At 44.6% G+C, this 576,716-nt stretch overlaps 4 protein-coding genes across 7 annotated transcripts; 2 read left to right on the forward strand and 2 right to left on the reverse strand.

The window, feature by feature from the left end:
* Positions 1 to 129,460: 129,460 nt before the first annotated feature.
* Positions 129,461 to 141,961, forward strand: LOC138670842 (zinc finger E-box-binding homeobox 2-like). The gene is made up of 3 exons (XM_069758555.1): positions 129,461 to 130,605; positions 133,751 to 133,895; positions 139,442 to 141,961. Exons 1-3 carry the CDS (start codon positions 129,547 to 129,549, stop codon positions 139,738 to 139,740), a joined length of 1,503 nt encoding a protein of 500 aa, XP_069614656.1. The 5' UTR covers positions 129,461 to 129,546; the 3' UTR covers positions 139,741 to 141,961.
* A 6,787-nt stretch (positions 141,962 to 148,748) lies between these two features.
* On the reverse strand, positions 148,749 to 357,290 carry ARHGAP9 (Rho GTPase activating protein 9). 3 transcript variants are annotated; one of them, XM_069758558.1, is made up of 19 exons: positions 357,159 to 357,290; positions 331,644 to 331,951; positions 326,143 to 326,399; positions 290,272 to 290,496; positions 287,862 to 287,933; positions 244,917 to 245,054; positions 243,135 to 243,245; positions 232,699 to 232,760; positions 228,467 to 228,554; positions 226,873 to 226,968; positions 221,528 to 221,626; positions 220,040 to 220,160; positions 218,691 to 218,810; positions 207,507 to 207,605; positions 207,336 to 207,413; positions 206,668 to 206,721; positions 196,369 to 196,503; positions 191,237 to 191,342; positions 148,749 to 152,097 (listed from the first exon to the last, which is right to left on the reverse strand). In XM_069758558.1, the coding sequence occupies exons 2-19, from the start codon at positions 331,939 to 331,941 to the stop codon at positions 151,839 to 151,841; spliced, it is 2,418 nt and encodes an 805-aa protein (XP_069614659.1). In that variant the 5' UTR covers positions 331,942 to 331,951; positions 357,159 to 357,290; the 3' UTR covers positions 148,749 to 151,838. The 3 variants fall into 3 exon arrangements, with proteins under 3 accessions (XP_069614659.1, XP_069614657.1, XP_069614658.1); XM_069758556.1 differs by lacking the exon at positions 357,159 to 357,290 and having other exon boundaries at positions 331,644 to 332,123; XM_069758557.1 differs by lacking the exons at positions 206,668 to 206,721; positions 357,159 to 357,290 and having other exon boundaries at positions 331,644 to 332,119.
* Positions 357,291 to 368,621: 11,331 nt separating this feature from the next.
* Positions 368,622 to 441,407, forward strand: MARS1 (methionyl-tRNA synthetase 1). Of its 2 annotated transcripts, XM_069758559.1 has the most exons (22): positions 368,622 to 368,812; positions 374,954 to 375,044; positions 411,583 to 411,661; positions 411,760 to 411,888; positions 412,402 to 412,477; positions 416,096 to 416,268; positions 416,926 to 417,038; positions 417,677 to 417,793; positions 420,231 to 420,434; positions 422,214 to 422,415; positions 422,793 to 422,867; positions 424,021 to 424,191; positions 424,279 to 424,374; positions 424,677 to 424,794; positions 431,033 to 431,246; positions 432,772 to 432,903; positions 433,026 to 433,130; positions 435,076 to 435,259; positions 436,499 to 436,570; positions 439,336 to 439,362; positions 440,509 to 440,619; positions 441,148 to 441,407. In XM_069758559.1, the coding sequence occupies exons 1-22, from the start codon at positions 368,710 to 368,712 to the stop codon at positions 441,295 to 441,297; spliced, it is 2,742 nt and encodes a 913-aa protein (XP_069614660.1). In that variant the 5' UTR covers positions 368,622 to 368,709; the 3' UTR covers positions 441,298 to 441,407. The 2 variants fall into 2 exon arrangements, with proteins under 2 accessions (XP_069614660.1, XP_069614661.1); XM_069758560.1 differs by lacking the exon at positions 439,336 to 439,362 and having other exon boundaries at positions 368,623 to 368,812.
* A 4,045-nt stretch (positions 441,408 to 445,452) lies between these two features.
* On the reverse strand, positions 445,453 to 456,511 carry DDIT3 (DNA damage inducible transcript 3). The gene is made up of 4 exons (XM_069758561.1): positions 456,379 to 456,511; positions 451,774 to 451,816; positions 451,105 to 451,274; positions 445,453 to 447,069 (listed from the first exon to the last, which is right to left on the reverse strand). Exons 3-4 carry the CDS (start codon positions 451,240 to 451,242, stop codon positions 446,569 to 446,571), a joined length of 639 nt encoding a protein of 212 aa, XP_069614662.1. The 5' UTR covers positions 451,243 to 451,274; positions 451,774 to 451,816; positions 456,379 to 456,511; the 3' UTR covers positions 445,453 to 446,568.
* Positions 456,512 to 576,716: the final 120,205 nt, after the last annotated feature.

Here is a 576,716-nt window from a genome sequence, read left to right on the forward strand (position 1 = left end):
TTATCAGATCTGCCTAGAGGTCTCCGCTCACCTTTTCCCTAGTGTCTGAGCTTCCTTCCTCTCATTCTGTCGTGTCGCACTTAGTCTTACCACACTTTGTGTGACATTTACTCTCCGCAAGGAGAAACTTTACCCCTTGGATCCCAGAAAAAAAAATATATATATTTTTTTAATTGCTTATTGTTCTTAATACTTTTATAGGAACAAAAAAATATTTTTCTTCTCCTCAGTATACAGGCAACATAAAAATACATTGTTATACACAATGTACCTCTATGGACATGTATAACCTGATTCTGGGTTAATTGCCTGCAATAGAGATCAAGATTACTAAAATCTCCTATCTAGATCATTGTTGGCTGTGGATCATTGGTAGAGCAGCAGCCTGTAAAGATCGACATGTGGGTTTGAGTCCTGGGTAGAGCAGATCACAGCAGGGAGCAGAAGTGAATAATACAATTTAATTTATGCGCTAGGCAGTCACACCCCCTGAGAAGGAGGAGCTACAGAGTGATGAAGATGTCAGAGAGGTGAGCATAGAAGAGGGATAAAAGCTGTGGTGGGACAGATGGGAGCTATGCTCACAGAGAGGACACATACAAGCCACTTGAAAGTGATGGTGGCTCTCTTTCCCCTCATATATTCACACTTGTGTTTTATATGTTCACACCTGTGCTTTAATGTTCTGAAAGAATGCTTCTATTTGAGGGTTAGGTGCTTTTCAAGAATTTCAGCAAAAGAGCATTTGTTACAGAAGTTGCTGAATCATTCAAGACTAGTTCGTACTCAATCTGGCTTTGGTATGGAAATAATAAGGAATGTGCATATGTTAAATTTTTGATGACAACATTTCTGCACTATAAAGTTTCCCTTGGCAGGAAACACAACGCATAAAATATGTGCGTTTTTTCCCTCCCTGTTCATAACTCTGCATTGACTTTGAAGTTAAGAGTCGCCACTAGTCTCCTTATCTATGAATCTGAGGCTGCAATAGTTTTCGAAAGGATATTTGCTTCTTGACATATTGATGCCTCAAGTACAACATTCATTAGCTGTTGGCTGAAGGCATGCATTATGCTCTGCTGACAAATGGTATTCTTATCGCAGGAGAATATTCTCAACTATTTTAGAAATCACCTGAGTTCAAACATTTGACACAGAAACCACAGTGATCTTGTGTCAGCAGGAAACAATTTATAGTCAGCATGCTCAGTGTACTAGATTTTACAGGATTAGTTATGGTGGTGGAGCTAACTTGGATGTAGTGTGGTAGTTATCTACTCTTCACCATTCTATCATGCTGCTACTACAAATTTCTCTGAAAACACTGAGCATCAGAAGCATTGGTTCCAAACAGTTCAGGTGTTTGCACTTCACTTTGAAGATGCTCTGAATGATAGAGGACCTGTGCTTTATCTTATTTCCTGCATTACGCTGACACCTTGGTTTATAAGATCTGGGCTTTTACTCTGAAATGCAAACCCTCTAGTAAAGTTGCCAAACCACAAGTCACTGGCAGATATGCCAGCGAATGCTAAAATTGCTGCAGCTCTAAAAATCCCATAGGGATATTAATGATATAACACAGAAAAGTTCACACTTTACAGCATGTGTCATTTTTTTCAGACTAAAAAAAAATAGCGGGTAATTTCCATTTTAGACATGATCACTTATCTACATGATAAATGATTAACTTGTTAATCCATGGAACCACAGAAACCCCTAAAGATGCCAACAATGGCCTCTGAAGAGCTCCATGTAAGGCCAGTCTCACACATCCAGATAATTCCGGTACCGGAAAAATCGGTACCGGAATTATCCGTGTCTGTGTGCTCACGTGGCACATCAGTGTGGCACATGTGCGGCATCCGTGTGCGCCTGTGTGCCGACTGGGTACCACACGCACTGTGCAGGAGACAGCGCTACAGTTAAGCGCTGTCCCCTGCATCTGGTGCTGAAGCCGCCATTCATTTCTTCTCTCCAGCAGCTTTCGCTGGAGAGAAGATCTGAAAAATCTTTTTTTTTTGGTGTTTAAAAAAAAGATCCCTGTCCGCAACCCCCTCCCACCCCCTGTGCGCCCCCCTCCCCCCCCCCCCGCTGTTAGTACAATACTTACCTGGCTTCCTCGCATCTTCTTCTCCTCGCCACAGCTTCTCCTGTATGAGCGGTCACGTGGTGCCTCCCATTACAGTGATGAATATGCGGCTCCACCTCCCATAGGGGTGGAGCCGCATATTCATCACTGTAATGGGCGGCACCACGTGACTGCTCATACAGGAGAAGCTGCGGCGAGGAGAAGAAGCAGCGAGGGAGCAGGGTAAGTATTTTATATACAGCGGGGGGGCGCACAGGGGGTGGGAGGGGGTTGGGGACAGGGATCTCTTTTTAAACACAAAAAAAAAAGATTTTTCAGATCTTCTCTCCAGTGAGCGCTGCTGGAGAGAAGAAATGAATGGCGGCTTCAGCACCACGCTGGGGGGACAGCGCTTACTGTAGCGCTGTCTCCTGCACGGCACACGGACTGCACACGGACAACATCCGTGTGCGGTATGTGTTTTACACGGACCCATTGACTTTAATGGGTCCGTGTAATACGTGCACTCCCACGAACACTGACATGTCTCCGTGTTTTTCAAACAGACACACGGTCCGTGAAAACACGCTGACATGTGCAGAGACACATTGATTGTAATGTGTCTACGTGAGTCAGTGTCTCCGGTACGTGAGGAAACTGTCACCTCACGTACCAGAGCCACAGACGTGTGAAACCGGCCTAATGGAGAAGTGGCCAAACATGGACACCAACTCTCCATTTAAACACTGTGGGACTTCCGGACATTACTTCTAGAGACCACCAGAGCACTAAACAGAGGAGGACATGACTTTGGGAGGGGTGAACCTTTAACTCCTGCAGCTTTGTTTGTATAGTGGTGTAGATTTTAACCCCTTCATGACCGGAGGTATTTTCGTTTTGTTTTGTTTTTTGCTCCCCTTCTTCCCAAAGCCATAACTTTATTTTTCTGTCAATATGGCCATGTGGGGGCTTGTTTTTTGCTGGATGAGTTGTACTTTTGAAGGACACCATTGGATTTAACATATCATGTACTGAAAAACGGGAAAAAAATTCCAAGTGCAGTGAAATTGCAAAAAAAGTGCAATTCCACAATGTTTTTTTTGGTTTGCTTTTTTACTATGTCCACTAAAGGCTAAAACTGACCTGTAATTCTCCAGGTCATTACGAGTTCAGAGACACCAAACATGTCTAAATTCTTTTTAAAGTAAGTGATGAAAAGAAATTCTAAAGTTTGTTAAAAAAGAAAAAAAATTGTGACATTTTCCGATACCTGTAACTTCTCCATTTTTCGTGATGTTGGGTTCAGTGAAGGCTGTTGTTTTTAAAGATGCTATTTTGGTGCTGATATAATCTTTTGATCACCCATTATTGCATTTTAATGCAATGTTGTGGCAACCAAAAAAAGTAATTCTGGTATTTTCACTTTTTTCTCTTTATGCTATTTAACAATCGGGTTAATTTTTTTATATTGATAGATCGCGCGATTCTTAACGCGGTAATACAAAATATGTGTATGTTTGTTTTTTTTATTGTTTTATTTTGAATGGGGCAAAAGGGGATGATTTCAATAGTGTCCATGGGATACTAAAAGTTGCAATAACCCGATCATCTCTGCTACATACAAGTGATTAACCGAAAAAGAGAAGGGCTCAAATCATAAGCTCATCCACAAGTACATGAATATATCCCAAAACAGAAAAATGGATACCAGAGCAATTAAAATATTGAATTTTATTGATGATTATTATTGAAAAGAAAATTCCATCATCATTTAGATAAATAAATATAAAAAGGCATGAAAAAAAAAGACAGGGTTACAGTGACACCAAGTGACACGTCCAATAGGTGGTCAAAATGATCTAAAGGGCATATTACAAATTAATAAACAACTAGGTCAATAATAATAATGTCAATATGTAACAGGCCATGAGCTATCCAATACAAAATGTGTGCAAAAAAAGGCAATAATAAATATAATTATAAAATAGCCTGCAAACACTACAAGGAATACCAAAAGGGTGCCTCCTATATGGTTAGAAAATATAAGACCCGCATTTGCAGAGTATATAAAGCACCCAATGTATATACTGTATATCATGCCATGGCCCAATAGAGACCCTGAGAAGCACTCTAAAATTTTAGCAGTCAGTAAGAAGTGCCCATATTAGACCAACCTTAGCAGGAGGACGTGGAGAACAACTCCAACGCACGTTTCACTGTAATGCTTCCTCGGGGGGGGGGGGGGGGTATGACGCTAAATGGCTAATGGCTAAAAGTGTCAAATGTGACTTGGAATTTATAACTCCTCACAGCTTTGTGGTTTAGGAGTCAGATGGAAGTTGCAGACAAGTTAAGGTGGAGTCATTTTAACTAATACAGTAGAGGATGTAAAACCTCATGGTGTTAAACAGGCTCAGCTTGGTGGCCAGCCTCTAGGACATCGTAATACCCAATCGGGGCGGGCACAGTGGTTAAGCACAGGAGTCAGGATAATAGGGTCATTGGTGCCCTGAAAGTTTACCGGCTCGCTTGAATGACAAGTCAGTGTGTGCCTACCTTTATGGCTGTCTGTCATGGTGCTGTATGTCAGACAGCTGGGTATATCACAGTACTTGTGAATCCCAAAGACTAGCACTTCACCTGACTCCTACTGTGATTGTTTTAATCCTGTGATTTAAATAAAGCTGTGGCCATTTTGACAACCAAAATATTGTGTTTTGTGTATTTATTCCAGTGTCTATACTTACTCTAGTTATGGGTGTTTTAAAATGGAGTGGGGGTCCGTCCCATAGCCAAAAGTCATAGAGTACAAATCGAGCCTTGGTGCACATGCTCAGCCACCACTCCACTCAAGACAAGGCCCAGAAGAACACTATTGCCACTGAGGATCACTGAGGGCTAGCTGCTGGGATAGGTGATAAATAACATCTAAAGATGGGCATAACCCTTTAAATCAGACTCAAAGTACTACAGGACACAACATTGTACATTATCTCTACAAATAAAGATAACATAAAATCTATAAATAATCAAAAATGTATCCTACTGCGATCCTTGATTTATAGACTGTATTATAGTCAAGAGCTGTATTCACAATTGTACTGGCTTCTGAGCTGAAATCTCATGAAATTCCCTATTGACATAGAGTCTGCCATATTTGTTCTGGTGATTTACCGTACATTTGGGGAAATATAGGGAAAATGTACAGTAATTCCAACTGTTAGAATATGTGCACACGACACCTTTTCCAAACTGATTCCACTTGTAATTCACCTGAAGAAGAGCCTCAAAAGCGCCCTATAAAATAAGCATAGTGCACAGCGATATCAAAACAAAATATGAAAGGGGTTGTCCAGGTCAATGTAAATAAGGTTTATGGTAACCAGCCCCTGAGGAACATAGCTGTAAGTCCAGTGTCATGTGTCAAGTTCCCGCCTCTGCACAGGGGGAATCTCAAACCATCTCCACTGCGGCCTTCTTCTCCAGCCACAGTGGAGTCTGCTCAGCGGAGACGTCGGTCCCAGCGGCTAGCTCAGATTGATACTGGACGATTGGTTACTGCTGCCCTTCCAGGCTTTGTCCTTGTAGCCAGCAATGTTCAGCAGCGAGCAGGTCTTTCTGGAACTAAGTCCTGCTTTTCCCATACTGAGCATGCCCACGGGACGACCTCCCATTGGAGGTCGGGGGTCACATGCTCAGGTCCTGTTGCGGCTCCTATTGGTCCATCTGGTAGGTCTTGTAGCACTGCCGCTATAAAAGGTTTGCATGGCCGCTCGGCCATGCGCTAGTGTACATTTGAAAACGTGTGTGTGTTGATGAGTGCAAGTCATTCTTTAATCATCCCCTCTCTTGTGTATGACTGCTCGCGCAAGGTGGATGTCTGCTATCTAGCGTCCAGCTGAGCTATCAGCACAAAAACACACGAAACAGCATCTAATTGCTGTGACCGCCAGTGTGGTGCCATGCGCTATTAGAGCACTTTCCTGACCCAAGTCTGGGTGTTTAGTGGCGTCCGCCAGTGGGGCACAGCATGCACTCTTGTGCATAGAAGTTACTTTTTCAGTTACTACCCCAATTGTGGTGTCAAGAGGTCTACACGAACTCTAACCCTGTGTCCTGGTATAGAGTTCTGTGATTCCTTGCTCACGCTCTTTTTGCGGTACTGCGGACCTGTGACGCAACAGGGTTCGCTTCCTTCATACAGGGTGAAGTTAACCCATGTGTGTATCCACATTGTACCACCATATAGTCCGTCATTACTCAGCAGCAGGTTCCATCACTGCACGGTGGACCCCGGGCTGCAAACGCACCTCATACCTTCTCTCTAATTATTTGGTGCGTTCCGCTAGCCCTAACAATATGTTTATATGCAGTGGGCCTCATTTATCAAACCTGTCAAGAGTGAAACTAACCTTGTTGTCAATAGCGACCAATCACTGAACAGCTTTTTCCAGAACAGTTTATGAAATAAAAGCTAAGCTCTGACTGCTATGAAGGCTATCCAGAAAGTATGTTTCATGTATCTGCAATATCTGAAGGAGAGCTGTCATCATGGGGAGAGAAGCCGGTACTGCTACTGCATTCACACATCTGTGTGTCGTGGTGACGGTATGGATGGTGATGCCAGACGGTCCTGGGGTCTTCTAACCCAAAATTGACAGTCTCATAATAAATAATAAAATATATGAGGCTGTTAAGTTTGGGTCAGGAGTAGTGTTGAGCGATACCGTCCGATACTTGAAAGTATCGGTATCGGATAGTATCGGCCGATACCCGAAAAATATCGGATATCACCGATACCGATATCCGATACCAATACAAGTCAATGGGACATCAAGTATCGGAATGTATCCTGATGGTTCCCAGGGTCTGAAGGAGAGGAAACTCTCCTTCAGGCCCTGGGATCCATAGTGAGGTGTAAAATAAAGAATTAAAATAAAAAATATTGATATGCTCACCTCTCCGGCGGCCCCTGTACATCACGCTGGTAACCGGCCGGCTTCTTTGTTTAAAATGAGCGCCTTTAGGACCTGCGAATGACGTCGCGGCTTCTGATTGGTCGCGTGCCGCCCATGTGACCGCCACGCGACCAATCAGAAGCCGCGACGTCATTCGCAGGTCCTCAATTCCTAGAATTAGGAATTTAGTGAATGAGAATGACGTCGCGGCTTCTGATTGGTCGCGTGGCGGTCACATGGGCTGCACGCGACCAATCAGAAGCCGCGACGTCATTCTCAGGTCCTAAAGGCGCTCATTTTAAACAAAGAAGCCGGCCGGTTACCAGCGTGATGTCCAGGGGCCGCCGGAGAGGTGAGCATATCAATATTTTTTATTTTAATTCTTTATTTTACACCTCACTATGGATCGCAGGGCCTGAAGGAGAGTTTCCTCTCCTTCAGACCCTGGGAACCATCAGGATACATTCCGATACTTGATGTCCCATTGACTTGTATTGGTATCGGATATCGGATTACCAGCGTGATGTCCAGGGGCCGCCGGAGAGGTGAATATATCGATATTTTTTATTTTAATTCTTTATTTTACACATCCCTATGGATCCGATACCACAAAAGTATCGGATCTCGGTATCGGAATTCCGATACCGCAAGTATCGGCCGATACCCGATACTTGCGGTATCGGAATGCTCAACACTAGTCAGGAGACATGCAGACTAAAGCATGATCCATGCCTCGACTGAGACACTTGGGTGTGTGCATGCTGCAATAGTGGTTTTCCTACTCTGTTTGCCCTCTCTACTCTCTGTCTGGAGACTGTTGTGTGGGATGGCACCATCGAGCACAGGCTGTGCGCAGGGTTGGCAGGCTAATCTGCTTTGTGGCTCCTAGCTGGAAGAAGGAGGTGCCCGATAACAACAGAAGCCCATGTAGAGCTCAATATTCACATCAGAGCAAGAATTGAAGCACTGTGCAAAGTGATATGATGATGTAAGGCTAGTTTCACACATCAGTTTTTTCTATGCATGCCGGTTTCTGCATCGTGCCGCAGCACCGGATCTGGTGTAATTTGTGAAAAGCGGATGGGACGGATCTGGATTTCAGCCGGATCCAATGTCCGTCCCATCCGGTTGGCATCTGTTTAGTCCGGTTTTCCATCCGGTTTTTGACGGATCCGGTTTTTAAGAACGCCCCTGGGAGGCTCCAAAATGTGATTGGCCCCCTCAAAACTACATATACAGTCTTCCTACAGCCCATCAGTCACAGTTGGAGAGGAGCAAGTGTTTGGAGAGAAAACGGATGTCGATATTGTGAAGATTCTGCAGAACAACGTGGATTTCATTGTGGAGGTGAATCGCTTGAAAGCAAGTGTTCTGGAGAAGGAGCGAGAGAGACAACACATCATGTGCCTGCGCCGACGCCGTTTGTGGATCCACCCCATCACCGCACAGAGAATGACATGTGGGGTGTTTTCTACACTGCACATGGAGCTACGAGGAAACCCAGAGAAATTTTTCTCATATGTGCGGATGAAAGCGGAGAACTTTGATCTATTGGCAGACCGAATTGAACATCTTATCCGAAGGAGTGATATGTATTGCCGATTCTCTATTTCACCGGCCGAGCGTCTGATGGTCACACTTCGGTAAGCCATTTTTATTGTATTTACTCGTGTAGTACACTTTAATTGATTGTAATTTGATTTTGTAGTAATTTCAGCCTTGATTTTGTTCACAGATTCCTTGCTACTGGAGAATCCCTTTCATCACTACATTTCCAGTTCAGACTGGGAATTTCCACCATCTCCAGAATTGTAAAGCACACTTGCCGTGCACTGTGGGACTCTTTGCACGATGAATTTATACCACATCCCACAATGGAGATTTGGTTGGAAGTAACTACCGCCTCACATGTGCACGGAGATTGGTGGAGTGCGCTTTTGGGATTTTGACCGCTAAATGGAGAGTTGTACTGACATCTATAAACTTGAATACAGACACTGTTGACGAGGTTGTAAAAGCTTGTGTTGTCCTGCACAATTATGTGATATCCAAGGAACAGATTTCCATTAAGGACCACTCTGAAGAAACCACTGTTATAGACCTGGTGGTTAAGAGCACCCGAAATGACCTGATAGTTAAACCGATACAGGACAAGCTCTGATCCTATCACACACACTAGAAATAGCCGTGGAGCGTACCTAACATGGCCTAGACGCCTCGACACAGCCTAAGAACTAGCTAGCCCTAGAGATAGAAAATAAAGCCTACCTTGCCTCAGAGAAATTTCCCCAAAGGAAAAGGCAGCCCCCCACAAATATTAACTGTGAGTTAAGATGAAAGTCACAAACACAGAAATGAAACAGGTTTTAGCAAAGGGAGGCCAGACTAACTAAACAGACAGAGGATAGGAAAGGTATCTGTGCGGTCAGCCTAAAAAACTACAAAAGACCACGCAGAGTGTGCAAAAAGACCCCCGCACCGACTCACGGTGCGGAGGTGCCACTCTGCATCCCAGAGCTTCCAGCTAGCAAAGCAAAATCATGAAAGCAAGCTGGACAAGAAAACTATGAACAGAAAATAACAATCGGGGACTTAGCTTCTTGCAGGAAGAGACAGGTCACCAGAAAAATCCAAGAGCGAACTGAACCAGTACAGGAACATTGACAGCTGGCATGGAATAACGATCTGAGTTGAGTTAAATAGAGAAGCCAGCCTAAGAATAACCTAGGTCACCTGTGGAAGGAACCTCAGAACCAGCAACTCCACTCACAGCCACCAGAGGGAGTCCATGGACAGAACTCGCCGAAGTACCATTCATGACCACAGGAGGGAGTTCAATAACAGAATTCACAACAGTATCCCCCCCCCTTGAGGAGGGGTCACCGAACCCTCACCAGAACCCCCAGGCCGATCAGGACGAGCCAAATGAAAGGCACAAACCAGATCGGCAGCATGAACATCAGAGGCAACAACCCAGGAATTATCTTCCTGACCATAACCCTTCCACTTGACCAGGTACTGGAGTTTCCGTCTCGAAATATGAGAATCCAAAATCTTCTCCACCACGTACTCCAACTCCCCCTCGACCAACGCCGGGGCAGGGGGGTCGACGGAGGGAACCATAGGCACCACATATCTCCGCAACAACGACCTATGGAACACATTATGGATGGCAAAAGAAGCTGGAAGGGCCAAACGAAATGACACAGGATTGAGAACCTCAGAAATCTTATAAGGGCCAATGAAACGAGGCTTAAATTTAGGAGAGGAAACCTTCATAGGAACATAAAGAGACGACAACCAAACCAAATCCCCAACACGAAGTCGGGGACCAACACAGCGATGGCGGTTAGCGAAACGTTGAGCCTTCTCCTGGGACAATGTCAAATTGTCCACTACGTGAGTCCAAATTTGCTGCAACCTGTCCACCACAGAATCCACACCAGGACAGTCCGAAGGCTCAACCTGCCCTGAAGAAAAATGAGGATGGAAACCAGAATTACAGAAAAAAGGCGAAACCAAAGTAGCCGAGCTGGCCCGATTATTAAGAGCGAACTCAGCCAAAGGTAAGAAGGACACCCAATCATCCTGATCAGCAGAAACAAAACATCTCAGATATGTTTCCAAAGTCTGATTGGTTCGTTCGGTTTGGCCATTTGTCTGAGGATGGAAAGCCGAAGAAAAAGACAAATCAATGCCCATCTTAGCACAAAAGGACCGCCAAAACCTTGAAACAAACTGGGAACCTCTGTCCGAGACGATGTTCTCCGGAATGCCATGCAAATGAACCACATGCTGGAAAAACAATGGCACCAAATCGGAGGAGGAAGGCAATTTAGACAAGGGCACCAAATGGACCATCTTAGAGAAGCGATCACAAACCACCCAGATGACCGACATCCTTTGAGAGACAGGGAGATCTGAAATAAAATCCATGGAAATATACGTCCAGGGCCTCTTTGGGACCGGCAAGGGCAAAAGCAACCCACTGGCACGAGAACAGCAGGGCTTAGCCCGAGCACAAATCCCACAGGACTGCACAAAAGAACACACATCCCGTGACAAGGAAGGCCACCAAAAGGATCTAGCCACCAAATCTCTGGTACCAAAGATTCCAGGATGACCAGCTAACACCGAACAATGAACCTCAGGGATAACTCTACTAGTCCATCTATCAGGGACAAACAGTTTCTCAGCTGGACAACGGTCAGGTCTATCAGCCTGAAACTTCTGCAGCACCCGCCGCAAATCAGGGGAGATGGCAGACAAAATTACCCCCTCTTTGAGATTACCAGCCAGCTCAGGAACATCCGGAGAGTCAGGCACGAAGCTCCTTGAAAGGGCATCAGCCTTCACATTCTTAGAGCCCGGAAGGTATGAAACCACAAAATTGAAACGGGAGAAAAAGAGCGACCATCGAGCCTGTCTAGGATTCAACCGTTTGGCAGACTCGAGATAAGTCAAATTCTTGTGATCCGTCAAGACCACCACGCGATGCTTGGCTCCTTCAAGCCAATGTCGCCACTCCTCGAATGCCCACTACATAGCCAACAACTCTCGATTGCCAACATCATAATTGCGCTCAGCAGGCGAGAACTTTCTAGAAAAGAAAGCACATGGTTTCATCACCTAGTCATCCAAACTTCTTTGAGACAAAACAGCCCCTGCTCCAATCTCAGAAGCATCAACCTCGACCTGAAACGGGAGCAAAACATCTGGCTGACACAACACAGGGGCAGTAGAAAAACGACGCTTCAACTCCTGAAAAGCCCCAACGGCCGCAGAGGACCAATTGACCACATCAGCACCTTTCTTGGTCAAATCAGTCAACGGTTTAACAACACTAGAAAAATTAGCTATGAAGCGATGGTAAAAATTAGCAAAGCCCAGGAACTTCTGCAGGCTCTTCACAGATGTAGGCTGAGTCCAATCATAAATGGCCTGAACTTTAACAGGGTCCATCTCGATAGTAGAAGGGGAAAAAATGAAACCCAAAAATGAAACCTTCTGAACCCCAAAGAGACATTTAGACCCCTTCACAAACAAGGAATTCGCACGAAGGACCTGGAACACCATTCTGATCTGCTTCACATGAGACTCCCAATCATCCAAAAAGACCAAAATATCATCCAAATATACAATCATGAATCTATCCAGGTACTTTCGGAAGATGTCATGCATAAAGGACTGAAACACAGATGGAGCATTAGAAAGCCCGAATGGCATCACCAGGTACTCAAAATGGCCCTCGGGCGTATTAAATGCTGTTTTCCATTCATCGCCCTGTTTAATACGCACAAGATTATACGCCCCTCGGAGATCTATCTTGGTGAACCAACTAGCCCCGTTAATCTGAGCAAACAAATCAGACAGTAATGGCAAAGGGTACTGAAATTTGACCGTGATCTTATTAAGAAGGCGGTAATCAATACAAGGTCTCAAAGAACCATCCTTCTTGGCCACAAAAAAGAACCCTGCTCCCAACGGTGATGATGACGGGCGAATATGCCCTTTCTCCAAGGACTCCTTTATATAACTCCGCATAGCGGCGTGTTCTGGCACAGATAAATTGAACAGTCGACCCTTAGGAAACTTACTACCAGGAATCAAATTAATAGCACAATCACAATCCCTATGAGGAGGTAGGGCACCGGATTTGGGCTCATCAAATACATCCTGGTAATCCGACAAAAACTCAGGGACTTCAGAATGAGTGGAAGACGAAATTGACAGCAATGGAACATCACCATGTACCCCTTGACAACCCCAGCTGGACACAGACATAGATTTCCAATCCAATACTGGATTATGGACCTGTAGCCATGGCAACCCCAAAACGACCACATCATGCAGATTATGCAACACCAAAAAGCGAATATCCTCCTGATGTGCAGGAGCCATGCACATGGTCAAATGAGTCCAGTACTGAGGCTTATTCTTGGCCAAAGGCGTAGCATCAATTCCTCTCAATGGAATAGGATACTGCAAGGGCTCCAAGAAAAAACCACAGCGCCTGGCAAACTCTAAGTCCATCAAATTCAGGGCAGCGCCTGAATCCACAAATGCCATAACAGAATAGGACGACAAAGAGCAAATCAGAGTAACGGACAAAAGAAATTTAGATTGTACAGTACCAATGGTGGCAGACCTAGCGAACCGCTTAGTGCACTTAGGACAATTGGAAATAGCATGAGTGGAGTCACCACAATAAAAACACAGCCCATTCTGACGTCTGTGTTCCTGCCGTTCAGCTCTGGTCAAAGTCCTATCGCATTGCATGGGCTCAGGCCTATGCTCAGAGAGTACCGCCATATGGTGCACAGCTTTGCGCTCACGCAAACGCCGATCGATCTGAATGGCCAAGGACATAGACTCATTCAGACCAGCAGGCGTGGGAAATCCCACCATAATATCCTTAAGGGTTTCCGAAAGACCCTTTCTGAAAGTTGCCACCAGGGCACACTCATTCCACTGAGTAAGCACAGACCACTTTCTAAATTTCTGACAATATACCTGCGCTTCATCCTGACCCTGACACAAAGCCAGCAAGATTTTCTCTGCCTGATCCACTGAATTTGGTTCATCATAAAGCAATCCAAGCACCAGAAAAAACGCATCAACATCACGCAATGCAGGATCTCCTGGCGCAAGGGAAAATACCCAGCCTTGAGGGTCACCACACAACAAAGAAATAATGATTTTTACTTGTTGAACGGGGTCACCAGAGGAGCGGGGTTTCAAAGCTAGAAACAGTTTACAATTGTTTTTGAAATTCAAAAATTTAGATCTATCCCCAGAAAACAAATCAGGAATTGGAATTCTAGGTTCTAACATCGGATTCTGAACTACAAAATCTTGAATGCTTTGTACCCTTGCAGTGAGATGATCCACACAAGAGGACAGACCTTGAATGTCCATATCTACACCTGTGCCCTGAACCACCCAGAGATCAAGGGGAAAAGAAAGACAAAACACACTGCAAAGAAAAAAAATGGTCTCAGAACTTCTCTTATCCCTCTATTGAGATGCATTAACACTTTCGGGCCAGCTGTACTGTTATGGACCTGGTGGTTAAGAGCACCCGAAATGACCTGATAGTTAAACCGAGACAGGACAAGCTCTGGGAAGTGGAAACTCTGCTGACCGCAATCCCTAATCCTATCACACACACTAGAAATAGCCGTGGAGCGTACCTAACATGGCCTAGACGCCTCGACACAGCCTAAGAACTAGCTAGCCCTAGAGATAGAAAATAAAGCCTACCTTGCCTCAGAGAAATTTCCCCAAAGGAAAAGGCAGCCCCCCATAAATATTAACTGTGAGTTAAGATGAAAGTCACAAACACAGAAATGAAACAGGTTTTATCAAAGGGAGGCCAGACTAACTAAACAGACAGAGGATAGGAAAGGTATCTGTGCTGTCAGCACAAAAAACTACAAAAGACCACGCAGAGTGTGCAAAAAGACCCCCGCACCGACTCACGGTGCGGAGGTGCCACTCTGCATCCCAGAGCTTCCAGCTAGCAAAGCAAAATCATGAAAACAAGCTGGACAAGAAAACTATGAACAGAAAATAACAATCGGGGACTTAGCTTCTTGCAGGAAGAGACAGGTCACCAGAAAGATCCAAGAGCGAACTGAACCAGTACAGGAACATTGACAGCTGGCATGGAGTAACGATCTGAGTGGAGTTAAATAGAGAAGCCAGCCTAAGAATAACCTAGGTCACCTGTGGAAGGAACCTCAGAACCAGCAACTCCACTCGCAGCCACCAGAGGGAGTCCATGGACAGAACTCGCCGAAGTACCATTCATGACCACAGGAGGGAGTTCAATAACAGAATTCACAACAAACCACCTTGGCTGATTATAACAACATTACGTATAGAAGTTCTGTGACCAATTCGCAGAATACTTTATGTCACCGGAAGGAAGAATAGACTGGCAGGATGAGAGAGTTTGAACAATTTGTCTTTGACCTTGTAACCGTATTTTACCTTCTTTTACCCAAGTTGTTGTAGTTGTGTACCTGTTTGTGTTCTACCCAAAATATCTTACCTTCTTTTACCCAAGTTGTGTACCTGCTTGGGTTCTACCCAAAGTATTTTACCTTCTTTAACCCAAGTAGTGTACCTGTTTGTGTTCTACCCAAAGTATTTTACCTTCTTTTACCCAAGTTGTGTACCTCTTTGGGTTCTAACCAAAGTAGTTTACCTTCTTTTACCCAAGTTGTGTACCTGTATGGGTTCTACTCAAAGTATTTTACCTCTAACAATAAACCATCTTTAACCCAAGTGTAAACTATACCTTATAGATAAAATACAAATTTGCTTTAAAAACACAGTTTTATTACAACTTTTTTGAACAAAACAATAATAAAATTCTGTTTGGCAACACAAAAATAAACTTTATTTGGCTGCGCCAAAACTTAGAGGTTTGAATACGTCGGGGTGGAGATAGTGCTGGAATGGCTGTCAGATAGGGACACTTCGACAGTGGGAGTGTGGAGAGAGGAATGTGGTGGTGGTGGTGGTGGGGAAGGATCAATTGGTAGTGGTGAAGGGGTGGAGAAAGCAAGTGAACGGGTGGACAGGAAGCTGGGAGTTGGGTTAGGAATTTGGTATGATGGAGGGGTGTAGCTGATGGTTTGGGAGGATTGGGAGGGTGAAGCGTTGATGGGCTGAGAAGGGGGTTGTGACATGACGGGTGAAGGAGGCTGGTGATAGTGGGCAGGGAGAGGAGGCGCAGAAGATGTTGTTGGAAACTGGCATGGGGAGGGATGTTCATACTGGTCTGGATGGTGGGAAGGGGCACGGGCGGGACGCTGGTAGTGCTCTAGATGGTGTGACGAGGCACGGTCAAGATGTGGGTAATGGTGAGGTTGGTGGGACGGGGCTTGGGCACATTGCTGGTACGGGTCAGGAGGATGGTAGTGGCTGTAGTGAGGGACAGTGGCTGAAGGGAAGGCAGGTGCAGGAGGGGTGGCAAGTGCGGTGGCTTTGGAGGCAATGAGCGCTAGAGTAGACTGGCAGGCTTCCATTACTTGCATCTGCTTATCAGTAGATAGCTTCTCCATTTGCTCGAGTACCGACCGGAAAAAAAGTGTGGTTCGGTGACTGACCTGACTGATGCATCGTTAGCAGAAGTGTATGCAACTCGAGTATGCTTTTATTTATTAAATTGAAACCTGCAGCCATTTGCTCGGACAAAACTTTTAGACAGTTCTGGAAGGATGCGTTCAGGTGCAAGAACTCGGGCGCATAGCTCTGTACCTGACCCCAAAGCCACAGGTGTACTAGAGGTGGCAGCAGCAGAGGGGTGGGGTACTGGAAAAGCTATATCCTCACCAGCAGATCCATGCAATGGAACCGGCCAGGATGCTCCAGTGCTGGTGGATGGGACCAAGGGATCAGATGGGTTGGAAGGCTGGGAAGGTGCAGAGTGGGAAGGTGCAGAGGGGCCGGGACTGTCGAAGTGTCCCTCAGTGGCGGTCTCCTGAGGGATCGCCCCAGAAGGGTTCAACGCAGCTGCAGGCTCCCGAGTGCTCCCGACAGTGCTGTGGAACAAAGAAAAAAAGTAATTAATATACTGACATTGCATGGCCCTTGCTGAAACAACAAAAGAGAGTTAGACATGTAAAACATTGCTTATTACATGTGGTGGGTAATATTTACCTTTGGGTCACCATCGTTGACCTGAGGAACGACAGGGCTTGGGCATATTTGTATCTGCTCCTGCGTCCTCCAGAACCACTCAGGGCCCGCATCTCTTTGTTGAACTCCTTCTTAAAGCGATCCTTGATAGACTGCCACCGCTTCACAATCCTCTCACCTGTAGAAAAGGAGAAACACAAATTGGTTAAGATACAATACTTAGAATGCATCAACATAACTGAACTGTGTATACTTACGTTCTTGATTCTGGGCCCAAACATCGAGGTCCTCCCAGTTCTCAACGAGCTGTTGGCATACTTGTTCCCAGAGTCGACGGGTCACTCTGACATCAGCATGGCGGTGGTCACCCATGTTCAATAGCGGCTCCCTGTCTCGGATCAGATCGATGAGAAGGTTAATATTGAGGCCAACCTCCTCACTGTCCGAATCAGGAGCATGCTGTGAAGAATGTTATAAAAAAGGGCAAAAAAATAAAATTAGATTCAAAACAAAGAAAATACCAAGAAAAAAAAAAGCTGCTTACACGATGACGGCCGCCACGACTCTCACGCCGACGACCCTGGGAGCCACTTGGAGGACCTCTTGATGGAGCACCAAAATCCTAACTCTAAAAAGGAAAAACAAAAATTATGTGCTTGTAGTCAGCCTTTTTATGTGTTGTGTACATTTTGATATCTATAATGATCATTCTGTTCATGTTGTGCGATGTGTCCAATGATCTGTTTCTATGTGTTGTGTGCATTGTTCTTTCTGTAATCTTTTGCTTTTATGTGTTGGGTGTAGTGTGTAGTTTGTGGTTCCGCAATGCATAAAAGAAACATACCAATTGTGATCCGGCTCCAGATCTTTCTCCTTCGGTCTTCTTCCGGAAGCACCTCTTCTGCTGCAGCAGCAGCTTCCTTGAAAAATGAAAGATGGTGAAATACATTAATATATACATATATATATAGACAGAGAGAGAGCTAGACAGAGAGAGAGCGCCCTAGACAGAGAGAGAGAGCGCTAGACAGAGAGCTAGACAGAGAGAGCTAGACAGAGAGAGCTAGACAGAGAGTGAGAGAGCTAGAGAGAGAACTAGACAGAGAGAGAGCTAGACAGAGAGCGCGCTAGACAGAGAGAGAGCAAGACTGAGAGAGAGCGCGAGAGAGCTTGAGTGAGAAATTATATTAAAAAGATATATTCACCTCAGTGCGCTGCCGACTAGAGGGAGGGCTCCCAGAAGAAGACATGGCTGATGGCAGGTAGGCTAGGCTCTTGCTGGAAGGCAGGCAGGCTAGGCTCTTGCTGGAAGGCAGGCTAGGCTCTTGCTGGAAGGTAGGTAGGCTAGGCTCTTGCTGGAAGGCAGGCTAGGCTCTTGCTGCAAGGCAGGCAGGCTAGGCTCTTGCTGGAATGCAGGCAGGCTAGGCTCTTGCTGGAAGGCAGGCAGGCTAGGCTCTTGCTGGAAGGCAGGTAGGCTAGGCTCTTTCTGGAAGGCAGGCAGGCTAGGCTCTTGCTGGAAGGCAGGCAGGCTGGGCTCTTGCTGGAAGACAGGCAGGCTAGGCTCTTGCTGGAAAGGCAGGCAGGCTAGGCTCTTGCTGGAAGGCAGGCAGGCTAGGCTCTTGCTGGAAGGCAGGCTTGGCTCTTGCTGGAAGGCAGGCAGGCTAGGCTCTTGCTGGAAGGCAGGGTGTGGCAGGGTGTCGGCTCTCTAGCAGTATGGTTGGAAATGAGTGAGGGCCTCAATGGCATTGTTTTATATATGAGTCCTGGGGGCAGCCCTATAGGTTCTGAGCATGATCAGATTAAAAAACTGGATCAGGCCGCCGGATCTGCCTTTTTCCGGATCCGGCGCATTCCGGCGTCCATAGACATGCATTGTAGCTGAAAAGCCGGAAGAGCCGGATCCGGCCATTCCGGCTTTTTCACCGCAGAAAAAAATGTTACAGTAGACGTTTTTTGCAGACGGCGGAATCGAACTTTTCGCCGGATCCGGAAAAAAACGTAAGGAACGCTGGGCCATCCGGCGCAATCCGGCGCTAATACAAGTCAATGGGAAAAAAACGGTTCCGATTTTTATTTTTGCCGGTTCCGGTTTTTCACAAAAGAGCTGTAATCAGCCGGAATGAAAAAACCCGATGTGTGAAAGTAGCCTCAGGGGGAGATTTACTGGGGAGAAAGCAAGAAATAAGGGAGAGTGTACATGCACCAGTGGCTGTTTAATAGTGTAGCGAGGCCTACTGCAAGCAAGTAGAGGACAGCAGTAGATGTCTGTCGTCGATCATGCAGCGAAAACATTGCTGTTGCGACTTGCAACTACAAGGAACAGCAGTGGAGTGGGGTTACTAGAGTAGGGCAGGGTGAGTATTACTATTCATGTTTCCTTTAAAGATCCACAAGCCTATAAGCTGAATAAAGTTGAAACCTGAAAACCTCATTCAGTTTTCTGAAACAACATTACACATGTTTATTGGAGATGCTTAAAGGAAACATGTCATCAGGTTTTTATGCCCCTAACTAATGCCATCTTTGTAAAGGCACTGTAATGCCAATTACATCCATACTTTTACATTTTAGAGACATATACTGTTGCAAGTGCAGTGGGTCAGCATTGCACTTAAAGCTGTGCTACTTCTTTTCTCTATTCACATGCTGCCGCCTATTAGTGATTGACAGGTCACTCTTCTTTCTGTGAGTAAGGGTTTAGGAATTACAGCTCTTTGATAAGTAGCTGTCTCTCTTTAAAGGAACCAATAGTAATTGGACAATTATTTCAAAAGCTGTTTTTTCCCTCATTAATCCATCATCAATTAAGCAATGTCTGGACCTGATTCTAGGTGTGGCATTTACATTTGGAAGCTGTTGCTGTGAATTCACATCATGTGGTCAAAAGAGCTCTCAATGGAAGAGAAAGAGACCATCATTAGGCTGAAAAAAAGAAGAAATCCATCAAAGAAATAGTAGAAATGTTTGGAGTGGCCAAATCAACAGTTTTTTACATTCCGCAAAAAAAAGAGCTCACCGATGAGCTTGAGAATTCAAAAAGGTCTTTACATCCACAGAAGGCAACAGTGGTAGATAGCAAAATGCCTTTTCATGGTGAAAACTCCCTTCACAACATCCACCCAAGTGAAGAACACAAAAAAAAGAAACATACTGCCAAAGCAGCCCAGGAATTTTTTAACCCCTTCCCGACCTTTGACGCCACGTAGGCGTCATGAAAGCCTATGTGGCGTCATGGAGGGATCATGTCCCTGCAGATCGGGTGAAAGGGTTAACTCCAATTTCACCCAATGTGCAGGGACAGGGGGAGTTGTACTTCAGCCCAGGGGTGGCTACGATCGCTCTGATTGGCTGTTGAAAGTGAAACAGCCAATCTGAGCGATTTGTAATATTTCACATATGAAAACTGTGAAATATTACAATCCAGCCATGGCCGATGCTACAATATCATCGGCCATGGCTGGAGACCCTGATCTGCCCCCCCCCCACCACCACCACCGATCTCCTCCCCAGCCCTCCGATCTGTGGTCCGCTCCCCTCCATCCTCCTGTCCGCTCCCCCGTCCTCCTGTCCGCTCCCCCCGTGCTCCAATCCACACCCCCCTATGCTCCCATCCCCCCCTCATACTTACCGAGCCTCCCGGTGTCTGTCCGTCTTCTCCATGGGCGCCGTCATCTTCCAAAATGGCGGGCGCATGCGCAGTGCGCCCGCCGAATCTGCCGGCCGGCAGATTCGTTCCATGTACATTTTGATCACTGTGATAAAACCTATCACAGTGATCAAAATAAAAAAATAGTAAATGAACCCCCCCTTTATCACCCCCATAGGTAGGGACAATAATAAAATTAAGAAAAAAATTTTTTTCCACTAGTGTTAGAACTAGGGTTAGGGTTAGGTATGTGCACACGTATTCTGCTCCTCTGCGGATTGTTCCACAGCGGATTTGATAAATCCGCAGTGCAAAACCGCTGAGGATTTATCACAGATTTACCGTGGTTTTTCTGCGGATTTAACTGCGGTTTTTTCCGCAGCATGTGCACAGCGTTTTTTGTTTCCCATAGCCCATAGGTTTACATTGAACTGTAACCTCATGGGAAACTGCTGCGGACCCGCAGCGGCGGAAACGCTGCGGATCTGCAGCGTTTTCCGCAGCGTGTGCACATACCAATAGAATTAGGCTATGTGCACATGGTGCGGATTTGGCTGCGGATCCGCAGTGGATTGGCCGCTGCGGATCCGCAGCGGATTGGCCGCTGCAGATTCGTAGCAGTTTTCCATCAGGTTTACAGTACCATGTAAACATATGGAAAACCAAATCCACTGTGCCCATGGTGCGGAAAATACCGCGCGGAAACGCTGCGTTGTATTTTCCGCAGCATGTCAATTCTTTGTACGGATTCCGCAGTATTTTACACCTGTTCCTCAATAGGAATCCGCAGGTGAAATCCGAGCAAAAAACACTGGAAATCCGCTGTAAATCCACAGGTAAAAGGCAGTGCCTTTTACCTGCGGATTTTTCAAAAAAGGTGCGGAAAACTCTCACACGAATCCGCAACGTGGGCACATAGCCTTAGGGTTAGGGTTGGAATTAGAGTTAGGGTTGGAAATAGGGTTAAGATTAGGCTTGTGGTTAGGGTTATGGTTAGGAGTGTGTTGGGGTTATGGTTGTGGTTAGGGTTGGCATTAGGGTTAGGGTTGGGATTAGGGTTGGGATTAGGGTTAGGGTTGGGATTAGGGTTAGGGATGTGTTAGGGTTAGGGTTGTGGTTAGGGTTATGGCTACAGTTGGGATTAGGGTTAGGGGTGTGTTGTGGTTAGTGTTGGAGCTAGAATTGAGGGGTTTCCATTGTTTAGGCACTTCAGGGGTCTCCAAACGCAACATGGTGCCACCATTGATTCCAGCCAATCTTGCGTTCAAAAAGTCAAATGGTGCTCCCTCCCTTCCGAGCTCTGCAAATGCAATGTGACGACCGCAGACCATTCCATCAAAGTCTGCATTTCAAAACGTCACTACTTCCCTTCCGAACCCCGACGTGTGCCCAAACAGAGGTTTACCCCCACATATCGGGTACCAGCATACTCGGGACAAACTGGGCAACAACTATTGGGGTCCAATTTCTCCTGTTACTCTTGTGAAAATAAAAAATTGCTTGCTAAAAATCATTTTTGAGGAAAGAAAAATGATTTTTTATTTTAACGGCTCTGCGTTGTAAACTTCTGTGAAGCACTTGGGGGTTCAAAGTGCTCACCACATATCTAGATAAGGTCCTTGGGGGCTCTAGTTTCCAAAACGGGGTAACTTGTTGGGGGTTTCTACTGTTCAGGCACATCAGGGGCTCTGCAAACGTAACATGATGCCCGCAGACCATTCCATCAAAGTCTGCATTCCAAAACATCACTACTTCCCTTCCGAGCCCCGACGTGTGCCCAAACAGTAGTTCCCCCCACATATGGGGTATCAACGTACTGAGGACAAATTGGACAACACCTTTTGGGGTCCAATTTCTCCTGTTACTCTTGTGAAAATAAAAAATTGCGGGATAAAAAATAATTTTTGAGGAAAGAAAAATTATTTTTTATTTTCACGGCTCTGCGTTATAAACTTCTGTGAAGCCCTTGAGGGTTTAAAGTGGTCAACACACATCTAGATTAGTTCCTTGGGAGGTCTAGTTTCCAAAATGGGGTCACATGTGGGGGGTTTAGGCACACAGGGGCTCTCCAAACATGACATGGTGTCTGCTAACGATTAGAGCTAATTTTTCATTCAAAAAGTCAAATGGCGCTCCTTCCCTTCCAAGCCCTGCGGTGTGCCCAAACAGTGGTTTACCCCCACATGTGAGGTATCACTGTACTCAGGAAAAATTGCTCAATACATTTTAGGATCCATTTTATCCTGTTACCCTTGTGGAAATGAATAAATTGAGGCTAAAATTATTTTTTTGTGAAAAAAAAGTACTTTTTCATTTTTACGGATCAATTTGTGAAGCACCTGGGGGTTCAAAGTGCTCACTATGCATCTAGATAAGTTCCTAGGGGGGTCTAGTTTCCAAAATGGGGTCACTTGTGTGGGAGCTCCAATGTTTAGGCACACAGGGGCTCTCCAAACGCGACATGATGTACGCTAACGATTGGAGCTAATTTTTCATTCAAAAAGTCAAACGGCGCTCCTTCCCTTCCAAGCCCTGCTATGTGCTCAAATAGTGGTTTACCCCCACATGTGAGGTATCAGTGTACTCAGGATAAATTGCCCAATAAATTTTAGCAACCATTTTATCGTGTTGCCCATGTGGAAATGACCAAATTGAGGCTAAAAGAATTTTTTTGTGAAAAAAAAGTACTTTTTCATATTTACGGATCAATTTGTGAAGCACCTGGGGGTTCAAAGTGCTCACTATGCATCTAGATGTGTTCCTTGGGGGGGTCTAGTTTCCAAAATGGGGTCACTTGTGGGGGAGCTCAAATGTTTAGGCACACAGGGGCTCTCCAAAGATTGGAGCCAATTTTTCATTGAAAAAGTCAAATGGCGCTCCTTTCCTTCCAAACCCTGTCGTGCACCCAAACAGTGGTTCCCCCCACATGTGGGGTATCGGCGTACTCAGGACAAATTGTACAATAACTTTTGGGGTCCAGTTTCTCTTTTTACCCATGGGAAAATAAAAAAAATTGTTGCTAAAAGATCATTTTTGTGACTAAAAAGTTAAATGTTCATTTTTTCCTTCCATGTTGCTTCTGCTGCTGTGAAGCACCTGAAGGGTTAATAAACTTCTTGAATGTGGTTTTGAGTACCTTGAGAGGTGCAGCTTTTAGAATGGTGTCACTTTTGGGTATTTTCAGCCACATAGACCCCTCAAACTGACTTCAAATGTGAGGTGGTCCCTAAAAAAAATGGTTTTGTAAATTTTGCTGTAAAAATGAGAAATCGCTGGTCAAATTTTAATCCTTATAACTTCCTAGCAAAAAAATTTTGTTTCCAAAATTGTGCTGATGTAAAGTAGACATGTGGGTAATGTTATTTATTAACTATTTTGTGTCACATAACTCTCTTGTTTAACAGAATAAAAATTCAAAATTTTAAAATTGCGACATTTTCAAAAATTTAGTTAAATTTCCATTTTTTTCACAAATAAAAGCAAAAATTATCGACCTAAATTTACTACTAACGTGAAGCCCAATATGTCACAAAAAAACAATCTCAGAATCGCTAGGATCCGTTGAAGCGTTCCTGAGTTATTACCTCATAAAGGGACACTGGTCAGAATTGCAAAAAACGGCCAGGTCATTAAGGTCAAAATAGGCTGCGTCATGAAGGGGTTAAGGAAAAGAAGTGGAATATTATGCAATGGCCAATTCAATCACCAGATCTCAACCCTATTGAGCATGCAAGAATTGCGATGGCTTCCAGACTTCAGTCAGTCACTGCTTGCAAAGGATTCTCTACAAAGTATTAAAAATAAACATATTTATGGTAAAAGGTAATTTGTCCAATTACTTTTGAGCCCCTGAAATAAGGAGGATTTGTCGAAAAAATTGTTGCATTTCCTAAATGTTGAGCAATATATTTTTGTTCAACCTCTTTAATTCAACCTGACAGTCTACACTTCAATTGCATCTCAGTTGTTTCACTTTAAATAAAAAAATAATGGCATGCAGAGCCCAAATCACGAAGATAACTGTCCAAATATTTCTGGACCTAACTGTATGTTTGTAATTCAACATGGGAGAGTCAGCTCATCATTTATGCTGTGAAGATATTCACAGTGTAGACATCACACGGAGCCGCCCAGGTCCAGATGCAGAGAAATGCAACAAAAGGAAATCCTCCAGCGATGAGCAGATAAGTAGAGGTAAAACTTCACATTTATTTAATATGTTAAAACATATGGCGGTTATTCCATACATATATATAAAATATGTGTTTCAGCTATAGAGCATAAGGGTCAACTAAGGCATCAACTAATGTGAGTAATTCTGAAGATTTTGTAAGGAAGTTACTTTATTAACCTTACTTTCATTTTATGGGTTTAAAAAACATTTCTATGAAACTTAGTCTTGTCAAAATTTTGGAAATTGTCCTTGAGGAATGTGAGATATTAATTAAAATCTTACTTTTTAAAAGGGGTATACTCATTCATGCTGAGAACTGTAGATGACTAAAGAGGAGCGAACTTATTTGGAAAACATTCACCAATCTCAAATTCGGCATGAACGTAGCACATTCGGATTCTTGTTTGGTTTCACAAGCATTTTTGCTTAAAGTCGACAAAATTCGATCACAGTTCGGTAAATCATCGCATTTCCATTAATGCTTTTATTATTAATTTGGCTAGGATAGTGATGCTGTATGCTGAGCAGGGGGGCATGGGGACATGTTTGATGAGGGGGTGTTGTTCAGGCACACTAAGAAGCTAAATACACAGCCCCCCGAGGAAGCCCACCACGCGAAACGCGCATCGGGGCTACAACAGGTAGACACTGAGACCCCTACATGGGTAAGCCATCTGTTGGTAGCACTATTTGCAACACTTTGTCTTTGGATGATATCTTTGGATGTTGTTTGTGGGCCTGCCCTCTTTCCCAGTTATATGAGCCCCTGAGATTACTTTATGCATTAATATTTATCAAGGGAAGATTTATGGATCCACCACCACCTTATTACAATGAGTTGATATACTTTTAATGGTCACCTCTGAGATTTGCCACAATTATCCTGCACTACTTTCCATGTGTGCATGCCACTGGTATGCGCAGTTAGAGCTGCCCGTCTTCTGACATCATTTGATGTCAGGCTGACTGCGCCTGTGCAGCCGCGCTGCCCGTGATCCCGCCCCGCAGTGTCTTCTAATTTATTCACACTGCGGGGCTGGGATTCATGGGCATGCACAGTGCATATCTTCGACTCTCACTCATCTCCCTCTGCCTTCTTTAGACTGTGCGGCGTCAGCTGATCCCTAATCGCCATGGCATGCGATTAGGGATCAGCTAACATGACTGCTGTTTTTGTGTTACCAACACATCTTTCTCAATACACTATAACATCTCTGCCTGCCCCTCTCTCAGCACAGCAGCTAGCCCTTGGTCCTGCAGTTGTGGTCACATAAAAGAATGTTTTCTCCTACACATGCCAAAGCTAAGAGCATGAACTCCAACAACTCCAATCTGTTGGCCACGGAAGTGCTGCCTTTCAGCCTGGGGGACACAGACGGTTTCAGAAAGTTGATGGCTGTCACAGTCCCCCAGTACTAGTTGCAATTACTTCTCTAAGAAAGCTTTGTCTACACTACACCAGCATGTCAAAGACATTACCCAATCTCTGAAAAAATCTATGTCTGCCAGGGTGCATTTCATCACGTACTTACGGATGAGCAAATATAGGCAGTGGCGTTACATCTCGCTGACTGGGCACTGGATGACTCTGATGGCTGTGGGGGCAGGTGATCAAAGGGCTGCTCCACGAGTTTTTGAATCCCCAAGGAAGGCAGGAAAAACCTCTGTTTCTAACACTTCCTCCACTACTTCTGGATCTTCCACCTCCTCTAGGGCCTCCACCTGTGCCATCAACCTCTCTCTTAATCAGACATGCATTCCAACAGTGCAGATAGAATCTCCCCCACCTCTGTACTGCGCAGTCATGGCTCACCGCAATAAGACAGTGTTCAAATTAATATGACTTGAAGATCACAGTCACACAGCTCAAGAGTTGTGGACAACAATCCAGGCCGAATTAGAGCAATGGCTTTTTCCACTAAACCAGGAGCCAGGGGAGCCATGTGCAATAACGATGTAAACCTGGTGGTGGCCGTACGCCTGGGTAATCTCACACATGTATCTTGTATAGCTCACATGCTCAACCTGGTGGTACAGCAATTTCTCTGCCACTATCCTTGCCTGGATGCACTTCTGCAGAAAGCACAGTCATTTTCAATAATCAAACTCTGTAGGTAATCCATTTGCATCATTATAGAGGTCTTTTGGCCTACCGATTAGCTGTTTGATTTGCAATGTTCCGACATGGTGGAATTCCACTCTGCACATGTTGCAGTGACTGTGGCAGCAGTGACGAGACCTGATGCACTATGTCAGTTTGCATAGCCTGGGCCAACACAGTATGAACGTGGTGCAAATCACACTTGCGGAGTGGGTACAGATGAAGGACGCCAGCACCCTTCTGCACAGTTTTGAAATGGCTGTAAAGATGGTTAGCACTGATGATGCGGTCATCAGCATCCCTATTCCGTCATCTACATACTGGAGAACACTTTGAATAGTTTGCGTGAGGAGGTGGTGGTCCCAGAGGAATAGGTGGAAGCAGAGGAAGATGCAGAAAAGATAACAATATCTCAAATTTCTGGACTGTCATCTTACAGGCGGGTGTCATGGGAGGGTTGATTAATGTGATCGAGGTGGCTCATGGTAACAGGCAAACTGTTAAGGTACCGTCACACTAAGCGACGCTGCAGCAATACCGACAATGATGTCGATCGCTGCAGCGTCGCTGTTTGGTCGCTGGAGAGCTGTCACACAGACCGCTCTCCAGCGACCAACGATCCTGAAGTCCCCGGGAAACCAGGGTAAACATTGGGTTACTAAGCGCAGGGCTGCGCTTAGTAACCCAATGTTTACCCTGGTTACCATTGTAAATGTAAAAAAACAAACACTACATACTTACATTCCCGGTGTCTGGTCATGTCCCTCGCCTTCAGCTTCCCGCACTGACTGAGTCACCAGTCAGTGCGGGAAGCTGAAGGCGAGGGACATGTATGTAGTGTTTGTTTTTTTACATTTACAACGGTAACCAGGGTAAACATCGGGTTAATAAGCGTAGCCCTGCGCTTAGTAACCCGATGTTTACCCTGGTTACCAGTAACGATATCGCTGAATCGGCGTCACACACGCCGATTCAGCGATGTCAGTGGGAGATCCAGCGACGAAATAAAGTTCTGGACTTTCCCCAGCGACCAACGATCTCCCAGCAGGGGCCTGATCGTTGGTCGCTGTCACACATAACGATTTAGTTAACGGTATCGTTGCTACGTCACAAAAAGCAACGATATCGTTAACGATATCGTTATGTGTGACAGTACCCCAACTGAAGGTGCAGCTGAAGAGCAAATGGAGGAGGATGGGGAGGAAGAGGTGATGGACACGCAACAGTCAAGAAATGAAGAAGATAATTATCCCCTCTCTGTTGTTCGTGGTTGGTGGGATGGAGGAAGCAACCTCATGGAGGTGCCCGACACATGAGCGCCTTCTTGCTGCACCAGCTGCAACATGATGCCCATTGTCTTAGGGTTAGAAATTGTGCTGGCTACCGAGTTGCCACTCTGTTAGATCCATGTTACAAGAGTGACACTTTCCTTACATTTTTCTACCAAAAGTATTTTATGAAACTGATGTTTGTGCCATCTGAGTGTGGCTGGAAAAAATAATTTGGAGGTGCTGCATGAGGCATCAGGGCATCAGGGCTCCCGAGCTAAGAAGGCATACACTGCTCCCTTAACCACCAGGTCCTCATTGAAACTTCAATTCAAAGCTGTAAATGCTGGCCCAGACCCTGATACCTCATGCATGGCTGACTGCTGCTGTGCCATTTGCAAAATTCTACTGTGGGTTAATTGATGCCACTTTTCATGGTGTCTGCCCTGAATTTTAGCTGTCTGGGAAGCTTTTTGTCAGTCTTTAAGGTGTTGTGTATACGTTTGGTTTGGACTCTCATTAAATTTAATGACATTTGGGAACATGTCTAAACGTTCGGCGAATCGAACTGAACCGAACCTTGAATCTCTATAGATGACATTCGTTTGGGAATATAAAGATTTCAGATTTTTACCTGTACGATCATGACAGGGCTTTTATGTATATAGAGGGCTAGTTACACAATCTTGCTCCATAAATAAAAATGACAAGCAAATTTTGAAACTTGCTGTAATATTCTGATTTGTATTTTAATTTATCTTTTTAAAGCCATTGCAAATAGTCACAATACTGATAATTTCACATGAAACCTTCCTTAGTAAAATGTAAAATTCCTTCTTTTCATATAAAGCATATTAAAACTTTTTTTATAGTATTTTGAATATTTATTGTACAGTGAAATATTGAGAAGTGACTAACCGAAATTTAGCAAAAATATATTCATGCACAAAGAGGTGTTTAATGTTTTAGAGAAGATATGGTATATCTTTATATTAGATTACTGCTAATTACTGAAGCTTTAATCAATGCAGGAAAGATGGTGTCAGCAGAAAGCTGAGACTCTAATTTTGCACCATCTTGGGTATTTTGCTGGGGCTGTTCTGCAGTGGGTACGGGAAGCATTCAGTCCCCTTTAAATTTTTCACTCTTTGTTTCATTGCAGCCATTTGGTAAATTCAAAAAAGTTCATTTTTTTCTCATTAATGTACACTCTGCACCCCATCTTGACTGGAAAAGAAACAGAAATGTAGTAATTTTTGCAAATGTATTAAAAAAAGAAAAACATGGTCATAAGTATTCAAACCCTTTGCTCAGTATTGAGTAAAAGCATCCTTTTGAGCTAGTATATCCATGAGTCTCTTTGAGAATGATGCAACAAGTTTTTCACACCTGGATTTGGGGATCCTCTGCCATTTTTCTTTACAGATCCTCTCCAGTTCCGTCAGGTTGGATGGTGAATGTTGGTGGACAGCCATTTTCAGGTCTCTCCAGAGATGCTCAGTTTGGTTTAGGTCAGGGATCTGGTTGGACCAGTCAAGAGTGGTCACAGAGTTGTTCTAAAGCCACTCCTTTGTTATTTTAGCTGTATGCTTAGGGTCAATGTCTTGATGGAAGGTGAACCTTCGGCCAAGTCTGAGGTCCAGAGCACTCTGGAAGAGGTTTTCATCCAGGATATCTCTGTACTTGGCCTCATTCATGTTTCCTTCAATGACAACCAGTCGTCCTGTCCCTGCAGCTGAAAAACACCCCCATAGCATGATACTGCCACCACCATGTTTCACTGTTAGGATTGTATTGGGCAGGTGATGAGCAGTGCCTGGTTTTCTCCACACAGCACTTAGGATTTTTACCAAAAAGGTCTAGCTTTGTTTCATCAGACCAGAGAATCTTATTTCTCAGCCTGGGAGTCCATCATGTGTTTTTTAGCAAACTCTATGCGGGCTTTCATATGTCTTGCACTGAGGAGAGACTTCTGTCGGGCCACTCTGCCATAAAGGCCCGACTGGTGGAGGGCTGCAGTGATAGTTGACTTGTGGAACTTTCTCCCATCTCCCTACTGCATCTCTAGAGCTCAGCCGCAGTGATCTTGCGGTTCTTCTTTACCTCTCTCACCAAGGCTCTTCTCCCACAATTGCTCAGTTTGGCTGGACAGCCAGGTCTAGGAAGACTTCTGGTGGTCCCACACATCTTCCATTTAAGGATTATGGAGGCCACTGTGCTCTTAGGAACCTTGAGTACTGCAGAAATTCTTTTGTAACCTTGCCAGATCTGTGCCTTGCCACAATTCTGTCTCTGAGCTCCTTGGCCAGTTCCTTTGACCTTATGATTCTCATTTGGTTTGACATGCACTGTCAAATCAAGTCCTTTAAGTTTAATTAAACACAGCTGGACTCCAATGAAGGAGTATAACCATCTCAAGGAGGATCACAAGGAAATGGACAGCATGTGACTTCAATATGAGTGTCTGAGTGAAGGGTCTGAATACTTATGACCATGTGATATTTCAGTTTTTCTTTTTCATTAAATTTTCAAAAAATTCTACATTTCTATTTTTTTCAGTCAAGATGGGGCGCAGAGTGTACATTAATGAAAAAAAAGAACTTTTTTTAATTTACCAAATGGCTGCAATGAAACAAAGAAGGAAATATGTAAATGGGTCTGAATACTTTCCGTACCCACTGTATATATATTTACAAGTTTCCAAATTGTTTTTCACCACTAAAATTAAAATATAAAAACAATTATACAGATTTTGTATAGCACTAATTGTACTGACCTTGGTAGTCAAATTGGCAGGCAATTTTTACAACAAAATGAATGCCATAAAAATAAAACCAGAAAAAAAAATTGTGGAATTGTAGGGGTGTAATTTCACCACACTTGGAATTTGTTTTCTGCCTTCCAGAACATCAAATGGTAAAATTAATAGAACTACAACTTGTCCCAAAAAAATCTTATAAGGCCATGTCGATGAAAAGTGCTAGTATATGGGAATACTTAGCAGAAAAACATGAGTGCTTTAAGCCTTGTATATTGTGGGTTAATGAGGGTGAGTTTGACTCATTTCTGTTTCAACGCATGGGCTGAAATCCATTAAATAAAACCACATGTGTTGCATTGTATTCATGGTGCGAATTTGAACATACTTGTAAAATATGACTTATTTTATTCAATATTGAAATATATTTTGGGTTGTACTCATCAAGATATTTGATTCCTACATATGAGAGCTTTATTTTTCATTCAAATATTTGTCGTTCTCTCAATTTTCCCGTCTAATCATATCTCATGTGTGGTGGTATTTTGCAGAAACCTCAAATGATGAGATCTATAGCCTATGTTTGTTATGTTTTTATCAATTTTAGGCTGTTACGAAGCCGAAAAAATGAAGAGCTGATTAAATGCCTGTACAGTATATGAGTCAGACATTAATCACAAAATCGTAAGAAAATTGTCAGGAATTTACTAATTTCAAAACATTTGAGGAAATTAAAAAATACTTTCGGGCAGTCTCTTCATTTGCGTTTCTTTAAGTCCCTTTTTTTTGCCTTGTGATATTGACGGTTTTTGCTATTGATGAATCAGTCAAAAACATTTTGAAACACCAAACCCTGCCCACAGTTTAATATGTAACTTTATATATCTAATGATAATGGAGTGAATATGTAAATTTCCGTATTGTAGATTGCATTTAGAAAAATCATTTTGTCAGGACTCAGGAGTATGCATCAATGTTCCTGGGATCTAGAAATGAAAAGCAGAAATGAAATGGAAGCAGTGGAGCCATTTTGCTGCTTCAAATGGTAAGTCCACACAAGCGTATTTTAGGTCCGATTGCTGTCTGTAAAGAATGGACAGCGCTGGGAGCAATTACAGATACTCCAAAAATCCAAGGCACCGGGTATCTTCCTTTCACAAAATAGTAACGTTTTGGCCATGTAGGACCTTTGTCTATGATGAAAATAAAGGCTCTGCCTGGCCGAAATGTTGCTATTTTTCTTGTGTGTACACTGATGTCAGTAAAAATAATTTTTGTGGAAGGAAGATACCCAGTGCCTTGGATTTTTGGAGTCAACCTAGTGGAGGGGCTGTACAAAGTCTGCATGGGACCTAGAGTGGTGCATTGGATGCGCCTTGTATCAACAGCACCAATGTTATTCAATTGGTCAGTTCAAATGAGCGTTTTTTTCCACTGACCAAATCACCACATGAAAATAATCACAGTATGAACTAGTCTCTTCTGTATGTCGGGTCAGACTTACCCATTCAATTTTTGAGTGCGCATGAAAAAAATGGAGCCCATATAAAACATCTATATAAACATCTGATCTTTACAGATACATTGCAATTTTTTAATATAAGAAACTGTAGATGGTTTTGTAAATTATTTAAAAAATTGCTATAAAAAAAGTCTTGCATACAGATGACAAGTGAGAAAAAAAATCATCTGACTTTTCTGGATGAAGCTGACAATTTTTTACACGCTCATGTGGATCTGGCCTTATGGCATGTCCCATTTGGATTTTTCATAAACCTAAAATTATTCCATTGTTAAATATTAGAACATATGATTTTCCATTGTGATGAGTGGGGGTCCAACCTCTGATTCCTTATCTCAGGACTTATATCAGGACTAACGTTATTCAGATGGCCAATGTTATGACCTGGTGGTTAGGACAATAATGGACCAGGTGGTAAAGAGCACACGGAAAGACCTGATTGTTAATAATAATACAGGACGAGCTCTGGGACGTGGGAACTCTGCTGACCGCAACCCCTAATCCTATCACACACACTAGAAATAGCCGTGGATTGCTCCTAACGCTCCCTATGCAACTCGTCACAGCCTAAGGAACTAGCTAGCCCTAAAGATAGAAAAACAAAGCCTACCTTGCCTCAGAGAAATTCCCCAAAGGAAAAGGCAGCCCCCCACATATAATGACTGTGAGTTAAGATGAAAATCACAAACACAGAGATGAAATAGATTTAGCAAAGAGAGGCCCGACTTACTGAACAGACAGAGGATAGGAAAGGTGACTTTGCGGTCAGCACAAAAACTACAAAAAAAACCACACATAGGGCGCAAAAGACCCTCCGCACCGACTCACGGTGCGGAGGCGCTCCCTCTGCGTCCCAGAGCTTCCAGCAAGCAAGACAAAAATCAAAATAGCAAGCTGGACAGAAAAATAGCAAACAAGAGAAAAACAAGCAGGAACTTAGCTTCTGCTGGAGAAGACAGGTCACAAGAACGATCCAGGAGCGAACAGACCAATACTGGAACATTGACAGGTGGCATGGAGCAATGATCTAAGTGGAGTTAAATAGAGCAGCCAGCTAACGAATTAACCTCGTCACCTGTGGAAGGAAACTCAGAAGCCGCAGCCCCACTCACAACCACCAGAGGAAGCCGATGGACAGAACCAGCCGAAGTACCATTCATGACCACAGGAGGGAGCTTGACAACAGAATTCACAACAGGCCAATCCAAATAAAAAATCATATCCCATATGGATCATTTGTATTGCTTCCAATTTTACAGACACATTGCCATTATTAACACAGGAAACTGTATTTGATCATCTACATTTTACACTTTTGATGCATAAATTTGGATGTCATCATATAATTTTTCATATGCCCATCTGAATTTGGCCTTAGTGACAGTTTCCCTTAGTCTCTTCCTAATTTTCCTACAACCTATCGGGTCTATATAATGTGAAATGTATTTCTGGAGACAAAAAGAGGGCTGTATAGCAGTTTAAAAACTACTGGGAATTTCCAGATAAGAGAAGATACTTGTTTGTACATATGGTGCTTTGTATATAGACGATGCATCAGCTGTGACCACAGCCGAAATGTGAAATGTTATGATCTGAACATGAGTAGAGTTGAGACTGCTGGACATACCTTATCTAAAAAATAATGGTTACCACAATAAGGGCATTTTGCAAAGTGCTTCATTTTCACACTCACTGCATAATGCTAACTTTACAAATTGTGGTTGAATATTGGGCACTCCACCCCTATGACAACTTTGCGCATCACCCGTTGAGTACCACCTTTCCCGGATTCTTCACCGTGTAATTTCAGCAGAGACCACATAATGAATGTAGTGACAAAATTTAATTACACCACGCTTTTTTTGTTACCGGCACTGAGCTAGCCCTCTACACAACATCATCCTTTTATATCACAGCGATAGTGTAATTTAGACTAAATTCTCTAAGGTCGTAACGTAGAGGAAAATACATTGTGCAAGTGAAATAATACATAACTAATTACATTTTGTAGGAAAGTAAATCTCATGTGTATCGGACTTTTCTGGATGCAGTAAGTTCTCTAGTAATGTACCAGTGGGGCGCCGAAATTTTAAGAGTCACGTTGAAGTGAATACAGATCCGTGTCCATATAGAGGAATGTAGTCTAAGAAAATTATGACGTTAAGGCTACGTTCCCATGATGAGTTTTTGCTGCGATTTTGATATTTTATACGTATCTATACATCATAGGTCGTATAGGGGTTAAGGAAGACATCCGGCTGAAGTGGTTTTGCATGGGAAAACTCACCTGCTGCATCATTATGTGCTCATCGCCTTGGAGAGTTTCTGCTCAGTTTTCACTCAGTGGCTATGTGAACAGAGTTTTTTGAGAAGTTTATAGAAACCCATTAAGGGACCATTATTATCTTTGTGCCTTTTCTTTTTAGACCAAATTTCCACAATACAAAAATGTCTTACTTCATTCAGTTATGCAGATGAAAGTTGACCATTTAAGTGAATGGATCCATGAAAAATGGAGAGCACTTGAATGCCATATGTGTCTCCTCCTAGTGTGGAAATGTTCCACTTTTTAGTAGATAGAAGCTCTTAATTTTTTTTCATTCGAGAAGAGCTAATTACATACAAGTTGTAAAAACTGACACATGGTCCAAAAATAGATCCAACAGATTGAAAAAAAGGTAAATTTTTCGCGTACAAGATATAAAACTGAAGTGCTAAACAGCCCTAATGGTAATGTACACACAAGTTTGAAAATCTGCACCAAAAATGCACCAAAATCCACGTCTTTCACGAGGATTTTGGCTTCGTTTTGCCTTGGAATTCAGCCTATTCAATCAAAATCTGCATCGCAGGTCATTTTTTGCTCAGAAAATTTCCACAATGTGTAGATGAGATTTTTTAAATAACCAGGCAGCAAATTCTTGGTAAATATGCATCGTGTGCATTCACCCTAAATTTTTTGTGTCTGATTTTCAGTATCATAATTCTCTGAGCAACAGAAAGGAATATACGCTCTGGAGAACAGTAAAAATAATAAGATGAACTGTTCGGTAACATCATACACCTAGCTAATTATACCAATTCATTGAAACAGTTAAAGAGATCATCCAGTATGAGTAATCTTCTATTTGAGTCTTTACACTGAGAACCTGCCACAGATGAGTTAAGGGGGCTACCGCATTTTTAAACATGTGATGTGTCAGATGTGATAATGATCAAAAGGCCTCATAGGACCCTCATTTAGTGGTCCTGTCCGCAGTCTACAAGTGAAGAGAGGCCACCGGGGATTTCGGAAGGTAGAAGACAGCTCGCTGTGTTCTGGTCTGGTGGCCGATGTGACCACTGGATCAGCATCTTATAGATGTTATCTGTAAATACTGAACTAACAGTACACATTAGAGAGATATTTCTAGTATGTTCCATTAATATGTTAAACGGTTAACTCAGAAAGATTGTATCAGGCAGTGGGGAAGTTCCTTGAGGTTGAAGCGTAAATGCACTTTACACAGCATTGTCAGCCCATTTGCCGCAGCGTCCCAGGAGATTTTGATAAGTTTGAGAAACATTAGATTCTCACAGTAATTTGTGATTGAAAGAATAACGCAAACCATAACTGATAGAAAGCCTCGGTCAGTTTCCTCACTCGGTGATGTGGTGAAGTTTGCAAATATTTACTTTAAAATACCAATAAAATTAAAAGTTCTTTTATACAGTGATATACACAGTACATGCAATGCTAAGTACTCTAATAAAGTGGTACTTAAAGGGGCTGTCCTGACAAAATCAACAAGTCTACAGTCTCACTCACTGTGCTGCGGGGATTCATCGGTTTCAGACTCGGGAACAGAGGGTATGTATGAATTATACATACTCCCATATATATATACAGTACAGACCAAAAGTTTGGACACACCTTCTCATTTAAAGATTTTTCTGTATTTTCATGACTATGAAAATTGTACATTCACACTGAAGGCATCAAAACTATGAATTAACACATGTGGAATTATATACTTAACAAAAAAGTGTGAAACAACTGAAATTATGTCTTATATTCTAGGTTCTTTAAAGTAGCCACCTTTTGCTTTGATGACTGCTTTGCACACTCTTGGCATTCTCTTGATGAGCTTCAAGAGGTTGTCACCGGGAATGGTCTTCCAACAATCTTGAATAAGTTCCCAAAGATGCTTAGCACTTGTTGGCCCTTTTGCCTTCACTCTGCGGTCCAGCTCACCCCAAACCATCTCGATTGGGTTCAGGTCTGGTGAATGTGGAGGCCAGGTCATCTGGCGTAGCACCCCATCTCTCTCCTTCTTGGTCAAATAGCCCTTACACAGCCTGGAGGTGTGTTTGGGGTCATTGTCCTGTTGAAAAATAAATGATGGTCCAAATAAACGCAAACCCGGATGGAATAGCATGCCGCTGCAATATGCTGTGGTAGCCATGCTGGTTCAGTATGCTTTCAATTTTGATTAAACCCCTTTCAGTGTCACCAGCAAAGCACCCCCACACCATCACACCTCCTCCTCCATGCTTCACGGTGGGAAGCAGGCTTTTAGAGTCCATCAGTTCACCTTTTCTGCGTCACACAAAGACAGTGGCTGGAACCAAGGATCTCAAATTTGGAATGATCAGACCAAAACACAGATTTCCCCTGGTCTAATATCCATTCCTTGTGTTTTTTAGCCCAAACAAGTCTCTTCTGTTTGTTACCTGTCCTTAGCAGTAGTTTCCTAGCAGCTATTTTACCATGAAGGCCTGCTGCCCAAAGTCTCCTCTTAACAGTTGTTGTAGAGATGTTTCTGCTGCTAAAACTCTGTGTGGCATTGACCTGGTCTCTAATCTGAACTGCTGTTAACCTGCAATTTCTGAGGCTGGTGACTCAGATAAACTTATCCTAAGAAGCAGAGGTGACTCTTGGTCTTCCTTTCCTGGGGTGGTTATACACACGACCTCTGTATATAGTATACAGTGTATATTGACAGTGTATAGGTAACACACTGACTCACCAGTGACATCTCTAGGTGAAGTCCTTCATCTTCACCTTTCATCTTTCATCCAGCACAGACCGCGATCACTTCTTCCAGCCAGGACTCGTCTCTGCAGGAAATAACACAGTTATCTCGAGCTCCGCTTGCAGAACACATTACTTAATTTTTCCCAACTTCTACATTACACCACATGAAGAAAAAAAGGCGACATAGGATCACTCTACACAGTAACAGGACCACCCCCCATTTAAAACAGTATACTCGAAAACTAAAGTAAATACATCACTGCAGTAATAATATCCCTTAATTAGATCCCTTAATTAGCCCCATACGGTAATAATATTCCCCATCCTAGACCCCGTGTGTCTCATTCCTAGCTTCCGCCATATGTTCTCCCATCCTGCCCTCATGAGTATCCATTCTGCCCCATATGATCTCCCCATCCTGCCCCATCCTGCCCCATCTGTCTCCATCGTACCCATCCTGCCCCATGATCCTGCACGATCTGTCTCCAACCCTGCCCCATCTGTCTCCAATCCTGCCCCAGTGTCTCCAATCATACCCCCATGTCTTTCATCCTGCACCATGTCTCCAATCATGCCCGTATCTCCATTCTGCCTCCTATGTCTCCAATTATGCCCCCATGTCTGCAATTCTGCCCTGTGTCTCCATTCTGCCTCATCTGTCTCCAATCCTGCCCCATCTGCCTCCAATCCTGCCCCCAGTGTCTCCAGTCATGCCCCCATGTCTCCAATCATGCCCCGTATCTCCATTTTGCCCTCTGTGCCTCACATTCTGCCCCCCGTGTCCAGCATTCTGCCCCCCGTGTCCAGCATTCTGCCCCCCGTGTCCAGCATTCTGCCCCCCGTGTCCAGCATTCTGCCCCCCGTGTCCAGCATTCTGTCCCCCGTGTCCAGCATTCTGTCCCCCGTGTCCAGCATTCTGTCTCCCTTGTCCAGCATTCTGTCCCCCGTGTCCAGCATTCTGTCCCCCGTGTCCAGCATTCTGTCCCCCGTGTCCAGCATTCTGCCCCCCGTGTCCAGCATTCTGCCCCCCGTGTCAAGCATTCTGCCCCCCGTGTCAAGCATTCTGTCCCCTGTGTCCAGCATTCTGGCCCTGTGTCTAGCATTCTGTCCCCCGTGTCCAACATTCTGTCCCCCGTGTCCAGCATTCTGTCCCCGTGTCCAGCATTCTGTCCCCCTTGTCCAGCATTCTGTTCCCACTTGTCCAGCATTCTGTCCCCCTTGTCCAGCATTCTGTCCCCCGTGTCCAGCATTCTGTCCCCCGTGTCCAGCATTCTGTCCCTGTGTCCAGCATTCTGTCCCTGTGTCCAGCATTCTGTCCCCCGTGTCCAACATTCTGTCCCCCGTGTCCAACATTCTGTCCCCCGTGTCCAACATTCTGTCGCAGTGTCCAGCATTCTGTCCCCCGTGTCCAGCATTCTGTCTCCATGTCCAGCATTCTGCCCCCATGTCTCACAATTTGCCCCCTGTGTCCAGCATTCTGCCCCCATGTCCAGCATTCTGTCCCCGTGTTCTTACCTGGCCGCGCTCCTGCGGCGAAGCTCCCTCCACGCAGCTGAAGCGCGCACTCGCCAATGACTGACAATGACGTCAGATGCTGGCGACCTGTGCGCTGCGGCTGACATCAGCTGCCAGCCTCCGATTGGCTGGCAGCTGTTAACTATTGACGTGCGGGCGCTTCAATAGCGTTAAACTGCTGCAGCGCACTGGTTTAGCCTGCTGGTAGGAGCCCAGTGAGCAGATGAGATGGGGCCCGATGAGGGTCCCCTCTGCCCATCGGGCCCCATACGCCAGTCAGAGCAGTAAAGCCCTGATGGCGACTCTGAAGTCAATCTGGGTGGTAGCCCAGGGCCCCCCTCACCACTGTGCCCTGGGCTACCGCCCAGATTGACCTCATTATAATCCGCCACTGCTTATACCCCCTTTTGAAAGTATCACAGCTAGTAAATGCTTTTTGTAGCCAGACAACAGTCTTTCAATTCTTGTTTGAGTATTTTCATCCATTCTTCCTTGCAAAATTCTTCCAGTTATGTGAAATTCCTGAGTCTTCTTGCATTCACTGATATTTTGAGATCTAGCCACAGATTTTCAATGTTGGTCAGATCAGGGGACTGTGAGGACCATTGTAAAACATTCAGCTTGCGTCTTTTGAGGTAGTCTATTGTGGATTTTGACATATGTTTAAAATTGTAGAAGCCATTCTCTTTTCAACTTCAGCTTTTTAGCAGATGGTGTTAAGATTTGCATCAAGAATTGGTTGAAATTTCATTGAATCTATTCTTCCCTCTACCCGGGAAATGTTCCCTGTGCCATTGGTTGCATCACAACGGCAAAGCATGATTGATCCACCATCATGCTTCATGGTTAACCGAGATGTTATTTTCCTGAAATTCTATGCCCTTTTTTTCTCCACACATACCTTTGATCATTGTGGCCAAAGAGTTCTATTTTAACCTCATCAGTCCACAGTACTTGTTTCCAAAATGCATCAGGTTTGTTTAGATGTTCTTTTGCATACTTTAGACACTAAATTTTATGGTGAAAACGCAGGAGAGGTTTTCTTCTGATGAATCTTCCATGAAGGCAATATTTTTGCAGGTGTCTCTGAACAGTAGAACAATGTACCACAACTCCAGAGTCTGCTAAATCTTTCTGAAGGTCTTTTGCAGTCAAGCGGGCATTCTGATTTGCCTCTCTAGCAATTCTATGAGCAGCGCTCACTGAAATTTTGCTTGGTCTTCCAGATCTTATCTTGACCTCCATTGTTCCTGTTTACTGCCATTTCTTAATTACATTTCAAACTGAGGAAAGGGCAACTTGAAAACACTTTACTATCTTCTTACAGCCTTCTCCTGCTTTGTGGGCCTCTGCCATTTTCATTTTCTGAGTGCTAGGCAGCTGCTTAGAAGAACCCATGGCTGCTGGTTTTGAGGAGGCTGAGATTTTATAAAGCTGGGAAATTTGCATCACCTGACCTTTCCTAACGATGATAGTGAACAATCCATAACCATAACAGGCTAAATAAGGTCTGAAACCTTGGTCAAATTTATCTAAGCACACAGATCTCCAAGATTGGCCAAACTTTTGCATCAACCCATTTTCCTTTTTCGTTTTAATTTTTAAAATTTAAAAGATGAGTATATATATATATATATATATACAGTGAGGAAAAATAAGAGTTTAGTCACCCACCAATTGTGCAAGTTCTTCCACTTAAAGGGAGGGTGCCGTGATTTTAGTTTTTGTATTAATAATTATTGATTATATAATCAATTATTTTTAATACAAAAGTAAATGTACTACTTTCATACTTTTTTATTTATTCATTTTTACTTTTACCACTGGAGGCCGCCATTTTCATTAGTGTGGGTGTAAGTGTCTGGGCACGACACTTGCACACCTCACTTACGGCAGCCATGGGCATAGGAGCCAACGGTCGGACTCCGACCGCATCTTTCATTGAGGCCGCTCCTCCTGCCTCTCAGCTGTGACTTGGGCACGCCCACTGGGCTGCTACGTCACAGCTGTGAGAGGAGATCGCGGCCATTTTGTTGTTTATTTTCCTCTGTCATCGCACACACAGCTCAGTGTGTGCGATCATAGCAGGAGCTGCCAGGGAGAAGCTGCTGCTGGGAAGCGAGGGTCTGAGGTAAGTATCTGCAGCGAGGAGCTGTGATTGCAGCCTGTACTTAGTATTACAGTACACGCTGCAATCACTGCTCACTGCCGACCTGTTCAGAGCACAGCAGGGAGATCGTCACACTGCTCTGCCCTGAACATGATTCAGCACTTCCTGGGAGAGGACTGAAGGTAAGTACAGAGTTTTTATTTTCTTATGCATCTATCACTGCTACCAGCCCCTATATACCACCTACCACTGCTACCAGCCCCTATATACCACTGCTACCTGCCCCTATATACCATCTACCACTGCTACCAGCCCCTATATACCACTGCTACCTGCCTCTATATACCACCTACCATTGCTACCAGCCCCTATATACCACCTACCACTGCTACCAGCCCCTATATACCACCTACCACTGCTACCAGCCCCTATATACCATTGCTACTTGCCTCTATATACCACCTACCATTGCTACCAGCCCCTATATACCACCTACCACTGCTACCAGCCCCTATATACCACCTACCACTGCTACCAGCCCCTATATACCACCTACTACTGCTACCAGCCCCTATATACCACTGCTACCTGCCCCTATATACCATCTACCACTGCTACTAGCCCCTATATACCACTGCTACCTGCCTCTATATACCACCTACCATTGCTACCAGCCTCTATATACCACTGCTACCTGCCCCTATATACCATCTACCACTGCCTCTATATACCACCTACCACTGCTACCAGCCCCTATATACACCACCTATCACTGCTACCTGCCTCTATATACCACCTACCACTGCTACCTGCCTCTATATACCACCTCCCACTGCTACCAGCCCCTATATACCACCTACCACTGCTACCAGCCCCTAAATACCACCTACCACTGCTACCTGCCCCTATATACCACTGCTGCCAGCCCCTATATACCACCTACCACTGCTACCAGCCCCTATATACCACCTACCACTGCTACCAGCCCCTATATACCACCTACCACTGCTACCAGCCTCTATATACCACCTACCACCGCTACCTGCCTCTGTATACCACCGCTACCTGCCTCTGTATACCACCGCTACCTGCCTCTGTATACCACCGCTACCTGCCTCTGTATACCACCGCTACCTGCCTCTGTATACCACCGCTACCTGCCTCTGTATACCACCTACCACTGCTGCCTGCCTCTATATACCATCTACCACTGCTGCCTGCCTCTATATACCATCTACCACTGCTGCCTGCCTCTATATACCATCTACCACTGCTACCTCTGTCCTGTGTAGCTAATCTAGTCCTGTGTAGCTAATCCTGTCCTGTGTACAGTATCACACAAGATAGGATTAGATACACGACTCAGCACAGTATCACACAGGACAGGATTAGATACATGGCTCAGCAGTCAGTATCTAATCCTCTCCTATGCACTTCTCTCCCCCCTGCGTGTCTTTCCCCATTGTAGTTTATTATTTTTGTTGTGGGAGATGAAGGAGTCAAGGATTATGCGTTCGGTATGGTTTAAAAAAGATTAATAAAGGACTTTATTCTGGCCGAGTCTTTATTTACAATACATGAGAGATCTATGTGGCGGCATTATGGGTGATCTATATGGCGGTATTATGTGAGAAGCATATGGTGGTATTTGAGAACACTGGCGGCATTATGTGTGATCTATGTGGTGGTATGTGTGATCTATATGGAGGTATTATGTGAGAACTATATAACAGTATTATGTGTGATCTATATGGAGGTATTATCTTCAGAAAGGGGACCCATTCTATGGTGGTTCTGGCTGATCACCTGCACACGGGTCTGGGGTCATAGAGGGGGCAGCAGGACCTACGTTAGGTGCAGTCAGGGGAGGGCTGGTGAGGCAGCTGAAGATAGGGATCTCATTTTTATCGTTACTATATGGCTAAATTTCCTGTTGTGAATTCTGTGGCTGAGTTCACTTCTGTGGTCACAAGTGGTATTGCAGTCTCTGGGCTTCCTCCCTCAGGTGTTTTGGTGAGCTCGTTGGCTGCCTTCCTATTTAGCTCCACCTGAGTCTGTCTTCCTTGCTCCTTGTCAATGTTCCAGTGTTGGATCTGAGCTACTGCATCTTTCCTTGGGCCTGCTGCTCTGCTAGATAAGTGCTTCTAGTTTGTTTTCTGTTTTCTCTGTCCAGCTTGCTATTAACTTTTGCTGGAAGCTCTGAGAAGCAAAGGGGTGCACCGCCGTGCTGTTAGTTCGGCACGGTGGGTCTTTTTGCCCCTTTGCGTGGTTTTCGTTTTAGGGTTTTTTGTAGACTGCATAGTTCTCTTTGCTATCCTCGCTCTGTCTAGAATATCGGGCCTCACTTTGCTGAATCTATTTCATTCCTACGTTTGTCTTTTCATCTTGCTAACAGTCATTATATGTGGGGGGCTGCCTATTCCTTTGGGGTATTTCTCTGAGGTAAGTCAGGCTTGTATTTCTATCTTCAGGCTAGTCAGCTCCTCAGGCAGTGCCGAGTTGCATAGGTAGTGATAGGCGCAATCCACTGCTGCTTATAGTTGTGTGAGGATAGATCAGGTACTGCAGTCTACAGAGATTCCACGTCTCAGAGCTCGTCCTATTGTTTTTTGTTATTGCCAGATCTCTGTATGTGAGCTGATTACTGCACGCTGTGTTGCCTGATTGCCAGCCATAACAGTACAAGGAGCCACACCAATGATTCCCAATAGAGGGAAAAAAGAAATCCTGACATCATTTTTTTTTCTTAGCTCTGTCTTCAGTCTTTTTTTTCCCCTAGACATTAGAGTGCTTCAGGACACAGCTGTGGACATGGATATTCAGGCTCTGTGCTCCTCAATGGATAATCTCGTTGTAAATGTACAAAAGATTCAAGATACTATTGATCAGAAATCGATGCTAGAACCAAGAATTCCGATTCCTGATTTGTTTTTTGGTGACAGAACTAAGTTCCTGAGCTTCAGAAATAATTGTAAGCTATTTTTGGCCTTGAAACCTCATTCTTCTGGTAATCCTATTCAACAGGTTTTGATTATTATTTCTTTTTTGCGCGGCGACCCACAGGACTGGGCGTTTTCTCTTGCACCATGAGATTCTGCATTGAGTAATGTTGATGCATTTTTCCAGGCGCTGGGATTGCTTTACGATGAGCCTAATTCAGTGGATCAGGCTGAGAAAAATCTGCTGGCTTTATGCCAGGGTCAGGATGATGTAGAAGTATATTGTCAGAAATTTAGGAAGTGGTCAGTACTCACTCTGTGGAATGAATCTGCACTAGCGGCTTTGTTCAGAAAGGGTCTCTCTGAAGCTCTTAAGGATGTAATGGTGGGATTTCCTATGCCTGCTGGTTTGAATGAGTCTATGTCCTTGGCCATTCAGATCGGTCGTCGCTTGCGCGAGCGTAAATCTGTGCACCATCTGGCGGTATTGTCTGAGAGTAAACCTGAGCCTATGCAGTGCGACAGGACTATGACTAAAGTAGAACGGCAAGAACACAGACGTCTGAACAGACTGTGTTTCTATTGTGGTGATTCTACTCATGCTATTTCTAATTGTCCTAAACGCACTAGGCGGTTCGATAGCTCTGCCGTTATTGGTACTGTACAGTCCAAATTCCTTTTGTCCATTACCTTAATGTGCTCTTTGTCATCGTATTCTGTCATGGCGTTTGTGGATTCAGGCGCTGCCCTGAATCTGATGGATTTGGATTATGCTAAACGCTGTGGATTTTTCTTGGAGCCTTTGCGGTGTCCTATTCCGTTGAGAGGAATTGATGCTACACCTTTGGCCAAGAATAAGCCTCAGTACTGGGCCCAGCTGACCATGTGCATGGCTCCTGCACATCAGGAAGTTATTCGCTTTCTGGTACTGCATAATTTGCATGATGTGGTCGTGTTGGGGTTGCCATGGCTACAAACCCATAATCCAGTATTGGATTGGAACTCTATGTCGGTAACCAGCTGGGGTTGTCAGGGAGTACATGGTGATGTTCCATTTTTGTCTATTTCGTCATCCATTCCTTCTGACATCCCAGAGTTCTTGTCTGACTTTCAGGATGTATTTGAAGAGTCCAAGTCTGATGCCCTACCTCCGCATAGGAATTGTGATTGTGCTATCGATTTGATTCCTGGTAGTAAATTCCCTAAGGGTCGTTTATTTAATTTGTCCGTACCTGAACACACCGCTATGCGCAGTTATGTGAAGGAGTCCCTGGAGAAGGGACATATTCACCCATCGTCGTCACCATTGGGAGCAGGGTTCTTTTTTGTAGCCAAGAAGGATGGTTCGCTAAGACCGTGTATTGATTACCGCCTTCTTAATAAGATCACTGTTAAGTTTCAGTATCCCTTGCCATTGATTTCTGACTTGTTTGCTCGGATTAAGGGGGCTAGTTGGTTTACTAAGATTGATCTTCGTGGTGCGTATAATCTGGTGAGAATCAGGCAGGGAGATGAATGGAAAACGGCATTTAATACGCCCGAGGGTCATTTTGAGTATCTGGTGATGCCGTTCGGACTTGCCAATGCTCCATCTGTTTTTCAGTCTTTTATGCATGACATTTTCCGTGAGTATCTGGATAAATTCTTGATTGTTTACTTGGATGACATTTTGATCTTCTCAGATGATTGGGAGTCTCATGTGAAGCAAGTCAGAATGGTGTTCCAGGTACTGCGTGCTAATTCCTTGTTCGTGAAGGGATCAAAGTGTCTCTTCGGTGTGCAGAAAGTTTCATTTTTGGGCTTCATCTTTTCCCCTTCTACTATCGAGATGGATCCGGTTAAGGTTCAGGCCATCCAGGATTGGACTCAGCCGACATCTCTAAAAAGTCTGCAGAAATTCCTGGGCTTTGCTAATTTTTATCGTCGCTTCATCTGTAATTTTTCTAGCATTGCCAGACCGTTGACCGATTTGACCAAGAAGGGTGCTGATTTGATTAATTGGTCTTCTGCTGCCGTGGAAGCTTTTCAGGAGTTGAAGCGTCGTTTTTGCTGTGCCCCTGTGTTGTGTCAACCTGATGTTTCTCTTCCGTTCCAGGTCGAGGTTGATGCTTCTGAGATTGGTGCAGGGGCGGTTTTGTCACAGAGAGGTTCTGGTTGCTCAGTGTTCAAACCATGTGCTTTCTTTTCCAGGAAATTTTCTGCTGCTGAGCGTAATTATGATGTGGGCAACCGAGAGTTGCTGGCCATGAAGTGGGCATTCGAGGAGTGGCGTCATTGGCTTGAGGGTGCTAAGCATCGCGTGGTGGTATTGACTGATCATAAGAACCTTACTTATCTTGAGTCTGCCAAGCGCTTGAATCCTAGACAGGCCCGTTGGTCGTTATTTTTTGCTCGTTTTGATTTTGTGATTTCATACCTTCCGGGCTCTAAAAATGTGAAGGCGGATGCTCTGTCTAGGAGTTTTGTGCCCGACTCTCCGGGGTTATCTGAGCCGGCGAGTATCCTCAAGGAAGGAGTCATTGTGTCTGCCATCTCCCCTGATTTGCGGAGAGTGTTGCAGAAATTTCAGGCTAATAAACCTGATCGTTGTCCGGCCGAGAAACTGTTCGTCCCTGATAGGTGGACTAGTAAAGTTATCTCTGAACTTCATTGTTCGGTGCTGGCCGGTCATCCAGGAATCTTTGGTACCAGGGAGTTGGTTGCTAGATCCTTCTGGTGGCCATCTCTGTCACGGGATGTGCGTGCTTTTGTGCAGTCCTGTGGAATTTGTGCTAGGGCTAAGCCCTGCTGTTCACGTGCCAGTGGGTTGCTTTTGCCCTTGCCGGTCCCGAAGAGGCCTTGGACACATATTTCGATGGATTTCATTTCTGACCTTCCCGTTTCTCAAAAAATGTCGGTCATTTGGGTGGTCTGTGATCGCTTTTCTAAAATGGTCCATCTGGTGCCCTTGGTTAAATTGCCTTCCTCCTCTGATTTGGTGCCTTTGTTCTTCCAGCATGTGGTTCGTTTACATGGCATTCCTGAGAATATTGTTTCTGACAGAGGTTCCCAGTTTGTCTCGAGGTTCTGGCGAGCCTTTTGTGGTAGGATGGGCATTGACCTATCTTTCTCCTCGGCCTTCCGTCCTCAGACTAATGGCCAGACCGAACGAACCAATCAGACCTTGGAAACATATCTGAGATGTTTTGTTTCCGCTGACCAGGATGATTGGGTGTCATTTTTGCCGTTGGCTGAGTTCGCCCTTAATAATCGGGCCAGCTCGGCTACCTTGGTCTCTCCATTTTTCTGCAATTCTGGGTTCCATCCTCGTTTCTCTTCAGGACAGGTTGAGTCTTCGGACTGTCCTGGTGTGGATTCTGTGGTGGACAGGTTGCAGCAGATCTGGACTCAGGTAGTGGACAATTTGACCTTGTCCCAGGAGAAGGCTCAGCTTTTCGCTAATCGCAGACGCCGTGTGGGACCCCGACTTCGTGTTGGGGATCTGGTTTGGTTATCTTCTCGTCATATTCCTATGAAGGTTTCCTCTCCTAAATTTAAACCTCGTTTTATTGGTCCGTATAGGATTTCTGAGATTCTCAATCCGGTGTCTTTTCGTCTGACCCTCCCAGACTCCTTTTCCATACATAATGTATTCCATAGGTCGTTGTTGAGGAGATACGTGGCACCTATGGTTCCATCTGTGGAGCCTCCTGCCCCTGTTTTGGTGGAGGGGGAATTGGAGTATATTGTGGAGAAGATTTTGGATTCTCGTGTCTCTAGACGGAAACTCCAGTATCTGGTCAAATGGAAGGGTTATGCTCAGGAAGATAATTCCTGGGTTTTTGCCTCTGATGTCCATGCCCCAGATCTTGTTCGTGCCTTTCATGTGGCTCATCCTGGTCGGCCTGGGGGTTCTGGTGAGGGTTCGGTGACCCCTCCTCAAGGGGGGGTACTGTTGTGAATTCTGTGGCTGAGTTCACTTCTGTGGTCACAAGTGGTATTGCAGTCTCTGGGCTTCCTCCCTCAGGTGTTTTGGTGAGCTCGTTGGCTGCCTTGCTATTTAGCTCCACCTGAGTCTGTCTTCTTTGCTCCTTGTCAATGTTCCAGTGTTGGATCTGAGCTACTGCATCTTTCCTTGGGCCTGCTGCTCTGCTAGATAAGTGCTTCTAGTTTGTTTTCTGTTTTTTCTGTCCAGCTTGCTATTAACTTTTGCTGGAAGCTCTGAGAAGCAAAGGGGTGCACCGCCGTGCTGTTAGTTCGGCACGGTGGGTCTTTTTGCCCCTTTGCGTGGTTTTCGTTTTAGGGTTTTTTGTAGACTGCATAGTTCTCTTTGCTATCCTCGCTCTGTCTAGAATATCGGGCCTCACTTTGCTGAATCTATTTCATTCCTACGTTTGTCTTTTCATCTTGCTAACAGTCATTATATGTGGGGGGCTGCCTATTCCTTTGGGGTATTTCTCTGAGGTAAGTCAGGCTTGTATTTCTATCTTCAGGCTAGTCAGCTCCTCAGGCAGTGCCGAGTTGCATAAGTAGTGATAGGCGCAATCCACTGCTGCTTATAGTTGTGTGAGGATAGATCAGGTACTGCAGTCTACAGAGATTCCACGTCTCAGAGCTCGTCCTATTGTTTTTGGTTATTGCCAGATCTCTGTATGTGAGCTGATTACTGCACGCTGTGTTGCCTGATTGCCAGCCATAACAATTTCCCCCCTGCTTCCCAGTGTAACCCTGTACTGCGCGTGTCGCCTCGCTTTCACACATCGCCAGGACAGGATCTGAGGAGGGGAATGGGGTCTTTGCATGCAATGTCTGGATCAGAACAGGGCATCAATCAGCAGAAATGTTTCCTGGATTTTTGTGGAGCAGACGGTCCATCCATGTGTATAAAAGACAGCGCTCTATGTACAATCCCTGGCTGCTCCGCGCACCGAACAGGAGGCCCCTATAGACCAGCACACTGCTCTCCTGAAATACTCTGTGCTGCTGTCACCCTGCTCCCTCCACCACATATCTCCCAGAAACCTTGCTGCCTGCCATCCTCGGTAACTGTCTACTTGTCAGTATAAGGCTGCTTTCACACTAGCGTCGGTACGGGCCTGTCGCAGTGCGTCGGGCTGACGTACCGACGCATGCTGTGAAAGAAATGTCCGACGTGGGCAGTGGAAGCAGTCTTACGACGCTTCCGCTGCCCCATTGTAAGGTCTGGGGAGGATGGGGCGGAGTTTCAGCCGTGCATGCGTGGTCGAAAATGGCGGACTCGACGCACAAACAAACGTTACATGTAACTTTTGTGGCGGCGGTCCACCAAAACATGACGCAACCGACAGTTGCGACGTGTGGCAATACGTCGCAATTCGCCGGTAATGTTAGTCTATGGGGAAAAAACGCATCTTGCAGACAACTTTGCAGAATGTGTTTTTTCTCCTGAACGACGCATTGCAACGTACAGCCAACAACGCTAGTGTGAAAGTAGCCTAAGGCTGCCGTCCACTATCAGTATTTGGTCAGTATTTTACCTCAGTATTTGTAAGCCAAAACCAGGAGTGGGTGATAAATACAGAAGTTGTGCACACAGGGTCGGACTGGCCCACCGGAGAACCGGAGGATTCTCCGGTGGGCACAGGCCCTGACACCTGCTGGCATACAGTGCCAGCAGTGCCTAGGGCCCCCGCTGCTCCAGGGGCCCCCAGCAAGTGGGGTGTCGCTAATAGCGGCACCCCATGCAGCTGCTATGGGGCCCCCAGTACCAGCGGAGAAGCAGCGGGTGACAGGAAGCCTAAGCCTGTCCCCGCTGCTAAAGTGAAATGAATATTCACGCTTCCCCACGCCCCCATGGGCGTGGAGAGGAGTGAATTCATTTCAGTATAATAGCGGGCAGCGTTTGCCGCAAATTGCAACTAAACACTGCCCGCTATTAGTGCCCGCAGACAAAGGCCCCCCCGCTGCTCCCTCAGGGGCCCCCAGCTCACACGGCCGCTATGGGGCCGTAAGCCAGGGGTCCCGGTGCCAACGCCGCCCCCCAGCGCTCATTAATGGGGAGAGAGCGTCAGATGACGCTCCCTCTCCCGTGATTCCCCTTGCCGCTGACACACAGCAGGTGCGCAATGACGTCACTTCATCGCGCACCTGCTGTGTGTGAGGCCGTAGCTCCTGACATCGGAGCAGAGCCGCTGCTGGAGTCAGCATGGGAGCGAGCAGGAGAGGTGAGTATCGTGCTTTTTTTTGTGTTTTCTTTATTATTGACCAGTCCTGGCTGGTTGTATGTGTGACGTGTCTGGGGTGGTGGACTCTCAGCAGCGGACAAATATACAACACTAAGGTGTACATATAGGCCCTGGTCTACGAAAACAACTGCAGGCAGTAATTTGGGTAGTTTCATGTAGCAACCAATCAGATTGCTTCTATCATTTTCAAATATACTATGAAAAAATGTAAGCTAGAGTCTGATTGGTTGCTATGGTTGATTGCTTCATGCTCTATTTGCAGTGGAGAAATGGAATATAATATTTTTTATAATATTTTATAGCGCACAGAACGTTCTGTGGGACAACCCTTGCATAAAAAAACTGAGAGGAGACATCAATTTTTTTTTCTTTTATTTATGTCATTCTCCTCTTCTCACAGTTTGTTTTCGTCCCTCTCATGTGGCTCGTCCTGTGTTATTCCCTCAGACATCCATGTTCTCGTTTCTTTTTCCCCCCTAGCGACTCTACTGTCTGTGAGACCCCACCAGAGTGCCCTGTCCCTGCATCCCCTCTGGACTCGCTGACCTCACTTCATGGCGGATTCCCACTAAAACTGGGGCTTTTACACTCTGTGATATGACCTAAAACTGCACTCCTCACCCCTAGCATGGCCCAATAGGTGAAAACAAAATAGGTGGAATCTGTAAAATTCCATTTAGAGTCTTTCTCTGGGATATTTTGGCTTTATTTTTTTGTAGGGACGCTCCTTTTAATGCATTATTCTTGTGTCGTAACGTAACGGATGCATCAATTTCCATTTTATGTAATAAAACTTTTTTAACTTTTTTTTTTTTCTCATCATTTTGATCTCTTCTCTAAAACTCCATTACTTCTGTGTGCCCAGATTCCGGCAATGCCTAGTAGGAATATATAGATGGCAGAGCAGAGAACCTTTATAAGGCCCCCAAGTGCCACATCGGCACCCCGCTTCAGGGGGGCAATCATTGGGGTGCTCCTTCCCAGTGGGCAAGGAGGGGGGTGAGCTGCATGATGCCCTATGGGGCAAGGAGGGGGTGTGAGCTGCATGATGCCCTATGGGGCAAGGAGGGGGGTGAGCTGCATGATGCCCTATGGGGCAAGGAGGGGATGTGAGCTGCATGATGCCCTATGGGGCAAGGAGGGGGTGTGAGCTGCATGATGCCCTATGGGGCAAGGAGGGGGGTGAGCTGCATGATGCCCTATGGTGCAAGGAGGGGATGTGAGCTGTATGATGCCCTATGGGGCAAGGAGGGGGTGTGAGCTGCATGATGCCCTATGGGGCAAGGGGGTGTGTGAGCTGCATGATGCCTTATGGGGGGACTGAGCTGCATGATGCCCTATGCGGAGGGTGAGTGGCATGATGCCCTATGGGGGGAGTGAGCTGCATGATGCCCTATGGGGGAATGAACTGAATGATGCCTTATGGGGGGAGTGAGCTGCATAATGCCCTATGGGGGGAGTGAGCTGCATGATGCCCTATGGGGAGGGTGAGCTGCCTGATACCCTATGGGGAGGGTGAGCTGCATGATGCCCTATGGGGGGAGTGAGCTGCATGATGCCCTATGGGGGAAGCTGCATGATACCCTATGAGGGGGCTACATTATATTCCATGAAGGGGCTGCATTATACCTTATGAGGGGGGTTGCACTATACTCTAAGGGGGCTACATTATACCCTATGGGGGCTGCATTATACTCTGAGGCTGGTTGCATTATATTCTATGGGGGGGGCTACATTATATTCTATTCTTTGTTTGAGGGGGCTACCCAATCCCCTGCTACATAATTAAGATGTGTACTACCTTATATTATACCCTGATATTGGCGTGTTTTATCGCACAATTGGTGGTCTTGTATTTATTTCTATGTAGCTACATAGTGGGCCCCAAGAATGATTTTCTCTGGTGGGCCCAAGGTGCTCCAGTCCGACGCTGTGTGCACATGTTTCTATTATACATTTCCTCTATTTGTCCCACTGCTGGTTTTGGCTTACAAATACTGAGGTAAAATACTGACCAAATACTGCTAGTGTGACGGCAGCCATACTCTGCAGTCACCAACAAAATGGCTGCTCACTGGGTTCCTGAATATCATCCTCTCTAATCCCTTAGGCTAGGGTCACATTGCATTAGTGCAATCCGTTTAGCGCTAGCGCTAGCGGATTGCGCTAACGCAATGTTTTCTATGGGGCTGCGGTCGGGGTCGCGGTAACGTCCCCGCTCTCGCAGATCCCCGATCTGCGAGAGCGGGGAACGGACCGCGGGCGCACCTCGGACGCTGCAAGCAGCTTCCGCGGCGCGCCAGGAATCACCAGCGCGTCGCTAGCGCGTGCCGAACATGGCACGCGCTAGTGAAGCGCGTTCCCATTAGCGTGAATGGGCGCGTTAACGGCCGCGTTGCACGGCGTTAATTTCGCCGTGCAACGCTGTCCGTTTAACGCGGTCCCATAACGCAATGGGAACCCAGCCTTAGCAAACACCCAGGAGGGGAGGAGAGGAGACATCACACACCTCAGCAGACTCCGCCCATAATTACTGCAGTGCAGTAATGTGAGCTATTTGTACACTAGGTTTTTCTGAAATTTCAGCAGCTGCTCCCCCTAGTGTTTAAAAGTGGAAATTCCAAAACTTTTCAAATTATTTTTCATATTTTACTAAATTATAAACAAATGATAATATTTTTTAAGAAAATGTAATCATTAATTCTTTACATTTTTACAATTTCTGGAAAAAAAATTTTTTTTTATGGCACCTTCCCTTTAAAAAGATGAGAAAGGCCTGTAATTGACATCATAGGTAGACCACAACTATGAGAGTCAAAATGCGAAAACAAATCCAGAAAATCACCTTGTCTGATTTGGCAAGATTTATTTTACAAATTATGGTAAAAAATAAGTGTTTGGTCATTAACAAAAATTCATCTCAATATTTTGTTATATATCCTTTGTTGGCAATGACAGAGGTCAAACGTTTTCTGTAAGTCTTCACAAAGTTGGCACACACTGTTGGTGGTATGTTGGCCCATTCCTCCATGCAGATCTCCTCTAGAACTGTGATGTTTTGGGCCTGTTGCTGGGCAACACAGACTTTCAACTCCCTCCAAAGGTAAGCCACTCCAGTACCTTCATATGCTTCTTATGAAGCCACTCCTTCATTGCCCTGGCAGTGTGCTTTGGATCATTATCATGCTGAAAGACCCATCCACATTTCATCTTCAATGCCCTTGCTGATGGAAGGAGGTTTGCTCTCAAAATCTCACGATACATGGCTCCATTCATTCTTTCATGTACATGGATCAGTTGTCCTGTTCCCTTTGCAGAGAAACAGCCCCAAAGCATGTTGTTGCCACCCCCATGCTTCACAGTAGGTATGATGTTCTTTGGATGCAACTGGGCATTATGTCTCCTCCAAACATGACAAGTTGTTTCTACCAAACAGTTCTACTTTGGTTTCATCAGGCCATATGACATTCCCACAATACTCTTCTGTATAACCCAAATGCTCTCTAGCAAACTTCAGATGGGCCCAGACATGTAGTGGCTTAAGCAAGGGGACACATCTGGCACTTCAGGATCTGAGTCCCTGGCGGCGCAGTGTGTTACTGATGGTAGCCTTTGTTACGGTGGTCCCAGCTCTATGCAGGTCATTCAATAGGTCCTCCTGTGTGGTTCTAGGATTTTTGCTCATTGTTCTTGTGATCATTTTGACCCCACGGGGTGAGATCTTGCATGGAACCCCAGATCGAGGGAGTTTTTCAGTGGTTTTGTATGTCTTCCATTTTCTTATTATTGCTCCCACAGTTGATTTTATCACACCAAGCTGCTTGCCTATTGCAGATTCAGTCTTCCCAGCCTGGTGCAGGGCTACAATTTTGTTTCTGGTGTCCTTCGACAGCTCTTTGATCTTCACCATAGTAGAGTTTGGAGTGTAACTGTTTGAGGCTATGGACAGGTGTCTTTTATACTGATAACAAGTTTAAACAGGTGCCATTACTACAGGTAATGAGTGGAGGACAGAGGAGCCTCTTAAAGAAGTTACAGGTCTGTGAGAGCAGAAATCTTGCACCACAATTTACAAAATAAATCTTGCCAAATCAGACAAGGTGATTTTCAGGATTTGTTTTCTCCTTTTGACTCTCATAGTTGTGGTCTACCTATGATGTCAATTACAGGCCTCTCTCATTTTTTTAAGTGGGAGAACTTGCACAATTGGTGGCTGACTAAATACCGTATTTTCTGGCGTATAAGATGACCTTTTAACCCCTGAAAATATTCTTAAAAGTCGGGGGTCGTCTTATAAGGCAGGTGCGGACCAATGTGCATATGGTGGGTGGGGGGGGAGTCGTCCCGATGACGAAGAGAAGGGGCGTCTCACAGGGAAGGAGTAAGTGGAGTATCCCCCTGTTACCTCATTGTGGCAGTGATGCTCTCTGTGCTGGTGCGATGGCTCCTCTTTGTGCAGCGTGGGGGCTCTGTGCTGGGGGGACGGCAGTGGCGTATCTTTGTGCAGCGTCGGGGCTCCGCCGGCATTTCCGCTATGGGCGGCGCATGTGGAGCGCCCCCAGATGCAGGGCCGCGGATTACTCGGTACCGGTCCTCTCAGTCTCTGGGCTGGGGTCGTCGCGGTGGCTGGACCCGGTCCGTGACCCTGCTAAGGGGCGTCCAGTGAAAGGGGTGATGAAAGTTTGTCAAGGGTTCATGACGCCACCTGTGGTATCCGGTCAGAGTGACTGACACTGCTTAGGGGTCCGCTGGGGTGATGGAATGGCAGCTAGATGGTATACCTTCCCACAGGTGAAGTATGTCCCCAGGGCTTCCCAGTAGTGTAGGTGGCGATGATGTGAGGCGCAGGTAATAACGAGGACACAGGGTTGCAGTCTCTTTACCTCTTTACTGAAGACTTCGGGATCCGCAATCCAGAGCACTGCTAACAGGGCTGGCGGAGTCCGGCCGGTCCGAAGGCACATCCAGAGTTCCCTTTGCAGGTGGAAATCAGTGCCTACCAACTAGCGCCTGTGTGTTGTAGTCCTTCCCTGCTGAGCATTCGGGATAGTCCTCACAACTTTCGTGTTCGTTCTTTCTCTTCTTCGTCCCCCAAGTTTATCTGGCTAGGACGCACCCGTATGATGGGTAGGCTCAAAGCTATTCTGGGACCCTAGAGACGCTCCTCTCCACGTTTGCCCCTATGTCTGCTTAGGTGATGTAAGGTAGACATCCAACCTATAATCAACTGTCCTGCCGCTGTTTGAAGTAATGCTTGGAGTCTGTTACTTCCTCGGCGTTCCGGCCACCGGCTACGCGCCTCAGAAGGATGTTGCCGATCTCGGGGCAGGAATCCTACTGGTTTATCTCCTTGTGCTGCGATTTCGTTTCTCACTTCTCCACAATATCCTTTGCTTCGTGTCCTTCCTTAGGATGCCGCCGCAAGGTAGTGCAGGCGCGGCTCCGTAACTGTCTGTCCTTTCTGCTAGGTACCTGCCAGGAACCCACCCCTGACAGGTCCTCCCTGGAGCTCTCCCAGGCTGCGTTCTGTCCAACTTCCTATCCAACCCCCAGTTTTACCAAAGTGTGAGGAGTGGCCTAATACATAGTGCCTTTTGCTCTACCTGGTGGCCGGAGTGTGAAGTGTAATGTGTGACTGTGATACCTGGTCAGGTGAACTCCTTTAGTGCAATCAGACATAACATCACTCCCCTTAGTGGCAGAGCGACATTACTGCAACGACCAGGACTCTGGGGCGCTGCAGATGCTCAGATTCAGATCTCGTCCCGAGATTATATATATATATATATATATATATATATATATATATATATATATATATATATAGGAAATGTGATGATTTCATCTTCAACTGGCTTGACGGTTCACAATAACAATCATTTTGACACTGTATATCTTGGTGTGACTCTGGCTTTAACTCTTCATTATTTAGACAGTCTAGCGTCAATTTCCGGTTGCATATGCCAACATGAAAGGATGTATGTGCTGAAGCTCAAACACACATTTGCACAATACATGTTGCTCTGACAAGTGGTATAGTTTATATAGCATGGTGAAATGCATGGAACTCACTGGTAGTCATCACAATTCATAGAAGGGTATTAAAGATGTTAAGAACCACATTCCATTGCCTGCAATAAGTACAATAAGTATTGACAGGTCTTTTTTTCCATTTTGCAAAAACAATTATCCCCGATTATGTCTACAGACATACTAACCTCATGACTTTGAGGTTAACACTCGTAGGTAGGTCCATCTTAGATCTTTAAACAAATTCACTTGACTTAACGTTGTGGGATGATTTGTGGTTTTCCTTTTTTGTCTGGATATATGTTTAATAATATTAAAGTTTTGAGCTCTATGAAACGTTCTTTCAGGTCTGTGTACATTAACACCTCTATCCTCTATGAACAGATGACAGATTTAAATGGGTTTTTCCAGGATTTTTATATTTGCCCAAAAGTAAGGAATGGTGTAAAATAAAGAAATAAACCTTCATTACTTATTGAATCCATCATGATCACACCCTTATACTAGTTAACATGCTATTGCACACACTTACTGTGTATTAAAGTTGAGGGTCCCACAGCCATCCTCCTTAGATTAAAGAACATGCTAGCACACAATTAGTAAGTGCACTATCATGTTATCTGATAAAAGGAGAAAGGAAATTCAACTATAATTCATGTTTTTTTTTCTTTATTCCTTTTTCTTGGGCAAATGTAATCCTGAAAACTCCCATTTGACTGTGTTACCCGAGTTAAAGTAACATTTCCTAGATCTGTATTTCAGTTTTCGCTGATATGATGTGAGCAAAAATGCTATGTAAAGAGTCCGGACATGTTTGTGGCTGAAATAAGGACAATTTTACACAATACTGGGTAAAAAAAAAAGAAAAAAAAGAAACAATGTCGTTACACTGTTCACCTAATGCATATGTACTACCTCAATGAAAAACCTTTATGGATGCCTTCTTACATTGAAGTGAAGATGGTTTGCACGCTGACTGTACTGATAAGGAGGGGGAGGTAAATACCTACTTGCCCCCTTGCCAGCCCTCTACAAGTGTTTCAAACTTTTTTTAAATTAGAAACATAGTTGATGGGTGTTACTGTACTTCAATAAACAAGACGTGAAACAGGACAGCGATAAATGGCTGAGATCTACAAAATTGTCTAGACTGATCCCACCTACACAATAGGTACGAAAAATTACATCTGATGGCTAAAACATTTGTAATTGGATCCAATTTTAGGGATAAGGTTCTTGATTTTTACAGGCATTATGGCCATAGATGCTAAGGGTAAGAGGTACCCCTGGTGCAAGAACAACAAACCAAGGTATAGTCTAAAGTTAGCAAATATTTTATAACCCACAACAGTTCATCTTTTGCCGATGCAGTGTCTTAGGGACTGAGCTGCCACAATACATTGGCTACAACTTCTGGGGCATCATAGCATACACATTGGGACTTCTATAGGTTCTATCAATTCTTACAACCAATAACATCATAAAGACGAAACATTAGGAGGGTGGAGAGTTACTACCCAGAAACGAATCTGTCTTAGGCTACTTTCACACTAGCGTTAACTGCAATCCGTCACAATGCGTCGTTTTGCAGAAAAAACGCATCCTGCAAAAGTGCTTGCAGGATGCGTTTTTTCCCCATAGACTTGTATTGACGACGCATTGCGACGGATTGCCACACGTCGCATCCGTCGTGCAATTGGATGCGTCGTGCTTTGGCGGACCGTCGGGAGCAAAAAACGCTACATGTAACGCTTTTTGCTCCTGATGGACCGCTTTTTCCGACCGCGCATGCGCGGCCGGAACTCTGCCCCCACCTCCCCGCACCTCACAATGGGGTAGCGGATGCGCCGGAGAAATGCATCCGCTGCCTCTGTTGTGCAGTGCGTTAAACGCTAGCGTCGGAATCTCTGCCCGACGCATTGCGACGGGGAGATTCCGACGCTAGTGTGAAAGTAGTCTTAGGTGTAGAGAGCACACATTTAGTTTCACTACTAAAGTTGTCTTCTCCCTCTCCCCTTCACCAAGACACAAGTATGTGCAGTAATTCAGGTGAGTATGAGATATCAAATTCCTTGTCTATATAGTTAAATGAAGTATTAAAAGTCTAATGACTGTGCAGTCTTTATCAAGGGAATTAATAGAAAGTTGTAGTATAGTTTTTAATATCAGGGAATAACTTTTTGAGTCAACGGAATTCTTTTTTATTATAAAATGAAGGTTTTAAAAAGTGCAGTTAACATATGAAGTAAGGTGATTTTCAGGACCACTGAGCTGATAAGCTGTAGTATGGCTGGATACCATCGTAAGTATATAGAATGTGAGTAGTGACAACATAAAAGGACTAAAGAAAAAATTGGTAATGTAACTTATGTTATGCTTGTCAAATTTTATTTTTTTTAGTGTTTACTTTTTATGCATTTTCTACCAATGGCTATGTACCATAAATTCCTTTAATTCTAAAGTGTGCACTTTTTTATATTTGTAATTTGGCTACCACTATCAATTCTCAGACATTTGGGCACAATTCATTTACCGTAATTTTGAATTTTTGCTTTCAGCTGGACTTTTTTCCCTGCTTATGTAACCATGCAATAATATTTTACATTACCAATCAGTATTTTATTTATTTTATAACACAGGGTGGTAATTGACAGAGACGTCTGTGCTTGAGAGAGGCTTATTGGAATCTAGAACTTGATACAATACAGCCAAACGGCATGAACCTTAAACATGATTAATTATTCATTTAATAACGTGTGTGAACATTAACATGTAACAGCCTCCACTTGGAGTCCATTATGTGCCCAATTTTCATTGGTTCCCAGTTCTTTTAAAAAGAGTGTCTGTGTATCTTACATTAGACTAGGACTAAGGGCAATACAGTCTCTGGAAATGCTTCAGTCTATTTAACTATGTAAATCCATCTGTATTCACAAATATTTTGGATTTGTACCAATAAAGAGGAATATATACATTTTTACTTCTTTTGGAAGTGCCATTTTAACATTTTCATATGAACAATTAGGAGCATGATTACTTCCATCATCAATGAATGACTGTGATTACTGCTGTAGGACTGCAGTCTGTTTAGCTTTAAGATTGCTGAGACTAGTTGTCACTCTCCTGTCCACCTGTGTTTTTCTGCAGTGAGCTGGTAATTAGCTCTGCTGGGACCCAAGGGCAGCCTTTCTATATAAACCCCAGCAGACAGTCTCAGGCTGCCAGCTATATAGCTCAAATAAACCTGTTCATGGCTCTTATCCATTGCTCCTGTTATGTTACTTTGTTAATCATTTTTTCTGTCCTAAAATTGTATTTTGACCACTCCTTGCTTTCCAATTTTGCAGCTTGACATATTGGTACCAAAATCGTTTGCTGACCCTGTTGCTGCCAGATTGCTTCATGGGCCAGCAGCTTACTGTTAGGGCTAGCGGAACGCACCGAGTAAATAGAGATGTTTATTGATATTGGTGCATTCGCAGCCCGGGGTCCACCGTGCAGGAGTACCTGCTGCTAGCAAACGGCGGAGCTATATGGCGGTATAGACTAACTCAGTTAATTCACTGAGTAGCCGTGAAAGGAAAGCACTGTGCCCTGTTAGACTCCACAGAGGCACAGGCTAACTGCCCAAACAGAGAGCAGTCAGTGGTCACACAAACACACAAAACTCCTCGCCGGAGGAGCCAGCATTTTAGAGGCTTATTTCAGCCGGGTCCCTGAACACACATACATGTGACCACAATGGCGCAAAGCACATAACATAAGACAATACTAGTGCATGGCCGTGCGGTCATGCGCAGTTTATATAGTTGCAGCACAGGAAGCTGCTACTGAAGTTTTTGCCCTTTCAGGACCTTCCAGAAGGACCAATGGAAAGTGCTGCAGTACCTGAGCATGTTTTGCCCTTTCAGGACCTTCCAGAAGGACCAATGGAATGTACTGCAGCACCTGAGCATGTGACCGAACATGTGGCCCTCGACCTCCAATGGGAGACCCTGCCCTGGGCATGCTCAGTGTGAGTAAACAAGGACTTAGTCCCAGAGAGGCTCGCTCGCCGCAGATCAGTGCAGGGTACCATAGGAAAGCCAGAAAAGGCAGTAGTGACCCTATGCACCGAATCAGCCCCAGCAAGACGCTGGGAGCGACGTCTCCGCTGAGCAGAGCCCACTGTGGCCGATACCGAATGGGAGACCTCAGCAGACACGGATCGAGATTCCCCCTGTGCAGCAGAGGAAACTCGACTCCTAACATTACACCCCCTCCTAGGGCCCCCCCCTCTTTGAGCCTCACTACGCTCAAAAGCTGCGATAAGCAGCGGAGCCCGAATGTGCTCCACAGGCTCCCAGGTTCTATCCTCTGGGCCGTGACCCTTCCAGTCCACCAGATAAAATTTCTTGCCACGTACCACCTTGCACCCCACAATAGCATTCACCTCAAACTCATCCGTGGATGAACCCGATGTCCCAGCAGATGACTCGGAAAACCGGGACAAATGAACGGGCTTTAAGAGGGAAACGTGGAAAGTATCGGTGATACCAAGGCGTGGAGGAATAGCCAAACGGTAGACCACAGGGTTGACCTGTTCCAGAACCTTAAACGGGCCAATGTAGTGAGGAGCAAACTTAGTGGACTCAACTCGCAGCCTGATGTTACGGGCGGAGAGCCACACTAAGTCGCCAGGAGCAAAGACCGGAGCGGGGCGTCGGTGTGTATCAGCCGAAACCCTCATTCTCTCCTTGGAGGCCCGGATGGCATCCTGTGTGCGGTCCCAGATGTCACGTGCCTCCACCGCCCAGTCTGCCACCCTAGAATCGGTGGATGACATGGGCATGGGCACAGGGACACGCGGATGCTGGCCATAATTAAGGAGAAAAGGAGTTTGACCAGTGGAATCGGCTACGGCGTTGTTCAGGGCAAATTCCGCCCAAGGTAGCAAAGATGCCCAGTCATCCTGCCTAGCAGAGACGAAATGTCGCAAATATGTCACCAGAGTCTGGTTGGTTCTCTCCACCAACCCATTCGTCTCGGGATGGTATGCAGAGGAGAGGTTTAACTCTATGCTGAGTAAACGGCAGAGCTCTCTCCAAAACCGAGATGCGAACTGGGGACCCCGATCGCTGACAATCTTATCAGGCATACCATGCAATCGGAAAACGTGTTTAATGAACAACACTGCCAAGGCTGAGGGTAACCGAGGAAGCGGCACCAAATGCACCATCTTGGAGAAATGGTCGGTGACAACCCAAATAATGGAGCAGCCACCCGACTTGGGTAGACCCACCACAAAGTCCATCCCGACCATCTCCCAGGGCCTGTCTGCCACCGGTAGAGGGTAAAGCAACCCAGCAGGCCGTTGCTGCGGAAACTGATTCTGGGCGCAAGAAACGCACGCCTGAATATAGTCCTTGACATCTCGGGCCATATGCGGCCACCAGTATGTTCTCGCCAGAAGCTCAGATGTCCTCTTGGTCCCAAAATGCCCACCCACTCTGGAGGAGTGAGCCCAAGAGAGAACCTCCGGTCGCAAGTTAGCTGGTACGAAAGTCTTGCCCGGGGGCACAGACTCTAGCGAAACCGGAGCTACAGTTCTTAGGCTCTCAGAAGGGACAATAAGCCGAGGCTCCTCCTCCGACGACGACGATGACACCACGGAGCGGGAGAGAGCGTCAGCACGAACGTTCTTCTACCCGGAGAGGAAATGGAGAGTAAAATGGAACCGGGAGAAGAACAGGGACCATCTAGCCTGGCGAGAATTCAGCCGCTGGGCCGTTTGCAGATACACCAAGTTCTTGTGGTCAGTGAAGACTTGGAAGGGAAAGTGAGTTCCCTCCAAGAGATGTCTCCACTCCGAAAAAGCCAACTTCATGGCCAGCAACTCCCTGTCCCCGATGGAATAATTCCTCTCCGCTGGTGTGAAGGTCTTGGAGAAGAAGAAGCAAGGATGCTTCCGACCTTGAGCATCCTTTTGGAAAAGGACTGCTCCAGCACCAACGGAAGAGGCATCCACCTCCAAGATAAATGGCTTATCAACATCGGGGCGATGTAGGATGGGAGCGCTAGCAAAGTGTGACTTGATCGAGAGAAAGGCTTTGGAGACCTCCTCTGACCACAACTTGGGATTTGCTCCCTTCTTGGTGAGGGCAACCAAGGGAGCTACCAAAGTTGAGAAGTGTGGAATGAACTGGCGATAGTAATTAATGAACCCCATAAAGCGCTGCACCGCTTTAAGAGAATGGGGTTCCTGCCAGTCCATTACAGCCTGTAGTTTGGCAGGATCCATAGCCAAACCCTGGGCAGAGATGATATAACCAAGGAAAGGCAAGGACTCCTGCTCAAACACACACTTCTCCAACTTGGCGTAGAGGGAGTTTGCCCGTAAGAGGTCGAAGACTTTGCAAACATCTCTCCGATGGGAGTCAATATCTGGAGAGAAGATGAGAATATCATCCAGATAGACTACGACCGAGGAGGTGAGCATATCCCGGAAGATGTCGTTCACAAAGTCTTGGAAAACGGCTGGGGCATTACAGAGCCCGAAGGGCATCACAAGATATTCATAGTGCCCATCCCTGGTGTTAAAAGCCGTCTTCCATTCATCCCCCTCACGGATGCGAATCAGGTTGTAAGCTCCCCGCAGATCTAACTTTGTAAATACCCTCGCTCCCCGTAGCCTATCAAACAGCTCAGATATCAGGGGTAGTGGGTACTTGTTGTTAACGGTGATGGCGTTAAGACCCCTGTAGTCTATGCATGGATGTAAGTCTCCAGTCTTCTGTACGAAGAAGAACCCTGCCCCTGCCGGTGACACTGACTTCCTAATGAATCCTCTTGCCAGATTCTCCTGGATGTACTGGGACATTGCCTCCGTCTCCGGGAGAGATAACGGATAGACTCGACCCCAGGGAGGCTCAGCACCAGGCAAGAGGTCAATAGGACAGTCATAGGGGCAGTGAGGCGGAAGGGTCTCCGCAGCTCTTTTGGAGAACACGTCTGCATAGGGCCAATAGTGCTTGGGGAGAGAGGAAAGATCTGCGGGTACCTGTGTAGTAGCAACCTGAACGCACTCCCTCAGACATCTACCCTCGCAAGATTTACTCCATCCCAAAATTCTCCCAGAGGACCACTCAATATGAGGAGAATGGTAGCGAAGCCATAGTATCCCCAACAGGACCTCATCAATTCCCTCAGGAATGACTAATAGGGAGATTATCTCCTGATGTGATGGAGACACAGATAGCGTGAAAGGAATGGTTTGGTGGGTAATCTGTGAAGGTAGTGTTGACCCATTTACCACTCGAACGGTTACCGGCTTGGCGAGCATCACCAAGGGTATTGCGTGACGCTGGGCAAAAGCGGAAGACATAAAGTTACCCTCTGCCCCAGAATCCACGCATAGCTCGACCATAAGAGTGGATGGGCCTATGGTAATTGTCCCCTTGAAGGACAACTTTGAGGCAAACGTCGCCGTGTCTAGTGTACCTCCTCCAACTGCCACTAGATGCTGACGTTTCCCCGACCGCTGAGGACCCTTGGAGGCAAGGTGTCCTGACTGCTGGCAAACATGACGGACCTTATGTGCACGGGCAGACTGAGACTTGGATCCCGCTCGTGTCACCTCTAAGGCCTCATGTGACTCGGATGCCTGGACTGGAGATTCCAAAGGTTTGGCGAAGGTGGGAGCCAGCCGAAACATCTGCCTACACTGGGCTCGCTCCAACCTCCGCTCGTTAAAACGGAGGTCAATACGAGTAGAGACAGTTATTAACTCCTCCAGTGTGGCAGGAATCTCCCTAGTGGCCAGAGCGTCCTTAATGTGGTCAGCCAGGCCCCTCCAAAATATGGGGATAAGGGCTTAATCCGACCACTCCAGCTCGGAAGCTAAAGTACGGAAGCGGACGGAAAAATGGCTGACCAAGGACTCACCCTGAGTTAATGCCAGTAGTTGGAGCGCTGTGTCATGGGTGACTTGAGGTCCTAAAAAGACCTTTTTCAGAGTGCTCAGGAACAACGGAGCACTCTGCACCACATGATCACCACGCTCCCACAGCGGCGTAGCCCACTCCAACGCCCTGTCCGACAAAAGAGACACAATAAATCCCACCTTAGCCCGCTCTGTAGGAAAACATGCAGCCAGGAGCTTGAGGTGAATAGAGCACTGACTCACGAATCCCCTACAAGTTTTGCTATTTCCAGAAAATTTTTCTGGCAGCGGGAGGCGAGATAACGTCGGAACAGGGGTGGCAGTGGACAAGGTTGCTGCAGCCACGCTAGCAGCCTGTACAGCAACTGCGGTAACATCCACAGCTGAGGTTGAGCTCTCGAGAGCCGCCAACCTACCCTCCAGCTGCTGGATATACCGCAAAGATTGCTGAATGTCCGCCATTTACTAGCCAGACCCTGGCGCTAGTATTCTGTTAGGGCTAGCGGAACGCACCGAGTAAATAGAGATGTTTATTGATATTGGTGCGTTCGCAGCCCGGGGTCCACCGTGCAGGAGTACCTGCTGCTAGCAAACGGCGGAGCTATATGGCGGTATAGACTAACTCAGTTAATTCACTGAGTAGCCGTGAAAGGAAAGCACTGTGCCCTGTTAGACTCCACAGAGGCACAGGCTAACTGCCCAAACAGAGAGCAGTCAGTGGTCACACAAACACACAAAACTCCTCGCCGGAGGAGCCAGCATTCTAGGGGCTTATTTCAGCCGGGTCCCTGAATACACTCAGACTCAATCTCCTCGCCGGAGGAGCCAGCATTCTAGGGGCTTATTTCAGCCGGGTCCCTGAACACACATACATGTGACCACACTGGCGCAAAGCACATAACATAAGACAATACTAGCGCATGGCCGTGCGGTCATGCGCAGTTTATATAGTTGCAGCACAGGAAGCTGCTACTGAAGTTTTTGCCCTTTCAGGACCTTCCAGAAGGACCAATGGAAAGTGCTGCAGTACCTGAGCATCTTTTGCCCTTTCAGGACCTTCCAGAAGGACCAATGGAATGTACTGCAGCACCTGAGCATGTGACCGAACATGTGGCCCTCGACCTCCAATGGGAGACCCTGCCCTGGGCATGCTCAGTGTGAGTAAACAAGGACTTAGTCCCAGAGAGGCTCGCTCGCCGCAGATCAGTGCAGGGTACCATAGGAAAGCCAGAAAAGGCAGTAGTGACCCTATGCACCGAATCAGCCCCAGCGAGACGCTGGGAGCGATGTCTCCGCTGAGCAGAGCCCACTGCGGCCGATACCGCATGGGAGACCGCAGCAGACACGGATCGAGATTCCCCCTGTGCAGCAGAGGAAACTCGACTCCTAACACACATTTTGAAAAAAAAAAAAAAAAAACAATCAAATCAAACATTTTGTGATAAAAAATTAAAGATAATAAACATTACAATGTGAATATATTTACATGATCATATAAATTTACGGATTCTTGCATGAAAAACAATACACATGATTTTTGCATAGAAATGTTTTACAGCCAGAACATGTTATACTCGTCTTGTTGTCACAAGTAGAAGGGCAATAGCTGCATCTTTGTCTTTTGATGCCGGAAGAGGCCATGGGGGGTAGAAGCACACAGCTGCTCTCCAAAGAAACTGAAAGGTAACATGTCTGGGCTAGCATATGTGTACTGATAAGAGCAGAGAAGATAAGAACCCTTCTGAAAACAAGCAGATAAGCCAGGAAGACAGACTTACTTAGCAAAAAAAATTATTTGCAAGACTTTACAGCTCAGCTTTACAAAAAAAAACGTCTTAGACAGCGCGTTCTGAGCAGTCCGTTCTGCGCATAATATACACGTGTAGTGCACACCTAGTGATCTCTCCGGATGCACTCTACATTTAGAATAGACTGCGCACCAAAAATAATCAATATAAAGCCATTTTTATGGTGCGCAGATCTCAATGCATACCCCCGGTAGAGCGCGTGTACGACCCCATTGAAATAATTTAGGAAATAAATCAATTGATATACAATAGTAGATGCAATAAATAGACCCAACTGAGGTTATAACTCCTTTATTTCACTGAAAATATGACCTCACAGCTGTAAAAAACGATGTCGGGTCACTATGACCCGAACACAACAAGTGTAACTTTTTGCGTGTAGCAAAAAGTAAAGAAAAAAAAAAAATACTCATAGGTAGGTCCCCCCAAATGAGGAAAAGTCAAGGAGTCTCAAGTTTTATAGACTTACAGAAAAAAATCTACAGGGCCGCAAAAAGTCTGTTCGGGTCACTATGACCCGAACAGAACAGCAGGGTTAACAAGTTGAACCTTGTATGTTCCAAAGAATCCATAGCTTTAAAGTGTTTGATCCTTATGATTGACAGACAGTAGTAGTAAATATTTCCAGGACTCATCGCCCGTGTGTACGTTGAGTGGTGGCAGCATGTATGAGCAGGTGTGTGGCCTGGGTCGGTGTGTGATTTATGCTCCCATTACAGCATAGGACAGAGCTTGAATGCTGGACTGAGAGAGGGGAGATAGATTAACCCCTGCAGGCACAACCCCAAGTCCCATGCTGAGAGTGGGTACGTGACAAATTGATGGCAGCACGGTGGGATCCATGACACAAGGTATTTTATGTATTTCCCTGGCCAGTGGAAGGGGAATTGAGATGTGACGTTGTTTAAGGTGCTAGGAGGTATGTTTAGTCCTAGGGCTTCAAACTTGGATAAGTTTATCTTGAAATTGGAAAGAGAATCATATTTCTCCACCATTTGCATGAGGGCTGGTATACCTCTATGAGGACATGTCATAGTAACTAGTAAATCATCAGCGAAGGCCATAGTTTTATCGGATATACCTTATATATCCACACCCATTATGTTTTTACACATGTTGATAGACTTGATCAAGGGTTCCATCACCATTATGAATAACTGAGGCAAAAGGGGACAGCCCTGCCTTGTCCCCTTGCGAATAGCAAATGACTCAATGAGGGAATTATTAAGTTTGATTTTAGCCGATGGACAGGAATACATCTGAAGTATGGCCGCTGTTATTAAAGGAGGAAAATCAAAGTAGTTAAGGGTTTCTTGTTGAAAAATCCAATCCACTCTGTCAAATGCTTTCTCCGCGTCAGTACCCAGGAGCACTAATGGGAGTTTGTGAAGGTTAGAGTATTGTATTAAGTGAAGGACTCACCAGGCGTTTTCCTTACCCTCTCTGCCCCTAATGAAACCCGTCTGATCCGCTGAGATCAGGCTTGGCAAACATTCCGCTATGCTTTTAGCAAGTATGCTAGCATAAGTTTTGAGATCCACATTTAGAAGGGAAATCGGTCTGTAATTGCTGCAGAGTTCTGGATCGTTGTCTTCCTTGTGTATAAGAGAAATGTGAGCTTCCAAAGTTTGAGAGGTGAAGGAATTGCCCTGGAGTATTTCATTCCACAATTTGAGGAAATGGGGTTCAAGGGTCGCGGAGAAAGTCTTTTAGTATAAAATGGGGAGCCCGTCAGGGCCGGGTGCTTTCCCGGTAGGACTGTTTGCCAGAGTGGATCGGACCTCAATCAAGGTAAAGGGTTTAGAGAGGGTCCTTTGTTGATCCGATGAAAGCTTAGGTAGTTTGAGGTTAGATAAAAAGGACTGGGTTTCTACCCATTTTCTTTCCTTATCTAGATCGGATTCGTCTGGGTGAAGGTTATAAAGGCTTGAGTAGAACTTTAAAAACTCAGATGATATTAGGTTGAGATTTGATGTGCTTTGCCACTGGTGGTTTTCAAAGAGTGAATGTAAGATTTTGCTTGTCTTCTTTTAAGGCCTAGAGGCCTTATCACCATATACAAACATGCGATTCTTCCAACTGAGGTACTGTTTCGCAAACTGCTTGTTAAGCATGTCTTTTAATTGCAAGCGTTTGGCAGGCAAGGCCTCCAAGTTTTGACGCAGCAAAGTTCTTTTTTGTTGTGTTTCTAAATTGGCTATTTCTTCGTAAAGGTCATTTGTTATCTTTTTGCGCTGTTTGTTGAGATGAGAAGCTATGGAAATCATGAACTCTAACTACCGCTTTGTGAGCCTCCCACATAAATGGGTAACTCACATCTGGTGTGTCATTATTCTTGAAGAAATCAATAAGGGTATTACGGATTCGTTGTTTGTTAGAGTCTGAAGGTAGAATTGAGTCACTCAGAATCCATGTATGGTATATGGAGTGGAGTTTTGAGATTGAGAAGCTAACTGAGACTATTGAGTGGTCAGAATGAATCGAGGGGAGTATCTTGGCTTTTGAAGTCAATTTCTCTTGTGGAGATGCAAGAAATTACATCAGTCAAATGTATTAAATGCGATAAATCCGCATGGTTCAGTGCGGATTTACCTTAGTTCAATAGAAGGCAGAGCTTTGGACGCAACAAACATAAGCTGCGTCCAAAGCGCTGGTAGTTTCAGATCGTGGGCATCTGGCCTTATGTCTGATGGAGCGGACAGAGGAGTTGTGCCCATGCCAGACACAGCATGAACAGACTGTTATACACAGCTGAGCTCCTACTGCATTTTTTATCAATACAATCAAATGGCCACATAATAAAATCCCCTTGTAGGACTAGTAAGCATTGTAAATGGAAAAAAAAGTGTTTTAAACTAAAAAAAATAGTTTTAAGGCCTTCACCCTTTAGGCATTTTTTCATTTTTCTGACCAGGCCATTTTTTCAATTCTGACCAGTGTCACTTTATGTGGTAATAACTATGGAACACTTAAACATATCCCAGTGATTCTGAGATGAAAATTCCCATAAGCCGGCGCCTGCTCTCACTGTTATCAGCGACAGCAGGCGTAGGCTGATGGGAGTAGTACTTCCATCAGCCTGACGCCTGTGACCGGAGGTAAACCTTTTACCTCCGGTTATAGCTGCTGGCTCACCCTGTCATGTAACAGCGTCAGAACCACAGATCTATGAACGGTGATAACTATCTTGCCGCCAATAGGAGGCAGTGTCTGCCACGCTGTCATGCAGATGACAGCATGGCAAACAATGGATGCTCGGGCCCCCCATTCATCTGAATGGGGTCCTGGTTCGGGTACTGTTTTGATACCCGAACCAAAGTTTTTTTTTAACTGATCGGCTGAACCCCGACCTGAACATTTTCTCCTGGTCCCCACGACCCTATATGGCTACCTTTTCAGGGAATATGTGTGGATTTGGCTGTGGCACATACAGATGCCACAGCCTCCGGTTTGCTAGCTGAGACTTGCAGTTCCTCCACTAGTCTGGGGCACCACACTTTTATTGGGAACATTTTACATAACATTTTGGATCACATTTATCCTGCGCTCTACGCTGAGCACTAATATTTGAATTTTTATCTAAATCTCTGAATTACTTACTGATTCAGATGAAACCCTCAGAGGCATACATTCGCTATGAGGCAGTAGAGTTACTCTGGACTCTGTCTGGCCTCTGTTCAGTAGTGTCCTTCTTTCCAGAGGTGCACAAAACTGGCTGATTGCACTTTTATGCACACCTAAAAAGATGGACACCCCTGTATCATAGACCAGATAGCATCCACATTGTCTCCATCTGCCTCATTATAGGTAATATTCCATCAGGGGTTCTGCTAGAATCACATATTTCAGAGATTTACAGAGAAACCCCAGTGGAAGCGTTCAGCACAGAGCGCAGGATAAATGTGAGCTGAGCCTTAGGCCACGTTCACACATTCAGTATTTGATGAGGGTTTTTACCACAGTATTTGTAAGGTTACTTTCACACTGGCGTTTTTTTGAATACGTCGCAATGCATCAATTAGGGGAAAAAATGCATCCTGCAAAGTTGTTTGCAGGATGCGTTTTTGCCCCATAGAGTAACATTACCGACGCATTGCGACGTATTGACACACGTAGCAACCGTCGTGCGACGGTTGCGCCATGTTGTGGCGGACCGCTGGGAGCAAAAAACCTTTAATTTTAAGTTTTTTGCTGCCGACGGACCGCTTTTTCCGACCGCGCATGCACGGCCGGACTCCGCCCCTACCTCCCCGCACCTCACAATGGGGCAGCGGATGCGCCGGAGAAATGCATCCGCTGCACCCGTTGTGCGGCGCATCAAACATTAGCGTTGGAATCTCAGCCCGACGCACTGCGACGGGCCGAATCCGATGCTAGTATGAAAGTAGCCTTAGCCAAAATCAGGAATGGAACAGTCAAAGGAAAAGTATAATAGAAACAAGTGCAGCACTTCAGTATTTTTTACCCACTCTTAGTTTTCGCTTACAAATACTGAGGTAAAAAACTCATCAAATACTGAACCTGTGAACATGGCCTTACTGCAATGTTTGGGAGGCAGAATGAACAAAACAACAGCAGGTCAAGACTTTGTTGTATTTATTTTTTTACACCATTTCTCGTGCAATGTAAGTGATTAGACAACTTTATTCTTTGGGTCAGTGCAATTACAGCGATACCAGATTTATATAGTTTTTTTATGTTTGGTTGCTATCACAAGGTTCTGCATAGCCATATTTTGAGGGCTATAATTGTTCTATATTTCTATCAACAAAATCATGCTAGATCTTGCTTTGTGTGGGACAAGTTGAAGTTTTAAATGGTACTATTTTTGAGCATATAACATTTTTAGATTGCTTTCTTTTCTGATTTTTGGAAGACAGAATGAACAAAAAACAGCAATTGAGGTACTGTTTTTGTTTATTTTTTTATGCCATTCACCATATGGTAAAAGTAAAAGGCAGCTTTATTCTCCGTGTCAGTACAATTACTGTTGTGAATTCTGTTGTCGGGCTCCCTCCTGTGGTCATGAATGGTACTTCGGCTGGTTCTGTCCATGGACTTCCTCTGGTGGGTGTTTCTGAGTTTCCTTCCACAGGTGACGAGATTAATTCGTTAGCTGCTGCTCTATTTAACTCCACTTAGATCTTTGCTCCATGCCACCTGTCAATGTTCCAGTATTGGTTTAGTTCACTCCTGGATCGTTCTTGTGACCTGTCTTCCCAGCAGAAGCTAAGTTCCAGCTTGTATTTCTTTGGTTTGCTATTTTTCTGTCCAGCTTGCTATTTTTATTGTTGTCTTGCTTGCTGGAAGCTCTGGGACACAGAGGGAGCGCCTCCGCACCGTGAGTCAGTGCGGAGGGTCTTTTTGCGCCCTCTGCGTGGTCTTTTTGTAGGTTTTTGTGCTGATCGCAAAGTAACCTTTCCTATCCTCGGTCTGTTCAGTAAGTCGGGCCTCACTTTGCTAAATCTATTTTATCTCTGTGTTTGTATTTTCATCTTACTCACAGTCATTATATGTGGGGGGTTGCCTTTTCCTTTGGGGAATTTCTCTGAGGCAAGGTAGGCTTTGTTTTTCTATCTTCAGGGCTAGCTAGTTTCTTAGGCTGTGCCGAGTTGCATAGGGAGTGTTGGGCGCAATCCACGGCTATTTCTAGTGTGTTTGATGGGATTAGGGATTGCGGTCAGCAGAGTTCCCACGTCCCAGAGCTCGTCCTTTATTATCAGTATCTATCAGGTCATTACGTGTGATCTTAACCACCAGGTCCATTATTGTCCTGACCACCTGGTCATAACAGTACAGGTGGCCCAAAGTACTAATGCATCTCAATAGAGGGATAAGAGAAGTTCTGAGACCATTTTTTTTTCTTTGCAGTGTGTTTTGTCTCTTTTTTCCCCTTTACCTCTGGGTGGTTCAGGACACTGGTGTAAACATGGACATTCAAGGTCTGTCCTCTTGGATGGATAATCTCACTACAAGGGTACAAAACATTCAAGATTTTGTGGTTCAGAATCCGATGTCTGAGCCTAGGATTCCAATTCCTGATTTGTTTTTTGGTGATAGATCTAAGTTCTTGAATTTCAAAAATAATTGTAAATTATTTCTTGCCTTGAAACCTCGCTCCTCAGGTGACCCTGTTCAACAAGTAAAGATCATTATTTCTTTGTTACGTGGTGACCCTCAAGACTGGGCATTTTCCCTTGCGCCAGGAGATCCGGCATTGCGTGATGTTGATGCGTTTTTCCTGGTGCTTGGATTGCTTTATGATGAACCTAATTCAGTGGATCAGGCAGAGAAAATCTTGCTGGCTCTGTGTCAGGGTCAGGATGAAGCGGAGTTATATTGTCAGAAGTTTAGAAAGTGGTCTGTGGAATGAATGTGCCCTGGCAGCAATCTTCAGAAAGGGTCTCTCTGAAGCCCTTAAGGATGTCATGGTGGGGTTTCCCATGCCTGCTGGTCTGAATGAGTCTATGTCCTTGGCCATTCAGATCGATCGACGCTTGCGTGAGCGTAAAGCTGTGCACCATTTGGCGGTACTATCTGAGCATGGGCCTGAGCCTATGCAATGTGATAGGACTTTGACCAGAGCTGAACGGCAAGAACACAGACGTCGGAATGGGCTATGTTTTTACTGTGGTGATTCCACTCATGCTATCTCCGTTTGTCCTAAGCGCACTAAGCGGTTCGCTAGGTCTGCCACCATTGGTACTGTACAGTCTAAATTTCTATTGTCTGTTACTCTGATTTGCTCTTTGTCATCCAATTCTGTTATGGCATTTGTAGATTCAGGCGCTGTCCTGAATTTGATGGACTTGGAGTATGCTAGGCGCTGTGGTTTTTTCTTGGAGCCCTTGCAGTATCCTATTCCATTGAGAGGAATTGATGCTATGCCTTTGGCCAAGAATAAGCCTCAGTACTGGACTCAATTGACCATGTGCATGGCTCCTGCACATCAGGAGGATATCCGCTTTCTGGTGTTGCATAATCTGCATGATGTGGTCGTTTTGGGGTTGCCATGGCTACAGGTTCATAATCCAGTATTGGGGTTGCCAGGGGGTACATGGTGATGTTCCATTTTTGTCTATTTCGTCATCCACCCCTTCTGAAGTTCCAGAGTTTTTGTCGGATTATCGGGATGTATTTGATGAGCCCAAAGCCAGTGCCCTACCTCCTCATAGGGATTGCGATTGTGCAATTAATTTGATTCCTGGTAGTAAGTTTCCTAAGGGCCGATTTTTCAATTTATCTGTGCCAGAACACGCCGCTATGCGGAGTTATATAAAGGAATCCTTGGGGAAAGGCCATATTCGCCCGTCGTCATCACCGTTAGGAGCAGGGTTCTTTTTTGTGGCCAAGAAGGATGGTTCTTTGAGAACTTGTATTGATTACCGCCTTCTTAATAAAATTACAGTCAAATTTCAGTATCCTTTGCCGTTGCTATCTGATTTGTTTGCTCGTATTAAAGGGGCTAGTTGGTTCACCAAGATAGATCTTCGAGGGGCGTATAATCTTGTGCGTATTAAACAAGGCGATGAATGGAAAACAGCATTTAATACGCCCGAGGGCCATTTTGAGAACCTGGTTATGCCATTCAGGCTTTCCAATGCTCCATCAGTATTTCAGTCCTTTATGCATGACATCTTCCGAGAGTACCTGGATAAATTCCTGATTGTGTATTTGGATGATATTTTGGTCTTTTCGGATGATTGGGAGTCTCATGTGAAGCAGGTCAGAATGGTGTTCCAGGTCCTTCATGCTAATTCCTTGTTTGTGAAGGGGTCAAAGTGTCTCTTTGGAGTTCAGAAGGTTTCATTTTTGGGGTTCATTTTTTCCCCTTCTACTATCGAGATGGACCCTGTTAAAGTCTAGGCCATTTACGATTGGACTCAGCCGACATCTGTGAAGAGCCTGCAGAAGTTCCTGGGCTTTGCTAATTTTTATCGGCGCTTCATCGCTAATTTTTCTACTGTTGCTAAACCGTTGACTGATTTGACCAAGAAGGGTGCTGATGTGGTCAATTGGTCTTCTGCAGCTGTAGAGGCTTTTCAGGAATTGAAGCGTCGTTTTTCTTCTGCCCCTGTGTTGTGCCAGCCAGATGTTTCGCTCCCGTTTCAGGTTGAGGTTGATGCTTCTGAGATTGGAGCAGGGGCTGTTTTGTCGCAAAGAAGTTCTGATGGCTCGGTGATAAAGCCATGTGCTTTCTTTTCTAGAAAGTTTTCGCCTGCTGAGCGTAACTATGATGTTAGTAATCGTGAGTTGTTGGCCATGAAGTGGGCATTCGAGGAGTGGCGTCATTGGCTGGAAGGAGCCAAGCATCATGTGGTGGTCTTGACAGATCACAAGAATTTGACTTATCTTGAGTCTGCCAAACGGTTGAATCCGAGACTTACTACAAAAAGCTTACTTTGTGGCTCTAGTCCAGGGGCCACTGTGTAAATTCAGATCCCTGTAGATGGATTAAAGAATGAAGGCTAGGGTAAGCTCTGGGATCTGGTAAATGAAGTGGCTAGTGTGGAAATCCTACTGACAGCTGTCAGGCTTTCACAAACAGTGCAAACATGACACAAATGCTTCTCACATCATATTCCTAATTGAACTATGGAATTTTACCAACATTTATGCATGTCAATTATGTTTTCATTTTTAGCAAATAATTTATTATGAATATCCAATTAAACCATAAACATATAATTTACATATGAACAAATTAAAAATAATCTGTCATTATGTATTTGCTACCCCATGTGAGAGCAAGATGATCTAAGAGCTGAGAACCAGTGGTGTCTCACTTAAGGTACCTTCACACATAACGATTTCATTAACGATATCGTTGCAACGTGACGCTTTTTGTGACGTAGCAACGATCCCGCTAACGATCTCGTTATGTGTGACAGCGACCAACGATCAGGCCCCTGCTGGGAGATCGTTGGTCATTGGGGAATGATCAGGACCTTTTTTTGGTCGCTGATCACCCGCTGTCATCGCTGGATCGGCGTGTGTGACGCCGATCCAGCGATGTGTTCACTTGTAACCAGGGTAAATATTGGGTTACTAAGCGCAGGGCCACGCTTAGGGTGGTTTCACACTTGCGTTTTTGTCTGCAGCGTTTTTTGCACAAAAAACGCATGCTTTTTTTCCCTATATTTAACATTGAAAACGCATGCGTTTTTTGTTGTATGCGTTTGGTCGCGTTTTGAAACACATGCGTTTTTTTGCTGTATGCGTTCTTTTTCAGAAATGCAACTTGTAGTATTTTTGAGAGGCGTTTTTTTGACACATAAAAACGCATGCGTTTTCATGCGTTTTTTTGTGTCAAAAAATACATTGGAATCAATGGAAATGCATGCGTTTTTAAGCACATGCGTTTGCTTTAAAAACGCATGCGTTTTTATAAAAAAAAACAGAAAACACACTGATATGCCACCCCCCACCATAAAGGTGATAAAGGGATCCTAACCCTAACCCTAAAAGGATCCTAACCCTAACCCTAACCCTAAAGGGATCCTAACCCCAACCCTAACCCTAAAGGGATCCTAACCCTATCCCTAACCCTACCCCTAACCCTAAGCCTAACCCTACCCCTAACCCTAAAGGGATCCTAACCCTAACCCTAACCCTACCCCTAACCCTAACCCTAAAGGGATCCTAACCCTAACCCTACCCCTAACCCTACCCCTAACCCTAACCCTAAAGGGATACTAACCCTAACCCTACCCCTAACCCTAACCCTAATCCCTTTAGGGTTAGGGCTAGGGTTAGGATCCCTTTAGGCTAAGGGTTAGGGGTAGGGTTAGGGTTAGGATCCCTTTAGGGTTAGAGTTAGGGTTATGATCCCTACCCCTAATCCTACCCCTAACCCTAACCCTAACTATTTCTGTTTATAGTGGGTTTTTTACTTTGTTTTGATGATTGGCAGCTGTCACACATTTCTCAGCATGCATTTAAAAAACGCAAATGCATGAAAAAACGCATGTAAACGCGTGAAAACGCTGCGTTTTTTTCACCACATGCAAAAACGCATGCGTCAAAAAAACGCAGCGTTTGCACGCGTTACATGCGTTTTTTCACCATGCGTTTTTTTTTTAAACTAACCCGATATTTACCCTGGTTACCATTGTAAATGTAAAAAAGAACAAACAGTACATACTCACATTCTGATGTCTGTCACGTCCCCCGCCGTCAGCTTCCCTGCATGCCACAAAATGGTGCTAGATTTTGTAAAAAGACTATAATAACTGTTTCATTATTTGTTTAGATGTACTGTAGCTCTAAAAAAAAAATTTGTTGCGTAAGCGTACCTATCCTTCAATATAGCATTTTACAATAATGATTAATATTATGTGGATTTTTTTCAGATTTTTTTTCCCATTTTTGTTTTAACAGGAGACAGTCATGAGCAACCTCACACAGAGATGGAAATTTCCTCCCAAATAGAAGGAAATGAAGAAGAAAGAAAATCAATGATTCCTCCTGCCTTAACCTTACCAACAACACTGAAAATTGAAACCAATGGATGTATAGCATCTGCAGAGAGTAAGCTACTGCTTATGTATCATCTTAGTCCAGGGGTGCACATTTTTTGGTACTTACATGAATACATCACCAGAATCACCATCACTACATTAATACATCACCAGAAACAAGTCTTGAGTATTTGAGGAGAATTTGGAGAGGTTATGCTCCAAAACAAACACTCTAAACTGAGATTTGGGAACAGAAACTCATCAAATCTTCCTCATCATCTCAAATCTCTAAGTTTTGACAATTAAGTTTTAACCTAGCCATGTAGCACGTTATGGATTGCTACAGGTATATAAAATTAGAACCACTGTTAACATATAAGTCTGGCACCAAAACCACAATTAGAACATGAATCCAGCTCCAGAACCACTATCAGTAAATGAATGCAGCTTCATAAACTACCATCAATATATGAATGTATGAATGTAGTGTCAGAACCACCATCAGTACATGAATTCAGTGCCAAAATCACCATCACTGCATGTACAACTCTGGCACAAATTCAGAGACCACCACACCAAAACCCTGTCATGGGCAGCCTGTTGTGAATTCTGTGGCAGAGCTCCCTCCTGTGGTCACAAGTGGTACTTCGGCTGATTCTCTCTGTGAGCTTCCGTTGGTATTGTTATGATAAGGTAATTCAGTACCACAATGGACATAGAGGTCAGAGCACATACAGTGACCTGACAATAACCCAAAAACATAGAACGAGCTCTGAGACGTGGGAGCTCTGCTGACCGCAATCCCTAATCCTCTCCAACCACACTAGAGGCAGCCGTGGATTGCGCCTAACGCTCCCTATGCAACTCAGCACAGCCTGAGAAACTAGCTAGCCTGAAGATAGAAAATAAGCCTACCTTGCCTCAGAGAAATACCCCAAAGGAAAAGGCAGCCCCCACATGTAATGACTGTGAGTTAAGATGAAAAGACAAACGTAGAGATGAAATACAGTTAGGTCCATATATATTTGGACAGAGACAACATTTTTCTCATTTTGGTTATAGACATTACCACAATGAATTTTAAACAAAACAATTCAGATGCAGTTGAAGTTCAGACTTTCAGCTTTCATTTGAGGGTATCCACATTAAAATTGGATGAAGGGTTTAGGAGTTTCAGCTCCTTAACATATGCCACCCTGTATTTAAAGGGACCAAAAGTATTTGGACAGATTCAATAATTGTAAATAAAATGTTCATTTTTAGTACTTGGTTGAAAACCCTTTGTTGGCAATGACTGCCTGAAGTCTTGAACTCATGGACATCAGACGCTGTGTTTCCTCCTTTTTGATACTCTGCCAGGTCTTCACTGCGGTGGTTTTCAGTTGCTGTTTGTTTGTGGGCCTTTCTGTCTGAAGTTTAGTCTTTAACAAGTGAAATGCATGCTCAATTGAGTTGAGATCAGGTGACTGACTTGGCCATTCAAGAATATTCCACTTCTTTGCTTTAATAAACTCCTGGGTTGCTTTGGCTTTATGTTTTGGGTCATTGTCCATCTGTAGTATGAAACGACGACCAATCATTTTTCCTGCATTTGGCTGGATCTGAGCACACAGTATGGCTCTGAATACCTCAGAATTCATTCGGCTGCTTCTGTCCTGTGTCACATCATCAATAAACACTAGTGACCCAGTGCCACTGGCAGCCATGCATGCCCAAGCCATCCCACTGCCTCCGCCGTGTTTTACAGATGATGTGGTATGCTTTGGATCATGAGCTGTACCACGCCTTCGCCATACTTTTCTCTTTCCATCATTCTGGTAGAGGCTGATCTTGGTTTCATCTGTCCAAAGAATGTTCTTCCAGAACTGTGCTGGCTTTTTCAGATGTTTTTTAGCAAAGTCCAGTCTAGCCTTTTTAGTCTTGATGCTTATGAGTGGCTTGCACCATGCAGTGAACCCTCTGTATTTACTTTCATGCAGTCTTCTCTTTATGATAGATTTGGATTTTGATACGAATACCTCCTGGAGAGTGTTGCTCATTTGGATGGCTGTTGTGAAGGGGTTTCTCTTCACCATGAAGATTATTCTGCAATCATCCACCACTGTTGTCTTCCGTGAGCGCCCAGGTCTTTTTGCATTGATGAGTTCACCAGTGCTTTCTTTCTTTCTCAGGATGTACCAAACTGTAGATTTTGCCACTCCCAATATTGTAGCAATTCCTAGGATGGTTTTTTTTCTGCTTTCGCAGCTTAAGGATGGCTTGTTTCACCTGCATGGAGAGCTCCTTTGACCACATGTTTACATCACAGCAAAACCTTCCAAATGCAAGCACTACACCTCAAATCAACTCCAGGCCTTTTATTTGCTTAATTGAGAATGACATAACGAAGGGATTGCCCACACCTGTCCATGAAATAGCCTTGGAATCAATTGTCCAAATACTTTTGGTCTCTTTAAAAACAGGGTGGCACATGTTAAGGAGCTGAAACTCCTAAACCCCTCAACCAATTTTAATGTGGATACCCTCAAATGAAAGCTAAAAGTCTGAACTTCAACTGCATCTGAATAGTTTTGCTTAAAATTCATTGTGGAAATGTCTATAACCAAAATTAGAAAAATGTTGTCTCTGTCCAAATATATATGGACCTAACTGTAGATTTAGCAAAGTGAGGCCCGACTTTCTGAACAGAGCGAGGATAGGAAAGGTAACTTTGCGGTCAACACAAAACCCTACAAAAACCACGCAAAGGGGGCAAAAAGACCCTCCGTACTGAACTAATGGTACGGAGGTACACCCTCTGCGTCCCAGAGCTTCCAACAAGCAAGAAAAAACAAAATGGACAAGCTGGACAGAAAAAACAGCAAACAAAATAGCAAAGCGGAACTTAGCTATGCAGAGCAGCAGGCCACAGGAACGATCCAGGAGGAAACAGGTCCAATACTAGAACATTGACTGGAGGCCAGGATCAAAGCACTAGGTGGAGTTAAATAGAGCAGCACCTAACGACTTCACCACATCACCTGAGGAAGGAAACTCAGAAGCCGCAGTACCACAGAATTCACAACAGCAGCCTAATCTCCAGACCTGAACTCCATTGATAACCTCTGAAATGTAATCAAGAGGATGATGGATAGTCACGAGCCATCAAACAAAGAAGAACTGCTTAATTTTTTGCACCAGAATCAGTGTGCAAAAATGGTGGCAAGCATGCCAATACGCATGAAAGCTGTGATTAAAAATCATGGTTATTCCACAAAATATTGATTTCTGAACACTTCCTGAAATAAAACATTAGTATTGTTGTTTCTAAATGATTATGAACTTGTTTTCTTTGCATTATTTGAGGTCTGAAAGCATTGTTTTTTTTTTATTTTGACCATTTTTCTTTGTTAGAAAAAAAAATATAAAATATATTGCTTGGAAATTCAGAGACATGTTGTCAAAAGTTTATAGACTAAAAGAACAATTTACATTTTACTTAAAAATATACCTATAAAGAGAAAAATCAGATAAACTGAAAATTTTGCAGTTGCCTCTTAATTTTTGCCAGAGCTGTATATAGCACAAAGCTTAGTACAGTGATCAATTGCAATGTCAGGCCAGCCTCACATACAATTGTATCGCATGAAGGGGTGTCCTTAACAAAAGTAAGGAGATGTTGTGAGTAGTTATTATCAGTCATAATCAGACTGCGGACCCTACAGGAACCACAGTACGGCCATGTTCACACAGTGCGTTTTTTTCTGCGGAACCGCAGCGTTTTTGCCGCTGCGGTTCCGCAGCTGTTTTCCATGCAGGGTACAGTACAATGTACCCTATCGAAAACAGGAACCACTGTGCACATGATGCGGGAATCGGGAAAAAAAGCCGCGCTGAATAGCCGCGGTAAGAAAGAAGTACCATGTCACTTCTTTTTTCGGAGCCGCAGCGGTTCTGCACCCATAGACCTCCATTGTGAGGTCAAACCCGCAGTAAAACCCGCAGATCAATAATATATCTGCGGGTTTTATTGCGGTTTGTGGTGCCGAACCGCTGCAGCAGGAAGTGCGGGGAAGCGGGCGGAAGTGCATGGGCGGAGTGTGGCTGCCCCGATCCCACCCCCCCATGCTCCGATGCCCCCTCGTGCTCCGATGCCCCCCCCGTGCCCAAATCTCCCCCCCTTATACTTACCCGGCCTCCCGGTGTCCGTCCGGCCGTCTTCTCCCTGGGCGCCGCCATCTTGCAAAATGGCGGCCGGCAGATTCGTTCCAAAGTGCATTTTGATCACTGAGATATAACCTATCTCAGTGATCAAAATAAAAAAAATAGTAAATGACACCCCCCCCCCTTTGTCACCCCCATAGGTAGGGACAATAAAAAAATTAAGAATTTTTTTTTTTTCCACTAAGGTTAGAATAGGGTTAGGGTTAGGGGTAGGGTTAGGGGTACGGTTAGGGTTAGGGGTAGGGTTAGGGGTAGGGGTAGGGTTAGAGTATTTTCAGCCATTTTAACCCTAAAAAACTTCCTAGAAAACACACAGACTCTGCATAGAAAACTGCATAAAAAACGCATCAAAAAACGCATCAAAAAACGCACCAAAAAAGCACCAAAAAAGCACCAAAAAAAGGACCTGCGTTTTCTGCAAAGAGCTGCGGTTTCAGTCCTGAAAAAAAAGGATGGAAATCAGGAACGTGTGAACATACCCTACTAATGAGATAGTCAATATCACAAATAAACATTTACATCCAGGTACCTTATAGGTGAATGGAGTCTTCTCTGAATGGAGTCATTTTTCTTTTGTTCTCCATTTTGTCCAGACGAAACTATGACATTTCACGCCCAAAGCTGCAGATTTCCCTTTTCTCTGTCTTCAGCATCACATCCCAACAAGATGCCCTTAAAAATAAAATTAGCATTATACTGCTTCATCAATTAAAACATCTCCCATACTATGTGTTAGGGTTGTTGGATTGCACTAAATAAAAATAAATAATAAATAAGGTGCAATCGCATCCCGGGGTCCACCGTGCAGTATACTGCAGCTAGTGTGAAATAATGACGGATAAAAAACTAGCGAACTTTCCTCCTTAAACACACTGAGTTTAACTCCACACAGTGTGAATGGAACGAAGAAAACCAAACCCAGATACTACTCAGAGATGCACAGGGAGAGGATTAAAAATTCAGCTAACCACCGAGAGGTACAGGAACAGTAAGTACCAGCTCAGCTAACCACCGAGGGGTACAGGGAAGGTTAGTACCAGCTCAGCTAACCACCGAGGGGTACAGGGACAATAGGAAGTGTGCAATACCCCATTAGAACCAATGTGAAAGAACATGTGGGTTGACCTTGCTCTGTGGTGCAATACGCTGTTAACCCCACAGGGAAATATAGCATACACACGGGACGGAAACAGATAGCAAAAACTCACAGTCAGCGAGAACACTCAGCAAACCTCCTCTCCGGAGGAGCCAGAATTCTAATGGCTTGATGCCAGTCCTGGTCTCACACAGAGAATCACCTCTCCGGAGGTGCCAAAATTCTAATGGCACAGGGCCAACCCTGAACACATGCTGACACAGATCACTGACGTCCCACTGGTAGCTGATACAGTGCTAAAGACACAAAACGCACAGACCGAGCTGTAGCGTATCCACCCACACATACACCAAACACAAGTGACACTAGCATGCCCGTCTGTTTCACTGAAAGCCCTTTATGTCCAGGCTCCTCCCCAAACAATCACGCCCATTCGGACAGGGCGTCGCCCGTGGGCCAATCCGGAGCTACTACATCACAGACATGCTCAGTAAGGTGATTTCTGGATTTAGACTCCAGAGAGCTGGGCTGCCTCTGTATACCACTGGTTACCATAGACTTTAGCTGGACAGCCAGCAGTAACCGCATGTATAACAGGAGCCTGAGCAAGATGCTGGGCCCATATCTGCGCTAAGCAGCAGACCTAGCGACTGGGCCTGAATGGGAGACCAGAGCACCAAACAGTGCCTGCAATATATCCCACACGGCAGGCAAGTCCCAGCCTCTAACATTATGCCCATTATTAATAAATGATTGCCTCTTACTGTGCTTCCTGCACAAAATATCCCCCCACAGTGCCCCCTCCATAAAATCCCCCCATACACTGCTCCTCTTCATAATATCACCAAAATTGCTACTTTCCATATCTTTCCCACAATGCCTCTCTGCATAATATCCTCAATGCCCCTCTCTATACTCTGTCCCCTTTCACAGTCCTTCAATTGCCCTATAATGTTGTCCATTGCCCCATAATGTACCCTCTTACTTTCTCCCTCCCGGAACCATCATCTAAAATGAAAGCATATTTCATCTTTAGCTCCTCCAAGGAGCACTTACCAGTGCCCACTGCATCCTCATCAGTTCTGCGGTCCTGGTGCCGGCAGCAGTGTGATGAGGTCAGTAGCATACTGACGTCATCACGTCACTGCTTGCCAGATCTGACAGGTACTCTGCTCTGCCCCAGTTCCAGCACAACGCAGTGTTTGAAAGTATTTGTGTCTTTTAGAACAAGGGAAAGGAGTTTTCCGGACAGCTCCGTGGGCCACATGTTGTGCAGGCCTATCTCAGGCTAACATAGTGGATAACTTACTTTAACCAGCACTATTTTCTACTCAAAAGTCCTTTAAAATATGAAAAATAAATAAAAACACATATTTCACTGACAAAATATCTAGAACAGATTTTTTTTAAAATACATGTCTGTTTTAGTAAATACTCGCAATCTTCATGAATTAAAAATTCTTGAGCATTGTGCAGTTTCTCCAGAAAATTATAAAATAAAATGACAACTCTATGTTGCTATTCCCCTTTCTCAATAGAGTGTGTCATTATGTAGGGAGATAGACTGGACCTCAGGTTCCCGGGGGACAGCTTTGAGGAGGCGGACCATCCCCTGCAGCCTGAGGGAAGCCTGAGTGGGAGGAACCTTCCTGCAGACCCAGAGAGGCAGGGAGAGCCAGAAAACGGCACGCAGCTAGTGAAGGGGAAGGAGAGTTGCAGGCCTGAGCGGAGCAGCGTGCAGAGCAATGAGTGGCATGCTCGGACTCCCTTGCCCTCAGAGAATACTGGCGCCATAGCAGGCCACATAGAGAGCACCCCATCGCCTGCAGAGCCGAGTGTGCCCAGCAGCACTCCGGAGCGAGGGACCACTGCAAAGCCGTGCAGAGCGGAGGAACACTGTGTGGGACAGAGGTGTGCAGAGCCGTGCACACAGAGCAGGATGTCGCAGCAGACATAGAGAGGAGTGCACCGGTCTGGAGCATCAGCGCCACAAACACCAGCGTCGCCTGCTGCCAACAGCAGGGACCAGGGAGAGTGGGACATGCTATGTGTGCCTAATCATAGCCAGAGAGTACCAGGTGCTGGACTGAACACGTGCTACCCCCAAGAGAGATCACACATGGGACTGAGACTTGCACCCTGACATGGGGAGAGAATAGTTATCCTGACCGTCTGTTACCTGACCACCCCCCATTTGAGTTAATGAGCCACATTGGGCTCGCACCAGACTGTGGCCCGTGCCTTTAATAGCCACATTAGTATATGGACTAGGCCCAGTTTAAGGTACCGGAAACCGACCACTGCCGCCAGAAGACGGAACCTGTGACTACTGTACCCTCCAGGAGGAGGCGCTGCGCCTGCCATTGCCGGTGCTATTTTGTGCGCAGCAGGAGCTGCAGTGTGAGAACTTCCATATACTCTTGCTTCCTAATTGTTGTGTTTGAACTGTTGCATTTTACCATGCCTTTAATACCGTTAACTCTTTACCTCCCTGCGTGGAGTATCTCTCCTGTAAATAAACCTGTTAATCCTTGTTCTGCCTCCCGTCCGTCATTGCATCCCGCGTTCCTGATTGATATCTTACAATTACACAATTCAAGGGGTAAAGTATATCCTTGTGGACAGGGAGACTTGCAAACCGTGAGATATTTCCATGGCAATTTAAATATGCAAATATCCTCGTCATAGAGGAAGATAACGGGAACTCTAGTGCCACTTACTGGATGCACATATCATAAATGTCAGTATGAACTTGTTAACAAGCTTTGCCACATGACATAGGATACAAACCCAAACCAGACATTTCATTTACCAACACGTGTTCAGTGTCTTTGCTCTTCATCAGTCCAAAGCAGGAGAATGGATTTAACTGGGCGAGAGGCCTCTGACAGTGGGACTAGTAAAGGTCTTCCATGGAGAATGTCATATCATTGCAGGGAGACTTATAAGCCATTCAATGCTCCCTGAGATTTAAAATATGCAAATAGCATCTTCAGAAAGGAAGAGGACAGATACTTTAGGCCCACCCATTTTAAATGAGGAATGGTGACACTTTAGTGTTAATTTATTTGTCCATTTTCTTTAGGAATAACAGAGGAGTGATACAGCGTAGGTTTCTAAGATAAGAAGTTCCATCACAATTTATTGAGAAATTAAGTATGGATTAAACCATACGGATATGCCAGGAGATCCACTGTGCTGCAACTACCAGTATTTCAACATAAATCAAATGTAAAATGTATATGTACAAATTTTTCAGTTGTACTGATGCTAATTAGGAAAAGCCCATATCTGTGCTTGTTGTTGATCCATGTGTCTGTCATTGGACCATCAGATGCCAACTCTGAAACTACCTAAAACAAATAAAAGTAAATCCCTTCTCAACACCTTCCATACAAATGCATCATATTTTGCAGGTCGTGTGAACTAAAAAAAACAACTTTTTGGCATCACAATGTCCACAAAAGGTTGATTTATCAAAATGTAACATCCCCTTGATGACCTAAGTTAGGGGCTGATTGTGGCATGTGCAAGGGCTGCTAGAATTTTATGAGATCCCCAGTTTACAGGATATCTTTGTCCTTGGAGGTCCCAGGTGGTAGATATTGTCATCACGTGTCTTATCGTGATTTTACATTTATATAGAGATCAAATATGACATGTATAGCATCTCATTCATTGGCATGTTATTAAGTTGGAGGAGTTAGAATGGCCTTACTGTGAAGTGAGTGAATGCATTCTATTTGTCACTTCGCTATAACACTGAAAATATATCCCTATAATGATCGGATCAACGCAAACTCCAATATTCATCGCTGGACACCAGAGAGAGTGTCTTCAAAACATGCTGTGATGAGAGGAAGCTTACAGTGGGTCTTGCCCATGTTGTAGCGGTTATAGTCTCACTGATTAATTGAGTCTGTGGACAGGAGTCTATTATAAAGACAGCTGTCTTTAATGCAGGTAACGAGTTGATTAGGAGCATCTAACTGGTTTGTAGGAGCCAGAACTCTTAAAGGGACTCTGTCACCTGAATTTGGCGGGACTGGTTTTGGGTCATATGGGCGGAGTTTTCGGGTGTTTGATTCACCCTTTCCTTACCCGCTGGCTGCATGCTGGCTGCAATATTGGATTGAAGTTCATTCTCTGTCCTCCATAGTACATGCCTGCGCAAAGCAATCTTGCCTTGTGCAGGCGTGTACTATGGAGGACAGAGAATGAACTTCAATCCAATATTGCAGCCAGCATGCAGCCAGCGGGTAAGGAAAGGGTGAATCAAACACCCGAAAACTCCGCCCATATGACCCAAAACCAGTCCCGCCAAATTCAGGTGACAGGTTCCCTTTAATCCTTTTACCCTACCCTGAGGGTGGTTTGCACGTTAATGACAGGGCCAATTTTTACAATTCTGACCACTGTCCATTTATGAGGTTATAACTCTGGAACGTTTCAACGGATCCTGGTGATTCTGACATTGTTTTCTCGTGACATATTGTACTTTATGACAGTGGTAAAATTTCTTTGATATGGCTTGCATTTATTTGTGAAAAAAATGGAAATATATAAGTAACATTTCCCACATGTCTACTTTACATCAGCCTAATTCTGGAACCAAATGTTTTTTTTGTTAGGGAGTTATAAGGGTTAAAAGTTGACCAGCGATTTCTCATTTTTTGCAACACCATTTTCAATATGATAGAAAATACCCAAAAGTGACACCATTCTGAAAACTGCACCCCTCAAGGTGTTCAAAACCACATTCAAGAAGTCTATTAACCCTTCAGCTGCTTCACAGGAATTTTTGGAATGTTTAAAAAAAAAAGAACATTCAACTTTTTTTCACAAAAAATTTACTTCAGATCCAATGTATTTTATTTTACCAAGGGTAACAGGAGAAATTGAACCCCAAAGTTGTTGTACAATTTGTCCTGAGTACGCCGATAACCAATATGTGGGGGTAAACTACTGCTTGGGCACATTGGCAGAGCTTGGAAGGGAAGGAGCGTCGTTTGACGTTTTAGTGCAAAATTGGCCGGAATTGAGATTGGACGCCATGTCGCGTTTGGAGAGCCCCTGATGTGCCTAAACAGTGGAAACCCCTCACAAGTGACACAATTTTGGAATGTAGATCCCCTAAGGAACTTATATAAATGTGTGGTGAGCATTTTGATCCCCCAAGTGCTTCACAGAAGTTTATAATGTAGAGCCGTAAAAATAAAAAATCATATTTTTTTCACAAAAATGATCTTTTCGCCCTCAATTTTTTTATTTTTCCAAGGGTAACAGGAGAAATTGGACCCCGAAAGTTGTTGTGCAATTTGTCCTGGGTACGCTGATACCCCATATGTGGGGGTAAACCACTGTTTGGGCGCATGGCAGAGCTCGGAAGAGAAGGAGTGCCGTTTGACTTTTCAATGCAAAATTGGCTGGAATTGAGATCGGACACCATGTCATATTTGGAGAGCCCCTGATGTGTCTAAATAGTGGACACCCCCGACAAGTGACACCATTTTGGAAACTAGACCACCTAAGGAACTTATCTAGATGTGTGGTGAGCAATTTGAACCCCCAAGTGCTTCACAGAAGTTAATAATGTAGAGCCGTAAAGATAAAAAATCATATTTTTTTAACAAAAATGATCTTTTCGCCCCGATTTTTTTATTTTCCCAAGGATAACAGGAAAAATTGGACCCCAAAAGTTGTTATGCAATTTGTCCTGAGTACGCTGATACCCATATGTTGGGGGATCCACCATTTGGGCGCATGGCAGAGCTCAGAAGGAGTGCCGTTTTGGAATGCAGACTTTCATGGAATGGTCTGCGGGCATCACGTTGTGTTTGCAGAGCCCCTGATGTGCTTAAACAGTGGAAACCCCCCACAGGTTACCCCATATTGGAAACTAGACCCCCCAAGGAACTTACCTAGTTGTGTTGTGAGAACTTTGAACCCCCAAGTGTTTCACTAAAGTTTATAACGCAGAGCCGTGAAAATAAAAAAATAATTTTTCCACAAAAATTATTTCTTAGCCACAATTTTGTATTTTCACAAGGGTAACAGAAGAAATTGGACCGCAAAGTTGTTGTCCAATTTGTCCCAAGTACGCTGATACCCCATATGTGTTGGTAAATCACTGTTTGGGCACACAGCAGAGCTTAGAAGGGAAGGAACACCGTTTTACTTTTTCAATGCAGAATTGTCTGGAATTGAAATCGGACACCATGTCATGTTTGGAGAGCCCCTAATGTGCCTAAACAGTGGAAACCCCCCAATTTTAACTCCAACCCTAACCCTAACACACCCCTAACCCTAATCTCAACCCTAACCATAACCACACCCCTAACCTGAACACAGCTCTAACCCTAATCCCAACCATAGCCACAACCCTAACCCCAACACACCTCTAACCCTAATCCCAGCCCTAACCACACCCATTACCCCAACACACCCCTATCCCCAACAAATCCCTAACCCCAACACACCCCTAACCCTAATCCCTTCCGTAACCCTAACCACACCCCTAACCCTGACACACCCCTAACCCTAATCACAACCCTAATCCCAGCCATAAACATAATCCAAACCCTAACCCCAACCTTAACTTTAGCCCCAACCCTAACCCTAAATTTAGCCCTAACCCTAACTTTAGCCCCAACCCTAACCCTAACCATAATGGGAAAATGGAAATAAATATTTTTTTATTATGTTTCCCTAGCTAAGGGGGTGCTAAAGGGGGGTTTGATTTACTATTTATAGCGGGTTTTTATAGCAAGTTTTTATGTTTGGCAGCTGTCACATGCTAAAAGACACTTTTTATGGCAAAAAATAGTTTTTGCATCACCACATTTTGAGAGCTATAATTTTTCCATATTTTGGCCCACAGAGTCATGTGAGGTCTTGTTTTTGCATGATGAGTTGACATTTTTATTGGTACCATTTTCGGGCACATGACATTTTTTGATCGCTTTTTGTTTCCATTTTTGTGAGGCAGAATGAATAAAAACCAGCAATTCATGAATTTTGTTTTGGGTGGGGCGTTTATTCCGTTCCACGTGTGGTAAAATTGATAAGGCAGTTGTATTCCTTGTGTCAGTACGATTACAGCGATACCTCATTTATATCTTTTTTTTTATATTTTGGCGCTTTTATACAAGAAAAACTATTTTATATAAAAAATAATTGTTTTTTGCATCGCTTTATTCAGGGAGCTATAACTTTTTAATTTTTTTGTTGATGATGCTGTATGGTGGCTCGTTTTTTGCAGGACAAGATGATGTTTTCAGCGGTACCATGTTTATTTATATCTGTCTTTTTGATTGCGTGTAATTCCACTTTTTGTTCGGCAGTATGATCATAAAGCGTTGTTTTTTGCTTCGTTTTTTATTTATTTTTTTACGGTGTTCACTGAAGGGGTTAACTAGTGGGATGGTTTTATAGGTTGGGTCGTTACGGTCGTGGGGATACCAAATATGTGTACTTTTATTGTTTTTTTTATTTACATAAAGAAATTTATTTATTGAAACAATTTTTTTTTCTTTAATTATGAATTTTGAAAAAAATATTTTTACACATGTTAATTTATTTTTTTTACTTTTTACATTGTCCCAGAGTGGGATATCACTATATACAGGGGCGGACACAGACTGCAGAGGGCCCATGTGCAAGAAATCTTCCCGGGCCCCCCCTCCATAGCGCAACAAAGTTATGTAAGCATATAGGTAGGGGTGGGATTCAAATTTTTAACAACAGGTTCTGTGTTTGTGTAGGAAAACCACAGCCATTTTTAAGCCACACCCATTTACACACACCTTTTCCTCAAACATATACAAGTAGGGGCGCAGTTAAACCATACCTCCCAACTTTTGAAGAGGGGAAAGAGCGATAAAGTTTGCAGCATGCGCAGCGGACCACGGCAAATTTTAAGCCATGCCTCTGAGCACACCCATTTCACAACTAGTCACACCCATATCCACTTCCCAACCACAGCCATTTACCATTGCTGATCGCACTGTTTCATAAACAATAATTATAAACAAAAAATATGGCCACACAGTGCTCCATATTGTATAATGGCCACACATGATGCCCCATACTGTATAATGGCCACACACTGCTCCATACTGTATAATAGCCACACATGATGCTCCATACTGTATAATGGCCACACATGATGCTCCATACTGTATAATGGCCCTACATGATGCTCCATACTGTATAATGGCCACACATGATGCTCCATACTGTATAAAGGCCACACATGATGCTCCATACTGTATAATGGCCCTACATGATGCTCCATACTGTATAATGGCCACACATGATGCTCCATCACGGCTCCGTTCTGAACACCTCATACACACACACGGCTCTGCTCCGTACACCTCGTACACACACACACGGCTCTGCTACATCCACACTATAAACAACTCCGACCCCACACATAACCTTACCATCTAGCACCATGACAGAACAGCAGAGTCCTGCAATACACGGAGGCCCCTGATCATGTGACTCCTGACTCCTCCCCTCCTGTGACCTCATCACAGGTCCTGAGCAAGCTTCAGTGACTCACTGTGACTGAGAGGCCCTCCCCCTCCGTCCTCCCTTCCTGGTCGAGCGTCTGCCACCCGTGACAGCCGGCTGGACAGCAGCATAATATATGCTAGCAGGTGAGGAGGGGGGCCCGTTTAACTGTCATATCACATGCGTGCAGCAGATCGGGCCCCCCTGCTTCTCCTGTTAGCAGTAATACTGCTGCCGGCTGTCATTCACCTCATTGCTTTGTATGCCCGTTGGGGGCCCCCTCCCGCTCTGGGCCCCTGTGTGGTTGCACAGGTTGAACAGGCGGTATGTCTGCCCATGACTATATAGTGTCAGATAGCTGATATCACACTTTGCAGAGCACTGTGTCAGATCAGCGATCTGACAGGCAGTGAAGGAGGCTTGCTGGCACCTTCTCTCAGCAGGCACTGACAAGCCACCTCCTGCAGGGAGGAGACAGGAGGAGATTCTCGGGAGCAACGCAATCACATTGCATTGTTCTGAGGGTCTCAGGGAAGCACACAGGGAGCCCCCTCCCTGCGCGATGCTTCGATATGCCACCAGAACGCTGCGATCTTGTTTGGTCGCAGTGCTCCAGGAGTTAAAGCAAAGTGTAAATTTATACAATGTGATTTTCTGGATTTTATTTTTGATATTCTATCAATGTTAAACTTAACCTGCCCATAAAATTATAGACTGTTAATGTCTTTGTCAGTGGGCAAACTTACAATATTAGCAAGGGATCAAATTCTTATTTCCCCCACTGTTTGTCTGGGAAGGCAGTTCTTCTAGTCTGTTTAAATGAATCAAAGACTGGTTGTCTCTCCCCAGCAAATCTTCTTGCTGTAATTACCTGTCCACTGCAGGGGTATGCTACTTCAATTGGGATGGATATGATAACTCTATTTCCCTCTTCCTTTGTTACAATTAGTTTTTCTAACTTCCCAATATGTTCAATGTGAGGGTGATGTGTTCCCTTTCCTGGAGAAGTCTGTATTGAGTCCAGCTCTATAGATTTGACTGACTTATATATGATCCTAGCTTGAAAACTAAGTAACATTTACCTAATCTTGAGTCTTATGTCAACTGCCAGAGAAATCGTTAAGATCCAAATGCCAAGTTTGGTGTTACAAGAGTATCTGAAGCCATAAACAGATAGGATTTATATGTGAGGCTGGAGTTCCTGTGTGGTCTGGTTTAGAAATATTGTATTTTATTTTAGAATTAAAGCTCTAGAATATTGACACTAACACATTTTTACTGTAAAGTATATAAGACATTATTTTGATGCCCACATGGTATTTCCAGAACCCACACACTTTTAGCAGTGGCCTTTAACAGTATATAGAACAGTAGACTGAATCACACAACAGCAGCACTTAGATTGGAATGAGTTGCACCAATGATATGTACGCTCCTGATTGTATGTTCACATTTAATAAGTATTTAAACACCACTTTACAATGTATACTGATTATAGATAGAATTTACTTACCAGGTTGTATAACTTTGAAAATTCAATATATTACTTTTCTAGCACTGGCACTGAGTTTCTTTTATTTCTTTTATGGTCTACAATACTGCAGGTTGTCATTGAAAATGCAAAATAAACCTCAATAAATTTTAGGGTTTTCCAATTCAGCAAATAAATGGAATTTATTATACAAATACAATATTACAATATACTTCATCCATCAAATCACAAGTTTTCCATCCAGATCTCTGAATGCTGTCATTTAATAGAAGCATTACTCAATGTTCATCAACAGATGTATCAGTCAATGTTATTTGCGCTATTGTGAGCAGCCGCTGTGGCCTAAACATGCTACTATGGTCAGCAGGGTCTCCGGACTTTTCTCCCGTCTGTTGGCTATTGTCAAGGGAGCTGACGGCAGCGGATCTTGATGATTAGTGTACCCGATTGCATTCGGCATGGCAGGACATTCTTCATTAAGAGGGGTTGTCCACTACTTAGTCAACACTTTACATTTGCTTTTTTTTCCCCTGTGTAAAATAAAACCAAGCAATACTCACCTCCATTGCTGGCGCCGTTCCAGTACCATTGATGCCGATGCCCATATGACGTTGTTGTGTCTCGTGAGCCAATCAGCGGTCACTAATGGTCTGATTCACTTTACTTCATTTGGATGAAACGGACATCTGGAAGAAGTGGGATCTTCTGCTGCTCTCTGACTTCCCCCAACTGTCAGTTACATCCGAAGGAAGTGAGACTGAAGAGGCAGCTAATTAGCTGCAGGACTCACAAGGCATAACGATGTCACACGAGCCCCGACTGTAGTGGTACCAGAATGGAGTACAGGCTGCCTTTATTTTACCTGGAGGAATATAGCAATCTAGGAATGTAAGTGTGTGTATTTCTGTGCATAGCACTCATACTCAACATTGAATATATCAAAATATTTAGAACATTTTGTTTCATTTTTTGCATTTCATTAACATAATTCCATGACTTTTCTTTCTTAATGATGCAGTTTCACCGTTGAGGAGTGTATTTATCAAGTTCTCATTATTTTACATAGATTAATTCTATACTTAGTCTATAAAATTAACTTAAAGGGGTTGTCAAGCCTTAGGCTACAAGTCTGCAGTCAACTCTATGAATTGAAAAGGTCTAAAAACATGGCATTATTCATGTTGTTCGTCTGACAATCTTTAGTAAGTATTGATTACTGCTATTTTCTTTAAGGGCCAGAAGAGAAATCTTGTGGTCATTGTGGAAAGGATTATGGATTAATGGAGAATGGCTCACAGACTGACTCTACTCGAAATGCTTGTCATTGTTATGACTCTACCCAGCAGGACTTGCAGGTATGCAATAATCGCTATAACTGGAATATTTGAGTATTGTCTTACTTTTAGTTCATTTGCAAAGATTTTATGATTTAAGGAGTTAGCCATTTAGTTTTTATTATAAAACAAATGGTGGTACACAAGATATTGTGGCAGTTACAAATATATTTTACAGTCTCTGCAATCTGCTTGCTAGTACAGCTTCAATTTCAATAGTATTTGCATCCACAAATCACAATTCTAGAGAAGGGACCCTTAGGCTTTCTTCCACCATTTTGCCTGGGCATCTGGGTTTCAATGCAGCAGGCACGATGACCTCATGAGGTTAGTACACAGGCCAGATGATCAGGCGAACGCAGTTAGTTGAGTATCTTTATTTTTAAATTGTTTGTCACAACTTGATGGAAATTGTGGAATCTATCATACTGTGAGGAAGCTATGGGGTTCATCGTAGTATGTCGGGGAGCTGTGAAGTCCATCATACTATGTAGAGAGCTGTGGAGTCCGTCATACTATATGGAAAGCTGTGGGGGCCATTATACAGCATATGGAGAGCAGTTGGTTCCATCATCCTGTCTGGGAGAGCTTATACAAGGAGTACGTAGCTGCAGGGACCATTATACAGTGTGTGGGGATAGACTATGGAGGGCCTTCATGTTGTGTGTATGAGCTGTCGGGTTTCTCATACAGTGTATACATCATACTGTGTGTAGTGGAGCAGTACACTGTATATGGAGAGCTGTGGGTCCATCATACAGTGTGGGAGGAGCTGTTACAATCATCATACTGTAGCATGTGAGGGAGGAGCTGTGGAGTCCATCATACTGTGTAGGGTAGCTGTGAGAGCTGCGTGTGTGGGGGAGCTGTGAGGGCCTTCATACTGTGTGGGAGGAGCTGCTACAATCATCATACTGTAGAGTGTGAGGGAGGAGCTATGGAGTCCATCATACTCTGTGGGGGAGCTGTGGAGTCCATCATACTGTGTAGGGTAGCTGTGAGAGCTGCGTGTGTGGGGGAGCTGTGAGGGCCTTCATACTGTGTGGGAGGAGCTGCTGCAATCATCATACTGTAGAGTGTGAGGGAGGAGCTATGGAGTCCATCATACTCTGTGGGGGAGCTATGGAGTCCATCATACTGTGTAGGGTAGCTGTGAGATCTGCGTGTGTGGAGGAGCTGTGAGGGCCTTCATACTGTGGCAACCATCATACTGTGTGGGAGGAGCTATGCAGATTATCATAATATATGTTGGGTCAGTGGGACATCAAGATGTGTGAGGGGAGCTGTGGGTGTCATCATCCTATGTGTAGGGGACTGTGGGAAAGCTGTGGAACCATCATACTGTGTGTCGGAGGCTGTGAGAGCATTATAATGTGAGGTTCTCATACTGTGTTGGGGACTGAGGGATTATCAAAATGTGTGGAGGTTTCTGTGAGCATAATACTGCGTAGGGGAAGCTGTTGATCAAGGTACATCTATAAGTATTATGTATACTTAAGCCTGAATAATAGGAGCATTATGATTTATAAACTTTATAAAAAGAAGTAAATTATATACTTTTGTTTATTTGCTACTGATAAGAATACATGTTACAATAAACCCTACCACAACACGCAGTAGCAGCTAGTCAACACACTTCATTCTGCTCAATCTTAAATTATAAACATTTTTATAAAACTAGTTGGCCCGTGCGAAATTTTTGCACATGGGTTGGCAGGGGCGCAGGCAATTTCAGGAAAATCAAGCTGGCCAAATGTTAATGTTTTTAATGAGATGATAAACACAGAGAGGTATTTATATTTATAGATTGGTAATACAATAAATTGGTTTGATAAGTAGAGGCTAAAAAAAAATGTCTTGAGGTTGTGGTGCCACCTGCAGATTATTGGGTTTTTTTCTGCAGGTTTCTGAAAATGAATGTTTAAACTGTATTTATTGATCAAATCGTGAATGTGTGGTTTGTTTGTGTCTTTTCTTGCTGAAGGGGGCAAGTTTACCTTTCAAATGGTGTGTTATTTGTGTGTGAATGAACAGAATTAAGTTATTAGAGATTCCTTGAATTATTTGTTTTAATTAACAATCAAGAAGTACAGTTCTTCATTAGTGATTTGGTCTGAAATATTCATTTTTATTTCCTGCTTAAATTTTCTCAGCACCTTGTGGGGTGCATATCACAGATCCTGGAAGCCCCACTTCAAGGACTTTTACTTATAAAAAATAGTCTAGCATCTTTAACCTTCGTCCGGCTGAGTAGGTACAATTGTAACTATTCCGTTTTAAAATTGCAATAACTTTTTTTTTCAAAAAGCCGTAGAGGGCTGAAATTTCGTGACATCTCTGCAGTTTTGGTCCAGAATATATTGGCCAAATTTCAATAAAATATATATGAAGGTACAATTGTACCTCTGCAGCCTGTTAACGTTGTAAAATTATGCAGCCTGACGAAGGTTAAAACAAAATGATCCCTGATATTACAAAGTGAATGACTCTGCAACTTTACAGAGTTTACTGCTAAAAATAATGCATAATCTAATGTGACATGCAGATGAGACAACAGCGGAAGGAAGACAAAGCCTAATAAAATTATTGTATTTCACATGCAGGGAGATAGTATCTACAAGCATACTGTCTTGAGCGACTGGTTATATTCTCTTGATATGTTCTCTTGTCTTTCTTGTCTTTCTGGCATTTGGCACATTTAATCTACAGCAATGGAAAAGTTAATACAGCAAGTGATTGGAGTCGTGAGTTTTCCATATATGTGCAAAGTCCATAATAAAATGGGTAATTGGCTCCAAAAGTTGAGCAAAAGATTTGTAGGCTGCCCACTGCTGTGACAATCAGACCAAGGATAAGCATGCAAGTATGAGGATAAGCATGCAAACCAACTCCAAGCAGAAATCTTCATGTCACATAGTGAATAGGGACGGTGGGCACCTACCTGATCCCTCGAACTAGGGAGCACCCTAGTCTATCCCTGTTCCCCGGATTACCATGGAAGGTGGAGACGCCGGGGTCACATACCTTACTATGCTCCTATCTTAAACCTTATCTTTTCCCTTCCCCAGCCAGGGAGGTGTGAGACTGAAGTGTATAGAATTGTTCTAACCAGACAGACAAGGGTAGACAGAGAGTGAAGAAATAAAACTATAATTACACAAATATACTCACAAAAACACAGAGTGCAAGGTAGTGGAGGGATATGTAGGAGAAACCAAATAGGAGAGGATGAGGAAAAGCATGCAAACCAACTCCAAGCAGAAATCTCCTGAAAAACTCTACAAATGTCTACTTCAAACACTGAATGTCTCCTCCAACACCTAACCAGGAAGTAGAACTTTCATTTGGTAATTCCCAAGTGCCTGTGGTGAGGATATACAGCTCTGGCAAAAATTAAGAGAACACTGCCAAATTTTCACTTTATCTGCTTTTTATCTTTATAGGTATGTTTCCGAGTAAAATGTATATTGTTCTTTTATTCTATAAACTACTGCCAACATGTCTCCGAAGTTCCAAGCCATATATTTTGTATTTATTTTCTGAAAATGAGAAATGGTAAAAAAAAAATGCATTGCTTGCAGACCTCAAATAATGCAAAAAAAATAAAAACACAAGTTCATAATGATTTAGAAACATCAATTCTAATGTTTTAACTCAGGAAGAGTTCAGAAATCAATATTTTGTGGAACACCCATGATTTTTAATCACAGCTTTCATGCGTCTTGGCATGCTTTCCGCCAGTCTTTTCACAATGCTTTTGGGTGACCTTATGCCACTCCTGGAACAAAAATTTAAGCAGTTCTTTGTTTCATGGCTTGTGACTATCCATCTTCATCTTGATTACATTCCAGAGGTTTTCAATGGGGTTCAGGTCTGGAGATTGGGCTGGCCATGACAGGGATTTGATGTGGTGGTCCTTCATCCACACCTTGATTGACCAAGCTATGTGGCATGGCACATTGTCCTGCTGGAAAATCCAGTCCTCCGAGTTGGGGAACCTTGCCTGAGTAGAAGGAATCAACTGTTTTTCCAGGACAACTTTGTATGCGGCTTGATTCATACATTCTTCGCAAAGATTAACCTGCCCAATTCCAGCCTTGCTGAAGCATCTGCAGATCATCACCAATCCTCCACCAAATTTCACAGTGGGTGCAAGAGACTGTGGCTTATACGCCTCTCCAGGTCTCCGTCTAACCATTAGACGACCAGGTGTTGGGCAAAGATTACCTTACTCCAGTCCTCTATGGTCCAATCCTTATGGTCTTTGGCAAACTTCAGCCTGGCTCTCCTTTGCTTCTTATTGATGAAAGGCTTTTTTCCAGCTTTACATGACTTGAGTCCTGCCTTTAGGAGCCTGTTGCGAACTGTTCTTGCCGTGCACTTCACCCCAGCTGCCATTTACCATTCCTTTTGTAGGTCACTTGATGTCATCCTGCGGTTGCTGAGTGACATGCAAATAAGATGACAGTCATTCCGGTCAGTGGAGAGCCGTTTTCGCCCTCTGCCGGTCTGTAGCTTTATTGTCCCCAATGTCTGCTGCTTGATCTTGTTGTAATGGATTGCCATCTTCTAAATTTTAACGATGGAGGCAACATAATGTTCACTGTGTCCCTCTGCTAGTAAAGCCAGAATTTAGCCCTTCTTTTCCTCACTCAAGACTTTTCTTTTCAACTCCTTTGGCATGGTTAAAAGTTATTTTTTCATTCCTATTACTTTTGGGATATTACTAGCACTTGTTTTGCCATCCAGCTTGTCCTACTGCAAGAGGATTGTGAACACCGCAGCAGTGTTTTTTATACTTTCCTTCGTTAAATAAAATTTGGTTCAGGTGATCACCTAATCAGAAGCACCTTAAGTAGAAAGAGGTGTACTCTGGTTGGAATTCAGCTGACACTGGAATGGAATGGCTGTCAGACATGTAGAGAAGCTGATTTTTGTAAAACTGTGCAGTGGTCTCTTAATTTTTGCCAGGGCTGTATACCAGAGGGGAGTGACCAACACAGAACAGCTGAGACAATCCAGGATGAAGAGCTCCAGGAGATTAACTGAAATGATTAACCCTTGCAATGACAGAGCAAGGAATAAACCTGCACTGTTTAATAGGATAGTGAAGCAGTTCTAATCAGTGCAGGATTTCATGTGACCAGATGCTGCAATCCTCTGGCCCTCGATGTTGCAGTATCTCTGTGAGACTTCACTTCTGCAGCGGACATTCTCATCTCCACACACTGGGCACCTCTAGTGTTACTAAGTCCTACAACACTGGCCAAACCAGGGCAACACATATATTTTGTTCAATTCTATTGAAATTTGTCTAAGTCTGTGGGTGTTTGAAATAAAAAAAAGTAGTGAGTGAGCCCATTGGCAACACGTATCAGTGTGAGTAATTACAATCTCAGCACAGTGCTGAAGTATAGCAAGGCCTATGTGACCAACCAGAAATAAATAAAATTGATGTAATTGAACAAAAATACTATTACAAATTGAAGTTGCAATCACTTATTACAGCAAAAATTCAAAGGATTTATGTGGAAATAAGTTTTTTAGCTGTGGGAAGTCTGCTGCATTCACATATTGCTTTAAACCCCCACATACAGTACTATATAAGATTTACTTCCAGGCTTTAACTTGACCTTTCAATAAACCTCCATTTTTCTGTAGCCAGTCCATTATATGTTTACTGGTATGTTTAATGTATTTTTCCAATGTCATTTTTCAAGAGTAATTTTTGACTGAGCGAGCATCAATCTTCTGATATATAATTTCACATGTACTATATATCTACAAGCACTCTGCACTAGAAATTACAGCTGCCCAAAGTTTGAATGTCAAATCACCCCCAAACTATAACCTTTCCAGCACCAAATTCTTTTATTGAAATATTTTCTTTAGTTTTCACCAAACAAGTCTTCTGATACTAAGGCTTCAAAAACTATGAGTCCTGTTGTGAATTCCGCTCTTGGGCTCCCTCCGGTGGTTGTAAGTGGCACTTTTGTGAGTTCTGCTCTTGGGCTCCCTCTTGTGGTTTCTAGTGGTATGGCTGCTCCTTGGAGTTAGCTGTCATCAGCTGCCTCCACTTATCGTCTCTTCTGCTCCGCTATTTAAGTCTGGCTCTTTCTTCAGCCTGTGCCACTTGTCAATGTTTCCTGGCTGGATTCACATCTCTGCTTGGATTCTCCTGGTTTCCTGACCAGTTCTGCAAAGATAAGTTCTGGCTTTGCTCATTTCAGTCCACATGTTGTGGACTTATTGTTCTGTGCATTCTATATTTGTCCAGCTTGTCAGTATGGATTATTTCTGTTAGCTGGAAGCTCTGGGAAGCAGATTTACCCTCCACACCTTTAGTCAGGTGTGGAGATTTTGTAAACTCTGTGTGGATTGTTTTGTAGTTTTTATACTGACCGCACAGTATCCTTTCCTGTCCTATCTATCAAGCTAGACTGGCCTCCTATTCTAAAATCTGATTTCATTTCTGCGTATGTTATTTTCCCCTCCTCTCACCGTCAATATTTGTGGGGGGCTATCTTTCCTTTGGGGATTTTCTCTGAGGCAAGATAGGTTTCCTGTTTCCATCTTTAGGGGAAGTTAGATCTTAGGCTGTGCCGAGGGGTCTAGGGAGCGTCAGGTACCCCCCACGGCTATTTCTAGTTGCGCTGCTAGGTTCAGGGTTTGCGGTCAGTACAGATACCACCTCCTTCAGAGCTTGTCTCATGTTGTTCCTAAACCACCAGATCATAACAGTACAAGTGGCCAAAAATGAATTAAATGTATCTCAAAAAAAGGAAAAGAAAGTTCTGAACCATTTTTTTTTCTGTGCTTTGGTTTGTCTTTTTTTTTTCCTCTTGATATCTGGGTGGTTCAGGATATATGTTTTGGTATGGATGTTCAGGGTTTGTTTTCTCGTGTGGATCAACTTGCTGCAAGAGTACAGAGTATCCAGGACTATGTTGTCCAGACTCCGGCTTTAGAGCCCAGAATTCCTACTCCTGATTTGTTTTTTGGGGACAGATCCAAGTTTTTGAACTTTAAAAATAACTGCAAATTGTTTTTTGCTTTGAAACCCCGTTCTTCTGGTGATCCCATTCAGCAGGTGAAAATCATCATATCCTTGCTGCGTGGTGACCCTCAAGACTGGGCTTTTTCTCTTGAAACAGGGGATCCGGCATTATTGAATGTAGATGCATTTTTTCAAGCGCTCGGATTATTGTATGACGAACCTAATTCTGTGGATCATGCAGAAAAAACCGTGTTGGCCTTGTGTCAAGGTCAGGAAGCGGCGGAGTTATACTGCCAGAAATTTAGAAAATAGTCTGTGCTCACTAAATGGAATGAAGAGGCTCTGGCTGCTATTTTCAGAAAAGGTCTTTCTGAAACCCTTAAAGATGTTATGGTGGGCTTTCCTACGCCTGCAGGTTTGAGGGAATCTATGTCTCTAGCCATTCAGATTGATCGACGTCTGCGCGAGCGCAAAGCTGTGCACCACATGGCAGTATCCTCTGAGCATAGTCCTGAACCTATGCAATGTGATAGTATTTTGACTAGAATAGAACGGCAGGAATTCAGACGTCAGAATAGGCTGTGTTTTTACTGTGGTGATTCGGCTCATGTTATCTCTGATTGCCCTAAGCGTACTAGGAGAGTCGCTAGGTCTGTTACCATTAGTACTATACAGCCTAAATTTCTCTTATCTGTGACCCTGATTTGCTCATTGTCATCCTTTACTGTCATGGCATTTGTGGATTCAGGCACTGCCCTGAACTTAATGGACTTAGAATTCGCCAGGCGCTGTGGTTTTTCCTTGCAGCCTTTGCAGAGCCCTATTCCTTTGAGGGGCATTGATGCTACACCCTTGGCCAAGGATAAACCTCAGTACTGGACACAGATGACTATGTACATGGCTCCTGCACATCACGAAGATTGCCGTTTTCTGGTGTTGCATAACCTGCATGATGTTTTTGTACTGGGATTTCCATGGTTACAGGAACATAATCCAGTGCTGGATTGGAAAACTATGTCGGTGACTAGTTGGGGTTGTCGAGGAGTACATAGTGACGTTCCTTTTATGTCAATTTCCTCTTCCCCCTCTTCTGAGGTCCCTGAGTTTTTGTCGGATTTCCAGGATGTATTTGATGAGCCCAAATCCAGTTCCCTTCCTCCACATAGGGACTGTGATTGCGCTATTAACTTAATTCCTGGTTGTAAGTTCCCTAAGGGCCGACTTTTCAATCTGTCTGTGCCAGAGCATGCCGCCATGCGGAGCTATGTTAAGGAATCTTTGGAGAAAGGGCATATTCGGCCCTCTTCGTCACCATTGGCAGCGGGTTTCTTTTTTGTTGCTAAGAAGGATGGCTCCTTGAGACCCTGTATTGATTATAGTCTTCTTAATAAGATCACGGTCAAATTCCAATACCCCCTGCCTTTCCTTACTGATTTGTTTGCTCAGATTAAGGGGGCTAGTTGGTTTACTAAGATTGACCTCCGAGGGGCATATAATCTTGTTCGTATTAAACAGGGTGACGAATGGTAAACTGCATTTAAAGGCCCGAAGGCCATTTTGAATACCTTGTGATGCCATTTGGGCTCTCTAATGCTCCATCTGTGTTCCAGTCTTTCATGCATGATATTTTCCGCAATTATCTTGATAAATTCATGGTCATATATTTGGATGATATTTTGATTTTTTCTAATGATTGGGAGTCTCATGTGAAGCAGGTCAGGATGGTGTTCCACATCCTTCGTGATAATGCTTTATTTGTGAAGGGGTCTAAGTGCCTATTCGGAGTTCAGAAGGTCTCTTTTTGGGGTTTTATTTTTTCTCCCTCGTCGATAGAAATGGATCCTGTTAAGGTCCTAGCTATTCATGACTGGATCCAACCCACATCTGTGAAGGGTCTTCAAAAATTTTTGGGCTTTGCTAATTTCTATCACCGTTTCATTGCCAACTTTTCCAGTGTGGTTAAGCCCCTTACTGATTTGACGAAGAAAGGCGCTGATGTGACGAATTGGTCCTCTGAGGCTGTTGAGGCCTTTCAGGAGCTTAAACGCCGATTTACTTCTGCCCCTGTGTTGCGTCAACCGGATGTTTCTCTTCCTTTTCAGGTTGAGGTCGACGCTTCTGATATTGGGGCAGGTGCCGTTTTGTCTCAGAGGGAGTCTGATGGTTCTTTGATGAAACCGTGTGCTTTTTTTTCCAGAAAGTTTTCGCCTGCGGAACACAATTATGATGTCGGCAATCCGGAGTTGTTGGCTATGAAGTGGGCGTTTGAGGAGTGGCGACATTGGCTTGAGGGAGCTAAACACCGTGTTGTGGTCCTGACCGATCATAAGAATCTGATTTACCTCGAGTCGGCCAAGCGGCTGAATCCTAGACAGGCTTGATGGTCCTTGTTTTTCTCCCGTTTTGATTTTGTGGTCTCGTATCTTCCGGGATCTAAGAATGTTAAGGCTGATGCCCTCTCTAGGAGTTTTTCGCCTGATTCTCCTGGAGTCCTGGAGCCGGTTGGCATTCTTAAGGAGGGGGCGATTCTTTCTGCTATCTCCCCTGATTTGCGGTGGGTGCTTCAGGAATTTCAGGCTGATAGGCCTGACCGCTGTCCAGTGGGGAAGCTGTTTGTTCCTGATAGATGGACAAGTAAGGTAATTTCTGAGGTTCATTGTTCAGTGTTGGCTGGTCATCCTGGGATTTTTGGTACCAGAGATTTGGTTGCTAGGTCCTTTTGGTGGCCTTCCTTGTCTCGCGATGTGCGTGCTTTTGTGCAGTCCTGTGGGACTTGCGCCCGGGCCAAGCCTTGCTGTTCCCGCGCTAGTGGGTTGCTTTTGCCTTTGCCGTTTCCTGAGAGGCCCTGGACGCATATTTCCATGGATTTTATTTCGGATCTTCCTGTTTCCCAGAAGATGTCTGTTATCTGGGTTGTTTGTGACCGGTTCTCTAAAATGGTCCATCTGGTACCTTTGCCTAAGTTGCCTTCCTCCTCAGATCTGGTTCCATTGTTTTTTCAGCATGTGGTTCGTTTGCATGGCATTCCGGAGAATATTGTGTCTGACAGAGGTTCTCAGTTTGTCTCTAGATTTTGGCGGGCCTTTTGTGCTAGGATGGGCATTGATTTATCTTTTTCTTTGGCGTTTCATCCTCAGACTAATGGCCAAACTGAGCGAACTAATCAGACCTTGGAGACCTATTTGAGATGCTTTGTGTCTGCTGATCAGGATAATTGGGTGTCTTTCTTGCCGTTGACCGAGTTTGGTTTCACCTTTCTTTTGTAATTTTGGTTTTCATCCTCGTTTTTCTTCTGGGCAGGTTGAGCCTTCTGATTGTCCTGGTGTTAATTCTGTGGTGGACAGGCTGCAGCAGATTTGGACTCATGTGGTGGACAATTTGATGTTGTCTCAGGAAAGGGCTCAATGTTTTGCTAACCGCCGTCGGCGTGTTGGTCCCCGGCTTCGTGTGCGGGATTTGGTTTGGTTGTCTTCTCGTCATGTTCCTATGAAGGTTTCTTCTCCTAAGTTTAAGGCTCGGTTTATTGGTCCTTATAAAATTTCTGAAATTATTAATCCGGTGTCTTTTCGTTTGACTCTTCCTGCCTCTTTTGCCATTCATAGATCTTTGTTGCGGAGATATGTGGTGCCAGTTGTTCCCTCGGTTGACCCTCCTGCCCCGGTGTTGGTTGAGGGAGAGTTGGAATATGAGGTTGAGAAGATTTTGGATTCTCGTTTTTCGAGGCGGAGGCTTCAGTATCTTGTCAAGTGGAAGGGTTATGGCCAGGAGGATAATTCTTGGGTTGTTGCCTCCGATGTCCATGCTACCGATTTGGTTCGTGCTTTTCACTTGGCTCGTCCTGATTGGTCTGGGGGCTCTGGTGAGGGTTCAGTGACCCCTCCTCAAGGGGGGTACTGTTGTGAATTCCTCTCTTGGGCTCCCTCCGGTGGTTGTAAGTGGCACTTTTGTGAGTTCTGCTCTTGGGCTCCCTCTTGGGGTTTCTAGTGGTATGGCTGCTCCTTGGAGTTAGCTGTCATCAGCTGCCTCCACTTATTGTCTCTTCTGCTCCGCTATTTAAGTCTGGCTCTTTCTTCAGCCTGTGCCACTTGTCAATGTTTCCTGGCTGGATTCACATCTCTGCTTGGATTCTCCTGGTTTCCTGACCAGTTCTGCAAAGATAAGTTCTGGCTTTGCTCATTTCAGTCCACATGTTGTGGACTTATTGTTCTGTGCATTCTATATTTGTCCAGCTTGTCAGTATGGATTATTTCTGTTAGCTGGAAGCTCTGGGAAGCAGATTTACCCTCCACACCTTTAGTCAGGTGTGGAGATTTTGTAAACTCTGTGTGGATTGTTTTGTAGTTTTTATACTGACCGCACAGTATCCTTTCCTGTCCTATCTATCAAGCTAGACTGGCCTCCTATTCTAAAATCTGATTTCATTTCTGCGTATGTTATTTTCCCCTCCTCTCACCGTCAATATTTGTGGGGGGCTATCTGTCCTTTGGGGATTTTCTCTGAGGCAAGATAGGTTTCCTGTTTCCATCTTTAGGGGAAGTTAGATCTTAGGCTGTGCCGAGGGGTCTAGGGAGCGTCAGGTACCCCCCACGGCTATTTCTAGTTGCGCTGCTAGGTTCAGGGTTTGCGGTCAGTACAGATACCACCTCCTTCAGAGCTTGTCTCATGTTGTTCCTAAACCACCAGATCATAACAGAGTCCATGCACAAAGAATAAATAAGACAGCTTCCTCCAAGATCATTCACATGACAATTTTCTACATTCCTCCTTTTATGGCCTTTGATCTTCTGACCTAAACTAACAGCCTCATGTATCAGTCCAATAATATTTGGCTGATAGTTCAGGAAACCCAAAGTTGACCATGGAATTGCTGCCTGAACACAGACTATAAAATATGGGTGTGTGATTGCACCCTTACTATGTTATTTCTAGTTTTAGGTCTTTAAACAGAGTGTGATATAAAGTGGGGAAAATAAGTATGTGATACACTGCTGATTTTGCAAGTTTTCCCACCTATAAAGAATGGAAAGGTTATCGTAGGTACACTTCCACTGCGAGAGACTGAATCAAAAAATAAAACAGAAAATCACATTGTTTGATTTTTACATGATTAAGCTGCATTTTATTGCATGAAATAAGTAATTGATCACCTACCAACCAGTTAAAATTCTGGCTTTCACAGACCTGTTAGTTTTTCTTTAAGAAGCCCTCCTATTCTGCACTCATTACCTGTATTAATTGCACCTGTTTGAGCTCATTACCTGTATAAAAGACACCTGTCCACACACTCAATCAATTACACTCCAACCTCTCCAACATGGCCAAGACCAAAGAGCTGTCTAAGGACATCAGGGACAAAATTGTAGACCTGAACAAGGCTGGGATGGGCTACAGGAAAATAGGCAAGTAGCTTGGTGAAAAGGCAACAGCTGTTCCATTATTAGAAAATGGAAGAAACACAAGATGACTGTCACTCTTCTTCGGTCTGCCGCACCATGCAAGATCTCGCATGTGGGGTAAAGATGATTCTGAAAAAGGTCAGAACTACATGTGAGGACCTGTTCAATGTTTGAAGTTTGCCAATGACCATCTGAATGATCCATAAGGGGTATGGGAGAGGGTCATGTGCTCAGATGATACCAAGTAGAACTTTTGGCATCAACTCCACTCGTCGTGTTTGGAGGAAGAAGGATGCGTACAAGAACACCGTCCCAACCGTGAAGCATGGTGAGGGAAACTTCATACTTTGGGGATGCTTTTCTGCAAGGGGGACAAGACGACTGCACCGTATTGAAGGGAGGATGAATGGGGTCATGTATCACAAGGTTTTGGACAACAATCTCCTTCCCTCAGTAAGAGCATTGAAGATGGGTCGTGCCTGGGTCTTCAAGCATGACAATGACTCAAAACATACAGCCAGAGCAACTAAGGAGCATTTCAAGATCCTGGAGTGGCCTAGCCAGTCTCCAGACCTGAACCCAATAGAAAATCTTTGAAGGGAGCTGAAGCTCAATGTTGCCCAGGGACAGCCCCTAAACCTGAAATCTCTGGAGAAAATCTGTATTGAGCAGTAGGCCAATATCCCTGCTGCAATGTGTGCAAACTTGGTCAAGAACTATAGGAAATGTCTGACCTCTGTAATTGCAAACAAAGGTTTCTGTACCAAGTATTAAGTTCTGTTTTTCTATTGTATCAAATACTTATTTCATGCAATAAAAGGGAATTTAATTATCTAAAAATCATACAATGTGATTTTATGGATTTTATTTTTAGATTCTGTCTCTCACAGTTGAAGTGCACTTACGATAAAAATTACAGACCTCTCCATTCTTTGTAGGTGGGAAAACTTGCAAAATTGGCAGTGTATCAAAAATTTTCCCCACGGTGTCAGCATTTTTGCTTTAAGAAAGGATTGCAAAATCTATGAGTATTTTTGTCTTATATCAATGTGTCCCACCTTTTTAAGACTAAAAAATATTTTACATGGGGTGTCTTAACATTTTCACATGACTGCACAATGAGAGAGAATGAGAAAAAGAGAAGTTACTTCTAACATATGATTCATTTGGAAAGTGCACTATCACTATAAGCACTGGAGATGAAGTAATAACACATCTATAAGAAAATGTGTTTTTTTGTCAAAATGAAACTTTTGTGGTAGTAGAAATATAACCTGCACATGATCCTAATTTTTAATCTGTATAAAATAAATTGTCATACAATATTTCTTGTACATTTTATTATTATTATTATTATTATTATTATTATTAATAATAATAATAATAATAATAATAATAATAATAAGTCTGTATATGAATATTGTATACCATATGTAATGCAACTGCAAGGCAGTAGCACGCAACCTCCACCAGGGGTCGCAGGTTAAGGGAAAAAGGTAGCACTCACCATGTAGCACCACAGTGCAAAGCGAGGAGCGCCACTAGGAGGCGGCAGCATTGTCAGACGGGCCGGTCAGCAACAAACAGGAAGACGAAGTACCAGAAGTCACAGCAAAGCACGTGGTCAGAGACAAGCCAGAGATCGGAACCAGATGTGAGCGCAGGATCCAAAATGTGAGATAGAAGACGGGGTACGAGCCAAAGTGTCAAAGCCAGATGGGAAACGTAGTAGCAGAGACGGAAAGCCAAGTCATATACTGTAGGAAACCACCAAACACACACTAAGTCAGGGATAGGGAACGGTCGGGCAGAAATACGGGTAATCAGAGGCAGAGGGATCACTAGGTTATACAGGTCAGCTGCTCAAGCCAGGGACTGGAACTATCACTGACACATGCTACCAGGAGTGGCACCAATAAATAGCCGCCCACGAACCAAAGAGAGGCAGGAAAGGTTAACCCCACCATAACCAAGGCGGGGAAAGAAAAGCAAGAAGCAAACCCCGACCTGGATCATGACACCATATACAGTGGGGCAAAAAAGTATTTAGTCAGTCAGCAATAGTGCAAGTTCCACCACTTAAAAAGATGAGAGGCGTCTGTAATTTACATCATAGGTAGACCTCAACTATGGGAGACAAACTGAGAAAAAAAAATCCAGAAAATCACATTGTCTGTTTTTTTATCATTTTTTTTGCATATTATGGTGGAAAATAAGTATTTGGTCAGAAACAAACAATCAAGATTTCTGGCTCTCACAGACCTGTAACTTCTTCTTTAAGAGTCTCCTCTTTCCTCCACTCATTACCTGTAGTAATGGCACCTGTTTAAACTTGTTATCAGTATAAAAAGACACCTGTGCACACCCTCAAACAGTCTGACTCCAAACTCCACTATGGTGAAGACCAAAGAGCTGTCAAAGGACACCAGAAACAAAATTGTAGCCCTGCACCCGGCTGGGAAGACTGAATCTGCAATAGCCAACCAGCTTGGAGTGAAGAAATCAACAGTGGGAGTAATAATTAGAAAATGGAAGACATACAAGACCACTGATAATCTCCCTCGATCTGGGGCTCACCGCAAAATCCCACCCCGTGGGGTCAGAATGATCACAAGAACGGTGAGCAAAAATCCCAGAACCACGCGGGGGGACCTAGTGAATGAACTGCAGAGAGCTGGGACCAATGTAACAAGGCCTACCATAAGTAACACACTACGCCACCATGGACTCAGATCCTGCAGTGCCAGACGTGTCCCACTGCTTAAGCCAGTACATGTCCGGGCCCGTCTGAAGTTTGCTAGAGAGCATTTGGATGATCCAGAGGAGATTTGGGAGAATGTCCTATGGTCTGATGAAACCAAACTGGAACTGTTTGGTAGAAACACAACTTGTCGTGTTTGGAGGAAAAAGAATACTGAGTTGCATCCATCAAACACCATACATACTGTAAAGCATGGTGGTGGAAACATCATGCTTTGGGGCTGTTTCTCTGCAAAGGGGCCAGGACGACTGATCCGGGTACATGAAAGAATGAATGGGGCCATGTATCGTGAGATTTTGAGTGCAAACCTCCTTCCATCAGCAAGGGCATTGAAGATGAAACGTGGCTGGGTCTTTCAACATGACAATGATCCAAAGCACACTGCCAGGGCAACGAAGGAGTGGCTTCGTAAGAAGCATTTCAAGGTCCTGGAGTGGCCTAGCCAGTCTCCAGATCTCAACCCTATAGAAAACCTTTGGAGGGAGTTGAAAGTCCGTGTTGCCAAGCGAAAAGCCAAAAACATCACTGCTCTAGAGGAGATCTGAATGGAGGAATGGGCCAACATACCAACAACAGTGTGTGGCAACCTTTTGAAGACTTACAGAAAACGTTTGACCTCTGTCATTGCCAACAAAGGATATATTACAAAGTATTGAGATGAAATTTTGTTTCTGACCAAATGCTTATTTTCCACCATAATATGCAAATAAAATGTTAAAAAAACAGACAATGTGATTTTCTGGATTTTTTTTTCTCAGTTTGTCTCCCATAGTTGAGGTCTACCTATGATGTAAATTACAGACGCCTCTCATCTTTTTAAGTGGTGGAACTTGCACTATTGCTGACTGACTAAATACTTTTTTGCCCCACTGTATATGAATATAATATATATGAAACAGAGGAAAATACCACATATCTATTGAAATTCATGTCATGATATTGTTAGGAATCATAGATATGTATATAGGAGGACAAATGGCAAGAGCCAGACCAGCCAGGAGAAACAGGAAAGAGAAAAACGGACCAAGAAGTCCCAACCAAGATAAAACCAAAATGCACATTGGGGTGTACGCCACTCTCCAAGGTAGCCTTCGTCAGGCTCGGACTGGCCCATCGGGTAACAGGGAAATCCCCCAGTGGGCCCCTGTGCAGATCTGGGGACCCAACACTACTTATGGGCAGTATGTGAAATAATTCACTTGATTCACTCTGTACAGAGAAAAGTAGCATCTCATCATTCACTAATCAAACTACCCAGTTTATTATTAAATAGATATATAGGTAAATTTGTGAATGAGGGTAATGTAATATTTGTATGCAGGTGTAAAGTGGGCCCCCGCAAAGTCAATGTTACTGGTGGGCCCTTGGCACCCCAGTCCGACACTGGCCTCCGCACAATAAGTTTATGTATCCTACGGCCTTATAACTTTATGCCTCTAATACTCTATATTTATTTGATATGGTTAGGAGGGCGCAGCCTCATTGGGATCATGGTATCCATACTTAATCATCATTTAGGTTTTCCTCTCACTCCTTGGAAGTGTGTATTTATAATTGTGTGTATTACATATTTGTACTTCTTTTATACCCTTGCAGGAATTCTACCATTTTTGCTCCCTTGATTGGTTACTCTCAATTTGGTATTACCTTAACACTGTGGGTGTGTCATTGTTCCCTTGGCACAAACCTCCTTTTGCCATTGTTCTTGATCCTTAATAAAGTACATTGTTTTTTACATGTATTATGGACTCCTTGGTTGGTATGTATGGCCAGCGCTGTAGCCTTGCAGCGCTAAGGTCCCAGGTTCAAATATCACCAAGAACAACATTTGCAAGGAGTTTGTATATTCTCTCTGTATTTGAATGGGTTTCCTCCAGTTTTGTCCCATACATCAAAGACATACTGATAGGAAGTTTAGATTGTGAACTCCAGTGGGGACAGTGATGATGATGTATGTAAAGTGCTGTGGAATTAATAGCGTTATGTAGGAGAGGAAAAAAAATCTAATATATAAAGCTGAATGTGTGTGTGTGTGTGTGTGTGTGTGTGTGTATGTATGTGTGTACGTATGTGTGTATGTCCGGGATTGGCATCTGCACCGTCGCAGCTACAGCCACAAAATTTTGCACAGTCACATGTCTGGGCCCCGAGAGTGTCATAGGCTATGTCGTGAGGTGAAATTTTAACCCCGCGCGTTCCAATTCACCAATTTGGCCCCTATCTACATAATGGGGAAAAAGTGAAAGGAAAAGTGTTGTAGGCAAATTGACAGCTGCCAGATATGAACAAGGGGGACTTAAAGAATGAGAGCGATGGCGCCAAAGAGTATATACCGTATAGTTGCTAAGGTGGGGCCCTGACATGGGATACTCACCACACACAGGGATATGAACACACACAAAATGCGCCACACACTACCACGTGCTTGAACACATATTACCCTCAGCTCACATACACCAACTTCGCCACATAAAAGTCAAAACACAAAAGTCGCCACTCAAAACTCGCCACGCGCAAAATTCGCCACATGCAAAACTCGCCACATGCAAAACTAGGCTCACGCAAAACTCGCCACACGTGCAAAACTCACCTCATGGAAAACTCGCCACATGCAAAACTTGCACACGCGGAAAAATTGCCACTTGCACAAAAGTTGCAACACATGCAAAAGTTGCCTCACACAAAACTTGCACATACTCAAAACCCACCACACACAAAACTTGCCACGTGCAAAACTCGCCATGCGCAAAACTTGCTGCGCTCAACTTGCTACACTAACCTGTCAGATGCAACTTGACACACAAAAAGTCGCTACATGCATGTCGCCACACAAAACTCATCTCACAAAAGTCGCTACATCCATGTCGCAACAAGCAAATCTGTTGTGAATTCCGTTCTTGGTTGTAAGTAGTATTTTTGTGAGTTCTGCTCTTGGGCTCCTCCTGTGGTCTGTAGTGGTATTGCTGCTTCTTGGATTTAGCTTCTCAGCTGTTTCCTTTGATTGTCTTTTGGGCTCGGCTATATTAGTCTGGCCTTAGCCCTCAATCAATGCCAGTTGTCAATTGTCTCTGCCTGGAGTCATTGCTCTTTGGATTGTCCTGACTCTCTGACCAAGTTCTGCAAAGCTAAGTCCTTCTATGTCCTTTGCGGTTCACTTATTGTGGACTTGTTGTTTTGTACTGTCTTGTTTTTTGCTCATTTGTCCAGTTTATCAGTATGGATCTATTTAGCTAAACTGGCAGCTCTGGGCAGCAGAGTTTGCCCTCCACACCTTTAGTTAGGTGTGGAGATTTTTGCATTTCTCTGCGGTGGACTTTTTCTAGTTTTTTCTACTGACCGCACAGAGCTCTTTTCTGTACTTTCCTTTTTAGCTAGAAGTGGCCTCCTGTGCTCAATCTTGTTTCATACTACGTATGTCATTTCATTCTCCTCTCACAGTCATTATATGTGGGGGGCTGTCTTTCCTTTGGGGATTTTCTCTGAGGCAAGATAGAAGCAGGAAAACTATCTTTAGGGGAAGTTAGCGCTTAGGCTGTGACGAGTTGCCTAGGGAGCGTTAGGAGCAATCCACGGCTGCTTCTAGTTGTGTGTTGAGCTTAGGGTCTGCGGTCAGTACAGATACCACCTGCTCAGAGCTAGTCTCATGTCGCTCCATAATCACCAGACCATAACAGTACAACTGGCCAAAATTGAACTGAATGCCTCTCAAAAGACGGAAAAGAAAAGGAGTTTTGAGTCATTTTTTTTTCTTGGGTTTGTTTTGTCCTTTTTTTTTTCCTCTTGATTTCTGGGTGATTCTGGATTTGGATGCAGGCATGGATATTCAAGGGTTATTTTCTCGTGTGGATCAGCTTGCTGCAAGAGTACAGAATATCCAAGATTTTGTTGTTCAGATTCCGGCCTTAGAGCCTAGAATTCCTACTCCGGATTTGTTTTACGGGGATAGATCTAAGTTTCTGAACTTTAAAAATAATTACAAATTGTTTTTTGCTCTGAAACCCGTTCCTCTGGTGATCCCATTCAGCAAGTAAAGATTGTTATTTCTCTGCTACGTGGCGATCCTCAGGACAGGGCATTCTCTCTTGAGTCAGGGAATCCGGCATTGCTTAATGTAGATGCATTTTTTCAATCGCTCGGATTATTGTATGACGAACCTAAGTCTGTAGAGCATGCTGAGAAAACACTGTTGGCCCTGTGTCAGGGTCAGGAAGCAGCAGAGTTATACTGCCAGAAATTTAGAAAATGGTCTGTGCTCACTGGATGGAATGAGGACGCTCTGGCAGCCATTTTCAGGAAGGGTCTTTCTGAAGCCCTTAAAGATGTTATGGTGGGGTTTCCCACGCCTATTGGTTTGATCGAATCTATGTCTCTAGCCATTCAGTTTGATCGTCGCCTGCGTGAACGCAGGGTGGTGCACCATATGGCAGTGTCCTCTGAGCAGAGTCCTGAGTCCATGCAATGTGATAGGATTTTGACTAGAGCGGAACAGAGGGGATACAGACGTCAGAATGGGTTGTGTTTTTACTGTGGTGATTCTGCTTATGCTATTTCTGATTGCCCTAAGCGTATTAAGAAGGTCGCCAGATCTGTTACCATTAGTGCTGTGCACCCTAAATTTCTCCTGTCTGTAACCCTGATTTGCTCATTGTCATCTTTTTCTGTCATGGCATTTGTGGATTCAGGCGCTGCTCTGAACTTAATGGACTTAGAATTCGCTAGGCGCTGTGGTTTTTCTGTGCAGCCTTTGCAGAGTCCCATACCCTTGAGGGGTATTGATGCTACACCATTGGCCAAGAATAAACCTCAGTATTGAACTCAGCTGACTATGTGCATGACTCCTGCACATCAGGAAGATTGCCATTTTCTGGTGTTGCATAATTTACATGATGATGTTATACTGGGTTTTCCATGGTTACAAGTACACAATGCAGTGCTGGATTGGAAATCAATGTCTGTGACTAGTTGGGGTTGTCAAGGGGTACATAGTGACGTTCCTCTGATGTCTATTTCCTCTTCCCCCTCTTCTGATGTTCCTGAATTTTTGTCGGATTTCCAGGATGTATTCGATGAGCCCAAGTCCAGTTCCCTTCCTCCACACAGGGACTGTGATTGTGCTATTGACTTAATTCCTGGTTGTAAATTCCCTAAGGGCCGACTTTTCAATCTGTCTGTACCTGAGCATGCCGCCATGCGGAGCTATGTTAAGGAGTCTTTAGAGAAGGGGCATATTCGGCCGTCTTCGTTACCATTGGGAGCGGGATTCTTTTTTGTTGCCAAGAAGGATGGCTCCTTAAGACCCTGTATTTATTATCGACTTCTTAATAAGATCACGGTCAAATTCCAATATCCTTTACCTTTGCTCTCTGATTTATTTGCTAGGATTAAGGGGGCTAGTTGGTTTACCAAGATTGACCTTCGAGGGGCATATAATCTTGTTCGTATTAGAAAGGGTGACGAATGGAAAACTGCATTCAATACGCCCGAAGGCCATTTTGAATACCTGGTGATGCCTTTCTGGCTTTCTAATGCTCCTTCTGTATTTCAGTCCTTTATGCATGATATTTTCCGCAATTATCTTGACCAATTCTTGATTGTGTATTTGGATGATATTTTGACTTTTTCTAATGATTGGGAGTCTCATGTGAAGCAGGTCAGGATGGTGTTCCAGATCCTTCGTGATAATGCTCTATTTGTGAAGGGGTCTAAGTGCCTATTTGAAGTTCAGAAGGTTTCTTTTTTGGGGTTTATTTTTTCCCCTTCGTCTATAGAAATGGATCCTGTTAAGGGCCAAGCCATTCATGACTGGATTCAAGCCACATCTGTGAAGAGCCTTCAGAAATTTTTGGGCTTTGCTAATTTTTATCGTCGTTTCATTGCTAACTTCTCTAGTGTGGTTAAACCCCTGACCGATTTGACTAAGAAAGGCGCTGATGTGACTAACTGGTCCTCTGAGGCTGTCGAGGCTTTTCAGGAACTTAAACGCCGATTTACTTCTGCCCCTGTCTTGCGTCAGCCGGATGTTTCTCTTCCTTTTCAGGTTGAGGTTGACGCTTCCAAGATTGGGGCAGGGGCCGTTTTGTCACAGAGGAATTCTGATGGTTCCTTGATGAAGCCATGTGCCTTCTTTTCTCGGAAGTTTTCACCTGCGGAACGCAATTATGATGTCGGCAATCGGGAGTTGTTGGCTATGAAATGGGCATTTGAGGAGTGGCGTCATTGGCTTGAGGGAGCCAAGCACCGCATTGTGGTCTTGACCGATCATAAGAATCTGATTTACCTTGAGTCGGCCAAGCGGCTGAACCCTAGACAGGCTCGGTGGTCCCTGTTTTTCTCCCATTTTGATTTTGTGGTCTCGTAACTTCCGGGATCTAAGAATGTTAAGGCGGATGCCCTCTCTAGGAGTTTTTTGCCTGATTCCCCTGGAGTCCTTGAGCTGGTTGGCATTCTTAGGGAAGGGGTGATTTTATCTGCCATCTCCCCTGATTTACGGCGGGCGCTTCAGGAGTTTCAGGCTGATAAGCCTGACCGCTGTCCTGTGGGGAAGCTGTTTGTCCCTGATAGATGGACAAGTAAGGTAATTTCTGAGGTCCATTGTTCTGTGTTGGCCGGTCATCCTGGAATTTTTGGTACCAGAGATTTGGCTGCTAGGTCCTTTTGGTGGTCTTCCTTGTCGCGGGATGTGCGTGCTTTTGTGCAGTCCTGTGGGACCTGTGCCCGGGCTAAGCCTTGCTGTTCCCGTGCTAGTGGGTTGCTTACACCTTTGCCCATTCCGGAGAGGCCTTGGACGCATATTTCCATGGATTTTATTTCAGATCTTCCTGTGTCCCAGAGGATGTCTGTTATCTGGGTGGTTTTGTGACCGGTTCTCTAAAATGGTCCATTTGGTACCTTTGCCTAAATTGCCTTTCTCCTCTGATTTGGTTCCATTGTTTTTTCAACATGTGGTTCGTTTGCATGGCATTCCGGAGAATATTGTGTCTGATAGAGGTTCCCAGTTTGTTTCCAGGTTTTGGCGGGCCTTTTGTGTTAGGATGGCTATTGATTTGTCTTTTTCTTCAGCGTTCCATCCTCAGACAAATGGCCAAACTGAGCGAACTAATCAAACCTTGGAAACCTATTTGAGATGCTTTGTGTCTGCTGATCAGGATGATTGGGTGACTTTTTTGCCGTTGGCCGAGTTTGCCCTTAATAATCGGGCCAGTTTGGCTACTTTGGTTTCGCCTTTCTTTTGTAATTTTGGTTTCCATCCTCGTTTTTCTTCAGGGCAGGTTGAGTCTTCTGATTGTCCTGGTGTGGATTCTGTGGTGGACAGGTTGCAGCGGATTTGGGCTCATGTGGTGGACAATTTGACGTTGTCCCAGGAAAGGGCTCAGCGTTTTGCTAACTGCCGTCGGTGTGTTGGTCCTCGGCTTCGTGTGGGGGATTTGGTCTGGTTATCCTCTCGTCATGTCCCTATGAAGGTTTCTTCCCCTAAGTTCAAGCCTCGGTTTATTGGTCCTTATAAGATTTCTGAGATTATCAATCCTGTGTCTTTTCGTTTGGCCCTTCCAGCTTCTTTTTCCATCCACAATGTTTTCCATAGATCTTTGTTGCGGAGATATGTGAAGCCCGTTGTTCTATCTGTTGATCCTCCTGCCCCGGTGTTGGTTGAGGGGGAGTTGGAATATGTGGTTGAGAAAATTTTGGATTCTCGTTTTTCAAGGCGGAAGCTTCAGTATCTTGTCAAGTGGAAGGGTTATGGCCAGGAAGATAATTCTTGGGTTGTTGCCTCCGATGTTCATGCTGCCGAGTTGGTTCGTGCTTTTCATTTGGCTTGTCCTGATAGGCCTGGGGGCTCTGGTGAGGGTTCGGTGACCCCTCCTCAAGGGGAAGGGGGTACTGTTGTGAATTCCGTTCTTGGTTGTAAGTAGTATTTTTGTGAGTTCTGCTCTTGGGCTCCTCCTGTGGTCTTTAGTGGTATTGCTGCTTCTTGGATTTAGCTTCTCAGCTGTTTCCTTTGATTGTATTTTGGGCTCGGCTATATTAGTCTGGCCTTAGCCCTCAATCAATGCCAGTTGTCAATTGTCTCTGCCTGGAGTCATTGCTCTTTGGATTGTCCTGACTCTCTGACCAAGTTCTGCAAAGCTAAGTCCTCAGAAATAAGAATACAGATAATAAATGGGAAATGTTTAAGAACATCCTAAATAGGCAGTGTAAGCGGTTTATACCTTGTGGGAATAAAAGGACTAGAAATAGGAAAAACCCAATGTGGCTAAACAAAGAAGTAAGACAGGCAATTAACAGTAAAAAGAAAGCATTTGCACTACTAAAGCAGGATGGCACCATTGAAGCTCTAAAAAACTATAGGGAGAAAAATACTTTATCTAAAAAGCTAATTAAAGCTGCCAAAAAGGAAACAGAGAAGCACATTGCTAAGGAGAGTAAAACTAATCCCAAACTGTTCTTCAACTATATCAATAGTAAAAGAATAAAAACTGAAAATGTAGGCCCCTTAAAAAATAGTGAGGAAAGAATGGTTGTAGATGACGAGGAAAAAGCTAACATATTAAACACCTTCTTCTCCACGGTATTCACGGTGGAAAATGAAATGCTAGGTGAAATCCCAAGAAACAATGAAAACCCTATATTAAGTGTCACCAATCTAACCCAAGAAGAGGTGCGAAATCGGCTAAATAAGATTAAAATAGATAAATCTCCGGGTCCGGATGGCATACACCCACGAGTACTAAGGGAACTAAGTAATGTAATAGATAAACCATTATTTCTTATTTTTAGGGACTCTATAGCGACAGGATCTGTTCCGCAGGACTGGCGCATAGCAAATGTGGTGCCAATATTCAAAAAGGGCTCTAAAAGTGAACCTGGAAATTATAGGCCAGTAAGTCTAACCTCTATTGTTGGTAAAATATTTGAAGGGTTTCTGAGGGATGCTATTCTGGATTATCTCAATGAGAATAACTGTTTAACTCCATATCAGCATGGGTTTATGAGAAATCGCTCCTGTCAAACCAATCTAATCAGTTTTTATGAAGAGGTAAGCTATAGGCTGGACCACGGTGAGTCATTGGACGTGGTATATCTCGATTTTTCCAAAGCGTTTGATACCGTGCCGCACAAGAGGTTGGTACACAAAATGAGAATGCTTGGTCTGGGGGAAATTGTGTGTAAATGGGTTAGTAACTGGCTTAGTGATAGAAAGCAGAGGGTGGTTATAAGTGGTATAGTCTCTAACTGGGTCGCTGTGACCAGTGGGGTACCGCAGGGGTCGGTATTGGGACCTGTTCTCTTCAACATATTCATTAATGATCTGGTAGAAGGTTTACACAGTAAAATATCGATATTTGCAGATGATACAAAACTATGTAAAGCAGTTAATACAAGAGAAGATAGTATTCTGCTACAGATGGATCTGGATAAGTTGGAAACTTGGGCTGAAAGGTGGCAGATGAGGTTTAACAATGATAAATGTAAGGTTATACACATGGGAAGAAGGAATCAATGTCACCATTACACACTGAATGGGAAACCACTGGGTAAATCTGACAGGGAGAAGGACTTGGGGATCCTAGTTAATCATAAACTTACCTGGAGCAGCCAGTGCCAGGCAGCAGCTGCCAAGGCAAACAGGATCATGGGGTGCATTAAAAGAGGTCTGGATACACATGATGAGAGCATTATACTGCCTCTGTACAAATCCCTAGTTAGACCGCACATGGAGTACTGTGTCCAGTTTTGGGCACCGGTGCTCATGAAGGATATAATGGAACTAGAGAGAGTACAAAGGAGGGCAACAAAATTAATAAAGGGGATGGGAGAACTACAATACCCAGATAGATTAGCGAAATTAGGATTATTTAGTCTAGAAAAAAGACGACTGAGGGGCGATCTAATAACCATGTATAAGTATATAAGGGGACAATACAAATATCTCGCTGAGGATCTGTTTATACCAAGGAAGGTGACGGGCACAAGGGGGCATTCTTTGCGTCTGGAGGAGAGAAGGTTTTTCCACCAACATAGAAGAGGATTCTTTACTGTTAGGGCAGTGAGAATCTGGAATTGCTTGCCTGAGGAGGTGGTGATGGCGAACTCAGTCGAGGGGTTCAAGAGAGGCCTGGATGTCTTCCTGGAGCAGAACAATATTGTATCATGCAATTATTAGGTTCTGTAGAAGGACGTAGATCTGGGTATTTATTATGATGGAATATAGGCTGAACTGGATGGACAAATGTCTTTTTTCGGCCTTACTAACTATGTTACTATGTTACTATGTTCTATGTCCTTTGCGGTTCACTTATTGTGGACTTGTTGTTTTGTACTGTCTTGTTTTTTGCTCATTTGTCCAGTTTATCAGTATGGATCTATTTAGCTAAACTGGAAGCTCTGGGCAGCAGAGTTTGCCCTCCACACCTTTAGTTAAGTGTGGAGATTTTTGCATTTCTCTGCGGTGGACTTTTTCTAGTTTTTTCTACTGACCGCACAGAGCTCTTTTCTGTACTTTCCTTTTTAGCTAGAAGTGGCCTCCTGTGCTCAATCTTGTTTCATACTACGTATGTCATTTCATTCTCCTCTCACAGTCATTATATGTGGGGGGCTGTCTTTCCTTTGGGGATTTTCTCTGAGGCAAGATAGTTTTCCTGCTTCTATCTTTAGGGGAAGTTAGCGCTTAGGCTGTGACGAGTTGCCTAGGGAGCGTTAGGAGCAATCCACGGCTGCTTCTAGTTGTGTGTTGAGCTTAGGGTCTGCGGTCAGTATAGATACCACCTGATCAGAGCTAGTCTCATGTCGCTCCATAATCACCAGACCATAACACAAATCAACACACACAACTTGACACATGAAACACGCCCTAAAACACACACAAGTCTGGTATTATCCTTCAAAAAAAAAATCTGATTAATAAGCAGACAAACTACAAGAGCAACAAATGTACCATATAGGAAATACGGCAGCTGTCAATCACATGACCTGTCTATTATGTGTATGTGTGAGCTAATATATACTGCCAGGGGGGAGGGCTTCCTGTTGGCTGGGGATTTATCAGGCTGCCAATTTAGCTTTCAAATACTGAGGTGAAAATACTGACCAAATAACATATGAACGAGGTCTAATACAGGAGCAGATGACACACAGATATATACTATATACAGGAGGAGATGACATACAGGTATATACTATATACAGGAGAAGATGACACACAGGTATATACTATATACAGGAGCAGATGACACACAGGTATCTACTATATACAGGAGGAGATAACTTACAGGTATCTACTATATACAGGAGGAGATAACTTACAGGTATATAGTATATATAGGAGGAGATGACATACAGGTATATACTATAAACAGGAGGAGATGACACACGTATATACTATATACAGCAAGAGATGACATGCAGGTATATACTATATAAAAGAGGAGATGACACATAGGTATATAGAGGAGAAGATGACATACAGGTATATACTATATACAGGAGAAGATGACACACAGGTATATACTATATACAGGAGCAGATGACACACAGGTATCTACTATATACAGGAGGAGATAACTTACAGGTATCTACTATATACAGGAGGAGATAACTTACAGGTATATAGTATATATAGGAGGAGATGACATACAGGTATATACTATAAACAGGAGGAGATGACACACGTATATACTATATACAGCAAGAGATGACATGCAGGTATATACTATATAAAAGAGGAGATGACACATAGGTATATAGAGGAGAAGATGACATACAGGTATATACTATATACAGGGCAGATGACATACAGGTATATACAATATACAGGAGGAGATGACATACAACAGATATATACTATTTAAAGGGGAGATGACTGTTATGAACAGGTAATTCAGAACCACAATGGACATTGAAGTTCAGAGCACACAAAGTGACCTGACAATTACCAAAAACATAGGACGAGCTCTGAGACGTGGGAACTCTGCTGACCGCAATCCCTAATCCTATCCAACCACACTAGAGGTAGCCGTGGAGCGCTCCTGACCAGACCTATGCGCCTCGAGCACAGCCTGAGAAACTAGCTAGCCCTGAAGATAGAAAAATAAGCCTATCTTGCCTCAGAGAGATACCCCAAAGGAAAAGGCAGCCTCCCACATATAATGACTGTGAGTTGAGATGAAAATACAAACGCAGAGATGAAATAGATTTAGCAAAGTGAGGCCCGACTTACTGAACAGACCGAGGATAGGAAAGATTGCTTTGCGGTCAACACAAAACCCTACAAACAACCACGCAGAGGGGGCAAAAAGACCCTCCGCACCGACTAACGGTACGGAGGTGCTCCCTCTGCGTCCCAGAGCTTCCAGCAAGCAAGAAAAACCAATAATGCAAGCTGGACAGAAAAAATAGCAAACAAAAATAACACAAGCAAAACTTAGCTTATGCAGAGCAGACAGGCCACAGGAACGATCCAGGAGGAAGCAAGACCAATACTAGAACATTGACTGGAGGCCAGGAGCAAAGCACTAGGTGGAGTTAAATAGAGCAGCACCTAACGACTTCACCACATCACCTGAGGAAGGAAACTCAGAAGCCGCAGTACCACTCACATCCACCAACGGAAACTCATAGACAGAATCAGCCGAAGTACCACTTGTGACCACAGGAGGGAGCTCTGCCACAGAATTCACAACAGATGACATACAGGTATATACACACTATATACAGGAGATGACATACAGGTATATACTATATATAGGAGGAGATGACATACAGGTATATACTATATACAGAAGAGATGACATACAGGTATATACTATATACAGCAGGAGATGACACATAGGTATATGCAATATACAGGAGGAGATGACATACAACAGGAATATACTATTTACAGGGGAGATGATATACTGGTATATACTATATACAGGGGAGATGACATACAGGTATATACTATATATAGGAGATGACATACAGGTATATACTATATATAGGAGGAGATGACATACAGGTATATACTATATACAGAAGAGATGACATACAGGTATATACTATATACAGGAGGAGATGACATACAACAGGTATATACTATATACAGGAGGAGATGACACATAGGTATATACAATATACAGGAGGAGATGACATACAACAGGTATATACTATTTACAGGGGAGATGACATACAGGTATATACTATATACAGGAGATGACATACAGGTGTATACTATATATAAGGGAGATGACAAACATGTATATACTGAGGTGAAAATAAGAGGTGTGAGGTGAAAATAGTGGACTGATCGGAAAATGACAGATGTGAGGTCGAAATGACAAGTGTTAGGGGGGAATGAGAGTGAGGGGGAATGAGAGAAGTGCGGGGGAAAATAAGAGGAGTGAGGGGGAAAATGAAAGGTGTGAGGGAGAAAATGCCAGATGTTAGGGGGAAAATTAAAGATGTGAGGGGGAAAATGAGAGGCATGATGGGAAAATAAGAGAAGTGAGGTGCTATAACTAACCACAGATATTCACTATGCCCAGGCAACGCTGGGCTCTTCAGCTAGTATATTTAATTATTTATATACTAGATGGCAGCCCGATTCTAAAGAATCGGGAGTCTAGAATCCATATATACTTGAAATTCGGCAGGAGCTTGAAGAGCAACGTCACTGGGCCCGCCTCCACGCAGTAGAAACTTGCTGTGAGGTAAAAATTCAAAAATCATACCAAAATGGCGGGCGGAGTGTGTCACAGTACGGCACGTTTCTGATTGGTCGCTCGCAGCAGGCGGCAACCAATCAGACACTGGACACTGTTGACGTCACTTATCTCCGGACATTAGCTCCGGACATTAGCTCCGGACATTAGCTCCGGACATTAGCTCCGGACATTAGCTCCGGACAAAGCCACGGAAGTTGGCACAAATTGCAGAAAGTAGTATTCTAGGCAATTATATATTAGATACTGTATTTTCTGGCGTATAAGACTACTTTTTAACCCTTGAAAATCTTCTCAAAAGTCAGGTATCTTCTTATATGCCAGGTGTCGTCTTATAGGGCAGGTGCGGAGTAATCTGCGGTCGCCGCATATTGTGGGGGGAGCGACCCCAATGACAAGGAGAGGGGGCACCTCACCGGGAAAGTGTAAGTGAAGCAGAGGCAGAGAAGGAGATAATAGGATACAAGGGTGAGCCAGATTAGTGAAAAAGGAGTGTTTTTCTAGGCACAGCACCGCTCTCTCTCTTATTTGCATAACCCTGGCATCCCAGACGCTGACAGTTTGCTTCACTTACACCTTCCTGGTGAGGCGCTCCCTCACCTCGTCATCGGGACCACTCCCCCCCACTATATACTTCGACCGCAGATTGCTCCACACCCACCCTATAAGACGACACTCGACATATAAGACAACCCCCGACTTTTGAGAAGATTTTATATTTTAACTGGAAAAGTTGGGGGTCGTCTTATACGCCCAGTCGTCTTATACGCCGGAAAATACGGTACTTTATATATTGTAAGAATATCACTGGTAAAATACTGGAGTGGAGATATGTGTTACTGAGGATGTTAGCCTTAGTGATTTGAACCCATAAGTATGCTCCAGCATGTTGTGTGCTAAGAGGGATTAATCGGCCATAATAGGACTGAGTGTTGGTGAACATCTGAAGAGTGGGTGGGAAGATGTTCACCACATCTCCACCTGAGGTTGCAGTCCAGATGGTAAATATGATGCCTTTGGACTCATTCAGTGTTCGGTGTGTCTGTAAATGAGATCTCCAGAGCTGTGCTTGTGTTAAAGAGAGCTGAAACATGTTTTTTTTTCCCTGAGGGGGCAAAATCTGCAGCCACACACAGACTATACTGTATGCTATTTTTTTGTTTTTCCCATTATGCCAGAAGGGCCGTGTATGTTTACCAATTTTTGGACTGGTTTATGCAGTAAGTTTTTAATAAACCAGTTGAAAACTTAAATGGAAAGTATTCCTATGACTACGTATTTGAGCAGCCGAGTGAGTCAATCTACCACAAGATATATATGTATATATATATATTATATATATATATATATATATATATATATATATATATATATATATATTACCCTTTCAAATAAAACTACACGTCTGCCAAAATCATATGGTCAAGAACTGTGATATTTCCATATTTCTGCATTTAGAGTAGTTCTGTTCAGGTTCGTAGTACCAAAATAATGCTGGTTTATTAATTTATATTTTCCTTATTTTTGCATAAATTTGACTTAAAACTTAATTAGATTTTCACACCACTTCTAAAAGTAAAGAGAACCAAATCAAACAAATGAGTCAAAAATATTAGACTTTGCTTTTTTTTTGTAGTCAAAAATGATCCAGTATCGCATGTTTGCGAGTAGGAAATATATATTTAGGATTAGCAGAAATTTGAAGGTAAAACTAGTGTCTGGTATTTTAAATCAATGCGATGACAATGAAGTGTGAGTGGGTGACCTGTTTTATTTGAAAAAACAGGGTTGTATTAAAGTCTGGTCATAATAACACATGTTTGGGAAAGTGTATAATGGCAAAAATGAAGGAGATTTCATGCAATATTTGATAATTTTCCTCATTAAAAAAAAATGACAGTCTAATATTTTGACTAATTTGTTAGATTTAGTTCTCCTTACCTACATTTAGGATTTGTGTGAGAATCGAATATAGTTTTAGGATAACTTTATACAGAAATATGGGAAATCCTGAAGAGTTCACAAATTTTCAAGCATAAATGTGATGGAATCATTCATACCGTGTCATGTTTTTGTGCAATTAGCCAAACATATATACAGGAAAGAGCTCCCTGAGTATACTATAAGGAGCACACCAGTGATTTTTTAGCTTTTCCATCTATCAGCAAGTGGTAATGTGAATGCAGAGAGTGTATTGCAATACTCACTGGTCACCATCTTCAGCAGTTTCCAGCACCGCTCCAACGTCATCTGACCACATCTGTAACCTGACGAATCACCCAGGTTCTGCTGTGTGGATCAGAGGTCACTATCAAAATTGTCTCAATGCTAGTCTATGACTCTCAGAACAAGGTTCTCTAGCCTCGTTCCTAGTCTCATAGACTTACATTGAGAAAGTGACCTCCACTCCCAAAACATATGCTGTTATTCAGCAAGTCAAAAATGCAGTCATGTGATGGAAACGGCCAAAGAGTGTAACAAGTAAGTATTGCAATACACTCTCTGCATTCACATTACTATTTGCTAATAGATGGAAAAAATTACTATTTCAAAATAATAGCATGTGAAAGGTCTCCAAGGAAAGTTCACTTTTAGCAGATTTGTTGTAGACTGTCCCATTCATCTGAATAGAACGTGCATAAATCCGTGATGCAGAAAAAAATCCTATTCAGATGCATTGTATATTTCTTGATGTTATTTTCTTGTCTTTTCTAGAGCACAGTAAAAAATACAACAGAAAATAGGAAATTTAAGTGTGTGGAATGTGGAAAAGCTTTTAAGTTCAAACATCATTTGAAAGAACACTTTCGTATACACAGTGGTAAGTGCCTGGAGTTGCACATTTTCATGCATTCATTGCCCTAAAGTGAATCTCTCGGTAAGAATAATCCACCCCACCCTGCCAAACTGCATACATGGGCATGCAGGTCACTGAAATATAAATCCAGTGATACCATTATATATTCTTATCTGTTGATGCATTTGTAGGATGCTAGCAGGTGCGTAGGATGCGTGACAGACAGGAGTCAGAACAAGGGTTAACAGGTTCTTTATGTATAGGAACAGTAATGGTACTAGAAGGGGGGTAAAGGATATGATAGGAGGATGGGGGGAAAGTCAAATGCACAAGAATATAACAGGTTAACTTATCAGTCTCTGTGCGCTGGAGGAAGGTGGCTGGAAGATCTCTCGGCGGCGCCTCAGACGGCACGAGATGTCTCCAATCCGGTCTAGCAGATGAGCAATGCACTTTCTCCTTGTGACGACGAATCTTTCGGGTTCTTCTGCACGCGATCTCCTGATCCGTTTGCACGGTGAGGCAGGGGTGATGGTAGGCGGCACAGAAGAAGAAACAGAAAGTTCAGTGAGCAAGGACAAAGTGGGAGCACACAGTCTAGCAGACACAGCCACGGGCATGGGCCGGTCCTCAGCAGGCACCGAACCGAAAGAATGGGACTAAGCGGTGCCTCTGCGGTGGTGAGCAGAACAAAGGTCCGTACTCTATCCTGGTCACTACCTGGTGAGGAAGTCTCTCTGGGATGAGGGTAGGGTGCATCGGCAGTCTGGCTAGCTGGGGGTATAGGCACAGCTAGCGGGCGTGGGTCCGTGTAGAGGGAGTTAACATCTTACTACTCACAAGATCGGTCTTCCCGCTTAAACTGCTATTTATGTCAGAGCCGCCCCCTTCAGTCTGGTGCCCTGAACTACTCCGGTCCACAATGTCTTCTCCCTGAAACACTGGTGACAGCCCCGATGGTTCCAGCCCAGATGCGCAGGAGAGACCATTAGCTTGGCTCTCCACCCTACACATTCATCAGTAATTAGCATTTTAATTCATATCTAAATGAGGTTTTAGTGCTCTGGGCATGACTGTCAGGAGGGTATCACATCCCCATGGAAAACCTGAAGTTAGACAGTCATGTCGAGTAATGAATCGTGGGATTAACAACCCTTTCTATGCTGGTCAGCTCTATTTCAGCTGCTTCTTATCTGGTCATTACCTCTTCCTATATATCTGGTCAGACATTGTTGTCCCTGCCAGTGAAAGATTCATCTTCCTGTGCTGTGTCCTATAGCTAAGTGACTGGAATAGAGTTGCTGTAGAGGTGTTCCGTTGCTTGCTGTAGTGCTTGTGTGTTTATCTCCTGGTCCCCATTCCAATTTACTATATTCCTCCTAGTCCCTATTCTCCTACCTATTGTTGGTTAGTGCTTTTGTATGATAGAGGTTTTCTGTTACAACTGGTTTTGTCTTTGTGTCTGGTTTACATTACAATTCTGTCCCATGCCTCATGGAGTTGGGGAGGGGACAGATCACAGTTTAACAGCAGCATAGTAAGGTCGGAGACTCAGGTCTCTCTACCTTCAAGAGTATCCCCGGATCAGGGATAGTTAGGGTCATAGTTCCATGGACAAGTTTGAGGCCCCCTTCCTTACAGAAAGTGATCCCATCATGACAATGACACAGCACTTCCTGAGCCTCTGCCTCCCAAGGTTGTTTTCCCACCCAGCACCAGTCTATTTAGCTTGATTATTATTATTAAGTTATATAGCACCATTAATTCATTAGTGCTGTACATGAGAAAGGGTTACATACAAAGTTATAGATATCATTTACAGTACACAAATTTATGATGACAGACTGGTACAGAGGGGAGAGGACCCTGTCCTTGCGGACTGACATTCTACGGGATACTGGGGAAGAGACAGAATGTCGGGGATGTGGCAGCTCTGGTGGTGGTGAGGCGGCAGCTCGGGTGGTTGGTGAGGCGGCAGCTTGGGCGATTGATGAGGCGGCAGCTCGGGTGGTTGGCGAGGCGGCAGCTCGGGCGGTTGGTGAGGCAGTACAATGGATATTGCAGGCTGTAGGTTTTCCTGAAGAGATGGGTTTTCAGGTTCTGTCTGAAGGATCCGAGGGTGGTGGATAATCGGATGTGTTGAGGTGTGGAATTCCAGAGGATGGGGGACATTCGGGAGAAATCTTGGAGGTGGTTGTGTGAGGAGTGAATAAGTGCGGAGGAGAGTAGGAGGTCTTGGGAGGATCAAAGATTGCGTGAGGGAAGATAGTGGGAGCTTAGTTCAGAGATATAGAGAGGGGACAGGCTGTGGATGGCTTTGTAGATCAGTGTTAGTAGTTTGAACTGGATTTGTTGGGGAATTGGGAGCCAGTGGAGGGATTTGCAGAGGGGAGAAGCAGGGGAGTAGTGAGGAGAGAGGTGGATTAGCCAGGCAGCAGAGTTGAGGACTGGAGTGGTGCAAGGGATTTAGCGGAGAGGCCACAGAGGAGGGTGTTGCAGTAATTGAGGCAGGAGATGATGAGGGCATGCACAAGAGTTTTAGTAGATTGTGGGGTGAGGAAGGGACTGATTCTGGCAATATTTTTGAGTCCGAGGTGACAGAAGGTGGCAAGAGTTTGGACGTGTGGTTTGTAGGACATGGCAGAGTCGAGAGTTACCCCGAGGCAGCGGATTTCAGGTGCGGGAGAGAGCATAATGCCATTTACCATAATAGATAGATCAGGTAGGGGGATACGCGAGATGGGGGAAAGACGATGAGTTCAGTTTTCTCTACATTGAGTTTTAGGAAGCGAGAGTTGAAGAAGGCGGATATGGCTGATAGACACTCCGGGATTCTGGACAGCAGAGAGGTGACATCTGGGCGAGAGAGGTAGATCTGAGTGTCGTCCACATACAGGTGGTACTGGAAGCCATGGGACTTTATGAGTTGTCCTAGGCCAAAGGTATAAATGGAAAAAAGTAGGAGCCCTAGGACAGTGCCTTGAGGGACTCCAACGGAGAGAGGGAGGGATGAGGAGGTACTGTGAGAGTGGGAAACGCTAAATGTGCGGTCGGAAAGATATGAGGCGATCCAGGACAGGGCAAGGTCTTTGATGCCAAGGGAAGAAAGAATCTGTAGCAGTAGGCAGTGGTCGACTGTGTCTTAAGCTGAGAACAAGTCGAGAAGGAGGAGGATGGAAAACTGTCTGTTAGCTTTGGCTGTGAGTAAGTCATTAGTAATTTTGGTCAGAGCAGATTTGGTGGAGTGGTAGGGGCGGAAGCCAGATTGGAGGCTGTCAAGGAGACAGTTAGATGAGAGGTGGGAGGAAAGTTGAGCATGGACATGCTGCTCAAGGAGTTTGGAAGCAAACGGGAGCAGTGATATGGGGCGATAGCTGGGCATAGCAGTTGGGTCAAGGTTAGCTTTTTTGAGGATGGGTGTGATGGTGGCATGAGGGGAAGGTACCAGAAGATAACGATAGGTTGAAGAGATGGGTTAGGGCTGGAATGAGCATGTTAGTGAGGTTGACAAGCAGGTGGGAAGGGATAGGGTCAAGTGCACAGGGGGTGAGGTGTGATTGGGAACGGAGGTAAGTTCTCCTTCAGTGATGTTGGAGAGGGAAGTTATTAGGGAAGGGCAGAGGTCTGGTATATGGGGCGGTTGGGGTGGTGGAACAGTAAAGGTTTGCCTTGTTTGGTCGATCTTGTTTTTGAAGTAGGTGGCAAAAGTCCTCAGAAGAGATGAGGGGAGTTGGAGGTGGCAGTGGTGGGCGGAGGAGAGAGTTAAATGTGCCGAAAAGTTCTTTAATAGCTTGGTTAATAGTTCACTGCCTGATTTCCTTGTCTCCCTCCTGATGAAATACAGACAGTGATCTAAACAGGTTGGTGCTTGTTGGGGAAACAAGTTTGGTAGGTAGAGGCTCAAGAAGATCTCTGTCACACCCAGAGCACTTAACGCCTCATTTGCATATGAATAATAATTCTACATAGTCTAGAATGCAGAAAAAGATAGAAGATATAAATTTGCCAATATATTTATATTTCAAAGACCTGTATATCCCTATATTGGTTTGTTAGGGAGGCGGTTCATCTTACACCGATTCCTAATATAGTAAGTTAGTTGATCTGTAATAATTTATAATTAAATGTAGCAATGATCGCTTGTGTGATTGTATGCCCCACCCCATAGAGTTCAGCACTTCCATTGTCAGCAAACAATGATTTTTATCATCATAAAAAAATGGGGGGAAAATGACAAATGAGCAAACTATTGTTCATTGTTGGAACACTTGCCCTGTTTTGTGGAACAGATATCTGTACAGACAATTGTTCAATCGATTATTGGCCATTATAAAGGGCCTTTTGTAAATTGCTCTCATAATGTAGGCCATGTTCACACTTCTGATTTACTCACAGGTGCTTTATCCATGTTTCTTTTATGGATAGAACCCATACCCATTATAGTTTATGCGGCTGTACACTGTCCTTTTTTTTGCAGGGACATATCTGTTTATGATCCTGGTGACTGATAAAATTCCCAAATGCATGTGTATAAGTTATTAAAAAACTTGTAAAAACATTTATGACATCCTAATTACGTTCTAGTGCTGATCTTTTTTCATTGACTCTTTGCTAGGAGAATCCACCAAAACCTCTAAAACTTTTTGTTTGTTTTTTCAAATGAGAAAAACTGATGAAACTCTGATGGTAAAAATGAGACACTGATGAAAATCTGATCCAAAACTCTAATAAAAATTGGTCCATTTTTTACCAAGGAAAGAAACTAAAGAGTCACCAATTCTTCAAGCAGGAAATTACCACGTAACTTCTTGTCTGTGCCAATCTGAACAGACATGGGAAGTTACATGTAAGAAATCTTGAGACTTTGGGAAGACATAAGATTAATACTATGTATTTGCAGTATGTTAAATACATTATTATAATTTTTTCTTACATTAACAGAGTTAAAATAATTTGTCTTGAACAATTTGATTTATCTGTTTCTGTAGGTGAAAAACCATATGAATGTTCCAAGTGCAAGCGAAGATTTTCACATTCAGGATCCTACAGTTCTCACTTAAACAACCGGAAATGCTTTCCCTCTAATAACAGTAATTCGATGGTGCCCCCATTAATACATCCATGTTCTCTCCCTGGAGACCTTGCTTTTGGTCAAAAATATAGCGATCAATTAACACTGCAAAATTTCCATAGTAAAAACTGGCTAACATACCATCCAGTTGCTGAACCTTTACCCGCCCCACATGTCCAGTGGTGTAGCCATGATTTTAATGTAACCCCTAGATCACCTGAGAACATTTCTTTGGAGGCAGCTTTAAGTTCACATTTGAAAAAGGCTCAAGATTTTTGGCATTTTGGTAATAATTGCTGGAGAAATGTGCAACAAATTAGATTCAATGGATGGCGAGAAGATGATCTTGGACAATGGGACTCTTTAAGGAAACAAGAAATGGACCACCAGAGTGCCAGTGTCCATCAGTGCGGAAAGTACCAACCAGAAACAATCTTTAGTAGCCAGCACTATGAAACCGATCAAAATGCAATGTCTTTATCCCAGTATTCCCAAGACCTGCAAACTAAAACTGTAGAAAAGAATTCAGTGATGTATAAAAATACTCCACAAAGAAATCCCAGTAATGAGAAGATAGAAACTGGAAAAGAAGAGGAGGCTACAAAAACTAGTGAATGTGACTGGTTATCTCCTATATACAAACTGAAAACTTTACATCCCTGCCATTCAAGTCAATATTGTAGCTCAGAACACAAGACGTCAATTTCCATTAGAACTGTTCATCAACCACCCAACATTGCTCCAAAAGACCCCCAAAGTGAGCCATTGGACTTATCTGTTCCAAAAATTCGCTCCATTCCAGAAGTGAAGTCACATTTAAGTGAGGAACCATTGAAACTTGCAAATTATACATTTAGAAGCACAAGTTCCAGATCAGATTTATTCTCACTTGATACTGAGTCACATCAGGGGTCCCACAATTTGCCATGCCTGTTGCCAGATGTATTGCACAACTTCATTCAGAGTCGCTACCCATTTCTACATATCAACCACAGTTTCAGTGGACTCTCATTCTGCCCTTTCATAAACTGCTTTTACGGAAACCAGCCAAATACCTTAACAAGATGTGAAGACTCCACACCAATGGTGAGTCAACTACAGGTTCTCTATAAGGGATTCTAGATGCATGTATCTTGAAGCTCATATGCATGGGTATGCTGCGTGTACAGTTGTGCACAGAGGCTTTATGGGTTCTTAGTAAAGAGTGTGCCCTGCCGTAAAGGCTGTATCTGACACCATCTGTACGGAGGTACTTTCGCCTTAAAGAACTGTTTACAAGAGTGAATACTTCCAGGGAGTCAATGGAGCATGTCATACTGTATTTGCAGGAGTACGAAATTAACCGCACACTCATTTTCCAGATTTGAAGGGTTTTATTTCAAGTGATGACGGGAGGTGAGCGACATAGACTTTTGACATTTCGATCCTTCTCGGGTCTTTGTCGCAATTGTCGCTAGAGAGGGGAAAAATCATAACACGAGAGTCCAGTAATATGAAAATAATGCACAGAAAACTCCAAATAGACAGTATGAATAATATATACAATATACGGTATATAATATGTACGCGTCCCTGGATAGGAAAAGATATATTTTAAAGAGACATAGCATATCACATGTGCCAACCTTGTATAGGACCGTGCCAGCCTATACAGAGGCAGTGATCTGTGTAATTACATTGGTTGTGTTGGATGCTAGTAGAAAGGAACCAAAAATTACTCCCACATTGGGGCAGCGTTGGCGGATAGTATAAGGGTATGTGCACACGTTGCGGATTTTGCTGCGGATTCACAGCAGTTTTCCATGCGTTGTACAGTACCACGTAAACCTATGGAAAACAAAATCCGCAGTGCACATGCTACGGAAAAAAACATGCAGAAACGCTGCGTTGTTTTTTCAGCAGCATGTCAATTCTTTGTGCGGATTCCGCAGCGGTTTACACCTGCTCCATAATAGGAATCCGCAGGTGTAAAACCGCAGGTGAAATCCGCACAAAATCCACAAAAAAATCACGGTAAATCCGCAGTAATTCTGCAGGAAATCCGCAGTGCGGTTTACCAAAATCAGTGCGGAATAATCCGCACAACTTTCCGCAACGTGTGCACGTGGCCTTAGTGTAGTTCAGGAAGTTTGGGTGTAATAGACCCTGGAAATCGCGAGAAAGTGTGGAGAGGGGAGAGTAGTGGGTAAGTGGGTAATGAAATAAAAAGCACCCGCGTTTCTACTAACAATTGAAATACTGGATATGGGTCCATGCTCTCGTAGGTGGCAGTAAGAGCGCATCTGCTCACTCGGAATATTATCAAGAGTAGAAACGTTTCCACTGACTCCATGCGTGCCCCGTGCACTGCACAATGTCAGGTAATCCTCCACACTATATTACTGTTCCCGTGATGTCCCAAGAAATCATAAATGGGTACAAGCTAATAGTGCTCTGGGATATCCTGCTAGACTGACCTGTACACCTGCACATGGTCCATAAGAGAGAGTGTGATTGTTCCATCAGTAGTGGTAGAGAGCGGACGTGTCGTCAAACACCGTGATGAGATCCAGCACTGAAAGCGACCTGACCGGAGCCGTGTCTCAAAGACAAATGTTTGTGCTGTACTGAAAACTATGGCGTTTAGGAGAGACCAAAAATGTCCTAGATGTTTCGGAAAGAAGCGCTGTCCTTCATCAGGTTTCCAGCGTGTCTCCTTTCATAGTATACGAGTTATCAGATTCCAATTGTGATTTCCTGATACATAGTGTGGGCACAGGGCACAAACTGAGTCAGTGTAAAATAGTAGTTACATTTTACCATGAAAGCCACCTACAACTTTGTTCAAAATCTGATCATGTGACAGAAAGTTGTTTTTTTTCTTTATTTTGTCTAAGGCTAAGTTTACTTTGAAAACTGTAGGAGAGATCAGCACAAAATAGGGTCTTATCCGAGAGATGTAATGTGCTTTACGCTGAGATTAAACTAACCTGTTTAATCCATAAAAACAGCATATAGTGCAGCATCAGCTGCAGCAGATCCACGGGTCAGCTAGTGACCATCAAACATCAATAGGTCAGAACTTAGCAGTATGTGGATAGTCTCCACGCTGCCAACAGGATTTAAGACATATATTCCAGTGTAGTAAAATGATGCTTTATTTCGTCGCGTTTCGAAGTACAAAGTTACTTCAACCACATATGTCAGATACATGTGGTTTTCCTGAAGAAGAAGTAACTTTGTACTTCGAAACACATCAAATAAACCATCATTTTACTACACTGGGATATCTGCCTTAAATCCTGTCGGTAGCGCGGTGACTATCCAACAATTCCTTCTGACCTATTTAAGTTTACTTTCAAACATTTCACTAATTGGCACCCAGTTGTACGGATCTGACAGTAACTGAAATATATGATATAATTTTTTTCATGCACTTGTGGTCAAGAATGGTTTTCAGTACAGCTGGGGAAACGGTATCTTGCCATGTACCTGACAAATATGACATAGAAATGTGTAATACACAGTTTGGCACCTTCACAAAGAATGGATTAAAAGATAATTACTATGTATATCACAACTTATACATACATAAGTTCACTTTAACAAAGCATTAAAGTGAATCTGCTAGCAGGCTTTTGTTATGTAATCTGAGGATAGCATGAAGTTGGAGTCAAGATGCAGATTTCAGGGATGTGACACTTATTAGGCAGTGTGCTATAGTTTCCATACAATTAATGTTTTATCACCAGGATATAATCACTGCCCAGACTGATTCTCAAGTGAGCCTTGGTCCAACCACACCCCCTCCTCTGATGAGCAGCTCAACGTCAATAGACAATGTACACAGAAAGCTGTGGTATGGGCGTTGAGCTCGGCTGTATTCTACATCTAAAAACTCTGATTATGTCACAACTGCTGTACCCAGTAAACTAAGTGACAGTGCTATAATCAGGGTCTCTTTTTCTATATTATGATGCTCTCAGATGAGGTAGCAAACACCTGGTGATCGATTCCCTTTAAACGTACAGTTACTTTGTTGTTATAGTATGCTATACTGCTCTATTAGTACTGTGGTTACACCGTGGGGCTGTGCCCATGTATGCCCACACCTACCAGGGAGGGATACAGGTTGTGCATAGAGTTCAGTTGGGTTTAGGGTGATGAAGTAGAAGCAGGTCATACTGTAGACTCACACAGTACGTTACAAATGTGTTTCCTAATTATTGTCTTCAATGTTTGATTCTTCAAGAATGTCTCAGAGGAAGAGAAAAAAGTTGCCTGTGTATCACGTAAGAAGACCACGAAAGCTGAGAATGGCCTATACGCCTGTGATCAGTGTAATAAGAGTTTCCAGAAAAGCAGCTCTCTTCTACGCCACAAATATGAACATACAGGTAAGATCACACACAACTTATATTTTCTGTACATATACTCCTGTTAAGTCTATTTAAAAAAAAACAATGGTCTACAAATAAATGTCTCATAAAATTCTGGCAAATTTACACAAAAAAAAATCTGCAAACAAACCTTTTATAAACTGGTGTGTGTGGAGGGAGAGCTGAACTGTCTACAATATGTAACCACGTGATGTATGTTCAGCTTATGAAAATATAGTGTGTCCGTAAAGTCATGGTGCACTTTTGACCAGTCAATGGAAAGCAACAAAAGACGATAGAAATGTGAAATCTGCTCCAAATAAAAGAAAAACTCTCCCAGTTTTAAACCTATTCAGTGCAGTTCGATGTGAGCTCCATTTGTTGCCCTACACACATCCAAACAATAGTGAAGTTCTTAGCACACACGGGTAAGGACGTCTGGTGTAACAGAGTGAATAACGTCGTCTGTGATTCTCTGCTTTAAGTTATTAATGTCATTGATACGTTCAATGTACACATGTTGCTTCACATAACTCCAAAAGTAAAAGTCTAAGGTTATCAGATCCAGAGATCGTAACATAGTAACATAGTAACATAGTTAGTAAGGCCGAAAAAAGACATTTGTCCATCCAGTTCAGCCTATATTCCATCATAATAAATACCCAGATCTACGTCCTTCTACAGAACCTAATAATTGTATGATACAATATTGTTCTGCTCCAGGAAGACATCCAGGCCTCTCTTGAACCCCTCGACTGAGTTCGCCATCACCACCTCCTCTGGCAAGCAATTCCAGATTCTCACTGCCCTAACAGTAAAGAATCCTCTTCTATGTTGGTGGAAAAACCTTCTCTCCTCCAGACGCAAAGAATGCCCCCTTGTGCCCGTCACCTTCCTTGGTATAAACAGATCCTCAGCGAGATATTTGTATTGTCCCCTTATATACTTATACATGGTTATTAGATCGCCCCTCAGTCGTCTTTTTTCTAGACTAAATAATCCTAATTTCGCTAATCTATCTGGGTATTGTAGTTCTCCCATCCCCTTTATTAATTTTGTTGCCCTCCTTTGTACTCTCTCTAGTTCCATTATATCCTTCCTGAGCACCGGTGCCCAAAACTGGACACAGTACTCCATGTGCGGTCTAACTAGGGATTTGTACAGAGGCAGTATAATGCTCTCATCATGTGTATCCAGACCTCTTTTAATGCACCCCATGATCCTGTTTGCCTTGGCAGCTGCTGCCTGGCACTGGCTGCCCCAGGTAAGTTTATCATTAACTAGGATCCCCAAGTCCTTCTCCCTGTCAGATTTATCCAGTGGTTTCCCATTCAGTGTGTAATGATGATATTGATTCCTTCTTCCCATGTGTATAACCTTACATTTATTATTGTTAAACCTCATCTGCCACCTTTCAGCCCAAGTTTCCAACTTATCCAGATCCATCTGTAGCAGAATACTATCTTCTCTTGTATTAACTGCTTTACATAGTTTTGTATCATCTGCAAATATCGATATTTTACTGTGTAAACCTTCTACCAGATCATTAATGAATATGTTGAAGAGAACAGGTCCCAATACTGACCCCTGCAGTACCCCACTGGTCACAGCGACCCAGTTAGAGACTATACCATTTATAACCACCCTCTGCTTTCTATCACTAAGCCAGTTACTAACCCATTTACACACATTTTCCCCCAGACCAAGCATTCTCATTTTGTGTACCAACCTCTTGTGCGGCACGGTATCAAACGCTTTGGAAAAATCGAGATATACAATCGAGATCGTGGTGGCCATGGCTTGACAAAACCCCTGCCTATCCACTGCCGGGAGAATATTCTATCCAGACACTCACAAACAATGGAGGCATAGTATGGAAGAGTGCCGTCCTGTTGAAAGATGACACCTTCTGGAAATTGTGGCACTGCATACGATTCCAACATGTCAACATACGTGTTTGCCGTCAGAGACCGCTCCGCAGAAAAAAATGGACCTATCACCTTATCATGCATCAGGGCACAAAACACGTTCACTTTAGAGGTGTTACGTTCGTACTCAACATAGGCATGAGGATGTTCAGCAGCCAATATTCGGACGTTATGGCGATGAACATGTCCACAGATATGGAAGGTCGCCTCATCGCTAAATCTTGCATCATTGTCGATCTCATGAAGCATATCTGTAGCAAACGCGCATCGTTTGGGTCTATCCGCCGGTTTGGTAGTGTGCAACAGCTGCAGTTTGTACCCTGTAAAACAGAGACATGTCTTTAACACCTTATGAACTGTAGGCTTGCTTAGGTGTAATTGTCGAGCACACGCACGCACAGATTTTTTAGGGCTCCTTAGGTAGCTATCCTGTATAGCCTCTACAGACTCATCACTGACTGATGGCCTACCAGAACGGGGTTTCTCCACCAAACTGCCGGTTTCCTTCAACTGCTAATCCCGCCGAGTAATGTTATTCCTATGTGGTGGCGCTTCGTTATGAATGTACCGATATTCACGTAGGTCACGGATTCAAATTTAGCGAGCCACAGAACACACTGAACTTTCCTCAGTACTGTCCACTAGGGTTGAGCGACCTTGACTTTTTTAGGGTCGAGCCGGGTTTCGCGAAACCGACTATCTCAAAAGTCGAGTCGAGTGAAATCGGCCGATTATGGCGAAAAGTCGAGGATCGACCGAAACACGAAACCCAATGCAAAGCCAATGGGATTTTTTTTTTTTTCCGCTACAGCGCACAAGCGACAACATGGCGATAGGTCTTAGGGGCGTGGACGCCTATGTCATCACTCTGCCCATGCCCCTTCATTGGCTGAAAAAAATGGCGCCAAGCGCGTCATACGAAACGCGACTTTGGCGCGAAAGTCGCGTACCGCATGGCCGACCCCACACAGGGATCGGGTCGGGTTTCATGAAACCCGACTTTGCCAAAAGTCGGCGACTTTTGAAAATGAACGATCCGTTTCGCTCAACCCTACTGTCCACATCTCGACTGGCATGGAAAACCACACAGCTGGCATTAGCTTGTGGTTGTGATGCATGATGTCACAGACCTGGCAGTGTATTAATCAGAGTTCAGTTTATCAGGGGTTAATCTAACTGGGGACTCAGCAACAGCTTTAATGAGTTTGTGTTGTTTGATTGGTTCTTGTTATCTCTCCTCATGAACGGGTCTGATATGATTGGGCCAGAGAAAGCGCCCCAAACTGTAAACTATAAAAGTGCACCATGACTTTACGGACACACTATAGTGTAATTTAACTGATGGTTATGATGATAGCACTGAATTAATGGTGTATGTATACAGTGGGATGCTGACATGTACTGTGTATTGTATATATTGTAGCTAAATCTGACATACCAACTTTTACACCAAAACTGTGAGCATAGATCACACCTTCAAGAAGTCAATTATCTTTTTATCACCTGTATGAGATGCACATGATGAAAAAATAAGATACTAGTATACGTTCACCTTTTAAATCCATGCTGCTCCCACACAGATGGTTCCACCGCCCTGCAGACTCTTTACTTGGCTGTTGAAATGAAGTGGTATGTTTAACACTTGACCCTGAAAGTCAATCATTGCTGTAAGTATGGGCAACATGTCACCGCTGCAGCCAGTGATCGGTCGGCATGGTCACGTCATATAAAACATATCATCACTGTAGCCAAGTAAACAAAGAGCATTTAGGGATTACTAGAGTGAATGTCTATGTGTCATTTTCAGTTATATGCATCTAACCCGCCCCTGTTACTCATTACATGGCTGTCGGCCAAGCGATTGTTTAGCAGCAGCAGGGTCGACTCAAGGTTTTCGTGGGCCCCTTTAACACATACCACAATTCATGATGCACAGTTAAGGAATATAGGTATAATACAATGCCAAAGATTTCACTTCTTACATTACATGAGTGATATCTATTGTAAATTATACAATAGCTCATAAATCAGTGAATCCTCACAGTGCACAGCACAGAGTGACTGCAGACTTATAATTTCAGACCAAACAGTATAGTCCTCCATACAGTATTATGGGAACCACATAGTTCTCCGTATAGTGTTATGAGCGCCACATAGTCCTCCATCCAGTATTATGGGCACTACATAGTCCTCCATACAGTAGTATGAGCACCACATAGTCCTCCATACAGTTTTATGAGCACCACATAGTCCTCCATACAGTAGTATGAGCACCACATAGTCCTCCATACAGTATTATGGCAACCAAATAGGCCTCCATACAGTAGTATGAGCACCCTATAGTCCTCCATACAGTATTATTGCAACCAAATAGTCCTCCATGCAGTAGTATGAGCACCCCATGGTCCTCCATATAGTATTAAGGGCACCATATATTGCTCCATACACTATTATGGGCCACATATATTTCTCCATACAGAATAATGTGCCCCATATAATGCTCCTTACAGTATATTGGCCCCATATAATGCTCCATGAAGAATAATGGTCCCTATATATTACTCCATACATTATAATGGGCCCCATATATTGCAACATACAGTATAATGGGGCCCACATAGTGCTCTATACAGTATAATGGGCCCACACATAGTGCTCCATACAGTATAATGGGCACCATATAATGCTCCATTCAGAATAATGGACTCCATATAATGCTCCATACAGTATAATGCGTCCCATATAATGCTCTATACAGTATAATGGGTCCCATATAATGCTCCATACAGTATAATGGGCCCCATATAATGCTCCATACAATACTCCATACACTATAATAGCCCCATATAATCGTCCATACAGTATAATGGGTCCAATATATTGCTCCAAATAGTATATAATGACCCCATATAGTGGCTCATACAATATAATAAGCCCTACATAATGCTCCATACAGAATATTGGACCCTATATATAGCTCCATACAGTATAATGGCCACATATAATGCTCCATACAATATATAATGGCCCCATATAATGCTCCACACATTATAATGGCCCCATATATTGCTACATACATAAAATAAAAAATAATCAAATACTCCTCACTGCTGCAGCTGCCTCAACGTTTTCTGAGATGGTTTTGCACATTTGCAACCTTGTCCAGCCAGATAAGCATCACCAACATTTCTTCTCAGGTCATCAAAAATTCCCTTTGTTCATGCCATGATACAACATCACAATCATGTGTTGTCCAGATCAGACTTTAAAAGATCTGTTTTCATTAAAAAAAAATGTCGCCTACTCACATCTGATTGTCATCCTTTAGATTTAAAACAGACACAAATTCCACCTTCCAATTATCTACTAATCCTAAAGGTTCACATATTTTTGCCCTTCACTGACATGTGATATTGGATTATTTTCCCCTATAAAAAAAATTACAGTCTAATATTTTTAATTCATTTGTTTGACTTTATTCCCTTTATCAACTTTTAGGATTGATATAAAATCTGATGTAGTTTTTGGACGAATATGTGCAGAAATATAACAAATTCTGAGGGGTTTACAAACTTTCAAGCACCACTATATGACTTTGTTCCTTATAACAATCTAGTTCTACTTTCTCATATCCAGGAAACAGACCACATCAATGTGAAATTTGTAACAAGGCCTTCAAGCACAAACATCATCTCATCGAGCATATTCGTCTACACTCAGGAGAAAAACCATATAGTTGTGATAAATGTGGCAAAAGATTCTCCCATTCCGGGTCCTTCTCCCAACATATGAATCATCGCTATTCCTACTGCCATAGAGACAATATATATCTCCCAGAAAATGCTGAAATGGCTTGGGGAAACACATCGAACAAGTCTGAAAACCACCAATCATTGCATTCTACTGAAGAGCTGAGGAATGTGGCGCAGACATGAATATTACCCATAGAATACAAAAGTCAAAGACACTACAGTGATTCTCTGAGGAAGTGGACCAATCAGTATTAAAAAAATGGATTAACAATTGTTTTTTATGGGTTTTGTTATCAAATAACTTATTAGATCTTATTGACATTCTTTATGTGTTAAAGAATAGAAGATGACTAAGATGATTATTGTTGAGAAAAAGGATTCAGCTACGTCAAGATAAATGAAGGATAGGACCATAAAGAACCCTAGTTTGACAATGATAACCATGTTGAAGAAGTCTACCCACGTCTCAGAATCCAAGTGTTTGAAGTTCTGGAAATAGATAAGCTTTAATGATGTACTAGGTAGAAGTGTAACACAAAGCTCCCATGCAAAATCTGTAAGACTGGAATCACACATGCAGTTTTTGTGCCATTTTTTGAACCAAGAAGAAGGAAAAATATAAAGGAAAGACGGATACTCCATACTTTTGTATCTACTTCTGTGTTTGTCTCACAATAATTGCATGCGTAATTCCAGTATAACACAGCCCCCACTTAGCATTGTATGTTTCAATACTAGTGTCCTCTAATGTTATGGAAATGAATTATGTTCCCTCAGACCCAAAAATTAAGGTGCAATTTTGATTAATAATAATAATAATAATAATTTCTGTACCCCTCGGGACTAGCACAGTTTTAGCATAAATTGCCCTCATATTGTTAGAATCTGAACTTTAGTGTGCAAAATAACCAATATTCCTTAAATATATACTGTCATGGCTGCAAGTTTTGGCACCCTTGAAATTGTTCCAGGAAGTGAAGTATTTCTCCCAGAAAATGATTGCAATTACACATGTTTTGTTATACACGTTTATTTCCTTTGTTTGTATTGGAATAACACAAAAAAGCAGAGGACAAAAAGGCAAATTGGACATAATTTCACACACCACCCCAAAAATGGGGGTAAACTACTTTGTTCCATGCATGTGATGCTCATTCAAACACACCTGTGGCAAGTAACAGGTGCAGGCAATATGAAAATCACCCCTGAAACCAGATAGAAGGGGAGAAGTTGACTTAATCTTTGCATTGTGTGTCTGTGTGTGCCATTCTAAGCATGGAGAACAGAAAGAGAGGAAGAGAACGGTCTGAAGACTTGAGAGCCAAAATTGTTAAACAATAACAACAATTTCAAAGTTACAACTTCATCTCCAGAGAACTTGATGTCCCTTTATCCATGGTGCACAATATAATCAAGAACTTTAAAACCTCCGGCACTGTAGCTAATCTCCCTGGACGTGGATGACAGAGAAAAGTTGATGTAAGTTTGCAACGTGGGATATTCTGGATGGTGGATAAGCAGCCCAAATCAAGAACCAAAGAAATTTGAGCTGTCCTGCAGGCTCAGGGTGCATCAGTGTCAGCGCGAACTATCTGATGACATTTAAATGAAATGAAACGGTATGGCAGGAGACCAAGAGGACCCCACTGCTGACACAGACACATAAAAAAGCTAAATTGAAGTTGGCAAAAATGTGTGAGAATAAGCCAAAATCCTTCTGGGAAAGTGTCTTGTGGACAGAGGAGATCATGATAGAGCTTTTTGGTAAAGCACATCATTCTACCATTTTTCAAAAGCGCAATGAGGACTATAAAGAAAACGACACAGTACCTACAGTCAAATATGGTCAAGTTTCAAAAATGTTTTGGGGTTTGTTTGGCTGCCTCTGGGTGCCTCAACTGTGTGCAAGGCATCATGAAATCTGAAGATTACCAAATAATTTTGGTTTGCAATGTAGTGCCCAGTGGGTTTGCATCCTAGGTCATGGGTGTTCCAGCAGGACAATGACCGCAAACATACTTCAAAAAGTATCCAGAAGTGGATGGAAACAAAGCACTGGAGAGTTCTGAAGTGGCCAGCAATGAGTCCGGATCAAAATCCAATTGAACACCTGTGGTGAGATCTCAAAAATGCTGTTGGGACAAGGAATTCATCAAATATGAGGGACTTGGAGCAGTTTGCAAAAGAAGAGTGGTCCAAACCTCTAGTTGAGAGGTGTAAGAAGCTTGTTGATGGTTATAGGAAGTGATTGATTGCATTATTTACTCCAAAGAGTGTGCAACCAAATATTAAGTTGAGGTGCCAACAATTTTGTCCTGACCATTTTGGGGTTGTATGTGAAATTGTGTTCAATTTAACTTTTTTTCTCTGTTTTTTTTTTGTGTTGTTCCAATACACATAAATAAATGTGTATACAGAACATATGTAATTGCAATAATTTTCTGGAATAAATATTTCATTTTCTGGAACAATTTCTGCCAACACTTTCGGCCATGAATGAATATATATACGGATTACACACTGGTGCTATTACTTTTAAATAGGTAAATACTTATTGCTTTTAATTACAGCCTTGATTACTTGTGTTACTTATAGGCTACAAGTCATGTACCCCTTTGCACAAAATTGTTTGTATTGGTTGTTTGTTTCCTAAATGCAGAGTTAAGTAACTTTCTATAAAGTCTTTATAATTTCTTTTTACTATTTTGCTGCTACAGTGTCTGTAAGTTCTTTATCTAGCTTCTATCTAACTTTTGCAAAAATGTTACAGATCTGTCAGGGATCCTCTTCCTAAAGGTACCGTCACACTTTAGCGACGCTGCAGCGATACCGACAACGATCCGGATCGCTGCAGCGACGCTGTTTGGTCGCTGGAGAGCTGTCACACAGACAGCTCTCCAGCGACCAACGATCAGGGGAAAGACTTCGGCATCGTTGAAACTGTCTTCAACGATGCCAAAGTCCCCGGGTAACCAGGGTAAACATCGGGTTACTAAGCGCAGGGCCGAGCTTAGTAACCCGATGTTTACCCTGGTTACCATCGTTAAAGTAAAAAAAACAAACGCTACATACTTACCTACCGCTGTCTGTCCTCGGCGCTCTGCTTCTCTGCTCTGGCTGTGAGCGGCGGGCAGCCGGAAAGCAGAGCACAGCGGTGACGTCACCGCTCTGCTTTCCGGCCGCTGTGCTCACAGCCAGAGCAGAGAAGCCCAGCTCCGGGGACAGACAGCGGTAGGTAAGTATGTAGCGTTTGTTTTTTTTACTTTAACGATGGTAACCAGGGTAAACATCGGGTTACTAAGCGCGGCCCTGCGCTTAGTAACCCGATGTTTACCCTGGTTACCAGCGAAGACATCGCTGAATCGGTGTCACACACGCCGATTCAGCAATGTCAGCGGGACCTCAACGATCAAAAAATGGCCCAGGCCATTCCGACACGACCAGCGATCTCACAGCAGGGGCCTGATCGCTGGTACGTGTCACACATAGCGAGATCGCTACTGAGATCGCTGTTGCGTCACAAAACTTGTGACTCAGCAGCGATCTCGCTAGCGATCTCGCTATGTGTGACGGGGCCTTAACTCTCTTTATTCTCACCTTCCCTTCTCCTGATGTTAGAGATAGCAGCAGGAAAGGGGAGGTGATTGTACACAGATTCCTGCAGCATGGAGAGGGTACCCAGTATCTCAGGGAGGGCAGAAAAAAGGTTACACGGAGGAAAGGGCATGAAGAGGAAATAAGTAGGGAAAGAAGCTGTATAATGATAACAAAGGCAGCAGTACCCTAGACACAAACATACCTCACTTCCAGCCTATATTGTTTGAATACAAACTGCCACAAGAGAAAAATATGCAAAAAAAATTTCAGAGTCCGAAAAAAATAAAGGAATGAAGATTACACACTGACACTGTAATTTTATTAACCAAAGGTAACCACTAACGTATATAAAAATGTTTGTCCATTGCCTTTAATGTTTACGTAAATGTCCATGGAAGTGTGAAGATGTATGTCACACAACCAATAGAATATAAGAAAAATTATATTACATCAAATGCTACTGTACACCTAAATATCTTTTAGTAATCTATGTTAAATATGTAAAATACTTAAAATAGTACCTTTCACCAAATTTTTCATGTCAAACTGGATACACGATATAATAGTGACTGTAGAGCGGAATAAAACTTTTGCTTTTTTTTTATTTCAATTTTCGGTCACAGAGATATTACCATTTGGCACTTTGTGAGTTAACTTTTTTTAAAGTACAAGTGGGTGGTATTAGACAGTTTTTATTGGGGGCGTGTACTTCTTCTACCTATATGATGCTGACCAATCATAAGCAGCAACACTCAAAGGAAAGAAGAACACACCTCCACCATAACTTAGAGCAGATTTTTCAGTTTGTGAGATATAATGATACAACACTTTTCTCCTGGTCTAACCTACTACATGAGTCAGTGTTGGGGGAGGGCAGCGGAGCTTAGTTAGGTCACATTATAAACCCTTCTATTAGCTCTCCAAGTGTGTCAGTAATGATACTTATGTCTGATTTACTGAGGCAACTTGTACTCACTCTGCAGTCAGATCATGGTTGTCATTACATCTCACACAGAAGAACACTGACACATCCTAAGACAGGCAGTGTGGAGCAAAGGGTAGTACAGCAAAGCTGACAATGTTAGGAGAGGAGGAGAGCTGATAGATGAGTTTGTAAAGTGAACTTATCTGAGAGGTGTGAGTCATTTATGCTTTCTAATAATGCAGGAGGTTAGACCAGGAGATCAGGCTGTCTGTCACTATACAGCTCAGACACTGAAAAATCTGCTCTAAGTTTTGGTCTGGGTATATTCTTATTTAGGCAGGGGTCACACTTGCGAGAGCAATGCGAGAAACTTGCGCAATTCTCTCACATCAATACCCAGCACTGCCGCCGGCACTCTGAACTGAAGCGTTCAGCTGCAGAGAAATACATGCAGCCGCATACTCCAGTCCCAAGTGCTGGCGGCAGTGTCGGGTATTAATGCGCGAGTCTCTCGCATTGCTCTCGCAAGTGTGACACCGGCTTTTCTTTGCTGTCTGCTTAAGATTAGTTAGCATTATACAGGGAGATGATGTACACACCCCAGTGCAAACACTAACAACACCTATTGTGACTTTAAAAAGTTAACTTATTAAGTGCCAAACACTTTGATGGCTAATATTTCATCAATGGAGATACTACATATTGTGCCAAGTTCAACATTGAAAATTTGATGAAAGATCTTCTTTAATAACTTATTAGATATTATAATTTCAACTAACAAAAATATGTTTAATATAAAATGAGTAAATCTAACTAACAAGAAACAATTATATTACAGGTGTTGTCTAATTTAGAAACTTTAACCTCTTACCGACATCGGGTGTAATAGCATGCCGATGTCGGACTCGCCCTGTTTGGTGCGGGCTCTGGCACTGAGACCATACCTTTCATGGCACATGACAGCTGATATATACAGCTGACATGTGCCCGCAACAGCTGCGGGTGAAATCACGATCCACCCACGGCGCTCATAGAACGCGATCTGATCATCGCCTATATGTAGCAGAGCCGATCTGACAAGTGCAGCTTCTAGTCTCCCACGGAGACTATTGAAGCAAGCAAAAAGTAAAAAAAATGTTTTAAAAAATATTAAAATATATATATGAAAGTTCAAATCACCTACCGTTTTGCCCCATTCAAAATAAAACAATGAAAAAAGAATTAAACATACACATATTTGGTACCGCTGCATTCAGAATAGCGCGATCTATCAATATAAAAAAAAATTAACCCAATCGTTAAACGGTGTAACGAAAAAAAGTCAAATCGCCAGAATTATGTTTTTTGGTCACAGCAACATTGCATTAAAATGGAATAACTGGCGATCAAAAGATCATATCTGCACCAAAATGGTATAATTAACGTCAGCTCGGCACACAAAAAATAAACCCTCACCCAAACTGAGATCACGAAAAATGGAGATGCTACGGTATCGGAAAATGGCGCAATTTTTTTTAAGCAAACATTAGCATTTTTTTCACCACTTAAATAAAAAAAACTTAGACATGTTTGATGTCTGTGAACTCGTAATGACCTGGAGAATCTAATGGCAGGTCAGTTTTAGCATTTAGTGACCACTGGTGATGAGCAAGTATACTCGTTGCTCGGGTTTTCCTGAGCACGCTCGGGTGTCCTCTGAGTATTTTGGCGTGCTCAGAGATTTAGTTTTCGACGCCTCAGCTTCATGATTTACGGCTGCTAGACAGGCAGAATACATGTGGGAATTCCCTAATAAACAGGCAACCCCCACATGTACTCAGGCTGGCTAGCAGCCACAAATCATGAAGCTGAGGCAACAAAAACTAAATCTCTGAGCACGCCAAAATGCTCGGAGATCACCTGAGCTCGGGAAAACCTGAGCAACGAGTATACTCGCTCATCACTAGTGACCACTGTAAAAAAAAAAAAAAAAAGCAACCCAAAAAACAACTGTGGGATTGCACTTTTTTTTTGCAAATTTTTTTTCCTGTTTTCCAGTGCACAATATGTTAAAACCAATGGTGTCGTTCAAAAGTACAACTCGTCCCGCAAAAAATCAAGCCCTCACATGACCATTTTGACCAAAAATTTAAAAAGTTATGGCTCTTGGAAGAAGGGGAGCAAAAAATGAAAATGCAAAAACAAAAATACCTCTTCTGGTCGTTAAGGAGTTAATTTCAAACACCCTATCAGAGAGTTCATAGTTGTGGGTCCTGAGTGCAGAATCCCAACATATCCAGACCAGGGGTTCACAACCTTTTTTAATTTGAGGGCCGTATTGTTAGACTGAACCAATCTCAATGGTTGCAGTAAAGCTTTGGTATTAGTAGTAGTATTACCTTTTGAGAGTTTATTGACAGTATGTGCCATAAATATCTAATAGGTGCTACTTCTATTTTTAGGACTCCCACTTATCAGGAGGTTACGAGTTCCCTTCTCCCCAATCACAATCAATAAAGGAAGAAACCAAACATTCAGCTTTCTCCATTACGCCTCTCAATCAGCCAAACCAGATCTCCACTTTGCACTGACGAGGGGCAGTACCCCGAAATACAGTGTCTGCAAATTGAGATTCTGGTTTGGCTCTTATCCTAAGTCATGTGACAAGGCTCGTTAAAGGGTCGACATTGACTGTTAGGATTGCTATTTCCAATAGGTGGCACTAGAGTTCTAGTCCTCTTACTCTCTGAAGAGAATGTTTGCAGCTTTCTCCATTGTAATTTAAAGACTTGCCTGGTGAAAACAAATCGGTACCTATCTACAGTATAGTTGATAATTTGTTGATTGTAGGGATCTGACTGCTGAAATGGAATGGAGTGGCAGTGTGCCTTCTGCTCCGTTTATTCCCTATGGGGTTGCTGAGCACTGTGCTCCACTTATTCTGGCAACCCCATAGAGAATGAATGTAGCAGCAGTTGGGCATCCAACCTGCTGCAGCATTTTTTAACAGGGGTAAAAATGCCCTGTCAGGCATGTTCTGCCAATGAATATAGGAGTAGTTAGCCATGCTCACTTCACCTTATCAAGTCCTTTCTGTTCTATGAGATCCCCATTATGCCAGATATGAGGGACCCAGTGATGACCACCCAGTGCACCACTACTAACTGTCCCTATGGTGCTATCAACTGCTCCTCCTCTCACTGACATGCCAAATACATGAGCACAACTACCAGACACTGTGAATTATCTCTGTGATGAGATGGTTGAGGGACGCATAGAAGGGTATTGTGGATTACATGGGACCCCTGGGTCCGCAGCTTGTGCATCCCTGTTCTAGACTATCTACTTCTAGTAAGTCATATTAAACTGGACCTGTAGGAATACGTATGATGTTTCATCAAGTTTTGCTGGATTTTTTGGAACTATCATGGTGTGAAAGATTCCCCGGTTTGATCGTAGATGATTCTTCTTCTTGGGAACCAGTTGTCTTCTCTCTCCAAAATATAAAACGCACGGGGATTTTCTCAATTTAGAAATCTATGGCAGATTGAAAGGATATTCAACAAATGTGTTATAAATACAGGTTGTACTTCTGTGACCCAGACATATATACATGCATAGCTCACCATTACAATGTTTCATGTATATATTCTTTTTAGTTTTATGAATATTGAGCATACTTAACTATGTGTATGCAATTCCATTTCTATCTATATGGATATTATCTTGGCAAAGTTCATCTTGGATAGAAAACTTGTTGAAAAATCTGTTAATCACTTTCAGTGGAACAAAATAAACATTTTTAAGCATATTTATATATATATTGAACTTTCATTGGCAGTGTAATTTTCTATGTTATGGTCAGTTGCCCTTTTCACAAATACCAAACCTTGAACAGCAGCGCAGACCTTGAACAGAAGTGGTGACCTTGAACAGCAGTGCACACCTTGAACAGTAGGGCAGACCTTGAACAGTAGGGCAGACCTTGAACAGCAAGGCAGATCTTGAACAGAAGTGCAGACCTTGAACAGCATCACAGACCTTGAACAGCAGTGCAGACCTTGAACAGAAGCGCAGACCTTGAACAGAAGCGCAGACCTTGAACACCAGGGCAAACCTTGAACAGCAGCACAGACCTACCTTGAACAGAAGTGCAGACCCTGAACAGCAGCACAGACCTAGAACAAAAGCGCAGACCTTGAAGAACAGCGCAGACCTTGAACAAAAGCGCAGACCTTGAACAAAAGCGCAGACCTTGAACAGAAGCGCAGACCTTGAGCAGAAGCACAGACTTTGAACAGCAGGGCAGACCTTGAACAGAAGCGCAGACCTTGAACGGAAAGGCAGACCTTGAACAGCAGCTCTAACCTTGAACAGCAGCGCAGACTGTGCTAATATCCAAAGGATATGTCACAAGTGCCATCTTAGGGGCACACACGTATCCCAAAAATGTGAGCCAGTGACCCTTGTTTTGCCTGGTAAAGTGGCGTCTGCTAGGCATATCTAGCCATTTATATGGAGGCTATGGAAACGGCAGCTATGAATATGCCATAGATGTCTCAATAGGCCATAGATGATTTTGAAAAATTTTACAAAACATGCAACTTTTTGGTAAATTTTCAGGTGTTTCATGACTTTCTGTAGTCAAACAAAATCTTGTATTTGTTGATAATGATAATGTACTTGTTGATAATGCTTGGGAACTATTTTGTTACATATAGAAAATTATTGCACATACACATATTCACCAATAATGATAATAAAACAACTTTAGCTTTCATAGCAAATAAAAGTAACACAATTACACATTTGTTTGTGTCACCAAAGATCGTATTCAAACCTGAGGTGTAAATTATCATATAAATAGATGATCCTATTGTGAATATACAAATGCAAACTGTTATTAAGACATGTACTCCTTATATTAATAAACTATTTTTTCTTGTAATTTTGTTGTACAGTCTGATTGCATCTCCTTTGTAGAACTTGTCCTATGAATAAAGTCCAAATCATTATTAGACCATTTCCAGCTCTAAATATTCTAGTAAAGCTGAAACTATATTTTTATTCATGTTTATTCGATATTAAAGATATTTGATCCATGATCAAATATGAATATAATTCCAAATAATCTGCTGATAATTTGTCAGGCAATAGTGCAAGATATGGGGAATGCGGCGGTACCAATATGGACAACAATGGGACATACTACGGCTTGAAAAACAGATAGTATTATGTTCGGCTCATGAATTGCTGCATTTATTGGCTTTATAATTAAAAAAACTTTAAATATGGAACTAATCTGGACCTGTGACATGGTTATTATTATTAAGGGGTTGGCTCATTTCAGCCCATATATCCACTATTGAGACCAACATCTATTTTTATTTATTTTACTCACTTATATAAGGCCATTAGTTCATCAGCGCTTTACATACATTATCGCTGTCCGGGGCTCACAATCTAGATTCCATATCAGTATGTCTTTGGAGTGTGGGAGGAAACCGGAGAACCCGGAGGAAACCCATGCAGACACAGGGAGAACATACAGACTCCTTGCAGATGTTGTCCTTGGTGGGATTTGAACCTCGAACCCCAAGGGCAGAAAGGCTATATCTATAGGAATAGCTGTTGGCTGAACAAGTCCCTAAGTATATGGCCAGCTTTAGACCTCATGAACACAACTGTATGCTTTCTACTGGGAACAGAAAAAGGAGTACCGTCAATTTTTTGTGACTGAGTGAACTAATACTTGCCTCTTTTACTACCTTTAAAGGGAATCTGTCAGTACCTTGTAGATTGTGAGCCTTCGCGGGCAGGGTCCTCTCTCCTCCTGTACCAGTTATGACTTGTATTGTTTAAGATTATTGTACCTGTTTTTATTATGTATACCCCTCCTTACATGTAAAGCGCCATGGAATAAATGGCGCTATAACAATAAATAATAATAGTATGATCAACCCTCGTAAGCCGACTATATGGGCATGTAGGTCATAGGAAGCTGAAAAAAATGCTACCTTATTTTAATTATAATAAGCTCTCGAGGCAGATTCTCATGCAGATCTGTGTCCGGCCCATAGATCTTAACAGCTCATTTACATATAGGAAAAATATGGATTTCTTTGGAATAAGACATCGGATCACAAATCTCAAAGAATCATTTTTTTCAGCTTCCTATGACCTACATGCCCATATCAAATGCCCTCTAAGTGCACAAGAACACCAAATCATTTCTTGAAAGTTGGAGTTCTCCTACACAAATTGTGTTTCCTACTCATAAAAGTAGATAACAAAAGATAAGCCCTCCTGTCCCAGGAGGAGAAGTGTGTGGTAAAGAGATGAGCGGATCATTTGGAATTCGAATTCAACTGCTTTGCTGGATTTTCCTAAAAATTTGATTTGCAAAAAAAAAAATTGCAAAACTGTAATGCCTCTAATTGCTCGGAAAATATGTGTATAATACTCCGGGGTCTCCTAGAAATGTATTGAACCCCTTTTGATGAGATCTTTAATGCAAACACAGCCTCAGTAATTTCCAAATGACCACAACCTATTTGGCTAGAGCAATTCGGATGGTAACCAACAGCGATATTTGGGTGGCGTGTGTATGAGCCTAATATTAAACTATTACAAGGAAATGTGCTTGAATATATATAAAATATTGTATTATTTTATTTTACAACATGCACACTTTGTCACTGTATCATACTATATCACAGATCAATTACAGTAATTCACAGTTACCTCCCTATATATCACGTGAATCTTTCAGACTGAGAGTACCACTAATATTTTCAATGTGTTTCAGAACAATGGTAATACACCAAAATCAGATTAGGCCTTTTTCCTAGACTTTTGTGGAATGACCTGTGCGCTCTGATGTCCAATCCCTATGCTATAAAATCCTAAAACCGCTGCTTATCCTGCCCTTGTCTTTTATAGTGGCTATCATAGTCCACCGCACCGCACCCGACGTCATTTTGTTCTCTCTTTGGTTCCTATAGTCTTCAGCAGTGTGTGAAATGACATCGGGCATTCTTTTTTTGCAATCCTTGCAAAACGATTTGCAAAGGGTTCGACTTTGTGGGGACCTGAGAATTTGAGGAAATTCAACTCAAAGTTAATTTGCAGTGGATCAATCCGCTCATCTCTTGTGTGGTACCATAAATCAGCATGAAGAGCATTGGTTTCATGCTTTTAATCTCGGGCTCTCTTCCTCCCATCCCATCTAATTATTTCCACCTTGACTCCAGCGGTCAATAAATGAATAGGCATATATGTTCTCCATTTTCCATATCAGCCTAGATGAATGCTGGTAGATGTAGTCTGATAACAGTCGGAAAGTTGCAGGTTGCAAATTTAGGCAGAATGTATTATAAATGTTTTTCAAAATATCTGCTCAACCACGCACAAACACTTGTCCAGAAAGAAAACAATGAAAATGCAAATATATTAAGCATAATATAAAAATAAAATAATAAATTGCAATTAAATTTAAACATTTGCATTCAACATAGTATAAACCGTGCCAAGAATCACATCCATGGTGTATGTTCCAGCTGGGACTGTCTCTTTTAATGGCAGTAAGTCTGAGCCATTTAGTCCTACTCCTAAGCAATTTTATTTCCTTAGTAAATAGCTAAGAACACAGTCATTGTACCTTGAATACCTTACACAGTTGGCTTTAAATCCCCCACATATATGTCCGTTCCAGATACTGAAGAACTGGGAATCTGTAAGGAGGTATTTGTCCGAGGCTCTTCCTGAAAGTTGTACAGTTCTATAAAGGGGTGGACAATTCTATGTGGGCTTTAGCCGCACATTCATTCTCTGTATAGGATGAATTGCTTGTTTTTTCAAGACTGTCCTGGAAGATCTCTTCATAATGAGTGAGAAAATTTTCCACAACTTGGTTTTGATAAACCATATTAGCAGCAATGTTAGCAAACTGCTCTTTCTCTGGTCTCATCAGCGTGGGCCCAAAAACAATGCCAATGTTTTGAGTGGTCATACGATTCATCTCGGAGTGTTCTATGACACTGGGGGAGAGAAAAAAATATTCATAATTAAAATAAAATAGAAAAATGTAAAATAATACATTTGTCAATCAAATCTCATACTAGTAGAAACCTACTAAATGTCATATTTACTTGCTACTACAATCACTACTAGGCATTGCTTCATCCAGCTTCATCTTAGGAGGTCTAAGGGTGCTTTCACATCACATTCAGGCAACCGTTTGTTGGCCCAGTCAGGGCTTGCGTCCAAAGCCCCGCCAAACAGCTAACGGGGGCTATAGACTGTAATGGTGCTAACAGAGAGAACATGGGCTCTGTTTTGTATAATTTTCGGGAGTGTATGTCTACTAGAGACAGACACCCATCCTGGCAAAATGTATGTTAAAAGGACACGCTTTTGGAACACATACAGTCATGGCTGTTGTGAATTCTGTGGCAGAGTTCACTCCTGTGGTCACAAGTGGTACTTCGGCTGATTCTCTCTGGGAGCTTCCGTTTGTGGAGGAAAGTGGTACTGCAGCTTCTGAGTTTCCTCCCTCAGGTGATCTGGTGAGGTCGTTAGCTGCTTCTCTACTTAACTCCACCTAATGCTTTGATCCATGCTTCCTGTCAATGTTCCAGTGTTGGACTTGGGTTTCTCTGGATCATTCCTGTGGCCTGCTGCTCTGCATAGCTAAGTGCTTCTTTGCTATTTGTTGCTATTTTTTCTGTCCAGCTTGTCTATTTGTTTTGCTGGAAGCTCTGGGACGCAAAGGGTGTACCTCCGTGCCGTTAGTTCGGTACGGAGGGTCTTTTTGCCCCTTTGCGTGGTTTTCTTTAGGGTTTTGTGTAGACCGCAAAGTTATCTTTCCTATCCTCGTTCTGTCTAGAATATCGGGCCTCACTTTGCTGAATCTATTTCATCCCTACGTTTGTCTTTTCATCTTACTCACAGTCATTATATGTGGGGGGCTGCCTTTTCCTTTGGGGTATTTCTCTGAGGCAAGGTAGGCTTATTTTTCTATCTTCAGGCTAGTTAGTTTCTCAGGCTGTGCCGAGTTGCATAGGTAGCGTTAGGCGCAATCCACGGCTGCCTCTAGTTGTGTTTGGAGAGGATCAGGAATTGCGGTCTACGAAGTTCCCACGTCTCAGAGCTCGTTCTATTATTTTGGGTTATTGTCAGATCACTGTATGTGCTCTGATCGCTATGTACATTGTGTTACTGAATTGCCTATCATAACAGTACAGGAAGCCAAAAGTACTAATGATTCTCAATAGAGGGAAAAAAGAAGTTCTGAGACCATTTTTTTTCCTTTGCACTGTGATTTGTCTTTTTTTTCCCCTAGACATTTGGGTGGTTCAGGACACAGGTGTTACAATGGACATTAAAGGTCTGTCTTCATGTGTAGATCAGCTCACGGCAAGAGTTCAAGATATTCAAAATTTTGTGGTTCAGAATTCTTTGTTAGAACCGAGAATTCCTATTCCAGATTTGTTTTTTGGAGATAGAACTAAATTTCTGAGTTTCAAGAATAATTGTATTCTGTTTCTGGCTTTGAAACCTCGCTCCTCTGGTGACCCAGCGCAACAGGTTAGGATCGTCATTTCTTTTTTGCGTGGCGACCCTCAGGACTGGGCATTTTCTCTTGCGTCAGGAGATCCTGCATTAAGTAATATCGATGCGTTTTTCCTGGCGCTTGGTGTCATGATCCCAATGGCAGGGGATCACAAAAGGACAAGCACAAAAACAAAACAAGCTCTAGGGTGATGGAAACTGAGCTGACCGCGCTCCTGAACCTAACCACACAACTAACAGTAGCCGGGGAACGTGCCTACAATGATCCTAGACGTCTCGCTCCAGCCGAAGGACTAACTTCCCCTATAAGAAGAAGCACAGACCTCACTTGCCTCCAGAGATACACCCCACAGAAATAGCAGCCCCCCACATGTAATAACGGTGAAATGAGAGGAAATCACAAACGTAGAGATGAAAACAGAATCAGCAAAAATGAGGCCCGCTAAAGCTAGATAGCAGAGGATACAAAAGTGAACTGCGCGGTCAGCGAAAAACCCTTCAAAAAACCATCCTGAAATTACTTGAACTCATGTGCCAACTCATGGAACATGAGGAGTAATTTCAGCCCACTAGAGCAACCAGCAGAAAAGAATCACATAACTGCAAGCTGGACTAAGACAAAATGAAAACAAAACATAGAACCGGAAAATCAAAACTTAGCTTGTCCAGAAGATCACAGACGCAGGGAGCAGAGGTAAACAGACACGCTGATTACATTGATAGCCGGCGAGGAAATGACAAAAAAGCCAGGTTAAATAGGAAACACCCATAACCTGATGGAACAGGTGGACACCAGAGACTGCAGAGAACACAAGTCACCCAGTACCATCAGTAACCACCAGAGGGAGCCCAAAAACAGAACTCACAACAGTACCCCCCCTTGAGGAGGGGTCACCGAACCCTCACGAGAACCACCAGGGCGACCAGGATGAGCCCTATGAAAAGCACGGACCAAATCGGCAGCATGAACATCAGAGGCAATCACCCAAGAATTATCCTCCTGACCATAACCCTTCCACTTGACCAAATACTGGAGTTTCCGTCTGGAAACACGAGAATCCAAGATCTTCTCAACAACATAATCCAATTCACCCTCCACCAGCACCGGATCAGGAGGCTCAAGAGAAGGAACGACAGGTACCTCATACTTCCGCAACAACGACCGATGGAACACATTATGAATAGCAAACGATGCTGGGAGATCCAAACGAAACGACACAGGGTTAAGAATTTCCAAGATCTTATAGGGACCGATGAACCGAGGCTTGAACTTAGGAGAAGAGACCTTCATAGGAACAAAACGAGAAGACAACCACACCAAGTCCCCAACAAGAAGTCGAGGACCCACGCGGCGACGGCGATTAGCAAACTGCTGAGCCTTCTCCTGGGACAACTTCAAATTGTCCACAACATGACTCCAAATCCGATGCAACCTATCCACCACCATGTCCACTCCAGGACAATCAGAAGGCTCAACCTGACCAGAGGAAAAACGAGGATGAAACCCCGAATTAAAAAAGAAAGGAGAAACCAAGGTAGCAGAACTAGCCCGATTATTAAGGGCAAACTCGGCAAGCGGCAAAAAGGAAACCCAGTCATCCTGATCAGCAGAAACAAAACACCTTAAATAAGTTTCTAAAGTCTGATTAGTTCGTTCCGTCTGGCCATTCGTCTGGGGATGAAATGCAGACGAAAAGGACAAATCAGTGCCCATCTTAGCACAAAACGTACGCCAAAATCTAGACACAAACTGGGATCCCCTGTCAGAAACGATGTTCTCCGGAATGCCATGCAAACGAACCACGTTTTGAAAAAACAGAGGGACCAACTCAGAGGAGGAAGGTAACTTAGGCAAGGGTACCAGATGAACCATCTTAGAGAAACGGTCACACACAACCCAAATGACGGACATTTTTTGAGAGACAGGGAGATCCGAAATAAAGTCCATGGAAATGTGCGTCCAAGGCCTCTTCGGAATAGGCAAAGGAGACAACAATCCACTGGCCCGAGAACAGCAAGGCTTAGCCCGAGCGCAAACTCCACAAGACTGCACGAAAGAACGCACATCCCTCGACAAGGAAGGCCACCAAAAAGACCTGGCCACCAAGTCTCTAGTACCAAATATTCCAGGATGACCTGCCAACACAGAAGAATGAACCTCGGAGATGACTCTACTGGTCCAATTATCCGGAACAAACAGTCTTTCCGGCGGACAACGATCAGGTTTATCCGCCTGAAACTCCTGCAAAGCACGTCGCAAGTCTGGGGAGACCGCCGACAAAATCACTCCATCCCTAAGGATACCAGTAGGCTCAGAATTTCCAGGGGAGTCAGGCACAAAACTCCTAGACAAAGCATCCTCCTTCACATTCTTTGAACCTGGCAGGTATGAAACCACAAAATTGAAACGAGAGAAAAACAGTGACCAACGAGCCTGTCTAGGATTCAGACGCTTGGCAGACTCAAGGTACATCAGATTTTTGTGATCAGTCAAGACCACCACACGATGTCTAGCACCCTCAAGCCAATGACGCCACTCCTCAAATGTCCACTTCATGGCCAAAAGCTCCCGATTACCAACATCATAATTTCGTTCAGCGGGCGAAAATTTTCTAGAAAAGAACGCACATGGCTTCATCACTGAGCCATCGGAACTTCTCTGTGACAAAACCGCCCCCGCTCCGATCTCGGAAGCATCAACCTCAACCTGAAAAGGAAGCGACGTATCTGGCTGACGCAACACAGGAGCAGAAGAAAACCGGCGCTTAAGTTCCTGAAAGGCCTCCACAGCCATAGGAGACCAATCAGTAACATCAGCACCCTTTTTAGTCAAATCCGTCAAAGGCTTAACCACACTAGAAAAATTAGTTATGAAGCGACGATAAAAATTAGCAAAGCCCAAGAACTTCTGTAGACTCTTAAGAGATTTAGGCTGCGTCCAGTCACAAATAGCCTGAACCTTGACGGGATCCATCTCAATAGTGGAAGGGGAAAAAATATACCCCAAAAAAGAAATCTTCTGGACTCCAAAGATACATTTAGAACCCTTTACAAACAAAGAATTGGCCCGCAGGACCTGAAATACCTTCCTGACCTGCTGAACATGAGACTCCCAGTCATCAGAAAAAACCAAAACATCATCCAAATACACGATAATAAATTTATCCAGATATTCACGGAAAATATCATGCATAAAAGACTGGAAGACAGAAGGAGCATTAGAAAGTCCAAAAGGCATCACCAAATACTCGAAATGGCCCTCAGGCGTATTAAATGCGGTTTTCCACTCATCACCCTGCCTTATCCGCACAAGATTATACGCACCCCTAAGATCAATCTTAGTGAACCATTTAGCCCCCTTAATGTGAGCAAACAAATCAGTCAACAATGGCAAAGGATACTGATATTTGACTGTAATCTTATTCAAAAGACGATAATCTATGCAAGGCCTCAAGGAACCATTTTTCTTAGCCACAAAAAAGAAACCTGCTCCCAAAGGGGATGAAGATGGACGGATATGCCCCTTTTCCAAGGACTCCTTAATATAATTCCGCATAGCAGCATGCTCTGGCACTGACAGATTGAACAAACGACCTTTAGGGAACTTACTGCCAGGAATCAAATCTATAGCACAATCGCAATCCCTGTGAGGAGGAAGCGAACTGAGCTTAGGCTCCTCAAAAAGCTCCCGATAATCAGACAAAAATACTGTAACCTCAGAAGGAGTAGATGAAGCGATAGAAATCGGAGATGCATCATCATGAACCCCCTGACATCCCCAGCTTAACACAGACATTGTTTTCCAGTCCAGGACTGGGTTATGAGTTTGTAACCATGGCAGACCAAGCACTAAGACATCATGTAAATTATACAGTACCAGAAAGCGAATCACCTCCTGATGAGCGGGAGTCATACGCATGGTCACTTGTGTCCAGTACTGAGGTTTATTCATAGCCAAAGGTGTAGAATCAATTCCTTTCAAAGGAATAGGAACTTCCAGAGGTTCCAGACTAAACCCACAGCGTTTGGCGAATGACCAATCCATAAGACTCAGGGCAGCGCCTGAATCCACATAGGCATCGACGGAAATGGATGATAATGAACAAATCAGCGTCACAGACAGAATGAACTTAGACTGTAAAGTACCAATGGCAACAGACTTATCAACCTTTTTTGTTCGTTTAGAGCATGCTGATATAACATGAGCTGAATCACCACAATAAAAACACAATCCATTTTTCCGCCTATAATTTTGCCGTTCACTTCTGGACTGAATTCTATCACATTGCATTATCTCAGGTGCCTGTTCAAAAGACACCGCCAAATGGTGCACAGGTTTGCGCTCCCGTAAACGCCGATCAATCTGAATAGCCATAGTCATGGACTCATTCAGACCTGTAGGCGCCGGGAACCCCACCATAACATCTTTAATGGCTTCAGAAAGACCATCTCTGAATTTTGCAGCCAGAGCGCACTCATTCCACTGAGTAAGCACCGACCATTTCCGAAATTTCTGACAATATATTTCTGCTTCATCTTGCCCCTGAGAGAGAGCTAATAAAGCTTTTTCAGCCTGAATCTCAAGGTTAGGTTCCTCATAGAGCAAACCCAATGCCAGAAAAAACGCATCCACATTGAGCAACGCAGGATCCCCTGGTGCCAATGCAAATGCCCAATTCTGAGGATCCCCCCGCAGGAAAGATATAATAATCTTGACCTGCTGAGCAGGGTCTCCAGAGGAGCGAGATTTCAAGGAAAGAAACAACTTGCAATTATTCCTAAAATTCAAAAAACTAGATCTATCTCCAGAAAAAAAACTCTGGGACAGGAATTCTAGGTTCAGAGATAGGCGTATGTACAACAAAATCTTGTATATTTTGAACCTTAGCAGCAAGATTATTCAGGCTAGAAGCCAAACTCTGGACGTCCATGAAAAACAGCTGAAGTCAGAGCCAAAAAAAAAAAAATCTCCTCAGACTACTTTTCCTCCTACTTCAGCCAAAACGAAGACCAATATATATTTTATGGCCGGCTATACTGTCATGATCCCAATGACAGGGGATCACAAAAGGACAAGCACAAAAACAAAACAAGCTCTAGGGTGATGGAAACTGAGCTGACCGCGCTCCTGAACCTAACCACACAACTAACAGTAGCCGGGGAACGTGCCTACGATGATCCTAGACGTCTCGCTCCAGCCGAAGGACTAACTTCCCCTATAAGAAGAAACACAGACCTCACTTGCCTCCAGAGATACACCCCACAGAAATAGCAGCCCCCCACATGTAATAACGGTGAAATGAGAGGAAATCACAAACGTAGAGATGAAAACAGAATCAGCAAAAATGAGGCCCGCTAAAGCTAGATAGCAGAGGATACAAAAGTGAACTGCGCGGTCAGCGAAAAACCCTTCAAAAAACCATCCTGAAATTACTTGAACTCATGTGCCAACTCATGGAACATGAGGAGTAATTTCAGCCCACTAGAGCAACCAGCAGAAAAGAATCACATAACTGCAAGCTGGACTAAGACAAAATGAAAACCAAACATAGAACCGGAAAATCAAAACTTAGCTTGTCCAGAAGATCACAGACGCAGGGAGCAGAGGTAAACAGACACGCTGATTACATTGATAGCCGGCGAGGAAATGACAAAAAAGCCAGGTTAAATAGGAAACACCCATAACCTGATGTAACAGGTGGACACCAGAGACTGCAGAGAACACAAGTCACCCAGTACCATCAGTAACCACCAGAGGGAGCCCAAAAACAGAACTCAACAGCTTGGATTGCTGTACGATGAGCCTAATTCAGTGGATCAGGCAGAAAAAAATTTGCTGGCTCTTTGTCAGGGTCAGGATGAGATAGAGCTATATTGCCAGAAATTTAGAAAATGGTCCGTGCTCACTCAATGGAATGAATCTGCGCTTGCAGCCATTTTCAGAAAGGGTATCTCTGAAGCCATTAAGGATGTCATGGTGGGATTTCCTATGCCCGCTGGTTTGAATGAGTCTATGTCTTTGGCCATTCAGATCGGTCGACGCTTGCGTGAGCGTAAATCTGTGCACCATTTGGCGGTATTACCTGAGATTAAACCTGAGCCTATGCAGTGCGATAGGACTATGACCAGAGTTGAACGGCAAGAACACAGATGTCTGAATGGGCTGTGTTTCTACTGTGGTGATTCCACTCATGCTATCTCTGATTGTCCTAAGCGAACTAAGCGGTTCGCTAGGTCTGCCGCCATTGGTACTGTACAGTCAAAATTTCTTCTGTCCATTACCTTGATATGCTCCTTGTCGTCGTATTCTGCCATGGCGATTGTGGATTCAGGCGCTGCCCTGAATTTGATGGACTTGGATTATGCTAAACGTTGTGGGTTTTTCTTGGAGCCCTTGCAGTGTCCTATTCCATTGAGAGGAATTGATGCTACACCTTTGGCCAAGAATAAGCCTCAATACTGGACCCAGCTAACCATGTGCATGGCTCCTGCACATCAGGAGGTTATTCGCTTTCTGGTGTTGCATAATCTGCATAATGTGGTCGTGTTGGGGTTGCCATGGCTACAAGCCCATAATCCAGTATTGGATTGGAATTCCATGTTGGTGTCCAGCTGGGGTTGTCAGGGGGTACATGGTGATGTTCCATTTCTGTCAATTTCGTCATCCACCCCTTCTGAGGTTCCAGAGTTCTTGTCTGATTACCGGGATGTATTTGATGAGCCCAAGTCCGATGCCCTACCTCCGCATAGGGATTGTGATTGTGCTATCAATTTGATTCCTGGTAGTAAATTTCCAAAAGGTCGACTGTTTAATTTATCCGTGCCTGAGCACACCGCTATGCGCAGTTATGTGAAGGAATCCCTGGAGAAGGGGCATATTCGCCCGTCGTCGTCGCCATTAGGAGCAGGGTTCTTTTTTGTAGCCAAGAAGGATGGTTCGCTGAGACCGTGTATAGATTACCGCCTTCTTAATAAGATCACTGTTAAATTTCAGTACCCCTTGCCATTGTTATCTGACTTGTTTGCTCGGATTAAGGGGGCTAGTTGGTTCACTAAGATAGATCTTCGTGGTGCGTATAATCTGGTCAGAATCAGGCAAGGCGATGAATGGAAAACTGCATTTAATACGCCCGAGGGTCATTTTGAGTATCTAGTGATGCCGTTCGGACTTGCCAATGCTCCATCAGTGTTTCAATCCTTTATGCATGACAGCTTACGTGAGTACCTGGATAAATTCCTGATTGTGTACTTGGATGACATTTTGATCTTCTCGGATGATTGGGAGTCTCATGTGAAGCAGGTCAGAACGGTTTTTCAGGTCCTGCGTGCTAATTCTTTGTTTGTGAAGGGATCAAAGTGTCTCTTTGGTGTGCAGAAGGTTTCATTTTTGGGGTTCATCTTTTCCCCTTCTACTATCGAGATGGATCCGGTTAAGGTCCAAGCCATCCATGATTGGACTCAGCCGACATCTCTGAAAAGTCTGCAAAAGTTCCTGGGCTTTGCTAATTTTTATCGTTGCTTCATCTGCAATTTTTCTAGTGTTGCCAAACCATTGACCGATTTGACCAAGAAGGGTGCTGATTTGGTCAATTGGTCTTCTGCTGCTGTGGAAGCTTTTCAAGAGTTGAAGCGTCGTTTTTCTTCTGCCCCTGTGTTGTGTCAACCAGATGTTTCTCTTCCGTTCCAGGTCGAGTTTGATGCTTCTGAGATTGGAGCAGGGGCTGTTTTGTCACAGAGAGGTTCTGGTTGCTCAGTGATGAAACCATGCGCTTTCTTTTCCAGGAAGTTTTCGCCTGCTGAGCGAAATTATGATGTGGGCAACCGAGAGTTGCTGGCCATGAAGTGGGCATTCGAGGAGTGGCGTCATTGGCTTGAAGGAGCTAAGCATCGCGTGGTGGTATTGACTGATCATAAGAACTTGACTTATCTCGAGTCTGCCAAGCGCTTGAATCCTAGACAAGCTCGTTGGTCGTTGTTTTTTGCCCGTTTTGACTTTGTGATTTCGTACCTTCCGGGCTCTAAAAATGTGAAGGCGGATGCTCTGTTTAGGAGTTTTGTGCCCGACTCTCCGGGTTTATCTGAGCTGGCGGGTATCCTCAAGGAAGGAGTAATTGTGTCTGCCATCTCCCCTGATTTGCGGCGGGTGCTGCAAAAATTTCAGGCTAATAAACCTGATCGTTGCCCAGCGGAGAAACTGTTTGTCCCTGATAGGTGGACGAATAGAGTTATCTCTGAACTTCATTGTTCGGTGTTGGCTGGTCATCCTGGAATCTTTGGTACCAGAGAGTTAGTGGCTAGATCCTTTTGGTGGCCGTCTCTGTCGCGGGATGTGCGTACTTTTGTGCAGTCCTGTGGGATTTGTGCTCGGGCTAAGCCCTGCTGTTCTCGTGCCAGTGGGTTGCTTTTGCCCTTGCCGGTCCCGAAGAGGCCTTGGACACATATCTCTATGGATTTTATTTCTGACCTTCCCGTTTCTCAAAAGATGTCAGTCATTTGGGTGGTCTGTGATCGCTTTTCTAAGATGGTCCATCTGGTACCCTTGTCTAAATTGCCTTCCTCCTCTGATTTGGTGCTTTTGTTCTTCCAGCATGTGGTTCGTTTGCATGGCATTCCAGAGAATATTGTTTCTGACAGAGGTTCCCAGTTTGTTTCGAGGTTTTGGCGAGCCTTTTGTGGTAGGATGGGCATTGACTTGTCTTTTTCCTCGGCTTTCCATCCTCAGACTAATGGCCAGACCGAACGAACCAATCAGACCTTGGAAACATATCTGAGATGCTTTGTTTCTGCTGATCAGGATGACTGGGTGTCCTTTTTGCCTTTGGCTGAGTTCGCCCTTAATAATCGGGCCAGCTCGGCTACCTTGGTTTCGCCGTTTTTCTGCAATTCTATGTTCCATCCTCGTTTCTCTTCAGGACAGGTTGAGTCTTCGGACTGTCCTGGTGTGGATACTGTAGTGGACAGGTTGCAGCAGATTTGGACTCAGGTAGTGGACAATTTGACCTTGTCCCAGGAGAAGGCTCAACTTTTCGCTAATCGCAGACGCCGTGTGGGTCCCCGACTTCGTGTTGGGGATCTGGTTTGGTTATCTTCTCATCATATTCCTATGAAGGTTTCCTCTCCTAAGTTTAAACCTCGTTTTATTGGTCCTTATAGGATTTCTGAGGTTCTTAATCCTGTGTCTTTTCGTCTGACCCTCCCAGATTCTTTTTCCATACATAACGTATTCCATAGGTCATTGTTGCGGAGATACGTGGCACCTATGGTTCCATCTGTTGAGCCTCCTGCCCCGGTTTTGGTGGAGGGGGAATTGGAGTATATTGTGGAGAAGATTTTGGATTCTCGTGTTTCAAGACGGAAACTCCAGTATCTGGTTAAATGGAAGGGTTATGCTCAGGAAGATAATTCCTGGGTTTTTGCCTCTGATGTCCATGCTCCCGATCTTGTTCGTGCCTTTCATGTGGCTCATCCTGGTCGGCCTGGGGGCTCTGGTGAGGGTTCGGTGACCCCTCCTCAAGGGGGGGGTACTGTTGAGAATTCTGTGGCAGAGTTCACTCCTGTGGTCACAAGTGGTACTTCGGCTGATTCTCTCTGGGAGCTTCCGTTTGTGGAGGAAAGTGGTACTGCAGCTTCTGAGTTTCCTCCCTCAGGTGATCTGGTGAGGTCGTTAGCTGCTTCTCTACTTAACTCCACCTAATGCTTTGATCCATGCTTCCTGTCAATGTTCCAGTGTTGGACTTGGGTTTCTCTGGATCATTCCTGTGGCCTGCTGCTCTGCATAGCTAAGTGCTTCTTTGCTATTTGCTGCTATTTTTTCTGTCCAGCTTGTCTATTTGTTTTGCTGGAAGCTCTGGGACGCAAAGGGTGTACCTCCGTGCCGTTAGTTCGGTACGGAGGGTCTTTTTGCCCCTTTGCGTGGTTTTCTTTAGGGTTTTGTGTAGACCGCAAAGTTATCTTTCCTATCCTCGTTCTGTCTAGAATATCGGGCCTCACTTTGCTGAATCTATTTCATCCCTACGTTTGTCTTTTCATCTTACTCACAGTCATTATATGTGGGAGGCTGCCTTTTCCTTTGGGGTATTTCTCTGAGGCAAGGTAGGCTTATTTTTCTATCTTCAGGCTAGTTAGTTTCTCAGGCTGTGCCGAGTTGCATAGGTAGCGTTAGGCGCAATCCACGGCTGCCTCTAGTTGTGTTTGGAGAGGATCAGGAATTGCGGTCTACAGAGTTCCCACGTCTCAGAGCTCGTTCTATTATTTTGGGTTATTGTCAGATCACTGTATGTGCTCTGATCGCTATGTACATTGTGTTACTGAATTGCCTATCATAACACATGGCCCAAAGTATTGACACCCCTGCAATTCTGTCAGATAATACTCATTTTCTTCCTGAAAATGATTGCAAACACAAATTCTTTGGTATTATTATCGTCATTTAATTTGTCTTAAATGAAAAAAACAGGACAATGACCCAAACACACTTCAAAAAGCACTAGAAAATGGTTTGAGAGAAAGCACTGGAGACTTTTAAGGTGGCCAGCAATGAGTCCAGACCTGAATCCCATAGAACACCTGTGGAGAGATCTAAAAATTGCAGTTTGGAGAAGGCAGCCTTCAAATATCAGGGACCTGGAGCAGTTTGCCAAAGAAGAATGGTCTAAAATTCCAGCAGAGCATTGTAAGAAATTCATTGATGCTTACTGGAAGCGGTTGGTCACAGTTATTTTGGCTAAAGGTTGTGCAACCAAGTATTAGGCTGAGGGTGCCAATACTTTTGTCTGGTCCATTTTTGGAGTTTTGTGTGAAATGATCAATGTTTTGCTTTTTGCTTCATTCTCTTTTGTGTTTTTTTCATTTAAGACAAATTAAATGAAGATAATACCAAAGAATTTGTGATTGCAATCATTTTCAGGAAGAAAATGAGTATTATCTGACAGAATTGCAGGGGTGTCAATACTTTTGGCCATGACTGTATGTGGTTAAGAAATCAGGACTCTTTCTTTACGAGTCCAGGCAATATGTCAATATTCTTTCTGAATGTGCTGAATTACATCAAAGAAATTAATAAACTGCAGAGGAGGAAATATGCTATATTGGTCACTGACCCAGTCACTTGTATCACTTGCATTACTCATTGGGTGAAGAGGAATGCTATAGTCCAACATAGCACAGATTACAATAATTTGCCTGGAAGAAGTTGACATTCTGGCAGGAAGAATGAAGTTCAGTCACTTCCCCCTTTAATTTATCAGGCATGCAAATCCTGAATCACACAGGCGTACATGGGCAGTGGATGGACTTGTGTACCGCAGCTGTTCACAGCCCTAGACAAATTTATACATTGGCAGGCAGGAAGTGGACGAAGATGACTCAATACAAGCGTTAACCAGAATAATAACTATTTCTTCACTAATTCTGTCTGTAATGAAATTTGCCAATATTTTCTTCTCTTATTTCACTTCTATTGAGAGAAAATAACCTCTGTGAGTCAAATTCCTTGTACTAACTAAAATCAAGGATTAGATCCCCTAGTAAATATTCTTTTAGGATGTCGCAAATCTACGTAAAGCTCGGGACACATTCGTAGCCACTGTCAGGTGCATAAGCTCAGGAAGTGTAAACCTAACAATGGCCACAGTCTGGATGGACGACTAGGTATCCCTTCAGCATAGAGAGCCTTCACACAAAAGAAATACCACAAGATACAATTTTTTTAAGATGCCACCCATAAGGGAAAGTACAGTTTCTTGCACATTGTTATAGGGTTAAACAAATGGTATGCAAACACAAATCGGTCAGATTGTGGCCAAACCCCCCCACACACACACACACATTTTTGGCATTCGTCTGGTGAATGAGGGTTTATGAAAATACTAACATATACATTAGGAAAAGTGACAATGAAGTGTGAACTGTGCACTTAGCCTAAAAAGCTCAGTGTTGTACATTAACAGATACAGCAGTGGTGTCTTCCCATTCAAGGAGGCGGGGTTGTTATTGATAGCACAATTGTATCGATCATGATCGTCAAAGACCCTGAACCTGACCATTTAACCTTTGTGATAACATTAAAGAGCGATAAGCGAATCAACAAAAAGACTTATAAAGGATCAGAACTTCCTAATGGAAGGTCATAGGGTGATGGTTCTGGCACAATCGAATCCGGCCGGGCCCCTGTTATGCTTGGACACCAAACAAGGCTTTACTACCTGGCTTCTACTAGCCGTTCTGTGCATCTCATCACCCTTGGGTGCTACAACAGATCGAGACCCTGGAAGGCGCTCAGCCAATTCCAGAGATCTCAGAAATGTAACCGGGGTACAGCTAGGACATACGATAATGCCATATTCCCCTTAAATCTCTTTATGAAATTGCCATCTGACTGAACGAATCAGTTACACAAGATGACCCCTAGAGGATACTAGCAAGGCTGGTGGGGGTGTGAGTGTTCACTTTGAAGCAGAGAAGTCAGGACCACCTGCTGAGCCAGGTGTCATGTTGCAGCTTCACATGCTGAAGGAGGACTGTAGTATGATATGATACAGATGATAGGCATGACTTAAATCTCCTCATATTGTTCACACTCACTCTGCTTTTTTTTACTCAGTATAAACTGACCTGCGGTAGATCTTTCAAATCCAATAAATATGTCTTATGTGCAGACTTGCATCAGATGAGGAAAATATGCAGGTAAAAACCACATAATCACATCAGATGTGCATGCAATCTTCACATGACTATATCAATAAAGATTAAAGAATAAAAAAGTATCAAAAACTAAGCAGCTTTGCTTAAAACATGACATACTAGGGGGGGCGTGGCTTGCATAGGGAACGGAGTGGTCCTGCTTCACAGGAGCTCCTGCAGTTTCCCATAATAAAGCACTAAAAAGCATACTAAAAGTGAAGAAACTGACTCCAAAGCAGCTATAAGATGCCAGGATCTACTCACAACAAGAAAAAAACTGGATCCGTTGGGTAAAAATCCTCTTTCGAGACTAAAATTCAAGAGGGGCCACATTGGAGGCCTATCTACATCTAGGCCTAACCAGCAGCAGTGATGCCGGACCCACGCTGTACCCCGGCAAAACCCAAACCCTCAAAAGTACAGCATCTCCTCAGACCTCAAACCGGTAAGAAGCCTGCACTCACCGTAGCCCTTGCATCTGCCAGCGGTGATCAGGAGGGAAGCCGGAAAGCAGCGGTGAGCTCAGATGCTGAAAAGCTGCATAACAGAACAGGAAGCCTCGCAGCGTCCTCACATGAGGCGCCCCGCCGAGCGCCTTTTGACAAGCGGGACTCAGGAGCACCATTACGCCATGAAGCTCTGGTATTTACCCCGAGGCTGCAGGCGGGGGCTGGGCCCGGACCGTGGGAGAACATGGAGGAGGAGCAGGTCAGCACAACGCAGCAACTAAGCCTTCAGGAAGACACACGCTGACGACTGATGGGAGACAAGACCGCTGGGACGAATAGGAGAAGCGGTGAGGGGCTGGAAAAGACCCATGCTTCAGCAGAGCCCAGGGAAAAAGCGGAGGACATGAAAGGAGCTAGCTTTAAAGCGTTGAAGGTAAGCAAACCTTCGCAGTCTCCTCACCTACCTCACATTCTACAGCCTAATACAGGGGGAATAGATTTAAAGGGAGAGCTTCCTACCCCAATTACACAAAACAATAGGCACAATTCTACTGCTATATATTCTCCCTGTCACTTCACCACAGACAAACAAAATGGAAAACTTGAGGATAAGCTCCCAAACGAATCCCCAGGACACCCTGGCAAACCAACATTTAGCCTTGATTTTGAATCAGCCCTACGCAAGATTACTGCCTCTAACTTTAAAAGATTTGATTCTTCTTTAAAAGCCCTGGGAGGTGGAGGTGACGGGGGACAGCATCCTGACAGATCAATCATCTGGCTCTCCTGGCTCCATGGAGAGTCTGGAAAGTATACACTCGGAAGAATTTTTTGAAAATACAAACTCTTCTGACTATAATAGAGATGGCCTTTCTGATAATACATCGCTTACACACTCTTCAATGAGCGATATTTCTTATAAGTACCACACACAGGCTGAAAATTCTGATATGGGAAGATCCCCCTCTAATTTACTACTTATTGAAAAGATCCCTGCATCTGACAATTACCCAATGGAGGATTTTATGATTAACATGCTCAAAACCTTCCTAACTTCAATGAACCTATGGAGAAATGAGGCTAACAGGGATAGGGACAGAGTCTGACCATAACCAAAATCTTGACTGTAAACAAACAAAAAATTCCAAAGCATCGGAAGCTTTTATTAAACGCAAATTACAAGGATTTTAGAAGAAAGAACAATGTAAAAATCAGAGGAATCCCAGAGTCAATCCAGAACTCCCAACTCAAAAACGACATATCAAAAATGGTATCTCATCTGATTACCAACACTAACGAAAAGTTCCTAATTGAAAGATTTTTCAGAATACTCAGACCCCCATCTCTTCCACAAGATGTATCATCGTCACGTTCTATCCTAACTAGATATGAAACACACTTCTCAACATATCAAAGGAACCAGAATTTTTTTCTTCACCATATAGACATTTGGTCTTTTTTAAAGACATCCTACAAAAAATGAAGATGCTTTCCCACATCACGTGTGGTCTCCTGAGGGCCCGGATTCCCTACGTTTGGGCCCAGTCGTTGACTCTCAAGGTGAACTGTGCTTCAAACCTTATTTCCATCGCTTCTATGGAGGAGGGAATAGATTTTCTGGAATCAGCTGGAATACAATACTCCCTAGCATCCCCTGGATCTCCATCTACACCGACATCAGATCCGAACCCCGATTGAGGATTACAAACTAAACTGGTTTTGCTCCACTTTAGAGCCTTTTGCCTGAGCCGAACTATTCCCCCACGTAAAGGGGTTGTCAAGACTTACAACAAAAGTGCAGTACGCACACTGTCACGATTCCCCAGTATTGCCAGTTCGAGCAGGCTGTCACATGATGGCATGTATGTGATTTGCATACTTGTGTTCACTCACTGAGTATACTCATTCAGCTTCTCTCAATTTACTCCTATGGAGAGAAGTCAAACGTGTTTAGTCGGACGTGACCGCAAGTATGAAAATCGCACACATGCGGTCACATGACTGATCGCTTGCAATGGAAAACCCTGGGGAATATTGACAGCATTGACATTGCACACTGTCATGAGTCACATAAAGTCACATGCAGTCACATGCACTGCGCGCATAATACCATTATTATATACTTTAAAATGTATTTCTAACTAACAAAATCCTATTTTTATCTATTTTGGGGGGATAGGGCACACAAATATAGAATATATGCTTATTCAGTATGTAAAAAAGTACTGGTATATGGCGCTGTATCTGTATGTACCAGCACAATATGCCTATATGGAAGAAGAACATCATTTAAAGATGGAGTCAGACAAAAGTCTCCCTATTGTCAGCAATGCAGCCTGTGGTTCACAGCTAAAGCTACAATCTGCCAGTCAGGAGTTCAAATCCCAGTGAAGACCAGAATTCAGGAAAAACAAAGAGATAATCAATCAATTTTCAGAGCACACACAGATGGTGGATCCTTAAGAAATTAACAATCATAGCAGTGTCTGGCCTGCAGTAGGAGACATCGCCATGGTGCAGAGCTGAAGTTGGGATATATCCTTTACCTCTTGAGACAGTGGGACGTCTCCCAATTAGGAACTGTCCCACTCGATCTGGAATGGATGGGTAGCATGGCTACACCTCCAACTGCCCTGTGATCTGCCAGTTACCATAGGGCAGAGCTGACAGGAGGAGACATCAGTATTGCAGCATTTATAAGTCTATGTTTTAATAGTTTTTTTTTGTTCAAATACATTTTTATTAAGAATAACAAGACAATTAACATGTTACATTCACATTTTCAATACCGAGTATTTCCCCCCCCCCTCCCCCTTCAAACAACCCCCTTCAAACAACCCCCTTCAATCCCAAGGCCCCCCACCCCCACCCCCCAAAGCAGCTCATCTTGTTAATTACTTCCATCATTAAGATAATAGAGTATCTAATCCCTCAACCAATCGTATATGCCACACTTCACATTACTATCCCATAGCTATCCATGAAGACCACATTTTATTGAACGTTTCAATTTTCCCTCTCTTCTTATAAATCCCCTTTACCAGTGTCAGGCCCTGTTTCACATACTGGAGGAATTCTCCTCTTGACGGCGGCTCTTCCCTAATCCAATTTCGAGCTATCACCTTCCTAGCCATGTATAGCAATCTGGCTATAGCTATCTTTAGGTGTTTATCCACTCCAATCTCATCCACGCATCCCAACAGACAATTGGATTCCTTGGCACCGTGTACCCATACGCACCTTCCATACGACTCAAAACTACCACCCAGAAGGCAGCCAACCTCGGACATGTCCACATCATATGGAAAATATCTGCATCCATAGACCTACACCTCGGACATTCAGAGTCATTCCGCAATCCTGCTTTATATAGCACCATTGGAGACTTATAGACTCTGTGTATCACATAAAGCTGTGACAGCCTATACGGTTCACTCAGCGACAGTCTTGGGACCCATTCCAACACCGACTCCCAGGTCTCATTATCCATTGGACCCAGATCCCTTTCCCATTTAGCCCTTGCCATTATTGGAAACCCCAATAGGAAAGTGTGCAACAGATCCCTATACAGCGTGGATATGACTCCTCCAGTCGTCCCATCATTACACACATACTCCAGTACTATATCCCTTTGAATCCTAATACCTCCGTTCCTACTCTGAGCTCCAAAGGCATGCCTCATCTGCAAATACTGATACTCCCCTGTAGTCCCGATACCAAATTCCGCCTGCAATTGGGAAAATGATTTCAGTTCACCTTGCTCAATTATTTGGTATACATACTGAATCCCTTTGCCCAACCACTCTATCAGTACCCCCAATGCCTCAAATTCTTTCAGATTGTTATTATGCCATAGCGGCGAGTATCTAGTCAAGTCCGTGATCCCACGTATGTGCCTCAATCTACTCCACAGCTTGCGTATCAACAGCACAGTCGGATGTAACTTCCCCAGACTCTCCAAGGATCCATCCTCCAAACATTGCACCACTGGCCTTCTTTTTGTCACCACCTCCATCAACCGCTGTACCGCCCCAGATGACCCTTCATGCGCCCAGCCCCTTAGATGCTGACTCTGGGCTGCAAGAAAGTACAATTCCGGGTTAAGCAATGCCAGACCCCCATCATCCTTGGGTCGCTGAAGTGTCTCCAGTTTGATACGCGGATGCTGCCTCCCCCATATCAAATTCCTAAACAGAGAGTTAATCTGTCTAAATTTCCCGCGTGGTATCCAAACCGGTGCATTGTGGAGAATATACAGTAATTTCGGCATCAGAATCACTTTGATAAGATTCACCCCACCTACCACAGATAAATGCAGCTTAAGCCAAGCATCCGCCTTTGCCTTGAGGGCACCCAAGATTGGAGTCAGACTCTCATGTATATACTCAGTGACCGGCATCGATACCCATATTCCAAGGTATTTAAATTTACTCGTCACCTCCAGTCGTCCATCCTCCAATGGTTCCCCACCCTCATCGTCCACCTTAAACAAGATAGACTTACTCCAATTTATCCTAAGCCCCGACACTGATCCGAATCGTTCAATAATCCCAATGGCTCCCTCCAAGGATGCAACTGGATCAGCCAGAAACAATAAAATGTCATCCGCATACAACGCCACCCTTTCTTCAATCACCCCATATTTAAACCCCGTCATCTCATCAGACCGTCAAAGTGTAGCGGCCAGCGGTTCCACAGCCAGAGCAAACAAAAGGGGGGAGAGCGGACACCCCTGTCTCGTCCCTCTAGCCAACTGTATGGTCCATGACAACTCCCCGTTTACCCTAACCCTGGCCATCGGTATCGAATACATTAGTTGAATCCAGGATATGAACTGCGGCCCAAACCCCATTTTTCGCAACACCTGCCAGAGATACCCCCACTCCACACTATCGAACGCCTTGTGAGCGTCTAAAGATGCAATAACTCTCTGGCCACAGTTATCGGCTCTGAGTTGCAAGTTCATATACAGCCTTCGTAAGTTGATCGCAGTTGACCTATCAGGCATAAAGCCAGACTGGTCTGAGTGTATCAGGTCAGAAATAACACTTGTCAACCTCATCGCCAACACCTTAGCCAGGAGTTTAACGTCGATAGTAAGTAAAGAAATTGGCCGATATGAGTCCGGCTGTGTCGGGTCTTTCCCCTCCTTTGGAATCACCACTATTGTGGCCTCCCGCATAGATGCCGGTAGCCTTCCACCATTCCTAGCCTCCTCCAAGACCGCCTTCAATTTAGGGATCAACACTTCCCCCAAGCTTTTATAAATTTCGGCAGGAAATCCGTCTACGCCAGGCGCCTTCCCATTAGCCATCGACTGCAATGCCCGTCCCAATTCCTCCTCCGTAATGGGAGCCTCCAAATCCTCCCTAGCTGTGTCACTCAGCCTCGGGAGCTCCAACTCCTCAAGGAACGCCACCGTGTCCTCCATTGACCCATCTACCCGAGAGGAGTATAAGTCTGCATAAAATTCTGCAAAAATCTCCAAAATCTCTGAAGTCTCAGAAACAGCAACACCACTCCCAGACACCAAAGAGTGAACAAAGGAAGTATTTCTCTGGGCAGATGCCACCAGCGATAGCAAATGACCCACTGATTCACCCTCCTGGTAGTAGGCCAGATTCATGAATTCCCTCTTCCTTTCAGCCTTACTCAGCAAGACCACCTCCAACTGACTCTGAGCTGCCTTTAACCTCCTCCCAGCCTCCAGAGTACCCGTTATTACCATCTCCGTTGTGAATTCTGTTGTCAAGCTCCCTCCTGTGGTCATGAATGGTACTTCGGCTGGTTCTGTCCATGGGCTTCCTCTGGTGGTTGTGAGTGGGGCTGCGGCTTCTGAGTTTCCTTCCACAGGTGACGAGGTTAATTCGTTAGCTGGCTGCTCTATTTAACTCCACTTAGATCATTGCTCCATGCCACCTGTCAATGTTCCAGTATTGGTCTAGTTCTCTCCTGGATCGTTCTTGTGACCTGTCTTCCCAGCAGAAGCTAAGTTCCTGCTTGTTTTTCTCTTGTTTTCTATTTTTCTGTCCAGCTTGCTATTTTTGTCTTGCTTGCTGGAAGCTCTGGGACGCAGAGGGAGCGCCTCCGCACCGTGAGTCGGTGCGGAGGGTCTTTTTGCGCCCTCTGCGTGGTCTTTTTGTAGTTTTTGTGCTGACCGCAAAGTTACCTTTCCTATCCTCTGTCTGTTCAGTAAGTCGGGCCTCTCTTTGCTATATCTATTTCATCTCTGTGTTTGTAATTTTCATCTTAACTCACAGTCATTATATGTGGGGGGCTGCCTTTTCCTTTGGGGAATTTCTCTGAGGCAAGGTAGGCTTTATTTTTCTATCTTTAGGGCTAGCTAGTTCCTTAGGCTGTGACGAGTTGCATAGGGAGCGTTAGGAGCAATCCACGGCTATTTCTAGTGTGTGTGATAGGATTAGGGATTGCGGTCAGCAGAGTTCCCACGTCCCAGAGCTTGTCCTGTATTATTAGTAACTATCAGGTCATTCCGTGTGCTCTTAACCACCAGGTCCATTATTGTCCTAACCACCAGGTCATAACAGTACAGGTGGCCCAAAGTATTAATGCATCTCAATAGAGGGATAAGAGAAGTTCTGAGACCATTTTTTTTTCTTTGCAGTGTGTTTTGTCTCTTTTTTCCCCTTTACCTCTGGGTGGTTCAGGATACAGGTGTATCATTCAAGATCTGTCCTCTTGGATGGATAATCTCACTGCAAGGGTACAAAACATTCAAGATTTTGTGGTTCAGAATCCGATGTCAGAGCCTAGGATTCCAATTCCTGATTTGTTTTTTGGGGATAGATCTAAGTTAGGCTTTATTTTCTATTTCTAGGGCTAGTTAGCTCTTAGGCTGTGAAGAGGCGTCTAGGCCGTGTTAGGTACGCTCCACGGCTATTTCTAGTTGTGTGATAGGATTAGGGGTTGCGGTCAGCAGAGTTCCCACTTCCCAGAGCTTGTCTTGTGTGAGTTTAACCATCAGGTCGTTCCTGGTGCTCCTAACCACCAGGTCCATATCAGTACAGCTGGCCCAAAGTATTAATGCATCTCAATAGAGGGATAAGAAGTTCTGAGACCATTTTTTTTTTCTTTGCAGTGTGTTTTGTCTTTCTTTTCCCCTTAACCTTTGGGTGGTTCAGGACACAGGTGTAGATATGGACATTCAAGGTCTGTCCTCTTGTGTAGATCATCTCACTGCAAGGGTACAAGACATTCAAGATTTTGTGGTTCAGAATCCGATGTTAGAGCCTAGAATTCCAATTCCTGATTTGTTTTCTGGGGATAGATCTAAGTTCCTGAATTTCAAAAATAATTGTAAATTGTTTCTTGCTTTGAAACCTCGCTCCTCAGGTGACCCTGTTCAACAAGTGAAAATCATTATTTCTTTGTTACGTGGCGACCCCCAAGACTGGGAATTTTCCCTTGCGCCAGGAGATCCGGCATTGCGTGATGTTGATGCGTTTTTTCTGGCGCTTGGATTGCTTTATGATGAACCAAATTCAGTGGATCAGGCATAGAAAATCTTGCTGGCTCTGTGTCGGGGTCAGGATGAGGTAGAAATATATTGTCAGAAGTTTAGGAAGTGGTCTGTACTCACTCAGTGGAATGAATGTGCCCTGGCAGCAATTTTCAGAAAGGGTCTCTCTGAAGCCCTTAAGGATGTCATGGTGAGATTTCCCATGCCTGCCGGTCTGAATGAGCCTATGCAATGTGATAGGACTTTGACCAGAGCTGAACGGCAAGAACACAGATGTCGAAATGGGCTGTGTTTTTACTGTGGTGAATCCACTCATGCTATCTCCGATTGTCCTAAGCGCACTAAGCGGTTCGCTAGGTCTGCCACCATTGGTACGGTACAGTCGAAATTTCTTTTGTCCGTTACTCTGATTTGCTCTTTGTCATCGTATTCTGTTATGGCATTTGTGGATTCAGGCGCTGCCCTGAATTTGATGGACTTGGAGTTTGCCAGGCGCTGTGGTTTTTTCTTGGAGCCCTTACGGTATCCTATTCCATTGAGAGGAATTGATGCTACGCCTTTGGCCAAGAATTAGCCTCAGTACTGGACCCAATTGACCATGCGCATGGCTCCTGCACATCAGGAGGATATTCGCTTTTTGGTGTTGCATAATCTGCATGATGTGGTCGTTTTGGGGTTGCCATGGCTACAGGTCCATAATCCAGTATTGGATTGGAAATCTATGTCTGTGTCCAGCTGGGGTTGTCAGGGGGTACATGGTGATGTTCCATTTTTGTCTATTTCGTCATCCACCCCTTCTGAAGTCCCGGAGTTTTTGTCGGATTACCGGGATGTATTTGATGAGCCCAAATCCAGTGCCCTACCTCCTCATAGGGATTGCGATTGTGCTATTAATTTGATTCCTGGTAGTAAGTTTCCTAAGGGCCGACTGTTCAATTTATCTGTGCCAGAACACGCCGCTATGCGGAGTTATATAAAGGAATCCTTGGAGAAGGGTCATATTCGCCCGTCATCGTCACCATTGGGAGCAGGGTTCTTTTTTGTAGCCAAGAAGGATGGTTCTTTGAGACCTTGTATTGATTACCGCCTTCTTAATAAGATCACAGTCAAATTTCAGTACCCTTTGCCGCTGCTGTCTGATTTATTTGCTCGGATTAAGGGGGCTAGTTAGTTCACCAAGATAGATCTTCGTGGTGCGTATAATCTTGTGCGTATTAAACAGGGCGATGAATGGAAAACAGCATTTAATACGCCCGAGGGCCATTTTGAGTACCTGGTTATGCCATTCGGGCTTTCCAATGCTCCATCAGTGTTTCAGTCCTTTATGCATGACATCTTCCGAGAGTACCTGGATAAATTCCTGATTGTATATTTGGATGATATTTTGGTCTTCTCGGATGATTGGGAGTCTCACGTGAAGCAGGTCAGAATGGTGTTCCAGGTCCTTCGTGCTAATTCTTTGTTTGTAAAGGGGTCAAAGTGTCTCTTTGGAGTTCAGAAGGTTTCATTTTTGGGTTTCATTTTTTACCCTTCTACTATCGAGATGGACCCTGTTAAAGTCCAGGCCATTTATGATTGGACTCAGCCGACATCTGTGAAGAGTCTGCAAAAGTTCCTGGGCTTTGCTAATTTTTATCGTCGCTTCATCAGTAATTTTTCTAGTGTTGCTAAACCGTTGACTGATTTGACCAAGAAGGGTGCTGATGTGGTCAATTGGTCTTCTGCGGCTGTGGAGGCTTTTCAGGAGTTGAAGCATCGTTTTTCTTCTGCCCCCGTGTTGTGCCAGCCAGATGTTTCACTCCCGTTTCTGGTCGAGGTTGATGCTTCTGAGATTGGAGCAGGGGCTGTTTTATCGCAAAGAAGTTCTGATGGCTCGGTGATGAAACCATGCGCCTTCTTTTCTAGAAAGTTTTCGCCTGCTGAGAGCAATTATGATGTTGGCAATCGAGAGTTGTTGGCCATGAAGTGGGCATTCGAGGAGTGGCGTCATTGGCTTGAAGGAGCCAAGCATCGCGTGGTGGTCTTGATGGATCACAAGAATTTTACTTATCTCGAGTCTGCCAAACGGTTGAATCCTAGACAGGCTCGATGGTCGCTATTTTTCTCCCATTTTGATTTTGTGGTTTCGTACCTTCCAGGCTCTAAGAATGTGAAGGCTGATGCCCTGTCAAGGAGTTTTGTGCCCGACTCTCCGGGTGTTCCTGAGCCGGCGGGTATTCTCAAAGAGGGGGTAATTATGTCTGCCATCTCCCCTGATTTGCGGCGGGTGCTGCAAAAATTTCAGGCTGATAGACCTGACCGTTGCCCAGCGGAGAAACTGTTTGTCCCTGATAAATGGACAAGTAGAGTTATCTCTGAGGTTCATTGCTCGGTGTTGGCTGGTCATCCTGGAATCTTTGGTACCAGAGATTTGGTGGCTAGATCCTTTTGGTGGCCGTCTTTGTCACGGGATGTGCGTTCTTTTGTGCAGTCCTGTGGGACTTGTGCTCGGGCTAAGCCCTGCTGTTCTCGTGCCAGTGGGTTGCTTTTTGCCCTTGCCGGTCCCGAAGAGGCCCTGGACGCATATTTCTATGGATTTTATTTCGGATCTCCCTGTCTCTCAAAAGATGTCGGTCATTTGGGTGGTCTGTGATCGCTTCTCTAAGATGGTCCATTTGGTACCCTTGTCTAAATTGCCTTCCTCCTCTGATTTGGTGCCATTGTTTTTCCAGCATGTGGTTCGTTTACATGGCATTCCGGAGAACATCGTTTCGGACAGAGGTTCCCAGTTTGTTTCGAGGTTTTGGCGATCCTTTTGTGCTAGGATGGGCATTGATTTGTCTTTTTCCTCGGCTTTCCATCCTCAGACAAATGGCCAAACCGAACGAACTAATCAGACTTTGGAAACATATCTGAGATGCTTTGTTTCTGCTGATCAGGATGATTGGGTGTCCTTTTTGCCTTTAGCTGAGTTCGCCCTTAATAATCGGGCCAGCTCGGCTACTTTGGTTTCGCCGTTTTTCTGCAATTCTGGTTTCCATCCTCGTTTCTCTTCAGGGCAGGTTGAGTCTTCGGACTGTCCTGGTGTAGATACTGTGGTGGATAGGTTGCAGCAGATTTGGACTCATGTGGTGGACAATTTGACATTGTCCCAGGAGAAGGCTCAACGTTTCGCTAACCGCCGGCGCTGTGTGGGTCCCCGACTTCGTGTTGGGGATTTGGTTTGGTTGTTGTCTCGTTATGTTCCTATGAAGGTTTCCTCTCCTAAGTTTAAGCCTCGTTTCATTGGTCCATATAAGATTTCTGAGGTTCTCAATCCTGTGTCATTTCGTTTGACCCTTTCGGCTTCTTTTGCCATCCATAATGTATTTCATAGGTCGTTGTTGCGGAGATACGTGGCGCCTGTGGTTCCATCCGTTGATCCTCCTGCCCCGGTGTTGGTTGAGGGGGAGTTGGAGTATGTGGTGGAGAAGATTTTGGATTCTCGTGTTTCGAGACGGAAACTCCAGTACCTGGTCAAGTGGAAGGGTTATGGTCAGGAAGATAATTCCTGGGTCTTTGCCTCTGATGTTCATGCTGCCGATCTGGTTTGTGCCTTTCATTTGGCTCATCCTGGTCGGCCTGGGGGCTCTGGTGACCCCTCCTCAAGGGGGGGGGGGTACTGTTGTGAATGGTCAAGCTCCCCCCTGTGGTCATGAATGGTACTTCGGCTGGTTCTGTCCATGGGCTCCCTCTGGTGGTTGTGAGTGGGGCTGCAGCTTCTGAGTTTCCTTCCACAGGTGACGAGGTTAATTCGTTAGCTGGCTGCTCTATTTAACTCCACTTAGATCATTGCTCCATGCCACCTGTCAATGTTCCAGTATTGGTCTAGTTCTCTCCTGGATCGTTCTTGTGACCTGTCTTCCCAGCAGAAGCTAAGTTCCTGCTTGTTTTTTTCTTGTTTGCTATTTTTCTGTCCAGCTTGTTATTTTGATTTTTGTCTTGCTTGCTGGAAGCTCTGGGACGCAGAGGGAGCGCCTCCGCACCGTGAGTCGGTGCGGAGGGTCTTTTTGCACCTTCTGCGTGGTCTTTTTGTAGTTTTTGTGCTGACCGCAAAGTTACCTTTCCTATCCTCTGTCTGTTCAGTAAGTCGGGCCTTTCTTTGCTATATCTATTTCATCTCTGTGTTTGTAATTTTCATCTTAACTCACAGTCATTATATGTGGGGGGCTGCCTTTTCCTTTGGGGAATTTCTCTGAGGCAAGGTAGGCGTTATTTTTCTATCTTTAGGTCTAGCTAGTTCCTTAGGCTGTGACGAGTTGCATAGGGAGCGTTAGGAGCAATCCACGGCTATTTCTAGTGTGTGTGATAGGATTAGGGATTGCGGTCAGCAGAGTTCCCACGTCCCAGAGCTTGTCCTGTATTATTAGTAACTATCAGGTCATTCCGTGTGCTCTTAACCACCAGGTCCATTATTGTCCTAACCACCAGGTCATAACACATCTCGTCCTCAGCCACTCTCAGCCCATCAATCGCCAACCTCTCTGCCTCTCTCGATTTCCGCTTACACCTACTAATATCCCTGAACAACAGCCCTCTCAAGTACGCTTTCATGGCTTCCCACACAGTAAGCACGTCTACACTTCCCTCATTTATCTCAAAAAATTCCACCAACTCCTTCTTAATCTTCTCCAAGTCTATACTGTGTAGCCAATTAGGGTGAATTTTCCACTCCCTCCTGCTCCCGGTCTGTGTCCCCACTCTATGTTTTAATAGTTATATCAATAGATGTAACACTTTTCTGTAACCATGAGTTTGTTTTTGGAGTGTGGTAGAAAACCAGAGAACACAGAGGAAATCCCTGCAAACACGAGGAGAACATACAAAAAGCAAAAAGGAGTTGCAGAAGTTGTCCTTGGTGGAATTTGAACCCAGGACCTAAGTGCTGAGAAGCTACAGTGCTAACCACTGAGCCAATTTCTAATCTTTCACCAAAGAATTTTGTATGTGTTTTAGATATATTTCCCTTGTGTTGTGTTCGGTTGGCAATGAATCATAGTGCAGCTTTCTTTGTACCATTGTTATATAAAAAAATGAAAACTGAGCTCTGATTGGTTACTGTGAACAACAAATACAGTCTCTCTTCCAGACATTACAGATGGCGGCTCAGTTGTATTTATACTGTGTTTATGTGTAGGAGGCATCATTATAACAAATATGGTGAGAAACATTCATGCTATCAATGAGGAAAACCATTAATGGTGGATTGGCTGGTATGTCTGTGCTCACTCTGCAGGATGCAACACACAATAAGACAGCCCAGGCAGAGAGAATAGCTATTTCTCCTTTGTAGTGACAAGCGAACGTGCTCGGATAACGTCTTATCCGAGCATGCTTGGGTGTTATCCGAGCATCTGGGAGTGCTTGTATATTATGTTCGAGTCCCTGCAGCCGCGTGATGTGCGGCTGTTAGACAGCATCAACATGTGGGTGTGTCTGCTTGTTAGGCCACATGTGTTGAGGCTGTCTAGCACCAAACTCGTACATTGACCACATAAATCAATCGGACAAGGAACTGATAAACAGTCCAAAGAGAAATATTCAGTAGTCAAATTGGTACCCTACACAGCCTTTAGGGTTGCTATTTCAACATATACCTTTTCAGGTAAAGCAGAGAAACCAAATATATAAACAGAGGAGGGTGCTACTGTTATTCACAAAGATATTTTTAAGCCATCTATGAGGTGAAGGAACAACACTGCTGGTCCTCACCAATAAAATGCTTTAAATACACGGGGGTACATATAAAGTTATTGAAACGATCTCAGCCAATTATGATGGTACCGCATACTGAAACATGTCCCCCATGTCTGGATAAGAGTCCCATGGATCAATTTCCATTCATCTTGGATTCATTGGACTCAAAGACCACCTCCTGCGTTCTGGACCACCTCCCTACGCGTTTCATCTCAGAAAGGAATCATCAGGGCTCAGGGTAGTCAGTCCGTGGTCAGGAATTGATGGAGTGCTCAACCGAGACACAGATCTCCAGGGAGTCTCTCATAAGAAGTTATGAGAGGCTCCCTGGAGATCTGTGTCCCTGTCCCCTGATGATTCCTTTCCGAGATGAAACGCGAAGGGAGGTGGTCTTTGAGTCCAATGAATCCAAGATGAATGGAAATTGATCCATGGGACTCTTATCCAGACATGGGGGACATGTTTCAGTATGCGGTACCATCATAATTGGGTGAGATCGTTTCAATAACTTTATATGTACCCCCGTGTATTTAAAGCATTTTATTGGTCAGGACCAGCAGTGTTGTTCCTTCACCTCATAGATGGCTTAAAAATATCTTTGTGAATAACAGTAGCACCCTCCTCTGTTTATATATTTGGTTCCTCTGCTTTACCTGAAAAGGTGTATGTTGTAATAGCAACCCTAAAGGCTGTGTAGGGTACCAATTTGACTACTGAATATTTCTCTTTGGACTGTTTATCAGTTCCTTGTCCGATTGACTTTTGTGGTCAATGTACGAGTTTGTTGTTATATGTTGTGTCGTACAGTTTTTTAATTAATATTTAATAAACGTTATATATTAGGTTTCCCTTAGCTATTTTGAACAATTTTTGGGTACCCAATTCTGTCCTGGAGTTGTTAATAACCCCTCTTTTTGCTATATTGTGTTGTGCTGTCTAGCACCTGCAAATCTTGCATGCAGCTGCAGGGACTCAAACAAAATATACGAGCACTCCCAGATGCTCAGATAACACTTCCCACTGCGCTCGCGCTGACATCACATAGGTGAAGTGAGTTCATTGGCTGTGAACTCGCAGGACCTGTCTGACAGCACCGCGAGCAGAAGAACTTTCTCATGGTCGCGGTGCCCTGAGACAAGGAATAGGAGTTCACATGGAGACATTGAGCACACGCTGCTCAATGTCTGCTGAATGATAGGCTGTATGGTCGCATCATGCAACCATGCAGTCTGCCATCTAGATGTAGCAGAGCTAGACCCGTCGTGGGACAAATGGATTATCATCATCTCTGCGGAGAGGTGAGGAATATTGTTGTTGTTTTTTTTAACTCTTTTGCAGATGTCAATGGCGTAGGTGGCATGGGCAAGATCATATGTATGGTTTAAAGGGAATCTGTCACCTCATTTTTAGTATATAAGCCGCAGCGACCACCATCAACGGCTTATCTATAGCATTCTGTAATGCTGTAGATAAGCCCTCGATGTAACCTGAAAGATAAGAAAAACAAGTTAGATTATACTCACCCAGGGGCGGTCCCGATGCGATGATAGGGAAAGGCCCTCAACAGGGCAGATAAAGTAGATAAGCCCATAATGGCGGTGGCTGCAGCTTATATACTAAAAATGAGGTGACAGATTACCTTTAATTAAGATTTATCAAAGGAGTCTGTTATTCTTTCAATTAAAGGACTTTATTCTGGGTGTCTGTGTTTTTATATGATATGACTATGGGGTTAGTAATGGAGGGCGTCTTACTGACGCCTCTCTATTAATAACCTCTGGACTTGATGTGACCTGACAATACAAAGGTGACATCAACCCCCCCAACCATCAACCCACTTGCTAATTCTAAATCCTATAAAGAAAATGCCACTCATGTGTCTACAGTCGCACTCAAAACACACAAATTTTGTTTTTCACAGGGTTTGCTGCTTCAATATTTTCAGACATATTTTAATCAAATAGATACTATGGTTACTGATGTACAATTATCAGCATTTCGTAAGTTTTTATACTTTTATTGAAAAGTGCATCTGTGGCGCCCCAGGGTCCTGGTCATCACAGTAGCATTGCTTTCCTCACGGGGAGAGTGATGTTACGTTTGGAGGCAAGAAGTAATAACTGTCACCAGGTAAACACAAGCATGCAACACATTCACACTCCAGGCCACCAGGGGGAGCTTTTGATCCTATTTACTAGGTGACTCCACATACATATGGTAGTTTGTAGGGAAAGTTAGTCAGTTCTTGCCAGGAAACAGACTGGAGCAGTCTGAGGCAGAAGAGGGTGTACGGAGCTGTGCAGCCGCAGTGCTGCAGTTCCTGGAAAGAGATTATATGAAAGCCGAATATATTGCAGTGAGCATGTAGGAGAGCAAAACACAGGAGAGGAACACTAGTGGGAGACCAGCCACGAGCAGGCTGCCTCCTTCTGAGGCACAGAGACCGGTAGCCGGAACACCGAGGTTGTAAGGGCCTCTATGACTTACATCAGAGACCGGCAGGACAGCTGAACTCCAAGTTACCTGTCCGCCTTAATACCCAGGAGGCACGGTGACACCCTTAGAGCCCGGGGCATGTTAGAGTCCCTATAGACAGGCTCAAGTCACCAGTCATACGGGTTATGTCCTATCCTATATGGGGGACAGAGAGAGAAAAATCTGTGAAGACCTTATCTGAAGCCATAGGCAGTAAGGGACTATAACACCACGGCGCTAGAGGAAGGCTTTGATATCCACAATGGGTAAGGGGACTCCTAACTTGCCTCCAAACTGGCCGGACCCTGCCTGCCCTGTGATCTGGTGCCCTGGACTGTGGCTGCCTGAAGTCTTCAGTAAACAAGGTAAAGAGACAGCAAACCTGCGTCCTCGTTCTTTACTGCACCATTCACCACCTTCCATCTATACACCAGGATCCCTGGGGATATACTTCACCTGTTGGAAGTTATACCATGTAACTGCCATAACATCATCCCAGAGGACCCCTTAAAGCAGCGTCGGTACCCACTGACCAAATACCACAGGTGGCGTCACAAACATAAACTTTATTCCCATTAAAGGGAACCTGTCACCTGAATTTGGCGGGACCGGTTTTCAGTCATATGGGCAGAGTTTTCGGGTGTTTGATTCACCCTTTCCTTACCCGCTGGCTGCATGCTGGCTGCAATATTGGATTGAAGTTCATTCTCTGTCCTCCGTAGTACACGCAGGCGTGAGACTGAACTTCAATCCAATATAGCGGCCAGCATGCAGCCAGCGGGTAAGGAAAGGGTGAATCAAACACCTGAAAACTCCGCCCATATGACCGAAAACCGGTGACATCCCCCTGTGAAACACCGGACCCGGTACCGAGTACCCCACGGCCCTGGCGGGTGACTCACATCAAGGTTATGAAAAGGCTCAATATTTACAGTATTAACTAGCATTTTTCAAGACTTCTGAAATTCACCCTGACATGCTGGATATCAGCTTCCAGACCAAATTCTGACTGATGATCGCCCATTAATCAGTGCTTGGAGTTTTGCAGAATTTTTATATTTCTGTTTGCCCACATGATTTTTGAAGATTGACCACAGGTTCTCATTGGGATTGAGATCTGGGGTGCTTCCTGTCCATGGATCCAAAATTTCAATGTTTTGTTCACTGAGCCACTTAGCTATCACATTTGCAACATGGTCTCCATCATGCTGTAAAAAATATTGTTAATCGCTAAATTGCTCCTGGATCGTTGGAAGAGGTTGCTCTTGGAGGATGGTTAGATACTATTGTTTATTCATGTCAGTGCTCTTAGGCAAAATTGTGAGTGAACCCCCACCATGGATGAAAAGCAACCCCCACACACGAATGGTCTCAGGATGCTTAACTTATTGGCATGGCACAGGGCTCATTGTAGTGCTCACCTTTTCTTCTCTGAGAAATCATTCTTCTAGATGTCCCAGACAGTCCAAAGGGGGCTTTCTTCAGAGAAGATCAACTCCCCCCCTCCTTAATCCATGTACTTTATGTTGAATGTCAATCTTTTGCCGGGATCACAAGCGAATAACATCCGATGCAAAAGCAAATCAAAAAGAGCTGTGAGCGGGAGCCAAGTGTCAGTGCTCTGCGCTCTGATCCTCTCACATGAGAGAATCGGAGCAGAGCTGCGGAGGAGACGGAGAAAGTAATCTCTCCATCTCCTCTGCTGCCGGTGTTGGCTGGAATCGCACTGCACTCGGGTGATATCCGAGTGCAGTGCAATGTTTCACATGCACCTATAGACTTATACGATTTTTTTAATCGGATTGCACTCATCTGATTGCATCGCAAGTGAGAACGAGCCCATTCCTTGATGTTCTTGGAGAGACAAGAATTCTTTGCCGCCTTTCTTGACACCAGATCAGCCTCTAAAAACCCTGACCTCCCTGTGCGAGCAGATGCTCTTACACCTGCCAATCCTAAACAAACACTGCATTAAATTGATCCCGAAGCTGAATCCTCTTCAGGAGGTGATCCTGATATTTACTGCTCTTTTTTGGGTACCCTGAAGCCTTTCTTGGGCGCGCTGAAGAAGAACATGAACCAAATATGGATTACTAACCATTCGTATGTCACGCGTTCTAAAAGAGATTCATTGTAATTGCTAACGTAAACACTGTATTTGGCCTATTAATACATTTTAAATTAGTAACATAGTAACATAGTAACATAGTTAGTAAGGCCGAAAAAAGACATTTGTCCATCCAGTTCAGCCTATATTCCATCATAATAAATCCCCAGATCTACGTCCTTCTACAGAACCTAATAATTGTATGATACAATATTGTTCTGCTCCAGGAAGACATCCAGGCCTCTCTTGAACCCCTCGACTGAGTTCGCCATCACCACCTCCTCAGGCAAGCAATTCCAGATTCTCACTGCCCTAACAGTAAAGAATCCTCTTCTATGTTGGTGGAAAAACCTTCTCTCCTCCAGACGCAAAGAATGCCCCCTTGTGCCCGTCACCTTCCTTGGTATAAACAGATCCTCAGCGAGATATTTGTATTGTCCCCTTATATACTTATACATGGTTATTAGATCGCCCCTCAGTCGTCTTTTTTCTAGACTAAATAATCCAAATTTCGCTAATCTATCTGGGTATTGTAGTTCTCCCATCCCCTTTATTAATTTTGTTGCCCTCCTTTGTACTCTCTCTAGTTCCATTATATCCTTCCTGAGGACCGGTGCCCAAAACTGGACACAGTACTCCATGTGCGGTCTAACTAGGGATTTGTACAGAGGCAGTATAATGCTCTCATCATGTGTATCCAGACCTCTTTTAATGCACCCCATGATCCTGTTTGCCTTGGCAGCTGCTGCCTGGCACTGGCTGCTCCAGGTAAGTTTATCATTAACTAGGATCCCCAAGTCCTTCTCCCTGTCAGATTTACCCAGTGGTTTCCCATTCAGTGTGTAATGGTGATATTGATTCCTTCTTCCCATGTGTATAACCTTACATTTATCATTGTTAAACCTCATCTGCCACCTTTCAGCCCAAGTTTCCAACTTATCCAGATCCATCTGTAGCAGAATACTATCTTCTCTTGTATTAACTGCTTTACATAGTTTTGTATCATCTGCAAATATCGATATTTTACTGTGTAAACCTTCTACCAGATCATTAATGAATATGTTGAAGAGAACAGGTCCCAATACTGACCCCTGCGGTACCCCACTGGTCACAGCGACCCAGTTAGAGACTATACCATTTATAACCACCCTCTGCTTTCTATCACTAAGCCAGTTACTAACCCATTTACACACATTTTCCCCCAGACCAAGCATTCTCATTTTGTGTACCAGCCTCTTGTGCAGCACGGTATCAAACGCTTTGGAAAAATCGAGATATACCACGTCCAATGACTCACCGTGGTCCAGCCTATAGCTTACCTCTTCATAAAAACTGATTAGATTGGTTTGACAGGAGCGATTTCTCATAAACCCATGCTGACATGGAGTTAAACAGTTATTCTCATTGAGATAATCCAGAATAACATCCCTCAGAAACCCTTCAAATATTTTACCAACAATAGAGGTTAGACTTACTGGCCTATAATTTCCAGGTTCACTTTTAGAGCCCTTTTTGAATATTGGCACCACATTTGCTACGCGCCAGTCCTGCGGAACAGACCCTGTCGCTATAGAGTCCCTAAAAATAAGAAATAATGGTTTATCTATTACATTACTTAGTTCTCTTAGTACTCGTGGGTGTATGCCATCCGGACCCGGAGATTTATCTATTTTAATCTTATTTAGCCGGTTTCGCACCTCTTCTTGGGTTAGATTGGTGACCCTTAATATAGGGTTTTCATTGTTTCTTGGGATTTCCCCTAGCATTTCATTTTCCACCGTGAATACCGTGGAGAAGAAGGTGTTTAATATGTTAGCTTTTTCCTCGTCATCTACAACCATTCTTTCCTCACTATTTTTTAAGGGGCCTACATTTTCAGTTTTTATTCTTTTACTATTGATATAGTTGAAGAACAGTTTGGGATTAGTTTTACTCTCCTTAGCAATGTGCTTCTCTGTTTCCTTTTTGGCAGCTTTAATTAGTTTTTTAGATAAAGTATTTTTCTCCCTATAGTTTTTTAGAGCTTCAATGGTGCCATCCTGCTTTAGTAGTGCAAATGCTTTCTTTTTACTGTTAATTGCCTGTCTTACTTCTTTGTTGATGTAAAACGGATGCTATAAGGATGTCGTACAAAAGTAAAAAACTGACATATGCTGACAAACTGATAGCTTGTGGGTGACAATATGGATGAAAATAATCTGTTCTGGATGAATCATTTTAGATTTTGTGTGAACCCAGCTTTACACTCAAGATCATAAACAAAGTTCCTTCACTTTCATTTTCAGATTCACTGGAGGTAAAAAATCATGGCCAAATTGATTAATAGGAGTGAAAAATCAGGTCCATTTATCTGGATGGTGCTGTTATTGCAGCATGGAAGTTATTTAAATGAATGGGACAGTTGCAATAATCACAGCATGTAAATCAGCTATGTGCAAATATACCATAAGCCAGCCAGGCATAAAGAAAACGATCTAACATACCATATTTATGTACGCGGGTCATTTTTGGTATATGTCATTTGCACCAGTTTTATGCCTTATGATATTTTTCTACTATAAGATATTGCTGATAAATTTCCCCGTGTATTTGGTTGGGAGACGAATACCGGCCAGTTTCATAAATTACAATGCAGAAGTGCATAATCATCCTCGGTGGTTTCCTCCAATATTTTGGATTTTTGTTATTCATGGATCGGAAAGTGTCTGTTTCTGATTTCCTGTACAGAGCAATAACCGATTCATGTAAGCAAATGGTCAGTAACAGATCAGGGAGGAGGTAGCACTATTCCTTGCTCCACAACTCATGGCAGTAAATCCCAGAACAGGAGTGTAGAGGGGGATTTTCATTCTTCGTGTACGTATTAACCCCAGGATGTCATTTCCGGACTCTGACACAAGACACATTCTGGTAGCATGAGAATACATCTGAGTTGTTCTGCAGCTGGAGGAGGACCAAGCCCTTCATTCTAAATTAATATCACCTGGGCTTTTGGTTAATGGCTTCTCATTTCTAGAATCTCTGTGGGACAGTTGTGGGCGGCCAGCGAAATACGTGTTTATTTTAAAAAATACCACCATCCGGCTTAGTCATTCTTCTGATTTCAATTTTCTACTATTTCATTGAACAGATACAAAGATAATGTCGATGAATGTGAATGTATAATGTCAATGAGGCAGGTTTGGGTAGGTGCCCGCCACCGTTTTCTCTCCATCCGAGAAAAACAGTCCGATTATTCTATTCAGAGTTTGATCACAGTGGCATCAGGTTTTCTCAGAGGTGGAAAGAAAAAAAATATTTTCTCCACTCACTCGATTCAGCCTCTCTGTGAAAATCTGATGTCATCCAAGTGCGGTCTAATGCTCTTCATGGACTCTAAGGGTATGTTTCCACGTTCAGGAAATGCTGCGTGTTTACGCAGCGCCCAGATGTTACAGCATAGTGGCGGGGATTTAATGAAATCCCGTCTCCACTATGCGTGGTAACACGCATCCGGCGGCCCTGCGATTCCGGACATGCGGCGCGTCTTTTTAGATCGCAGCATGTCCGTTTACCTTGCGGCGACGCTGCACCGCCGCAAGGTATAACACAGGGCCCTATGTGTGGGGTGCGTTGATTCCGGATGTGTGCAATGAACACATCTGGCATCATCGCGTCTCCAGAAGGGGGCGGAGCTTTGGGCAGAGCTAGCTCGCCGATCCGTCAAAACCGCCGGCCATCCTAAACGTGGACTGGTACCCTTAGAATTGCATTGCCGATTTTGATCCAACACTCGATCCAAGGAAAAACTTGGACATGTGCACAGTCTCCTAGGATATCATGGGTACCAGTGAAATCTGTGAAAACCATGCATAACACTCGCCCGATATAATCGGTCGTGTCCATGGGTCCTTTCTGTAAGTGTTCTGTTATAAACTATAGCAGGCATGGGTGCATCTGTTGATACTATGGTGCATATATTTGTGCCCCCTCTCCAAGAAAGCGCCCAGGTTTCTAGTAGGTGGGATGGAATGTATTCAGCGTACTCAACTATTTGCTCTCCAATTTGGAGGACTGCAAGCTCACATTTCTGGGTGACGATGCACCCAATGGATTCCTTTTTTTAGAACATCCACCATAAAATGAGTCAGCTTGATAAGGTTAGATTGACACCAAGTTGGGCAAGTACGTACATTTTGCAGGACTTTTTGAAACAGAAAGATATGGCTTGTCATAATCAGTGGCATACCTGGTAGACTATATACCTTGTAGGATTGGGACACCTTGGTTAGCTCAGCCACTGACAAAGAGCTACAGCTGATACAGGGTGGTGGAGGGTACGCTCCATCATGGTTCGCAGGGTGCTCCTGAAGGGTGTGCGACCTTTGATTTTTGCATTGACCCAATCTGAGTAAAACTCACTATGTGTCCTACTCTGATCAGTTTTTGCAGATCGGACTCAGCCATTCAAGTGTGTGGAATTGAGAGAGAAAAAAATGACTGCACTCCGAAGCCATCCATGTGTTCTCTTCTGTTCACTTACGCGCTTGTGTGAATGTAGCGTTCATGTAAGCTGGCCTTTAACCCTTACAACTCCTATACCTAAAACACAGCATTTGGCTAAGTACTGACTTGTTGTTTCTGCATATTACAGTTAAACAAAAGGGGAAAAAAACCGCAGCAACCTGGTATTATGCAGACAAGCTAAACATGTAGTTGAGTTTTCCAATATCCATAATGAATACTAAAAAAAATCTACAAGAGACACCCATGTACATATCCATAGTCCGTGGGCAATGTCGTGAAACTCACTGATCTATCATTACACTGGGATTGACATGCACTTCGGAGACTTCGCAATCCCCAGCTTCCTGCTCAGTAGTTGGACAGGACAGCAGGCCTGTATCAGCTGGTTACTCAACTTTCTCCTTCCAAAGACAGCCCTGCCAAAATGTGATGCAGGAGCCAAGCGCTACATACCAGCAGCCAGTTCTTAAAGAGACACTTGCATTAAATACTTATTACATTTAACCTTAGAGGGGTTGTCCATTTTATTTCCACAAATGTGTTGGTGACGTGATAGCACTTACTAATATATAAGTAATATATGCTCTCCACCTTTGCTTTTTAATAAAGTCTTTTTCACAGACTGTATATCTTTCCTGTAGTCATTTCTAGAATCCCTGTGTACCTGTTGTGGGCGGCTGCTAGGAGCATCATGTGACCAGACCTGCCCTTCACTCTCCTCCAATTGAAAAGTAGAATTTCCATATGCAATGTTTTCCTATTGGAGGAGGCTGATGGACAGGTCTGGTCACATGGTCCTTGAAAGAGATGAAATGCCAATTACCGATGTATACTAATTGGGTCATCTAGAAAGTACTTATCTTGGAATGGATGAATATTGGTGATAAATATAAAATGATACTCCACATTTACATTTTTTTTTTGGGGGGGGGTGGAGTTCGAAATTAGAAATACCCTTTACTTCTATATAAAACTGTAGCTATATAAATAAAGACTGATGAGCGATCTCATGAAACATTTTGTACCGTAGCACCATATTCCCTCACATCTGTCTTTCCCTCCCAGTCAAATAGATTCTTTCATTTACAGCTTGTCTTAGAGCAATAGCTGTCATTAGGTTATGGGAATATTTTCCCTGCATGTTCCATATTTTGTCTGCATTTCATATTTTAGGCCAATTACACCACAGCAAGTCATCCAATTCTCTCAAATTCATAGTAATATACATGACTAGGGCCGTAAACAGCGGAAGTGTCCTAGGCAGTGTGCTGCTGAGGTACTCTGGTGCCATCTACAGGTTAGCTGAAGATAAAAAACTATTCTAAAACTAATATGCAAATTGCCTCTTCAGAGAAGAAGAGGACTTGAACTCTATAGCGCCACTTGTTGGAAGCAGCGATCCTACAAGTCACTATCGACCCTTTAACGAGCCTTGAAATATGACTTAGGATAAAAGCCAAACCAGAATCTCAATTTGCAGACATGGTGTTTCAGGGCATTGCCCCTCATCAGTGCAAAGTATGAGAACTGATTTGGCTAGATGAGAGGCAGGGGACTAAGGTCTAAGGGGTAACGTTTCTCCTTCTGGAGAGTGACATACCAGCTCTGGCGTGCCAATCTAAGGAGGCTTATTCGCCAGGCAAAACTTAAATTGCTATTAAAAAAATGCTTATTGGGAACCTGTCACCTGATTCATGCTGGCCAAACCGCAGGCTTCACGACTCACAGCCTGGCTGCACGATTGCAGACAGATATATTTTATCTGAGATGCTGAGTTGTTTTAGAGAAAACATAGTTGAAAGTTCCAGCCACAGGGATAGATGAGGCTAGTTCAGCGCCACCCCTGGCCAGCTTCTACCAGCACCGCTCTGGGTGTTTTAAAAACCTCTTGCTATAGAGCTAGACGGGGCAGCATTGGATGAGTCTCGTCTCCGGCTATGGTCCCCAGCTGGATCTGTAAAGTATATCTTCTCTGAAATGCCAAAGTGTTTGAAAGGAAAATATAGTCTGCAGCCATGACAGGTTCCCACCAGAATCCACATGGTACATTATGTGTGTGATTCATTTGTAGCTCTAGGAATATAATAGTGAAGTCCCCAGCTCCCCCAGCCGACCTGAGATTTGGAGAGATACATATATTTTTCTATATTTGTTTCGATTGTATTTTTACATTTTAGAAAAATCATTCATACCTGTTTAGATGGCATATTATGTAGCTCAAGGTGTCATGGTTTGGTTCTGGGAGATTTCTCACCAGTTCTCTCATGATTTGCACTTTTTCATCGACATCAGAAATTTCTGTTCAGAAAAAAAAAGGTTGATAATTTACAGAACGTGTCATAACTAGAAAGGGAGGAGGGGGTCGTAGTTGGCAGACCTCACTAATAACAGTAATAACGTCTTAGAATATGGCTGTAAGTTCAGTAATGAAGCCTCAATGTCGGCCTCGATATAACCCAAAGAAATTGGGCCATAGATTCTTGGGGGTGAACACCTATTATGTGTAGACCACCAATGTCTGGCCTCAGCACCATGAGATACACATTGCATCAGCAATGTTTCCAATATGCAGCCATTGAGATTGTGATACACGATAACTAATGTACCCAGGTCAAGTGTTGAGTTATTATTATTTATTTATATAGCACCATTGATTCCATGGTGCTGTACATGAGAAGGGGTTACATAAAAATTACAGATCACTTACAGTAAGCAAACTAACACAGACTGATACAGAGGGGCGAGGATCCTGCCCTTGCGGGCTTAAATTCTACAGGATGGTGGGGAAGGAGACAGTAGGTTGAGGGTTGTAGTAGCTCCGGTGTTGGTGAGGCAGTTTCTCTGGTAGTGGTGAGGAGGATGCGGGGTCAGTGCAGGCTGTAAGTTTTCTTGAAGAGATGGGTTTTCAGGTTCCATCTGAAGGATCCGAATGTGGTTGATAGTCGGACGTGTTGGGGCAAAGAATTCCAGAGGATGGGGGAATATTCTGGAGAAGTCCTGGAGGCGATTAGGTGAGGAGCGAATAAGTGTGGAGGAGAGAAGGAGGTATTGGGAGGACCGGAGATTACGTGAGGGAAGATATTGGGAGATTAGTTCAGAGATATATGGAGGAGACAGGTTGTGGATGGCTTTGTGGGTCATTATTAGTAATTTGAACTGGATACGCTGAGGGAATGGGAGCCAGTGAAGGGATTTGCAGAGGCGAGAAGCGGTGGAGTAGCGAGGAGAGAGATTAATTAGTCGGGCAGCAGAGTTAAGAAAGGACTGGAGAGGTGCAAGGGTGTTAGCAGGGAGGCCACAGAAAAGGATGTTGCAGTAGTCGAGGGCATGCAGAAGCATTTTACTAGATTGGCGGTTGAGGAAAGGACGGATTCTGGAGATATTTTTGAGCTGGAGGCGACAGGAGGTGGAAAGAGCTTGGATGTGCGGTTTTAAGGACAGGGCAGAGTCGAAGGTTACTCTGAGGCAGCGGACTTCCGGTACAGGGGAAAGCATGATGTCATTAATGGTGATAGATAGATTAGGTAAGGAAGATTAAGTTTGAGGAAGCGAGAGGAGAAGGAGGATATGGCTGATAGACACTCTGGGATTCTGGAGAGCAGAGAGGTGACATCTGGGCCAGAGAGGTAGATCTGAGTATCATCAGCATAGAGGTGGTACTGGAATCCATGGGACTTTATGAGTTGTCCCAGGCCAAGTGTATAGATTGATAAGAGTAGGGGTCCTAGAACAGAGCCTTGGGGGACTCCAACAGAGAGAGAGTGGGATGAGGAGGTAGTGTGGCGGTGAGAGATGCTGAATGTGCGGTTGGAAAGGTATGAGGAGATCCAGGATAGGGCGAGGTCTTTGATGCCAAAGGAGGAGAGGATCTGTAGTAGGAGGCAGTGGTCAACTGTGTCGAAAGCAGAGGACAGGTCTAGAAGGAGGAGTATAGAGGATTGTCTGTTAGCTTTGGCTGTAAGTAGGTCGTTAGTAATTTTGGTCAGGGTTGTCTCAGTGGAATTATAGGGACAGAAACCAGATTGTAGATTGTCAAAGAGCAAGTTAGATGAGAGGTGGGAGGAAAGTTCAGCGTGGACGTGCTGCTTCAGGAGTTTGGAAGCGAAAGGGAATAGTGATATTGGGCGATAGCTGGACATAGCTGTTTGGTCTAGGGTTGTCTTTTTAAGGATAGGCGTGACTGTGGCATGTTTGAAAGCAGAGGGGAAGCTTGTGTTTATATCTGTAATGCAGGGTACGGCTATTGCTATGTTCAGACATGGCATTTTTGTACCTCTTTTTTCTGCAGCCAAAACCTTCACTCTTTGCAGTAAAAATGCAGCATTTTTTTCTGTGTTTTTGCTGCATTTTTTAGGTGCAGATTACATGTGTGATTTGTTTACGGTACAAGTTTATTATTATTATTTACTATTATTTGCTTATACAGTATAGCACTATCACATTCTGCAGCACTTTACAGACATCATCACTGTCCCCATCGGGGCTCACTATCTAGATTCCCTATCAGTATGTCTTTTGAAAGTGGGAGGAAACTGGAGGACCCCGGTGATGCAAAGCAACAGTGCTAACCATTGAGCCACTGTGCAAGTTAATAAAGTTATTATTATTATTATTATTTATATAGTACCATTAATTCCATGGTGCTGTACATGAGAAAGGGGTTACATACAGAGTTATAGATATCGTTTACAGTAAATGAAGTTACCATGACAGACTGGTACAGAGGGGAGAAGACCCTGTCCTTGCAGACTTACATTCTACGTTAATTTTATTCACCAAAAGGGGTGCAAAAAATGCTGAAAACCCATAGCAGAAATGTGATGCTGAGATTTATGCAGCATTTTTGCACGCTCTCAATGCTTTCCATGGGTGAACAAAGGTAAGAAAAACGCTGCTTGTGCATGAGATTTATGAAATGCACTAGCTTTTGCTAGTACTGTAAAATACAGTAAAAACAATAAAATAATAAAAAGTAATAAAATACTATAAAGCAATAAATAAAATAATAAAAATAACAAAAAATATTAAAATTAAATAAATGATAAAAAAAATAAAAATAACAAAAATAATAAAATAAAACAAATAATGCAATAAAATAATAAAAAGCAATAAAATACTGTAAAAGCAGCAAATAATTATGCAAAAATGCAAATTGTGGTTCTAGACCAGAACGTGGTATAATTATACAAGATGCAGTAGATTGCAGGTGCTGCTGGGCCCCATAGTCTAATGGGCTCACAGGTTGACCTGCCACATCAGGCCCTTCATACAGTGTGTGACAGTGCCCAGCATCAGGAGATTGTACGCAGCGGTGCATAAAAGATCCAGACACTAGCCAGAATTAGCGTGCTGCGTCACATACCATGCCTGACGCTGGCTATCATCAGGACGTGAGCAGTGCCATGAGCTGAGGGAAAGGCAAGAAAGTAATAGTTTTTTCTGTCACATCTGATATCTTGAAGGTCTGTTTTAATGTAAATTAAGGGTCTGACCTTAAGGTACCTTCACACATAGCGATATCGTTAACGATATCGTTGCTTTTTGTGACGTAGCAACGAGATCGTTAAGGAAATCGTTATGTGTGACAGCGACCAACGATCAGGCCCCTGCTGGGAGATCGTTGGTCGCTGAACAAAGTCCAGAACTTTATTTCGTCGCTGGATCTCCCGTGGACATCACTGGATCGGCGTGTGTGACACCGATCCAGCGATGTCTTCACTGGTAACCAGGGTAAACATCGGGTAACTAAGCGCAGGGCCGCGCTTAGTAACCCGATGTTTACCCTGGTTACCAGCGTAAAAGTAAAAAAAAAAAAACATTACATACTTACCTACCGCTGTCTGTCCCCGGCGCTCAGCTTCTCTGCACTCCTCCTGCACTGGCTGTGAGCTTCGGTCAGCCGGAAAGCAGAGCGGTGACGTCACCGCTCTGCTTTCCGGCCGCTGTGCTCACAGCCAGTAAAGGAGGAGTGCAGAGAAGCAGAGCGCCGGGGACAGACAGCGGTAGGTAAGTATGTAGTGTTTGTTTTTTTTTACTTTTACGCTGGTAACCAGGGTAAACATCGGGTTACTAAGCGCGGCCCTGCGCTTAGTAACCCGATGTTTACCCTGGTTACCGGGGACCTCGGGATCGTTGGTCGCTGGAGAGCTGTCTGTGTGACAGCTCTCCAGCGACCAAACAGCGACGCTGCAGCGATCCGGATCGTTGTCGGTATCACTGCAGCGTCGCTTAATGTGAAGGGGCCTTTAGTAAGATATACGGTACTTAGATTTAAGTGTTTGGGGGTTAGAATTAATTTAGGAGCCCAGTCTTTGGTCTAAATTAATTTAGGAGCCTGATCTGAATTTATTTGGGGGTCTTGGGTCTAAATAATTTAGGGGTTTGGAATGGGGTCTGAATTTATTTAAAGTAGCACCCCAAGATTTTACATTTATTGATTTGTTTTCTTTTCTACCTCGCTAGTCCAGGTTGTTATGTGCACAGTGCATTTTTTTAAATACTTTCTCATCACTTCCTCGGTTCATTTTCATCTTCTTCTGCACCACGTGACTCACGTTCTGACCAGTCGGCTCACACAGTGACTCCTACGTGGACCAGAAGTCGCTTTCTCAATGGAAGTCTATGAGAATTACATCCCGGCTTATAGAGAAAGATACTTCTGGATGCTGTGTGATCTGGCTGGTTAGGAGTTCGATCATATTGTGCAGACGAGGATGGGGACGGTAGAAAGAAACGATCAATAAGTAATTTAATACAAGCTGTGGACAAATAAAACCTATGGCTACAGGAGGAAATAATAAAAAAAAAAAATCTAGAGTGCTACTTTAAGGGACTGGTATCTGAATTATTCTTATTCTAATTCTTTACCTTGTTCAAACTGTTTTTTTGTGAACAACAACAACAAACATTTGTGAGGCACTTTTCTTAAAAAGTGCAGTGATTATTAGTACCTGTGCATAACCTACAGTAACCTTTAAAAATAATTGTTAGGGGGTGCTCTAGGATAAAAAAATTCTGGGATGCTACTTTAAGGGACTGGTCTCCGAATTATTTTTATTGACATGTTTACCTTGTTCAAACCGTTTTACTGTGATCAACAACAACAAGCATTTGTGATGCGCTTTTCTTAAAAAGTACAGTGATTATTAGTACCTGTGCATAAACTACAGTAACCATTAAAAATAATTGGCAGGGGTGCCCTAGGGTAAACTAATTATTATTATTATTATTATTATTAAGGTCCCTTATGCTAAAAAGTTGGAAAACCATGATAATATGTATATTTTATTGCCTGATGACGGTTATGAATATAAAATCTACTTACGAGCCGCTGCTATAAATTCATCAAACAGACAGAAAGGGATGACAGGTTCCGGAAGTTCGCGGAAGAACATTTTCAGCGCCCCCGTGATGACATGAATATCTTCCCAATCAGGGCTGTCCAGATCCAACTTCTCCTCTGCATCATTGAAAAATATAAAGTTAATAGACAAAAAATGCAGTAACCAGAGACAAACATTAGTGCCGCCGTCCTACAAGATACCCCGATAATAACGCACTGCGTCAATGTACTGGCTGAACCTATACCCACTTCTCATTCACTTCCAAGGCTGTATTGTGCAGTTTACATTCAGCCCTCTGTTTTTTTTCACCCTTTTGATTTCTAATGCTATAAATCTGGGAAACCAGACAACTAAACACCATAATATCGGGTATATTGGGTATACACTAAGGGTCATTTCACAGATTTGCACAGAAATTTCTGCAACTGAAAATCGATTCCATTCATCTGGATGAGGTTGTTTCAACGGCAAGAACATGGATTTCTCTATGCCCCACTTAGGTCAATAGGACAATTTCAGTAATTTGTGACATCTTTTTACCCCTAAAGGTTTTTTTTTTTCCCATTTGAGACATTTATGGAATATCCACAGTATGGGGGATATTTATCAAACTAAATGTGCCAGAATTCGGGCACAATTTGACTAACTGAAAATGTCATTACCAGACCTTGCACCATACTGACATGAAAGTGTGGATTCCCGTAAAGGGGCGTGGTTCATGAAAAAGGGGTGTGGTCTAACATATAACAGTGCGACAAAAATAATGCAACAATATCGCGCGCACATTTCTGAAATAAAGAAAGCCCTCTAAATATATGCCAGATTTATCAGCATGAACCGTAATGATAAATATGGTGCATTTTAAGACTATCAAGTTTAAAGGGAACCTTGCCATGTAAAAAAAAAAAACTCTATTAACTTGCAGATATGGGGTTAATCTGCAGGTTAATAGCATTCTGAAGCTGCCCAGCGCCCACACTGAGAGCCCCGCTGCCGGGAGGAAAGGAACTTTATTCCCCCTGGCAGCCTCGAGCTTTCAGTCATAGGGGTGCAGTCGGCACAGTTTCAGTCCCTGTTCAGTGCCTAGTGATCCGCGGCTGTAACCACGACCCGGCACTGACTGACAGCCAACTGTCAGTTTTATTTAGTGCAGACCTTCCAGTACTCTGAATGCTGAGCTCTGTATAATCCCACCCACATCACTGATTGGCAGCTTTCTGTGTACACTGTGCATAGGCAGAAAGTTTCCAATCAGTGGTAGGGGTGAGGTTAAACAGTACTCATTAATATGTAGGACTACATGGCAGGTTTACTAGCCCTCTATTGATTATTATCTCCTGCTATAAAACCGGTTTTTACGTACCGGTAATAGGATTTTACGGAGCCACGACAGCACCCCTACGAGAGATTTTCAAAGATCAATCACCTGGGAGGGACTACAGCACTAAGTACTGTACGGCCAAAAACTAAATTGGCCTCTGAAGATAAATCAAGACGATAATGTCTATAAAAGGTGGAAGGAGATGACCACGTTGCCGCCTTACATATTACATCTATGGAGACGTCCGCTCTTTCCGCCCAGGATGAGGCCATGGCTCGAGTGGAGTGGGCCCTGATGCCATCTGGTAGTGTCTGGCCTTTAGCAGTATAAGCAAGATATATGGCATCTCTTATCCATCTGGCGATAGACGCTTTAGTTACACTCGCCCCTTTCCTTGGATTCTGAAAGGAAACAAACAGAGCCCTACCCTGCCTCCATGGTTCTGTTTTGTGTAGGTACTCTAATAGAGTTCTTCTGACATCTAACTTGTGATATTTCTGCTCGTCAGCTGAATTCGGATTGTCACAGAAAGATGGTAAAATTATTTCCTAACTTCTATGAAATTTGGAAGCTACTTTTGGTAGGTATGCTGGATCAGGTTTTAACACTACCCTGTCCTGAAAGACCATTAAATAAGGAGGGTCTATCGACACAGCTTGTAAGTCACTCACTCTCCTAGCAGAGGTCAGGGCTACTAGGAAGGCTGTTTTTAAGGTTAAATTTTTTATGGAGACAGAATCTAATGGCTCAAAGGGGGGTTCTGTTAAGGCGTCTAAGACCAAATTTAGATCCCATGGTGGTAATCTAGGAATATATACTGGGTTACTACGTTCAGTGGCCCTGATAAATCGGGAAACCCATCTATTTCCCGCCACATCACTCTTATATAACGCTCCCAAAGCTGATACTTGGACTCTAAGGGTATTTACCGCCAAGCCCAATTCTCGGCCCCTCTGTAAAAACTCCAGAATAGCCGGAATTGGGACCTTGCCAGAAAAGGGATTTTGGTAGAAGGCAAGGAACTTTTTCCAAGTTTTAGCATAGATTTTAGTGGTAACTTCTTTCCGGCTATTTAAAAGGGTAGATATGAGAGCCTCTGAAAACCCTCTTCTCCTCAATAACTCCCTCTCAAATTCCACGCCGTCAGATGCAGGGATTCCACATTGGGGTAACGGAATGGACCCTGAGAAAGAAGCTCCGGGCTGGTCGGCAGTACCCAGGGGTCGGACACAGACATTGCCCTGAGTAACGAGAACCATGCCCTCCTGGGCCAAAAGGGGGCAATCAGGATCACTCTCGCCCTGTCCTCCCTGATCTTCCTGAGGACTATCGGGATCAGACACATTGGAGGGAACGCGTAAGCCAGAGGAAAATTCCAATGTATTTGAAGGGAGTCTATTATACAGGGCTTGTCCGCCACCCGAAGAGAAGCGAACTTCCTGGTCTGCCTGTTCTCTCTCGTTGCGAATAGATCGATAACGGGCAATCCCCACAGGTCCACTATCTGTCTGAACACCCGTCGATCTAGAACCCATTCTCCCTGACGTAGAGAATGATGGCTGAGGTAATCTGCCTCTGTGTTGAGCTCTCCCCGAATGTGCACAGCTGATAGAGAGCGAAAGTGGGCTTCGGCTAATTCGAGTATGTCTGTGGCGGTGTTCATTAGGGATCTTGACCTTGTACCCCCTTGATGGTTGAGATACGCCACTACTGTTGTGTTGTCTGTCTGGACTCTTACATGTGAATCCTGCAGAGATGGAAGCAACCTGAGTAAGGCCTTCTTTACTGCTGTGAGCTCTTTCCAATTTGAGGACTCTTGAGCCTCTAAGAGAGACCATTGCCCTTGAGTCCAAACATCTCCTATGTGAGATCCCCAACCTATTGGACTGGCATCGGTTGTGACCGTGTTGTCTGGTACTACACTCCAGCGTACTCCTTTCCCTAAATGTCTTCTGTTTAACCACCATCTCAGACTGTGTAGAGTGGTGGTGGACAGCCTGAGTCTTCCGCCTAATTGCCCTTGAAGACTTCTCTCTGTATCCAAGACTTGGGCTTGTAACACTCGAGTGTGGAATTGAGCCCACTGGACGGCTGGTATGCAGGACGTTAGAGATCCCAGAAGGGACATAGCGTCTCTTAAAGTCAGATCTGGCTTTCTTGTTACCGTACTGACTTTGTGCACAACCCTCTGCTTTTTCTCCTCCGGAAGGAAACATTGTTGCACTTCCGAATCCAGCAGAATACCTAGGAAAGTCTGAGTTGTTGATGGGTCGAGTCTTGACTTCTCCATATTGACTATCCAACCCAAGTCCTGTAAGGAAGATATGACATGATTTAGGCGAGTACTACACTGGCCAAAGGAATTTCCTACTACCAGAAAATCATCCAAGTAGGGTATAATTAACGTATCCTGTTCTCTGACATAGGCCATTACTTCTGCCATGACTTTAGTAAACACCCTCGGTGCCATAGATAGACCAAAGGGCATTGCAGCAAACTGAAAGTGTCTGACCTGGTCGTTTAAGCACACCGCCATTCTGAGGAATTGTTGATGATCCTGGTGAATGGGCAGATGGTAATACGCATCTTTTAAATCCAGGACTGTCATATAACATCTGGGAAAGAGAAGATTAGTTGCCGTTTTAATAGATTCCATCTTAAAGGCATGATACTCTAGATGTTTGTTTAATCTCCGTAAGTTTATGATGGTTCTAAAGGATCCATCTGGCTTGGAGATTAAAAATAAAGGGGAATAGAACCCTTTCCCCTGTTGATGTTTTGGAACCTCCACTATGACTTTCTTCCTTCTTAGCATTTGGACCTCTTTTTCAAGGGCCTTTTGTTGGTCTAAGGAATCAGGGGCAGTTAAGATATAAAATTCAGAAGGTCTTTCCCGGAACTCTAATTTTAACCCTGAATTGATTATACCTAGAACCCAATTGCTCGAAGTTATTTTGGCCCACTGAGCATGGAAGTATTTTAACCTGCCCCCTACTGGAAGATCTCTATTAACGATAGTTTCTTCTTCTTCTTGAGGAAGATGACGAAGCGTTAAAGTCCGAACCTTTCTTTTTTGGGTCTGATGGTTCCCAGTCTCGGTTGTGGTAAGGTCTTCGGTATTGGAAGCGTCTCCTGAAGGTATTCCTAAAGGTAGGATTGAAAGCTTTAGGAAAACCTTTCTTCCTATCCTCAGCCTTAGCTAGGATATCATCCAATACCGGGCCAAACAGGTACTCACCCCTACACGGTATTGTACACAGTTTAGCTTTCGCCTGGGCATCCCCTTTCCAGGTCTTAAGCCATAGGGCTCGGCGAGCAGCATTTGAGAGACCTGCTGATCTTGCCGCCAATTTTAAAGAATCCACTGACGCGTCCGCTAAATACGCCACCCCTTCACGTATTTGCGAAAGTGAGTTCAACATCTTGTCTCTGGGCACCTTGGACTTCAGCTGTTCTTCCGGTTGGGATATCCACACCATGACGGATCTAGCCGTACACGTGCTAGAGATAGCAGGTTTGAACGCCCCTGCAGTTGATTCCCACACTTTCCTCAAAAACATGTCCGCCTTCCTATCTGATGGATCTTTCAGAAGGCCCACGTCCTCCAGCGGCAAGGTACCGGCTTTAGATGTAGAAGCCACCGCTGCATCCACTTTCGGGACTTTCATCCACTCTGCCAGCTCATTATCTTCAAAGGGATACCTTCTTTTAGCTGATGACGGAAGGAAACCCTTATCCTGCTTATCCCATTCTCTTTTTATAAGAGTCTTAACCGTATCCACCACCGGGAACGCCTTACGACTCCTCTGGCACAAGCCCGCAAACATTATGTCCTGTGCGGACCTTGGTTCCTTGCTCTCTGCAACACCCATGGTAGCTCGGACTCCTTTAACTAACATGTCCATGTTGTCCACCGAGAAACAAGGCCTTCCCTCTTCATCTGAGGAGGATGGAGATGAGGAGCGGGAACATTCCCCTTCTTGCAGGGACAGGCTAGATCCTGGCGATATGTCCCTGCCCGACCTTTCCTGGCGGCTGCCTCTAAGGGAATAGCTAATTTCTTCCCTGATGACCGCTCTAAGGTCTGATGACCGAAGGGGAGCTTCCTCTTCTAAGGTCTGAGATATGCACGCCTGACACAGCCTCTTGGTATAACTGTCAGGCATTGGTGTCATGCATAGAGCACATTGCTTGTGCTTAGATTTTGTGGTCTTTTTTCCCTAAAACAAAGCTCAAATAACAGACCATATCAGCACCAGGTGTCTGATTTAACACTCACCATAAGGCTGATCCTGTGAATACCGGTTCTGGAGGAGTAGGATCCAAATGTGATGCTGGGGCGCTCAGACGCTGCTGCCCCCTTACCACGCTGCTGCTGCTTCTCCTTGAGCGGCCGCTACCGCTCTTACTGCGCTGTTCCGTTCCCTCTCCATGAGGGTGCTCGGCGTCCCCTACTGAGGACATGGTTGCGCGCCTCCTATCCTAGGCGTCGCTCTTTTACAGCGCTGCAGCGCTGCTCTCCCGGCTTACCCCGGAAGCGTACCAACTACTTCCGGGTTCACCAGCGCCGGTGTGAACGCTGCACACCGCGCTCAACCGCGGACCAGGACGGCACTGCCCGACTCCTTAGACGCGCTCCTCATGGCCAGACGAGGGGGGGTCTGCACGCAGGATACCCCCGACGCTGCTTCCGAGCCCCCGATTCCGCCGTTCCTAAAAGACACCGCGCGGAGGCATGGAGGCCCGGGTAAGACTGCTGATCCTGCAGGCTCCTGCCGTCTGGACAGGAACCCAAACTGGAGTGGTGAGGGGGACCGCCCCTTTAAATCCTGTAGGTTCCTGTCCGGAAGGTGGGCGGATCCCCTCTCTCATAGGGGTGCTGTCGTGGCGATAGGAAAACTGTGATTTTATCAAAACCACAGCAAGCAGCCCAGTAAGTGACACATTGCTGGAATCAGGAACTCGGTCTCAGAATAGGTGGCAAAAACCTAGTGACACATTCACTTTAAGTTTGCACTATCTAAAAATGTGATAGCATTGATAAATATGCCTGAACATGTCCCGCACATATAGTGGAATTATAGGAGTGCCATGTTTGCATTTATTGCATATAGACAGAGGCTCAATTAGTTATAGGTAAAATATAATACACATGCATGTATGCGATAATGGGAGAATACATTGAATTAAGCAAGCAACACATCATAACGATACATAAAACAGAGATTGTTAGCTGCTCAAGAAGAAGAGGACGTTCTGAGGCATATTAATACGACACAAATGTAATATTCATACACAGACAAAGATAAATAGCCATAAAAGCATGAGTGTGCTACACAAGAAATACACAGATGTAGTGCACCACCACAGTCTGCTCCAACTAGGCAAACTATGGTATGTGGACGCAATAAATATATTATTTCAGAAAATGTATTTGGAAAGGAGTGCCAAGTTCTATTTTTCTTCTTGTATACAGTATGGTCTGGAACCCTACTTGAGCACCCTACAAGAGTGCCACATAAGGCTGCTTTCACACATCAGTTTTTTGCCGTCAGGCTCAATCCGTCAAGTTCTGAAAAAAAAACGGATCCGGCAAAAGTATTAGCGACGGAAGGTCTCACGTTTCATCCGTTTTTTGCCGGATCTGTCGAAAATTGTTTATCTGGCGGCCAGAAAACACAGACATAGTAGTTTTTTGTGTCCGTCCAAAAAAACGGACAGCGATGGATCTGTTGCCATCCGTCATTTGCTACAATCGAACCTTATGGGGCCGGATCCGTGAAATGACAGAATGCGGCGACGGATTCCTTTTTTTTAACAGAGCATGCTCCAATTTTTTTGGGATCCAATTAGCTGGATCCGCTGGTTGGATTTGTCGAAAAAAACGGATCCGTCGCCTCAGTTTTTCACAATCTGCGACACATCCGTTTTTTTCAACATTCGGCGGATTGTGCCTGACGGCAAAAAACTGATGCGTGAAATATGCCTAATGCAAACTATGGTATGTGGACAGCACAGCAACATGTATCATGAGGTATCGTAAAATACCAGTCTGGAAATCGATCCTGTATCTAAGGGTTCGCTCACACTGGCGTATAAATCGGAGGAGTGCAGTGCAAGAAAACATCATATTGCACTCTGACCAATGTTAGTCAAAGATTCCATGTTCATCTGCAAGTTTATTCTCAGCTCGCATCGGACTGAGAAAAAAAATCACAGCATTCTGCAGTTGTCACTCGCCAATGCAAGTCAATGGCTACTAGAAAAAAATTGCATGGCTATGAACCATGTGTGCCGTCTGATTTTTACAAACATATCTCAAAGCAATCCTGTCATTTCATCAGCCATGTACAGCAAATTCACAGCATGAACCATCAAAATAGAATAGATAGAAAGTTGTCAGTGAGATATAATCATTGCTCCTTGTGTGTGCAGTTTACTTTACATGTATTTAGCGAACAAATAAAAGAAAAAAAATGGCGTGAGGTGCCCCCTATATTTAGTAGCCAGTTAAGGAAAAGCAGACAGCTGTGAGCTGATCTTATTAGTCAGGGAAGGGGCCGATAAACACAGAGCTTCCCAGCCTATTAATATCAGCTCACATCTGTCTGCTTAGCCTTAACTGGTTATTAAAAAGGGGGACCCAAAAAAAAGTTACGCGGGGTCCCCCCTATTTTTAATAACCAGCAATGGTTAAGCAGACAGCTGGGGGCTGATATTAATAGGCTGGAAAGGTCCATGGATATTGGCCCATCCCTAACCTAATAAGACCAGTCCTCAGTCACCTCAGAAATGGTGCATCCATTAGATGCGCTAATTCTGGCTTTCAGCCTCAGCTCTTCACGAGTGCCCAGGTGTGTTGGCAATCGTGGTAATGGTTTTGGAGTTGATGTCAGCTGTTTAATGTCCAATGGCATCAAGCCCAGTGACTAGTAATGGAGAGGTATCTGTTAGTCACACAGACACACAGAATAGTGGTGTCACCAGAAGCATAGCTAGTGTTTTGGTTCAAGGGGGCGAACTACTGAGTGGGAACCAAACCAAACAGATAACCCTGATTACAACTACGGTGGTGCACTCTAATAGTGGATGTAGGAGAATCTCAGCAGATGACAGCACTGTTACTAAAAATATAAAATACTCCATATAATATAATGCATCCCATAGTCGTCCATATAATATAATGCACTCCCCATAGGTCTACATATAGTATAATGCACTCCCCATAGGCCTCCATATATTATAATGTACTCCACATAGGCCTCCATACAGCATAATGCACTCCTTTGCTTAGGACAAAAGGTCAAATCCCCAACAATGTCAATTAAAGTTGATCTTTAAAGAATATCTGTCAAAAGGTTTTGCAACCTCATCTGAGAGCAGCATAATGTAAAAGCAAAGACCCTGAATATGTAACTTACTGGGCTTCTTGCTACAATTTTAATACAATCACTGTTGTATCTGCAGCAGTTCTCTGGATGCTGAGCTCTGCATAACCCTATCCACACCATTGATGGGTAGCTGTTTACAGAGGGCATAGGCAGTATGCTGCTAATCAGTAGTGGGGGCATGATTGGAGCTGCTTTACTATATTGCAGCTGGCTTACTAGTCCTTCATTGATAATCTCCTGCTAAGAAAACAGTGATTTATCAAAGCTACAGCAAGCAGCAAAAAAAAAATAAACCTACAGTAATTGGTACCTCACTGGAATCTGTCTTTACAGTATGCTGCTCTCAGATTAGGTGGCAAAACAGACAGCAATTCTTTAAACATTAAAGGGGTATTCTCATGTAATTAAATTGCTTTAGTTAATGAGGCAGCATGAAAATAAGCAAGTTTGCAACTGTCTTGCATTTTTATCTGCTGTGGTTCTCTGTGATAGCTTTTATCTTATATAGAGTACAGCTTGTTACCAAGGAGACTGACTAAAAGAGTTTGACCAGAGTGTGCAGGAGTTAGCTCCTGACATCCCAGTCACCTCTTTCCAGCCTATTGATTTTTTTTATACAGCAGTTATCTGCTCACTTTCCTTCCTAGTTCCTGACAAGCTTCTCTTGTCCGTCCTGCATAATCACAATCCTCAGCCCCCAGCATCGACAATTTCCAGAACAGTTCTTCTAATCATTGCACTCACTTTCCTGAGCCATGTGCTTGGTCAAATGCCCTGTTATTTCTATTTAAAAATATAGTGATAACAGTGTAGACTTCAGAACAAAGAAAGTTGTACAAGGAAACTAACCAGAACTGTCACTCAAAGAGCAGTGCCAGCCTCCAACAACTAGAGAGTATGTGCACACGTCTTTTTGAGGTCTGCAGATTTTTTCCGCAGCGGATTTGTGAAAGCCGCAGGTAAAAGGCACTGCGTTTTACCTGCGGATTTCCTGCAGAATTACTGCGGATTTATTGCGGATTTTGTGTGGATTCCCCTGCGGTTTTACACCTGCGGTTTTCTATTATGGAGCAGGTGTAAACCGCTGCGGAATTCGCACAAAGAATTGACATGCTGCGGAATGTAAATCGCTGCGTTTCTGCGCATTTTTTTCCACAGCAGGTGCACTGCGGATTGCGTTTCCCATAGGTTTACATTGTACTGTAAACGCATGGGAAACTGCTGCGGACCCGCAGCTGCGGAAACGCTGCGGAAACGCAGCAAACTCCGCAGCGTGTGAACATAGCCTAAGGAAATTGCAGAGCTGTGAGCTGCTCAAGAAACAATTTGAGAAAGCCCTTAATACATAAATACATTCATTTTGTATAAGTTTTTGCAGGGTCGTTGACATCTTCAGACCAACCTACACAGCAATAACCGTTGGTATAAAACATACAAATAGAGAAAAGCTGACAATAGCTCTGTACACTTAGACACACGTATTGCAGATATTGCAGCGAGGCAGAGTGGGGTTATTGGGTATATCAGCTGGCACGTGCGTAAGCTTGGCTGCGGGACATAAGAGCTACCTTGGGTGAGTTGTTCCGGGAAAAGATATCGTCCGTCTGTTGTTACTGCCCTTTCTGTAAAATAATATGTTATCTACTGATCAATTAAGGATATTTGGTAACACAGTGCATCCCAGTTCCCACCTGGGAAAGACTGACTGATACAGTCTGATTTATTTCAATGAAGGGTCAGTTCACACTGAGTTTATTTTTCCAAAGATTTTGAAGAAGATCGAAATCTACATTAAAAACCATTGGAAAGGATATGCTCTCACAATTTATTCTTATGTGAAGATTTACATGTAGAAAAGACACCAAATAATTGACATTATGCTTTTTTAATACACATTACAAAATGCGTGGAAAATAATGCGATGCACACAATATGTGTGTTTTCTCATTGGAAAAATAGAAAGCAAATTTGAAGCTTTTTCTTTTATGTGGATTTTGGTGTAAAATTGGTGTCAAAAATCACATAAAAATTCTGTGTTTGAACATGACCTAATACTCTTCGAATACTCCATGGTGTGGATTTTGGAGTGGGTCTGGTTCCATATCTACGTCAAAATACTCAATGTGAACAAATCCTAATAGCAAAATGTTATAAACTAAAGTCAACTGACAAGGCACAAGGCGTGACAAGAACTCATTGCACTCTAGTGAACTGACCATGACATGGAACCACTTACCTCTGTCTACAATGAACCTCAGTTTCTGTATGATGGACAGATTTCCGTTAACCCTGTAAATCCCATCAACAACCAGTCCTAGAATAGACACAAGAACAATTGGGTTACCAGAATGTTTATTGTGTAAGTGAAAAACAAAACCATGTTGTAGGTAAAATATTTTGTAAGTACCTTTTATATTTACTGCTTCTATGCAAAGTCGCACAAACTTTGGGATTGTACTGCGCTCACGATAACAAAGAGCATCCAACCGGCAGCCAAATACTTGATCTACAGAACACAACAAGTTACACTTTGGAAAGTACATCTGCTAAAAGTATATTCCTTGTGACAGATTTACTCTTTTAATTTTACATTTTTAAAATATGCACAAAGATTTATTTATATTTATTATTTCTGACCTAGAGCACCTACAGTCATGGCCAAAAGTATTGACACCCCTGCAATTCTGTCAGATAATACTCATTTTCTTCCTGAAAATGATTGCAAACACAAATTATTTGGTATTATTATCTTCATTTAATTTGTCTTAAATGAAAAAACACAAAAAGAATTGTCCTAAAGCCAAATTGAATATAATTCCACACCAAACATAAAAAAGGGGGTGGACAAAAGTATTGGCACTGTTCGAAAAATCATGTGATGCTTCTCTAAGTTGTGTAATTAACAGCACCTTTAACTTACCTGTGGCACCTAACAGGTGTTGGCAATAACTAAATCACACTTGCTGCCAGTTGACATGGATTAAAGTTGACTCAACCTCTGTCCTGTGTCCTTGTGTGTACCACATTGAGCATGGAGAAAAGAAAGAAGACCAAAGAACTGTCTGAGGACTTGAGAAACCAAACTGTGAGGAAGCATGACCAATCTCAAGGCTACAAGTCCATCTCCAAAGACCTGAACGTTCCTGTGTCTACCGTGTGCAGTGTCATCAAGAAGTTTAAAGCCCATGGCACTGTGGCTAACCTCCCTAGATGTAGACGGAAAAGAAAAATTGACAAGAGATTTCAACGCAAGATTGTGCGGATGTTGGATAAAGAACTTCGACTAACATCCAAACAAGATCAAGCTGCCCTGCAGTCCGAGGGTACAACAGTGTTAACCCGTACTATCCGTCAGCGTATGAATGAAAAGGGACTGTATGGTAGGACACCCAGGAAGACCCCACTTCTTACCCCGAGACATAAAAAAGCCAGGCTGGAGTTTGCCAAAACTTACCTGAAAAAGCCTAAAACGTTTTGGAAGAATGTTCTCTGGTTAGATGAGACAAAAGTAGAGCATTTTGGGCAAAGGCATCAACATAGAGTTTACAGGAGAAAAAAGAGGCATTCAAAGAAAAGAACACGGTCCCTACAGTCAAACATGGTGGAGGTTCCCTGATGTTTTGGGGTTGCTTTGCTGCCTCTGGCACTGGACTGCTTGACCGTGTGCATGGCTTTATGAAGTCTGAAGACTACCAACAAATTTTGCAGCATAATGTAGGGCCCAGTGTGAGAAAGCTGGGTCTCCCTCAGAGGTCATGGGTCTTCCAGCAGGACAATGACCCAAAACACACTTCAAAAAGCACTAGAAAATGGTTTGAGAGAAAGCACTGGAGACTTCTAAGGTGGCCAGCAATGAGTTTAGACCTGAATCCCATAGAACACCTGTGGAGAGATCTAAAAATGACAGTTTGGAGAAGGCACCCTTCAAATATCAGGGACCTGCAGCAGTTTGCCAAAGAAGAATGGTCTAAAATTCCAGCAGAGTATTGTAAGAAACTCATTGATGGTTACCGGAAGCGGTTGGTCACAGTTATTTTGGCTAAAGGTTGTGCAACCAAGTATTAGGCTGAGGGTGCCAATACTTTTGTCTGGCCCATTTTTGGAGTTTTGTGTGAAATGATCAATGTTTTGCTTTTTGCTTCATTCTCTTTTGTGTTTTTTCATTTAAGACAAATTAATGAAGATAATAATACCAAAGAATTTGTGATTGCAATCATTTTCAGGAAGAAACTGAGTACTATCTGACAGAATTGCAAGGGTGTCAATACTTTTGGCCATGACTGTACAAGTGTCTTTAATTACCCAGATTCACAGCTGAATGTAAAGGGTAACTGTGCTTTCAAGTTACTTTTCAGAATAAGGTGTCCTGTGTGTATGAAGAATATCACCATTTCTGGCAGTGATTTATCCCACAGACAGCACAGAGTGTCTGCTCTTCGTTCACCTTTTAGCTCATAGAGACAATTTGCAGCAACAAGGACATTATACAGCAGAGCTGAGCTGTGATGAACTAAATCAAGCTCTGATGTGCAGTAAACACTTACAGAGTTCTGCACAATGTTTTTCTGCCTGCCTCTGTTTGTTCCCATCCCTGCTCCTCACTCCTCCTCACCCTAGAGGACAGTGAACTGTGTTACATGGCACCTGTAGTCCATCCCCACTTAGCAAGATGGACTTGAGCTGCTTTCTCACACTGGATGACAAGTTCAGAAGACAGGCGGAGGGAAACCTGTCTGGTTTAATAAGTGGGATTTCTTGCCTTATAAATGGCGTTGGGACCATCAGTTGTGTTGTGCAGAAGTCTGGTGGCTACACAGCTGATAGTCCTACTGAATAGACTGTTAGAATTTGTATTACGGCTAGAAAAAAGCAGCTAAGTAAAGAAAAATGAGTGGCCATCATTACTTTAACCCCTTCATGACCCAGCCTATTTTGACCTTAAAGACCTTGCCGTTTTTTGCAATTCTGACCAGTGTCCCTTTATGAGGTAATAACTCAGGAACGCTTCAACGGATCCTAGCGGTTCTGAGATTGTTTTTTCGTGACATATTGGGCTTCATGTTAGTGGTAAATTTAGGTCAATAAATTCTGCGTTTATTTGTGATAAAAACGGAAATTTGGCGAAAATTTTGAAAATTTCGCAATTTTCACATTTTGAATTTTTATTCTGTTAAACCAGAGAGATATGTGACACAAAATAGTTAATAAATAACATTTCCCACATGTTTACTTTACATCAGCACAATTTTGGAAACAAAATTTTTTTTTGTTAGGAAGTTATAAGGGTTAAAATTTGACCAGCGATTTGTCATTTTTACAACGAAATTTACAAAACCATTTTTTTTAGGGACCACCTCACATTTGAAGTCAGTTTGAGGGGTCTATATGGCTGAAAATACCCAAAAGTGACACCATTCTAAAAACTGCACCCCTCAAGGTACTCAAAACCACATTCAAGAAGTTTATTAACCCTTCAGGTGCTTCACAGCAGCAGAAGCAACATGGAAGGAAAAAATGAACATTTAACTTTTTAGTCACAAAAATTATCTTTTAGCAACAATTTTTTTATTTTCCCAATGGTAAAAGGAGAAACTGAACCACAAAAGTTGTTGTCCAATTTGTCCTGAGTACGCTGATACCTCATATGTGGGGGTAAACCACTGTTTGGGCGCACGGCAGGGCTTGGAAGGGAAGGAGCGCCATTTGACTTTTTGAATCAAAAATTGGCTCCACTCTTTAGCGGACACCATGTCACGTTTGGAGAGCCCCCGTGTGCCTAAAAATTGGAGCTCCCCAACAAGTGACCCCATTTTGGAAACTAGACGCCCCAAGGAACTTATCTAGATGCATAGTGAGCACTTTGAACCCCCAGGTGCTTCACAAATTGATCCGTAAAAATGAAAAAGTACTTTTTTTTTCACAAAAAAATTCTTTTAGCCTCAATTTTTTCATTTTCACATGGGCAACAGGATAAAATGGATCCTAAAATGTGTTGGGCAATTTCTCCTGAGTACACCAATACCTCACATGTGGGGGTAAACCACTGTTTGGGCACATGGTAAGGCTCGGAAGGGAAGGAGCGCCATTTGACTTTTTGAATGAAAAATTATTTCCATCGTTAGCGGACACCATGTCGCGTTTGGATAGCTCCTGTGTGCCTAAACATTGGCGCTCCCCCACAAGTGACCCCATTTTGGAAACTAGACCCCCCAAGGAACTTATTTAGATGCCTAGTGAGCACTTTAAACCCTCAGGTGCTTCACAAATTGATCTGTAAAAATGAAAAAGTACTTTTTTTTCACAAAAAAATTCTTTTCGCCTCAATTTTTTCATTTTCACATGGGCAGTAGGATAAAATGGATCATAAAATTTGTTGGGCAATTTCTCCCGAGTAAGCCGATACCTCATATGTGGGGGTAAACCACTGTTTGGGCACACGGCAGGGCTCGGAAGGGAAGGCGCGCCATTTGACTTTTTGAATGGAAAATTAGCTCCAATTGTTAGCGGACACCATGTCGCGTTTGGAGAGCCCCTGTGTGCCTAAACATTGGAGCTCCCCCACAAGTGACCCCATTTTGGAAACTAGACCCCCCAAGGAACTTATCTAGATGCATATTGAGCACTTTAAACCCCCAGGTGCTTCACAGAAGTTTATAACGCAGAGCCATGAAAATAAAAAATAATTTTTCTTTCCTCAAAAATTATTTTTTAGCCTGGAATTTCCTATTTTGCCAAGGATAATGGGAGAAATTGGACCCCAAATATTGTTGTCCAGTTTGTCCTGAGAACGCTGATACCCCATATGTGGGGGTAAACCACTGTTTGGGCGCACGGCAGGGCTCGGAAGGGATGGCACGCCATTTGGCTTTTTAAATGGAAAATTAGCTCCAATCATTAGCGGACACCATGTCACGTTTGGAGAGCCCCTGTGTGCTTAAACATTGGAGATCCCCCAGAAATGACACCATTTTGGAAACTAGACCCCCAAAGGAACTAATCTAGATGCGTGGTGAGGACTTTGAACCCCCAAGTGCTTCACAGAAGTTTATAACGCAGAGCCATGAAAATAAAAAAAAAAAAATTATTTTCTCAAAAATGATCTTTTAGCCTGCAATTTTTTATTTTCCCAAGGGTAACAGGAGAAATTTGACCCCAAAAGTTGTTGTCCAGTTTCTCCTGAGTACGCTGATACCCCATATGTGGGGGTAAATCACTGTTTGGGCACATGCCGGGGCTCGGAAGTGAAGTAGTGACGTTTTGAAATGCAGACTTTGATGGAATGCTCTGTGGGCGTCACGTTGCGTTTGCAGAGCCCCTGATGTGGCTTAACAGTAGAAACCCCCCACAAGTGACCCCATTTTGGAAACTAGACCCCCAAAGGAACTTATCTAGATGTGTGGTGAGCACTTTGAACCCCCAAGTGCTTCATAGAAGTTTATAATGCAGAGCCGTGAAAATAAAAAATCATTTTTCTTTCCTCAAAAATTATGTTTTAGCAAGCATTTTTTTAGATTCACAAGGGTAAAGGAGAAATTGGACCCCAGTAATTGTTGCGCAGTTTGTCCTGAGTATGCTGGTACCCCATATGTGGGGGTAAACCACTGTTTGGGCACACGTCAGGGCTCGGAAGTGAGGGAGCACCATTTGACTTTTTGAATACGAGATTGGCTGGAATCAATGGTGGCGCCATGTTGCGTTTGGAGACCCCTGATGTGCCTAAACAGTGGTAACCCCTCAATTCTACCTCCAACACTAACCCCAACGCACCCCTAACTCTAATCCCAACTGTAGCCATAACCCTAATCACAACCCTAACCGCAACACACCCCTAACCACAACCCTAACCACAACACACCCCTAACCACAACCCTAATTCCAACCCTAACCCTAAGGCTATGTGCCCACGTTGCGGATTCGTGTGAGATATTTCCGCACCATTTTTGAAAAATCCACGGGTAAAAGGCACTGCGTTTTACCTGCGGATTTTCCGCGGATTTCCAGTGTTTTTTGTGCGGATTTCACCTGCGGATTCCTATTGAGGAACAGGTGTAAATCGCTGCGGAATCCGCACAAAGAATTGACATGCTGCGGAAAATACAACGCAGCGTTTCCACGCGGTATTTTCCGCACCATGGGCACAGCGGATTTGGTTTTTCATATGTTTACATGGTACTGTAAACCTGATGGAACACTGCTGCGAATCCGCAGCGGCCAATCCGCAGCCAAATCCGCACAGTGTGCACATAGCCTAATTCTAAAGGTATGTGCACACGCTGCGGAAAACGCTGCGGATCCGCAGCAGTTTCCCATGAGTTTACAGTTCAATGTAAACCTACGGGAAACAAAAATCGCTGTACACATGCTGCGGAAAAACTGCATGGAAACGCAGCGGTTTACATTCCGCAGCATGTCACTTCTTTGTGCGGATTCCGCAGCGGTTTTACAACTGCTCCAATAGAAAATCGCAGTTGTAAAACCGCAGTGAAATGCGCAGAAAAAAACGCGGTAAATCCGCCATAAATCCGCAGCGGTTTAGCACTGCGGATTTATCAAATCCGCAGCGGAAAAATCCGCAGAGGAACAGAATACGTGTGCACATACCGAAACCCTAACCCTAGCCCTAACCCTAGCCCTAACCCTACCCCTACCCCTAACCCTACCCCTAACTCTACCCCTAACCCTAACCCTACCCCTAACCCTAGCCCTAACCCTAACCCTACCCCTAGCCCTAACCCTAACCCTAGCCCTAACCCTAACCCTAACCCTAACCCTACCCCTATTCTAACATTAGTGGAAAAAAAAAATTTCTTTATTTTTTTATTGTCCCTACCTATGGGGGTGACAAAGGGGGGGGGTCATTTATTATTTTTTTTATTTTGATCACTGAGATATATTCTATCTCAGTGATCAAAATGCACTTTGGAACGAATCTGCCGGCCGGCAGATTCGGCGGGCGCACTGCGCATGCGCCCGCCATTTTGGAAGATGGCGGCGCCCAGGGAGAAGACGGACGGGACCCCGGCTGGATCGGTAAGTATGATGGGGTGGGGGGGACCACGGGGGGGGGATCGGAGCACGGGGGGGGAATCGGAGCGCGGGAGGGGTGGAACGGAGAACGGGGGGCGTGGAACGGAGCACGGGGGGGCTGGAACGGAGCACGGGGGGGTGGAACGGAGCACCGGGGGGGGTGGATCGGAGTGCAGGGGGGGTGATCGGAGCACGGGGGGGTGATTGGAGCACGGGGGGAGCGGACAAGAGCACGGGGGGGAGCGGAGCACTGGACGGAGGGGAGCCGGAGCAGTGTACCGGCCAGATCGGGGGGCTGGGGGGGCGATCGGTGGGGTGGGGTGGGGGCACATTAGTATTTCCAGCCATGGCCGATGATATTTCAGCATCGGCCATGGCTGGATTGTAATATTTCACCCGTTATAATAGGTGAAATATTACAAATCGCTCTGATTGGCAGTTTCACTTTCAACAGCCAATCAGAGCGATCGTAGCCACGAGGGGGTGAAGCCACCCCCCCTGGGCTAAACTACCACTCCCCCTGTCCCTGCAGATCGGGTGAAATGGGAGTTAACCCTTTCACCCGGCCTGCAGGGACGCGATCTTTCCATGACGCCACATAGGCGTCATGGGTCGGAATGGCACCGACTTTCATGACGCCTACGTGGCGTCATGGGTCGGGAAGGGGTTAAGAAATGAAGGTCAGTCAGTCCAAAAAATTGGGAAAACTTTGAAAGTGTCCCCAAGTGCAGTGGCAAAAACCATCAAGCGCTACAAAGAACCTGTCTCACATGAGGACCGCCCCAGGAAAGGAAGACCAAGAGTCACCTCTGCTTCTGAGGATAAGTTTATCCGAGTCACCAGCCTCAGAAATCGCAGGTTAACAGCAGCTCAGATTAGAGACCGGTCAATGCCACACAGAGTTCTATAGACACAGAAGAAAAAAACCCCATTGCATATTTAATATGCCAAAAGTGGGGATACTAAGTAGTATCAACCCACATTCACAATATTTTATTGACTCCGTAATGTAACTATATAAATAGGAGAAAAACTGGAGTAACCAATAAATAAGAAAGTACAAAATTTATTTTAAAAAAATCAAAGAAAAACAAATATAATAAAATTGTCAATCAGGACAAGGACACGGAAGTACATACAGTAGTGAGGTGCACATGGGAGTTCAGAGGTAGTACATCTATCTGATTTACATTTGAATGCTTGTCCATGTGCTAGGTAAGTAGAGCCAAAAATAAGGCATAATAAATAAAGCCCAAGTATTGTATAAAAATGCAGGGATCCACAGAAGCAGTGGGAGCTCTATAGCAAGGTTTAAAGCCAAAAGTAAGGAATAAAAAAAAAAGGTCAGGGTAAATCAACATAGATCAAGCCCAGCTGGAGATACGCAGAGTAAAGGGACTGTATCATAAATTAAGGGCAAAACTTACCAGGCCCAGTGCACAACACTACTCAGATGGTAATGAGCCCCAAATGATGGCGGGTGACCCCGACGTACGTTTCGTGTCTATACCAGACACTTCCTCAGGGGGTGTGATGTAAGTGTGAATAGAAGGACCTTATATTGCCATGACAATGGGTCACAGGGTGTATCACATGGTTGTGATCACCCTATGAGAAGCGGCGCTGTCGGCGCGTGTGCAGTGCGTCCCCGCAGGTCCTAGCATCCAGACAGAGCGTCAGGATAAAGACGCCCGACTGAATGCCGGAAGCGAGGGACAACAGCCGCATATAAACAAAGGGGAGGTATCTGAACTTACAAAATGTGCCAGAATATCAAATCTTGTTGGTACACATAAAATCCATACATATTATCAATATAATAAGGTGGCATACAAATTCTGATATAAAGAGAGGACAGTATACTATATAAATATAATAAAATGATGGCACAATATATTTTTCCGCTTGTTTTTCAGTGATGGGTTGCACGGCAGAATGTTCATAATAGGATCCAAAAAAGAGACGAATAACCACATAAAAATATAACTAAAAATAAAGAGAATACATAGAAAGAGTTAAAACAATAATAATAAAACCACACACACACAAAAAAAGGAACCATCAATGGGTGAATATATGAGCATAAATCAGGAAAAGAAGAGAGGCTAATTATTCATAGAAATGAAACAAAGCTCAAAGACTCATTAAGGCCCTTGGGGGCCACAGTATCCAGCTTAACAATCCACTTTGCCTCTCTTTGGGCCAGGATTTTCTTGTAATTACCCCCTCTAATACCTAGATGAATAATGTCTATCCCCCTGATTTTCAACGTTTTGGCATCACAATTGTGATATGCCCTAAAGTGGCGGGGGATAGTTTTTAATTGGAGGGTGTCGACCACTGTCTTGGCCGCGCAAATGTCCCGCACGTGCTCACGTACGCGGATGCGTAATTCTCTGGAGGTCAAACCTATATATATTTTAGAACATCCGCAAGTAGCGTAGTATATAACATTACTGCTACCGCAGGATATTCGTTGTCTTATCTGAAATTGTTGTGACCCATCTGAAGATTGAAAAGAAGAGCAGCGCAGGACATTTGCGCAGGCAAGACAGTGGCCACAAGGAAAGCAGCAGAGCCGCAGAGTGAAGGCAAAAGGGCCAACAAGTGCTAAGCATCTCTGGGAACTCCTTCAAGATTATTGGAAGACCATTCCCGGTGACTACCTCTTGAAGCGCATCAAGAGAATGCCAAGAGTGTGCAAAGCAGTCATCAAAGCAAAATGTGGCTACTTTGAAGAACCTAGAATATAAGACATAATTTCAGTTGTTTCACAATTTTTTAAGTATATTATTCCACATGTGTTAATTCATAGTTTTGATGCCTTCAGTGTGAATGTACAATTTTCATAGTCATGAAAATACAGAAAAATCTTTAAATGAGAAGGTGTGTCCAAACTTTTGGTCTGTATTTTATATATAGAGTGTATATATGTTTTCACGAATATTTGAGCTCATGGATCCATTATGTGTCCATTTTGTAAGCCGGCAAGAAAATCTTGCCGTACGGATGCCATATGGAGGTTTACATGCACAAAATACGCAGCCATACTTTGCCTACGGATGACATACGGATCACTGTTCAGGGAACATTTCTGCGTATTTGGTCCGTAAAAAGCGGACCGTATTTTTATACGTTGTGTGTGACTCCAGCCTAACCCCTGTACTGAAAAAGAAATTAACACCATATAAAAAGAAGGTGAAGTGCTTCTTGTCAGTGCATAAGTAGGATCGAAGCAATCAGACGCTGCAGTGTTCTGTCTCCTCTCTGTTGCGGTAACCCCGTGACACCTGTACTATTTATTTATGCAAAACTTGTTGAAATTGCTGTGTAATTTTTTTTTTATCCTTTTTTTTCACTTTTTGAGTATCCTATGCTTTAGAGTTTTGGGAAACATTTTAAGATGTATCTATAGTAACCTAGTTTATGAACTTATAATACCGGTTGCCCTTTTCATTATTAAAGGGCTTTTCCCACAAACAAAGTACATTTTAATTAATAGATTTGGATTGTTAGAAAATAATGTTCCTGTGCTGAGATAATCTAATACATGTGCCCCTGCTGTGTGCTGTGTAATGGCCGTGTCTGACCGTACAGGGACATGGTCTGATCATACCACAGCTCCTGGGCAGGGGAGGACGAAAAAGAGTATACAGACATTACATCAGGGGATCACAGCTGATTTTTTCTTTGAGGCAAAACATTTGACTGCCTGTTTTTAAGCAATGTTTTATGTCACAGAAAGCCGCAGCTGTGATCCCCTGATGTAATGTCTGTATACTTTTTTTGCTTCCTCTCCTACTCAGGAGCTGTGGTATGATCAGACCATGTTCCTGCACGGTCAGACACGGCCATTACACAGCACACAGCAGGGGCACATTTATAAGATTATCTCAGCACAGGAACATTTTTTTTAAACACATCTAATTGTGAAACTTATTAGTCAAAGATCTATTAATTAAAATATTGATTAAAATTAACTTTGTTCGTCCGACATTCCCATTAAGGCAGTTATGCCGACAAAATGGGTGCTCACTGGATGCTCATAGTGCACATTATCCTCTGTAAATATGAAAGATTTGTGCATTTGAATTACAGTAAATTATCAATTACACAAGACATTTCATCTTTTTCTATGAAAATGATTCTGATCCAACTTGTCTACCCCATTTTGATCAAGTAATGATATTAATATACAATGAGCTGCTACTTTATGATTTGTGCATCATATGTTTGCATCCAAGTGTGTCTGTCATCAGATTTCAGCATACAAATAGTAATTATCATGAAACAGACCTGTTAGACCTGATGAGACTGGTGTACTTACTTTAAAATGAATGTAATAATGGCTATATAATCCTGATATTAAGATGAGCAATTTATGAGTCCAGCAAAATAGCTCATGAGTCCAAATGTATTCAGTCTCCACTCACCCAACCTCACTGGCAGCTGCAGCTTGCACTGAGCAGTGTGAGATCTCAGCAGTAGGAGGGACATTGTGGAGCTGTCAATCAAGTATTCCTTTTTGCCTAATTAACTTGAGTTGATTCATTTACAAACTAACCTTTAATAAGACCTTTCTCTTGTAAGGTCTGGAGAGGAGGCCTCTTAAGTAACATCTTCTTTAGCCGATGTTTTACCTTTTTTTTATCCACACCGCCAACATTATTGCTCACCCAGGATACTGCAGAAGAAACATTAGGCATATGAGTACATGAAAATAATGAGAAAGTTCACGTTATGCACCAAAAGCATTATCATCATTTGTAACCTACAGTATTTATAAGAAAATAATAAATCAGAAAGTTATGAAAAATCTATTTGAGGAGGGGGCTTGGCCATTCCCATACAGTACGCACTACTGAACGACCACAAAGAGCCTGTTCAGTGGATACATTGGCACTCTAGATTATGTCATTAGGGAGTCTAAAAACATTTCAAGACAGTATGTCCAATAATTAAAGCAATTTTAGTAGAAATGTATGAAGCATCTACATTTTTTGCCAGCTGGGGCAGGAGACTTGGATAGCCGCGCATGCCCCATCTCATAGGACGTTCTTAGAAGAGCTCGCCATCACATTACAGATGAACTGAAGGAGGATGTTAAAAAATGTAAATATTTCGAAAAAAACACTTAAAGGGATGTTCCACTACTGTTATATTGATGATCTATCCAAAGGGGGTGGGTAATGGTGGCTCTGCAGTTCCCATAACTACAAACTTGGTTGAGGAGCTGCACTGAGTCAGCTCTGCAACTGCTAACATCCGTCCATCACCGGCAATGACCACGGCTTATCGGTGGTGGATCTGGGTGTCAGATACTCACCAATCCGATATTGATGACTTCTAGGGATAAATCATCAATACAAACAAAAGTAATGGAGCAATCCTTTAAATATTGAAGGTAAAAAAAAAATCCCTATTAGGCTGTGTTCCCATGATGAGTTTTTGCCTCTACGTATTTTACGCTATTATAGAAATCTCCTGCCCACTGAGATTTTTTTTAACTCAGCGTAAACTGTCCTGTGGTGCGAGCTTCAAATCCGCAACATGCCAACGTCTCTTGCGCGTACGCTGAGTTTTACGCGCACATTTTCCCCATAGATTTGCATTAGGCGCCGAAAAGCATTAAAAATGCATGTAATCCGCACACGACAATACTAATAAAGTTTTGTCGTATCCAAATACCAGGATGCATGAAAAACAAAGCAGCTTTATTTACGCACCAACAAGAGATAAAAATACAATAAAACGCATGTAAAAAAAAAATGCAATGAAAAACGCACAGAACGGAAAATCTGCAACATCAAAGAGCGACTACGGTCGGATTTCCTCGTACATTGAAAAATCGGACGCGTGAATTAAGCCTACGTGTCATCCAGATAAAAGAAGTGAATAATGTGTACATCGTACATGAGAACTTCCAGCTATCTTTTGCCTTTAATGGACTGTCCTCTTCACCACCGCTCCCATCCAGGTTCTCCATACTCCCTGCTCGCCTCAAAACGATTTCCTCCAATGGATTTTCTCGCTCCTGTATAAAGGAGAAGAGTTTTATTAATCTTACAATCTGGTAAACTTGTGTAGGAAAAACCGACCAGCAGATAATGTGCAAAAGGTAGAGTCCGCTATTAGGAACTGTGTGATTTTACTATGAGTTTTAGTGTATGGTTTAACGACTGCTGTGTGTACTGGTGTATATTGGGATTTGGTTGGGGGTTGTATCATATTCCCAGCCCTCTCCATGACTGCGAGCTGAGACATCAGCAATGGAGAATCACAGACACTCGGGACAGATACCGCGATCCGGACGGCCTCAGAGCATCGCTCGTAGGTTGTATAGATGGAAAATAAACAGGTGGGGAGGTGTAGTTAGATGATTAGCCCCACCACCCACAAAACAGCAGCTAATCAGACTGCAGCTTTAGGGTCCGTGTACACAAAAAAATTTTCAGATGAATTCTTTCTGGATTCCACCTGAAAAAGCACAAAAATAATGAACATAGTGCACGGTAATGTCAAAACTAATTGCTGTGCATATTTTCTGTCTTTTGTAACTTCTTTTAACAGTTTCAGGCTTTGAAAGCTGTGAAGTGGCTAAAAGACGTGACCACTCCTTTCTTCCTTTCTTCCACTTGGAAGTTGCCATTTTCCTGCACATAGAGTTTAAAAAAGAAATCGATGGCAAAGTCATCACAAAAGTGACTAAAAAAGGCCAAAAAGACACTTCAGTAAAACTGCTTCAAAACTGATGCGGGTACGTCAACATCTATAAAGCGCCATGTGCACCTACCCTCACGCCACACCGCAGCCGCCTCAGCTGGCTTCCTTCACACACTTTTTTTTATGCTGGCTTGTAAAAACAATGGCCACTTCTTTTCACGCGTTTTTTTTTATTTTTTTACTATTTAGAAAAAAAATACCACTTCTGCAGGTGGAATAAAAACACTATGTGCAGTGTGTTTGTTATATTTCTGTTATCGTGTGCATTTTTATTTTACCTCAGAAAAATGCTGCAAAAACGGCAGAAAAAAAAGTCAACAAAGAGGCAGTCATTTTGCCAAAATTTCTGTGAAGTCAGGCTCAAAAGTAAAGCACATAAAATGGAGCATAGAATATAGAAGATGACATTATCCAACATCATGTGCATATAGTACTATGTATAAAGCATAAAGCATCACTACATTTCCTTCATTTAAAGGGAATGTCAGATCTCTAAACAGTGTGATATCTATATATATAAATCGCATCATTAATGATAAAGATTGTCATAAACCTCCTGTGTAAAGTGGGACAGGTGATGCAGAGCTGCTACTCCCTGTTATCTACACAGCCTGCCAATATGCCGGATACAGTGATACACCGCCAATACGTGCAGAAGCCGTTAGCCATGGAACTCACCAGCCTCTCGATGACCCTCTGCAAGGCATCATACCACTCCTGGACGACATCCTCCTTGTCAGACTGCAGAAGAAACTCATTGCCCGTCACCATGCGGAGCTGCGGAGGGCACAGACCATGAGGTTGGGTTAAAGCCAGAATATGGAGAGAAATCAAAATCAATTCCTGTAGAGCCTGACCAGCGAACACTCCAGAGACAGGAGAGAGCGCCATTAAGCAGAGCAGTCAGGATGTATGTTCCACAAAATCCATTACACTGTGCATGTGAGCTACTAAGAGACGGCCATAATTAATAAATACCGCAAGGCGGGTTTTTTTATCTGTCTGATTTGTAAGGTACAGTCATTTAATTTAAAGGCATTGTCTGCTTTAAAATCCCCTTTTAGGATGTTATTAGTAGATTAGCAGTTCTTCTGCAGAAACACAGGGAAGCTTTAAAGATATCTTGCATCTACTTGTATTACATGGTTAGCACATTGATGTAAATATGGAAATAAATAAAAGTGTGTAATTTTTTTTTACCCTGTGGAGGCGCTATAAATAAATGAATTACTTCTGCTGGATTCCCCCACAGATAGCATTGCGGTGACCAACTTATAATAAACATTTTTTTTTTTTTTTACACAAATCATCTATTCTCACTGGTTTACACTTGCGACCGCTGCAGTGGTCATGTGTCATTCATGGCAACATACAAAAAAACCCTGTTTGGGAGAGAAGAACAGACAAATCGCGGCGCCCTAAGTGCGTAAACACAATATTATAGTCTTTAAAGGGTGCACAATTTTATGCACTCACCTGATAAAAGACTAAAATGGCTTTAGATCGTGTAGCCTCCAAATTCCCTCTGAGATACTTTTCAATATACAGGGCTTGCAGCTTGCCTCGGGTGGATCCAAGTGAGAGAGCCAGAGTAAGGCTCACACAGGATGAGTAGTTCAAGAAAAGCACATGGCAACATGGCTCCTATCACTGAGCGGTAATGGCAGTAGGCCGATGCAACAATCGATTGGTTCCAGTGGCCTCTTGCCAGCCGCAAATAAAAAAAAACAGTACCTCGCTACAACACCTCTGTGCCAAGCTGAAAATTTCTGGCACAGTCACCCGACTGCTATGGGGTCCATGAGCAGGGAAGGGGGGCTCAGTGCCCGCCATCACAAGTTCAACTGTATTGGCTGGATGCAGATATAGTTGAAAGCAATCAGAGAGGGGGCGTGAGGCTCTCATTCTCATTATTCCCCCTCTGCATCTGACATCACTGACGCAGACACTGACAGCAAGCACAATGACATCAGTACATGGCGCCCGCTATCCAGAGATGTGTGGGTGCTCAGAGCAGTGGGAGAACGAGCAGGGAACATGAGTATTGCATTTATTTTTTATTGTTTTATGCGGAGTGTATTATAATGTATGGAGGCCTATGGTGAGTGTGCAACGCTATAAAGAGTCTGCCTATGAGGAGTGCATTATACTATATAGAGTCTGCGTATGAGGAGTGCATTATACCATATAGAGGCCTATGGAGAGTGCAGTATACTATAGAGGCCTATGAGGAGTGCATTATACTATACATAGACATATGGGGAGTGCATTATACTGTATAGAGGCCTATGGGGAATGCATTATACAATATGGAGGCCTATGGGGAGTGCATTATACTATAGAGGCCTATGAGGAGTGCATTATACTATGTAGAGTCTGCCTATGAGGTGTGCATTATACTATATAGAGGCCTATGGAGAGTGCATTATACTATGTGGAGGCCTATGAGGAATGCATTACACTATACATAGACATATGGGGAGTGCATTATACTGTATAGAGGCCTATGGGGAGTGCATTATACTATATGGAGGCCTATGGGGAGTGCATTATGTTTTATGGACGACTATCTGGTGCATTATATAATCTGGATGCTATTTAGGGGAACCATCATACAGTGGAGTGATTACAGTGATTGGGCCATCATACAGTGTGGGAGATAATGTGAGGTCTGTGCATAGTGTGCGGGGCCATAATACAGTGTTGAAGCCATCAAACAGTTTGGGGCTATTATGGGGTCAGTATACTGTGAGGGGGTACTATACAGTGAGGGGGCATTATACTATGTATAAGAGAGCATCATACTGTGTATAGTGGAGCTGTGCAGGGGGGAGACTTGGGACATTATTAAATGTTATATGGGCACTTATTAGGGAACTCAGGTTATTCTGACTGTTAAAGGGACACACCGGGCACTATTACTTTCCAGGGGGAAAAATCCGGGCACTGTTTCCTAGGGCACTTGCACACGGCATTACTATATTCTAAAGAGTTGCTTTAGAATTTAGAAGGCACATAGTACCACACAATAGGTGCAGTAATAGGGACACATACGGCAGCAGCGGCTCAGCATTGGGGTATCAGCAGGATAAGCAGTTTGTGCAGGTTGGGAATAGATGGAGATGGTGCCTGAAATGTTAGAAGTCAGATGTACCTTTGTTGCAATCTCTTGATATGATTTGTGGCTGGAAGAATTTGAAATGTTAGGTTGGGACAGATGGAAAAGACGGAAAAAGTGACCGATTCAATCATCTTTAAGTCATTATCTGTAACTGTGCTGTGATCACTTATATGTTCTGTAGGACTGGTATCTACCACTGACCATATGGCGGTAATATCCATATTGGTCTTTATATAGAGATTATCTTCAGTAACAGTGCGGTCATTTGCTGAGGTTCTCCTACATACAATATTAGGGTGCGTCACCACAGTTGTAATCAAGGTTACCTGGTTAGGGGCCCACTCAGAAGTTTCGAGCCCCTGAACCAAAACCCTAGCTAATCCTCTGTCTACTCAGAGTTATTTCATGAAGACTTCCTTGTTTTAAAAACTAGCCAGCTAACTGCCATGTTTCCAGCTTTTCTACCTGCCGACCATGTGTTTTTGCTTTGGGAAGCCATGTTACACACCTTTGATTGATGCCTAATTATGAATTGAATGCATGTGCCTTGTCCAGAAGAGTGGGAGCTGCTCTTACACATGGGCATATGGATAGGGGTATTTATTGTCGAGGGTACAGCCTGTTATACTGATAAACACCAAAAACGACTACCTTCACACAAGGTCAAATAAAACTAAATAATTTTATTAATCAAACAACAAAACATAAGTAATGTATATATAAAATACAGTGGGAATACACCAAAAGCACAGGAATAGGCGGGCAACCCAGGCATGTGCCCCAAAGTGATAGTATCATATGAATAGCAACCAAACGGGTTTACTAGGGACCGTTCATGTCAGACTAATTTGATCAGTTTCTATGAAGAGGTAAGTTCCAGATTGGACCAAGGGAACCCAGTGGATGTAGTGTATATGGACTTTTCAAAAGCTTTTGATACGGTGCCATACAAAAGGTTGATACATAAAATGAGAATAATGGGGATAGGGGAAAATATGTGCAAGTGGGTTGAGAGCTGGCTCAGGGATAGGAAACAAAGGGTGGTTATTAATGGAGCACACTCGGACTGGGTAGCGGTTAGCAGTGGGGTACCACAGGGGTCAGTATTGGGCCCTCTTCTTTTTAACATATTTATTAATGACCTTGTAGGGGGCATTCAGAGTAGAATTTCAATATTTGCAGATGACACTAAACTCTGCAGGGTAATCAATACAGAGGAGGACAATTTTATATTACAGGATGATTTATGTAAACTAGAAGCTTGGGCTGATAAATGGCAAATGAGCTTTAATGGGGATAAATGTAAGGTCATGCACTTGGGTAGAAGTAATAAGATGTATAATTATGTGCTTAATTCTAAAACTCTGGGCAAAACCGTCAATGAAAAAGACCTGGGTGTATGGGTGGATGACAAACTTAAATTCAGTGGCCAGTGTCAGGCAGCTGCTACAAAGGCAAATAAAATAATGGGATGCATTAAAAGAGGCATAGATGCTCATGAGGAGAACATAATTTTACCTCTATACAAGTCACTAGTTCGACCACACTTAGAATACTGTGCACAGTTCTGGTCTCCGGTGTATAAGAAAGACATAGCTGAACTGGAGCGGGTGCAGAGAAGAGCGACCAAGGTTATTAGAGGACTGGGGGGTCTGCAATACCAAGATAGGTTATTACACTTGGGGCTATTTCGTTTGGAAAAACGAAGACTAAGGGGTGATCTTATTTTAATGTATAAATATATGAGGGGACAGTACAAAGACCTTTCTGATGATCTTTTTAATCATAGACCTGAAACAGGGACAAGGGGGCATCCTCTGCGGTTGGAGGAAAAAAGGTTTAAGCATAATAACAGACGCGGATTCTTTACTGTAAGAGCAGTGAGACTATGGAACTCTCTGCCGTATGATGTTGTAATGAGTGATTCACTACTAAAATATAAGAGGGGACTGGATACCTTTCTGGAAAAGTATAATGTTACAGGGTATATACACTAGATTCCTTGATAGGGCGTTGATCCAGGGAACTAGTCTGATTGCCGTATGTGGAGTCGGGAAGGAATTTTTTTCCCCAATGTGGAGCTTACTCTTAGCACATGGGGTTTTTTTGCCTTCCTCTGGATCAACATGTTAGGTTAGGCTATGGGTTGAACTAGATGGACATATAGTCTTCCTTCAACCTTAATAACTATGTAACTATGTAACTATGTAAACCATATTAGCGCAATTAGTACTAGTACCAGTGACCATGTACAAAAAATGCTGAAAAAACGGTAAGGTAGTAACAAACCCTAACAACATGTAGATAATACGAAATGTATCGTTACCAAATAGGACACTCCTGGGGAACCCACCCACTTTGGGGCACATGCCTGGGTTGCCCGCCTATTCCTGTGCTTTTGGTGTATTCCCACTGTATTTTATATATACATTACTTATGTTTTGTTGTTTGATTAATAAAATTATTTAGTTTTATTTGACCTTGTGTGAAGGTAGTCATTTTTGGTGTTTATTACTTTTCCTTCATGGTCTTTCCTTGGTGGATATATTTTGGTGTTGTCTGTTATACTGATGTAGCAATATGCCAATTAAATAGGAACATTGTATCTCATGTAGGAACTTCTTGTCACTCACGGCAGAAAATCCCCTCTCTTGGGCCATGTTCACACTAGCAGTATTTGGTCAGTATTTTACCTCAGTATGTGTAAGTCAAAATCAGAAGTGGAACAAATAGAGGAAAAGTATAAAAGAAACACGTCACCACTTCTGTATTTATCACCCACTCTTGGTCTTGGCTTACAAATACTGAGGTAAAATACTGACCAAATACTGAACGCGTGACCGTGGCCTACAGATATTAGTGGCTCGTTCTGCAGACTGACAATCTGACGGTTGTTACTTACATGGATGACATTCTTTTTGCTGGACATGTCTTGAGCCCAATCTATGTCGGCACCTCGAAGGTCCATGCTGCTCTCCGGTTTACTATTGGATGGTTTCTGAAACAGTGAAGACACTTGTGGATGAGGAGATATCACCAGTGACATTTAAAAAGTTGCATAATTGTCTGTCCAATGTTTATAACTGTATTTGAATTGGAATTGCAAATCTATAGACAAAATTCATATGTAGTAGCCAACTTAAAGGGGATGCCTCCAGTTTTTATGTGGCTAAAATCACCAAATGCTTGTAAAAACAAGCAACTTTGGAATTTACTTCTTATAATAAATTATTTCCATTCTCAAGAGCGGAGGAAGTTTTAATTTTATAGTGTTCAGCTCCTTGCCAAGGTTATTGGGCACCCTGCAGTCCACACCGGTTGTGGGCTCCATGCTTCAGTGCCTGCAAGCACCACTCTGCTGCCAGGTAGTCCTCCATACTCATGAGTTCTGCATAACCCACCTCCATCACTGATTGGCAGATTTCTGCCTATGCACAGTGGCGTGGGTGGGGTAATAAAGAGCTCAGCATTCACTGGTAGAGCTGCAGCAGATAAAACAGGGATTTTATCAAAATTGAGCAAAGCAGCCCAATATTTTATACATCATTGAAATCAGGGTTTCTGCCCCTATATCATGCTGCTCTTAGATGGGTTAGCAAAATCCTGGTGATAGATTCCCTTTAAAGTGCTTCAACACATGACTTAGGATATCAAGCCAAAACCAAAATCTTCTCCAAAAGGAAAATACCTCCATTTTCAGCCACCTGTTTTAGGAATTTTGCTCCTTGTCAGTACAAATTAGGACACTAATTTTCCAAATGTGAACCCATCAACACTTCCCCTCTGAAGAGACAATTTGTATATTTCCCAGAGGAGCATTGTGGCTTAAAAATGTCCTCACCTCAGCATGCCAGGCTTCACGTGTCACTCTCCCCAAGGAGGAAAGTTACCCCTTGGATCCTGGTCAGACGCTTCTCACCCAGCCAAACCAGATCTTACTATTTGCACTAATGAGGGGCAGTACCCCAAAACACAGTGCCTGCAAATTGAGATTTTGGTTTTGAATTTTATCCTAGGTTATGTGACAAGGCTCGTTAGAGAGTCGACATTGACTTTTAGAATTGCTAATTCGTGTAGGTGGCACTAGAGTTGTAGTCCTCTTCCTCTCTGAAGAGACAATTTGCTTTAACTTATCATCTGAGAATTCAAGGAGTAAAGTTTCTAACTAAGGAGACCAACAAGCTGATATAGGGAGCTTTATAGGCCATTCAATCCTCCCTGAGAAATGTGGCCATATAGTTTTTCTCACTGATTTATACCGAATCTATGACCAAAACACTTTAGTGAACTTCCTTATGAAATTGGAGATTCATTAAGGCACAATATAGGCCCATGACACACTATGCATGCACAACACTTCTGGACAACATGCATATGTAGTAAAGTTTTGTGTTATTGGAGAGAGAAACTGAGGACAACAGGACTGCGGAATAAGTAGATAGCATATAAACACCAAAAGAAATACAAAAAACAACTGCTTAACATATAGGACTTACCCAACCAGATGGGGCCTGAACTTTTGGGTATTTATAAAATACTAGGCTGTTTCCTGTCAAAACTACTAAGGATGTAGTCCAATTTTTTCTGAAAGGAAAAACAAAACCAAAGGTTCTTTTTATTACCAATCATCCATCATTTATATGATTTATATCATACTCCTAACATTGAAATTCCAATGTTGGGATGCTCCTGGGATACTTTGGAGAAATGACCACACTCCTGGCCCATAACTAAATCAATGTAACACTGAGCTGTTAGTGTATCTGGAATGAAGAGTAGAAGGGTCCAGCTACCGTACGTTATGGCAACCCACACCGTATTCCCAGGAGCAGAAGCAGTGCTTGGGTGTAATGATAGCTGAAAACGGGTAGTTATCAGCACCAGTCATTGTACCTCAGCTAATAAGCCCTCAACACATACCCCAACAGAACTTTTCAAAATATTTTCCCAGGCTCGAGTTCATATGAGGACATCCAGCAGAGGGCGCATCACCGCAACTCGAGGTAACTACAGGTCATTCACCTACATTCCATTAATTCGCCGGGTTTTTACAGGCAGGGGCGGCTGCATTAGCAGGCTTCTGCTTGTAAAATTAGTTAACCCTTTAAGATGGATTTACAGCGTGGGACGAGACTGATCGTCGGAAGGTATGGAATATTGTTGTTTGTTTTGTTTACATTTGTTTCAGGTGACAAGGGTCTTCAGGTGAATTACCAGTATAATAAAATATTACAAAAACCTGTGCATTTATTTCATTAAAATACTTTGTAATAATGTGTGTGTGTTTTTTTAACCATTTCATACTATTGGATTAATAATGGATAGGTGTCATAATTGACGCCTCTCCATTATTAATCTGGCTTAATGTCACCTTACAATAGCAAGGTGACATTAACCCTTCATTACCCCATATCCCATTGCTACACGGGAGTGGGAAGAGAGTGGCCAAGTGCCAGAATAGGCGCATCTTCCAGATGTGCCTTTTCTGGGGTGGCTGGGGGCAGATGTTTTTAGCCAGGGGGGGGCCAATAACCGTGGACCCTCTCTAGGCTATTAATATCTGCCCTCAGTCACTGGCTTTACCACTCTGGCGGAGAAAATTGCGCGGGAGCCCACCCCAATTTTTTGAGCGATTTAACCCTTTAATTTAATAGCTAGAGCGCCCAAATTTTGCACATACACACTACTAACATTAGTAGTGTGGAATATGCAAAACAAAAGGGATATGAGATGGTTTACTGTATGTAAACCATGTCTCATATCATGTCGGGTCTGAGAAGGAGATAGGAAAAGCCGGCAATTGAATTACCGGCTTTTAAGCTATCTAGCGCTGTATGATATATTAATATATATACAGTGGGGCAAAAAAGTATTTAGTCAGTCAGCAATAGTGCAAGTTCCACCACTTAAAAAGATGAGAGGCGTCTTTTATATACATCATAGGTAGACCTCAACTATGGGAGACAAACTGAGAAAAAAAAAACCAGAAAATCACATTGTCTGTTTTTTTATCATTTTTTTTGCATATTATGGTGGAAAATAAGTATTTGGTCAGAAACAAACAATCAAGATTTCTGGCTCTCGCAGACCTGTAACTTCTTCTTTAAGAGTCTCCTCTTTCCTCCACTCATTACCTGTAGTAATGGCACCTGTTTAAACTTGTTATCAGTATAAAAAGACACCTGTGCACACCCTCAAACAGTTTGACTCCAAACTCCACTATGGTGAAGACCAAAGAGCTGTCAAAGGACACCAGAAACAAAATTGTAGCCCTGCACCAGGCTGGGAAGACTGAATCTGCAATAGCCAACCAGCTTGGAGTGAAGAAATCAACAGTGGGAGCAATAATTAGAAAATGGAAGGCATACAAGACCACTGATAATCTCCCTCGATCTGGGGCTCCCCGCAAAATCCCACCCCGTGGGGTCAGAATGATCACAAGAACGGTGAGCAAAAATCCCAGAACCACGCGGGGGGACCTAGTGAATGAACTGCAGAGAGCTGGGACCAATGTAACAAGGCCTACCATAAGTAACACACTACGCCACCATGGACTCAGATCCTGCAGTGCCAGACGTGTCCCACTGCTTAAGCCAGTACATGTCCGGGCCCGTCTGAAGTTTGCTAGAGAGCATTTGGATGATCCAGAGGAGTTTTGGGAGAATGTCCTATGGTCTGATGAAACCAAACTGGAAATGTTTGGTTGAAACACAACTTGTCGTGTTTGGAGGAAAAAGAATACGGAGTTGCATCCATCAAACACCATACCTACTGTAAAGCATGGTGGTGGAAACATCATGCTTTGGGGCTGTTTCTCTGCAAAGGGGCCAGGACGACTGATCCGGGTACATGAAAGAATGAATGGGGCCATGTATCGTGAGATTTTGAGTGCAAACCTCCTTCCATCAGCAAGGGCATTGAAGATGAAACGTGGCTGGGTCTTTCAACATGACAATGATCCAAAGCACACCGCCAACGAAGGAGTGGCTTCGTAAGAAGCATTTCAAGGTCCTGGAGTGGCCTAGCCAGTCTCCAGATCTCAACCCTATAGAAAACCTTTGGAGGGAGTTGAAAGTCCGTGTTGCCAAGCAAAAAGCCAAAAACATCACTGCTCTAGAGGAGATCTGCATGGAGGAATGGGCCAACATACCAACAACAGTGTGTGGCAACCTTGTGAAGACTTACAGAAAACGTTTGACCTCTGTCATTGCCAACAAAGGATAAATTACAAAGTATTGAGATGAAATTTTGTTTCTGACCAAATACTTATTTTCCACCATAATATGCAAATAAAATGTTAAAAAAACAGACAATGTGATTTTCTGGATTTTTATTTCTCAGTTTGTCTCCCTTAGTTGAGGTCTACCTATGTACAGACGCCTCTCATCTTTTTAAGTGGTGGAACTTGCTCTATTGCTGACTGACTAAATACTTTTTTGCCCCACTGTATATCTATATATATAATTGTCTAAGGGTTTTTCCGTCTGTCTGTCTGTCTGTCTGTCTGTCCTGGAAATCCCGGCTCTCTGATTGGTCGAGGCCGCCAGGCCTCGACCAATCAGAGACCGGCACAGCATCCACGTAGAAATCCCGCGTCTCTGATTGGTCGAGGCCGCCAGGCCTCGACCAATCAGCGACGAGCACAGCGACGATGATGTCATAAAGGACGTAGATATCCCGCGTCTCTGATTGGTCGAGGCCGCCAGGCCTCGACCAATCAGCAACGGGCACAGCGACGATGATGTCATAAAGGACGTAGACATCTCACGTTTCTGATTCAGCGACGGGCACAGTATCGACGTAGATGTCATAATGGTTGCCATGGCGACGATGATGTCATAAAGGTTGCCTCGACCAATCAGCGACGGGCACAGTCTGCCGCGAATTCTGGAATCATCATTGTCCATATACTACGGGGACATGCATATTCTAGAATACCCGATGCATTAGAATCGGGCCACAATCTAGTATATATATATATGTGTCTCACCGACACGTATATATATATATATATATATATAGACAGTATATATGTTTTTACGATTATTTGAGCCCATTGATCCATTGTATGTCCGTATTGCAAGCCTGCGAGAAAATCTCGCAGTACGGATGCCATACGGATTACATACGGAGGATGCCATGCGCAAAATACGCTGACACACCCTGCCTACGGATGACATATGGATCACTATTTTCTGAGTATTGCGGCTGTAAATAACAGACCGTATTTTCATACTCTGAGTGTGACGCCGGTCTTAGCACTATTAACCTTTTCATCACTATTGATTACCAGGCATAGACTATGACAGAATAACTAGCTTTAACACCAAAATCCACACAATGTACGATTTGGCAAAGTCTTTATAATCAGGGAAACTTTGTCTTCCCCTTCCCTTGGAAATCCCCTATTAAAATTTTTTTTTTGCAGGTATTACAGCAATGCTTCATTTATTTGAATGCGACCGAGCAGTAATACCAGACAGCTCTTTGAATAGACATGGCACAGTTTCTGAGGGTGGAGGTGAAATTTGCCCCTTTCTCTAATAGCAGACAATCCCTTTAACCGAACCCAAGTTCTATTTTCAGATCTTGTTTACAACATGTACTAAATGTCTTTAAGTATCACTCAAGTATTTATGGGCACAATATACAGCGCAACCAGGCAATGATTGATAGAAAATATCAGGGCCTTCGGTGTAATACTGGCGGCTGATTGTGTAACCCTTACTTCAGCTTCCTGCCACCTTCTGCTATCTTCGTCTTGTTCAGCTGGCCTGCCCTCTCCACCTCCTGGAAAAGAAGAAGCAAATGTCAGAAGGCAAACAGGTCATAGCTCCAGAGGTCAAGGCCAACCACATTTCCTGCAGTTCTGACCTTTCACAGCCGACAGACGGAACATAACCGTTTCTTGTACCTACTGACATATACATCACTCCTAGGATTTTTTTTATTTTAGCGCTGAAGTGGTGCCACTAATCTAAGTTCTCTGCCCCTGGCATTACACTCACCAGCCACCGTCTTCAGCTGTTCCCAGCGTCGTGCCGATCCGCCATCTTGTGATCGCAACTTCTCACTGACCAGAAGCCAGAGGTTACGGTCTCAAGCTCTCAATGTAAGTCTATGAGATCCTCGTACTGGCTTCATTCTGGCTCTGATAGACTTTCAATGAGTGGTGACTTTCGTATCGCTCATCAAAAAATGGATACAAACTATAGAAGATGACCGGAGCGGCGCAGATAATAGATGAAGATGGCAGCTGGTGACTAAAACACTAGCGGAAGGGACAGTCCAGTTCTGAAATAAAGTGTTGCTTTAAAGGAGCACTCCCAAGAAATGTTTTATTTGCTAAACCGGCCTAAGTATGTGTGTTGTGTAATGTATTTGCAATAAAAAACTTACAATTGCTGTCTTCCCCGGTTTCCAGCGCTGCTCCAGTGCTCTTCTCACTCACACGACTGAAATTCCAACTTGCTGGCTCGCATTGAGGTCTATGCAGGAGTCAGAAGTCACTTTTACAATGTAAGTTTATGGAGCCTTGTTCTGACGCTCCAAAGACGTACATTCAAAAAACAACTTTGGATTCATGCATAGAGCCCAGAGATCCAGAGAGTTAGAACTTCAGTCAAGAGTGAGAAAAGGACTGGAGCGGTGCTGGAACACGGCGGAAGGCTGCGATCGGTGAATATTACATTGCGCTTACAATACAATACACACATATATAGCAGGTTTATCAAATTAAAAAAGAAACCTTGGCAGTGCTTCTTTAATAATTGTGTCACTCATTTGGCTATGAAAATAGATCATACATATGCATGATGACAACAGAAACAGCCTAAACTCAGGGATTAGTTGTAGTCTATATCTATGGAAAAGTATAAGGCTGCTTAGGAGCTGGTAAAGGGTAACAGTTGAGTCAGATGAAGTGTGAACACTGCAACCCATCAGTTGACGCTGATAGGCGGCAGGGGTCACTTGACATATGTCACATGAGTGATGGTAGGCACAGCTCCAACATTGCTGTTTTTGCGCTGATCCAGGAGGTGAGTATATGCTACTTTTATTTTCAATGGATGCCTGTTTTATTTAACAAGTGGATATCAGAGTAGTGATTTCAGTTGGGTGCATCTTCCCTCCTTCTTGTTTTCCATCTAGCTCCATCCTTATCCGTCTCCTGTAAAACCAGATCTGTCAATCAATGAAGAGGATGGTGAAAAATGGCCAAAACAAATAGGTTGGAGGGTGCACTGAACAGCTTGGACATGCCAATGGTGCTCCAAGCGACTGTGCTTAATTTGAATACTCATTTTGCCTTGACAGACTCCCTTTAATGTGTACAGATGTTGCATGCACGACACTCAGGATATGAGGGCGCTACAAAGGAAACTTCAGTTCCTGTTAGAATCCTGGGTAAATCATACTCGGGCGACCATTAATTATAATTCATCACAGTACAGGGGAGGTAACGGTTTGCTGACACATACTGTAGCTATGACAGTTCTGAGCTGAAATTGATCACAGGGGTTTTATTCAAGCTTCTATTCATCACACAGAATCACTTCTCTTCATGCAATGCTTCTTCAACAAATATGAAAGTCTCTTCACAGATAACTTCTCTTCTCTGATAACTTCTCTGCACCCACAGTGTCTTAACCTAAACAAAACTGTACCTTGCTCATTCAGTGAGGTGGGGGGACGGGATGAGTCCGTTGCTGTAGCTCTCTCACTTCCATCCTGAGGTAATAAAGATACTCCAGAAAGGCCGTACTGGGGGCCCACGGCACGTAAAGGGAGGCCGCCATGACGGGGTTACGTGGGACCTGGGGAGCTGGAGCAGTTAGAAGGGATACGGTGGTAAGGGGTTAACTGGGAACTTGAGGGGTGGCTTTAGGGGCATTTTTTGAAAATAAGGGGTGGAACTAGGGGACTGTGGGGAGGGGGCACATAAAAAGGGGCACGCTCCTCACGCAGGCATCCATTTTAGGTGCCTGCGTGACAAGTGAGGAATCTCTGTCACACTTACCAGAATGGACGTGGAAGCGATCCTCCAGCGTCTCCGGACGGCAGCCAGCTCCCAGGGGACAGATTGGCTGAATGCATCCGTTAACAGCCTTCTCCAGGGGACATCGGGAGCACCATCGCAGGCACCGCAGGACGGGCGCCGGCCGCGGAGGACTAGGCCTCCGGCGCGCCTAAGCCCGGACATCATCCCCAGGGCCCGGCGCCGAAATAGGAGCCCCTCTGCGGACCCTCCGGTAAGCAGCGCTGTTCCCTCCACCTCACAGCGCGGCGCCGGGAGGAATCCTCCAGTGCGGCGGGGCCTACAACGGGGGGTGGATCCTTCCTCCCCTCCTTCAGTGTCCGGGCGACGTGGGGCGGCAGGAGCAGGAGCCGGTACGGCGGCCGTCAGCATGCCCGCTGGCGCCGCTCAGCGTGGGAGGCAGCGACAGCCGAGGAGACGGGGGTCAGGTGCGGTGGCCGCTCAGCGCCGAGGATTATGCGGGCGGCAGTCGGCTGGCCCTGGCATCAGCGTGCGGCCTTCTGCAGTGCACAGCTCTGGAGTCTTCAATGCAGCAGCGCCCTCTGCTGGTGGTGGCCTGGATATTGCAAGTTCTGCGCCCTCTGCTGGTGTTGGCCGGGATTTTCCTGCAGCTGCGCCCTCTGCTGGTGATGGCCGGGATTTTCCTGGATCTGCGCCCTCTGCTGGTGATGGCCGGAACTTTCCTGGATCTGCGTCCTCTGCTGGTGGTGGCGGAAATTTTCCGGATACCGGCAGGCGACATTCCGTCGCTTCGGTACGCAGTGCCGGGGACGTATCCGTGGCAAGGAACCGCACATCTTCCATCGGGCGGCAGGATGCTGGCTCGGCCTTTTCCCTTTCCGCAGCACCAGGGCAGTCGACGGCATCACCGAGTCGCCAGGACACGGATACGGCCGCCAGGAGTTCGGCGGGCAACATCGCGGATCAAGCCGGTCGGGATGCAGGACACCTTCGGCTGGGAGCTGGATCTTCGGCTGCTGGGCTCACAGCACCCAGGCAGCTAGGTGAGAACATTTTCCCTATCTTTAATTTGCCAGGCATAGTTTCCCCTGAAGCTAGGAATAGTGACATTACTTCGGGAGTTGCTAGCGGGGGTATGGGTTTAATCCTTAGAGGTTTAGGGGAGCTAGCGGGCTTGTGGGGGTCCGGTCTTAGCAGGGGGTCTTTGCCGTCAGCTGCTTGGTTGGGAAATACGGGGTCGTTTGAGGGGTCTAGACAGTTGTCTGAAGTTACGGGTACATCCAGCAGTGCGGGTCCTGCGGCAGACACGGGGAGCTCATCAAGGGAGAAGGACGGAACAGCACCAGGGCCTGGGTCAGGAATTGATGCACCAGGTGAGGGAGCTTTGCAGGATAAGGAAAAGGAGGATGTACCGCAACTAGACGATGCGGCTAGGGGGGAGGTCTATGTCTGCTTCGAGGGCCCGTTAGGGGCACATTTAAAACAAGAGGTTAGGGAAAAAATCTGGAAAGGGGAGTACATAGAAATATTTTCTCTTTTACCCCTAGAGAGATTTAATTTGGATAGACCTAGAAGGGAGGACTCTAAAAAAGAAGATGAGGAGAAACGGAGATATAGGCTGATTCCCAGATCATTTTCAAATTGGCTGCAAGCTTTCGCTATTATGGCTAGCGTAATCGGGGAGAAGGCCCCGGAAAATTGCTCGGCATTATTTTGTTACTTAGATGCCATAGGGGAGGCTTACAGGACCTATGGGGGACAGGGTTGGTTACGCTATGACGAACAGTTTCGTCAGCGTAAGGCTTTTAGGCCAAGTATCAGGTGGGATCACAAGGACATAGCGTTGTGGATGAGAGTTATGGTCCCGTCCCGTTTAGGTCAGACTAGCCAGCCTTTTCACGGGGGCGCCGGGAGTTCAGGGCAGTCAGGACACTCGGCGGCTTTGCAGAAGGGACTGTGTTTCGCCTTCAATGATGGCATATGCAGATTCGGGAGCAAGTGTAAATATAGGCACGAGTGTTCAACCTGCGGGGGGGTGCATAGCGCTTCAAAATGTTTCAGGGGTAACAGGCAAAAAGTTGGAGATTCAGCTGACAAAAGGGGTGACTCCGGTGCAGTGGGTCGTGATGGAGGCCTTTCTAAGTAGATACCCTGATAGGTCAGCTGCAGTTTTATTGCGCGACGGTTTTAAGGAGGGTTTCAAAATCCCTTATGTTGAACAGGATGTTAGTTTAAAAAGAAAAAATTTGAAATCGGCATTACAATTCCCGGAGGTCGTGTCGGAGAAGTTGAATAAGGAAGTTGCTCTGGGAAGAATGGCAGGCCCGTTTGTCGCCCCTCCGATTGCAAATCTGAGGGTGTCACCTCTTGGCGTGGTCCCTAAGAAAGAACCTAATAAATTTAGGTTAATCCATCACCTGTCATTTCCGAAGGGATCTTCGGTTAATGATGGTATTGATCCCGAGTTGAGTTCGGTGTCGTACTTATCATTCGATTCAGCGATGGAGTGGGTTAGAGCATGTGGAAAGGGGGCTAAGCTGGCTAAGACCGACATCGAAGCGGCCTTTCGTTTGTTGCCAGTTCATCCTGACAGTTTGCATTTATTGGGTTGTTTTTGGGATGGCGGCTTCTTTGTTGATCGTTGTCTTCCCATGGGTTGCTCGATTTCATGTGCTTACTTTGAGGCCTTCAGCATGTTCCTAGAATGGGTGGTGAAAGATGTGTCTGGGATACGCTCATGTTCGCACTATCTGGATGACTTTCTGTTTATAGGGCCAGCGGAATCAGCAGATTGTTCGATTTTGTTGCATACAATGGAGAGTGTGACAAAAAACTTCGGGGTGCCTTTGGCGGAGGATAAAACAGTTGGTCCGGTGACAGTGTTGAGCTTCCTAGGCATTGAAATCGACACGGTAGCAATGGAATGTAGGCTACCTGCAGACAAGGTTACCGCGTTGCGCCAAGATGTGGTTAATACGATTGGTTTGAAGAAGATAAATTTGCGCAGTTTGCAATCGTTGTTAGGGAAACTGAACTTTGCATGTAGGATCATGCCGATGGGTCGAGCGTTCTGCCGCCGCCTATCCTTGGCAACAGTAGGGGTAAAGTCCCCTTTGCATTTCATCAGGATAAAGAAAGAGTTTCGGGACGATTTGAAGATGTGGGCGGATTTTCTGGACGAGTACAATGGCAGATCTCTGTGGATTCAGCCGGTGGCAGATGCTACCTCCTTGGGCATTTTGGTGCATGTCGTTGAAATGAGTGGCTTTGGTCTTTTCTTTCATGGTAGATGGTCAGCAGCGGCTTGGCCGGAAGAATGGAAGGAGGAGGGGTTAACAAACAACCGGCTACTGTTGCATTTGTTCCCCAGGGTAGTTGCGTTGGTCCTGTGGGGTGACAAATTGAGGAATTTGAAGATTTCTTTTCATTGTGAGCATGTTGGAACGGTGACGGCGGTAAACTCGTTGTCAGCGGCTACGCCTGCAGTAGTGAAGGTCTTGCAGCACTTGGTTTTCCTGGGTCTTAAGTTTAACTTATGGATTGTAGCTTGTCAGCGCCTGATCCAATAGTTGTTGCTCTTTCTCAATTTCAGTGGCAGCTTTTCCGGGATTTGGCACCACAGGCGGAGAGCGCGGGCCGGGATTGTCCAGTGGAGTTGTGGAACCTGCCGCGAGGGCCGTAACAGAGTTATTTACCAAATCGCTCGCGGATTCATCTTGGTCTCATTATAATCAGGCTTGGAGCTTGTGGGAATCCTGGATGTCAAGTATGGACCAGGATATGGAGGAGGAGTATGGTTTGTTGTTGTTCTTAGGTCATCATTAGGAGGCAGGTTGGTCTGTGACACGTTTGAATAAGTTTCTGGCGGGGCTAGCCTTCAACCTTAAATGGAGGGGGGGTAAGGATATAACGAAATCCTTCTTGGTTCGGCAAGTTGTTCGGGGTTGGAAGAAAGGCTGGAAGGCTTCGGACGGTCGCCGACCCGTATCTTATGAGGTTCTCTCAGCCATTGAGCGGAAGTTGCAAGAGGTGTGTTTTTCCGAATGGGAAGTGGTTCTGTTCTGTGCAGCCTTTTCTTTGGCCTTCTTTGGGGCATTTCGGTTAGGTGAGTTGGTTAGCCCGTCCGTTAGTAAAAAAGGTATTTTGTTAAGAGAAAACGTGGATGTCGAAGGGAATAAGGTGGTAGTGTTTATTAAGGCTTCCAAAACGGACGTGTATGGGAAAGGGTGCAAAGTGGTGTTGTTCAATGTTGAAGGATCCCCGGTGTGCCCGGTGGCATCCGTGAAGAAGTACATGGCAAAGGGCGGGGTGTTAGACGAGCCATTCTTGGTGCACGAAAATGGGTCTTTCTTGTCCCGTTTTCAGTTTATTTCTGTTTTTAGGAAATGTTTGGCGGCAACGGGCTTACCTGCAACACAATATAGTGGTCACTCCTTCAGGATCGGGGCAGCGACTGAGGCCGCTAGGTGGGGCCTTGGTGAGGATGTGGTTCGGAGAATTGGGAGGTGGGAATCTTCAAGATTCCAGTCGTATGTTCGCCCAAACCTATTGTGAGTTAGAAGCTGTGTTAAGTTAATTGTTTGTTGCCTTTCTTTCTGTGTTGCAGGGCCTGATCCGATGCTCGTCTGGATCATGGGGCATTCGTATGTTGTATGGGCTGCGTTGCGTGCTGCGGTTCGTCCGGACGGTCGTCAGTTGGGTCTTTCTCGAGAGACAGTGACTTTACGATGGATCGGTAAAAGGGGGATGGTGTGGAAGGAATGGTTACCTGAATTTCATCGTTTTGTTAGACTGGATAGAGTGCCGGAGATCGTGGTGATACATTTAGGGGGGAATGATTTGGCTAAACGGTCTTGTAGGGAGCTGATTAAGGATATCAAATTCGATATCCTGAGGTTCTGGGTCATGTTTCCAAAAGTGTTGTTGGTGTGGTCCGACATCATTCCCCGTAAAAGATGGAGAGGTGCTAGATCACACGAGGGGGTGAACAGGGCCCGGATTAAAATAAACAGGGCCATATCTCGGTTTATGGTGAGGAATGGCGCGTTGGCCGTGAGACATGTGGACTTGGAATCGGGTCAAGGAGCTTACTGGAGAGCTGATGGCGTGCACCTGAACGCGGTGGGTAATGATATGTGGTGTTTGGCTATCCGTAGTGGCATTGAATTAAGCTTGAAGGTGTGGAGGGACATGAATGGCTAAGGTGTCAGGCCATTCGTGTTCGTGGCGGGGGTGGAGGTCCTCGAAGTCGGTGGAAATGGTAAATCGTGGTTCAATGGGGTGGGGATCTTGAGAGGTCCTGGACACCCCATGAGAGAATTTAACAAGGCGCGGTACGGTTATTCCGCGTGAGGTGGATTTATGGACCCCTGGCATGGGGGTGGGTTCGGTGGACCAGGATTGGTTGTTATCTATCCCTGAGCTGGTGCTTTACGGCTGGGGGTAAGACTCATCCTGGGCTGAACATTGTGGAGTTTTTGGGATACTGAGTTTTTTATAACTTTGGGGCTTCGAGGACCGCCCCTCCTATTCTGGGTTGTCATAAAAGTTCTGTTATCTTTTATTTAATAAAATGGCTGCTGTGGCCAATTAAATCCAACATATGTCTCCGTCTGCTGTTTTGAGTACGTTAGAAGTTTATTCTTTAGATTGTTAAGAGATCTGTTTAAGGGGGTTGGGGTAATTTTTTCCAGGTCACGGAACTCACGTATACCCTATGTCAAGAAAGGCCGTACTGGGGGCCCACGGCACGTAAAGGGAGGCCGCCATGACGGGGTTACGTGGGACCTGGGGAGCTGGAGCAGTTAGAAGGGATACGGTGGTAAGGGGTTAACTGGGAACTTGAGGGGTGGCTTTAGGGGCATTTTTTGAAAATAAGGGGTGGAACTAGGGGACTGTGGGGAGGGGGCACATAAAAAGGGGCACGCTCCTCACGCAGGCATCCATTTTAGGTGCCTGCGTGACAAGTGAGGAATCTCCCGCCCACCCTCCCTTTTTTGGTTAGGGTAATGGGGGGGGTGAAGTCGGCATATGTGGGCTTTTGGAGTATTGTTTTAAGAGGCGTCTAAATGTATTTATTTTGTTATGTGAATGCTGTCAGGGTATTGTCACGGCAGTTGGCGGGGGTGGAGGTCCTCGAAGTCGGTGGAAATGGTAAATCGTGGTTCAATGGGGTGGGGATCTTGAGAGGTCCTGGACACCCCATGAGAGAATTTAACAAGGCGCGGTACGGTTATTCCGCGTGAGGTGGATTTATGGACCCCTGGCATGGGGGTGGGTTCGGTGGACCAGGATTGGTTGTTATCTATCCCTGAGCTGGTGCTTTACGGCTGGGGGTAAGACTCATCCTGGGCTGAACATTGTGGAGTTTTTGGGATACTGAGTTTTTTATAACTTTGGGGCTTCGAGGACCGCCCCTCCTATTCTGGGTTGTCATAAAAGTTCTGTTATCTTTTATTTAATAAAATGGCTGCTGTGGCCAATTAAATCCAACATATGTCTCCGTCTGCTGTTTTGAGTACGTTAGAAGTTTATTCTTTAGATTGTTAAGAGATCTGTTTAAGGGGGTTGGGGTAATTTTTTCCAGGTCACGGAACTCACGTATACCCTATGTCATGGCTGTGCTGACTGCTTCTATGATTACAGAAATCAGTTCCCGGGAAGAACTGGTCTATACAGCTTGTCTGATTTCAGTCTGACAGGAGACTTTCTAGCACACACCTTACTCTTGGATGTCCCTGACACCATAATAACATTTCCAGTCCCAATATCTACTGCCAACCATTCCCTGTCTGCTATAACCATTTTAACCCCTATAGTTGCAGGATGATTCTAAATCAACAGGGCAGCTTCTACCTGTTACACAGAGATACTCTCTCCTATAAGTAATTATTCTTAGGAAGAATACAGTGGGTATCACATGGTCATAAGTATTCAGACCCTTTGCTCGGTATTGAGTAGAAGCACCCTTTTGAGCTAGTACAGCCATGAGTCTCCTTGGGAATGATGTAACAAGTTTTTCACACCTGCCATTCTTCCTTGCAGATCCTCTCCAGTTCCGTCAGGTTGGATGGTGAACGTTGGTGGACAGCCATTTTCAGGTCTCTTCAGAGATCCTCAATTGGGTTTAGGTCAGGGCTCTGGTTGGACCAGTCAAGAATGGTCACAGAGTTGTTTTGAAGCCACTCCTTTGTTATTTTAGCTGTGTGCTTAGGGTTATGTGACTTAAATATGAGTGTCTGAGCAAAGGGTCTGAATACTTATGGCCATGCGATATTTCAGTTTTTCTTTTTTACTAAATTTGCAAATATTTCGACATTTCAGTTTTTCAGTCAAGATGGGGTGCAGAGTGTACATTAATGTGAAAAAATGAACTTTTTTGAATTAACCAAATGGCTGCAATGAAACAAAGAATGAAAAATTTAAAGGGGTCTGAATACTTTCTGTTCCCACTGTATCTCAGTTCATTCTGGGCCGATAAACCATGCTACAATCTTTTTTTCTGTTAGTTTTGGAGGCATTGTATGAGCCAATACGTCTCTTTAGAAGTTGTAGTACGATTCTAAGGGTGCAGTCAAACGGCCAGATAAATAGGACTGGGGTCAGACCACAATGCACGGACTTGATGGCGGTTCTACCCCCTGAGTGTGACAGCTTCATAGAAATATATGAAGTTGTCATGCTCGGGTCAGGAGAGCTGACGGCCAGTCCGTGCATTGCAGTCGGATCTCGGTCTGATTTTTACAGCCATCTGACTGCGATAAGCAGTATTACGTTCTTGTGCAGGATCCCTTACACTATACATCCCAACTTTCTAAGGCAAGGATTTAGGAGGAGTGACCATACTTGGCATTTAAATTTTTACTTTTATCAATGCCCCCTTTTCTATTGCCACGTCCACTCCTTGTCTCTCAACACCCCATTCCAAAATCATTGGTTTTCAAGAGGTGCCGGTAGGTTTCTCCGGCATCTGCAAATAAATTGCTGATTTTCCCCTTATTCCAGCACATTCCGAAAGAGTTGGCAAATATGTCGGACAGTGTGTCGAAAGCCATTCTACCACACTACTGACCAAGTTCCTGTTCATAGTTATAAAGCCTACCAATAATCATCCTGAAATCAGTGTATGTTATTTAGAATGTAAAGTATGAGATGAGTACACTTACATGGGGAACATCCAGAACCGTGACTGGACTGAGCTTACCAAGGTCAGCATTGAAGTTTGCATTATTAAAATCATCTAGCATGTGATGCGACAAGTTCCTTCTGTGACTTGACTGCAACAAAAGAGAAAAAATGGCTTAAATACTTGTATATATATTTAATGAATAAAAAGTATGACATTCTTATATTAATATACAAAATACAATATTAAACAGTACATTTACCGATCAAAGTCTAAGTTAATGTTCACGGGTCATAAGAAGAGAAACTGGCCAAGGCCGGTTTCACACGTCCTGATATTTCCGTTACTAGAAAAAAAGGTAGCGGAGATGTCAGTGTCCATGTGTCCGTGTGTGTAATACTTGCGGCACACATGTGGCAACCATGTGCCGCATCAGTACCACACGGATGGGCGCCAGGGAAGAAGCTCTACAGTAAGCGCTGTCCCCCAGTGCCGGTTCTGAAGACGGCTCTCATCATTCTCCCCTGCTCTGCACGCGATCAGCGCAAGCAGGGGAGAATGATGAGAGCTATATTCAAGTGAGAAGAAGACTATTACTCTCATCAGTCTACACCTGCTGCCGCTAATAACAGTGACAGCAGGGGCGACTGATGGGCTATGCATCACCCGCCGCCTGCACTATAAAAAAAAATAAATGAAAAAACCTGGAGTGAGTTCCCTTCTATTTTCTATAACCAGCCAGGTAAAACTCACAGCTGGGGGCTGCAACCCTCAGCTGTCAGCTTCAGCAAGGCTGGTTATCAAGAATAGGCGGGTCCCCGTGCTGTTTTTTATTTAAATAAATAATTTTAAAAAACGTGGCGTCCCCCCATATTTGACAACCAGCCTTGCTAAAGCTGACAGCTGGGGGCTGGTAAGAGACCATGGATATTGACCCCTCAAAGCCTAAAAATAGGCCCAGAAAAGGCACTGCAGAATATAGAGACGCATGGGATCTTTACACCCATCAGTCAAGGCAAGGTTGTGACACTAGATGTTACTGCAGAGAGCCAAAGCAATTGCTGGGCTGAGATTGCGCTCAGAGCAGTTGCAAAATTCAACATAGTGTATATGTGGCGGTGGTGCAAGGACTCATCTTGTGTTTTACTATACTACTTAGTGCTGTAAATGTTTTTCTGACCATAAGGGTAGGGACATATTGGCTTAGATTATCTTATCCAAGAGAATCAGGTTGATTATGCAAATGACACTGATTAAACTCTGATCAGAGTATGAGCATAGTGAGATCTGATTCTATTTGATGACGAGAAGATGGAGAAAACAAATGGCTTCATCTTCTCCATTGTGTCAACACACGAAAATTGGACTGCATTCAAATGTCATCCGAGTGCAGTCCCATGGTTTCCATGCACTCATCGACTTGCATTGGCTGAGTGTGATCCGAATATCAGATCAAACTCGGACATGCAGAGATGTGCACGGTCCTAAAGACTAACAATGGTCCGAGAGTGATTGGATGTTTTGTCAAATTGCACTAGGACCAACAATATGGTCGTCTGCACCTGTCCTAAAATTGATGAAAGACTCAGCGATGTGCACGGTCCTAAAGACTAACATTGGTCCAAGAGTGATTGGATGTTTTGTCAAATTGCACTATATGGTCGTCTGCACCTGTCATAAAGTTGATGAAAGACATTGCAATTACACTTTTTCAACCATTCATCGCTGCATCTAAGCGAAAAAAAATCAAGCAACTCAGTAACAGAGTAAAATGTCAATATATATGTAACACTATGTATCATGGCGTCTTTGCCAAGTTTACCCTCTGTCTCTGAGAGTGGGAGAGGACCATAGATCTGGTGTAGCTGAGCTTCGGTTTCTCTGCGTCACTGCACAAGCTGCTGCTGGAAGATGAAAGGCTGTCGATGGTGGAAATGAAATGGTCCTCAGAATCCCCGATCTGGAATGTACAAAGCACAGAAACCGTTCGGTAACACGAGCCACCATGTATAACAATGCGAGCATGGCGCCATACTGCAGCAAACAATGGCCGGCTGATACAAGAACCCGCTGAACTACTTTTCAGTTTCAGTGATTCGATTTCAGTACAGGTGTAGAGTCAGTGATCACATGGACGGGGTATCCTCACTCCGGGGGGCAAAGGACACCATGGATATATTTCCCAGTCATCTGCTTTTGATGCTAAACAATGTGTTTTCAGTGTACAACACATAATATTTTTTTTGCATTTTTTTATGATTTTTAACAGTAAGAATGGTAAGACAGCCTTTTTTTCTGTTTTGTGATAGCAACTATTACTTTACGTATGATAATTATGTTTATCTCTTACAGTCTATAGGATCATAGTAGTAGGTGCTGTAACCTTTGGCATCTCTCACGGTGACTTTAAGAGAACCTGTCATCAGATTCATGCTGCCCCAACCTCAGGGGTCATGAATCAGTGTCTGCTTCCACAATTGCTGCCATGTATCTCTATATTTTTCTCATATGTTCTCGTGTTTTAGAGAGAATATAGTTAGAAGATCCGGCTGGGGACCACAGGCATGGGTGAGACTATTCTGGGCCCGCTCCAGGTCATTTTTGGCCATCGCTGTTACAGGTGATTGACAGGTCTTTCCCATTTCGAGAGACCTGTTAATCACCAGGATCGGCGCTGGGAGAAGACAGCATTAATTAGGTGACAGATTCCCCTTAGTGGCAATATGAGGTTAATGGTAGTCTAAGGCCGGCGTCACACTTGCGAGTTTTACGGACGTAAGAGCGCAGAAACTACGTCCATAAAACTCGCAAAACATACGGCACAATTATTCTCTATGCCCCTGCTCCTATCTGCCGTATTAAACTGATCAGTATTATACGGCTTTCTACGGCCGTAGAAAATCGCAGCATGCTGCGTTTGTCACCGTAATGCGCAAGAAATACGCCAATGAAAGTCTATGGAAGCGTGAAAAATACGGATTACACACGGACAAGCAGTGTGACTTGCGAGAAATACGCAGCGGTGTTAGCGAGAAAAGCCGGTAATTCAGTGCGGTGTACAGTAAAATCACACTGACAGCTTACAGTAGAATAGGTAGAATAAATGTGTACACATAGAATAGGTATATATATATATATATGTCAGTGAGACACATATATGTATATATATCAATATTTATTCCAGCGCTATACAACTTGAAAGCCGGTAATTCAATTACCGGCTTTTTCTTTCTCCTTCCTAAACCCAACATGATTTGAGACATGGTTTACATACAGTAAACCATGTCTTCTCTCCATTTTTTTTGCAGATTCCACACTACTAATGTTAGTAGAGTGTATCTGCAAAATTTGTCCGTTCTATCTACTAAATTAAAGGGTTAAATGGCGGAAAAAATTGGCGTGGGCTCCCGCGCAATTTTCTCCGCCAGAGTAGTAAAGCCAGTGACTGAGGGCAGATATTAATAGCCTGGAGAGGGTCCATGGTTATTGGCCCCCCCCTGGCTAAAAACATCTGCCCCCAGACACCCCAGAAAAGGCACATCTGGAAGATGCGCCTATTCTGGCACTTGGCCACTCTCTTCCCATTCCCATGTAGCAGTGGGATATGGGGTAATGAAGGGTTAATGCCACCTTGCTATTGTAAGATGACATTAAGCCAGATTAATAATGGAGAGGCGTCAATTATGACACCTATCCATTATTAATCCAATTGTAGTAAAGGGTTAAATAAAACACAAACACATTATTTAAAATTATTTTAATGAAATAAAAACAATGGTTGTTGGAGTATTTTATTCTACGCCCAATCCAGTCACTGAAGACCCTCGTTCTGTAACAAAAAAAACATTTATAAACCAACAATATCCTTACCCTCCGCAGATCTGCAACGTCCAACGATGTAAATCCATCTGAAGGGGTTAAATTAATTTGCATCCACGAGCTTTGCTAATGCAATGATGCTCATGGCTGCAAAAACCCCGGAAAATGAAGGTAAAGTAGGTCAATGACCTATATTTACCTTCATTTGCGGTGAGGCCCCCTTTGCTGGTTGTCCTCATATGAACTCGAGCCTGGGAGCTTTCTAGGAAAGTTCCCACGATCTAGGAACAACTAGCGGAGGGCGCCTCACCGCAAATGAAGGTAAATATAGGTCATTGACCTACTTTACCTTCATTTTCCGGGGTTTTTGCAGCCATGAGCATCATTGCATTAGCAAAGCTCGTGGATGCAAATTAATTTAACCCCTTCAGATGGATTTACATCGTTGGACGTTACAGATCTGCGGAGGGTAAGGATATTGTTGGTTTATAAATGTTTTTTTTGTTACAGAACGAGGGTCTTGAGTGACTGGATTGGGCGTAGAATAAAATACTCCAACAACCATTGTTTTTATTTCATTAAAATAATTTTAAATAATGTGTTTGTGTTTTATTTAACCCTTTACTACAATTGGATTAATAATGGATAGGTGTCATAATTGACGCCTCTCCATTATTAATTAGGCTTAATGTCACCTTACAATAGCAAGGTGGCATTAACCCTTCATTACCCCATATCCCACCGCTACACGGGAATGGGAAGAGAGTGGCCAAGTGCCAGAATAGGCGCATCTTCCAGATGTGCCTTTTCTGGGGTGGCTGGGGGCAGATGTTTGTAGCCAGGTGGGGGCCAATAACCATGGACCCTCTCCAGGCTATTAATATCTGCCCTCAGTCACTGGCTTTACTACTCTGGCGGAGAAAATTGCGCGGGAGCCCACGCCAATTTTTTCCGCCATTTAACCCTTTAATTTAGTAGATAGAACGGACAAATTTTGCAGATACACACTACTAACATTAGTAGTGTGGAATCTGCAAAAAAAATGGAGAGAAGACATGGTTTACTGTATGTAACCATGTCTCATAACATGTCGGGTTTAGGAAGGAGAAAGAAAAAGCTGGTAATTGAATTACCGGCTTTCAAGCTGTATAGCGCTGGAATAAATATTAATATATATACATATATGTGTCTACTGACATATATATATATATACAGTGGGGCAAAAAAGTATTTAGTCGGTCAGCAATAGTGCAAGTTCCACCACTTAAAAAGATGAGAGGCGTCTGTAATTTACATCATAGGTAGACCTCAAAAATCCAGAAAATCACATTGTCTGTTTTTTTAACATTTTATTTGCATATTATGGTGGAAAATAAGTATTTGGTCAGAAACAAAATTTCATCTCAATACTTTGTAATATATCCTTTGTTGGCAATGACAGAGGTCAAACGTTTTCTGTAAGTCTTCACAAGGTTGCCACACACTGTTGTTGGTATGTTGGCCCATTCCTCCATGCAGATCTCCTCTAGAGCAGTGATGTTTTTGGCTTTTCGCTTGGCAACACGGACTTTCAACTCCCTCCAAAGGTTTTCTATAGGGTTGAGATCTGGAGACTGGCTAGGCCACTCCAGGACCTTGAAATGCTTCTTACGAAGCCACTCCTTCGTTGCCCTGGCGGTGTGCTTTGGATCATTGTCATGTTGAAAGACCCAGCCACATTTCATCTTCAATGCCCTTGCTGATGGAAGGAGGTTTGCACTCAAAATCTCACGATACATGGCCCCATTCATTCTTTCATGTACCCGGATCAGTCGTCCTGGCCCCTTTGCAGAGAAACAGCCCCAAAGCATGATGTTTCCACCACCATGCTTTACAGTAGGTATGGTGTTTGATGGATGCAACTCAGTATTCTTTTTCCTCCAAACACGACAAGTTGTGTTTCTACCAAACATTTCCAGTTTGGTTTCATCAGACCATAGGACATTCTCCCAAAACTCCTCTGGATCATCCAAATGCTCTCTAGCAAACTTCAGATGGGCCCGGACATGTACTGGCTTAAGCAGTGGGACACGTCTGGCACTGCAGGATCTGAGTCCATGGTGGCGTAGTGTGTTACTCATGGTAGGCCTTGTTACATTGGTTCCAGCTCTCTGCAGTTCATTCACTAGGTCCCCCCGCGTGGTTCTGGGATTTTTGCTCACCGTTCTTGTGATCATTCTGACCCCACGGGGTGGGATTTTGCGTGGAGCCCCAGATCGAGGGAGATTATCAGTGGTCTTGTATGTCTTCCATTTTCTAATTATTGCTCCCACTGTTGATTTATTCACTCCAAGCTGGTTGGCTATTGCAGATTCAGTCTTCCCAGCCTGGTGCAGGGCTACAATTTTGTTTCTGGTGTCCTTTGACAGCTCTTTGGTCTTCACCATAGTGGAGTTTGGAGTCAGACTGTTTGAGGGTGTGCACAGGTGTCTTTTTATACTGATAACAAGTTTAAACAGGTGCCATTACTACAGGTAATGAGTGGAGGAAAGAGGAGACTCTTAAAGAAGAAGTTACAGGTCTGTGAGAGCCAGAAATCTTGATTGTTTGTTTCTGACCAAATACTGATTTTCCACCATAATATGCAAAAAAAATGATAAAAAAACAGACAATGTGATTTTCTGGATTTTTTTTTCTCAGTTTGTCTCCCATAGTTGAGGTCTACCTATGATGTAAATTACAGACGCCTCTCATCTTTTTAAGTGGTGGAACTTGCACTATTGCTGACTGACTAAATACTTTTTTGCCCCACTGTATATATATAGACAGTATATATATATATTTTTCTTTTTGGGACACATGGATCCCTTCTATAGCGGTATGTTGGTTTTGCAAGCCTGCGAGAAAAACACGCAGTACGGATGCCATACGGATTACATACGGAGGATGCCATGCGCAAAATACGCTGACACACCCTGCCTACGGAGGAGCTACGGACCACTATTTTCGGGACTTTTCAGCGTATTACGGCCGTAATATACGGACCGTATTGTTTTACGCTGTGTGTGACGCCGGCCTAACACTGCGCCAGCACCTGCAAACAATGCCAGTCAGTGACTGCAGCCAGCGGCCATAACTAGTAGTTTGTTACTCTCCATAATAATCCTGTCAGCTCCATTCTGTCATGTTTCCAGACCCCATCAGACCCCATCAATGCTTGGCGTATCCACAGAGGATTCATACTGACTCCCCTGTAAGCATACTGGACAATCGCTTTAAAGGAATCTGACTCCACATTTTTGCCATCTAATCTGAAAGCAGCATGATGTAGAGACAGAGACCCTGATTCTAGTGATGTGGCACCTATTGGCCTGCTTGGTGTAATTTTTCTAAGATCATTTTTTTCATCAGCTGGGGACAAACACTAGAGGACTAGTAAACCTGCTGCCATGTAGATCAACCTCACCCTTACCACTAGATGGCAGCTTTCTGCCTATGCACAGTACACATAGAAAGCTGCCAATCAGTGGTGTAGGCGGGGTTATACAGAAATCAGTATTCAGAGAACTGGTAGATCTACAGAAGAGAAAACAGTTTTTAATTAAAACTGAAGCACCCAATAGCGTAGGTGACCCAGTGCTGAAATCAGGTATCTGACCCTGCATCACATTGCTTTTAGATAGGGTAGCAGAACCTGATTAGCTTTGAGCACAGCAAATATTTCACATATTCCAGGATTCTACCACATCGCCGTTAACAGAGGATTTATAAACATTTCAGACAAAGTGAAATAATTGTGCAGAATATCGAGTAGTAAAGAAGAAAGGGGCAAGGTGCAGATGAAATCTGTTTACAACTTGTGTGTGCAGCAGGATGGTGACGTCTGCACGGAGGGAAGATAAATGTGCGTCTACGGGGAAAAATTACATTTCAGCTCAATTAGTTATATCATAGTGATGAGATAGAGCAGTGAAAATAATGCATCTTAGGCCGGGATCACACATGCGAGAAACACGTCCGTGTCTCGCATGTGAAATCCAAGCTCTGGCGCCGGCACTGTGGAGCGGAGCGTGCGGCTGCATAGGAACACATGGAGCCGCACGCTCCGCTCTGGAGTGCCGGCGCCAGAGCTTGGATTTCACATGTGAAACACAGATGTGTTTCTCGCATGTGTGATCCTGGCCTTACACATATACCAGTGTCACCAGAGTATCATATGACTATTAAATATTTATTCTTCAACTAAACTTAGACCAGCCAAGGAAAGCCGCCTCATACCTTGTAATCCGGCATAACTACACATTCTAAAACGAGCATGGTTAAAATAAATGTCCAGTGTTGAACATCATATTACATACAGTCATGGCTGAAAGAATTGGCACCCTTGAAAGTGTTCCAGGAAATCAAATATTTCTCCCAGAAAATTATTGTAATTATACATGTTTCGTTAAACACGTTTATTTTCTTTGTGTGTATTGGAACAACACAAAAATAAACTGAGAAAAAAAGGCAAATTGAACATAATTGCATTGCACGCAGTCAAGGCACCCAGTGCCAGAGGCAGCAAAACAATCCCAAAACATTTTTGAACCTCCACCATATTTAACTGTAGGTACTGTGTTCTTTTCTTTGTAGGCCTCATTCCATTTTCTGTGAACAGTAGAATTATGTGCTTTAGAAAAAAAGCTTTATCTTGGTCTCTTCTATCCACAAGGCTTCTTTCCCAGAAGGATTTTGACTTACTCACATACATTTTAGCAAACTGCAGTCTAGCTTTTTTATATCTGTGTCAGCAGTGGGGTCCTCCTGGATCTCCTGCCATAGCATTTGATTTCATTCAAATAACGGTGGATAGTTCAGATGGGGACAGGGTTATACAGAGCCCATTAATATGGAGGACTACTTGGCAGCAGGTTTACTAGTCCTCTATTGATAATCTCCTGTTGTTAAAATTGTGATTTTGTCAAAACTATACTATGCAGCCCAGTAAGCATAAACATTATGACAACATTAATTATTTTTGCAATCATCCCAAGCGCTGGACAAGTGCAGTACACCTCAGCGTGCACCTTGCCAAAAATCCTACTCCAGTCCCCACTTGAATTTTGCAAGCTGCGGTCGACAAACCCCATCTCTGTCCACTTTGTCATAGCTGGGCAAAAATAGCGTGAGAATGGCAAAAGCTGCAAATTTTAAGCGCAGCTGCAAGTTATGCCAAAATATTATCATTTTTGAACGTTTTCACAACAGATTACTGGCATAAAAGCTTTGATAAATTGGGTCCTGTGAATATTAAAAACAGAAATCATGAAGAAATTGATCACCGACTTTCCCTATAACTGATTAGCGGTATGGTCTGATTCAGTGCCGGACTGGCCATCTGGCATTTCTGGCAAATGCCAGAAGGGCCTGTCTGGTCTTGGGCACCCTTGGCTGCTACATTGTTATCAAGATCTGCATCCTCAAGACGCCCATACTGGTAGTAGTTGTGACACAGCACAAAGTTGATGGCTTCATCATCTACCCCAGCAGGCCACGGGCATCCCTTTTGTCTGCGACCTGCTGAAGTCAGACCAACAGGGTAACATGAAAAACTGTAAAGGCTGCACCATGAATTACCAAGAATGATTACTCTAGAACATTAGAACTGCATTACTGCCATAGAAAGTGGGAAAAAAGCGCTATATATTGTATATATTGGGTATTCCATGCTCTGCCCTTGGAGTACGACACGCCAAAATCACTAATACATGCAGGCCACTTAATGAATTTGGGTCCTGTTTTCAGAGGAGTACACCTCCGGGCGCCCTTTCAGAAATGTTACTCCAGTCATGTCCCGTAGTAGGATTTCTGGTGTTGACTTTTATGGGCGGGTGTAGCCACGTGCTGACTGCTTCCTAACGCCACCCATTGTGGAAGAACTGCTTCAAACTGACATGAAAATACCAAAAGAGTAGCAAAATGTTTGCACAACTTCCTGTTGTGAGTCGCGACTTTTCAAAGTTTTCTAAGCCAGAAAACTTGTGTAAAGCACTTTATGAATCTAGTTAGTGTTTGTGTCTCCAAGGATACAGACTACAAACAAACCCTTGGTGTAGTGAGCTCCTATGTCAGGACATGGTTACAGACTGCAAACACACTCTCAGAACCTACAACGAAACTCCAAGATATGATATAATACATCACCTCACATGTTTGAGCTAAACCAATCGCTCAGCGGCCAAAACTCTATTAGACATGTCCAAAAGGACACAGATAAAAAGGGAAGAACCAACAATATATCATATAGAATGTATTTATTAATAGGATCTGCCACCATGAAAATGCATACAGGCACCATGTGATAGAGCAGTGGGAGCTGAGATGATTGATATCTAGTTTTGTAAGAAAAGACTAAGTATAACCCGTGTTTTCATCATTAAATCTTTTGGTCCAGTGGGCGGTCCTATCAGTGACTGACAGCCTTTCATGTATAAATGAGCATACTGAGATAGCTGTCAGTCACTCATAGGACCGCCCACTGGACCAAAATCACAGAAAGAGCAGAAGATTAAATAATAGTGATGAGCGAGTGTACTCATTGCTCGGGTTTTCCCGAGCATGTTCGGGTGACCTCCGAGTATTTGTAACTGCTCGGAGATTAAGTTTTCATCGCCTCAGCAGCATGATTTGCGGCTACTAGACAGCTTGAACACATGTGGGGATTCACTAGCAACCAGGCAACCCCCACATGTACTCAGGCTGGCTAGTAGCTGTAAATCATTCAGCTGCTGCGATGAAAACTAAATCTCCGAACACTAACAAATACTCGGAGGCCGCCCGAGCGTGCTCGGGAAAACCTGAGCAACGAGTACACTCGCTCATCACTATTAAATAATGAAAACACAGGTTATAATCAATCTTTTCTTACAAAACTAGATATCAATCTGCTCTGCTCTTCTTGATCCATAACAATGTGACAGCATATTGGACTGCATTTTCATGGTGACAGGTTCCCTTTACAGACTACAAACTCTTATCGATATCAGATCTCGAATCTTAGGTGGTACTCTAATCCCTCTGCCGCTTTTCCACTGCCTGCAACTACAAAGGTGCATCAACACCTAGCCAAAAGTTTTTAAAAGCATTCCTATTTTTGTGTTTTTGTCTTTTTTACACATAAATTAATAGTATGAGAATATGAAGATTTATTACATGACATTTTATTGGATCTCTCTCCCTCCAGCAGCCTGTAGTTCCTTTATCTGTATGCAGTCTCTCTATAAATGTTCAAATAACCTCTTAAGGGTATGTTCACACGTTCAGGATTTCCATCCTTTTTTTTTCCTGACTGTTTTTTAAAAAACTGCAGCTCTTGGCAGAAAACGCAGGTCCTTTTTTTGGTCCTTTTTTGGTCCGTTTTTTTATGCGTTTTTTGATGCGTTTTTTGATGCGTTTTTTTGATGCAGTTTTCTAGCCAGAGTCTGTGTGTTTTCTAGGAATTTTTTTAGGGTTAAAATGGCTGAAAATACCCTAACCCTACCCCTACCCCTAACCCTACCCCTAACCCTACCCCTAACCCTACCCCTAACCCTAACCCTACCCCTAACCCTACCCCTAACCCTAACCCTACCCCTAACCCTACCCCTAACCCTAACCCTACCCCTAACCCTAACCCTACCCCTACCCCTATTCTAACCTTAGTGAAAAAAAAAAAAAAAATTCTTTATTTTTTTTATTGTCCCTACCTATGGGGGTGACAAAGGGGGGGGGTGTCATTTACTATTTTTTTATTTTGATCACTGAGATAGGTTATATCTCAGTGATCAAAATGCACTTTGGAACGAATCTGCCGGCCGGCAGATTCGGCGGGCGCACTGCGCATGCGCCCGCCATTTTGCAAGATGGCGGCGCCCAGGGAGAAGACGGCCGGACGGACACCGGGACGCCGGGTGAGTATAAGGGGGGGAGATTAGGGCACGGGGGGGGCATCAGAGCACTGGGGGGGGCATCGGAGCACTGGGGGGGGGCATCGGAGCACGGGGGGGCGGGATCGGAACACGGGGGGGGCAGCCACACTCCGCCCACGCACTTCCGCCCGCTCCCCGCACTTCCTGCTGCAGCGGTTCTGCACATCAAACCGCAGTAAAACCCGCAGATATATTTTTGATCTGCGGGTTTTACTGCGGTTTGGACCTCACAATGGAGGTCTATGGGTGCAGAACCGCTGCGGCTCCGGAAAAAGAATTGACATGCTCCTTCTTTTTTCCGGGAGCTATTCAGCGCGTCTTTTTTTTTACAATTTCCGGACCATGTGCACAGTGTGTCCTGTTTTCCATAGGGTACAGTGTACTGTACCCTGCATGGAAAACAGCTGCGGAACCGCAGCGGCAAAACCGCCGCGGTTCCGCGGTAAAAAACGCACTGTGTGAACATGGCCTAAGTCTTCAAAAAAAAAAAAACAGCATTTAGGGTAAGTTCATACTAGGCATTTTTTCGGTGTGCTTTCCTTGGTTTTTCTTGCTTTTTTAAGCATTTTTTGTGTATTTTTTGCAGCGGTTTTGGCATGCTGGATTTGTCTCTAGTGCATGCTGATAAAGTTTAGTGTTGATAGTCCTATTCTATAGAATCAGGTTTTGGCACAAAAAAACTCAGCAAAACTTGATACCTGCATTTTTGGTGCATTTTTTCACCACCCATTTCTGAAATCTCGGAGGCCTTGCTGGTACTGTAAGATGCAGCTGAAAATTAGTATAAAAAGAACAGCAAAAAATGCAGCAAAAACGCCTAGTGTGAACTTAACCTTAAAGAAAAATACTAAAAAGAATATAGGGAAAAGATGGAGGAGGGGAATGCAGCTGCAGCTCCTCATGAGGGAGTGAAGCCAGCAGAGCAAGACAATTGACTGGTACAGGACTCAAGACACAGGTCCTACATCACATCAGAAAGAGTTCATCCACCCAGCAAGCATGGTGACCTCTTTCTCATGTTAGTGTCTGACAGTGTGGTGACAGTTTTCAGCGGCGGCTGCGCTGTAAATAAGTACGGTTATTAAAAAAAATCTGGCATGGGGTTCCCCCATTTTTGACAACAAGCCTTGCTAAAGCTGATAGCTCAGGGCTGGTATTCTCAAACTGGTAAGGTGTCATTGATATAGGCCCCACCAGCTTAAAAATAGCAGCCCGCAGCTGCCCAGAAAAGGAGCATCTATTAGATGCACCATTTCTGGCGCTTTGCACAGCTCTTCCCACTTGCCCTGTAGCGGTGGCAAGTGGGGTTCACATTTGTGACCACATCATTGGATTTGTTCCACGATGCTGAGATCACCGCAGATCAGCCCTGCTAGGAATGCAGCCTCAATGACTGGCGGTAACCATGATGATTTCACTGCTAGTCGCTGAGGCTGTGCTCGCAGCAGCTCAGTCACCAGTGCTTCTCGGCCTGGACAGTCGCATCTTGGCACCGTCCAGGTTGAAAACGATTTATCCCCCAGACATGGATTACGGCATGGGACAGAACGACGGATAGGTGAAGGATATTGTTTTTTTTATTTTTGTTTTATTACAGGAGACGAGGGCTTCAGTAGAATTAGGTGTTAGGTGAGTATAACTGTTTATTGTTTTTAAATAAAAATGGAAAACTGTTTTGCTTTATTTCTAATAATGGACTTTATTCTGGCTGTGTCTTTATTTACCATGTAGCTATAGAATTAGTAATGGCTAGGTGCGTTATAGACAAAGGTGACATCAACCCCACAAATATGACCCCACTTGCCACCGCTACACCACAAGTGGGAAGAGCTGGGCAAAGCGCCAGAATTGGAGCATCTTATAGATTTGCCTTTTCTGGGCAGCTGCAGGCCATATTTTTATTTATTTAATTATTTATTTACAGTGCAGGAGCCGCCTTTTAAATACTCCCATCAGCCGCCGTCTGCTGTCATTGTTCTCACGTGAATACAACTAACATCATTCTCCACTGCGTGCGCTGATCACCGGCAGAGCAGTGGAGAATGATGAGAGCTGTCATCAGCATCCGGCGCCGGGGAACAGTGCTAACTGTACCGCTGCTTCCCTGGCGCCCGTCCGTGTGGCAGTGATGCGGCACACAGGGGCCGCAAGTATTATACACACGGACACTGACATCTCCGGTACTATTTTTTTCCAGTACAGAAAATATCAGGACGTGTGAAACCAGCCTTATTCATATCTGTATCTGTACTGAAGTAAGAAGTAATTGTACATTTTTTTTAGTGTCATTTTATAATTTAGTTAATATTTGTGTATTTGAGAGCATGAAGATTGTCTTGGCAGAAAGAGGATAAAGTGGCTAAAGAGTAGAAGAAGGAAGGAAAGAAGATGATAAGTCTAGGAGGTAGGACTGTGATGATGAGACTACAGTAATAAGGGAAAACATTTTTTTTATTACACACATATTTTTTATTACACATGTAACAAAGGTCGCACGTGTTGTGATATCTAGTGATTAGCAAATTAACTGCCACAGAGCTTTGAACTGAATTCTTGGAGGACCAACAAAAAGGAGTGGCAATATAAGAGTGGGCAAGAGGTAAAAGGAGTCCAAGATTTCTAATAGTCGCATCGTAATGGTGTGTACATGTATGTAAGGGATTTGATAAGAAACAATGTGCCAGTACAGTTAATCTATAGGTTCAGTGTACACCATTTTACCTCCATCACACTGCCAAAAATGGGTCTATCAAACAATAAGTGGACTTTTTGAAAACTTTTATTGCTGATTGAGAACCATACCAAGCGAAAATGAGATTACAGTTTATATTTACCACAACTGATTGGATCAGATATTTTAAGGAATTTTCCACAATGACAACTTATCACCTATCCAAAAGATAAGTTGCTAAATGATTGCTGAGGGTCCCACCATCAAGATGACGAGAAGGGGGTTACAAGTCTCCTGCTTACATTGAGTGGACGTTTAGCATTTTCACTATTGCTCTGTTCAAAGTCTTAGGACTGAGGGAGACTGCTGAGCACAGTGCTCCGTTACTTCTGTCAGACACGTAGACAATGAATAAGCAGGTGTGCGCTAGCTCAGCCTCTACTACATTCACAAAGGGGCCTCAGCAACACCAGCAATCAGCAATGTATTGCCTATCCTGCGTGTGAGACAACCCTTTAACATTCTAACATAGGGGCCTATTCTTTAGGCATCCCGCCTGCCCAGCCGATTCATCTGAAGTGCTGGGGTTTTGTACGCTAGAAATGCTACTCCAGTTTATGACTGGAGTAGCATTTCTGGCACGGTGAAATGAAGCACAGGCCACTCAGAAGATGCACCAAATTCCTCAAGTGGCGTGCACCAGGAAGACTGACTGTACTGAAAGTCTGCACTAAACCAGTCCTGATGAATCAGCTCCATAGTGTTCTGTTTGTACGTTCAGAAACCAAATCTTTGTCAGTGACTTCTTGTTGACTAGTATGCTAAGCACACTACACTTATCGCAAACTGTAGAAAAACCTCAAAAAACAAAATCAAAACCAAAAGGGAGATATTTAAACTGTGTTTTCCAGTATGATGGAAATAGGGATTTTTGTGTACTCACCGTAAAATCCTTTTCTCCGAGCCATTCATTGGGGGACACAGACCGTGGGTGTATGCTGCTGCCAATAGGAGGCTGACACTAAGTGATACAAAAAAAGTTAGCTCCTCCCCGGCAGTATACACCCTCCTGCTGGCTCTCAGCTAACCAGTTCGGTGCAAAAGCAGTAGGAGATCAATAACAATATATGAGCGTATAGCATGTCATATTCTAAAAAACAAGCATAAGCTAATAACAGGGTGGGAGCTGTGTCCCCCAATGAATGGCTCGGAGAAAAGGATTTTACGGTGAGTACACAAAAATCCCTATTTCTCCTTCGCCTCATTGGGGAACACAGACCGTGGGACGTTCCAAAGCAGTCCCTGGGTGGGGACAACAATAGATCAGGCCCTGTGTAACCGCTACTTACAAGTGCGCCACCGCGGCCTGCAGAGTCCGCCTGCCCAGACTCACATCTGTGGAAGTGTGGGAATTATAGTGCTTCAAGAATGCATGCGGACTGGACGAATCCGCAAGCTTGCAGGCATGCCTTGCTGACGCCTGGTGCCTAGAACCCTTGATAGACAGGGAGATAGGCTGACATCTAGCATGGAAGGACTCCTGGATGGTGAAAAGAATTCACCATGTTATCATGGTCGATGAAACGGCTAAACCCTTCCTGAAAATGTCAGGAAGCCTTCCTCTACCGTCAGGAAGCCCAAATAAAACGTCTAACCTTCAGAAGGACGCCGTCCTCAAGACGTACCTACTCGGAGCACTCACTTCGTCCAGAACATGGGGGATCTTATTCCATTTTGTGGACTGGAGCCAAAAGAGATGAGGGAAGAACTATGCCCTCATAACAGTGGTAGTACAGTACCACCTTGGTAACAAGGGATGGAGATGGCCTGAGGACAACCTTGCCTCGAAGGTAATAAGGGAAAAAAAGCCTGAAAGAACAGAGAAGCTAGCTCCGAAGACTCGTCAGAGAGAGAATATCGCAGAGGAGAATGGGACGACTTTCCCTGATAGTAAAGTCTGCCCGGATGAAAAAGGAGCCTACTGTAAGGCTCCTAGGAATAATAAGGTCCCAATGATCTAATGGTATGCGATAGGGAAGAACTACGTGTGAAAACTCCCTGTGAGAAAGACCCTACTTGCAGTTGTACTGCGATAAGGCGAGAAGATACTAGCTCCGCAAACAAAAAACGGACGTGGTCAGTGCGGATCTCTGAGGATCACTGGGGCCCCATTCTGCTTCCGAAAGGCTTTCGGAAGCAGTGGAAGGGGAGTTATGGAAACTGGTACCACGGCAGAACCAGAGCATGGAGAGCGATGGCTCTTGGATCTCGAGGCCGAACCACGAACTCGAGTACATTGGCCTTCAGTCTGGATGTCATCCCACCTACAACTGGGAGCTCCAGTAAGGACAGATCTGATGGAAGACTTCGGGGTGAAGTTCCCACTGACTTGAGGCGGAACCCTGACGGCTGAATTTGTTTGCCGTTCAGAGTACTACTTCTGGGATATATACTGCCGAGATCACCGAATAATAGACTTCGGCCCATCAGAGAAAGTGAGGTACCTCGGTCATGGCGCCTGACCGTGGGTACCTGCTAGATGACTGACGTAAGGCACCGCCGTGGCATTATCCAATTGAATTCGGATAGGGTGACCCGCCAGAAGGCAGTGGACCTGCTGTAAGACTACCGTTCGAATCTCCAGAACAATGATGGGGAGAAGAAGACTGGCATTGGTAGTTACTAATAACCATTGAACCGGGAGAAAGGCCATGGATGAAGAAGGAGCTCAGAGACTATTGTCTGAAAGTCTGTTTGATTTGCTGAAAACGAGCGGAGCGAAGGAAACCGCTTCCATTGTCGTCACCATTTTTCCTCAGAACTCTCCTAGTAAATCGAATGAAATGAGGGGGAGAGTAATCAAGTCCTCAGAACTCTCCTTGCCTGTTGAAGAGCCATGACCTTGTCTCGAGGAAGAATTACCATCCTTCTAGAAGTGTGCAGGATCATCCTCAAAAAGGATATCTGCTGGGCTGGAAATGAGGAGAACTTGTCTAAGTGTAGTTGCCAGCCCAGGTGAGAAGGTATCGCAAGTGATATAGACGACTCAGCGTAGTCCTGGAAGGGCGGCTAGACAGTCGACCACACAGGGCAGGACGAGCACGCCTCTAGAGTGCAAGAGAAACATGACATCTGCCATGACCTGTGCGAACACTCTGGGTGCGGAAGCAAGGCCGAAGGACAAGGTTGTGACCTGAAAATGCTGTTGACGAATGGAAAGGCGAAGGAATTTTTGCAGAGGGTAAGCACCCCGAATATCGATGGATGCCGGAAACTGCACCTTTTTCTGTTGAAGTAATGGCTGAGCGGAGGGACTCAATCCAAAGAAGGAGGACCATGTCAAAGGTTGTTAGAAGTTTGAGGTCCAGGGTCGATCTTACTTTTCGTTCCCCTGTTTGGAACCAAGATCCCTTAGATCTAGACTGTGCTGGACAATCCTTATACAATCCTTTGTCAGTCTCCCGCTCAAAGAATTTGATTGGCCAGTTGTTAGTGGTGTGACTCAAGGTAGTTAAGGTCTCCAGCCAGGAGACCATTGCTCTAGCAATCCATGCGGCCGCTAGGGAGGATAGAGCGCCGAACCCGAAGACGGAACGAACCAGATTTGCTATCTGACAGTCCGTGGTATTTTTAATTGAAGACCCATCGGGTAGGGATACTGGTAGGTATACCACAGGAGATTCTACCCGGATAATCTGCCCCATGGCAGAATGTGCGGCTGCATCCAGCAGGTCATAGTCTCTTGCCATCACCGCTCTCTTTTCACGGTGCAGAGATAAAAATTAGGAACCCTCGATCCATCAACCTCATAACAGGGAAGTGGAGAGGAATTGTCCGCCTTCTTGCATCTTCCGCTAAAAAGTGGTGATGCAGAGGGGGGTGCTCGTACGCCAAAAAGGGTGCCTCTGTATGTCAACAGAGTTCAGGTCTCCGGGTGGACAGGACAGGTTGTCTGGCGTTAGGCCTGGATGCAGAAGAGGAAATATGGAGGCGACACTCCGTGTGCTTGTCTGTTGATGGTGTGGGGAGATCGGTGCCCTTTAAAGGAATCGCTTATCCGAATTGAATGGCAAATGCTCTCGAGGGAGTTTAGTCTCTGAAGCTCTGGCAAGCTCAGGCAATATCCAATTCATATTCAGAGCCTTGTTGTCATCAAATCATTGGTGAGGGAGCAGGAAACGAAAAACTTCCGTTTTCTAGATGCCTGTATGTTTCTAGACGCCTGCACGTTTCTAGAATACTTGCGGCCCCTGTTAGCCAACGGCTCCCATGTAGGATAGGGACCATGTGTATTGGTCCTGCGAGCACTCCAAACACAGAGGGTACACAGAGGGATTCAATCTCTTGGTCAGAGAACCATGGATTGGTCAGTGAAGAAGTCCACTGAGGGGAACTAGAGGATAAAGCTGGGGTCGGCGGCGGAGGGCTCCTCGGACTGATCAAGCGCCTTTAAGACCAGGGAATACTGGTCATGCACCTTTAAGACCAGAGAATACTGGTCATGCACCTTTAAGACCAGGGAATACTGGTCATGCACCTTTAAGACCAGGGAATACTGGTCATGCACCTTTAAGACCAGAGAAGACTGGTCATGCACCTTTAAGACCAGGGAATACTGGTCATTCACCTTTAAGACCAGAGAATACTGGTCATGCGCCTTTAAGACCAGGGAATACTGGTCATGCGCCTTTAAGACCAGGGAATACTGGTCATGCGCCTTTAAGACCAGAGAATACTGGTCATGCACCTTTAAGATCAAGAAATACTGGTCATGCGCCTTTAAGACTGGGAATACTGGCCATATGCTTTTAAGACCAGGGAATACTGGTCATGTGCCTTTAAGACCAGGTACTTCCTTACCCGGGTTACTGATGTAGAGTCGATGTGCCCCTTTAATGCAAAAAATACTGTCACCCCAGTGTGAGCTGGCGGGGTGGACCAAGATGGCCACCGGGAGCTGCAGAGTTGATAATATCTCGCAGAGAGCGAGAAGCGCCAATTTGGGGGGCGGAGCCACAGACACGATGTTGAGTAGGCCTAAGCCGGGGCCTAAATTTCTGTAGCCGGCGGACGTCACCAGCGGGTCGTTCCAGGCAAGACTTCCAGGATGCGGCCTACAAATCGGCCGAAGCCAGGGACTAAATTTTTGCAGCCATCCAGTGCGTTACCTCAGAGAGGTGGGCCACAGGGAAGTGGCTGAGGCTGCCGGTCAGCATGTGGATATCCCTCTGAAGATGGATCCACTCACCATTGGTGCGCGTCCTGCCGCGGATGTGGGTTTCAGCGCTGTTCTGTGCAGCGTGGACGGTGCAGGGATAAGCCTCAATCCATCATCCGTTTGTTAGGGAGGTGGAGAGGACCCGTCCGCCTCCTTGTGCCATCCGCTTTCACAGTGGTGGGACAGTGGGGGCTGCTCGGACGCCATAGAGAGGGGCCTCTGTACAGCCACGGAGTTCAGTCCGGGTGGACAGGGCCAGTTGTCTGGCGTTAGGCCTGGCTCCAGGAGAGGATACATGGAGGCGACACTCCATGTGGTCGCCTGCTGCTGGTGTGGGGAGATCGGGACCATGAAAGGAACCGTCGCCCCTGAAGTGAGCTCAGGCATGGCTTCCCACGTCGCAGGAAAGGGTACGGGGAGGGATACTCGCCGTGCTCGCCTGTTGATGGTTCAGGGGAGATCGGAACCTTGAAAGGAACCGTCGCCCCCTTCACTCCGTTAATTAAAAAATAAAAATTTACAGAAAAGTAAACATTAAAATAAAAACGTTGGGGTCTGAAACAGACCCATGTGCCTCCTACAGACAATAAGCAAGAACTGGTTAGCTGAGAGCCAGCAAGAGGGTGTATACTGCAGGGGAGGAGCCGAGAGCCAGCAGGAGGATGTATACTGCAGGGGAGGAGCCGAGAGCCAGCAGGAGGATGTATACTGCAGGGGAGGAGCTAACTTTTTTTGTATCACTTAGTGTCAGCCTCCTATTGGCAGCAGCATACACCCACGGTCTGTGTCCCCCAATGAGGCGAAGGAGAAATATACAAACACAGGAAAGAGCATACAAACTCCTTGTTGATATTGTCCTTGGTGGGATTTGAACCCAGGGCCCCAGTGATGGAAAGCAACAGTGCTAACCACTGAGCCACTGTATTATGCACATGACGATCACACATATCGTTTACATGGCTCCAAGCAGTCAGCGGGGTTCTTAAAGGGAACCTGTCACCCCCCAGACATTTGTAACTAAAAAAGCCACCTTGTGCTGCACTAATGCTGCATTCTGACAAGATGGCTCTTTTAGTTCGGCTCCCTGCCAACACTGCAATAATCGCTTTTGAAGTTTGTCCCTCATACCTGTGAAATCGCCAGGGAGACAGGTCTTTCCCGGCTAATCCAAACGCCTCCCAGCCATCGCTCATGGCCTCTGCGCACCGGGCGCCGTCTCCTCTCCTTCATTAGCGTCCCCGGCGCCTGCGCTGTAAGTTCGAAGGGCAGCGCAACTGCGCATGCCTGAAAAAAAACAACAGCGCAGGCGCCGGGGACGGTAATGAAGAAAGAGGAGGCGGCGCCCGGAGGCCATGAGTGAAGGCTGTGAGGCGTCTGGATTAACCGGCAAAGACCTGCCCCCCTGGTGATTTCACAGGTATGAGGGACAAACGTCAAAAGCGATTATTGCAGCAGTCAGTCAGGGGGCGAGCATGCAGCTGTCTGCCAGGATTATGGCCAAGCGTGCGCAGTGATTGCTCCTTCCGTCAGTGTGCACTTTCATCCATAGCACAGTTAGCTGTAAAGAATATCACTAATTGCTTGCATCATATTTAGGCAACGTTCACACATTCAGTATTTAGTCAGTATTTTACCTCAGCATTTATAAGCCAAAGTCAGGAGAAAATTGCTAAATTGATTTCACGCAAAAGACAAAAAAAAAGTCTTAGAAAAACAAAACAATGTTTTTAGAAAAGGGGGCAACAGGCAAAAAAGGCACCAGAATTTATCAAAAATTGAGAAGTGTTCCCAATTCTCTGGAATTCTGTACCTCAGCACATCCGACTATCCGCCACACTCAGAACCGCCAGACGGAACTTGAAAGCACATCTCTACAAGAAAGCCACAGCTTGCAATGACCCTACTGCCACCTCACCACCACCAGCGCTGCCACCTCACCACCACCACAGCTGCCACCTCACCATCATTGGCGCTGACACCTCACCACCACCAGAGCTGCCACCTCACCTCCACTGCCACCTCACCACCACCGGAGCTGCCACCTCATCACAACCAGCGCTGCCACCTCACCTCCACTGCCACCTCACCACCACCGGAGCTGCCACCTCATCACAACCAGCGCTGCCACCTTACCACCACCGGAGCTGCCACCTCACCACCACTGGAGCTGCCACCTCATCACAACCGGCGCTGCCACCTCACCACCACTGGAGCTGCCACCTCACCACCATTGGTGCTGCCGCCTCACCTCCACCGGAGCTGCCACCTCATCACAACCAGCGCTGCCACCTCATCACAACTGCATGTAGAAAAGCCGCGGAGACACCATCACGTGTTTCTCAACGCAAGCAATAAATAGCCAGGTCTTTCACCGGGAAGGAACAACCACGGGAAGGGCAGCATCCAAAAGGAAAGCCACCTATGCCAAAACATGGTATCCATCCACAGACAGCTGTTTCAGGGTATTTGCCCCTCATCAGTGTGGAGTAGGAAACTGGCTATTAGGAGCAGTGCCTGGTTATTGCTTGCGTTGAGAAACACGGAATGGTGTCTCTGCGGCTTTTCTACATGCATTTGTATATTTCTCATAAGGGATGGGGGCAGTGTTCTGGATCACTGTGTTGAGAAACACGTGATGGTGTCTCCGCGGTGTTGGATGTTTTGATCTCCCCGAGGTCATTTATAGACCTCATCACAACTGGCGCTGTCACCTTACCACCATCGGAGCTGCCACCTCACCTCCACCGGAGCTGCCACCTCACATCCACCGGAGCAGCCACTGCACCCCAACCGGCGCTGCCACATCACCACCACTGGAGCTGCCACCTCACCACCACCAGAGCTGCATCCCCTGAACCTACTGTCTAATTCCCTATTGTGCTGTAGACTGTATGCCAATAAGGGCAGGGTCACCTCCCCTCTGTACCAATCTGTCATTGTTAGTTTGTTCACCATATTTTACACTTGGATCCTGTATCTAACCCCTTCTCATGTACAGCACCATGGAATCAATGGTGCTCTAAAAATACATTAATAATTATAATAAATGTGCTCCTAAATGTTTAAGAAAAAATAGCCCCTATATACCTGTGTTATAAACACATGGGATGTCTATAATAACCTGCTGGCAACTGATCACCTTGCTGTAGGTCTGGAAAATGGTTTCAAATGGAAAGCACTGACATACTTTGCATATGATTTTTCTTACAACACTGCTTATTACAGGACAATAAGTGGTTCAGAGTACAGTGACATTTGTGATGAGATAGAATCAGCAATTCTGATAACAGGTAGATTCCTGATAATGGTTATTGTTTTTAGCCCTTCAAAGAAAGTTTGGAAATTGGTAACACTGTATCTAAGTTTCATAACTTAAATTCCTTTTTAATGCTGGAAAAAATAACAAAATCGGAAATAATCCATCTTTTGTTATTACCTAAGATATTGATGAGCTCATCTATCAGCTGTTATACACTGCAATGGTGCCCAGATGTAAATACATTCAATGGGGCTGCACTGCACAGCTCCATGCTATGTGTAGTGATTGCTGCTGGGCGCTGCAGAACATTTCCTACTCAAGAGATTCTAGATGAGTTGGAGATGTTCTGCATTACCTGTCAGCGATCACTACACATTGAACGGAGCTGTGAACTGAAGCTCTGTTCAATGTGTTTACATTCAGCCATCGCCAAATAGCCTATTAGTGGGGGTATCAGTAACCACCAATGTCATATTGATCACCTATCATAGCAATAGCTCATCAATATCTAGTGACCAGATAACCCCTTTAAAGGCATCTGCAGTACCTAGAAAAAGATGAAAGCTGTACTAAGTAAACTGCTTCAATGACTTTACAATTTGCAAGAAAAACTTTAGGTACTTTACAGTAAAATGTCCTGACATTGGTATCCTAATTTCATTATGGACGTCATATGGCCACATTATAACTACTCTAGCTGTAAAGAACCCTTCCTGCAAAGTTTTTGGAAGGAATAAATCATGTGTCAGTCCTTTGTAATGATCACATACACATTTATGGAAAAATATTATGTCTTCTTTTGGAGGTTTTCCATCTCTCTCAAGTAGGCCTTATCCTCTATTAAATCACCCCTGACAAAGGAAGACACCGAAACGCGCGTCGAGGTGGACGCATCCCTGAGACTGAGCTGGACCCCCCTCATTTTCTATCTTGTTTACAGGTATCATACCATGTGTTATTATGGCAGCATTGCTCACTTTATGGCCACATTTTTTTACACTGCCTATATAGTCACAATTGAATTAAAGTGACAGTACATACACTTGCACATGCACTTTACCTATTACTCCACTATCTTTGCCGCATACTACTTTTGCTTATATTTGCTTACCATGTGGGTCCATTTCTTCTATATATCATTGTATTCCTGACTCATTAGCAGCACTTTATTTATTTATTGCACAACGCACTTTTACATTATATTGTGTCCTGCTGTCAGCATTATTATCATTATTGTTTCAATTTGTCCCTTGTGTATTGCATCACCTTTTCTTGTCCCCAGGGCATTTGTTTCCACTTTTACCTCATTTTCATTGTACCAAACGAATAAAATATTTTCGTTTTTCAACTTATTGGCTTTTACATTCGTTTTTTTCCTTTGTTTATTACTTATCCTCTATTAAATACATAGGTTTACTAACACGACACAGCCGACAGGAGCTCTACAAACAAAATATCTCACACTACAATTGACTCCTTAACCCCTTTACCCCCAAGGGTGGTTTGCACGTTAATGACCGGGCCAATTTTTACAATTCTGACCACTGTCCCTTTATGAGGTTATAACTCTGGAACGCTTCAATGGATCCTGGTGATTCTGACATTGTTTTCTCGTGACATATTGTACTTCATGACAATGGTAAAAATTCTTTGATAGTACCTGCGTTTATTTGTGAAAAAAACGGAAATTTGGCGAAAATTATGAAAATTTCGCAATTTTCCAACTTTGAATTTTTATGCAATTAAATCACAGAGATATGTCACACAAAATACTTAATAAGTAACATTTCCCACATGTCTACTTTACATCAGCACAATTTTGGACCCAAAATTTTTTTTTGTTAGGGAGTTATAAGGGTTAAAAGTTGACCAGCAATTTCTCATTTCTACAACACCATTTTATTTTAGGGACCACATCTCATTTGAAGTCATTTTGAGGGGTCTATATGATAGAAAATACCCAAGTGTGACACCATTCTAAAAACTACACCCCTCAAGGTGCTCAAAACCATATTCAAGAAGTTTATTAACCCTTCTGGTGCTTCACAGGAATTTTTTGAATGTTTAAATTAAAATGAGCATTTAACTTTTTTTCACAAAAAATTTAATTCAGCTCCAATTTGTTTTATTTTACCAAGGGTAACAGGAGAAAATGAACCCCAAACATTGTTGTACAATTTGTCCTGAGTATGCCAATACCCCACATGTGGGGGTACACCACTGTTTGGGCGCATGGCAGAGCTCGGAAGCGAAGGAGTGCCATTTGACTTTTCAATGCAAAATTGACTGGAATTGAGATGGGACGCCATGTTTCGTTTGGAGAGCCCCTGATGTGGCTAAACATTGAAACCCCCCACAAGTGACACCATTTTGGAAAGTAGACCCCCTAAGGAACTTATCTAGAGGTGTGGTGAGCACTTTGACCCACCAAGTGCTTCACAGAAGTTTATAATGTAGAACCGTAAAAATAAAAAATCATATTTTTTCACAAAAATTATCTTTTTGCCCCCAATTTTTTATTTTCCCAAGGGTAAGAGAAGAAATTGGACCCCAAAAGTTGTTGTACAATTTGTCCTGAGTACGCTGATACCCCATATGTGGGGGTAAACCACTGTTTGGGCGGATGGGAGAGCTCGGAAGGGAAGGAGCGCCGTTTGACTTTTCAAAGCAAAATTGACTGGAATTGAGATGGGACGTCATGTTGCGTTTGGAGAGCCACTGATGTGCCTAAACATTGAAACCCCCCACAAGTGACACCATTTTGGAAAGTAGACCCCCTAAGGAACTTATCTAGAGGTGTGGTGAGCACTTTGACCCACCAAGTGCTTCACAGAAGTTTATAATGCAGAGCCGTAAAAATAAAACAAATTTTTTTTCCCACAAAAATTATTTTTTTAGCCCCCAGTTTTGTATTTTCCTGAGGGTAACAGGAGAAATTGGACCCCAAAATTTGTTGCCCAATTTGTCCTGAGTGCGATGATACACCATATGTGGGGGGAACCACTGTTTGGGCACATGGGAGGGCTCAGAAGGGAAGGAGTGCCATTTGAATGCAGACTTAGATGGAATGGTCTGCAGGTGTCACATTGCGTTTGCAGAGCCCCTAATGTACCTAAACAGTAGAAACCCCCCACAAGTGACACCATTTTGGAAAGTAGACCCCCTTAGGAACTTATCTAGATGTGTGCTGAGCGCTTTGACCCACCAAGTGCTTCACAGAAGTTTATAATGGAGAGCCGTAAAAATAAAACAAACATTTTTTCCCACAAAAATTATTTTTTAGCCCCCAGTTTTGTATTTTCCCGAGGGTAACAGGAGAAATTCGACCCCACAATTTGTTGTCCAATTTGTCCTGAGTGCGCTGATACCCCATATGTGGGGGGGAACCACTGTTTGGGCTCATGGGAGGGCTCGGAAGGGAAGGAGCTCCATTTGGAATGAGGACTTAGATGGAATGGTCTGCAGGTGTCACATTGCATTTGCAGAGCCCCTAATGTACCTAAACAGTAGAAACCTCCCACAAGTGACACCATTTTGGAAACTAGACCCCCTAAAGAACTCATCTAGATGTGTTGTGATAGCTTTGAACCCCCAAGTGTTTCACTACAGTTTGTAACGCAGAGCCGTGAAAATTAAAAAAAAAAATCTTTCCCCCCAAAATTATTTTTTAGCCCCCAGTTTTGTATTTTCCCGAGGGTAAGAGGAGAAATTCGACCCCAAAAGTTGTTGTCCAATTTGTCCTGAGTACGCTGATACCTCGTATGTTGGGGGAAACCACCGTTTGAGCGCATGGCAGAGCTCGGAAGGGAAGGAGCGCCATTTGGAATGCAGACTTAGATGGAATGGTCTGCAGACGTCACATTGCGTTTGCAGAACCCCTAATGTACCTAAACAGTAGAAACCCCCCACAAGTGACCCCATATTGGAAACTAGACCCCCCAGGGAACTAATCTAGATGTGTTGTGAGAACTTTGAACCCCCAAGTGTTTCACTACAGTTTATAACGCAGAGCCGTGAAAATAAAAAATCTTTTTTTTTCCCACAAAAAATATGTTTTAGCCCCGAGTTTTGTATTTTCCCAAGGGTAACAGGAGAAATTGGACCCCAAAAGTTGTTGTCCTATTTGTCCTGAGTACGCTGATACCCCATATGTTGGGGTAAACCCCTGTTTGGGCACACGGGAGAGCTCGGAAGGGAAGAAGCACTGTTTTACTTTTTCAACGCAGAATTGGCTGGAATTGAGATCGGACGCCATGTCGCGTTTGGAGAGCCCCTGATGTGCCTAAACAGTGGAAACCCCCCAATTATAACTGAAACCCTAATCCAAACACATCCCTAACCCTAATCCCAACAGTAACCCTAACCACACCTCTAACCCTGACACACCCCTAACCCTAATCCCAACCCTATTCCCAACCGTAAATGTAATCTAAACCCTAACTGTAACTTTAGCCCCAACCCAAACTGTAGCCCTAGCCTTAACCCTAACCCTAATCCTAACCCTAGCCCTAACCCTAGCCCTAACCCTAGCCCTAACCCTAGCCCTAACCCTAGCCCTAGCCCTAACCCTAGCCCTAACCCTAGCCCTAACCCTAACGCTAACCCTAGCCCTAACCCTAGCCCTAACCCTAACCCTAACCCTAGCCCTAACCCTAGCCCTAACCCTAGCCCTAGCCCTAACCCTAGCCCTAACTCTAACCCTAGCCCTAATGGGAAAATGGAAATAAATACATTTTTTTAATTTTTCCCTAACTAAGGGGGTGATGAAGGTGGGTTTGATTTACTTTTATAGCGGGTTTTTTAGCGGATTTTTATGATTGGCAGCCGTCACACACTGAAAGACGCTTTTTATTGCAAAAAATATTTTTTGCGTTACCACATTTTGAGATCTATAATTTTTCTATATTTTGGTCCACAGAGTCATGTGAGGTCTTGTTTTTTGCGGGACGAGTTGACGTTTTTATTGGTAACATTTTCGGGCACGTGACATTTTTTGATCGCTTTTTATTCCGATTTTTGTGAGGCAGAATGACCAAAAACCAGCTATTCATGAATTTCTTTTGGGGGAGGCGTTTATACCGTTCCGCGTTTGGTAAAATTGATAAAGCAGTTTTATTCTTCGGGTCAGTACGATTACAGCGACACCTCATTTATATCATTTTTTTATGTTTTGGCGCTTTTATACGATAAAAACTATTTTATAGAAAAAAATAATTATTTTGGCATCGCTTTATTCTCAGGACTATAACTTTTTTATTTTTTTGCTGATGATGCTGTATGGCGGCTCGTTTTTTGCGGGACAAGATGACGTTTTCAGCGGTACCATGGTTATTTATATCTATCTTTTTGTTCGGCGGTATGATAATAAAGCGTTGTTTTTTGCCTCGTTTTTTTTTTTTTACGGTGTTTACTGAAGGGGTTAACTAGTGGGCCAGTTTTATAGGTCGGGCCGTTACGGACGCGGCGATACTAAATATGTGTACTTTTATTGTTTTTTTTTTTTATTCAGATAAAGAAATGTATTTATAGTAATAATATTTTTTTTTTTTTCATTATTTTGGAATATTTTTTTTTTATTTTTTTTTACACATTTGAAATTTTTTTTTTTTACTTTTTTACTTTGTCCCAGGGGGGGACATCACAGATCAGTGATCTGACAGTTTGCACAGCACTCTGTCAGATCACTGATCTGACATGCAGCGCTGCAGCCTTCACAGTGCCTGCTCTGAGCAGGCTCTGTGAAGCCACCTCCCTCCCTGCAGGACCCGGATCCGCGGCCATCTTGGATCCGGGGCTGGAGGGAGCAGGGAGGGAGGTGAGACCCTTGCAGCAACGCGATCACATCGCGTTGCTGCGGGGGGCTCAGGGAAGCCCGCAGGGAGCCCCCTCCCTGCGGGAAGCTTCCCTGTACCGCCGGCACATCGCGATCATCTTTGATCGCGGTGTGCCGGGGGTTAATGTGCCGGGGGCGGTCCGTGACCGCTCCTGGCACATAGTGCCGGATGTCAGCTGCGATAAACAGCTGACACCCGGCCGCAATCGGCGGCGCTCCCCCCGTGAGCGCCGCCGATCGCGCTGGACGTACTATCCCGTCCATGGTCATAGGGGCCCACCCCACATGGACGGGATAGTACGTCCGATGTCAGAAAGGGGTTAAAGGGTTTGTCCAGGACTATAATATTGATGACCTGTCTTAGAATAGATCATTCACAGCAGATTGTTGGGGGTCAGACACCTGGCACCCCAACAGTCAGCTATATGCATGTCTCATGGCCAATGGACATAGTGTACAGAGCTATGGTGTTCGGCCTCCTCACACTGTACTTCTTCCAGCCACAAGATAAAATCATTGCTCTTTATCTTTTCTTTATTTACAACAGAAAAAAAATATCTTTACAGATTCTCTCCTAACCAGACTGAATCCAGTCCCTGGTATGCTTCATATGCACCAGATTAGAAGATTTGGCCGATCCTTCCTCCCTACTTGCCACACACCAGTTACACATTCATGCCTGAGGAGATAAAGTCCAACCAACCTTTTCTGCCTCTCCTTCTTTGCTGGCAACAGACCTCATTGAATAAAACCCTCACCTCTCCACACTCCTTCCACTCCTAGGATATGCATTGTTAGTGCAGCGCCCCAGAGATCTGGTCGTTGCAGTATGACACTCTGCCACTAAGGGGAGTGATGGTACGTCTGATGGCACTGAAGGAATTCTCCTGACCAGGTATCACCAGCACACATTACACTGCACAAACCGGCCACTAGGGGGAGCAAAAGGCTTTATTTATTGGGCCACTCCTCACACTGGTAAAACTAGGGGTTGGATAGGAAGTTAGTCAGAAGCTGACTGGGTTGGATTCAGGCAACATCCCGTGGCAGGGGGTGTTGCAGGGAGAAGACACAGGGGGGGTCCCTGTCAGGCGTGGGAACCTGGCAGGTGCCTAGTGAACAGAGCAGAATGTAACGGAACCGCGCCTGCACACCCCGCGGCGGTATCCAAGAGAGAGACACGAAGGGAAGGATATTGTGGAACAGTGAGAAACGAGATCAAGCACAAAGGAGAACCAGTAGGAGTCGTGCCGTGAGACCGAGGCAACATCCTACTGAGGCACGTAGCCGGTGGCCGGAACACCGCGGGAGTAACTGACTCTAGGCCTTACTTCGAACTCCGCAGTACAGTTAATTATAGGTTGGCTGTCTACCTTAAATTTCCTACGAAGACATAGGGGGCAACGCGTGGAGAGGGGCGTCTCTAGGGTCCCGGAAGAGCTCCGAGCCTTCCCGTCATATGGGTGCGTCCTAGCCATAACATACTGGGGGACGAGAAACTAGTAACATCTGGAACAAGCGAGAGAGAATTAGAACGAACGAATGAGAACAGAAGTTGTGAGGACTATTCCGAATGCTCAGCAGGGTAGGACTACAACACACAGGCGCTAGTGGTAGGCACTGATTTCCACCTGCAAAGGGAACTCTAGAAGTGCCCATCGGACCGGCTGGTCTCAGATAGCCCTGTTAAACGTGCTCTGGATTGAGGATCCTGAAGTCTTCAGTAAAGAGGTAAAGAGACTGCAACCTTGTGTCCTCATTATTGTCTGCACCTCACACCATCACCATCCACCTTACTGGGAAGCCCTGGGGACATACTTCACCTGTGGGAAGGTATACCATCCAGCTGCCATTCCATCACCCCAGCGGACCCCACAGCAGCGTTGGTCACCCTGACCGAACACCACAGGTGGCGTCACGAATCCCTGACAGACTGCACCACCTTTATTGGACGCCCCTTAGCAGGGTCACGGACCGGGTCTAGCCACCGTGACAGCCTCAGAACCGAATCAGAGAGGCCCGGTACCGAGAACTCGTGGCCCTGTGTCTGGGTGCGCTCCATTAGCACTGCAGCCTTGTAGCGCTGGGGTCCTGGGTTCAAATCCCATTAAGGACAACACCTGCAAGAAGTTTGTATGCTCTTCCCGTGTTTGTGTAGGCTGCCTCTGCCTAATCTGGTTTCCTCCCACACGCCAAAGACATACTGAAAGGGAATTTAGATTATGAACCCCAATGAGGACGGTGAAGGCAATGTCTGTAGAGTATTGCGGAATATGTTGGCGCTAGATAAGTAACCATAATGAAAAAACAATAAGGCATCCTCGAGTGATCTCCGAGTATTTTGGGCATGCTTGTAGATTATGTCTGTGTCTCCGCAGCTGCATGATTTACGGCTGCTAGACAGCCTGAATACATGTGGGGATTCCCTAACAAACAGGCAATCTCTGCATGTGTTCAGGTTGTCAAATAGCCGCAAATTATGCAGCTGCGGGGACACAAACATAATATATGAGCATGCCCAAAATACTCAGAGAACACCCAAGCATGCTCGCAAAACCGGAGTAACGAGGACACTCGCTCATCACTATAAAATACTAAAGGGTTAACTAAAGGGTTTATCCAAATGTCAGCACATATCTACAGACATTCCCACAGTCCTGTTTGGCTGGAGTTATATGTATTGGTGGCACACATGCTCGAATTCAGCACCAAACAACTCTTTTTTTCATTCACCGGCAGCTGAGAAGGAATTGGGATTTGAGGTCCCCATTTCAAAGCTAAGTGAGGGTCCCAACATTTGAGTCTCTACCAATTTAACATTAGTCACCTCTCTTGCGTATGGGCGATAAATGTCATAGGGAATAATATACTTTAACAGTTATACAAACTTTTTTACTATTTTACATCACTCGAGAAAATCTATTCCCACCATTTCTCCTATCTTATGCACACTAAAGCCAATTTTACAGGATGTCAAATAGTATATATTGGATGAGAAGATATTTTGTGGACTCTGGGACAAAAATAGAGCACAGAGTGCATGCAGGGCCTGTCTTATATTAACCCCTTAACCGCCGAAGCTTTTTTCGGCTTTGCATTTTCGTTTTTCACTCTCCTTCCCAGAGGCATAACTTTTTTATTTTTCCGTCGATATGGCCATGTGAGGGCTTGTTTTTTGCGGGACGAGTTGCACTATTGTGGCAGATTTGGTCTAAAAAACACTTGCATATAATTGTTTAAATAACAATATCATCTACCATGCAATGCAAGAATAATATACTGGCCCTTACTTAGCAAGCCGCAAAACGCCTTATATACAGTGATAAAAGTAGGTCTATATAATGACCCGAATATGGCATCACACTTTTGCCATTGAATGCTTATGCAATGTTTCCTACAGTTTTATACCACATCTTTGGCAAAAACATTATCCTCTGTACCGTAAAGCAGGGGGTAATGTAGAGATGATGGCTATAGCAGTCAGGCACATCACTGATTTCATTCTCCAACCTAGACTTCATTTTCTGGAATTACCGTATGTACATTCTATACACACAATGCCTCAATGCAATAAATACAAGGGACATATAAAGTTCCACCTGGCTATAATCACTTTATTTTGTAATTAGTTTTTGCTCTGGTTATTGCAGTGTATTAATGATGTGTCAATTATAATAAGCACCGGTACTGTCAGCTCCATGTGGGAACAGAACCATTTCTATACATCTTGGGTCATCCTGCTTAGACCCAGTCCCACCTTTGGTGCGAGGAGGACATAAGCAGTGGAACCTACAGTGGCATGTAAAAGTTTGGGCACCCCTTATCAAAATTACTGTTATTGTGAACAGTTAAGCAAGTTGAAGATGAAATGATCTTTAAACGGCCTAAAATTAAAGATATATTTCTTTTGTGTTTAAGGCAAAAGGAATATATATACAGTGGGGCAAAAAAGTATTTAGTCAGTCAGCAATATTGCAAGTTCCACCACTTAAAAAGATGAGAGGCGTCTGTAATTTACATCATAGGTAGACCTCAACTATGGGAGACAAACTGAGAAAAAAAAATCCAGAAAATCACATTGTCTGTTTTTTTTAACATTTTATTTGCATATTATGGTGGAAAATAAGTATTTGGTCAGAAACAAACAATCAAGATTTCTGGCTCTCACAGACCTGTAACTTCTTCTTTAAGAGTCTCCTTTTTCCTCCACTCATTACCTGTAGTAATGGCACCTGTTTAAACTTGTTATCAGTATAAAAAGACACCTGTGCACACCCTCAAACAGTCTGACTCCAAACTCCACTATGGTGAAGACCAAAGAGCTGTCAAAGGACACCAGAAACAAAATTGTAGCCCTGCACCAGGCTGGGAAGACTGAATCTGCAATAGCCAACCAGCTTGGAGTGAAGAAATCAACAGTGGGAGCAATAATTAGAAAATGGAAGACATACAAGACCACTGATAATCTCCCTCGATCTGGGGCTCCACGCAAAATCCCACCCCGTGGGGTCAGAATGATCACAAGAACGGTGAGCAAAAATCCCAGAACCACGCGGGGGGACCTAGTGAATGAACTGCAGAGAGCTGGGACCAATGTAACAAGGCCTACCATAAGTAACACACTACGCCACCATGGACTCAGATCCTGCAGTGCCAGACGTGTCCCACTGCTTAAGCCAGTACATATCCGGGCCCGTCTGAAGTTTGCTAGAGAGCATTTGGATGATCCAGAGGAGTTTTGGAAGAATGTCCTATGGTCTGATGAAACCAAACTGGAACTGTTTGGTAGAAACACAACTTGTCGTGTTTGGAGGAAAAAGAATACTGAGTTGCATCCATCAAACACCATACCTACTGTAAAGCATGGTGGTGGAAACATCATGCTTTGGGGCTGTTTCTCTGCAAAGGGGCCAGGACGACTGATCCGGGTACATGAAACAATGAATGGGGCCATGTATCGTGAGATTTTGAGTGCAAACCTCCTTCCATCAGCAAGGGCATTGAAGATGAAACGTGGCTGGGTCTTTCAACATGACAATGATCCAAAGCACACCGCCAGGGCAACGAAGGAGTGGCTTCGTAAGAAGCATTTCAAGGTCCTGGAGTGGCCTAGCCAGTCTCCAGATCTCAACCCTATAGAAAACCTTTGGTAGGAGTTGAAAGTCCGTGTTGCCAAGCGAAAAGCCAAAAACATCACTGCTCTAGAGGAGATCTGCATGGAGGAATGGGCCAACATACCAACAACAGTGTGTGGCAACCTTGTGAAGACTTACAGAAAACGTTTGACCTCTGTCATTGCCAACAAAGGATATATTACAAAGTATTGAGATGAAATTTTGTTTCTGACCAAATACTTATTTTCCACCATATTATGCAAATAAAATGTTAAAAAAACAGACAATGTGATTTTCTGGATTTTTTTTTTCTCAGTTTGTCTCCCATAGTTGAGGTCTACCTATGATGTAAATTACAGTCATGGCCAAAAGTATTCACACCCCTGCAATTCTGTCAGATAATACTCAGTTTCTTCCTGAACATGATTGCAAACACAAATTCTTTGGTATTATTATCTTCATTTAATTTTTCTTAAATGAAAAAGACACAAAAAGAATTGTTCTAAAGCCAAATTGGATATAATTCCACACCAAACATAAAAAAGGGGGTGGACAAAAGTATTGGCACTGTTCGAAAAATCATGTGATGCTTCTCTAATTAGTGTAATTATCAGCACCTGTAACTTACCTGTGGCACCTAACAGGTGTTGGCAATAACTAAATCACACTTGCAGCCAGTTGACATGGATTAAAGTCAACTCAACCTCTGTCCTGTGTCCTTGTGTGTACCACATTGAGCATGGAGAAAAGAAAAAAGACCAAAGAACTGAGGACTTGAGAAACCAAATTGTGAGGAAGCATGAGCAATCTCAAGGCTACAAGTCCATCTCCAAAGACCTGACTGTTCCTGTGTCTAACGTGCGCAGTGTCATCAAGAAGTTTAAAGCCCATGGCACTGTGGCTAACCTCCCTAGATGTGGATGGAAAAGAAAAATTGACAAGAGATTTCAACGCAAGATTGTGCGGATGTTGGATAAAGAACCTAGACTAACATCCAAACAAGTTCAAGCTGCCCTACAGTCCGAGGGTACAACAGTGTCAACCCGTACTATCCGTCGGCGTCTGAATGAAAAGGGACTGTATGGTAGGAGACCCAGAAACACCCCACTTCTTACCCCGAGACATAAAAAAGCCAGGCTGAAGGTTGCCAAAACTTACCAGAAAAAGCCTAAAACGTTTTGGAAGAATGTTCCCTGGTCAGATGAGACCAAAGTAGAGCTTTTTGGGCAAAGGCATCAACATAGAGTTTGCAGGAGAAAAAAAAAGAGGCATTCAAAGAAAAGAACACGGTCCCTACAGTCAAACATGGCGGAGGTTCCCTGATGTTTTGGGGTTGCTTTGCTGCCTCTGGCACTGGACTGCTTGACCGTGTGCATGGCATTATGAAGTTTGAAGACTACCAACAAATTTTGCAGCATAATGTAGGGCCCAGTGTGAGAAAGCTGGGTCACCCTCAGAGGTCATGGGTCTTCCAGCAGGACAATGACCCAAAACACACTTCAAAAAGCACTAGAAAATGGTTTGAGAGAAAGCACTGGAGACTTCTAAGGTGGCCAGCAATGAGTCCAGACCTGAATCCCTTAGAACACCTGTGGAGAGATCTAAAAATGGCAGTTTGGAGAAGGCAGCCTTCAAATATCAGGGACCTGGAGCAGTTTGCCAAAGAAGAATGGTCTAAAATTCCAGCAGAGCATTGTAAGAAACTCATTGATGGTTACCGGAAGTGGTTGGTCGCAGTTATTTTGGCTAAAGGTTGTGCAACCAAGTATTAGGCAGAGGGTGCCAATACTTTTGTCTGGCCCATTTTTGGAGTTTTGTGTGAAATGATCAATGTTTTGCTTTTTGCTTCATTCTCTTTTTTGTTTTTTCACTTAAGACAAATTAAATGAAGATAATAATACCAAATAATTTGTGTTTGCAATCATGTTCAGGAAGAAACTAAGTATTATCTGACAGAATTGCAGGGGTGTGAATACTTTTGGCCGTGACTGTATATATATATATATATATATATATATATATATATATATATATATATATATATATATATATATATATATATATATACACACACATATATATTCATTGATTTTTTACATTTTAAAAATTACAAAAAGGAAAATGGGCTGATGTAAAATTTTGAGCACCCTTGGAGATTTGTGCGTTTAGATAACTTTGACCAAGGTTTCAGACCTTAATTAGGCTATTAGAGTTATGGTTTGTTCACTATCATCGTTAAGACAAGGTCAGGTGATGAGAATTTCACAGCTTTATAAAAACCCAGCCTCCTCTAACCTGGAGCCAAAAACTCGCAGCCATGGGTTCTTCTCAGCAGCTGCCTAGCACTCTGAAAATGAAAATGGTAGAGACCCACAAAGCAGGAGAAAGCTATAAGAAGATGGCAAAGCGTTTTCAAGTCGCCCTTTAAAACGCTTTTCTAGTTAAGCAAAATGAAGATGAAATAATCTATAAAGGGCCTAAAGTTGACGATGACACATTTCCTTTGTATTTTAGACAAATATATATATTCATCTATTGGGCCAATGCAAAAGTTTGGGCACCCTGCATGGTGAGTACCTAGTAGCACACCCTTTTTTGCAAGTATAACAGATTGCAAATGCTTTTTGTAGCCAGCCTTTCAATTCTTGTTTGAGGGATTTTTTATACAATCTTCCTTGGAACATTTTTTCCAGTTCTGTGAGATTCCTGGTTTGTCAAGACACAGATTTTCAATGATGTTCAGATCAGGGGACTGTGAGGGCTATTGTAAAACCTTCAGCTTGCGCCTTTTTATGTCGTCTATTGTGGATTTTGACTTGTGTTCAGGATCATTATCCATTTGTAGAAGCCATCCTCTTTTCAACTTCACCTTTTTTACAGATGGTGGTATGTTTGCAACAAGAATTTGAAATTTCATTGAATTCATTCTTCCCTCTATCCTTGAAATGTTCCCCGTTCCATTCGCATTAACACAACCCCAAAGCATGGTTGATCCACCCAAATGCTTAATGGTTGGCGAGATGTTCTTTTCCTGAAATTCTGTGCCCTTTTTTCTCCACACATACCTTTGATCATAGTGGCCAAACAGTTTTAACCTCATTGGTTCAGACTGCACAAGACATGTTTCCACAATGCATCAGACTTCTTTAGATGTTCTTTTGCATACTTCTGGCACTGAATTTTATGGTTAGGTTGCAGGAACAGTTTTCTTCTGATGACTCTTCCATGAAGGCAATATTTTTTCAGGTGTCTCTGAAGAGTAGAACAATGTATCACAACTCCAAAGTCTGCTAAATCTTTCTGAAGGTCTTTCGCAGTCAAGCGGGGGTTCGGATTTGCCTCTCTAGCAAATGTTAGCTGCCATTTCTCAATTACATTTCAAACTGAGGAAAGGGCAACTTGAAAACGCTTTGCGATCTTTTTTTAGCCTTCTCCTGCTTGGTGGGCCTCCACCATTTTGATTTTCAGAGTGCTAGGCAGTTGCATAGAAGAACCTATGGCTGCTGTTTTTTGACACAAGTTTAGAGGAGGCTGGGCTTTTATAAAGCTGGGAAATTTGCATCATCTGGCCATTCCTAATGATGATGGTGAACAAACCATAACCCTGACAGGCTAATTAAGGTCTGACACCTTGGTCAAAGTTATCTGAGCACACAAATCTCCAAGCGTGCCCAAACTTTTGCATCAGCCAATGTTCCTTTTCGGAATTTTTAAAATGAAATAAATGACAATTTTTTTTCTTCCTAAAACACAGAGAAAATGTGCCATCTTTAAGGGCTTTTAGAGTTAATTTCATCTTCAACTTGTTTAACTGTTCACAATAACAGTAATTTTTTTTTTCAACAATAGATTTTTATTGAAGAATCATTCAAATAAACAGGTAAATTGCATTGATCAAAAAGAAAACAAACATTTAGATGAGTGGAAAGGTAACTGATGGGAAGGAGTAGAGGGTAAAGGAGGGGGAAAGGGAGCCCGAGGGGGGTGTTAGTCGAGACTAAATTTAATATATCAAACTAGGACGAGTCTGGGGTGTCAGGAGCATGTAAACGAAGTGAAGGTGCAGTGAAGGAAATGTGGTTGACGTATTCTGCCCAGGGAAGCCAAATTTTTTCAAATTTACGGACTTTATCCATAAGTAAGGCAAATCCTTTTTCACTGATCATATACCATGAAAGCCGTCTCTTGGCTTCTGAAAAATCTAGACCTGATTTTTTCCAGACCAATACTATAGCCTGTTGGCCGCTAGGAATATAAATGAGATGAGAATTTGGGTGTGTTTAGGGATGGTAGGAAAATGCTTATGTTGCTTATGTTCCCGTTGGTGGCGTAGTGCTTCTCGCATGCGCAAGTGCCAAATGCATTGCACAGCTGTAGAAAAAGAGCGCGCTCGCCGCTATTCAGCGGTTTCTCGGTGGACGCGGCCATCTTCCTGAGGCCGCGCGTGCGCAGATGGAGTCTCCTGCTTTCCGGGGCTTCAGGAAAATGGCCGCGGGATGCCGCGCGTGCGCAGATGGACATCGCGGCGGCCATTTTCTTGAAGCCGAGTTCGAATCTTTCCTGAAGCCCCGGGAAGCAGGAGACTCCATCTGCGCACGCGCGGCCTCAGGAAGATGGCCGCGCCCACCGAGAAACCGCTGAATAGCGGCGAGCGCGCTCTTTTTCTACAGCTGTGCAATGCATTTGGCACTTGCGCATGCGAGAAGCACTACGCCACCAACGGGAACATAAGCAAGATGTGGGGGAGAAACAGCGCTGTGACCACGCCCATCTGACCTGACCAGCCTGATTGACAGGTGGAAAAGGACACTTTTGTAAGGTATTTCGGAAGCATAGGTAGGGAATCAGGGGACAAAAAATACCCTATTGTAAAGCACAGCTCAGGCCCTATTTAACGGTATTTTTATCTCCTACTGAAAAAATGGGGTGACAGGTTCCCTTTAAGGTATTTAGAATTCCACTGGTTGAAGAGGACCAAATCTGAGACCATTCTGGAACAGTAAGGGCAGAACCGATATCAAACTTCCAGCGAGAGGTATACGTGATATAAATTTCACCTGTGTGAGGTGTAGTGAATAACAGTAATTTTGACCTAGGGTGCCCAAACTTTTACAAGCCACTGTAGGTTCCACTGCTCATGTCCTCCTCCTCTCACAAAAGGCGGAACTAGGTCTAAGGAGGAGGATCCAAGATGTATAGAAATAAATGGCTGTTCTACCACATGGAGCTGCCAGTGCCGGTTCTTTTCACGATCAACAAGTCATTAATACACTGCAATAACTGTTGTGAGTTCTGTTTTTGGGCTCCCTCTGGTGGTTACTGATGGTACTGGGTGACTTGTCTTTCCTGGGTCTCTGGGTTCCACCTGTTCCATCAGGATATGGGAGTTTCCTATTTAACCTGGCTTTGCTGGCATTTCCTCGCCGGTTATCAATGTATCCAGTGTGTCTTGTTACCTCTGCTCCCTGCTCCTAGAATCTTCTGGTCAAGCTAAGTTTGGATTTTCCTGTTTTGGTGTTTTGCTTTATTTGGTTTTTAGTCCAGCCTGCAGATATGTGATTATTGCTGCTGGTTGCTCTAGTGGGCTGAAATTGCTCCTCATGTACCATGAGTTGGCACATGAGTTCAAGTAATTTCAGGATGGTTTTTTGAAGGGTTTTTCGCTGACCGCGCAGTTCACTTTTGTATCCTCTGCTATCTAGCTTTAGTGGGCCTCATTTTGCTGAAACTGTTTTCATACTGCGTATGTGCTTTCCTCTCATTTCACCGTCATTATATGTGGGGGGCTGCTATTTCTGTGGGGTATTTCTCTGGAGGCAAGAGAGGTCTGTGTTTCTTCTAATAGGGGAAGTTAGATCTTCGGCTGGAGCGAGACGTCTAGGATCATCGTAGGCACGTTCCCCGGCTACTTTTATTTGTGTGTTAGGTTCAGGGTCGCGGTCAGCTCAGGTTCCATCGCCCTAGAGCTTGTTTGTATCTGTGCTTGTCCTTTAGTGATCCCCTGCCATTGGGATCATGACAAATAACCAAAGCAAAAACAAACGTATATATGTCACTGTAAGTATGTACCGTATATATCTTTACAAACCTCACCTCCCAGTGCATATATATATTTACATATACACAGTACATATATATATATATATATATATATATATATATATATATAAACATACATACTCATGAGTGGGCGGACACAAACAGAAGAGGGCACAAGTGCAAGAACAATATATGAGCCCTTTGCAGCCCAATAGCTCACCATAATGAACACTTCTAACAACTTTGGAGATAGAAGTGGCCCCTTACCTTTTTAATCTGCACAGGTTCAGGTTAAACCAATGGAAAGTCCGTCCAGTGCAAACATAATATGATGAGCGTGAGATAAGGTGACCCACCGGGAGCTGTTAAATCCCATCGGGAGCTGTTAAATCCCACAGTGAGCTGTTAAATCTCATAGGGGACGCTTGAAACTAAAAGTGGTCCCCCCTCTCCTTTTTAACAAAAACACCACTATCAGTGTGCAAGGAATCCCTTTCCTTCAGGGCTGCACACTACCTGCTGAGGGGAGTAGTGGTATTAGATAGAGAGCCATTTAGGAGCCGATAGCGGTGGTCCTTGTTCCTGAGCTGAGACAAGTGATCTAGCTGAGTAACAGGAGCCGGAATGGCCATCACTACAGTGTGCGGCTTATTTTGAAAAGACTTTTCAGATTTATGATATTGTCATCTATCTGTAATTATTGGAAAAGTGACAAGTGTGACAGAGAGCAGGCTGATCAGCCAGGAGGGAGAAACACAGAAGACATTCACATCAAGCAGATTAGGTGGTCCTTCATGGTGACTTACATATCCAGGACTCATGTCCCAAAAAACATCGGGATATGCTTCATTTTCCGGATTCCCCTGTGAGTTCTGCCTTTGCACAACCTGCTCCATGTCCTCCATGTGTAATAAGGAAGTGGTGAAATAAGAGCTGCTATAGTGTCCGCATTGAAAAGAAAGGGGAGGGCAAGAACGACAGAGGTAGAATCAGGAAGAAATAGGATGAAAATGTAAAAGCTGCACGAGACAGTCAGATTACCGAGAACAAGAAGATCTCGTGTCTTGACGGTATAGACTTTTGCCTTTTTTGTTGACTATGCTTAAAGGGATTGTCCACTTAATCTTTAGTTTAACAAATGTCTTGGGGACATGACCCTGAGGCACTTATCTATAAGTATGACATGTTCTTCTCAGGCAAATGTTAGAGCCGCCTTCCTCACAGACTGCACATGTTCTTAAAGTGGCTGATGATGGAGGAACATGTAACCAGACCTGTCAATCAGTCTCCTCCAATTGAAAAACAGCTATCCCCACACACAGTGATTTTCAATTGGTGGAAGACTGATGGTCTCATGATTTGCCGTCAGCAGCTATTCTGAGAAAAGATCTCACGATTGGCATTTCACAAAGGAGGAGAATCTGTAATACTTATATATTAGTAAGTGCCACAAAATCACCGCCACAACCTCTTTGTTAAAATAAAGATAAAGTGAACAATAATGAATCTTCTTTTTTAGAGCAAATTTGTAAATTTACACAGACCCATTAGAAGAAAAAAAAGGTATAGAATTGAAAATCTCTCCATTCATAAAGAAGTATTACAGCTTACATTAGAAATGTATGCTACATTTAGATGTTAAAGGAATTACCTGTTGAGCTTGTGGTTGAGCTTTTCCTGAGGTGTATAACAAAAAAAATAAACAATATTACAGTGGCGCCCGGTGCACCTGCGCAGTTGCAACTATCAGTGTACATAGCTGTGATCCGACAGCTGCTATTGCGCAGGCGCCGGCGGTGCCATCTTGCCAGAGAAGAAAAAAATGTCCTCCTCCAAGATGGCACCACCCACGTCTGCGCAGTAGCAGCGCTTGGCTGTTACAATGGCCCTCATAGTCCTCTGATCTAAACATAATTGAAAAATCTGTGGCTAGACCTCAAAATAGCAGTGCATGCAAGATGACCAAGGAATCTCACAGAGTTGGAAGAATTGTGGTTTAAAATCCCTCAAGCAAGAATTGAAACAATAATTGAAAGACTCTTGTCTGGCTTTAAAAAGTGTTTCTAAGCTGTAATACTTCAGTCAGTATGACTATGCAGATACCAAACATGTCTAGTTTTTTTTTTTCTTTTAAGTGGTGAAAAAAAATCAGGAATTTGTATGAAAAAACGTTTTTGCTTTGGTTTGGTCGCCATTTTCCGAGATCCGTAGCGTTTTCATTTTTCAGAACATGAGGCTGTGTGAGGGCTTATTTTTTGCACCCTGAACTAACGTTCTCAGTGAAACCATTTTGGGATAGATACGATATTTTAATCACCTCTTATTGCATTTAATTGCAATGTTGCAGTTGCCAGAAAACCGTAATTCTGGAGTTTCTTTTCTAGTTTTTCCTCTCTACACTGTTTACTAATCGGATTAAATTTTTTAAAAATATTTTAATAGATTGGTCATTTCTGAATGCAGCAACAACAAATATGTGCTTTTTTTATTGTTTTATTTTCAATGGGGCAAAAAAAGGCGTGATTTGAACTTGTGTTTTTTTTCTTTTTTCTTTAAAGGGAACCTGCTACCCCCAAAATCAATGGTGAGGTAAGCTCACTGTCATCAGGGGCTTATCTACAGTATTCTGTAATGCTGTAGATAAGCCCCCGATATAACCTGAAAAAGGAGAAAAAGAGGTTAGATTATACTCACCCAGGGGCGGTCCCGCTGCGGTCCGGTCAAATGGGTGTCTCAGGTCCGCTCCGGCGCCTTCTATCTTCATTCCATGACGTCCTCTTCTGGTCTTCACGCTGCGGCTCCGGCAAAGGCGTACTTTGTCTGCCCTGTTGAGGGCAGAGCAAAGTACTGCAGTGCGCAGGCGCCAGGCCTCTCTGACCTTTCCAGTGCCTGCGCACTGCAGTACTTTGCTCTGCCCTCAACAGGGCAGACAAAGTACGCCTGCGCTGGAGCCGTGGCGTGAAGACCAGAAGAGGACGTCATGGAATGAAGATGGGAGGCGCTGTTCCGGACCAGAGACACCCATCGGAGCAGGACCACCTCTGGGTGAGTATAATCTAACCTCTTTTTCTCCTCTTTCAGGTAATATCGGCGGCTTATCTACAGCATTACAGAATGCTGTAGATAAGCCCCTGATGGCGGTGAGCTTACCTCACCATCGATTTTGGGGGTGACAGGTTCCCTTTAACTTTTTGCTGTATTTTATAGACTTGAAGCTGCAATCGTCTAATCACTTGTGCTAGGAATAGCAGTGCTACACATCGCTCGTGCATCAGCACCCCTATGTATAGTAGAAATCACAGTCTTCTATGAACTGTCATGGCAATCCATCAGTGCCCTGCGGTCATGTCACGGGCGTGCAAATGGGAGCATGGAATGACGCACGCCCCTGTTGGCGCAAGTTAAATTCTGCTGTCAGATTGACAGTGGGATGTAACAGGTTAACAGCCGCGGGCACATGATGGCTGATTAAATTAGCCATCAAGTGCAGGGAAAGATGCGGGCTCAATGTGTGAGCCTGCGTCAAACACAGGGCACGACATATGACATAAATATAATTCATATGTCATGAAAGGGTTGAATAAAGTTCTGTATATACAAATTCTCACCAGATGTCGGTAACAACCCATCCAATCTACAAAGTCGAAGTAATCACACCATAAATGTCCATAAATTATGTGCAATAATGAAAAATAACACGGGGAAAAAGTATTGAACACATGAAGAATGAGATGCAAAAAGCCATGGAAAATCATGACACCAGCTGAAATCTATCAGCAATTAGAAAGCAATCCTGCCAAATATCAGATGGTGTTCAATACTTTTTCTCTGTGTCATTTCTCATTATTACACATATGGTAATTTACGGACATCTATACTTTGCCAGTGTGGATTGGGTGGGTTGTTACTGACATCTGGTAAGAATTTCATGTCCATAGCACCTTTAGAAACATATTTATTTAGAAAATGATGATGTGTTCAATACTTATTTCCCAGGCTGTATATACAATATATTTTTTATAATCATGCTTGGTCTGGATTTACCTGTGCCGTTTTTTAACTGTGATAATTTGGAAAACCTAAGTATTCTAATGGATTCTTGTCTTTGCAGTAAAAACTAGCCGGCATGTTAGGACATACCTACGTTATGCATTTTAACTGTGTTGCTTCTTTGTTAGGTTCCTTCCAAGTTAACATCATAAATCTATTTGACTGCTTTTACCAATCCTGGATATTGATCTGGAATTACAGCTCCACTATCTAATGGTTTAGGTTTCTTAAAATACAATTCAGTCATTGCAGTATATTTGGAGTAGTTTCTGTAAGTAAATGAAGCATCATCCAACACCTATAATGGTCCGAATAAGCCTACTTCAATTATAAATGCATCATGTTGTAGACATTGAATCAGAAAAAAAGAAAATAAAAATCCACAGGAAGGAGAATGGTCTCCATTCTCTATGTATCTGCAATAGGGTCAAGTGACTGGCTCTGACGTTAGCTCCAATTGGACCTGTCTTCTGCTGGACCTTGGAGATGCATTGTATGGTAAACCCCAGACCCAATAAAGGATCCCTAGAATCCCTGATGGACCTCTCTACCTTAAAGTTATCAGATATATATGTGCTAATGCCCCTCTTCAGTGTTCTCTTAAGCCCCACCAAATTCCATGGTGTCTGCCTCAAGAGGATAAAGCCTACCTCAACATATAGGCGTGCATGAGCACACAAGCGTCTAGTAGAATGGCCTTCAGACACATGCAGCAGCTGGAACGTGGGACCAGGTAGCTGTATCCACAGCTACCTTCTACTTTTTTGAATATTTAGAAAAGTGGACCCCAATTGATCAGAAATAATAAAAAAAATAGATATATTTTTGATCATTACCTCTGACTGTACTTTGGATGAAGGATCATCACTTTCTTCAGCTGATTCCAGATCGGTAGGGGGTGTGACTGCCTGTGTATGTAGAGGACACAAATGTAATAACCACATATCATTAGTATTACCATCAATGGAAGATATACAGCTCTACCAAAAATTAAGAGACCACTGCAAAATGTTCAGTTTGTCTGATTTTTCTCTTTATAGGTATATGTTTGAGTAAAATGTCAATTGTTCTTTTATTCTAACTTCTGACAACATGTCTCCGAAGTTCCAAGCAATAATTTTTGTTTCTGATAAAGAAAAATGGTCAAAATTAAAAAAAAACAAACAGTGCTTTCAGACCTCAAATAATGCAAATAAAACAAGTTCATAATCATTTAGAAACAACAATACTAATGTTTTAACTCAGGAAGAGTTCAGAAATCAATATTTTGTTGAATAACCATGATTTGTAATCACAGATTTCCTGCGTCTTGGCATGCTTTCCTCCAGTCTTCCACACTGCTCCTGGTGCAAAAATGTAAGCAGTTCTTCTTTGTTTGATGGCTTGTGACGATCCATCATCCTCCTGATTACATTCCAGAGGTTCTCAATCGGGTTCAGGTCTGGAGATTGGGCTGCCCATGACGGGGTTTTGATGTGGTGGTCTCTTCATTTTTGCCAGAGCTGTATAATAACATTCCTATCAGATTTAAATTTAAAGTTCTAAAAGGGGTCGTCCACTACTAGACAGCTCTAGTTTAATCAATTCAGGACCCCATATAAAATTAAAAAAATAATCGGTACTCGTCTTCTGCAGCATTGCAGTTGCAGTAATGTTGGCGCTGTTGTTACGAGTGAGCAGGGGCGTAACCACTGTGCTCACAGCAGTTGCTACCCGGCGTGTGAGGGGCCTGCCAATGTCAGCAAATACTCCAGCTGGATGTGTGTCCTAGGACACACACCCAGTTGAAGTGAATTGCAGCGCACATACCTGTCAGAGGTCAGCAACTGATATAGGTGTGCACATGACTGAGGGCACATGGCAGTGACGTCATGCAATCCCGTTGCTTGCATGCTGAAGTCAGCTGCCAACTTCAGAAGAGGACGCAGTGCAGCAGGAGAATGGAGGGAAGGTGACCATAGTGTTTTTTTTTTTTAAATAAGTGGGTACATTGTGCCAGTGGCCATACTACTACATGGATGACTATGAGGTGCATTATACTATATGGAGGACTATGGGTTGTGCATTATATTATATGAAGGATATAGGCTGTGTATTTTACAGTATGGAGGACTATGGGCTGTGCAGTATACTATATGGAGGACTATGGGCTGTGCATTACATTATATGAAGGATTATGGGCTGTACATTATTTTATATGAAGAATATGTACTGTGTATTATACTAATATGGAGGACAATGGGCTGTGCACAATACATGAAAGTGCTTTATACTATATGGAGGATGCATTATAGCATTATATTAAATGGGGGACTATATGGTCCTTTATACTATATGGAGGAATATGGGCTCTACATTATACTATATGGAGGAATATGGGCTGTACATTATATATGGAAGACTATGAAGGGTGTATTGTATTATACGGAGGACTATGGAGAAAGCATTATATTGTATAGAGGACTATGGGGTGCATTATACTATATGGAGGACTATGGAGGGTGCATTATACTATGGGAGTGCATTATATTATATCGATGACTATGGGGGTGCAATATACTATACGGAGGACCATGGGGTGTGCATTGCACTTCTGCTATGAGGTCCCATGACTTCTGCACACCTCTTAATGAATTAGGAGAGTCTGACTCCAGCATATTCCCTCATCAAGACTAGTGTGAAAATCACCAGTCTTGATTAATCTGGCCCGAAGTACAGTAAATAAAAGTCTGGAAAAGAAGTCACCACAAACAAATGTAGAATAGATATTGTCTATATTTTTTATTAGCTATAACATTGCCACAATGTATATGTGCATGCTGCAAACCCAAAACATAACATCAATTACATCACTAGCTAAAAGGTTATATTTGGCTCTAACCTTTCCCAAGCTTTGATGGCACCAGCATGTCAGATACTAGCTATAAGTTAACTTAAAGGGAACCTGTCACCTGAATTTGGCGGGACAGGTTTGTGGTCATATGGGCGGGGTTTTCGGGTGTTTGATTCACCCTTTCCTTACCCGCTGGCTGCATGCTGGCCGCAATATTGGATTGAAGTTCATTCTCTGTCCTGAGGACACAGCATGAACTTCAATCCAATATTGCGGCCAGCATGCAGCCAGCGGGTAAGGAAAGGGTGAATCAAACACCCGAAAACCCCGCCCATATGACCACAAACCTGTCCCGCCAAATTCAGGTGACAGATTCCCTTTAATAATAAAAACAGCATAGAAAATACACTCACATGTCCTGGAGTCTTAGACTTCCTCGGTGGCTTCCATGTCTTTTCTCTGGTCTCTATATTGATGAAGAAATTTCTGCCTGTAATAGGGTCGACATGATATTCCCAGTTCTCCACAATGTGGACAGGAGAACACGTAGGGCTAGGAGGAGCCCCTTTACTCAGCTTCATCTCTTCCAGGTTGCTGTAAACTGGTGTAGTATCCTGCATTGTGTTAGCCAAACTAGCCTAATCGGAGTAGAAAACATAACAATATATAGTACAAAAGTGACATGGGCAGACAGACTGTGAGACAGAGAATGTGCAAAGTTAACATACGCAATGTATAGTATCATATGTAGCAAATGTTCTATCCATATGCAGGTCATATTCCCCTTCAGGCAGCTTTCATATAGCAGAATGATTCTAAATCGTCATGTTACGTACTCAAATACTTTAATTATGGCTGATTAATTCATGGCCGAGATGGGATAAATGCTTTTAGGTCATGACCACCAGAGGCATAGTTACAGAAACAGCGAGCTACACTGTTTCAATAATTCTGTAGTTTCTCAAATAGCATAGCCCAGCTGACCCCGGCTGTTTTTGTAACCCCACCTCTGTTGGCCATGACTTAGAAACAATTATTCCAATCTCCGTCACCTGCACACTACTCGAATAGCACATCCACATTGAATTTTCCTCCCACCTCAACTCACTCTTTGATAGCCTACCTTCCATCATCATCACTCCACTAAAACTGCCCTAAAGAAAATTACTAAGGACTTAGTGACCACTAAGGCGAGCAGACAATATTCTATACTCCTCCTTCAAGACATGGCCTCTGCTTTCAACACATTTGATTATCCCTTCCTACTACAGACCCTCTCTTCCCTTGGCATCATACTTGTCTCTCTCCTGGATTTCCTCATACCTCAATGAATGTACATTTGCAGTCTCTCATTCCCATACTACCTCCTCATCCTGCCCTCTCGCTGTTGGTTTCCCTCAAGGCTCTGTCCGGGTACCCTTACTCTTCTTAATCAATACCTTTTTCCTGGGACAGCTCATAAAGTCCCATGGCTTTCAGTAAAACCTACACTCTGATGATACTCCAATCTTTCTTTCTGACCTAGATGTCATCTTTCTGCTGTCCAAAATCCCAGAATGTCAATCCGTCATAGCCTACTTCTGATCACACTTTCTAAAACTCAATGTGGACAAAACTAAACTTAAAATCTTTCCTTTATCTCATCTATTCCCACCTACCAGACTTATCTAGCACTATAAATGATATTCAGCTTTTCCCAGTATCACAAGTCCTCTGCCACTATGGAACCAATAACTTTGATCTGTCCTTCAAACCGCACATCCACACCCTTACCACCTCCTACTGCCTTAAACTCAGAGCACGTATAAGTGAAATAACACCGTGAGCACTACTATAGAAGGTGCCCGAGTAGGTTCCCACACCATAGATCAATATATATGAAATCCAAAATTATAAGAAAGAAGATGAGGGCACTCACCGGTCTTCTTGAAATACAAAAACTTTTATTGGCAACACATCCAGATAAAATTCATGGCCGGGAACGACGGAGCCGAAGCTCTGGTGAGCAGGGGAGAACAGGGACCGGTTTTTGTATTTCAAGAAGACCGGTGAGTGCCCTCATCTTCTTTCTTATAATTTTGGATTACACAGCTGTTTTTTTCTCTGTTTTGAGGAGCACCGGAGGTCGGAAATATCATGGCTGTTTTCACCGCTGCCGAGCACCTATTATGAGGGCAGTCTGGTCATAACCTCCGTACTGGAGACTGTGCCGCCCGACTTGCAATATTTTGTTGAAGGACAATATATATGAAACTCGGCACTCAACTTAATGAAAATAAAGATTAATTTTAATTTCGTCCAAAGATGTAGTGAACAGAAAAACGTTTCGGTCGGTATAGACCTTCATCAGTTACTACAAATAATGAAAAATTTATTACAGAAAGCAAAAAATAAAAATAAAACAATAACAACAAAAGTATATACAAATGATAAACATGGTCAGTATAGCAATATTTCAATGTATCCTGTATAGGAGATCAAGAGGTAAGCGTAATTGATGGAAGATAAGGGACAGTATATCCCCATAGGTAAGTATGTTGTGGACACCCTGTGAAGAGGCTGAATGGAAGATTGTTGAACAAGAATGGGATTATACAACCCAATAAGTGAGTATATTATAGAAGTCATATCCAGAGAACTAATAAAGAGTTGCTGTGGGAGTGGAAAAAATCGAAAGATGACTAAACCCAAAAAAAAGGGGGGGGGGGGAGGGGGAATTGCACACATACCATTTCACTATATGGGTAATGTCGTGTGGACATTGACAACTTGTGTCAAACGGCATAGAGATCTGTATATAAAATCACAGATTTTAGGGCTAGGAACTTAGAAGTACTGTTCCTTAATAGTTATATTTCATGCCTACCCGATTACGGTTAGAGATAGGTTCATGCGCTGTAAAACCGTTGGTGGTATAGTGGATATCTAAGGATCTGGAGACAACAACGCCATCCTCTGGAAGAGATACATAGATGACATGTTCTGCATATGGGGTGGCACATTTGAGTCCCTAAATTTATTTTTCAGCCTTTTGAACACCTCCTGGCCTGGTCTTAGCTTCACAATGTCTAGCGACCCATCCAGAATAAATTTAATGGATACAATGGTCATCAAAAACGCGGAAGGGACTCTCTCTACGGATCTATATATAAAAGATACTGATCGCAATAGTCTTTTACATTTTGAAAGTTTTCACCCCACTTCGATGAAACGTTCTATACCTAAATCCCAGTTTCAGAGAGTTACTCGCATAATCACAGATAGCACTCTATGTGGACAACATCTAAAAGAGATGCATTTAAAGTTTACTAAAAGGGGATATCCCAGCTCTGTCCTAAATTAATCTAAAATAGCACGTACCACTACACATGAAAGGTGTACCAAAAGGATTGCATTTGTACACTCCTTCCATCCGTATGCATACATTTTACACAAAGAAATCCGTAAACACTGGCCCCTATCCCGGCAATAGTTAAAAGCTGCCAGCCAATCGGAGGCTAGCAGCTGATGTCAGCGCGCACGTCACCGGCATATGACGTCATTGTCATTCACCGACGAGTGCGCACTTGAGCTGCAAGGACGGAACTTTGCCGCAGGAGCGCAGCAAGGTAAGAAGAAAGTTTTTTTATTGAAAGCGGAAGGGGGCAGGATGGGAGACACAGGGGCAGGATGGGAGACAAATGGGGAACAATGGAAACACGGGGGCAGGATGGGAGGCACAGGGGGCAGGATGGGAGACACAGGGAAGAATACAGACACAGGGGGCAAGAATGGAGACACATGGGGCAAGAATGGAGACACAGGGGGCAAGAATGGAGACAATGGAGACACAGGGGGCAAGAATGGAGATGCAGGAGGCAAGAATGGAGACACAGGAGGCAAGAATGGAGACACAAGGGGTAAGAATGGAGACACAGAGGGAAGAATGGAGACACAGGGGCAAGAATGAAGACACAGGGGCAAGAATGGAGACACGGGGCAGGATGGAGACACAGGGGGTAGGATGGAGACACAGGGGGAAGAATGGAGACATGGGGAAGATTAGAGACAGGGAGCAAGAATGGAGACAGAGGGCAAGCATTGAGACACGGGGCAAGAATGGAGACAAATGGGCATGGGGCAAGAATGGAGACATGGGGCAAGAATGGAGACAGATGGGGTAGGTTCATCTGGCAGGATGGAGACAGATGGGGCCGGATCATGAGGCAGGATGGAGACAGATGGGGAAGGATCATTGGGCAGGATGGAGACACATGGTGCAGGATCATGGGGCAGGATGGAGACACATGGTGCAGGATGGATACAATGGAGACAGATGGGGCAGGATCATGGGACAGATGGGACAGGATCACAGGACATCACATGGGGACAGGATGGGAGAACATATGGCTGGAGCCAGGAATGAGACACACGGGGGCCAGGATGGGGGATATTATCACCATAGGAGCTAATTAAGGGATATTATTACTGCAGTCATGAATTTATTTTATTTTTTGAGGATAGTGTTTTAAATAGGGGGCGGTCCTGTTACTGTGCAGAGCGATACTATGTCGCCTTTTTTTCTTCATCTGTTGTAGTGTAGAAGTTGGGAAAAAATTAAGTAATGTGTTCTGCAAGCAATGCTGTAGATAACTTATTTCCCGCAGAGATGAGCCCTGGCTGGAAGAAGAGATGCAGATGAAAACCAAAGATGAAAGACTTCACCTACAGACGTCACTGGAGAGTCAGTGTGTTACCTGTACACTGACACTATACACTTTATACTATATACAACGGTCCTGTGTACAATGTCACCAGTGACCACTGTATTACCTTTACACTGACACTATATACAGAGCCTCTGTGTATAATGTCATTGACAACTGTATAACCTCTACAATATATACAGCGCTCATGTGTATAATGTCACTGTTGATCACTGTATTACCTGTACACTGACACTATATACAGAGCTCCTGTGTAAAATGTCACTGGTGATCACTGTATTACCTGTACACTATATACAGAGCTCCTGTGTATAATGTCACTGGTGGTCACTGTATTACCTGTACACAGACACTGCATACTAAGTACAGATCTCCTGTGTACAATGGCACTTATGGTGATAGAATTTTTTTATTATTATTGATCAGTATTGGAGTATTCAGTCACTATTTGGTGGTAATATGTTGTCTGGCCATGGTGTGGTGGTGTTTGTTCCTTGTATGTGCTGTTATTTGGTCACTATGTGGTGGTAATATGTGGTCTGGTCATGGTGTGGTGATATTTTTTCCCTGTATGTGCTATTATTTGGTCACAATGTTGTGATAATATGTGGTCTGGACATGGTGTGGTGGTATTTGTTACTTGTATGTGATATTATTTGGTCACTGTGGTGGTAATATGTGGTCTGGACATGATGTGGCAGTATTTGTTCCTTGTATGTGGTATTATAGGTCATTATGTGGTGGTAATATGGTATCTAGTCACGGTGCAGCGGTATTTGTCCCTTGTATGTGATATTATTGGTCATTTAAAAGAAATTTAAATAATTAAAAATATACCAAAATTGTATTGGATATTTTAACAAATGATTACTAGGATAGAGTAGAGTAGTGCTCGGCCAAAAGAGTCTACCTTGTTGTGGTGGAGGCTCAAAAAATCTTTTGGCCAAAACAAAAGCTGCTGGCTGTATGTGTGATCTGGTGATGGGAACTGTTAGGCCAGGGTCACACTTGCGACTTCAATGCGAGAAACTCGCATCAAGTCCTGGCACTGCCATCGGTACTTGGGACTGGAGTTTGTGGCTGCATGTATTTCTATGCAGCCACACGTTCTGGTCCCAAGTGCTGGCGGCAGTGCCGGGACTTGATGCGATAGACTGACGTGAGTTTCTCGCATTGAACTCGCAAGTGTGACCCCGGCCTTAATGTGTGATTGGTGAGAAGTGGAGTTTTTCCAAGGGAGAGCGGTGGGGCTGTGAACAGTTCGAGAGGTGGAGCCTGGGCGGAGTCTCAAGGGGGCCCCGAAATTCCTAGTGGCAGCCCTGAGCATATCGGATGCCAAACGCTAGTCTGTTTCCAGCCTTAGGCTGCGGCCACATTATCAGTATTTGGTTAGTACTTTTTCTTAGTATTTGTAAGCCAAAACAAGGTGAGGAACAATCAGAGAAAAGGTACAATAGAAACAAGTGCACCAATTCTGTATTTTTGACCCACTCCTGACTTTAGCTTACAAATACTGATGTGAAATACTGACAAAATACTGATAGTATGACCATAGACTAACAATGACTTACTAGACCATCCATAATTCCTTCGACCTACCCACAAATAACATCCAGTCCTCACAAGATGCCCTTCTCTCCTCCACTCTTGTACATTCCTCGCCCAGTCGCCTCTAAAATTTTTCCTCAACATCCCCCGAAACCTTACTGCCACCGCTGCTTCACACTGCTACAGGGCAAATGGGAAGAGCGAGGCTAAGTGCCAGAATTGGCGCATCTTAGAGATGCGTATTTTCTGGGGGGGCTGAAAGTCCCTTCCTAGGCTATTAATATCAGCCTCCAGCTGTCTGCATAGCCTTTGCTGGTTATTAATTATAGGGGGTGGTCTCCTATTTTAATAGCCAGTAAAGGCTAATTATACAGCTGTGAGCTGATATTAATAGCCTGGGAAGCTCCATGGGTATTACCCCTTTCCAGGCTATAAACATCTGCCCCCAAGTCATCGTCTTTCCCTCTGCTAGATAACAAAATTACGCAGGAGCCCATAACATTTTTTTCAGAAAAATAATCTTTTATTAATTAAATAAATGTACAGTAAGCTGCATACACACTGCACTAATTGTATTTGTCACAGACATCTGTATATCTACCTATTCTATATGTATTTACTGAATGTAATCCATCTATTCTATCCTGTCGGCTCCTGTTGTGATTATACTGTATACGGCTGCTGAATTGCCGTCTTATCTTCTATCTATGTAATACATATACATACATATACAGTTGTGCTCAAATGTTTACATACCCCGACATAATTTTTGCTTTCTTGGCCTTTTTTCTGAGAATATGAATAATAACACCAAAACTTTATCTCCACTCATGGTTATTGGTTGGGTGAAGCCATTTATTGTCAGACTACTGTGTTTTCTCTTTTTATAATGACAACCCAAAACATCCAAATGACCCTGATCAAAAGTTTACATATCCTAGTGATTTTGGCCTGATATCATGCACAGAAGTTGACACAAATGGGTTTGAATGGCTACTAAAGGTAACATCCTCACCAGTGTGTGTGCATAAAAGCTGAGTGAGTTTCTGGGATCCAGGCAGACTCTTGTATCTGTTTCTGCATTGTAAGTCATGGGGAAAGGAAAAGAATTGTCAAAGAATCTATGGGAAAAGGTAGTTGAACTGTATAAAACAGGAAAGGGATACAGAAAGATATCCAAGGAATTGGTAATGCCAGTCAGCAGCGTTCAAACTGTGATTAGCAAATGGAAAATCAGGGGCTCTGTAAAAACAAAACCATGGTCAGGTAGACCAACAAAAATGTCATCCACAACTGCCAGGAAAATTGTTCGGGATGCAAAGAAAAACCCAAAAATAACATCAGCTGAAATAATGGACTCTCTGAAAACTAGTAGGGTGCCTGTTTCAAGATGCACAATAAGGAGGCACTTGAAGAAAAATGGGCTGCCTAGTCAAGTCGCCAGAAGAAAGCCATTACTGCGCAAATACCACAAAGTATCTCACCTACAATACGCAAAACAGCACAGAGACAAGCCTAAGATCTTAGGCTTGGAGAGATGAGACCAAAATTGAACTTTTTGATCACAACAATAAACGTTACATTTGGAGAGAGGTTAACAAGGCCTATGATGAAAGGAACACCATTCCTACTGTAAAGCACGGAGGTGGGTTGCTGATGTTTTGGTTGTGTGTGAGCTACAAAGGCACAGGAAACTTGGACAAACTTGAAGGAAAAATGAATGCAGGACGTTATCAGCAAATACTGGAGGCAAATTTGCAATCATCAGCCCGGAAGCTGCGCATGGGACATACTTGGACGTTCCAATATGACAACGATCCAAAACACAAGGCCAAGTCGACCTGTCATTGGCTACAGCAAAACAAAGTGAAGGTTCTGGAGTGGCCATCTCAGTCTCCTAACCTCAATATCATTGAGCCACTATGGGGAGATCTCAAGCGCGCAGCTCATGCTAGACAGACAGGAACTTGAGACTTTTTGCTAAGAAGAGTAGGCAGCTTTACCATCTGAGAAAATAAAGAACCTCATCCACAACTTCCAGAAAAGACTTCAAACTGTCATTGATATCAGAGGGGACAATACGCGGTATTAAGAAATGGGGTATGTGAACTTTTGATCAGGATCATTTGGATCTTTTGGGCTGTCATTATAATTTAAAAAAAGAGAAAACACAGTAGTCTGACAATAAATGGCTTCACTCAACCACTAACCATGAGTGGAGAAAAAGTTTTGGTGTTATCATTCATAGTCTCTGAAAAAAGGCCAAAAAGCAAAAATTCCTCCGGGGTATGATACATAAAATGAGAATAATGGGGATAGGGGAAAATATGTGCAAGTGGGTTGAGAGCTGGCTCAGGGATAGGAAACAAAGGGTGGTTATTAATGGAGCACACTCGGACTGGGTAGCGGTTAGCAGTGGGGTACCACAGGGGTCAGTATTGGGCCCTCTTCTTTTTAACATATTTATTAATGACCTTGTAGGGGGCATTCAGAGTAGAATTTCAATATTTGCAGATGACACTAAACTCTGCAGGGTAATCAATACAGAGGAGGACAATTTTATATTACAGGATGATTTATGTAAACTAGAAGCTTGGGCTGATAAATGGCAAATGAGCTTTAATGGGGATAAATGTAAGGTCATGCACTTGGGTAGAAGTAATAAGATGTATAATTATGTGCTTAATTCTAAAACTCTGGGCAAAACCGTCAATGAAAAAGACCTGGGTGTATGGGTGGATGACAAACTTAAATTCAGTGGCCAGTGTCAGGCAGCTGCTACAAAGGCAAATAAAATAATGGGATGCATTAAAAGAGGCATAGATGCTCATGAGGAGAACATAATTTTACCTCTATACAAGTCACTAGTTCGACCACACTTAGAATACTGTGCACAGTTCTGGTCTCCGGTGTTTAAGAAAGACATAGCTGAACTGGAGCGGGTGCAGAGAAGAGCGACCAAGGTTATTAGAGGACTGGGGGGTCTGCAATACCAAGATAGGTTATTACACTTGGGGCTATTTAGTTTGGAAAAACGAAGACTAAGGGGTGATCTTATTTTAATGTATAAATATATGAGGGGACAGTACAAAGACCTTTCTGATGATCTTTTTAATCATAGACCTGAAACAGGGACAAGGGGGCATCCTCTGCGGTTGGAGGAAAAAAGGTTTAAGCATAATAACAGACGCGGATTCTTTACTGTAAGAGCAGTGAGACTATGGAACTCTCTGCCGTATGATGTTGTAATGAGTGATTCATTACTTAAATTTAAGAGAGGACTGGATACCTTTCTGGAAAAGTATAATGTTACAGGGTATATACACTAGATTCCTTGATAGGGCGTTGATCCAGGGAACTAGTCTGATTGCCGTATGTGGAGTCGGGAAGGAATTTTTTTCCCCAATGTGGAGCTTACTCTTTGCACATGGGTTTTTTTTGCCTTCCTCTGGATCAACATGTTAGGTTAGGCTATGGGTTGAACTAGATGGACATATAGTCTTCCTTCAACCTTAATAACTATGTAACTATGTATGCAAACTTTAGAGTACAACTCTGGCAAAAAATTAAGAGACCACCACATCAAAACTTTGCCATGGGGAGTCCAATCTGCAGACCTGAACCCCATTGAAAACCTCTGGAATGTACAATCCCTGGCAAAAATTATGGAATCACCAGCCTTGGAGGATGTTCATTCAGTTAATTTTGTAGAAAAAAAGCAGATCACAGACATGGCACAAAACTAAAGTCATTTCAAATGGCAACTTTCTGGCTTTAAGAAACACAAAGAAATCAAGAACAAAAAATGTGGTAGTCAGTAATGGTTAATTTTTTTATCCAAGCATAGGGGAAAAATTATGGAATCGCTCAATTCTGAGGTAAAAATTATGGAATCACCCTGTACATTTTCATTCCCAAAACTAACACCTGCATCAAATTAGATCTGCTCCTTAGTCTGCATCTAAAAAGGAGTGATCACACCTTGGAGAGCTGTTGCACCAAGTGGACTGGACTAACATGAATTATGGCTCCAACAGGAGAGATGCCAATTGAAACAAAGGACAGGACTATCAAACTCTTAAAAGAGGGTAAATCATCATCACACAATGTTGCAAAAGATGTTGGTTGTTCACAGTCAGCTGTGTCTAAAACCTGGACCAAATACAAACAACAAGGGAAGGTTGTTAAAGGCAAACATACTGGTAGACCAAGGAATACATCAAAGCGTCAAGACCGGAAGCTTAAAGCAATATGTCTCCAAAACAGGAAATGCACAACAAAACAAAAGAGGAACGAATGGGTGGAAACTGGAGTCAACGTCTGTGACCGAACTGTAAGAAACCGCCTAAAGGAAATGGGATTTACATACAGAAAAGCTAAACGAAAGCCATCATTAACAGCTAAACAGAAAAAAGCAAGGTTATAATGGGCTAAGGAAAAGCAATCGTGGACTGTGGATGACTGGATGAAAGTCATATTCAGTGATGAATCGCGAATCTGCATTGGGCAAGGTGATGATGCTGGAACTTTTGTTTGGTGCTGTTCCAATGAGATTTATAAAGATGACTGCCTGAAGAGAACATGCAAATTGCCACAGTTATTGATGATATGGGGCTGCATGTCAGGTAAAGGCACTGGGGAGATGGCTGTCATTACATCTTCAATAAATGCACAAGTTCATGTTGATATTTTGGACTTTTTTCTTATCCCATCAATTGAAAGGATGTTTGGGGATGATAAAATCATTTTTCAAGATGATAGTGCATCCTGCCATAGAGCAAAAACTGTGCAAACATTCCTTGAAAAAAGACACATAATGTCAATGTCATTGTCTGCAAATAGTCTGGATATCAATCCAATTGAAAATCCTTGGTGGAAGTGGAAGAAAATGGTCCATGACAAGGCTCCAACCTGCAAAGCTGATCTGGCAACAGCAATCAGAGAAAGTTGGAGCCAGATTGATGAAGAGTACTGTTTGACACTCATTAAGTCCATGTCTCAGACACTGCAAGCTGTTATAAAAGCCAGAGGTGGTGCAACAGAATAATGGTGTTGTGTTGGTGTTTTTTTGTTTTTCATGATTCCATAATTTTTTCCTCAGAATTTAGTGATTGCATAATTTTTCCCCTATGCTTGGATAAAAAAAAATAATCATTACTGACTACCACACTTTTTGTTCTTGATTTCTTTTAGTGTTTCTCAAAGCCAGAAAGTTGTCATTTGAAATGACTTTAGTTTTGTGCCATGTCTCTGATCTTCTTTTTTTCTACAAAATTAAACAACTGAATGAACATCCTCCAAGGCCGGTGATTCCATAATTTTTGCCAGGGGTTGTAATCAAGAGGATGATGAATAGTCACAAGCCATCAAACATAGAAGAACAGCTTAAATTTTTGCACCCGGAGCAGTGTGAACGACTGGTGGAAAGCATGCCAAGACGCATGAAAGCTGTGATTAAAAATCATGGTTATTCCACAAAATCTTGATTTCTGAACTCTTCATGAGTTAAAACATTAGTATTGTTGTTTCTAAATGATTATGAACTTGTTTTCTTTGCATTATTTGAGGTCTGAAAGCACTGGGTTTTTTGTAATTTTGACCATTTCTTCTTTTCAGAAAAAAAAAATGCAAAATGTATTGCTTGGAAATTTGGAGACATGTTGTCAGTAGTTTATAGAATAAAAGAAAAATTTATATTTAACTCAAAAATATACCTAGAAAGAGAAAAATCAGACAAACTGAATATTTTGCAGTGGTCTCTTAATTTTTGCCAGAGCTATATATATACCGTATATACTCGAGTATAAGCCGAGATTTTCAGCCCATTTTTTTGGGCTGAAAGTCCCCCTCTCGGCTTATACTCGAGTCATATACCGGGAGGTCAGCAGGGGAGGGGGAGCGGGGGCTGTCTAGTTATACTTACCAGCTCCCGGCGCGGTCCCTGCATTCCCGGCGCTGCAGATTCTCCCTGTACTGAGTGGTCACATGGCACCGCTCATTACAGAAATGAATATGCGGCTCCACCTCCCATAGGGGTGGAGCCGCATATTCATTGCTGTAAATGAGCAGTAACTGTGACCGCTCAATACAGGAAGAAGATGCAGAGCTGGTAAATATACGGGGAAGGGAGCGCTGCGCGATATTTACCTGCTCCTCGCTCCGGTGCGGCTCCGTCTGCAGCGTCTCCTGGCTGTGACGCTCAGGTTAGAGGGCGTGGTGACGTAGTCAGTGTGCGCCCTCTGCTGAGCGTCAGTGCTGGAGACAGAGCCGCACGAGGAGCAGGTAAATATTGAAAGCGCCGGCACCCTGAGCGAAGAGAGGTGAGTATGTGATTTTTTTTTTTTTATTGCAACAGCAGCAGCATTCTATATGGCACAGCTTTACAAGGAGCATCTATGGGGCCATAATCAACGGTGCAGAGCAATATATATGGGGCACAGCTTTATAAGGAGCATCTATGGGGCCATAATGAACGGTGCAGAGCACTATATGTGGCACAGCTATATATGGAGCATCTATGGGGCCATAATCAACGGTGCAGAGCATTATATGTGGCACAGCTTTATATGGAGCATCTATGGGGCAATAATGAACGGTAGGGAGCATCTATTTTTATTTTTGAAATTCACCGGTAGCTGCTGCATTTCCTACCCTAGGCTTATACTCGAGTCAATAAGTTTCCCAGTTTTTTGTGGCAAAATTAGGGGGGTCGGCTTATACTCGGGTATATACGGTGTATATATATATATATATATATATATATATATATATATATATATATATACACACACACACATATATATATATATGTGTGTCACTGACATCTACCGTATATATCTATGTATTCTATGTGTATATACCTATTCTATCTATTATATTCTAACCTGTCACTCTGTGATTTTACTGTACTCGGCAGATGAATTTCCGACTTTTCCAAGGAGATCGGTGTGTAAAAATCGGACAGCACTCGCATGGCCCAAGTGCTGTGCAATTTTTTTCTCTCCCCCATTGACTTCTATTGCGGGATGCAATCTGATTTCCGATTACAAGCAAAAAGAAAGGGATAAAACCACACAAATATAAATAATCCACAGATAGTAAATATAATAATATAATAATTCCTAGTGAAGTGTGGTTTAAAGGGCAGTGGAGACCACTAAATAACAAAGAAAAAACACCAAACCCAGAAAAGGAACTAAAGAAAAGAGAGAGATGCAAACAAGGAATTCATATAGGTGTATCTTTATTGAAGTAGCAGCAAGTCAGATTACAAAAAATGAAAATAATATATAAAAATTTAATACAAAAAATATATAAAAGAAAAGTGTAACACGAGACAACCAATAAGGTACAAAATAATTGATGTACATAGAGAGACCTGATATTTTATAATATATATTATGCAACATGTCCGGAATAAAAATGATAAAAATGGTAAAAACGATCTTGGGACGTAGAAACAGTGAAAAAAATACTTGTTTAAAAAGGTGAAAAAATAGCTATATAGTGCAATATGAAGCAAAAAATAGATAAAAAAAAAATATATATAAAGTGCGTAAGTGCCACAGCAAAGAATGGGGGAGGGGAAATTTCTGTTGGTAAGACACAAAAGTCCCACAGTGTATTCAGTAAAATGTGGCTAATATCTGTGACAGATGTCATACAATAACCACAGTGTAGCAATATTGCCTATGGGAAAATAAAGTGAAATAGTGCCAATACTAAAAAGAGGGGGATGGGGAGGGGGAATAACAATGTGAATATAACACAGCTATCCCAGACGTACCATAGATCAAAAAGGAGTAACTAGTTATAATGGTCCGGACACATAGAGTACCTTATAGTATCGGTGTCAGCGTGCACACGCGCCCCAGCATGCTGTGAGTTTTTTTCCAGTCTGATCGTGATCCGATCTGAGCTGGAAAAAGAATGCAAATGAACACACAATGATAGAATGACAGGGGTCCGAATGCTCTCTGATTTTTAATTGGATGGCGCTTGTCTGATTTCATGGCACGTGGGAATGAGTCCTACAGCTGGCATTCATAGTAGACCGTGATTTTTACTATATACTGCAATACTTTGGTATTGCATTATGTAGTATAAGCAATCATAAAATCACAGATTCAGATCCTCTAAAAGCTTTAAAAAACTAAAGTAAAAAAAGTTTTTAAAAATGCAGCAAAAATAAAAAATATATAAAAGTTCAAATCACAGCACTTTTCGCCAATAAAAATAAATAAATAAATAGATAGATATATCTTCTATGGTCACAAATGAAAAAAGTCTGATCTACAAAATTACAAAATTAACTAACCCAATCAATAAAGAGAAAGAAAATAAAAAGTCCGGAATTGCTGTGACCGAAAAAATGCAATAAAAAGCAAGCAAAACATTTACCCTAAAATGGTAGAAAATCATGAGTTCACCACACAAAAAATCAAGCCGTCACAGAGCTCCATTAATGAAGAGAATAAAAACATTATGGGTCTTGGAAAATGGCGACACAAGCAAAATTTAACATTTTTTTTTTCACCTCATAAATAAAAATAAGCTACAAACGGTTACTATTGCCCTATTCGTGTTACCAGGTCGTCTCACAGCACTATGAATTACATAAAACCAAAACCCAAAAATCAATTGCGGAATTTTGTTTTTTCCACAATTTCACTACACTTTAATTTTTTTAATGCAATTTCTAGTATATTGGATGGTAAAATGAATGGAGCCAACTAGTCGTGCAAAAACCAAGTCATCATACGTCTGTCCACATGGACAGAAACATTTAAATGTTGCGTGTCTTGGAAGAAGGGGGGGGGAGGGGAAACGAGAGCCTAAAAATGGAAAATGACCGAGTTGTGAGAGTGTGAAAAACCAAACAGATCATGGATGTGTACAAGAAAGGTGTGACTGTAGCCTTAGAGATAATGCAAAGCTGGCAGGATGAACAAAATGTGGGCAACATTCGCAAGATTCGATGGATTTCTGCAATTGCCCCTGGGATCGCCTTACACTGGTAGGAATTGGGATCCCTTTGAGACAAATGCATATTCCTCATTCATTTTTTACACTAGTTTATGTAACATTCATAATAATCACATAAATGGCACATGAGCCAACAAAACAGAAAGGAAGCTAAAAACAAAACAAAACCTTCAGTCAATAAGGTATGATGTGTGTAACTTATTAAGAAAAATTGTTAAGGATGTCCAAGGACTTGAGCGACAAAAACCACAGTGAAGGGTAAATAACACAATATAATCGCTAGTCAAGGTTCAAAACTTTCTGAGATTACTGTACTTTATGTCATGTCCAAAGTACATGATAAAGGTAATACCGTTCAAAAAATGGAATTTTGCTTTCGCAATTTACTACAAAGCGAATGTGCACCATAAAGGTGTTTTCTACTACTTTACAAATGATTGTGTATAGGCCCAGGGCAAGGAATTAAAATAAACCCCATACTCACCTCTGAGACCAAGCTGGTTCCTGTGTCCCCCGCCGGTCTCTGCTGTCATGCCTTCAGCCAATCTGCAGCTACTGGTTAAATGAAGCCTTTCACATTCCATCTGAATAGAAAGCAGTGTTCTGTCAGAATGTGAATCTGTTGCTGATTGGTTACAGCCATTGCGTCACATTTTTTAAGCCAGGAGACCATTGGGGGACACAGAAACCAGTGTGGAGCTGCGTCACTCTAGGAAGTGAGTACAGTTTTTTTCTTATTTATTTTTTAACCCTGAGACTATATACAAGTAGGTGAAAACCAATTTAACGTGAATTTGTCATCAGAAAATCTCCTATTGCTTAAATCAAGTTTGTATGGTAAATACATATATTTTTAATAAAAATTTTGTAATGTTTGTTTTTATTTTTTTCCATATTCCTATCCTTCTATATTATTTCTAAACACTATTTTTCGGTGATTACTTTGTATCTCCGTTCATACTGCACCCACACACACACACACAAATGATACACCATTTGAAAGATAAACTTGCCCCCTTCAGCAAGAAAATAGCCAAACAAACCACACATCCACAATGTGATCACAAAACACAGTTTAAACATTAATTTTCACAAACCTGTAGTAAGGAAATATGACCTGCAAGTGGCACCACACTACCCCAAAGCACACTACCACAAAGCTGCTTACAGACATCACAAACAAATCCTAACATTTGTCTTGGAGGCTTTCTAGCTTGCCGAACTCCTTGCCCAGGCTATTTCAGGCACATTGGAGGATTGCACACTTCACTGCAGGTGAGCCATATATGCAAACATGCACTGCCTATTCAATTGCACACTTGCTCCGTTTATACTCCACCAACACACACAAATGATACACCATTTCAAAGGTCAAATTACCTGCAGGTGGCATTTGCCCTGGGGTCTTTCCAGCTTGCCGAAGTGCTTGCCCAGCCAATTTCAGGCAAATTTGAGGATTGCACACTTCACTGCAGGTGAGTCACATATGCAAACACATTTGTAAACATGCACTGCTTTTTTGATGATTACTTTGCCCCACACACACAAATAATACACCATTTGAAAGGTAAACTTGCCCCCTTCAGCAAGACCAGACACAAACAAACCACACATTCATGATTTGATCAATAAATACAGTTTAAACATTCATTTTCAGAAACCTGCAGAAAAAAACAATAACTTGCAGGTGGCACCACAACCTCAAGACATTTTTTTAGCCTCTACTTATCAAACCAAATTATTTATTTATTCGTATGAACAAATATTTAAACATCATATAAGAATAAATAAACCATAAACACTGATTGAAAAGAACAAAGGAACAGAAATCAGAGTCGGATATCAGTAGCAATAGACTGGCTTGGACCTTATCTTTTGTATAGCATGCCTGTGAATTTCTAATCTAAGCATTCTCAAATCTGTTCAAAGGTCACTGTGAAGGCAGTGGAAGCTGAGACATCACCTTTTCTGTGTGGAAGATCCTTTGTTATCAGATGTATATAAAGGTGTTACCTGGCATTGTTATCCTGACTCTGATGACAATGAGACCGCTGAAAAGTCTTAGGAAGTGTTGATTTGGTTTAAAGCGGTTGTCCACCACTAGACCAACCCCTTCTTAATCAAAATGTTTGGCGCCGATAATATAATAAAGCCTATACTCACCTTCCAGTACGGCAGTCCCATGGCTCTCGAGCGGATGCTGTGACATGTGACACCAGCTCCCAATCAGTTTTTAGAGGAAAGAAGGATCAGGCATGTTGGATTTCAACATGCCCAACCTTTTCTCCTGCTAGGAGAGGTTACTGCCAAAAAGCATGTAGAGGCAGAGAGATGTGCTTTGTTTGAACTGTCATAGACTCCCTTAACATGAACTGTCCTGTGATTACAACTAGAGTTGGTTTTGAAATTGCAGGCAGGGTAAAAGTGAATGCACAGCCCAGTCACCATTGTAATACGAACAGTCCATGCCGCAATGTCTCCATATGAGAAGGGCGCACTAGGAACGCCTAATTTACTAACGCAGTAAGGAGAAGACGCCAGCTTTGAAATGATGACACAATTGCTGCACCATCGTTGATGTACCTGTGACGTTACAGGGAAGTGTCACAAACACAAACTGTTGCTGCAATATGTTAATTTTCATGATTACAAAAAGTTGTTAGATGGCTACAAAATATGAATTTACTGTGTACTTTGGATCCAATATCATCTCCTATTTAGGCGTATAAGCTAGAGGTAATAAAGAACTTACAAGCCATAAATCATCAAAGTGGCGCAACACAACATTGTATTGTCTCGTTAATAAGGGAATGACCACAAGTAATCATATCATTTCCAAAATGTAGCATGGCTGTAAATCCCTGGATTTATACCGTAGATTATACTAACTATTGTTATTTTGCGGAGCTTTAGACGATGGTCTCAGTACTCTTAGGCTGTATGCACATGGGTGTATTATGGGCGGTAGGGCGCCCTCTATGTGTCACTGTACAGTACTGACCAAATCAGTATAAATGTAGAAGCACTGCGCAGAACATAGACTCTTGTGTGTTATTATTAATGGACAAAGAAAAAACAGGCTTTCCTCTACTAATAAAACTTTTTATGTTAGCCAAGTAAACCATTACCTACACTTTATAGGCACATGCAGGGAAATAAAATAACTTGGCATGCCAAAAATGTGCCACATTTATATTATCATTGATCAATCTTCAGGCATAGTCTTTATCTAAATTTTTAGGTTAGGTTGTATATTTGGTGCGGATTTTATGTGAGGTTATAAATAGAAACCAGAATGTAGTGCCACCTGTATCACACACGGAACCACTGGCGCCAACATATTCCACTGAATTTAATTGGAATTTGTTACCAATTTTTTTCCTACCTAATCTTAATTAGAGACAGAGATCTTTATTGCAGCAATGTATCACTTTGTTTAATCGGTGAAGCAGTTGTGATAAAATCACATTTTCTCTGCTGCAGATCAAGCACTGCTCTGAATGCTGAGCTCTGTATAACCCCGCCCACACCACTGATTGGCTATTTGTGCTCTGTATATTGACAGAAATCTGATAATCAGTGGTGGGGGGGGGGGGGCTACACAGAGCAGCGGACTATGAGGCACAAGTCAAATAGTCCTGTAGTCTCCTACTGATAAAATACTGATCTTTTTTTTAAATAACAAGACATAGCCAAGTAAGTGACATCACTGTAATCAGGGTTAAAACTCCTACATTGTGATGCTCTCAGATTACATAGCAAAAACCTGCTGACAGATTCCCTTTAAACAATCATCATTCTGCAAGGCAACTTTTTACCCATCAAATTGATATAACCTGCAACAAAGACTTCCAACACTAACATGGCCTGAGCGTGCTGCAGATCAGTAGTGATATCATTGATGGAGCTACCTCATGCAGGGGATGTAGACTTCCTGTTTCACAGAAATCAGTGGAGTCTGCATCTTAGCAGTTTGGTGCATCACAAAATATGTAAAATTATAAACAGCATTCCAAAACTGTAAAACATTTTCAATAGGAAAGCTATGTTTCATACATATTAATCTCGCACATATAACTAGGTAGTATGGACAAACTATGTATATATATATCTATATATATATAATTGTCTAAGGTTTTTCCGTCTGTCTGTCTGTCTGTCTGTCCTGGAAATCCCGCGTCTCTGATTGGTCGAGGCCTGGCGGCCTCGACCAATCAATCAGCAACGGGCACAGCGACGATGATGTCATAAAGGACATAGACATCCCGCGTCTCTGATTGGTCGAGGCCGCCAGGCCTCGACCAATCAGCAATGGGCACAGCGACGATGATGTCAAAAAGGACGTAGACATCTCACGTTTCTGATTCAGCGACGGGCACAGTATCGACGTAGATGTCATAATGGTTGCCATGGCGACGATGATGTCATAAAGGTTGCCTCGACCAATCAGCGACGGGCACAGTCTGCCGCGAATTCTGGAATCATCATTGTCCATATACTACGGGGACATGCATATTCTAGAATACCCGATGCATTAGAATCGGGCCACAATCTAGTATATACATATATGCACACACACAAAAAAAGGAACAGCACAATGCCAATAAGCGGGTGCACAAGCCTTCTCAGCAAAGCATCCAATACTTGCCCCAATCCAGGTAAAGAGAAAAAAATGAAGGCAGCTTGAGAAACGCTCAGTGTGAGCCGAAATGTCCTCACACCATGTGGGTTTGAAATAAAACCACACTTTTTCACTACAAATCAAATATACATAGTTGTGAGTTTACTTCTATGTTTTCTCTTTTTTAAATCATAATGAAAACCCAAAACATCCAAATGACCCCAATCAAAAGTTCACATACCCCATTTCTTAATACCGTGTATTGACACCTCTAAACATCAATGACAGCTTGAAGTCTTTTGTGGTAGTTGTGGATGAGGTTCTTTACTTTCTCAGATGGTAAAGCTGCCCACTCTTTTTGACAAAAAGCCTCCAGTTCCTGTAAATTCCTGGGCTGTCTAGCATGAACTGCGCACTTCAGATCTCCCCAGAGTGGCTCAATTATATTGAGGTCAGAAGACTGAGATGGCCACTCCAGAACCTTCACTTTGTTCTGCTGTAGCCAATGACCAAGGTCGAGTTCTGTTTTGGATCGTTGTCATGTTGGAACGTGCAAGTACGCACTGTGCACAGCTTCCGGTCTGATGATGCAAATTTGCCCCAATATTTGCTGATAATGTGCTGCTTTCATCTTTCCTTCAACTTCGACCAAGTTCCCTGTGTCTTTGTAGCTCACACATCCCCAAAACATCAGCGATCCACATCCGTACTTTACAGTAGGAATGGTGTTCCTTTCATCATAGGCCTTGTTGACCTCTCTCCAAATGTAACGTTTGTGGTTGTGGCCAAAAAGTTCAGTTGTGGTCTCATCACTCCAAATTACCTTGTTCCAGAAGTCTTCAGGGTTAGTAGCCATTCATTGTGTCGACTTCTGTGCATGCTATCAGGCCCAAATCACCAGGGTATGTGAAATTTTGATCAGGGTCATTTGGATATTTTTGGCTGTCATCATGATTTAAAAAGAGAAAACACAGTATATAAATCTATATATATAATTGCCTAAGGGTTTTTCCGTCTGTCTGTCTGTCTGTCTTTCTGTCTGTCTGTCTGTCCTGGAAATCCCACGTCTCTGATTGGTCGAGGCCGCCAGGCCTCGACCAATCAGCGACGAGCACAGTATCGACGTAGAAATCCCGCGCCTCCGATTGGTCGAGGCCGCCAGGCCTCGACCAATCAGCGACGGACACAGCGACGATGATGTCATAAAGGACGTAGACTTCCCGCGTCTCTGATTGGTCGAGGCCGCTAGGCCTCGACCAATCAGCAACGGGCACAGCGACGATGATGTCATAATGGTTGCCATGGCGACGATGATGTCATAAAGGTTGCCTCGACCAATCAGCGACGGGCACAGCATGGCGACGATGATGTCATAAAGGCTGCCTCGGCCAATCAGCGACGGGCACAGTCTGCCGCGAATTCGCCTCGACCAATCAGCGATGGGCACAGTATCGACGTAGATATCATGATGGTTGCCATGGTGACGATGATGTCATGAAGGTTGCCTCGACCAATCAGCGACGGGCACAGTCTGCCGCGAATTCTGGAATCATCATTGTCCATATACTATGGGGACATGCATATTCTAGAATACCCGATGCGTTCGAATCGGGCCACAATCTAGTATATATATATATATACTAGATTGTGGCCCGATTTGAACGCATCGGGTATTCTAGAATATGCATACCCGATGCGTTCGAATCGGGCCACAATCTAGTATATATATATACTAGATTGTGGCCCGATTCGAACGCATCGGGTATTCTAGAATATGCATGTCCCCGTAGTATATGGACAATGATTATTCCAGAATTCGTGGCAGACTGTGCCCGTCGCTGATTGGTCGAGGCAACCTTTATGACATCATCGTCACCATGGCAACCATCATGACATCTACGTCGATAGTGTGCCCGTTGCTGATTGGTCGAGGTCTGGCGGCCTCGACCAATCAGAGACGCGGGATGTCTACGTCCTTTATGACATCATCGTCGCTGTGCCCATTGCTGATTGGTCGACGCCTGGCGGCCTCGACCAATCAGAGACGTGGGATTTCCAGGACAGACAGACAGACAGAAAGACAGACAGACATAAAGACAGACAGACGGAAAAACCCTTAGGCAATTATATATATATATATATATATATATATATATATATATACATAATTGTCTAAGGGGTACTTCCGTCTGTCTGTCTGTCCTTCTGTCATGGTTATTCATTCGCTGATTGGTCTCGGCAGCTGCCTGTCATGGCGGCCTCGACCAATCAGCGACGGGCACAGCGACGATGATGTCATAAAGGACGTAGACTTCCCGCGTCTCTGATTGGTCGAGGCCGCTAGGCCTCGACCAATCAGTAACGGGCACAGCGACGATGATGTCATAATGGTTGCCATGGCGACGATGATGTCATAAAGGTTGCCTCGACCAATCAGCGACGGGCACAGCATGGCGACGATGATGTCATAAAGGCTGCCTCGGCCAATCAGCGACGGGCACAGTCTGCCGCGAATTCGCCTCGACCAATCAGCGATGGGCACAGTATCGACGTAGATGTCATGATGGTTGCCATGGTGACGATGATGTCATGAAGGTTGCCTCGACAAATCAGCGACGGGCACAGTCTGCCGCGAATTCTGGAATCATCATTGTCCATATACTATGGGGACATGCATATTCTAGAATACCCGATGCGTTCGAATCGGGCCACAATCTAGTATATATATATCTCTATATACATAATTGTCTATGGGGTACTTCCGTCTGTCTGTCTGTCCTTCTGTCACGGTTATTCATTCGCTGATTGGTCTCGGCAGCTGCCTGTCATGGCTGCCGCGACCAATCAGCGACGGCCACAGTCCGATTAGTCCCTCCCCTACTCCCCTGCACTCACTGCTCGGCGCCCGCTCTGTAATCCCCTCCACTCACCGCTCACACAGGGTTAATGGCAGCGGTAACGGCCCGTGGTGTAACGCGCTCCGTTGCCGCTGCTATTAACCCTGTGTGTCCCCAACTATTTACTATTGATGCTGCCTATGCGACATCAATAGTAAAAGTATGTCATGTTAAAAATAATAAAAAAAAGCAAAAAACCTGCTATACTCACCCTCCGCCGCCTTTCTCGCTCCTCTCCACGCTCCCGGGACCGGTCCATTGCAAGCGGCAGGTTCCGCTCCCGTCCCAGGGCTGGTGTGGGACAAGGACCTGCCGTGACATCACGGTCGGTCATGTGACCGCGACGTCATCATAGGTCGTACTCACACCAGCCCTGGGAACGCAAGCTGCCGCTTGCAATGGAGCGATCCCGGGTGCGTGGAGAGGAGCGAGAAAGGCGGCGGAAGGGTGAGTATAGCAGGACTGCAACGGGCAATAGGTGAGTATATGTTTTGGTTTTTTTTTAAGTCTCTATACTACGTGGCTCTGTGTGTGCTGGGCAATATACTACGTGGCTCTGCTATATACTATGTGGCTGGGCAATACGTGGCTGGGCAATATACTACGACGCTGGGCAATATACTACGTGGCTGGGCAATATACTACGTGGCTGGGCAATATACTACGTGGCTCTGTGCTGGGCAATATACTATGTGCCTGGGCAATATACTATGTGGCTCTGTGCTGTATACTACGTGGATGGGCAATATACTACGTAAATGGGCAATATAGTACGTGACTGGGCAATATACTACGTGACTGGACAATATACTACGTAAATGAGCAATATACTACGTGGCTGGGCAATATACTACGTGGCTGGGCAATATACTACGTCACTGGGCAATATACTACGTCGCTGGGCAATATACTACGTGGCTGGGCAATATACTACGTGGCTGGCCAATATACTTCGTGGCTGTGCAATATACTACGTGGACATGCATATTCTAGAATACCCGATGCGTTAGAATCGGGCCACCATCTAGTATATATATATATATATATATATATATATATATATATATATATATATATATATATATAAAATGTATGCATCACTGTATTTCTGTATTTATGTCTATATATTACCCAGTTACAACAAATAAACTTTGATAATAAAATTTTGCATTCAGTGTTAGAGTATTTCCATCGTTTATGCCAGAAATCCCTTATAGTACACAGTGATCTGCGGTTCAAGGAAGAAAAGATAGAGCTTAAGAAGAAACTGTCACATATTATGGGGTAAGTTTTCTTTACCTTTGTGTAGTGCAGACTCTCCGCAAGCTGATAATGATAAGCAAACATTACATTTTTGATTTGCATGCATCCCTTGTCCTGGCACAATGTCCTGGGCTCACTGATCACTTCTTGCATACTATTATCTATAGTGGGTTAGTACTCATTTGTTATATCCTGTTCCTCTTCAGAAAGGGGAACCTGAGGTATGATTTTGCAAGGAAATACTTTTTTAGAGTAATATATATAGTTAGGCTCCGCTCACTCTGCCTTCAGAAACGTGTGTTACTTCCGTCAGCAGACGCTGCAGAGGTGAAAAAAAGAATCGTACTGTAGTACCAAGACTGGATCTGCCTGTCCCCCATTATAAGTCAATGGGGCCATCAGACATCAGTGGCACACATCCCAGTCACACCTGAAACATGACATCTTTTTGGGTGGAAATAGAAAAATAACTAAAATAATGTGGTTGCAGAAATATGCACACCCTTAAACTAATACTTTGTTGAAGTACCCTTTGAATTTATGACTGCATTCACCCTTTTTGGGTAGGAGTCTATCAGTATGGCACGTCTAGAATTGAGAGTCTTTGCCCAGTCTTTGCTTTACTCTTGCAATAGTGCTCCAAATATGTCAGATTACAAGGGCTTCTGCTGTGTACAGCGCCCACTTCAGGTCAACACATACAGATTTTTAATTGGACTCAGGTCTGGGCTCTGGCTGGGCCATTACAAAACCTTAATCTTCTGGTGAATCAATTCTTTATTTGGAGGTATGCTTATTATCATTGTTTTACTAAAAGGTGAAATTCTTTTTCATGGTCAGTTTTTTAACAGAAGACTAAAAGTCTTGTTGCAGAATTGGAACTGTTCAAAATTCCTTTCACCTTGACTAAAGCCCTAGTTCAAGCTGCCGAAAAAAACATGTCCAAAGCATAATGCTGCCTCCATCATGCTTCACTGTGGGTATGGTGTTCTTTTGGTAATGTGTAATGTTCCCTTTGGAATTATGACCAAAAAGTTTAACCTTGGTCTCATGAGACCATAATGTTTTTGGCACATGGTTTTGGCAGAGTTGATGTAAGTTTGGGCAAAACATAGCTGGGCTTGGATGTTTTCTTTGTAAGAAAACGCTTCCATCTTGCCACCCTACCTCAAAAGCCAGACATATTAAGACAGGAGATTATTGTAAAAAACAGTACACAGCCAGCAGTTGCAATAAATTCCTCCAGCTCCTTTTATGTTGCTTTAAGCCTCTTAGCAGCCTCTCGAACCAATTTTCTTATTGTCTTTTCATCAATATTTGAGGGAGGTCCAGTTCCAGGTTATATCACAGTTGTGCAAAATTTTAGCCACTTCTTGATGACAGTCTTCAAAGTACGGTAATTGTGGACAGTAACCATGATAAAGGTGCAAATGCTGGGGGACCTTTCAGTGACCAGTGATTTATGTGTATACCGCTGAATTCACTGAAATGCATGCTTTAAAGTGTGGGATGGGGTCTTTGAGTATCAGATGACTGGCCCAAGCGAGAGATACCCATTAGTGTCTCCAAGGACTGCTCCCCTTGGCTGACAGGTTTCTCCCAATACACATAATTAACCCCTTAATGACTGCTGATACGCCTTTTCAGAGTGATGATTAAGGGGCCTTATTGCTCAATGCTGCTTTATCAAGGCACTGAAGAATAAGTGTATAGTGCCACTCAGAGGGCAAAATGCCATGGGTGTAAGCTGTATAGAACAGCAGATATAATGTGGCATTGGTCATGATCGGTTTTTGGGTTTCTAAACAATCATGGTCGATTAACCCCTTACATACTGATGTCAATTACAGCAGCGGCATCTACATGGTTAAGAAATAGAGAGGGCTCCCTCTTTAAAACTGTTGGCTTACCGCGATTGTCATTTTGGATGCCAATAGTTTCCATCGCACTCTGAAGTCATCTGATGACATCAGGATACAGTGGCCTGTTAGTCCCTGATATAAGCAGGGTCTAACACAGGGGTGGGGAATCTTTTTTTCTGCGAAGGGCCATTTGGATATTTATAACATCCTTCGGGGGCTGTACAAACTCCACCTGCAAAGTGCATCCTGACTCTGGCACTGGTGTCGGGACATACTCTTTCATTGCAGGCCCTTCAATGTTCAGTAGTGAACACTGCGTGTGTGTGCTAACAGAGCAAGAAGAAATTAATGAGCTTGTGGCAATCAAAATACACCTCCTTGCCCAAGAATGTGATCCCTTAGAATTTGCTCGAGGGCCTGGTAAAAAGTCATCAAGGGCCGTAAATGGCCCTGGGGCCTGAGGTTCCCCGCCTCTGGTCTCACAGGTTGTGTCAGTGCAGAACTAACAGGTATCATGCACTTCTGTAGATGAGTACTGCAGTGCATGAGAACAGCGATCAAAGTACCGTATATACTCGAGTATAAGCCAAGATTTTCAGCCCAAATTTTTGGGCTGAAAGTGCCCCTCTCGGTTTATACTCAAGTCACGGTGGGTGGCAGGTTCGGCGGGTGAGGGGGGGGAGAGGTCTGAGGCATACTTACCTAGTCCTGGCGCTCCCCCTGCCGTCCCACGGTCTTCGGGTGCTGCAGCTCTTCCCCTCTTCAGCGGTCACGTGGGACCGCTCATTAGAAAAATGAATATGGACTCCACTCCCATAGGGGTGGAGCCGCATATTCATTTCTCTAATCAGCGGTAATGGTGACCGCTGATAGAGGAAGAGGCTGCGGCACCGAAGACCAGCTGTCCGGGAGAAGGAGCGGGACGCCGGGAGCAGGTAAGTATCGCATATTCACCTATCCCCGTTCCACACGCCGGGCGTCGCTCCATCTTCCCGGCGCCGCTCCATCTTCCCGGCGTCTCTCCGCCCTGACTGTGCAGGTCAGAGGGCGCGATGATGCATATAGTGTGCGCGCCGCCCTCTGCCTAATCAGTCAGTGCAGGGAGACACCGGGACGGGACGCTGAGGAGCTGCAAGCAAGAGAGGTGAGTGTTATGACCTGGTGGTGAGGACAATAATGGACCTGGTGGTTAAGAGCACACGGAATGACCTGATAGTTACTAATAATACAGGACAAGCTCTGAGACGTGGGAACTCTGCTGACCGCAATCCCTAAACCTATCACACACTAGAAATAGCCTTGGAGCGCTCCTGACGCTCCCTAGGCGCCTCGTCACAGCCTAAGGAACTAGCTAGCCCTAAAGATAGAAAAATAAAGCCTACCTTGCCTCAGAGAAATTCCCCAAAGGAACAGGCAGCCCCCCCCCATATAATGACTGTGAGTTAAGATGAAAATTACAAACACAGAGATGAAATAGATTTAGCAAAGTGAGGCCCGACTTACTGAACAGACAGAGGATAGGAATGGTAACTTTGCGGTCAGCACAAAAACCTACAAAAAGACCACGCAGAGGGCGCAAAAAGACCCTCCGCACCGACTCACGGTGCGGAGGCGCTCCCTCTGCGTCCCAGAGCTTCCAGCAAGCAAGACAAAAATCAAAATAGCAAGCTGGACAGAAAAAATAGCAAACAGAGAAAAACAAGCAGGAACTTAGCTTCTGCTGGGAAGACAGGTCACAAGAACGATCCAGGAGCGAACTAGACCAATACTGGAACATTGACAGGTGGCATGGAGCAATGATCTAGGTGGAGTTAAATAGAGCAGCCAGCTAACGAATTAACCTCGTCACCTGTGGAAGGAACCTCAGAAGCCGCAGCTCCACTCACAACCACCAGAGGAAGCCCATGGACAGAACTCGCCGAAGTACCATTCATGACCACAGGAGGGAGCTTAACAACAGAATTCACAACAGGTGAGTATGGCTTTTTTTTTATTTTTATTGCAGCAGCAGCAATGGCACAGCTTTCTATGGTACATCAATGGGGCAATAATGAACGGTGCAGAGCACTATATGGCAGAGCTATGGGATAAAAATGAACGGTGCAGAATACTATATGGCAGAGCTATGGGACAAAAATGAACGGTGCAGAGCACTATATGGCACAGCTATGGGGCAATAATGAATGGTGTAGAGCACTATATGGCACAGCTATGGGACAAAAATGAACGGTGCAGAGCACTATATGGCACAGCTATGGGGCAATAATCAACGGTGCAGAGCACTATATGGCAGAGCTATGGGACAAAAATGAATGGTGCAGAGCACTATATGGCAGAGCTATGGGACAAAAATGAATGGTGCAGAGCACTATATGGCACAGCTATGGGACAAAAATGAACGGTGCAGAGCACTATATGGCACAGCTATGGGACAAAAATGAACGGTGGAGAGCACTATATGGCAGAGCTATGGGACAAAAATGAACGGTGCAGAGCACTATATGGCACAGCTATGGGACAAAAATGAACGGTGCAGAGCACTATATGGCACAGCTATGGGACAATAATGAATGGTGCAGAGCACTATATGGCACAGCTATGGGGCAATAATGAACGGTGCAGAGCACTATATGGCACAGCTATGGGACAATAATGAACGGTGCAGAGCACTATATGGCACAGCTATGGGGCAATAATGAACTGTGCAGAGCACTATATGGCACAGCTATGGGACAATAATGAACGGTGCAGAGCACTATATGGCACAGCTATGGGGCAATAATGAACTGTGCAGAGCACTATATGGCACAGCTATGGGACAAAAATGAACGGTGCAGAGCACTATATGGCACAGCTATGGGACAAAAATGAACGGTGCAGAGCACTATATGGCACAGCTATGGGACAAAAATGAACGGTGCAGAGCACTATATGGCACAGCTATGGGACAAAAATGAACGGTGCAGAGCACTATATGGCACAGCTATGGGACAAAAATGAACGGTGCAGAGCACTATATGGCACAGCTATGGGACAAAAATGAAAGGTGCAGAGCACTATATGGCACAGCTATGGGACAAAAATGAACGGTGCAGAGCACTATATGGCACAGCTATGGGACAAAAATGAATGGTGCAGAGCACTATATGGCACAGCTATGGGGCAATAATGAACGGTGCAGAGCATTGTATGGCACAGCTATGGGACAAAAATGAACAGTGCAGAGCACTATATGGCAGAGCTATGGGACAAAAATGAACGGTGCAGAGCACTATATGGCACAGCTATGGGACAAAAATGAACGGTGCAGAGCACTATATGGCACAGCTATGGGGCAATAATGAATGGTGCAGAGCATTGTATATGGGGCACAGCTTTATATGGAGCATCTATGGGGCAATAATGAACTGTATGGAGCATTATATGTGGCACATTTTTATATAGAGCATCTTATGGGCCCATCATGAACTGTATGGAGCATTATATGGGGCTCCTGATTCAATATGGATATTCAAAAACACTTAACCTACTGATGTCTCAATTAATTTTACTTTTATTGGTATCTATTTTTATTTTTGACATTAACCGGTAGCTGCTGCATTTTCCACCCTAGGCTTATACTCGAGTCAATAAGTTTTCCCAGTTTTTTGTGGCAAAATTAGGGGGGTCGGCTTCTACTCGGGTCGGCTTATACTCGATTATATGCGGTAAAAAATATTCAGGTCCCACTCCCACTGTGGGACTAAGTAATAAAGTAAAAGATATTTAAATGCAATTAGTAAAAAAGTTTTAAAAACTGCACAAAAAACAAGAAAAGCTGTTTTGCCAGTAAAAATACTGCTTTTGTGTAAAAACAAAAATAAACAAAATGTGTATCAGAACTATAAAACCATCACATTATTTACCAGTGAACACAGTAAATACATAGTAAAAAAAAGCAGTCAAAAATGTAGCTTATTCATCATACTAACACGAAAAATTAATAGAAAGCTATCAAAAAGTCATATATATTAAAACAATGGTATTAGTTAATACATCATGTCCAAAAAATAAGCCCTAATATGGCTCTTTCAGCAAAAAAATAATAAAATAATAAAAAGAGATAAAAAAGTAATATATATTAAAAAATGGTATTAATTAAAACACAATGTCTAAAAAAATAAGCCCTAATATGGCTCTTTCAGCCCAAAAAATAAAAAAGTTACAGCTCTCAGAATATAGTGATGCAAAAACAAATTCATTTTTTGTAAAATATTGCTTTTATTGTACAAAAGTAGCAAAACATAAAAAAAATTGAACTGATATTGCTGTAGTCGCAATGATCGAAAGAATAAATTGAACTTATAACTTTTATCCCACGGTCAGGGCCGGACTGGCCATCTGGCAATTCTGGCAAATGCCAGAAGGGCCTGTCTGGTCTTGGACCGCTTTGGCTGCTACATTGTTATCAGGATCTGCATCCTCAAGACGCCCATACTGGTAGCAATTGTGGCACAGCACAAAGTCGCTGGCTTCATCACCTACCCCAGCAGGCCACGGGCATTCCTTTTGTCTGCGACCTGCCGAAGTCAGCACCAACAGGGTAACATGAAAAACGCTAAAGGTTGCACCATGAATTACCAAGAATGATGATTCTAGAACATTGGAACTGCATTTCTGCCATAGAAAGTGGGAAAAAGGGGAAAAAAGCGCTATATAGTGTATATATTGGGTAAACGTGGATTTACTCTGCGCTGTTGAATAAGTGAAGGTCCGGACGTATATCATATAGAATGTGGCTTTATTCAGCGCGCATCAAAGTATGAAGTGTTATTGTGTTATGTTGCTCAGTGAAGCTATCAAAAAGGGGTTGCACAGTTGTGGACAACTATTTTAAATACTTAAAATAATTAAAGGGACTCTCTCCCAAAAATTATAATATCTAAAAAGATTTAAAATGCCCTTATAAGACATAGACTGGCCTAATAAATATAAATATATATATATATATATATATATATATATATATATATATATATATATACATATATATATATATATATATATACATGTATATATATATATATATATATATATATATTTATACACACAGTACAGACCAAAAGTTTGGACACACCTTCTCATTTAAAGATTTTTCTGTATTTTCATGACTATCAAAATTGTGCATTCACACTGAAGGCATCAAAACTATGATTTAACACATGGAATTATATACTTAACAAAAAAGTGTGAAACAACTGAAATTATGTCTTATATTCTACTGTAGGTTCTTCAAAGTAGCCACCTTTTGCTTTGATGACTGCTTTGCACATGCTTGGCATTCTCTTGATGGGCTTCAAGAGGTAGTCACCGGGAATGGTTTTCACTTCACAGGTGTGCCCTGTCAGGTTTAACCCCTTAATCCCATATGACGTACTATCCCGTCAAGGTGACCTGGTACTTAATTCCCAGGGACGGGATAGTACGTCATAGTGATCGGCCGCGCTCACGGGGGGAGTGCAGCCGATCGCGGCCGGGTGTCAGCTGACATCCGGCACTACGTGCCAGGAGCGGTCACGGACCGCCCCAGGCACATTAACCCGGGGCACACTGCTATCAAATAATCACCTTGTACCGAGCATCTCCTCCCTGCAGGCCCCCGGATCCAAAATGGCTGCATCCGGGTCCTGCGGGGAGGTGACTTACCAAGCGCCTACTCAGAGCAAGCGCTGATAAGCCTGCAGCCCTGCATGTCAGATCGCTGATCTGACATAGTGCTGTGCAAAGTGTCAGAACAGCGATCTCACCTTATAACATGATGCACCCCCCGGGGCAATGTTATAAAGTAAAAAAAAAAAATATTTAGGTGTGTAAAAAAAATTTTTTAAATTCCTAAATAAAAAAAAATATATGTTGTTCCCATAAATACATTCAGTGAACACCGTAAGAAAAAAAAAACGAGGCAAAAAACAACGCTTTATTATCCTACCACCGAATAAAAAGTGGAATAGCACACGATCAAAAAGACAGATATAAATAACCATGGTACCACTAAAAACGTCATCTTGTCCCGCAAAAAACGAGCTGCCATACAAAGTCATCAGCGAAAAAGTAAAAAAGTTATAATTATAGTCCTCAGAATAAAGCAATGCAAAAATAATTATTTTTTCTATAAAATAGTTTTTATCGTATAAAAGCGCCAAAACATAAAACAAATTATGTAAATGAGGTATCGCTGTAATCGTACTGACCTGAAGAATAAAACTGCTTTATCCGTTTTACCAAACACGGAACCGTATAAAAGAAAAGAAAATCATGAATAGCTGGTTTTTGGTCATACTGCCTCACAAAAATCAGAATAAAAAGCAATCAAAAAATGTCATGTGCCCGAAAATGTTACCAATGAAAACGTCAACTCGTCCCACAAAAAACAAGACCTCACATGACTCTGTGGACCAAAATATGGAAAAATTATAACTCTCAAAATGTGGTAACGCAAAAAATATTTTTTGCAATAAAAAGCGTCTTTTAGTGTGTAACAGCTGCCAATCATAAAAATCAGCTAAAAATCCCGCTATAAAAGTAAATCAAACCCCCCCTTCATCACCCCCTTAGTTAGGGAAAAATAAAAAAATTAAAAAAATGTATTTATTTCCATTTTTCCATTAGGGTTAGGGCTAGGGTTAGGGCTAGGGTTAGGGCTGGGGCTAGGGTTGGGGCTAGGGTTGGGGCTAGGGTTAGGGTTAGGGTTGGGGCTAGGGTTGGGGCTAGGGTTGGGGCTAGGGGTAGGGTTAGGGTTGGGGCTAGGGTTAGGGTTTGGATTACATGGTTGGGATTAGGGTTAGGGGTGTGTTGGAGTTAGGGGTGTGGTTAGGTTTGGGGTTAGGGGTGTGGTTGGGATTAGGGGAGAGTTTGGGTTAGGGTTTCAGTTAGAATTGGGGGTTTCCACTGTTTAGGCACATCAGGGCTCTCCCAACGCGACATAGCGTCCGATCTAAATTCCAACCAATTCTGCGTTGAAAAAGTAAAACAGTGCTCCTTCCCTTCCGAGCTCTCCCATGTGCCCAAGCAGGGGTTTACCCCAACATATGTGGTATCAGTGTACTCAGGACAAATTGCACAACAACTTTTGGGGACCAATTTTTCCTGTTACCCTTGGCAAAATACAAAACTGGGTGTTAAAGATAATTTTTATGGGGAAAAAATGTTTTTTTATTTTCATGGCTCTGCGTTATTAACTGTAGTGAAACAGTTGGGGGTTCAAAGTTCTCACAACACATCTAGATAAGTTCCTTGGGGGGTCTAGTTTACAATATGGAGTCACTTGTGGGGGGTTTCTACTGTTTAGGTACATCAGGGGCTCTGCAAATGCAACGTGACGCCTGCAGACTAATCCATCTAAGTCTGCATTCCAAAAGGCGCTCCTTCCCTTCCGAGCTCTGCCATGCACCCAAACGGTGGTCCCCCCCCCTCCACATATGGGGTATCAGCGTACTCAGGACAAATTGGACAAAACTTTTGGGGACCAATTTCTCTTGTTACCCTTCGGAAAATACAAAACTGGGGGCTAAAAAAATAATTTTTGTGGAAAAAAAGGAATTTTTATTTTCACGGCTCTGCGTTATAAACTGCAGTGAAACACTTGGGGGTTCAGAGCTCTCACAACACATCTAGATAATATCCTTAGGGGGTCTACTTTCCAAAATGGTGTGACTTGTGGGGAATTTCAATGTTTAGGCACATCAGGGGCTCCCCAACGCAACATGTAGTCCCATCTCAATTCCAGCCAATTTTGCATTGATAAGTCAAACGGCGCTCCTTCCCTCTCGAGCTCTGCCATGCACCCAAACAGTGGTTTACCCCCACATATGGGGTATCAGCGTACTCAGGACAAATTGCACAACAACGTTTGGGGAACAAGTTCTTCTGGTAACCTTGGGAAAATAAAAAATTGGGGGCGAAAATTCATTTTTGTGAAAAAATATTATTTTTTATTTTTACGGCTCTACATTATAAACTTCTGTGAAGTACTTGGTGGGTCAAAGTGCTCACGACACATCTAAATAAGTTCCTTAGGGGGTCTACTTTCCAAAATGGTGTCAATTGTGGGGGGTTTCAATGTTTAGGCACATCAGGGGCTCCCCAGCGCAACATGGCGTCCCATCTCAATTCCAGCCAATTTTCCATTGAAAAGTCAAATGGCGCTCCTTCCCTTCCGAGCTCTGCCATCGGCCCAAACAGTGGTTTACCCCCACATATGGGGTATCAGGGTACTCAGGACAAATTGTACAACAACTTTTGGGGTCCATTTTCTACTGTTACCCTTGGTAAAATAAAACAAATTGGAGCTGAAATAAATTTTGTGTGAAAAATAAATGTAATTTTTTTTAAACATTCCAAAAATTCCTGTGAAACACCTGAAGGGTTAATAAACTTCTTGAATGTGGTTTTCAGCACCTTGAGGGGTGCAGTTTTTAGAATGGTGTCACACTTGGTTATTTTCTATCATATAGACCCCTCAAAATGATTTCAAATGTGATGTGGTCCTAAAAAAAATGGTGTTGTTAAAATGAGAAATTGCTGGTCAACTTTTAACCCTTATAACTCCCTAACAAAAAAAAAATGTGGTTCCAAAATTGTGCTGATGTAAAGTAGACATGTGAGAATGTTACTAATTAATTTTGTGTGACATATCTCTGTGATTTAATGGCATAAAAATTCAAATTTGGAAAATTGCAAAATTTTCTTTAAATTTCCATTTTTTTCACAAATAAACTCAGGTAATATCAAAGAAATTTTACCACTACAATGAAGTACGATATGTCTCGAGAAAACAGTGTCAGAATCACCAGGATCCGTTGAAGAGTTCCAGAGTTATAACCTCATAATGGGACAGTGGTCAGAAATGTAAAAATTGGCCCGGTCATTAACGTGCAAACCACCCTCGGAGCTTAATGGGTTATTAAGTGGGATTTCTTGCCTTATAAATGGGGTTGGGACCATCAGTTGTGTTATGCAGAAGTCTGGTGGATACACAGCTAATAGTCCTACTGAATAGACTGTTAGAATTTGTATTATGGCAAGAAAAAAGCAGTTAAGTAAAGAAAAACGAGTGGCCATCATTACTTTAAGAAATTAAGGTCAGTCAGTCTGAAAAATTTGGAAAACTTTGAAAGTGTCCCCAAGTGCAGTGGCAAAAACCATCAAGTGCTACAAAGAAACTGGCTCAAATGAGTACTACCCCAGGAAAGGAAGACCAAGAGTCACTTGTGCTTCTGAGGATATGTTTATCTGAGTCACCAGCCTCAGAAATCGCAGGTTAACAGCAGCTCAGATTAGAGACCAGGTCAATGCCACACAGAGTTCTAGCAGCAGACACATCTCTACAACAACTGTTAAGAGGAGACTTTGTGCAGCAGGCCTTCGTGGTAAAATAGCTGCTAGGAAACCACTGCTAAGGACAGGCAACAAGCAGAAGAGACTTGTTTGGGCTAAAGAACACAAGGAATGTACATTAGACCAGTGGAAATCTGTGCTTTGGTCTGATGAGTCCAAATTTGAGATCTTGGGTTCCAACCACCGTGTCTTTGTGCGACGCAGAAAAGTTGAACGGATGGACTCTAAATGCCTGGTTCCCACCGTGAAGCATGGAGGAGGTGGTGTGATGGTGTGGGGGTGCTTGCTGGTGACACTACTGGGGATTCACTCAAAATTGAAGGCATACTGAACCAGCATGGCTACCACAGCATCTTGCAGCGGCATGCTATTCCATCCAGTTTGCATTTAGTTGGACCATCATTTATTTTTCAACAGGACAATGACCCCAAACACACCTCCAGGCTGTGTAAGGGCTATTTGAGCAAGAAGGAGAGTGATGGGGTGCTACGCCAGATGACCTGGCCTCCACAGTCACCAGACCTGAACCCAATCGAGATGGTTTGGGGTGAGCTGGACCGCAGAGTGAAGGCAAAAGGGCCAACAAGTGCTAAGCATCTCTGGGAACTCCTTCAAGATTGTTGGAAGAAAATTCCCGGAGACTACCTCTTGAAGCTCATCAAGAGAATGCCAAGAGTGTGATAAGCAGTTATCAAAGCAAAAGGTGGCTACTTTGAAGAACCTAGAACATAAGACATATTTTCAGTTGTTTCACACTTTTATTTACTTATTTACTTTTTTTTTATATAATTCCACATGTGTTAATTCATAGTTTTGATGCCTTCAGTGTGAATGTACAATTTTCATAGTCATGAAAATACAGAAAAATGAGGCGTGTCCAAACTTTTGGTCTGTACTGTATATATATATAGAGAGAGAGAGAGAGAGAGAGATTATAGATATAGATTTTTTTTTTCAAATACCCTATTGGGGAATTATATTGTATGTCATATATGCTACTAGTGCTTCTTTATACAAGTCAACCTACCTTTTCAGACATGCACTTCTGGAACGTGCTTTTCTGCCTTTCACTTTTAGGGAACTGTCCGTGCCAAGAGGAACTGAGAGAGAAGCTGGCACTCTTTTTATGTGTTCTTGTCAAGCTGCCCTTTAGCACCTGCACCTTCGGTTCCTTCTGTGGAGAGTCCTTGCTATTTTGGCTACTGACACTTTGTCCTTCCATCTTTGCAGAGGAGAATTGGGGAGAGAGCAGGTTGTCCTGCGATCTATGAAATATTTTACTTGCTGTCACAGAAAAAGGGAAACCATTAGTTGATCGAACAGACCACCAACCAAACATGGATAACACTGAAGATACATCTCTCCGCATAGCCACGATGACATCCTGTGGTTACCTCTACTGCCTCATCTGATCTGAGATTTGCATAGGATGAATGATTTCCGACAACTTGAGGCCGCTCTAGAAAATATGTCGAGAAAAAAACTCTACGAGAATAAAATGAACTAACTGGAATAAAGGCAAACAACTGGATCTCCATCCAGTATGGAATAGTTTACTGCTATTTTATTTTTTTTTTAAAGCCAGATGTACAGTGGGGCAAAAAAGTATTTAGTCAGTCAGCAATAGTGCAAGTTCCACCACTTAAAAAGATGAGAGGCGTCTGTAATTTACATCATAGGTAGACCTCAACTATGGGAGACAAATTGAGAAAAAAAAATCCAGAAAATCACATTGTCTGTTTTTTTAACATTTTATTTGCATATTATGGTGGAAAATAAGTATGTTGGTCAGAAACAAAATTTCATCTCAATACTTTGTAATATATCCTTTGTTGGCAATGACAGAGGTCAAACGTTTTCTGTAAGTCTTCACAAGGTTGCCACACACTGTTGTTGGTACGTTGGCCCATTCCTCCATCCAGATCTCCTCTAGAGCAGTGATGTTTTTGGCTTTTCGCTTGGCAACACGGACTTTCAACTCCCTCCAAAGGTTTTCTATAGGGTTGAGATCTGGAGACTGGCTAGGCCACTCCAGGACCTTGAAATGCTTCTTACGAAGCCACTCCTTCGTTGTCCTGGCGGTGTGCTTTCGATCATTGTCATGTTGAAAGACCCAGCCACGTTTCATCTTCAATGCCCTTGCTGATGGAAAGAGGTTTGCACTCAAAATCTCACGATACATGGCCCCATTCATTCTTTCATGTACCCGGATCAGTCGTCCTGGCCCCTTTGCAGAGAAACAGCCCCAAAGCATGATGTTTCCACCACCATGCTTTACAGTAGGTATGGTGTTTGATGGATGCAACTCAGTATTCTTTTTCCTCCAAACACGACAAGTTGTGTTTCTACCAAACAGTTCCAGTTTGGTTTCATCAGACCATAGGACATTCTCCCAAAACTCCTCTGGATCATCCAAATGCTCTCTAGCAAACTTCAGACGGGCCCGGACATGTACTGGCTTAAGCAGTGGGACACGTCTGGCACTGCAGGATCTGAGTCCATGGTGGCGTAGTGTGTTACTTATGGTAGGCCTTGTTACATTGGTCCCAGCTCTCTGCAGTTCATTCACTGGGTCCCCCCGCGTGGTTCTGGGATTTTTGCTCACCGTTCTTGTGATCATTCTGACCCCACGGGGTGGGATTTTGCGTGGAGCCCCAGATCGAGGGAGATTATCAGTGGTCTTGTATGTCTTCCATTTTCTAATTATTGCTCCCACTGTTGATTTCTTCACTCCAAGCTGGTTGGCTATTGCAGATTCAGTCTTCCCAGCCTGGTGCAGGGCTACAATTTTGTTTCTGGTGTCCTTTGACAGCTCTTTGGTCTTCACCATAGTGGAGTTTGGAGTCAGACTGTTTGAGGGTGTGCATAGGTGTCTTTTTATACTGATAACAAGTTTAAACAGGTGCCATTACTACAGGTAATGAGTGGAGGAAAGAGGAGACTCTTAAAGAAGAAGTTACAGGTCTGTGAGAGCCAGAAATCTTGATTGTTTGTTTCTGACCAAATACTTATTTTCCACCATAATATGCAAATAAAATGTTAAAAAAACAGACAATGTGATTTTCTGGATTTTTATTTCTCAGTTTGTCTCCCATACTTGAGGTCTACCTATGATGTAAATTACAGACGTCTCTCATCTTTTTAAGTGGTGGAACTTGCACTATTGCTGACTGACTAAATACTTTTTTGCCCCACTGTATCTGTTCTTAACATTAGTCTATGGAAAATGTATGCAAAAGTGTTACTTTACACCTTACATTTGCATAAGTTAAAATGTTCATTTTTTTAATCTGTGTTTTCCACACATAATCTGCTAAGAAAAAAATACTTGCTTTAAAATGCATGTTTCACAACAGATCCATATTTTTTTTTGCTTACAAGTGATGTTAAAGGAGCCTTGTGAGCAATGATACCAAACTCCAAGCCCATATGTCAGTATTATGATTCAATTCACTACTAACATTCAGTAAAGGGGTAATCTAGTTACATTTATCGCCATTTCAAGGTAACCTGACAGCAGGATTTTGCTATTTAATCTGAGAGCAGCATAATATAAGGTAAGAGAGTCTGATAATACTTATAATTATAGGGCTCATACTCGTATACGAGAAACTCGGATGAGTCTCGCACATCAATACCCGACACTGCACCCGGCACTCGGATCGGAGCGTGCGGCCGCGTAGCAATACATGCAGCCGCACGCTCCAATCCGAGTGCCGGGTGCAGCACCGGGTATTGACGTGCGTGACTCATCCGAGTTTCTCGCATGTGAGTATGAGCCCTTAGGCTGCATGTTGTTGTTTCAATACAATCAATATTTTATCAGCAGGAGATTATCACTGCCTACCTAAGTCTCATGTGCACACCAGGCTGGCTAATCAGTATAACCCTACTCCATCACTGATTGGCAGCTTGCTCACAATGCACAATATACACAGGAAGTCAAGGGTGTGGGCGGGGTTATACACAGCTCAGCATTCTGAGCACTGCCACATCTACAGCAGAGAAAACAACGATTTTAGCAAAACTGCAGAAAGCAATCCAGTAAATGATACAACCTGCTGACAGATTCCCCTTCAGTAGACCGACTTGATAAATGTGCATGACTGAAATGGTTCTTATAAACAAACTGACAGCTTATAGATGCTTCCCAAAACTTGGGCAGGACTGGCCACTGACTGTAGTATCCCTGCCAGGTATGTTCGACTCTGAAAAATACTTAAATATACTGTTATAGCCTCTGACGTGTGCGAATAGGCAGAATCCGGTCAGTGGGCGGGGAGAAGCCGTCTGACCTAGACTGTAGATTAGTCGAACGGATGGGTCCCCAGCGGTTTCTCCCTGCCCGCTGACAGGTTCTGCCTAAACACACACGTCAGAGGCTATTATGGTATATTAAAGTATTTTTCAGAATCAAACATACCTGACAGGGATCATACAGCCAGTGCCTGATACATGCTGCCCACATTTTGGCCAGCATGTATCAACTGTCAGTTTTCCTTTAAGTCCATGTTCACACGTCCAGTATTTGGTCAGTATTTTACATCAGTATTTGTAAGCCAAGACCAGGAGGGGAACAATCAGAGGAAAAGTATAATAGAAACACGTCTCCACTTCTGTATTTATCACCCACTCCTGGTTTTGGCTTACAAATACTGAGGTAAATTACTGACCAGATACCGAATGTGTGAATGTGGCCTAAAGCTGTAAATTGTTGATAAAAGTGAGAATTAATTATTATAAATTGCAAAAAACAGCAGCCCTTTTCTTATAAGCAGAATAGCATGATTTTCTGTGATTGATACACAACTAATGTACTACTGATACCTTAGGGCTGCAGTCAGGGTCTTATTCACTCCCTAGTGTATTTCACATATTTTTTATTCAATATTACATTTAATAGGACTTTTTATATCTGTTTCTTTTTTTTGGACTACATTAAAAAATGGGGATATTGCAAACTGTAATCCGATTTGCGGAACAAACTCATCCATGCAAGTAAATACAGCTCTGGCAAAAATTAAGAGACCACCAAATCAAAACCCTGTCATGGGCAGCCCAATCTCCAGACCTGAACCCCATTGAAAACCTCTGGAATGTAATCAGGAGGATGATGGATAGTCACAAGCCATCAAACAAAGAAGAACTGCTTACATTTTTGCGCCAGAAGCAGTGTGAAAGACTGGTGGAAAGCATGCCAAGACGCATGAAAGCTGTGATTGTAAATCATGGTTATTCCACAAAATATTGATTTCTGAACTCTTCCTGAGTTAAAACATTAGTATTGTTGTTTCTAAATGATTATGAACTTGTTTTGTTTGCATTATTTGAGGTCTGAAAGCACTGTTGGTTTGTTTTTCATTTTGACCACTTCTCCTTTTCAGAAAAAAAATACATTTATTGCTTGGAAATGCGGAGACATGTTGTCAGACGTTTATAGAATGAATTAACAATTTACATTTTACTAAAAAATATACCTATGAAGAGAAAAATCAGACAAACATTTTGCAGTGGTTTCTTAATTTTTGCCAGAGCTGTATATACGCGAAAAAAGAGAGACAACCAACAGATCACGGATGGCTGTTTTTTCATGGATTTGCCAGGAGGTTCTTGGCATACCACTCCTTGGGCCTTCTTTATTTTTTGTTTTATTGAACATGAAAAGAGGATAACACATAGATAGTGTAGGGGTTTCACTCGCTCAGGTGCGACGGCTGACACTCAGGAGGCACGTTCCATTAAAAGTTCAGAGGGTTTATTGCTCCATAAACCACATAGCAGATAACAGAAATCAAATAGCCTTTAGCTCAGGAACAGAAAATACAAGTGTCCAGTCCTTCAGGCTCAGTCCTGGAGCCTTAACACACTCTGGAGGGTTTCACCTCCACACACATCTGCTGTGTTAAACATTAGCCTTTCTTTTACAGGACTAACCACACCCAGGAACCCATCACATGATTAGACATGTGGTTATGACATCACCACAGGTCCTGAAACACACATAGATAGGCAGGGTTATGTTACAGCCACAAGCCACCTATGTGACACATATCTCCCGTCGACTATACAACCTTTAGCCACGCTACAATAGTAAAATAGGCAAACAGAATATACATGGTTAAAAGCAGACCATCACACAGATGAAAAAAAGGCACAAAATAAGGCCTAACCAAAATATTTAGTTATTGTACCACAAATTTTTAAGCAGAATACAGGTTGTCTTTCAGAACTGCACTGCGAATCCATTAGCAGAATGCAGGCTGTCCTTTGGCACAGCAGATATGGCTTGTGCGTGTAGATATGGCTTGTGCGTGTAGATATGTCAATGCTTCTCACTTTATTATCTAAACTCACAATTTACAATAAGTTATATTATGGAACAGCGTTATATTAATCTGCCAGAAATGTCCACTTCTGTTTGTATATGTTTCCTGACAACTAAGAAATTTATCAATAGTTTATACCATTATATAATAAAATTCTTCTGCTCGTAATGGCTGTATATATCATATGTAACATACATATTACCTATATGTTCCGTTTTGCTCTGATGTCCCAGGTTTCGGTGAGTAATCAGCTTGTTGATGTAAGAGGTGGGCACATTGAACGGCTTGTTTTTCTCACAATCGCCGATTTTACGGACCTGCCACCAATCTCTATCAATCTTGTTTAGAAGCAGAAGGATATCCCCTTCTTCCAGACTGATGATGCTTCCATCAGCAACCTTCAACATATAGCTGCTGACAACTCTCAAGATCGCTGGCTTTGTTGCAGGGTGAGACCTTTTCCAGCTGCGGCCATCCAGTGTCCAAAGTCCAGAGAACATCTCAGGAAACCTAACAAGAATTGATAGAAGACCATTCAAAGAAACGGGACTATTGATAGAAACATAAAGTGGGTCTGTCATTTGTGGGATGAAACATATGTATGAAAGGGTAACCAATTCATTGGGGCTAGATTTGACCACAATTTAATGTGCATGGGGGACAACCCAACTGTGCCCTCCATGAGACATCAAGGTAATCAAGAGGACTAGAACACACAATCCATTGTTCACCAAGTAGATTTGACCAATGGGAGATTTAAAGGGAACCTGTCACCCCCAAAATGGAAGGTGAGCTAAGCCCACCGGCATCAGGGGCTTATCTACAGCATTCTGTAATGCTGTAGATAAGCCCCCGAAGTATCCTGAAAGATGAGAAAAAGAGGTTAGATTATACTCACCCAGCGGCGTTCCCGCTGCGGTCTGGTCCGATGGGTGTCGTGGTCCGGTCCGGGGCCTCCATCTTCATCAGATGACGTCCTCTTCTTGTTTTCACGCTGCGGCTCCGGGGCAGGCGTACTTTGTCTGTCCTGTTGAGGGCAGAGCAAAGTACTGCAGTGCGCAGGCGCCGGGCCTCTCTGACCTTTCCTGGTGCCTGCGCACTGCAGTTACTTTGCTCTGCACTCAACAGGGCAGACAAAGTACGCCTGCGCCGGAGCTGCGGCGTGAAGACAAGAGGACGTGATCGTAAGAAGATGGGAGGCCCCGGACCAGACCGCGACGCCCATCGCAGTGGACCGCCCCTGGGTGAGTATAATCTAACCTCTTTTTCTCATCTTTCAGGTTACAACAGGGGCTTATCTACAGCATTACAGAATGCTGTAGATAAGCCCCTGATGCTGGTGGGCTTAGCTCAACCTCCATTTTGGGGGTGACAGGTTCCCTTTAAAGGGAACCTGTCACCTGAATTTGGCGGGACCGGTTTTCGGTCATATGGGCGGAGTTTTCAGGTGTTTCATTCACCTTTCCTTACCCACTGGCTGCATGCTGGCCGCAATATTGGATTGAAGTTCATTCTATGTCCTCCGTAGTACACGCCTGCGCAAGGCAATCTTGCTTATTCATCTGTTACCCCTAGCCTCCACAACCAAATGTATTTATTACGTTTGAATTTTTCCCTTCTCTTCCTCCAAGAGAAAGAACTATTTTTACATCGACATAGCCATATTGGGGATTGTTTTTCACAGGACAAGTTGTAGTTTTAAACACAACATACATTTGATGATACAATATACTGGAAAACTGGAAAAGAAAAATCCAAGTGGGAAGTTGTAAAAAAAAAATGCAAATTTTTTTTTTTATTTTGTTTTTACTGTGTTTATTGTGCAGTAACAATGACCTGGAAATATGGTTCTCCATGTCAGCATGATTTTGGTAATATTAAACTTGCAAAGATAACATTTTCTAGTTTCAGAGAGCTGTAACATTTTTATTCTTCCGCTGATTGAGCTTTCAGATGCGAATACATTTAAAAACTGTGGGGCCAGGACAGGAGCAGCATGGTGCGTGCCAGCCCTCGCTCCCAACGAACATCGGCGTGTTGAGGTCAGCACACTGCTGCTGGCGCTGGGCCACAGAGGTGGCAATGATGTGGTGGGCACCCCTAAGCGCTCCAGGATGAGCCAAAGATAAAATGTGCTTGTTTTGTCCTTGCTGTTACTTTCCATGGGACATTATGGAGCTATGGTGGCCAATATGGGGGGCATTATGAGGCAATGAGGAATATTATGGGGCAACACAGGACATTATGGAGCAATGGGGAACCCTATGGAGGCTATTATGGGGGACATTTTCGGGCGGTGGGAGACAATATGGAGCAATGGGGAACATTATGGGGCAATGGGGAACGCTATGGGGCAATGAGGGGAATTATGGAGATATGTGGAACATCATAGGGTAATGGGGATATTTTGGTGCACTTTGGGACATTTTATGGCAATTGGGGAGTTGTTAATGGGGGCATAATATAGTGTATAGTGGCGGGACTTTATGAAGACAGGCTGTGTGGGAGAGAGATCGAAAGGTGCAGTTTGGGGGGGACATTGTGGTGATTTCAATGTGTGGGAGGACATTATGAAGAGGGGTAGTGTGAGGTAACATTATTGAGAGGGCTGTGTTGGGGAAATATTATGGAAATGGGCAGTGTGGAGGGACATTATGAAGAGGGGCAATTTGGAGAGAAATTATGGAGAGGGGCACTGTGGGGGAGATAAGGAGAGGGGCAGTGTGTGGTGGACATTACAGAGATAGACAGTACATTACAGAGGGGGACATTGTAGGGAGAACATTACGGATAGGGGCAGGGTGTGGGACGCATTACAGAGAGGGGCAGTGTGTCGGGGATTATGAAGAGGGCCAGTGTGGGGGTAAGCAATATCGAGATGTGCAGTGGATTGGGCGACATTATGGAGAGGTGTAGCGCCACATCTCCACCAGAACCTGCTCCTGCAACTTCTGCTTCTGTCACCAGGCGCCACCGTATTCACTCTGCAGGCGGTAGTGTTGATAGATACAGTGGGGCAAAAAAGTATTTAGTCAGTCAGCAATAGTGCAAGTTCCACCACTTAAAAAGATGAGAGGCGTCTGTAATTTACATCATAGGTAGACCTCAACTATGGGAGACAAACTGAGAAAAAAAATCCAGAAAATCACATTGTCTGTTTTTTTATCATTTTTTTGCATATTATGGTGGAAAATAAGTATTTGGTCAGAAACAAACAATCAAGATTTCTGGCTCTCACAGACCTGTAACTTCTTCTTTAAGAATCTCCTCTTTCCTCCACTCATTACCTGTAGTAATGGCACCTGTTTAAACTTGTTATCAGTATAAAAAGACACCTGTGCACACCCTCAAACAGTCTGACTCCAAACTCCACTATGGTGAAGACCAAAGAGCTGTCAAAGGACACCAGAAACAAAATTGTAGCCCTGCACCAGGCTGGGAAGACTGAATCTGCAATAGCCAACCAGCTTGGAGTGAAGAAATCAACAGTGGGAGCAATAATTAGAAAATGGAAGACATACAAGACCACTGGTAATCTCCCTCGATCTGGGGCTCCACGCAAAATCCCACCCCGTGGGGTCAGAATGATCACAAGAACGGTGAGCAAAAATCCCAGAACCACACGGGGGGACCTAGTGAATGAACTGCAGAGAGCTGGGACCAATGTAACAAGGCCTACCATAAGTAACACACTACGCCACCATGGACTCAGATCCTGCAGTGCCAGACGTGTCCCACTGCTTAAGCCAGTACATGTCCGGGCCCGTCTGAAGTTTGCTAGAGAGCATTTGGATGATCTAGAGGAGTTTTGGGAGAATTTCCTATGGTCTGATGAAACCAAACTGGAACTGTTTGGTAGAAACACAACTTGTCGTGTTTGGAGGAAAAAGAATACTAAGTTGCATGCATCAAACACCATACCTACTGTAAAGCATGTTGGTGGAAACATCATGCTTTGGGGCTGTTTCTCTGCAAAGGGGCCAGGACGACTGATCCGGGTACATGAAAGAATGAATGGGGCCATGTATCGTGAGATTTTGAGTGCAAACCTCCTTCCATCAGCAAGGGCATTAAAGATGAAACGTGGCTGGGTCTTTCAACATGACAATGATCCAAAGCACACCGCCAGAGCAACGAAGGAGTGGCTTCGTAAGAAGCATTTCGAAATGCCTGGAGTGGCCTAGCCAGTCTCCAGATCTCAACCCTATAGAAAACCTTTGGAGGGAGTTGAAAGTCCGTGTTGCCAAGCGAAAAGCCAAAAACATCACTGCTCTAGAGGAGATCTGCATGGAGGAATGGGCCAACATACCAACAACAGTGTGTGGCAACCATGTGAAGACTTACAGAAAACGTTTGATCTCTGTCATTGCCAACAAAGGATATATTACAAAGTATTGAGATGAAATTTTGTTTCTGACCAAATACTTATTTTCCACCATAATATGCAAATAAAATGTTAAAAAAACAGACAATGTGATTTTCTGGATTTTTTTTTTTCAGTTTGTCTCCCATAGTTGAGGTCTACCTATGATGTAAATTACAGACACCTCTTATCTTTTTAAGTGGTGGAACTTGCACTATTGCTGACTGACTAAATACTTTTTTGCCCCACTGTATGTCAGAACCAGAAGCTCTGGGTGACATGCTCTGTCAAGCCAATAAGGTTAGAGTGGTTTGTACCTGTAGTGCTGTCCAGTCTGGTAGTAGCAGTGTGTGTACTTCCAGCTGAAGATATAAGCTCCCTGCTCCAGCTAGTTGGAGAGCATCACAGCGTACTAAGGCTTCCAGCTTGTTGCTGGAAGCTGCCAGATGTAGTTTAGTGTTTCCCTGGCTAGTTGTGCATCTTCTGCTTCTGTTTGTTTTAGGGTATTCCTGTTTTTACCCCGTATGTTTATGACTATTCTTACGGCTCCTGATTTTGTCCTTGACATGACCTCGCGGCTGTGACCCTGCTTGGCGACCATTCCTACTTTCGGAAGGCAGCTCTTCCATGTTAACATTCCACTGGGTCCAATTGTAAAACCAGATCCATGTGCAGGGATAAACCGTATTGGGATTTCTCTGGAGTCTGCCAGACGGAGTGGCTTGTGCTAAGTCTGTTCAAGGCAGCCTTTTGAGCCTGTAGCCTCAGGCAGACGTTACAGGTAGTGTGAGGGGGATACTATGGAGAAGACAGTGTGAGAGGGATATTTTGTGAAAGAATTAGTGTGGGGCAATTATTTAATCAGGAGCGCAGCATAGGAGATATTTATATTTATGGGGCAGTGTAATAATACTTTTATTTCTAAAAGCACTGTGTTGGGAAGTGCTGCTGAAGACTGAGTAAAGGGAAGTATGCAAAGAGGTGCTCTGATACTGCTTTCATGTACTGATGGTGGTTCTGGTGACGCATACATGTGTTGGGTGATTCTGCTCTTGTACACGTGTAGTAATCCATAATGTGCTTCATGGCTGTGTTAAACTTCCAAAATCTTCAAAACAGATTTCAGATTATGAGGAGCATTTGATGAGTTACTGCTTCAAAAGCTCATTTTAAGTTAGCGTGTGTTTAAACTATTTTTTTTGAGCAGAAACTCTCCAAATCCTCATCAAATACTGAAAATTTGGTCATGGTGATGTATTAATGTACAGATGGTGGTACTAGTGATGTATTCATATAAGTATCCCTTTAAAAAAAATTGCGGCCCTTGGGAATGGTTCGGTATTATTATTATTATTTATTGTTATAGCGCCATTTATTCCATGGCGCTTTACATGTAAGGAGGGGTATACATAATAAAAACAGGTACAATAATCTTAAACCCATACAAGTCATAACTGGAACAGGAGAGAGGACCCTGACCGCGAAGGCTCACAATCTACAAGGGATGGGTGAGGATACAGTAGGCGAGGGTACAGCTGGCCGTGCAGCGGTTTGGTCGATTGGTGGTTACTGCAGGTTATAGGCTTGTTGGAAAAGGTGGGTCTTCAGGCTCTTTTTGAAGGTTTTGGTGGTAGGTGAGAGTCTGATATGTTGTGGTAGAGAGTTCCAGAGTAGGGGTGATGCGAGAGAAATCTTGTGGGATGCGATTGTGGGAAGAGGAGATAAGAGGGGAGTAGAGAAGGAGATCTTGTGAGGATCGGAGGTTGCGTGCAGGAAAGTACCGGGAGACGAGGTCACAGATGTATGGAGGAGACAGGTTGTGGATGGCTTTGTATGTCATGGATGTATGTTCGTATGTATGTTCAGTACATCAATCTTGCCCATGGGCTGAACAATGTTGTGCACCCCTGGGTGATACAATATGCTGCAAAAAAAACACTATTGCAGAATACAGTGTTAATGTATCATTATAGCAGCTGGATCTCATACAGAGCTCCTAATCCTCTGCTGACCACTAGAGGGAGCACAAAAGCTTACAGTCTACAGTCTGATGGCGTTCAGTGCCATAAACGGAAAACATGAAACAGTGACAAATCCATTACATGTAGAGTTGCCCTTTTTTCACCCCAAAATACTGGCCAAGGCTTAAAAACACTGTGGCTTTGGAAGTAGTTTAAAACAGGTTGAATACATGCTTCTCTATGGGAATTGTTTTTATTATTGGGTTGTCATCTTTCCAACCCCCCAAAAATGCCCAGGTTAAGGGTGATTAAGACATGCTTGTTTTGTGTGTGTAATTTTTTTTTGCTGCGATATGCGCAAATTTTGTTTAAAAATAAATAAATAAACTTGCCATGTACAAGCACACTTTGTAGGTTCCTGTACCGGATTCCTCTATGGAATAGCTGCTATATTCCACACTGCAGTAAAAATATATACTAACATACTGTATATATACACAGTGGGTACGGAAATTATTCAGACACCTTTATATTTTTCACGCTTTGTTTCATTGCAGCCATTTGGTAAATCCCAAAAAGTTCATTTTTTTTCATATTAATGTACACTCTGCACCCCATCTTGAATGAAAAAAAACAGAAATGTAGAAATTTTTGCAAATTTAATAAAAAAGAAAAACTGAAATATCACATGGTCATAAGTATTCAGACCCTTTGCTCAGACACTCATCTTTAAGTCACATGCTGTCCATTTCCTTGTGATCCTCCTTGAGATGGTTGTACTCCTTCATTGGAGTCCAGCTGTGTTTAATTAAACTGATAGTACTTGATTTGGAAAGGCTCACACCTGTCTATATAAGACCTCACAGCTCACACTGCATGTCAGACCAAATGAGAATCATGAGGTCAAAGGGACTGGCCAAGGAGCTCAGAGACAGAATTGTTGCAAAGTACAGATCTGGCCAAGGTTATAGTTGAATTTCTTCAGTGCTCAATGTTCCTAAGAGCACATTGGCCTCCATAATCCTTAAATGGAAGAAGTTTGGGACCACCAGAAGTCTTCCTAGACCTGGCCTTCCAGTCAAACTGAGCAATCGTGGGAGAGGAGCCTTGGTGAGAGAGGTAAAGAAGAACCCCAAGATCACTGTGGCTGAGCTCCAGAGATGCAGTAGGGAAATGGGAGAAAGTTCTACAAAGTCAACTATCACTGCAGTCCTCCACCAGTCGGGCCTTTATGGCAGAGCGGCCATAGAGTTTGCTAAAAAACACATGAAGGACTCCCAGACTATAAGAAATAAGATTCTCTGGTCTGATGAAACGAAGGTAGACCTTTTTGTGATAATTCTAAGCGTTATGTGTGGAGAAATCCAGGCACTGCTCATCACTTGCGCAATACAATCCCAACAGTGAAACATGGTGGTGACAGCATCATGCTATGGGGTGTTTTTCATCTGCAGGGACAGAATGATTGGTTGTCATTGAAGGAAACATGAATGCGGCCAAGTACAGAGATTTCCTGGATGAAAACCTCTTCCAGAGTGCTCTGGACCTCAGACTTGGCCGAAGGTTCACCTTCCAACAATACAATGACCCTAAGCACACAGCTAAAATAACAAAGGAGTGGCTTCAGAACAACTCTGTGACCATTCTTGACTGGCCCAGCCAGAGCCCTGACCTAAGACCAATTGAGCATCTCTGGAGAGACCTGAAAATGGCTGTCCACCAACGTTCACCATCCAACCTGACGGAACTGGAGAGGATCTGCAACGAAGAGTGGCAGAGGATCCTCAAATCCAGGTGTGAAAAACTTATTGCATCATTCCCAAGAAGACTCATGGCTGTACTAGCTCAAAAGGGTGCTTCTACTCAATACTGAGCAAAGGGTCCGACCATGTGATATTTCAGTTTTTGTTTTTTAATAAATGTGCAAAAATTACTACATTTTCAGTCAAGATGGGGTGCAGAGTGTACATTAATGAGAAAAAAATTAACTTTTTTGAATTTACCAAATGGCTGCAATGAAACAAAGAGTGAAAAATGTAAATGGGTCTGAATACTTTCCGTACCCACTGTATACTGTATATATATACCAGCCTGATAGAAACCAGCAGGGTGTATGCTGTGAAACGGACACTGCAAATTACAATGCAAAATGACCATTGGGGCTCACTCCCACTCACGATTAAATGGGACAAATGCAATCCGATTAAAAATCTTATGGAATTGAAGGTAAACTTACGTTGATATGTTTTTGTCTTTTTTTTTCAGAAAAATATTAGAAATTCAGCAAAAATGTCAAAAAATTAGCAATTTTCAAACTTTGAATGATTATCCCTTTAATTCAGCGAGTCATCACACCACACAAAAACATTAATAAACAACATTTCCCTCTTGCTGCTTATACACCATTGTAAATTGTTTTATTTTGTTAACATTTTAAAAGGTTTAAACGCGTAGCAGTATATATATGATTTTAACCCCTTAATCCCCAAGGGTGGTTTGCACGTTAATGACAGGGCCAATTTTTACTTCTTTTACTATTTTTAATTCTGACCACTGTCCCTTTATGGAGGTTATAACTCTGCAACGCTTCAACGGATCCCAGTGATTCTGACAAAGTTTTCTCGTGACATATTGTACTTCATGATAGTGGTAAAATTTATTTGATATTACCTGCGTTTATTTGTGAAAAAAATGGAAATTTGGTGAAAATTTTGAAAATTTAGCAATTTTCCAACTTTGAATTTGTATGCCCTTAAAGGGACTCTGTCACCTGAATTTGGAGGGAACAATCTTCAGCCATGGAGGCGGGGTTTTCGGGTGTTTGATTCACCCTTTCCTTACCCGCTGGCTGCATGCTGGCTGCAATATTGGATTGAAGTTCATTCTCTGTCCTCCGTTGTACACGCCTGCACAAGGCAATCTTACCTTGCGCAGGCGTGTACTATGGAGGACACAGAATGAACTTCAATCCAATATTGCAGCTAGCATGCAGCCAGCGGGTAAGGAAAAGGGTGAATCAAACACCCAAAAACCCCGCCTCCATGGCTGAAAATTGTTCCCTCCAAATTCAGGTGACAGAGTCCCTTTAAATCACAGAGATATGTCACACAAAATACTTAATAAGTAATATTTCCCACATGTCTACTTTACATCAGCACAATTTTGGAACCAAATTTTTTTTTTTGTTAGGGAGTCATAAGGGTTAAAAGATGACCAGCAATTTCTCATTTTTACAACACCATTTTTTTTAAGGGACCACATCACATTTGAAGTCACTTTGAGGGGTCTATATGACAGAAAATACCCAAGTGTGACACCATTCTAAAAACTGCACATCCCAAGGTGCTCAAAACCACATTCAAGAAGTTTATTAACCATTCAGGTGTTTCACAGGAATTTTGGGAATGTTTTAAAAAAATGAACATTTAACTTTTTTTCACAAAAAATTTACTTCAGTTCCAATTTGCTTTATTTTACCAAGGGTAACAGAAGAAATTGGACCCGAAATGTTGTTGTAAAATTTGTCCTGAGTACGCTGATACCCCATATGTGGGGGTAAACCATTGTTTGGGCACATGGCAGAGCTCGGAAGGGAAGGAGCGCCATTTGACTTTTCAATGCAAAATTGACTGGAATTGAGATGGGACGCCATCTCGCGTATGGAGAGCCCCTGATGTGCCTAAACATTGAAACCCCCCACAAGTGACACCACTTTGGAAAGTAGACCACCTAAGGAACTTATCTAGATGTGTTGTGAGCACTTTTACCCACCAAGTGCTTCACAGAAGTTTATAATGTAGAGCCGTAAAAATAAAAAATAATATTTTTTCACAAAAATGATCTTTTCGCCCCCAATTTTTTATTTTCCCAAGGGTAACAGAAGAAACTGGACCCCAAAATTTGTGCAATTTGTCCTGAGTATGCTGATACCCCATATGTGGGGGTAAACCACTGTTTGGGCGCATGGCAGAGCTCGGAAGGGAAGGAGCGCCGTTTGGAATGCAGAATTAGAGGGATTGGTCTGCAGGGGTCACATTGCATTTGCAGAGCCCCTGATGTACCTAAACAGTAGAAACCCCCCACAATTGACCCCATATTGGAAACTAGACCCCCAAGGAACTTATCTAGATGTGTTGTGAAAACTTTGAACCTCCACGTGTTTCACTACAGTTTATAATGCAGAGCTGTGAAAATAAAAATTATTTTTCCACAAAAATTTTTAGCCCCCAGTTTTGTACTTTCCCAAGGGTAACAGGAGAAATTGGACCCCAAAAGTTGTTGTCCAATTTGTCCTGAGTACGCTGATAACCCATATGTGTTGGGGAACCACCGTTTGGGCGCATGGCAGAGCTCAGAAGGGAAGGAGCGCCGTTTGGAATGCAGAGTTAGATGCATTGGTCTGCAGGCGTCACGTTGCATTTGCAGAGCCCCTGATGTACCTAAATAGAAGAAACCCCACACAAGTGACCCCTTATTGTAAACTAGGCCCTCAAGGAACTTATCTAGATGTATTGTGAGAACTTTGAACCCCCAAGTGTTTCACTACGGTTTATAACACAGAGGCGTGAAAATAAAAAATCCTTTTTTTTTCCACAAAAATTATTTTTTAGCCCCCGGTTTTGTATTTTCCTAAGGGTATCAGGAGAAATTGGACCCCAAACGTTGTTGTCCAATTTGTCCTGAGTATGCTGATACCCCATATGTTTGAGTAAGCTACTGTTTGGGCGCACGGGAGAGCTCGGAAGGGAAGGAGCACTGTTTTACTTTTTCAACGCAGAATTGGCTGGAATTGAGATCGGACGCCATGTCGGGTTTGGGTGTGGAGAGCCCCTGATGTGCCTAAACAGTGGAAACCCCCCAATTCTAACTGAAACCCTAACCCAAACACACACTTAACCCCAATCCCAACCATATCCACACCCCTAACCCTAATCCCAACCCTAATCCCAAACGTAAATGTAATCCAAACCCTAATTTTAGCCCCAACCCTAACTTTAGGCCCAACCCTAACCCTAACTGTAGCCCTAACCCAAACTTTAGCCCTAACCCTATCTTTAGCCCCAACCCTAACTTTAGCACCAACCCTAACCCTAATGGGAAAATGGAAATAAAAACATTTTTTAAACATTTTATTATTTTTCCCTAACTATGGGGGTGATGAAGGGGGGTTTGATTTACTATTTATAAAAAGACGCTTTTTATTGCAAAAAATAGTTTTTGCGTCTCCACATTTTGAGAGCTATAATTTTTCCATATTTTGGTCCACAGAGTCATGTGAGGTCTTTTTTTTTGCGGGACAAGTTGACGTTTTTATTGGTAACATTTTTGGGTACGAGATTTTTTTTATCAAATTTTAATCCACTTTTTGTGAGGTAGAATGAACAAAAACCAGCTATTCATGAATTTCTTTTGGGGGGCGCTTATACCTTTCCACGTTTGGTAAAATTGATAAAGCAGTTTTATTCTTCGGGTCAGAACGATTACAGCGATACCTCATTTATATTTTTTTTATGTTTTGGTGCTTTTATGCGATAAAAACTATTTTATATAAAAAATATTTATTTTTGCATCGCTTTATTCTGAGGACTACAACTTTTTTATTTTTTCGCTGATGATGCTGTATGGCAGCTCGTTTTTTTGCGGGACAAGATGACATTTTCAGCGGTACCATGTTTATTTATATCTGTCGTTTTGATCGCATGTTATTCCACTTTTTGGTTGGAGGTATGATAATAAAGCGTCGTTTTTTTTTTCTTCTACGGTGTTCACTGAAGGGGTTAACTAGTGGGACAGTTTTAAAGGACGGGTCATTACGGACGCGGCGATACTAGATATGTGAACTTTTATTGTTTTTTGTATTTAAATAAATGTATTTATTGGAAGAATATATTTTTTTTTTGTTACACATGTAAATATTTTTTTTTTAAACTTTATGACATTGCCCCAGGGGGACATCACATTATAGTGACAGATCACTGATCTGACACTTTGCAGTGCACTGATCTGCAGTGCAGCGATCTGACAGGCACTGCAGGGACGCTTGCGGGCGCCTGCTCTGAGCAGGCGCTTGCAAGCCACCTCCCTGCAGGGCCTGGAAGGCCCCCTGTGGCCATTTTGGATCCGGGTCTGCAGGGAGGAGGAGGTAGGAGACCCTCGGAGCAACGCGATCACATCACATTGCTCCGAGGGAAGCACGTAGGGAGCCCCCTCCCTGCGCGATGCTTCCCTGTGCCGCCGGAATGCTGCGATCATCTTTGATCACAGTGTGCCAGGGGTTAATGTGCCTGATGTCAGGTGTAATAATCAGCTGACACCCAGCGGCGATGACGGGGGGAGCGCGGCTGATCGCCTATGACGTACTATCCCGTCACTGGGAATTAAGTCCCAGGTCACCTCGACGGGATAGTACGTCATATGGGATAAAGGGGTTAAGGACCCCTTTATCCATAACCCATATTTGTTCCCTTTTTTTTCCCTTGTCTTTCTTTCCCTCTTTTTCTTATCCTATGTCTTTCTTCTACATAATAGAGGATACTTCCTTTCTTGAATACCTTGTTATTAATGATGAGCGAATATACTCGTTACTCGAGATTTCTCGAGCATGCTCGGGGGTCCTACGAGTATTTTTTAGTGCTCGGAGATTTAGTTTTTCTTACCGCAGCAGAATTATTTACATCTGTTAGCCAGCATAAGTACATGTGGGGGTACACAATCAGAGACACTGGATTTCCGTTACAGACAGACAGACGGAAGAGCACATGTGCTTGGGCCCTCTCTTGCTTCCTGGAAGGTCAGTAATTAACTCCTACCATGCAATGTAATGTATGACTATTGATTATGTGTTATTTTGAGTGACTGTTTATATTTATTATCTTTTATTAAGTAAATTCATTTTAGTTTATTCAATTTTCGTGTGAGCATTTATTTATTCATCACAATTCTTTGAACCGTAACAAAACAGGTGCTTTTCAGGAATTAATGCAAAGTGACATGACAGGAATGAAGAAAATTATTTTTACCACCTAAATGTTTCTAACTTCTGGACAGGTCGCTGTATCCGGCAGACTTTAAGGCCATTATTTGGTCATGAATTGCCATCGCAAACATCAGGACCACATGATCAAGATCTCAGGGTGCCGATGGTGTTAAAGGGAACCTGTCACCCCGAAAATCGCGGGTGAGGTAATCCCACCGGCATCAGGGGCTTATCTGCAGCATTCTGTAATGCTGTAGATAAGCCCCCGATGTTACCTGAAAAAGGAGAAAAAGACGTTAGATTATACTCACCCAGGGGCGGTCCCGCTGCTGGTCAGGTCGGATGGGCATCTCCGGTCCGCTCCGGCGCCTCCTATCTTCTTTCCATGACGTCCTCTTCTGATCTTCAGCCACGGCTCCGGCGCAGGCGTACTTTGCTCTGCCCTCTTGAGGGCAGAGGATAGTACTGCAGTGCGCAGGCGCCGGAAAGGTCAGAGGCCCGGCGCCTGCGCACTGCAGTACTTTGTCTGCCCTCAACAGGGCAGAGCAAAGTACGCCTGCGCCGGAGCCGTGGCTGAAGATCAGAAGAGGACGTCATGGAAAGAAAATAGGAGGCGCCGCAGCGGACCGGAGACGCCCATCCGACCTGACCAGCAGCGGGACCGCCCCTGGGTGAGTATAATCTAACGTCTTTTTCTCCTTTTTCAGGTAACATCGGGAGCTTATCTACAGCATTACAGAATGCTGCAGATAAGCCCCTGATGCCGGTGGGATTACCTCACCCGCGATTTTCGGGGTGACAGGTTCCCTTTAAAGAGGAAGCCCCCACACTCTGTGCGAGAGGATCGGAGAACAAAGCACTTCGTTGATATTGATATATCACATCCAATGTTCTCTCATCGGATGTGACACGCTAGAAGGACCCCGGCCTTAGGCTACGTTCCCACAGTGATATTCTGGTTAGTTTATGACTACAGAATTTCTGCACCTATTACTTAAATTAGGTTACTTGAGGGGTTTTTATTTCATTTTTGTGTGCGGTCTTTTAACATGTGTTTTTATCGCGTTTTTTACACTACGTTTTTTGTCTCTTGTTAGTGTGTCATGTTTTATATAAAGTTGCTTTGTTTTTGATACATCCTGATATTTGGCTTTGACATGCGATTTTGACGCATTACTGACACAGAAACGCACTAAACAGGAATGTGAGTTTTTTACATGCAGATTTTCCTCATCTAATACACGTCTGTGGGAGAAATCTGCACATAAAATTCAGAGTACTGTACAGATTTCTATAAATCCCATCCACTTTACTGCAACTGTAAGACGCTGTGCTTTTGACGCATCAAAAATTCGCACCAAAAGCTCATTGTGGGAACGTAGCCTTATGGTCCATTCAGATGAGCTGATCTCGGCCTGTTAACGAGTTCCAATCAACTATGTACAATTTAATTATGGCTTGTTTACAGCCTGTTTACATGGGCCAATCAAATGTGATGGAAAGTGAATCATTGTTAATATGATCATTCTGCCCCATACAGCATCATGTTGCTCGGAGCACATCCCCGCTTACACTGGGAGATGTGCTGACGATAATGATGGTTTTTATGACCGCATAAAATCTCCTGCTGATGCCAATCCCACACTTGACGCATTCATAGGGATGGACGGCCTGAGAAAGAAGTAGTAATCGAATCAAATAGGAAATTACAAAATTACACTTAGTATTACTAATACTTCACTTTAACTGGGCTCCAAGAATAAATACAGGCTGGGCCAAAATTTTACCGGCCAGGTTGCAACCCTCGTCACATAATGAACATATATTGCGACCAACCAATATTTAATAACGGGGTCCATCGGGTTCATGTGTTGGTAATTTTTCTTCACAAAATGACTAGTTTTTTGGATGTGAACTTAGACTTACATCATGCAGTGAGCTCCTAATATCCTTCAAGTGGCAGCCAAAAGGCTATATATTACATTTAGAGTTCCAATAAATGTGGGCCAGAATTATCTTTAGAGGTTGAATCCGGAGCCAACTAGTACCCCATGGTGCATCCGGTGTAGGTTTGGTTGAGTTAGAACATATTCAAGTCTAGTATGAATACCCATTTTTGTCCATAATTAGGGGAAGTACAGTCGACCAGTCTAGGCAAACTAAAAGTACCAAGAGTGGCAGACCAAAACCAATATAGTGGGATGGATTGTTGTAAGGTCTTCAGTTAGTAAGCTTATCCTGACATGAAATCCATTGCTTGCATTTTCAATACATTATTAATCTGTTTACTCAGATTTTCCTCTCTGTTTAAGGGTCCCTACAGACAAGCGTATGAGAAATAGTCCGAGTATCATCCAGAAAACTCAGACTTTTTTTTGCATCATCCGTGTGACATGTGTGTGTGATCCATTTTCATACATCTGCACTAAAAATGTACATGATCAATCACAGTTTTCTAGGTTTATAATTAGTGATGAGCGAATGTACTCGTTGCTCGGGATTTCTAGAGCACGCTCGGGTGGTCTCTGAGTATTTATGACTGCTCAGAGATTAAGTTTTCATCGCCTCAGCAGCATGATTTACAGCTATTAGCCAGCTTGGTTGCATGTGGGGATTCCCTAGCAACCAGGCAATCCCCACATGTACTCAGCCTGGCTAATAGCTGTAAATCATTCAGCTGCCGTGATCAAAACTAAATCTCCGAACACTAACAAATACTCGGAGGTTACCCGAGCGTGCTCGGGAAAACCCGAGCAACGAGTACACTCGCTCAACACTATTTATAATAGAAATGTATGCAGAAAAATCGGATGCCGATCAGATGTTCTGAGTTAATATGTTTTATTTTATGCACCTATAGACTTGAATGGGTGAGTCTCAGCAGAGACTAGGAAGAAACTAGTCTGCCGCCAGCAACTTGTTTTCTTGTTTGTGATCCTGTGGCACCCCCGAAGTACGGGTACCACAGTAGTGCTGCCTTCCTCTCGGGGAGGGTAGTGCTATGCCTGGAGAAATGTGAGATTCCCTTTGGCAGGTTATCATACACATAACACCTTCCAAATCCAGGCCAGCAGGGGGAGCTCAAAACCTTGTTTTAGGGCAGCTTCCCTCAATAAAGATCCTGGTTTGGTGGAGGAGCTAGACAGTTGGTCCCAGGAGACCAATGAGTGCAGAGGAGTCTGTACAGAGAGTCTGTGAGCGAGGACAGACAGGGACGGAGCACAGTAGTGATACAGGACTCCAGGAGGCCACGAGTAGGCCTCCAGGGAGTCAGTGCGCAGAAACCGGGTACCGGGAGCCCGAGGCTTTTGTGGAACTATAAGACACAGAGCAAAACCGGAGGGCAGAGCATTACATGGATTTTGCCCATATTCACCTGTGGTACAGCAGCACCTTGGAGCCTGAATCTCCGTGAAAAGACCCCAGTAAGCACGGCTCGAGCTGCTGCCATACAGGTACCTGTCCCAGGACAGCGGAACGAATTAGGACTTTGCTGGGAATACTTAGTGGCAGCAGGGACCTCAGTTACAGCAAGCACAGAGTGGATGGCTTCTACCTGACCTGCCAAGGGAATTCTGCTTGTCTCTGGACTGCCTGGACTCCTAATTCACCTGTTGCCGGTGTCCTGGACTGTGGCCTGTCAACCATAGTAAACCAGGTAAAGACTTACAGCTTGTCTCCTCCATTTATTTACCGGCTATACCATCCACACCCTACACCATAGGACCCCAGGAGACCCCGCTTCACCTGTGGGAAGTGTAACATCTGTGCTGCCACAACATCCCACAGGGGACCCCTTCAATGCAGCGTTGGTCCTACTACTGACCGAACTCCACAGGTGGTGTCACGACAAACTTTGAACAATTTCCCCTTTAACGATGAGGCCCAGGGCCACGGACCGGGTCGCAGCCACTGTGACATCCCCCCTTGCGACCGGACCCGGTACCGAGTACCCCACTGCCCAGCGGGCGACTCAATGCCTCTAGGAATTAGACTGGACTTATGGTTTTGATACATACTGTATTACATATGCATCCTTGGATATGCCTTCTGTAAATATTTGTAAATATCTTGTACATACTTGGACCTGATTGTATATATATATTCTTTATTTTGCAGCAACTATGTGATAAAGGCTGTTTTCTGGCCGAAACGTCTCTAGCTGTCGCTTCACCTATCACCGTTAATAAATATTCACCTGAAGCATACTTCCTGCGTTTTATGTGTGTAGTGATTCAATACTGAACTAGGATGAAACTAGTGCATGCTTCGATTTTTTTTTCACGCAGATTTGGGCAGTAAAAAAAATCTCTCATCTCACTGCCCCTTTGTATAACATTGGTCAGAACGCTGTCTGTTTTTTGCTACGGACGGCACTCACGCCGAATATACAGTCATGTGAACGAGCCATAATACATATTAAAAACTTGTTCTACTAAGCTCAGTATATGATTGTATATGACTAAAATATGCCTGCACTGGAGACTATGAGCTGGCCAAGGCTTCAGCACCATCCCTACAGCAATAGCTGGGAGTCCCAGTTATCACACCCAAAGCAGCGTTCCCTAATTCGTCTAGTGATAATAGGCCTTAGGGCATTTTTAGACCACCATGTCCATTTTGTGAACACAATAAATGTCTAGTTTACGAATGTTTGGCTTCCGTGCTTCATCTGTTCTTGATGGAGCCTCATATACTGAAAGTCCGCTTCTGAGAACAGGATATGCTCTGAGATTAACAGAAAGGTCAAATGGATCCATTAAAGAAAAAAATTTGTGAACCCTTTAGTTTAAAGACATTAGTCAGTGTACTCGCTTTTTAAAAAAGGAAAACACATTGACAGGAAACAATGTTGTGGAAATCTGCCCTTAAGGGGGATCTTAAAATTTGCTATTCTCGAGATAGGCCATCAGCATTAGACTATGGAGTTTTTCCTCTCTGTATACCCATGGATCAGCTGTTTAGAAGGGCCCTAGCCCTAGCATGTACGCATTGACCAGTAGATGTGGACCCCACCGAGGGGAACGGAGCAAGGTGAATATCTCTGTATGGGCTCGTACTGTATACAGGAGGCTATATAGGGGCTCAATATTAAGTCATACAATTATTAATGAATTTTTTTATATTAATATCGAGCAAAATTAATTTCAGCCTATTGGTTCAGCCTCCACAATAGTGACAGTCTGTCATGTGACCCTATGGGAAAATTAAGGGGTATTCCCATCTCCAAGATCCTATCCCAATATGTAGTAAGTGTAATAATGAAAATATTAGCGAATACATCAATTAGAAATGTAGTATACAGGAAAGATATATATCTTGGTACCGTGTTAGCCAGTAGATAAAAAAATATTTAGAATTGAGAGTCCTCAGTGGTTGATACCTTTTAATGGCTAACTGAAAAGATGGTAACAAATTGCAAGCTTTCGAGACTACACAGGTCTCTTCATCAGGCATAGACTAAAACAAATTCTGAAGAATCACATATTTATGCACAACATAGCACAGAGAAAAAAAAAAAGGGGGAAAACCATGGATAAGACAGATCATGGATAAGACAGGTGACATGAAGCAGAATTACCATGAGTGATAAACAGTTATGTCCATAAATATTGGGCCAGCTCTTAGATAAGGAATGTTTTATTGTCCTCTGATTAGGGTCTCTGTTGTGATGACCCCTCATAGTCTGAGGGGCAAGTTCCTTAGTTGATGTAAAAAGACAGAAATCCATGCGACACATTCATTCCTGCAGTGAGACTGTTAAAGGTCGTCATCAGTTTATATTCCCATACTCATCTGTCTCCCTTAGATTTGAAGCTACCTTTTAACACAAGTAATTTCATGTCCATAATGTTATGATTTGGGAGACAAAAATGTATTGCCACAGGTAGATCCATTCTTTTTTTCTGTTATTGTATGGCGATGAGAGTTCATCCTTGTTCTCAGTTTCTGCCCTGTCTCCCCCACATACAGACCCCCAGTTGGACATTTAGTACACTAGTATACTAAATGTGCAGGCATTGCAGGATCTTAGGTATCCATGGTTACGACCACTAGCAACTAGCTATCACTTCATCAGTGGTCATAACCATAGATACTACATTTCTAATTGGAGGTATTTGCTAATATTTTTATTATTATTACCCCTACTAAATATGGGGATAGGATCTTGGAGATGGGAATAACCCTTTAATCCCACCCCTGCTCTATTTTGCATAGCGCTATGTCATGTATAGTGCTGTACATAAGGGAAAAATTTATCTCTGTTGTTTTCCATGTACAGATGAGCCCCAGAGCACCTGTGTGTCACTCACATGACCTATCACATGATCTATCAAAGGGGGTCATGTGAAATGTCATGTGATACATCAGGAACCTGGGTGGGCCCCACACCTTCTAAACTGCACGGAGCCCTGGCTACTCCTAATCCGCCCCTGTCTGTACCTTTTGACAATAAGTACAGCATCCAGTACCATTCATGACATAAAAAAATGAAAAACTTGATGTAATTCATTACATGTAATTTAGGCCCATTGGTTACCATTTGGGTTAGTCTTATGACGGACCCCTCACAGCTGTTTGGCCTTCATTATTACAGAGCCTGTAATACGTGTGTGAATAGAACCTTAGTACAGGTCCTTCTCAAAAAATTAGCATATAGTGTTAAATTTCATTATTTACCATAATGTAATGATTACAATTAAACTTTCATATATTATAGATTCATTATCCACCAACTGAAATTTGTCAGGTCTTTTATTGTTTTAATACTGATGATTTTGGCATACAACTCCTGATAACCCAAAAAACCTGTCTCAATAAATTAGCATATCAAGAAAAGGTTCTCTAAACGACCTATTACCCTAATCTTCTGAATCAACTAATTAACTCTAAACACATGCAAAAGATACCTGAGGCTTTTATAAACTCCCTGCCTGGTTCATTACTCAAAACCCCCATCATGGGTAAGACTAGCGACCTGACAGATGTCAAGAAGGCCATCATTGACACCCTCAAGCAAGAGGGTAAGACCCAGAAAGAAATTTCTCAACAAATAGGCTGTTCCCAGAGTGCTGTATCAAGGCACCTCAATGGTAAGTCTGTTGGAAGGAAACAATGTGGCAGAAAACGCTGTACAACGAGAAGAGGAGACCGGACCCTGAGGAAGATTGTGGAGAAGGACCGATTCCAGACCTTGGGGAACCTGAGGAAGCAGTGGACTGAGTCTGGTCTGGAAACATCCAGAGCCACCGTGCACAGGCGTGTGCAGGAAATGGGCTACAGGTGCCGCATTCCCCAGGTAAAGCCACTTTTGAGCTACAGAGAAGCAGCACTGGACTGTTGCTAAGTGGTCCCAAGTACTTTTTTCTGATGAAAGCAAATTTTGCATGTCATTCGGAAATCAAGGTGCCAGAGTCTGGAGGAAGACTGGGGAGAAGGAAATGCCAAAATGCCTGAAGTCCAGTGTCAAGTACCCACAGTCAGTGATGGTGTGGGGTGCCATGTCAGCAGCTGGTGTTGGTCCACTGTGTTTCATCAAGGGCAGGGTCAATGCAGCTAGCTATCAGGAGATTTTGGAGCACTTCATGCTTCCATCGGCTGAAATGCTTTATGGAGATGAAGATTTCATTTTTCAGCACGACCTGGCACCTGCTCACAGTGCCAAAACCACTGGTAAATGGTTTACTGACCATGGTATTACTGTGCTCAATTGGCCTGTCAACTCTCCTGACCTGAACCCCATAGAGAATCTGTGGGATATTGTGAAGAGAAAGTTGAGAGACGCAAGACCCAACACTCTGGATGAGCTTAAGGCCGCTATTGAAGCATCCTGGGCCTCCATAACATCTCAGCAGTGTCACAGGCTGATTGTCTCCATGCCACGCCGCATTGAAGCAGTCATTTCTGCCAAAGGATTCCCGACCAAGTATTGAGTGCATAACTGAACATTATTATTTGATGGTTTTTTTGTTTGTTATTAAAAAACACTTTTATTTGATTGGATGGGTGAAATATGCTAATTTATTGAGACAGGTTTTTTGGGTTATCAGGAGTTGTATGCCAAAATCATCAGTATTAAAACAATAAAAGACCTGACAAATTTCAGTTGGTGGATAATGAATCTATAATATATGAAAGTTTAATTGTAATCATTACATTATGGTAAATAATGAAATTTAACACTATATGCTAATTTTTTGAGAAGGACCTGTATATTTCTTGCTGAATTTTTCTTCTGCGAGATGTAGTTTGTTGGCTTTTTTTGTCAGCACACTGTGCCTAATGAAGGTTATCTGATGGGTTAAATACACACCAGCAACCACCGCATATAATAGACACAAGGTCTGATCCAAGTCAACCTCATCATGAATGTAATCTGCAAAACCCTTCCCACAGAGCCTATGTAAAATATCAGTCCGACCCTGTGCTGTAGAAGGGAAGTGAAACAATCAGTTTCCTGTCTATAATCCTTTGAACACAGTTACTATTGAGCACTGCGTCTCCATATGTAGAAGCTTCTACAACAAGACGGTTTATGTTGAAACCTGTGTGGTCATTGATGATGGTATCGGGATTCCCTGTGGAAATGCAGAGGACACAATCTGTGTCTTATCTGTATGTTCCTCAATACCGATGACTGACAACCGTCAGCATAATATCACCGTAGTGCACCATGTATGTTTTACACTGATAAGCTGCGGCATTTCAGTGTTAACATACTTTGAAAAGTCGTCTGGAGACCATGGGCCCGATCATCAAGACCCAATTCACACCGGTCTTGATGAGAGGATGGGCTTGAGTCAGACGGCTTCACGACTAGCAGTGATCGCCAGGCTTTGTCTCATCTTCGCCCACTTTGTCAGAGCTGGGTAAAAATGGCGTAAGAACATGAAAAGTTGCATTATATTAGAGCAGCCGCCAGTCGTGCCAAAATTATGCGACTTTTCAGAACTTCAAGCCAGAATACTGGTGTAAAAGCTTTTAATCTATCGGGCCCTATGTGTCTCAGATCACTAGTCCAGCGGCTTTTTCCCACCCCGGAGTATAGGGAGACATGTCAGTTTCAGGTAGAGGGACAAAGAGAAGGCACTAAGGATCTGCCCAACACCTGACACACCCAAAATCTGATATTATCACCTCTAGCGGGCGGAGGACGGATTTTAACAGTGTGCAAAGAGGAACACTACAGGTCCCACTGAAAAGGAGCAGATCTGTAGCACCAGGTAACCTGATAGCGGCCATGAAACAGTACACCACTAGCGCTGAACACGGCTGATGGATTGGTTGGCCAATCTTATATTGATAACATTTTTCATTAATGCTAAAGCGCTTCTCCCTACACATCTGACACAAGAGCTAGTATTATAGTGCTATGAAAGATTACAACTGTCATAATTATTATACAATCAGGCTACTACAGGATCAGGGAACTTTAACAGAGAATACTTTTTGCAGTGACCATCATAAAAAAGACTGTTATTCCCCATAAAATTTTATAGAGAAAAAGACAAAAAACTAAATAGCCACATAACAGGCTGTTTGCCTTCATGAGCAGTCTTTTTGTACTTCCCTATTAAGGCATATGATTTCCTGATTGTATGAAGTGAGTCATTCAGGCAAACTTTGTCCTGTAATTCTGAGTTACTAAACTGGGATAAGTCAATTAGAAAATAATTATATTCATATCTCAATTTTGAAATTGCAACACCAAAGAGAAAAAGTTGTGGAATAATGGAAATCACAGGGTGAAAAGGCAGGATAATGATAGGCAAGTGATGAAAAAATGAAAACATTTTTTAAAACATCTTGATTTAGTCAGTACCGAGTATGAGTGTCACGCGCAAAAATAAACTCCTTGGCTGCCATCAGTAGGATTGCTAATAGTTGTCCGAGTGATTTATTGTCATAATGAATGCACTTGGGCATACAAATCATCAAGATCCGATGCTGGCAGCACCCTTTGCAACTGTTGACCAATGACATCCCAGATGTGCTCGATGTGAGACAAATCCGAAGACCCTGCATAGTAGGACTTTTAACCCATGCAAGCTGCTCACAATATTGAAAAACGACTCCTGGGAGACTATGATGAAATGACTGCACCATTGACTCCATGACTAAATTAATGCAACATCAACCTGTTACTTTACCTCAAATGAAGATTGGAGAGGTCCGGGAACAGTACATTATGCCACTCCACAATCCAGTGAGTGGTACCAGTGTAATATTCCTTTATGAATGTGTTCTGCTGACCTCATGCTTCCACTCTCAAAGGTTCATGAAGTTCATAATCCACATGGTCTTCAGACCAGTCTCCGGCTAGTATTGAATCCAATACAAAAGAAGGACTCATCACTGACTAGGATACACATGCATTGCCATCTTCCTCTGCACTATAATAGCCTTTGAGAGTGGTGGAGTAAGGTCAATGAAACACCTTCACAAAGAAATGGCGCTCTTGTCCTACTCACAGAATTATCAGGATTATGTTGTGTTGCAGTAAATTGTAGCGTATTCGGACCCTCCAGCCTTCATTGCAGATACTTTAACAGATAGGCACTACACTGAATTGGTGGTGGAAACATTGGTACAGCTATTTCTCCAAAGTGTCCCAGGTGCAGTGTTTTTTAACACAATGCCAGGCCACTTTTTACTTGTCCTACTGTAAGCAGTTTGCGTGTCATAAACATGCTACCATGGCCAGCAACATCTCTGAAGTTGTTTCCCAATGACCATAACTGAGACATCATTGGTCCTTGATTGCAGAGGGATATGTCAGGAGTGGATCTTGATGATTTGTGTGCCCAAGCGCATTCAGCTGAACATTACACAATGTGACTGAGTGGTGCTGTCTCAGGTCTGTTCACTGTTTACATCCGGCCACTGATGGAGATGATGACATCTGGCCTTTAAGGGGTTCCAGCTCTCAGCCTCCACAAATTTAATATTGGGGACCTACCCTAAGGACAAGTCATCAATATGACAAGCCTGGAAAATCCTTCTAGTTTCCTGTAATCAATATAACATAATACTATACATAGACATAATCAGCCTGATCCTCTTTTTCAAGATTGGGAAAAATGAGGTTTCATATTCCTCTAGAAACAGCATCACTTGAAGAGCATGTAGCTCCCGATTGATCCCTTGGTTAGGGGACAAATGATCAATTATTCAGTCACTAATGAAACTCCTGTCTAGCCTTCTATACTAATGATGAAGACCTGTTGACAGAAGGACACAGATTTGTTCAGTTTGAGGCTTTAAAGTCTATTCTTTAAATTACAGAACATAAAAGTGGCCATACACAGTAACACGTCTCACCTCAGATAGGTGAAATATCCCTGACACGTGTCACCTCGGAATTGTGACGTATCCCAACATGTCTCACCTCGGATTGGTGACGTATCCCCCTGACATGTCTCACCTCAGATGGGTGACGTATCACACTGACATTTCTCACCTCGGATTGGTGACATATCACCTTGACATCTCACCTCGGACGGGTGACGTATCCCCCTGACATGTCTCACCTTGGATTGGTGATATACCCCCTTGACATGTCTCACTTCGGATTGGTGACGTATCACCGACATCTCACCTCGGATGGGTGACGTATCCCAGACATGCCTCACCTCGGATTGGTGACGTATCCCCCTGAAATGTCTCACCTCTGATTGGTGACGTATCAACCTGACAAGTCTCATGTCAGTTAGCTGATGTATCCCCCTGACATGTCTCACCTCGGAGGGGTGACGTATCACCCTGACACGTCTCACCTCGTATTGGTGACGTATCCCCGACACGTCTCACCTCGGATGGGTGGCGTATCCCCCTGACACGTCTCACCTCGGATGGGTGACGTATCACCCTGACACATCTCACCTCGGATGGGTGACGTATCCCCCTGACACGTCTCACCTCGGATGGGTGACGTATCCCCCTGACACGTCTCACCTCGGATGGGTGACGTATCCCCCTGACACGTCTCACCTTGGATGGGTGACGTATCCCCTTGACACGTCTCACCTCGGATGGGTGATGTATCCAGTATCATACTCAGGTCACTAGCTAAACTCACATGTATGCATTACTATACCTTTGTTTCTGTAGACAGACACACATTACAAATCCTTCTTAATGCAAGTTACTTTGTAAAATTTTTAGAATTCAGTACTTTAATTACAAAATGTATAGTTTACATATCTCCTAGCAATAAAGCTAAAACTATAAGAACGGGAGAACTTTCCAATAAATATCAGCTGATCATTGAAAAGATTTATTCAGAGAGCAGAGAATAACAGAATTACTTTCTCACTACTCTGAAAACATCATCCACAAAATCAGCAGATTCTCAGTCAATGAAAAGCAATCTTACACCACAGTCCCCCCTTGATGTACTGGTGCCATGTCACTTACCAAGTATGCCCGGGGCGAAGAGGAAATATTACTTTTCAGCAGACGATCCTCATGTCTGATCCCTACGAATGATTCCACAAAAAGTATACGAGCGGGTAACAGGGCTCTCTGTGTTTCTGGAGTTTCCACAAAACTCACCACCAGGCACGAAGAGGAAAGAGCACACTGTGTGTGTGAGCGATAGTGTTCTGTGAAGTGACAATCATCACCACTTCCTGTCTGTAACATTGTCTTTGCTTCTTTGGTTTCCAATACATCGTCCCCACCCCACTAGAATTCACCTGCATCTTCTCTAAGGTTTTGTGATTACTGGTCGGTATTACAGGGTACATGCAGCAGCCATTCACAAAAGCATATTTGTCGCTCCCTGAATTCACAAGCTTTATTTGCATTAGCAGTTAAGTAAGTAAGTAATGTAATAGATAAACCATTATTTCTTATTTTTAGTGACTCTATAGCGACAGGGTCTGTTCCGCAGGACTGGCGCATAGCAAATGTGGTGCCAATATTCAAAAAGGGCTCTAAAAGTGAACCTGGAAATTATAGGCCAGTAAGTCTAACCTCTATTGTTGGTAAAATATTTGAAGGGTTTCTGAGGGATGTTATTCTGGATTATCTCAATGAGAATAACTGTTTAACTCCATATCAGCATGGGTTTATGAGAAATCGCTCCTGTCAAACCAATCTAATCAGTTTTTATGAAGAGGTAAGCTATAGGCTGGACCACGGTGAGTCATTGGACGTGGTATATCTCGATTTTTCCAAAGCGTTTGATACCGTGCCGCACAAGAGATTGGTACACAAAATGAGAATGCTTGGTCTGGGGGAAAATGTGTGTAAATGGGTTAGTAACTGGCTTAGTGATAGAAAGCAGAGGGTGGTTATAAATGGTATAGCCTCTAACTGGGTCGCTGTGACCAGTGGGGTACCGCAGGGGTCAGTATTGGGACCTGTTCTCTTCAACATATTCATTAATGATCTGGTAGAAGGTTTACACAGTAAAATATCGATATTTGCAGATGATACAAAACTATGTAAAGCAGTTAATACAAGAGAAGATAGTATTCTGCTACAGATGGATCTGGATAAGTTGGAAACTTGGGCTGAAAGGTGGCAGATGAGGTTTAACAATGATAAATGTAAGGTTATACACATGGGAAGAGGGAATCAATATCACCATTACACACTGAACGGGAAACCACTGGGTAAATCTGACAGGGAGAAGGACTTGGGGATCCTAGTTAATGATAAACTTACCTGGAGCAGCCAGTGCCAGGCAGCAGCTGCCAAGGCAAACAGGATCATGGGGTGCATTAAAAGAGGTCTGGATACACATGATGAGAGCATTATACTGCCTCTGTACAAATCCCTAGTTAGACCGCACATGGAGTACTGTGTCCAGTTTTGGGCACCGGTGCTCAGGAAGGATATAATGGAACTAGAGAGAGTACAAAGGAGGGCAACAAAATTAATAAAGGGGATGGGAGAACTACAATACCCAGATAGATTAGCGAAATTAGGATTATTTAGTCTAGAAAAAAGACGACTGAGGGGCGATCTAATAACCATGTATAAGTATATAAGGGGACAATACAAATATCTCGCTGAGGATCTGTTTATACCAAGGAAGGTGACGGGCACAAGGGGGCATTCTTTGCGTCTGGAGGAGAGAAGGTTTTTCCACCAACATAGAAGAGGATTCTTTACTGTTAGGGCAGTGAGAATCTGGAATTGCTTGCCTGAGGAGGTGGTGATGGCAAACTCAGTCGAGGGGTTCAAGAGAGGCCTGGATGTCTTCCTGGAGCAGAACAATATTGTATCATACAATTATTAGGTTCTGTAGAAGGACGTAGATCTGGGTATTTATTATGATGGAATATAGGCTGAACTGGATGGACAAATGTCTTTTTTCGGCCTTACTAACTATGTTACTATGTTACTATGTTACCTTATATGTGATCGCCCTATAGCTAGTGGAGGCCAGGGCAGAACATTCAGCCAACTAGAAGAGATGTCTTCCCTATGTAACCCAAGCTCTCTAATAGGAAGCATGTGGATACCAGGATATTACATACCACTTTAGGACCACCACTATAAATAAGCATAAACAGAAAAAAGGTGGCACTCACCATCCGGTAAAACATTCCTTAATTTTGTCCATGTGAATACTTTTCTGCCCAATGATGACAGAAGTATTCTGGGAGTGATACCTTTATTGGCTAACCAGAAAATAATGTTTTTCTGGCTAACACAGTACCACAATACAATTTGTTATTGTACATCACTTCATTTTGTCCATAACACGGGTACAGCGGGAGAGGAACGGATAACTTCTGTGGACGGCCGTTTCGCGCTAGCTGCGCTTCAACGGGTCCTACCCAGCTAGCGTGAAGCGGCTGTCGTCCACAGAAGGTATCCGCTCCTCTACTGCTATATCCGTGTTATGGACTAAATAAAGCGATGTTTTACCGGATGGTGAGTGTCACCTTTTTTCTGTTTTTGGACTATAATTGATTCATTTTTTGGTGTGCGCCTGTATTCCCTCAGTTGTCTGGTGTCCAAACTACACCCAGGTAGATTTCAATCTCAGACGAGATAGTCACAGAAGTAAGTGCCAGCAATACACCTCTTTTCAAATGCTATAAATAACCATATTTGCTTGCCACTGTGGTAAACTGATGTTCATATATGTCCATTATTCTGCTGGTAAATTAGTCCCCATCAACACGTAGATCCTGATTGTTGAGGTGGATCCTCAAGTCACTGGTTTGGATCAGCAGTTCTGAGAAAGAGAGAAAGATGATGCTGCTGCAGCAGGATGAAGCTGAGTTAGGGAGATGCGGCGAAGATGTCACAGGTTGTAAAGAAGCTGAACTGGTGTAGCAGAGCTGGAACAGCAAAGACTGATGTAGCAGAACTGAAAAAGAAATCATTAACGTGTGACAGTTGGAACATTGATGACTGATGTAGCTGATCTGGCAAATGATGACTGATGTAGCAGAACTGGCACAGAGATGTCTGATGTAGCAGAGCTGAAGCAGCAAAGACTGATGTCCCAATGGCACAAAGTAGAAGTAGGAATTTATGGAAGAGAGCCTGCCTTTAGGATATCGTCTTGATTTACTGAGCAATTTCTGCAGTAAGGCATTCTTCCTGGCATGTAACTGCCTATAAAAATTAAACATGAGTGACAAGTACATTCTGGGGAAATTTGAAGAAAGGCTAAATAGGGCAGTATGAGTCATAAATCCACTGCTAACACTAACAACATCACAGGTCAAGCCTGCAGTCGTTCTGTTATCTCTAGCTATGTTACGATACGCTTGTGAAATTGACCAAACGATAAGGCTGCATTCACTACACAGCCATTTTGTTGCAATTACTGTGATTTTCCAAAATTGATGCAAAAATATTGCAGTTCTACCATGACTGTAGAAAGAAAAACACAACACTGACACAAAGTGTGAAAGCAGCCTTAGACCAGACAGGGACATTACAATCATGGTTTTCATAGATACTGCTTTATCCCTGCAAAATCAAGTAATTGTTTAACAAGCAATACAAGACCTTAAAGCACTCACATTGTTAACCATTGTCTTAATGTTTATTTAGAAATCAATACTGCACATGAAAATAAGAACTTTGTAATATACAGGTGTTTCTCACAAACTGAGAATATCATCAAAAAGTTAATTTATTTCAGTTCTTCAATACAAAAAGTGAAACTCATATATTATATAGAGTCATTACAAACAGAGTGATCTATTTCAAGTGTTTATTTCAATTAATGTTGATGATTATGGCTTACAGCCAATGAAAACCCAAAAGTCATTATCTCTGAAAATTAGAATAATTAGCAAAAAAACACCTGCAAAGGCTTCCTAAGCGTTTAAAAAGGTCCCTTAGTCTGTTTCAGTAGGCTCCACAATCATGGGGAAGACTGCTGACTTGACAGATGTCCAGAAGGCAGTCATTGACACACTCCACAATGGGGGTAAGCCACAAAAGGTCATTGCTAAAGAAGTTGGCTGTCCAGAGTGCTGTATCCAAGCATATTAATGGAAAGTTGAATGGAAGGAAAAAGTGTGCTAGAAAAAGGTGCACAAGCAACAGGGATAACCGAAGCCTTGAAAGGATTGTTAAGAAAAGGCCACTGAAAAATTTCAAGGAGATTCACAAGGAGTGGACTGCTGCTGGAGTCATTGCTTCAAAAGCCACCACACACAGATGTATCCAGGACATGGGCTACAAGTGTTGCATTACTTGTGTCAAGCCACTCATGACCAACAGACAATGCCAGAAGCGTCTTACCTGGGCCAAGGAGAAAAATAACTGGACTGTTGCTCAGTGGTCCAAGGTGTTGCTTTCAGATGAAAGTAAATTTTGCATTTCATTTGGAAATCAAGATCCAAGAGTCTGGTGGAAGAGTGGAGAGGCCACAATTCAAACTGCTTGAGGTCTAGTGTGAAGTTTCCACAATCAGTGATGGTTTGGGGAGCTATGTCATCTGCTGGTGTAGGTCCACTGTGTTTTATCAAGACCAAAGTCAGCGCAGCCGTCTACCAGGAAATTTTGGAGCACTTCATGCTTCCCTCTGCTGACAAGCTTTTTGCAGATGGAAAATTAATTCTCCTTCAGGACTTGGCACTTGTCCACACTGTCAGAAGTACCAATACCTGGTTTAAAAACAACAGTATCACTGTGCTTGATTGGCAGCAAACTCAGCTGACCTTAATCTCATAGAGAATCTATGTGGTATTGTCAAGAGGAAGATGAGAGACACCAGACCCAACAATGCAGACGAGCTGAAGGCTGCTATCAAAGCAACCTGGGCTTCCATAACTCCTCAGCAGTGCCACAGCCTGATCGCCTCCATGCCACACCACATTGATGCAGTAATTGATGCAAAAGGAGCCCCAACCAAGTATTGAGTGCATTTACTTAAATTACATTTCAGTAGGCCAACATTTCGGATTTTAAAAGCATTTTTCAAGCTGGTGTTATAAAGTATTCTAATTTACTGAGATTATGACTTTTGGGTTTTCATTGGCTGTAAGCCATAATCATCAACATTAACAGAAACACTTAAAATAGATCACTCTGCTTGTAATGACTGTCATGGCCTGCCCTGGCGTGACCCGACCCGACAAGGGGGCGGTCACAAAACGGTGAAACACACAAGGGTACACCGGGCACACTTTAACAACGGTGGGCCCTGTCTGTAGGGAACGGGGAATTGAACACCTCCTGCACTCACCTGAGGATGTGCCCTGCTCTTACTATCATCACTATACAGGTTCTTTCACCCCGTCGCCGAGCAGAATACCTAATCCCTCACTTGCCCTGCTCCTATCCCTAAGTAGGGAACTGGCATGTGAGAGCACTGGTCCCACCACTGCACTAATACAACACAGGGGAAAGTTACAGACAACAAAGGGACAAAACAACAATAAACACCACACTTAGCTTTCTCTGCTGCGATGCACCGCACGAGAGTAAGGCACCAGATATCAGTATTCAGCTGAAGAACCATGGCACTCAGCAAGCTCTTTTCTCCAGCTAGGTTCGTCTCCAAAAGGACCTATATAACCAACAGTCAGCTGAAGCATCAGGTGACCTTTTAAAGGAAGGTGGGAGTGGTCACCACCCACATCAGCAGAACTAGCAGCAATACAGTTACCAGTGGCCACCGGGAGAAAACTGCATTAACTGTTATGACCTGGTGGTTAGGAGCACCCGGAATGACCTGATAGTTAAACCTCATACAGGACGAGCTCTGGGATGTGGGAGCTCTGCTGACCGCAAGCCCTAATCCTATCACACACACTAGAAATAGCCGTGGAGCGCTCCTGACCAGGCCTAGGCGCCTCGTCACAGCCTAAGAACTATCTAGCCCTAGAGATAGAAAATAAAGCCTACCTTGCCTCAGAGAAATTCCCCAAAGGTAAAGGAAGGCCCCCACATATATTGACTGTGAGTAAAGATGAAAGTCACAAACGCAGAAATGAAACAGGTTTCAGCAAAGGGAGGCCAGACTTACTAAATAGACAGAGGATAGGAAAGGTAACTTTGCGATCAGCACAAAAACCTACAAAAGACCACGCAGAGTGTGCAAAAAAGACCTCCGCACCGACTCACGGTGCGGAGGGGCCACTCTGCATCCCAGAGCTTCCAGCTAGCAAGACAAAATCATGAAAACCAGCTGGACAAGAAAACAGTGAACAAATAATGACTATCAGGAACTTAGCTTCTGCAGGAGAAGGCAGGTCACCAGAGAGATCCAGGAGCGAACTGAACCAATGCAAAAACATTGACAGCTGGCATGGAGTAACGATCTGAGAGGAGTTAAATAGAGCAGTCAACCAAAGGATAAACCACGTCACCTGTGTAAGGAACCCCAGAAGCAGCAGCTTCACTCACAGCCACCAGAGGGAGCCCATAGACAGAACTCGCCGAAGTACCATTCACGACCACAGGAGGGAGTTCGACAACAGAATTCACAACAATTAACCCCCGATAGTCTGAAATGAAAAAAGTTTTAATCTGAGAGGCCAGATCTGCCACAGATCCATACATGGATAGTGACAGTATCCCCCTTTTAATAAGGGGCCTCTGGACCCTCAACACCGGACCTCACCAGACAACAACCTACAGTGAAGATGCCTCGATCCACCAGAGTTCACCTCGGCAGTCACCTGACCCTCAGATTTATAGCAAACGCAGCGTGATGGAAATGCCAATAACGTAGACTCCGGAGGCTCCACAAATCTCCAGAGCGCCGACCTGGGGAATGAGTTGTGTACATGCATAACTGGGGGTAACTCCAACTGAAAAGTCCCCGGGCTGAGAATGGCCAACACTCGATATGGCCTAATCACCCTGGAACTTTAGGTCCCAGTTGCACACTTCCACCTGATGTTTTTGGTGGAGACCCATACGTACTCATTCACACAGAGGTCTGGACCTGAACGTTTATTTCCATGCATACGTTTGCCACAAGACGGTAAATTCTTTCAGGAATTGACAACAGAGGCATCCCTCTGTGTCACCACACTCACACCCCCACAAAGCTCAGGGAACAACTACCCTCCCCTGACCCCTCCTCCTAAGAGGACTCCGACACAGGGTTAGCTTGTGATGAGGGTTATTATTATTATAGCGCCATTTATTCCATGGTGCTTTACATGTGAGGAGGGGTATACATAATAAAAACAGGTACAATAATCTTGAACAATACAAGTCACAACTGGTACAGGAGGAGAGAAGACACTGCCCGCGAGGGCTCAAAATCTACAAGAGATGGGTGAGGATACAGTAGGTGAGGATAGAGCTGGTCATGCAGTGGTTTGGTCGATCGGTCATTACTGCAGGTTGTAGGCTTGCCGGTAGAGGTAGGTCTTCAGGTTCTTTTTGAAGGTTTCGATGGTAGGCGAGAGTCTGATGTGTTGGGGTAGAGAGTTCCAGAGTAGGGGTGATACGCGAGAGAAATCTTGTATGCGATTGTGGGAAGAGGAGATAAGAGGGGAGTAGAGTAGGAGATCTTGTGAGGATCGGAGGTTGCGTGTAGGTAAGTACTGGGAGACGAGGTCACAGATGTTTGGAGGAGACAGGTTGTGGATAGCTTTGTATGTCATGGTTAGGCTTTTGTACTGGAGTCTCTGGGTAATGGGGAGCCAGTGAAGGGATTGACAGAGGGGAGAGGCCGGGGAATAGCGGGGGGACAGGTGGTTTAGTCAGGCAGCTGAGTTTAGAATAGATTGGAGGGGTGCGAGAGTGTTCGAGGGGAGGCCACAGAGCAGGAGGTTACAGTGGTCGAGGCGGGAGATGATGAGGGCATGGACTAGGGTTTTTGCAGATTCTTGGTTTAGGAATGTACAGATCCGTGAAATATTTTTGAGTTGAAGGCAAGAAGTGGAAAGGGCTTGGATATGCGGTTTGAAGGAGAGATCAGTGTCAAGGATTACCCCGAGACAGCGAGCGTGTGAGACTGGGGAGAGTGGGCAGCCGTTTACTGTAATGGATAGGTTCGTGGGGGGGTCGCGTGAGATGGGGGAAAGACAATGAATTCTGTTTTGTCCATGTTAAGTTTTAGAAATCTAGCGGAGAAGGATGAAATAGCTGATAGACATTGAGGGATTCTGGTTAGTAGGGTGGTGATATCTGGCCCACAGATGTAGATCTGTGTGTCATCAGCATAGAGATGATACTGAAAACTGTGAGATTCTATGAGCTGTCCCAGGCCAAAAGTGTAAATGGAGAAGAGCAGGGGCCCTAAACCTGAACCTTGCGGGACTCCGACAGATAGCGGGTGGTGTGTGAATGGGAGACACTGAATGTTCGGTCAGTTAGGTATGACAAGATCCAGGATAGGGCCAAGTCTGTGATGCCAAGGGATGAGAGAGTCTGTAGTTATAGGGAATGGTCCACTGTGTCAAAGGCAGATGACAGGTCCAGGAGGAGGAGGACAGAGTAGTGTTGCTTGCTCTTGGCGGTTAATAGGTCATTGGTGACCTTAGTTAGGGCAGTTTCAGTGGAGTGGTGTGACCGGAAGCCTGATTGTAAGCGGTCGAAAAGGGAGCAGGAAGATAGATGGGAGGACAGTTCAAGATGGATGTGTTGTTCCAGTAGTTTTGAGGCATAGGGGAGAAGTGATATAGGGTGATAGCTAGATACAGAGAATGGGTCAAGAGAGGGCTTTTTGAGGATAGGTGTGATTGACGCATGTTTAAAGCTTGAGGGTTGAGTCCTGCCCCTGCTCCCTGGCAGCACCTCTGCTTCCCCCACTGGAGAAGGAGTAGGTTGTAGAAGGACGGCAGAGACAGTAGCCCCCGGGCAGCAGCCCTCACACAACTGATCCCAGCTGACCACTTCCCTTGACCGCCAATCTATGACCGGGTTGTGTTATTTCAGCCAAGGGAGTCCTAAAATGATGGGTGTTGGCATACCCCCCAAGATGCAGCACAACAGGGACTCCTCGTGACGAGTCCCTATACGCAGGTGTATATCGTCCACGACTTGGGTCACCCATCCATTGGCTGAGTGGTACAGGGTCAATGGCCTGGACGCTTAGGGGTTTAGTTAGTGTCCTACACCTCAGGCCATGGGTCTGGACAAAATGAGCATCCACCAGATTGACACCTGCTCCACTGTCCACAAGCACCGGTAAACACTCAGTTACCCCGCCGACCACCACTTCAGCAGACAAGGTACACTGAGGGGAAGAAATGGAGGAAATGTACACTCCCTGGTTGCCTCCCTCCACACGACCAGGGGGATGCGGCTTCTTAGGTGGTACAGTTATTTTGGTGTGAGCTGGGCAGATACCGATGAAATGACCAGTCTGCCCACAGTAAAAACATGCTCCCACACCACAGCGAACCGCAGGCAACCCCGTTTGGGAACCAACTCCTCCCACCTGCATGGGTTCGTCCGCCTGCTCAAGTGAGTCCCCCTTCTTAGCAAGGACTACCGGGGGCACATTTTGTGTATGTCTCTCCCTCAAGCATCTACCCAAAAGGCAAGGGACATGGCAGCCTCCAACGACCTGGGGGCGGCGTACTGCACAAGAGTAACTTGCAACCTTGGAGACAGACCCTGCCTAAAATGGCTCCTAAGGGCAGGGTCATTCCACTGTGTCAGTGGCCCACCTCCTGAGCTCCTAGCAGTATTCCTCAGCTTGCCGACCCCCCTGCTTGATTATACTTAGTCGGAATTCCGCCAGGGAGACGCCATCTGGATCCCTATACACAAGTGCGAATTACAGAATGCTGTAGATAAGCCCCTGATGCTGGTGGGCTTAGCTCATCTTCGATTTTGGGGGTGACAGGTTCCCTCTAAATGGAAGAAGTTTGGGCCCACCGGAAGTCTTCCTAGACCTGGCCGTCCAGCCAAACTGAGCAATCGTGGGAGAGAGGTAAAGAAGAACCCCAAGATCACTGTGGCTGAGCTCCAGAAATGCAGTAGGGAAATGGGAGAAAGTTCCACAAAGTTAACTATCACTGCAGCCCTCCACCAGTCGGGCATTTATGGCAGAGCGGCCCGACGGAAGCCTCTCCTCAGTGCAAGACATATGAAAGCTTGCATAGAGCTTGCTAAAAAGCACATGAAGGACTCCCCCCAGACTATGAGAAATAAGAATCTCTGGTCTGATGAGATGAAGATAGACCTTTTTGGTGATAATTCTAAACGGAATGTGTGGAGAAAACCAGGCACTGCTCATCACCTGCACAATAGAATCCCAACAGTGAAGCATGGTGGTGGCAGCATAATGTTATAGGGGTGTTTTTCAGCTACAGGACGACTAGTTATCCTTGAAGGAAACATGAATGTGGCCAAGTACAGAGATATCCTGGATGAAAACCTCTTCCAGAGTGCTTTGCACCTCAGACTTGGCCAAAGGTTCACCTTCCAACAATACAATGACCCTAAGCACACAGTTAAAATAAAGGTTTCAGAACAACTCTGTGACCATTCTTGACTGGCCCAGCCAGAGCCCTGATCTAAACCCAATTTTACATCTCTGGAGAGACCTGAAAATGGCTGGCCACCAATGCTCACCATCCAACCTGACGGAACTGGAGAGGATCTGCAAGGAAGAATGGACGAGGATGCCCAAATCCAGGGATGAAAATCTTGTTGCATCATTCCCAAGAAGACTCATGGCTGTACTAGCTCAAAAGGTGCGTCTACTCAATACTGAGCAAAGGGTCCGAATACTTATGACCATGTGATATTTCAGTTTTTCTTTTTTATAACTATGCAAAAATTTCCACATTTGTTTTTTTTCAGTGAAGATGGGGTGCAGAGTGACATTAATGAGAAATAAATGAACTTTTTTGAATTTACCAACTGGCTGCAATGAACAAAGAGTGAAAAATGTAAAAGGGGTCTGAATACTTTCCGTGCCCACTGTTTTTAGTGGCCGCCCCTGGGTCCTGCAGATCAGCATCACTAGCACTAGTCAGCTTTCTTCCTCTTGGGGAGCTAATTTGCATACCTTTTCCCAGGAGCCATTGCAGGCTCTATGACGGGGGAGTGTCTCCTCCACAGAGGGAAATTGGGCCCCACAGAGACAGTTTGTGGTACATGACCGGCCTTTCCCATTACATTCATTGAACAGAGGCGTTAAACGCAATGTGACAAAGCAGCCCAGCCGCCCAATGTGAGCCAGGTCCTAGCAGGGGCTGAGACCGGCCTGAGTGACACACGAGAGGCTGTGTGTCCATACTGCAGCACAACCACGGAACTGGCGCAGCCGCCCACAGTACAAGCACGCGCAGAAGTGAGGACACGCCCCCAATCATCAGCGCCGCACGCCGAGAACCGCCCACATGCGTACTAGACGTCATTACGCCGGTGATTTGTGTTGAATCATGGGAATTATAGTTCTTGCTTGGCTGTCAACTCTGGAGAAAACTTGCAGGAAGCTAAGAAAGGACTACAAATTCCATAATGCCTTGTCGTCCATGTGCTTGGAGCTTTTCAGCTCGTTGCATCAGCTGTGATTGAGAGCAGCCGTGCCGGTGGTTGGTGGAGTGTCCGTAGTGCCGGCATGAAGCTGTATGTGAGCTATGGGAACCCTCAGGGGTTAAAGGTCCTGGCCGCTGCCGGACTGTGGAGTGATGACGTAGAGATCCGGAGGTGTCAGCAGGACGGTGAGAGGCGCACGTGTGACAGCTGGGGTGTCTGGGCAGCTCTAGTGCCGGAGACGGGGTCCTCAGTGCCTTGTATTATAGGGGACACTGTATGTGACACTGTGCGTGCAGCCCAGTCTGCTCATAGAAAGACTGCGGAGGTGACGGCTGCTCTTCACTGGAGTGAATGGGGCAGAGCTGCGATATACCATCATGCACCTTCATTCCCCAGCTGCGATAGCTGACAGGGAGGCAGTGTAAACATACTGGTTTTGCTGACCTAAAGCGGGGCTTTGCGGTGTGCAAGTCAAGCGCAAGAACGAAGTGAATGCAAGCCTCAGACGAGCAGCACACACAGGAGACAGAGCATAAGCCCCATGCAAGCAGCGCAAGCAAGCACAATCCCCAAACAAGCGAGCACCGTGAAAGAAAGATGGCGTGAGCACCACGCGCAAGACAAAGAGAGCACAAATGAGAAAGAGCACGCCATCCCCAGAGAAAGCAAGGTGTGTGTGTGTGTGCGCGCGCGCGAAAGGGAGCATAAGTGAGAAAGCGAGCACAAGCCGCAGGTGAGCGGCGCGCGCAAGCCCCATAGGAAGTGAGAGCAAGGTTCATACAAACAGCGCAAGAGAAAAAGTAGGAGCAAGAGAGAAGCAGCCAGGTCAATTCTCCAGGCGAGAGAAGAGAAAACAAGTGTAAGTGAGAAAGCAGACACAACCCCCAGGCGAGCAGTGCGCACCGTCCTCAAGCAAGCACAAGCCCCATAGAAAGCAAACGTAACCCCAAGGTGAGCAGCGAGTGAGAGAAACCGGGCGTAAGCCTCAAGCAAGCAGCGTCCGCAAGACAGAAAAAGCAAGCACAAGCCTTGGCAAGCCGTGCACTCACGAGAGTGAAGCAGCAAGCGCAACAGGTGACCGGCACATGTGAGAGAGTAGAAGCGGCGAGCAAAACTAGAGAAAATGAGCGCAGGCCCCAGGCAAGCAGCGCAAGAGAGAAAGCGCAATCCCCAAGAGAGTGGAAGCTGAGTGTGAGAAAGTGAAAGCATTTACCAAGCGAGCACAAGCCCCAGAGAAAGGAAGCCGTGCGCTAGAGAGAAGCAATTGTAAGTCACAGGTGAGCAGCATGTGTGAGAGTAGAAGCAAGCACAATCCCCAGGCGAGAAGTAGTGAGTGCAAGTCCCAGGTGAGCTGTGCGCACAAGAAATGAATTGAAGCCTCGGGAGAGCAGCACAAGAAGAAGGGGGCGCAAGTCCAAGGCAAGCTATACGCACAAGAAGAAGCGAGTGAAAGCCCCGGGAGAGCAACACGAGAAGAAGCAAGCTGAAGCCCCAGGCTAGCAGTCAGGGCCGGCGTCAGCACCCGGGCAAGTGCCGGGGCCCTGGCAAGACAGGGGGCCCATTCAGGGCCGGCATTAGGGGCAGGCAGCTGCCAGTGCCTAGGGCCCCCACTCCCCCAGGGGCCCTCAGCTAGCAGCACATCACGCAGCTGCTATGGGGCCCCTGTGAGGCAGGGGGGCCCGCCTGTCGCAAGCACCAACTCCCCTGCCGCCGCTTTGAACTTTACCGGTGTCTGCCGGTAAAGTTCAAAGCAAGTGATGGAGGAGAGAGCGTCACCTGATGCTCCCTCTCCCATCATTCCCCACTCTGCCTCTGACACTGCACCTGCGGGTGCGCGATGACGTCACCGCGTACTTGCTGTGTGTCAGGCAGTGCAGCGGCAGCCGCCGAGACCGGAGCAGGGAGGGAGCAGCACGGGAACGTTGAGAGGTGAGGAGTGTTTTTTTTTTTTTTTTTGTAACTATAACAGTGAGTACTGGACTATGGGGCCATTCTTGGGGGGAGGGGGGCTGTGCTGTATACTACACGGCTGTTCTATATACTACACGGCTGTGCTATATACTACACGGCTGTGTTTATATGCTACATGGCTGTGCTATATACTACGTGGGCTGTGTTATATGCGATCATGAATCGTATGTGTTAAAGGGGGGGCCCACTGAGACTCTTTCACCCGGGGGCCCTCAAAAACCTGGAGCCGGCCCTGGCTGTATACTACATGGCTGTTCTATATACTACATGGCTGTGCTATATACTACATGGCTGTGCTATATGCTACATGGCTGTGCTATATACTACGTGGGCTGTGTTATATACTACATGGCTGTGTTATATGCGATCATGAATCGTGGTATGTGTTAAAGGGGGGCCCACTGAGATTCTTTTGCCCGGGGCCCTCAAAAACCTGGAGCCGGCCCTGCTAGCAGTGCACGAGCGAAGAAGCAAGTGGAAGGCCCAGGTGACCAGAGCAGAAACCCCAGGTGAGCAGCACCCGTGGGAGAAGTGAGCGGAAGCCCCAAGCATGCTGCGCCCTCAGGAAGAAGAAGAATAATCAGCGAGTGGAAGACTCAGGCGAGCAGCAGCAAGTGGAAACCCCAGGCAAGTAGCGCTCGATAAGAAGCGAGTGGTAGACCAAGGCAAGCAGTGCTTGTGAGAAGAAGTGAGCGTAAGCACCAGGCGATCAGTGCTCGTGAGAAGAAACGAGTGCAAGCTCCAGGCAACCAGTGCAAGAGAAAAAGTGAGCACAATAGAGAAGCAATGCGTTCAAGCCCCTGGGCAAGCAGTACACAAACGAGAGAAAGTGAGCAGAAGCTGCAGGCAAGTCACATGCACGAGAAAGAAGCAAGCCTCAAGCGAGCAGCGCATGTGAAAGTGGAAGCCGCGAGTGCACGCCGCATGCGAGCAGCTCACACAAAGGAAACAAACGCAAGCCCCAGGAAAGCAGCATGCGCGAGGGAAAACAAGCACAAGCCCAAAAGAATGCAAACTCAAGCAAGAAAGAGAGCATAATTCCCAACTGAATGATAACACAAGAGAAAGTGAGCAGAGCGTGAGAGAGAAAGCAAGCTCAAGGCCAAAAAGCAAGCGTAATCCCCAGAGCAAGTAAGCACCGCGCATGAAAGAAGAAAGTAAGAAAGCGATCACAGTGCCCAGAGAAAGCGAGTGTAAGTGAGAAAACAAGTACAACCCCCAGGCGAGCAACATGCACAGTTTTCAAGTAAGTTACAGTCCCATAGAAAGCGAGCGTAAGCCCAAGGCAAGCAGCAGGTAAGAGAAACTAAGCGTAAGCCATTAGCAAGCAGCGTGTGGAAGGGAACAAGCCCTTGCAAGCAGTGCACTCGCAAGCCCCAGGTGAGCAGCGCAGCGAGAGAGAAGCAAACCCAAGGTGAGCAACGCAGCGAGAGAGAAGCAAGTCCCAGGTGAGCAGCACATGCCAGAGAAGAAGCAAGTCCCAGGCGAGCAACGCGTGTGAGGGAGTAGAAGCAAGTGCAACTGCACGGGACAGTAGAAATGAGCACAAGCCGCAGGCAAGCAGTGTATGTGAGAGGAAAAGCAAACACAAGCCCCAAGAGAGCAGCATGCGAGAAGAGGTGAGCGTAAGCCCCCAGGAGAGCAGCGCATGAGGAGAAGCAGCAATGAATGGGAACCACAGGTGAGCAGCATGTGTGTGAAAGCAGCAGCTGCAGCCCCAGGCAAGCAGTGTATGCGAGAAGCAGCACCATTTGAACATTGCTTGAGTAGAAGCCCCAGACGAGCGGAAGCTCCAAGCAAGCAACACGTATGAGTGGAGGCGAGCAGGAGCCCCAGGCGCGTAGCATGAGAACTTGAGCAAGACTCAGGTGATTAGCGCAAGAGAAAAAGCAAGCGCATGCCCTTGTGAGCAGCACGAGAGAAACCAAGCGCAGGCCCAGGTGAGCTTCATGCATGACAGATCAGGCTTCAGGCAAGTCATACACGAGATAAAGAGCGTAGGCATCAGGTGAGTCGCACTTGAGAAATAGTCACGCCATGTGCTCTAGTGAGCGAGCAAGTCTCAGGCCATTCATAAGAGAGCGAGATCCGGCAAGTCCATTATTACGGTACTTTAAAACATGACAGCCAATCTGAAAATTTTCTACAATCTTTAAGTTATCCAAGTGCCGTCTTGTAAACCATCAATCACTATAATGAAAATGGCTATAAAGAGGACAACCTCGAGAGAGGAAAACAAAGAATTACGCTGCAAAGGATAAGTTCATTAGAGTTACCAGTCTCAGAAAATGCAAATTGACAGCACCCCAGATAGCAGCCCTCATAAATAATGTAGCAAACACATCTCAACATCATCTGTTCAGAGGAGACTGTGAGAAGCCTTTATGATCGAATTGCTGCTAAGAAGCCACCTCTGAAGACCACAAACTAGACTTGTTGGGCCAAGAAACTCAAGGACTGGATATTAGATCAGTGAAACCTGTACTGCGTTACGATGAGTAAAAAATTTAGATTTTTGGTACCAACCACAATGTCTTTGTGAGATGCAGGAAAGGTGAGCAGATGGCTTTTGTTGGACCATCATTTGTGTTGCAACAGGACAATGACCAATTACACACCTGCAGTCTATGTAAAGGCTAAGTGAATAAGACCTCCATCTCAACCCTGGGAGATGATTTTGGTTGAGTTTGATTGCAGGGTGAAGGCAAGTAGCTATGAAATGTTTAGCACATCTGAGAACTTCAAGACACTTTGAGAGCCATTCCATTAAGCTGCTTTAGAGAAGCTAAGGGGTTGTAAAGTTCTCATCAGAGTAAAAGGGTGGAATTTTGAGGAATGTATGATAGAATACATATTCTGTTTTGTTTCGCACATCTTTGTGTACTCCTTTTTTCTATATGTGTCCCCTCATGGTTTTGTTTTCTTCACTCTGAATCTACAATGTGCGCATTCCAATACGAATAGGTGTATCCAAACGTTTGACCGGTATTATATGTTTAAAAGTGTAGATTGTGAGCAGTCAAATCTGGAGATAAATTCCATTGAATTTCATTGATGCTTTCCTACGTCCTCTATGCTTCTTGACTGCATTGGTAAACAATTGATCTAAGTGGTTTACATTACCACATGTGGGATGATAAATATATGAATGTAGTGAGTGCATCCACATTATAATCTCAAGAGGTGCCAAGCAGGTCAGGAGCTCTACAAGGTGGAGTGGAGCAGGAGCTGTACAAGGTGGGGAGAGAGGAGCAGGAGCTGTACAAGGTGGGGTGGAGTGGAGCATGAGATGTACAAGGTGGGGAGAGAGGAGCAGGAGCTGTACAAGGTGGGGAGAGAGGAGCAGGAGCCGTGCAAGGTGGGGAGAGAGGAGCAGAAGCTGTACAAGGTGGGGAGAGAGGAGCAGGAGCAGTACAAGGTGGGGAGAGAGGAGCAGGAGCAGTACAAGGTGGGGAGAGAGGAGCAGGAGCAGTACAAGGTGGGGAGAGAGGAGCAGGAGCAGTACAAGGTGGGGAGAGAGGAGCAGGAGCAGTACAAGGTGGGGAGAGAGGAGCTGTACAAGGTGGGGAGAGAGGAGCAGGATCCGTACAAGGTGAGGAGAGAGGAGCAGGAGCCGTACAAGGTGGGGAGAGAGGAGCAGGAGCAGTACAAGGTGAGGTGGAGTGGAGCATGAGATGTACAAGGTGGGGAGGCAGGAGCCGTACAAGGTGGGGAGGCAGGAGCCGTGCAAGGTGGGGAGAGAGGAGCAGGAGCCGTGCAAGGTGGGGAGGGAGGAGCAGGAGCCGTGCAAGGTGGGGAGGGAGGAGCAGGAGCCGTGCAAGGTGGGGAGGGAGGAGCAGGAGCCTAGCAAGGTGGGGAGGGAGGAGCAGGAGCCGTGCAAGGTGGGGAGAGAGGAGCAGGAGCCTAGCAAGGTGGGGAGGGAGGAGCAGGAGCCTAGCAAGGTGGGGAGGGAGGAGCAGGAGCCGTGCAAGGTGGGGAGAGAGGAGCAGGAGCCTAGCAAGGTGGGGAGAGAGGAGCAAGAGCCGTGCAAGGTGGGGAGGGAGGAGCAGGAGCCGTGCAAGGTGGGGAGGGAGGAGCAGGAGCCGTGCAAGGTAGGGGGGTAGAGGAGCAGGAGAGGTGCAAGGTAGGGGGAGTGAGGAGCAGGAGCTATACAAGGTGGGGAGAGGAGATTGGTGGTTTAGAAAAACTTTCAAATATTTTTTTTTATGAATAGGATAATTACGTATGACCTTCTGTGCATCTAATTAACAACTTTAATCTTTTCAATGCAACATGTATATCTATGTATTTCTAGATATATTATGTATTTACGGTATAAAATACAAACTTTTTTAAAATATATATTTTTTTTATAGAAAAAGTTGTGCCTTTCTTGTCACAAGCCATGCTGCCAGCTCTAGAGCTTAATAATGGGAATTACCTGTTCTCTGCCAATACAATTTGCAGGTGAGTACTGACAGCATTCAGTCCATGGTTTGTGCATCATTTCTGCCTATCTAATGGGTACTTTAGGGGCTTTTATATGGGGATAAGGGCATGTATCTGTTTAACTATTTGACATCTGCAGTTTTGAAATATAGCCACCTATAAATACAGTTCACATGTAGAAGCAACCTACAAAATCAGTAACTTTGTAAATATGTTGCATGACTATATCTTATTCTGATCTCAAGCTACAGCGTGTATGTTCACACGTTGAGTATTTCCAGAAAATTTTCCTGCACCAAAAAAGTGTTTTGGCAGAAAAAAACAACACATTTTTGTGTTTTGTTTTTTTTAAATTAATTTTTACTTGTATTTTTTCCCATTCATTTGAATGGGTGAAAATTGCTGAAAGAATTGCCACGCTGCATATTTGAAAAAATGCTCTGATGGTTGAAATCCGCAAGAAAAAAATAAGCAGCATGTGATTTCAGAAAACTAATTCACTTTGCTGGTACTGTAAAGTTAGATAAACAAAAAACTGGACCAAGCAATTTATATATGTCAAAAGGTATATATGCTGATATAGTATAAAAAAAGAGGTGACATACAGTTAGGTCCATATATATTTGGACAGAGACAACATTTTTCTAATTTTGGTTATAGACATTACCACAATGAATTTTAAACAAAACAATTCAGATGCAGTTGAAGTTCAGACTTTCAGCTTTCATTTGAGGGTATCCACATTAAAATTGGATGAAGGGTTTAGGAGTTTCAGCTCCTTAACATGTGCCACCCTGTTTTTAAAGGGACCAAAAGTAATTGGACAATTGACTCCAAGGCTATTTCATGGACAGGTGTGGGCAATCCCTTCGTTATGTCATTCTCAATTAAGCAGATAAAAGGCCTGGAGTTGATTTGAGGTGTGGTGCTTGCATTTGGAAGGTTTTGCTGTGAAGTAAACATGTGGTCAAAGGAGCTCTCCATGCAGGTGAAACAAGCCATCCTTAAGCTGCGAAAACAGAAAAAACCCATCCGAGAAATTGCTGCAATATTAGGAGTGGCAAAATCTACATCCTGAGAAAGAAAGAAAGCTCTGGTGAACTCATCAATGCAAAAAGACCTGGGCGCCCACAGAAGACAACAGTGGTGGATGATCGCAGAATAATCTCCATGGTGAAGAGAAACCCCTTCACCACAGCCAACCAAGTGAACAACACTCTCCAGGAGGTCGGCGTATCAATATCCAAATCTACCATAAACAGAAGACTGCATGAAAGTAAATACAGAGGGTTCACTGCACGGTGCAAGCCACTCATAAGCATCACGAATAAAAAAAATCTAAAAAAGCCAGCACCGTTCTGGAAGAACATTCTTTGGACAGATGAAACCAACATCAACCTCTACCAGAATGATGGAAAGAGAAAAGTATGGCAAAGGCGTGGTACAGCTCATGATCGAAAGCATACCACATCATCTGTAAAACACCGCGGAGGCAGTGTGATGGCTTGGGCATGCATGGCTGCCAGTGGCACTGGGTCACTAGTGTTTATTGATGATGTGACACAGGACAGAAGCAGCCGAATGAATTCTGAGGTATTCAGAGCCATACTGTGTGCTCAGATCCAGCCAAATGCAGCCAATCTGATTGGTCGTCATTTCATACTACAGATGGACAATGACCCAAAACATAAAGCCAAAGCAACCCAGGAGTTTATTAAAGCAAAGAAGTGGAATATTCTTGAATGTCCAAGTCAGTCACCTGATCTCAACCTAATTGAGCATGCATTTCACTTGTAAAAGACTAAACTTCAGACAGAAAGGCCCACAAACAAACAGCAACTGAAAACCACCGCAGTGAAGGCCTGGCAGAGCTTCAAAAAGGATGAAACACAGCGTCTGGTGATGTCCATGAGTTCAAGACTTCAGGCAGTCATTGCCAACAAAGGGTTTTCAACCCAAGTACTAAAAATGAACATTTAATTTAAAATTATTGAATCTGTCCAATTACTTTTGGTCCCTTTAAAAACAGGGTGGTACATGTTAAGGAGCTGAAACTCCTAAGCCCTTCATCCAATTTTAATGTGGATACCCTCAAATGAAAGCTGAAAGTCTGAACTTCAACTGCATCTGAATTGTTTTGTTTAAAATTCATTGTGGTAATGTCTATAACTAAAATTAGAATAATGTTGTCTCTGTCCAAATATATATGGACCTAACTGTAAATATGCAAGGATAAGAATGGCAGACCATTCACACAGATTCAAAAGCCCAAAGGGATGAAAAACACTGAACATGAGATCGTGATGGAGAATAACACATGATTAAAAGTTAGAAGAATCTGTATTAAATAATTGGCAACAACCTATTGTGAGGGTGATCTCTTAAAGGTAGATCAATATGATTGCTTGTACCTGACCAAATATAAGCTGAGTGCTAGCTTAGAGGCCAAGAATGCATCAGATTCACAGAGACGATACACACAGCCTCTCTCAGCGATAGCTTACTTACAACTGCTTTATTCTGAACAAAGGATGATACTAGAAACAGGAAATGGGAGAGGTCGCACAACTTCTGTACAGCTAGTGTCACTCTGATTGGTTCATTCCAACTTCATTTTCAACTTCACTTCCATATATGGTGTTCAGTTGATTGTCCAATACCCAGCGACGTCTTCACATTCCAAAAGTTTCTTCCAGTGTGCTGCTGATCAGGAAACAGACTCCATATTGCTACACCATATCTGAACTGACTTATATAAGGTTTAATAATTGATTTCATTAGACATTTTCTCCTTCACAGTCCCCCCTAAATCAATTATTAACCTGATGTTACAATGTAACATGATCCAATAGGTGGTCGGTCAATGAATTCACAACACACAAAAAGGGATGGGAAATGGGGAAAGGAAGGCCTTATCGATAGGGAAATGGGGTATGGTCACCACCTGAATTTAATCTGAACCTGTCCCTGCACTGCCCTAACGCCCTAAGTGGGTCCTCCCCCCCCCCCCCCCCCCCCACTGCCGCCAGGAACCTCATCCCTCACTGATACCTAACTCTGCCCTGACTAGTGCACTGGCTGGCATGGGACGCTAGCCTCACCACTGCAGATAATACACACAGGGGACAGTGACAAACACAAAAAGATAAGGAGAAAACACAGTACATGGATCATGACATCTGAGCTGTCCATTAAACGGCAGTGTTAAGCTTCTACCCCCCTTGATGCAATCTTTATTCATGTAGAAGATATATATTTATCCCTGTTTAATAAATCAAATTGGTCTTCAGGGGTTTTATAGTAGAATCATGGCCATCACCATCTTCTTGGAAAGCCAGCGTAGGGGTTAGGCTGTCCACGCTCTTGGTAACCATCTGTTTAACACAAGGAAATATACAACATGAAACCACAGATATCAAAATAAGGATTAGCACTATACCATAATAATTGTACCAATCTGTGCCAACCATGTCTGCCATCCTGTCATCCACCCAAACTAAGTATCCTAAAGATCACCAATTCCTGAATTTTCTTAAGTTCCTCAGATAAGGATTCAAGCTTTTTTATAGCTAAGGTAACCTTTCCATTCGGACCTGTGTTATCGGGAATAAAGGTACAACAAGTTTCTCCAATCATTTTACATACCCCTCCTTTCTCTGCTATTAACATATCCAAAGCCATCCGGTTTTGGAAAGCCATAGTGGATGTAGCTTCCAATTGTTCAGCTATCCCCTTTTATGCATCCTTAGTTTAATTTATGAATCTTTGTTGGTTATAATATATGTAGTTAATCCAATTTACGTTTTTATTGACAGTTACAATAGGGATTATAGACTCAAATCCTGCTTTAACCTGGTCTCTTGCTTTAAACTCATCAGGGACCCCCCTTGGTACCTGTTATGATCTGGTGGCCTAGGAGCAGCATGAGACGGACTCTGGAGAAGGTGGTCCCTGTACTGACCGCAAACCCTGAACCTAGCAGCGCAACTAGAAGTAGCCGTGGGGGGTACCTAACACTCCTTAGACCCCTCGGCACAGCCTAAGATCTAACTACCCCTAAAGACTGAAACAGGAAACCTATCTTGCCTCAGAGAAAATCCCCAAAGGATAGATAGCCCCCCACAAATATTGACTGTGAGAGGAGAGGGAAATAACATACGCAGATATGAAATCAGATTTTAGCATAGGAGGCCATACTAGCTAAAAAGAAAGAATAGAACAGAGTACTATGCGGTCAGTATTAAAAACACTAGAAAATATCCACCGCAGAAAATACGGATCACCACATCTGACTAAAGACATGGGGGGTATATCTGCATCTCCAGAGAAATAGCTAGGCTGCAAAAAATCCTTCACAGACTAAGCTGGACAAGACAAAAACATGAATATGCACAGAGCTATAGGTCCACAGCAGGTGGACAGCAAAAACAAAGCCAGTACTTATCTTTGTAGAAAAGCACAGCAAACTGGAGAGACCAGCAGGGAAGTGAATCCTTCCAGAACAATGGACAACTGGCACTGACTAAAGGATCCAGCAAAGTTATATACCCCAGTCAGTTTTGCAATTAGTAGATACACCTGTCCACTCCTGCAGTCCAGGCACAACTGCATTACCCTCTACAACCACCGGAGGGAGCCCAAAAGCTGAATTCACAACAGGTACCCTTATAGCATGAATATACACATGAGGGTCAAAGCTTTCTTTGGGGGCAATTTCCCTTTTCATACGTTGGGGCTGTTTCTGATTAGTCAAAGGTGAACCTTCAGGGATAAGATGAAAAGGCATGATGGCCTTGGCCAAAGTACACTGTCCCGTCCAATTACCCTCTAACTTAGACCTTATCTTCATATCCCCACATATCCAGAATATGTCCGCTACTGAGGAGACCTGCTGTGTTAACTTCTCAGGGGTTGCTAAGGAGTAATTATCGCAAAAACCCTTACTAAAATTCCTCAAGAAACGGTCTTCTCCTTGTATTTGCATACAGGTGTAATTCCCAGGATAAATAGTAATACTTCAACCAAAAGACAGAGTTTTATCCAACACAGGATATTTATCCCTCCATCTCCCACACTGTATAATTAGTGGAGGTGTTGGTAAAGAGGGCAAGGACACACTCTTCCTCCAATTCAGGGATTAATAGGGGAACAGATCCCAAATAGGGATGTGTGTGTGCAGCACACACTTAACAATTGGTTCTATTTTGCTGTTGTGCAGTGTACCTCATCCACTCAACCCAGGCGTTAACATCTGTATACCCAGTCTCTATAGCAAGTGTATCCTCATAAGTGGGGTTCTGGATTGCAGTCATGCCCTTAAAAACACAAACATGTTGAAGTGGAATCCATGGTATTCCAGATTTGTCACTTTCACCCTGCGCATTTGCCCATTCCTGAGACTCCAACATATCTTTAAGTTGGAAATTGCCTGTTGCGGTCTTTCCCCCCTGACTATAATATGCACCCAAAGTATACTCTCCTACATCATTGAGTGATGGATCCTCAATACTGAGCATCAAAGGATGACATTTTGTCCTACATTGCTCACTAGAGTCGGACTTGAGTAGCGTCATCCGCGTAAGCAAGGACTTCCCTTTACTACTCTTTTGTTTGAAGGCAGGGGTCTGTTTATATCCCCACTCTTTATCACTTGTATCCCATCCTACAGATGTCCAAGAACCACAGTTTTTATTTCTTCTTTCCCAATTACCACAAATAAAGAATACAAACTGTTCTGTCTTTGCCGAGAGTCGTAACTCTCCTGGCTCCTCACACCCACTTCCCTGTATTATGTCACAGGCATCAAGCCCATATGTAGCCACCACTGTACTCGAGGAATTGTACCAGAAAGTAATAATTCCCTTTTCTTTAGTTACAGCTACCTGTTACCCATTTCCTATACATAACAACATTAGGTAGATGATGGCAAGGATATGTATTACTCGGGTGGTTAGTCCACCTTTTTTTTTTTTTTTTTGTAATGTTAGGCATGAATCCATGCTGGTCTCCCTTAGTGTCACTGAGGTAGGCGTTGTCAGGGGATCTTGGTATGGCCACTCAAACTGTGGATCTAGACTTCTCACGTGTCTGCATATGACCACCAATCACCTGGATTCAGCTGATGCACGTCTGCACTTTCATTAGGATCTGGAATGGATGAGAACACATGTTTATACACCACATTGTCTTTTTCTGCAAGGCCTGGACATAGGCTGTAGATTTTCTGTTGTTCTGCACCATGCTAAAGTTACTTGCAGCAATTCCTCATCTTCCAACTTCCTTTCTTTCCTTTAATAACTCCCTGCTATACTAACTACTGTAATCTGCCTTTCTCGGGGAATACACATATTTTCATTAATCACCTCATATTCTGTATATACTTCTTCCCCCCTCTGGCAAACACTATCCTACAGCAGTCTTATCTGCCATCATCACATTCCCTCCTCTCTTACGGAACTGCAAAAACTTCTCCACTTTCTGCTGGCTTTAGACAAACAAAAAGACAGAGTTATTATCCAGTCACCAGAAGTCCCAGCCCAAATCTATGAACCGCACAGAGAATGAGACATGTCTGGTGGACGCCGTGTCTCCCCTCGGACTGCACCGAGTTACCTGGTACCACACAGAATTTGCGCTCACCCCAGCACCAATACTAATCTCGCCGTATCTCACATGCGGTCACAGACAGGACAGCTAATTCTGGAAGAGGGACAACACTCTCAGACACACATAACCAGACGGACGGACAAACACAAAAACTGACCGTCCTCTGTAACTGGGATTTCTATCTCAGACCTTGTGCACAATGCTAGGGTTCAAAGAGGTTTCAACCGTTTTTTGCACTACGTGGTTCGACCACTTGTGATTCTATCACGCCATGCTCCGCACCCGAGACTCTAGGAGCAACTTTGCGCTCACCGTATCATAGACAACCTCCTCTCCCTGCCTGCTACACACAGGCAGAAGACTCAGTAGCCCAGCACAGTGCTGGTATGAGACAAGACATGCAGCAGGCTACAAGCAGTCAATCACGGTTTGTGTTCCTCACAGCCAGTAGCCGTGGGTTCTTTTAGGGCCACCAGGTGTACATATCCCACACCCACCGTGTCAGGGCGGCACAGACAGTCGGCAAACACGAGTACAGAGCACACAGAATGGTTCGAGAAACACAGGCAAGTACTACAGATTCATAAAGGAATCAGCAGACTTACCGTGTTTTTATGGAGGTGATCAGTCTCCTAGTCTAACCACTCTGGACGTTCTTCCTCGATCCATTCCGGGTGTCAATGTCTGGGGAGTGTACATCCTCAGTGAGCCCCACGTTGGGCGCCAAAAATATGAGGGTGATCTCTTAAAGGGAGATCAATATGATTGCTTGTACCTGACCAAATATAAGCTGAGTGCTAGCTTAGAGGCCAAGAATGCATCAGATTCACAGAGACGATACACACAGCCTCTCTCAGCGATAGCTTACTCACAACTGCTTTATTCTGAACAAACGATGATACTAGAAACAGGAAATGGGGGAGGTCGCACAACTTCTGTACAGCTAGTGTCACTCTGATTGGTTCATTCCAACTTCATTTTCAACTTCACTTCCATATATGGTATTCAGTTGATTGTCCAATACCCAGCAACGTCTTCACATTCCAAAAGTTTCTTCCAGTGTGCTGCTGATCAGGAAACAGACTCCATCTTGCTGCACCATATCTGAACTGACTTATATAAGGTTTAATAATTGATTTCATTAGACATTTTCTCCTTCACACTATTACAACAGAAGCGGGAACCACACTAATTAACATACATGAAAATGTAATTGCAAGAATGATTAGAATGGAATAGCCCGGACCATCAACGTGGGAGTATAAATGTGTGCTTGCAGAGATGTACAAGTGCTTCTCACTAAATTAGAATATCATCAAAAATTGCTTTTTCCTACCACTCAACTTTCCATTAATATGCTTGGATACAGCACTCTGTGAACATCCTGCTTCTTTAGCATTGACCTCTTGTGGCTTACCCTCCTTGTGGAGTGTGTTAACGACTGCCTTCTGGACATCTGTCAAGTCAGCAGTCTTCCCCATGATTGTGGAGCCTACTGAAACAGAGGGGACCTTTTTAAACACTTAGGAAGCCTTTGCAGGTGTTTTTGTTAATTATTCTAATTTACTGAGATAATGACTTTGGGGTTTTCATTGGCTGTTAGCCATAATTATCAACATTAGCAGAAATAAACACTTGAAATAGATCACTCTGTTTGTAATGACTATATAATGAGTTTCACTTATAAATTAACTTTTTGATATTCTAACGTAGTGAGAAGCACTTGTATATTGAGCTATAGTTATAGTCCAGTTTATTCACTATTATGAAGTAAAGAAGGGCGATGGTGACTGGGTTGTCAAATAACCTTGTAAGAGAATATTAGCTGAGGTATGGAATTACGTGCATGTAAGGCTACTTTCACACTAGCGTCGGATTCGGCCCGTCGCATTGCGCACGACGGTTGCGACGTGTGTCAATACGTCGCAATGCGTCGGTAATGTTACTCTATAGGGCAAAAACGCATCCTGCAAACAACTTTGCAGGATGCGTTTTTTCCCCTAAACGACGCATTGCGACGTATTCAAAAAAACGCCAGTGTGAAAGTAGCCTAACCTCATCTATGCCATAAAAATATGTAATATAAAGGTGATTGTGCCAGGAATGTAAGAAATGGCAAAGATAAGGAACCAACGTAAGTCACTAAAGTAATTTAAAGAGAGCGATCTATATGTATGTATGTAGAGCATGGCGGCCAAGTGGCCTATGAGGCATAAAAATCACAAAGGATATCTACAAGGGCAGAGGTGTGCATTCTAACATGAGCAATGTCTGCGGGCAGACATGAGTAAAAAGTGATGAAGGATCAATTCCTAAACGCACGTCGGTGAGTGCACCACACTTGGAGACCTGGCCCTCAGTGGTAATGTACCATTTACTCATGTTTGCCCGCAGACATAGGCCCTTGTAGATATCCCTTGTGATTTTTTTTTTTTGCCTCATAGGCCGCTTGGCCGCCATGCCATGCACTTACATATATCTTTATATCACTTTAGTGACTTACTTTCATTCCTTAACCTTGCCATTTCTGGCCCAATCGCCTTTATATGACATTTTTATGGCATAGATGAGGTTACATGCACGTAATTCCATACCTCAGCTAATATTCTCTTACAAGGTTATCTGACACCCCAGTCATCGCCCCCTCACCTTCTTCTTGGCATCGGTGTTTTCCTTGAATCCATTGGACTATAACTATATCTCCATATACATCTCTGCAAGCATCCATGTATACTTCCCCTTTGATGGTCCGGGCTGCACCATTACTCTAATCATTCTTGTATTTACATTTCTCCTACGCCTCATTGGGGGACACAGACCGTGGTGTATGCTGCTGCTGCCACTAGGAGGCTGACACTAAGTGATACAAAGAAAGTTCGCTCCTCCCCTGCAGTATACATCCTCCTGCTGGCTCTCAGCTAACCAGTTCTTGCTTAGTATCCATAGGAGGCACACAGACGGGTCTGCTATTCAGACCCAAAACTCTATTTTATTTTTACCTTTTACATTTTTGATTTTACTTTCTACAACGAAGGGGCGACGGATCCTTTTAAAGGCTCCGATCTCCCTGAACCATCAACAGGCGAGCACAGAGTGTGTCGCCTCTCCGTATCCTCTCCTGCGACATGGGATGCCAGGCCTGGACTGATTCGTAGGGGCGACGGGTCCCTTCAAGGGCACCGATCTCTCCCCGCACACTGAACGGATGAGCACATGGCGTGTCGCCTCCACGTACCCTCTTCCCCAGCCAGGCCTATTGCTGGACAACTGGCCCTGAACTCCGTGGATGTACAGAGGCCCCTCTCTATGGCGTCTGAGCAGCCCCCACTGTCCCACCACTGTTAAAGCGGATGGCACAAGGAGGCGGATGGTTCCTCTCCACCTCCCTAGCAGAGGGATGGTGGATTGAGGTTTACCCCTCTATCCCTGCACCGTCCACGCTGCAATACCCGACCTGCAGTCATCCGCGGTGGCTCCATGCTGGGACGCGCACTGATGGTGAGTGGATCCTGTCAGCGATGGGCCTCTACACTGGAATATTCACATGCTGACAGGCAGACTCAGCTTCCCTGTGGCCCACCTCCCTGAGGTAACGCTCCGGCCGGCTGCAAAAATTTAGCCCCTGGCTTCGGCCGATGTGTAGGCCGGAAGCCGTGCCCGCACTATGGCGCGCTAAGGTTGCTCTGCCCACCTTTCTGGCGCTTCTCACCTAGCACGGGAACGATCGCTTCTCTCGGCAACGCCCCTCTATTGTACCCCTGGTATTGCTCACGCCGGCTGCAGAAATTTAGGCCCCGGCTTGGGCCTATTCATGGAAGTCACTAGGCTCCGCCCACATCACGTCTGGCTCTGCCCCCGAATTGCTGCCTCACTCTCTGCGAGACTTTACCACCTCTGCAACTCCCGGTGGCCATCTTGGTCCACCCTGCCAACACACACACGCACGCACAGGGTCTATGGTTTTGCATTAAAGGGGCACAACGACTCTGCATCGGGTAAGGAAGTACTGCTCTCATCCCCTGCATCCTCCCCCTGTGCTTAAAGACACATGTCCAGTATCTCCTGTCTGGTCTTAAAGGTACACGACCAGTATTCCCTAGTCTTAAAGGCACATAACCAGCATTCACTGGTCTTAAAGGGACTCTGTCACCTGAATTTGGCGGGACTGGTTTTGGGTCATATGGGCGGAGTTTTCGGGTGTTTGATTCACCCTTTCCTTACCCACTGGCTGCATGCTGGCTGCAATATTGGATTGAAGTTCACTCTCTGTCCTCCGTAGTACATGCCTGCACAAGGCAATCTTGCTTTGCGCAGGCATGTACTATGGAGGACAGAGAATAAACTTCAATCCAATATTGCAGCCAGCATGCAGCCAGCGGGTAAGGAAAGTGTGAATCAAACACCTGAAAACTCCGCCCATATGACCCAAAACCAGTCCCGCCAAATTCAGGTGACAGAGTCCCTTTAAGGGCACATAACCAGTATTACCTAGTCTTAAAGGCACAGAACCAATATCCCCTGGTCTTAAAGGCACATGACCAGTCCGAAGCCGGTCACTCTAAATGAACTCAGGAGCCCTCCGCCGCCAATCCCAGCTTATCCCAGAGTACCTAGTTCCCTGAGTAGGCTTCGTCACTGCCGCAACCCATGGATTCTCTGACAAGAGATTGATTCCCTCTGTGAACCCTCTGTGGCTCGGAGTGCTCGCCGGACCAATATATAGATGTCCCTTCCTTCATGCGAGCCGTCGGCTAGCCGGAGCCGCAAGTTTTCTAGAAACGTACACGCGCTTAGAAAACGGAACTTTCATTTCCTGATCCCTCACCAATGATTTGCTGAGAACAAGTCTCTGAATATGGATCGGATATTGCCTTGGTTCTGGACTTCAGAACTTCAGAAAAGGATGGATTCGCCTATTTCTATCATCAACCAATCTCTGTAGATTGACGAGGACTTCAGTATTACTCTAGATCATGCAGTGTCCCTCATATGGGAGACTAAGCTCCCTCACAGAGCATTTGCCATTCACCCGAACAGGGAGCGTCCGGATAAGCAATCCACTGGACAGTAACCTCTGCAAGCGCGGTATCCTTTTTCAGCCAATATGCAAACACGTGGGGTGTCCCCTCCACATATACCCACCTAAGACGTGAGATGCCATGCCTGGTCTGATTCTTAGGGGTGATGGGTCCTTTTAACCCCTTCCCGACCTTTGACGCATACGCTGCGTCATGAAAGTCGGTGCCATTCCGACCCATGACGCAGCATATGCGTCATGGAATGATCGCGTCCCTGCAGATCGGGTGAAAGGGTTAACTCCCATTTCACCCGATCTGCAGGGACAGGGGGAGTGGTAGTTTAGCCCAGGGGGGGTGGTTTCACCCCCTCGTGGCTACGATCGCTCTGATTGGCTGTTGAAAGTGAAACTGCCAATCAGAGCGATTTGTAATATTTCACCTAAAAAAATGGTGAAATATTACAATCCAGCCATGGCCGATGCTGCAATATCATCGGCCATGGCTGGACACACTAATGTGCACCCACCCCACTCCTCCGATCGCCCCCCCAGCCCCCCGATCTGTGGTCCGCTCTCCTCGGTCCTGTGCTCCGCTCCCCCGTCCTCCTGCCCGCTCCCCCCGTGCTCCAATCACACCCCCCGTGCTCTAATCAAACCCCCCCGCACTCCGATCACCCCCCCGCACAGCGATCACCCCCCCCCGCACAGCGATCCCCCCCCCCCGTGCTCCGATCCGCCTGCCCGCACAGCGTTCCCCCAGTCCGTGCTCCAATCCACCCCCCCCCCGTGTTCCGATCCATCCCCCCCGTGCTCCGAGGCCCCCCCCGTTGTCCCCCCCCACCCCATCATACTTACCGATCCAGCCGGGGTCCCGTCCGTCTTCTGCCTGGGCGCCGTCATCTTCCAAAATGGCGGGCGCATGTGCAGTGCGCCCGCCGAATCTGCCGGCCGGCAGATTCGTTCCAGAGTGAATTTTGATCACTGAGATATAATCTATCTCAGTGATCAAAATAAAAAAAAAAGTAAATGACACCCCCCCCTTTGTCACCCCCATAGGTAGGGACAATAAATTTTTTTTTTTTTTTTTTTCCACTAAGGTTGGGGTAAGAACTAGGGTTAGGGGTAGGGTTAGGGGTAGGGTTAGGGGTAGGGTTAGGGGTAGGGGTAGGGTTTCGGTATGTGCACACGTATTCTGGTCCTCTGCGGATTTTTCCTCTGCGGATTTGATAAATCCGCAGTGCTAAACCGCTGCGGATTTATGGCGGATTTACCATGTTTTTTCTGCGCATTTCAATGCGGTTTTACAACTGCTATTTTCTATTTGAGCAGTTGTAAAACCGCTGCGGAATCCGCAGAAAGAAGCGACATGCTGCGGAATGTAAACCGCTGCGTTTCCGTGCAGTTTTTCCGCAGCATGGGCACAGCGATTTTTGTTTCCCGTAGGTTTGCATTGAACTGTAAACTCATGGCAAAATGCTGCGGATCCGCAGCGTTTTCCGCAGCGTGTGCACATACCTTTAGAATTAGGCTATGTGCACACGGTGCGGATTTGGCTGCGGATTGGCCGCTGCGGATTCGCCACTGCGGATTCGCAGCAGTGTTCCATCAGGTTTACAGTACCATGTAAACATATGGAAAACCAAATCCGCTGTGCCCATGTTGCGGAAAATACCGCGCGGAAACGCTGCGTTGTATTTCCCGCAGCATGTCAATTCTTTGTGCGGATTCCGCAGCGTTTTACACCTGTTCCTCAATAGGAATCCGCAGGTGAAATCCGGACAAAAAACACTGGAAATCCGCGGTAAATCCGCAGGTAAAACGCAGTGCCTTTTACCCGCGGATTTTTCAAAAATGGTGCGGAAATATCTCACACGAATCCACAACGGGGGCACATAGCCTTAGGGCTAGGGTTGGGTTGGAATTAGGGTTGTGGTTAGGGTTAGGGGTGTGTTGGGGTTACGGGTGTGTTGGGGTTAGGGTTGTGATTAGGGTTACGGCTACAGTTGGGATAAGGGTTAGGGGTGTGTTGGAGTTAGAATTGAGGGGTTTCCACTGTTTAGGCACATCAGGGGTCTCCAAACGCAACATGGCGCCACCATTGATTCCAGCCAATCTTGTATTCAAAAAGTCAAATGGTGCTCCCTCACTTCCGAGCCCCGACGTGTGCCCAAACAGTGGTTCACCCCCACATATGGGGTACCAGCATACTCAGGACAAACTGCGCAACAATTACTGGGGTCCAATTTCTACTGTTACCCTTGAGAAAATAAAAAATTGCTTGCTAAAACATAATTTTTGAGGAAAGAAAAATGATTTTTTATTTTCACGGCTCTGCGTTGTAAACGTCTGTGAAGCACTTGGGGGTTCAAAGTGCTCACCACATATCTAGATAAGTTCCTTGGGGGGTCTAGTTTCCAAAATGGGGTCACTTGTGTGGGGTTTCTACTGTTTAGGCACACCAGGGGCTCTGCAAACGCAACGTGACGCCCGCAGACCATTCCATCAAAGTCTGCATTTCAAAAGTCACTACTTCCCTTCTGAGCCCCGACGTGTGCCCAAACAGTGGTTTACCCTCACACATGGGGTATCAGCTTACTCAGGAGAAACTGGACAACAACTTTTGGGGTCCAATTTCTCCTGTAACCCTTAGGAAAATAAAAAATTCTGGGCTAAAAAATTATTTTTGAGGAAAGAAAACGTATTTATTATTTTCACGGCTCTGCATTATAAACTTCTGTAAAGCACTTGGGGGTTGAAAGTGCTCACCACATATCTAGATAAGTTCCTTTCGGGGTCTAGTTTCCAAAATGGGGTCACTTGTGGGGGGTTTCTACTGTTTAGCAACATCAGGGGCTCTGCAAACGCAACGTGACGCCCGAAGAGCATTCCATCAAAGTCTGCATTTCATAACGTCACTTCTTCACTTCCGAGCCCCAACATGTGCCTAAACAGTGGTTTACCCCCACATATTGGGTATCAGCGTACTCAGGAGAAACTGGACAACAACTTTTGGGGTCAAATTTCTCCTGTTACCCTTGGGAAAATAAAAAATTGCGGGCTAAAAAATCATTTTTGAGAAAAGATTTTTTTTTTTTTTCATGGCTCTGCGTTATAAACTTCTGTGAAGCACTTGAGGGTTAAAAGTGCTCACCACACATCTAGATTAGTTCCTTTGGGGGTCTAGTTTCCAAAATGGGGTCATTTGTGGGGGATCTCTAATGTTTAGGCACACAGGGGCTCTCCAAACGCGACATGGTGTCCGCTAATGATTGGAGCTAATTTTCCATTTAAAAAGCCAAATGGCGTGCCTTCCCTTCTGAGCCCTCCCGTGCGCCCAAACAGTGGTTTACCCCCACATATGGGGTATCAGCATACTCAGGACAAACTGGACAACAACATTTGTGGTCCAATTTCTCCTATTACCACTGGCAAAATAGGAAATTCCAGGCTAAAAAATCATTTTTGAGAAAAGAAAAATTATTTTTTATTTTCATGGCCCTGCATTATAAACTTCTGTGAAGCACTTTGGGGTTTAAAGTGCTCAGTATGCATCTAGATAAGTTCCTTGGGGGGTCTAGTTTCCAAAATGGGGTCACTTGTGGGGGAGCTCCATTGCATAGGCACACAGGGGCTCTCCAAATGCGACATGGTGTCCGCTAACAAATGGAGCTAATTCTCCATTCAAAAAGTCAAAAGGCGCGCCTTCCCTTCCGAGCCCTGCCGTGTGCCCAAACAGTGGTTTACCCCCACATATGAGGTATCGGCGTACTCGGGAGAAATTGCCAAACAAATTTTAGGATCCATTTTATCCTGTTGTCCATGTGAAAATGAAAAAATTGAGGCTAAAAGAATTTTTTTTGTGAAAAAATAGTACTTTTTCATTTTTACGGATCAATTTGTGAAGCAGCTGGGGGTTTAAAGCGCTCACTATGCATCTAGATAAGTTCCTTGGGGCGTCTAGTTTCCAAAATGGGGTCACTTGTGGGGGAGCTCCAATTTTTAGGCACACGGGGGCTCTCCAAACTTGACATGGTGTCCGCTAAAGAGTGCAGCCAATTTTTCATTCAAAAAGTCAAATGGCGCTCCTTCCCTTCCAAGCCCTGCCGTGTGCCCAAACAGTGGTTTACCCCCACATATGAGGTATCAGCGTACTCAGGACAAATTGGACAACAACTTTCGTGGTTCAGTTTCTCCTTTTACCATTGGGAAAATACAAAAATTGTTGCTGAAAAATCATTTTTGTGACTAAAAAGTTAAATGTTCATTTTTTCCTTCCATGTTGCTTCTGCTGCTGTGAAGCACCTGAAGGGTTAATAAACTTCTTGAATGTGGTTTTGAGCACCTTGAGGGGTGCATTTTTTAGAATGGTGTCACTTTTGGGTATTTTCAGCCATATAGACCTCTCAAACTGACTTCAAATGTGAGGTGGTCCCTAAAAAAAATGGTTTTGTAAATTTCGTTGTAAAAATGAGAAATCGCTGGTCAAATTTTAACCCTTATAACTTCCTAGCAAAAAAAAATTTTGTTTCCAAAATTGTGCTGATGTAAAGTAAACATGTGGGAAATGTTATTTATTAACTATTTTGTGTCACATACCTCTCTGGTTTAACAGAATAAAAATTCAAAATGTGAAAATTGCGAAATTTTCAAAATTTTCGCCAAATTTCCGTTTTTATCACAAATAAACACAGAATTTATTGACCTAAATTTACCACTAACATGAAGCCCAATATGTCACGAAAAAACAATCTCAGAACCGCTAGGATCCATTGAAGCGTTCCTGAGTTATTACCTCATAAAGGGACACTGGTCAGAATTGCAAAAAACGGCAAGGTCTTTAAGGTCAAAATAGGCTGGGTCATGAAGGGGTTAAAGGGCACCGATCTCCCCACAATAGACAAGCACATGGACTGTCGCCTCCATGTATCCTCTTCTGCAGCCAGGCCTAACGCTGGACAACCAGCCCTGTCCACCCGGGGACCTTAACTCTGTGGATATACAGAGGCTTCCTTTTTGGCGTCCGAACACCCCCCTCTGCATCTCTACTATTTAGCAGATGATGCAAGAAGGCAGACGATCCCTCTCCACTTCCCTGTTAAGAGAATGGTGGATTGAGGGTTCATCATTTTAACTCCGCACCACCAAAAGAGAGTGGCGATATCAAGAGACGGCTTTTCCTGACCTTCTGCATGCAGCTGCGTATTCTGCCACTTGGCATATTAACCGGGTAGAATCTCCTGTGGTATACCTTCCAGTACCCCTGCCTGATGGGTCATAAATTAAAAATACAACGGACTGTCAGATGGCAAATCTGGTTTGCTCCGTCTTGCAATCTCCGGTTTAGCGCTCTATCCTTCCTTAGCCGCTGCATGTGTTGCTAAAGCAATGGACTGGTCAGAGACCTTAACTACGTTGATTTCCAACAGTAACCTTCTCCCGAAAACGGTACAGCTGGTCAATCAAATTTCTTGAGCGAGGAGACTAGCTGCTTCACGCCTCTCAGATGCGTCTACTTGCGCGGCGCTGTCAGCAGCAAATGCCAGTACACTCAGAAGGACATTTTAGCTCAGAGAATGGAAGCGTACTCTGTGTTGAAAAGGCCTCTGACATCACTCCCTTCCTAGAGTGATCGGTTATTCGGTGAGAAGTTGGGAGTGTTCCCCACGCAGGAACAAAGCATCGCATGTTTCCTATAGACCCAACCAGCAGTGGATCAGTGACCGAAAAGTAAGACCGACCCTGAACCTCAAACTTCTACCAAGCTTGACAAGGTCCCCCTTCTTCGGATGGAGTTCCTCCGCTCAGCCATTACTTCAACGGAAAAAGGTGGAGTTTCTGGCATCCACCAACATTCGGGATGCTTACCTTCACATTCTTATGTTTTCCCCTCTTCAAAAATTCCTTCGCTTTCCCTTTCGTGAACAGCATTTTCAAATCACGACCTTGTCCTTCGGCCTTGCTACCGCACCCAGAGTGTTCGCAAGGGTTATGGCTGCTCTCATGTTCCTCTTGCACCCTAGAGGCGTGGTCGTCCTGCCCTATCTGATCGACTTTCTAGCCGCTCTTCCAGCCCTGCACTGAGTCGTCTATATCTCTTGCGATACCCTCTCCTGGGCTGGCAGCTAAACTTAGACAAGTTTTCTTCATTTCCAGCCCAGAAGATATCCTTTTTGAGGATGATCCTGCAATCTTCCAGAAGGTTGGTGATTCTCCCTTGAGACAAGGCCGTGGCCTTTCAACAGGGAGCTCGCACACTTGTTCACTCATCCCCTCATTCCATTTGATTTGGTAGGAGGGTTCTGAGGAAAATTGGTGACGACAATGGAAGCTTTTTCCTTCGCTCCTCTCGTTTTCTGCAGGTCAAACAGGCTTTCAGAGGGTAATCTCTGAGCTCCTTCCTCATCCAGGAGAGATCCTTTCTCCCGGTTCAATGGTTATTAGTGACTACCGATGCCAGTCCTCTTCTCCTGATCATTGTTCTGGGGATCTAGTTCTACAGCAGGTCCACTACCTTCTGGCTGGTCACCCCATCCGATTCAATCGGACAATCCCACGTCTGTGCCATACGTCAATTATCTAGCAGGTACCCACCGTCAGGCGTCATGGCCGAGGTTCCTCACATTCTCTGTTGGGCCACGATCTATCATTCGGTGATCTCGGCACTACACATCTCAGGAGTAGAACTCTGGGCGGCAGACGCCGTCAGCGTCCCGCCTCATGTGAGTGGGAACTTCACCCGGAAGTCTTCCATCAGATCTGTCTTCTCAGGAGCACTCCAGATGTAGGTCGGATGGCGTCCAGACTGAACGCCAATGTACTCTAGTACATGATTCGGCCTCCAGATCCAAAAGCCATTGCAGTGCATGCTCTGGTTCTTCCATGGTACCAATTTCCATAACCCCTTTTCCAATACTTCCAAGACCTTTTCGGAAGCAGGAAGGGCCCCAGTGATCCTGGGAGATCCGGACTGACCATGTCCGGTTTTCTCGTTTGCGGAACTAGTATTTTTCCATCTTATTGCAACAAAACTACAAATATGGACTTCCTCGCAGGGAGTCTTCACGTGTGGTTCTTCCCTATCGCATACCGTTAGATCTTTGGGACCTTAATGGTCCTGGGAGTCTTATAGTAGACTCCTTTTGATCCGGACAGACTTTACTATCAGGGAAGGTCATCCTTTTTTCTCTGCGATCTCCTCATCCTGAAGAGTTTTCGAAGCTAGCTGCTCCGTTCTTTCAGACTTTTTTCCCTTATTACCATCAAGGCAAGGTTGCCCTCAGGCCATCCCCAACCCTTGTTACCAAGGTGGTATTGTATTCCCACATTTATGAGGGCATCGTTCTTCCCTCATCTCTTTCGGCACCAGTCCACAAAACAGAATGGGTTCCCCATATTCTGGACGAGGTAAGTGCTCTGAGTAGGTGCGTCTCGAGGACGGCGTCCTTCCGAAGGTTGGACACTTTATTTCGACTACTTCGCAGTAAGAGGGCGGCTTCCTGACGGCTACAGGAAGGGTTTAGCCGTTTCATCGGCCATGTTAGCCTGGTGGATTCGTTACACCATCCAGGAGTCGTTCCGTGTTAGATTTCAGCCTATTTCCCTGTCTATCGAGGTTTCTTGCGTTCTAGGCACCAGGCGTCGGCAAATCACACCTGCAAGCTTGGGGGTTCGTCCAGTCCGCATGCATTCTTGAAGCACTATATTTCCCACACTTCCACAGATGTGAGTCTGGGCAGGCGGACTCTGCAGGCCGCGGTGGCGCACTTGTAAGTAGCGGTTACACAGGGCCTGATCTGATGTTGTCCCCACCCAGGGACTGCTTTGGGACGTCCCACAGTCTGTGTCCCCCAATGAGGCAAAGGAGAAATAGGGATTTTTGTGTACTCACCGTAAAATCCTTTTCTCCGAGCCATTCATTGGGGGACACAGCTCCCACCCTATTATTAGCTTGTGCTTGTTTTATAATTTGACATGCTATACTCTCATATATAATGTGACATGCTATACGCTCATATATTGTTATTGATCTCCTACTGCTTTTGCACCGAACTGGTTAGCTGAGAGCCATCAGGAGGGTGTATACTGCAGGGAAGGAGCTAACTTTCTTTGTGTCACTTAATGTTAACCTCCTAGTGGCAGCAGCATACACCCATGATCCGTGTTCCCCAATGAATGGCTCTGAGAAAAGGATTTTACGGTGAGTACACAAAAATCCCTATTTTGATGTATGTTAATTAGTGTGGGCCCCGCTTCTGTTGTGCTATGTTGTTGCCAATTATTTAATAAAGAGTCTTCTAACTTTCAATCATGGGTTATACTCCATCATTACTTCCTGTTCGGTGTTTTTCCTCCTTTTGGTACTTTAAAGTGCAGAGTTTTTTTAGCCATGAAAAATGCACGGAAAAAAGACAGCATGTGAACAAGCCCTAATGTACGTAAGCTAAACCTCCCGCTGTATGATAGACGCTCAGATCATCCATCACTGGTATGTCTGATGACAAGAATGTGTAAGAACCAGCACAAATATGTATGCAGTTCTGTAAGCATCTGTGCAAGAAAAATAATGCAATGTGATTGAAAAGTTATACCACTTTCTACTAAGATTAAATCTAGATACACTGTGTTCATAATTATTAAGCAATTTGTGTTTTTGATAATTACTTTTATTATTGAACAACTACAGTGCTGTTATCCAAAAGGTTCATAAACCTGGAGCCGGACTATTTGAAGCATCACTCCAGCAGTTTTTTAATTTCAGCTCTGGAGTGGTGCCACTAGTGTGCGTTCCCTGCCACTAGTCTTATATTTACCAGCCGCAGTCTTCAGCTCTTCCTAGCACCGCTCCAGTCCCGATCCGCCATCTTGTGACCACAACTGTTGACTGACCGGAAGTCAGTGGTTTTGGTGAAAAGCTCTCGATGTAAGGGAGCCTCGTTCTGGCCCCTTCTGGCTCTCATAGACTTACATTGAGTAGTGACTTCTGGATTGTCCGGCAAAAACTGGAGCGATCCAGCAGGTCACAAACTGCTGGGGATCGATCGGAGCGGTGCCAGGAACAGCTGAAGATATCATCTGGAAAGTGTAATACTAGGGCAGGGAACTTAAATTAGTGACAAAAACACTGGAATGGTGCTTTAAGAGAGTAAAAGGGAGTGTTTTTTTCTTTCCTCTGAGAATATCTATGTTTTCAGAATTACGATATGTAACTAAATTAAAATAAACAAGTCAGATGTGAAAATGTTCTATTTTCATCTGTTAAAGTGAGATTAACATCCAAACAGCTAAAAATATATAAAAATACATTTTGATATTTCAATAAATATCAGTCACCAATATGGCCACCCTTCTTTTCAGTAACAGTCATAATTCTTCCATCCATGGAGCGTGTCAGGTCCTTAATCAGTTAATGATCAACTTTTTGTGCAGCATCAGCCACAACCTCCCAGACTGTCCAGAGAGGTGTACTGACGTCCTTCAGTATAAATCTCCCATATAAGAAGGGTCTACAAGTCCTCAATAGCGTTTAGATCTGGTAAGGAAGGGGCCATGTCATGGCAACACAAGTCTCATTCATACTAAAATAATGACACAACAAAATATTGTGGAATAAAATTGGCTGTGATGTTTATTCTTGGGTAACTTAAAAATATAAGGCCATGTTCACACCATCCTTTTTTTAATGCGGAATCGCCGCGATTTTCCCTCTGCGGGTCCGCAGCTGTTTTCCATGCAGGGTACATTACAATGTACCCTATGGAAAACAGGAACTGCTGTGCCCACATTGCGGAAAATCGTGAAAAAAGCCACGGTAAAAAAGAAGTACCATGTCACTTCTTTTTGCGGAACTGCAGCGGTTCTGCACCCATAGACCTCCATTGTGAGGTAAAACCCGCAGATGAAAAAAATATCTGCGGGTTTTCTGCGGTTTGTGGTGCAGAACCGCTGCAGTGTGGCTGCTCCCCCCGTGCCCCAATCCCACCCCCCCATGCTCCGATGCCAAACCCCCAGCCCCCCCCCCCCCCCCGTGCCCTCATCCTCCCCCCCTTATACTTACCCGGCCTCCCGGTGTCGGTCAGGCCGTCTTCTCCCTGGGCGCCGCCATCTTGCAAAATGGCGGGCGCATGCGCAGTGCACCCGCCAAATCTGTCGGCCGGCAGATTCGTTCCAAAGTGCATTTTGATCACTGAGATAGGTTATATCTCAGTGATCAAAATAAAAAAAATAGTAAATGACCCCCCCCCCCCCCCCTTTGTCACCCCCATAGGTAGGGACAATAAAAAAAATTACGAATTTTTTTTTTTTTCCCACTAAGGTTAGAATAGGGTTAGGGGTAGGGTTGGGGTATTTTCAGCCATTTTAACCCTAAAAAACTTCCTAGAAAACACACAGACTCTGCATAGAAAACTGCATCAAAAAACGCATTAAAAAAACGCACCAAAAAAAGGACCTGCGTTTTCTGCCAAGAGCTGCGGTTTTTAGTCCTGAAAAAAAAGGAGGGAAATCAGGAATGTGTGAACATAGCCTAACAGTAAACATACCAATTGAACGATTCATATAAATAACCAAACATTCCAAGACTCCATTAAACAATCCATCCAGGAACTGGATGATTTTCCCAAGAGCCTCTACTCAGAGTTGAGGCCCCCCCCAAAAACACACAGCCATTTCTCCACAATATTTTGTAAATTCAGGTTAAAAATGTCAAGGCCAATGTTGGATAAGTGAATAAAATCATGGCGATACAGCCCCGGTAAAAAAACTTCGAGGTCATCATGCCTAAAAGAAAAACCATTGACTAGAGGCAAGAACTTTTCCATGCTTCTATTAACTCTCTTGCGAACTTTATCCATAAATATGAATTCCGGAGTATTCCACAAAAGCCTGGGAATTATCTCGGAAAAAACAAAACCCGGAAAAGGAAAAGATTCCCTAAGACTAACAATATTGGAACGCATGATGGCTAATAAGTCCAGGATCTTTAGTTTCCCGAGATCATTCCCGCCAGCATGAAACACTACCAAGTCTCGGAATGGAAACAGATTACCGTATATACTCGAGTATAAGCCGACCCGAGTATAAGCCGACCCCCCCCCTAATTTTGCCACAAAAAACTGGGAAAACTTATTGACTTGAGTATAAGCCTAGGGTAGGAAATGCAGCAGCTACCGGTGAATTTCAAAAATAAAAATAGATGCTCCATACCGTTCATTGTTGCCCCATAGATGCTCCTTATAAAACTGTGCCACATTTAATGCTCTGCACCGTTCATTATGGCCCCATAGATGCTCCATAGAAAGCTGTGCCATATAGAATGCTCTGCACCCTTCATTATGGCCCCATAGATGCTCCATAGAAAGCTGTGCCATATATAATGCTCTGCACCGTTCATTATTGCTCCATAGAAAGCTGTGCCCCATATAGAATGCTCTGCACCGTTCATTATTGCCCCATGGATGCTCCATAGAAAGCTGTGCCCCATATAGAATGCTCTGCACCGTTCATTATGGCCCCATAGATGCTCCATTGAAAGCTGTGCCATATATAGTGCTGCTGCAATAAAAAAAAAAAATCACATACTCACCTCTCTTCGCTCAGGACGCCGGCGCTTTCAATATTTACCTGCTCCTCGTGCGGCTCCGTCTCCAGCACTGACGCTCAGCAGAGGGTGCGCACTGACTACGTCACCGCGCCCTCTAATCTGAGCGTCACTGCCAGAGGACGCTGCAGACGGAGCCGCACCGGAGCGAGGAGCAGGTAAATATAGCGCAGCGCTGCGCTCCCCGTATACTTACCTGCTCCCGGCGCGGTCCCTGCAGTCCCTGGCTTCCCTGGCGCTGCATCTTCTTACTGTATTGAGCGGTCACAGTTACCGCTCATTTATAGCAATGGATATGCGGCTCCACCCCTATGGGAGGTGGAACCGCATATTCATTTCTGTAATGAGCGGTGCCATGTGACCACTCAGTACAGGAAGAATCTGCAGTGCCGGGGAAGCCAGGGACTGCAGGGACCGCGCCGGGAGTAGTTAAGTATAATTACACAGCCCCCGCTCCCCCTCCCCTGCTGACCTCCCGGTATATGACTCGAGTATAAGCCGAGAGGGGGACTTTCAGCCCAAAAAAATGGACTGAAAATTTCAGCTTATACTCGAGTATATACGGTAAAACATTTTTTAAATTCTAAAACTAAATTAGACCATCGTAAAACCACGAACTCCATGCCAGAACATCTGCACCTTAGAAACATCGAAAGACAAATTTTCGGAGTAGCATCGTTGACACGCTCTCTTCTGGGCCCAATAAATGATGAAGGGACCTGAAATTGAAATACAGATTAGTCATCGTATAAATCGTGCCAAATATAAAGTTTAAACCTCCCCGACTCCCATCGACCAATTTGCCTGATTTGGGAATCACAAAAGCCGGCCCAAGACGCCTCCGTAGCCGCTCCAATCCTGAAGGAATGAGATGTTATTCTAAGATGTTGCTTCCCTAGAACGCTCAAACAATTCTTCAGAATAAAATTAAACTGAAAAATTGTAGCTGGAGAACCGTCCTTATGCAAAAATAACGAGCCCTCCTTTTTAGTTCCAACAAGCAGCCATCTTTTAACCCCTTCACCCCCGGAGCTTTTTCCGCTTTTTCATTTTCGTTTTTTGCTCCCCTCCTTCCCAGAGCCATAACTTTTTTGTTTTTCCGTCAATATGGCCATGTGAGGGCTTATTTTTTGCGGGACGAGATGTACTTTTGAAAGATACCATTGATTTTACCATGCCATGTAACAGAAAACGGGAAAAAAATTCCAAGTGTGATGAAATTGCAAAAAAAGTGCAATCTCACACTTGTTTTTTGTTTGGCTTTTTTGCTAGGTTCACTAAATGCTAAAACTAACCTGCCATTATGATTCTCCAGGTCATTACGAGTTCATAGACACCAAACATGTCTAGGTTATTTTTTATCTAAGTGGTGAAAAAAAATTCCAAATTTTGCTAAAAAAAAAAAAATGTGCGATTTTCCGATACCCGTAGCATCTCCAAATTTCGTGATCTGAGGTCAGGTGAGGGCTTATTTTTTGCGTGGCGAGCTGGCGTTTTTAATGATACCATTTTGGTGTAGATACGTTCTTTTGATCGCCCGTTATTGCATTTTAATGCAATGTTGCGGCGACCAAAAAAACGTTATTTTGGCGTTTTGATTTTTTTTCTCGCTACGTCATTTAGCGGTCAGGTTAATCCTTTGTTTTTATTGATAGATCGGGCGATTCTGAACGCGGCGATACCAAATATGTGTATGTTTGATTTTTTTTTTAATTGTTTTATTTTGATTGGGGCGAAAGGGGGGTGATTTGAACTTTTATATATATTTTTATTTTTTTTATATTTTTAATCACTTTTTTTTTTTTAGTTTGGCATGCTTCAATAGCCTCCATAGGAGGCTAGAAGCATGCATAACTCGATCGGCTCTGCTACATAGAGGTGAAGTACAGATCACCTCTATGTAGCAGAAATGCAAGGTTGCTTTGAACGCCGACCACAGGGTGGCGCTCAAAGCAATCGGCCATCAACAACCATAGAGGTCTCAAGGAGACCTCTGGTTGTTATGGTGATGCACTGCTGACCCCCGATCATGTGACGGGGGTCCGCAGTGCGAGTACACCCGGCCGCGCGGCCGGGAGCGCTAGTTAAATGCCGCTGTCAGCGCTTGACGGCGGCATTTAACTAGTTAATGGGCGCCGGCGGATCGCGATTCCGCTCGCGCTCATTGCGCGCACATGTCAGCTGTACAAAACAGCTGACATGTCGCGGCTTTGAGGTGGGCTCACCGCCGGAGCCCACCTCAAAGCAGGGGATCTGCCAGCTGACGTACTATTCCGTCAGCTGGCAGAAAGGGGTTAAAGTTTGACGACACCAGACAAATGGCAGTATCAGCAAAAGAAGCAATTTTCAAACTTGCTCCCCTGGTCAACTGATCTGTTTTAGACCTTTTAATGAATAAAAGAATAAAATTGTCCTTGAGTTTTAAATCTGAAAGCATTAAACATGAGGGTTGCGATTTTGTACCAGATACCACCTCCCCTATTCGGAGGGCCCCGAAAAATGTCAAGCATAACGCAGCATAAAATAAAGAAACCTCGTCTGAATCGGAACAAAACTTGGCTTAGGACCGAGCAAAGATCTTTCAACAGTGGCAGAGAAATTGGGCTTCTGCTGTCAGGCTGAAAGTTACCTTTCTTGTAGCCTTTCAGAAGCTGCTTAATTGGAAAAAGGGAAGCCAAAGATGATTCGCCGCCAAGTCTAAGGAAAAATGAGACACCCGCTAGGTGTTTGGTTACGGCAGAATACGATAGGCCCTGAGTAATTAACGAGTCCGCAAACTTCAGACCGGAAATAGGGCTGGCTACCTTCGGATTAAAAACATTTAAACTACAAAATTCAGTCCACAATTTCCATGCAGCCGAATAACTGGCCCATGATCGAACAGATAACGAATTTCTAATAAGATGGGGGATCAAATTGGAATCACTTTCCAAATGGACTGAGGTCAGGGTGTCCCTTGCGGATCCGCATCGGGCACCTGCGAATAAAAGAGCGACCAATGATGTTCACGTAGTGCATCGGCTGCCGAAATCCATTTGCTTTTGCCAGAATATGCTTTCAGCCAAATGTTGGATTTAAGACAAACCAATACCAGTTGTCTTAGAATGCAAGCAACCCATTTGTTTTTTTGACGACAAAGTGTTAATGGCAAAAAGAACACCCGGGTCCATAGATAAAATACTTACCCTCGAGTTTTGCATATAGGACCCCCACAGGGAAACGGCAAAAAAATGTAAAAGATTTCCAAAATCATTGTGTTCCTGGTCACCCCGGAGACAACCCATGTTTCGGGCCAAAGCTGCGACATCCAATGTGTCGAAAAAAGAATGCCACAACCGGAATAACTATGTACTAAAAACAAGCGGAAAAGAGTCTGAGGAGACAAAAGGGGATTGCCAACAAGTTTTGCCATTGAAATTAGTAAGAAAAGAGAGGCACATTTTAGCATCTTCCCTGACTTCCAAACCGACTCTGATGTAGGAATTTGGGGATGAAAAACCTCGAGTAGAATCATAAAGGCGACGAGAGAATGCCCGACCAATTGTTATAATCCTTGAAGCAAAATTCAATAAACCCAAAAGGGATTGTAAGTCTTTCAGGGTAATTTTCTTTTTAGAGAGAAAATTATTCAATGCAGAATGCAATTTAGTAATTATTTCTTCAGGGAACCTACATTCCATTTTAGAGGAATCCAAAGTTATCCCCAAAAATTCGATAATTGTACAAGGGAAAACCGTTTTCTCATCCACGATTGGGACGCCAAAGTATTTACACATGCCAATAAAATTATTCAGCGTATGCAGACACTTAGAGGAAGGCGGACCTATGAAAAGAAAGTCATCAAGGTAGTGTAGTATACCGACCTCTGAAGATTGAAAGGCCAAAACCCAGTGCAAAAAGGAAGAAAAGCTCTCAAAATAAAAACAGGTAAGAGAAAACCCCATGGGAAGGCATTTATCAAAGAAAAATTCATTCTCAAAATGAAAACCCAAGGAAGAGAAACCGTCAGGATGAACCCGAAGGAGCGTGAAAGCAGATTTAATGTCAGATTTATACATTAAAGCTCCACTTCCGAATTGCTGTAGTAAGTCAATCGCCACATCAAACGATGAATAAGTTACGGAACAAACCAATTTATCTACTTCATCATTTAATGAAGCACCAGGAGGGTAAGACAAGTGATGAATAAGGCGGAAAGACCAGCCTCCTTCTTAGGGACTACGCCCAATGGGGAAATTCTGAAAAGGTGGAGACGAAAACGGACCCGCAACTCTGCCTAGTAACAGTTCGCTTTTGATTTTTTTCTCTAACTACCTCAGGATGTATGCACACTGAGTGTAAATTTTCGACAATTTTACAACCAGACCCCTGAAATGGAGGAATGAAAAAGCCATTCAAAAAACCATTGAAAAGCAGATCACTGATCACTTGATCTGGATAATGGTTTAGCCACGGAGCCATTCTTTCCACCATCACCGGGGTCTGTGCCTTTTGAATTAGGATCCCTATATAAGGATTGGGCTTGTTTTTTAAAGCATTTGGAAAACGAGGTGTGAGTTTCCACAAAAGGAACACTCATGCCGGAACCTGCAACTACTACCCCATTTACATACGGATTCATTAAATGCAAAGCAAAAGCCTTTCCTTGGCTGAGATGTGGGTGCTGATCTACTAGAAAATTATCTCTGAGGAAGCATTAAATTGAGCCATAGCCCTACATCTTTGCTACCCCAATTTACCTCAAGATGTACGGCTAATTTTGGGCGGAAAGCTTCATCATAATTCAACCAAGCAAATCCATCAAAATTCCTGTATGCTTCCAGGATAATGTATGCAGACCTGGACTTCCGTCTTCTGCCGCTGCTGTGGGATCTCGGCGGGGATACCGGAGGAGGAGTCGGCTGCTACTGAGGTAAGCTTTGGGTTATAAGGAGGAGGGAATGCTTCCGGAGCTGCCGTTAAAGGTTTTGCAGCAAGGCAGCTCCTCAGCCATTCCGCTCCGTCCTCTTCCCCAGCCCTTGACAGGATCTTCTGAAGTAAATCTTCCATGGAGCTGGTATCTTCTTTCTTCAGCACTCGCCTCAGAGTGCCTAAAATCTGCCAAGACTGGCTTTAAATACACCGGCAACAGCCCATCAACGCACTGTCCACCAATGAACAGCCGTTAAAAGGGCGCTAAAACTGACTGGACTAAACCAGTGCTTCTAAAAATAACTTAAATTCACCCAGCAACTTGCTTAAAAAATTAACCCTTTCACAGAACTATTCCATCAACATATTCATAGCCTGTGTGGCCATGTGACCCCCCCTTTATTCCCTAATTCTTATGGGGGGGGCTGCCATTATTCTTTCATATTTAAGGCCGTTACTGGCAGCCAAGCAGCAGAGAACTTTGATGCTTCGATGGAGCATTGTCCTGCATAAAAATCATGGTTTTCTTGAAAGATGCAGACTTTTTTTCTGTACCGCTATTTGAAAAAAGTGTCCTCTAAAAACTGGCAGTAAGTTTGGGAGTTAATTGTGAGTTTATTTTCAACCCGAAAAGGTCCCATAGCTCATCTTTAATAATAACAGACCATAGCACTGCCCCACTTCCACCTTGCTGGTATCGAAGTAGAGATCAAGAGTAGTGGTCTGCACTCAAGTAGAAGATCAGGTGCTGGTTGAGTGGGATATTATTATTAATAAGTCAATTTGAAGGTCTGTGCCCTTTACTAATCCAACCGTGGATGCATCCATCTGGCCTGTCAAGAGTCACTCTCATCTCATCAGTCCATAAAACCTTTGAAAAATCTATCTTCAGATATTTTGTGGCCCAGTCTTGATGTTTCACCTTCTGTGTCTTGCTCGGTGGTGGTCTGGTCTCAGCCCTCCTTACCTCGGCCATGTGTCTGAGCACCTAACACTTTGTATTTCTGGGCTCTCCAGGGAGGTTGCAGTTTTGGAAAATGACAGCACTGCAGGCTAATAGGTTCCTGGTTGCTTCACGTTTGAGTCTTCTGAAATCTTTGGCAGTTTATGCGTGTCCTTTTTTTCTCAGCAGGTTTTTGCGACCTTAATGAATATTTGTAACAAATCTTTTGATGGTTCTGTGATCTTGCACCAATATCTTATCAATAGTGCTGCATCCCTCTGTAAAGGTACCGTTACACTAAACGACTTACCAACGATCACGACCAGCGATACGACCTGGCCGTGATCATTGGTAAGTCGTTGTGTGGTCGTCGGGGAGCTGTCACACAGACAGCTCTCCAGCGACCAACGATCAGGGGAACGAGTTCGGCATCGTTGAAACTGTCTTCAACGATGCCGAAGTCCCCGGGTAACCAGGGTAAAAATCATGTTACTAAGTGCAGGGCCGCGCTTAGTAACCCGATATTTACCCTGGTTACCATTGTAAAAGTAAAAAAAAAAACACTACATACTCGCATTCCGATGTTTGTCACGTCCCCCAACGTTAGCTTCCGTGCACTGTCAGCGCCAGCCGTAAAGCAGAGCGGTGACGTCACCGCTGTGCTCTGCTTTACGGCCGGCACTGACACAGTGCAGGGAAGCTGACGGCGGGGGACGTGACAGACATCGGAATGTGAGTATGTACTGTTTTTTTTTTTTGTTTGTTTTTTTTTTACTCTTACAATGGTAACCAGGGTAAATATCGGGTTACTAAGCGCGGCCCTGCACTTAGTAACCCGATGTTTACCCTGGTTACAGGTGAACACATCGCTAGATCGGCGTCACACACGCCGATCTAGCGATGACAGCGGGGTGATCAGCCACCAAAAAAAGATCCTGATCATTCCCCACGACCAACGATCTCCCAGCAGGGGCCTGATCGTTGGTCGCTGTTACACATAAAGATATCGTTAGCGGGATCGTTGCAATGTCACAAAGAGCGTGACGTTGCAACGATATCCTTAACAATATCGTTATGTGTGAAGGTACCTTAACAATTTCTGACTTTTCATCGACAGGTATATCTCTTTTTTCTCTGATCGCCCATGACGGCACCACGGAGAGAGGGGATCCGCCCACCAAGGACAGGAAACCTACGGATAAAAAGGCGGTACCACTCTCCTGCATCAGTTGGTTTCCTGTCCTTGATGGGAGACCTACGGACTTACCAGTTCGTCGTTGGATCCGGGGCCAACCAGTCCGATTCAGGCAGCTGGGGTCCCTCTGCCTCGGCTAGGGTGGTGACCCGAAGCGCCACCGCTGGGAGCCAGTGGGCCGACAGGGTGTGCGGGGGAGGTGACAAGGAGTTCGCGGTCACCTCCCCAGGTAAGATGCAGCAGCGGCAACATCCAGGGGGGTCCCTCTGTGGTTGCGGGAGGTGCAGCACGACCCTCCCTAAATCAAGCGTCAGTCTGCACACTGCATCGCCATCAGGCGTGCAGGTATTGTGCTACTGGGGCTGCATAGGACCGGGGGTGCCGGTCAGCAGCGCATATCTGCTTCCGGGCGCTGCTTTGCGCAGGCCCGGTATCCAGCTGGGTCTCGCGAGGTCTGCAGAGCGCCGGTATGCGCAGGCGCCGGCGGTGCTTCCGGCCGGGCGCTTGGTGCGCTCTGCGCAGGCGCCGGCGTGGCTCCAGCCGGGCGCTTGGTGTACACTGCGTGGGCGCCGGCGGGGCTTCTGGCCGGGGCGCGCTCTGCGCAGGCGCCGGCGTGGCTCCAGCCGGGCGCTTGGTGTGCATTGCGCAGGCGCCGGGGGTGCTTCTGAAGCCGCCGGTATGTTTCGGCGGGGCGCTTGATGCGCACTGCGCAGGCGCCGGCGGGTCTTCCGGTCGGATGGCGCGGATTACCGCTAGAGCGTGTTTTTTGAGTCGGATTACTGCGCAGGCGCCGACCGCTCCTCATATGATCAGTCGCTACTGCGCAGGTGCAGGGAAGCGGCGGGAGGGTTCAAATAGTAGAACCCTCATCCTCTTGGTGGCTCTGCAGTAATAGGCAGGAGCTTCAAGGGGAATAGGAGCGACAACTCAGCCGAGTTCAAGGCACGCAGACCAGCAGCAGTATGAGTGACCCAGCATCACCTCCGCCCGAATCACCTCCACCTGCAGTATCGCCACAGCAGCAGCAGCAGCAAAAAAGGCGGCAGCAGAAAGTGCACCAGGACACCAGCAAAGAACGCCAAAGGTCTCAACACAGTAAGGAGTCCAGTACGGCGTCGGGGAAAAAGCCAGAGGCAGAGAACCCCCAATCGGTATTTATGGGTCCTGGAGGTGGTAAGTGGATCTTCGTGAATGTCAGAGACAGTAAGATTGTTATTTGTCTCTTTTTAGGGGAGGAAAAGCGTAGCTAAAACTAAACACAAAAGTTGCGCCATCTGTAGAGAGGACCTTCCACCTACATGTGATAAAAGACTATGCAATACTTGCATTCAACAAACTGTGTCTGAAAACCTTCCAGGGTTTGCTTCAGATCTTAAGAGCCTAATTAAAGAACAAGTAGAGGACACTTTTAGGTCACTAAAAAGTGGAAAAAAAAGGAGAAAGACCAGGCATAGGTCTCCATCTCCAGCCTCAAAATCCGAAAGTGGTAGTGAGAGTTCAGCGTCCTCCGTCTCCTCCGACTCATCCTCATCATCTACTTCTTCCTCGGGGGGACATAACTGTTTCCCACTAGAGGATACTGATGGCCTCATAAAGGCAGTAAGAAGCACCATGGGGTTGGTAGACTCCCATCCTAAAAAAACAGTACAAGACATTATGTTTGGAGGCCTAGAACAGAAAAAGAGGAGAGCTTTTCCGCTTAACGAAGCAATTGCAGCCCTAATTAAGAAGGAATGGAAAAAGCCCATGAGGAAGACTCTCTTAACTCCAAAAAGGAAATATCCCTTCGAGGAAGAATCGTGCTCCTTTTGGGAGAAGGCCCCGAAATTAGACGTGGCAATTGCTAAAGCCTCAAAGAAATTCGCCCTCCTGTTTGAGGACATGGGGGTTCTGAAGGACCCAATGGACAAAAAGGCAGATGCATTTCTCAAGGGCTCTTGGGAGGCAGCGGGAGGAGGCCTGAAGCCGGCAGTTGCAGCTGCATGCACTTCGCGCTCCCTGATGATCTGGCTGAACCAGCTAGAGGGTCAGTTAAAGGGGAAAACTTCCCGAGACTCAATTCTGGATACATTACCCGTAATGAGGGGGGCTGCGGCCTTCCTAGCCGATGCCTCGGCCGACTCCATCAGGCTATCCGCCAGAGCAGCAGTGTTTGCTAATGCGGCCAGGCGCGCCCTCTGGCTTAAGAATTGGCCAGGCGACCTACAAACGAAAACGAAACTCTGTACCATCCCCTGTGAAGGGGAGTTTCTGTTTGGGTCGACTCTAGACGACATCTTAGAGAAAGCCGGGGACAAGAAAAAGTCCTTCCCCTCTCTGGGTCTCCCCTCTTATCGGAAGCCCTTTCGGAACAAGAGGTTTTTCCGTAAGAACCCAGGGAAAGGCCAGGGGAAGTGGGACGATAAGAAAAATAAAAATAAAGGATTTATCTTCAATAAAAACCTCAATGACAGCAAGAAACCTCCACAATGAAGGTTCACCCCAGGTGGGAGGGAGATTATCTCTCTTTCTCCCAGCCTGGAAAAAGATCACCTCCAGTCATTGGATCCTAAATATCATAGAATCAGGACTGAGGTTAACATTCAAGAGGTACCCTCGTCCCTCCTTCAAGGTAACATCTACCAGATCCTCAGCAGAAGAACAGTTAACTCTAGAAAACGAGATTGTGGGGTTAGTAGAAAAAGGAGTACTCCTAGAAGTTCCCCCTCAAGAAAGAGGGCAAGGGTACTATTCCCCTCTATTCCTGAGGAAAAAACCAGATGGTTCCTTCAGGACCATTATCAATCTGAAGAATCTAAACAATTACTTAGAGGTTCAAGCATTCAAAATGGAAACGATAAAGTCATCAATCAAAATGCTGTTTCCTCAGTGTTTCATGGTGGTCCTGGACTTGAAGGACGCATATTATCACGTCCCAATACACAAGGATCACCAGAGATTCCTCAGAATGGCAATCCACATCAAGGGAGTCCTAAGACACTTCCAGTTTACAGCTCTTCCATTCGGCCTAGCAATAGCCCCGAGGGTTTTTACAAAGCTGGTCGCGGAGGTAATGGCTCACCTCAGGGAAGAAAACACCCTGATCGTTCCATATCTGGACGATTTCCTGGTGATAGGCTCCTCCCAGCAACATTGCAAGAATCAGCTAGATTTAGTGATTCAATCTCTAAAAAACCTGGGCTGGCTAATAAACCTAGAGAAATCCAAACTGGTGCCTTCTCAGGTTCAGGAGTACCTAGGTCTCACTCTAGACTCCAGAAAAATGGAATGCCGGCTCCCAGAGGGCAAATTACAAAAGATAAAAAGCTTAGCATCAAGAGTACAATCTCTCCCCTCTATAACTCTCCGACAGGGCATGTCACTGTTAGGCTCTATGACCTCTTGCATCCCGGCAGTCCAGTGGGCCCAACTACATTCCAGGGATCTCCAATGGCAGCTACTGTCCGAGCAAATCCGCCTAGGAGAGCATTTAGACGGGCGGTTAACATTGTCTCCTCGCACCAATCTCTCTCTAACTTGGTGGACATTGCAGGAAAATCTTTCCCAGGGAGTTCCATGGGTAATCCCGATATCAAAGGTCCTAACAACGGACGCAAGCCCCTCAGGGTGGGGGGCTCATCTGGGCGACCTTGTAGCTCAGGGCATTTGGTCCCCGTCCCTTGCAAACAATTCCTCCAATATGAAGGAACTCCTGGCAGTAAAATTTGCCCTTCAGGAATTCCTGGGGGTCCTTCAATCTCACCATGTGAGGGTGATGTCGGACAATCAGGTGGTAGTATCGTATATAAACCATCAGGGGGGTACCCGTTCCAAAAGTCTAATGGAAGTGGCCAACTCGATCCTTCAGATAGCCGAAAACAACCTTCTATCCCTGACAAGTCTACACATAAAAGGGATAGACAATTACAAGGCAGACTTCCTCAGTCGTTCCAGCCTAAAACAGGGAGAATGGGAACTAAATCCAGGCATATTTACCCAGATCACTCAGAAATGGGGGGTTCCCAAAATAGATCTCTTCGCGAGCCATTTAAACAAAAAAGTAGCCGCCTTTTGCTCTCTATCTCCCATGGGGAACCCAGTAGCCCTGGATGCTTTCCTGATTTCTTGGGGTCACCATCTGGTCTACGCCTTTCCTCCTCTCATTTTGATTCCAGCAGTGCTGAGGAAGATTCGGGAGGACGGGGCGTTGGTCATATTAATTGCCCCGTTCTGGCCGAAGAGACCTTGGTTCTCATGGATGAGAAAGATGTCGATATCCGACCCTTGGGTATTGCCAGACCTACAGGATCTGTTGTCACAGGGCCCAATCTATCATCCGCGGGTCAAGAACTTACACTTGACAGCCTGGCTCTTGAGAGGAAAATATTAGAAAGCAGAGGGTTCTCTTCAGGGTTAATTTCAACTCTGTTGAAAAGTAGGAAGCCGGTTACAACAAAACAGTACGGCAAAATATGGAAAAAGTTCCTGTCCGTTTCAGGCGCTAAAATAGGGAAAGAAATTCCTATTAATGCCATTTTAGAGTTCTTGCAAAACGGGTTGGAAATGGGGTTAGCCACCAGTACCCTAAAAGTCCATGTGGCAGCATTAGGTGCTCTATTTAATTTTGACTTGGCTTCAAATAGGTGGGTCTCTAGATTCATTAGGGCGGCAGGAAGATCTAGGCCTCTGCCAGTAAAAGTGGTTCCTCAGTGGGACTTAAATTTGGTCCTTAAAGCCCTGACTAGTCCTCCATTTGAACCATTACATGAATCTACAATAAAAACGCTATCTCTCAAAACAGCTCTTTTAGTCGCCCTTACTTCTGCCCGTAGGGTCAGCGACTTGCAGGCCCTTTCAGCCAGGCCTCCTCACACACAATTTCTAGAGGATAGGGTTGTTTTAAAAACAGACCCAGCATATCTCCCGAAAGTGGCTTCAAAATTTCACAGGTCTCAAGAGATATCTCTTCCCTCCTTCTGTCCCAATCCTAAAAATAAGGAGGAACAAAATCTACATACACTAGATGTAAGGAGATGTCTCTTACATTACCTAGAAGTCACTAGAGAGAGTAGGGAGGATTCCTCTCTGTTTGTGTGTTTCCAGGGTCCCCGGAAGGGGAAAAAAGCATCTAAAGCCACCATAGCAAGATGGATCACGGACGCCATCAGCCTAGCATACTCAGCAAGTGGGATGCCCGTTCCCGGGGAGGTTAAAGCTCACTCAACAAGGGCAGTAGCAACTTCCTGGGCGGAGAAGGCCGGAGCTTCCATAGACCAGATATGTAGAGCTGCTACCTGGTCCTCACCATCCACATTCTATAGGCACTATAGATTGGACCTAATCTCCTCTTCAGACCTTACTTTTGGTAAAAGGGTTCTGGAGGCAGTGGTCCCTCCCTGAATGTACTATCTATGTAATTCTCTCCGTGGTGCCGTCATGGGCGATCAGAGAAAAATATAGTTCTTACCGATAACGGTATTTCTCTGAGCCCATGACGGCACCCGTACATTCCCTCCCTTCACTTATGGGTGCACACATGGAATAGTGCCATAGTCTATTATAATTTAAAGTCACGCGGTATCTTGTTATGCTAAACAGTTAAAATTTTTACAAATGTCTTAGTAGTCTCCCATCATTATCTATGTAAACAACTGATGCAGGAGAGTGGTACCGCCTTTTTATCCGTAGGTTTCCTGTCCTTGGTGGGCGGATCCCCTCTCTCCGTGGTGCCGTCATGGGCTCAGAGAAATACCGTTATCGGTAAGAACTATATTTTTTGGACCACTTTGCCTGAGGAAAACAATCTGCCTAATAATTCTGCACGCCTTGATAAAGGGTGTTATATCCTTAGGTCACAACCTCCTTATTACACAGATACACATCACCTGATCTGCTTTATCCTGTAAGCATTCGCGTTTATATTGTTGGAGGTGGGAAATCTACATAATGATGATTTGGTCAAAATACTCACTGCCTAATTGTGCCCAGAGTGTATAAACTGTATTTTCTAAGGTGGTCCTATATGCTATAAATGGTTCCGCCTTGTAAAGGTTCCTTATTAGTTCTCCCTTAGTGATACCTGGCAATTTCCTATGCGATTGTGAGTTTTAGGCCACGTTCGATATTTGGTCAATATTTTACCTCAGTATTTGTAAGCCAAAATCAAGACTTCTGTATTTATCACCACTCCTGGTTTTGACCCACAAATACTGAGGTAAAATACTGACCAAATACTGAACGTGTGACTATGGCCTTGGGGGCCTTTTATTGTGTGTTATAAATATATTTTGCTTTTCTCTCCTTTTATAGGTATTTTTCATTGGCAGCTGGGAAGGAGGAGGATGACCTAAATAATCAGTGGGTGGAATGGGAGGCAAAAGAGCTTCAGGCAAGTTGCTCCAGCATGATAATACACATTTAGCTTTTTTACCAGTTCAGTTTATTTCTTTTCTGTAACCTAATCCTGTGTGTATTTTATATCTTTAGCCAGTCGTCTCTACGGCATTGCATGCTAATATCGTGCAGGGGAAGAAAAAGGAAGAAACGCTAACATTTGTTGGCAGGCAGTTTAGACATATTTCTCAAAATCTTGCTAAGAAATCCTATCTTACAGGCGTGAGTACAGCTCCGGATTATATTGGAATTATATAGCGGCCCGATACACCTTATGTAAGCACCTCAGGTTATTCATCTGTCCCTCCCATAATTATTGCTCTAGATGACGTGTCTGAGATTTCTTGTATTAGATATGTCCTCATATATAACCCTCTCCGGGCCTACAATGGGCGTAATGTTGTGTCTCCGGTTCTCCATTTATATATTATTTTATTCACTTATGTAGTGCCACTTTCCAGACATCATCACTGTCCCCATTGGGGCTCACTATCTAGATTCCCTAACAGTATGTCTTTGGCGTGTGGGAGGAAATCAGAGGAAACCAACCTAAACACGCGGGGAACATACAAACTCCTTGCAGATATTGTCCGTGGTAGGATTTGAGCCCAGGACCTCATCACTGTGAAGCAACAGTGCTAACCACTGAGCCATCGTGCTACCATCTATAGTGAGGCCTACAGGTGTCCAATATGACTTTGGTTGTTTGCTGATTTCAGTCTTTGCGGTTTATAGGATGCAGTGTCTGTTGCTGACATCGTGGTGTGGGGTGCCATTTTTCCTATTATTCATGATGTCTCTACTCTGTCGGGTAAGTTTCAGCTTTAAATATTATTAAAGGGAACCTGACACCAAGAAAATGCCATCCAGTCTGCAGGAATTAGATTACAAAGCAGGTGACGCAGAGGGATTGATATACAAGTGCTTCTCACAAAATTAGAATATCATCAAAAAGTTAATTTATTTTAGTTCATCAATGCAAAAAGTGAAACTCTTATATTATATAGTCATTACAGAGTGATCTATTTCAGGTGTTTTAATTCTGTTAATGCTGATGATTATGGCTTACAGCCAATGAAAACCCAAAAGTCATTATCTCCGTAAATTAGAATAATTAACAAAAAACACCTGCAAAGGCTTCCTAAGCGTTTAACTTTATCCCTTAGTCTGTTTCAGTAGCCGCCACAAAACTACATAACAACCTGCTCGCTCCTCCTGCTTTATCACATGATGCTTTAAGATTGGATGGCATTTTCATGGTGACAGGTTCCCTTTAAATGTTTTTTTCTCTTTGGCATAGCAATGAACTAAGAAGGTAACTTGCCTAAAAAAATGGGTTATGAGCAACTCTGTGAGATATTAGTGAGACACGTACTGCAGATACGTCCGCTCTACATTGTTTTCTTAGCTTATACGTGGGCAGTGAGCGGTTGGGGTAAAGTACGAGGGCTTTTTGCTGGTTTATGTTGTGCAACAAACACCAGGTTGTAAGAATAGCATTTATCTATATTCCAGCACTCTGAGGTTGCACATTATTGACCTTCAGGCCACTCAGGAGGAGCACTATAGAGCTCTTTTCTTGGGAATGGATGTTGATCCCAGAGGATGGACCTCCAGAGAGCCCCTATAGAGATAACTCACAAACTTGGTAGAAATCCTTCAAGGGTTTTTTTTTTTTAAATATTCTATAATGTGGTCTCAGCCCTTGAAATATTTTAGTCACTGTGCATCCAAACCAAAGATATAATTCACATATTTCACTTGGTGCATTTTTCATTGCCTTATTTAAAAGGCCGTAGCTACAAACAATCAAATGATATCACGTCAGGCATCCTCCTCTCCATATGGGTGCCAGTGCATCTTTATACCTGGTATGGTATAGCTGCCTATGCACAGCAGCAGCCTCCTCTCCATATCATAATAATCTTTATATAGCGCCAACATATTCCGCAGCGCTTTACAGTTTAACAGTTTCAAACACAACAGTCATAAGAAACAACGTTAACAATACAATAATTAAAGCAAAATAAGACGACCCTGCTCGTGAGAGCTTACAATCTACAATGAGGAGGGGGAGATGCAAAGTACAGGTGTGTATTTACAATGATGTATTTACAATGATGGTCCAGCCATCTTCAGGGGGTGGGGGATAGATGGAAGTAGTGAATGGGCTACACACAAACATAAAATGACTTTGATTAGTGAACGTGATAGGCCGCTCTCAACAAATGTGTTTTGAGCGAGCGCCTAAAACTATGCAAATTGTGAATGGTCCTAATATCTTGGGGTAGAGCGTTCCAGAGGATTGGCGCAGCACGGGAGAAGTCTTGGAGTCGGGAGTGGGAGGTACGGATTAGTGCAGAGGTTAGTCGAAAGTCATTTGCAGAGCGCAGCGGTCGGCTAGGCCGATAGACCGAAATGAGGGAGGAGATGTAAGGGGGTGCCGCACTGTGGAGAGCTTTGTGGGTGAGAACAAGTACTTTGAATTCTATCCTGTAATGAATGGGCAGCCAGTGTAACGACTGGCGAAGAGCGGACGCGTCCGAGTAATGATTAGCCAGATGGACGACCCTGGCTGCTGAATTATGGATAGACTGGAGAGGGGAAAGTCGAGTAAGGGCGAGGCCAATTAATAGAGCGTTGCAGTAGTCCAGGCGGGAGTGGATCAGGGCGACAGTGAGGGTTTTTGTTTTCTCCATGGTGAGAAAAGGGCGGATTCTAGAGATGTTCTTTAGGTGTAAGCGGCACGAGCGGGCAAGAGATTGTATATGGGATGTGAAGGAGAGATCGGAGTCAAACATAACACCCAGACAGCGTGCCTGCTTCCGGGGTGTTATTATGGTGCCACCCACGGAGAGGGAAATGTCAGATTTAGGGAGGTTAGTAGATGGCGGGAGCAGAAGAAGTTCAGTTTTGGAGAGGTTGAGTTTCAGAGAGAGAGCGGACATGATGTTGGAGACTGCAGACAGACAGTCAGTGGCATTCTGTAGTACAGCGGGGGTAAGGTCAGGGGATGACGTGTATAGTTGTGTGTCATCAGCATAAAGATGGTACTGAAAGCCAAATCTGCTGATGGTCTGTGCAATTGGGGCTGTGTAGAAGGAGAAGAGAAGGGGCAAGGACTGAGCCCTGAGATACCCTGACAGTGAGAGGAAGAGGAGATGAAGTGGAGCCAGAGAACAGAAAATTGAAGGAGTGGTCAGAAAGATAGGAGGAGAACCAGGAGAGAGCAGTGTCCTTAATGCCTAGTGACTGGAGCCCAGAGAGTAGGAGACGGTGGTCAACAGTGTTGAAAGCTGCAGAGAGGTCGAGAAGAATGAGCAGAGAGTGGTCACCGTTACGTTTTGCTGTCAGAAGGTCATTGGTCACTTTGATAAGTGCAGTTTCTGTCGAATGTAGGGGGTGGAAGTCGGACTGTGAAGGGTCTAGGAGGGAGTGAGTGGAGAGGTAACGGGTAAGGCGGGAGTAGACCAGGCGCTCCAAGAGTTTAGAGATGAAGGGGAGATTGGAGACCGGTCTGTAGTTATTTGTGCAGGATGGGTCAATGGTGGGTTTCTTTAGTAATGTAGTAATGATAGTGTTTGAAGGAGGAGGGGAAAATGCCAGAGGAGAGGGAGAGATTAAAGATTGTAGTTAGGTGAGTAGTGACGACTGGAGAGTGAGACTGGAGGAGATGAGAGGGAATGGGGTCGGTAAAGCATGTAGTCGGATGAGAAGAAGAGAGGAGCTTGGAAACTTCTTCTGTGATGGGATCGAATGTGGAGAGTGAGCTAGGGGAGATGCAGGGAGGGATGGGAGTCACTGAACTTGGTGTCTGGGAGCGGATTTCCTGACGGATATTATCTATTTTCTCTATAAAGTGGGAGGCCAGGTCATCAGCACAAATGTCTGTGATAGGGTCTTGTGCTTTTGGCCTGAGGAGGGAGTGAAAGGTGTCAAAGTTTCTTGGGGTTGTTGGATAGTGAGGAGATCAGAATGGTGAAGTAGGTCTGCTTGGCGAGGTGAAGGGCAGAGTTATAGGTCCTTAACATAAATTTGAAGTGTATGAATATGGGTGCCAGTGTGTCTTTATGCATACTTGGTATTGTATAGCTGCCTATGCACACCAGCAGCCTCCTAGCTCCATATGGGTGCCAGTGTGTCTTTGTGTATACCTGGTATGGTATAGCTGCCTATGCACAGCAGCAGCCTCCTCTCCATATGGGTGCCAGGGCGTCTTTACGTATACCTGGTCTGGTATAGCTGCCTATGCACAGCAGCCATCCCGTTTTTATATAGTGATAGAATATATGAAGATCTGTCATTTCCCCCAGAAGTTTCTATGGTGGTCTTTTTCCCTGGTGTAAGTACCGTATATAAATACCTCAGTGACTTATGCACGTGACTCCTTGTCGGGGGGATTTGACAGTAGTGATTTTCTTTTTTGCAGAAGATTTGGCTTCATTAAAGAATTGGTTCATAAAGGTGACGGAGTTGGAGCCGTGTCAAAAAGCTGCTGAATCCGTTCTCAAAGGCCAGGGGCCTTCAGCATTAAAAGCGTATCTTCAGAAACTGCCCGCACCTTTTCCCCCGTTCGATACCTCTGCCTGCAATGAACAGGAGGTTTGCATCCAACAATTTATGGAGACTTTTCTATGTGCACACATTATTATTCAGTGTCAATAGTGGCTCTCTTATTAATAATACTTTATTTTGTTGGTTATTAGTAGTGATGAGTGAACGTGCTCGGATTCGGTGTAATCCAAGCATGCTTGTGTGGTAACCGACTGTCTTCGGCGTGCTCGAAAAATATGCGGCTGCATGTCTCCTGGCTGTTCAACATCCGCAACACATGCAGGGATTGCTTGTTTGTTAGCCGCCAGACTCTAACATATTATTCGAGCACGCCGAAGACACTCGACTAGCACCCGAGCATGCTCAGATAACGCCTTATTCAAACACATTCGCTCATCAGTAGTTATTAGGTATTATATATGTAAGTTGTTAAATTGTCTGAATTAATGGTGTTATCTGGAGCTGCTCACTTCTGCAGAAGACGCTGAGTGGTTCTTTCTGATGTCTTGATGCCTGCAAGTACTAGATGAGACGTGGGCAGGTGAACATGACGCCATCGGCACTGTTCACCTACTGATACAAAAGTGAGCCTGCCATACAATCACTGTAGTTATAATTATCATTACCAATTGCTCTTGATATGTTCCCACCTCTGGTTTGTTAGATTACGCACCATAATATACACAAACTTTTCTTTTTTCCCAGTTGACAGATTCAGCTGTCCAAACTTTCTCTGAGGAGGATATTGCTGCCGCCACAGAGTCTTGGTCCAAGGGTCTTACAGATGTTCCAAGGCCTAAACCCAGGGTGCACCCTCTGTGAGTCGTGGCCGTTTATTTACCTTGTGCTGTATAATCTATCATTCACATAGTGAGCCAAGTAGATATCATTCAATTAGAATTTTGTATAGTTAGTTTCCAATTCTGATATTTTCCTTGAAACGCTGATATAACCTACTGCTGAAATCTGTACTGATCGAATGTGACCGAAGTGGGATTTCCAATGTCTATGGTAAACTGTTACCAGTGTAATGGCGCTAATTCATCAAGACCGGTGTCGTTTAGGACGGATGCTGGAGTCGGATGCTCCTGATTCATTAAGAGGCGTCTGACCAGCGGATTGGAGTAAGATTTCTGGAGTACGGAAGCCCCTAGCTCGTCATGAAGTAGATGAGCTTTGGCGTCACTCCCCCTTCTGCCCCGGAGTGACAAAAGTCACAAAAATTTTGTTCAATTCCACATTGGGTAAAAATTCAGCAACTTTTCATAGCAGCTTATGCCCGAATTCTGGCGTAATTGCTTTGATTAATCAAGGCCTAAATATGTTTTTTGCTTTCTGAGAATAGATGGAGACATGTTATCAGATTATACAATGGCATTGAACGATACACAGGTTGTTAGACATGTCTCTAGCTGTCCTGTAAAACACATACATGAGGTGCTCTTTATCATCATAGGCTTCCTAGAGACGGAGAGAAGAATGTTTTGATCACCAGCGCCCTGCCCTACGTGAACAACGTTCCTCACTTGGGAAACATCATTGGCTCCGTCCTCAGTGCTGACGTCTTTGCCAGGTGAGATTGTCCATATGACATGGTGGTTATAGTGTTGATGATGCTCAGATCTCCACATCCGATTGCCCATCAGTGCCTTTACTGGCCTAAATAGGTCATCTACTTAACAAAACCTACTCTTTTCATATTGTCTGTATGGGAGTTCTCGGTCATAGTGATGACGCCCGTCCAGGATCCTCACTTATTAGAGATCCATATGCAAAGAGCCTCTGTCATTCTGGAGGACTCCGCACTCTTGCATATTACATGAAGGGCCGTTGAATTTTTTTGGGTTCTGCTGCTCACTAAGCTAATTATTAGGCAACCTAGCGGCAGAACATCCTGTGAGCAGCTGATCATTGGTGACACCTTCTCTTTCAAATATTATATTACATGCATTGTTCGGTTGGAACAAGTTATCACCTATCTGCTGAAGAGTTGACATCTTCTGACCGCTCGGCATATCTGGGAATTTTTACCCAAGATGGGAACTTTTATCCTCATTACAAAATGTCTTTGCGGGGTGGATTCCCAACCGGCGCTCCATTCATTCCCAACAGGGCTGATCCAAAAATCCAAACACAGTCATAGGAAATGAATGCAGCGCAGGTCGAGCATGAACCATTGTAACAGGGGAAAAAAGGTCACCGTTCTGCCTATTCGTGTGGGTACCAGTGGCCGGACCCCCACAAATTAACAAATTATCACTTGACCTGGGGATAGATGATTACTTGTAAGTGAAGAATCCCTTTAAGTTTTGAATTTTAACAGTATAACGAAGTCTGACTTTTGTCAAACAGATAAGTAGATTTTACACAAGATCTAACAAGTACAGAGTAAAGATTTCATGTAATGATGATGACTTTAGCTTAAAGCTCACGCACATTGCATCCACGGTGTGTTTTCTTTTCCACGATCGCAGGAAAACCTTCAAAATTTTGCCACATTTTTTTGAAAATGATGATAAAACATTGCGATTGTGGCCCAAAAACTGCACTGCAGACACAACGTGTGAAAGCAGCCTAATGCATTGAAGCTAGTTGTTTTCATTATCTTTTGGTATTCACTTATGTTTAATTGGCAGTCTTTTATTTTCACCACCGGTCTAATGTTTTATCTATAATCTATCGTTATAACGGTCTATTCCATCACTTCCTATTGCAAAATGCAATATTGTGCCATCCCACAGTCAGCAATTTTTCCATCCTCAGTGATGATATTTGGAAGTCATGAAGTCTTTCTATATCCTTTTTGTTTGAAGGCGTAAAGAGGTATTCTCAGACTTTGAAAGTTGATCTCTATGGTTTAGGGATTCATTTCTAATCAAAAAGAGCCGTAGTGTTGGGAGTCGGGACCCACATGAATCCCAAGAACGGGGCTTTGGATTCCCAGAGTCGATATCTGCACGACCCCATCTTGAATATAGAGGAGCTTTGTTTGCTCCCTTCATTATCATTGGGATTGTAAGGAATATCTGAGCACTGTACTCGACTTTCTCAAGATGTTGTCGTGATTGTTCGGGACCTGATTGCTGTAAATTATCATCTATCCCACAGAGGCGGAATAACTTTCAATGTAAGGAATACCATATTAAAGAGGAACTGTCACTAAGACAAAAGTGGCCAGTTTTTGCTCCGATTTTATTCTTGTGTGTATTTAGGCTGCTTTACTACGTTAGGCTGCTTAACTATGTTACTATTTGCTTGCCTGAGGAGGTGGTGATGGCGAACTCAGTCGAGGGGTTCAAGAGAGGCCTGGATGTCTTCCTGGAGCAGAACAATATTGTATCATACAATTATTAGGTTCTGTAGAAGGACGTAGATCTGGGGATTTATTATGATGGAATATAGGCTGAACTGGATGGACAAATGTCTTTTTTCGGCCTTACTAACTATGTTACTATTTACATACTCACCCTGTGAGCAACACCCCCATTGGTAAAAACCATAAAAATTGTCTCATATTGGGCACACTTAATAAAAAGTTTGTATTTCTCTTGAACTAATACAAATACTGTAACATTAGAGCAAAAGACTAGTCACTTTTTGCTTTTATTTTGTTTTACTATTCCCCTTACGGTTCCAGAGATATCATTTTTTCTATTTAGTTGTAGTTTGTATGGTCTTTACCAAGGGGGCGTTGCTTGCAAGGTAATAATGCATACTAAATACACCACCCCAGTTAATCTGGCTAGCCACACCCCCTTGGAAAGATAACAAAATTAGTACTAAATAAAAAGGCCACATCTCTGGAAGCATACTGTGAATTTTAAAAAGTCAAAAATAGCAGAATACTCCAGAGAGAAGCACTATTTAAAAATAGGAACAAAAACTGGATACCTTTCAAGCGGTGACAGGTCCTCTTTAATTAGTAAATTTTTCATGTTGCTAATTAGGTCGTTATCTTTGCAATTTCCTCTATGTTCATGTATGTTTCTCTTTCGGTTCCGATCTTTTAGGTACTGCAGGCTACGGAATTGGAACACCCTCTATGTCTGTGGGACAGATGAATATGGGACCGCCACAGAAACCAAAGCGATGGAGGAAGGGCTAACCCCACAGCAGATCTGCGACAAGTACAATGCTGTTCACACCGCGATATACAAGTGGTTTGATATTTCCTTTGATTATTTTGGAAGAACTACTACTGCACAACAAACGACGTAAGTAATAAATTGTTATACCGTTTCCAACTTCTTGCAATAAAAATGGCAGAATCCCCCACTTTTTCCCTTTACACTTAATTAAAATTTTCTTTTTTATTTTGCTAGCTTTCACATATGCTAAAATACACATTTTAACACAGTACTTTAAGGGTAATAGTATTCCTGTGAGGGGGCAAAGGTGGTGGAACAAGAAATGACTTCTTGTTTTACAGTTAGATGCTGCGACAGCGGAGAGAGAGACCGAATGCCGGCGCTGCACTCGCTTCTCCCATAGCGTCTATCATCATGGATCCTCACATATTCAGGTGATAAATGCTGAAGGGAAGTGAGTGCAGCTCCAGCCTCCTGTGTTAGACTCATCTCAAATGAAACGTCACAGGAAGTGCAGTAAAAAAAAATAAAATAAAAAAAAAAAGCATTTAGGGATGGATAGAGAGCGAGAGGATATGATATTTCATAGTAAAGCTAATTGCAAAAGTGAAACGGGTGTAAAGATAGATATTTAGAAAGGACATTTTATGTACTGGATCCCCCCTGTAGTATTGTTTAACATAGTGCTAAAGGATGACTATAGGTTAATATCTGTTCTCCCTGGAAGGCCAGCATGAATAATTAAGGAATTACATACTTCTGTGTTACACAATGGAGAGGTAGTTAATAGCTGTGATTTAAGGCAGAATTATGAAGCTTCTATTTAATAGATATAGTCCCTCTCTCTTGTGGTCCGAGCTCATACAGAGCTCCAAATCCTGTGTTCCCTTATCATTCAGGTAAATCCTAAAACAGTCTACCTGCGGCTTCCATTAGAAGGAGATAACTACATAGGGATCATCAAAGTCCATAATAAATCAGTATTTATTAATTACAGATTATTTTCATTTAAAGACAATCTTTCACCATAGTTCCCCTCCCCAAATAAAAAGGAAAGGATTGAATTCCTCTTCATTGAGCCTTCTAGCAGCCCATAACAATTGCTAATAACGGAGTCCATTCTTCTCGATCACTGAGCTTACGAGTCCATGGTTTAGCATGCATTGCATGAACTTTTTGTAGGATTATTTTGGCATATGCTAATGTTGAGCAGTGTTATCGGGTTGACGCCTCATTCAGACAGGCGCTTTTTTGCAGCTAGAAAAAAAGATAATTTTCATTCATTTTTGGTCCATGTTTGTTTTTACCATCGGTATGGCATCCATTTATTTGCATCCCAAAAAAATTACATTTTCCAAGGTTCTCCTACCCATTAAACAAAAAAAATGGACAGCACTTGGATGTCAATTAAGTGCCAGTAATTTTTTACGCAGATCTGTTCACTTGAATGGATGAGTTTGATGGATCAGCAAATCGTATAAAAAAGGTTGTCTACATTTTTTTTGTGCTGACAATTGGTCCTAAAAAAAGCAAAGCAAAAGACGGATATATGAACGTGCCCATAGATCACAATGGGCGCACCAGCTGAGCATCAGACTAAGCAGTGTTCATCCTGTACCTGGTTGCAGATCCCTCCCCTTACACTTCTTGACCAGTGATTGACAGCGAGTCTTTGCATATTATTTTCTTTTTCATGATATCAGCTGTGTATTTTTTTGATCTGGTGATTTTGTTCAGTTTATAAATAACGTATAAGGGTAACCATGCGGGTTGGAAAATTAGCCGATTTTATGAGGCACAGTGCCAGGCATTATTACTGTACCATCCAGAAGCACTCCAGGTTCAGGAGAAGGTGTCCCAGAGCTTTAGGATATTCTGATGTTACCGCCTTGTCCTCTGTTGTAGAATTGCTCAGGACATCTTCAACCGACTGCTGCAAAGAGACTTCCTGCTGAGAGATACAGTGGAGCAGCTCCGATGTGAGAACTGTCAGAGATTCCTGGCAGACCGCTTTGTAGAAGGAACCTGTCCGTTCTGCAGCTACGAGGAAGCCAGAGGGGACCAATGTGACAAATGTGGCAAGCTCATAAACGCCGTAGAATTAAAGGTACATCACATTACATTGTACAAGTGGCAGTAATCCTGGAGAGAAGGATTGCAAAGCTACTGCACCATGACAGACTGAAAGAACTGTGGAAGCAGTGACTAGAATAATCTCCGGCTGATAAACCTCTGATTTTATTGAAACCGCAACACACCGTCTAGTCAGTCAACGGTCTCTGTCCTTACCTCGTGCTACTTTTAGTACGTAGCAAAAACCTGCTGACAGATTCCCTTAGGGACAGCCCTGCTATAGCTTGCAACTTGTTATAAAAACCTGAAATGGCCAATAATAAAATGTAGAAAATTACTAGTTCCTAGTGGGTTTTTTTATAGATTCTTCCTAAATGTGTAATCTAATATAGTTTTTGCTTTTTTATATAGAAACCTCAGTGCAAAGTTTGTAAACGGTCTCCGGTAGTGAAATCCTCTCAACATCTCTTTCTGGATCTGCCAAAGGTGCGTCCGAAGTCGTTGGGCATTTTGTTTGCTGACATACTTGTGGCTCAATGATTGTTACTGCTCTTATATATTTATTTTATGTCTCTTTGTACAGCGCCAACATATTTTGCAGCACTGTTCAAAACATGTTACCACTGGCCTCAGTCCCTGCTTTCAGTCTCGCTTTTCTTTCTCAGACTCACATTATGGCAAATTTCAAAAGATGGCAACTAGTGATGAGCAAGTGTTTTCGAATAAGATGTTATCAGTGCATGCTCAGGTGCTAGTAGCGACTTCGCCGTGCTCGAAAAATATGTCTGAGTCCCCGCAGCTTCATGTCTCGTGGCTATTCGACAGCTGCAACACATGCGGGGATTTTCTAATTTTAAACTTTGAAACGCGTCGAATAAACCAGAACAATAAACAATCAGAAAATAAGTACGATTGCCATGGATGACATAGATGATATTTAGGAAAAAGTTTAAACATTTTTCCACTTCACCTTTCAAGAATTAAATGTCCAAAATAGTGCTTAGCAGGTGATTGTCTGGTAGATGATGTACGGCAGTACATCCTATTGTTATATGGTTAGGAGAAAAGGAAGCAACTCTGGTTGTGGGAACATTTTGTGACTTTTTCCCTTTTCCCAGTTTCTCTCAGCTCCACCAGAATGGGCAGAACTGGGGTGTGTGTGAAATAACACAGCTCATCAAATTCATGATGGGCTGTGGCTGTCTATACTCCAGAAAGTCTCCCAGATGTGTGCACCTCTTCATGAATTGGGAATTTCTCGCTCCATCACACTCCCACATCACGGCCGGAATGGCTGGTCTTGATTAATGGGGGCCAATATCTTTAGCTATGACCAAGAACCATTGAAATAAAATCAGTTTGAAAGGCGTAGGCTCATAAGACTGTGGTTTGTTTCTACTTGGATTTTTTTTATCATATTGAATTTTAATATTATGAAATAAAAAAAAAATCTGAATCCTTTATCTTTGATAAGGCGAATGCTGAAACTTCCTGTTCTCCATGGTGTAAATGCTACTTTATTCTTGAGGAAATGTTGATTAGAAATTAATATGATTTATTCTTAACAATGTTTTCTTGTACACATATTGCTCACCATTTGTTGTCTTACCAAGTTCTATCATTATTTATGTCTTCTCAGCTAGAAGAGCGCCTGGAGACATTTCTGGAGCAGTCCTTTTCAACTGGAGACTGGACCTCGAATGCCCGTTACATAGCGCGCTCCTGGATCCGAGATGGCTTAAAACCAAGGTGCATCACCAGAGACTTGAAGTGGGGCACGCCTGTGCCACTGGAGGGCTTCACAGACAAGGTGCCTTCTGTTTTACTGCCTGATTTGCAGTGAAATGTCTTGTGCTATTTCTAACAAGTCACCATGACCAAAACTGTTGTTTTCCAGGTGTTTTACGTCTGGTTTGATGCTCCAATTGGGTATATTTCTATTACCGCCAATTATACAGACCAGTGGGAGAAGTGGTGGAAAAATCCACAGCAGGTAATAGTGCAATCTACAATAATTGTATTATATTATGCCAAAATAATCAGCAATATTACGCTTCTATATTGTATGCACCCTTGTGTATAGAAGGAGATCTCTATTTGTCCTGAAAGCCATGTTGTCAGATTAGTGCACAGTAAAGTGTGGACACTTTTATTTCATTAAATGAGTTTTATTCATATACAGTTGTGCATCTCTTCTTTTTCCTCTATTTTAGCACTCCGAGATAAATTTCCCACCTATTACATTTAGATGTTTTTTAACTTTTCTTTTTGTGCTCCACATCCTCTCTGTTTCAGGTCCAGCTCTATAACTTTATGGCAAAGGACAATGTTCCATTTCATAGCGTTATTTTCCCATCCTGTCTCCTGGGAGCAGAAGACAACTACACATTGGTGAACCACCTCATAGCGACAGGTAGGTGGCTGTGATACCAAATGGAACCAATGAAGGGGATATAATGCAATACACGTGTTTCTGACTTGTCACTACCATGTGTTTTCCTCTTGCCGCCTGCTTACCAGCTATTTTATAATCTTCTGTCTCAAAACTCGTCCCAAAGTAGAAACATAATTATTTATTATTATAGCGCCACTTATTCCATGGCTCTTGAAATATGAGAAGGGGTATACATAATAAAAATAAGTACAATAATCATGAACAATACAAGTCACAACTGGTACAGTAGGAGAGAGGACCCTGCCCGCGAGGGCTCACAATCTACAAGGGATGGGTTAGGATACAGTAGGTGAGGGTACAGCGGGCCGTGCAGCGATGTGGTGTAACAAGGTTTACTGCAGGTTGTAGGCTTCTCGGAAGAGGTGAGTCTTCAGGTTCATGTTGAAGGTTCCTATGGTAGGCGAGAGTCTGATATGTTGGGGTAGAGAGTTCAAGAGTAGGGGTGATGCGCGAGAGAAATCTTGTATGCGATTGTGGGAAGAGGAGATAAGAGGGGAGTAGAGTAGGAGATCTTGTGAGGATCGGAGGTTGCGTGCAGGTAAGTTCCGGGAGACGAGATCACAGATGTATGGAGGAGACAGGTTGTGGATGGCTTTGCATGCAATGGTTAGGGATTTGAACTGGAATGTCTGGGCAATGGAGAGCCAGTGCAGGGATGGACAGAGGGGAGAGGCTGGGGAATAGCAGGGGAACAGGTGGATTATTTGGAACAACAAAAAAGCCCTATGTATAGAAGTAAACACGTAAATGGATAAGAACTGATGGCCGAATTGAAGACCCAATCAAATAACAAACAGGTGTAATATGGTAAAATGCATTTATTATAAAAAAATATATATATATATATATATTTATATATAAAAATGGCAACAGCAGTACTGTGCCTGTAACTGGAGGAAAAGGTGTACAAAACAAAATATACAGCAAAATAACAATAGAAAAAAGCACTCAACATACATAGTACGTAAAAAATGATTGATAACTTTCTGTTGTGCTGCAAAATGTGTAAAAAAAAATATATATAAACCTATACTGTGTGTGAGATGGAAGTACTAGAAATAGGTACTGAATAAAATGTGATAACAATAAAAATATAAATAGAACCACTATAAAAATGTGATGGCAATATAAGTATAATTAGAACAATATAGTGTATAACTAGGTGTAAAAAATAAATAAAAAGTGGCTCATAGGTATAACATGAGCTGTACAACAAGTGTATATATGTGCAAAAGAATAAGTGCAGTGCGCAATAAAACATGCAGCGCCTTGAACATAGGAGAACATGGCCGTGAGGTTGAACTCACAAGCAAAAAGTGCAGTGTGCAAGTATATGGATAATGCAGCATAAACTGGAGACCAATGCAGAGTTACGTACAAACAGCAACAATATTACCTTCTCCTAAATGCCGTCCAATCCTCCAGGTACAGAGCACCCCGACGCGCGTTTCGGACTGTGTCCTTCGTCAGGGGGTGATGTACAGGAGGAACCGGAGGTGTATATATATGCGGGGAGATCCTAACAATGAAGGAGCAGAAGCATGGCGGCGCATGCGCCGCCAGGAGAACCCGGAAATGCGCGGAATCCACGTCATGTGACCCGGCAGAAACTGCCATGGCAACAATGACGTGGAACGCGCAGCTAAGGGGACACAGGCGGCGCATGCGCACAGCGACGGCATCCATTCAGAGGGATATGTAAAGTATCGAGGTGGCCGATGAAGGGAGCAGCGGCATGGCGGCGCATGCGCCACCAACAGGACCCAGAGGTATGTGGAGCCCACACCAAGCTACCCGGCAACAGAAAGCCGCCATGGCAACAAAATTATTTAGGTAGCAGAGTTTAGGATAGTTTGGAGGGGTTCTAGAGGAGAGGCCACAGAGCAGGAGGTTACAGTAGTCGAGGTGGGAGATGATGAGGGCATGCACTAGAATTTTTCAGATTCTTGGTTAAGGAATGTAAGGATCTGGGAAATATTTTTGAGGTGGAGTTGGAAAGGGCTTGGCTATGTGGTTTGAAGGAGAGCTTGCAGGACTGGGGAGAGTGAGTAGCCATTAACTTTGACAGATAGGTCTGCTGGGGGGTTGAATGGGATGGGGGAAAAATGATGAATTCTGTTTTGTCCATGTTAAGTTTTAGAAATCGAGCAGAGAAGAAGGATGAAATAGCAGACAGAGATTGTGGGATTCTGGTTAGTGGTGAGGTGATATTGGATCCAGACAGGTAGATCTGTGTGTCATCAGCATAGAAGTGATACTGAAAGCGCTGGAACTTTGAGCTGTCCCAGGCTGTAGGTGTAGATGAGGAAGAGCAGGGGTCCTACAACTAAACCTAGGGGGACACCGTCTTATAATAGGGGTGAGAGGAGGAGGTGGTGTGTGACTGGGAGACACTGAATTTCTGGTCTGTTAGTATGAAGAGATTCAAGATAGGGCCAAGTCTGTGATGCCCAGACATGAGGAAATTTGTAGTAAGAGGGAATGGTCCACTATGTCGATGGCAGAGGACAGAGTAATGTCTCTTGGCTTTAGAGATTAGTAGGTCATTGGTGGCTTTAGTTAGGGCAGTTCTGGTTAAATGATGCAGTCAGAAAGCCAGATTGTAACCGGTCAAAGAGGGAGCAGGAGGAAAGGTGGGAGGATAGTTCAAAATGGACATGCTGTTTCAGTAGTATTGAGGCATAGGGGAGAAGTGATATGGAGCGACATCTAGACACAGAGGATGGATCAAGGGATGGCTTTGAGGATTGATGTGATTGAGGCATTTTTGACTCATTAGTGGAAGACACCAGTTGTTAGTGATAGGTTGAAGAGAAGGGTTAGGATTAACCCCTTCAAGTTGCGTCCCTTTTTCGTTTTTGCGTTTTCATTTTTCACTTCCCTCCTTCCCAGAGCCATAACTTTTTTATTTTTCTGTCAATATGGTCATGTGAGGGCTTATTTTTTGCGGGACGAGTTGTACTTTTGAACGACACCATTGGTTTTACCATGCCTTTTACTAGAAAACGGGAAAAAAATTCCAAGTGTGGTGAAATTGCAAAAAAAGTGCAATCCCACACTTGGTTTTTGCTTGGCTTTTTTGCTAGGTTCATTAAATGCTAAAACTAACCTGCCATTGTGATTCTCTAGGTCATTACGAGTTCATAGACATCTAATATGTCTAGGTTTTTTTTTTTATCCAAGTGGTGAAAAAAAATTCAAAACTTTGCTAAAAAAAAAAAAGTGCCATTTTCCGATACCCGAAGCGACTCCATTTTTCGTGATCTGGGGTCAGGTGAGGGCTTATTTTTTGCGTGCCGAGCTGATGTTTTTAATGATACCATTTCGGTGCAGATACGTTCATTTGATCGCCCATTATTGGATTTTAATGCAATGTCACAGCGACCAAAAAAACGTAATTCTGGCTTTTCAGATTTTTTTCTCGCTACGCTGTTTAGCGATCAGGTTAATGCTTTTTTTTTTTTATTGATCGGGCGATTCTAAACACGGCGATACCAAATACGTGTAGGTGTTTTTTTTTTTTTGTTTTTTTAATTGTTTTATTTAGGATGGGGCGAAAGGGGGGTGATTTAAACTTCTATATTTTTTATATTTTTTTCATATTTTTAAAAACATTTTTTTTTTTTACTTGTGCCATGCTTCAATAGCCTCTGTGGGAGGCTAGAAGCTGGCATAGCCTGATCGGCTCTGCTACATAGCAGCGATCATCAGATCGCTGCTATGTAGCTGAAATGCAGGTGTGCTGTGAGCGCCGACCACAGGGGGGCGCTCACAGCAGGCCGTCATCAGTAACCATAGAGGTCTCAAGGACCTCTATGGTTACCTTCCTGATGCATCGCCGACCCCCGATCATGTGACGGGGTCGGCGATGACATCATTTCCGGCCAGAAGCGCCGGTTAAATGCCGCTGTCTGCGTTTGACAGCGGCATTTAACAGGTTAATAGCGGCGGGGGAATAGCGATTTCACCCGCCGCTATTGCGCGCACATGTCAGCTGTACAAAACAGCTGACATGTCGCGACTTTGATGTGGGCTCACCGCCGGAGCCCACATCAAAGGGGGTGACACGGCATGCGCAGTAATAGTACGGCGCATGTCGTGACAGGGTTAAGATGAAGACTGGTGAAGTTTGGGATGCGATCAGGTCAAGTGCACAGGTGGTGAGATATGATCTGGAGAGTAGAGAGGAAATTTTATCTTCTATTATGGTGGAGAAGCTGGTTTTGGAGGAGGAGGGCTCAGTAGTTGGGAGGAGGGACTGTAGGCCAAATCTTTCTCGGATGTAGTCAATCTGCTGCTTGGAGAATGAAGCAAAGTCTTCAGCTGTGATTAGGGGAGAGGGAGGATATGCTGGGGGGTGGAGGAGAGAATTAAGTGTTGGATTAGGTGTTTGTGTGACGGAGGATATGAGAGATGACAAATAGATTTGTTTTGCAGCAGTAAGTGTGCACTTTAAATTGGTGAGGGACTCTTTGTATGTGATGAAGTGCTTGTTGGAGTGGGATCTCTTCCATCTCCACTCAGCAACCCTGGAAGCTAGCCTCAGTTCTTTAGTAAGACTGGTGTGCCAGGGTTTCCTATGATTGTGCGAGTAATGTAATGTAGAGTGGACTGGTTAGCTAGTAGTAGTGCACAATTACCACAATGGCAGCGGTATTAATATAAAACACCATTGAATATACTATTATTTAATAAATACTGATTTTTCCACAATTAACATAAACTCATTTTAATGAGTAGCACTTCTATGGGATCAAGAATAAATATAGAGAAATATTTGCCATAGGGACCCAAGTACAGGTGCCTATAATCAAGAATTAGAAGTGACACATAAGATTAGCGTTAAAATTAATAAATTGTATTCATACATGAATTAAAATGTGACATACATAAAAATCAAAAAATCAGGAGTAGGTGCTAGGAAAAAGGAGGCTAGAAAAAACTCAATTAATATATAAATAGCAGCAAGGATGTCAATTAATGTTCATAGCTGGCAAAAAAGGCATTTGTGTTGATCTAAAGTGCCTGGGGTTTAGATAAAAATCAAAATTACATAAATCCTTTTAACACTGATGGCAACTATAATTTAGGCATAATGACATAAAGATTATAATAAATATTGCCAATTGTGATTAATCAGTGAAAAAAGGAGATAAAACCTCTTTACCTAAATGGCTCTCTGTATATAAGGAAGTCCTTTATATCAATGTAATAATACCAGTAACCACAAGGTGGTGCTCAAGCACCTCCCTTGAATGCATGGAAGGAGCTGTCATGCCTTGCCTATGCCCATGCCAGTCAGATGAGTGTCAGAGATGGCTGGCCCAGAGAATCTCTGACCAATGTGAACAAAATAAACTCAAAACAGAGTAATCCAGGCAGTGATATACCTCAGTTAATACAGCTGCTGTATAAGAAAGTGGAGAGGTTTTTTCTAGCCTCCTTTTTCTTAGCACCTACTTCTGATTTTTATGTAGGTCACATTTTAATTTGTGTATGAATAAAATTAATTTTTAATTCTAATCTTATGTGTCACTTCTAATTTTTGCATATAGGCACCTATACTTGGGTCCCTATGGCAAATATTTCTCTATATTTATATTATTAATTAGTAGTTTATGGAAATGTTATTATTACACCTCACTAATAAGGTGATATCCCTCAATGTGGATGCCTAATTCAGATTGTAAAGCGTTTCACTTAGCATTGCTCCATGAGGCTGTTTGCTGGAATCTAAACATGCTGTTATTTCTGGGAAAGAATCCGGTCCCTGGAGTTCATCACTCCGGAGCATAGGGATGTTCCAGCCATATGGTCCTAGGGCTGCCAGGTTGGGTTTTGCTAGGCATCTTGTATTTTTAGACACATAATCTTATATTTGGTGAATATACCTATTCTAGAATTATCTAATACACACTAGAAACTATTGTTTATTTCCTTCAGGACATGCGCCATACATGTACGGCGCAGGTTGGAAGCTGGTGTATGGCGCGGGCTCATGGGTTGAGTCCGCCCCGTACCTGGCAGGTAATGGCTGTGTGTTACAGCCAGCACCTGCCTCTAACAATCGCAGGTAGCAAATCCTTCAAGTGTCTATGTGGACAGAAGAAGAGGAGGAAAAAAACAGACATTGGCCACGTCATGGAAGGGTTAATAGCCTTATATTGTTCTCCTATTCTGAATGTTCTCCCAACAGAATACCTGAATTATGAGGATGGAAAATTCTCTAAGAGTCGCGGAGTGGGTGTGTTTGGCGACATGGCGAAGGACACTGGTATTCCCGCTGACATATGGAGATTTTATCTACTCTACGTGCGCCCAGAGGGGCAGGACAGTGCGTTCAGCTGGGGCGATCTGATGCTGAAAAATAATTCCGAGCTGCTTAACAACCTGGGTAACTTTGTCAACAGGTAAATAAATGTTACTGGATGTCAGTTCTGTCATGTCAGGGTTGCAGCCTACAAGAGATTTAATAATCAACACGAAGAAAGCATAACTGTCATAACTGAATCATCCGTCCATGTGTCTTATTAGCTAAGGACTCCTCTCTATCAACCAATAAAAATAACTTTCTGCCCTGCTTTTCAGGAAAGACCCTTAAAGGGAACCTGTCACCCCGTTTTTTCAGATTGAGATAAAAATACTGTTAAATAGGGCCTGCGCTGTGCGTTACAATAGTGTATGTAGTGTACCCTGATTCCCCACCTATGCTGCGAAATACATTACCAAAGTCACCGTTTTCACCTGTCAATCAGGCTGGTCAGGTCAGGTGGGCGTGGTGACATCGCTGTTTCTTCACCAGCTTCCCGTTGGTAGCGTAGTGGTGTGCGCATGTCCAAGTGCCGAATCCACTGCGCGCACGTGAAGAAACAGCGCGCGATCTGCGCTATTACCCTTGTCATCGGTGGGGGCGGCCATCTTCCTCGGGCCGCGCGTGCACAGATGGAGTGCTTTGCTGCACGGGCTTCAGGAAAATGGCCGCGCGATGCCGCGTGTGCTCAGATGGAGATCGCGGCGGCCATTTTCCCAAAGCTGAGTTTGCATCTCGGCTTCAGGAAAATGGCCGCCGCGATCTGCATCTGCGCACGCGCGGCATCCCGCGGCCATTTTCCTGAAGCCCCGTGCAGCAGAGCACTCCATCTGCGCACACGCGGCCCCAGGAAGATGGCCGCTCCCACCGATGACAAGGGTAATAGCGCAGATCGCGCGCTGTTTCTTCATGTGCGCGCAGTGGATTCGGCACTTGGACATGCGCACACCACTACGCCACCAACGGAAAGCTGGGGAAGAAACAGCGATGTCACCACGCCCACCTGACCTGACCAGCCTGATTGACAGGCGAAAACGGCGACTTTGGTAATGTATTTCGCAGCATAGGTGGGGAATCAGGGTACACTACATACACTATTGTAACGCACAGCGCAGGCCCTATTTAACAGTATTTTTATCTCAATCTGAAAAAACGGGGTGACAGGTTCCCTTTAAAGTGCCAGTAGAGCTGAGATGACGTCTTCTGTTAGCAGAAAACGACTATATTGTCAGCTGCCAGAGGGTGGAGGAGACTGATTCTCTCCAGAGTCTCCCCCCAACCTAACATGTTCACATTACAATACAAGGAGGACACATAGAAGCAAAAAAAAATGCTGAACAGAATATTTTGTATGTTGGAAATACTGCATGTTTGTATGTTGTCAGATGATTCAAGCTGTCCGAGGCACTTCATTACTAACATGCTGCAACGTTTCAGAGAAAGCCAGATATGTCCGCTGCGGCTGCGCCCACCCTGCCCGGCTACAGTGACATATCTAGAGTAACACACGCATGGTTGTAAGGAGGGAGCCGATCTCTGACTCCAGAGCTCGAGGTTCTGGTGACTTGGATCCGGTTGGTTCTCTAAGTCCATGCACAAACCTTCTAACAGATCCTTGGTTTCAGGGCTGGCATGTTTGTGCAGAAGTTCTTTAACAGTCACGTTCCCAAGATGGATCTGCTTGCAGAGGACAAGAGGCTCCTGGCGCAGGTGACAGCTGAGCTACACCAATACAACCAGCTGTTGGAGAAAGTTCGGTAAGTTGCAGGGGGTCACCAGCGGGATCAGCATGACCATGCTACAGCTTTGCATTTTCGAGTCTTGCCTTAATAAGACTGGAAATGGAAGGGTTAACATTAATAGGGTTCTATCCTTTCAGCATTCGAGATGCCCTTAGATGCATTCTGAACATTTCCCGTCATGGAAACCAATACATCCAAGTGAATGAACCGTGGAAATGCATAAAAGGGACGCCGCAGGAACAGTAAGTGCATTCATTCCTATAGAGGGGTATGGCACAATATAGAAAGCATTTTACTTGACGTTGTCTTGTGTTATCAGTGATGTAACTAGCATCCCACCCGCCCTCCAGCAAGTTTTGAAGCAGGCCCCCCAAAAGCCCATTCACCCTTGCCTGCTCCTCCACCAGCACCAGGCTCAGGTGGATCGGCAGCCATAGTTTAAGCGATACATCCGCTGGTGCTGCCCGAAGCGCTGCAGACCAGAGCACACCTTCTGCAGGCGAGCCCCCTACCATGGACTCCAGCCCCGTACAAGTCTGAAAGCAGTGCTGCCACCTTTCTGTAACTGGGTCCTCAGCACTGCGGCCCCCTCCCCCGCCGGACTCAGTCATGGTTGATATAGGTTGTAGAGCCTTTTATAAACAGCAAGATCTTAAGGGTAAGTTCACACAGGGCGTTTTTTCAGCGTTTTTTTTTTTCTGCAGCAAAACCTGATCTCTTGACAGGAAAGAAGCTTTAGGAAAAAAAAAGTTTTTCTTGTTTTTTGTGCATTTTTTGCTGCGGATTTGTCTCTTGTGCATGCTTATGAAGTTTAATGCAAAAAAAAAAAAAAAAAAAAAAGTCCTATTCTATAGTCAGGTTTTGGCACATAAAACGCAGCCAAACCTGATACCTGTGGTTTTGGTGCCTTTTTTCAGCATTTTTTTTTTTTCACCACCCATTCATTTCTATTGGTGCTGCTCCACTGTGCAATAAACCTTGCAAACCACAAAATACTGATGTAAAAAAAAACAAAAAACAATGTGTGCATGAGATTTCTGAAATCTCATAGACTGTTGGTTTTGGGTGTGTGCACACGTTCAGAATGCATGCAGAATTTTCCTGACATAAACCTGAGGTTTTCTGCAGGAATTCTGCATGCGTTTTTTTTCTTGTGGATTTTGCGCATTTTTTGTGCGGATTTTATGCGTTTTTTTTCCCAGAAACTCCAAAACAATGGGAAATCCGCAAAAAAAATCCGCCAAAATAATGAACATGTTGCTTCTTTTTCCGGAATGGGGTTTTTTTTTGCGGAAAAAAACGCAACATGTGCACAAAAAATGCGGAATGCATTCTAAATGATAGGATGCATATGCATGCGTTTTTTTTAAAGCGTTTTTATGGCGGAAAAACGTGCAAAGAACGCAAAAATTCCTGAACGTGTGCACATACCCTTAGGCGCAGCTGAAAATTAGCATTAAAAAAAGGCATAACAAAATCTGCAAAAACACCCAGTGTGAACTCGGCCTAAAGTTATTTTTTTGTTTAAAACAACTTCTCAACTGTTCTTAGGATGGGTGATAACGTTGATTGATGGGGGTCTGATTGTTGGGATCTGCATGGGAAACTCATCCCTGTTAGATCGGAGCGCATAATCTCAACCGCTGCTCTGTTCCTTCCTTCTGGGGCTGCCATGCACTGTGCCCGGCTTTTTCTGACAGCCCCACAGAGAATGAATGGAAAAGTAGTCGGCATCTAACCTGCTGCTTCATTTCATAATGATGGTAAAAGTTTCCCATCTGGGATACAAATTTCCTGTTCTGATCAGTGCACCCCCGCCGGACTTGTAATGCTGATAGTGCTGACTTATTTTCAATGGACAGCCCCTTTGACCGTACATGATCAGTCCTGTTGGCACTTGTGCCTGCACTAAAGACTGCGGAGCCAAAGAAGTTATCACCTGGGGCTGTGGCTGCTGATCGGTGGGCAGCGGAGACCCGTAAAGTGCAAAGGAGGGGTAAGCAGTAGGGCTATGTCTGATTGCTTAAGTTAGTACGCCACAGTTTAGGGCGTTTTAGAAATTATTTTCTAATCCCCTTTAAGTCAAAATTATTCAAATGGGTCATGGCGTTTCATTTAATGTGATGTTTTGGGTGCAGTTGTCTTCCATGCTGGCGTGGTATATACTCTTATGTGCTTGTACTGCAGGACACGTGCGGGCACCGTGACTGGCATGGCAGTAAATATGGCAGCGCTGCTTTCAGTGATGCTGCAGCCATATATGCCCTCGATAAGCGAGGTCATCCAAGAGCAGCTATTGATGCCGCAAGAAGCAAGTGTGCTGACCATGGATTTCCACTGCATCCTGCCCCAAGGCCATCGCATCGGAGCTGTGAGTGTCTGCCATTTACTATAGAACCGATAATCGTGGAGAAAGAATTCATGGAAGTTCTGCCCAAAACAAGAATATAAAGATGGATACTATTCCTCAAAATCATTTTTCTGATTTCACGGCTGTTTTTTTAACGGTGCAAAAAAAAAACAAACAAAAAAAAAAGATATATACATTACAAAACAGACTTTAGGAAATCTACTGCATTCAAATTACTGTTTCAGTGCTGGAATTTTGTTTTTACTTTAAAGGGAAAAAACCACTGATCATGTTGTATGGCATAACCACCATATTACATCCCTGCTTTCTATGGTGAGACAAAACCCTTAAAGAGTAACCGTCATTTTATTTCATACTTCAATAGTACACGTGAAAATAAGAGACTTTGTAATATGTCTTATCAGAGAAATCTGCTTCCTTTCCTCCTAGACTGATCATTTATTCTCAGTCCCTGGGTAATATGTGAATTTAATGAAGACAGGTTTTCCCATTAGTGAGATAGATGGTAGTTGGTGCTTTTAAATTCTATGAAGGGGACGAGGAGCTGGAGGAAAACCTGCTACTGCTAGTTCCATAGAACTTGAGGCACCAATTGCCAGTGCCTATCTCAGTAATGGGAATATCTGTATTCTCTGCGGCCAGGAGGAGAACACCGGCATCCTCGGGCTTCTAGCTACAGCAGGTGCAGCATCCTGAATCGACACCGTCTTTAGGAATGAAAGGGTGGCACTCCGTGTCCAAAAAATCTTCTTTATTGAGGGAAGCTTACCACATGGATGCGGGGGGGGGGGGGGGAGCAGGTCACCGTGTGGACAATGGCCGTTTCGCCATCCACAGCCTCTTCACAGGGTCCAAGTACCTGTTGAAGCAGCTATGGTCTGCGAAACGGCCGTCGTCCATTCGGTGACCTGCTCCCCCCGCATCCATGTTGTAAGTTCCCCTCAATAAAGAAGAGTTTTTAGACATAGTGTCACCCTTTCATTCATACCTTTTGCATATGTGTATTCTCTGAAGACAGGTTTTACCCATGAATTGAAAATTTTAAGACTGACCAGTGCAGGAAGAGGAGGAAAAAAGGCAAATTTAGTTGTTTTTTTTTATTTTCACTTGTACTGCTGATCTATGAAAAAAAAATATTAAAACAGTTGCTCTTCAAATTCCTAATGCCAGAAGTAAGAATATATAGGATTGTTACCTCAATAACTGATCTAATAACCAATGCGTTCTGTAATCTCTCAGGTGAGCCCATTGTTTCAGAAATTGGAAAATGACCAGATTGAGTCTCTGAGGAAACGCTTTGGAGGAGGACAGGTGAGTTGTGGAGCTGTGAAGACTTGTGTAATGTTGGTTCTGTCAGCTTGTTATCTGGGCCCTGCCATCTCGTGTCTGTTGTAAATACCTTGGAGACAATCCTGGCACATCTTTCCTGAGATCTCTGTGCTGTACCGTTCCCCTTTATTCTTCCTAGAAATGTGGGAATAACTTACTGGGTGTTGTCAAAAGCTGTGTCCCTGCATGGTCCGCAATGACTGGACAATGTCGGACAGTATAGACACACAACTACAATGTGTAACACCCAGGTGTCAGTTTATTCATATGTTCTCGGACAAACTGGTAAATGACACAAGGCAGAGTAATAAGGAAAGAATCTCCATGGAGAGTGTAAGTATTCACTAAATCATACATTACAGACATGGTGTCTAGTCTTTTTCAAGGGAGTCAGTCACCCCAAAGTTATACTTCATACTTACTACATAGCATTGTAAGAGAGCAACAATAACATTGTAATATGCAAATAAGTGTGCTCATTGCACCATTGCTGTATCTAAACGCCTTGGTGCACCATTCCACCCACTTATTTAGATTTGATCACTCCTTCTATGTTGATTGACAATGCTGGCTTTCCTAGAGTCAGCACTGGCTGAATATAGACCTCTGTTATGTGTGTACTGTCCCTGTGCAGGAGCAAGACAAGACACATCACTCTCTCCTCCCTGCTGACATCAGTCGTCTCTTCTGCTTTCACTTCAGCAGTGAGCACACACATCACTCTCTCCTCCCTGCTGACATCAGTTGTCTCTTCTGCTTTCACTTCAGCAGTGAGCACACGCATCACTCTCTCCTCCCTGCTGACATCAGTCGTCTCTTCTGCTTTCACTTCAGCAGTGAGCACACGCATCACTCTCTCCTGGCTGCTGACATCGCTTGTCTCTTCTGCTATCACTTTAGTGCAGGAGTGAGCACACACATCACTCTCTCCTCGCTGCTGACATCAGTCGTCTCATCTGCTTTCACTTCAGCAGTGAGCACACGCATCACTCTCTCCTGGCTGCTGACATCGCTTGTCTCTTCTGCTATCACTCCAGTTCAGGAGTGAGCACACACATCACTCTCTCCTCGCTGCTGACATCAGTCGTCTCATCTGCTTTCACTTCAGCAGTGAGCACACGCATCACTCTCTCCTGGCTGCTGACATCGCTTGTCTCTTCTGCTATCACTTTAGTGCAGGAGTGAGCACACACATCACTCTCTCCTCGCTGCTGACATCAGTCGTCTCATCTGCTTTCACTTCAGCAGTGAGCACACGCATCACTCTCTCCTGGCTGCTGACATCGCTTGTCTCTTCTGCTATCACTTTAGTGCAGGAGTGAGCACACACATCACTCTCTCCTCGCTGCTGACATCAGTCGTCTCATCTGCTTTCACTTCAGCAGTGAGCACACGCATCACTCTCTCCTGGCTGCTGACATCGCTTGTCTCTTCTGCTATCACTTTAGTGCAGGAGTGAGCACACACATCACTCTCTCCTCGCTGCTGACATCAGTCGTCTCATCTGCTTTCACTTCAGCAGTGAGCACACGCATCACTCTCTCCTGGCTGCTGACATCGCTTGTCTCTTCTGCTATCACTTTAGTGCAGGAGTGAGCACACACATCACTCTCTCCTCGCTGCTGACATCGTTTTTCTCCTCTGCTATCACTTCAGTGCAGAAATGAGCACATACATCACTCTCCTCACTGCTGACATCGCTCAGATATGGCTGTGTAGTGATGTCATCTGCAAGGAGAGAGTGATTTGTGTGTTATTTCCTGCACAAGGACTTTGATCACATAATGGAGGATTATCTTCTGATAGCTCTTGCTCTGGTAAAGCCAGCACTATTACTCAACATAGAAGGTATTCTAAATAAAACCAGCACTATTACTCACATGATGGTAATGTAAATAAGTGGATGGAGCAGTGCACCAAGGCACCTAACCATGCAAAGAGTGAACTGTGACCTGCATTTGCATATTTTAAAAAGTTCTCTCTTGGAGCAAGGAAGGAACACTTTTAATAATTTTCCTTGGTTTACAATCTTGACAAAAGCATAAACTCCCCTGGTCTGAAGGAATAATAAAAATGATTTATATGCCATAAACCATAGATACTTAAATGTTTGTTTATTTTTTTGACTAATACTATTGATCTAACTTTCACTCTGCAATCTTCATTTTTTTCTTCATTTTCTGGTCCCAGTATATGCAATTTCTTAGCTAGTTTCAGTTACTTTTCTTGAGGGTACATCCTCTGTTATATGTGATGACTGTGGGGTCCATGTGTCCTGGGTTCTCCTGACTTCACTAGCTGTCAGCATAGGGGGCCATTCTTAGTGCTTTCTAAAGCCAGTTTACTAAGGCTTCACTGAGAACTTAAATGCTTTCTTACCTCTCCACTCTGTTCTGCTGTGTAAATCCTTCTGTCTTTCCCTGCTAATTGCTCTAGCACTGCGAGAAGGGACAGAAAGTGGCCAATAAGCTGTCATAGGGAGGAGCATTGCTCTGATAGCCTGGAAGAATATGTCCGATTTTGCAGACCAGGTAGCTAGGTGGAGGACTCGGCAGCAAAATGGTTGGACATTTTTAATGGAGACTGTTTAAAAGTCCCATCTTTTTTAGGCTATGCCTACTTTTAATGCGTTAGGAGCAATAAAAATATTAGATGCATAACATTAAAATATTCCTATCATTTTATAATACATGGTGGTCATTCTGTGCCTCATTCTTCTGCTGTGGTTCTTACTTTCCTTCCTTCAGCTGAATGGTGACTGCACCGAGAAGCAGGTAACCACCCGTTTTGTGTGATGCATGCTGTCTTACTGCTCTCACCTCTTTGGGCCATACTGTTTAATACTTACTTTGCCCGTATAGCACCAACACATTGTGCAGCGCTGTACAGAGATTGTCACCATACACATCAGTCGCTGTCTCCAGTGGGGGCTCACAATCTGCTGCCCATTATACATCCACATAAACACTTTAGTGTCCATTTAATTGAAGTCCAAACAACCTTTTAGTATTCAAGATGAGCAATTTGGTCCTGCATCCAGTCCGCTCATCCATGGCAGCCAGTCTTCCCTTCTTCACGAGTTATCCTGGGCACCTCTGGTGGTCACCAGACCCTCATGACATGTCTTGATATTACAGAGATTGGTAAGCCCAAGAGGCGCTAAGGATGGCAGGAGTAAAAGCGAAGATTGGCTGCCATGATGGACTGGACGCCTGAGCAGAGGATCACAAATCCAATTTCTCATCTCCTCAATCAATGCTGAATTATCTGTGGCCCCCATAGTATAATCCCTCGCCGAGCTATGATGCACATTTACGGTGCGAGTGTAGGGGGCGCCATACATGGCGGTTACTGGCTGGATTCTGACTGCAGCACTGAACATATTTTTGTCCCTTTTTGTTATGTGAAGTCCTCACATTAGAGATGGATTTAGCTGAGAAGCATTCCTTGTATAACCGCGTGCAACAGAAAGTATAAGGCGAAGTTCACACTGGGTGTTTTTAATGCTTTTTTTTAATGCTACTTTTCAGCTGATTTTTACAGAACCAGCAAAGCCTATGAGACTTCAGAAATCTCATGCACACACATTGTTTTTTTTTTTTTTTTTTTGTCATTATTTTGTGTTTTGCATGATTTTTTGGACATAGAGCACGTCACTTCTTTCAGTAATTTTTCAGCGTTTTTCACCCATTGAATTGAAGGGAGAAAAAAAAAGCACCAAAAACACAGCAAAACCTATGCTTCTTTCCTGCCAAGCACTCAGGTTTTGCTGCAGAAAAAAAAAAAACGCCGCAAAAACACCCAGCGTGAACTTAGCCTGAAGCTTCTGCTGTGCATGGAGTCGTATATTTCACCCCTTACTCTTCTGTGTTGTCGGTGGCAGATTGCTCAGGCAATAGTTCACGTGTCTATATCTACAGGTGAAAGCCGAGCCTAAAGCGCCATCACCACTGGCTGACACCGACAAAGAAACGGCAGAAGTTGGTGATCCGGAGAGGATAAAAGGGTTAATGCAAGAGGTGGAGAAACAGGTAAGGGGACAGGTGCAAGGAGTTGGGCGGAGAACTGAGCTTTCGTTTCTTAAGCTGATAAATGTGGGTTTGGGGACGTAGAAGAGCTGTAATCCGAGTCCTCGTGGTCTTCAATGATTTGTGCAACTGTGAACATGAACTAATAGCCACCACCATTCTCATGTGCTCCAGGATATCTAGGCAGAACGTCAGTGTAAAGCATGGGGGATAGACAGAGCGGTATGTGACCCGTAGATGCCCCGTAGGATGGTCCACACACTTCCACCACTGATCTGAAATTGTACGCGTCACCGCTGCTCCTTTCCATCTGCACAGCAGAATCATCCGGTATTAGATTGAACATTTTCCGGTTTCCCCTTGAAAAATGTCTGTAGAATCTGGACAAGATGTTTAATCCGTCATCCACCTGCCTAGAACTTTATAATCTGGATTTACCGGCGTCACACCATCAGCCTCGTGGCCCCGACTCCAGTATCTGTGTAGATTCTGCAGATTTTGTTATAATGTAAATGATTTGATCGTTTTTAGGGCATCGTTGTTCGGGAGTTAAAGGGCAAGAAGGCAGAGAAATCTGTGATCGACGGTGAGGTACAGAAGCTTCTGGCGCTGAAAGAAAAACTTACACTGGCAGAAGGGAAGACGCCAGCAGCACCTGTTCAGAAAAGGAAGAAGAAATAAATCTCCCCGGTGGGGGGAAAAAAGAGAGCGAGACCTTGTGGAGCAGCTGCAGCGCTGAATGGGTTAATGGGTGAACAGTCTTTTAAATAAAATGTTCAGTTTCTTGTTTACACCTGAGCGAGCGCCTGACGCCATTGTAGCGAGCGCCTGTCTCCCCTGCTGTAAGGTATTGCAGAGGATTGCATGGCTACTGAGCGCGTGCAACCAGGGAAAGATGTGTCTGCTTATTACACTCGGCATTGGCCGCCGACGGCGGGAGATAAATAGAACAGTGTTATAGCAACACCAATTACTGCGCCACCAGTTCCCCAGAGGATACCGTGGAGTCTGCAGGCCACATGCCATCAGCGTAGGACCATTGCTACTTGTAGCTGCACCAACATGTGTCTGACGTACAGAGCCGGGACTATTGTGCTACATCCCTACTAGTGATGACCGAACGTGCTGGAAGAAGGTGTTATCTGAGCATGCTCTGGTGCTAATCAACTGACTCCGGCGTGTTTGAATAATATGTTAGAGTTCATGCGGCTGCATGGCTCGCAGCTGTTAGACAACCCCTCCATGTGTTCCTGCTGTCTAACAGCTGCGGGGACTCAAACATATTTTTGCAGTACGCCAAAGACACTCGGTTAGCACCCATGTTCGCTCATCACTAGTCTCTACCATGGAAGATAACATCTGGCCCAGAACTTGCTTCCTAATCTGTATTCAAAACTAAATGGCAAAGCCACTAAAGACTCAATCTCCAAACATTTGATCAACAGCAGAAAAAAAAGGGGCAGCAACACTTACCTGTCCAGATCTTGGAACAAATGCACTACAGGTTGCAGCCAGCCCATAAAGCAAGATGTTAGCAACACAGGTGCAAAAAAGCAGATCAACAGCCACTCTCCACCTACCCATTCCTGGAGGGGGTGAGCAATCATTGTGCAATTGTATACTGGGCAGTCGCCCCCTCCAGGAATGGGGAGGCGGAGAGTGGCTGTTGATCTGCTATTTTGCACCTGTGTTGCTAACATCTTGCTTTATGGGCTAGCTGCAACCTGTAGTGCATTTGTTCCAAGATCTGGGCAGGTAAATGTTGCTGCCCTTTTTTTCTGCTGTTTAAATCTAATCTGTATTCAGAATTCTACATTGTGAAGATTGCAGACGTAATGACATCTCCTGCACATATAACCCCTTACTATATTACATGCAACACTGCAACATTTCCTGCGCATGTGCAGTTTTTGCATGCATTTAGGCACCATGGCCTTAAAGGGGCTGCCCTGAACTTTGATGTTGTTGACAGGTCTATGAGTATAGGTCATCAATACCAGATCGATGGGGACCTAGGTGTTCACACCTGTGAATAGTGTTCTCAGGCAGTGCCATTCAGCGCCTATTGATGTGAGCAGATCTGAAGAGCAGCTGCTACACAATGTACAGGGCTGACAGCAGCTGGTGGGGGTGCAGGTGTCAGACCCGTCTCTAAACTGATATTAAAGGGGTTGTCCGTTCTGAAACTACAAGTCTGCAGTCACTTTGTTACTGGAGACTAGTGAATCCCCACATCCCGCCTACTATGAGGATTCCCCCTTGTCGGTCATTGGATCACAAGTATGCAACATGCATACTTCCGGCCACAGTCTGACTAGATGGACATGGCCTCGCTCAGTGCTAGTTAATTGAGTGAGGCCAGTAACAGTCTAGTCAAAATGTGGCTGGGAGTATGCAAGTATGAATGATCACATGACCGGTGTCGGGGAATCCTCCAGTTAGAGATCAGCGGATCCGTAGAAGTTTGAGTGCGACAAACTTTAATCCAAAGCTCAGTTCGGGTACCAGAACTGTATCCAAACTTGGAACCTGAACTTTGGAGCTGGAAAATCTCTCTCCTGTGAACCAGACTTCAAGTAGTCACCTACCTGAAACTAGGTGTCCGCTCTGAACCCCAAACTTTACAGTTCAGGTTTGTTCATCTCTATGGACAACCCCTTTAATACAATACCCTACCACAGTAGGTTATCTATGTGTCAGCCTGGTACTACTCATTTACGATTGAGGATAATTAATTCACTGACCAGAAAATTTGGAAACGCTGTGCTGCTCTTCATTGTCTGCACCTGTACTTCTTTGTTACCTACTGACCAATGTGCATTTCTTTTACACCAAACTAAAATGGAGTCCAGGGCCACTATTGGGTTATGGGCTGCATGGTGACTATGGCCACAACAAAGTCCCCCACACTTCACCCCTGATTACAGATCTGCACCACTCCATTACTATATAATTAACCAGTGTGCAATACACCAGTCAAAATCTACATTCTTTAGCCAGAATGTGCCCTCCCATTTTATTCCTAGCCAATAAAAATACAAGATAAGTAGCCCCTGTTCCTTCCCATTTCCTCCCTCAATTCATTACAGGTATCTGTCCTGTTTCCTATCCTCCTAATTAATTAAGATTCTGTCATCCCCAATTAATTGCAATTACATGTACCCTCCACCATTACATGTCCTCTCTCAATCACTATTAGGCTGCCGTCACACTAGCAGTATTTGGTCAGTATTTGTAAGCCAAAACCAGGAGTGGGTGATAAATGCAGAAGTGGAGCATATGTTTCTATTATACTTTTTCTGATTGTTCCACTCCTGGTTTTGGCTTACAAATACTGATGTAAAATACTGACCAAATACTGATAGTGTGACGGCAGCCTAAAACACACAAAAATAAATCCCCCTGTAGTTGCTGAGGTAGCACCGCTCCATCATCTTCCATCTATGATGTCCTTCCATGATGGAGACCCCCCTTTACAGTCATTGATGGTTGAATCTAGAGCTTACAGCCTGCCATTTATTTTAATTAGATTTTTACCAGTTCCAAGATAAACCTATGCTGACAGACTACATGTAAATAGTTAACATGGCAAAGAGCTTGTAAGAATAACTAACTTTGCCTCCTATAAAAAGAAATCCTCTCCATTCTCAAGAACAAATAGATTTTTAATTTTAAAAAGGTGTACAGCTCATTGCCTAGGTTACCGACCAACGCTGCAGGCTGGGTACCATCTTGCACTGCTTGCTGGGTCTATAGTTTAGTGCAGGCTCAGTCCCCTGAAGCTGCCGGATCTCAGATCTAACCAGCCTCAGTATCACTGGGCTTCTCCCACGCTGCAGAGGGAAAGCTGCCTTTACTAGCCGGCTGGGAGACCAACCATGACGCTGGTCAGACAGTAAGCTGGGAAGGCCAAGGGGCAGTGTTTTCCTGCCTGGCGCACATTAAACCACTATAGTAAATGAATGAGTGAGCCACCCACACACACAAAAAATATATATGTCTGTTTGAAAATGTGTGAATATAGTACCATTAAGTTTTATGGGGCTGTGAGAAATGCGGTCATGTGAATTAGCACAATACTGAGTGGTCCTGACAATTCTGTAAGTTGAGGTCCTTAGCTCTGCAGTCACTGGCATTGACAGTTCTGCAGAGACCCTTTAATCCTTTTATTTATGGCTTTATGCAGACAGCTGGAACATGCCTGCAATGCCGTATATTGAACAGGTGCTCCATCTGTAATACAGATTTCAGTATCTTTGGTACGAAATCCACTTCAAACATGGGCATCTAAATTCAGCCTTAGGCTAGATCACACAGTCAGCTGAAGGCCAAGCCGTGACTGGAACAGAGGCTGAGATATGGATCATAAGGAGTGTGTTATTATTGAAGAAAGATGCAACTATAAGGGCAGCGTAGAAACCTGTGTGAAATACAACTACACGTTCGTTGCCTAACTCTTGTAATTATTAGATGACTGCTGTTAAAGAGGTTGTCCAGCCCCCAGGCAGGCACATGACTGCAAGTATGTTATTTGCATATATGTGGTCACCTGCCAACTAGACGTGTACAGCCTCCCTCAACAAGTGTATTGAGCAATGATGGACACAGCTAGTCTGACTGTGGCCAGAATTATGCAAACCACATACTTGCAGTCACAGGACCACCCGCTCCTGGCACTTCCTGACAGCAAGCAATAAGCTATAAACAACGGGGAGCAGAAATCGTGGTGGGGCAGTGTATACAGTGCACTCCAGGGTCAGGTACTGCTTTATTATAGACTGAGGGACTTTAAACACCAGACATGAATACTTACAGAGTAAGAAATAAAACACTATATTTTATACAAGTGAGATTTATTAACTGTAGTTGGTGAAAACCATTATAAAAAGAACACACCACACAAGACGTATATTTGGTCATCATATTTCAGCACTGGATCTGTAACCCCTGCACGCAGAGGCAATATATGGCTGGAGGGGTAATGTCAGTTATTGGTCTGTCTGCTGTGACCGAGTTTTTTAATCAGAGGAACTTCTGCGTTTTATATACGATGATGCCCTCTCCTGGCATCAGTGACTACTTCTGTATTTCGTGTACAGGATTCTTGCTGTGAATAGCAGCTAGTTGGAAACAGAATTAATTCTCCTTAAAGGGAATCTGTGACCCCCTGCGATGTTTTGAAGCGAATAATATGGGCATACAAGTGATGGGACTGTTTGAACAATTCTACCTGTATGCCTCATTGCTGCAGTCCGGTTGTTGAGTAATCATCTTTTAATCCTGTATGTTAATGAGTTCTTCCAGGATCCGGGGCGTGAGGTGCCTAGAAGAAAACTCTGCCTCCAGTGTCTAGTTGCGTACCACCCCTCTCCCACCAGTATCACAGGGCCGTGTACTGGCGGCCCCCAGAATCCCACACCTGCACCCTGCAATAGCGCAGTTATATAAACCTTTCCCACCATTTTTTGGTCGTTGGCTTCATTGTAACTTTGTGCACGAGTCACTGCTGCTGAACAAATCTATCACCTGTCTGCCCATATTAGTTTCTTAAAGACATCCCAGAGGGTGACCGATTCCCTTTAACCTAATTGCACCGTGGTGCTTATAGTGGCCTCCTCCACTGTATTTGCAGAATATACAGGTGCCAGTTCAGGCTTTAACCACAGGTGATGTTGTATACAGTATTACATGTGCTATGTTTAATAGCAGGAACATTGGACACGCAGCCTCGTGCACATGGCGCCATACTGTGCTGGATTACCTTCCTCTAGAAGACATTTCTGTAATAAGGCATCAGATGACAGGTGCCTGTAGCCATATCAGGTTGGTGCACGGGGCCTTATGTAACAAATACTATGTATTACACACAAGTACAGTATATACAGTTAGAACAACGCAATGTCCTTAGAGTATTCCAAACATGACAATTTTCCTTACAGTTCTGACAACATATCACTTTTTAAGATTAACCATTCTTTCTATGAGGGACTTCCTGGTCTTCTCCACTTCCAGCGTCAGCCGTTCAATCTCCCCCTTCAACCGTTCGTTCTCAGACACTAAGTGAGACACTTTCCGTTCATTCTCTTGTTCCTTTTCCTTCACTCGGACCTTTCCTCCTCTAGGTTGGGTGGTCCTCTTCCTCTTGGTTCCACATTGGCTGCCACTAGAGTCCTCATCCTCTGTGTGTGTTTGGGACGGACAACTACTGCAGCCAGAGTCCACCTCAGTGACCCCATCCTGGTTGTTTTGTGGAGACTCTGAAGAAGTAGATGGATTATCAAAGTCATTATGGGATGCTTGGTCAAGAAACCCCAGAACTTCAGAGGGCAACTGATCAACCACCGTTTCCAAAGCAACCACTTCTTCATCAGTAAAGTTCACTGGTAAAGTTGAAGCTATTGACTCAAGAGGCCATAAGAATGGAGAGTTATCCAGAATTTTCTCCTCTGCTATCTAAAATGTAGAGAACAGAAAATAATGTGATGAAAAAGGAAAGAAATGGAACAGATTTAAGGGTGTCCCATTAACCCCTTCAAGACCTTGCCCCCCTCCTTCCCAGAGCCATAACTTTTTTTTATTTTTCCATCAATGTGGCCATGTGAGGGCTAGTTTTGTGGGACAAGTTGTACTTTTGAACGACATCATTGGTTTTACCCTGTCGTGTACTAGAAACCAGGAAAAAAATGCCAAGTGCGCTGAAATTGCAAAAAAAAAAATGCAATCCTACACTTTTTTTTGTTTGACTTTTTTTGCTAGGTTCATTAAATTCTAAAACTGACCTGCCATTATGATTCTCCAAGTAATTACGAGTTCATAGACACGTGTCTAGGTTATATTTTATCTCTAAGTGGTGAAAAAATTCCAAACTTTGCTACAAAAAAAAAAAAAATTTGCACCATTTTCCGATACCTGTAGCGTCTCTATTTTTCAGTGTCGGGTGAGGGGATTTTTTTTGCATGCCAAGCTGACATTATTAATGATACCATTTTGGTGCAGATACGATCTTTTGATCGCCTGTTTACATTTTAATGCAATGTCGTGGCGACCAAAAAAAAACAAAAAAAAAAAAAACATAATTTTGGTGTTTCGAATTTTTTTCTTGCTACGCCGTTTAGCGATCAGGTTAATCCTTTCTATTGATCGGGCGATTCTGAACATGGTGATACCAAATGTGTAGGTTTTATTTTTTTTTTTTTGTTTTGAATGGGGCAAAGGAGGGCGATTTAAACTTGTTTTCATATTTAATTTTTTTTTTACTTTTGCCATGCTTCAATAGCCTCCATGGGAGGCTAGAAGCTGGCACAACTCGATTGCCTCTGCTACATAGGAGCCATCGTCATATCGCCCCTATGTGGTAGTAGATTTACTGCATTGCTATGAGCGCCGACCACAGGGTGGCGCTCACAGCAATCCGGTATCAACAACCATAGAGGTCTCAAGGAAACCTCTGGTTGCTATGCCGACGCATCGCTGATCCCCAGTCATGTGACAGGGGTCGACAATGCGCTCATTTCTGGCCGGAAGCTGTAGTTAAATGCCACTGTCGGCATTTGACAGCGGCAGTTAACTAGTTAATAGCGGCAGGCGAATTGCGATTCCACCCTCCGCTATTGCGGGCACATGTCAGCTGTTCAAAACAGCTCACAGTCCCGGCTTTGATACAGGCTCACCGCCGGAGCCCACATCAAAGCAGGGGATCCGACCTTCCCAGTAATAATACGGCGGAGGTCGGTAAGGGGTTAAGACAACCTTTATAAAATTAAGTCTAAGTAGGGCATAAATTGTATCATGGATGAGAGGGGTCTCCCTGCTTGGACCCCACCTTTTATAATCAGAGCAAATCTGACAAGCAGCAGTTCTGGTTGTTAATGCAATACGTGAGCAAGTGTTCACTTGGTGCCATGTAAGGCCGGTTTACAAGTCAGTGGCTCCGGTACGTGTAGTTACCGTTTTCTCACATACTGGAGACTCTTGACACGTACACCCATTCAAATGAATGGGTCTATGCACATGTCAGTGTGTTTTGACGGACCGTTTGTAAGACACAGACATGTCCTTTTTTTTTTTACCCGGACACACGCACGGGCCGCCAAACGTGCCACATACATGCACACGGAGAACAGTGTACACTGACCTCGTGTGAACAGACCGCCACGGGGGGGGGGGGGAGGGGGGGGGGGAAGCAGCACTACTGTAAGCCGCTGAACACACCTTTCATCCATTGTCCCCAGAGCAGGAGACAATGAGTGGGGGGGAAAAAAAAATAAATTAGGGGAACCCCACGTTGTTGTGGTGTTTTTTTTTGTTTTTTTTTTTTAAGGGGTCATGGATATTGTCCCCCCCCCCCTGTAGATAAGCCCCCGATGTAACCTGAAAGCTAAGAACAACAAGTTTGATCATACTCACCCAGGGGCGGTCCAGGTCCGATGGGAGTCCAGAGCCTCCCAGCTTCATGCAATGACATCCTCTTCCTTGCTTCCTGTTGCGGCTCCTGCGCAGGCGTACTTTGTCTGCCCTGTTGAGGGCAGAGCAAAGTACGCCTGCGCAGGAAGCAAGAGGATGTCATCGCATGAAGTTGAGAGGCGCCGGACCGCACCCCCAGGTGAGCATAATCTATTTTTTCTTATTTCAGGTTACATGGGGGGGGGGGGGGGGGCTCATTTACAGCATTACAGAATGCTGTAGATAAGCCCCTGATGGCGGTGGCCCCAGCATATATACGAAAAAGTAGGAGACAGATTCTCTTTAAAAAACAGCAGCTCACAGCTGCCCAGAAAAGGTGCATCTATTAGATGCACCAATTCTGGAGCTTTGCCTGGTTCTTTCCACTTTCCCTGTATTACCTCAAGTGGGGTAATGAGGGGATAATGTCACCTTCCTATTGTAAGGTGACATTAAGCCAGCTTAGTAATGGAGAGGTGTCAATAAGACACCTGTCCATTATTAATCCCTATAATTGCTAAAGGGTTAATCAACCACACAGTAAGAAAAAAGTCTTTTAATAAAATAAACACAGGTTTCCCACCTTTAAGTCTGCCATTCCAAGCGAAGCCCTTGATCTGTAAAGAAAAAAAAAAGTCAAATAAAACAATATACCATACCTGTCCGGCAGAGTTAGTCCCACACAGTAATCCATATCGAGGGATATGTACAGTTTACAACGGAAGCACTGCTAATACGACTGCCCCCGGCTGAAAACTACTGGTGAATCAATGAAATGCTGGGAGCGGAGCTTCAGTGACTAGCGGTGATGTCACCGCTAATCACTGAAGCTCCGCTCCCAGCATTTCATTCCCCTGTAGTTTTCAGTGGGAGTGGTCGCATTAGCAGCGCTCCCGTTGTAAACTGTACATTCCCCAGTTATGGATTACTGTGTGGGACTGACTGTGTGCCAGACAGGTATGGTATATTGTTGGTTTATTATTTTGACTTTTTTTTTTATTTTACAGGAGATCGAGGGCTTTGCTTGGAATGGCATACTAAAAGAGATTGGGAAACTGTATATTGTTTTATTAAATTAAGACTTACTGTGTGGTGTTTGATTAACCCTTTAGCAACTATAGGATTAGTAATGGAGAGGTGTCTTATTGACACCTCCATTAATAAGCTGGCTTAATGTCACCGTACAATAGAAGGTGACATTTACCCCACTTGCCGCCACTACAGGGAAAGTGGGAAGAACCGGGCACAGCTCCAGAATTGATGCATCTGATAGATGCGCCTTTTCTGAGCAGCTGCTGTTTAGGCTGGGGGGGGCCATATCCATGCCCCCTTACCAGCCTGAGAATAGCAGCCCGCACCTGTGAGTCTTGCAGGATTGGTTTACAAAATATAGGGGTACTTTAGTCAGTTTTTTTTTTTTTTCATCCCTTCTCCCCTGCTCACCAGCCGAGCAGGGGAGAAGGGATGACAGCCGGCTTCAGCACCACAAGCAGGGGAACAGCACTTCTTCCCTGATGGTCGTCCATGTGGTACTGATGTGGCACATTGTTGCCACACGTGTGCTGCATGTAGGACAAACACACGGACATCTCCGGTACCGGAAATATCAGGACCTGTGAAGCCAGCATTATACAGATTCTGAATTTGTGTGTGTATATAATCTATCTATAACGGGAGTTTTTTTGTTAACGCTATTGCAAAGTAGAAGTGACAATTGTTAATTATAAGGAATGGTGCTGCAGTACCCTAGTTTAACAAAGTGGAGAATGAGCATTCACATCACTGCTCCACTTAAAGCCTATGGATCTTCTGGAGAAAGCCATGTGTGGCCTTCAGCAGTCCCACAGACCATAAATGGGGTACATTTCTTAGGATCAGTGGGTTCCCTAGTGTGTCTACCCATCCACAGAATAAGTGATCACCTTAAAAACACAAGGAGGCAAATTCATTACATGTAGCATTGAATATATATCAGTCTTCATATGAAGGACTCTGGAATACAACAAGCCAAATTCATGTAGAGACAAAAGTCATTTCAGCACTAACCTGTTGAGATACCAACTGGAGAGCGGCAGGATTTTTTGTCTCCGAGAACAAGATGTCTTGTAAGTCCTCATACCAGGCCTCCAGATCCAACCCAGACAAGTGGCCGGCAGAGCAGAACGGTAAGGGTTCTGCCATCATTTTTGGCAGTCTTGCTGCACAATCCCACCACACTATGACAAAAAGATATTACGGTCATTTATTTTTTGAGCATAACTTAATATTTGTTCACCAAGCACCACCACTAAATGTTTGGCAGGGGTAAGACTTGTGAGCACATTAGTCAGCCTTACTCATGGTAATGATGTGGATTAGTGATGAGCGAATATACTCGTTACTCGAGATTTCCCAAGCACGCTCGGTGTGTCCTCCGAGTATTTTGTAGTGCTCGGAGATTTAGTTTTCCTTGCAGCAGCTGAATGATTTACAGCTATTAGACAGCTTGATTACATGTGGGGATTCCCTAGCAACTGGGCAACACCACCCCCCCAGTAGCTGGAAATCATTCAGCTGCGGTGATGAAAACTAAATCTCTGAACACCAACAAATACTCGGAGGTCACCCGAGCAATGAGTACACTCGCTCATCACTAATGTGGACCCCTTCCAGTGGAGACATGGGTGTCAGTAACAAGTTTGGTTTAATGGACAGAGTGAAAGTAACACAGATTACCTCAGGTGTGATTGTGAAAGAAAGTCGTCTTTCTCTTCCAACACTGAAAAAGAAATACGAAATACATCAGTAGGAGCCATAAAAAAAACGCAACAAAATACAGACATTAGGATTTGGCTGTGCGCGGAGGACTTGTTTTCCTCTGCCTTCCTCCTCTCTTTAATAAGCCAGAGAGATGGAAAACAAGTATGTGGGAAGGTGCACCAAGTGACTGTTCAACCCAAGCACAAGCGCTCAGCGCACCTTCACACCTGCTTGTTTTCCATCTATCGCTACCCTTCTCTGGCTCTATGAAGGCAGAGCTGTCAATGGAGATTGAGGGGAAACTAGATGGGAAGGTGTACTTAATCTTATTTATTGGCCATGCCTTTGTGGTCCAAGAGTTTGATCCAACTTTGTTACAACTCCACACACGGTTTACCTTTAGCCACCACTAGACCTACTACCTGTTACATCAGTGGGGGTGTGTGACCCACCCCATTCCCATACCAATATTGACAGCCAGAGCCTAAAGGTACCTTCACATTAAGCGACACTGCAGCGATACCGACAACGATCTGGATCGCTGCAGCGTCGCTGTTTGGTCGCTGGAGAGCTGTCACACAGACAGCTCTCCAGCGACCAACGATGCCGGTAACCAGGGTAAACATCGGGTAACTAAGCGCAGGGCCGCACTTAGTAACCCGATGTTTACCCTGGTTACCATCCTAAAAGAAACAAACACTACATACTTACCTAACGCTGTCTGTCCTCCAGCGCTGTGCTCTGCACTCCTCCTGTACTGGCTGTGAGCACAGCGGCCGGAAAGCACAGCGGTGACGTCACTGCTGTGCTTTCCGGCTGACCGACGCTCACAGCCAGTACAGGAGGAGTGCAGAGCACAGCGCTGGAGGACAGACAGCGTTAGGTAAGTATGTAGTGTTTGTTTTTTTTAGGATGGTAACCAGGGTAAACATCGGGTTACTAAGCGCGGCCCTGCGCTTAGTAACCCGATGTTTACCCTGGTTACCAGTGAAGACATCGCTGGATCGGTGTCACACACGCCGATCCAGCGACGAAATAAAGTTCTGGACTTTCTTCAGCGACCAACGATCTCCCAGCAGGGGCCTGATCGTTGGTCGCTGTCACACAACGATTTTATTAACGATATCGTTGCTACGTCACAAAAAGCAACGATATCGTTAACAATATGGTTATGTGTGAAGGTACCTTAAGAATAGGACAAATCTATTTGTCAACCCCTTTGATTCCAGTAGGCCATATCTATGAATGCAGTGGCCAAGGACAGAAAGAGTCCCTATCATTTTGAGAAACTTCTGATGAGTCATAATGATCTATCCTCTAATGGTGGCAAAACAGATTCTGAGAACATTGTTAGATGCAAGGGCTACAAGCTGTAAGGCAAGTGAACACATCCAGATTAAGGAGATCTGCGGAAAATTGTTAATTTAAGGTGGACACAAGCCATAGAGCCAAACTAGGAATTGCTTCTGGCCCTTACTTTAAGATGTCAGTGGCTGTCTCAGCATCTAGACCCCCCACCAGAGGACAACATCTAGGGCTTCTAAACACAATGTTGGTTGAATCTGCACTCTGATGTGTATGGGGGCTCCAATGCCATTTGACAAGGATCAGGCATTTTGACTGACAACTGAAATTTTTTCCCCGAAATAAGCCGACTCCCTTCAGAGAACACTTATAAGCATGCATGTGTATGGGAAGTCTAGAAAAACTGCTTCAGCAGAAGGTTATGCAACATTTATGGTTACCTTTAGAACTGATCTGCTGTGTCAGAGGCAGACCCCAGAGATTATACAATTACCACCTCTCCTGTGACCCCCGGGGTCCCAGCCATCAGCTCCCTCTAGCTTCACCAATTAACAAGTCATCCCCAATACTCTGGAGAGGGGAACACCTTTCAAATACCCATACAGAAGTGAAGAGTGTGTAGCATGCGGTCACCTAATGTCTTAGGTGTGGGTTATTTCCTCAATGCATTAAAGGGAATCTGTCACCCACAAAATGGCAATTAAACTGCCTAAACGTTTAAATAGGGGCTAGGTCATTATATATATATAGATATAGAGAGAGAGAGAGCATACTTGGCATATATAGTTTATTTTGAGTAAATTATAAGCTAAAATTGAAAATAAGTTATTTGATATGAAAATGAGGGCACTTCAGTTAAGCCTTAGCAGGATGTCTGCCTGGTGACCAGTCGGACCCTCCTATTTGCAGAATAGAGCCAGTACTTTTAAGTGATTGACGCTTCTCTGAAGCTCAGAGCAGACGCTGTGTCATATCCAGCATTACACGCACAATGATGATGTGCACTCACAATGTGGCTGTGCTCTAATGGATGATGTGCTCTGATGGATGATGTGCTCTGATGGATGATGTGAGCAGATACACGGCGGACCACCCTCGCCTCCTCACTGAGGCTGCAGACAGGATCCAGTGTGCTCCTGCATTGTGTGCGCCTCATCCAGTGTCAGTGCGCAAAATTATGTGCTACAGCATTCACACTCGGCTTCTGACAAGGTGAAGGCATGATGGTGCGCCAAGGATTAGGGTGAACCAGAGGCGACTTCCTTTGCATATCAACCCCTTCCATCTTTTATGTTACCATATACATGCGTAGTATGATCTAAAATAGAGGCTACGACCCCTGATATAAAGGATTGGGCAGTTTGGGAGGGGGGTGGACTCCCTCTAACATAACTGTGACTGCTGCACCGTGCCCACCACTAGAGACATGCCCAGACAGGGAGCTGGAAGAATATCGTTTTCCGCATATTTTATATGTGACAGAATATTCTGTGGCAGATAACTTGGCACACAATGACCTGTGAAGTATCAGGCTCTCTCCTCCCTGTTTTAAGAATGTGCTCAAGTCTAAAAAAAATTTTTTTGCATCAAATTATCGCAAATCCCAATAGACTCAGTGAAATCTCATCCTAAGAAAGCGTTCCCTAGGTCGGATCTGTAGACGCCAATATACCTAGGACGCGGGCCGTCTTCCCGGCTATGAAGTGTTACGTTCTACACGGTACAGAAGGCGCTAGTCCTAAATTGCTCGGCGATAATCACTGGGGGCTGCTGGTGTCCGGTGTCACCGGCCTACAGCTACCGATGTCCATGCTGCCTGGCGCTCAGATCACCCCTCAGAGACACTTTATACAGTATGTAGAGACACAGCCCAACCAAGGCTCTGGTCACACTTGGATTTTGGTTTTCAGTAATAGAGAAAAAAAGCCAACAAAACAGTGTAAAACCGAAGAGACCTCACTGACTATTAGTGCCAATGTGATTGGAACCAGACAGGACCACTGTACAGCAAACAGGCCCAATCTCCACCTCATGTGACAGACGTTAAGAAAATTGTCTCTTTATGCCTATAACAAGAAGAAACTAAGAAGGGCCGTGCGATCTCTAGTTTCCGGTGACCGCAATAGTCATAATCCATAGTAACCAGAGATCACGGCGGAATTTGTGCAAATTCCTTTTATCCAGAAGAGGTAAATACCCGGCGGCGGCGCTCATCTCCGGTTACACACAGGGACCCCCACAACTGGGGATGAAGCCTGGGAGCCAGCACCTCAGCCAACAGGTTTCCAGCCATCAAGGTTACATACAGGGACCCCCACAACTGGGGATGAAGCCTGGGAGCCAGCACCTCAGCCCACAGGTTTCCAGCCATCAAGGTTACACACAGGGACCCCCACAACTGGGGATGAAGCCTGGGAGCCAGCACCTCAGCCCACAGGTTTCCAGCCATCAACGTTACACACAGGGACCCCCACAACTGGGGATGAAGCCTGGTAGCCAGCACCTCAGCCCACAGGTTTCCAGCCATCAAGGTTACACACAGGGACCCCCCACAACTGGGGATGAAGCCTGGGAGCCAGCACCTCAGCCCACAGGTTTCCAGCCATCAAGGTTACATACAGGGACCCCCACAACTGGGGATGAAGCCTGGGAGCCAGCACCTCAGCCCACAGGTTTCCAGCCATCAAGGTTACATACAGGGACCCCCACAACTGGGGATGAAGCCTGGGAGCCAGCACCTCAGCCCACAGGTTTCCAGCCATCAAGGTTACATACAGGGACCCCCACAACTGGGGATGAAGCCTGGGAGCCAGCACCTCAGCCCACAGGTTTCCAGCCATCAAGGTTACATACAGGGACCCCCACAACTGGGGATGAAGCCTGGGAGCCAGCACCTCAGCCCACAGGTTTCCAGCCATCAAGGTTACATACAGGGACCCCCCACAACTGGGGATGAAGCCTGGGAGCCAGCACCTCAGCCCACAGGTTTCCAGCCATCAAGGTTACATACAGGGACCCCCACAACTGGGGATGAAGCCTGGGAGCCAGCACCTCAGCCCACAGGTTTCCAGCCATCAAGGTCACTCACACCCTAGGACCAAGGTCATCTCCAGCACACACAGAACACTTAGTGACGGACTAATAGCCATGGCAGCCATGTGACCGAACCCCCGCACTTCTGTCAGCAGCCCCGACACACAGACAATGGCTGACAGGACACGGCGCCGCCTTGTACAGGATGAGGAGCGGACAGAGGAAATGACAAGGACCGTTCACCTTTTTCCACGTAGGGTCTGTTCGCTGGTGATAGGGGCAGTGACCGCGGCGGCGCAGGGTGCTGGTGAGTGGGTTCTCGTTTGGAGACCAGGAGCTCATGTTAATCATCGTCTGCGTCTTCAGCAAAACGACTGAGGACGAAACGCAGAAATCCGCTATATATACGGAGGCTTCAGCCAATACGAAAACAGCAGATGACGCCAGCCAATCACACAGCCGGCTCTTCTCGGTGGTTCTCAATGGGGCATATAGCAGTAATCAGTAGAAAGCCAGAACAAAGAGCCAATGAGGAGCGGCCGAGGAATCCAGGACGAGGCTTGAGACGCATAAGGAGGCGTGGCTGAGGTGTGTGGGCTGCTGTGGAGGAGGGGAAGTGCGGAAGTGTCCTGTTGGAAGTCACGAGTTAGGATGAGTCAGAGCGGATGATGCAAGGGCTGGCAAGCCGTGAAGCCGAGGCCGTGACGGATCATGGGACCAGGGGACTTTCCCAGCCCGTTCTCTAGTATGACCTCCATGTGTCCGCTGTGCGCGCCTAGAGGAGCCTTGTGTGGATGGTGGGCAGTGCAGGAGGGTCTGCTGGTCCTCAGTCATCTCTGTATGTGCTAGTGCTGCCTGTGACCAACACTGTTCACAACATATCAATAGCCATAACATTGGAGGGAGCCTGCCATGGACCCCACAGGACCCCTGAAGGCACCAAGACGCTGCCTTACTACCAAGATTTCAACGTCCTTAGAGACCTGTAAAGGGGGTCTCCAGGGAAGATCAGTTACAGTTTTGTAGGATATGTGATGACTCGCTAATCGCGGTGGGTCCGACTGCTGGGACCGATTGGGAATCGATGGGGGTCTGACTACTGGGACCTGCACCGATGGGAAATCGATGGGGGTCCGACTGCTGGGACCTGCACCGATGGGAAATCGATGGGGGTCCGACTGCTGGGACCTGCACCGATGGGAAATCGATGGGGGTCCGACTGCTGGGACCTGCACCGATGGGAAATCGATGGGGGTCTGACTGCTGGGACCTGCACCGATGGGAAATCGATGGGGGTCTGACTGCTGGGACCAGCACCGATGGGAAATCGATGGGAGTCCGACTGCTGGGACCAGCATCGATGGGAGTCCGACTGCTGGGACCAGCATCGATGGGAGTCCGACTGCTGGGACCTGCACCAATGGGAAATCGATGGGGGTCTGACTGCTGGGACCTGCACCGATGGGAAATCGATGGGGGTCTGACTGCTGGGACCTGCACCGATGGGAAATCGATGGGGGTCCGACTGCTGGGACCTGCACCGATGGGAAATCGATGGGAGTTTGACTGCTGTGACCTGCACCGATGGGAAATCGATGGGAGTCCGACTGCTGGGACCAGCACCGATGGGAAATCGATGAGGGTCCGACTGCTGGGACCAGCACCGATGGGAAATCGATGGGAGTCCGACTGCTGGGACTTGCACTGATGGGAAATCGATGGGGGTCCGTCTGCTCTGGGACCTGTACCTATGGGAAATCGATGGGAGTCCGACTGCTGGGACCTGCACCGATGGGAAATCGATGGGAGTCCGACTGCTGGGACCTGCACCGATGGGAAATCGATGGGGGTCCAACTGCTGGGACCAGCACAGATGGGAAATCAATAGGGGTCCGACTGCTGGGGCCTGCACCGATGGGAAATCGATGGGAGTCCGACTGCTGGGACCTGCACCGATGGGAAATCGATGGGGGTCCGACTGCTGGGACCAGCACATATGGGAAATCAATAGGGGTCCGACTGCTGGGACCTGCACCGATGGGAAATCGATGGGGGTCTGACTGCTGGGACCTGCACCGATGGGAAATCGATGGGAGTCCGACTACTGGGACCAGCACCGATGGGAAATCGATTGGGGTCTGACTGCTGGGACCAGCACCGATGGGAAATCGATGGGGGTCTGACTGCTGGGACCAGCATCGATGGGAAATCGATGGGGGTCTGACTGCTGGGACCAGCATCGATGGGAAATCGATTGGGGTCTGACTGTTGGGACCAGCACCGATGGGAAATCGATGGGAGTCCGACTGCTGGGACCAGCATCGATGGGAGTCCGACTGCTGGGACCAGCATCGATGGGAGTCCGACTGCTGGGACCAGCATCGATGGGAGTCCGACTGCTGGGACCTGCACCAATGGGAGTCCGACTGCTGGGACCAGCATCGATGGGGGTCCGACTGCTGGGACCAGCATCGATGTGAAATCGATGGGGGTCCGACTGCTGGGACCAGCATCGACGGGAAATCGATGAGGGTCCGACTGCTGGGACCAGCACCGATGGGGGTCCGACTGTTGGGACTTGCACTGATGGGAAATCGATGGGGGTCCGACTGCTGGGACATATGGGAAATCAATAGGGGTCCGACTGCTGGGACCTGCACCGATGGGAAATCGATGGGGGTCTGACTGCTGGGACCTGCACCGATGGGAAATCGATGGGAGTCCGACTGCTGGGACCAGCACCGATGGGAAATCGATTGGGGTCTGACTGCTGGGACCAGCACCGATGGGAAATCGATGGGGGTCCGACTGCTGGGACCAGCACATATGGGAAATCAATAGGGGTCCGACTGCTGGGACCTGCACCGATGGGAAATCGATGGGGGTCTGACTGCTGGGACCTGCACCGATGGGAAATCGATGGGAGTCCGACTGCTGGGACCAGCACCGATGGGAAATCGATTGGGGTCTGACTGCTGGGACCAGCACCGATGGGAAATCGATGGGAGTCCGACTGCTGGGACCAGCACCGATGGGAAATCGATGGGAGTCCGACTGCTGGGACCTGCACCGATGGGAAATCGATGGGGGTCTGACTGCTGGGACCAGCATCGATGGGAAATCGATTGGGGTCTGACTGTTGGGACCAGCACCGATGGGAAATCGATGGGAGTCCGACTGCTGGGACCAGCATCGATGGGAGTCCGACTGCTGGGACCAGCATCGATGGGGGTCCGACTGCTGGGACCAGCATCGATGTGAAATCGATGGGGGTCCGACTGCTGGGACCAGCATCGACGGGAAATCGATGAGGGTCCGACTGCTGGGACCAGCACCGATGGGGGTCCGACTGTTGGGACTTGCACTGATGGGAAATCGATGGGGGTCCGACTGCTCTGGGACCTGTACCTATGGGAAATCGATAGGGGTCGGACTGCTGGGACCTACACCGATGGGAAATCGATGGGGGTCCGACTGCTGGGACCAGTACCATTGGGAAATGCATGGGGGTCCGACTGATGGGACTTGTATCGATGGGGATCCGATTGTTGGGAGTTGTACCTATTGGAAAATGCTGGGGGTCTGACTGATGGGACCTGTAACGATAGAAAAATCGCTGGGGATCCGACTGATGAACCTTTATCCCTTATAGAAAGGAGCAGAAATGCTTCCGGTGCTCCATTTGTTCCCTGTGTGGCTGGTGAGCGCTGCACTCAGTTTTTTCCTGGAGCCCCATAGAGAACAAATACAGCTGCGATCGGGAGTCCAAACCTCGACTGTATCTCAACACAGAAATATACATTTTTTTGGTCTCCCAATAGGTGCTGGTCCCAGCATACGGACCCCTAACAACCAGCAAATTTTGGCCTATCCTTTCGCTTGATAATGTCTTGTTTTCATCAAACAATCCCGTTAAACCCTATTCCTGGGACCACCCCAAAACACCCCTTGTTGGGTAGATAGCATAGGACCCACCCTTTTTGGTCGCAACACAGGTTTGTATTGTAAAATCAGGACTGATGGCAAGTATGGCTAGCAGCAGACAGATCTGCAAGGTCAGGCCACATGGATTAGAATTGTATTCTGGCTCCACTACCTTCATCAGGAGATGAGTGGGTTGGTAATATCAAGTCTACCGACAACCAGCAGACGCCAGTAAATGTGCATTATCCTGCTGTAAGAAGACAAGGGAGTCCTGCTGCTTTACAAAGATTACTTGGTTTACAACAATGTTTAGGAAGGTGGAATATGAGGAAATCCCCATCTACATCAGTGGTGGGAGCCTCTGCTCAGAGCATCTGGCTTGTTAGTAGTTTATTGTAATCAATTAGAATGTGAAGTAAATAAAGAAAAGTGAAATCAAATCAATATTTGGTGTCACCTCCCTTTGTCTTCAAAGCCACATAATTTCTAAGTACACTTGTACCTTACATGTCTTCAATTGTCCTGCGTCCAACACATGAAGTCCTAGACCTGACTGCTCTATTGCTGCCTGATTTATCCTCCTACCTCCTGAATACATTTACGGTAATTTTCACAAGATAATCAATGTTAGTCACTTTATCTGTCACTGGTGGTCAGTCTGGGGCGTTGTTCACATTTAGTGCATTTTGTTTCCTACACATTTTATCTACATTTTTCCCTGCAGGTGTCCGTACCATAATACCAATTATCTGATCGTTGTAATGTTGTGTTGTTGGTGCCAATGAGTGTTCTGATGAAAATTTAGTATCCAGTGCTCTGCTCCAGCTGCTTCCTTAAAGGGACTCTGTCACCTGAATTTGACAGGCTCTGTTAATGGTCAGATGGGCGGTGTTTTCTGTTCTTTCATGCACCCCTTCTTTTCCTGCTGGCCGCAATATTGTCTTGAATTTGATTAGGTTTTCTCCATAGTACACGCGTGCACAGTGCAATCTCGCCTTGCGCACACGCAGTATGCTTTGCTCAACTGCGGGCAAAGCCGAAAAGCATTAGTGCACATGTGTCGGCGCACTATGTCCCGGAAGTATTTTGCTGTGTTCCGGGACATAGTGTGCCGGCACATGCGCATTAATGCTTTTCGGCTTTTCCCGCAGTTGGGCAAAGCATACTGCACGTGCGCAAGGCGAGATTGCACTGTGCACGCGTGTACTACGGAGGAAACCTAATAAAATTCAAGACAATATTGTAGCCAGCAGGAAAAGAAGGGGTGCATGAAAGAACAGAAAACACCGCCCATCTGACCATTAACAGAGCCCGCCAAATTCAGGTGATGGAGTCCCTTTAATGGCGGGTGTGCTCCTTCATGGTTTGTTGTTTCTGAACTTATTTTTTTATTAAAACCTAAAGTCATAAAATGTTGCCAATCGTTAAATGTCTATTAACATTTACTTTGAAATGCTGGAAAGTGCAGTTTAGGAGATATCTCACCTTCGTATGAAAAAGATGTGAAACCCCTAGACAGTCAGGGAATAGGGTGTGATGGGGAGTAGGGTGTGATAGGGAGTAGGGTGCGATGGGGAGTGGGGTGTGATAGGGAGCAGGGTGTGATGGGAATTGGGGTGTGATGAAAAGGGGGGTGATGGGGAGTGGGGTGTGACGTGATAGGGAGTAGGCTGTGATGGGGAGTGAGGTGTGACGGGAAGTGGGCTGTGACGGGAAGTGGGGTGTGACGGGGAGTGGGTGTGACGGGAATTGGGGTGTGACGGAGTAGGTTTGACGGGGAGTGTGCTGTGATGAGTGGGCTGTGACGGGGAGTGGGCTGTGATGGGGAATGTGTCTCATAATGTGGAGTCTTTGGTATAACCTTGACTCTTGCAGACAATAGCATTTGAGATTGCATGTTAGGTGAACATTCCTGCAGCCTCATAATTACAGGAACTGATATTGAAAGTTGTTATCTTTGACATGGATTTGAATGTCGGCTATTAGGTTTTTATTGCCAGTGTAAGTCCACAGTAACACAAGGGATCTATTACGCAAGTAAACTCTTTTCCTTTTTTTTATTGAGAGAAAAACTTCCCACAATAAAACAAATGGAATAAAAGCAAAAGTTACAATAGATCAAAATAAGAAGCCAAAGCAACAAGGAAAGAGGTGGTCGCAGCTCCTGCATAGCAGCTCTATCAGTATGAATGAGTGAGCTGCAGTACTCCAGTGCATGGACAGGAGTTGTGCTGTCTCCGGTACTGACACAAGGAGCTGCCTTTGCCTCTTCTTTCTGCTTAAAGAGGACTTTTATCGAATGTTTCATGTTGAACTAGACACTCGATGTCAGTGGCTGCAGGACGGTATAGAACTTGTTTTCATTTATTTTGTCTCTCCTGTTCGGATATATCAAAGTATTTTGCATCTAATTAATTAAAGGGAGTCTGTCAGGAGGCTTTGTTACCTTATCTGAGAGTAGCCTGATGTAGGCAAGGAGAAGCCGAATTCAACGATGTATCACTTCGTTAACTGAATGCTGCTGTTCTGACCGAGTTTTTAGATTTAGCAATACAGCAGAGCTGAGAAAGCGAACCCCACCCACAGCTAACCCCGCCCACACCAAGCTCTGTATATGCAGTGTCCATAGACAGGGAGCTGCTTATCACAGGAGGGGGCGTGTCGGACTAGCATGCATGCACTGCTGTGTCCCAGCAATGATAAGCTCCTGGTGCTATCTACCGACCGGATATTACTTCATTAGAAGTGTGCTGTCTTCCAGGTGCCCAAATCAAAGGTGTCTGATAGAATACCCATGTTTTCTAATATATGTAGGAACAAATGACTCGGGTCTGTGAAGCAGAACAATCTCAGCCAGAGATCTGACCTTAGAGTGGGGAGAGCACTGACATGATTCCGTGCTTCTCCGCATTATGCTCCCTGTCAGAGCTATGTGTGGGAATGCAGGGAGCATACGTAGTACACACTGGGGGTGGGGTGTTGGGGGGACTCTTATGACAGGAGCTGCGCATGCGCGGCCACTCGAGAACGGATAAAGCCTGCAGACAGAATAACACCAGGGGGCACATTTCAGCAGATCAAAGCTTGTTGTGTTGTTTTTTTTAATGGAGCATAATTTTTAATAACTGTAAATTACAAATCCATTTATTTCCAACTTCTGCTTGGTTCAATGTATTCTTTATGTTGGCACAACCCCTTCAATCCTGTTGCTTTCCATTTGGAGCTAGCTGCATCATTCAAACTCCATAACATTTTTCACAAGCCTCTTTTAAAGAAATATGTGGCTTCTGAAACCAGGATTCCCCGGTATTGCTGGTGAAAGTGGGCATTCACATGTCCACAAGTATAAGATTTGCATGATTCCATGTGTTATCCACTCAATGTAAGTGAATAAAGGGAAGCCAAGCATGTCTAGTTACTGCATTTATGTAAATCGCATACTTGTGGTCAAGTGACCTCCCGCTCTCACCGACAATATCAATGAATCCTGACATTGTGCGCACCACATGCTGCAGGATTCAAAAGTCTGCAGTCTGAGACTTTTAGGACTATGTTTTACTACGGGGCAGTGCAGATCTGCAATTTTTTTTCCCTTCCCCATGACGGCACCTAACGTGAGAGATGGTCCCAGTCCCCCCAGGAACAGGAAACCTGCATAGGAGATAAAAGATGGGGGCGGCACCTCTCTCCTCAGTTTGGTTTCTGTTCCTACGGGGAACCTGCGACGTCGACCCAGAGGGATCGCTCTCTGGAGGAGCCGGTCGGGGGACCGAGGCCCGCGGCAGGAGCAGCTGGCGGCATATGCGGCCGCATTACTCACATGATGTCTGTATTGGAGGCGTCCTACCCGCCGGGGGCTCCCCGTGTCCGCTCCTGGCCGGAGGCTGGGCCGGGGCAGAGGCGTGTCCCATCACTAGGCTGGCGCCGGGGTGAATGGGAGTACTTCCGGGTTCGACCGGAAGTAGCTTCACACGCCAAGGAGAGTGCTCTGCTGACATTCCCAGGAGGGAGAAAGTTCAGGGACGCTGACACCGCCTCTCTGTACTATATTAAGAGGCAAGGCATAAGCAGCAGTGCCAATAGCCTCTCCAAACATGGCGGACCCGACTGCGGAATCGCCGGTGCCAGTGGACATTCCACAGACCCCCGTGGTATTTAAGTTTTGGTGGGTGAGTGCCTTTGTAAGGCAAATAACATGTCAGTAACTCCGTATCTCTGTATTATATTGTGCAGGGGAGGAAGGTTACTGCCAAGCAGAAAAACAAAGTCTGCGCTCTCTGTGATAAAGCTCTTCCTAAAACTTATGACAAACGGATCTGTCGTTTATGTATAGAAAAGACTGGCCGAGGAGTCCTCATCATTACTCCAAAATATAAAGGCTATCGTTAGGGATGAAGTAAAAATCACAGTAAAGGAGCAAATGAAACAGCATGGGTTACATAGCTCAGAAAATCCACCTCCTAGACCTGCCCAAACCTCTGACGTGGAATCAGAAGGCGAACCAGGGGAATTGCCACTTGATGATGATTCAGACTTAAGGTACCGTCACACTCAGCAACGCTGCAGCGATGTAGACAACGAGCCGATCGCTGGAGCGTCGCTGTTTAGGTTGCTGTAGAGACGTCAAACACGGCAACTCCAGAACGATGCAGGAGCGATCCAGTGACGTAACGGCGACTCACTTATAGTTCTCGCTGGTTGTTAGCTCCATGTAAAACATTGCTGGCATCGTTGCTTTTCCTGTCAAACATGACGATACACGCCGACCTGACGACCAAATAAAGTTCTGGCCTTCTAGCTCCGACCAGCGATGTCACAGCGGGATCCAGATCGCTGCTGCGTGTCAAACACAATGAGATCGCTATCCAGGACGCTGCAACGTCACGGATCGTTGTCGTTCTCGTTGTAAAGTTGCTGAGTGTGAAGGTACCTTTAGACTCTTCAGATGAAGAGTGTGGTCGGCCGTATGTACTATCTGAGGATGTGGGGAAACTGCTTAAGCTAGTTAGATCAACATTGAGGGTTGAAACACCAAAAGAACATAAAACAACCCTGGATTCTATGTCAAGCAACCTAGAGGTGAAAAAACGCAGAGTTTTTCCCTTTCACAAAAATGTGTTAAATTTAATTAAAAAAAGAGTGTAAAAAAAACAAATAAAAAAATGTCAGTTCCTCAGGCCCTTAAGCGGAAATATCCATTTGAGGAAGAAAGTCTGTGATAAATGGGAAAAAGCACCTAAATTGGACTCCGCAATTGCGAGCACTTCCAAGGGCATACTGCTTCCCTTCGAAGACATGGGGGCTTTAAAAGATCCCCTTAATAAAAAGGCGGACGCCTTCTTAAAATCGGTATGGGAAGCATCGACGTGGGCATTTAAGCCAGGAGTGGCCGCCACTTGTACAGCTCGGGCCATGATAAAGTGGTTAGAGGAATTGAGTGAACAAATAAGGGACAAATGTCCAAGGGACAGACTCTTAGATGTAATACCCTCACTTCAAAATGAAGCAGGCTTTTTGGCAGATGCAGCCATTGACTCAGTGCGTTTTTCTGCCCGTGCATGTGCCCTCTCCAACTCTGGTAGAAGAGCATTATGGCTTAAAAATTGGTCGGCTGACTTTCAGTCTGAAAGTCAAATTGTGTGCAGTCCCTTGTGAGGGCCAATATCTATTTGGGAAGGCACTAGATGAGATTCTAGAGAAGGCTGCAGATAAGAAAAAACACTTCCCACCTCCCCCCTTCTCAAGACGGCGGTGGAATGATAACAGGCATTCCTTTCGGGGTTCGGGAAAAACAGGCCGTGGTCGGCCAGGGGATAAATCCACACGTGGGAATCTCTGGGGTGAGAGAAGAGAGAGAGGATACCGCTTTAAAGGGAACCTGTCACCTGAATTTGGCGGGACTGGTTTTGGGTCATTTGGGCGGAGTTTTTGGGTGTTTGATTCACCCTTTCCTTACCCGCTGGCTGCATGCTGGCTGCAATATTGGATTGAAATTAATTCTCTGTCCTATGTAGTACATGCCTGCGCAAGGCAAGATTGCCTTGCGCAGGTGTGTACTACGGAAGACAGAGAATGAACTTCAATCCAATATTGCGGCCAGCATGCAGCCAGCGGGTAAGGAAAGGGTGAATCAAACACCCGAAAACTCCGCCCATATGACCCAAAACCAGTCCCGCCAAATTCAGGTGACAGGTTCCCTTTAATAAGCCTCCTCAGAATTCAGATCCCAAACAGCAATGACGCCAATATCCGGGTGGGGGGGAGAGGCTTCGTTTTTTTGTACACCAATGGGAAAAATTACAAACCCCAGAATGGGTAATATCTCTTTTAACCGAAGGTCTACGTTTAGGCTATGTGCACATGTTCATGTTTTTTTGCGGTAAAAATGCTATAAAAACTCATTAAAAACGCATACATTATGCATCCTATCATTTAGAATGCATTCTGCATGTTTTGTGCACATGATGCGTTTTTTTCTGTGAAAAAATGCATCGCGGTAAAAAAAAAAGCAGCATGTTCACTAATTTTGCGGATTTTCTGCGTTTTTCCCGCTATTCTATGCATTTGGGAAAAAAACGCATGCGGATTTCTGGCAGAAATGCCCGGTTTTTGTCAGGAAAATTTCTGCAAGAAATCCTGACGTGCACATACCCTTAAGCTTCACCTCCCTCCATCCTCATCGTGTAAAAGTCACCCATGTCGCAAAAAGAAATCAGGCAACATTGGAAAGGGAAGTTCATCTCCTCAGGGAAAAACAACAAGTTCTTGTAAAAGTACCAGCACAAGAAATCGGGAAAGGGTTTTAAAGTACCCTATTCCTCACGCCAATACCAGATGGTTCACTAAGAACAATCTTCAATCTAAAATCCCTAAATCAATACATCAAAGTGGACAAATTCAAAATGGAGACATTAAAAACTACAACAAAACTGCTATATCCAGGCTGTTACATGGCTGTAATAGATCTCACAGATGCCTACTATCATGTTCCCATTTGTGTAGAACATCAACAATTCTTAAGACTGGTAGTAGAAATAAATCAAATCCCTACTCATCTACAGTACCAATGTCTCCCTTTCGGGGTGTCAGTGGCTCCCAGAATCTTTACGAAAATAATTTCAGAGATAGCGTCGTTGGTAAGAAAGGCAAATATCTTACTAATACCCTATCTAGACGACTTTCTCCTTGTAGCGGACAGCCAGGGAGAATGCGAAATGGCAGTTTCAAAAGTATGAGACCCATTGTCCAAATTAGGGTGGTTGATCAATTTAAAAAAATCAAAGATGCTTCCAGTCCAGATACAGGAATTCCTGGGAATTCAACTGGACTCAATCAGGCAAATTTGTATCCTTCCGGACAAAAAAGTCAACGCCATAAAACAAAAAATAAATCAAACACAATCAGGCCGGCCCATCTCGTTAAGAGAAGTTAATGTCCCTTCTGGGGATGTTGACAGCCACAATCCAAGTGGTTCAGTGGGCACAATTGCATTCAAGGGACCTACAATGGCAAATACTTCCCGAACAAGCAAAAAATCCCCACAATTTAAACTGGAAAATCGTTCTATGGCCACAAGTGCGGGACTCTTTAGATTGGTGGCTAAAAATAGAAAATTTAAAAAACAGAGTGCCGTGGTCAGTTCAAAATCCAGTGCTGCTAACCACGGATGCGAGCCCTCTCGGCTGGGGGGCACATTTGGAAGATCAGATTCTGCAAGGCAGATGGGATCCTCAGATGGAGTCAGCATCCTCCAACCTAAAGGAGCTAACATCAGTAAGGCTAACAGTTCTGCAGACAGAAGAGATTATCAAAGGGAAACACCTAGTGGTCTTGTCCGACAACAGCACGGCAGTCTCCTACATAAATCGTCAAGGAGGAACAAGGTCATGATCTCAGTTAGAAGAAACCAAAAGACTGTTTCCTTGGGCAGAAAATCACCTCCTATCACTGACAAGAACACATCTGAAAGGAACAAACAACCTTGTTGCGGACTTCTTGAGCAGGCATATACTACATCAGAACGAATGGTCTCTAAATCAGGAAATTTTGGGGGAAATCTGTGCCCTTTGGGGTATCCCACAGATAGACCTCTTTGCCACAAAACAAAACCGGAAGGTAGAAAGGTTCTATTCCCTGAGCCCACGAGAGAACCCAGAAGGAGTGGATGCGCTGTTACACCAATGGAACTTCCATCTGGCCTACGCATTTCCCTCGATTCCGCTGATACCGATCGTGTTGAAGAAAATCCGGGAGGATGGGACACGAATAATACTGATCGTACCCTTCTGGCCGAAGAGGGCCTGGTTCACCTGGCTCAGGTGTATGTCAATATCGGACCCATGGATCCTTCCAGATGTGCCAAATTTACTACACCAGGGTCCAGTGTTCCATCCTCAAGTACACAGTCTACATCTCACTGCCTGGAACTTGAGAGGGGGCTTCTTCTAGCAAAGGGTTTCTCAGCTCTGTTAGTTTCTACTCTGCTATCCAGCAGGAAAAAAACTACATCCAATAAATACCAAAAAATCTGGGAAAAATTTCTAGAGTTCTCAGGCCGACGCCTATCAACCTCCACTCAGAAAGTCCCAATAAGGGAAGTCTTAGAGTTCCTCCAAAAGGGTCTGGAACAGGGGGTTATCTACCAGCACCCTGAAGGTGCAAGTTTCAGCGCTTGACGCCTTATTTGATCAAAAATTGGCTGACCACCCCTGGGTATACAGGTTCATCCGAGCCTCCTTCACAGCCAGACAATTTAAACCTCGTCCAAAGGTTGCTCTCTGGGATCTAAATTTAGTGCTCCAGGCCTTAACTTCTCCTCCTTTTGAGCCTCTTGACTCCATATCAGAAAAAACTCTAACCCTAAAAACTGTTCTCCTGGTTGCCCTGACGTCGGCCCGACGCATTAGTGAGATCCAGGCTATCTCTATTGATCCTCCATACACTACAATTCTGGAGGACAGAGTAATAATCAAAACTGACCCGGCCTTCTTACCAAAGGTTAATTCAAAATTCCATAGGGACCAGGAGATAGTTTTACCCTCATTTTGTTCCAATCCAAAATCCCAGGGAGAACAAACCTTTCATTGCCTTGATGTCAAACGTTGCCTAATCCAATACCTGGAAGTGACAAAATCATGGCGACAGTCTTCAGCCCTTTTTGTTTCTATCAGGGAGCAAACAGGAGTAAGAAAGCCACGAAATCTACTATTGCACGCTGGCTCCGCATGGCTATTGCACTCTCTTTCTCATCTGCAGGGCAATGCCTTCCACTAGGGGTGACGGCACGCTCCACAAGAGCTATTGCCACATCCTGGGCGGAGAGGGCAAATGCGTCGATAGAGCAAATTTGTAATGCGGCAGTATGGTCTTTACATTCTACCTTTTTTCGCCACTATAGGTTAAACTTTGGGCTTTCAAGTCTTGCCTTTGGGAGGAAAGTCTTATCGGCTGTTGTCCTACCCTAGGAGTCTTCTTCTATTTTCTCCTCTCACGTTAGGTGCCGTCATGGGTAAGGGGAAAAATGATAATTACTTACCGGCAATTTGATTTTCCAGATCCATGATGGCACCGTATTAATTCCCGCTCTATCTTGGTGATGGTTGTGTGTTGCACAAAAAAAAAAAAACATATAAAAAAGGGTATTTATGTATATAGAATGTATATAACATAAGATAAAAATATATATAGATGATAAAAAGCTGATGGGGAAATATAACTACGCCTAATGTCGGCTATGGAGATAAATGTAATTTAGGTTAAACCTGAACTAACAAAGCGGTTACCTTATATACTCTGTCAACAAACTGAGGAGAGAGGTGCCGCCCCCATCTTTTATCTCCTATGCAGGTTTCCTGTTCCTGGGGGGGCTGGGACCATCTCCCACATTAGGTGCCGTCATGTATCTGGAAAATCAAATTACCGGTAAGTAATTATCATTTTTCTCGTACTGATTCGGCATGAGAAAACAATGGCAGCATGCTGCTAGTGCGTCTGATAACTTGATCACACTCACCCATTCAAGTCTGTGGGTTTGAGTCTTGCGGGAATGTACTGTTCAGTTGCTACCTAAGATAAGCCATTCCTAGTTAGCATACCATAGGTAATGATGGAGAACCTAGACTTTTTTGTTGGGTGGAAAGTTTGAATGCATAAAAACAGTTCAGTGTATGTGGTTCAGAGGTGCAAATTTAGCAGTCACACCCGGGTTCCTGTGCTACAGAGAACAACAGGATTGTTTGGAATTTTGCCCCTCTTCTACTAAGTCTTGGTTATGGGAATTTTGGTGTCCAATCTTGATTCATTCTTATGTAAATTTCCTCTTCAAAGAGGAAGAGGACTTGAACTCTATAGCGCCCCTGTTGGAAGCAGCGATCCTACAAGTCACTACCAACCCTTTAATAAGCCTAGAAATGTGACTTAGGACAAAAGCCAAATCATAATCTCAATTTGCAGACACAGTGTTTCAGTTTATTGCCCCTCATCAGCGCAAATTATGATACCTGATTTGGCTAGGTGAGAGGGATTAATACGTATACATTTATATTAGTGGGAGCACTGGTTTATCTGTTCTTCCTATGCTATACTTGCTTTGTGTTCTGCCTTGTGTTGCTTTTTATTTTTACTGATATTGCTTACAAATCTTCAGATATTCAGAAAAAAGCAGACTCCAGTATTCAAGTACCTCTGGTGAAGGGAATGAGACAATGTTAATATGAACTGAACCCAAACACCAACTCTTTGTGATACCACTATAACTATTAGGCCTTGTTCACACAATATAATTACGCATCATTTTTGTTTTACGCCAATTTCCCTAAATCGCAGTACAATATCTATGTTTTACTCTATTGCATTGTGTGAACATGACCTTATATTTAGGTTTACTGTTTAACAGAGACTTAAAGGGAACCTGTCACCCCGTTTTTTGAGATTGAGATATAAATACTGTTAAATAGGGCCTGCGCTGTGTGTTACTATAGTGTATGTAGTGTACCCCGATTCCCCACCTATGCTGAGAAATAACTTACCAAAGTCGCCGTTTTCGCCTGTCAATCAGGCTGGTCAGGTCGGGCGGGCGTGGTGACATCGCTGGTTCTTCCTCAGCTTTACGTTGGTGGCGTAGTGGTGTCCGCATGTTGAGGTGACTAATCCACTGTGGGCACGTGAACAAGCAGCGCGCGATCTGCGCTGTCATCCCTTTCGTCGGTGGGGGCGGCCATCTTCCTGGGGCCGCGCGTGCGCAGATCGAGTGCTCTGCTGCACGGGGCTTCAGGAAAATGGCCGCGGGATGCCGCGCGTGCGCATTAGAGATCGCGGCGGCCATTTTCCCAAAGCCGAGATGCAAACTCGGCTTTGGGAAAATGGCCACCGCGATCTCTAATGCGCACGCGCGGCATCCCGCGGCCATTTTCCTGAAGCCCCGTGCAGCAGAGCACTCGATCTGCGCACGCGCGGCCCCAGGAAGATGGCCGCCCCCACCGACGAAAGGGATGACAGCGCAGATCGCGCGCTGCTTGTTCACGTGCCCACAGTGGATTAGTCACTTCAACAGGCGCACACCACTACGCCACCAACGTAAAGCTGAGGAAGAACCAGCGCTGTGAACACGCCCTCCCGACCTGACCAGCCTGATTGACAGGCGAAAACGGCGACTTTGGTAAGTTATTTCTCAGCATAGGTGGGGAATCGGGGTATACTACATACACTATAGTAACACACAGCGCAGGCCCTATTTAACAGTATTTATATCTCAATCTCAAAAAACGGGGTGACAGGTTCCCTTTAACAGGGTTTTTCTTTAAGTTCCATTTATCTTATGTTCTGGTCTTTGTTTTCTTTATTTATTGTATTTCCCAATTATGTTATTAGTATTCTAAGATATAGGATTCCATATTGAATTCTCCGAAATCTGAAATTATTTGTTCTTTTAGTAAATGTCCTAGAAAGCTTTTTTTTATTTCCTATCTTTCTAGACATTCCTGTCATTGAAACGTATTCTGAACCTTGCATTTTTTATAGCCTTTGATCTCCTGGACTTTGTATAGCCTCAAGGCTCAGCTCTTTCATTTCCATGTTGGTTTTTTTTTTTGTTTGATTTAAATTAATTGAGTTTGATGCCAAGGATTGTCATTTCCTGTGAATGTAACTTCTTTGCTAATAAAAGGAAATAACTAAATGAGAAGGATCAGTATTTGTTCCATATTTCAGACTGTACTGAACCTGCTGAGTCACACTGGGATCGTCTTTTCACCTCATCATTTTCTTTTTATGATATCCATGCGGAAAGGAATTCAGGTAAACAGTCATGTAACAGATAAACAGCAATTAACAGACAAGTCAAATGATAATAGTAATCTTTGAATAACACCAATTTTGAGGGTCAAGATCAAGAATTTTTTTCGAAGGGAATTCTAAGTTTAGAAAAGAGATGGACTAAATGTATAGACTTCTTAGGAGACTATATAGAAAAATAATTTTTTTTTTTTTTTTTTACTATATTCATTGTGTTTAGTATTGATTATCATTACTTTTGGATCGCCCCTCGTATTACAAAGCAATTTATAAAGCTACATTTGGAGTGTAAATCAGACACGATATTGCATTACGGGGCAGGTAAAAAAGTGGTGTACTTTTATGTGAAAAATGAAGAAAGTGTAATGTATTTTACAAAAGTGGTGACAAATAGTCTATCTGGTTGTAGTGGAACTGTTGGTTTCCAATGGCTTTGACTTACAGTTAAACTGAAGAATGAAGTCTATGGGACCACCTCGTGTTCACCCATTAAAGGGGGTTTAAAATTATAATAGGGGATTAAAATAATAAACTTAGGAATTACTCACCACCTCTGCCGCAGCTCCTATCTTTATTGACAGGCCACACAGGTAATGTTACACCTACGGGGCACATTAGGGTTGCAGCCAATTGATGGGCTCAGCGGCTTTTGCTGTCTTCATCAGTACAGCCAGTGAACCATGCAATTGGCTGCAGTGGTCATTTGCTCTTCAGTTGTGACGGTGTCGTCAGTGTAGCCTGTCAAAGATTGGAGTGGCAGTTCCTAAGACGATGAAATCCAAGATGTGGAGCTTAGGTGTCGTTCATAAAGAACAGTCAGACAATTCAGGGCAAGGGCAGAAGAAGCTCATTCAATGCAGAAGTAAAGCAGAAAGTGAGGCTAGGCAGAATTCACTGAGTACTGTACTGTAGAATTCACCCATCCCTTGTAGATTGTGAGCCTTCGTGGGCAGGGTCCTCTCTCCTCCTGTACCAGTTATGACTTGTATTGTTTAAGATTATTGTACTTGTTTTTATTATGTATACCCCTCCTCACATGTAAAGCGCCATGGAATAAATGGCGCTATAACAATAAATAATAATACTGTAATCTAGCAGATCTGGGTAAACCGTAGACAAGTATGAAGGTCGCAAGTCAGGTAGGTAACAGCAGACAACACAAAAGAAGACCTTTGCACAGATAAGAACTTAAGAAATGTTAAGGAAAACAGCAGTGGAAGGAGGTTCCCTGGTCTGCTTAGCATTCGCTGGGGAACATAGACTTGAATGTATGATGGCCCTTTAGGAGACAAGGAGTCAGTAGGCTTAGAGTGGCGCTTCCAATGGTTCTAGTAGAAAGAGAGTGTTTATGGGCAAGGCCGTATTTAGAGTTTATGCTGTCCTAGGCACTTTTAGTGCTGCCTCCCCCATTGGTGAGTATGACACTATTGGCAGTGACTTTGGTAAAAATCGCTGATGTGAAAGTAGCCTTTTGCAACAGATCCGGCAGTTTTTCTGCATCTGCCGCGTAACGTATCACTTACGGCAACACTGTGTTCAGCCTCATTCATTCCCTATGGGACTTGCAGACATGTGCAGCACTTACGGTTTTGCTGCGATCCGCCAAATGTGGTACTTGCAGCAATAAAAAAAAAACGCTAGCAGTGTCTTTTTGTCTCATCACAAGTGCAAACCGCAAGTGCCGCACATGTCTCTCAGTAGTCATCACTACCTGTCCCTGCACCTTGCTGGCTCATCCCTAACCATCCCTCCCTGACCTAAAACTACACTATAAAGCTTTAGAAAAACAATTTATTAACTGACGTATTCCTCTGATAATGAGGGCTATGGCGTAGACTGGGACGGGCAGTCTCCGGATCTCCATTCTCGCTGTGCACACCCTCAGTCCCTGCCTCACTCCCTGTGAACAGACATCCCTCTACCGGACCCGGTAATCACCTCTCGCAGTAGCATATCGGCAGAGGTGTATCTAGGGTTTCTGGCACCCGGGGCAAGAATTCATTTTGGTGCTCCCCCCGCCAAGGACATATGTGATTTGCATACTTAGTCATGTACTGACGAGCTGCTCTCCCTAATGCTCTCAATGTTCAGTGAAAACAGAGAGAAGCAGAAGAGAAGCTCGTTGTCACAGGACCATAAGTATGAAAATCGCATGTGAGTGAAGTGTTCATGTGACGACTACTGGAACCTGCAGAGCTGAATCCTGACATTGCAGCTTCTGAATACTCACAACTAATGCATTGCACACTTTTAGGATTCTCCTTTGCCGGTGGACAGTCATGTCAGCACAAGCATGTGATTTGTATACCTCTGACCACACTCCGACTTGACATGCCCAGCCTCACTCAGTTCATTGTCATTGAGTGAGGCCACACATGTCTAGTCAGCATGTGACCGCATGTATGTAAATCGCCAGCACGAGAGAATCCTGACAGCGTGCAGTGCGCACTGTGAGAACTCAGAAGTCTGCAGTCACAAAGAATGACTGCAGACTCATCACAAACCTCAACATTCCCTTTAATTCTCGTAACATAAATAAAAACATGGGAGTTGGTATCACAAATAACATTTTTTTCCAGGTATCTTATAGATGACGTTGTCTCTGGAGTCGTTCTTCTTTTCTTCATCTTGTTCAGATCCCATGATGAGTTTTCTCATCCACAGCCGTCTCTGCAGACTTCCATCTTCTCCGCTCTTTTGCAGCAAATCACCACATGATGCCCTTAAAGATTCAAGTGTCATTATAATGCTCCTGAATACAAAATTGCCCCTCACTATATTGTCTGCACAAAATATGACCCCCACATTGTCCCTCTTATGGTACATGCTCTTCACACTGACCTCTCCTTTACATACCGGCCCCCTCTTCACACTGTCCTCTCACATTGTGTCCCCCCTATAGGGCCCAGTATTTATACTGTACTCTCATCACACTCCCCCTCCTTGGTATACTGTCCCCTCCTGGCTGTGCCCTTACACTGTCCCCCCAAGCTACACCCCCACTACTCAGTTTCTATTCTGTGTCCACTCACTTTTCTCCCACCATACTGTCTCCTCACACTATTCCCATCCCTCCTCATACTGTCTCCTCTCACATCCCTCCTGTTCACCATACTGTCTCCTCATATATTTACCCCCTTATTTTCTATACTGCTTGCTCACCTGACTCCCCATTCTGTGTCTGCACACATCCCATCACCCTCACTCCACATACACTGTCCACATACATTTTTCACATCTCTACTCATACTGTGTCCACATACATTCCCCCGTTCGCTCCCCATACTGTCTGCACCTATTCCCCCATACTGTTTCCTCATACATGCCCCCCATTCCCCCATACTGTTTCCTCATACATGCCCCCCATTCTCCCATACTGTTTTCTCATACATACCCCCCATTCCCCACTACTCTTTTCTCATACATGTCCCCCATTCTCCAGTACTGCTTCCCCATCTCCCCCTTTACTCTTCATTTTGTGTCCTCACATCTCCCCCCCCCCACATTAAATCCCCCCATCCCCACTACAAATCTCCCCACACACAATAAATCCCCATGTCCTCACTCAAATTGCCCCCCCCCCCTCCCCGTGCACTTATTCTTTGGTGTCTTCTGCTCCACTGGAACACTTATCACCAGTGTTCGCCTCACATGATCTGATCACGTCACTCTGACCCGGCAGTCAGAGCCTCAATTGTACTCACTTCTGTAAGATGCTAGTACAATTGATCTATGGGCAGGGGCGGACACTGAGAGATTGGGCCTCCTTTTATGGCGACAAAGCTGCATACAGTTGTGGCCAAAAGTATTGACACCCCTGCAATTCTGTCAGATAATATTCAGTTTCTTCCTGAAAATGATTGCAAACACAAATTCTTTGTTATTATTATCTTAATTTAATTTGTCTTAAATAAAAAAACAAAAAGAATTGTCCTAAAGCCAAATTGGATATAATTTCACACCAAACATAAAAAAAGGGGTGGGCAAAAGTATTGGCACTGTTCGAAAAATCATGTGATGCATCTCTAATTTGTGTAATTAACAGCACCTGTAACTTAACTGTGGCACCTAACAGGTGTTGGCAATAACTAAATCACACTTTCAGCCAGCTGACATAGATTAAAGTTGACTCAACCTCTGTCCTGTGTCCTTGTGTGTACCACATTGAGCATGAAGAAAAGAAAGAAGACCAAAGAACTGAGGACTTGAGAAACCAAATTGTGAGGAAGCATGAGCAATATCAAGGCTACAAGTCCATCTCCAAAGACCTGAATGTTCCTGTCTCTACCATGCACAGTGTAATCAAGAAGTTAAAAGCCCATGGGACTGTGGCTATCCTCCCTAGATGTGGACGGAAAAGAAAAATTGACAAGAGATTTCAACGCAAGATTTTGCAGATGTTGGATAAAGAACTTCGACTAACATCCAAACAAGTTCAAGCTGCCCTGCAGTCCGAGGGTACAACAGTGTCAACCCATAATATCTGTCAGCGTCTGAATGAAAAGGGACTGTATGGTAGGATACCCAGGAAGACCTAACTTCTTACCCCGAGACATAAAAAAGCCAGGCTGGAGTTTGCCAACACTTACCTGAAAAAGCCTAAAACGTTTTGGAAGAATGTTCTCTGGTGAGATGAGACAAAAGTAGAGCTTTTTGGGCAAAGGCATCAACATAGACTTTGCAGGAGAAAAAAAGAGACATTCAAAGAAAAGAACACGGTCCCTACAGTCAAACATGGCGGAGGTTCCCTGATGTTTTGGGGTTGCTTTGCTGCCTCTGGCACTGGACTGCTTGACCGTGTGCATGGCATTATGAAGTCTGAAGACTACCAACAAATTTTGCAGCATAATGTAGGGTCCAGTGTGAGAAAGCCGGGTCTCCCTCAGAGGTCATGCGTCTTCCAGCAGGACAGTGACCCAAAACACACTTCAAAAAGCACTAGAAAATGGTTTGAGAGAAAGCACTGGAGACTTCTAAGGTGGCCAGCAATGAGTCCAGACCTGAATCCCATAGAACAGGGGTCCCCAACTCCAGTCCTCAAGGCCCACCAACAGGTCATGTTTTCAGGATTTCCTTTGCATTGCACAGGTGATGCAATTATTACCTGGGCAAGACTAAGGAAATCCTGAAAACATGACATGTTGGTGGGCCTTGAGGACTGGAGTTGGGGACCCCTGCCATAGAAGAACTGTGGAGAGATCTAAAAATGACAGTTTGGAGAAGGCACCCTTCAAACATCAGGGACCTGGAGCAGTTTGCCAACGAAGAATGATCTAAAATTCCAGCAGAGCATTGTAAGAAACTCATTGATGGTTACTGGAAGCGGTTGGTCGCAGTTATTTTGGCTAAAGGTTGTGCAACCAAGTATTAGGCTGAGGGTGCCAGTAGTTTTGTCTGGCCCATTTTTGGAGTTTTGTGTGAAATGATCAATGTTTTGCTTTTTGCTTCATTCTTTTTTGTGTTTTTTCATTTAGAGACAAATTAAATGAAGATAATAATACTAAAGAATTTGTGATTGCAATCATTTTCAGGAAGAAACTGAGTATTATCTGACAGAATTGCAGGGGTGTCAGTACTTTTGGCCACAACTATATATATATATATATATATATATATATATATATATATATATATATATACAGCCACACACATACATGTGTATATATTACATACCGTATATACTCGAGTATTAGCCGAGGCACCTAATTTTGCTACGGAAAACTGGGTAAGCTTAATGACTTGAGTATAAGCCGGGTATGCATTGTCCCCCTCATTCCTATCCCGACATGCGTGGCTCCCCCATTGTATGCATAGCTCAGCTCCCCCGGTCCCATCTTGTATACATGGCTCCCCAGCCCCGTTTTGTATACGTGGCTCCCCCTGTCCCACCTTGTATGCATAGCCACCCCTGTCCCATCTTGTATGCATGGCTCCCCCTGTCCCATCTTGTATGCATGGCTCCCCCTGTCCCATCTTGTATGCATGGCTCCCTTGTCCCATCTTCTATGCATGGCTCCCCCTGTCCCATCTTGTATGCATGGCTCTCCCTGTCCCATCTTGTATGCATGGCTCTCCCTGTCCCATCTTGTATGCATGGCCACCCCTGTCCCACCTTGCATGCATGGCCACCCCTGTCCCACCGTGTATGCATGGCTCCCCCTGTCCCATCTTGTAGGCATGGCCACCCCTGTCCCACCTTGTATGCATGGCCACCCCTGTCCCACCGTGTATGCATGGCTCCCCCTGTCCCATCTTGTATGCATGGCTCCCCCATCCCATCTTGTATGCATGGCTCCCCAGTCCCATCTTGTATGCATGGCTCTCCCTGTCCCATCTTGTATGCATGGCTCCCCCATCCCATCTTGTATGCATGGCTCCCCCTGTCCCACCTTGTATGCATGGCCACCCCTGTCCCATCTTGTATGCATGGCTCCCCCTGTCCCATCTTGTATGCATGGCTCCCCTTGTCCGATCTTGTAGGCATGGCCCCCCTGTCCCATCTTGTATGCATGGCTCCCCCTGTCCCATCTTGTATGCATGGCTCCCCCTGTCCCATCTTATATGCATGGCTCCCCCAGTCCCATCTTGTATGCATGGCTCCCCCTGTCCCATCTTGTATGCATGGCACCCCCTGTCCCATCTTGAATGCATGGCTCCCCCTGTCCCATCTTGTATGCATGGCTCCCCCTGTCCCATCTTGTATGCATGGCTCTCCCTGTCCCATCTTGTATGCATGGCTCCCTGTTGTGAATTCTGTTGTCAAGCTCCCTCCTGTGGTCATGAATGGTACTTCGGCTGGTTCTGTCCATGGGCTTCCTCTGGTGGTTGTGAGTGGGGCTGCGGCTTCTGAGTTTCCTTCCACAGGTGACAAGGTTAATTCGTTAGCTGGCTGCTCTATTTAACTCCACTTAGATCATTGCTCCATGCCACCTGTCAATGCTCCAGTATTGGTCTAGTTCGCTCCTGGATCGTTCTTGTGACCTGTCTTCCCAGCAGAAGCTAAGTTCCTGCTTGTTTTTCTCTTGTTTGCTATTTATCTGTCCAGCTTGCTATTTTGATTTTTGTCTTGCTTGCTGGAAGGGTCTTTTTGGGCCCTCTGCGTGGTCTTTTTGTAGTTTTTGTGCTGACCGCAAAGTTACCTTTCCTATCCTCTGTCTGTTCAGTAAGTCGGGCCTCTCTTTGCTAAATCTATTTCATCTCTGTGTCTGTAATTTTCATCTTAACTCACAGTCATTATATGTGGGGGGCTGCCTTTTCCTTTGGGGAATTTCTCTGAGGCAAGGTAGGCTTTATTTTTCTATCTTTAGGGCTAGCTAGTTCCTTAGGCTGTGACGAGTTGCATAGGGAGCGTTAGGAGCAATCCATGGCTATTTCTAGTGTGTGTGATAGGATTAGGGATTGCGGTCAGCAGAGTTCCCACGTCCCAGAGCTTGTCCTGTATTATTAGTAACTATCAGGTCATTCCGTGTGCTCTTAACCACCAGGTCCATTATTGTCCTAACCACCAGGTCATAACAGTACAGGTGGCCCAAAGTATTAATGCATCTCAATAGAGGGATAAGAGAAGTTCTGAGACCATTTTTTTTTCTTTGCAGTGTGTTTTGTCTCTCTTTTCCCCTTTACCTCTGGGTGGTTCAGGATACAGGTGTAGATATGGACATTCAAGGTCTGTCCTCTTGTATGGATAATCTCACTGCAAGGGTACAAAACATTCAAGATTTTGTGGTTCAGAATCCGATGTCAGAGCCTAGGATTCCAATTCCTGATTTGTTTTTTGGGGATAGATCTAAGTTTCTGAATTTCAAAAATAATTGTAAATTGTTTCTTGCTTTGAAACCTCGCTCCTCAGGTGACCCTGTTCAACAAGTGAAAATTATTATTTCTTTGTTACGTGGCAACCCTCAAGACTGGGCATTTTCCCTTGCGCCAGGAGATCCGGCATTGCGTGATGTTGATGCGTTTTTTCTGGCGCTTGGATTGCTTTATGATGAACCAAATTCAGTGGATGAGGCAGAGAAAATCTTGCTGGCTCTGTGTCAGGGTCAGGATGAGGTAGAGATATATTGTCAGAAGTTTAGGAAGTGGTCTGTACTCACTCAGTGGAATGAATGTGCCCTGGCAGCAATTTTCAGAAAGGGTCTCTCTGAAGCCCTTAAGGATGTCATGGTGGGATTTCCCATGCCTGCTGGTCTGAATGAGTCTATGTCTTTGGCCATTCAGATCGATCGACGCTTGCGTGAGCGTAAAGCTGTGCACCATTTGGCGGTATTATCTGAGCATAGACCTGAGCCTATGCAATGTGATAGGACTTTGACCAGAGCTGAACGGCAAGAACACAGACGTCGGAATGGGCTGTGTTTTTACTGTGGTGATTCCACTCATGCTATCTCCGATTGTCCTAAGCGCATTAAGCGTTTCGCTAGGTCTGCCACCATTGGTACGGTACAGTCGAAATTTCTTTTGTCCGTTACTCTGATTTGCTCTTTGTCATCCTATTCTGTTATGCCATTTGTGGATTCAGGCGCTGCCCTGAATTTGATGGACTTGGAGTTTGCTAGGAGCTGCGTTTTTTTCTTGGAGCCCTTGCAGTATCCTATTCCATTGAGAGGAATTGATGCTACGCCTTTGGCCAAGAATAAGCCTCAGTACTGGACCCAATTGACTATGTGCATGGCTCCTGCACATCAGGAGGATATTCGCTTTTTGGTGTTGCATAATCTGCATGATGTGGTAGTTTTGGGGTTGCCATGGCTACAGTTCCATAATCCAGTATTGGATTGGAAATCTATGTCTGTGTCCAGCTGGGGTTGTCAGGGGGTACATGGTGATGTTCCATTTTTGTCTATTTCGTCATCCACCCCTTCTGAAGTCCCGGAGTTTTTGTCGGATTACCGGGATGTATTTGATGAGCCCAAATCCAGTGCCCTACCTCCTCATAGAGATTGCGATTGTGCTATTAATTTGATTCCTGGTAGTAAGTTTCCTAAGGGCCGACTGTTCAATTTATCTGTGCCAGAACACGCCGCTATGCGGAGTTATATAAAGGAATCCTTGGAGAAGGGTCATATTCGCCCGTCGTCGTCACCATTGGGAGCAGGGTTCTTTTTTGTGGCCAAGAAGGATGGTTCTTTGAGACCTTGTATTGATTACCGCCTTCTTTGATCACAGTCAAATTTCAGTATCCTTTGCCGCTGTTGTCTGATTTATTTGCTCGGATTAAGGGGGCTAGTTGGTTCACCAAGATAGATCTTCGTGGTGCGTATAATCTTGTGCGTATTAAACAGGGCGATGAATGGAAAACAGCATTTAATACGCCCGAGGCCATTTTGAGTACCTGGTTATGCCATTCGGGCTTTCCAATGCTCCATCAGTATTTCAGTCCTTTATGTATGACATCTTCCGAGAGTACCTGGATAAATTCCTGATTGTATATTTGGATGATATTTTGGTCTTCTCGGATGATTGGGAGTCTCACGTGAAGCAGGTCAGAATGGTGTTCCAGGTCCTTCGTGCGAATTCTTTGTTTGTGAAGGGGTCAAAGTGTCTCTTTGGAGTTCAGAAGGTTTCATTTTTGGGTTTCATTTTTTCCCCTTCTACTATCGAGATGGACCCTGTTAAAGTCCAGGCCATTTATGATTGGACTCAGCCGACATCTGTGAAGAGTCTGCAAAAGTTCCTGGGCTTTGCTAATTTTTATCGTCGCTTCATCAGTAATTTTTCTAGTGTTGCTAAAGCGTTGACTGATTTGACCAAGAAGGGTGCTGATGTGGTCAATTGGTCTTCTGCGGCTGTGGAAGCTTTTCAGGAGTTGAAGCGTCGTTTTTCTTCTGCCCCTGTGTTGTGCCAGCCAGATGTTTCGCTCCCGTTTCAGGTCGAGGTTGATGCTTCTGAGATTGGAGCAGGGGCTGTTTTGTCACAAAGAAGTTCTGATGGCTCGGTGATGAAACCATGTGCCTTCTTTTCTAGAAAGTTGTCGCCTGCTGAGCGCAATTATGATGTTGGCAATCGAGAGTTGTTGGCCATGAAGTGGGCATTCGAGGAGTGGCGTCATTGGCTTGAAGGAGCCAAGCATCGCGTGGTGGTCTTGACGGATCACAAGAATTTGACTTATCTCGAGTCTGCCAAACGGTTGAATCCTAGACAGGCTCGTTGGTCGCTATTTTTCTCCCGTTTTGATTTTGTGGTTTCGTACCTTCCGGGCTCTAAGAATGTGAAGGCTGATGCCCTGTCAAGGAGTTTTGTGCCCGACTCTCCCGGGTGTTCCTGAGCCGGCGGGTATTCTCAGAGAGGGGGTAATTTTGTCTGCCATCTCCCCTGATTTGCGGCGGGTGCTGCAAAAATTTCAGGCTGATAGACCTGACCGTTGCCCAGCGGAGAAACTGTTTGTCCCTGATAAATGGACTAGTAGAGTTATCTCTGAGGTTCATTGTTCGGTGTTGGCTGGTCATCCTGGAATCTTTGGTACCAGAGATTTGGTGGCTAGATCCTTTTGGTGGCCATCTTTGTCACGGGATGTGCGTTCTTTTGTGCAGTCCTGTGGGACTTGTGCTCGGGCTAAGCCCTGCTGTTCTCGTTCCAGTGGGTTGCTTTTGCCCTTGCCGGTCCCGAAGAGGCCCTGGACGCATATTTCTATGAATTTTATTTCGGATCTCCCTGTCTCTCAAAAGATGTCGGTCATTTGGGTGGTTTGTGATCGCTTCTCTAAGATGGTCCATTTGGTACCCTTGTCTAAATTGCCTTCCTCCTCTGATTTGGTGCCATTGTTTTTCCAGCATGTGGTTCGCTTACATGGCATTCCAGAGAACATCGTTTCGGACAGAGGTTCCCAGTTTGTTTCGAGGTTTTGGCGATCCTTTTGTGCTAGGATGGGCATTGATTTGTCTTTTTCCTCGGCTTTCCATCCTCAGACAAATGGCCAAACCGAACTAACTAATCAGACTTTGGAAACATATCTGAGATGCTTTGTTTCTGCTGATCAGGATGATTGGGTGTCCTTTTTGCCTTTGGCTGAGTTCGCCCTTAATAATCGGGCCAGCTCGGCTACTTTGGTTTCGCCGTTTTTCTGCAATTCTGGTTTCCATCCTCGTTTCTCTTCAGGGCAGGTTGAGTCTTTGGACTGTCCTGGTGTAGATACTGTGGTGGATAGGTTGCAGCAGATTTGGACTCATGTGGTGGACAATTTGACATTGTCCCAGGAGAAGGCTCAACGTTTCGCTAACCGCCGGCGCTGTGTGGGTCCCCGACTTCGTGTTGGGGATTTGGTTTGGTTGTCGTCTCGTTATGTTCCTATGAAGGTTTCCTCTCCTAAGTTTAAGCCTCGTTTCATTGGTCCGTATAAGATTTCTGAGGTTCTCAATCCTGTGTCATTTCGTTTGACCCTTCCAGCTTCTTTTGCCATCCATAATGTATTCCATATGTCGTTGTTGCGGAGATACGTGGCGCCTGTGGTTCCATCCGTTGATCCTCCTACCCCGGTGTTGGTTGAAGGGGAGTTGGAGTATGTGGTGGAGAAGATTTTGGATTCTCGTATTTCGAGACGGAAACTCCAGTACCTGGTCAAGTGGAAGGGTTATGGTCAGGAAGATAATTCCTGGGTCTTTGCCTCTGATGTTCATGCTGCCGATCTGGTTCGTGCCTTTCATTTGGCTCGTACTGGTCGGCCTGGGGGCTCTGGTGAGGGTTCGGTGACCCCTCCTCAAGGGGGGGTACTGTTGTGAATTCTGTTGTCAAGCTCCCTCCTGTGGTCATGAATGGTACTTCGGCTGGTTCTGTCCATGGGCTTCCTCTGGTGGTTGTGAGTGGGGCTGCGGCTTCTGAGTTTCCTTCCACAGGTGACAAGGTTAATTCGTTAGCTGGCTGCTCTATTTAACTCCACTTAGATCATTGCTCCATGCCACCTGTCAATGTTCCAGTATTGGTCTAGTTCGCTCCTGGATCGTTCTTGTGACCTGTCTTCCCAGCAGAAGCTAAGTTCCTGCTTGTTTTTCTCTTGTTTGCTATTTTTCTGTCCAGCTTGCTATTTTGATTTTTGTCTTGCTTGCTGGAAGGGTCTTTTTGCGCCCTCTGCGTGGTCTTTTTGTAGTTTTTGTGCTGACCGCAAAGTTACCTTTCCTATCCTCTGTCTGTTCAGTAAGTCGGGCCTCTCTTTTCTAAATCTATTTCATCTCTGTGTCTGTAATTTTCACCACCAGGTCCATTATTGTCCTAACCACCAGGTCATAACAGCTCCCCCTGTCCCATCTTGTATGCATTGCTCCCCCTGTCCCATCTTGTATGCATGGCTCCCCCTGTCCCATCTTGTATGCATGGCTCCCCCTGTCCCATCTTGTATGCATGGCTCCCCCTGTCCCATCTTGTATGCATGGCTCCCCCTGTCCCATCTTGTATGCATGGCTCCCCCTGTCCCATCTTGTATGCATGGCCCCCCTGTCCCATCTTGTATGCATGGCTTGGCCCCTCCCTATCTTTATGCATGGCTCGGCTCCCTCCTCCCATCTTGTATTCATGGTTCCCCCATCCTCCTTCGTCCTCCTCCTCCTCATCCTCCTCCTTCCTCCTTCTCCTCCATCCTACTTCTCCTCCTTGTCCTCCTACTCCTCCCCGTCCTTCTTCGTCCTCCTTCTTCTCCCCCATCCTCCTTCTTCTCCCCCATCCTCCTTCTTCCCCCCCGTCCTCCTTCTTCTCCCCCGTCCTCCTTCTCCTCCCCTGTCCTCCTTCATCCTCAAAATGAAACAAAGAAAAAAGCCAGCTCACCGATCCCATGGAGAGGCCTGGAACTCCGTCCTGATGAGACGTGATGAGACACAATTGAAAAAGAAAAAAATGGTTCCAGCTTCTCCCGAATAAAATAGAAAATACTTTATTAATATGACGTTTAAAATGCAAAAATGCTCCCTAGACATCACCTTGACAATGTGCAAGGCAGGCTACGCGTTTCGACCGGCACAGCGGTCTTTATCAAAGCTAATCTACCATACAATGCATTCAGTATAAAAAGACCTCAGTACCAATGGAATGAGAGAATAAGTCACATGAGCGGAAAGGTCCTATTCAATACTAAACTAACAAAAGAAAATCAAAAATTTCACAAAATTAAATAAAAAATTAACTAGATAAGAAGAAAAAATTATTTAGATGTTGCTCATGACTATATGAATCAATAATGAAACATTAATTAATTCCTCTTGTTTAAACCGTCAGGAAATCTTGTACCCAAATTGAAAATCCAATAAGCCTCACGTGTGAGTAAGGTTCTATGTGAATCCCCACCACACAAAGGTTTCTTTATTTTTTCTATGCCCGTAATCGTCAGGGAATTAATATCCCGAGAATGATACTCTATAAAATGTTTATCTGCAGAAGAGATGTTGCGGTTGTTATTCCCATTATGAGAAATATCATATAAATGTTCAGAAATGCGGTTCCTCAGTTTCAGATTGTACAGCCAATGTAAGATTTGTTGCACTCTATGCAATCTATTTTATACCAGCTGTTTCCAGCCAGCTAACGCTCGGCACGCTCATTGCTATCTAATTAACGCTGCTGGTGATTAAACTAAAGTAAATAATGACAACATTCCGCCAGGGCCAAGAGATCCGCGGGGGTCCAGAGGGCACATTTGACTTCTCAACTAAAGCTTCATGAGAAGACACTCACTGAATCTCCCTCTCTGGCCGCTTTGAAAGAGGTGGTCAGACTAAGGGAAAAATTAAAAGATCTGGCGGGGGCGGAGAAGCTGCTAACTTTCTCTAGACAGAAATTCTATGAAAGGGGCAATAAGGCACATACCCTCCTGGCACGCCAGCTGAAGGAACGCTCCGCGGCTTCATGTCCTCAGGCCTTGTGGGACGCTGCAGGGGTGACGCACTATCACCCTGATGCCATAGCGGATATTTTTTATAATTTCTACAAAAAATTGTACAATCTTGGTCCCCCATCGGCTGATGGATCCCAGGGTTCAGGGGCTATTGAAGACTATCTTGCTACCTTAGACCTCCCCTCCCTACCTAGTGAAGTGATTGAATCTCTAAATAGTGCAGTTTCCTCTGAAGAGGTAGAGGAGGTTTTGGAGTCCCTGCCCATGGGAAAATCACCTGGCCCTGATGGTCTGACGTACTTTTGCTATAAGACATTCGCAAAAACACTTCTTCCTCACTTGGCCTCATTATTTAACTCCTTCTTGCAAGGCGACCCAATCCCGTCCACAATGCTACATTCCCACCTCATCCTCCTTCCAAAGCCGCCTAGGGACCCCTTGAACTGTGCAAACTATAGGCCAATAGCCCTTTTGAATTCGGATTTGAAGGTGTTCACCAAGCTACTGGCCTCCAGACTTAATAAATGGCTACCCTCGATTATTCATAAAGACCAAGTAGGCTTTATTCCATGCCGTCAAGGGGGTGATAACACCAGGAGGGTTGTGGACTTGGTGGATATCTCGAACCGAAAGAAATTGCAAACACTAGTATTGAGCCTTGACGCAGAGAAGGCTTTCGATCGCCTCTCCTGGCCATTCCTTTTTAGTACGATGCGGGTCTTTGGCATCTCGGGCGGATTTTTGTCTGCGCTGAGATCCCTATATAACCACCCTACAGCAGCCATAAAACTCCCTCTCTGTACATCCAAACCATTCACTATATCGAATGGCACCAGGCAGGGGTGCCCTTTGTCGCCTCTCCTGTTTGCCCTCTGCATAGAGCCCCTGGCAGCATCCATACGACGGGACCCCAATATCACTGGGGTGATGGTTGGGAGTAAATCTTTTAAGATCGCACTATTTGCTGATGATGTTCTTTTGACGCTCACTAATCTCCACGTGTCTCTTCCGAACCTCATGAGGGCTTTGAGGAGATATGGGGACTTAACTGGGTATAAAATCAATTCCAGCAAAACGGAGGCTATGCCGCTGAACATCCCCCCTGAGGTATGGGACCACCTACGCCTGAATTTTAAATTCAGGTGGAAACAGGATGCTGTGAAATATCTGGGGGTGAATATTACGTCCTCATATGAGACCCTCTACAAACTAAATTTCCCCTCCCTCTTTAATGAATCAAAAGCCCGCCTGACTAAATGGCAATCACTCCCTCTCTCGTGGATGGGTCGGATAGCGGCGGTAAAAATGAGCCTTTTACCCAGACTGATCTACGCCTTTGAGACCCTCCCAGTTGGAGTTCCGGTCTCGGAATTGAAGTCCCTTCAGGCGGCTATTATTAGGTTCATATGGCAACAAAAGCGCCATAGAGTGGCTAAGGAGGTTCTCACAGCTCATAAGACCAGGGGAGGACTTTCTGTGCCAAATATTCTTAAATACTACTGGGCTACTCACCTGAGGAGAATCCCCTGCTGGACGTCCCTATGGGCCTACAGCAAGTGGAATGAAATAGAGAAATTATGGCTTGCCCCAATACACCCTAACTCTCTTTTATGGTCGCCAGCACAATGTAAGTCCTTTCCGCCCCTTTTAGGCCCCATGCAGTTCACCCGTGACATTTGGAACACCTGCACACGGAGATTCGCCCTCATGTCACCTTGCTCCCCCCTGGTGTCCTTCATCTATCATCCACAGCTCCCAAGCAGTTTAGAGTCTCCTATGGTTCACCCTTGGCTTAAAGCGGGCCTATTTAGATTTGCGGATATTATAGACGGGGAGACCATGGAGATTCACTCCTTTGATTATCTTAAGCAACATTTCTTGATTTCCAACAGGGAATTCTTTCAATACCTACAAATTAGAGATTTTGCTAACTCCCTATATGGTAAAGCGGGAGCTTCGATCCCCACGGAATTCGAGGAAATTTGCAGGAGGGGCGTGAACACCAGGGGTCTGATCTCAGAAATTTATAACCTTTTATCGGATCCATGGGATGGGTCTGGTGAATCTTTTCTATACATGCGCAAGTAGGAGGCTGCCCTGGAGCGGCGTATTTCTCCCCGAGAGTGGTCTGTCATTTGGAGGAATGCCGCAAAATCATCAGTTTGTACTCTCTATAGAGAAAATATCTATTAGATACTAATGCACTGGTATCACACTCCAGAGTTTCTGCATGGACTGAATCCCTCTGTCCCTCCCTCCTGTTGGAGATGTGGAGGAAGCACTGGGTCCCTCATGCACATATTCTGGTCGTGCCCAAAAATTGTGCCTTTTTGGGGTCAAGCTAAGTCCCTCATTGACAAGGTATTGCATACAGATATAGAACTAAACCCACTGGTGCTTCTCCTGGGTCACGGGGCGCCGGGTATGGGCAAACTCTCCAATAGATTATTGCAACATATCCTTACGGCGGCCAGATGCCTGATTGCGCGTCTTTGGAGGCAGACGAGTCCCCCTTCACTTCAGATCCTCATTAGACGGATCATGGATGTCAGAAGGATGGAACACCTTACAGCCTTACTAAATGACTCGGTGGTGCGCTTCCAGGCAATATGGTCCCCGTGGGATTATTATGCAGCGGGATCCAACCTGTAGTGCGGCTGAGTTCGGATTTGATTAGTCGATTTAACTGAGGTTTGTTTGTTTTTTTCCCCTTCCCCTCCTTCTACCCCTTACTGTCTTGTCTTGTCTTTGTCATTTACGTCTTTGTAAAATTAAGGTCATTTATATATATATTATTCATGCACACTATACAGAAACTAAATACTTGTACGACGCTGTTTTGTTATACAATGTTTAATAAAATAAAAATTTTATGGTTAAAAAAAAATGACAACATTCAATAGCGCTTACGCAGGTGGTAAATTAACTTAAAATGAAGTTAATAACAATAATAATCATTAACAATCTGAATAATACTAATAATACACTTTATTCACAGTGTAAAATAAAAAACAAACTGGATTCAGTAAGATGTGCGTTTTTTATTCATTCCAGCATCTAAACAAATTTCATAATGAAACATAAATTAAGTTAAAATTTCTCTGTAAACACAATTAAATGTATAGTCATTTTCGTGATTTTCAAAGATCTTTCCTTGACTTCTAGGTACAATTTAATATGTGGGGACGGGATTGTGTGTGGTAATGTGGTGGTGGGGGGGATTGTGTGTGGTAATGTGGTGGGGGGCGGGACTATGTGTGGTAATGTGGAGGGCGGGATTATGTGTGGTAATGTGGGGGGATGGGATTATGTGTGGTGATGTGGGGGGGCGGGATTATGTGTGGTAATGTGGTGGGGGCGGGATTATCTGTGGTAATGGGGGGCAGGATTATGTGTGATGATGTGTTGGGGGGTGGGATTATGTGTGGTGATGGGGTGGGGGAGGGATTGTGTGTGGTGATGGGGTGGGGGGCGGAATTATGTGTGGTGATGTGTTAGGGAGAGGGATTATGTGGTGGGGGTGGGATTATGTATGGTGATGTGGTGGGGGGCGGGATTATCTGTGGTGGGGGGTGGGATTATGTGTGGTGAGGGGGGTGGGATTATGTGTGGTGATGGGGTGGGGGGTGGAGTGGGATTATGTGTGGTGATGGAGTGGGGGGTGGGATTATGTGTAGTGATGGGGTGGGGGGTGGGATTATGTGTGGTGATGTGTTGGGGGGCGGGATTATGTGTGGTAATGTGGTGGGGGCGGGATTATCTGTGGTAATGGGGGGCAGGATTATGTGTGATGATGTGTTGGGGGGCGGGATTATGTGTGGTGATGGGGTGGGGGAGGGATTGTGTGTGGTGATGGGGTGGGGGGCGGAATTATGTGTGGTGATGTGTTAGGGAGAGGGATTATGTGGTGGGGGTGGGATTATGTATGGTGATGTGGTGGGGGGCGGGATTATCTGTGGTGGGGGGTGGGATTATGTGTGGTGAGGGGGGTGGGATTATGTGTGGTGATGGGGTGGGGGGTGGAGTGGGATTATGTGTGGTGATGGAGTGGGGGGGGTGGGATTATGTGTAGTGATGGGGTGGGGGGTGGGATTATGTGTGGTGATGTGTTGGGGGGCGGGATTATGTGGTGATGTGGTGGGGGGTGGGATTATGGTGGTGATATGGTGGGGGGTGGGATTATGTGGTGGGGGTGGGATTATGTATGGTGATGTCGTGGGGAGCGGGATTGTGTGGTGATGTGGTGGGGAGCGGGATTGTGTGGTAATGAGGTGGGGGGCGGGATTCTGTGTGGTGATGAGGTGGGAGGCAGAGCTCTGCAGGGGGCGGGATTAGCAAGTAATCACGAAGCCTCATATATATAGATATCACATAACGCGTGTTACAATTAATAAAGTATTGAATTGTGAATATATTATCATTCTTATAATCTTTAAAGACTTTAGTAGTAACCATTTGTTTGCATGTCGTGCAATTAGTAACATTACATTTATAACAACCTTTACATTTAAGCCAGGTATCTTGTACAAGATTATGATATTTCTCATAATGGGAATAACAACCGCAACATCTCTTCTGCAGCTAAACATTTTATAGAGTATCATTCTCGGGATATTAATTCCCTGAGGATTACGGGCATAGAAAAAATAAAGAAACCTTTGCGTGGTGGGGATTCACATAGAACCTTACTCACACGTGAGGCTTATTGGATTTTCAATTTGGGTACAAGATTTCCTGACGGTTTAAACAAGAGGAATTAATGTTTCATTATTGATTCATATAGTCATGAGCAACATCTAAATAATTTTTTCTTCTTATCTAGTTAATTTTTTATTTAATTTTGTGAAATTTTTGATTTTCTTTTGTTAGTTTAGTATTGAATAGGACCTTTCCGCTCATGTGACTTATTTCTCTCATTCCATTGGTACTGAGGTCTTTTTATACTGAATGCAATGTATGGTAGATTAGCTTTGATAAAGACCGGTATGCCGGTCGAAACGCGTTGCCTGCCTCGCACATTGTCAAGGTGCTGTCTCAGGAGCATTTTTGCATTTTAAACATGTCATATTAATAAAGTATTTTCTATTTTATTCGAGAGAAGCTGGAACCATTTTTTTCTTTTTCAATTGTCTTCTTCATCCTCTCCGGGCCATCATACTCACCCTCCTCACAGCGCGCTGAAGGGACTTCCTGCATCTCTGTCCCGACTCCCAGCCCTGCAGCTTCTTACTGTGTGAGCGGTCACGTGGTACCGCTCATTAAGGTCATGAATATGCGTCCATATTCATCACCTTAATGAGCGGTACCATGTGACCGCTGTGAGCACAGGATGAGCTACCAGTCCTGAGACCAACGGAGCTGCAGGCACCACTGGAAGAGGGTGAGTATGTCGTTTTCGAGGAGGGGGGAGTGAGGGGGGATGGTGGTATGGTGGGTGGGTGGTTGCCCCAGACTTAATAAAAAGAACCTTGCTCTGGTGCCACCCCCGCATCCTGCTGCCCTAGGCATGTGCCTAATAGCAAATATGACCCTGTTTATGGGGCAATGCGAACCCAGCAGGAGAATGGATAGGTAGACATTGCAGATGGACAGAAGGTGGAAGTAGTGTAAGAGATTGTTAGAAGCAAAAAAACAGGGGATCCAATTAACAGACAGCCGAGAATGTTCCTTTCTAAGGTAGGCTTTCCCCAAAACATATCTCCCATTCAGTGATACAAACTGTGTAAGGGTATATGCCCACGATCCAGAGTTGTTGCAGGTTTGATGCTGCGTATTTGTGCTGTGACAGCATAGTGGATGAGATTTCTAGAAATCCCATGTCTGTGGTGAATTCTGCTCTTGGGTTCCCTCCTGTGGTGGTAGGTGGGAATGCAGTTGTCTCTGAGTCACAGACCTGGCCAGGTGTATCTGCTAATTGCTGTTCTGACTGGGATATTTAAGTGTGCAGGATTCATTAGCCCTTGCCAGTTATCAATGTTTCTTTGGAAGTATTGGATCTCTGCCTGGCCTCACCTGCTTAGCTGCCAATTTCAGCAAAGATAAGTGTTTTGTTTTTTGTATCTGTGGCACACTTTTGTGTGCTTGTTTCAGTTTATTCCTGCTCGTTTTGTAGGATTCACTGGAGTTGCAGATATACGCTCCTACATCTTTAGTTGGATGTAGGATTTTTTTTGTATATTCTGCTGTGGATTTTTTGAAGGGTTTTAATACTGACCGCACAGAACTCTGTCCTATCCTGTCCTATCTAGCTAGAGTGGCCTCCTGTGCTAAATCCTGTTTTTTCTGCCTGTGTATGTTTTTTCCTCTCCGACTCACCGCCAATATTTGTGGGGGGCTGTCTATCCTTTGGGGATTTTCTCTGAGGCAAGATAGTATTCCGATTTCCATCTTTAGGGGAATTTAGTCCTCCGGCTGTGACGAGGTGTCTAGGTGTGTTAGGTACACTCCACGGCTACTTCTAGTTGCGGTGTTAAGTTCAGGTTTGCGGTCAGTATAGTGGCCACTTTCTCCAGTGAAAGTTCTCATGCAGCTCCAAGGTCACCGGATCATAACACATGTCCACTATGTGTCGCCTGAGGATCACTCGCGGAGACTGACATGCGGCGTGTCTTTCAAGACCGTAGCATGTCTATTTGTATTGCGGAGACACTAGTCTCCACAACAGAAATGTAATCAATAGAAATGTATTGAATGCGGTAAATCCACATGGTTCAGTGAACACATCCAAATTTACCTGCGTTCAATAAAAGGCACTGATTTAGGGATATAAGAGACAGCCATCAATTCGCAATGGCGCCGTACCATTTAACAGAGTGCCAACTTCCGCTGGTAGGTAGGGACTCCTTTAGGGAGCATTAGGGTGCAATAGATTGCACTATTTTCCTGGTTAAGGTTTTTGTGCTTATTGGAATACAAATTCAAGAGTTAATGCGTATTGGATTTATAACCGCTAATATTTAGATGTCATCTTCCTCACCAGGGAAGCAGAGACACGACACTTAATGTCTCTGCCGGGCCCTAAGCCCAATACTGTCTCGGCGTCCACACAAACCTTGGGATGTGTCTTCCTACTGTTAGGACACCTGTACTGCAAGAACCCTTCTGCCTCTGCTGCATGCGTTTTCTTAGAACTTGTTGGCATCATCATTTACTAATACCTCACACACTTGATTCTCTGAGACTCCTCACTCTCCTCCACTCTGTTCTGCCAGAACTAGGAAGTGCTTCTGCTATTAACGCATATAAACCCTCCAAACTAGTGGGCTAATCCCTTGTATTAACTATATGTTCCCCTGAGTGATAAAAACTATATTCCTATACTGGTAATAGTTGCCCTAATGGAGATCCCCCCCATTCCCAGAGACGGCTATGAGACAGAGCTTCTGGGACAGTGATGGCAAACCTATGGCATAATAAAGATTTTTTCTGGGTCTACATGATTCCAAACCTATAGCATGCGTGCCAGAGGGGGCATGTAGAGCCCTCCCAGTGGGCACGCGCATCATCTCAGCACTAGCACTGCCACCACTCTCCTCAGCCCGTTCGCCATCTCTGTCATCACTACTACTATATCTACTCTCCTCTGCACGCACGCCCTCCCATCAGTCAGCATGCTAGTGAGGAGGGTGAGGCTGGCAGCGCTAGTGATGAGGAAGATTGTGTGTGGGATGAGGAGATGGTGCACGTGCCCACAGGTAGGACTGCGATATATGAAGAGATCAAATCAGCGTTTGAATTGGCAGAGGTGAGTAGTTTGTTTGTTTTTTAAGTTAGGCCATTATACTGTATGGAGCACTATGTTGGCTCACTATACAGTACAGAGCACTCCATGTGTCCATTATACAGTATGGAGCATCATATGGGGCCATTATACAGTATGGATCAAGATGTGGGGCCATGTGAAGCATGGAGGAGGTGTGATGGTGTGGGGGTGCTTTGCTGGTGACACTGTTGGGGATTTATTCAAAATTGAAGGCATACTGAACCAGCATGGCTACTACAGCATCTTGCAGCAGCATGCTATTCCATCCGGTTTGCGTTTAGTTGAACCATCATTTATTTTTCAACAGGACAATGACTCCAAACACCTCTAGGCTGTGTACGGGCTACTTGACCATGAAGGAGAGTGATGGGGTGCTACGCCAGATGAACTGGCCTCCACAGTCACCAGACCTGAACCCAATCGAGATGGTTTGGGGTGAGCTGGACCGCAGAGTGAAGGCAAAGGGCCAACAAGTGCTAAGCATCTCTGGGAACACCTTCAAGATTGTTGGAAGACCATTCCCAGTGACTACCTCTTGAAGCTCATCAAGAGAATGCCAAGAGTGTGCTAAGCAGTCATCAAAGCAAAAGGTGGCTACTTTGAAGAACCTAGAATATAAGACATATTTTCAGTTGTTTCACACTTTTTTGTTAAGTATATAATTCCACATGTGTTAATTCATAGTTTTGATGCCTTCAGTGTGAATGTACAATTTTCATAGTCATGAAAATACAGAAAAATCTTTAAATGAGAAGGTGTGTCCAAACTTTTGGTCTGTACTGTAAATGAAAAGTATCCAGTACCCATGAGGTCTTGTTATGCCGCCAGCCTTCTAGGTGCCGTCTGTCCCTACACAGTGAGCGCCTTCTAGTGGTGGTTCCACGGAGACAACATTGTATCATTTGTGTGATGTAGATGGAAAATGTTGGGAAAGTATTTGGGATGGAGACCAAGGGGAATGTGATCACTGCTGCTCCTCAAATTGCTGATACTTATATATTTCGACATTATTATTATTATGCATTTTTATAGCGCCATTTATTCCATGGCGCTTTACATGTGAAATATGAGATGATTTCTGTTCCATGTACAACAGGAAAGAAATCAAAGTAGTTTTATAAGAGAGATTAGAAGCAGATGACTGCGATGGAGAAACTTGTGTAAGTGATTATTTTCCAGGTAGAAATGATATAAAACCTGTCTGCACTTACTATACATCTGTCTACGCTGATAGTTGTCAGTGTGTGAAAGTCATTTCTCAGTTTAGGACGTTTATAGAACTCATAAATTAGATTAATTCTATTTATTTGACTGTTTAAAATGGGTCTTAGGAAAAGTAGACCATGAGTCGGCATTTTCTATGGCTCCTTTATAAAGACACGAGGTATAGTTAGAAGCACGGATACTTTCTGTAGCATACCTTCCTGTCTAGGACGCCTGATTTGGGAGCTGTCTCAGGGGTCGGCACATGTCCGATCTGTATCCTCATAGATATGGCTGAATAGAATAGTGGAGCCAGGAGCCGTCAGCTCCCTGCACCACCACACGGCCGGTGCTCTCCGCACTGTCTAAGGTCTGGGGCAGAAGACATAATGATGGCACTAGATCATGTCTGCAGCCCCCGGCCACACACAACACAGAACAGAGCAGCCTGTGGATTCATACTTATCATGGGAACAAGGCTTTGTGAGGGGGTTTTAGCCATTGCACTATTCTGAGTGTCGTGAGGTGGGCACTGGGGAGGAGCACATTGGGGCATTATACTGTGGGGGCATCGTAGTGCAAGAGGGATGCCTTGGGGCAACATACTGTTATCATTTATAATATTAAAGTTGAAAAGAAAACCCAAAATGTCACTTTTTTATTGTAGATTTTGAACTTATGCCCCAAGTAACCACAGGGGGCACATTACTTAGCTGCCTTAGGTGCATTTTAACCCCATAACCACGTGACTAATTTTTACTTAAGAAACAGTTACTTTTATAAATAGAAGATAAAACTGGATCAAAGTTATATTAAGAAAGAAAAACTAAGTCTCGATACATGAAGACAGTGATATCTCGCTGGTCTTGATGAGGGTGGTGGTGGCGTCAGACGTTCCTAGTCCATGAAGACGTGTCTGCCTTGTCATGAATCAGGGGCATCTGATGAGTGACGTGCACCATTTTGGAGGAGCTGGGAGAAATTGATGTAAAAACGCCAAAAGCTGCAAAATATTTGTGCAACTCTTAAGTTGTGCCAAATTGTTGTAATTTATCTCAGAACTCTGGTTAAATTATTTAATAAATTCTGATCTTAAACTGTAGCAAAAATTAAAGGATCCAGTAAAAAACACATTACTTAACCCTCCATCATCCTGAGCTGATGAAAGAAGCTGCAGGGAGAGGAAGCTGCTATTAGATAGTGGCGCCCCCTGCAGTCCCTGAGTGGTGCGATCTCTCTGATATGTCACCATTGTCAGATCATTGTGGATCTGATGTCGCTGTCATACATTTGCTGTTGTGAAATCTTTGTCACTTTTCTTTTCTTCACTTCTCCAACAGATGGATCCACAAAATTGAGACACCTTTACGGACCTTTACTGGAAATACACCTATAATAATGTTATTGAGCATCCATCTCTTGTCACCATCCAGTACGTATGTTATTTCTGGACCTGTAATCCTATATGGCACCTTACAGTATTTGTAGTACTCCTGCTCTTCATTGCTCGCACCCGCTGCTCCAGTGCTTTCTATTACTTCCCCGTTATCTAGTAGTAGTTTTATCAGCACACACATGATCCACCGGGCTGACAAACGGCTCAGCCTGATAATAACGTACCTGGCCTTTCAGGAATTTATATTACAGTGCCTACTGTGTAAAAAAAAAAAAACACTTCCAACTGTGAGTGGAGATGACCAGGATACAGCATTAACATGGAATATATACTCTGCTATATCAGTCGTCTTGATTCCTTAATCTCAGTAGCGTAGCTACCATGGGGGCAGAGGGCGCGGTCGCCCGTGGCCCCGCGCTCTGAGGGGGCCCACCCAGAGCTACACTACTGTAATTGTATTGTATTGCGCTCTGATACAGTTACATTCTGCGGCAGAACAGAGAAAATCGATCTCCCTGCTCTGCCACCCGGCCGCTATTGAGCCCCTGAGGAGGTGGGGGGCCAGGTGCCAGCAGTGGGCCCCCCGCCAGTCATCAGAAGGTCAGCTGTACTGGCATTTAGCCGATACAGCTGATCGCATTGATTGGAGAAGGAGCGCTACGCTCCTTCTCCCATCATCCCCATCTCAACGTCTGATGTCACCAACGCAGACACTGACAGGGAGCGCGATGATGTCACTAGCCGGCGCCCCCTGTCAGGAGATGAGTGGGCGCTCAGACCTGCGGAGGAAGAGAGGTGAGTATTTATTTTTTACGGGTGCTGCCTTATACTTCAGGGTCTGCCTATAGGGGTGCTGCCTTATACTACAGGGTCTGCCTATAGGGGTGCTGCCTTATACTACAGGATCTGCCTATAGGGGTGCTGCCTTATACTACAGGATCTGCTTATAGGGGTGCTGCCTTATATTACAGGGTCTGCCTATAGGGGTGCTGCCTTATATTACAGGGTCTGCCTATAGGGGTGCTCTCTTATACTACAGGATCTGCCTATAGGGGTACTGTCTTATACTACAGAGCCTGCCTATGGGGGTGCTGCCTTATATTACAGGGTCTGCCTATAGGGGTGCTGCCTTATATTACAGGGTCTGCCTATAGGGGTGCTGCCTTATATTACAGGGTCTGCCTATGGGGGTACTGACTTTTATTGCAGGGTCTGCCTATGGGGTGCTGCCTTATATTACAGGGTCTGCCTATGGGGGTACTGTCTTATATTACAGGGTCTGCCTATGGGGGTGCTGCCTTATATTACAGGGTCTGCCTATGGGGTGCTGCCTTATATTACAGTGTCTGCCTATGGGGTTGTTGCCTTATATTACAGGGTCTGTCTATGGGGGTGCTGTCTTATACTACAGGGTCTGCCTATGGGGGTGCTGTCTTATATTGCAGGGTCTGCCTATGGGGGTGTTGCCTTATATTACAGGGTCTGCCTATGGGGGTACTGTCTTATATTACAGGGTCTGCCTATGGGGGTACTGTCTTATATTACAGGGTCTGCCTATGGGGGTGCTGTCTTATACTACAGGGTCTGCCTATGGGGTGCTGCCTTATATTACAGGGTCTGCCTATGGGGGTGCTGTCTTATATTGCAGGGTCTGTCTAAGGGGTGCTGCCTTATATTACAGGGTCTGCCTATGGGGTGCTGCCTTATATTACAGGGTCTGCCTATGGGGTTGCTGCCTTATATTACAGGGTCTGCCTATGGGGGTGCTGTCTTATACTACAGTGTCTGCCTATGGGGGTGCTGTCTTATACTACAGGGTCTGACTATGGGGGTGCTGCCTTATACTACAGGGTCTGCCTATGGGGTGCTGCCTTATATTACAGGGTCTGCCCATGGGGTGTTGCCTTATATTACAGGGTCTGCCTATGGGGGTGCTGCCTTATATTACAGGGTCTGCCTATGGGGGTGCTGTCTTATACTACAGGGTCTGCCTATGGGGGTGCTGCCTTATATTACAGGGTCTTCCTATGGGAGTGCTGTCTTATACTACAGAGTCTGCCTATGGGTGCTGCCTTGTGCTATAGCAGTATTCCCAACTCCGGTCCTCAAGAGCCACCAACAGGTCATGTTTTCAGGATTTCCTTAGTATTGCACAGGTGATAATTGCATCACCTTGACAATTATCACCTGTGCAATACTAAGGAAATCCTGAAAACATGACCTGTTGGTGGCTCTGGAGGACTGGAGTTGGGGAACACTGTGCTATAGAGTCTGTCTATGGGGGATGCATTATACAATATATAGTAGGCCTATGGGGAGTACATTATACAATATGGAGGCTTATGGGGAGTGCATTATACTATATGGAGGCTTATGGGGAGTGCATTATACTACATTTAGGACTATCAGGTGCATTATACTATATGAAGACTATCTAGGGGGCATCATACAGTGTGGAGATTACAATGAGGGGGCCCAAATTTGGGCACTGTTTTCTAGGGCACTTGCACCCGGTATTACTATATTATAGAGAATTGCTTTAGAATTTAGAGGGCACAGAGAACCACACAGCAGGTGCAGTAATAGGGACACATACGGCAGCAGCGGCTCAGTATGGGGATATCAGCAGGATAAGGGGTTTGTGCAGGTTGGGAATAGATGGTGATGGAGCTGGAATGTGAGATTTGAAACATGTCTTTGTTGTAATCTCTGCAGACGAGACTTGGGTGGAAGAAGTTGTCATGTCGGTCTGGGCCAGATGGAAAGGACGGGAAAAATGAAAGGTTCCATCAGAAAGAACGTCAGCAGTAAGTCATTATCTGTAACTGTGCTGTGATCTCTTATATGTTCTGTAGGACTGGTATCTACCACTGACCACATGGCGGTAATATCAGTGTTGGTCTGAAAGATTATCTTCAGCAATAACGTGGTCATCTGCTGAGGTTCTCCTCCAGTATTAGGGTGCGTCACTGAGTTGTAATCAAGGTTACCTGGTTAGGGGCCCACTCAGAAGATTCGCTCCCCCTGAACTAAAATCCTAGCTACGCCTCTGCTTAATCCCAGGTGTGGAGAGTTACATTTCCCCAGGGTCCACATGAAAAACCGTTCACTGTTGTGAAGGGTTATACCAATAGAAATTAATTCTGCTTTATTACTTTTATTTAGGGTCAACATTACGGGGGGGTCAAACATCTGCAGCCACTCCATGACGTAGGTGCCAACGTCATTTATTCTCATCCCTTCCATAACCCATACTAGTCACATTCATGTGGAGCGCCCCCAGACACAGGGCCACGCGTTCTCGGTACAGGGCCTCTCTGGTTCGGTTCTGGAGCTGTCACGGTGGCTAGACCCGGTCCGCGACCCTGCTAAGGGGCTTCCAATAAAGGTGGTACAGTCTATCAGGGATTCGTGACGCCACCTGTGGTGTTCGCTCAGGGTGACCAACGCTACTGTGGGGTCCGCTGGGGTGATGGAATGGCAGCCAGATGGTATACCTTCCCACAGGTGAAGTGTGTCCCCAGGGCTTCCCAGTAAGGTGGATGGTGATGGTGTGAGGTGCAGTCAATAACGAGGACACAAGGTTGCAGTCTCTTTACCTCTTTACTGAAGACTTCAGGACCGCAATCCAGAGCACGCTTAACAGGGCTGTCTGAGACCGGCCGGTCTGATGGGCACTTCCAGAATTCCCTTTGCAGGTGGAAATCGTTGCCTACCAATAGCGCCTGTTATGAACTGGTGGTTTAGGAGCAACATGGGACGAGCTCTGAAGGAGGTGGTACCTGTACTGACCGCAGTCCCTAAGCTCAACACAACACTAGAAGTAGCCGTGGGATGCTCCTGTCACTCCCTAGGCACCTCGTCACAGCCTGAGAACTAACTACCCATAAAGATAGAAACAGGAAAACTACCTTGCCTCAGAGAAAATCCCCAAAGGATAGATAGCCCCCCACAAAAAATGACTGTGAGTGGAGAGGGAAAAGACATACACAGAATGAAACCAGGATGTAGCACAGGAGGCCAGTCTAGCTAGATAGATTACTGTGCGGTCAGTATTAAAAACTACAAAAAATCCACACAGAGTTTACAAAAATCTCCACACCTGACTAAAGGTGTGGAGGGTAATTCTGCTTCCCAGAGCTTCCAGTTTAACTGAATTAATCCATACTAACAAGCTGGATAAAACATAGAATGCACAGAACGAATAAGTCCACAACATGTGGACAGAAAAGAGCAAAGCAAGGACTTAACTTTGCAGGACTGGTCAGGATATCAGGGAAATCCAAGAGAGATGTGAATCCAACCAGGAACCATTGACAAGTGGCACTGGCTGAAGGGAAGAGCCAGGCATAAATAGCCGAGCAGAAAGACAATCAATGGAAGCAGCTGCAGACTGCTAAATCCAAGGAGCAGCCATACCACTTAAAACCACCGGAGGGTGCCCAAGAGCAGAACTCACAAAAGTGCCCCTTACAACCACCGGAGGGAGCCCAAGAGCGGAATTCACAATAAGCGCCTGTGTGTTGTAGTGCTACCCTGCTGAGCATTCAGAATAGTCCTCACAACTTCTGTTCTCATTCGTTTGTTCTTTCTAATATGTTCCAGATGTTTCTAGTTCAACGTCCCCCAGGTATGTTATGGCTAGGACGCACCCGTATGACGGGAAGGCCTGGAGTTCTTCCGGGACCCTAGAGACGCCCCTCTCCCACAGTTTCCCCCTATGTCTTCGTAGGTGTTTAGGTGATACAGCCAACCTATAATTAACTGTCCTGCGGAGTTTGAAGTAATGCGTAGAGTCAGTTACTCCCTCGGTGTTCCGGCCACCGGCTACGCGCCTCAGTAGGATGTTGCCTCGGTCTCACGGCACAACTCCTACTGGCTCTCCTTTGTGCTTGATCTCTTTCTCACTGTCTCACAATATCCTTCGCTTCGTGTCTCTTTCTTAGGATACCGCCGCGGGGTGTGCAGGCGCGGTTCCGTAACATTCTATTCTGGTCGCTAGGTGCCTGCCAGGTTCCCACGCCTGACAGGGACCCCCCTGTGTCTTCTCCCTGCAACACCCCCTGCCACGGGATGTTGCCTGAATCCAACTCAGTCAGCTTCTGACTAACTTCCTATCCAACCCCCAGTTTTACCAAAGTGTGAGGAGTGGCCTACTAGATAGAACCACTCCAACTGGTGGCCGGAGTGTGAAGTGTAATGTGTGCTGGTGATACCTGGTCAGTAGAATTCCTTCAGTGCCATCAGACGTACCATCACTCCCCTTAGTGGCAGAGTTGTTGTGAATTTCGCTCTTGGGCTCCCTCCGGTGGTTGTAAGTGGCACTTTTGTGAGTTCTGCTCTTGGGCTCCCTCTGGTGGTTTTAAGTGGTATGGCTGCTCCTTGGATTTAGCAGTCTGCAGCTGCTTCCACTGATTGTCTTTCTGCTCGGCTATTTATGCCTGGCTCTTCCCTTCAGCCAATGCCACTTGTCAATGGTTCCTGGTTGGATTCACATCTCTCTTGGATTTCCCTGATATCCTGACCAGTTCTGCAAAGTTAAGTCCTTGCTTTGCTCTTTTCTGTCCACATGTTGTGGACTTATTCGTTCTGTGCATTCTATGTTTTGTCCAGCTTGTTAGTATGGATTAATTCAGTTAAGCTGGAAGCTCTGGGAAGAAGATTTACCGTCCACACCTTTAGTCAGGTGTGGAGATTTTTGTAAACTCTGTGTGGATTTTTGTAGTTTTTAATACTGACCACACAGTATTCTCTCCTGTCTTATCTATCTAGCTAGACTGGCCTCCTGTGCTACATCCTGGTTTCATTCTGTGTATGTCTTTTCCCTCTCCACTCACAGTCATTACTTGTGGGGGGCTGTTGTGAATTCCGCTCTTGGGCTCCCTCCGGTGGTTGTAAGTGGCACTTTTGTGAGTTCTGCTCTTGGGCTCCCTCTTGTGGTTTCTAGTGGTATGGCTGCTCCTTGGAGTTAGCTGTCATCAGCTGCCTCCACTTATCGTCTCTTCTGCTCTGCTATTTAAGTCTGGCTTTTTCTTCAGCCTGTGCCACTTGTTAATGTTTCCTGGCTGGATTCACATATCTGCTTGGATTCTCCTGGTTTCCTGACCAGTTCTGCAAAGATAAGTTCTGGCTTTGCTCATTTCAGTCCACATGTTGTGGACTTATTGTTCTGTGCATTCTATATTTGTCCAGCTTGTCAGTATGGATTATTTCTGTTAGCTGGAAGCTCTGGGAAGCGGATTTACCCTCCACACCTTTAGTCAGGTGTGGAGATTTTTGTAAACTCTGTGTGGATTGTTTTGTAGATTTTATACTGACCGCACAGTATCCTTTCCTGTCCTATCTATCAAGCTAGACTGGCCTCCTATGCTAAAATCTGATTTCATTTCTGCGTATGTTATTTTCCCCTCCTCTCACCGTCAATATTTGTGGGGGGCTATCTTTCCTTTGGGGATTTTCTCTGAGGCAAAATAGGTTTCCTGTTTCCATCTTTAGGGGAAGTTAGATCTTAGGCTGTGCCGAGGGGTCTAGGGAGCGTCAGGTACCCCCCACGGCTATTTTTAGGTGCTCTGCTAGGTTCAGGGTTTGCGGTCAGTACAGATACCACCTCCTTCAGAGCTTGTCTCATGTTGTTCCTAAACCACCAGATCATAACAGTACAAGTGGCCAAAAATGAAATAAATGCATCTCAAAAGAAGGAAAAGAAAGTTCTGAACCATTTTTTTTCTGTGCTTTGGTTTGTCTTTTTTTTTTCCTCTTGATATCTGGGTGGTTCAGGATATATATTTTGGCATGGATGTTCAGGGTTTGTTTTCTCATGTGGATCAACTTGCTGCAAGAGTACAGAGTATCCAGGACTATGTTGTCCAGACTCCGGCTTTAGAGCCCAGAATTCCTACTCCTGATTTGTTTTTTGGGGACAGATCCAAGTTTTTGAACTTTAAAAATAACTGCAAATTGTTTCTTGCTTTGAAACCCCGTTCTTCTGGTGATCCCATTCAGCAAGTAAAAATCATCATATCCTTGCTGCGTGGTGACCCTCAAGACTGGGCTTTTTCTCTTGAAAAAGGGGATCCGGCATTATTGAATGTAGATGCATTTTTTCAAGCGCTCGGATTATTGTATGACGAACCTAATTCTGTGGATCATGCAGAAAAAACCCTGTTGGCCTTGGGTCAAGGTCAGGAAGCGGCAGAGTTATACTGCCAGAAATTTAGAAAATGGTCTGTGCTCACTAAATGGAATGAAGAGGCTCTGGCTGCTATTTTCAGAAAAGGTCTTTCTGAAACCCTTAAAGATGTTATGGTGGGCTTTCCTACGCCTGCCGGTTTGAGCGAATCTATGTCTCTAGCCATTCAGATTGATCGGCGTCTGCGCGAGCGCAAAGCTGTGCACCATATGGCAGTATCCTCTGAGCAAAGTCCTGAACCTATGCAATGTGATAGGATTTTGACTAGAACAGAACGGCAGGAATTCAGACGTCAGAATAGGCTGTGTTTTCACTGTGTTGATTCGGCTCATGTTATCTCTGATTGCCCTAAGCATACGAAGAGAGTCGCTAGGTCTGTTACCATTAGTACTATACAGCCTAAATTTCTCTTATCTGTGACCCTGATTTGCTCATTGTCGTCCTTTTCTGTCATGGCATTTGTGGATTCAGGCGCTGCCCTGAACTTAATGGACTTAGAATTCGCCAGGCGCTGTGGTTTTTCCTTGCAGCCTTTGCAGAGCCCTATTCCTTTGAGGGGCATTGATGCTACACCCTTGGCCAGGGGCGTAACTACCACGGTCGCAGTGGTCGCCATTGCGACCGGGCCCAGCAGGTCAGGGGCCCGGGGCCGGCAGGTCGGACTGTCCATCGGCAGAAGAGCCGGTGCCAGTAGTGGGCCAATCGGAGGAGCCGTTGCCTTGGCAGTGGGTGTGGCTGGTGACGTCTGTGTGGGGCCGTTGTCCCTGTGCGATGCGGAAGTTGGCCCCCAGCAGTGAGGCCGGTGGACCGGAAGACTGTGTGAGGAGCGGGGATGTCCGGCTAGGGTAGTGCAGTGCCGGGAGTCCCGGAGTGTTACGGAGGGAGCAGTCGAGACCGCGTCCTGTTCCAGCTATGAGTGAGTGCTGGGGAAAAGTTCGGGTTGTAGTGGGGGGAGGTGGTCCGCAGCCAGGCAGTGACAGGAGCTGGGTGGCACACACTGTATATCCCGTCACCTGCCCGCTCACTGCTCTGCCACCTCCACAGTGTGGGGGCCAAGGTGAGCTGCTAATGGGTGACACGAGAAGGCTGGTGTCCTGGAATTGATGTGACACAGTGATCACTAGGGGTCTTCATACTGGTGACTCCTGAGTGATCCGTGCCCTGTACTATGCCCAGCACAGAGTGTAATGGCTCAGGTCTGTGCCCTCTGTAATGTAGTACCCTGGACCTGTGGGTGTACCTCCTGTGTGGTCACATCATTAGTGCGACTCCTGAGTGATCAGTGCCCTGTACTATGCCCAGCACAGAGTGTAATGGCTCAGGTCTGTGCCCTCTGTAATGTAGTACCCTGGACCTGTGGGTGTACCTCCTGTGTGGTCACATCATTAGTGTGACTCCTGAGTGATCAGTGCCCTGTACTATGCCCAGCAAAGAGTGTAATGGCTCAGGTCTGTGCCCACTGTAATGTAGTACCCTGGACCTGTAGGTGTACCCCCTGTGTGGTCACATCATTCGGCTCTGGTCTGGAGTTATTGTAGGTGCTGTACCTATATCTGAGACAATGGGAGCCGCTGCACTGTTCCTCCCCCTCCCCCCGCCAGTGCCGCCGCCGCCGCATTTAAATATACCGGTGTCTATGACCTGTATATACCCCTGTGTGGGCTGTGTTCTATATACCCCTGTGTGGGCTGTGCTCTATATACCCCTGTGTGGGCTGTGCTCTATATATCCCTGTGTGGGCTGTGCTCTATATATCCGTGTGTGGGCTGTGCTGTATATACCCCTGTGTGGGCTGTGCTCTATATACCCCTGTGTGGGCTGTGCTCTATATCACTGTGCGGGCTGTGCTGGATATACCACTGTGTGGGCTCTGCTGGATATACCACTGTGCGGGCTGTGCTGGATATACCACTGTGAGGGCTATGCTGGATATACCACTATGCGGGCTGTGCTGGATATACCACTGTGACGGCTATGCTGGATATACCACTGTGTGGGCTGTGCTGGATATACCACTGTGCGGGCTGTGCTGGATATACCACTGTGAGGGCTATGCTGGATATACCACTGTGCGGGCTGTGCTGGATATACCACTGTGAGGGCTGTGCTGGATATACCACTGTGCGGGCTGTGCTGGCACCTAACACCATGTTGCAGTGCAGGAGATTCCTCCTGCACGGCAACAGTCCGAGGCGTATCTAAGGGAAGGGGGGGTGGGGGGGCCCCATTTGGAAGTTCGCACCGGGGCCCATAACTTTGTAGTTACGCCACTGCCCTTGGCCAAGGATAAACCTCAGTAGTGGACACAGATGACTATGTACATGGCTCCTGCACATCAGGAAGATTGCCGTTTTCTGGTGTTGCATAACCTGCATGATGTTGTTGTACTGGGATTTCCATGGTTACAGGAACATAATCCGGTGCTGGATTGGAAAACTATGCCGGTGACTAGTTGGGGTTGTCGAGGAGTACATAGTGACGTTCCTTTGATGTCAATTTCCTCTTCCCCCTCTTCTGAGGTCCCTGAGTTTTTGTCGGATTTCCAGGATGTATTTGATGAGCCCAAGTCCAGTTCACTTCCTCCACATAGGGACTGTGATTGTGCTATTAACTTGATTCCTGGTTGTAAGTTCCCTAAGGGCCGACTTTTCAATCTGTCTGTGCCAGAGCATGCCGCCATGCGGAGCTATGTTAAGGAATCTTTGGAGAAGGGGCGTATTCGGCCGTCTTCGTCACCATTGGGAGTGGGTTTCTTTTTTGTTGCTAAGAAGGATGGCTCCTTGAGACCCTGTATAGATTATCGTCTTCTTAATAAGATCACGGTCAAATTCCAATACCCCTTGCCTTTGCTTTCTGATTTGTTTGCTCAGATTAAGGGGGCTAGTTGGTTTACTAAGATTGACCTCCGAGGGGCATATAATCTTGTTCGTATTAAACAGGGTGACGAATGGAAAACTGCATTTAATACGCCCGAAGGCCATTTTGAATACCTTGTGATGCCATTTGGGCTCTCTAATGCTCCATCTGTGTTCCAGTCTTTCATGCATGATATTTTCCGCAATTATCTTGATAAATTCATGGTCGTATATTTGGATGATATTTTGATTTTTTTTCTGATGATTGGGTGTCTCATGTGAAGCAGGTCAGGATGGTGTTCCAGATCCTTCGTGATAATGCTTTATTTGTGAAGGGGTCTAAGTGCCTATTCGGAGCTCAGAAGGTCTCTTTTTTGGGTGTTATTTTTTCTCCCTCGTCTATAGAAATGGATCCTGTTAAGGTCCAAGCTATTCATGACTGGATCCAACCCACATCTGTGAAAGGTCTTCAAAAACTTTTGGGCTATGCTAATTTCTATCGCCGTTTCATTGCCAACTTTTCCAGTGTGGTTACGCCCCTTACTGATTTGACGAAGTAAGGCGCTGATGTGACGAATTGGTCCTCTGAGGCTGTTGAGGCCTTTCAGGAGCTTAAACGCCGATTTACTTCTGCCCCTGTGTTGCGTCAACCGGATGTTTCTCTTCCTTTTCAGGTTGAGGTCGACGCTTCTGAGATTGGGGCAGGGGCCGTTTTGTCTCAGAGGGAGTATGATGGTTCTTTGATGAAACCGTGTGCTTTTTTTTCCAGAAAGTTTTCGCCTGCGGAACGCAATTATGATGTCGGCAATCGGGAGTTGTTGGCTATGAAGTGGGCGTTTGAGGAGTGGCGACATTGGCTTGAGGGAGCTAAACACCGTGTTGTGGTCCTGACCGATCATAAGAATCTGATTTACCTCGAGTCGGCCAAGCGGCTGAATCCTAGACAGGCTCGATGGTCCCTGTTTTTCTCCCGTTTTGATTTTGTGGTCTCGTATCTTCCGGGATCTAAGAATGTTAAGGCTGATGCCCTCTCTAGGAGTTTTTCGCCTGATTCTCCTGGAGTCCTGGAGCCGGTTGGCATTCTTAAGGAGGGGGTAATTCTTTCTGCTATCAACCCTGATTTGCGGCGGGTGCTTCAGGAATTTCAGGCTGATAGGCCTGACCGCTGTCCAGTGGGGAAGCTGTTTGTTCCTGATAGATGGACAAGTAAGGTAATTTCTGAGGTTCATTGTTCAGTGTTGGCTGGTCATCCTGGGATTTTTGGTACCAGAGATTTGGTTGCTAGGTCCTTTTGGTGGCCTTCCTTGTCTCGCGATGTGCGTGCTTTTGTGCAGTCCTGTGGGACTTGCGCCCGGGCCAAGCCTTGCTGTTCCCGCGCTAGTGGGTTGCTTTTGCCTTTGCCGGTCCCTGAGAGGCCCTGGACGCATATTTCCATGGACTTTATTTCGGATCTTCCTGTTTCCCAGAAAATGTCTGTTATCTGGGTTGTTTGTGACCGGTTCTCTAAAATGGTCCATCTGGTACCTTTGCCTAAGTTGCCTTCCTCCTCAGATCTGGTTCCATTATTTTTTCAGCATGTGGTTGTTTGCATGGCATTCCGGAGAATATTGTGTCTGACAGAGGTTCTCAGTTTGTCTCTAGATTTTGGCGGGCCTTTTGTGCTAGGATGGGCATTGATTTGTCTTTTTCTTCGGCGTTTCATCCTCAGACTAATGGCCAAATTGAGCGAACTAATCAGACCTTGGAGACCTATTTGAGATGCTTTGTGTCTGCTGATCAGGATGATTGGGTGTCTTTCTTGCCGTTGGCTGAGTTTGCCCTTAATAATCGGGCTAGTTCGGCTACTTTGGTTTCACCTTTCTTTTGTAATTTTGGTTTTCATCCTCGTTTTTCTTCTGGGCAGGTTGAGCCTTATGATTGTCCTGGTGTTAATTCTGTGGTGGACAGGCTGCAGCAGATTTGGACTCATGTGGTGGACAATTTGACGTTGTCTCAGGAAAGGGCTCAACGTTTTCCTAACCGCCGTCGGCGTGTTGGTCCCCGGCTTCATGTGGGGGATTTGGTTTGGTTGTCTTCTCGTCATGTTCCTATGAAGGTTTCTTCTCCTAAGTTTAAGCCTCGGTTTATTGGTCCTTATAGAATTTCTGAAATTATTAATCCGGTGTCTTTTCGTTTGGCTCTTCCTGCCTCTTTTGCCATTCATAATGTTTTCCATAGATCTTTGTTGCGGAGATATGTGGTGCCCGTTGTTCCCTCGGTTCACCCTCCTGCCCCGGTGTTGGTTGAGGGAGAGTTGGAATATGAGGTTGAGAAGATTTTGGATTCTCGTTTTTCGAGGCGGAGGCTTCAGTATCTTGTCAAGTGGAAGGGTTATGGCCAGGAGGATAATTCTTGGGTTGTTGCCTCCGATGTCCATGCTGCCGATTTGGTTTGTGCTTTTCACTTGGCTCGTCCTGATCGGCCTTGGGGCTTTGGTAAGGGTTCAGTGACCCCTCCTCAAGGGGGGGTACTGTTGTGAATTCCGCTCTTGGGCTCCCTCCGGTGGTTGTAAGTGGCACTTTTGTGAGTTCTGCTCTTGGGCTCCCTCTTGTGGTTTCTAGTGGTATGGCTGCTCCTTGGAGTTAGCTGTCATCATTTTTCTTCAGCCTGTGCCACTTGTCAATGTTTCCTGGCTGGATTCACATCTCTGCTTGGATTCTCCTGGTTTCCTGACCAGTTCTGGCTTTGCTCTTTTCAGTCCACATGTTGTGGACTTATTGTTCTGTGCATTCTATATTTGTCCAGCTTGTCAGTATGGATTATTTCTGTTAGCTGAAAGCTCTGGGAAGCAGATTTACCCTCCACACCTTTAGTCAGGTGTGGAGATTTTTGTAAACTCTGTGTGGATTGTTTTGTAGTTTTTATACTGACCGCACAGTATCCTTTCCTGTCCTATCTATCAAGCTAGACTGGCCTCCTATGCTAAAATCTGATTTCATTTCTGCGTATAATAATAATAATAATAATAATAATTTTTATTTATATAGCGCCAACATATTCCGCAGCGCTTTACAAATTATAGAGGGGACTTGTACAGACAATAGACATTACAGCATAACAGAAATACAGTTCAAAACAGATACCAGGAGGAGTGAGGGCCCTGCTCGCAAGCTTACAAACTATGGGGAAAAGGGGAGACACGAGAGGTGGATGGTAACAATTGCTTTAGTTATTTGGACCAGCCATAGTGTAAGGCTCAGGTGTTCATGTAAAGCTGCATGAACCAGTTCACTGCCTAAGTATGTAGCAGTACAGACACAGAGGGCTAATACTGCATAAAGTGTATGAGAACATGATGCGAGGAACCTTTTTTTTTTTTTTTTTTTATTATAAATAGGCCACACAGGGATCGTTAGGTTAATGCATTGAGGCGGTAGGCCAGTCTGAACAAATGAGTTTTTAGGGCACGCTTAAAACTGTGGGGATTGGGGATTAATCGTATTAACCTAGGTAGTGCATTCCAAAGAATCGGCGCAGCACGTGTAAAGTCTTGGAGACGGGAGTGGGAGGTTCTGATTATTGAGGATGCTAACCTGAGGTCATTAGCGGAGCGGAGGGCACGGGTAGGGTGGTAGACTGATACCAGGGAGGAGATGTAGGGTGGTGCTGAGCCATGGAGTGCTTTGTGGATGAGGGTAGTAGTTTTGTACTGGATTCTGGAGTGGATGGGTAGCCAGTGTAATGACTGGCACAGGGTAGAGGCATCGGTGTAACGGTTGGTGAGGAATATGATCCTGGCTGCAGCATTCAGGACAGATTGGAGCGGGGAGAGTTTTGCAAGAGGGAGGCCGATTAATAGAGAGTTACAATAGTCCAGACGAGAATGAATAAGTGAAACAGTCAGAGTTTTTGCAGAGTCGAAAGTAAGAAAAGGGCGAATTCTAGAAATGTTTTTGAGATGCAGGTAAGAAGAGCGAGCCAGTGATCGGATGTAGGGGGTGAATGAAAGGTCAGAATCAAGGATGACCCCAAGGCAGCGGGCATGTTGCTTTGGAGTAATGGTGGAACCGCACATGGAGATGGCAATGTCAGGCAAAGGTAGGTTAGTAGAGGGAGAGAACACGAGGAGTTCAGTTTTTGACAGGTTTAGTTTCAGGTAGAGGGAGGACATGATGTTAGAGACAGCGGTAAGACAATCACTGGTGTTTTCTAAAAAGGTCGGTGTGATATCAGGAGCAGAAGTGTATAATTGGGTGTCGTCAGCATAGAGATGGTACTGGCCAGATCGTCAGCACGGAGATCCGTGGTTGGGGCCTGCTCTCTTGGGTTGAGTAGGGACTGGAACGTGTCAAAGAGACGTTTAGGGTTATTGGACAGGGAGGTGATGAGGGTGTTGAAGTAGGTTTGTTTGGAGAGGTGAAGGGAAGAATTGTATGTCTTTAGCATGAACTTATAATGGATGAAATCTTCGGGTAGATTAGATTTTCTCCACAAACGTTCTGCGCACCTGGAGCACCGCTGCAGGAAACGTGTTTGCAGCGTGTGCCACGGTTGTTGCCGTCTGTGCCGAGTTGTTTTATGTATAGGAGGAGCAGCTTCATCCAGAGCACTTTGCAGGGTTTCATTGTAATGCTTCAATGCAGAATCAGGACATGAGATGGAGGAGATAGGGGCCAATGAGGACTGCAAGTTCTTCATAAGTTTCTGGGTGTTAATGGCCTGGATGTTTCTATAAGTGTGGAAAGTGGGGGTGACCTGAGCGGGATGGCAGTTCTTGATAGAGAATGAAAGAAGGTTGTGGTCAGAGAGCGGGAGAGGGGAGTTTGTGAAATCATCCACTGAGCAAAGTCGGGAGAAGACCAAGTCAAGGGAGTTTCCATCTTCATGTGTTGGAGAGTTAGTATGCTGCGAGAGGCCAAAAGAGGAGGATAGAGATAAAAGGTGAGAAGCAGATGGGGAGAGGGGAGAGGCAATGGGGATGTTGAAATCACCCATGATAAGGGTGGGGGTGTCACAGGAGAGAAAGTGTGGAAGCCAGGTGGCAAAGTGATCCAGGAACTGATGACAGGGGCCGGGAGGACGATACACCACCGCCACTCGCATGGAGAAGGGGACGTAGAGTCTGACCACATGGACCTCAAAGGAAGGGAAGACAAGTGAGGGTACTTGGGGGATAACTTGGAAAGTACATTTGGGTGAAAGGAGCAGGCCAACGCCTCCACCTGCTCTGTTGTCTGATCTTGGGGTATGAGAAAAGTGTAGTCCACCATATGAAAGAGCAGCAGCAGCAGTGGTGTCTGACTGCTGGATCCAGGTTTCAGTAAGAGCCAGGAGATTAAGAGAATTAGAAAGGAAGAAGTCATGAATGAAGGAGAGTTTATTACACACAGAGCGAGAATTCCAAAGGGCACAATTGAAAGAGACAGCAGGCATGCAGGGAATATTAATAAGGTTAGAGGGGTTTCTGGGTGTAGCAATTGGGAGGTTTGACTGGCTATAACATGGGGGGCCGGGGTTTGGAGATATGTCTCCAGCGACTAGGAGAAGGAGGATCGAAAGAGTGAGCAGATGGTTAAGTGATTTGTGAGAGCGTCTCTTGTGTTGGATGGTGGGACTGAATGGATCTGCGCTGTTAAGCAATGTGAATAGAGCATGAGTGCTATACATAGGAGAGGCAAGGACAGAGGGGCCGATATGGATGGAGTGTAGAGAGTTAATGCGAGGGCGGTGAATGTGAGTGAATGCAGCAGCCAGAATATAGATTATACAAATAAATATGGTGAGTATTTGTTCTGTTTCAAGTGAATATGGATTAGATTTAGATTGTCTTACCTGTCTCCTGCCCTGTCTAACTGCCATGTTATAACTGCCGAGTACTTAGAAAAAAAAGTACTTTGAATAAAAAATACACGAATAACAGTGCACGAATGCACCCCTATAATGCGTATGTTATTTTCCCCTCCTCTCACCGTCAATATTTGTGGGGGGCTATCTTTCCTTTGGGGATTTTCTCTGAGGCAAGATAGGTTTCCTGTTTCCATCTTTAGGGGAAGTTAGATCTTAGGCTGTGCCGAGGGGTCTAGGGAGCGTCAGGTACCCCCCACGGCTATTTTTAGGTGCGCTGCTAGGTTCAGGGTTTGCGGTCAGTACAGATACCACCTCCTTCAGAGCTTGTCTCATGTTGTTCCTAAACCACCAGATCATAACAGTGGGCTATCTATCCTTTGGGGATTTTCTCTGAGGCAAGATAGTTTTCCTGTTTCTATCTTTAGGGGTAGTTAGTTCTCAGGCTGTGACGAGGTGCCTAGGGAGTGACAGGAGCATCCCACGGCTACTTCTAGTGTTGTGTTGAGCTTAGGAACTGCGGTCAGTACAGGTACCTCCTCCTTCAGAGCTCGTCCCATGTTGCTCCTAAACCACCAGTTCATAACAGTACAAGTGGCCAAAAATGAATTAAATGCATCTCAAAAGAAGGAAAAAAAAAATTCTGAGCCATTTTTTTTTCTGTGCTCTGTTTTGTCTTTTTTTTCCTCTTGATCTCTGGGTGGTTCAGGATTTATGCTCTGGCATGGATGTTCAGGGTTTATTTTCTCGTGTGGATCAACTTGCTGCAAGAGTACAGAGTATCCAAGATTATGTTGTCCAGACTCCAGCTTTGGAGCCTAAAATTCCTACTCCTGATTTGTTTTTTGGGGACAGATCCAAGTTTTTGAACTTTAAAAATAATTGCAAATTGTTTTTTGCTTTGAAACCCCGTTCTTCTGGTGATCCCATTCAGCAAGTTAAAATCATCATATCCTTGCTGCATGGTGACACTCAGGACTGGGCATTCTCCCTTGAATCAGGGGATCCAGCATTGCTGAATGTAGACGCATTTTTTCAAGAGCTCGGATTAGTGTATGACGAACCTAATTCTGTGGATCATGCAGAAAAAACCCTGTTGGCCCTGTGTCAAGGTCAGGAAGCGGCAGAATTATACTGCCAGAAATTTAGGAAATGGTCTGTGCTCACTAAATGGAATGAGGATGCTCTGGCTGCTATTTTCAGAAAAGGTCTTTCTGAAACCCTTAAAGATGTTATGGTGGGCTTCCCTACGCCTGCTGGTTTGAGCAAATCTATGTCTCTAGCCATTCAGATTGATCGGCGTCTGCGGGAGCGCAAAGCTGTGCACCATATGGCAGTGTCCTCTGGGCAGAGTCCTGAGCCTATGCAATGTGATAGGATTTTGACTAGAACAGAACGGCAGGAATTCAGACGTCAGAATAGGCTGTGTTTTTACTGTGGTGATTCTGCTCATGTTATTTCTGATTGCCCTAAGCGTACTAGGAGGGTCGCTAGGTCTGTTACCATCAGTACTGTACAGCCTAAATTTCTTTTATCTGTGACCCTGATTTGCTCATTGTTGTCCTTTTCTGTCATGGCGTTTGTGGATTCAGGCGCTGCCCTGAACTTAATGGACTTAGAATTCGCCAGGCACTGTGGTTTTTCCTTGCAGCCTTTGCAGAGCCCTATTCCTTTGAGGGGCATTGATGCTACACCATTGGCCAAGGATAAACCTCAGTACTGGACGCAGATGACCATGCACATGGCTCCAGCACATCAGGAAGATTGACGTTTTCTGGTGTTGCATAACCTGCATGATGTCTGTTATCTGGGTTGTTTGGCCTTTTGTGCTAGGATGGGCATTGATTTGTCTTTTTCTTCGGCGTTTCATCCTCTGACTAATGGCCAAACTGAGCGAACTAATCAGACCTTGGAAACCTATTTGAGATGCTTTGTGTCTGCTGATCAGGATGATTGGGTGGCTTTCTTGCCATTGGCCGAGTTTGCCCTTAATAATAGGGCTAGTTCGGCTACTTTGGTTTCACCTTTCTTTTGTAATTTTGGTTTTCATCCTCGTTTTTCTTCGGGGCAGGTTGAGCCTTCTGATTGTCCTGGTGTGGATTCTGTGGTGGACAGGCTGCAGCAGATTTGGACTCATGTGGTGGACAATTTGACGTTGTCTCAGGAAAAGGCTCAGCGTTTTGCTAACCGCCGTCGGTGTGTTGGTCCCCGGCTTCGTGTTGGGGATTTGGTTTGGTTGTCTTCTCGTCATGTTCCTATGAAGGTTTCTTCCCCTAAGTTTAAGCCTCGGTTTATTGGTCCTTATAAGATTTCTGAAATTATCAATCCGGTGTCTTTTCGTTTGGCTCTTCCAGCCTCTTTTGCCATTCATAATGTTTTCCATAGATCTTTGTTGCGGAGATATGTGGTGCCCGTTGTTCCCACAGTTGATCCTCCTGCCCCGTTGTTGGTTGAGGTTGAGAAAATTTTGGATTCTCGTTTTTCGAGGCGGAGGCTTCAGTATCTTGTCAAGTGGAAGGGTTATGGCCAGGAGGATAATTCTTGGGTTGTTGCCTCCGATGTCCATGCCGCCGATTTGGTTCGTGCTTTTCACTTGGCTCGTCCTGATCGGCCTGGGGGCTCTGGTGAGGGTTCGGTGACCCCTCCTCAAGGGGGGGGTACTGTTGTGAATTCCGCTCTTGGGCTCCCTCCAGTGGTTGTAAGTGGCACTTTTGTGAGTTCTGCTCTTGGGCTCCCTCCGGTGGTTTTAAGTGGTATGGCTGCTCCTTGGATTTAGCAGTCTGCAGCTGCTTCCACTGATTGTCTTTCTGCTCGGCTATTTATGCCTGGCTCTTCCCTTCAGCCAGTGCCACTTGTCAATGGTTCCTGGCTGGATTCACATCTCTCTTGGATTTCCCTGATATCCTGACCAGTTCTGCAAAGTTAAGTCCTTGCTTTGCTCTTTTCTGTCCACATGTTGTGGACTTATTCGTTCTGTGCATTCTATGTTTTGTCCAGCTTGTTAGTATGGATTAATTCAGTTAAGCTGGAAGCTCTGGGAAGCAGATTTACCCTCGACACCTTTAGTCAGGTGTGGAGATTTTTGTAAACTCTGTGTGGATTTTTGTAGTTTTTAATACTGACCGCACAGTATTCTCTCCTGTCTTATCTATCTAGCTAGACTGGCCTACTGTGCTACATCCTGGTTTCATTCTGTGTATGTCTTTTCCATCTCCACTCACAGTCATTTTTTGTGGGGGGCTGTCTATCCTTTGGGGATTTTCTCTGAGGCAAGATAGTTTTCCTGTTTCTATCTTTAGGGGTAGTTAGTTCTCAGGCTGTGACGAGGTGCCTAGGGAGTGACAGGAGCATCCCACGGCTACTTCTAGTGTTGTGTTGAGCTTAGGGACTGCGGTCAGTACAGGTACCACCTCCTTCAGAGCTCGTCCCATGTTGCTCCTAAACCACCAGTTCATAACACAGAGTGTCATACTGCAACGACCAGATATCTGGGGCGCTGCACATGCAGTTTTCCAATATATAACGATTTGGTTGTAGATGAGAAATCCCACAAGGACAATGATTAGCTGCAGCGGTCGCTAACTTTATTGCTGTAGTACAGGATTCATCCTGTGAGCAATGGCTCTTATTATTTTACTAGCTGTTTCCAGCCAGCTAACGCCCGGCACGCTCATTGCTATCTAATTAACGCTGTTGGTGATTAAAGTAAATAATGACAACATTCAATAGCGCTTACGCAGGTGGTAAATTAACTTAAAATAAAAATGTTTGCCTCTTTTGTATCTTCAGTTAACCATACTTGAAACTGCTGAGGATATTCATTTACTTCACGTAAGTTTATAGTACCACATCCGCAGCACGACGCAAACTTTGCACTGTGTAATTTTTCTTTCCAAAAGTGAGATGCACCGCAATCACTACACGTAATGTCTCACTTTCCCGCGTGGTGTTCACTGGGTATATTCTCTGGATTTCTTGCTGCATACCTCGAAGGTGGTGGCAGTTTACATCGATGGGCATTGTTGTTTTCAATTTACGCAGGTGTGAAATTCCTTCTTTGCTGACGCTGGTTATATATATCAGCTTCCCTTCATTCTGTCACTCGGTTGATATAAACCTTGTGATATCTCTCTGTGTCCTTATCAATCTGCTCAGGTGTTCGTTGTTGATAACCAATCCTATGATTTTGTCGATGTTGTTGTCAATCAGCTATTGCATCGTTGTCCGGATTTTCCTGCAGCCTGTGAGATGGACCTGGCGACTCTTCTTGGCTCATTTTGTTTGGGAGAATGCGGCTGCAATTAAATGTACGTTTATCTTGGCTGAAGTAGTTGAATTACATAGAAAGGAAGTGCTGCGTGTGGTAATGTGGGGGGGCGGAGCCTCGTGTGGTAATGTGTGGGGACGGAGCCTCGTGTGGTAATGTGTGGGGAAGGAGCCTCGTGTCGTAATGTGTGGGGACGAAGCCTCGTGTGGTAATGTGGAGGGATAGAGCCTTGTGTGTTAATGTGTGAGAACAGAGCCTCGAATGGTAATGTGTGGGGACACAGCCTCGTGTGGTAATGTGTGGGGACGCAGCCTCGTGTGCTAATGTGTGAGGATGGAGCCTCGTGTGGTAATGTGTAGGGACGGAGCCTCGTGTGGTAATGTGTGGGGCCGCAGCCTCATGTGGTAATGTGTGGGGACGGAGCCTCGTGTGGTAATGTGTGGGGGCGGAGCCTCGTGTGGTAATGTGTGGGGGCAGAGCCTCGTGTGGTAATGTGTGGGGACGGAGCCTCGTGTAGTAATGTGGGGAGGTGGAGCCTCGTGTGGTAATGTGTGGGGACGGAGCCTCGTGTGGTAATGTGTGGGGCCGCAGCCGACGGAGCCTCGTGTGGTAATGTGTGGGGACGGAGCCTCATGTGGTAATGTGGGGGAACGGAGCTTCGTGTGGTAATGTGGGGGGACAGAGCCTCGTGTGGTAATGTGTGGGGACGGAGCCTCATGTGGTAATGTGGGGGGACGGAGCTTCGTGTGGTAATGTGGGGGGACGGAGCTTCGTGTGGTAATGTGAGGGGATGGAGCATCGTGTGGTAATGTGTGGGGATGGAGCCTTGTGTGGTAATGTGCAGGGACGGATTCTCGTGTGGTAATGGAGCCTCCGCAGCTGTGCTCCTATGCTCCCTGTGCGAGAGAATTGGAGCACAGACGCATGACACTCGGCTCCTACTCTGCTGCAAGCAGGAGCCGAGTGTCATTAGCATATCGCATCCGATGATCTCGCATTGGATGCAATACGCCAGTGTGACGCCGGCCTCAAGGTAAAAGTTCTAAAACCATCTCCAAGCAGCTTGATGTTCCTGTGACTACAGTTGCACATATTATTCAGAAATTTAAGATCCATAGGACTGTATCCAACCTCCCTGGACATGGCCGCAGGAGGAAAATTGATGACAAATCAAAGAGACGGATAATACGAATGGTAACAATAGAGCCCAGAAAAACTTCTAACCAGATTAATATGATAAGCAAGCCAGACTGAAAATTGTCAAACTACATGTTGACAAGCCACAAAGCTTCTGGGAGAATGTCCTATGGACAGATGAAACAAAAATTGAACTTTTTGTCAAGGTACATCAGCTCTATGTTCACAGACAGAAAAATGAAGCATATCAAGAGAAGAATATTGTCCCTACTGTGAAACATGGAGGAGGCTCTGTTATGTTCTGGGGCTGCTTTGCTGCATCTGGCACAAGGTGTCTAGAATTTTTGCAGGGTACAATTAAATCTCAAGACTATCAAGCGATTCTGGAGAGAAATGTGCTGGCCAGTGTCAGAAAGCTTGGTCTCAGTCGCAGGTCATGGGTCTTGCAACAGGATAATGGCCCAAAACACACAGCTAAAAACACCCAAGAATGGCTAAGAGGAAAACATTGGACTATTCTGAAGTGGCCTTCTATGAGTCCTGACCTAAATCCTATTGAACATCTTTGGACAGAGCTGAAACATGCTGTCTGGAAAAGGCAGCCTTCAAACCCTAGACAACTGGTGCAGTTTGCTTTTGAGGAGTGGGCCAAAATACCTGTCGAGAGATGCAGAAGTCTCATTGATAGGTACAGGAATCGTTTGATTGCAGTGATTGCCTCAAAAGGTTGTGCAACAAAATATTAAGTTAAGGATACCATCATTTCTGACCAGGCCTATTTCATGAGTTTTATTTATTTTTTTTTAATTCTGTGGAAGCAAGGTTGAAAAGCAATGACTTACTTTGGTTTGTTCATTTTCATAGATTTTTTAATTTATTTTTACTTTCGTCAGATTCGTTATTTCTGTGACCATTGTGGGTTTTTCTGTCATTAAACGATGGGTACCAACAATTTTGACCACGTGTGTATGAGACGCCAGGGCTTAGGGTACTCGGTACTTGGTCCGGTACTTAAAGGGATGTGTGTTATGAACAGGTGATTCAGAACCACAATGGACCTAGTGGTTAAGAGCACACAAAGTGACCTGATAGTTACTAACATAGGACGAGCTCTGAGACGTGGAAACTCTGCTGACCGCAATCCCTAATCCTATCAAACCACACTAGAGGTAGCCGTGGAGCGCTCCTAACAAAAACCTAGGCGCCTCGGGCACAGCCTGAGAAACTAGCTAGCCCTGAAGATAGAGAAATAAGCCTACCTTGCCTCAGAGAAATTCCCCAAAGGAAAAGGCAGCCCCCCACATATAATGACTGTGAGTAAGATGAAAATACAAACACAGAGATGAAATAGATTTTAGCAAAGTGAGGCCCGACTTACTGAATAGACCGAGGATAGGAAAGATAGCTTTGCGGTCAGCACAAAAACCTACAAACAACCACGCAGAGGGGGCAAAAAGACCCTCCACACCGACTAATGGTATGGAGGTGCTCCCTCTGCGTCTCAGAGCTTCCAGCAAGCAAGAAAAACCAATATAGCAAGCTGGACAGAAAATATAGCAAACAAAAGTAACACAAGCAAAACTTAGCTTATGCAGGGCAGACAAGCCACAAGAACGATCCAGGAGAGAGCTAGACCAATACTGGAACATTGACTGGAGGCCAGGAACAAAGAACTAGGTGGAGTTAAATAGAGCAGCACCTAACGACTTAACCTCGTCACCTGAGGAAGGAAACTCAGAGGCCGCAGCCCCACTCACATCCACCAGAGGAAGCTCATAGACAGAACCAGCCGAAGTACCACTCATGACCACAGGAGGGAGCTTGACCACAGAATTCACAACAGCACCCCCCTCCCTTGAGGAGGGGTCACCGAACCGTCACCAGAGCCCCCAGGCCAACCAGGATGAGCCAAATGAAAGGCACGAACCAGATCGGCAGCATGAACATCAGAGGCAAAGACCCAGGAATTATCTTCCTGACCATAACCCTTCCACTTAACCAGATACTGGAGTTTCTGTCTCGAAATACGAGAATCCAAAATCTTCTCCACTATATACTCCAACTCCCCCTCAACCAAAACCGGGGCAGGAGGATCAACGGATGGAATCACAGGTGCCACGTATCTCCGCAACAATGACCTATGGAATACATTATGGATGGAAAAAGAAGCTGGAAGGGTCAAACGAAAAGACACAGGATTAAGAACCTCAGAAATCCTATACGGACCAATGAAACGAGGCTTAAACTTAGGAGAGGAAACTTTCATAGGAATATAACGAGATGACAACCAAACCAAGTCCCCAACACGAAGTCGGGGACCCACACAGCGCCTGCGGTTAGCGAAACGTTGAGCCTTCTCCTGAGACAATGTCAAATTGTCCACCACATGAGTCCAAATCTGCTGCAACCTATCCACCACAGTATCCACACCAGGACAGTCAGAAGACTCAACCTGCCCTGAAGAGAAACGAGGATGGAAACCAGAATTGCAGAAAAACGGCGAAACCAAAGTAGCCGAGCTGGCCCGATTATTAAGGGCGAACTCAGCCAAAGGCAAAAAGGACACCCAATCATCCTGATCGGCAGAAACAAAACATCTCAGATATGTTTCCAAGGTCTGATTGGTTCGTTCAGTCTGGCCATTTGTCTGAGGATGGAAAGCCGAGGAAAAAGACAAATCAATTCCCATCCTAGCACAAAAGGCTCGCCAAAACCTCGAAACAAACTGGGAACCTCTGTCAGAAACGATGTTCTCCGGAATGCCATGTAAACGAACCACATGCTGGAAGAACAATGGCACCAAATCAGAGGAGGAAGGCAATTTAGACAAGGGTACCAAATGGACCATCTTAGAGAAGCGATCACAAACAACCCAAATGACTGACATTTTTTGAGAGACGGGGAGATCCGAAATAAAATCCATAGAGATATGTGTCCAGGGCCTCTTCGGGACTGGCAAGGGCAAAAGCAACCCACTGGCACGAGAACAGCAGGGCTTAGCCCGAGCACAAATCCCACAGGACTGCACAAACGAATGCACATCCCGCGACAGAGACGGCCACCAAAAGGATCTAGCCACCAAATCTCTGGTACCAAAGATTCCAGGATGACCAGCCAACACCGAACAATGAACCTCAGAGATAACTCTACTCGTCCATTTATCAGGGACAAACAGTTTCTCCGCTGGGCAACGGTCAGGTCTATTAGCCTGAAATTTTTGCAGCACCCGCCGCAAATCAGGGGAGATGGCAGACAAAATTACCCCCTCTTTGAGAATACCCGCCGGCTCAGACAAACCCGGAGAGTCGGGCACAAAACTCCTAGACAGGGCATCCGCCTTCACATTTTTAGAGCCCGGAAGGTACGAAACCACAAAGTCAAAACGGGAGAAAAACAGCGACCAACGAGCCTGTCTAGGATTCAACCATTTGGCAGACTCGAGATAAGTCAAGTTCTTGTGATCAGTCAAGACCACCACGCGATGCTTAGCTCCTTCAAGCCAATGACGCCACTCCTCGAATGCCCACTTCATGGCCAGCAACTCTCGATTGCCAACATCATAATTACGCTCAGCAGGCGAAAACTTCCTGGAAAAGAAGGCGCATGGTTTCATCACCGAGCCATCAGAACTTCTTTGCGACAAAACAGCCCCTGCTCCAATTTCAGAAGCATCAACCTCGACCTGGAACGGGAGCGAAACATCTGGTTGGCACAACACAGGGGCAGAAGAAAAACGACGCTTCAACTCTTGAAAAGCTTCCACAGCAGCAGAAGACCAATTGACCACATCAGCACCCTTCTTGGTTAAATCAGTCAACGGTTTAGCAATACTAGAAAAATTATTGATGAAGCGACGATAAAAATTAGCAAAGCCCAGGAACTTTTGCAGACTCTTCAGAGACGTCGGCTGAGTCCAATCATAAATGGCCTGAACTTTAACAGGGTCCATCTCGATAGTAGAAGGGGAAAAAATGAAACCCAAAAATGAAACCTTCTGAACACCAAAGAGACACTTTGACCCCTTCACAAACAAAGAATTCGCACACAGGACCTGGAACACCATTCTGACCTGCTTCACGTGAGACTACCAATCATACGAGAAGACCAAAATATCATCCAAGTATACAATCAGGAATTTATCCAGGTACTCTCGGAAGATGTCATGCATAAAGGACTGAAACACTGATGGAGCATTAGAAAGCCCGAATGGCATAACCAGGTACTCAAAATGGCCCTCGGGCGTATTAAATGCTGTTTTCCATTCATCGCCCTGTTTAATACGCACAAGATTATACGCACCACGAAGATCTATCTTGGTGAACCAACTAGCCCCCTTAATCCGAGCAAACAAATCAGACAGCAGCGGCAAGGGGTACTGAAATTTGACCGTGATTTTATTTAGAAGGCGGTAATCAATACAAGGTCTCAGCGAACCATCCTTCTTGGCCACAAAAAAGAACCCTGCTCCCAATGGCGACGACGACGGGCGAATATGACCCTTCTCCAAGGATTCCTTTACGTAACTCCGCATAGCGGCGTGCTCAGGCACAGACAAATTAAACAGTCGGCCTTTAGGAAACTTACTACCAGGAATCAAATCGATAGCTCAATCACAATCCCTATGCGGAGGTAGGGCACTGGACTTGGGCTCATTAAATACATCCCGGTAATCCGACAAGAACTCTGGGACCTCAGAAGGGGTGGATGATGAAATAGACAGAAATGGAACATCACCATGTACCCCCTGACAACCCCAGCTGGACACAGACATTGATTTCCAATCCAATACTGGGTTATGCACTTGTAGCCATGGCAACCCCAACACGACCACATCATGCAGATTATGCAACACCAAAAAGCGAATATCCTCCTGATGCGCAGGAGCCATGCACATGGTCAGCTGGGTCCAGTACTGAGGCTTATTCTTGGCCAAAGGCGTAGCATCAATTCCTCTCAATGGAATAGGATACTGCAAGGGCTCCAAGAAAAACCCACAGCGCCTAGCATACTCCAAGTCCACCAAATTCATAGCAGCGCCTGAATCCACAAATGCCATGACAGAATAGGATGACAAAGAGCAGATCAAAGTAACGGACAAAAGAAATTTCGACTGTACCGTACCAATGGTGGAAGACCTAGCGAACCGCTTAGTGCGCTTAGGACAATCGGAGATAGCATGAGTGGAATCACCACAGTAAAAACACAGCCCATTCTGACGTCTGTGTTCTTGCCGTTCAGCTCTGGTCAAAGTCCTATCGCACTGCATAGGCTCAGGTCCATGCTCAGATAATACCGCCAAATGGTGCACAGTTTTACGCTCACGCAAGCGTCGACCGATCTGAATGGCCAAAGACATAGACTCATTCAGACCAGCAGGCATAGGAAATCCCACCATGACATCCTTAAGGGCTTCAGAGAGACCTTTTCTGAAAATTGCTGCCAGCGCACATTCATTCCATTGAGTGAGCACAGACCACTTCCTAAACTTCTGACAATATATCTCTACCTCATCCTGACCCTGACACAGAGCCAGCAAATTTTTCTCTGCCTGATCCACTGAATTAGGTTCATCATACAGCAATCCGAGCGCCAGAAAAAACGCATCAATATTACATAATGCAGGATCTCCTGGCGCAAGGGAAAATGCCCAGTCTTGAGGGTCGCCACGTAATAAAGAAATAATGATCTTAACTTGTTGAACTGGGTCACCAGAGGAGCGGGGTTTCAAAGCCAGAAACAGTTTACAATTATTCTTAAAACTCAGAAACTTAGCTCTATCTCCAGAAAACAAATCAGGAATAGGAATTCTTGGTTCTAACATAGAATTCTGAACCACAAAGTCTTGAATATTTTGTACTCTTGCAGTGAGATGATCCATACAAGAAGACAGACCTTTAATGTCCATCACTACACCTGTGTCCTGAACCACCCAAATGTCTAGGGGAAAAGAAAGACAAAACACAGTACAGAGAAAAAAAAATGGTCTCAGAACTTCTCTTTTTCCTCTATTGAGAAGCATTAGTACTTTGGGCCTCCAGTACTGTTATGAACAGGTGATTCAGAACCACAATGGACCTAGTGGTTAAGAGCACACAAAGTGACCTGATAGTTACTAACATAGGACGAGCTCTGAGACGTGGATACTCTGCTGACCGCAATCCCTAATCCTATCAAACCACACTAGAGGTAGCCGTGGAGCGCTCCTAACAAAAACCTAGGCGCCTCGGGCACAGCCTGAGAAACTAGCTAGCCCTGAAGATAGAAAAATAAGCCTACCTTGCCTCAGAGAAATTCCCCAAAGGAAAAGGCAGCCCCCCACATATAATGACTGTGAGTAAGATGAAAATACAAACACAGAGATGAAATAGATTTTAGCAAAGTGAGGCCCGACTTACTAAATAGACCGAGGATAGGAAAGATAGCTTTGCGGTCAGCACAAAAACCTACAAACAACCACACAGAGGGGGCAAAAAGACCCTCCGCACCGACTAACGGTACGGAGGTGCTCCCTCTGCGTCTCAGAGCTTCCAGCAAGCAAGAAAAACCAATATAGCAAGCTGGACAGAAAATATAGCAAACAAAAGTAACACAAGCAAAACTTAGCTTATGCAGGGCAGACAGGCCACAAGAACGATCCAGGAGAGAGCTAGACCAATACTGGAAAATTGACTGGAGGCCAGGAACAAAGAACTAGGTGGAGTTAAATAGAGCAGCACCTAACGACTTAACCTCGTCACCTGAGGAAGGAAACTCAGAGGCCGCAGCCCCACTCACATCCACCAGAGGAAGCTCATAGACAGAACCAGCCGAAGTACCACTCATGACCACAGGAGGGAGCTTGACCACAGAATTCACAACAGATGTGTCACGGAGGCTGCAACCCAGTCCGTGGCCCTGGGCGCCCAAGTAAAAGGAACAGATATTAAAATTGTTGTGAAAATAATAAAAGTTTGTGACACCACCTGTGGTTCTCGGTCAGGGGTGACCAACGCCGCTTAAAGGGGTCCTCTGGGGGTGATGGTACAGCAGCAAAGATGGTATCGCTTCCCACAGGTGACCCCAGGGCTCCCGTTGTGTTTGGCCAGAGTGGTGTGGTGCCAGAATAAACAAAGGACACAGGGTTGCAATGTCTTTACCTGGTTTACTGGTTGTAGTAAGCCACAGTCCAGGGTACCAGCAACAAGGGGTGATGTGGTCTGGCCGGCCTGGAGGCAATGGTGGATTCCTCTCCCAGGTGAGGTTTGTAAGCCTTCCAGCGCTCTTTTGTGAAGTCCTTGCTGCCTTTGGCTCCCTTACAAGGTCCTCTCTCTCCTGTCCTGGGACAGCCTTTTTACAGGGTTTCTATCACAACCCGGGCTCTCTGTGTACTGCTGCACCTTTGGGTATGGGTGCGGACAGACTACATATAGTCCTCTGCCCTCTGGTTCTGCTGTGAGACTTGAACTTTGACACAGCCTCGGGCTCCAAGTGCCCGCTTCCTGTGTTTCGGATCAGAGGGTGCCCGGTCAGAGTTCCCCTCCAAGCTCCTTTCTTCTCCTTTGCTTCTCCCCTCAGGTGCTCACTATCACTGCAACCCTTCAGGTCCTCTTCCACTCCTAGAGCTGCTGCACGTCTCCACTCTCTGCTCTCACTCCTCTCTCCTCCACTGTCTGCTACTAACTGATCTAACTCCTCCTCCAGACCAGAATACTCAAAGCTGGGAAGCTCCCCTGAATCCGGGGTCAGAGCTCCCCCTTCTGGCCTGGATTCAGAATGTGTTGCATGTAGGTGCATTACCTGGTAAAGGGAATCCTCCTTGCCTCCAGGCATGACATCACCCTCCACGAAAGGAAGGCAACATCACTGTAACAACCGGTTACCTGGGGTGTTACATGTATATATGCATTAAACCCTTAATGACTGCCGATATGCCTTTTAACGGCGGTAGTTAAGAGTACCTAAACCACAGCGCCGTTAATTAACGGCGCTGTGGAAAAAGTGTATAGCAGATTTTCTCCGGGTTCTCGGCTGCCGGGGGTAGCCGAAACCCCAGAGAACATGATTCGGGTCGGTTTTTACTGACCCCCGGGCTGCGAACACCGGTATTAACCGTTTACTGTCGACAGCAAAAAAAAAAAGTCAGATGTGCCATTTAATTTCTCTCCTCTGATGTGATCGCACATCATAGGAGAGAGAAATATGGTCTCTGATCCCCCCGGTACCCCCCGGTGCTCCTTGGCCCTCCTGCTTCTCCCCACATGGGCGCCGCCATCTTTTCCCGGGAAGAAAATGGTGGGCGCATGCACAGTGCGCCCGCCGAGATCTACCGGCCTCCACCCAGCAAAAATAGGAAGATTTTTCCTATTGGTTCATTTTGGTCACTGTGATAGACCCTATCATGGTGATCAAAATAAAAAACAATAGTAAATAAACCCCCCTTTATCACCCCCTTAGTTAGGGAAAAATAATAAAATTAAGAAAATGTATTCATTTCCATTTTCCCATTAGGGATAGGGTTGGGCTAAAGTTAGGGTTAGGGTTGGGGGCTAAAATTAGGGTTAGAGATGGGATTAGGGTTAGGATTAGGTTTGGGATTCGAGTTATGGTTAGGGTTGGGATTATGATTAGGGTTGGGATTAGGATTAGGGTTAGGGTTGGGATTAGGGTTAGGATTAGGGTTGGGATTAGGGTTAGGTTTGGGATTAGAGTTAGGGTTGGGATTAGGTTTAGGGTTGGGATTAGGGTTGGGATTAGGGTTAGGTTTGGGATTAGGGCTAGGTTTGGGGTTAGGGTTGGGATTAGAGCTAGGGGTGTGTTGGGATTAAGGCTAGGTTTGTGGTAAGGGTTATGTTAGGGTTGGGATTAGGGGTGTGTTGTGGTTAGGGTTGTCATTAGGGTTATGGTTAGGGTTGGGATTAGGGTTAGGGGTATGTTGGAGTTAGGATTGTGATTAGGATTATGGTTAGGGTTGGGATTAGGGGTGTGTTGGGGTTACGGTTGTGATTAGGAATATGGTTAGGGTTGGGATTAGGGTTAGGGGTGTGTTGGGGTTAGGGTTGGATTTATAATTGGGGGGTTTCCACTGTTTAGGTACATCAGGGTGTCTCCAAACGCGACATGGCTCCACCATTGATTCCAGCCAATTTTGCATTGAAAAAGTCAAATGGTGCTCTGTCCCTTCTGAGCTCTACCGTGCGCCCAAACAGTGGTTTACCCCCACATATGTGGCTTAGAGTGTACTCAGGACAAATTGGACAACAACTTTTGGGGTCCAGTTTCTCCTGTTACCCATGGGAAAATTAAAAAAATTGGGGACTAAAAAATCATTTTTGTGGAAAAAAAATATTTTTTTTTCACGGCTCTGCGTTATAAACTTCTTTGAAGCACTTGGGGGTTCAAAATGCTCACCACACATCTAGATAAGCTCCTTGGGGGGTCCAGTTTCCAAAATGGGATCACTTGTGGGGGTTTCTACTGTTTAGGCACATCAAGGGCTCTGCAAACGGAACATGATGCCCGCTGCCCCTCCATCAAAGTCTGCATTCCAAAACATCACCTACTTCCCTTCTGAGCCCCGATGTGTGCCCAAACAGTGGTTTACCCCCACATATGGGTTATCAGCGTACTTAGGAAAAACTGGACAACAAGTTTTGGGGTCCAATTTCTCCTGTTACCCTTGTGAAAATAAAAAATTGTGGGCTAAAAAATGATTTTTGTGGAAAAAAAATGATTTTCTTATTTTTACAGTTCTGCGTTATAAATTTCTGTGAAGCACTTGGGGTTCAAAGTTCACACAAAAAAGACAGGAAGAATGGACTAAAATAGGCTCGCACAACCCCAAAATATAGAAAAGTAATAATGAACACGTTTATTTAAGCACCACAACATGAAATATAAAATCACTTAAAATCACAGCAAATGTGTACAAAACACCCCCATAACATACTGTTATGGGGGTGTTTTGTACACATTTGCTGTGATTTTAAGTGATTTTATATTTCATGTTGTGGTGCTTAAATAAACGTGTTCATTATTACTTTTCTATATTTTGGGGTTGTGCGAGCCTATTTTAGTCCATTCTTCCTGTCTTTTTTGTGGTTATTATAGTTATTGGACTAGGCTCTGCACCCTTGTCTTATACGATATACAGCTGGAGTGCACCCTTTAACTTTTTTACAAAGTTCACACAACACATCTAGATAAGTTCCTTGGGGGGTCTAGTTTCCCAAATGGGGTCACTTCTGTGGGGTTTCTACTGTTTAGGCATTTCAAGGGCTCTGCAAACGCAACATGATGCCCGCAGACCATTCCATCAAAGTCTGCATTCCAAAACGGCGCTCCTTCCCTTCCGAACTCTGCCATGCGCCCAAACAGTGGTCCCCCCTACATATGGGGTATCAGCGTAATCAGGACAAATTGCACAACAACTTTCATGGTTCAATTTCTCCTGTTACTCTTGTGAAAGTAAAAATTTGGGAGTGAAAAATCATTTTTGTGGAAAAAATATTTTTTATTTTCACGGCTCTACGTTATAAACTTCTGTGAAGCACTTGGGGGTTCAAAGTGCTAACCACACATCTAGATAAGTTCCTTATGGGGTTTAGTTTCCAAAGTGTGGTCACTTGTGGGGGGTTTCCACTGTTTTGGCACATCAGGGGCTCGCTAAACGCAACATGGTGTCTGATCTCAATTCCAGCCAATTCTGCACTGAAAAAGTCAAACGGCACTCCTTCTCTTCCAAGCTCTGCCGTGCGCCCAAACAGTGGTTTACCCCCACATATGGGGTATCAGCATATTCAGGAGAAGTTGCACAACAAATTTTGTGGTTCATTTTCTCTTTTTACTCTTGTGAAAATAAAAAAAATTGGTTCTGAAGTAAAATGTTTGTTAAAAAAAGTTAAATGTTAATTTTTTCCTTCCACATTGCTTCAGTTCCTGTGCAGCACGTAAAGGGTTAATAAACTTCTTGAATGTGGTTTTCAGCACCTTGAGGGGTGTAGTTTTTAGAATGGTGTCACTTCTGGGTATTTTCTGTCATGTACACCCCTCTAAGTGACTTTAAATGTGAGATGGCCCCTAAAAAAATGGTTTTGTAAATTTTGTTGTAAAAATGAGAAATCACTGGTCAAATTTTAACCCTTATAACTTCCTAACAAAAAAAAATTTGTTTCCATAATTGTGCTGATGTAAAGTAGACATGAGGGAAATGTTATTTATTAACTATTTTGTGTGACATATCGCTCTGATTTAAGGGCATAAAAATTAAAAGTTTGAAAATTGCAAAATTTAACAAATGTTCTCCATATTTCCGTTTCTTTTCATAAATAAACGCAAGTAATATCAAAGAAATTTTACCACTAACATGAAGTACAATATGTCACAAAAAAAAATCTCAGAATCAGCAGGATCCGTTAAAGCGTTCCAGAGTTATAACCTCATAAAGTGACACTGGTCAGAATTGTAAAAATTGGCCTGGTCACTAAGCTGCAAATTGGCTCCGTCACTAAGGGGTTAAAATAATGAATTTTATTTAAACATTAAAAACATACATGAAATGATTAAAAAGCATGTGAAGCCAGAGGCTGCCAAACATTACTGCAGGGATCCATGTAAAAAAACAAGGTGGAATATACCCAGTAAAAGATCTACTCTATAATTGTCTAAGGGTCACTTCCGTCTGTCGTTCTGTCTGTCTGGCTCGGATATTCATTGGTTGCGGTCTCTGTCAAGGAAATGCAAGTCGCTGATTGGTCTCGCCAGCTGCCTGTCATGGCTGCCTCGACCAATCAGCGACGGCCACAGTCCAATTAGTCCCTCCCTACTCCCCTGCAGTCGGTGCCCGACGCTCGCTCCATACTCACCGCTGTCAGTGCCCGCTCCATACTCCCCTCCAGTCACCGCTCACACAGGGTTAATGCTAACGGACCGCGTTATGCCGTGGGTAACTCACTCCGTTACCGCCGTTATTAACCCTGTGTGACCAAGTTTTTACTATTGATGCTGCCTATGTAGCATCAATAGTAAAAAGATCTAATGTTAAAAATAATTAAAAAAAAAAAAAAAACCTGCTATTCTCACCTTTTGTAGTCCGACGATGTGCTCGCGCCTGCCGCCAGCTTTCAGTCCCAGAGATGCATTGCAAAGTTACCCAGAAGACTTAGCAGTCTTGCGAGACCGCTAAGTGATCTTGGTAATTTCGCAATTCATCCTGGAACGCAAGATGGCGGCAGCCGCACTCGCATCGCCAGAGGTTTGCTGGATCTACGCTGGATCCCGCGGCAGGTGAGTATATAACTATTTTTTATTTTAATTATTTTTTTAACAGGGATATGGTGCCCACACTGCTAAATACTACGTGGGCTGTGTTAGATACCGCGTGGCTGCTATATACTACCTGGCCAGTGTTAGATACTATGTGGGCTGTGTTCTATACTACGTGGGCTGCGTCGTTATATACTACATGGCTGCTATATACTACGTGGGCAGTGTTATATACTACGTGGCTGTGTTCTATACTGCGTGCTATATACTACGTGACCACTGTTAGATACTTTGTGGGTTGTGCTATATATTACGTGGCCAATGTTACATACTACGTGGGCTGTGTTATATACTGCGTGGCTGCTATATACTGCGTGGCTGCTATATACTGTGTGGGCTGTGTTATATACTACATGGGCTCTGTTATTTACTGTATGGCCTATATTAACGCATCAGATATTCTACAATATGTATGTATGCATATAGCAGCCACATGGTATATACCACAGGCCACAAAGTACTCCTATATACTACGTGGCCTGTGCTATATACTATGTGGCTGCTATATACATACATACATATTCTAGAATACCCGATGCATTAGAATCGGGCCATCATCTAGTAGTTATATAACGATGTACCCTATATGTAATAAAGAAGTGCTTTCGGTGGACTTGTCCTACTATAAACAGATAAAGAGCACATGCAGTTATAAATAGAAGACTTACATGTAGAGTAGTGTTGTAGTAACGATCCCCGCCGCCCCAACACACGTTTCGTAAGAACTTCTTCAGCAGTTTTAGGCTATGTGCACACGTTGCGGATTAGGCTTAGGAATTTCTGGTGCGGATTCTGCCTCTCCTGGCAGAAAACGCACCTGTGGATTTGTCGCGATTTTTATGCGGTTCCGCAGCGTTTTTTGTGTGTTTTTGCTGCGGATTTCTTGCGGATTTGCTGCGTTTTTTACCCCTGCGGTTTTCTATAATGGAATGGGTACAAAAACGCAGCAGATTCACAAAAAAGAAGTGACATGCTACTTCTTTTAAACCGCAGCGTTTCCGCAGTGGATTTTCCACAAAGTGTACACAGCATTTTTTTTTCTTATTGATTTACATTGTACTCTAAATCAATTGCGGATCTGCAGTGTTCCTGCACCTCAAAAAAGAGAATCCGCAACGTGTGCACATAGCCTCATTCATTTGAGCGCAGCGAACTGCAGTACCAGGGACTTCCAACCATACGAATGGTGAGGGTAAGTTCACACATGGCGTTTTTGCTGTGTTTTTTTGCTGCTTTCATATGCTAATTTTCAGCTGCTTTTTACAATACCAGCAAAGCCTATGAGATTTCAGAAATCTCATGCTCACACATTGGTTTTTGTGTGATCAGTATTTTGTGCTTTGCTGCGTTTTTTGGACATAGAGCATGTCACTTCTTTCAGCGTTATTGCTGCGTTTTTTCACCCATTGACTTGAATGGGTCTTGAATAAAAGTAGCAAAAATGCAGGTATCATTATTTGCTGTGTTTTTGCTGCTGAAAATCCAAGGACATTAGCATGGACAAAGAGAAAAAAAAACGCACCAAAAAAAGGCACCAAATATGCAACAAAAAACACACTAAAAATGCACCTAAAGCTGCGTTTTTGATGCAGCTTCTTTCCTGCCAAGAAGATCAGGTTTTTCTGCAGAAAAAAAGCAACAGAAACGCCCTGTGTGAACTTACCCTGCGCGAGTCTACTCAAATCATGATATCTGGAAATGCAGGATGTTTTTCAGAACACTCTTGTTTCTGTAATATGTTGTCTCTAGCTTTAAGATTTAAATTTCCAGTATTCTAGTAGAATTCATGGTAGTTAATATGGACTCGGAATCAGTTTTCTATGTCTTCTGTTCTTGGGCATTTAAAACATTATTCCCCCAATGGCAGTGTTTTCCTCAAAGCTCCAAATCTGTATAATTACAGTAAAAATACAGACCAGCCCAACAGGAGATTTCCTTTTTCCCCCTTTTAGGCTATGTGCACATGCTGCGAAATGGTGTGCGGATTTTTTCCGCACTGATTTTGGTAAATCCGCAGATAAACTGCACTGCGGATTCATTCGCAGCGTGTGCACATAGCTTTAGCGTTTTTTTCTTCTTCTTCAGCCCCTCTGTGTATTCAGCTCAACAGAGTTGAGCAGACCATTCGATTCTTCCAATGTTTAATTTCCCAGAAGCACATGGCTTCTCCTTGATGCTCCGGTGTCAGGTCCTGATGTGACTCCTGGAGGATCTAGGATCAGAAGGTCACAACGTTTATCAGATCGCAGGACCTCTTTAGGATGCGTTTGTCATTTACCTTGAATTGGAGTGAATTTACTTTCATTCTGTGCTAAAAGGGTTAAGGCCCCTTTCTCTTCTGGCTGTGAACTTGGAGCTTGAGTACTCAGTGCAGCACCTTGTGACCACTCCCTCCCACTATATAAACCCACTGGTAGATTCATTGCTTGCTGGGTATAGTTCATCTATACTGACCTCTTTGACAGAGTCAGTCTCTGGATAAGCTGAGGTGTTTGATCCTGTTCCATCAACGGGAACTTTCCTGTTGGAGAAGCTAAGGAGTGTTATTTGTTGTGTCTTTTCCCACTGTTTGTTGTACCTTCCTTGTGTTGTCTTATTGTAGTAGTGGGACTAGTGCCTCGCTGGCCTGTGCACTAGACAGGGTCATCTCACACAGGGGAGAAGGACCCGTCTAGGGACGATAGGGATTGCAGGGATCAGACTCAGGTTTATGTTAGGAGGTGAACCCTATCCCTTCTCCCCAGTGGCGTAGGAAGGGGGGTGCGGGGGGGGCGGGCCGCCCCGGGCGGCACACTGCGGGGGGCGGGTCGGCCGGCGCTGCAGAAGGAGGAGAAAAAAAAAAAAACGTGGGCCCTTTAAGTCTTCGGGCGCCCGCCCCCTTCCCCCGGTGCCAGCGCTAATAATACTCACCTCTCCTGGTTCCTGCGGCTGCGCGGTAGCTGCAGCCAGCGTCTTCAGCGCCCTCTGACTCTGCGACGTCTCAGGGCAGAGGGTGCGATTGTATCATCACTGCGCGCTCAGCCTCTCTGTCCTGATCGTCGCAGAGCCGGAGAGACGCTGACTGCACCGGACCTGCACTGGGAACGGGAGAGGTGAGGATTTTACTTTTTTTTTTTTTTCTTTATGTCTGTCTGGGGGCAATGCTGGAGACCCTGGGGCAGATTTCTGGACACACTGGGCAATGCTGGACACTGGGGCAGATTTCTGGACAGACTGGGGCAGATTTATGGACACACTGGGCAATGCTGGACACTGGGGCAGATTTCTGGACAGACTGGGGCAGATTTATGGACACACTGGGCAATGCTGGACACTGGGGCAGATTTCTGGACAGACTGGGGCAGATTTCTGGACACACTGGGCAATGCTGGACACTGGGGCAGATTTCTGGACAGACTGGGGCAGATTTCTGGACACACTGGGCAATGCTGGACACTGGGGCAGATTTCTGGACAGACTGGGGCAGATTTATGGACACACTGGGCAATGCTGGACACTGGGGCAGATTTCTGGACAGACTGGGGCAGATTTCTGGACACACTGGGCAATGCTGGACACTGGGGCAGATTGCTGGACACACTGGCGGCAATGCTGGACACACTGGGACAATGCTGGACACACTGGGGCAGATTGCTGGACACACTGGGGCAGATTGCTGGACACACTGGGGCAGATTGCTGGACACACTGGGGCAGATTGCTGGACAACATGGGGGTAATATGCTGGACACACTGGGGGCAGGACTTGAGGCATGGGCAGAATGTAGATACGGGGCATGATTGGAGACACGGGGCAGAATGAAAGACATGGGGCAGGATGGATACGATGGAGACTGATGGGGCAGGATGGGGAGATCATATGGGGTAGAATGGATACTCATGAGGGCAGGATGGGAGAACATATGGCTGGAGCCAGGAATGAGATAAACGGGGCCAGGATGGGGGATATTACCATAGGGGCTAATTAAGGGATATTATTCCTGCAGTGATGTATTTATTTTATTTTTTGAGTATACTGTTTTAAATGGGGGGCGGTCCTGTTACTGTGCAGAGTGACACTATATCGCCTTTTTTTCTTCGTGGTGTAATGTAGAAGTTGTTAAAAATTAAGTAATGTGTTCTACAAGCGGAGCTCGAGATAACTGTGTTATTTCCTGCAGAAACGAGTCCTGGCTAGAAGAAATGATGGCGGTCTGTGCTGGATAAAAGATGAAGGACTTCATCTAGAGACGTCACTGGTGAGTCAGTGTTACCTATACACTGACACTATATACTGTATACTATATACAAAGGTCCTGTGTACAATGTCACCAGTGATCACTGTACCTATACATTATATGCAGAGCTCCTGTGTATAATATCACCAGTGATCTCAGTATTACCTCTACACAGACACTGCATACTAAGTACAGATCTCCTGTGTATAATGGCACTTATAGTGATAGTATGGTGCTTTTTTTTTATTACTGATCAGTATTGTAGTATTCAGTCACTATGTGGTGGTAATATGTGGTCTGGAAATGGTGTTGTGGTATTTGTCCCTTGTATGTACTATTTGGTCACCAAGTGGTGGTAATATGTGATCTGGTCATGGTGAGGCGGTATTTGTCCCTTGTATATAGTATTATTTGGTCCCTATGTGGTCTGGTCATGGTGTGGTGGTGTTTCTTCCTGTATGTGATATTATTGGTCTTGGTATAGTGGATTCTGTTGTGTATGGCGGTCATTTGTTCTCTCTGATTTTAATTATTTAAAAGTCACAGGTTTGGCATGTGGGGGTGACACCATTAGGCCTAGTTTAAGTTCTACAAAACAGGAAAACTATTTTTGGTACCTTTGTGTGTATTGAGCAGGGGGGGGAGGGGGGGGGGGGCGCCAAACTCGGGAGCAGCCCCGGGCGGCAAAAGCTCTAGCTACGCCTCTGCTTCTCCCTATTGCCAGGGTTTTTTGTACATCTTACCTGGTGTTGCGCCGCATGCTGGGCGTCCTCTCGGCCCCAGTGTGACATGCAGGCCAGATCACTGTGTATACTCAGCCAACTAGTCTATTTAGAAATAGGGCATAAACTGTGCATGCTCGACTGATAGCACTGGAGCCATGGGATGGCAACATGAGGGGGAGTTTACCAAAAGGGGAGATTTAAAAATCAGTTCCATTGGCATACACGAAAAAAATATGACTTTAACTTTGTACGTACATATAATGATTTTGGGAGTACCCCTTTAAGTGTATGGCTATTGAAACTTACCGTATATACTCGAGTATAAGCCGACCCGAGTATAAGCCGACCCCCCTAATTTTGCCACAAAAAACTGGGAAAACTTATTGAATCGAGTATAAGCCTAGGGTGGAAAATGCAGCAGCTACCGGTGAATTTCAAAAATAAAAATAGATGCTCCATACCGTTCATTATGGCCCCATAGATGCTCCATATAAAGCTGTGCCACATATAATGCTCCATACATTTCATTATGGCCCTATATACGCTCCATATAAAACTGTGCCAGATATAATGCTCCATACATTTCATTATTGCCCCATAGATGCTCCACATAAAGCTGTGCCATGTTGTGAATTCTGCTTTTGGGTTCCCTCCAGTGGTTGTAGGTGGGAATGCAGTTGTCTCTGAGTCGCAGTCCTGGCCAGGTGTATCTGCTGATTACAGTTCTGACTGGGATATTTAGGTGTGCAGGATTTATTAGTCCTTTCCAGTTGTCAATGTTTCTTGGGAAGTGTTGGATCTTTGTCTGGCTTCTCCTGCTTAGCTGCCAATTCAGCAAAGATAAGTATCTTTTTCTTTTTCTGTGGCACACATGCAGTGTGCTTATATTCTGTGCTATTAATTTGTTTTCTCTTGTCCAGCTTAGACTGTGTCAGTGTTTTCTCAGTCTTGTTGGATTCTCTGGAGTTGCATATATACGCTCCACATGTTTAGTTAGATGGTGGAGTTTTTGTATTTTCTGCTGTGGATATTTTTGGAAGGATTTTAATACTGACCTCTTAGTATCCTGTCCTATCCTTCCTATTTTAGCTAGTGTGGACTCTTTTTTGCTAAATCCTGTTTCCTGCCGGCGTGTGTCTTTTCCTCTACTACTCAGTCATTATTTGTGGGGGGCTGCCTATTCTTTGGGGTTCTGCTCTGAGGCAAGGTAGAATTCCTATTTCCATCTGTAGGGGTATTTAGTCCTCCAGCTGTGTCGAGGTGTCTAGGTTTTGTTAGGCACACCCCACGGCTACTTCTAGTAGATCAGGGTTTGCGGTCAGTATAGTTACCACCTACTCCAGTGAAAGTTTTCATGCTGCTCCAAGGTCACCTGATCATAACAGTACAACTGGCCCATAGTGAGTTAAATGCATCTCAGAAGAAGGGAAGAAAGGTCTTGAGCCATTTTTTTTCTTCAGTCTACTTTGTCTTCTCCTCCCTCTTTATCTCTGGGTGGCTGAAGAGCCTTGTGCTAGCATGAATGTTCAGGAATTAGCTTCTTGTGTAGACCAGCTTGCTGCTATGGTACAGGGTATTTCTGATTATATTGTTCAGACTCCTGTTTTAGAACCAAAGATTCCTACTCCTGATTTGTTTTTTGGTGACAGGTCCAAATTTTTGAGTTTTAAAAACAACTGTAAACTGTTTTTTGCTTTGAGACCTCGATCCTCCGGTGATTCCATTCAGCAGGTTAAAATCGTCATCTCCCTGCTGCGTGGCGACCCGCAGGATTGGGCATTTTCCCTGGAATCTGGGAATCCGGCTTTGCTTAATGTAGACTCCTTTTTTCAGGCTTTAGGATTATTATATGATTAACCTAATTCTGTGGATCAAGCTGAGAAGACCTTGTTGGCCCTGTCTCAGGGTCAAGAGGCGGCAGAATTGTATTGTCAGAAATTCAGAAAATGGTCTGTGTTGACTAAATGGAATAATGATGCTTTGGCGGCAATTTTCAGAAAGGGTCTTTCTGAATCCGTTAAAGATCTTATGGTGGGCCTTCCGGTCTGAGTGATTCTATGTCTCTGGCCATTCAGATTGACCGGCGCTTGCGGGAGCGCAGAACTATGCGCACTGTGGCGTTATCCTCAGAGCAAATTCCTGAGCCAATGCAGTGTGATAGGATTCTGTCTAGAACGGAACGACAAGGTTTCAGACGTTAGAGTAGGTTGGTAGGTGAAAGAAGGGGTGGTCCTTTCTGCCATTTCCCCTGATTTACGACGGGTTCTGTTGTGAATTCTGTTGTCAAGCTCCCTCCTGTGGTCATGAATGGTACTTCGGCTGGTTCTGTCCATGGGCTTCCTCTGGTGGCTGTGAGTGGAGCTGCTGCTTCTGAGTTTCCTTCCACAGGTGACGAGGTTAATTCGTTAGCTGGCTGCTCTATTTGACTCCACTTAGATCATTGCTCCATGCCACCTGTCAATGTTCCAGTATTGGTCTAGTTCACTCCTGGATCGTTCTTGTGACCTGTCTTCCCAGCAGAAGCTAAGTTCCTGCTTGTTTTTCTTTAGTTTGCTATTTTTCTGTCCAGCTTGGTATTTTGATTTCTGTCTTGCTTGCTGGAAGCTCTGGGACGCAGAGGGAGCGCCTCCGCACCGTGAGTCGGTGCGGAGGGTCTCTTGCGCCCTCTGCGTGGTCTTTTTGTAGTTTTTTGTGCTGACCGCAAAGTTACCTTTCCTATCCTCAGTCTGTTCAGTAAGTCGGGCCTCACTTTGCTAAATCTATTTCATCTCTGTGTTTGTATTTTCATCTTTACTCACAGTCATTATATGTGGGGGGCTGCCTTTTCCTTTGGGGAATTTCTCTGAGGCAAGGTAGGCTTATTTTTATATCTTCAGGGCTAGCTAGTTCCTTAGGCTGTGTCGAGTTGCATAGGGAGCGTTAGGAGCAATCCACGGCTATTTCTAGTGTGTGTGATAGGATTAGGGATTGCGGTCAGCAGAGTTCCCACGTCTCAGAGCTCGTCCTATATTATTGGTAACTATCAGGTCATTCCGTGTGCTCTTGACCACCAGGTCCATTATTGTCCTTACCACCAGGTCATAACAGGGTTCTTCGGGAGTTTCAGGCTGACAAACCTGACCGCTGTCCTGTGGGGAAACTGTTTGTTCCTGACAGATGGACTAGTAGAGTGATTTCTGAGGTTCACTGTTCCGTGTTGGCTGGTCATCCTGGCATTTTTGGTACCAGAGACTTGGTTGGTAGGTCCTTTTGGTGGCCTTCTTTGTCGCGTGATGTGCGTTCTTTTGTGCAGTCCTGTGGAACTTGTGCGTGGGCCAAGCCTTGTTGTTCCCGTGCTAGTGGGTTGCTTTTGCCGCTGCCAGTCCCTGAGAGGCCCTGGACACATATTTCGATGGATTTTATTTCTGATCTTCCGGTCTCCCAGAAGATGTCTGTTATCTGGGTTGTTTGTGACCGGTTCTCTAAGATGGTTCATTTGGTGCCTTTGCCTAAATTGCCTTCCACTTCAGATTTGGTTCTGTTGTTTTTTCAGCATGTGGTTCGTTTGCATGGTATTCCGGATTATATTGTGTCCGACAGAGGTTCCCAGTTTGTTTATAGGTTTTGGCGGGCCTTTTGTGCTAGGCTGGGCATTGATTTGTCTTTTTCTTCTGCATTTCATCCTCAGACAAATGGCCAGACCGAGCGAACTAATCAGACTTTGGAGACTTATTTGAGATGCTTTGTGTCTGCTGATCTGGATGATTGGGTGGCCTTCTTGCCATTGGCCGAGTTTGCCCTTAATAATCGGGCTAGTTCGGCTACTTTGGTTTCGCCTTTCTTTTGTAAGGCTACGTTCACATTAGCGTTGCGCCGCCGTTGCGTCGGCGACGCAGCGGCGACGCGCCCCTATGTTTAACATAGGGGACGCGTGCGTTGTTTTGGTGGCGTTTTTCGCCACGTGCGTCGTTTCCGACGCTAGCGTCGGACGCAAGAAAACGCTACATGTAGCATTTTCTGTGCGTCCGATTTTCGTCAAAAACGACGCACGCGTCGCAAAACGCGCGCGTTTTTGCGCGCGTTTGCGCGCGTTTTTACGTGCGTCGCGCGTTGCGTCGCCGACACAGGGCGGCGCAACGCTAGTGTGAACCTAGCCTAAGTTTGGTTTTCATCCTCGTTTTTCTTCTGGGCAGGTTGAGCCTTCTGACTGTCCTGGTGTGGATTCTGTGGTTGACAGGTTGCAGCAGATTTGGGCTCATGTGGTGGACAATTTGGTGTTGTCTCAGGAGGAGGCTCAACGTTTTGCTAACCGTTGTCGGTGTGTTGGTTCCCGGCTTCAGGTTGGGGATCTGGTCTGGTTGTCTTCCCATCATGTTCCTATGAAGGTTTCTTCCCCTAAGTTTAAGCCTCGGTTTATTGGTCCTTATAAGATTTCTGAGATTATTAATCCGGTGTCTTTTCGTTTGGCGCTTCCGGCCTCTTTTGCTATCCATAATGTCTTCCATAGATCTTTATTGCGGAAATATGTGGTGCCCGTTGTTCCCTCTGTTGATCCTCCAGCTCCTGTGTTGGTTGATGGAGAGTTGGAGTATGTGGTTGAGAAGATTGTGGATTCTCATTTTTCTAGGCGGAGGCTTCAGTACCTTGTCAAATGGAAGGGTTATGGCCAGGAGGATAATTCTTGGGTTTTTGCCTCTGATGTCCATGCTGCTGATTTGGTCCATGCCTTTCATCTGGCTCGTCCTGATCGTCTTGGGGGCCCTTGAGAGGGTTCGGTGACCCCTCCTCAAGGGGGGGGCACTGTTGTGAATTCTGCTTTTGGGTTCCCTCCACTGGTTGTAGGTGGGAATGCAGTTGTCTCTGAGTCGCAGTCCTGGCCAGGTGTATCTGCTGATTGCAATTCTCACTGGGATATTTAGGTGTGCAGGATTCATTAGTCCTTGCCAGTTGTTAATGTTTCTTGGGAAGTGTTGGATCTTTGTCTGGCTTCTCCTGCTTAGTGGCGCGCGCGTTTTTACGTGCGTCGCGCGTTGCGTCGCCGACGCAGGGCGGCGCAACGCTAGTGTGAACCTAGCCTAAGTTTGGTTTTCATCCTCGTTTTTCTTCTGGGCAGGTTGAGCCTTCTGACTGTCCTGGTGTGGATTCTGTGGTTGACAGGTTGCAGCAGATTTGGGCTCATGTGGTGGACAATTTGGTGTTGTCTCAGGAGGAGGCTCAACGTTTTGCTAACCGTTGTCGGTGTGTTGGTTCCCGGCTTCAGGTTGGGGATCTGGTCTGGTTGTCTTCCCATCATGTTCCTATGAAGGTTTCTTCCCCTAAGTTTAAGCCTCGGTTTATTGGTCCTTATAAGATTTCTGAGATTATTAATCCGGTGTCTTTTCGTTTGGCGCTTCCGGCCTCTTTTGCTATCCATAATGTCTTCCATAGATCTTTATTGCGGAAATATGTGGTGCCCGTTGTTCCCTCTGTTGATCCTCCAGCTCCTGTGTTGGTTGATGGAGAGTTGGAGTATGTGGTTGAGAAGATTGTGGATTCTCATTTTTCTAGGCGGAGGCTTCAGTACCTTGTCAAATGGAAGGGTTATGGCCAGGAGGATAATTCTTGGGTTTTTGCCTCTGATGTCCATGCTGCTGATTTGGTCCATGCCTTTCATCTGGCTCGTCCTGATCGTCTTGGGGGCCCTTGAGAGGGTTCGGTGACCCCTCCTCAAGGGGGGGGCACTGTTGTGAATTCTGCTTTTGGGTTCCCTCCACTGGTTGTAGGTGGGAATGCAGTTGTCTCTGAGTCGCAGTCCTGGCCAGGTGTATCTGCTGATTGCAATTCTCACTGGGATATTTAGGTGTGCAGGATTCATTAGTCCTTGCCAGTTGTTAATGTTTCTTGGGAAGTGTTGGATCTTTGTCTGGCTTCTCCTGCTTAGTGGCCAATTCAGCAAAGATAAGTGTCTGTTTCTTTTTCTGTGGCACACATGCAGTGTGTTTATATTCTGTGCTATTCATTTGTTTTCTCTTGTCTAGCTTAGACTGTGTCAGTGTTTTCTCAGTCTTGTTGGATTCTCTGGAGTTGCAGATATACGCTCCACATCTTTAGTTAGATGGTGGAGTTTTTGTATTTTCTGCTGTGGATATTTTTGGAAGGATTTTAATACTGACCGCTTAGTATCCTGTCCTATCCTTCCTATTTTAGCTAGTGTGGCCTCTTTTGCTAAATCCTGTTTCCTGCCTGCGTGTGTCTTTTCCTCTACTACTCACAGTCATTATTTGTGGGGGGCTGCCTATTCTTTGGGGTTCTGCTCTGAGGCAAGGTAGAATTCCTATTTCCAACTATAGGGGTATTTAGTCCTCCGGCTGTGTCGAGGTGTCTAGGTTTTGTTAGGCACACCCCACGGCTACTTCTAATTGCGCTGTTTAGATCAGGGTTTGCGGTCAGTATAGTTACCACCTACTCCAGTGAAAGTTTTCATGCTGCTCCAAGGTCACCTGATCATAACAGTGCCATATGTAATGCTCTGCACCGTTCATTATGGCCCCATAGATGCTCCAGATAAAGCTGTGCCATATATAATGTTCTGCACCTTTCAATATGGCACCATAGATGCTCCATATAAAGCTGTGCCATATATAATGCTCTGCACCGTTGATTATGGCCCCATAGATGCTCCACATAAAGCTGTGCCTTATATAATGCTCTGCACCGTTCATTATGGCCCAATAGATGCTCCATAGAAAGCTGTTCCATATATAATGCTCTGCACCGTTGATTATTGCCCCATAGATGCTCCATATAAAGATGTGCAATATATAATGCTCTGCACCTTTCTATTGTGAATTCCGCTCTTGGGCTCCCTCCGGTGGTTGTAAGTGGCACTTTTGTGAGTTCTGCTCTTGGGCTCCCTCCGGTGGTTTTAAGTGGTATGGCTGCTCCTTGGATTTAGCAGTCTGCAGCTGCTTCCACTGATTGTCTTTCTGCTCAGCTATTTATGCCTGGCTCTTCCCTTCAGCCATTGCCACTTGTCAATGGTTCCTGGTTGGATTCACATCTCTCTTGGATTTCCCTGATATCCTGACCAGTTCAGCTAAGTTAAGTCCTTGCTTGCTCTTTTCTGTCCACGGGTTGTGGACTTATTCGTTCTGTGCTTTCTATGTTTTGTCCAGCTTGTCAGTATGGATTAATTCAGTTAAGCTGAAAGCTCTGGGAAGCAGATTTACCCTCCACACCTTTAGTCAGGTGTGGAGATTTTTGTAAACTCTGTGTGGATTTTTGTAGTTTTTAATACTGACCGCACAGTATTCTTTCCTGTCCTATCTATTTAGCTAAATAAATAAGGCAGCACACTGCAGCGCTAGAACATACAAACTTGAAATACGAAATTTGAACTGCATTACTGCACTAGAAATATGAAAAATGAGAGCGTTTAGCGCATAAAAATGGCCAATTTTATGTGTACCTGGTAGCCACTTTACGGCATCTCTCTTATACCAGGTCCTACGCTTGCCCTACCTCGCTGAGAATAAATGTCTCCATCTGAATGGGTACATGTGAAACCTCTTCCTAGACTAAAATTCTCTCTCTCTCTATGGAGGGGTATTGGACCTGCTGTAATTAAAACACCTGTGGCTAGAAGGCGGAGTGCACGATTAGAAGGGTAGAGAATACATTTCAAAAACCTGACCTGCACATCCAAACATAGACTAAGTGTGAACAGGTGCTGAACCTAGAGTCGCCAACTCGTATATAGTTAAATAAATAAGGCAGCACACTGCAGCGCTAGAACATACAAACTTGAAATACGAAATCTGAACTGCATTACTGCACTAGAAATATGAAAAATGAGAGCGTTTAGCGCATAAAAATGGCCAATTTTATGTGTACCTGGTAGCCACTTTACGGCATCTCTCTTATACCAGGTCCTACGCTTGCCCTACCTCGCTGAGAATAAACGTCTCCATCTGAATGGGTACATGTGAAACCTCTTCCTAGACTAAAATTCTCTCTCTCTATGGAGGGGTATTGGACCTGCTGTAATTAAAACACCTGTGGCTAGAAGGCGGAGTGCACGATCAGAAGGCTAGAGAATACATTTCAAAAACCTGACCTGCACATCCAAACATAGACTAAGTGTGAACAGGTGCTGAACCTAGAGTCGCCAACTCGTATATAGTTAAATAAATAAGCAGCACACTGCAGCGCTAGAACATACAAACTTGAAATACGAAATTTGAACTGCATTACTGCACTAGAAATATGAAAAATGAGAGCGTTTAGCGCATAAAAATGGCCAAATTTATGTGTACCTGGTAGCCACTTTACGGCATCTCTCTTATACCAGGTCCTACGCTTGCCCTACCTCGCTGAGAATAAACGTCTCCATCTGAATGGGTACATGTGAAACCTCTTCCTAGACTAAAATTCTCTCTCTCTATGGAGGGGTATTGGACCTGCTGTAATTAAAACACCTGTGGCTAGAAGGCGGAGTGCACGATCAGAAGGCTAGAGAATACATTTCAAAAACCTGACCTGCACATCCAAACATAGACTAAGTGTGAACAGGTGCTGAACCTAGAGTCGCCAACTCGTATATAGTTAAATAAATAAGGCAGCACACTGCAGCGCTAGAACATACAAACTTGAAATACGAAATTTGAACTGCATTACTGCACTAGAAATATGAAAAATGAGAGCGTTTAGCGCATAAAAATGGCCAATTTTATGTGTACCTGGTAGCCACTTTACGGCATCTCTCTTATACCAGGTCCTACGCTTGCCCTACCTCGCTGAGAATAAACGTCTCCATCTGAATGGGTACATGTGAAACCTCTTCCTAGACTAAAATTCTCTCTCTCTATGGAGGGGTATTGGACCTGCAGTAATGCAGTTCAAATTTCGTATTTCAAGTTTGTATGTTCTAGCGCTGCAGTGTGCTGCCTTATTTATTTAACTATATACGAGTTGGCGACTCTAGGTTCAGCACCTGTTCACACTTAGTCTATGTTTGGATGTGCAGGTCAGGTTTTTGAAATGTATTCTCTAGCCTTCTGATCGTGCACTCCGCCTTCTAGCCACAGGTGTTTTAATTACAGCAGGTCCAATACCCCTCCATAGAGATAGAGAATTTTAGTCTAGGAAGAGGTTTCACATGTACCCATTCAGATGGAGACGTTTATTCTCAGCGAGGTAGGGCAAGCGTAGGACCTGGTATAAGAGAGATGCCGTAAAGTGGCTACCAGGTACACATAAAATTGGCCATTTTTATGCGCTAAACGCTCTCATTTTTCATATTTCTAGTGCAGTAATGCAGTTCAAATTTCGTATTTCAAGTTTGTATGTTCTAGCGCTGCAGTCTGCTGCCTTATTTATTTAACTATATACGAGTTGGCGACTCTAGGTTCAGCACCTGTTCACACTGTGTCTATGTTTGGATGTGCAGGTCAGGTTTTTGAAATGTACTATCTATTTAGCTAGACTGGCCTCCTGTGCTGCATCCTGGTTTCATTCTGTGTATGTCTTTTCCCTCTCCACTCACAGTCATTACTTGTGGGGGGCTATCTATCCTTTGGGGATTTTCTCTGAGGCAAAATAGTTTTCCTGTTTCTATCTTTAGGGGTAGTTAGTTCTCAGGCTGTGACGAGGTGCCTAGGGAGTTACAGGAGCATCCCACGGCTACTTCTAGTGTTGTGTTGAGCTTAGGGACTGCGGTCAGTACAGGTACCACCTCCTTCAGAGCTCGTCCCATGTTGCTCCTCAACCACCAGTTCATAACAGTACAAGTGGCCAAAAATGAATTTATAGCGATCCGAGAAGAACAAGAGTGGACCCTCTGGACCGTGGGGAGACCTACCCCTGGGCGAGCGACCTAAGATGGAAAACGACCCCTATACAGGGACCGCTAGGAGCAGGCCCAGAGGTCACTTACCCACGGTGAAGATACCAGGAGGGACGGCTCCAGGAAGGAGGGAAAGGAGAAGGCTGGATACGAGAAAACATACAGGAATCCGAGGACGAAACCGGAACACTGGGAAGCTGAAACGAAGAGGACGCTGAGGAAACAAACAAAAGAACAAAAGGAAGATAAACACCAAAGGCAGGGCAACCAGCAAACGAAAGGAACAAAACCAAGAGAGGGCAGGAACAGAGGGAAGCGAAACCACAGACGAAAACGGAGAGCACGTAGGAGAGGGAACCTGAGAGAGCCAAAGGCAATAGCAAAAGAGCTAAAACAATCTGGCACCAGAGAACCTACCTCTTATAGTAGAGGCAGGAACAGGATTGGGTAAGAGAAGACTGACCTCATGACCTCAGGAAGAGGTAACAGAGAACCTGCGCCGGCATCCCTGAGGAAACCTAGAGCGCCTGCGCAAAGAGAGCGCACCAGCCGAGGACCCGGACACCGGAAGTGCAGAGGGAGCACAGAAGCGCACGGACCCGGAAGTGGAATGCCGGGAGCGTGCTGCAGCAGAGGAGGATCCGGCGCTAACAGGACCAGGAGCAGGACGGGAGGGAGCAGACCCAGAGACAGAGCGACGAGAGCCGCGGACCCCAGGCAGTGCAGCGGAGGAGCGACGATGCCGAGAAGCGGCATTGGTAACAGTACCCCCCTCCTTACAACCCTCCCCACACAAAGCAGCAAAAAATTTATTAAGAATACGAGGAGCATCGATGTTTTCCAAAGGCTCCCAGGACCTCTCCTCAGGACCAAAACCTTTCCAATCAACCAAGAAAAATTCCTTTCCCCGAATCTTCTTAACAGCCAAGATATCCCTCACCTCAAAGACGTTGTCAGTGCTGACTGGTTGAGAAGGGGTACCAGAGGAGGGATGAAAACGGTTAAAGATGGCTGGTTTGAGAAGAGAGACATGAAACGTATTGGGTATACGAAGCGAAACAGGCAATCTCAGCTTGTAAGCGACATCGTTGACTCGACGCAGAATCTCAAAAGGACCAATGAAACGTGGACCTAGTTTGTAGGAAGGAATCTTGAGTCTGATGAATTTTGAAGAAAGCCAGACCATATCACCAGGAGAGAAAGGAGGAGAATCTAAACGTCTCTTGTCTGCTTGTCTCTTCATTTTAGAAGAAGCTTGTTTTAACGTCTCTTTGACTTCGTCCCAAATCGAAGAAAGCTTGAGAGCCATAGAGTCAGCTGCTGGAACACCAGAGGCAGGAGAGACTGGTAGGGGTACACCAGGGTGCTGTCCAAAAACAATGAAAAACGGAGTTCTTGCAGAGGACTCGCTGGAATGGTTGTTGTAGGCAAACTCTGCCCAAGGAAGCAAATTGACCCAGTCATTATGATGAGCATTAGAGAAATGCCGGAGATAGATAGCAAGAGTCTGGTTGGTTCGTTCCGCCTGACCGTTGGTTTGCGGGTGATATGCGGAAGAGAAGTCCAGGTTCACCTTCAAAAGTTTGCACAAGGCTCTCCAAAAGCGAGAAGTAAATTGTACCCCTCTATCTGACACGATGTGCTGAGGAAGTCCATGGAATCTAAAGATGTTTTGAATAAAAATGTTTGCCAACTTAGGAGCAGAAGGTAAACCGGCCAGCGGAATAAAGTGAGCCATCTTAGAGAATCTGTCCACTACAACAAGGATGACTGTACACGCGGAGGAGCAGGGAAGATCGGTGATGAAATCCATGGCAATATGCTGCCACGGTGCAGATGGGACTGGAAGAGGAAGCAGATTCCCAAGTGGTAGTCGTTTAGGTACCTTGTTCCTGGCACATGAGGGACAAGAAGCTACGAATTCCTTAACATCTAGACGTAGAGTAGGCCACCAATAGTACCGAGAGATGAGAAGGTAAGTTTTCTTGGTACCTGCATGACCAGCCAACTTGGAAGAGTGGCCCCAAGATAAAACCCTTCTAGTGTCTTCATCCGAGACTAGCGTCTTGCCCGGTGGAGGACGGAACATCTGAAGTGGAGCGACGGTTACAATTTTAGTAGGATCAATGATGTATGCTGGCTCCTCCACAGCATCAGACGATAGAAATGACCTGGACAAGGCGTCAGCTTTTATGTTCTTGTTGCTGTGCCGGAAACGAAGTTCAAACTCGAAACGAGTAAAAAACAAAGACCATCTAGCTTGACGTGGGTTTAATCTTTGCGCAGTTTGCAGGTAAGTAAGATTCTTGTGATCGGAGAAGATTACAAAAGGATGAACTGACCCTTCAAGCAGGTACCTCCACTCCTCTAAAGCCAATTTGATGGCCAACAACTCTCGATCTCCAATGGTATAGTTTCGTTCAGAAGTCGAAAAGGCTTTAGAGAAGAAGCCGCATGGGGCCATTCGACCCTCTGGGGTCTTTTGAGAGAGCACGGCTCCTGCACCTGTGGAAGAGGCGTCAACCTCCAGAATAAATGGCTTGTTCTTCTCCGGGTGATGCAAGACAGGCGCGGAAGAAAAAGACTTTTTAAGTAGAGCAAAGGACTCCTCTGCCTCAGGAGTCCACTCCTTGGAACTGGAACCCTTGCGAGTGAGAGAAGAAAGAGGACGGATCACGGAAGAGAAATGCGGGATGAATTGCCTGTAGTAATTGGCGAATCCGATGAAGCGTTGGATGGCTTTCACTCCGCAGGGCCGCGGCCAGTTAATAATGGCATTCAACTTCTCAGGATCCATTTAAAGACCAGAGTCCGAGACAGTGTATCCAAGGAATGGCAAAGTGGTCTGCTCGAACGCACATTTCTCTAACTTGGCATACAAGTGGTTGTCTCTTAGGCATTGCAAGACCTCACGAACACTCCTGCGATGCGAAGGAAGATCTGAAGAAAAAACAAGAATATCATCCAAATAAACCAAAACACAAGAGTAGAGAAGATCCCAGAACACGTCGTTAACGAGCTCTTGGAATACTGCGGGAGCATTGCAGAGGCCGAAGGGCATAACTAAGTACTCGTAATGTTCATCCCGGGTGTTAAAGGCAGTATTCCACTCGTCGCCGGCACGGATCCGGACCAAATTGTAGGCTCCTCGTAAATCAAGCTTAGTAAAAATACGAGCACCTCGAAGGCGGTCGAAGAGCTCCGGTATAAGAGGCAGAGGATACCTATTTTTGACCGTGATACTGTTCAATCCTTGATAGTCTATACATGGTCTTAAGGAACCGTCCTTCTTCTTCACAAAGAAGAACCCAGCTCTGGCAGGAGAAGAGGACTTGCGGATGAATCCTTTAGCAAGGTTCTCTTGTATGTATTCAGACATAGACTTGGTCTCAGCTGCAGAAAGTGGATAAATTCTCCCTCTGTGTGGAGAGCAACCGGGAAGAAGATCCACCGGACAATCGTAGGAATGATGGGGAGGAAGACTCTCAGCCTCCTTTTTATCGAAGACGTCAGCATACGACCAGTAAGGAGTAGGCAAACCAACAGGAACTCCAGTAGGCTGAGAAGGGGAAACAGGATATATAGACTGAAGACAGCGACCATGACACGAAGGGCCCCACCGAAGCACGTCTCCTGTGCGCCAATTCAGGGTAGGTTCATGAACTCGAAGCCAGGGGAGACCAAGCAAAAAGGCGTGAGAGAGGTTAGGCAAAACATAAAAAGCGATCCTTTCTTGATGCAGAGCCCCGATTTGAATCTCCACCTCCTCTGTAACAAAAGAAATCTCCTCCTGTAAAGGTCTTCCATCCACAGAAGCAATCAGGCGGGGAGAGTCCAAAGAGATTACAGGAACGCGAAGCCGCCGAGCCGCCTCAAGGCTGATAAAATTGCCTGCTGCGCCTGAATCCACATACGCCACCTCGGAAGACCGAAACTAATTGGAGACAAAAAGTACATTAAGAGTCAAAGGATGAGAGGAAACACGGACACCTAGGGAGGCCTCTCTTACCTGTCCTAGGCGGAAGAGTTTTCCGGTCTATCAGGACAGCTGCGGAGCAAGTGAGCGGCACTGCCACAGTAAAAGCAGAGGCCCTGGGTGCGCCTCTCCTTGCGGCGTTGTTCCGCCATTTTTACTCGATCCACTTGCATGGGTTCAGAGGTAGGTACAGAAGAAGGAACAGAAACGGAAGCACGAGGGCTGTTAGGCTGACGGAAGGTAGAAAGGATGGGATTAGATCTCCTCTCTCTAGCAGACTCACGAGATCGCTCCTGAAAGCGGAGATCAATCCAGGTAGCGAGGGAGACCAGATCCTCAAGAGAAGTTGGGGTATCACGACCGGCTAGCTCGTCCTTAATCCGGCTGGACAAACCCCGCCAAAAAGCGCCCACAAGTGCCTCATTGTTCCACCCCAGTTCCGAGGACAGAGTACGGAAGCGAATGGCATATTGTCCAACAGAAGAGGAACCTTGACGGAAATTAAAGAGAGACTCGGTAGTAGAGGCAAGACGTCCGGGCTCATCAAAAACTTTATGAAAGGTCTCAAGAAAATCCTCCAGGTGGCAGACTATGGGGTCGTCACGCTCCCACAAGGGATTCACCCAAGCCAACGCCTCTCCCTCCAGGTGAGGCACTATAAACGCCACCCTAGCCCGATCTGAAGGGTACTAAAGGGGTAGAAGCTCAAAATGGAGACGGCATTGATTTAGAAACCCCCGACAAAGCTTAGGATCGCCGGAGTACCTGGGAGGTTTGCCCAAGCGAGGGGGAGGAGTAGACAGGGGAGTGGAGGCGAGAGAGGATGCTTGCACAGCTTCGGCGGGGGCAGACTGGAGACTAAACAAGCGGTCATCAATAGAAGCCATATAGCTCAGCATGTGGGCCTGAGTATCCCGTTGCTGAGTAAGCTCCTGTTGGAGACTAGCCAATTGAGCGGCATTGACAGGGTCAGAGGTCTGAATGGAGGTTAAGCGTGACTCCAAAGACTTCAAAAAAGCCATTATGCGCTGCTGATTCTCACGCAAAAGGGCTAACTCCTTCTGAGCCGAAAAAGGGGTATCCGCGGGGTCCATGGCCAGATTGTACTATAGCGATCCGAGAAGAACAAGAGTGGACCCTCTGGAACGTGGGGAGACCTACCCCTGGGCGAGCGACCTAAGATGGAAAACGACCCCTATACAGGGACCGCTAGGAGCAGGCCCAGAGGTCACTTACCCACGGTGAAGATACCAGGAGGGACGGCTCCAGGAAGGAGGGAAAGGAGAAGGCTGGATACGAGAAAACATACAGGAATCCGAGGACGAAACCGGAACACTGGGAAGCTGAAACGAAGAGGACGCTGAGGAAACAAACAAAAGAACAAAAGGAAGATAAACACCAAAGGCAGGGCAACCAGCAAACGAAAGGAACAAAACCAAGAGAGGGCAGGAACAGAGGGAAGCGAAACCACAGACGAAAACGGAGAGCACGTAGGAGAGGGAACCTGAGAGAGCCAAAGGCAATAGCAAAAGAGCTAAAACAATCTGGCACCAGAGAACCGGAGAGCCTACCTCTTATAGTAGAGGCAGGAACAGGATTGGGTAAGAGAAGACTGACCTCATGACCTCAGGAAGAGGTAACAGAGAACCTGCGCCGGCGTCCCTGAGGAAACCTAGAGCGCCTGCGCAAAGAGAGCGCACCAGCCGAGGACCCGGACACCGGAAGTGCAGAGGGAGCACAGAAGCGCACGGACCTGGAAGTGGATTGCCGGGAGCGCGCTGCAGCAGAGGAGGATCCGGCGCTAACAGGACCAGGAGCAGGACGGGAGGGAGCAGACCCAGAGACAGAGCGACGAGAGCCGCGGACCCCAGGCAGTGCAGCGGAGGAGCGACGATGCCGAGAAGCGGCATTGGTAACAGAATTAAATGCATCTCAAAAGAAGGGAAAAAAAATTCTGAGCCATTTTTTTTTCTGTGCTCTGTTTTGTCTTTTTTTTCCTCTTGATCTCTGGGTGGTTCAGGATTTATGCTCTGGCATGGATGTTCAGGGTTTGTTTTCTCATGTGGATCAACTTGCTGCAAGAGTACGGAGTATCCAAGATTATGTTGTCCAGACTCCGGCTTTGGAACCTAGAATTCCTACTCCTGATTTGTTTTTTGGGGACAGATCCAAGTTTTTGAACTTTAAAAATAACTGCAAATTGTTTTTTGCTTTGAAACCCCGTTCTTCTGGTGATCCCATTCAGCAAGTTAAAATCATCATATCCTTGCTGCGTGGTGACCCTCAGGACTGGGCATTCTCCCTTGAATCAGGGGATCCGGCATTGCTGAATGTAGACGCATTTTTTCAAGCGCTCGGATTATTGTATGACGAACCTAATTCTGTGGATCATGCAGAAAAAACCCTGTTGGCCCTGTGTCAAGGTCAGGAAGCGGCAGAATTATACTGCCAGAAATTTAGGAAATGGTCTGTGCTCACTAAATGGAATGAGGATGCTCTGGCTGCTATTTTCAGAAAAGGTCTTTCTGAAGCCCTTAAAGATGTTATGGTGGGCTTCCCTAAGTCCTGAGCCTATGCAATGTGATAGGATTTTGACTAGAACAGAACGGCAGGAATTCAGACGTCAGAATAGGCTGTGTTTTTACTGTGGTGATTCTGCTCATGTTATTTCTGATTGCCCTAAGCGTACTAGGAGGGTCGCTAGGTCTGTTACCATCAGTACTGTACAGCCTAAATTTCTTTTATCTGTGACCCTGATTTGCTCATTGTCGTCCTTTTCTGTCATGGCATTTGTGGATTCAGGCGCTGCCCTGAACTTAATGGACTTAGAATTCGCCAGGCGCTGTGGTTTTTCCTTGCAGCCTTTGCAGAGCCCTATTCCTTTGAGGGGCATTGATGCTACACCATTGGCCAAGAATAAACCTCAGTACTGGACGCAGATGACCATGTACATGGCTCCAGCACATCAGGAAGATTGCCGTTTTCTGGTGTTGCATAACCTGCATGATGTTGTTGTACTGGGTTTTCCATGGTTACAGGAACATAATCCGGTGCTGGATTGGAAAACTATGTCTGTGACTAGTTGGGGTTGTCAAGGGGTACATAGTGACGTTCCTTTGATGTCAATTTCCTCTTCCCCCTCTTCTGAAGTCCCTGAGTATTTGTTGGATTTCCAGGATGTATTTGATGAGCCCAAGTCCAGTTCCCTTCCTCCACATAGGGACTGTGATTGTGCTATTAACTTGATTCCAGGTTGTAAGTTCCCTAAGGGCCGACTTTTCAATCTGTCTGTGCCAGAGCATGCCGCCATGCGGAGTTATGTTAAGGAATCTTTGGAGAAGGGGCGTATTCGGCCGTCTTCGTCACCATTGGGAGTGGGTTTCTTTTTTGTTGCTAAGAAGGATGGCTCCTTGAGACCCTGTATAGATTATCGTCTTCTTAATAAGATCACGGTCAAATTCCAATACCCCTTGCCTTTGCTTTCTGATTTGTTTGCTCAGATTAAGGGGGCTAGTTGGTTTACTAAGATTGACCTCCGAGGGGCATATAATCTTGTTCGTATTAAACAGGGTGACGAATGGAAAACTGCATTTAATACGCCCGAAGGCCATTTTGAATACCTCGTGATGCCATTCGGGCTCTCTAATGCTCCATCTGTGTTCCAATCTTTCATGCATGATATTTTCCGCAATTATCTTGATAAATTCATGGTGATATATTTGGATGATATTTTGATTTTTTTCCGATGATTGGGAGTCTCATGTGAAGCAGGTCAGGATGGTATTCCAGATCCTTCTTGATAATGCTTTATTTGTGAAGGGGTCTAAGTGCCTATTCGGAGCTCAGAAGGTCTCTTTTTTGGGTTTTATTTTTTCTCCCTCGTCTATGGAAATGGATCCTGTTAAGGTCCAAGCTATTCATGACTGGATTCAACCCACATCTGTGAAGAGCCTTCAAAAATTTTTGGGCTTTGCTAATTTCTATCGCTGTTTCATTGCCAACTTTTCCAGTGTGGTTAAGCCCCTTACTGATTTGACGAAGAAAGGCGCTGATGTGACGAATTGGTCCTCTGCGGCTGTTGAGGCCTTTCGGGAGCTTAAACGCCGATTTACTTCTGCCCCTGTGTTGCGTCAGCCGGATGTTTCTCTTCCTTTTCAGGTTGAGGTTGACGCCTCTGAGATTGGGGCAGGGGTCGTTTTGTCTCAGAGGGATTCTGATGGTTCTTTGATGAAACCGTGTGCTTTTTTTTCCAGAAAGTTTTCACCTGCGGAACACAATTATGATGTCGGCATTGGGAGTTGTTGGCTATGAAGTGGGCGTTTGAGGAGCGGCGACATTGGCTTGAGGGAGCTAAGGACCGCGTTGTGGTCTTGACTGATCATAAGAATCTGATTTACCTCGAGTCGGCCAAGCGGCTGAATCCTAGACAGGCTCGATGGTCCCTGTTTTTCTCCCGTTTTGATTTTGTGGTCTCGTATCTTCCGGGATCTAAGAATGTTAAGGCTGATGCCCTCTCTAGGAGTTTTTTGCCTGATTCTCCTGGAGTCCTTGAGCCAGTTGGCATTCTTAAGGAAGGGGTGATTCTTTCTGCCATCTCCCCTGATTTGCGGCGGGTGCTTCGGGAATTTCAGGCTGATAAGCCTGACCGCTGTCCAGTGGGGAAGCTGTTTGTTCCTGATAGATGGACAAGTAAGGTAATTTCTGAGGTTCATTGTTCAGTGTTGGCTGGTCATCCTGGGATTTTTGGTACCAGAGATTTGGTTGCTAGGTCCTTTTGGTGGCCTTCCTTGTCGCGCGATGTGCGTGTTTTTGTGCAGTCCTGTGGGACTTGCGCCCGGGCCAAGCCTTGCTGGTCCCGCGCTAGTGGGTTGCTTTTGCCTTTGCCGGTCCCTGAGAGGCCCTGGACGCATATTTCCATGGATTTTATTTCGGATCTTCCTGTTTCCCAGAGGATGTCTGTTATCTGGGTTGTTTGTGACCGATTCTCTAAAATGGTCCATCTGGTACCTTTGCCTAAGTTGCCTTCCTCCTCAGATTTGGTTCCGTTGTTTTTTCAGCATGTGGTTCGTTTGCATGGCATTCCGGAGGATATTGTGTCTGACAGAGGTTCTCAGTTTGTCTCTAGGTTTTGGCGGGCCTTTTGTGCTATGATGGGCATTGATTTGTCTTTTTCTTCGGCGTTTCATCCTCAGACTAATGGCCAAACTGAGTGAACTAATCAGACCTTGGAAACCTATTTGAGATGCTGTGTGTCTGCTGATCAGGATGATTGGGTGGCTTTTTTGCCGTTGGCCGAGTTTGCCCTTAATAATCGGGCTAGTTCGGCTACTTTGGTTTCACCTTTCTTTTGTAATTTTGGTTTTCATCCTCGTTTTTCTTCGGGGCAGGTTGAGCCTTCTGATTGTCCTGGTGTGGATTCTGTGGTGGACAGGCTGCAGCAGATTTGGACTCATGTGGTGGACAATTTGACGTTGTCTCAGGAAAAGGCTCAACGTTTTGCTAATCGCCGTCGGTGTGTTGGTCCCCGGCTTCGTGTGGGGGATTTGGTTTGGTTGTCTTCTCGTCATGTTCCTATGAAGGTTTCTTCCCCTAAGTTTAAGCCTCGGTTTATTGGTCCTTATAAGATTTCTGAAATTATCAATCCGGTGTCTTTTCGTTTGGCTCTTCCAGCCTCTTTTGCCATTCATAATGTTTTCCATAGATCTTTGTTGCGGAGATATGTGGTGCCCGTTGTTCCCTCAGTTGATCCTCCTGCCCCGGTGTTGGTTGAGGGAGAGTTGGAATATGAGGTTGAGAAAATTTTGGCTTCTCGTTTTTCGAGGCGGAGGCTTCAGTATCTTGTCAAGTGGAAGGGTTATGGCCAGGAGGATAATTCTTGGGTTGTTGCCTCCGATGTCCATGCCGCCGATTTGGTTCGTGCTTTTCACTTGGCTCGTCCTGATTGGCCTGGGGGCTCTGGTGAGGGTTCGGTGACCCCTCCTCAAGGGGGGGGGTACTGCTGTGAATTCCGCTCTTGGGCTCCCTCAGGTGGTTGTAAGTGGCACTTTTGTGAGTTCTGCTCTTGGGCTCCCTCCGGTGGTTTTAAGTGGTATGGCTGCTCCTTGGATTTAGCAGTCTGCAGCTGCTTCCACTGATTGTCTTTCTGCTCGGCTATTTATGCCTGGCTCTTCCCTTCAGCCAGTGCCACTTGTCAATGGTTCCTGGTTGGATTCACATCTCTCTTGGATTTCCCTGATATCCTGACCAGTTCAGCTAAGTTAAGTCCTTGCTTGCTCTTTTCTGTCCACGGGTTGTGGACTTATTCGTTCTGTGCTTTCTATGTTTTGTTCAGCTTGTCAGTATGGATTAATTCAGTTAAGCTGGAAGCTCTGGGAAGCAGATTTACCCTCCACATCTTTAGTCAGGTGTGGAGATTTTTGTAAACTCTGTGTGGATTTTTGTAGTTTTTAATACTGACCGCACAGTATTCTTTTCTGTCCTATCTATTTAGCTAGACTGGCCTCCTGTGCTGCATCCTGGTTTCATTCTGTGTATGTCTTTTCCCTCTCCACTCACAGTCATTACTTGTGGGGGGCTATCTATCCTTTGGGGATTTTCTCTGAGGCAAAATAGTTTTCCTGTTTCTATCTTTAGGGGTAGTTAGTTCTCAGGCTGTGACGAGGTGCCTAGGGAGTGACAGGAGCATCCCACGGCTACTTCTAGTGTTGTGTTGAGCTTAGGGACTGCGGTCAGTACAGGTACCACCTCCTTCAGAGCTCGTCCCATGTTGCTCCTAAACCACCAGTTCATAACACCGTTCATTATGGCCCCATAGATGCTCCATATAAAGCTGTGCCATATATAATGCTCTGCACCGTTCATTATGGCCCCATAGATGCTCCATATAAAGCTGTGCCATATATACTGCTCTGCACCGTTCATTATGGCCCCATAGATGCTCTATAGAAAGCTGTGCCATATATAATGCTCTGCACCGTTGATTATTGCCCCATAGATGCTCCATATAAAGATGTGCAATATATAATGCTCTGCAACGTTCATTATGGCCCCATAGATGCTCCAGATAAAGCTGTGCCATATATAATGCTCTCCACCGTTGATTATTGCCCCATAGATGCTCCATATAAAGCTGTGCCATATATAATGCTCTGCACCGTTCATTATGGCCCCATAGATGCTTCATATACAGTCATGGGCAGAAATATTGACACCCCTGCAATTCTGTCAGATAATACTCATTTTCTTCCTGAAAATGATTGCAAACACAAATTATTTGGTATTATTATCTATTATTATCTTCATTTAATTTGTCTTAAATGAAAAAAACACAAAAAGAATTGTCCTAAAGCCAAATTGGATATAATTCCACACCAAACATTAAAAAGGGGGTGGACAAAAGTATTGGCACTGTTCGAAAAATCATGTGATACTTCTCTAATTTGTGTAATTAACAGCACTTGTAACTTACCTGTGGCACCTAACAGGTGTTGGCAATAACTAAATAACACTTGCAGCCAGTTGGCATGGATTAAAGTTGACTCAACCTCTGTCCTGTGTACTTGTGTGTACGACACTGAGCATGGAGAAAAGAAAGAAGACCAAAGAGCTGCCTGAGGACTTGAGAAACCAAATTGTGAGGAAGCATGAGCAATCTCAAGGCTACAACTCCATCTCCAAAGACCTGAATGTTCCTGTGTCTACCGTGCGCAGTGTCATCAAGAAGTTTAAAGCCCATGGCACTATGGCTAACTTCCCTAGATGTGGACGGAAAAGAAAAATTTACAAGAGATTTCAACGCAAGATTGTGCGGATGTTGGATAAAGAACCTCGACTAACATCCAAACAAGTTCAAGCTGCCCTGCAGTCCGAGGGTACAACAGTGTCAACTCGTACTATCCGTCGGCGTATGAATGAAAAGGGACTGTATGGTAGGAGACCCAGGAAGACCCAACTTCTTACTCCGAGACACAAAAAAGCCAGGCTGGAGTTTGCCAAAACTTACCTGAAAAAGCCTAAAACATTTTGGAGGAATGTTCTCTGGTCAGATGAGACAAAGTAGAGCTTTTTAGGCAAAGGCATTCAAAGAAAAGTACATGGTCCCTACAGTCAAACATGGCGGAGGTTCCCTGATGTTTTGGGGTTGCTTTGCTGCCTCTGGCACTGGACTGCTTGACAGTGTGCATGGCATTATGAAGTCTGAAGACTACCAACAAATTTTGCAGCATAATATAGGGCCCAGTGTGAGAAAGCTGGGTCTCCCTCAGAGGTCATGGGTCTTCCAGCAAGACACTAGAAAATGGTTTGAGAGAAAGCACTGGAGACTTCTAAGGTGGCCAGCAATGAGTCCAGACCTGAATCCCATAGAACACCTGTGGAGAGATCTAAAATTGGCAGTTTGGAGAAGGCACCCTTCAAATATCAGGGACCTGGAGCAGTTTGCCAAAGAAGAATGATCTAAAATTCCAGCAGAGCATTGTAAGAAACTCATTGATGATTACCGGAAGCGGTTGGTTGCAGTTATTTTGGCTAAAGGTTGTGCAACCAAGTATTAGGCTGAGGGTGCCAATACTTTTGTCTGGCCCATTTTTGGAGTTTTGTGTGAAATGATCAATGTTTTGCTTTTTGCTTCAATCTCTTTTGTGTTTTTTCATTTAAGACAAATTAAATGAACATAATAATACCAAATAATTTGTGATTGCAATCATTTTCAGGAAGAAAATGAGTATTATCTGACAGAATTGCAGGGGTGTCAATACTTTTGGCCATGAGTGTAAAGCTGTGCCATATATAATGCTCGGCACCATTCATTATGGCCCCATAGATGCTCCATATAAAGCTGTGCCATATATAATGCTCTGCACCGTTGATTATTGCCCCATAGTCGCTCCATATAAAGCTATGCAATATATAATGCTGCTGCTGCAATAAAAAAAAAATGACATACTCACCTCTCTTGCGGCCCGCAGCTCCTCAGCTTCCCGTCTCGGCGTCTCTCCGCACTGACTGTTCAGGCAGAGGGCGGCACGCAGATTAGTACGTCATCGCGCCCTCTGACCTGCACAGTCACTGCAAGAGGACGCGGAAGACGGAGCGGCGCCCGGCAGGTGGAACGTGGACAGGTAAATATGAGATACCTGCTCTGGCGTCCCTGGCTCCTTATCCCAGACAGATGGTCTCGGGGGGCCGCAGCCTCTTCCTCTGTCAGCGGTCACTGGCACCGCTCAGTACAGGAATGAATATGCGGCTCCACCCCTATGGGAGTGGAGTCCATATTCATAACTTTAATGAGCGGTACCACGTGACCGCTGAACAGGGGAAGAGCTGCGGCACCCGAAGACCATGGGACAGGCAGGGACAGCGACAGGAGCGCCGGGACTAGGTGAGTATATGACAATCCTCACCCGCTGACCCCACCGCCGATCATGACTCGAGTATAAGCTGAGAGGGGCACTTTCAGCCCAAAAATTTGGGCTGAAAATCTCGGCTTATACTCGAGTATATACGGTAGCTGATTTACATTGTATTTAGTTCTTAATGACTATATAATTTTAAATGCATTTCGTTGATTTTTTAAAATGTAAAACCGCACACCATTAAGCCATCACATGCAGGAATTGTTTGACCATTAAATGTCATCCTTGTAATTCTAGCAAATTATGTAGTAAATAATTTATTCATTATTAACCAGGATGGCTAGATGTTAAGAAATAAAAATATTGCTCATCTGTGACATAAAGGGGTTGTTTTGACACATCAAAAGATATTGATTACCTATGCTTAGTGTAGGACATCAATATCAGATTTGTGGGGTCCAACACCTGGCACCCCTGATCCCCCGGTCAGCTGTTATAAGCTCTGACTGAATATAAACACATTGAACAGAGTCCCAATCAATGAATGTCGGGCATCACCAGACAATGCAAATCCGGTTGTAGAACAGCTGATAGTTCATTTTTGGGGATAGGTCGTAAGGATAGCTCATCAATACCTTGTGATTGAAATGCGCTTTAACGTTATTTGTTATATCTTCACACTCTATAGCAAAGAAACCTCCGTTTAACATCACCACAGCCAATCTCATCTGGCAGCGACCACCACCACCATCAGCCAATCCCATCTGGCAGCGACCACCACCAGCCAATCCCATCGTGCAGCGACCATCACCAGCCAATCCCATCATGCAGCGACCATCAACAGCCAATCCCATCGTGCAGTGACCACCACCAGCCAATCCCATCTGGCAGCGACCACCACCAGCCAATCCAATCTGGCAGTGACCACCATCAGCCAATGCCATCTGGCAGCGACCACCACCAGCCAATCCCATCGTGCAGCGACCACCACCAGCCAATCCCATCGTGCAGCGACCACCACCAGCCAATCCCATCTGGCAGCGACCACCACCACCATCAGCCAATCCCATCTGGCAGCGACCATCACCAGCCAATCCCATCGTGCAGCGACCATCACCAGCCAATCCCATCGTGCAGCGACCATCAACAGCCAATCCCATCGTGCAGCGACCACCATCAGCCAATCCCATCTGGCAGCGACCACCATCAGCCAATCTCATCTGGCAGCGACCACCACCAGCCAGTTTCATCTGTCAGCGACCACCACAAGCCAATCCCATCTGGCAGCGACCACCACCATCGGGCCACCACCATCACCAGTCAATCCCATCTGGCAGCGACCACCACCAGCCAATCCCATCGTGCAGCGACCACCACCACCAGCCAATCCCATCTGGCAGCGACCATCACCAGCCAATCCCACCTGGCAGCGACCACCACCAGCCAGTTCCATCTGTCAGCGACCACCACAAGCCAATCCCATCTGGCAGCGACCACCACCATCGGGCCACCACCATCACCAGCCAATCCCATCTGGCAGCCACCACCACCAGTCAATCCCATCTGGCAGTGACCACCACCAGCCAATTCCACCTGGTACCAATAACAATAAAATTTAATCTGGCACCAATGTAAAGAGCTTGTCTGACTATAAAATCCAATTTTTAAGATTATCTGTGTTTTATTGTAACTTATAAACCCCCTATATATTTTGGTTTCTGATGCTTGTTCCTCCTGAATTTCACTTCATTGCCTGCACCCAGTTTGCTTACATGCCGCTTTCCAGACTAGGCAATTCCCTGTACTTTTTGATGATGTCACTACTGTGCGCCCTCTGCTCTGAGCAGTCAGAGTGCAGAGAGACGGAAGATGGCGACACTAAATAGTCTGGACCTGCAGCCAGCGAGAGGTTTTTTTTTTTGCGTAGAGCATTATATGGGTCCTATTCTGTATGGAGCAATATATGGCTCATTTTATATGGAGTATTATATGGGGCTATTATTCTGTATGGAGCATTATATGAGGCCCATTATTCTGTAAGGAGCAATATAGGGTCCTATTCTGTATGGAGCATCATAAGGGGCTCATTCTGTATGGAGCATTATATGGGGCCCATTCTGTATGGAGCATTACATGGGGCCCATTCTGTATGGAGCATTATATGAGGCCCATTATTCTGTAAGGAGCAATATATGGGTCATATTCTGTATGGAGCATTATATGGGGCCCATTCTGTATGGAGCATTATATGAGGCCTATTATTCTGTATGGAGCATTATATGGGTCCCATTCTGTATGGAGCAATATATGGGTCACATTCTGTATGGAGCATTATAAGGGGCCCATTCTGTATGGAGCAATATATGGGGCCCTTTCTGTATGGAGCAATATAAAAGGCACATTCTATACTATTATATGGGGCCCATTATTCTGTACTAGATGGTGGCCCGATTCTAACGCATCGGGTATTCTAGAATGCACAGCCACGTAATATATAACACATCCCACGTAGAATATAACACAGCCCACGTAGTATATATCATAGCCACGTAGTATGTAACACAGCCCACGCAGTATATAACACAGCCCACACAGTATATAACACAGCCATGTAGTATATAGCACAGCCACGTAGTATATAACACAGCCCACGTAGTATATAACACAGGCAACGCAGTATATAACACAGCCCACCTAGTATATAGCATAGCCACGTAGTATATTGCACAGCCACATAGAATATAACACAGCCCACGCAGTATATAACACAGGCCATGTAGTATATAACACAGCCCACGCAGTATATAACACAGCCCATGCAGTATATAACACAGCCACGTAGAATATAACACAGCCCACGCAGTATATAACACAGCCATTTACTATATAGCACAGCGACGTAGGATATAACACAGTGTAAATGGTAAAGCACGTGTGCACAACTGCTACTGGTGCAAAGGTAGGCTCCCACACCTTGTAGTATATAAAGAAAAGACCTTGCACTCAACTTAAATGCTCTGGTGAGATTTTAATGTAGTACCCATAAAATATTTCGGTCCAACAAACAGGACCTTCATCAGTTACGCACTGTAAGGAAAATAGGAGAGACAACCGTGTCTCTGAGCACACTGAACCAGGGACCTAATCCCACTGGTGAGATGAGAGGAGATGTGTACGCGGAATCCTCCGCTTGTCTCGACGAGCGGAGGATTCTGCGTCTGCTTCTCGGCACACATCTCCTCTCATCTCACCAGTGGGATTAGGTCCCTGGTTCTACGTTATCCTAAGACGCTGCGTTCAGTGTGCTCAGAGACACGGTTGTCTCTCCTATTTTCCTTACAGTACGTAACTGATGAAGGTCCTGTTTGTTGGACCGAAACGTTTTATGGGTACTACATTAAAATCTCACCAGAGCATTTAAGTTGAGTGCAAGGTCTTTTCTTTATGTAGTATATAACACAGGCCACACAGTATATAACGCAGCCCACGGAGTATATAACACAGCCCACGTAGTATGTAGCAATGTAGGCACCATATCCCTGTTAAAAAACAATTAAAATAAAAAATAGTTATATACTTATCTTCCGTTGGCCCCCGGATCCAGCCGAGGCCTTTACCGATGCTCCTCGCGACGCTCCGTTCCCAGTAATGCCTAGCGCTAATAACCCGCGATCATGTAGCGGTCTCGCGAGACCGCCACGTGATCTCGGGGCATTGCCGCAATGCATTCTTGGGACCGGAGCACGAGGAGCGGGAAAGGCTGCGGCGGACTTCGGAAGGTGAGAATATAATGTTTTTTTTTTTTTTTAAATTATTTTTAACATTACATCTTTTACTATTGATGCTGCATAGGCAGCATCAATAGTAAAAAGTTGGTCCGGGATGGTCGCTGATTGGTCGCGGCTGGCCGGGCACGACCAATCAGCGAAGCGTGGTTTAAATCCCGCGCCAATTCGCTGCCGGACAGCGCCTGTCTCTGACTGGTCGCGGCCGGCTGGCCGCGACCAATCAGTGAAGCGGTGTTTAAATCACGCGCCGTGAAGCGTGATTTAAATCCCGAGCGAATGTTGCTGATTGGTCGCGCCCCGCCGGCCACGACCAATCAGCGCAGCGTGATTTAAATCCCGTGCCAATGTCGCTGATTGGTCCCGGCTGGCCGGGCACGACCAATCAGCGAAGCGGTGTTTAAATCCCGCGCCAATGTCGCTGATTGGTCGCGGCCGGAGTGGAGGGAACAGTGGGACCGGAGCATCGCGAGGAGCAGGAAAAGCTACCGCGGACGCCGAAAGGTGAGAATATCACGACTTTTTTTCTTTTTTATTATTTTTAACTTTATATCCTTTTACTATTGATGCTGCATAGGCAGCGTCAATAGTAAAAAGTTGGTCCAGGATGGTCGCTGATTGGTCGCGGCCGGCCGGGCGCGTGATCAGCGAAGCGGTGTTTAAATCCTGCGCCATAACCCGTGATGACGTAGTGGTCTCGCGAGACCGCTAAGTCATCTGGGTAATTTCGCAATGCATCACTGGGAACGGAAGCTGCCAAGAGCATTGCAAGGAATGGGAGACGGAAGGTGAGAATAGCATGGTTTTTTATTTTTTTTAACATTATATCTTTTTACTATTGATGCTGCATAGCCAGCATCAATAGTAAAAAGTTGGTCCGGGATGGGACGACACACTGGCGCTGACTGGAGGGGAGTAGGGAGGGGGGGCACGACTGGAGGAGAGTAGGGAGGGGCCAATTCGTGGCCAGACTAAGCCTGTCGCTGATTGCGACACGGGATTTCCCTTACAGACAGACAGACAAACAGACAGAAGTACCCCTTAGACGATTATCTAGATAGATGGAGCAATATATTGGGTCCATTATTCTGTATGGAGCAATATATTGGGCCCATTAGTCTGTAAGAAGCAATATATGTGGCCCATTCTGTATGGAGGACTATACTACCCTGCAGTAAATAAACAGCATAGTGCATGAAAATAACATACAGTATTTAGTTAACATGTTCTTTGATCAAAAAATGCAAAAGCCACCATTTCATGATGACCCTAATAGGGACAGCCCTAACTCTAATATTAACCCCTTTCTGACATCAGACCTACTATTCCGTCCATGTGACCCGGGCCAATCTGACCATGCACGCAGGGCCGGACTGGCCATCGGCATTTCTGGCAAATGCCAGAAGGGCCGGTGGCAGTAGTGGGCTGCTCGCCCCCCCTTCCCCCCGATTCACCCCATCGCCAGCGCCACCGTATTTAACTGTACCGGCGTCTATGACTGCATTACATTCTATGGGGGCTGGCTGCATTACATCCTATGGGGGGCTGCATTACATTCTATGGAGGCTGGCTGCATTACACTCTATGGGGGCTGTGCTGCATTACTTTCTATGGGGGCTGTGCTGCATTACATTCTATGGGGGCTGTGCTGCATTACATTCTATGGGGGCTGGCTGCATTACATCCTATGGGGGGCTGCATTACATTCTATGGAGGCTGGCTGCATTACACTCTATGGGGGCTGTGCTGCATTACTTTCTATGGGGGCTGTGCTGCATTACATTCTATGGGGGCTGTGCTGCATTACATTCTATGGGGGCTGTGCTGCATTACATTCTATGGGGGCTGGCTGCATTACATTCTATGGGGGCTGGGTGCATTACATTCTATGGGGGCTGGCTACATTACATTCTATGGCGGCTGGCTGCATTACATTCTATGTGGGCTAGCTGAATTACATTCTATGGCGGCTTTGCTGCATTGCATTCTATAGGGGCTGTGCTGCATTACATTCTATGGGGCTGTGCCATATTACATTCTATGGGGGCTGAGCTGCATTACATTGTATGGGGGCTGTGCTGCATTACATTCTATGGGGGATGGCTGCATTACATTCTATGGGGCTGGCTGCATTACTTTATATGGGGGCTGGCTGCATTACATTCTATGGGGGGGCTGTATTACATTCTATTGGGGAGGGCTGTATTACATTCTATGGGGGCTGGCTGCATTACATTCTATTGGGGGGCTGTATTACATTCTATGTGGGAGGGCTGTATTACATTCTATGGGGGGGGCTGTATTACATTCTATGGGGGGCTGTATTACATTCTCTGGGGACTACATTATATTCTATGGGGGCTGTATTATATTCTATGGGGAGGTGGGCTGTATTACATTCTATGGGGGGCTGTATTACATTATATGGAGTGCTGTATTATATTCTATGGAGGGGCTACATTATATTCTATGGGGGGCTGCATTATGCTCTATGAGGGGGCTACCATATATTATATATGCAGGGGCTGCATTATATTCTCTGGCGGTTACATTATACTCAGGGGGTTACAATATATTCTGTGGGATGGCTGAATTATACTCTGGGGTGGCATCATTATACTATATGTGGGCTGCATTATACTGTATCAAGGACTATGGGGAATACATTATACTATATTAAGAACTATGGGGTGTATTATACTATAGGAAGTGAATTGTACTACATGGATGACAATGGTGGGGCATTATACTATTTGGAGCACTATGAGGAATGTATTATACTATTTGGAGGACTGAGGAGTGTATTATACTATATGGAGGACTGTGGCAGTACATTACACTATATGGAGGACTGAGGAGTATATTATACTATATGGAGGAATTGCAGTGTATTTTAATATATGGAGGACTATGAGGAGTGTATTATACTATATGGAGGACTATGGGGAGTGTATTATATGGAGGACTGAGGAGTGTATTATACTATATGGAGGACTGTGGAATGTATTATACTATATGGAGGACTGAGGAATGTATTATACTATATGGAGGACTGAGGAGTGTATTATACTATATGTAGGACTGAGGTGCACATTATAATATATGGAGGACTATGGGGTGTATTATACTAAACAAGCAAAATGCTGCCTATTCATCGAGTGATTGGATTGTTTATGTGGGAACAGAAATCCTTGTTCTCAGCAGCACATCGCCGGTGTAAACTGTAGTTGTGCTGCTGATAACATGATACTGTATGGGGACAGATTGATCTAATTGTGATGGTCTGTCCCCATCATTCTTTCTCAGTTGATGTAAAGAGGCAGGGAAACAAGCGAACGACTTCAGTATTCAGTATTGTCGATCAGACTTGTTTAGCGGCCTGAGATCAGCGCATGTAAATACAGCAGAAATGCTTCGCAGGGAGACCAGGCAAGGATGATGACAGTTGTAGTTAGCACCCGGCGCCTGGGAATAGTGCTAACTCTACTGCTTTTCCCAGCCGCCAGAGCATTTTATTCTGGTATGTGTAATGATTTTTAGGGTTGATGTCAGCTGTGTAATGTCAGCTGCTATCAGTCCCTGGTGTAAGTTGCTGTACGCATGCGCTGTCTGTGTCCCATTGATTGTGCGTCCCTGGTCTTTGCTACCTTGGTGCCCCTTTGCTCAGGACTTGGGTATCGCGCACTCCTGGGTTCTCCTGACGGCGCATGCGCCGCCTTGCTTCTGCTCCCTCATCGGCAGCCTGGATACGCTCTCCCCCGATGGTTTGGGGCCGTCGCTGTGCGCATGCGCCGCCCGTGTCCCTCTAGCTGCGCGTCCTGCGTCTCCACTGCCATGGCAACTCTTCTCTGCCGGGTCACGTGACGCGGGCTCAGCGCACTTCTGGGTCTTTCGGGTGATGCATGCGCCGTCGAGCTTCTGCCTCTCTCATCGGCGGTATATTCCACCATATATATAGACCCCCGGTTCCTCCTGTACGCCACCCCTTGACGAAGGACACAGTCCGAAACGCGCGTCGGGGTACCTGGAGGATCGGACCCATAGTAGGAAGAGGTAATTATCTTGGCCGCATTATATACTCTGCACTCAGCAGTTTTGTGACTCTGGGCACACCTTACACCATATCTTCACACGTGTTTGTGTATATCTCTATTTGATTGCTCAGGTGTTCTTATCACCCATTTATTACACAAGTTTGGATTACCCTCCTTTGCACTTTTGTTGCACTTTATTGCCAGTTGTGCACATATTTATACTTATAGTATTTTTTCCTTTTTTATAAGTACACGTTTTTTATATTACACCTTTTTTATAATGTTGATGTAGCCCTCACTTTGTTTGCTGAATGCTCTTATTTCCGGCTATTTAATTATATCTACACATACAACTTATATTTATATTGCCATATATTAACAATACAAAAAAACTTTTTTATTTTTTATTTTTATTTTTACATATACCCAGTCCTCTTTGTGTCCGTCATAGTATTTGCTATTTGGCTGTTATATTTTTTAGATATATTTTGTCCTCCAGTTACAGGCACACTTTTGTGATTGCCTATTGTTGCCCTGTACATATATAATTATATATTAATTTTAATAAAGGCATTTTATTATACCATACCTTTCCCTGTCCTTAATTTTTTAATTGGGTTATTAGATATATACGGATATATTCCTTTTTATTATAGACCTTGATCTCCATACTTTAGGTTCTTTGTTTTACTATCAGTCCCTGGTGTAAGTAATGGAGAGGTGTCTATCAGACACCCCCACTACTAGCCCAGACCTGGCGAGACCCAGCGACTCTGAAGAGCGGTGACGGTGGTAACCAGCGTCGGACTGGAGCACCTTGGGCCCACCAGAGAAAATCATTCTTGGGGCCCACTATGTAGCTACATAGAAATAGATACAAGACCACCAATTGTGCGGTAAAAAGCGCTAATATCAGGGTATAATATAAGGTAGTTCACGTCTTAATAATGTAGCAAGGGTTGGGGTAGCCCCCTCACAGAATATAATGTAGCCCCCTCATAAAATATAATGCAGTCCCCTCTCATAGAATATAATGCAGCACCCCACAAAATATAATGCAACCCCCTCAGGTATGACACAGTCCCCACCATAGAATATAATGTAGCACCCCATAGGGTATAATGCAGCCCCCCCATATAGTATGCCACCCACCACAGAATATAATGTAGTCCCAAGAGAATGCAGTTCCACCACAGAATATAATGCAGCCCCCCCATAGAGTATACTGTAGCCCCCTCATATAGTATGATGTAGCCCCCATAATATTATGTAGTACCTTGAGTATAATGCAGTCCCCCCACAGAATATAATGTAGCCCCCCAGGGCCGTATTTAGAGCTTCTGCTGCCCTAGGCACTTTTAGTGCTGCCTCCCCCTTTGGTGAGTATGACACTATCGGCAGTGACTTTGGCAAGAATCGCTGATGTAAAAGTCGCCTTTTGCAGCAGATCCTACAGTTTTTCTGCATCTCCCGCGTAACGGATTACTTACGGCAACACTGCGTTTGGCCTCATTCATTCCCTATGGGATTTGCGGCACTTCCCCGTGATCTGGCAAATGTGGTACCATACCTCCCAACTTTTGAAGAAGGGAAGGAGGTATAACGTTTGCGGCGCGCGTAGTGCGCCGTGGCAAATTTTAGGCCACGCCTCTGACCAGACCCATTTCACAACTAGTCACACCCATATCCACGTCCCAACCGCAGCCGTTTAGCACTGCTGATCACACTGTTTGCTTATAATTATTGTATATAAAACAAAAATATGGCCACACAGTGCTCCATACTGTATAATGGCCACACATAATGCTCAATACTGTATAACGGCCACCACACATGATGCTCCATACTGTATAATGGCCACACATGATGCTGCATACTGTATAATGGCCACACACAGTTCTTCATACTGTATAATGGCCACACATGATGCTCCATAGTGTATAATGGCCACACATTGCTCCATACTGTATAATGGCCAGACAGTGCTCCATACTGTATAATGATCCCACATAATGCTCAATACTGTATAATGGCCACAAATGATGCTCCATACTGTATAACGGCCACACATGATGCTCCATACTGTATTATGTCCATTGGCCACACATGATGCTCCATACTGTATAACGGCCACACATGATGCTGAATACTGTATAATGACCTCACATGATGCTCCATACTGTATAACGGCCACACATGATGCTGAATACTGTATAATGACCCCCCTCCTGTATGCATGGCTCATCTCCCTCCTATCCCATATACATAGCTCATATTACCCCCCCCCCCCCCGTATGCATGGCTTATATTCCCCCCTGTATGGCTCATATTCCCACCCGTATGCATGGCTCATTCCCCCCTGTATGGCTTATATTCCCCCCTGCATGGCTCATATTCCCCCCTGTATGGCTTATATTCCCCCCTGTATGGCTCATATTCCCCCCTGCATGGCTTATATTCCCCCCTGTATGGCTTATAGTCCCCCCTGTATGGCTCATATTCCCCCCCGTATGCATGGCTCATTCCCCCCTGCATGGCTCATATTCCCCCCTGTATGGCTTATATTCCCCCCTGTATGGCTCATTCCCCCCTGCATGGCTCATATTCCCCCCTGTATGGCTTATATTCCCCCCTGTATGGCTCATATTTCCCCCCGTATGCATGGCTCATTCCCCCCTGCATGGCTTATATTCCGCCCCTGTATGGCTTATATTCCCCCCTGTATGGCTCATATTCCCCCCCGTATGCATGGCTCATTCCCCCCTGCATGGCTTATATTCCGCCCCTGTATGGCTTATATTCCCCCCTGTATGGCTCATATTCCCCCCCGTATGCATGGCTCATTCCCCCCTGCATGGCTTATATTCCGCCCCTGTATGGCTTATATTCCCCCCTGCATGGCTCATATTCCCCCCTGCATGGCTCATTCCCCCCTGCATGGCTTATATTCCCCCCTGCATGGCTTAGATTCCCCCCTGCATGGCGGCTTATCTCTCTGCACCCGCACCTGCTCCTGCTCCTGCTCGGCGCGCCGGCTTATGTCCTCCTTCCTCCCCCCCGTCCCCCCCCCGTCCCTCATACTCACCTGTCCCACTGCACGGCCGTGCCGACATCCCTCGCGCTCTGTCCTGACTCCAGGCGGCGGCGCCGGCGCAGCAGCTTCTTCCTGCTTGAGCGGTCATGTGACACCGTTCATTAAGATCATGAATATGCGCATATTCATGATCTTAATGAGCGGTGTCACGTGACCGCTCGTTCAGGACGAGACCATCGCTGGAGCAGGGTGAGTATTCAAGGCAGGCGGCGGGGGGGGGGGGGTCCCGGAGCGGGGGAGGGGCCCCAGAGCGGGGGGGGCCCTGGAGCAGTGGGGGCCCTGCCAGTAGGTGTCAGTGCCAGGGCCCCGGTGGGCCAGTCCGAGCCTGGTGATAACAATACCGCTCTTCACAGTCACTGAGCTCAGCGCAAGACCCGGAATATCTGAAGAGCGGTGACGTTACTGAGATACTGATGTCACCGCTCTTCAGAGTCACCGTGTCTCGTGCTGCGCAGCGGAACCAAAAGTGGCTGTAGGCAACGTTTATGGAGCATCAGAATGAGGTTCCATAGCGTTTGATCGTCTCATCCCTTCATTATCTACGAGATCCAGTTATGTAGGTAAAGTAGTGGCTTTTCTTGGTACTGCAACTAAAAGCAGTAAATAGGACTGAGCTGTAATGCTGGATACAGCTGTGATTATATGTTATATAGTCGTGTTACACTCCCCTCACTTCTTGTAACCTACAAATGTACAAAGATATTATACAGTCACTATGTGACAAGTGGGCCTGTGTAACTTCAAATGCCAGGGCTGAATTTTAGTCCCAGTCCGGCCCTGATGGACGGAATAGTACATCTGAGCGATCGGCCATGATCACGGGGTGAGCGCGGACGATTGCCGCCAGGTGTCAGGTGAATCTGACAACTGGGACGCGGCGCTAGGTGCCGGGAGTGGTCTAGGACTTTAACCCCCAAAATACTGTGATAGAACACGATTGCAGCATTCTAGAAGCTGGCGCAGGGGCTGACAACCCCCTCTGATTTGCACTGGAGACCCTGCGGCGTGACGCGGGGTCCCAATGTTGCCATGTCATCATGATGATATCCGGGTCACCAGAGCTAGGAAACTTGGTGATCATACGCAGTGCATGATGACCAAGTCTCTCTCTGTCAGTGCAGTGCTGACAGCTTATATGGCATGCAGATGCTGCTTCATGTTTGCTGTCCAGAAAAGGCGCATATAATAGATGCGCCAATTCTGACACTTTGCCCAGCTCTTCCCATTTGCGCTGGAGCGGTGGCAAGTGAGGTAATAGTTGTGGGCAGCTTAGTAATGGAGAAGCGTCAATAAGACACCTATCCATTACTAATCCTACAGTTGAATTGTAAATAAAGACATAGCCAGAATAAAGTCCTTTATTTGAAAAAAATGACAGACACCTTCATTATTCTCAATTAAACCATATTTACTGCAATGCAAAATTCCTGCGAAGCCCTCGATCTCCTGTAATAAAAGTAAAATTTAAAAAAACCTGTCCGTTGTTGTGTCCCATGTAGTAATCCATGCCTGGGGGATATACAGTTTTCAACCTGGACGGTGCCAAGATGCGACTGTCCCGGCTGAAAACCACTTGTGAATGAGCTGCTGGGAAATGCAGCGTCAGCGACCAGGGGTGACGTCATAGAGGTCACCTCTGGTCACTGAGCTGCAATGAGATCCGGTGAGATCCCTGCTAGCACTGTGAGCGCTCACGGCTTAGGCTACTTTCACACTAGCGTTGTTTGGCGTACATCGCAATGCGTCGTTTTGGAGAAAAAACGCATCCTGCAAATGTGCCCGCAGGATGCGTTTTTTCTCTATAGACTTGCATTAGCGACGCATTGCGACGTATGGCCACACATCACATCCGTCGTGCGACGGATGCGTCGTGTTTTGGCGGACCCTCGGCACAAAAAATTTACATGTAACCTTTTTTTGTGCGTCGAGTCCGCCATTTTCGACAACGCATGTGCGGCCGAAACTCCGCCCCCTCCTCCCCAGACAGTACAATGGGGCAGCGGATGCGTTGAAAAACTGCATCTGCTGCCCCCGTTGTGCATTTCTTACACAACGTGCGTCGGTACGTCGGCCCGACGCATAGCGACGGGCCCGTACCGACGCATAGCGACGGGCCTGTACCGACGCAAGTGTGAAAGTACCCTTACAGTGCTAACGGGGATCTCACAGAAGTCACCGCAGCTTAGCCAGGCTGGGAACGGAGCTCAGTGACCGGAGGTTACCTGTTGTGAATTCTGTGGCAGAGCTCCCTCCTGTGGTCACAAGTGGTACTTCGGCTAATTCTCTCTATGAGCTTCCGTTGGTGGAGGAGAGTTCTGAGTTTCCTTCCTCAGGTGATGTGGGGAAGTCGTTAGGTGCTGCTCTATTTAACCCCACCTAGTGCTTTGATCCTGGCCTCCAGTCAATGTTCTAGTATAGGACTTGCTTCCTCCTGGATCGTTCCTGTGGCCTGCTGCTCTGCATAGCTAAGTTCCGCTTTTGTTATTTTTGTTTGCTGTTTTTTTTCTGTCCAGCTTGCGTATTTGGTTTTTCTTGCTTGCTGGAAGCTCTGGGACGCAGAGGGTGTACCTACGTGCCGTTAGTCGGTACGGAGGGTCTTTTTGCCCCATTTGCGTGGTTGTTTGTAGGGTTTTGTGTTGACCGAAAAGTTACCTTTCCTATCCTCGCTCTGTTCAGAAAGTCGGGCCTCACTTTGCTAAATCTATTTCATCTCTACGTTTGTCTTTTCATCTTAACTCACAGTCATTATATGTGGGGGCTGCCTTTTCCTTTGGGGTATTTCTCTGAGGCAAGGTAGGCTTATTTTCTATCTTCAGGCTAGCTAGTTTCTCAGGCTGTGCCGAGTTGCATAGGGAGCGTTAGGCGCAATCCACGGCTGCCTCTAGTGTGGTTGGAGAGGATTAGGGATTGCGGTCAGCAGAGTTCCCACGTCTCAGAGCTCGTTCTATGTTTTTGGGTTATTGTCAGGTCACTGTATGTGCTCTGACTTCTATGTCCATTGTGGTACTGAATTACCTTATCATAACAGTTACCTGTATGAGGTCACTCCTGGTTACTGACGCTGCATTCCCAGCAGCTCATTCACCAGTGGTTTTCAGCCAGGATGGTCGCATCTTGGCAAAGTCCAGGTTAAAAACAAATTATCCCCCAGACATAAATTACTGCATGGGACACAACGACGTTGTTTTATTATTTTACTTTTATTACAGGAGGTTGAGGGCTTCGCTGGAATTAGGAGTAATAATAAAAATGGAAAACTGTGTTTTGTTTTTATTTCAAATAAAGTCTTTATTCTTGCTGTGTCTTTATTTAACATACTAGATGGTGGCCTGATTCTAACGCATCGGGTATTCTAGAATATGTATGTAGTTTATTTATGAAGATTTTAGAATAATATATTGAATACACAGGATTCGGCCGGCCGCGACCAATTAGCGAAGCGTGGTTCAAATCCCGCGCCACGAAGTATATAGCACAGCCACGTAGTATATTGCACAGCACACGGAGTATATAGAACAGCAACATGGGCACAGCAGCCCACGGAGTGTATAACAGCCCACATAGCATATAGCACAGCCACGTAGGTTATAACAGCCCACGTAGCATATAACACAGCTCACATAGTATATAACAGCCCACGCATGCAGTATATAACACAGGCCACGTAGTGTATAACACAGGCCACGTAGTGTATAACACAGACCAGGTAGTGTATAGCACAGGCCACATAGTGTATAGCACAGCCCACGAAGTATATTGCACAGCCCACGCAGTATATTGCACAGCCCACGTAGTACATTGCACAGCCCATGTAGTACATTGCACAGCCCACGTAGTACATTGCACAGCCCACATAGTACATTGCACAGCCCTCATAGTATATAGCACAGCCCATGCAGTATATTGCACAGCACACGTAGTATATAGCAATGTGGGCATCATATCCCTGTTAAAAAAAATAATTAAAATAAAAAATAGTTATATACTCACCCTCCGTCGGCCCCCGGATCCAAGCGAAGCGTTTACCAATGCTCCTCGCTGCGCTGGTCACAGGAGTGCATTGCGGTCTCGCGAGATGATGACTTCGCAGTCTCGCGAGACCGCTACGTCATCATCTCGCGAGACCGCAATGCATGGACCGTCCATTGGAGCGTCGCGAGAAGCGCATATTCATCACTGTAATGAGTGGTACCATGTGACCGCTCACACAGGACCTGCTGCCGGCGCTGAGAGCATACATCGCAGTTGCTGGGTGAGTATTTCTCGGCAAGCGGGCGGGCGCACAGGGGATGGGAGGCGGGAGGTGACCCACAAACTTTATTTTTAACACAAAAAAAAAACTTGATTTTTCATTCCTTCTCTCCAGCGAATGCTGCTGGGGAGAAGGAATGAATGCCGGCTTCAGCACCACACGCAGGGGGGACAGCGCTTACTGTAGCGCTGTCTCTCCTGCGGGTGGTACGTGCACACGGAGGAGAGTGCAAACGGTTCACGTATTGTCACACGTATTGCGGTACGTGCTGCCGGAGAAAAGCAGACATGTCTCCGTGTTTTGCACACGGACACACTGTCCGTGAAAACACGGAGACATGTGCATAGACGTGTGTCAGTGTCTCCGGCACGTGAGAAAACTGTCAGTACACGTACCAGAGACACTGACTTGTGAAAGAGGCCTTAGGCCGGTTTCACACGTCAGTGGCTCCGGTACGTGAGGTGACAGTTTCCTCACGTACCGGAGACACTGACTCACATAGACACATTAAAATCAATGTGTCTCCGCACATGTCAGCGTGTTTTCACGGACCGTGTGTCCGTTAAAAACACAGAGACATGTCAGTGTTTGTGGGAACGCACGGATCACACGGACCCATTAAAGTCAATGGGTCCGTGTAAAACACGTACCGCACACGGATGCTGTCCGTGTGCAGTCCGTGTGCCATGCAGGAGACAGCGCTACTGTAAGCGCTGTCCCCCCCGCGTGTGGTGCTGAAGCCGGAATTCATCCCTTCTTCCCAGCAGCGTTTGCTGGAGAGAAGGAATGAATAATCTTTTTTTTTTTTCTTTTCCCTTAAACATAAAGTTTGTGCGTCCCCTCCCGCCTCCCATCCCCTGTGTGCCCCCCGCTTGCCAGGAAATACTCACCGACACCCAGTCCAGCGATGTCTCCTCTCAGCGCCGGCAGCCTGTGCTGTGTGAGCGGTCACGTGGTCCCGCTCATTACAGTGAGGAATATGCGCATATTCCTCACTGTAAAGAGCGGGACCACGTGACCGATCACACAGCACAGGCTGCCGGCGCTGAGAGGAGACGTCGCTGGAGCTGGGTGTTGGTGAGTATTTTCTGGCAAGCAGGGGGGGCGCACAGGGGATGGGAGGCGGGAGGGGACGCACAAACTTTATTTTTAAGGGGAAAGAAAAAAAAAAGATTATTCATTCCTTCTCTCCAGCGAACGCTGCTGGGAAGAAGGGATGAATACCGGCTTCAGCACCGCACGCAGGGGACAGCGCTTAACTGTAGCGCTGTCTCCTGCACGGTCCGTGTGGTCCTCAGTCGGCACACGGCTGCCGCACGTGTGCCACACTGATGTGCTATGTAAGCACATGGACACACCGACATGGATAATTCCGGTACCGATTTTTCCGGTACCGGAATTATCTGGACGTGTGGGACAGGCCTTAGGCTGCAGTAACACTATCAGTATTTGGTCAGTATTTCTCATCAGTATTTGTAAGCCAAAACCAGGAGTGGGTGATAAATCCAGAAGAGGTGACGTGTATAATTTCCCTCTGTTTGTTCCTCACCTGGTTTTGGCTTCCAAATACTGATGTTAAATACTAACCAAATACTTATAGTGTGACGGCAGCCTTAGGCTGCCGTCACACTAGCAGTATTTGGTCAGTATTTTACATCAGTATTTGTAAGCCAAAACCAGGAGTGGGTGATAAATGCAGAAGTGGTGCATATGTTTCTATTATACTTTTCCTCTATTTGTTCCACTCCTGGTTTTGGCTTACAAATACTGATGTAAAATACTGACCAAATACTGCTAGTGTGACGGCAGCCTTAGGCTGTAGTGCTGTTGTCGCTCAAGTCAGGTATCCAACCCGTCAATATATAATAACAAACTTGGCACTCGGTATATGAAAAATTGGAGGAGTTCCTTTTAATGTGTATCCAGACAAAATAAAATTTTGAACGTTTTCGGTCCGTCATAGGACCTTCATCAGGACATTCTTTAACATGAGCTACAATATACATAAAATAAAGATAATTAGAAAAAAAGATAATATCACATAATGCAAAAATCAAAGAGTTATACAGTTATACAATGGTATTATTGATGAGTGAGTATATTTGTTACTCGAGATTTCCCGAGCACGCTCAGATGTCCTCCGAGTATTTTTTAGTGCTCGGAGATTTAGTTTTTGTTGCCACAGCTGAATGATTTACATCTGTTAGCCAGCATAAGTACATGTGGGGGTTGCCTGGTTGCTAGGGAATCCCCACAGGTAATCAAGCTGGCTAGCAGATGTAAATCATTCAGCTGCGGCGAAAATCTCGAGTAACGAGTATACTAGCTCATCACTAAATGGCATATAATATTGGTGATGATGTCATCACCAATGTTATATGCCATTGTATAACTCTTTGATTTTTGCATTATGTGACATTATCTTTTTCTCTAATTATCTTTATTTTATGTATGTTCTAGCTCATGTTAAAGAATGCTCTGATGAAGATCCTATGACGGACCGAAAATGTTCACATTTTTTTTTTGTCTGGATGCACCACAAAAGGAATTCCCATATACCGAGTGCCAAGTTTGTTATTATACACCCATGGAATCAATATGATCACTGCACCCCTAGATGAATTAATTGAGAGGTGTAGTTTGTAAAATGGGGTCACTTATGGGGTTCTGCTGTTTTGGCACCTCCTGAGCTCTCCCAGTGGGTCATGGCACCTGCAAACTATAACAGTAAAATCTAGCGCTCCTTCCTTTCTGAGCTCTGCTATGCGCCAAAACAGTGGTTTACCCCCACCTATGTGGTATCAGCATACTCAGGACAAATTGCACAACAACTTTTGGGGTCTAATTTCTCATGTTACCCTTGGGGAAAAAAATTGGGGCAAAAAGATCATTTTTGCAAAAAAAAAATATATTTTATTTTTACGGCTCTAAGTTAGTAACTTCTGTGATGCACTTGGGGGTTCAAAGTGCTCACCACACATCTAGATAAGTTCCTTAGGGGGCCTAGTTTCCAAAATGGTGTCATTTGTGGAGGGTTTCCATTGTTTAGGCTCATCAGGGGCTCTCCAAACACGACATGGCATCCAATCTTAATTCTAGACAATTTTGCTTTGAAAAACTAAAACGGCGCTCCTTCTCTTCCGAGCTCTGTCATGCGCCCAAACAGTGGTGTACCCCTACATATGGGGTATCAGCGTACTTAGGACAAATTGCACAATAACTTTTGGGGTCCAATTTCTCTTGTTAACCTTGGGAAAATAAAAAATTGGGGCCAATTTTTCAGAAAAACTATGATTTTTTATTTTTACGGCTCTACTTTATAAACTTTTGTGAAGCACTTGGGGGTTCAAAATGCTCACCACACATGTAGATAATTTCCAT

Source organism: Ranitomeya imitator, chromosome 3 (genome assembly GCF_032444005.1).
Source record: "Ranitomeya imitator isolate aRanImi1 chromosome 3, aRanImi1.pri, whole genome shotgun sequence".
NCBI classification, from domain to species: Eukaryota; Metazoa; Chordata; class Amphibia; order Anura; family Dendrobatidae; genus Ranitomeya; species Ranitomeya imitator.

Excerpts from the sequence above, each read along its gene's own strand:
- LOC138670842 (XM_069758555.1), top strand. The coding sequence starts at position 129,547 with ATGGTGCCCCCATTAATACATCCATGTTCTCTCCCTGGAGACCTTGCT. Across the intron at positions 130,606-133,750 it reads GTGAAGACTCCACACCAATG|AATGTCTCAGAGGAAGAGAA; the intron begins GTGAGTCAACTA and ends TGATTCTTCAAG. Across the intron at positions 133,896-139,441 it reads CCACAAATATGAACATACAG|GAAACAGACCACATCAATGT; the intron begins GTAAGATCACAC and ends TCTCATATCCAG.
- ARHGAP9 (XM_069758556.1), bottom strand. The coding sequence starts at position 332,022 with ATGACAGACCCACTTTATGTTTCTATCAATAGTCCCGTTTCTTTGAAT. Across the intron at positions 228,555-232,698 it reads GAAGGTGGCAGGAAGCTGAA|AAAAAATTGGACTACATCCT; the intron begins GTAAGGGTTACA and ends TTTTCCTTTCAG. Across the intron at positions 226,969-228,466 it reads TTCAGGCCCCATCTGGTTGG|AAACCATCCAATAGTAAACC; the intron begins GTAAGTCCTATA and ends TCACTGTTTCAG.
- MARS1 (XM_069758559.1), top strand. The coding sequence starts at position 368,710 with ATGAAGCTGTATGTGAGCTATGGGAACCCTCAGGGGTTAAAGGTCCTG. Across the intron at positions 416,269-416,925 it reads CTGCCTGCAATGAACAGGAG|TTGACAGATTCAGCTGTCCA; the intron begins GTTTGCATCCAA and ends CTTTTTTCCCAG. Across the intron at positions 431,247-432,771 it reads CTGGGTAACTTTGTCAACAG|GGCTGGCATGTTTGTGCAGA; the intron begins GTAAATAAATGT and ends CCTTGGTTTCAG.
- DDIT3 (XM_069758561.1), bottom strand. The coding sequence starts at position 451,242 with ATGATGGCAGAACCCTTACCGTTCTGCTCTGCCGGCCACTTGTCTGGG. Across the intron at positions 447,070-451,104 it reads TCCAGTTGGTATCTCAACAG|ATAGCAGAGGAGAAAATTCT; the intron begins GTTAGTGCTGAA and ends TCTACATTTTAG.